The following is a 556,100-nucleotide window of genomic DNA, read 5'->3' as shown; positions in this document are numbered from 1 at the left end:
CTAGGCCTCTCCAAGCCTTATCTATATTCTGGACATTAGCATTCTGCTCACTGTGGTTTTAATTTGTGTTTCCCTGATGACTAATGATCTTGAGCATTTTTTATATATTTATAGGCCATTAGTCTATCTTCTTTTGAAAAGAAGACCTTTTGAAAAGGTAGACCTTTGAAAAGCTTCTGTTCATGTCTTTTGCCCACTTTTTAATGGGGTTATTTATCTTTTTTCTTGCTTGCTTGAGTTCTTTGTACATTCTGGTTATTTGCCCTGTACAGGACATATAGCTTGTGAATATTTTCTCCCATTTCGTAGGTTATCTATTTGCTCTGTTGATAATTTCCTTAACTGTGCAGAAGTGTTTAAATTTAATCAAGTCTAATTTATTTATTTTTCTTGTTGCTGTGATTGCCATTGAGGTCTTCTTCATAAATTCTTTGCCTAGGCTGATATTCTAGAAGAAAACGTTGGAAAAGCCATTAATTCTTTAAAGTAGGAAGGAAGATAGTGGCAGAGGCCATGATAGTACTTCCAGACTGGCAACTGAGTATGCCAGAAAGTTCTGGAATTACAAAAAGGAAGGATGCTCAAGGAAAATGTCATCATAAAGCATTTACAAAATGAAGGACATACCAATGACACATAGATGATTCAACCCGACAGATGATTTAAACAGACATGTAATTATTTTGGAGAAGCAGATAAGACTGGGAGAGTCATTGATAATCAAGGGAAATTATTTAAATGCAGGCAGGTTGGGACATTATCCCAATCATAATGATATTTACTGTGTGTTTGTTATGTGTAATAATAGAGTGAGCACTTTATCTAATTTCAGATCATTTAATCACCACAAAACCCCTGCAAGATTAGTATTATTATTCTCATTTTACAGATAAGGAAACTGAGGCAAGGAGAGGATATGTAACTTGCTCCAAAGTCTCACAGCTGACAAAGCTGGCTTTTGAACCCCGGCAGTAAGTCTCCAAAGCTGCACTCACACGCTTAAACTATAGTGTGTGGAATATGAATCACATGCTCTGGAAGTATTTCAGGCTAGGAAGTCATCCAGCCTCTGTAAGGAATATATTATAGAGCCTATAACAGAAGATATGGGAGTTGACCAAGGAAGTGAACCCATACACAGTTTCCCAGCTCCTGCAGAGGCGGAAGTCCTGACAGGAAATTCTGCAACCAGGCATACAGGTATGACTTATGAAAGTCCAACTCATACCACAGCTGTAGGCATAGGTTGAGTTTAGCAAATATTCCACAGCTCTATAGACAGAGTCCTAGGTTTTTAGTACACACATCCTGAAAGATTACTTATCCTGGCTGAAATGGCAGACTTGAAAAGTCCAGTGGTACAACATTCAGGGTTTGTGAAATATTTTTCAACAAATTGAGCCTGCCATTTAGGAGGCTTTGTATCCATTTTAAGGAAAATTCTTCACAACTACTCAAATCTGAGCATGCAAGTCTGTAGCTAAATTTTACTCCCAGGGTAAAGGGATTTCCTGGTGAAGCAAAATGCACCATTAGATAATTCAGAGCGACAACATCATATAGAAAGAACTGCAAGCTCTGTCGATAAGGACTCCTGCTGTCGTTTAACATCAGTATGAAGGTCCTCCTCCTGAATTGTTTTGAAATCCTGATTCCTTTGAAAATAAATCCAAATGTCTTCCCACCAGCCCCTCTCCCTTGTAATAAATTTTATTAAGCAATAAATTCACATCAAACATTATTCACTGGGAAACTTCAGATGAAACCTGTCAAATTCACTATACAGTGGATATTCCAAAGAAATCAGCATTCCCCACTCACATTTGTTATGGGGAAGGTCACTGAGATCTTTTCTCCTCAGGACATGACTCATCGGGAAGGGGTCTTGGCACCAAAATGGAGTAGGACACTCACAGAGCTGAGGTCTCGGCATGAAAAAGCCATGCATTCCAGCTGTGCTCCAAGTGTTCTTAGCTGGAGACCTCTAGTTAAGTCCAGATTTCACAGCTGACTCCTAAAGGCACTGAGCTGTAAGCTTTCTTGCCAAAGGCCCAAAGCATTATAGCTGAAGGTTCTTCCTGGCCCAGTGCAGAACGATGTTGATGGTGGAGCAGGAGCAGCTCTGAGTTTTCACTGAGTGCTCTGGAAAGCATTATCCTACCCACAGGGGATGAAAGTCTCTTTGAAAGCATTTCTCCCAGCCTGCTCAGAGATGAAGACAAAAACCATAACACATGGGGAGGACCGATAGCCCATGCACCACTGACTGATAGTATTTGGGTGTTCTGCTTTCAAAAACATTTTGCTCGTAAAACGAAAATGTGTTTCAATCACTCACTGTCCCTAGAGCAAGTAATCTGCCCTTTCATGGTCTCAAGGACCTCATCTGCAAAATAAAGAATTGAATTAAATGATTGTTGAGGTTCCATACTATCTAGTAATAATAACTGTCAAACGTAGTCATATATAGACAATTTCATATGGTTTGATACACACACACACACACACACACACACACACACATACTGTGGGCACACCTTCACAAACATTTATTCATTTGATAAATATTTATTGCCTGCTATATGCCAAGAATTCTTCTAGGCACTGAAGATATAGTATCAAATAAGCAAAGCTCTGCTTACTTGGAGTTTACTTTCTAGGGGTGGTGGAAGCAAAACAATAAACAAATATGTGTCAGGTAGTAATAACTACTATGCAAAAAAATTACAAGGGCTAGAGACTGCCAGAGTTGGGTAGGGTGTTCTATGTGATAGATAACTAAGAAAGGCCCCTCTGAATAAAATGACATTTGAGCAGAGCTCTGAAAGGTATATGGTAAGGGAGGGAGCCATTGGAAGCAGCATCATGTGCAAAGGCCCTGAGGGGGAACCGTCCTGACCTACTCAATGTTAAGGGAACTGAAAAGACAATAGTGTGACTGACAAAGACCAGAGAGACAGACAGACAGAGACAGAGAGACAGAGACATACACAGACAGAGACAGTCAGAGAGACAGACAGAGAGAAAGAGAGAGACACCAAGGGGAAGAGTGGATGGAGATGGAGTCAGAAAGATCATCTGGAGCTTTTCCTCTGGGTGAGATGGGAAACCTCTGGAGGGTTTTGAGGATCTCAGGACATAATCTGACATACATGCTTAAAAGATGATTCTCACTGCTCTACATGGCACGTAGAGACAAGAGTAGAAACAGGGAGACAGGAAGCTGTTGCAATAATCTTGGTGAGGCATGGTGGTGGCTTGGACCAGGTAGCACCAGTGAAGTCCTGGATAGACTGTGTTTGGAAGGTCAAGTCAGTAGGATTTGCTACTGTACAGTGTGTGGAGTGTGAGAGAAAGAGGGCAGCCAAAGGTGACACCAAGAATTTTCACTTGAGTAAGTGGAATAATGAAGTTTTCATTTACTGAGGTGGGAAAGACTATGGAAGTAACATATTTGGAGTGGGGAAGATAAGAATCTGAATGTTTAATTTTAAGCATGTGAAGTTTGAGATGGTTTTAGATATCTTATGAAAATGTGATGTTAAGATCACAGGCTTCCAGAATCTTCTTTGGAGAACAATTTAAAATATAATCCCAGTCAAAACACTCACATCTTTGACTTGGAAACTCCCCAGAGACTCCCTGGGACAGGTGGGATGCTGGCAAATGTCTAACAACCTCTTCTTCAGGGAGAAAAACAAATCCCTAATTTATAGCATTTGCCAATTTCCATGGTGTAAATACTCCCACGATGGCCAATTTCAAACTACAAATGTGAAGTCACTGAATACAGAGTAGAAGAGGTGCCCTCCCAAACCAGTCCGAACATCAGGCTCCAGAAAACCCCCATGGGGACCCTTTCCCCAAGCCTCCCACCCTGTCTTCAAAAGGGAGAAGGAAGAGCGGGGAAGCAGGAACAATCTTAGGGAAGGTGATGGCTTTAGTTTGTTATCCTTTAAACACCTCCGTAAGGATTTTGAAAAAACAGGTTCTAAGAAAGCCAGAGGCATTTTTATTACAAACAGCTGCCTTATTGTAACAAATAGATCTGACAGTAATTATCTGTAATGTAAAACAAATTTATTCTCAAATGCACTAGGGGTAGAGTAAGACAGTGGAGGAGGGGATGGATCGCTAGCCATGCCGATGTGGTCCTCCAGGTCATTTTTGAAAAAAGGAAAACATTCCTCTGTATTTTTTTCTGGTTTCTGAGCCCAGTATTCCCTCTGAATCAGCCAGGGAATACCTGAATCACTTGCAAATTTGGAGTGAGGAGAAAACAAATTTGCTTTGGGCTTTAACCTGCTCCTGGAGAGAACTATATTCTCAAATCAAAGAATGACACTAGGTTTGCATTAGCAAACTCTGTTGTCCATTCAGCAAATTAAGAATTCTTAGGAAAGGCTTTATTCCCTCCCCCCCCCCCCCGGTTTTTAATCCTCTCTGAATTTTAGAATTAGATGGGAAAATTTTTTTAACATACTTATGCTTATGCTGAAACCTCACACACAATGGCTCAGATTCTGGAGTGAGACCTGGGTGCGGGTGTGTTGAAATGGTCCCAGCTGATTCTTTTTATCATTATTATTTCAATAGATTTAGGGGGTACACATGGTTTCTTTGATACATGGATGAATTGTGAAATGGTGAATTTGGGGCTTTTAATGTACCCATCACCCAAATAGTGTACACTGTACCCGATAGATAATTGTTGACCCCTCATGCTCCTCCCACCCTCCCCACTTCTGAGTCTCCATTATACCACTTTGTATGATTGTGTACACACATCACTCGGCTCCACTTATAAGTGAGTACATGTGGTATTTGTTTTTCCATTCCTGAGATACTTCACTTAGGATTATGGCTTTCAGTTCCATTCAAGTTGCTGCAAAAGATATTATAACTTCCCTCATAGCACACTTTTTCTGTATCACAGAGATTTAGGTAACTTGTTTCACCATTGCCATTTAATTTAAAAAGTTATTTTATTTCCATCTTGATTTTGTTGATGATCCAAAGAACATTCAGCAGCAGATTGTTTAATTTCCATGTATTTGTATAGTTTTTAGAGTTCCTCTTGGAATTTATTTCTAGTTTTATACCACTGTGGTCTGAGAAGATACATGGCATGATTTCAGTTACTTTAAATTTGCTAAGACTTGTTTTGTGGCCTAACATATTATGGTCTATTTTGGAAAATGTTCCATGTGCTGATAAAAAGAATGTATACCCTACAGTTTTGGGGTAGAATGTTCTGTAAATGTCTGCTAGGCCCATTTATTCTAGATTCCCATTTTAAGTCCAGTGTTTCTTTGTTGATTTTCTGTCTCAATGATGTGTCTAGTTCTGTCAGTGGAATGTTGAAGTCCCCCACTATTATTATGTTGCTGATTATTTCATTTCTTAGGTCCAGCAGTATTTGTTAAATGAATCTGGGCACTCCAGTGTTAGGTGTATATATATTTAGCATTTTTATATCTTCTTGTTGAATTGATCCCTTTATCAATATATAATGACCATATTTGTCTTATTTTTTTACTGTTATTGATTTAAAACTTGTTTTATTTGATATGAAAATAGCTACTCCTGCTCACTTTTGGTTTCCATTTGCATGGAATACTTTTTTACACCCCTTTACCTTGAGCCTATGAGACTCTTTATGAGTTAAGTGGGTTTCTTGGAGAAAGCAGATATTTGGGTTGTGATTATTTTGTCAATTCCATCAACCTATATCTTTTAATTTGGGCATTTAGACCATTTACATTCAATGTTAATATTGATAAATGAGATGCTGTTCTAATCATCATGTTGCTACCTAGTTGCTTTATACTCTCCCTTGTGTTACTGTTTTATAAAAGCTGTCTTCTTAAGAAGACTAAAGATGGGAACAAATGCCTTCTGGATCGTAAATTTTCTGTTGAGAAGTCTGCTGTTAGTCTGATGGGTTTGCCTTTGTATGTTAGTTGATGCTTTTATCTAACAGCTTGTAGGATTTTCTCCTTCATTTTGACTTTGGCCAGACTGATGACTATGTGCCTTAGTGATATATTATTTACAATGAGTTTTCCAGAAATTCATTTACCTTCTTGTAAATTAATGTCTAAATCTCTAGCAAGACCAGGGATATTTTCCTCCATTTTCCTCTCAAATAGGTTTTCAATGCTCTCCCCCAGGAATACTAATGATTCTTATGTTTGGGTATTTTACATAATCCCATATTTTGCAGAGACTTTGTTCATTTATTTTTATTTTATTTTATTTTTTGACTGGCTGGGTTAATTTGAAAGCCATGATTTCAAGCTCTGAAATTCTTTCTTCTACTTGCTTTAGTCTGTTGTTAAGATTCTCCACTATATTTTGAAATTCCCTAAATGACTCTTTCATTACCAGAGTTCTGTTATGTTTAAAAAAATTTATCTCTTTAGTGATTTTTTCATTCATGAGCTGAATTTTTTTTTTTTTTTTGCTTCTTTTGTGTTGGTTTTCAACTTTCTCATCAATCCCATTGAGTTTACTTGTGATCCATATTTAGAATTTCATATCTGACTTTTCACCAATTTCCTTTTGGTTAGAGTCCATTGCTGGAGAGCTAGTGTGATCCTTTGGGGGTGTCTAAAGAGCCTGTTTTTTCATATTGCCAGAATTCTTATGCTGGTTCATTTTCATCTGGAATCTCTTCTCTCAGCTCAAAACAAATAGCTTTGTGGTTCACTTGTTCACCTCTGCTGGGAACTCTGCTGCTCAGTGTAAAGAGGGAGAGTTACACTGCCTCTCGGCTCATGCAGGTAGGTACCCATTGTGGTGTTGCTGGCAATTTGGACTGGTTGGACCTCAGACCACTGAGAGAATGTTCAGATGCCAGCAGTGATGAAGTAGGTTAAGTGATCCCCAGTTCCCAGTCCCCTGGATGGCATGCTTGGGTCCTGGGGAGACCAGACTAAGACCAGGCTGGCAAACTTGCCCTCACGTCTCCCTGAGTTCAGATGCTGGCTGTGATAGTGAAGACTAGAATGATCTCCTCTGGAAGAATGCTCAGGCAGGGTCAAGAAGGGTGAGAGGCTGGATGTACTGTGAGCCTGCAATAGGCAGGGCAGGCCCTTCTTGATGACATTGGCAGAGGCAGGTAGCTGTGGGACACACAAGCCACTCACACCTCCCTCTTGCATGCACTGCTGATTCTAATGTGTAGCCAGAGTTGAGAACCACTGCCCTAGATGTTCAAGTCATGAATGGTTAGTTAAAATCAACCTGAACTTTGTAGCTGTTGAAGGAACACTCACACACATAGAGTATGTGGCTCAGTGAGGTGAAAATTGCACAGAGCTAGGAATTAGCAAGTCTAGGGTTCTAGTTCTATGTCTGCCATTTGGCAAGTGTTGTTGGAAAAGCTATTGAACAATATGGTCTTCAGAGGGTTAGGACAGATGGTCTCTAGGCTCACTCCTCCCCTGACATTCTGTGTCTATGAAATAGGGGAGCTATGTCCTAGGAGTTTCACTTTGGCACCCACTAAGAAAGCCACCTGCAGGGCCTGAGGGTGTGCCTTCATAAGAATGACAGCATGGCTGTTGTTGCATGCAACTAATGAAAGAACTGGTAAATATCTTGATAAGGAATGACTGAGCAAAACAAGGCTAGGCCAAATGATCTGCCCAAAATGAAGGCTGGGATAGAGGGTCAGGTCGATACACAAGCCTAGCCTTTCCCAACTCTCATACTAGAGATTAGTCTCCTGTTTTTCTCACCTCACAATATGTGGCAGCATTAACACTCTTCAAAACCCTGAAATTTCACATGGTTCCAGACCAAACAATAAAGCAATTAAAGGTCAATTAAAAAAATGTATTCTAAAATCAAACATTAATATTTAACTGCCTGATCATTTGCGTTATTAACAGTAGGGATCCCTACAAAGAACACTGACAATTAATGGTCAGTTGCAGTAAACCTCTCGTTCTAGTGTAATTCTGCATTCTCTGCCTCTCCTGTCCCCCCATCCAGAACAATCCCACCTCTACCATGGAAACTCCCTTCCTACTCAGACATAGACACAAAATCAGGGCTCCAGAGGGACAGAGAGAACACAACAGAAAACAAAGTGGAGTGGATGGAGAATGGATAGCAAGGGCCGGTGGTCCAAGGGAAGGACAAAGGCCCAGAAAATGACTGTCTCCAAGGAGTCAAAGTTTACAGGGAAATCTTCACCAAAGAGTGGAGCCCAGCCAAGGGTTCACCCTGATGTCTCCCAAGGGGCACGGCTCAGGGGGGCAACTGCAGCCTGCACCGACTGCTCTAGCGGCACTCCCGGCCCATCTCCCATCTCCAAGTGTGTCTCCGGGGGAAGCTGGAGAGGAAAAAAGGCAGAACTGCCAGTGATGGCAGAGACTTTTGATTAAGGAAAACAAAAGGAACAGAAGTGTTGTCTTTTATATCCCCAAAAACAGTTTTCCAAAAGAATAAGACAGATTAAAAGAAAAGAAGAAGAGGAATAGAAATATTCCAGCTTCAGCCTGGAAGGCCAGATGGAGGAAGCAAACAAATTCGATGATTTCAACAAGAGAGCAGAGCTGCGCTGCCAAAGTAGAGAGGGATGGATCTTCCGTTTTCCTTTCCTCTCTTCTCACCCAAGGCCACAGAGTTATGATTTTTATGGAAATATTAATAGATCATGGAACGAATCCATTATATTCACTTGTTAAGCCTTTTCCAAATATGTATAATAGCTGGCTTAGCAAATCTTGCCCATCTGCCTGATAAGCTCCTTTTTATCCCCCAAGACCCAGCTCAAATGTCACCTCCTCCATGAGGCCTCCCTGGATACTCCAAGGTAGAGTCTATGGCCCCTTCTCCTTTGTTCCCAAGGCCTTCATCCATTCTCTCCTAAGACACAGTCATCTTGTCATCTAGTTGTGTGTCTGTCTCTCCAAGGAAACAGGGAACTTCTAGAAGATAAATGCTACGTCTTGCTCAGTTTCTCATCCATAGAACCTAATAACTGCCCACTAAGGAGACAGCTGGATGGACAGACACACTGATGCCAGGCTAATCCAGAGGCCCCGCTGCTCTAGAAAGGACTCTTTATCTACAGGAGACAGGAGAGCTGCCCACAAGTGAGATAGAAATTCCTCTAGGCATAGAGTCATCTTTTTTGGAAGTTTGGAAGGGCTGTCAGCAGGATCCCTGCCAGTCTCCTCTGTGTCTCTCTCTATTTATACCCTGGGGCCAGGAGACAGGAGGAGGCTGTCTGAACTCAAGGACAATGGTCAGCAAGTAATACCTTCTCTGCATTTGTTCTTGGCAAAGGTTCCCAGAGGTTAGGTTTCCTCTAGAAAGCAGCCAATGACAGAGAGAAATTCCACTTTTTAAATTCCTTAGCTATTTTCAAAGAAATTGACAGAAGCTTTAAATAATCTTCTTGGTAGTCCTTAAGTCGCCAAAATTCACCCTTAAGCAAAAAGACTATTAGGCATCGCAAAAGCTGCTGACTTAAAAAATTTCAGGCGGTTACTGGCAAGGGAATAGCAAAACCAAGAGTAAAACTGAAGGGGTACAAGAACATAGATTTTTCTTTTTTAATCAGGAGAGAGGATGTAAAATCACCAGCCTATCCAATTGTTTTAACTGTGCAATAGTGCAAGTGAAAAGAAAGTGAAATACTTGAGCTCATACTTAGTGGATTTAAACACACATACACACACACACACACACACACAAAGCAGCTATTAACCCAACTTGCTAAAACCTCAATATGCTCCCTTTTGGAGAAAGAGGCAAAAGCCACAGTAATTAAGAACATGTGTCAGACAGACCTGAATTCAATCACACTCAGCCGCCTGCCAGCTGTGAGACCCTGAGCAAATTACTTAACCTCTCTGAACTTCAGTTTCTTTAGCTATAAAATAGGGATGTTGTGAGACTTCCAGAGGTACCGCATGTGAAGGAGCTCAGGAAATTTCAACCCAAAATATGACTCATTGGTATAAAGAATATTTTGAATTAAAAGCCCTTGGAGATCAACAGGTTCTTGGAATGGTCATAACCAAAAAAATTAATTTTCCTTCCCCTCCCTGTTATCTCAATATATTGCAGGAAAGAAGATCAAGAATGCCATCAGACCTGGCCCAAATCTTTTTAAATATAATACCTGTCTCTCAGGTTTATTTACAAGTGATTCTCTTCCCGCATGCATTCATCCTCTCTAGCAACCATTTAGTGCCCCTAAACAAAATTACCTCTATTCCTCATCCTTGTCTCCCCTCTAAAAGGAGGATATAAAAATTTCTGGACCCCACTGGGACACTAGGTAATCACTCTGTGATTCTCTCTATGTGCATGGTAAATAAACCTCCTACTCTTGTTAATCTGCCTTAATTGTGAGTTGATCTTTCAGCAAACTTTGGGGGGGGGGGAGTTTCCCCCTCACCTCCACACATGTGGAAGATCTTAGCACAGTGATAGGCACAGAAAAACGTTCAGGACATGGCAAGCAGCAGTGTTAGTAGTAGACGTCTACAGGTTCATTACCCTCATCACAAGAGTGATGAGAAAGCAAATGGATATTAGGAATTTAGGAAGAAAGGAAAAAGTCTCACTTGCATGAAGAACCTCCTGAACTTTCTTTTATAGCTTCATCTCTATTCACCAAACAGATTGGTCTTTCTTTCTGTGGAATCCTTGATAATAAAACAAAGATCCAATTATGGTCATGGAATTTACCAAGAAGGGTATTAACACATTTGATTAAACTTTTCAACCAAATGACTGAGTCAACAAAAGATTCTCTTCAAATATCAACTACCAACAAAACCTCACACCCTAGGAACTTAGTTCTGTAGGGGTCAATTGTTCGTTGGCTTCAGGAGGCCTGAGAGACTGCCCAAACACAGATTTCTTTCTAGAAGTCACATCAGAGAGTTTCCATTTGTTATGTCTTCTACAGTCTGGAGGGATAGAATACATGCCCCAAGGGGAGGCCTTTTTTAGCATTAAAACTGAAGAGTCAGCATCAATGACCAACCTCAAGTTCATGGACTTTGATAGAGTCCATCACTGAGGACAGCACTGTGCTACCACAAAGTCCTCCTCAATTTTATTATGGGTTTTCAAGGGCTAAAAATCAGACACTTACACACTTACACACAGTGTCTGGTGTGTGTGTTTGTAAGAGTGTGTGAGACAGTGTTTGTGTGTGTGTACATGAGTGTGAGTATGCGAATGTATATGTGCATGTGTGTGTATGAATATGTGTGTGTGTGTGTGAGAGAGTGTGAATGTGTGTATGAGAATATGAGTGTGTGTGCATGTATGTGTGAATGTGTGTGGGAGTGTGTAAGCGTGTGTGAGTGAAAGTGTGTGACTGTGAGTGAGCATGTGTATGACAGTGTGTACAAAAGTGTGTAAATGTACGAGGGTATGTGTGTGTGAGAGTGTGTATGTGTGTGTGCACGTGTGTTAGTGTGTGTGAGAGAGAGTGTGTGTTTGTGCTCACACAATGGAAGCAGGTATGAGGATTGGGAGTCAGACCTGGCTCTGCCTATCAGGTCAAGGATACTCCCAACTTGCACAAGTCAGTTCATCTACACCAGAGAAAAAACCAATTCAACCCAGCCAACTTAATTTACAAGCATCACTATCAATAATCAAGAAGATGCAAATAAATTCAAATGGCACATTTCTACAACCTTTCATCTGACTTTAAAATGTATAATATAGGCTGACGTTGGGTCAGGATTTTTTCATTCTTTCCTTTGCAGTTAATCTATTTTTAGCAGATTTTTTGTACATGATAATTATAATATAATTGCCTTCCATAAGCACAGAACAACTGATGATTGCTGAATTATATTTGGCAAGAGAAAGAAGCCATTCTTGGATGAAAAACATGCTGGACAAAAGAGTGGATGATGGTATTATAGATAATTGGGAGTTGGCCTATCATGTGAATGTCTCCATATTACATATGTGTGTGTATATACACACATACATGTGTACATAGCTAAGAAACTCCAATATTATATATTCCCGCGTATGTGTGTAGGTATACATCCCTGTGTATATATAAAAGTGGTGTTGATGTGTACATATTTCCATGTACTCACACAACAGTGTATAGGTGTGGGCCTCTGTACATATATAGGCATTAGACAATTCATGTGTGAACAATCTGTGTGTGCTCTTGTGACGCTTCATCCTCACACAAGAATTTGTCTCATAAGCCTTGTCTGTTGCTGACATACAGCCTTGTTTTAGGAAACATGTTTTCCATTTATATGGTTTATTATCCCCTGGATGTTTCCTTTCTCGAGGAAAGAAATGCTAACCCTATGGCTTCTTCCCTCCTCCTGGCCAGATCACCTGCCATTGCTGGGAAAGGCCGAGCCCTCCCCACACTGGCAGCCCATCACTTGTACCATCCCACTCCCGGCTTCCCAGGACAGCCCTGGCCCAGGCCTCAGAGACTGTCTCTACAGATGCCAAGTCCTTTCTCTGGAGCACTTTCCCTGCCCTGGTAGAGGAGAGATTTTGGTGGGAAGTCTCATGCAGGCAGCTTCTAAGGGACATGGGACATCTGGATCCAATAATGCCTTGTAATAAAGTACCTCCTGCAGCCAGGGATCAAGTCACCTCCCCTGCGTTCACAGTGGAAGTCATCTGTCTCCCTACCTTAGAGTCTCCTAAGAGGGTATGGATGTAAGCTCCAACATTTCTATAAACAGGGCACTGCTACCCAAGAGAAAATGTGGGAAATTCTCTCTCTGGTGAGGGACTTAGGTCCTAGACGTACCCACTGTCCTGAAGCCAGGCGCAAGCTGCCTCGCCCTGACACTCCAGCTCTCTGTAGCCTGGGGGGTCTCTCCAAGCACAAGACTCAGTGTTCTCTCCACTCTCCATGGTCCCAGCTTCTTGAGAGACAAAGGACAGGATGATTTTTTCACCCACAGCAGGGCCACCTCAATCCCAGCCATGCGCTCAGGAAAGGTCAGCAGGGGTCACCCTCGTCATGCCCTAGGTGATTGTCCTTCCAGCGCCTCCACTGTCCCACCTGCCCACCTGCAACCCTCATCCCATAGGGCCTCCCTCACACCCTGGACCTCCCAGCCTCAGCCCAGCGGCACTCCCCGTGCCCAGTGGAGCCTGGCAACCCTGAATCCTCCTTAAACCTTCTCCACTCTCATCAAAAACATACAGTCTTCTGTCCTGTGTCCCTAGAGGTGAGGATGTGTTGCTTGGTTAATTTATTACCTGATACATTTGCTAGCCAAAAGGTCAACCCTTATCAAGAAGAAAACCTATAGAAGATGAAATTAGAGACAAGGTTCTAAGAATTTCATGTCAGCTGAAGAGTAATATTTTGGCTCCCTTATGCCATCCCATGTAAATGGTCACCAACTCCATTCCCAGCAAAGCCAGCAGGAGGGACAGATGACCACCAGAAAGCACTTCTCTGAAAAGATGAGGTTAAGTGTTCTGGATCCTCACCGCTGAGCCCTGAGAACGACATATGGAGCCTCTCTCCGCTCCCACGTGGAGGGTGGGCTTCTCCACCCCGAGGTAGGGGGGTCCAGCAGACAAACAGCGCCCCAGGGGCCAGCAAGCCTCATGTGCTTCCCCCAGGGCACCAGCAATGAGCCGGAGTACATGGAACACAGAGGCCAAGCAATCAGAAACACTTTTGGCAGCAATACAAGGGCCATCAGGAAGCTAATTTAGATCCTGCCTGGCTGACTTGGGTCTGGGAGGAACAGAGAAAGAACAAGAAAATTATGTAGTGAATTGTCAGAAGGCAGAAAAGACCCAAGTCCTTGGTCCTAATCATGTTCCATGTGAAGCAGTTCTGGCGCGGTGCATGCATGAGACCTGCCAACCCTTGAGTAATGGGAACTAACTAGGGAGGAAGGAGAGGGAGGGCCGGGAGCGACTGGTGGGGAGAGGGAAGCCAGGCTGTGTCTAGGTGGTGCCAAACATCTGGGTAAACTGCAAAACATTGAAGCCAATAGCCAGCCATTTTCTATAGAATAGCAAACATCTCATCTGAAAATGTCTCAGTCACAACATTGTGATTGTGTTTTGTTCTGTTCTTCAGTGTTTGTGCAGATGTTTGAAAGTTCCTTGAGCATAACCAAGCTTTATTTTCAGGTGCCTCCACCTTCCAGCACATGTCTGGCCTCTAGTAGGTACATATGTTTGAGGAAGGGAGGGAATGAGGAAGCCACGTACACATTACTTCCAAGCCCTTGAGGATAAGATTACCAAATAATTGTCCAAACTAGGACAACTTTGAAAGGAAAAAGGAGTACTAACACCAATCCAGGAGAACCAGGCCAGATGATCACCCTACTTAATGGCCAATTATTATACCCCACTTAGAATTTCAACTTCCACCTAGCCATCCAAGCCACTTGACCCTCCCTTTTTTTCCCCTAAATGACATTCAAACTTACTGTATCATTTACTTATCTAGTATGCTATTCTTTATTTCTGTCTCCTCCAATAGAATTTAAGTTCCATGAGCACAGGAATTTTTGTCTTGTTTCATGATAAATCCTCAATGTCTGAAACATACTATTATTGAATGGATTAATTAATAGGAAATTCATTAGTAAATAAGTCCAGACTCTGGTCATAATGCTAAGTTTGAATCTCAGATTGACCTTTTATTAGCTGTATGACTTAGAAAATAAGTTTATTAACTTTTTAAACCTATTTATCCATCTGTAAAAATGGAAAATAATGAATTGCAACTACTTCACAGGATTGCCAATGAGAAAATTCATGTAGTGTGCTTAGCCTAGTGCCTGGATTACAGAAAGTACTCTGTGGGTGCCATCTATTACCTTCCACCTTGGTGGGTGAATTGGATTTTTAGAAATTATCAAAAGCTGCCTGGACTAAAGCCTTGGTAAGTAAAATGGATAATAGTGTCTGTGCTCAAAAGCAAGATAGGAAGATAATGCAGTACGCATGACTCTCTTTTGTGGTTCCTAAACCAACTTTACTCTACAAAACAATTCTGGGAAAGAAAAAATAAATCCTACACTCATGTTTTAGTCAGTGGTACTACCAACATGTCCACCTGGGGGAAGGGCAGTCCCAAAAGTAAAGATTAACTCACTTCGTGTTGTTTTTCGGCCAAGGAGAACCAGGTGCTGTCTGAGTATCTGGGTCACGAACCTCTGGACAAAGTGCCTAGAGGCTCTGTGGAGAGGATGTCACAGAAAGCGATACCCTGAACCAGACCGCGCAGTAACCTGAGTGTCATAACAGCCAGAAACCCAATCTGGGGAGTAGCGATCCAACACGGACGGCTCATTTGCAGGACAGACTTTCTGGGGCCCAGAGGAGGGGAAGGACAGCAGACACCCCCACTACGCCTCTGTGGCCCTCCTCCCCTCTCCTGTCCTTTGGCGTCTCAGAGAAGAGGGGTGAGGATATAGGGAGGCCCAGAGGGACACAGGCAGCTCTGCCTCCCTGAGAAGATGCAAAGTGTAGGGCACCTCCATTCCAGCAGTGCCCTCCGCCCTTCTCCACGGCCAAGCATATTCCCTAAATTGTATTAGAGACTCAAGGAGGGCCCTTAGAGACTGTCCTTCCTCGTTTTAAAGAAAGAGCTGAGGCCCAGAAAGAAGAGGGTAGGATGGCAGACACAACTGGTGGTTCATCCCATCCCCTCAGCCCACTCGGAGGTCTCCTGCAGACGGTTCTCCTTCCCACCAATGGTTTCCTGCACCTTTCTGCCTGCAGGTGTCCTCTGGCCTCAAGAGCACGCTCAGCTCGCAGGCAGGACAGGCTGGATGTGCCAGGGAGTTTATATCCCAGGAGAGAGCCTCAATCTAGTGGGGGATAATTTAAGATGCATTCCACACAGTTTCTCAGCCCCCAGCAGAAGTGAGTCTCAGTTGTTCTCACTGGCAAATCTGTGCAATAACATCCTCGTCATCAGCCTTCCTCCTTTCCCTTGCCCATTTCCCCAACCCCTAGCCAGGTGTATCAGTTGTCTATGGTCACAGCATGCTGTATAACCAGGGGTGTACTGGAGCCAGAGAGACTGCTCACAAGAACCAATTGTTTAAAAAGCCAATTTTGCAAGCCTGTTGTTAAACACAGCCACTATTAAAAACTAAATTATACAAACTTACAATTAAATTATATTTAAAACAAAGGTAATAAATATTTTAAACTCATCACATCCTAATTATTTTTTTTTCATTGCCTATGCTCTGGACATTATTTACACTTCTTGTATTAAATGATGGAAACACTGTATACTTAGCCTTTCTCTCCAATTCTATTAGTAGCCTGAAATCAGCCATAGTGGGAGTAATTACACCACAGAAATCAGCAAATGCTACAAATCAGGGCTTGAGTTATTGCCTTTTTAGGCCTCAAGTGATGGAGAGAATGTTCATAAGGTAGATTAGATTTTGAAATATGTCATGTCTGTAGCCCTTACATTATAAATATCACAATGTAATAGAGAAATGTTTTTCCAGTTGGTGAAAACTATTATCTGATTCTGCAAAGAAGTCACTTAAACGATTGACAAGTGAGTGGTTTACAGCATACATCTTAGTTGTTTCATTTCCATACTTATTAACATAAACAAAAATATCAATGAACATTCATGTCAAAATTACATTTGTTCATAAATTGCCATAGATACAGAGTTTAGCAAAATCAATAAAAGCATTCTGAGAGGCTCAGATGGTTATATAAAATTTACAATAAAGAGTACGTTTCATTTTATCATTTGTAAATTATGTGCTACATGTCCTTTATACAAAAAAGCTTATATATATATATATATATATATATATATATATATATATATATATATATATATACACACATACTTTTTTCCCCAAGAACCAGTTTATCAGCATGCCATAGTGCGTAATAAATCACTCCAAAATTTAGTGGCTTAAAATAGCAACCATTTATTTTTTTCTCCTGTCTCTGTGGATCAACCAGGAGGTTCTGCTGGTTTGGGCCAAGCTTGGCTGATCCATGCTGGGCTTGGGACATGTCTCTGGCCAGCTGGTCAGCTGGGAATGAGAGCATCTAGAATGGGTGCAGCTGGGCTGACTTGACTCTCTTCCATGTGCCTCTCACATCCACTTGTCTCCCGCACTCCTCCATCAGGCTAGCCCGGCCTGATAGTCTCAGGGCTGTCTCTAAGAATGAAGAGAGGAATCAGAAACATACAAGTGTTTTTTCAAGCCTCTTCTTGACTTACATTTTCGAGCATTTCATTGGCCAGAACAAGTCGAAAGGCCAAGTCCAGAGTAACTGTGGAAGGGTACTAGCACAGGGCAGGATTCAGGAGCTTGAAAAACTGGGATCATCAGTGCAATCAATCTGCCACCATACGCTTCTTGGGGCTACTTCCCAAATAAACTTGTAGCACCTGAAACGCTGTCTCTAGGTCTGCTTGTAGCAGCAATCCAGAATGGCAACTTGCTCAAGCTCACAGACTTAGCACCAGAGACATGACTAGAATTCAGGTTTCCTCCTTCCAAATGTACAAAACGAGTGATTTTTCCAATGGCAAGCTTCTGGGGGATGAGAGAAGTTTTTGGAGCTGATGCTTTAGGAGCCAGACTGTACCAGGATATGGTCATGTTTCTACGACATCATGGGCCATGGACCAATCTATGGGGCACGGCAGCCAACAGCTACTTCCTCAATTTGGTGCAACAAGGCAGTAGTAAAAACGATAAGGATAAAATAATAGTTTCCATCTATTGGGGACTTACTACATACTAGGCACAGTGCTAAGCAGTCTAAATGTTTAACAAGAGATTAATCTGGAAATATTCTGACTTTGTTCAGGCCCCAAATTTTAAAATAATAGAGGAAAATACTTTCATATTCAAAAGAGAGGTGCAACACTGGGGGTTGTAAAAAACAGACTTCTTTATTAGCACAATAAGATCTAAATGAGAATTTCATAACTACCACAATTTTAAAGTGATGAGCATAAGTAATAGCTTCTGCAACCACTTAAGCGATATGAAAATGTGTGATTTCTGTTGTTGACAAAGTCACAGGCACTACTAATACTACTGTGGATCGTTGCCTACGTTCATAATTGGAGGAAATGGTAAAATTCAGTTAGGAGTTAGAGAAAATAAAGATGTAATTTATTTCCCGTACAAGTTCTCAGATCCCCTGAATTTCATACCTGCCCCCTTTGAGGGGGTGGTCTGTGAGCAGCACAGGTCAAGCACCCTGTGCTGGAGTATTGACTTGCTAACAGGTGACTCAAAACTGTTCGAGAGCCCCTGTGCTTCCCTTTCCTTCCTGAACAATTCAGTGCTGACATCATTAGTTGGGGCACAGCAAGGTAGCTCTGCAGAGGGGATAGAGGAACCCACAGTGGCTCAGAGTGGAGTATCAAAGTTCAAGCAGAGTGAGGAAGGTGGCCCTGTGAAAGAGCTATTGGGATATGGGAGATTGGCTATATACAAAGGCATTGATTAAATCAATATATCAAGAATAATGGGAGCAAGGTTTCTCACTGTTGAAAAAGAGAGTTATGGCCAGGCGCGGTGGCTCACACCTGTAATCCTAGCACTCTGGGAGGCTGAGATGGGTGGATTGCTTGAGGTCAGGAGTTCGAAACCAGCCTGAGCAAGAGCGAGACCCCATCTCTACTATAAATAGAAATAAATTAATTGGCCAACTAATATATATATAGAAAAAAAAATTAGCCAGGCATGGTGGCACATGCCTGTAGTCCCAGCTACTTGGGAGGCTGAGGCAGGAGGATTGCTTGAGTCCAGGAGATTGAGGTTGCTGTGAGCTAGGCTGATGCCACTCATTCTAGCCTGGGCAACAAAGTGAGACTCTGTCTCAAAAAAAATAAAAAAATAAAAAGAGAGAGTTACAAACACAGAAAAGAGAAAGGATAGAATGGGCCCTGGGGTTGAATTAGAATTGGAAATATGTGGGAACTCACAGTTTTCAATAGAGATGTCAACATGTGTCTATGTACACGCATACACACACACACACACACACACACACACTCTAGCTCCGGCCATTGAGTGGGCCTGGGAGCAGCAACACTCCACTAGCAATGAGCACACCTAGCACTCAGAACTTGGCTTCTAAATACTATTTTCTACTAAAACAGGTTGGGGCTTTTTGGAGAAATGACTGATTCCAAGGCTGGAGCACAGAAAGTACAGATGAGCAGAAAGCATCTCATTGTCCCTGAAAGCCAGGAAACGCTCATAAAATGAGGGAGTTCACGTGAAAGGAATACAGAAGCAAGCCCTCTTGAATAGTATCCCACTGGCCAAACCTGCAAAAATTTGAGCATCAAAATAAATAATGAGAATTAAAATGTATTCGATATAATAGGAAACCATGAAACTGAACAGGTATAAAAAAAATAGATGAATAAGCTGAATGTTTGATAAAGAATGAGATGTTTATACAGTTTCAAAATAACTCCCCATGAAATACATAACAATTACACAGGGAAAAGGAGTAACTTCACAGCAAGAAAGCTTAGAAGATACCAACTTAATCAAGCGATCAAAGTTAGCAACACCAGCAATGGCCTAAAGAGACATTTGTACCATTTGACAGGATGCAACGAAAAGAACATAACCTAACGTCTGTGATATCACTGCCAAAATACATAATCCAAATATAATCATGAGGAAAATTACACAAATCTAAACTGAGGGAGCTGCTACGAAATAATTGGCCTGTAAACTTCAAAGGGTCAAGGTGATAAAAATCAAAGAATGTTCCAGAGTGAAGGAGGCCTAAGGGACATGACATCTAAATGTAATAGGTGATTCTAAACACGCTATAAGGGTATTATTAGGACAATTGGCAAAACTTGAATGGAGTGTGAAGATTAGAGGAGAGCAAGGAATCAATGTTAACTTCCTGATTTTTTTTTTTTTTTTGAGACAAAGTCTCACTTCGTTGTCCCAGCTAGAGTGCAGTGGCATCATCATAGCTCACTACAACTCCAAACTCCTAGACTCAGGCAGTCCTCTTGCCTCATCCTCCCAAGTAGCTGGGACTACAGGTGCACTATTGCATCCAGCTAATTTTTCTAATTTTTTTAGTATAGCTGGGGGGTCTTGTTCTTGCTCAGGCTGGTCTCGAACTCCTGCCCTCAAGAAATCCTCCCACCTCAGCCTTCCAGAATGCTAGGATTATTGAGCCACCATACCCAGCCAACTTCCTGATTTTGATGGTCATACTGTGGTTACATGGAAAATATCCCTCTTTGTAGGAAACACTCTCTATGCTATTCCAAGGTGATAGGGTACAGGTTAGAAATGTACCCTCAAAACATATAAGAGGAAAAAGTTTATACTGTTCTTCCAATATTTTTGAAACTTTGGGATTGTTTGAAATTTTTGAGAGGGGAAAAGGCTAGTTCTGCAACCTATCGTCTATCACTTACCTTTAGCCAATAAATAAGGGAAAACAAAAATAATTGAGGGAAGATTGGGTGGCAAGGACTTCTTTGAAGAGAGTTGCAACCTAGCCATTAGAGAATCCTGTTCATTTCACTGGAGGGCAGAGGGCTATGTACCCCACCTGCACGCAAGCCTTAAAGAGTGGGGGTATCTGCCTTAAAGGGAGATTGACGTTTTGCCCTCCAGCTTGATGCTCGGGAAGGGGCAGAAACTCACAGAGGCACTCAGCACTGCAACCAGGGCAGGGCGTGAAAGGCTTGCATGCAGCCTTCCTGCCAGAGTTGGGTGGGTGGGTGGTGAATACAAAATATCTCCCAGGAGCAGTGGACAGTGTGGAGGACAGCTATATCCTTGGGTCACTTTGAGAGGATCCAACCCCAAAGAACTGTCTGGTGGGTAAAGTGATACCAGCAGCAACAAACTCTGGGCTAGGAGGAGGTAGGGAGCAGGGAGAGGGGAATCGTGATTGGCCAGCAGGACAGTGCACCCCCCAAGTCAGGGAAAGGGGCAGTGGGCAGTGCCTGACATCCCTTTGGGGAAAGGAGATCACCTAAGAACCTACAAAATCACCCCAACACAGAGAAAGCCAGCATGTGGCTCTCTGACACCCAGAGGGCTCCAACCCCAGAGGACAACTGTGCTAGTATCAGACTAAAACCACAAGGAGCTGACAGCAGTAAGAGGCAGAGGAGGAACACAAGAACAAGGAAAAGGAAACACAGGAGAACAAAGCACACTCTACCCTTCCCCATCACAGCTTGCCAAGCCTGGATCAAGCCTGGAAGTTCTTCTGAGTTAGAAGAAAACGTGAAATTTTAATTTGGATCATACTTTTTTAATACTTCAAAACAAGACTAAAATAACAAGAAGTGACTGAACATCTACAGAATCTGCCAGGGATAGGGGAGGAAATGTCAATAGAAACTGTTTGAAAATCCATGGCGAAGAAGAAGAATGTGACTTTCTGCTTCTCCCCACTTGGTCCAGCTCATTCCATTGGCTGGCGACACATGCATTGCCCCATTTATTCCTCACAACGCCCTAGAAAGTTGGCCCACCCTGTGAATCTCAATGAAAGAGATTCCCAGTACAAGTCCACCTGACCCAAACCACAGCACTCAGTGTGCTGGCCTTCCAGAACAAGGCCTTGCTCTGCACCACACTTCACACATGGGTCATGAGTAAGTGGAGGCCAACAGGAAAACACTAGGAGGGCAGCAGAAGCCAATGGAGGGTAATGCAAAGCACAATTGCAGGGAGTTTATTCTGCTTCTAGTGGCTTCCTGGGGAAACCACAGCTACAGGGAGGATTAGCAATCAAGGGTGAGTGGATCTGCCAGTGCAGAGACATCAGCAGAGAACACACTGCAAGAAACAAAGCAAATGCTCGCACCAGGATGTTCACAAACTGAGATTCCGTTCATGCACCCCTTGCAGTGGCCCTTAACCTTTGCTGAACACACAGAATTTTTAAAAATCCTGATGTCTGGGCTCCAAATGCAGAGACAGTAGGCACTGGGATTTTTTTTAAGTTCCCTAGATGACTCTAATGTGCAGCCCAGGTTGAGAACCAGAGCTCCATCACAATGGACTTTGTTCTCTGCCAATTTGGAAAAAAGAAAAGAAAAATGTTCTGTCTCAATTACAAATATCAACTCCAGAATGGGTGTGGCCAAGCATGAGCCTCAATCGCCAAAAGTAACTTGTATGAAATATAAACACACTGAAGAATATTCAGGCATGGCCTCACTTGCTAGATTTAAGTATACAGATAGACATAGGTACAGAAACAGAGATACATACATCTACCTGGTGCTAGTGACAGAATACGCACATAAAAGTGTTTTTCCTGCAGTTGGCGGAGATGATCACCAGTCCATCTTGTTCACACTTACTCACCTGGTTCTCCTAGCAAAGAAAAACACACTGGATATTCAAGAAGTCACAGAAAAGAGCAAAGCGATAGACCCATCAGGAGTTTGTTTCATGTAAACTGCTCCAGAGCCAAATGAACCCCCAGGTTACAGCACTTCCATCCACTCACTGACACCACTATTTCAATAAAAGCAGAAAACAAGCAAGCAGTTAGACAAGGAAGACTCCTTCCTTTTAAGGAACTTTTACATTCTATAACGCCAATGTCACTTTTAACTTTCATCCCGCTTTCAGATTATATTGAATTATATTTAATATTTCCCCATTATTCACATTAAAAGAAAAAGGTCAAATTCTTTAAGGCCCCTCACAATGTTTCCAACCTAATTTACTACCCTTATCTCTCTCTCCCCATCCCTCTCCAAAACAAATTGTCCTTCACTAAGCTAGTAAGTTTACTCACTATCCCAAAACTTTCTAAAGCCACCTTTTTTCCTTTCATATCTTTTTTCTTCATTAAAAAATATTCATTCAAAAAGTATTTATAGGCTAATCATTTTTCTTACTTAGGATAATAATTAGTATTTAGTCTTACATTCAAACAAGAACATGTTTAAATAAACATAGATATGTATCATTGTCTTTTCTACTAATAAAAAGAAAACACCAATTATATCTTCAACAAGTACTATGATAGAATGATGACACTAATGGTGCCAATCCTTTATCCCTCTGGATCCACAGCCTTTGCAATGTGACTTGGTGGCTCTAGCCATCAAAAGGTAAAATATATTTCCACACTCCTTGGTTCTCAGTTTGTGACTTGCTTTGACCAATGGGCAAATTTGACACAAGCCAAAGCTTAAAAGGAAGGACTCAAGTGTTTCTACTTCTGCTTTTGCTCTTCCATAATTGCTTGGAAAGCATGCCTGGGATAGCCCATTGGAAGATGAGAAACACATGGTCCAATGACTCTAACTGCTCCAGCCAACAGCCAATCAACTACCAGACATGCATGGGCGTGAATTCGGTTGAAGCCAGAAGAACCTTCCAGCTGAGTCCATCCTAGTTCATCCAATGCTTATGACTCTCAAACATATTAGTGAGACTAAGCAAGACCAGAAGAGCTGCCCAGACAGGCCAAGCTAAACTGCCATGCTTAGAGTCAGGCTTAGTAAATACTAATTACTTTCAGCCACTGAGTTTTGAGGTGGTTTGTTATACAGAATTATTGTGGCAATAGATAAATGTTATAAATGCTAAAATATAGCATTAATTTAAATGAGGTGGAAACAACTGGACCAAAACTAGACGGCAAGGTATTAGGGCAGGGACTATATTGAGTGGTTCGCCACTGTGTCCCCTTTGCACAGCACAGAGACAGTCACAGGTGCTCAATAATATATGCTGGATGAAGAAAACATCTGGTCATAACAGATCCTGTGCTGTAACAGTTCTCAGAATGGGTCATGAAATCTCTAACTTCTAACTTTTAAAAATATAACTGACCCAGTGCTATCAATTACTTACCTGTTTTCCTTTCCAAGTCAAAATCCTCAGCCAGTGCACATAAACCACATAGGAAGAAAAGTATTTCTGTAAAAGGCTTCCCCAAACACTCTGATGACTCTTGCCCCATCACATAAAGCCATTTCTCTGCAGCTGCCAGGCTGCCTCTGCAAGAGCTCGAGCCTAGCCAGTTACAGTAGCTGGTGTAAAAGCTAATCTTAGAAAACACACATCATTTCTCCAACCTCGTAATTAAGACCAGAAATCCGTAACTGAGACATTCATAAAACTGGGGTTTCCAAGTGCCAGCTTTGCCTTAGAGTTCTCCAAGTATGGGCCAGATTGGGGGAGGCCTGCCCAGAACATTCTGATGGGCAGGAGAATGGGCTCTGGATGGATAATGGCCAATGGGAACAGGCTCAGTCTGGTATTTTCCAAAGCCTCCTTTCCTTCCAGGTACATGGTTCAGTACTTCTCTGTCCACCTTTGATCATTGTTCAAGTGCCAGAGCTAACCAACCATTAGCAAATCTACAAGAGAACAAATTTCTACAGGCAAGATTAGTAATTTGTTGGTTTTTTTGGACCCCAGTCTTTATTAATGTCTCCAGTGGCCAGTTGTAAATGACAAGGCTTTTAACTTCTCATAAGGATATTTCTATTTCACCCATTTTATCTTTCACAGAAGGGACCAGTTTCAACCAACTGTTTCCAGTCCTGAAACTTGGATTCGAGTCAGAGACGGTTATTAAACTTATTTAGACAGTGCTTACTACTGAGTCCTGATTTATTAACGTGCTTATTTAGACGTAGCCTTAACCAGGACTGGGAAGGTACAGCTTCTCCTTCTGAACATGCAAACTTCACTTCTCACTCCAGGCCTTGCAATTTATCTGGACTGAGTGCTGATATTGGCAGGTTACCCCTGAGTACACGTTAGGAGTCTGTCTCTGTGTTATAGCCAGGAGGGTAAAACTGCCATATCCACATATGTCTTCAATTGCTAAGATATTCTTTTCCCACTGCTTCCCACCGTGGAGACTTTTTCAATCTGTTTAATACGAGGGAGGGGCCAGGTTTCTATTTTGGGTTTAACTATGAAATATTTATTGAGCTCTAATTTACCAAGAGCCATTTGAAACCCCAGGGCCTTGGAAATTACATTGTTTCTACTAAAAATGAGCCCAGAAATTGATCAGGTAAGGGAAGGAGGTAGAGGGAAGGCCACTTTGATTTAAAGGATCAGCAGATGGGAGGGACTTGGATTAGAAGCACCTGGAGGACAGGAAGGGAAGCTTTTGAGTGTTTCTATGGGTATAGAATGTGAACCCTGGGCAGTATCTTCTAGATCATGTGTTGCAAACTTTGCATTTCATATGAGGAAAGTGAGGTCCGCAGTGTCGGGAGAGTTTAAGTGACCTACCCAAGGTCATTCAGCTAGTCAGCAGTGGAATCAAGATTGATGGGTTTTTTCACTCTTTAAAAAATTCCAGCAAATGACCATGAATACCATCTATTTTAACTCTGGCAAATGATTTCTTAAAATGTGTTTCTATGTAAAAAAATAGCCATCAAATGAGAGAGAAAACTTCAGGGAAAGTTGGAAAGTAGTTAACTGTAGTTAATGAGCAAAGTGAGGGTAAGCACAGAAACTTTCTACTCCCAGGAGAAATGCAAATTAAAAGAAAACCAAGAACTAGTGCAAACATTCTCACTTTATTGTCAAGTCTGGGCAATTGGAAAGATCTGGAGTATAGTCCTAGGGGTCTGTTGTAAACTCTTGCTCACCAGGAGGCTGTCAGGAAGGGTTCTGCCAAATAAGAGTCCAGGATCGAGAGTGAGGGGCTTTGAGCACCCCGAGGCCACGGGCTTGGGGAGGAAAGGGGAGTAGGTGGAAGTCAAGGAGGTTTCAGAGCCGCCTCCCCAAGTAGCTGTCATTGAACTTCATTGTGGGAGACAGAGGGCTTCTGCTGCAGTAAGCTCTCTCCAGGGCGGCAGGTATAAAACAGCAGCCTAGGGACAGGGTTGGACCCCAGGTCCAACTGCCTTTGCCACCTGTAGAAGCACTTTGGCTATAGAAGGCTGCTAATGTCCAGAATATAGATCAGGCTTCAAGAGGCCTAGGCAGTGCCCTTCCAGGGGATAGAAGGAGGTTCAAAGATGCCTGTTCTCCTGCAGGCTCCCTGGCAGGGAGAACGGGTTTGTTTCTAAGATTCACCAAGCTGTTCTGAGTCTTCCCTGCTAGAGCCACCATCAACGCCCAAAGAACCCAGGCCCAGCAATGTCTTGGGCTATGCAATTTCCTGTCACGTGCCCCTTCCCAGGATGAAGAGAGCAGCTGCATTTCTTATTTCCAAAGGGCTGCGAGTGGATTGCCTGCTTGGTTGCACTCCCAGCAGCCCCGAACCTCTGACTAACCGTGGCTCCCACACAAGCCAGAAAAAAGGCACACACACCTGGTTCTACAACCATTTGCAAGCTGGAGAGAATCCCACAACTGTCCTTCAGAGAGATTCACTGTCCCGTTATGTGCCAGGTGCTTTACACAGTCTTATTTATACTTTGCAACAACCCTGGTTACAACAACACAGCAAAGCGCATATTTATTAATGAGGAAACTAAGGTTTGGAGAAGTTAAGGAATTTGCCCAAAGTTGCACAATCTGTAAGTGATCTGGCTGGGACAGAATCCTGTGCTGTCTCTATGATAGCAAGGAATGTCCAAGACCCAGGAAAGATGCAATGTTTAGGACAAATCCAAACAAGAGGCTAAGCCTCTCCTATCCGAGTTGTTACCGTCAGGCCTGGCAAGCTCTGCCAAGGCTGCTTCTCATCAAATTCCCTGCCACGCTGACGCTCAGATTTCTGTGGCATCCTGAGGGCATCTTTGCAAGTGGCTACAAGCACTTCTGCCCCCTGAATCTGAACTTCCCGCTACACCCAACCTAGGACCTTCAGAGATTCAGTGCAGCAAGTCAAGAGAAAAGAAAGTCAGCCCTGCATCCCAACCCAAGATCACGGGTACAGAGACTGCAGGGGGTGGGGGGAATGGATAGTCTTGGTCTGGCTACAGGTCCTGAGCCTCATTTATTGGTTTCCTGTGGCTACTGTAACAAATCACTGCACCACAAAATTTAGTAGTTGAAACAACACAAATTAACTATTTTACTATTCTAAGGTTAGAAGTCTGATGGTTCCAATGGGCTTGAATCAAGGTGTCAGCAGGGTGCATTTCTTGCTGGAGGATCCAGCACAGAATCAGTTTTCCTGCCTTTTCCTGCCTTCCTTGACTCTTGGCCGCCTTCTCCATCTTCAGAATCGGCCACAGCAAGTTGAATCCTTGCATGGCATTGCTCTCTGTCCACTGGCCCATTCTGACTCTCCTCTGCCTCCTTTGCCACTTTCAGGAACCCTTGTGACTCATTAGACCCGCCCAGATAATCCAGCATGATCACCTCACCTCCAGGCCCTCAACTCTATCCCAGCTGCAAAGCCCCCTTTGCCATGAAGGGTAACCTAGTCTCGGGTTCTAGGGATTGAGATGTGGACATCTTTGCGGAGGGGAACTTTCCCCAGGTCATTCTTGCACACAAAAGTGCATTTTCATAGCCCTAGTCTGTGAGCAACCTGAGGACAGGACCACCCCATCTTATTCACAGCGCCTGACAGGTGGAAGGCAGGCAGTGGGATCCGATAATAAATAAGTGCCAACTTGGCCAACGAACGGGCCTCTCCCAAGTGTCTTTAAACCCAGTGACCTGCGATTACTCACATGTGCCCTCTGTCTGCAGGTTAACTCTTAAACCTAAGCTTCCTGGCCATGACTCCCCACCCTTAATACCCACCCTCAGCCCAGAGCGTGAGCCGCGCTCACCTGCCAGAGTTCCTCAGCCCTCAGCAGGGGCAGTCGTACCACTGGTGATGACAAGTCTGCAAATGCTGAGATGCTGCCCTGGAAGGGTCTATGAAAGCCCGTGGAAATGTGGCAACGCCTAGCACCTCGGGAGTTCCAATCTAGAGATGGCGTATCTCCCTACTCTGGGAAAACGGGGGTGGCTCTACACGGCGGGCCCCCGGGATAAAACACAAACTGTTCAGAATAGACAGTTCAAAATACACAGCTCAAAACGGTTCAAAATACTCTGTAAAATGGTTTTATGAAGGGAAGCACACAAACAAGGCCCCTCAGCCTCTGGCTCCTGCCCACCTCTCTAGCGCCCCCTCCAGCACATTTCCCAGCCCTCCGAACATGATGGACAACCGCATGGCACTCCCACCTCCAGGATTTTGTACAACACTCTGGAGAGGTTACCCCAATTTTGAGATGAGCAAACTGGGACCCAGGGTAGATAAAGAACTTGCCCAAGGTCATATCACTCAGAGATGGGAGAGCCAAGTTTTAACCCAGTCTCAGTCTTAGAATTGAGGTACTTTCTGCCTCATCATACAGAGTGGGGGATATAATCCACAACACAGGCTCAGGGCCTCACCAGTGGCTGAAAGTGTCCACTGAACACATGGTTGCCTGGGCCCAGCCAACGGGACATGCTTTCTGGGCAGCCCTTTCCCTCCCACTTCCTGTTCTTTCTGCGAACTTTGGGGTCAACAACTCTGAGATGAGCGTTGTCATTCCTAGAGCTGTATTCCCTCAAGATTCACAAGTATAGCAGAAGGGATTGAGGTTAGACAATTGAAAGGACTTGCCCGAACATTAAAGATTGGGTGAGACCATTGGATTCACTTTCCCAAACGTAAGAAGAAAGAGACACAGGAACAGGATTATTGAATTACTTTTCCCTAGAATCTTTCACAATACAGTCTGCAGACCCAATAGTTAACAAATGCTGTTCACAAGTCTCTCCAGAAATTACAAAAATAAAAAAGGTGGCCTGTGTCTTCTGCACTGGTGCTGTCATACCATTCACTTTCACAGACCCCCGAGTCCCAGGTGGCTGGAACAAGAGGCAGAGGAGAGGGAGGTTAGCGCTGCCACCTTCCAGAGGGAGCCAAGTCCCAAGGTCCCCTCTGAGCCAGTGGTTCTCAAACCTCCTCGGGCATCCGAGGCATCGGGAAGGCGAATCCGAACACAGATTGCCGGCCCCAGCCCTGCAATTGGTAGGTCTGGGGTGGGATGTGAGAATCTGCGTTTCTAACAAGCTCCCAGGTGATATTGAGGCTGCTGGTCCAGGGCCCACACTCTGGGAACTGCTGGTCTAAGCGCTGGTGGCCTCGTTCCCTGTCCACACTGGGATTCAGAAGGGGACTGGGCTTCCTCCCATCCAATAGCCTGTGGCGGGGTCTGTAAGATGGCCAAGTGTACCTTTCCCAGCTTTTCTTACAACATTGTCTCGGATCCCACTGGGACTGTGATCTTTCACAAGAGAGGCGTTAGCCCTCTCTCCCCACCACCGCTGAGATTAACTCTTTTCTTTTCTTTTCTCCAAAAAGACACTAATCTTGAGCATTTGCCAAGGATGTGAGCCGTCTGCTTACCAAGCTGCCACTGGCTTGGCACCGATGTTTGCTTAACCTCTGCTCAGCTACCGTCTTCTGAGGATTTTCTGGTCCCGCCCTTGGTGGGGCTCATGTTTTTCAAGTTCAGTCCTGAGAAGCCTCTTATTTACCAGTGTGAGGAATTTGGGTTTTCTTCCTGCACGTGCTCCTTCTGGATTCCCCACCCTGGCTGTTCTCCATCCGGCAGCCTCGCCAGCCCAGGGCACGGGGACGGCCCAAACTGTCCGCCCCAGCACAGAAGGGTAGTTTATCACTGACTGTGTTTAGAATTGTTGGCACATGGCAATAATAAAAAGCAGTTTGTTTTAGTTTATTTTATTACCGCTTTTAAATTCTCTGCAGACAATTCTCTCCCCCACCCGCAGTGGCCTGCACCTGGGGCAGACAGCTCCACCCACCCCCACCTTGGTACACCAAGGCCACACAAGCACCATTCCTAAAAGGGCCATTGCCACAAGGTCTCCAGGAACAAGAGTCAGAGACCGGAGTCCACCCCCAGTGCGTCCTAAGAGAGTTGGTGCTGCAGAGGGCTTCCTCCCCGCACCGGCCTCCACTGCCCGGCATCGCCCTCATCCACGTCTGCCCACGTTTCCCTTCTCTACCCTCCCACCACCTTCAAAACCTGCCCGGCCTCCTGCCTAAGTGGTTCAAGGATCTGTCAAAATCATTCCCCTAAGGCTTTCATGGAAAGGCAAGACTTCTCCCAGATCTTGCTAAATCTAAAAAAGCAGGACTCCTGGATAGAGTGGTGTCTATGTAATTTGCAAAAGATTGTACTCTTAAAGAGATTCCCAGCCCCAAAAAGGGTGGATATGGAAAAGGCAATCCCTGACTCAGATGCCGCTGTGTATGTGAACCCTGAATGCCCTATGACACCAGCCTCCTTTAATATTCAAACAAAATGGCCTGAGCCCCCAACCCATGGGAGTATTGTCCCCCCTGGAGACTCCTGCGGGAGGGTGTGTGCTCCTGGCCTCTTTGCACCTAAATTGTCCCTTCCAGGGCTTCCTGCTCTGGGCTCCAACATCTTACCTCCTGGCATTTCCTATGGTCTTCTCTGTGCACCTGTTTCCTTATTCCCCATGGACACTGCTCCTTCCTCCACTGCATTTCCCAAATGACAGTCACTGCTGCCCATAATCACATTTTTAATGAAGTTTGGGAAAAAGAGAACAGGAAATGGCTTAAAATTGAATATTAGTTATCAGTGTTCTTGAAGTTGCTATTGTATCTTGACTGCTCTACTCTCTCTAACTGGATCTTTCTTTCCTCATCTTCTCCCCATTTTCCAGCCTCCAAATCCCTGTTTCTTCCCTCCACCCCAACCTGCCATAGGAAGATGGAAAACTTCTATTACTTTATTACTCAGACATGGTTAAGTCTAAACTCTCACTTTTCCAGGGGCCTCATTGACTCATCTGCCTAATAAGGTTTCCTTAATGAAGAACCACCTTCCCCTGGCGTGAATTCCACCTCCCGGTGCAAAGGGGAGCTACAACAGCCATTTCTGTTTTGAAATAACAATTTTCCTTCCCTGTTATGTAGGTGATTTCCTCTTCTGCCTGCAGGCCTTACTTTGATTTCTAAACCATAAGAAGCTTTTCTTTGTGCCGGTTCACTTTCCTCAATTACTTACATATATGTATTTTTTTATTTCATAATATTGTAAAACCATTTTGTACATTGTTGAAAAACAGAAGACGTGATCCCATCACTCTAACAAACATTTTCATTTTCAAATGCTCCATTCTAGTCTCTGTGCACCCACACATATATTTTATGGCACCTATGTTTTCCTCTTCTGCTTTCTGATTTTACATGGTACTAAAACAACTTTCTATGTCATCATCGCCATTGTTTTAATAGCTGCATAACATTCTACTGCATTATTGCCCCTTAGTTTAACTACACTTTCCCCATTGCAAGACCAGGCATCTTTGTCCATCTTGTTCACTGATGTACCTCAGTGGGATACAGCACATAATAGGATTTCAACAAATATTTATTGAATTGAGCAAATGAATAAATGAATGAATGAAACATTTAGATGTTTTTCTAATTTCTTATTGCTATAGACACGTTGCAAGAAATGTCTTCACACATAGAACATTTTTCTTTGGCTTAATTATTCCCCTGATATAAATTCCCAGGATTAGACTAATAAAAGCAGTAGTAGTAGCAGCAATGATTATAACAGCTAGCATTCTTTGAGCAGACACTACGTGCCAGACTCTGTGCTGATCGCTTTACACCTCCCAAAGGAGGTGACTCCTCACAGCATCCTTACAAGAAAAGTGATAATTATCCCCATTTTACAGGTGCAGAAATAAGGAACTGAGTCATTTGCCCAAGGTCACATGGCTTGTACAGGACAGAGATGGGATTTGAACTAAAGTCTATCCCAGTCCAGACTCTGAGGTCTTAACTATTAAAATTATGTACGAAGTCAAAGGGGATAGCCATGTTGCTTTTGGAAAGGGCTGTGCCCATATATAGACACAGAAAAAGGATTTGTGTATCCTTATTTCAAGGTATATTACTTATATGATGCATATACTTGGTTGTTTTTTTTAATTCAGTCTGACAAACTTTACCTTTCAATTGCATATCATGTTAAACTTATTAATGTTTAATGTAATAATTGATTCCTTTGGATTAAATATCCCAGCTTGCTATTTGTCCAGACTATTCTGTGTTCCCTTTCTCTTTTTTTCTTGCCTTCATCTAGACTGATACTCTCTTTTTAAATTTCATCATCCCTTTCTATTAGCTAGATATGTATATATTCTTTTATTCTTTTTAAAGGTTACCAAACAAGAGCTTCTGTGGTATTATAAAATCTCTTGGTACTCAATAAATATTACTACTGGCCCATGGTTGCTAGATATTCATTAGCCAACCTAAAATAAATCGTTTCGTGGAGCCCCCTTTGACCCACATAGCACTGTGGGTCATAGAACTCAGGCCCCCAGAGTGTGATAGTAGAATTCCATAAGCATAGGCAGTGCCAAGTTCTGGTTGTAAAATATTAAGCAGCTCCTGTTGTCCCCAAAGGAGGACACTTGATACCCAAATTCAGATGGCCATCAGGCTAGTGGCAGAGATAACCTCAAACCCAGCCCCTGCTATAGACAAAGCTTAGCATGTCTCATGTGGTCTCCAAAACCCCATAAAGACTTTCTTTCTGAGAACTAGAACCATCCTTCCATGATCTGATCTAAAATGTTGTTCATCCTTGAAGAACAACCAAGAAAACCATGTCGTAATGGGCTGGAGCAAAAAGGGCTTGGAAATAGCCTAAGACCTTCCCCACCCCTCCTTCCTCCGTCTCTCTATCCTGCAACTAATGCATCCAGACTTTGGGGTGGGGTGCCGACTGTCTCAGACCCCAGGGTATCTGTGTGTGCACTTCGACAGTAAAATACTCCAGGAATTCCTAAAAATTACCTCCCTAGCACCTCGTGTGTGACCACAGACACACATACTGAGAATGGAAAACATCCTTGGCCAGGGAAGGGAGCGGCTTCTGCTCCCTGATCTTGTGTGCTCGGAAAGCTTTGCTGTCTTGTCTGGAATCAGAAAGGTCAGTTTAAGGTTAAGCCCAAGTGAACGGCCCATCGGGAAATAAACACAGTACAACCCAGGGCTATGTGCGATGTTATTCTTTCACCTTCTTCCTGAAATTTCAGAGGTTGTACAAATGGAACACAAAAATGGACAAAATAATATAACAGTACAAAATGATGTCATTAGAGAAGTTTACTTGAGGATTCAAAGAAGAAACAAAACATATTTAACTGTAGATGTGTGTCTCTCTCTCCTTCCAGCTCCCTAACAACTCCCTCTTCCCTCAAAAAAAAAAACAAGCATTCTCTTATCTTTTTTCCTTTCCATAAGATCTTTATTGTTTCCAATAAACCCCTCTTTCTTTCTCCCTCTCTCTCTTACATTCATACACAGAAGGAGACAGAATAGTAGAACTGAATGGAATAGCTGAAAAATCAGCAAACCCAGTGTTCTTCAAACTTTTTTTTAAACCAAAGGATCTGATGATGGGAAAAAACTCATCTGGAAGCTGTATTAGACAGATATGGCTGCAATAATGCTGTGTAACAAACCACCCCAAAATAGAACAGTATATAACCACATTTGTTCTCGTGCTAACAGTTCTGCTTTAGGCTACAGGTTGAGTTTAGGTCTGCTCCACACCTCTCTTGTCTCCTTGGACCATTGGCTACCGGGGCCACATTGTCATAGTAGATAGAAGAGTGCAAGAGGCAAGCCAAACCGTGCAAGTGCATTTAAAGCCTCTACTCACATCACATTTTCTCACATTCCATTGGCCAGAGTAAGTCACATAGCCAAGCCCAAGCTCAGTAGGACAAGGGAGTAGGGTCTGCTCCAAGGGGGAGAGGGAAGGGAATGATTATTCGTTAACAAATAATCCAATCAATCACAGAAACCAAATACATAAACTAGGCCTAAGTGGCTCTTTGCTGGATGAATGAGAGATTGAGGGGTGCCAAGGCACAAGTTCTTCCCCATCCCCAAATTCCCAATGAGTCCTCCAGCAGTCCTCCAGGGCCTCAAAGAACATAGCCTGAAATGCAAGGCAACCCCTCCCATTCTACAGATAAGAAAACTGAGGTGCAAATAATTATAATAACTTGTCCACAATCTGAGAAGTATCAGGCATGAGGCCTCAAGAAAGAGGATCCTTTCTACGAGTTTTCAAATCTGATGAGAACTGGTCATTTTCCAGTCTCTAGTCAGAATTGCAGGGATTATAACAGTTACATAGTTTACGATTTGTGTAAATTGCTTGCAGCTGCAGAAAATGTTCACAAACCAGGTAGCATAGTAAATAGAGGAAAGGAGGGAGTGAGGAATCCCATTCTGACTACCGAACCTCAAACTATTCACTTCCCAGGACAAAACTCAGAATTAACTACTTTGGTTCTTGCCACCCACCATGATCTAATGTAGGTTAGAGCAGCGACGGGCAAAATGGGAGAAAACATGGTTGAGTGCAATTCTAATGCATCTTTAATGAAGAAAATGTTCAATTAAAAACCGGATCCTATTTTTATTTGTTGGTAAATGAGGCCTTTAGAAGCCAGAGAGTTAGGAAGAGTGTAGAAGCTTCCACAAGGCAGTAACTCGCAAGCGCTGGAGGCACTGAGGGAGCCCTGTGGCCTCAAGAGGTCACCAGCAAAGAGACCTGTTAAGCCCAGACAGAGGATTTTGCGGGAATAGATGTTAGAAACATAGAGTAGGGTCAACACCAAGAAAAACAGTCATTTAAAGAGACACCGGAGTGAGGCTAGAGGCACACCAAGATTCCAAAGAGCACCCAGATGCTTACTCAGCCCACGATTCCAAAGTCAAGGTTGGTATAAGAGATGGTCCTCCTAGGTGGTTAGGGTCTATAGGGGGCACCACAACACCCCAACCTCTGAGGATGGGATGAAATGGCGAGGCTCTTCCTCCATCTGAGAGTGCAAAGGGCTCCCTTGCCCAGTTCTTTGGTGTGGCCCTCAGCAAAGCTGTCACACCCTTGCCTCTCCACACCTGAAATGCCAGGCGTGAGTACGGTGCACAGGCCCCTCCAGGGACTGAAGCTTTAACCCATCTAATCTGCATGAGGACCTCGCTGTGGTGACTTGTGCTGTGTCACCAGAACCAAGCAGGAACCACATTTCCCGGGGTTCCTCCCTGCATGGCTCTGGATTAAGGCTGGCAACAAGAGAAACCCGCAGGAGATTTGGAAGGCAGAAGTGCAGCAGCAGCCATTCCATTCAGGGGGGCTGGTTAGGAACCCAGCGTAGCAACAGCTCACACCCACTGTCTCAGACCTGCTGCCGTGCCTTGTGGGTGCTGGGCAGCAGCTGGGCCCACAGCGTCACAGCTCCCGCCACATCTCTGCCAACCCCTGCAAGTCCTGGGCCAAGTGCACATGCAGCTCTGTGACAGTGGCACCAGCTTTCCCACAGGTCACTTTGTTATCAGGGTCAGAGGCGGCGAGAGTCAGAAGCACGTTCTAGCTCTTGCCTGCTTTCCCCCACTTCCTATCCAGCTTTCTGTCTGATCTGCAGGCCCTGCTGACCTGTAGAAAGTTCAGGCCCACCACCAGACACAGAGACAGCAGTCTTGCCTGGGCTTTTCACAGCGGGTAATTCTAATTCCTATAATAAATCCCATATTCCACATCACATAGGGTGGCTCTGCTTTCCTGATCAACTGCTAACTGATAAAACCAGCTACTCCCATGGCCTTGGTAAATGCAGAAAAGACTTCTCTCTTTGCTCGCCGTGTGGTCCCTCTGAATTGAACACTCATCCTCCCTCCAGCCTTCTGCTTTCTTGACTGAAGCTCTACCAGCATCACCACCATCATAGTCACCACCACCACTATCATGGTCACCACCACCAAACTACCAATATCACCAACAAACTACCATTATTACCACCACTACTACCATCCTAACCATCGCTACCATCCTCACCACCAAACTACCATCCTCACCACCAAACTACCATCCTCACCACCAAACTATCATCCTCACCACCAAACTACCATCCTCACCACCAAACTACCATCCTCACCACCAAACTATCATCCTCACCACCAAACTACCATCCTCACCACCAAACTACCATCCTCACCACCAAACTACCATCCTCACCACCAAACTACCATCCTCACCACCAAACTATCATCCTCACCACCAAACTACCATCCTCACCACCAAACTACCATCCTCACCACCAAACTATCATCCTCACCACCAAACTACCATCCTCACCACCAAACTACCATCCTCACCACCAAACTATCATCCTCACCACCAAACTATCATCCTCACCACCAAACTATCATCATCACCACCAAATTACCATCTTCACCACCAAAATATCATCTTCACCACCAAACTACCATCCTCACCACCAAACTACCATCCTCACCACCAAACTATCATCCTCACCACCAAACTATCATCCTCGCCACCAAACTACCATCCTCGCCACCAAACTACCATCCTCGCCACCAAACTATCATCCTCGCCACCAAACTACCATCCTCGCCACCAAACTACCATCCTCACCACCAAACTGCCATCCTCACCACCAAACTGCCATCCTCACCACCAAACTACCATCCTCGCCACCAAACTACCATCCTCGCCACCAAACTGCCATCCTCACCACCAAACTGCCATCATCACCATCACCACCACCTTCTTCACCATAGCCATCACCTGCCACTACAATCACGGTTACCACCACATTGTCACCATCACCACCAACACTACCATTGCCACTATCATCATTACCATTTTCACCAGCACCCACCACCGTCATTATCACCATGCCACCACTACCACACCATCTCCTCTACTTTATCTCCTTTCATCTTCATAATAATATTATCATCCAGGTAAGATTATCTTACTACAAAAGAGAATAGATTCAGTAAATTGTCAGCAATCAAAGAGAGTGTAAACTCCAGTCCAACCTCAAATTCCCTATTCTTTCTGTACACAACACAGCCTGTGAAACTATGTTCAACAGAGCGAAGAGGGAAGTCAGTGGTTAGTGGGCAAAAAGGACAGCAAAAAGCAAAACTGTGCTGCTCAAGAGAGGAAGGGCAAAGAGGCAGCAGCTAGATGGCATTAGGCAAGCAAAGAAGGGATGGACTCAGACAAGATCCCTCAGTGCAGAGATGGGGGGACCACGTGGGTGGCAGTTCTGACCCAAAGCCTGCCTGGGATTCAGAGAGGAAGTGGCCTTGTTCCTGCAGACGTCAAGGGCAGAGCCCCAGGGGAAAGCTCACCTGCTGCCTGGAGGGAAGAAATCAGGGCCCAAAGGGCCAGTGGTGACAGGGGCAAGGGGCAGAGGTGACCAGGGGAAGCCCCCACAGTGCCCACGGAAGGCCAGGCCCACGGCCCTGACTGCACAGTAGAAGCATCTGGAGAGTTCTAATACTTACTAATGCCCAAGCCCCACTCTCAAAACCTCTTTTTTTTTTTTTTATGCTTCTCAGTTTATCTTACTGTGCAGGAAGGTTTAAGAAACAATGCATTGAAGCAAAAAAACTCTGGAATCCTGATTTCCTTCCATTTGAGCACTCCCTCACTCTCTAGCACGATTTAGTTGGGCTCTTGAGCTAAGTGTCCCTGGGTGCTAGATGGTGGCCAAGTAGATGAGAGAAAAGGATCTTTCCTAGGATGGAGAAAAGACAGGCCTAATTTCAGAGCAAGGAATTTACCTGCTTTTTATTTGTGGGTGACGAAAGTAGAGGATTAATCTACAAGTTGAAACAATAGTAAAAAGAAGATAAGGGAGAAGAGATGCTCAGGGTTTGGAGAAGGGGCTGCCCCTGTGCCCTGCCGGGAGGTGAAGTTGCCTGATTTTTTACTACGTCCAAATACTTACTGGAAGAAGAGAAATTATAAAAAACAAGGGCATTGTTAGCATTTGCATTTACTAATTGTGTGCCAGGCACTGTGCTAAGTTCTTTACATGTATTAAGTCTTAATTCTCAAGGTTACCCTATGTGGTGGATGCTAACATTTCCTTCATTAGACACATGAAGAAACTAAAGCACAGAGAGGCTAAATTTAGGACTTGCCCGGGTTCACACAAGTATCAGAGCTGGGATGTTCACCCCAGGAATACACCTCCAGCGTTCACACTACTAACTCCACCCCATACAGACTCCCAAGCTCTATGGGTCCTGGGGTAGGTATTATTGTCCCCATTTTACAGATGGGGAGACTGAGGTTATGAAGCTTTCTCAAGCTGACACATCTCACTGTCACAACCTGGATTTGGAACCTCCACCAGTGGAATATACTAGAAGAGCTTAGGAGCAGCTTGGCCCCGAGGCACAGAGAGGTTTCTAAATGCCCAGCTCTTCCCCAATGCCACCCCACCCTTCACACTCAGAGGCCACACAGAAATCACACGGAATGACCTTTGAAAAAAACTGCATTTTTCAAAATCTACTCAAGACCCAAACCAGCATTGGCATGTGTGCTGAGTCTGAAAATGACACGTAAATAGAAGGAAAGGGCGAATCCAGCCATGCTCTAGGTTGGGTAAAACATCTCAAATTATTTGTTTCAAATATTTTGCAATTGGCAAGACCCAAACCACATTTTTCCAAGCATTCCCTTCCCCGCCCCACCCCCACACCGTCCCGTTTTACATTGTAAGCCCATGTGCATTTCCCTAAAAATGTAATCCATATGTCTCTGATCCGTTTACACTTAACTCATCAAATTGTTGTCTGCTAAGAGTTGTTTGCTGCCCATGAAGCCTTCTGAGACTGTCTGTGAGGCCTTCAAGAGGCTCTTTCAGCGTGTTTTCTTAGAAACAGGAAGCTCAGTTTAGCCGAGGGCGAATGAATTGAAAATGTTGGCAATGGGAGGGAAGAAGCTCTGGGGCCAAGAAGTTTGTTCTTGTTCTCGACGTGACAGGACAGCAAGGACGGTCCCCCTGAGCTGGTATTTCAAAGCTCCGGAACCCCAAGCCCAAGATTGGGTCCAACTGTGTTTTCAGCCCTGTTCACCATCCCTCTGTCTGCCACGATCCCTAAGGTGGTTCAAGAGGGTAATGGAGAGTCAGTAGCCATCCCTGACCCACTGGGGACCCTGACGGTATCGACTGCTTTGGTAGAACTGAGCCCCACACAGCGGCTTTCCACCTTAGCGGCTAAGGGCCTTGCAAGCTCGGCTGTTGTATCTGCCTTTTAAAAAAATCCTGCATGCTTACAGACAACAACCCAAATACTTCTCAAAACAAATCATTACATCTGATATGGTTTAACCCATCCATGTTTTTTGGCTTCAGCAAAGGGTCCTAGTTTTGTTTTATTTTTTTTAATTGCTTAAGTTCAGCTAACTTATGTCTCTTGGGAAAACTGATCTATGTAAATGTGATTTAACTAAAGGGGTTTGAGCCATTCACATGTGTTTTACATTTTCTAATCATCCTGAGCTCTGTACATGGTGAGCAGACTGAAAAATGATGGTGGTCTCATTTCAACATCAATTTTTATCCATCCTATCTCCCAAGAATGCCAAATGACGGCTGGACAGAATCTCACTTCCTATTTCCAGACAATCAGAAGCTGGTATTTATGAAAACCCTGGAAGTGTGTGAAGTTGATTGCATGGCTAGAAGACCCAAAGGAAGACGGCAATTCTTTAAGATGTCTACATTCATTAAATTGGCAAAAATTTCAGTAAAGATTCACTTTAAATATTCTATTTTCCTGATTAAATTAAATTGAACAAACATTTAAGAAATGCCTGCTGTATTAGCTTTCTATTGCTGCATAACAAATTAACACAACCTTAGTGGGGTTAGTGGCTTAAAACAATATGCATTTATTATCTCGTAGTTTCTACCGATCAGGAGGCCAGGCATAGCTGAACTGGGCCCTCTGCTCAGGGTCTCATGAGAGATGGGTAAAGTGGGGTTAGTTACATTCCTATCTGGAGGCTTGACCAGGGAAAAATCCACTTCCAAGCTCATTTAGGCTGTTGGCAGAATTCATTTCTCTGTGGCTGTATGGCAGAGCTCCCTGTTTTCCTGTATGTTGGCCTGGAACTGCTCTCAACTCCTAGAGGCCACCCCCAGGTCCTTGCCACATAGGCACCTCCATAGGCCCTCTTAAAACATGGCTGCTGGCTGGGTGTGGTGGCGCGTGCCTGTAATTCCAGTGCTTTGGGAGGCTGAGGTGGGAGGACAGCTTGAGGACAGGAGTCCGAGGCTAATCAGTGCCAGTGCTCTCCAGCCTAGGTGACAAAACGAGACCCTGTCTCAAAAAAAAAAAAGAAAGAAAGAAAGAAAATTTTAAACGGCTCCTTTACTTCTTCAAAGCAAGCAAGGACTCTCTTCCTTCAAAAAGGGCCCAGGCCTCTTTCAAGGACTTTCAATAATCTTCCTTTTGATTAACTCAAGAGTAACTGGTACAGGACCTTAATTATTAATATATCTGCAAAATTCCTTTACCCTGGCCATATAATGTAACCTAACCAGAGAGTGGCAGTCATCATATTCACAAGTCCCAACCACATTCAATAAGAAGGGATCGTACTGGATATTCCCAGAGGGGCTGGGAATCTTGGGAGCCATCTTAGAGTTCTGCATACCACACCTTCTATGTGTAAGGGTTTGGTGATACATTGGTTATGAATCCTAACTGCAAGAAACTCACGGCCTAATAAGGGCAGTGGATATGCAATAAATAAATATTCCACCAGTAGAGGTATGTTTAATATTTAGAAATAGCATAAAAGTGGTAACATAAACACCGGGCTTTGTAACATGAATAGGAGTTCACTGGGCAGGCAAGCATGAGGAATGTGAGGGGTGGTTACGTAGGATTGGCTTGAAATAGTATGATATGATTAGCAAGTAATTTGATTTTGCTGATTTTAAGTGCTGAGCATTTTTATTTATTTTATCTTGACTTACTTGATTTCTTAAAAAAAAAAAAAAAAGAAAGGAAAGGAAATGAGTTGTTTTAAGGCCCGGTTGATGGACCACATGTATGTGTATGTGTTCAATTGCCTGTGACTTATCCACTTGCAACAATCACGAAAATAACACTGTGTGTGTGTGTGTGGGGGGGGTGATATATAATAAATTAAGTCTCCAGATCTATAAGAAAATGTGTTTCTGGTTTCCTTCAGAATGTGTGGACCTTTTACAATGAGAAGCTTCTCTTGAAATAATGTTTCATTCTCCAATAGAAGAAATGAGTCCATACCTGCAAACATAACAACAGCAAAAATCAAGGCAATTTCTGAAGGCCTGAGCACAAAGAACAGCAACCAAAGTTGGAGAGGAAAACAGGGAAACCCTAGCGCCTAAGATGACTCACGCTGAACTGCACCCCACACTGTGGCACTTTCATAACTTGAAACAGGATTCACTTTTGCAGCATGAAGTCTTCTGACTCTTCTACCACAATATATAAACACAGGCCAGAAAGAAAATGCCTTTAAAAAATACAGTAGCTTTTATGTCAACTCCAAAATACCTCTTGAGCCACTAAGAAGATGACAACATTATAAATGAAAATGCAACCATCTTGAAGGTGGTTTGGGTCTGAGTGTCTCACTTTCATTGCCAACAGTCTGACATGGGATATTTTCTGGTTACTCAGACCTGCTCAAATTAGTCTACCTCCCTATGGCCTTCCTGACAAGCCATATGACACAGGGGGAAAGAACTTTAGATGTGACATTAGGAGACCCGGATTCCAGTCTCCATTCACTTTGTTCTTTCATTTACTCAGGATTATTGGAACTCCTGTGAGTTTTCCACTTATTGAATAAGTAATTTTCCAAACTACTGAAAATTTTGCTAGCCACAAGATGTTTGCTCTTTTATTGTTTAAATATGTGAAATTTTCCTAAGCTATGGAGTATATTAAGAGCATGCGACTGGGTGCTGTGGCTCATGCCTGTAATCCTAGCACTCTGGGAGGGTGATGAGGAAGGATTGCTTGAGGCCAGGAGTTTAAGACCAGCCTGAGCAAGAGCAAGACCCCATCTCTACTAAAAATAGAAAAAATTAACTGGGCATGGTGGCACGGGTCTGTAGTTGCAGCTACTCAGGAGGCTGAGGCAGGAGAATTGCCTGAGCCCACAAATTTGAGATTGCCATGAGCTATGATGACACCATTGCACTCTACTCAGGGAGGCAAAGCAAAACTCTGTCTCAAAAAAAAAAAAAAAGAAAAAAAAGAGAGAAAGAGCACAGGCCCTGGACCCAAAATGCCTGGGTTTGAATCCCAGCTCCACAAGGTGCTCATTATGTGACACTGGGCAAGTGATTGAGTTTCTCTATGCCTCTAGGGGTATTGATAGTCTCTACTTCATAAAGTGGCTGTAAAGGTTAAATATCTTAACTATATAAAACACTTAGAACAGTACCTAGCACATGAAAGTCATTTCAATAAGTATTATTGTTGTTACTATAAAATAGAATAAAAAATATAAAACATAAGTGAGGCTTTTCTTCTTGGGTTATCATTATAAACACTAAATAAAATATTGCATGTGCATATACATATTTGTATACATGTATGTATACATATATAAATATATTTGTATGTATGTAAATATTATATGTACATATATGTATAGATATTCTTTATACAACTACATATCCACACCCACTAAATATATTTAAATACAAACATATACATATATACATATGTACATATACATACCATATATATATATAAATATATAAAATCATGCCTTCGTGATCCAATAGAATATAAGAGGGAGACTTTACCGTAAATGGCCTCAGAAGGTGGTTTTTAATGCCTGTGTGCGCCTTTTTAAACATCCTTGTCTCCTCTCTCACTGGTGGAACCACTAGTAGTCATGTCTGGCTGTGTCTGCCTTTGCCCTCTGAGTTGTTCTAGTCTTTGGTGACTGGGAAATCATATTATAAAGCTTGTCAGAACTGTGGCTAAAATAAGAGTGCAGAAATCTGAATGAGAGTCTTAGAGGCTCCTCCATGAATAAAGTGTGTGGGCTTTAACATTTGGGCGTTGGATCACCTATTTTGGCTGATCCCAAAACAGTATTTATTTAGCTTACTTTCTGAATCTCAAACATGTTCTAAACCTGTGGTTTTCAGCTGCAGTCACAGGGCCTTCAGGCTATGTGAGCAAATCTCAGGGGCTACCATGGTCGGGGGAGAGGTGGGCAGGAAGGGTTTGTCTACCAAGGCTCCAAGCCCTCCACTTCCACTTCCAACCAGAAAAGCTCTGGTATATGTTTTATAATGGGTTCTGCATATGATGCCATTTGGAAAGAGGGTTTCACTGCTAAATCAATAAGTAAAGTTGGCAACTACTATTGTACAGAGTCATGTTTGCCAGATAAATGACATCTGGACATACACTCTTTTATGTATGTTTGCAATATTTCAAATAAAAAAATGAGAGAGTCACAAACTAAACCATCTCTAGAAATTAAACATAACAAGAATCTATACATAATAAATGAGACCTGGCATCTATAGAAAACATTTCCAAATAAGTCACCATAACTATCATTTGTAAAATTTTAGTGACATTAGGCTAACCCCATATCCCACCACAGAGCCACCAAGTCAAAAATAAATAAATGTAAAATAAGTTATAATTTTGAGAAGTCTAAAATTTTAATGATAGGTATAAATAGGACTGAATCACATGGTTGGGAAAAAAATAGTTAAGAATGATTCTTCAGTGTTTCTCTAGAACTCATGGAAAGAAATTCCAATAGCTGACATCAGGTTTCTAGTCAGAAACATCCCTGAGTGAAGATGGACACATTAGCATGATGTAAATGATCTTTCAGCAACATTAAACTCCTTCATGTTCTACCTAACACTATCTTTACTGACTGTACCAGTTAGGATTGTTTTGGATGCAAGAAACAGAGAAACACAAAAGAGCAGTGGTTTAAATGAAATCAAAGTTTATATCTCTCTCACAGTCACGAAGCATGGAAGCAGGTAACCCAGATCTGGCATGGCATTCTGTGGTGTCAGGGACCCAGGTCTGTTCTGCTTTATTACTCTGCCATGAGTGGCTTTCATTCTCAGGGTCCTTTCTAGTCCCAAATAGCTGCTAGAGCTCCAGGCATTATGACTACATTCTGGACAACGGGAAACAGGAAGAAGAAAAAGAAGACATTCTTCTTCCTTCAAGCAGATGTCTAAGAAGTTTTACACACCTCTTCTGCTTACCTCATATTGACTACAACTTAGTCATATGGCCACACATAACTGCACAATTGTAGTCTTTCTTCCAGACAGGTCCGTGCCCAGCTAAAAATTAGTCATTCTATTACTATGAAAGAAGGGAAATCTGATATTGGATGACAACAAAAATCTCTACCATGCCAACTCACCTCCTGATTTCTATTTGACTTCTTGAGTGAGAAATGGAGTGGTATCCCATGGTCCACTCTCCTCCCACTTATTTTTAAAAATCAATTTGGGGTCCATTTAAGGCCACTGACACTTGTTAGGTACCTATCATAAGTCATACAATGGAATACTATTCAGCAATAAAAAGGAACAAACTATTAATTATGGAACAACATCAATGAATCTCAAGGCAATTCTGCTGAGGGAAAATAGCCAGACAGAAAAGTGGAGTCCATGTTGTATGACGTCATTCATGTAAAATTCTAGAAAATGCAAATTAATCTATAGTGACAGAAAACAGGACTGCCGTTGTCCAGGAACAATGGGTGGAAGTGGGGAAGGCTTCCAAAAGGGACACAGGAAACTTTGGAGCTGATGGACATGTTCATCATCTGGGTTGTGGTGACGATTCTGTGGGTGTATACATGCATCAAACCTCATCAAGTAGCCACCTTAAATAAACACTATTGATTGTGCATCATTTATACCTCAACAAAGCTGTAAAATATGTTTTTACAAAAGAACATATTACATGTCTGGCACTATGCTAGGCACTGGGGATACAAAATAAGCCATAGGTCCTGTCTTCCAGGGGCTCACAGTCCAGTAGTTATTCTGATGAGTAAATTAGGCTTGTGAGTGTAGACGGGCTGAATGGATCCTGAGACCTCCTGAATACATGGACTAAATCAAGACACTCGGCCCACAAACTGAACAGTAGACCCTGTCCCAGGAGTCCAATCAACCCCCAAACCCAGCGTGAAACAGGCCTAACCATTTTACAGTGAGGAGCAACATGTATCTATACGCTACTCTTTAGGTCTATTTCTACATAAGGCTCTGGATACACGTGGTGAACAATATATTCATATATTAAACATCCCATGGTAAATTGATGTACTTTCCACCTGTGGAAATGAAATCTAGTGACATCCTCTCTTCACTTTCCACATCTGTGTTGCAGAGGCAGGAAGGATCCCATCACAAGGACAAGTAGTTGGCACAAAGGAATCTTCGGAAAGGATCATCTAGTGAGACAGATATTTGGCTTCTGCTGTTTCCAATGACCAGCACCACTCATGCCTTGACATCTCTTGGTGTCACTCTTGTGGCATGTCCAACAGTGCAGGAGTGCAATGCTAAGCTCTGGAAGTCTTAGATGTCCACTCAGGGCCAAATACTATATAGCAAATTCTTCTATTTTCTCCTCAATATTGCCCTCTAGTTCCTAGGGCTTATTTGTCCTCGGGACTGAAAGCTATTGCTCCTACCTTTTTTACTTTGAGGAAAAAACAATATCCTTATTTGTTGTGCAGATAGCTTCATCATAAAAAGTAACAAGAGTTGACCAATTCAAAATCCATGTGGAAATTAAAATGTGATATATGCTCACAATGGAATATTACTCAATCCTAAGAAATGATGGTGAGCTAGCACTGTTTATGCTATACTGGATTAACCTTAAGCCCATTATCCAAAGTGAGGCGACACAAGACATGGAAAATGGACTCTACATCTACTCGCCATCAAATTGGTACTGACTGATTAAAACTATGGTTTTCAAATGGTGGCAATGCTCACCAGGGATTCAGGAGGGGGGAACCCAATCTTAGGGCGGTGGTGAGTATTGTGGAAGGGAAGGGCATAACTCTAACCCTTCTTAGAGAGAGGCAAAGATATACAATGTAACCAAAATGTAAAAAAAAAAAAAAAAAAAAACTTTTTATCGGGTGGTGGGCAGGTGGGAGTGGGGAGGAGGAAAGGGGTGTATGCTTCCATAACGTGTGTGGTGTACACCACCGGGGGATTGGACACATCAGGGGGAGGGAGGGGGGCAGGGGCAATATTTGTAACCCTAGCAATATTTGTACCTCCATAATATGATGAAATAATAATAATTTAAAAATCCATATGGAAGAAGAGAATTTTTTTTTCATCTCCCTTGAGGCCTTTCCTTGTGGGCTATGTGGCCTAAACTTCATTAAATAGGGAGTATTATACATGGTTGCATTAAATGCTCCCTACAGTCCAAAATACCTCCTCCTTAGCCTGATACAAGGCCTGACACCACTGCATCATTGATCCATTTAGATTAAGATGCTGAGGCTGAACTGTCCTCTGGGAAAAGAAAGAAAAAATCCAAACGGCCCACATCCCCCGGGCGGCCTGGCAAGATGGGTGTACGATAACCCTTCATGGAAGAGAACGGGCAGGGACCGTGGAGGTGGTGGTGGCCCGCATGATCCCTGTGCACCTCGGGCTGCGGCAAGGGACAATGTGAGAAGCAGGAGGTGGTGACAATAAACCTTCATGGTGCCAGATTTTCTTAAGAGCCAGAACTTCTTCCTGTGAAAAACTAGTCTAGAATGAAGTGATACATTACCCCACACAAAACTACCAAGTTGTAACTCTTTTCAAGCACTCCTCTCACTTGTATTCAATCCCCTAATAAAAGCAGGCTCGTTCTCCTCATTAAGCCCAATTTATTGGCATTCGAATTATATTGATGAACTTGGATGTGATTGCCCTAAATACACTGGAATTTCCAATACCAAGGAACTCTGCTGATGAAAATTATCCTTCCTTAATATTTCCTTTTAGACTGGGTGCCTCTATGCATTAAAAACACATTTTCAGTACAAACTAGGAAGGGCATTCTCAGTTCTTATCACACTAATCTTGTCATTTTAACTTTTCTACTGGGAAGTCATTTTCCTCTATAAAACCTTTTCTTAGATCATTCTGGGAATGCCCCAGGATACCTCATCAATGAGAAGGCCCAGTGCAGATATGGAAGGAAGGAGAGAGGAATCAATGCCAGTCTTCAACATTTATTCTTTAAAGAAAAACACTTGATCTTCCTGGATAGAACATTTGGATAATCTACTGACTCCTGAAGCTGATGGGATTAATTCTATCTACAACAGAAGTCCCTGATTATAATGCGATTTCCATGAGCAGATATTTCTAAGGAGGTAGAAAAGTAGGGGCAGGGAGATGTCAGAATCTGGCCATCTAAACCTAACGTTGAAAAGCCCACAAAACATGTTTACCTACAAGTTGGAATCATTCCTAATTCCTAGTATGTCACAGAAGTGTTCACAGCTTTTAGTACCTTGCCTTGGTGACTCTCCCAAACACGCCCACATCTTGCCCTTGGACAAGTCACTCCTAGCCCATGGGGCCCCCACCTGTGGCCTCAAGGCCACATGTGGCCCTCCAGATCCCCAAGTGTGGCCCCTCAACTGAATCCAAACTTCACAGCACAAATCCTTTTAATAAACGGATTTAGATTTAAAATTTAGATTCAGTCAAAAGGCTGCACTCAAGGATCCAGAAGGCCACATGTGGTCCCAGGGCCACAGTTTCCCCACCCCTGACACCCATGGAATTACCTTGAAGCTCCCTAGTGGCCATGCTCTGTCCCGGTGCCTCCATTCTTACCGACATCACTCTTCTCAAGACTCCCCAAGGAAGCGCACTGCAATTTTTTTAAATACCATGTCCAAAATGTCAAGAGAGCATCTCTTCAGGTGCATATTCAGATGGCTCATGGAAAACCTACTGTCGGTAGGTGAAGGTCCACCGTCTGCTAACTGCACCTTCTATCACAAATGCCACCCATGCATAGTGGCCCAGAGCTGGGGGAGATTTTAGCCCTCAGGGACATCGGTCAATGTCTGGAGACATGTTTCATTGTCACAAGTTGTGGGGAGGAGCATTCCTGGCATCCTATGGGTAGAAGCCGCAGATGCTGCTAAACATTCCTACAAGGCACAGGACAGCCACCCACAGCCAAGAATTAGCCAGCCCAAAATGTCGACAGTGCTGAGGTGGAGAAACCCACCACAGAAGTCAGCACACTCTATACATCAAGGCAACTTTATTTCTGGGAGGCAGCTGTTCAGAACCAACACCTGAAGTAACTCAACCCCCCAAAGTGCTTTCAGCAGAAAGTCTGTGCTGTACCAAAACCAGAGGTGATTTTACCTACGGGCAAGGAGACCAACCTCATAGCATCACCACGATGACAAAGTATTTGGTGACCTTCATGTCTTGTTTTGTTTGCTTACTCATATATACCCTGCCTTCTTCCAAAGAACATTTGAGGGAACCATTAGGAAATAAACAACAGGCTTGTTTATTACATGCGTCAGAGGAAAAACATAATGGAATAATAATAATTCAACACATTTAATTTTGAAAATTTGACGTAGAAAAAAATGAAGATCAACAGACAACACACACAAAGCCCGAGGAGCAGGAAAGTCGGTCCTTCCGCACCTGGCCCGGCTGATGGGAGGCAGGTCTCCTGGCAGGTCCTGGAAGTTGGCAGAGCTGGGCCCTACCGGCCCCCGCCAGGAGGAACCGCAGGGCCTCCCCTCGCCTGCACCAGGAGCTGTGTGCCCCACAGAAACGCAAGCCACATTGGAGGGAAACCCTTTCCCAGTTTGCTTTTCATTTCTTTCTTGGTATTTGCCTCTGGTTGCTATGGCAAAATCTGGCATTGGAATTTTTCCGGGAACAAATAGGAAATAGTTGAGGGGGGAGGTTCAAGACCCTACACACATTGAGGCTTGGTTATAAACACTCGTAGTAAAATAAAGCACTGACTCATTAAACCCAAAACAAACCAAAAAAACCATTTTTTAAAAAATCCCCATTCAAAAACTCTACCTTGGTTCCAAAGGTGAGCAGTCAGAAAGCTATTTGCTCCTGAAGACAAGGTCACTAACAAAACGAGTTAACAGGGTGCAGCACTGCTCACCAGTTGGGTTACTGGACACCCCATGCCAAGACACACTCTGCCTTTAGTGTGTTCCTTTCTGTAGCTGGGCGTACTAACCCTACACAAGAAATTTTCCATTTGCAAGGGCTGATTTTTTTGTTCAGCCGCACTGAAGAAAATGCCAGGCCTGCAGTCATTCAAACTGTGACACCAAGTTTCTGGAAAAGCTTACCAGGGTACACAGGCCCATGACACACCTCGAGCCCAGATGTGCTGGGGTGTCTCTTTGTCTTCGTTTTTTCCAAAGCCCTTGTATCTGAAGCGTTGTTCCTGAATCTCCACCTTTCACTAAGTCCACATCGATGTCTCAGTTCCTTTCCACAGTTCACATGCACTGACTGTTTCCCAGGCACAGTATTCCATGGCGAAGAAGCATCGCCACCCTACACAGTGATCTGAATTGGGTGTGAAAGTCCTCTCTCCCCTCGTGGACTGGCTGGCATGGCCGGGTGTCCTTAGCACAGAAGGCTGCTGTCAAAATACGAAGGCTACCAGGAGAGGTGTGGGAGAGGTATCATGCCCATCCTTTGAATGCCCATCTGGTTCCAACCTATTTTTTCCATCCTATGCCCTAATGCGCTCCAGAAAACCAGCCCAGCTCCAGTCAGGCTCGTACCTCACCATCTCCTGCATCCCCACACAGATGCCTCAGAAATAATGATAAAAATATGTCAGCACACACAGCAACTTCTTTGTGTCCCAGAATTCCTCTAACAGACAGCATATTTGTTGGGAGGAAATACTTAGATAAGCCACATGGGAAGGAGAGGTGAGATCTCAAGGGTGTGATCACATAGAAAACAGTGATCACTGAACTGTTATTCATAAAATAAGAAAGGAAGGAAAAAGCAATAGGAGGCTGGGCCTGTGTGGGAGGGGACTGATGGGGTAGTAACTATAAGAACAATTTTTCTAGTGCCACTACCTGGCACTGTTCCAATTTTTTTTAAATGTATCAACTCATTTAACTCTCACTACAGTCCTATGAAGTAGTCAATAATATTATCCCCATTTTACAGATGGGAGACAAAGGCCCTGAGCAGTGCAGTAACTTGGCTGAGGTCACTTGACTCGTGAATGGTGGGGCTGGTGAGTGATGGTCTGACCCTAGAATCCGTGCTTTGAACTTCTCCACTCAGTTGCCTCAGTGGGTAAAGTCTGAGGAAGGACAGCAAAGCAGAAAATTACAGGGGTTTTTTTTCAAGTATAAGAAGCCACCAGTGTAAGACACACCATTATTTTATGTGTTGCTATAAAAGGAAGCATGCTGTCGATTATACCATGACATACCGACACAGCAAGACAGGTTCTGGCTTTAGAGATCTCAAATATCCAAACATGAAAAAGTATATCTTAGGAATGAGGAACACAGTGTCAAAGCATGATATATAAACCTGTTTGCTGTGGGGTTCACAACAAAACCTCCTTCATCACCCTTTGAAATCTTCAGTAACGTCTACATTTCTCACTAATGCATTTGTGAGTATGGATTCTTGGGGGGGAGGGTGGCAGGGAAGCACTCACAGAAGTGCCTGTGTGTGTGTGTGTGTGTGTGTGTGTGTGTGTGTGTGTGTATGCACAGATGCAGGGCTAACATAATTTTAGCACATTCAAATTTTACTTTTTACATTTAGTTACACAAAGAAAATACAGCTTCATTATTTTCTATAATTGATCTAATCTTTCTCCTGAGCCCTTCGCCTTACCAAGTAGAAAAGGAAAATGAAATGTCATACAATCCAATAATTTTAAACAGTCTCCTAGATAATTTAGTCTTGCAGTTTTCCTTCCCCACACCCATTTCTCTCCCTGGGGGAAGAGTTTACTTCATGGTGGCAGTAAAGGGGTGGAAGGTCCTTGGTCCACGTAATTCGCACATGCAGGTCCTTGTGCCATCCTCCAGTCCAGGGGTCCTCAAACTATGGCCTGAGGACCACATGCTGCCCGCCGAGGACATTTATCCGACCTGCCGGGTGTTTTTGCCTCCACTACCTGTCCTGCTTAGCAGCTGACTTGTCCCGGGCCCACAGTGCACATGTGTGGAATGTGTGCCACACTCTCCAACGGTCTGAGGGACAGTGAACTGGCCCCCTGTCTAAAAAGTGTGAGGACCCCTGCTCCAGTCCCTCCAGCTTGCACCCTGGAAGGCCTCGACACTGAAGTCCGTGGCTGATCGATGTCTGTCGTGTGCTCTCTTGGCAGGGCCAGGAGACTCAGCTGACTCAGCTGGACTTAGGTCCTCACAGAGTTACAACTGGCTCCATTTCTCATTTGCACTCCATCCTGGGCAGGGCCCAGGGTGGCAAACCCCTGGTGTGCTCAGCAGCTACTCATGGCATCCATGCACAGACTGCTTGCTCAATGAGCTTGGGCGTGACTTCCGAAGGCTTCCCATCACAGCTCCTTGCCAGCCACCACACTGGAGTTGCATATGAAATAAGCTACTTGCCATTCTGGATCTACTAGTGGTTCCCTGAGAGGCTCACCTGTTGGGTTACCTGTGCCTGGGAGACAATAATCACCTGAAGGGGGAACGCAAGCATTATGTAATACTGCAATTAGTACTAACAGAATTAATAAAGATCATTATCACCTAGGAACACATTAGTGTGTGTTCTAGTCCTAGTGGATACTCAATAAATTATCAGCTTAGTTCATGATTTTAGACTGGAGTTCCACGAAGGCAGGGACAATGCTTATCTTGTATCTACATGCATAATGTGCATTGAATAAATATTTCTCAAATGAACAAGGGGAGAAAAGCAAGCCATTGACATTGAAGGATGATGTTGTCTAAGCCAGAGGTTCTTTGTTTTGTATTTCAGCATATTATGGGGGTACAAATGTTTAGGTTACTAACATACATTCCTTTGCTCCACTCAAGTCAGAACTTCAAGCATGTCCATTCCCCAGAGAGTGCACACTGCACCTAGGGGACATTTGGCAACATCTGGAGACATTTTTGGTTGTCACAGAGCACTTGGGGAGATATCCTAAAGCACAGGGCACCTTGTGAGCTATGAACATGGGAGCTGCTCAGAGAAGAGAAGACATTGGGGTGTGTCCCCTGATAAGTGACCCCATTCCCTCTACTTTAAACCATTGAAAATCCACCTTCCTCTCTGCAACTATCTCTAAGCAATTATAAAAGCAAATGTTACTATTTACCATATGTGGTGGTTAATTTTACACATCATCTTAACAGGCTTCAGGGATACCCAAATAGCTGGAAAGTGTTTCTAGAAGAGTTTGGCATTTGAATCAGTGGACTGAGAAAGTAAGATCCACCCTCAGCCAATAACCAGCAGGCATCACCCATCAGCTGAGGGCCTGGGTAGAACAGAAAGGCAGAGGAAAGGCAAATTCTCTCCTTCTCTTCTGGAGGTGGGACATTCATCCTGTCCTGCCGTTGGTCATCAGAACTCCAGGTTCTCCAGCCTTTAGATTCCAGACTTGCACCAGCAGCCTCCCAGGTTCTCAGGCTGCTAGCCTCAGACTGAGAGTTATATACCTGTGGCTCCCCTGGTTCTCATGCCTTCGAAGTTGGGCTGTGCTACACCACTGGCTTCTCTGGTTCCCTGGCTTGCAGATGGCATGTCATGGAGCTTCTCAGCCTCCATCATCACGTGAGCCAATTCTCATAATAAATCCCCTCTCAAGTGTCCACCTATCTACAGATACAGATACAGATATATCTTATTGGCTCTGACTAATACACCATACTAAAAACAAAAACAAATAAAAACAGTACTCGCCAGTACCTCCCCTAACTCAGAGGGAGAAGGAAATAGAATTCGAATGGGGGGAAATGTATATATAGTTTCCTATTTTCTTAAGAATTAAAAAATAGAGAACTATCTGCTATAGTGTCCCACCACATTGTGTAAGCTTAATAAATAATAAGTAATTATCAGTAAATCTTAAATCATCTACCTGCCCCAGGGGAGAGAGGAGAGTACACGTTAGCATGTACATGTGTTGTTCGGATTAGATGGTTTTCCATTTGACCCCCCCGGGAGGTTCCAGCCCAGTAAAGGAAGCACTGCTTTTGCATGTGTTTTAGGAGTTTATCCAGAATTGATGTCATCACGACTAGAGAAGTGAACTGTCTGAAATGCTGATACTGATACTGCTGAATTGCATTGCATCCATTTCCAGAAGTTTGGGATGAACCCATCAAGGTCTCCAGAGGGAGGGTGGGGGTCACGCGTCTTCCCCCTTCGTGGACTGGGGCTGCCGCATGTGGAAAAGTCCAGCCAGCCAAGAGAGGCCAGTGGGTCTCTCCACCACCCCATTCCCCAGCTTCTGGTGACATCTACCAACTCAACAGACTCATCCTCTGTTCAACAAGCAGAGTGTTTAAATTCCACACCTTCCTTTACAGAAATCCCCAGAAGGCCAAATCTGAAAACATATTTACATAAAAAAGTGGGATTTAGAAGAGAGAATTGGGAGGAACAGTACTGCTCTTGGGCCCAGGAAAAGGGGGCCCTGGTTATCCTCTGGTTGTGCCTCTTTCAGTGGGGGGCGGGAGGAAGAGAGTGGGTGGCCATAGAGATGAGCCCACCGGGAGCCTGCATCTTCCCTTCCAGACCATGCCTTGGGCACCTGAGACCCTGACTCCCCTGTCCAGGCGGTCTCCAGCCCACTGTCATAACCTTCTCCAGATCCATTCTCTAAAAGGCCGCCCGTACCTCCAGTGCCCACATCCCTAAGCCCAAGAAGTGGCCACAGAGTGGCTGTTGGCAGGGACGTGGCTTGGATATGCAGCCTGGGGTGTCCACATTCGAGTGTGCACTGCCCCCTCGTGTGGGACTGCCGGGATGGAAAGTCCATACTCTCAAAGTCACCACATCCCTGCACAGTGCTCCACACACTCCGATTCCACACCTGCCCTTCTGGGCAGGTATATTTGTCAAGGCAGGAGGATGGGACATATTTTATTTAACAGTTTGTCAGCTTGATTTATAACTTTTAAATATTTAGACATCATATATGAGCCTCTATTTTTACTCTTCCAGGGCCCCAAAGAAGTTAGGGCAGGGCATGGGGAAGGGAAGATGTTTCTCAGGGGTGAGATGCAGGGACTCTCTGGATCAAAAAGACCCAAAATTTCTTCTTTCCTCTGTGACGCTTAACGCAGTATCTGGCTTGTAGTAAGTATTCAAATCTTTGTTGAAAAAGAAAGGAAGGAAGGAAGGAAGGAAGGAAGGAAGGAAGGAAGGAAGGAAGGAAGGAAGGAAGGAAGGAAGGAAGGAGGGAGGGAGGGAGGGAGGGAGGGAGGGAGGGAGGGAGGGAGGGAGGGAGGGAGGGAGGAAGGAAGGAAGGAAGGAAGGAAGGAAGGAAGGAAGGAAGGAAGGAAGGAAGGAAGGAAAGAAGGAAGGAGGGAGGGAGGGAGGAAGGCAGGGAGGAAGGCAGGAAGGAAGGCAGGAAGGCAGGAAGGCAGGAAGGCAGGAAGGCAGGAAGGCAGGAGGGAGGGAGGGAGGGAGGGAGGGAGGGAGGGAGGGAGGGAGGGAGGGAGGGAAAGAGGAAGGAAAGAGTTTGTGTTAAACCTTTTACTCTTTTAGGAGTTTATGATATGGAGGCAGAGAGGCCAGAATTCAAATTCTGTCTCTACCACTCCACTTGTGTGTTCTTGGGCAAGTTATTCAATATCTCTAACCCTCTTGTAAAAAATAGAGAAGCCATGCTTATCACATAGTAAGACAAGTAATTGTTAACTACTTATATTATTCTCAATATCAACATCATTTTCATTATATACTCAACCTCATTGAATTGAACACTCATATTCTGAGGATCAATTCATTTCCAATTACCTCAGAAGGCTATTGCTATCAATGTGCCCTACGTGAAGAAAGAAATATTTCCTGATTCCCATTTCAGCCCCCAACCCCCCCTCAAATGCCCCACCACCACCACCAGAGCAGGTGCTGCCCACCAATACCGCCTGGGCACTCACCACTTCGATATGCAACAGCCTGACTTCCAAAGGCACGAGGGCACCCTCAGACCTCCAGAGCCCACTTTGCCACTGGAGTGGCGCACAGCCTTCAACCCCTGGCAGATGGAAGAGGGTGGAAATGCTTAGCTCTCTCGCTCCCGAGGTAAGATCACTCTCAGGTGCATGTTCTGTATTGAAACCCAGCAGGATCATGTTATGGTTACCCTCAGTGACAACTTGCTTGATAATGAGCCCTTTGGTTGCTACACAATGAGGCTTCATGAGTATGGCCGTGCCAGTTACTATGGCCAATGTTCCTTCTAATTGCTCAGTGTTCATGCCTTACCACTTGTTGAACATTTTGAAAATCACTCCTTCGCATTTAACCAATAAGTCGTTCCCACAAGTACTTCTTGAGAAATATGTATATTTTGTAAAACTAGATCCAACAGCAATTTCACCTAATAAACTAATATTTATTGCATTTTCCCCTCCTTCCTATAATGTATGGCATCAAAATTCAATACTTACATGAAAGAGAGTAGACAATAAAAGATCATTCAGTGTTTCCACCTACATACAAAAGCCAGTAAACACCACAGATTTTTTTGTTGTTGTTGGAAATTTTCCCACATGTTTAAGTGAGGTACCATGACTACACAGAGTGTATCAAATAGGGCATCTGCTCCCAAGCACTTCTGTACTTGGCAGTGACCTCAGGACTTGACAAATATGTTTTTATTTATTATCTCATAATCCTTTGGATAGTGACAAATTCTGAGATTATAACAAATATATTAAGATCCCAATATAAATATAATGTAATGAAAAAGATGACCCAGATCTAAGGTAGGTGAATGCCAACCCAAACAGTGGCTAAACTGGGCAGCTGTTTGCAATTAGGTCCAATTAACAAGTTTTAAACTCAGCATGACTGGGAACCTCTTTGAAGTGTGTTGCTCCACAAAGATTTTGCTTGAAAGGGATTTCCCAATGGGAACCAGTCAAAATCCATAGCCGAACAGCTTAACTTCCTATTTTGATTTAAGTGCCATGTAGAGTTCACAATTTTAATTCATTTTCCCCAGTTTTATGTATAAATATTTCAGACATGTAATGAAATGTCTGGGAAAGCATCTTTGCTAAAAAGGACATTTGTGAAACCAGGAAGGAGGAAAGCAAGGTGGCAAGCCCTGTGCTCTAGTTTGCATTCTGGTGAATTGCTGATCTCCACAGAAAAGTAAATTATCAAAAAACATTTATTTATTCAATAAAGCATACAAGAGCATGTTCTTTCTTTCTTTTTTGAATTCCTGTAGATTTAAGGGCCCAAGTGGTTTTTGGTTACATGGATGAATCATATAATGGTGATGTCTGGGTTTTCACTATACCTGTCACCCGAATAGTGCACATGGCACCCAATAGGTAGTTTTTCTTCCCTCATCCCCCTCCCACCTTTTCCTTCAGGGTCTCCAATGTCCATTGTACCACTCTATGAGTCTGCATAGCTGTAGCCTAACTGGACTTTTAAGTAAGAACATGCGGTATTTATTTTTCCATTCCTGCACTACTGCACTTAGGATAATGGTCTCCAGTTCTGTCCAATTTGATGCAAAAGATATTATTTCATTCTTTTTAATGGCTGAGTAATATTCCATGGTAAATATATACCACATTTTCTTTACCCATTCCTCAGTTATTGAGTACTTAGGTTGATTCCATATATTTGCAATTATACAAGAGCATTTTCTACTCTGAAATAAAAGTTCCACAAGGACAAGAATGTTGTTTGGTTTATCACTGTATCCCTAGTACTTAGTACCTAGACTAGCACACAGCAGGCCTATAATAGATGTTAGCTGAATGAATCAGTGGATATTCACTGCATGAATAAACAAATGCATAAATGAAATAATGAATATATACATATGCTTAGAAAACACAAGTTAAAGTCCCTAATCCACATAAGTATGTGTGACACAAAACACACACACACACACACACAGATAGGTAGAGAATTGCCTTAATTCTCCTAATTTTTTGCTGGTGCTATGTATTTGGGGATAATTTGGGACTTAAATCTCATCTTCATTTTTTGTATCTGACGAGCAGATGGGGAATGCAAGGCTTGGCGGAATGCACCTAGAATGGTGCCTGGCACATGGTACGTATGTCATAAATATTTGAGGACTAATGAGTAAAGAGACTACATGGTGCTGGGTTCCATAATCCCTGACCAGAAGAGGCTCCAACATCTCAGTGTTTCACACCTCGTGTATTTCCTGAATCTTGTTCACTGACTTTCCTGCATGTCCTTCTCATTTGCAGACACCAGCCCCACAGGAGGGTTTTGGAAGAAGAGCCAGGGAGCCATCTTCCTTCCCTCCAGTCCTGTCTCTAAGACAGCCAATGGCTCTGTTGCAGGTGAGGGAAAATGCTTATTTAGGAAATGCTCTGCAGGCGCTGGGAGATTTGCCAGGAAGCAGGGCTTCAAAAACTGGACTGCCTATTGAAATGCAGATTCCTGGTCTCCAGCCCCAAAAGGTTCACATTCAGTGGGTCTGTGGTTTAACCCAAGAATCGCCATGGTAACAACCTCCCTGGTGATTCTGATGCAGATAATAAACTACTAGAGACAATGGGCTGGAAGAAAAGCATTCTGGAAAGAGAAAAACTTTATCCCAGAGTGTCTCCTAGAAGGTGATTCTTACATGTGGTTGATTGGTGCCATCCTGGGGTATCCTTGAGAGAAATTCGCAAGCATTCTCTAAACAAGACTTGATGTTTCTTTAATTTAAAAGAAAAAGAAGTAACACATACTCTTTCTTTTCTGTGATGTTAGGAGAGAGGGTTTTGGCTTCCCAAGAGTCTGACCTCTCTCTACTAAAAAAAGGACCCTGGAGTACAAGTTGGGAAGACATCTCATTGCCCATGCAGAGGACTCACTTTCCGTTAAGGGAAAATCTGAGGTTTGGAAGTATCACAGGAACAAAAAAATAACTATAAAACAGTAGTTGGAAATGTTGATGTTAATGAAAAACCAGGAAAAGGAACAGAGGCCCTGACACCTGAATTACCCAGGTGACAGTCTCAGGACAGAGGGAGGCTGAAACAGAGCTAGACGAGTTCCTGCAACCTGATAATTTAGAGACCTGCAATACATCTGTCTGCACAATAGCTAGTTTCAGAGTCAGTGGTGTACTCCTTGAAGACGACCTGGAAACCTGGACAACCCAAGACAAATGGTCTGTTAGCATGAAGGTTCTCAATGGTTTAAACCCTCTGTATATCATGCCTGCATGAAAGGATTCCTCTGTAAACACAGGAGCAAGACCACACTGCCTTATATCAAGACCTTTTCAGCTTGTTTAAAAGGGGCATTATTTTCCACTGGGCAAGTGGTTTCTTCATAATCTCATACACATACACCCTGCCTATCTGTGCACATGGCAGAAAATTCTTTTGGCAAGGTCTTAAGTAATAAAGGCCTAAACCTTTTTTATATTACCTTGGGAAGCTTAAAGCTACAGACCAGACTGATGCTTCTACAGCCCCACTGGTCAGGCTTCAGTCTCTCCTTCATCACCTGTTCCCTTCCCTCTGCCTTCCTATCCTGCAACCAACACTCTGTTTGCTCTTGGACCTCTCTGAATAAACAAGGTACTTACTTTGTGTTTACATGCCATCAAATAGGGTCTAAAAAATTAAGCGCTAAGTGTAGATTTTTTGTCATTTATGTAACATGAGAGATTCAAATCTATTTCTGTTAATTCTTAACTATTAGGCTCATGGCAAAGGCCTTATGGCCACACAATAGATATGTGTGTTGCCCATGTGTGTTAGGAGGAGGGGGGGCAGGGGAAGGCATAGCAGTCAGGATAGGCTGGCTTGTGGTGTGATAACATATACTCCCAAAATCTTAGTGGCAAAAATAAAAAAGGGCCAGGCACAGTGCCTTATGCCTGTAATCCCAGCACTTTGAGGGGCTGAGGTGGAAGGACTGCTTGAGGCCAGGAGTTCTAGACCAGCCTGAGCAACATAGCAAAACCCCCATCTCTACAAAAAAATAAGAAAAATCAGCCAGGTGCAGTGGCGTGCACCTGTAGTCCCAGCTACTCGGGAAGCTAAGGATGGAGAATCACTTGAGCACAGGAGTTTGAGGTTGCAGTGAGCTGTGATGACACCACTGCACTGCAGCTAGGGCAAAAAGCAAGACTCTGTCTCCAAGAAAAAGAAGGAAAGAAAGAGAGAGAGAAAGAAAAGAAGGAAGGAAAAAGAAAAGAGAAGAGAAGAGAAGAGAAGAGAAGAGAAGAGAAGAGAAGAGAAGAGAAGAGAAGAGAAGAGAAGAGAAGAGAAGAGAAGAGGAAGGAAGGAAGGAAGGAAGGAAGGAAGGAAGGAAGGAAGGAAAGAAAGAAAGAAAGAAAGAAAGAAAGAAAGAAAGAAAGAAAGAAAGAAAGAAAGAAAGAAAGAAAGAAAAAGAAAGGAAGGAAGGAAGGAAGGAAGGAAGGAAGGAAGGAAGGAAGGAAGGAAGGAAGGAAGGAAGGAAGGAAGGAAGGAAGAAAGAAACCTTTGTCACTCCACTGCATACCCATCACAGGTTGGCGGGGGGGAGTGGAGGGTGGAGAGCAGCTCCATATCTCCTTACTCCGGGCTCCAGGCTGAGGAAGTGGGCAGCTCACAGGCTGCCAGGCGTGTGGGAGAGAGAAAGCAGCCTCTGCACAGCCTCGCACCACAGTTCAGCGCTTGGTCTGGTGGCGACACACAGCACCTCCACTCACATCTCATCGCCCAGAACTGGCTGCATGGCCCAATCGCTGGTCACCCAACTACAAGAGGCTGGGAAGTGAAATCTTGCTCTGTACCTGGAAGCCAAAGATCCAGAAAGGTTGGAGAATGCACTAATGACCACCAAGAAGGGAGGAAGGGAGAAGACCCAGCAATTGACTGCCGCTGAGGAAGACACACTGAGGAACCTTCCCTACTGTCACCGACTGCACCCTAGTCCTGACAACAGCATCTACCCCTGCCTGCAAAATCCCACCAAGAAAAGGGTATATCTCAAGACGTAATCCAGCCCTCATTCCAACATCTAAAGAAATAATCATGCATTCCTATGAGATCAAGGTTTTAGCAGCAATGTTGTTTGAAATGTTTTTTGGTTTTTTTAAAAGTATTTTGGGTTTTTGTTTAGTTCTTTTGCTCCTTGGGGTTTTTTTTCTTTTTTCTTTTTTTTCTTTTTTAGAGACAAGGTACTGCTACATTTCTCATGCTGGTCTCCAATTCCTGGACTCAAGCAATCCTCCTGCCTCACCTTCCTTAATAGCTGGGACTGTAGGGGCAAGCCACTGCACCTGGTGATTTTTTTGGTTAATTATACAGTCTTTTAAAAATGCTTTCATTTGCCATGAAATAGGGATTCACATATATTAATTTTAATAACAAAGTTGGTCAAGCCTTTCTGAAACATTATTGGCTAGGTAGCAGAAGAATATTTAAAAGTTCATCACCTTTTGACTCTGTAATTCTACATCTAGAAATTAATCCTAAGAAAATAAGCAGAAATGCAGATAAAGATTATTATAAAAGGTTATTTCTTTTTTATTTCTTTTATTTTCTTCTTTTTTTCCCCCAGCACTATGACCATAAAAGGTTATTTCTAATAGCATTATAATAATACTCTAAACTGGAAGCAACATAAGTGTCCAATAAAGGAGGATTAGTCAAATAAATACTGTTACATCCATACATGGGAATATTGCATATCTTTTAGATGAAATGGCTCAGCAGGCTGGCATGTTAATACAATAAACTATTCTATTGCTGTTAGGAATCACAATTGTGAGGGTTATCTAGAAATATGGAAAGAACTACATGAAATAATGATAATAGAACAGAATAGAACGCAATAATATACACATTAAAATTCACTATGACAGGAATCAGATCCATATTAAATTCAGAAGGAGTTGGGACTTACATAGGATGCTTCAAGGGGGTTGTGTTTTTCTGATGATTTCAAATTTGTGTCCAGATGTTTCATTCAACTATTGTTCAGCTGACGAAAGAAAAACGAGGAAGAAGAAGAAAAAAAGGGAGGGGGAGGAGGAAAAAGGGAGAGGAAGAAGGAAGAAGGACAGAAAGAAGAAATAGACAGAAGTAGAAAGAGGAGTAGAGGGAAAGGAAGATTGAGAGAGCTTATTGTAGCCACTACCAGAGCATCCTGTGCTCCCCACCCCTTGTAAAATGCCCAGCAGGCTCCTCCTCTGGGAGCTATAAAAAAATGCAATTTCAGTCCACCAAAAAGTGGAACTTTTGCTGTACATTAAATACATGGTAAGTGTAGAAAGGCCTTCAAAACCTCTGTATCACACTCACGCATACATTGGCCACTTAGGCAAATGGAGCTTTGGCATCTAAGCAGCGTGGCCAGCTGGGAGGTTCAGTAACTAACTGCCCAGCGAGCTGGCTGAGTGTTTCTGGGGTATGAGGTGCTTACCCTGGCCAATTCCCAGTTGGCAGCATAGACCAGCAAGGCTGAGTGACAAGTCTGGGTCTGGGCCTAGTCAAACTTTTCAGTAGCCCTCCTCGAGGGTGAAACAGAGGACCTGGAAACTAGTATTAGAAGTTTCGAGCAAACGAGAAACGTTTTCAATTCAGTAGGCCACCAACAATGAGATACCATCATATGCCACCACAATGGAGAGAATTAAAAAGACTGACAATATCAAGGTGCTGGTGAGGAGGTAGAGTAACTGGAACCCGCACATATTGCTTGTGAGAGTGTAGAATGGTACAACCACTTTGGAAAACTGGTCCTTTTTTAATGTAATTTCACTTCTAGCACATATTTTAAAGAAATAACTGCATATGTCCACACAAAGACTTGTTCAAGAAGCTTCATGGTGCTATTAGTCATAATAGTTCTGATTTGTTCCATATGTCTCTTTTCTCTGGGACCAGTGACTTCCCAGGACATGGTTTCCTCACGGTGGCGTCCAGGAGCACCAGGGGGCAGAACTTACAGTCACTTCTGTGTTTCTATTGGCCAAAGCAAGACACGTGGCAAAGCATTGCCTGAGCACTCACTACAGGCCTGACTCTCCTCATGCATTTTAATCTTCACAACAATGCGGCGAAGTGGGTACAATTATTATCCTGTTTTGTAGATGATGAAACTGCCAACAGTTTTTTCAAGGTCACAAGACTAGTAAAGAGCAGGTATTTGAGTGCAGAGAATCAGACTCCAAAGCCCCTCATACTGAACCTGGAGTTAGAAGATCCTAGATCCAGCTTTTCCTCTACTTGTACAGCCATCGCTAAAGTCTGTAGAGTGAATTGGAACATAAATTTTTAAGTGGCCTGAGCAAGTCACTTAACCTATCTGGCTTTCAATTTCCTCTTGTGTAAAATGAGAGTTATACTAGATGGACCTCTAAGCTCATTTCCAGGTATAAATTTAACACCAAGATTCTGTGAACTCAGTGGAATATTTACCACTAAACTGACAACAGCCACAAATGGATAATTTGCTTATCACTATGAGCAAGCCCCAAACTACCCCTGATTTCAGAATGAGCAACCATATTCTTGGAGGTCACAATGAGATGATGAACTCTCTCTATGTAGAATAGATACCAGTTGAATTCTTACTTTTTTAAAATATTGAGTTTTTGGGTTTAGCTAATTTTAAAAGCACTAGGAAAAGTAATTCATTGTAAAATTAAATAAATTCCTTTGTTAATGCTAGATTTTTCTTCAATTTTTAACTGCAAATTGCAGTTCCCATGGAAGCATTGTCATGCTGCTGGCACCTGAATCTTAGGCTCTGCGCTCTGCACCTTCCCCATGGGAAAAAAGCAGAGTGAGGTCGATGCCCTGGAGAGCTGCCCCTGGGTGTTCACGGAGGCAACTCCCATTCCCATAAGAGCAAGAGCATGTGCTGAAATTGCCTCACATCCATTGTTACTTTAAATAACCTCCTAACATTTTCTGAGGGGTTTTGTTTTTTTTTACAAATGCACTTCTCTGGTCTCTCCAAATGGACTTACACAATTAGAAAATATAGACAATTTCTACTTGTTTACATCTCCACTATCACTTGGTAGTGTACTGTTTTGTAAAACTGGATGGATGGATGAATGGATGAGTGGATGGATGGATGGATGGATGGATGGATGGATGGATGGATGGATGGATGGATGAACAGGCTCACACACACATTGTACCTGTTAGGAATGCTCTTTCCATCCCACTGTACCCCTTTCACCTAATTAAGTCCTACTCACATGTTGGTTCTCAGCTCGAGCATTGCTCCCTCAGAGAAGGTTTCCCTGTTACCCAGTCAAGGTCAAGTTCCTTCATCATGTCCTTTCAGAACACAGTGTTCCTTTCCTGACTGCACTAATCTAAATACAGTCATGAATTCATCAATATGATCACACAGATGTTTAGTGTTCCCCTCTTCTAGGCCATAAATTCCATGAGAGTAGGACCATGTATGAGCTTAAGAAAAATAAATAAATAAATAAATAGGTGAATGTATGAACAGTGGGCTATAAGCTTGGAACTTGGTTACATAGCTGTTTCTACTCTAATCATAGAATTTAAGAAACGAAGAGAACTTCAAGGTCAAACAGCACTCATACAATAATAAAATCTTAGAGTTTTGAGGAATCTTTGGGTCAATTGCCTATACAATATAGAAATATCTGCACTGTCATGATGTTTGACCTATAGGAACAAAGTGTATAATTCGTATAAGACTCGATTTTTAGACTAGGCATTTAATTCCAAATGTCATTTGCTATGGTACCCAAAACCCTGAGATGTTTAATTTAGTTCACATCAGTGCACATTTTATTCTAAAAGATATTTTATTTATGATTTTTCAATTAATCGGTTTATAAGTCTTACCTAGCTCAATGTAATGTAACAGGTGTATGTGTATGTAATGTGCATGTGTATATAAACAAACATACGGTATAGTACACACTATATAAACTAAATTATGTGGAAATCATATTTTTGTCAATGAAATATTTAAAGAAATTTTAAGATACATTCTTCTATAAAATGAATATTTTATACTTCAGACTATTCGACCTTAATATATGTTTTGTAAGCAGAGATTTTTAATCTTAGCTTTCTGAAAATGAGACACACCTACAAAAGTACCTTCAGTACTGCATTTTGCAATGAAGAGATTCCTCAGAAAAATGACTGTGAAGCAGTCTACCATCATATATAATGTTTGAGGATTAAAGTGGTTCTCTCTAGTATGTTCCAGAAGCCACATGGAGGCGACCCTCAGATTCTACCCTTCTTTGATGTGGGGATTCCGTCCTGATGCAGTCTCAACTCACAGCCTGACCCTGTCTGCTGACTACAACAGTTTTCATCTGTTATGTGCCGGTGAGGACAGTTTGTATGGTGCCTGGAGCGTTCTTAGGGAATTAGCTCATCGGCTCTTCCGCCAACCTGATAACAGACATACAACTTGTAATAGAGATGAAAAATAATTTGGTGATAACATTAGTTGCTCCTCCATCTTCCTCACTAGCACTGTGCCCAGTTCCAGAAGCTGATTTGTGGTTGATCTACAAGCCAGGAACATCCATCCTCTTCCCTTTGCCAGTGATTGGCGTAGGATGGGCTGATGAATCAATTTTGAACAATGCGACGTGAAGGGAAGGCTACTAGCAGGATACAAGAAAATACTTCCCTCCTTGATTAGAGAGAGCTGGAAGGAGATCCCTTTTTACTCCATTCCCTACTTCCTTCTTGTTTTGGATGCTATCATATAAGGACATGACATCCATCTGGCACCATGAAAAGAGATATCACCAACACATGGATATCAGCAGAATGTAAAGAGCAAACATTACGTCTTTAATGACATCATCAAGCCAGTACACCAAGCCTGGAACTTGTGCATCCAGGTAAGTGAACTCTCCACGTCTTTATGGCTTAAGCCACTATTAATCCAGTTCTCAGCTATATTAAGTCCAATCCTGCCAACAATCCTGCAAAGAGATAGTGAAACTATTATTATCCCTCATTGTTCTACAAATATAGAAACTAAGATTTAGAAAAAATTAATCTCATGTAAAATATCAAAAGAACCAGGACTAGAAGTGATTCAAGACTTTTTGTTTTAGGCCAGGAGTTGGCAAACTATGGTCCACAGGCCAAACATGCAGCCAGTGAACTAAGAATATGTTTTTGCATTTTTAAATGGCTGGAAAAAAACTGAAGGAACAATATTTCATGATGTGAAAATTATATGAAATTCAAATTTAAGTGCCTATAATTACAGATTTATTGGAATACACCTATGCTCATTTGTTTGTTTGTTATCTGTGACTGCTTTGGTGTTGTAATTGCAGAGTTCAGTGGTTGTGACTAACTATATGGCCCACAAAGCCTAAAATATATACTATCTGACCTTTACAGAAAAAGTTTGCCAACCTCTGCTCTAGTCCTATCATGCCCACTCAGAAACACTCATGCTCCAATAAAAACTATGCAGAGTGATTAAGATATCATATTTTACACTCCAGAATGGTGATCTGAGGTTTGGTTTATTGTTTGTCATTTTTTTTTTCATCCTCTGACTATAACCAACTGACAGCTTCATAACCCTTAGTTAGACTACCCAGATAGGAACAGGCTTGACTGACTGCTAATTAATCAGTCTAGCTTGAATTCTCCCCTCAGTAAACACCAGAACACATCTGTTGGAAACAATGTTTTGATGAAACAGTCCCTCAATCAAAAAGGAAAAACTAACATCCCATGCATGCCATGCTGCAGTTTTTCTTCTCTGAGATTTGCCATCATATGAATGTAAATGAGTCATGCTCAATCTGGTGTAAAACCTACAAAAGACTTCTGGAGAGATTATGAATAACCACGTTATACAAACTGGGATTATGCAAACCATACAAAGCAGATATAAAACAAGTCATTTTATTTCTTAATCATGTTCTTATTTTGATCTTCGTAACGTAACATTTAATGAACACCACAGTTTAGTTGAAGAGAGTAATATATATACAAACATTAAACATAGTACCAAATTAGTTGAACCTGAAATCCCATGAGCCATGAGGAAGAATATTTTTAAACCACTTAATTGTTGAAAAGAAAAAAAAGTATGCATCCTTAGCACATAAATTCTAGGAGTCTGCTGTCTACTAAGATTCATCTGAAAATAAATTTTTTCTTGTTTTTGTGGCTTTGGTTTAAACCACTTCACAGAACCCTTAAAACATGCCTTGAGAGCTACAATGCCAACTTTATTCCAGAGCAAGCCAACATGGTTTTGCCACAGTTTATAAATCTTTGCATTGCTGCAAAACAGAAACAACATGCTAGACTGCAAAGATTCCTTTAAGAGTTTTAAATAAAAATTATACTCACCCCACTATCATCAAATAGAGGGCCTGAGTTCGGCATGATAAAAGGTTCTTTTTAGGGCTTCAGAACTCCTGGCTCCCTGACACCTGGAGAACTCAAAGTTTTGGGTTTATCTGTTCCCTCTGTGGTCTGGTTCCATGGTAATTACCAGGCTCCCAGTGCCCGCCTGATATCTCTTGTGATGGAAGTACACAAGCAAAGAAAGAAACAAACAGCTGTGTGAATTCCAGCGGCGTTCAAACCTTAAACAAGCTGAGGAAAAGTTGCTGAATCAAAAATGGAACCTAAAACTGCCAAACTCATAGAAGTAGACAGTAGAATGGTGGTCACCTGAGGCTGGGGACAAGGGGGACAAGGACAGAAGGGGGGAGATGCTGATCAAATCACACAAAGTTTCAGCTAGACAGGAGGAATAGCTTCTGGTGATCTATTACACAGCATGGTGCAGGTAGTTAACAATAATGCATTGTATATTTCAAAAGATCTAAAAGAATGGATTTTGAATGTTCTCGCCACAAAGGAACGATAAGTATTTGAAGTGATGGGCATGTTAATTACCCTAATTTGATCGTTCTACCATGTAAACATGTATCAAAACATCACATTGTACCCATAATAGATACAATAAGTATTTGTCAATTAAAAATAAATAAAACTTTAAAAAAAAAAAGGAAGGGGGCGGGGGAGTGCCTCTTAACACATGCTAACAAAGAGCCTAAGGGCTGCATCCAATAGGCCCAGCCATCCACAAGAAAAGGAATTTTAAAATGTGCAGACCTTTAAAAAACAGTGGTTGAAAATGTTCTTTCTTTTCTAGACAAAAGCTTTATTTTAATGATTGCACATTCTTTGGAAAAATTGATAAGAAACTGGCAATTGTGTTACCAGTAAGTCAATGGCTTAAAGACCGCATGAGAGAAAGATTTGCTTATCACTGAAAATACCTTTGCACCTTTTGAAAGCTGTAATGTGCATATATAATCTAGTCAAGTAATTTCATTGATTCATTAAGTTTTTAAGATTACATATTAACACCCAACAAATCATGAATAGACCACAGTTACTAAAAGCACACAATGCAAGGTACAACTTCTAATGAGAAACTTCATTCTTTCATTCGTTTAACAAGTACCATTTATGTGTTAGATACTAAGGAACTTATGTGGTTCCTGCCCCTCCAGAACATTTGGTCTAATGTAGCCATGGCTATGCATATTAGCAATTGCATACAATGGGCAAAAAGTGCAATAGAACAGGGGAAGGATGCCCAATAAACATTGGGACATATACCCCAAATGCATGCTATAGCCTCCTGGTAGTCACCTGAAGATTCCATTCACTTATTCCAGGAAGGTTGAGATTGTTTAGCATCCAGAGTTCTTCTTTAGGAATCAATTTACGAGCTGTATCAGTTATTTATTGCCATCACAATGAAGCACAACTACCACAAAATCCCATTGGTTTACAACAATAAGGATTTATTGCTCACCTATCCAGGGCTGCTGATCTTCACTAGGCTCGTTTACCTGTCTGGGGGTGGAGGTGGGTGGGTCAGTGGGCTCTCAGCTCATCTAAACTGACCTTGGCTGTGACAAATGGAGCAATGCTATTCTGTTCCATGTGTCTCTCCTCCTCCAGTAGGCTAGCCCAGGCATGTTCTCCTGGCAATGGCATAGGTTTGAAAGAGTCAGTGGAAACATGTTAATCTCGTGGATCTTAGTGCAAAACTGGCATATCTTCGCTACCATTGCATTCTACTGGCCAAAACAAGTCACGATGCCAGTTCGGATTCATGGGATGGGGAAAGAGACACCATCACTTGAGCAAGAGGAACTGCAAAGTCACACAGCAAAGAGCATAGAGACAGAGAAGGATGAAGAATGGAGGCCATTATTGCAATTTACCAGCAAGCCATACCAGAAGAGCAGTCTGTACATTATCTTTTCTTGGCTTTAACCCACCTCTTTCACTAGAATTGATTTCAGAAAGTCTTTGCCCAAAATTAAACCTATCCTCAAAATCTAGAGAATTGCCACCCCTGAATATAGAGGTGCTATCTCATGACTGTTTTTTGTCTCTCAGCAATTGCCAACACAGGGCCTAACAAACAGATATGCCTAAATTATATTTGTTGGATGAATGAACAACTGTGTTTGCATATTATAAAAGTGTTTTTCTAGTGATAGGTACATATTAGGATACGCAGGTAGTCTCCTCAGATGACCATTTTGAAACAGATGCCACATTCTAATATGTTAGTGCTCCTGAGTTTGTATAAAACATTGACCGATTGTATTTAGATCACATTGGTACTATGCAACATTATAAAGCAAATATTTATTATAGTTACCTTACCTTTAGCTTTTGTTTTTTACTGAGATTTCTAAAATGCACTTCCCAATCTTTCACCCATAATTTTTCAAATAGTGAAGTCATTCCACAAATATATTATTCCTTAAGCTCATGATGGCTGATTTTTCACTGGCTAACAGCAGTCCCCAAACTTTTTGGCAGCAGGGACCATTTTCATGGAAGATAATTTTTCCACAGACCATGGGGTGGGAGGGTGGACAGGGATGGTTTCGGGATGATTCAAGTGCATTACATTTATTGTGCACTTTATTTCTATTATTATTACATTATAGTATATATAATGAAATAATTATGCAACTCACCACAGGCTGGGGACCCCTGACCACCTTACAGCATTGTTCTGAGAAGTTACATGATGGACTCCTTCAAAAGAGGTCTGCAAATGCACTTTGTGTAATGTTAATTCTTTACATTTCTAGAGCTGACTTTCTTTCAAAGAAGTCCAAGTGCTTCACATATGGTTGGCCAGATCCTCTCAGAGTGTAAATTATGCCCCAGGAGTAAGTTAATTGCTTAGAGGGAGGCATTAACTCTTTCAGGTCACTAGGGTTCCACTTACAGCACTGCAGGAGGGCAGTAATTTACCAAATAGTACCCCAGTGGCCAGAAAGTATTTGTGCAATATAAATTATTCCCAGAGAGTAATTTATGAACTCAGAAAATCTGGTTTATTATCTCATCTATTTCATCTATTCACACAGTCTCCCAGTGAGGGAGAGAAGAGAAAAATAGGTAGAAAAATGGGTGAGACTGCGGATGCTAGAAGTTCTCCAAGCTCCCACGGCTTGTTAGGGGCAGAGCTCCAGCTCAGATTGCCTGATCACCAGCATGACTTCCTCCCAGCTGTGGATGTGGAATTTGGGGCTCTCAACTTGGGAGTTTCTGCTAACCAGGGCCATAACTAGGGTGAGATGAGTGAGGTGCCTCAGTTGCCCCACCTGACTCCTGGCCCTGCTGCTAATTGGATGTATTAGCTTGAAACACTCAAGGGACAAAATCACACTTACATTTACTACTCACTGTTATTAAACCCATAAATATCAATGAGGATTCGTGAGTCGATTAATTAGTTTTCCCACACTGAGGGAAAGTGGAGACGGCAATGGAGGAGTGGGTTTGAGAGAGTAGAGAGGAGTGGCTGCCATATTATTCTGTTGCCACACTTGGAAATGGCCAAACACTTCATCCATTTTAGGTAAGAGGAGCAGAGTCTAGACTGAAGTCTGTTTATTATGTGATTAATACATGGCAAAGAAGTCCCTTAGAATATTTTGGCTTAAAGGTCCAAATACTGAGTCCTTATCTCAGAGTCAACTATCCACTATGGCAGTATTCTTTAACCAGAGACTGTGAATTCCAGTTCTTTAGGACACTGCCAAAAGCTTTTCAATGGCATTAGGTGGTCTGCAAAAGACCACCTCGATTACAGGTATCTTGATTCCCTGCTCAAACCTCTCTTTCTCTCTCCCCCCCACCCCTTTTCTCCCTCTTTCTCTCTCTCTCATATATCTCTGTGCTTTTGTGATGGTTATCTAAAAGCCAATCACAGAAGTGGTCTTTTAAGGAGAAAAAAAAATCTATTTAGTGCTGTGCTCTGGGAGCTTTGCTATGTCCCAAAAAGCAATCAACTTCTTTACAAAATTCTGCTCCCCATTCAGCCTAACATCAACCTCTGCCACCAATAAAGATCCTGGTTGATTTCTCTGAATTTTTACCAATTTCTTACCTCAATAAAATATACTAAATCACAATTTGAAATATGACACAATACACACACCCCATGTGTCCGCTTCCCACCATACCCAATTATAGTGAAGTAATTTGATTGCACACTTACTTGGATAGTAGGGGCATATCAGTCACTCAAAGATTGACCTTAGGTAAGTCATTTAACTACTATTCTGCCTTCGTTTTCTCTCCTGGTAAAATGAGGAGATTGGACAAAAAGTTCTGGAATTTCATAATTCTAGAGCTGTTACACCTCCTCAAAGTTACAACTTTAATCTAAACTGGAGTCAACAAACTACGGCCCTTGGGTCAAATCCCACCCATAGCCTGCATCTTTGTATGGTCCATGAGCTAAGAATAGTGTTTACATTTTAAATGGTTGGGGGGAAAAAATCAAACGAATAGTATTTCATGACATGTAAAAAAATATATATATAAAATTCAAGTTTCAGTATCCACAAATAAAGTTTTATTGGAACACAGCCATGCTCATTTATTTAAATATTACCCACGCCTTTGTAACACGAGCAAAGGGTGGGTGGTTCCCACAGAGAAAGTACGGCCTGCAAAGCCTAAAATATTTACTATCTTTATAGAAAATGCTTTCCCTTTACAGAATAAGTTTGACAACTCCAGACACAAGCCATTAGACTATTTGCATAGTAACAAAGTCTGCTGTAAAACTCTTACCTGATTGAAGTTTTATTTCAGGAAAAGAGGAGTCTCATAAAGTAATCTCAGAAATCAAAAACAAAACTAATGGATGATTAGACAATCTGATCCTTATAAAAGAAACTGCTGGAAATCATTGATAAATCTACTTTGCCCATGTCAGGATTGATTTCTTACGAGAAACAATTTACTCCAAAGAATTTGTCTCTTCCCATTACTTTGCAAAGAGGCCAATACAGTGTATTTTTCCCTTTCCTTTTTCTTTTTCTTTTTTTTTAAGTGATCTGAGGGCAAATTTATCTTTTCCTCATGAGTAATAGTATCATTGGTGAAAATGACTGCTAAAGAGCAAGCAAGCATGGAACAAATCGCTGTCCAATAAAGCAGTGACTTTGAAAAGGAAATTGCCCTGCTTAAGTGATGGATTCTGTTTCAGTCGTCATGACCCAAGTTATGAGGCAGTCCAGGGACCCGGGTCCTGGCCCTTATAGTCAAAGCAGCTGCAAAGCCCCACTGGGAGCTCTCCAAGGACTCTGTGAATGGCCAAAGGCTGACCCACCTGCCCCACCGCCTGTACAGGCTGCAGCCCTACAGAGCCACAGAGGCTGAGCAAGAATGTGACAGCACTTAGTATTGAGTCTTCCCCCCACCACCTTTCAGCTAGCCTGGAATGCCCCCCTCCACCTCCTCTCTGCTTACCTACTCTAATCAAGTCCTGCTCTGAATTCCAAGCCTCATGATACCTTGAATTATTTATTATTTCATGTTTGTGTTTTCTCCTCCCAAGGCCTGTGAGATCCTTGAGCACAAAGAGCACCGATCATTTAGACATATTTCAGTTACACACAAGAAATCCCAGTGAAGACAATGATAATGGTAAAATGGGAAGGCTTTAAACCTTTTTTCTCAAATAAATAAATGCCCTTTCAAAACTAGAAATATTTGTTTTAATTCTAAGTTAAATTTATATTTTGCTTTATATTAGTGTTTTAAGACAATTAGTAGTGTCTCAAAAGGAATTTAATGTTTTAGAAGGGTCTTAGTCCTAGAACCTATCCAAATATGCTTTCTTAGTTTTGCTTTCAAAAGGAATCATAAAATTATTGCAACCTTTAGAAAAAATAAAGCTAATTGATAAGCTTGGGGGGCATATTAAAAATACCAACTCCTGGGCTCCATTCCTTAAAAGATTCTGATTTAATTGACCCAGATGGGGCCAAGGACTGAGTGTTTTTGGTAATCTTCCCAGTGCTTCACTGGCCATGTGAAAATCAGACTCCAGTACATGAGAACCTCATATATACTTCTGTTAGAGTATTTGTCATCTTCTACCATGATTACCTGGGTGCATGTTTCCTTCTCCTTATAGATGGTAAGCATATGCAGGGCCAGGAGGGGGCTGTCAAAAAGTGCCTGCCATTAACCCAGCTCCTTCTGAGGGAACCCACGATGGAGGGAAGAGAGGGAGGGACCCTAGGAAGTTCCTTAAGCACAAGTGGCCAGGCTCTGTACTCTGTGATGCCAACAACCAGGACACAAATGATTGGCCCAGAAACAGGCACCTGACCAGGGTCTGCTGATCTACAAGGTGTCTAGCCCTACAAGAAGGCCTGACACAAAAGCTCAGTCCAACTCCAGCACCTGGTGAGTGCCCAGTGGGGCCAATTAGATCCTTTCACTAAAGGAGTTTAAATGTGAGATCAACAGAGAGCTGAGCAGTTGGTAGCAGGGGCAGAAGCCAAAGGACGCCCGGAGAAAAACAGCGAGAGAGGAACTGAATTGCCTTGGTGGCTAAGCCTGTTAGTAGGGATCGGCAGATGCCTGCTGCTGAGGGGGCAGCGAGATAACCCAGTCACAGAGCCATATCCTGAATGACCTCCCAGTTCCTGAACTTCAATCCAGTTTTCGTGAGGCCTGGCTGGGTGGCCTTTCCGGAAGGCTTTTCGGAGACACGTGGCTATGTGGTGGAGATTCCGGTCAGCCTTCCTTCCACAGTCAACTCCCATTACTTAGGGTAAACTCAGTGGCATCTGCCCCTTGCAACCCAGAAAGCCCAATCAGCACAATTCCCAGGGTCTAGCACTTTGCCTGCCACATAGCAAGCGTTAAATTATTGCAGGTGCTTGGAGGGCCTGACCATCCCCAGTGAAAAGCCTTCTGAAAATAAAGAAATCATTCCTGGTAAGAACACTGATGAGGGTCATCTTCAAATTCCAAAAACAATGCTAACCTAGGGTAAATATATTAAGCCCTCATATTTCCAAATCCATCTACCTTTCTACCATAAATCTATCAAAGAAGAAAATGTCACATTCCGAAGAACTGCAGAGAGCATCCTAATTTCAGCTAAGGTATGTTTGGATGACTTGATTTTCACTTCGCTAATCTTAAATCACAGCAATGTTAGTAAGAACAATTTTCCTCCCACACTAACTTCACTGACAAACCTCCAAAGTAGATCTTCCCCCCACATTGCCACACGCATTTCCCCTGTCTATTGTCTGTATCAGCTACTTGAAGAACACATACTCCCCAACAACCGGATGAGTCATAAAATAAGAGGTACATGGATGTAAACTGAGCCTGTTTACACTTTCCTTGGCCCCAGCTAATAAAATAAAAGAGGTCCCACTGAATTCAGGTCCAGTGGCTTCCGGAAAACAGGTTTCTGCTTAGCAAAGACATAACGTTATTTAGTACATTATTTTAAAGGTAGAGCTAATTTCATATCCCATGTGAATGAAACTCGTATTTACGGTTATAGCCATATACAGGGTGTGTAAGGACGTGCCCTCCTCGTGTCCTCTGCAAAAGGCAGCTCCGGCTGCTTCTGGTGGTGAGCTAACCAACAAAAGGAATGCTGAGAAGGTCTCCCTTCTCCCATTTACTGAGCTCTGGGATGGGGGCTGGGTCCCTGCTGGCTGGAAACAGCAACCAAGGGGGTGCTTGCTTTATGATTCCTACTGCATTTTTGGAAATCTGGATAAAAGCAGGTTTAGCCCAATCTCCCCTGACCTGTTTCTGATAAAGTGATCTTACGCCTCTGGAATTGGGATTTTGAATGTATGTGCCTACCCCATGTCTGGTATTATATTACAACAGCATGAAAATGGAGCCTAGGACTGAGGAGCCGGCCAGCCTCAGAAGCCTTCTTCATTGCCTGCCATGTAATACATGATATGCAAAGCCTCTGACTTCAGCCAGCAGATATTTGGAGACCGTGTTGGCCTTAGCATGGGGACTAAACTAATGTGTGTTTAGGTCAGAAAGCGAATCAGAAAAGCCACTGGAGGGCACGTCACGGAGTGAGAGCCCTATAAATTCATCCCAACTCGCAGCGTCCCCTGGCAAACACTCGGCTTCCCTCACTGGGCCGCTCCGCATCTCTCCTTCTTGGTGCTAGAACTCCAGCCGGCAGCTCCTCTTCTCGCCGCTGCCTTCTGCCCTGCAGAAAAGCTAGAGGGCGAGACACCGGAGCAGGAAGGAAAGCCTTCGACAGGCGCGAGGAAAGCCCAGTGTAGCCCTCCACCCGACAGAGCGCCCTCCCTCCGACCGCGGGGCGCAGGGGCGAAGCCGGGCGCGTGCGCTGCGGTCAAGTTCGGATTGCCCCCTTCGGTTGGTCTGAGCGGAGCTCCGCACATTCCTCCGGATCTACCCAGCGAGGAGAAGGCGCGAGCCCGGCGGCGTCTCCACGCGCTCAGCGCTCTCCCTGCACCCCAGGGAGGGGCGCCTCGCGTCACCCACTTGCACCCTGCGCTCCCACCTCGGAGCTCCAGCGCCTCCTCGCTGCTCTCCTCTCTCTCCTCCACCGCCCGGCCCTGCCGCCGCCTCCGGACCCCTCCCCTCCCAGGGCCCCGCGCGTCCCCTCCCCCACCTCGGCCCCCCAGCCCGGGATCTCGACGACCAGCCTGCGCTCCTGGCGCCCTCATGTCTTCACGGGACTCCCCGCGCCGGTTGACGTGGTGTCTCGTTCGGATCTCCAGGCTAGACCTCAGCTCCCGCGGCATCAGACAGGCCCGTCTTGTGCTCCCAGGCACTGCGCCCCGAGGAGGCGCAGAGCGAGGCAGCCGCCGCTGAGCTTCCCGCGGCGCCCGGGCCAGCGGAGCCCCGGCCGAGAGCGCAGCACTCTCCGCCGTGTCACCCCCCACCCAAGACTGCGGCGGCTGCTCGGACCTCAGCTTCTGGGAATACAGGGGGCCGGCGGGGGAGTTGTCGTTAGCCCTCGTCCTTCTCCCGGCGGCGGAGGCGGCGGGAGCCCTGGTCGCCGCCTCCCGCGCTCGGTCGCTGCCCCGCGCGACCCCAGGATTGCGAACTCCTGCAGCTGACCTGTTGGGCGGGGCTCCGCGCTCCAGCCATCGGCCCGGATGGGTCTCCTGGTTGGGACTTGGGGCACCTGGAGTTAATGTCCACTTGGGGGTCTGCGGAGACCCGATCCGAGGTAAGTGGAAGAGCGGGCCAGGGTGGAGGAGGCGGGTGGCGCCTGCGTTGCCTGCGGGCGCGGCTGGCTGTAGGGAGCCCGGGATAGAGGGACGCGTCTGGCCCCCCAGAACAGGCGGTGAGAGTAGAAAGTGGAAAGACTAGAAGGAGCCGGACTAGAAGCAAAGACTAGAAGGCTCCAGGAGGACAGAGGAGAAAGAGAAGTTGAGAGAGAGAGGGGCTGGCCTTGCGGAGAGGCAGGTTGCCTTTTCCACGTGGGCAAAGAACTTTGGAGCACCTGATGCCCCTGGACTCCGGAATGCCCAAGAGGGGCAATTTCCTTCTCTAGAGGGTGCTCCTGTCAAGTCCCAGAACGGTGGAGGTCTTGGGTCATCTTTGAACCCACGGCCTCTCTGGACGTGAAGCAGCAGAGATGCTATCATTGCCAAGAGTTTAACTTACTGTTGAGCTTGCTTTGGTCTGTTCCAAGGTAAAGTGCAGGCCCGGGAGGGACTGCTGCAAAGGTGTTGAGAATCTAAAAATAGAGGGCTCACCTCCTCCCCAAGCGGTCTTGCAAAGCTACATTCCTCTCTCTTTTCCTAACCTGGTCGCTTGTACTTTCCTAATGCCCTCAACCCCAACTAACCACCCCCATCGAGGTGAGGAGAGGGGATCCTTTTACAGCCCTGGACTCAGGTCTCCGTCTTGAACAGACTCTTGGAACTCCTCAAGGTCTCCACTAAGCCATCTAGGTGATTATTTTAGGAACCTCTTTTCTCCAGTACTCTGTGCCTCCTTCCCAATAACACCCCATCACCACTACCTAGAGGCTAAGTCAGGGATGGTTTGGTGTCCAGCCAGTGCAAAGGAACCCTCATTCGGGGCCGGCAATGGACTTTCGAGGGGTGTCCCCCAGCCTCCTCGCTTGTTTAGGCTGTGGCAGAATCCGCCCGCCCAGCCCATGTGCGCGCCCCAGGGGGCTGCCCAGCCCCGAGCTCACTTCGTTTTTGCTCATTGGCGAGGACAAATGCAACTCCTCCGGCCTCTGCCGCGGGTGTGTTAGAGCGTGCTCTGCTCTTACTCGGTATTTTGAATATACGCTTAAGTATTTCAAGGAAAAGGTGCTGCTTCCAACCGCACGCACACACTTTTTCCTGCAAAGCCGTCAAAGTGGGTGCCCCAGCCTCCCTCCCGGCCCGACCAAGCCCTCACTGCTTTGCTGCTCCTTCGCTTTGACAGGGGGGTGTCGCCTTTCTAACAAGTGGCGAGTGTCGAAACCCGTCGCGTCTTCTAGCCTGCTCCTGCAAGAGATTCGGGTGCTCCCGGCCCTGGAACCCAGCTCTGGGCTCTCCAACACACAGACGCCCCTCCCCAGCTTGCCTTTGAGAGGGGTCCGGCATTCTTTGTCCTTCCTTCATCTTGGGCCCCGCGGCTATGGGAGGTTAGGTGGAGAATACGTCCTCCATCAGTCAAGGACTGTTAAGAAAAGCAATAGATACGATAGCAATTTCTGTCCTTACCCCAAAAGAAAACCTCCGAGTTTATAGCAAGCCCCTCTCCCCGCCCCGCTGCTTCCTTTTTCTCTCCCTGAGACCTGGATCTTGAAGGCAAAGCCCAAACGAACCTCCCAGCCCGCCAGGCACGAGAAGGTGCGGGGGCACTGACGGCGGGAGAGCTCCCTGGCTGCGAAGCTGTCACGGCGGCGCGGGGAAGGGGTGAGGGGGTCTAAGAGCAGGTTGCCAAGAAACCTGCTCAGGTGAAGTGGGAAGAGTAAAGCTAGGGGGGAAGAATGGAGGGGTAGAAGCCTGGAAAGCAAGCATGCTGATAAGAACATCCACAGGTTCCCAGGCTAATTCCGATTTAGGAAGGATTGTAGAGGGAGTGGTTGTTCTCGGGTTTTATACTTAAAATGACAACGCAGCCTCCCGGCCGCGTGGGCGCTGCAGGACTCAGAAGGTTTCTGGTGCCCCCTGGTGCCGGGAACTCGGAAGCGCCCTTCGGCGAGCGGTGGCTTCTGCGGACCCTTCTCCGGTTTTCCCTGGCGTCCTTTCCGCTCCAGGCTTGGGACCCGCATGCAGGCGCCCACGGCGAGCCCCTTTTGCCCTGCAGGGGAGCATTAGTCCTGAACCGAGAGGGGCACCTGCCTGCCAGGCACGAGAAAGGGTGCGGGTCACCTGGCGGAGCCGACTTCGGGAGGAGAGCTTGGTTCCTGCACGTGGCAGCGGGTTAAGCCATTGGCACGAATAGCAACGGCGCATGGTGGCGGGGGAACCCCGTCGGGCAGAAGTAGATGTGTTTGGGGAAAGCGATAAAGAGACTGACTGGGAAGCCGCGGGGTGGGGCCCAGATGGACTCTGAGAAAAACGTCCTAGCAGGCCGCTGCGAGCGCCGAGTCCCCAGAACTACACCCCCTTCCCCCGCCCTGCAAATACCGGGAACCAAAGAGCCGCTCCGACTGGAGCCGGCCCCCGCGGCTCTCGGAGGGAGGAATGCGCCCTCCCCGTCCCGGGGGAGGCGGGGGACCTCTTTGGGGCGCCTGCGGCACCTGGCCGAGGGCGGGAACGGGAGCTGGGAGCCTCCTCTGGCGAGGCGGGGAGTTTTCCACTGTTTCCTCTTTTGCCAGCGTCGCCACATTTCTAATAGAGGATTCCACGTCCAATTAAAAAGCCCTCCGTCAGCCAAGCAGGAAAAAAGGGAAAACCCTTTTAAGACGGAAGGGAAATCTGGTGCTTCTGTCGCTGCCTGCTGGCGGGCCCCGCGATTTGGAATGGCGCATTAGCCCCACGCCTCCCTGCCCCTCTGGACCGCCAGCCATTTCGCACGCACCCGGGAGCTGGCACCGAGGGCGCGGGAGGCCTCGCGTTTGCCCGGTCCCGGCTGCCAAAACGCCTCTCTGTGCTCATTGTGCACCGCCTGGTGCAGTTTTCCTGGGCCTGCGTGTCCGGACCCAGAGCCCTTGTTCTTTCCTGGGTTTGCAAGCCAGCAAGAGGGCAAGAGGCGCTCAGAATGCAAATCGCACAAAGTTCCTAGTCCCTACACACTGGCAAGCCCAACAGCTGCATAGCGAACAAACGGCCGTCCAAGGGACGGAAAATGCATTCGTCTCCGCAGCAGTGGGAGGTGGCGGCCGAATCAAACGCTTCCCGGGGTGGCCTGCCCCAGGACCCGGGCCAGGGTTCTGGGTAGCTATGAGGAGGAGGACCCTGACAGGGAGGTGGGGTTGCCTAGGAACTAATGAAGAGGAAAGGTGGGTGCTGAGAGTCTTGCATTTACCTGGAAACCGCCTTTCCCTTCCCCATGCCTAAACTTCAGGGAGGTTTTCCTAAGAATCCGCTCTCTTTTGGGAGGGGTGGGCGGGGAGTTGAGATAATCAACTGCATCACTCTCGTAGTTTCTGCTTGAGAATGCTCTCCAGCTACTAGTCAGCTGGAGACTGGGACACTGGGATTAGGAAGGGACTGGGCAACACCGCACCCGGAGGTGTCGGATCCCTCCCCATCTCCTCATTGGCTGGAGCTTGCCCCCGAGTTTACACTGCCTTTCTCTCGCGCACCCCCGACTGCTCTCCTTTCTAAGGGCATGAGGACTAAAAAGCCCAAAGGAGCCCGCCCCACCCCCCATCCTGGGCTGAGAAAAGCTGAACTCCACTTTGCACCGTCTCATGGTCTAGGACTCCCAGTGCCCGAAAGGCTCCTCCGAAGCGTCTGGGACTGGGTGCAGTCGTCCAGGCGTGACAGGGGCGCCGGGAGCCAGCGACTCCTCTGGGAGGGGAAGAGATTAGGGCCAGAATCTCGCAAAACTGCAAAAATCAAATTAAGAGAGGGTTTTCGGGTATACCACAGAGGATTAAAATTTTCAAGACAGACGCAATCTTTGCCTAACAGCAATGGTAAAGCATTTATTGAGCGCTTACTTTATGCTCCATTAGACCTTTTCATGCATTATTTAATGCTCATAACTTTAAGAGGTGCAAGTAGTATTAAACCAAGTTAATGCATCAGGAAGTTTAAATAACGCAGATATTCCCATACAGGCCCAAAGTCTCCACGTCCCTGCTAACTTCTTGTTCTGGCAACTAAATACCTATTGCTGTGGGAAGAATGAAGTGTGGGCGGCGGGCGGGGCGAGCGGTGCCGGGGAGCCTGCCCCCTGCCTAGCTGGAAGCAGGGTCGGTTGGGACCAGGGCGGAGAGATGCTTTGCTTGATTTATCCCCGAAGAAAAAGACCATTCCTCGCCTGGGTCGAGGGTTCCCTCGTCCCCGGCCTACAGGAGCTGCGGGGCGGGGCAGGGCGGGGACATCTCTGGCTGGGTAGGAGGATGCAGGGAGGGGGCTGCCCGGTTGCCCCCTAGGCGACGAGGGGGTGTGGCGCACCAGTGGGGGGGGGAATGGACAGGAATCCTGGTGTCGTGGAGTTCGGGAATTTACCCGAGGGGACAGTGGCCCTGCTCCAAATTCTGACCCCTTGGGCTAGACGGTGGAGGAGAAGGATAGCTGCGGCCTGAACCGAGAGCTCGAGCAGCTCCTGGGGTGCACTCGGGAGGGGGAAGCAAGCGGAGGACTTGGAAGGAGGGCGGGGGTCCCCGAGGAAACGCTGGCCGGGGAGGAGGGCGGTGGCAAGTTCGGAGGGGGACGCAGGGACGCGCGGGGATGCAGCGCTGGAGGCAGCACCGCGGCCTGGGACGCGCGGGCCTAACGAGTATTCTGCGGTTCTCCACCCGCCCGTCCGCGCAGGTGCCGCCGCCGGACGGGACTCTAAGATGAAGTTATGGGATGTCGTGGCTGTCTGCCTGGTGCTGCTCCACACCGCGTCCGCCTTCCCGCTGCCCGCCGGTAAGAGGCCTCCCGAGGCGCCCGCCGAAGACCGCTCCCTTGGCCGCCGCCGCGCGCCCTTCGCGCCGATCAGTGACTGTAAGAACTGTTCCCTCCCCGCGGGGAGCCGCCGCGACCCCCGCACCCCACCGCCCGCACGCACCCGCAGCCAGCGGTGGCGGCTGTGAGGTCTCCGGACCATGGGCAAAGCCCCCAGGGACGCGTGGCTGCCCGGAGGCCCACCCGCACACACCGTGCCTCAAAATGACACGTGTTGCTTTGCCCAGCTCACAGGGCAAATGTTATGTGGTCCCTTTAGCGATCCCGTGAACAAATACCCTCACCACCACCACAGGAATACGCACACAATTGTCACCTTTTCTCGGCTTCCCCACCATAGATACACACTCCCAGGTTTTCTTTCTTCCAAAGCCCTTTATCTGTTTCGCTGTTCCTGGCTGTGCTTATTTCTGAAAACTGTTGTACTTTCATCCTAAACTGTGCCTGCAAGAAGAGAGGCCGGCTTTTCACAAAACCAAGCCAGAGACAGAGAAAACACAGAAGGGCCTCGATTTCCAAAACAAGCATCTGGGTAGTGTCAAATGTGTTCAGAAAAGTTCCGGTTCTAGAAAGACTTAACCGTAAATAGTGCTGGCTAGGACTAGGGAAAAAGCTGTAGTTCACTCCACGTATGACGATGCTACTAACTCTTTCTTAAGAAAAGACTGGCCAGGTTATTCTTAGTAGAAAATGAGTCTGTGATTTACCTCTCAAAAATTAGTGTATTTTAGAAACAAGCCAATTAGGGCATGTCAATTGTGTGGTTTATGCTCCACTCTTCAGACGTCTGCTGCATAAACGGAGGCGTGCTACCTTACAAGTTCTAGAGGCTATTGGGGAGGTATGAAGGTAACAAATGTAGCAGTAGACAATTTGACACAACCTCAAAATAAAGCGACAGTGAGCTGTTTGTAGCTGGGATACCACCCTGGCCACTCCTTCTCCTCCCCACCCCCTACAATTATGGCTAGCTATTTTGCACTTGGAACATACTGTGGACAGAACTACAATAGAAGTCCAGGTCAAGTCAGCCATTTGCCAGGAGTGCCCCAAATCCAGCGGCCTTAGGCTAGGAAACAACCTGATTAATGCGATGTGCTTAGTTTATGCTTAAAGAAACGAAAGCATCTTCTTTCACAAGTCTCAAGAAAGAGAAAAAATTGTGTTTTTTAATAAAGCAAATTAAGACTTCAAGAGTGATTTAGGGTTAGAAAGAGATCATGGTCGATCCCTTGAAACTAAAGTACCTGTTCCAGGAGTTTCTATTAACTGTATAAACCTGTTTTTAAAGGCTTTCATTTCAATCACAAATTCAATGTTTCTTCTATAGAAATTTAAAATGCTCCCAGTGCCGTTGTCTTCTGAGCAGTACCTAGGAAAGCTGAGTAACTGACTCTTCATTCATTGGAACAGCCAGAGTGGGTGAGAGAGACAGGAATATGGTGGCAGATAATGGTTCCCTAATCCAGACCTTCTGCAGAGAAAAATGACTGTGCCTGATTGTGAAACTGATTAATTTTGGGAGGCTTAATTGTCATATTAGTGTCCTATCTAGCTAGGCTCATTTAATACTAGCTCCTGCTTCTGGCTCTTCTTTCAACTAGGTTAGTGACTTTGAACAAATTACTTACTTACTTTAGAACTCAAGAGCAGTCTATAACCCTACGATAAAGGGACGCCTTTGGGCCCACAATGCCAATGCTATGAGATTTGCCCCTAGACCTTCAGGCGCCTATCCTAAGTGTCCTTCAGGAAGAGATTCCTAAGAAGAGACTGGAGTACATGAAAGAATGCTGATGTTAGACCTCACCCCAGGAAATTCTGACTTACTCAGTTTGGGGTGTGGCCTGGGCATCTGGATTTTTAGATGTTCCTTCAGGTGAGTCTATACTGTGCAGCCAGGGTTGAATCACTATGGCTTAGTAATACCCTAAGACAGGCATTCTCAAACTACCGCCCGAGGGCCACACATGCGGGCCACCTAGCACATTTATCCAGCGCTCTGAGTACTTTTGCTGCCACTGCCTGTCCTGCTTACCAGCTGACTCATCCTAGGCCCACAATGAGCACTCTCCAATGGTCTGAGGGACAGTGAACTGGCCCCCTGTTTAAAAAGTTTGAGGAGCCCTGCCCTAAGAAGATCTGTAGCTTATATAAGGTACAACCAGTCACAAAATAGGCAAGTTAGCACTGATTTGGGGTGGGGGGTTACATTGTAGGGGAAGAGATTACTTCCCTTTTCCAAAACTGATGCTGTAGGTGAGATTCTCACTACTCTATTTACAATTTGAATCAGCAGAACACACCCCATTCTGTTTTATCTGTGGGAAGATCCAATAGATCCTAGAGGAAACCTGAAAGATGTTCTCAAAGAGAAACCGAGCTGCATTCTAAGCCAAATTGACTTCTTTCCAGGTATGTTCAATTCGGTAGCAAGCTGTCAGTGCAGGGAAGGGAAAATAATGACAGTGTGCAGACTTTGAACACTCAACCAGTGTCAACATGCCCCTGTCACAATGCTGACATTTATATCCTGCACCGTACACAGTGCAACTGGTGAAGGATCATGTAGAAAAACATGAAGTCATTGCATTTCATTTAAAAATAGAAAGTACCATAAATTCTGGTTCCTCTAGTTCCCTTCAAATGCTTGTAACTTAGTGACTGAGCAAAAGATCTTTTGTGCCACGTTAACAGTCATTCTGCACTTTTCAAACAGGAACTATTTGGACCATGACTGGTCTACACACTCACCTGTGAGACCACATGTATTCTGCTGGTTCCAATGTAAATGAAACATTCAGAATTCTATTCCTAGTATTATTTCAGTATATACTAACCAAGTAGAATTTGTAATTCAGCTAATTTGCCTGCCTAGAGGTTGGCTATAAAGTAAATGGTCCATGGCTGCCTCCTGTAACAACTTCTAACCTGTCTAAACTCAAGAAAATGTGATTTTCTTTTGAGACACCCAAGACTTTTCTTTTGCTTTTTTTGTTCATTTATTTTGCTTTTTGCCAGTACCTTCTCCAAAGAAAATTAGAACAGGTGTGAGGAATCCAAGGTGAAACTTTCAGATGCCATAACATTTTAGAGCTGAAAGGAAATCCCTTCTGTCCTGAGACCTAAAGATGTAAATCAACTTGTCCAAAGTGCAAGAGTTCCATGATAGCAGGAGGTGGGTCTGTTGAAGCTGGGACCAGTTTCCCCAAACCCTTGAAATGCACTTTATATGGGAAGGGGAAAACACTTTATATGAGAGGAAGGCCTTCAACTAACTAACTATTAAGACCATACTGTACAAGATTGTCTGAATTTATTGAAGGTTCATTCACTGTACTCATATTGAATATCTCAACTCTGAATGTATTTCACAGATGCATAAAGTGCATACGGTTTTAAAAATTTGCTGTCTAAATGCACATATTCATTCAACAAATAGTTAACATATGTCTCGATGTGCTAGGCACTGTCCTAGGTGCTAGGGATACCTTGAAATGCCTAATAGACAAAAGTCCCTGCCCTCACGGAACATAGTTTCTAGTAAATGTACATGAAAAACTAAACATGAAGGACCCTTGAGCTGGAAGCTGGGCTTAATTTTTCATACCACTGGAAGCCAACTATGAATAGAAGGGACATTGAGCATTGTTAAATTGTAATTACAGATAATTCTCAAGTTATTGTAATATAATGGGATTATAGTCCACCAGCTTGGTAGCTGGTCACAAAATTTCCTATATAAATAGTCTTTTAAGTCAAGTTATTGAGTTCTCAGGCTAGCCCACAAAAACCTATGGAAGCCATGATATAGCTGAACTATAATTCACAGTATTATCAGGTGAGAGTCTCCACCCTCAGTGCCGCATCCCATAATCTGCAGAAGGAAGGTATAGAACAAGAAATCAGAGGGGGTTCGACAAGTAAGAGCTCAAGGTAACACGTATCAGAATAGGGTTTGGCTCTCAGCCTTGCCACTTAACCAAGATGTTAAGCTGTTATTCAACATCTCTTACACTCACTGTAAAATAGAGATAATAGCAAACCTGACGCATGGAGTTGATGCAAGGGTTAAATGAGATATTGCTTTGTAAAACCTGTGTTCCATGAATAGAGATCATAGTTGTTATTTGCCACCCTCCTACTTCCAGTGACCCCTCCCTGGGCACCCAGTGAACTCCCTTCTGCCATGCCAACTGCCAGGATGCTGCTGTAAATGGTGGAATTTCAAGCAGCACAACACAGTACTGAGTGAAAGAAATGCAGGCCTTGGGGGGAGGCTATTTTGGGCCCCACAGTTGGTTGGTCAGCACGTAGGCAGGCCAGCCTTGCCTGGGATTCTGCCCCTGGGTCAGCTGCCCCTAGCTCTTCCCAGATTTCATAACTCTGTCTCTTCTTCTGTTTCTGGGCCCACATATTTCCTATGACATTTTTCCCACCAGACTCCCATGGTCATGTTAGGGAGACCTTCTTCCCCCGTGGGAAGAAGGGAGCTGGAGCAGGGTGAGATCCTTCTATGGAAGTGATTGGATGCGAGGGTTGTGAGTTGGAGACTACCTGTACTGAGATAGAGCACTTCTGTTATTAATGATCCCAGCTGGATATTTACTTTGCTCCATAAACCCAGCAAAAAAGTTTTAGTAAACTTTAGTAAGCTGTCTGCCCACCATTATACAGCTAAGGAAGCCTATGGTGCAACAAGCTGGTTAAATGTTAAGCTTTCAAATCCGATATTATGAGATATGGATTTCAGAATAAATGAGCACTATTCATCTATCACTTCTTATTGCTTAGGGACTGTATGAATGAACAATACTATAACAAAGCACCTAAGCTGAAAAGGGGGTCTGCCACTTGGGGAGGGTCTCTTGGAATCAAGAAATTACATATCAGACTCTTTTAAGAGGCATTGATTCTTTACTTGAGATCTGAGACCAACATCTCATTCTAGCCCCAGTCTGGAAACCTATTTCAGACTGTTACTGTTTAGAGAAATCTATTTGAGGCTTAATTTGAATTGGCCAGTCTTAGGACTTTAGGTCAATCAGTCCAAGATTGACAAGCACAGCAATATGCTCAAAAGATTCTCCTATAGCTGATAAAAAAAAATAAAAGCTATCTGGTATTTTCCTATCTAATGATCCTTTGATCTTTGTTTATTTAGTACTCACAGTACATAGCACCTTCATTTGATTAAAATCCTTGCTCTTTAGTTAATCACTTGAACTCAATCAATAAACAAGGATAGCACACACCTGTAGTCCCAACTACTCTGGAGGCTGAGGCGGGAGGACCACTTGAGCCCAGGCATTCAAGTCCAGCCTGGGCAGCATAGAGAGATCTCCATCTCACAAAAAAGAAAAAGAAGAAGCAAGTTTTAAACATCTTTCATGTGCTAAATGCTCTGCAGCCTCAAAAAGGCTAACTTTTGAACTTTCAAATAGCTTATGATCTAAACTATAGATAGCTGAATGGGCTGATGGGTGGTTGGGTGGGCAGATCATCAGTCAGACAGATAGATACATGAGAGGGTTTATGTTAGCTCGGGTCACAGTAAGAATACCTAGCAATGAGATCACTGGGATTGGGAGATCACAGCAGGAAAGAATTCAGGGAAGAGGGAAGATTTGACCTGGTGCTTGAAAAATGGTAGAATAGGAAAGGGGGACATTCCAGACTAGGGAGCAGCATGGGAAAATTTGTTACCATGGTATGGAGAAGGGGTAGGTGGTAGACATAAAGAGGAGGACAGACCAGTCTCTAAATACTAGGAAGAAGAGCTAAGAAGTGGTGGGAAATATAAGATATCTCAGTAGGTGGCATCTAGATTATGAGACACTATAAAATCCAGGAAAAGAAGGTGTTGCTGCTCTGTTTTCTAGAGCGGTGGGGTGCCTCTAGAGCAGGCAGGTGACAGCAAGTGGGATTTTGCTTCAAAGCTGACTTGCAGCAAAGGTTACCTAAATACCCAGGCTGCTCATACATGGGGTCTATAGCATAGGCCTATTTCTTATTTTGAAGAATTGTATTCTTATCTTAAAATAGCTTCCAGGCATAGGCACAAGTGAGTCAACCTATTAACCCTCAACTAAGTGAATGATAATTTAAAGTTAGTGTCATAGACCTCCGAAGTATCCATATGGTTAACACAGTTTTGAACAAATAGGTTTATATCTTGTCCTGAAATCAAGTCAGTTTGAGCCCTACTGGATAAAAGGGGATACTGTTATCCCCATTTTACAGGTGAAGAAATGAAACCTAGAGAGTTGTTTCAAGTCATATATATAGTAAGTAGTGAAGCCAGAATTCAAACCTCAGATTTCCAGTCCCAAAGCCAATATTTTTTTACTTCATACAGACTTGCTGCCCAACTTAGTGGATTATGAAAACACAAACATTTGGCTTGCTGAAAATACACTCAATAACCCTAAAACACATGTTTCCAGGAAAATCAAATGAGCAAGTGAATAGAAAGGAGAAGCAGAGGCTATTAAATTCCTGTACACTATTAAATCTTTTTTTAATTTCTATTTGGGCCACAGTGGGTCTAGGCCAGCATTATTAATGGCTACTTCAAATTCCAGATCCAGGGTGTTTTAGGAAGGGAAACATAAATTTCTCTAAGTATTCATGTAATATTGATGCTTTTTGCAATAAGAGAAGTTTCCCTCACTCTTTGCTGCAAAACAAAGTCTTCTTAACTGCTTGGTAGGCAGACAGCCTTTAGAAGGTCTTGTGGAGATAAGAGTTTGCAACTCCCTCCCATTCTGCCCAGGGAGTGAGGACATTCACATGGACACCACATGTGACCACACATGTGCTGCCATGGCCTATGGTCTCGGTGGGAATAGAAGTTGGCTCGCATGAGCAGAGTTTGAGTCGCCACTGGGAAACAACTAGTTAGCTCAGTAGAGGCAAAACCCACTTTTGTATGACTTTAATAAGATAACCAAAATGGAAAAGCATGGTTTTAAAAATCCATGGTCTTCAAATTTTTTTGCCTGCAAACCTACAAATAAGAATGTTGAAAACCAATTGTACGTTTTGAAGTTTTCTAAAACTTTTCCTCCTAAATTTAAATAGTTGTACCAGATATCATGTCCAGCCTTGTGGGGAACTGTATACACACACACACACATATATATATATGCTTTAAATATACTTTTGGCAAAACCTGTACCTACAAATTTAGTTTATTCGATACGTGGAAAACTGTCAAACTAATCCATTCAAATCAATTTGGTGTTTCTATCAGAAAAGGTCTGACTTCATTTTCAATTCAAATACGATTGTTAATGCACACCCTCTGGCAACCATCGCACTTCTGGATCCTAATTATAAGGAGACAGATGGATGGATGGGTGGACAGACAAGCAGACAGAGCACCATAGCCTGCCGTGACAGCCCAGCCAGAATGAAACGTGGGGCCACCCGCTTCGGCGTTGCTTGGTTTGGTTTATTTATAGTATTCATAGTACAATACTCACATGCCCGTCCCTAAGATTGACCTCTTTTTAGCATTTTAACTCACTTTTTTCCTGAACCATTTGAGAATTTGTTGCAAATGTCATAACATTAAATATTCCAGCATGTACCTTCTAAGAACAAGGGCAATGTCTTATATAACCACAACTCAGTTGTCAGTCTGGGGAAATTTAACATTGATATAATACTGTCATCCAACAGATAGTCCATACTCAGATTTCCCCAAATGTGGCAATAATGTCCTTCATGGATTTTTTTTTTAAATCCATGACCACAAATTGCATTTGACTATCTTGTCTCTTTATTCTTCTTTAATCTAGAATGGTTCCCCCATGATGTTGACATTTTTGAAAAGTTTAGGCTTTCTTGCCTGCTGTTTCCCAGACTGCCCTTCAGTTTGGCGTGGTCTGGTTATTTCCACGTGATCAGATTCAGGTTAACATGCTTGGAATACGATGTTAGCGATGCTGTGTCCTCACATCAGGAGCACGGTAGCAGTTTGTCCCAGGGAGCCATGCATGCCTGAAAGCCTTTGTTCGCACCTGAAGGTGTTTATCCCGGGACAGAGCCCACAGTAGCGTGAGTGGGACGGGTGAGAAGCACACAGTCTCTCAGAAAGGTAGAAGCGGGCTTGGAAAAGGAGACGTGGGCCAGGAGAACCAGCAGCAGGACCTTTTGCAGGCAGACCAGGTTTAGGACACAGCACATGTAGAAATGGAGGAAATGGACACTGATTCCCTGAAAACTTCTCATAGGCACTGCAGAAAGTCTTCATGCACCCCCAGAGGGACATGAGCCTCTGTTTGAAGACGCTGCTTTAAGCTACAGTGGACACAGAAATATTGTTATGGCTGTGGGATGTGTTGACATTTGTGTGGTCAATTGTCAGGCATTTCAAGGAACACAAAATCCCAAGACAGGCCTGCACTGTGCCAGGATCTGCAGGCCATGGGCAGAGGGCTCCCCTCTGCAGGGAACATGCTGGACTAATAGGGAGCCAGTGTCTGGATCTCCTTTGGGGTGATCTTATTTCTTCTAGAGACCATAAAGTTGATCTTTGTGCTGCTGCCCCCTGTGTAAACATCACTGAAGGATTATCCAGCCATAACAAAGACATTGACTTACTTTAGGCACCATTTGTTAAATGGTTTCTATGGGGCCAGGTACGGAGCTGAAACCTTTACTTATGGTATCATATTAATCTATGACAGAGTGAGATAGGAACTCACTCTGTCACCCGGCTGGAGTACAGCTGTGTCATCATAGCTTACTGCAGCCTCAAACTTCTGGGCTCAAGGGATCCTACTGCCTCAGCCTCCCGAGTAGCTGGGACTACAGGTGCACCCCACCATGCCTGTGTAATGTTTCTATATTTTGTAGAGATGGGGTCTTCCTATATTCTCAAGCTGTTCTCAAACCCTTGGCCTCAAGCAATCCTCCCACCTCAGCCGCACAAAGTGCTGGGATTACAGGCACGAGCCACCACTCCCAGCCTTATCATATTAATCTTGACCTGAAGGTAAAGGTGTAAGTATCCCCATTTTAAACATGGGGAGATTCAGGTTTACAGGGTTAAGCAATTTAGGATCCGGGCCCAGGGCAGCCTGAGTCCAGCACTCAGGCCTGTCACCCTGCCCAAGATCATTTCCTGCCAGCCCAGGACACTCTGATATAACCCTTCTGACTGCATCAAAAAGTCAGCAAAGAGAAAAATCAGGCACTGGAGCTGTGCAAATGCAGTGGTTTTAGAATGATACCTATATTTGATTACCTGAAGAGTCTTTGAGATTCCAGTAAATTGATTCACTGGGGGTAGAAAGTCCCTCCTCATATCTGACCACAGGAATCTACCAAACAAGTTCAAATGATAAAAGAACATTTTTTCACCCTCTGTTTTCCTGTCATCTTCTCTTAATCCCCTCTTCTTCTTGTCCAAATCACTAAGGCCCTCAACCTTCCTTTTACCCACTACTCAGCTTGGGGGCAAGGGCTGAGGGAAGTTGAGTACAAAATCCCAGTGGTATCCTGGCTTCTCAGGCTGGGAGCAGGGTTTTGCCAGAAAGACAAAGCCGAGACTTTCTACCAGGTTCCTTTGGAGTCTTCTCTGACTCACCTGCCTCTGATAACACCACAGGGATTATTTTTCCTAGTGGATTTTTGTGCACTTAATTTTACTGAGTAACTCTCTCACCCTCCCCTGTTAAGTTTTTTATAAGGGCAGCAGCAGAGCTCATGGTGTGTGCTCATTAGTGTGAGGTGTTTACTACCCACTGTGGAGTGCTTTTAGCTCACACCAGGTGTTCCTGGACTAGCTAACAAATGAACACCCTGTTGGGTGTTTTCCTGACTTAAAAGCAAAAGCATGGACATTTTGCCTCCAGGGGGACCATGCTGTATTACTGTAAAATTATTAGCATAACAATAATAAAAGCACGGACCACATGCATAGAAATCAGAACAAGGCAGTCTCAGTGGGAAGCTGAGTAAGGAAAGGAATATATTGCCTATGTCTCCCTGAGTGGGGTTTTCTGGCTATTTGTGTTCATGCAGTAATTTCCAGGGCATTTATTACAAGTTTTCTTAGTTGAGTTATAGGATAACAGTTCAAGGTATAAGCATAACTAGCAAGTGCAAGCAGTGTTGGTCAGAGAGAGTGGAGATGGTAAATAAGATGGCATTTTGGTGGGCAAAGTGGCTTTTAAAATTATGCCCAAAGCTCTTTTTTCTATATTCTGGAGTGTTTTGCATTCTGATTGGTCTTTTTCCTCTGCCTTGAGAGAATCCAGAAATGCTTTTTTAAAACAACAAAACACTGATCTTTTTACAACACAAATACTTTTCAAATAAACCGATGTCATGCCTTATTGTCAACAAACCACTGGTCACGGAGAGACTGCACTGGTAGCTCTGGAAATGCTTACAGTGACTTAGTAAATTGCCTCAGCTGCCCATTGTTTTTAGGAAAATAGATGCTGTGGACCCTTCTTGAAGTTAAATCAAGAGCAGCCTATAATTTAGGACAGTCTACCTAATGCTAGATGAATTCTGTGTCCAAAATAGGAAAGCAAGAATGGCCATTACATAAGATGCATCAGCATTCAGTGCTTAGTGACCTGTGGCCTTTTTTTAAAAAAAATTAATTCAAATAAGTGGCAACGTCATCACTTGTAAATAGTAGCACATGCCAAAATTACAGAATTTTTCAGAGAACTGGAACATTCTCATAGATGCACATTGCACATTTTAGAGGTCCCTAATGGTCAAATAAGAGAGTTGACAGCATATCGAATGACTTCTAGGACAAGCTGTGGGGCTTTCAGCCCCACATGACAAGCTTTGGAGTCATGAGCAGAGTATGAGCTAAACATACTTGAAGCAGCAAAAACAGAAATGAACAAAATTGAGATGCTAAAAAAATGGCAAGTCAATGTTGAGTTTTGGGTGATGGAGACTGAGGGAACTAGAGCATGCTGGCGGCATGGTATGTTCTGTCAGAGGTCATTGGGTCTGTCTCTATTTTCACAGATGGAAACTGAGGTTTAAGAATGCCTCACACTAGAATCCGGATGTTTTCAGATGCAAATACAGGGCCCTCTCTACACATCTTTTCATCTCTCTTAAATAGGGCACAGGAAGATGACTTGACAATTTGAGAGAGGGTTGGTGGAGATTATTTTAAATGTAGCAGAGATGCCGAGCCAAGAGGTAAACAGAAGAGGTTGAGTACTGCTAGGTCCTAAAATACCTCCCCTGGGGCTTCATGGGACCCATGCTGGTGGTGGCTGAGCTGAGTGCTGCTGGGACGTCAGCCGAAGGTGGTCTTCTCCCTGAGGGAGGTGACTGTAAACCCATGTCTCGCAGAACTTTCCAGCCAAGACTTAGACTGTCTGCTTCTTAGGGCCCCAGAGCTGGGGAGAGCCCCAGAGAGCATGGAGTTGACCTGGGAAGGGTTAAGCAACTAGTCCAAGGTCACGCGGCTGGTCAGGGACTGACCCAGGACTGGAATCCAGGCCTCTGTCCTCTCCAGCTCTGCAGCCAGAGCCTGGTCATTTGGTGCCAGAGTGAGTTTGAGGAGCTTCCGGAGACGGGGCCTGTCCGTCTGAATCTGCCGCCGTGCTGGCTGCTGCTTTTCCGGTTTTAACTGGGAAATGGCCAGATCTGCCTTAGAGTGACATGCAAGAACCAGGACACGGGAGAGCTGCCCCTGAATGGCATGACTCTTCCCCTTTCAGAGGCAATTTGCTATATTCTGTGGCCCACGGCAGCCTAACATTAGGATCTGCTTAATGTACCCAACTTCATACTGAATTTTTCAACAGAAAGTATATTTCTCACTTCCTGTTCTGAATTTGGTAAATGCGTATAGGTGAAACCAGCACATCCTGCACTTGTTTCAGAGTGATCTGCCATATGCCACACGACTTGGAAAGCACATGGTAGTAGAATTTTGGGGCAGCAGGCAGCAGCAGAATGAGTTTGAGCTTTGAAGCTGAATCAAGTCCACCTTTATTAGTCATGTGGCCTTGAGCAAATGTTTGTCTTCTCTGAGCCGCAGTTTTCCAAGCTGTAAAGTGGAGATAATATTTGATCCTTACTTTAGCCTTGCAGGGAGGTTGTCAGGTTTAAAGTTAATGTTGTGTGAAAGTAGGTATCTATTCCACATTTATATCAGTAATATTTTTTAGTGCTTCAAAGAAGCTATTATTTAAGCCTGATGCAATATTGTAATGTGAGGAATGTTAAAGGTAAGACTCAGCCATGTAGTTCTTATAATAATATTTCAATATTAGGGAAAGAAAATCATGTTTGGATCTTATTGAAAGGTAAAAATAACTTATACCCCCCCCAAAATGACATTAGTCGGGATTCTTCTTGAAAAATTACATCAATCCTAGGCTGATCTTTTCTTTTCCTATAAATATGTATGTAAATATGTGTGTCTGTGTGTAGACACATAGATATGCAAATGTGTGTCTGTGCGTGTGTGTATAGAGAGAGAACTTCTATTTTTCAGATACTTGGCCTACAGAGCAATTTGGACTTTGCCTACTAGGTAGGCAAAGAATACCAGGTTAAATGTCTTGAGCCACCAGGCCTGTTTCCAATTTCCACCTGTCGCCTTCCATGGGAAGCTCTATGTGTCAGGATGGACTGCTCAGCACCTTGGCAGCCAGGTGCAGCATTCTGTAGCCTCACACCCAGCATCCAGCCCCAGCCCGGAGCTGGCAGTACCTGGACTGAGAGCACCTGGTGCTAGTTCCAGGCATACCTCTCACCCGTGTGTGGCCGTGGCTCAGGCAGCAGCTCACCCCTACGAACTCCAGCGTATTATCCCTTGCCCTTCCAGACACAGAAGCTGGACACTTTTCAGTGCAGTACAGAGGGGGTCCCTCCCAGAGCAAGGAACACCTAGGCCATCTCTCTGAGGCCCCTGCATCTGCCAAACCTGGCCTGGAAGACCCGTCTTCTCAGAGAGAGACATTGTAGTGCTAGGGTCAGGCCCTCTCTTTCAGGAGACCCTCAGAGCCTCAGAGACCTTCCCTCTGTCCTTGGAGCCCCTTCCCACCCTGGGTAAGGAGCTATGTCCTCACTGCATTGTCCTTCATGGACAACCTCATGCTGCCCTCCTCTTGGGCCCACAGACTGAAGGCGGCTGAGACTCCCAGCCTGGCCAGAGGGAGGAGGGTGCAACCCAGCTATGAGTACAAAAATGACCCTTTGATTTAAATATGGTTAACCTGGACTGTTTTTTTTTTTAAGAGAAATTTGATATTTTAGGAAAATACTTTGTCCACTGATGCCTGCTTAACCAAGGTAACGTTCTGAATTATGTAACTTTTAGTTCAGCTATTAATGGCAGTACTCTGAGCCCTCACCGCTGTTCCTATAAAAACTCAATTGACTTTACAAAATAGTCACTATCCTAGTCCTTTGTTCCTGAGATGACATTACTATTTTTTCCCCCATAATCGAGGGAAGCAAAGTCTGGAGTGAACGGTTTGTTCCCAGAGTTGTGCCCCAGTACAAGGTTTCATTTGTTTAAATAGCACTGTTTATACAAAGGACACATCAAAGTTGAAATATTTTAAATAGAATAATGCCAAAATATTTGGTTGCACTCTGAAGAATGACTTAAATGCATTTGAGCATTTTGAATTTTCAAAAACTTGAGCTTTTAGATAGACATGTTTTCCAAGATATATCCTCCACGTGGGACTGGGAAATGAGAAAATGTTTGCCGTATTTTTTTTTTTTTAATGATGCTCCTCTTTTGTGGTTTGCAAGTATTTTACTATCAAAGTGAATACTAATGAGGGCTGTTTATGTAGCTGACATACTGCCAAGCCCCTTTATAGGATGGGGAAGAAAGTGATACTCCTTCAAGTGTTAATTTAGGGAACTAATCCAAACCCAAAGCCCTCTTCTTTCCCCCCAGCTCTGTGAGTTTCTGGAAGATTGATGCAGCTCTGTTTCATGACTGGGACTTTCTTGTCTGTCTGGTTAGAGACTTCTGCAGAATTCTTGAGGACAGACTCAGTGAGTTTGCCAGCATGCCTTTGCAGACAGAGGCGGATGGCAAATACTCAGCATTGATAAACTGAGGCTCTGTCTATGAATGAACTCAACTGGCATCTAAAGGCCTGGAATTAGGAATTTAGTTACTCTGTGGTTTGAAAAATATAGTATTCCCCCTTTCCTAGCTTCTAGAATTTATAACCATGTAAAACTTTCAGCATTAATATTTGTTGCTCTATTTTTCAAGAATGTGAAGGAGGAAGAAATGTCTTCAGCTCAGTAAGAGTTGCCTATGGCCTGAACTTGGGGCTTAAATAATATTTCCACATTAGCTAGAGGTATGGGGGAGATTTTCCCATCAAAGGGAGGAGTTCTCATTAGCCACATGCCAGGAAGCTGCTTTTTTTTTTTTTTTTAACAGACTTTGTTTTTTAGATCAGTTTTAGGTTTACAGCAAAATTGCAAGGAAGGTACAGAGAGTTCTATACCCCCTCCCCCAACACTTTCATAACCTCCCTCCTTATCAAAGTCCCCACCAGAGGGGTACGTTCCTTACAATTGAGGAATGTACATTGACATATCATGATCACTCGAAATCCATAGTTTACATTGGGGTTCAATCTTGGTGGGGTACATGCTGTGGGTTTGGACAAATTTATTATGACACGTACCCACCACTACCAGGAAGCCTTTTAACTCAGGGTTAGTAGTCTGTTCTCCACATCATTCAAAACCATGAGTGGTTTGTGCATTCACATTGCTATATGGGTCACCCTGAAAAGGCCAAGTGGAATTCAAAATAAGGAAAAAGGAACAAAACTTTCCATAATGAAGTATAAGTATGTCCCAAATATTGCAATATTTGAGATTATTTATATTAAAATTTTGTTCACTATTTACCAAAATTCAAACTTAACTGCGTATTCTGTATTTTATCTGGCAAAAAATGTCATGCAGTCAAATTGTCTTTAAAAGGGGGAGGAGGGAGTGTTTCTTGAGAACTTGCAAAGTGCCCGGTGGTAAAAAGACTGTAAGTGCCGGCTCAAATCCTTATCATAACTGTAGCAATATAAAATTATATCCCTTATATAAATTAATGAGTCTGTAAACCAGTGTTAGTTGAACATTTACAACTCAAATGTTTTCCCATTAGCGTATGTTAAAATTTTAGTGATGTTTCATCCTCACTCCTGATTAATCTTCAGTTGGTTGTTAATCTTAACTTTTTATGTTCCCAGGTTCCTAAATTAATGATCTATTCAGGAATTTTTGACTAGAGCCCAAGGAGCCCATGGTGTGTGTTCTTTTGTGAAACAATGTCTTTTTTTTTATTTTTTGGAAATTGAAGACTCTTGTATTTTAATTAATCACCTCTAATATATCTGTTTTATAAGTTCAGATTTCCATACAAGCATGGTTTTTTGAAACTGAGCACACTTTTATTTATTTCCTCTTTAATAAGTTATGGAAAGAAATCACAAAGAGCATTTGGAAAATGAGTCGTTTTTAAAAATAAGTAGTTTGTTTCCTTCAATCAGAGTGATTTAATGATTTTTGTTTTGTTTTGTTTTTAAAGAAAATTTCCTAAATCCAGTCCAGTTAGAAAACAGTGCAAAGGAAAGGACAAATTAAGAATGTTGTCCCACTCTCCCAGGCCCCCTTGGGAAAGCGAGAGGCTCAGGATGAGGGTGAGAGTTAACTCTTTAAAGCTGCAGGAAGCCGGGGAGAGAAAGTCAGTTTGGAGATGGTTCTTCAGCAGTCAGGTAGGCAATGACTGTGCCATTCGGGGCAGCATGGCCTTTCCAGGTGATGTGGGTTGTCTGTGTTGGAGACTTTCATTCCATAATGATGCAGTTCTCAGCTGCATCATGAAGTCCTGGTGTCCCCTTGAAAAATTAAGAACTCTTACTTTCCACCTCTTAAAGTAACCTGATTCATTGAGCCTACAGTTATGGAGGCCTCCAGGGACCAGACCCTACTCTAAGCAGTTGGTATCCATCAGGGAACAAACCTAAGTTTCTGCCTCTTGGAGTTGACGTTGCATCAGAGAAGAAAGACGATAAATATCAAACCTAAGAAATAAATTAGATAGTTTGTTAGAAAGTAGTAAGGATTGTACCGGGAGTGGGAGAGAGCAGGCAGGGGACCTGGATTAGGGCTTGGGAGGGATTGTGTTCTAAACAGGGAGGTCAGAGTGCGACTTGTGGACTATGGCATTTGAGCAAAGACTTGAAGGAGGTATAGGAATGGCCACAGGGAACAGCCAGCACAAAGGCCCTGAGTCCCTGGCTGTTTGAGCTGCAGTTCTCTGTCCAGATGATTTTTCCCCCAGGGAACATTTGCAAAGACTGGAGACACTCTAGTTTGTCATGGCTTGGTTGGAGTGGGGTAAGGATGCTACTGTCCTCTTCTGGGTGCAGGCCAGGGATGCAACCAAACACCCTACAATGCATAAGATAACCTCCCATAACAAAGAATAATCCAGGTTGAGACAGTTTGAGGAACAGTAAGGAAGCCAGGGCAGCTGGATGGGAGAGAGTAGGAGGAAAAGGAGCTAGAGGTAAAGAAAGCTGGAGGAGTGGGGTAGCCAGGTCAAGCAGGGCTTTACAGGGCAGTGTGGACTTCTGCTTTTACTCTAAGAGGATCAGGGAGAGACTTTGGAGGGTTTTGAGTGGAGGGAAGTATGAGGTATGATCTGAGTTACCTTTTTTTTTTGTTTTTTGAGACATAATCTCACTCTGTCGCCCTGGGTAGAGTGCAGTGGCATCATCTGCAACCTCAAACTCCTGGGCTCCAGGGATCCTCCTGCCTCAGCCTCCCAAGCAGCTGGGCCTACAGGCATGCACCACCACGACTGGCTAATTTTTCTATTTTGTGTAGAGATGGGGTGTTGCTCTTGCTCAGAGCTGGTGAGCTCAAGAGATCCTCTTGCCTCAGCCTCCCAGAGTGCTAGGATTACAGGCATGAGCCACTGTGCCCGGCCTGATCTGAGTTACCATTTTAAGAATATATCTCTGGATGTTGGGTGGGGTAAGGGTGGAATGAGGAAGACTAGTTTAAGGGCTGTTGTGGTTATCAAGGCAAGAGATGGTGGGACTTCAGCCAGAACCAGCTTTGTGACTTCTGTGCAGCCAAACCAGCCAGTGCTAAATTTCAGATATCAAGCAATGAGGCATTCTTGGGATTCCAATCCCCAGTCTTTTCATTATTATATATCATATATTTAATATACTATACACACACATATATGTGGCTACATTGCCTTAGCTAGATTTTGTTCTACACATAGGATACCTGATATGATTTAACAATTAAATAGGTTAGGTTTATGACAAAACAATTCGACACAGGTTAGACACAATGTAATCTTTGTATGTTTTAACACAGTCTTGGCACTCTTTACTCTTGCTAACAACACTCTTTGCTCTTGCTAACAACTCTTCTGTGGTCTATTTCTCCAAGCTACTTATAACCCTAAATATACTTAATATATTACCTGAAAACGAGGTGAAGGGAGCATAAAAAGCCTGATACCTAATAAATAGGAGTTTAAATTGTTTTCCTCTTTTAGAAGTGTATTAAATTGTTCCAGTAGTAACTTTTCTCTTACTTGATTGGCCAAAGCAAATGCCAAAATATGGCAGAAAACACCAAGACATTAATCCTTTTACCAAAGGTCCCAGACATCTTAGTGCCCCTTCCTCATTCCTCCCCATGATCTCCCTGGAGGGCACATCTCTTGTCCTGCTTACAACAAGCAGGAGCTGTGTGACAGCCTGCAGCAGAGGCTGAACTTCACCCCTGGGGTCAGGGCTGCATCTATCCGCAAATGACATCTCATTTCTTTTATTGCTGTGATACATTTAAATGCCATTGGACAGTATCACTGGGCTTTTATTAAAGTCATGCTGTTCAAAGGAAGTGGTACATTAGTCTCTGTTAGTGAACTAAAAGCTGTTTTTCCATTCCTTAATGTCTTTTTACGGAAGTTTTAAAATATATTTGCATTCCTGAGCTCTTCCTTTGTTCTGGTCTTGTCCCCCTCAGCTGTGCAGAGCCAGGGGGATTTCAGGGAAGAGCACTCAGTATTCCAGATGAAAGTAGCAATGCTGGAAGTTCACCTTTTTTCACTCTATAAGACAGTGTTTCTCAAAGTTTGATCCATGGATCATAGACATCAGAATCCCTCAGGGGCTTGTTAAAAACGCAGATTCCTTGGCCCCTCTCCCAACCAAATAACTCAGGGTCTCCTAGGCTAGGCCGAGAAACCTGCATTTCAGTGAGCATCCAGGCCATTCTCCTGATGCTCACATTTGAGAACCACCACTCTATATTATGTGACCATGCAAGAAAAATGGCCTGCTCACAGAGACCTCTCTATCGACTTGTTAAAAATGGCAGATGGTATTAAAAGGAAACTATGCTTCCAAGGGTTTGTTTACTACAAGGAAGCGTGTAACCACCACATTAGTCTCCTCTTCTAACTAAGGCATCTTTCTTCTGTGCATTTCAGCCTCTGTTCTTGGAGGATTACAGTGGACACTTGGCTTAACTGGCTGATGGTTTTGCTGTGGGTCCAATGCTGGCTGACTTTAGGGGGCACTTTGATCTAGAAGACTGCTTGAAATGATCATTGTTGTCTCATGTGACATTTTCTGTTTTCTTGTTGAACAGCAAATATGCCAGAGGATTATCCTGATCAGTTTGATGATGTCATGGATTTCATTCAAGCCACCATTAAAAGACTGAAAAGGTCACCAGATAAACAAATGGCAGTGCTTCCTAGAAGAGAGCGGCATCGGCAGGCTGCAGCTGCCAACCCGGAGAATTCCAGAGGAAAAGGTCGGAGAGGCCAGAAGGGCAAAAATCGGGGTTGTGTCTTAACTGCAATACATTTAAATGTCACTGACTTGGGTTTGGGCTACGAAACCAAGGAGGAACTTATTTTTAGATACTGCAGCGGCTCTTGCGATGCAGCTGAGACAATGTATGATAAAATATTAAAAAACTTATCCAGAAATAGAAGGCTGGTGAGTGACAAAGTAGGGCAGGCATGTTGCAGACCCATTGCCTTCGATGACGACCTGTCATTTTTAGATGATAACCTGGTTTACCATATTCTAAGAAAGCATTCCGCTAAAAGATGTGGATGTATCTGACTCCGGCTCCAGAGACTGCTGTGTATTGCATTCCTGCTACAGTGCAAAGAAAGGGACCAAGGTTCCCAGGAAATGTTTGCCCAGAATGGAAGATGAGGACCAAGGAGGCAGAGGCTGAGGAGAAGGAGGAGGAGAAAGAGGAGGAGGAGGAAGGCAGCCATCGTGGGAGCCTGGTAGGGGGAGATCCAGCTACAGAAAACTGGACAGGAGAGAGATAAAACGGCCGTCTGCATTCTCCAGGACGGCAGCCGATGTCACCAGAAGCTCAGGGCTGATGTTCCTGGTTGGCTGTTGCCACCATTTCAGCTGATACAGTCCACCGTCACCGATCACGGGCGCAGTTGCGGATGCACTCGAAGAACCAAACCAGTGTATCTTCTGTGGTTTGTTTTCACATGTCTGAAGACACCAGGGAAACGGTAATCTTGGTGTCACTCCTTGTCATTACGTTTTACTGCTGAAAGTAAGAAAGGTTATATTTCTGTCACTCAGGGGAGACATACCCCGGAAAGGAGAGGAAAAGGAAAAAAAAAAAAAAAAAGCAAAGACACAAGAGATAATAACCTTTGAATTCGAAAGCTGAGACCTGAGGTCTACTACAACCAGCGTTTTTGTGAATGGTTGGAGATTGATTTTGAACATGGTGTGTGGGGTGGGAAGAAATTGGCTAGGAACCAAAAAGGCTGTGCTCATGATTAAAAACAAACCTGAAGGTACTTCCTTTATGTCCTTGGAAACAGGAAACCAGTTGTGGTTTTCGGCAGCATTCTTGCAGGAGAGAAATAGAGAAGGCAGGGGGAGCCGCCTCAGGTCTGTCAGTTTACGGAGAGACAGATGTTACATACCCAGGTCCGTTGATGCGTGGTCACCAGTGACCAGAGAAGCTACTCGATGCAATGCATCTGTTTCAGATACAGAAATATAGAGAAGAATATTTATTGAGATTTAAGTTATTGTTATTTATTACCGTTCACTAATGAGTTTCTCTTTTTTCTCTTATTTATTAAAGTTTCTTTTCAAAGGTGCCAAAGTACATGTGCTCGCAAAATGCAAAGAAAGGTGACAAAAGGAAATTTGAATTGGGAACAAGGGTCCATGCTTTTCAAAGTATTAAAAAGTTTTTTTGCTAGGCAAAAATCACTTACTTTACCTTTTTAAGAAAATCCCTCATTAGTTTCCCTCGGATTTCAGCATTTTTCCCAATTAAAAAAAAAAAGAAATGTTAGAGGAACATCCTGGCAGGCCCCCTACCCTGGAGGGAGCAGAGTCCACTGGCACTTGGCTTGTTTCTTTGTTGCTCCATCACTGAACAAGAAGTGCCATATGCTCCACTTCCTGTTGTATTTAAGCTCTTAATCCCCTCCACATGTATCTATCTATAATATGCATAACCATATATATAAAAGGTTAAATTCCTCTTAGTAGGTAGTCCAGAATTTAATGTTGACCTAAAAAGTAAACAATTCTGCCAGGGAGCCAAGGTTTTGCCTGACCTGTGGAGACTCTTCCTCCATCCTTGCCCCCCACAGCCTTCCTAAGATAACTGCCGGCCACCCAGTGCAGCTGAGGGGCACACGGACAGCCGCCCAGGAGAGGGTTCAAGCCCTGTGGCTGTGGCCTGGGGCCGCAGCCACTGCTCCTGCCCACCCCATTGCTCCCTGGGAAGAAGGTGGCTGAGAAGGGTGCTGAGGAAGCCACGTGGGCCGGCGTGTCTACGCAGAGCCTGGCGCTCGGGGTGGGCCAAAGAGCTCCAAGGGGAGGAAGAAGAGGGAACGCGCTCTGGCTCTTGGGTTTGTCCGGGAGCCGCACATGCGCTATGCCCTATATTAGAGCTTGTTACACATTTCATAAAAGGGAGTTCCATCGAGGGGATGATCTATCACTACCTTAGTGGCGATTAGCCGCAAGAGTATGACAGATTTAGTAACTGAATGACCCAGTGGCCTTCTTCAAATAATCACGTTAATGTTACAAAGTAACCAGGCAGCAGCAGACAGCCCCTCCCCCCGCCCCAGAAGACCCACGTTGTCCATCGTTCGGGCCCTCTCTGTCCTTTCTGCTCCCCTTGCACGACTGGGAAATAGAGGAAAGGGCTTCCCTCCCACCTCTCCCCGGGCCTTGCTGATAATCGGCCTGCTCCAAACAGGGACAACCCCAGCCGTTCGGGAAGCACAATTTGGAGGCAGCCCCAGGGTGCCCCGGCCAATTCAGAGAATCCTGGCGGAGGTGGTGGCCGGCTCCCAGTGTCAACCTCAGCTGGTCCGCGCTCCCCGTGGAGAGTCCCTGCCCAAAGGGACTGTAGGACCCAATGGGTGTTGACAGCTCGTTCCCGCCATCACCCACACACTGTAAAGCAGGTTTTAACGGAAGCGAATTGCTCCACCAAATCCACAAAAGGGTAAAGTTCGTGATTTTTCTTTATCATTGCGATTACCATCTGATAGAGTAAGGAGTGCACTTCTTTGGAAGTTCTGACTTCTCTGATCTGTCTCGGTCGTTTGTGTTATACAACCAAAGTTCTCTACAGACTTTATTTTTGTACAATATCATTTTGTAACTTTTTACAAATAAAAACTCATTTCTATCGCTCTCTGTACTCCTGTACTTCCTCATGGGCTGGGCCAGGCGGCCATTCATGAGCATTTATTGTGAGCCGCCCCCTTCACAACACACAGTCTACTGATTGGTCAATGGCCTTGCCCATCAACTCTCTGAAACCAATCACCACCCAGGTGGGGGAAAAAACTTGTAAAATTGTCCGTATTCATTCAATAAATCCTTAAAGTGTGCCTACACTGTACCAAGCACTGTTCAAGGCACTGGGGGATCTAACAGTAGCCAAAACAAAAATCTCTGCCTTTGTGGAATCGATATTTTATTTTTTTGGGGGGGAGACAGACAATATTTTAAAAAAGTAAAATATGTAGTGATCCAAGCAATGTAAAAGAATACAAATAGGATGCTACAATAGACAATAATATGGGAGCCTGCTTTAATTAAAGGTGACATCAAGACTGAACTTAAGAAATATTGCCAATATATCAGGAGCATCCCAGGCAAGGAAACAACTTGTACAAAACTCTGAGTTATGTCACAGACCGTCTTGTGGCTATTAAAAGGTGGCTTTGCCTAAAATGCACCCCTTTTTACAATGCACGCCATCCCTCCCAGAGGGACTGGGAAGGAATCACTGGTACGTACTCGAGGGCCCAGGCATTTAGAGTCCTCCTGCCAGGACGGCTGGAAGGGGCTCCAGGGCAGTGCTGAAGCCAACTGTGTTTTCCCTAAGCCAAAATTCCAGTGCGGAGTCAGTAACTTGGAAAGGGAACAGAAAGATGGTATAACTCTTGCTTACCTCCACTCCGTTTTTTCCAAGCTGTGTCCAGGATTACTAACGGGGGGAGATGCTCCTAAAAGAAAAAGGAGGACGGGGTGGTTCTCTGATCAAATTGCTTTTGAAAACATTGAGTCAAACAACATCAACCCAATTTTTAAAGTTGAAGAGATAACTGTAGACCTTATCAGAGCCTTTATTAGACCAATAAGTGTTTTAATAGTCCAGGAGGGGTGGAGTGTACAGAATTTCCCAGTATGGACTTGACAATGAAACCACTCATTGTTTGGCTTTCTTTCTCATAACCCCTGGTGACCACCCCTGAGAACTGCTTTGGGCCATGTTGCCTGTTCCTGTAAACTTCAGGGTGAGTCAAAAGCTGGACTAGAGATTAATAAAAAGGCAGAAAGCGCTGGGCAGCTCCCCACAGGGAGGAACACTTCTCCCCAAACACACACACACACACACACATGCATACACCACACACACATTCTGGGTACTTGGACGTTGGTGTCTTGCTCAGCATGAATAACAAAATGACTAACCTGTGGTCAACTTTAGAAATGTCATTCAACTGAGAAAGGGAGAATGTGTCAAAAGCTGGGAAATCTTTAGCAGCATAAAAAAACAACTTTCACCATGCTTCCCCTAAATCCTTCCTGGGCTCAAGTTGTTTGAGGCCACTAGTGCCTTGCCTGGCCTGTTGTCCTGAGGGCTTGCTCCCCTCGCAGCGAGGGAAGGCTGCTCTCTCCGGTTGTTGGGCTCTGAATTCCCTGCTGCTGAGAACAGAGGAAGAACACCAGATTAGAGACCTGGACACGAGGGTCCGAGGCTCCGATAGCCCCATGTGGCTTGTGCCCAGGAGACCATGTTGGGCTGCTTTAAGGCTGCTGTTGGGCTGCTGTTAAGGAGGTACTCTGCAGTGTGGTGTGTGCTAAGTGAACACTTTTAAAAGAATCAATCTGCTTCTAAGATAGAGGTGGAAAATCAGAATTTCCTGAGCCTAAGTCTCAAAAAGAGAAAGACCCCTCTTCACACACTGGATCCTTCTTGGGTTACAACTGATTTTCTCTCTGACACCAGGATCATGGGGAGCAGGGAGCCTGAGACCCCCCACTCACGGCCCATCCTTGCTTCTCAGAGCACAATGGCAGGGAAGGGACGCAGGGCCTTTTTTCCATCAGGTAATGAAATGTCTGAGCACAAAGTGCCTTCTTGAAACACACTTTTGTTAACAGAGGTGCTACTGTAGTCCCATGCAATAGTTAACTCATCTTTAGTCTTGTTCACACAACATCCGAATGAAATTAAAACCAAATGCTGCCAAGTCATCCCTGAAAATAGACAGTTGGGGAAATAAAGGGATAGCACACATTTACTCCTACATGACAACTAATATGCTGCCATGGTCCCAGGTCCATGGCAGCTGAGCATCATGAGGGTGGGAGTGCAGACCAGGGGGAAGGTGAGCTGCACAGGGATAGAGGTGTGGAGAGATGCTACAGTGCCTGGCAGGGAGCAGCAGTGAGAAGAAGAACTGGAAGGAAAATGAGTTAGAGACAGCTACAGATAGGGTTGCCCCATACAATACAGGGTGCCCAGTTAAATATGAATTGCAGACAGACATGCATAATTTCTTAGGACAAGCATGTCTCATGTAATATTTGGGACATGCAATGTGTAGGATATACTGATACTAAAATATTTTTTATTTATCTGAAATTCAAATTTAATTGGACATCCTATATTTTAATATAGGATTTCGGCTGATTTGGGCAAGAAAAATGATGTTTGGGCTAGACCTTGAGTATGAGTAGAAATCTGTCACGTGGACAGGGGCAAAAGTTGGAGCAAGGGTAGGCTGGGCTAGGGAACTCCCAGCAGAAGGAACAGTGTGACCCAGAATGATAGAAGGGCACTGTGCACTTAAGGAACCAGGGCAGGGTGGTGGGTTTGCAGTGTCTAGGGGCCACAATGCTTTGAGGGGCTCCAAAATGTTTTAATGTAAATATTTTAAAATCAGAAGAAAAAAATGAATATAACAATGATGAACATATAATAATGAATCCAGCCTGGATTATAATCATCTTTATTGCAATGCAGTCATATAATTTTTAATTTTTTTTAATGGAGAAGAGCCCACAAAGACAAAAGTGCCTAGAACTCATGCAAGTCACAATGCAGCCCTAGGCGGGCTGTCAACCACAAATTTTCTCCATCCTCTGCTTCTAGTTTCCTTCTAGTTTTTCCTTTCTCATTAGTCATTAAAACTAACCTCATACTTAGAAAATAACCACCAAACAAACCTTCTTCCCACCCTTCAAGTTAGATTATTTTCTCAAGATATTTGCATTTACTTGCTACTTAGGGAAGCATAAACCTAAGCCCAAGCCATTTATATAACTAAGATTCATTCATGATTTTTGAGAAAGGACAATATGAACCAGATGTCCCAGAGCAGACCGGCCATCAAGCAAATGGCAACAGAAGGAAAAGCAGGTCACATGGGAGGTGAACAGGATGGACGGAGGGTGAGAGGGACAGAGAGAAGACTTCAGCCTCCAGCAAATCAGAGAACCGGTAGAGTTGAGCAAAGAGAAGTAGAATGAGGTTTTTGAACACGCAGAATAGATTATTTTAACTTGAGAAATTCTTTAAAGTCGTATACGCAGGGGGCTTTAACCCACTCCCTGCTCTGTGTCTGGGTTTCATTCATTCAATTAATTACAGTAGCTCTCTCCTGCCCTGGGAGGATATAAAGATATAAAGACAAAGCCCTCAAGGGGCTCCTGGGTTACAGGACAGAAATAGAGCATGAAAACGTGCTGAGGACAGTGATAAAGATGGGTAGTACCCAATGGGAGCTTCCAGGAGGGAAAATAAATCCAGCTGAGACTCTGAGGTAGGAGGCAAGCTATCAGAGAAGGCCTCCTGGAGGCAGCTGCCTAAATGGACAATTAAAGGGTGAGTAGAAATTCCCAGAGAGGGGCTGGGGGAGGGGAGGGCATTCCACGCAGGAGGGACTGTAGAGCTTAACCATGACAGTTAGACACAGCCAGGGAAAGGACAGAGGCCTGGAATGCACGGCTAATGAGCTTTCCTGGGCAGGAAGGAGAGGGGAAGAAGGCCTCCCCTAGGAAAGGCAGCTGCGAGGCGGGAGCACCAGGGATGAGGGCAGGGAGCTCCAGCTCTGTGGGCTCCAAAGAACCACTTTAATCGTCACACCTGCCCTCTCCCAGTCAGACCCAGCGCCTCCCCAGCCCCTTGCCAGCACCTTCTCTCAAGGCCTGTCTCTGCTGCTTGCATCTCCCTCAGAAAGCCCCTCTTGGGGACATTTACTTTCCACAGGGGACTCAGTAGGATCACATTAGCTTCCAGACCAGTGTTTGCCAGACTGCGCGGTGGAGCATGAGGAGGAATCCATGGAGGCAGGGGTTTCCTGATTCTGAAAATTGGAGAAATGCTGCCTACCCCATCTTCTCTCAGGGAGCTACAGAACATATCAGCATATTGAGCAAGGCCCTGAGAAGGCCTGCGGAGGGAAACCCCGTTTCTTCTCATCCGACCCAGCATCTCATGCTTATTTGACCAAGGAGCGTCTGTTGGCATCTAACTAAATTGTTCTGCTGCACACAACGTGGGGAATGCTCCTCTGGAACCAAAGGAATGAATCTCTAATGGAAGAATTGTGAACATCAGAAGGAAAGTTATTTCTGGGCGGGGGGGGGTCTCCCCAGTCCACTCTCTGTGTATAGACACCTTGGCCAGAAGGACCTGGAAATGGCCACGGAGTTTTCTCACACGCGTCATTCCAACTGGGCCAGTGAGCAGCCACACTCAGCCACGTTCCCACTTCGCCCCGAGCTGGAGCTGCGGTGACCAGCCCCGCGCCCGGGTCTCGCTCTCCGCCCACCTGCACCTCCCCCGGCCTGGCCCACCCTGCGTGTCCCGGCTGCGGCCGCTGCTAGCGCCGCTGGCCAAATGACTGACCCCATCCGCCTCTGGGCACATGGTACGACTGCACCTTTGGGCACCCTTGTGGCTGACTGAGGCCAGTGACTGGCCAAAGAGCACAAGAAGCAACGAGGAGCCAGACATTAGGTTCTGAGCCCAGCGTTTGTTTATTTATTTATATTTTCTTCACGTCAGACGGTTAATGAGCCCACGTGGTAACAAGGAGCGTGGGAGGCACATGGCACGCATGCGCGTGAAAGCCCGCTCGTCCTGCGCGCGAACTGCGAGAGGGTCTGAGCCCAGCGTTCCGCGGCCACCGTGAGACCCGCCCGGGCCGCCTCCTCTCCCTCCGAGACCGCAGCTAGCGACCTTCAAGCTGCTGGCTGCTGTGCCCGCTACAAGTGGCCACGACGAGCCTCAGCCAGCCACGGCAGGCGCGGTGGTGAAGGGGAAGTAAACCTTTGTTATTCTGAGCCGCTGAGATGTGGAGTCTGTCTGTCACTGCGGCCTGTCTTCGCCTCACCTGACAGATACAAGCTGGTGTGGCGGGCTCTGAAGGGGGCAGCCGCCCGCGGAAGGAGGGACGGAGCAAACGCCAAGGCCACAGCGATTGGCGGGTATGGGGTGGGGGAGGGGAGGAGCTAGAGCTGAAAGTAGCCAAGGGTCAGGTCATGTAGAGTCTCCGGATTCATTCTGAATCAGACAGGAAGCCATGGACGGTTTTGAGAAGAGGGGTGGCAGGATCTGGGTGTGTCCTCAAACTGCTTTGTTGAGGGTAGACTGCAGGGGGCAGGGGAGAATCCGCGGGCGCGATGGTGCCGGCTTAGGCCAGGGCTAAGCCATGGCGGTGCCACGGTCATGTGCGCAGGACGTGGGCAAAGACCGGGCGTGAGGAGGGCAGGAGGGAAGAGGAGGAGGGAGGAAGGCACGGTGGGAAGGGCACAGGGTCTGACGCCAGTGCAGTCGCATCTCTGCAAGGCCAAGCCGGGGAGGGTGAGAGCCGGGTCCTGGACCTTTTCTGCGGGGAAGATAAGAAGATAGATGCTCCCTCCTGACATCCCAGCTCTGGGTAAGGCAGGAGCTGGTGTGGGCGAGGATCTGAGGGCGCTGCCAGCCCCAGGTCTGGAATGCCATTAAAGTGCATGCCCGGCGGGTTGGCTCACGTTCTGGGATGAATCTGCCACCTCTCCCTCTGACAATGTTTAGCATGAAATAAAAAGTATGGCTTTCAAATGATACCACGAGGAAGATTCTTGAGCAAATATGGCCAAAGCGTCTCTCTGCAGAATGTTCTGGGGGCTGGGATTCCATCCACCTCCAGCCCTGCACAAAGGTTCAACCAGGCGCTGGAGTCGGCCCCCTCCCGGGGCTCCCTGATCCCGCTGCCACACAAATCACTCAGACTGACAATCAGAGCCTCCACTATATGCTTCAAACAATGCTTTTTCTGGTTTTTATTTTTTATTTCGTTTTTTCTTTTTTTTTGTCCCCGAAATCTTCCTTTTTAACCTAAACTCAACTCTTCAGTCACTGTGGATGTCCTATAGAACTTCAAAATAAACGTGGAGCTCCCGGTCTTTTCTTACTGCTATACCCTTGCCCAAGCCATTTCCTCTGCCGGAAGTAATGTCCCTCACGTCGTCAATGCTCCAAATTCTTCCAAGCTGGTATTTATCACTCACTTCACTGTGATCCTATAATCAAAGCTCTTCATGTGGGGGTCAGACTGGTGACACAGACACCTTTTCTAGTAGGTAGGTTCTTGCAAATGTTCAGATGAGATATGCGCTGATCCTGAGTTCTCTGCTAAGTTGAGGGCTCCTTGAGGGGAAGGGTCATGTCTGGCTCATCTTTAAATCATGCCGAGCCTTGGGCATCTGCCTCACCACAGCAGATGCTCAAAAAGCATCTGTATTTGTCAGGACTTCAGCTTGCAAGTAACAAAAACTCAACCTCAAGGTACTTTAAACAATGAAAAGGAATTGATGGGCTTATGTAGCTGAAAAGTCCTGGGGTCGATCTGGAAAGAAAGCTAGACCCAGGTAATCAATTGACGTCATGAGGAATAGACAACTCTCCCGTTCTCCCACTTGACTGTCTTCCTTTATGTTCTCATCATACTCAGACTGGTTTGCCCTTTATGGTAGCAAAGATGTGCAGTGGAAGCTACAGGCTTGGCTCCCACTCTGGGAGCTCCTCCAGTAGAAAGAGTGTGTTTCTTATTTGATAATTCCAGCAAGAATCTTTGGGGAACTCTGATTGGTCAACTAGAGCCAATTTATTGACCAATCACTATGGCATATGGGATGGATAATTCTGTCCTGGGTGTGTGCACTACATGGACTAAGAACAGGGGAGGTAAAATTCTGAAAAAGAAATGTGGGTGCTGTGACCTAAAGAAGGGATGAGGAATGCCAGTCAGGCAAAAACAGCAGATGTCCATGACAGTCATTTCTCCATAATGGTACATTCCAGCAAAACAAATTGGCACCTCTTTTTTTCAGATTGACTTTTACAACCATCTGCTGAAAGAAATTAATGTTCCATCTTGGCTAACTCGTTCAGCCATAACAGCAAGTTCACATAACAATTCAAACAGATCAGCAGGGAGTAGAGAGAATGGTTAAAGCATAACTGAGAGAAATATGAGTATTGGCACCTCAATTTTCTTTTTACAAAAGAAAAAGAAGCGTTGGATGAGTGGATGGACGGCTGGAGAGATGGATGAATAAAGGAGTGTTTTACTTATTTGACTGTACCATTTATAAGATTAAAATCCTGTTATAATGGACCCCATTATAAAAATAGTTCAAAGAAGTTCCAATTAGTGGAAAATCCTCCTGCAGTAACTATTAAAAAAGGGTTTATTTATCTTATGCAATTGAACATTTATGAATATGTACATAGTGTATGTCACAGTAATAACTTTTGTACGCAGATCTACCCATGACTGTTGTTAATAAAATTAGTGGGCAAATGTTTGAGGAGAAAAGGATATTTGCATAATCTCAAAGTATTTCCCCTAAGATATTTATTAATTACAAAGGGAAAAGTCATAACTTTATAGTAGAGAAACCCAGCAGATACCACCTTAAACAAGCGACCCTGGCTAAGATCACCAGTAATAGCATATGTTGATATTATGTTCCCTGATAAAATGGTTCACAGAGAAGGGCACAGCATCACTCCTGTGTTATTTTTCCCCAAAATGCAAAACTTCAATCCAGTCTTGAGAAAACATCAGAATAAACTCAAATTGCAAGACATTCTACAAAAGAACTGACCAGCACTGAAGTACCTGAGAGAAAAGGCGAAACAAAAGGAATGTTCCCAGATTGGAGGAAACTAAGGAGACATGACAACTAAATTAATGTGAAATCTTGGATTGGATCCTGAAATAGGAAAAGAACATGTATTAATCCTCAGGCTGCTCTAGCAAAATATCATAAATTAGCTAGCTTATAAACAACAAAAATTTATTTCTTGTTGTTCTGGAGGCTGGGATGTCCAAGATCAAGGCACTGATAAATTCAGTGTCTGGTGGGGGCTCACTTCCTGGTTCACAGAACAAAACAGCACCTTCTCACTGTGTCCTCACATAGTGGAAGGGGAAGTTCTCTAGGGCCTCTTTTATAAGGGCACTGCTCTCATTCATGAGGGCTCCATGCTCATGAGCTAATCACCTGCCAAAAGACCCCACTTCCTAATGCTATCACCTTGTGGGTTAGAATTTTAACATATGAATTTGGAGGAACGCAAGCATTCAGACCGTAGAAAACATTAATGGGAAATCTGGGGAAATCTCAATAAGGTTTGTAGTTTAGTTAATAGCATTGATCCAAAGGTATTAATACTTTCTTGGTTTTGTTCATTGTACTATCATTATGGAAGATGTTAACATTAAGGGAAGATGTGTGAAGGGCATATGGAAATTATCTTATTATATTTACATCTTTTCTGTTATTCTAAAGTTATTTCACAATTAAAGTTTAAAAAATAAAACTATTGTGTGAGACCTTAGTAAACTTATAGACCAGTGTATTGCCACTACAATACAAAGGTCCATAGAATTTAGTGCCTGGATAATAGGCACAGACAAATGTTCTTATGGTTTGGAGGAGGGAAGGAGAAGTATAGCCTTGGTACCTTTGATGTCTCTAAGAAGGACTTTAGGCCAAGTGATGTGGCTTTAGCTAGACTTTGAAAGCATGGGCCAAGGGGCAAAAGGACTCCCATAGGGAACCCCAACTAGACAAAGATATGGAAATGTGAATGATTGATCATGGCATGTTCCGAAAGCTGTCCAAAGTTCTTTCCCAGTCAGAGAGAAGGACTTTGGCTCTGACCTAGTTTAGCATTCTGGAATTTTAGGTTGGGTGTGGAAGTTCGGAGGGAATGGGACTGGCTGTGGGACATGAAATAATGAGAAAATAAAAGCAGCATCTCAGATGAAATAGGTTATGGAAGAATAAATACTAAAAAAAATTTCTGTGTTGAGAAAGACACAAAAATAAGAATGAAGTCTGAAACTAAGAGCCAGAACACACACATTAGGAGAGAGCTTTTAAGGGCACCAAGCTGATTTAGACCAGGATATCCTGGAATGAATATTTATTGGGAGGAGCAATGACTGATATGAGGTCAGATAAGGAGTTGTGCTTTTCTCAGTTGGTAGTGTCAACCAAACCTCCTCCAATATCAATGTGCATTCAAAGCACCCAAGGATCTTGTTAAAAGGCAAATTCTAATTTAGCAAGTCTACGATGGAGCCTGAGATTCTGCATTTCTAATAATTTCCCAGGTGATTTCAGTGCTGTTGGTCCTCAAACCAAGCTTTGGGTAGCAAGGATGCAAACCACTGGAGATGTTTGAGCAGAGGAAAGACATAGTGAAAATAATCATTGAAGAATAAAAATCTGGAAATACATTTAACAAGACTGTGCTGGTTCTGAAAACCTTTCTGGCCTGAGTGTGAGGCTACATAGTCGTGTGCAGAGTTAACACTGAAAGCTGAATAGTTTGTATGCAAAGCCCTATTGGGTAAGTTAAACCAGCTGGAAGAGCAGGTGGTTGCTGCCTTGACTCTGTAACACTGAGCGAGGGCTCCCTGATCACAATCTCACTGCCACAAAAGTCTTTGGCCTGGCCCATCTGCACTGCAAGGTCCTGCAAGTTGAGCACTTCCCAGTTCTTTTCTCCTGTCATCACATTTCAGGTCTCCTTTACTTCCAACTCAGATATCCCCATTATCCAAGACCTGAGAAAAGATCTTCCAAGCCTCACATCAAAATACCAACATATACCAAAATGTGTAAAAAAAATTAAGGAGCTGGGAGGAATGAAAAAGAGATGACCCTTTAACCTCTCCTAGCAACTTAGTTACTCCTCCTCTAGAGGATGGATGTTAGTTCCATTTCCTCTCCCCACCAAGCAAGTCAGATATGCCATTTATAGCAATCCATTGGGAAAGTATTTTCACTTTCTGTGGTTATCTGGAAGGCAGGCCTCTTCCCTAAATAATTAGAGTCTGTTCTTCCAAATGAGTAGAGTGACTGCTTCCTGCCTATACCATATGGTGACCAAGACCTGGCCTCTGCCCTGAAGATGCTCCCAGTCTACTTAGAAAGAAGGATGCACAGGTGATTGGTCAAAATAGAAGGTAAAATTGAAGTATGTGCCAAAGCCTGAAGGGACCCAAAGGAGACAATGCCCTATGGACTCAGTTTCAACATTTCCATTTAGAATCTTTGGGGAATAGGAGTTGAAGAACTAAGGCATGTGTTCTGAATAAGGGTATCTGGCAGCCCCCTCCCCAGCCCAGGCTTCTGCTATAACACACCCCTAGTGTCAGCCACCTCCATGCAGGCTGTCAACACCTTGGCTGGTGGAGATCCCCTACTTTTAGGTTCAGACTCTGCACTGGATCCCACAGACTGATTCATTGCAGCCTCATGTGGCTAAACATTCCCCACAGTTGGAGCCTCTTCCTTAAAACTACCTATTTTCCCCCCAATTTCTAAATCATGGCCACAAAACCCTCCCAAACCAATTATTTGTCTCCCAAGGCCCTTTTCTCTAAGTCCTGCTGTTCATTCACTGCCTGGCTTCAGGGCTACCCTCACCACAATGTGTGGATCACACACACACTGGTGGCCACAGAACCTGACCCACCCCTCTTCCGCCCTCTCCACCCTAACCCTTTCTGAGCAATGGGACAAGAATTCTCCCATCCCCTGTCCCTCCATCTTCCTGATATTTTCCTGGTCCTCTGCCCACACTGGCTGTTGTTTGGAATGATTTTCCCCTTTCCCATTCAAATCCTAGTGTTTCAGGCCTATGTTCGCAGACATCACTTTGGGATAGACTGTTAGAAAGTTGTTTTCTACGAGTCCGAACTTATCCCTAGGTTTCTGATGAAAATGCCAGTATCAAGGCACATTAAAAAGTCCCAAAGTGACAAATGCTAACCACAGGTATCAGAACTGTGTTCAGGGACTGTCAAGAAATTATTGTAAACTTTGCGGAGTTCATCTGAGCAAAGAATGATTCATGAATTGGGCAACATTCAGAACTAGGAAAGGTTCAGAGAATTCCCCTCTGCAAAGTTGGCAGTAAGTACTTATAGACCAAAAGTGGAAGTAAGGTACAGAATCAGCATGATTGGTTACAGCTCCGTGATTGCCTTATTTGGACATGGTCTGATCAGTTGACACTTGTGATTGATTGGCTGACATTCAGCTGTTTGTTATGCTCCTAAAGGAGGTTTTCAGTGTGTTTACATAGTACGTTAAGTTGCAGTTCCTTATGTAGGAACTAAGTATGGAGACAGCCTCAAGCCAATGGCCTCCTGCTTCACTAATTTAACAGGGGGTTCCTCCACCTCCAACTCCTGTCTCCATGACCGGCCACATAATTTGTAGGGCCCAGTGCAACAGAAAATGCAGAACCCCTTATTCAAAACTTGTTAAGAGTTTCTGTAGCAGCAGAGCATTAAACCAAGCATGGGACCCTTCTGAGCATAACAGCCCAGGGCCCACTGGCTGTTCCTTGAATGAGCTGAGCACACTCCTGCCTCAGGGCCTTGGCGTTCACCATTCCCTCCACCTGGCACTCTCTTCCTCCAGTTCCACATGGTTCTCTCCTTCTGTCTTTGCTTCCTTTGCTTCCTTCTGTCTCTGCTCAAATGTCACCTCATTAAAGAGGCTTCCCCGAAAAACCCTGCTAACTAAAAAACCCCCTTGGTACATCATTCTCTATCCTGTTACCCTGATTTATTGTTCTTTACACAACTTAACTAAAATAATGTAAATATTTCTTTACTTATTGATCTCTCTCCCTCAATATAAACTCCCTGAGAGCAGAAACTTTGTATCTCCAGAGCCCATAATAGAGTCATTGCATAAATATTTGCAGGGTCAATGAATGAATCATCATACTTTTCGGTCAACTCAATAACTTACTTTCGGGAAAATGTGATAATAAAGGAATTCAACCAATCATAACCAGACAAAACTTGAGCTTTGTTGCATCTCTCTCAAATTCTCATCTCCCTTTACCTTTTTTTTTTTTTAGTTGAGATGAAATTCACATAACATTAGTAGCCACTTTACAGTCACGATTCAGTGCTATTTAGTGCATTCGTGATATTGTGCCACCACCACTCTGTCTAGTTTTAAAACATTTTCATCACCCCATAAAAATACCCCTCACTCATTAAGTCATTATTCCCTAGTCCCTCTGCCCTCCACTTCCTATTAACAGCTAATCTGCTTTCTATCTCCATGGTCTTGCCTATTCTGAATATTTCACATAAAAGAAATCACACACATGACCTTTTGTGTCTGGCTTCTCTCACTTAGCATAATATTTTTGAGGTCTGTCCATGTTGTAGCATTTATCAGGACTTCATTCCTTTTTATGGCTGAGTAATATTCTGTTGTATGGGCGTACCACAATGTGTTTATCCATGCATCCACTGATGGACATTTGGGTTGTTTCCACTTTTTGGCTATTACAAATACTACTACTGGAAACATCTGTGTAAAAATTTCTGTGTGGACATGTTTTCATTTCATACCTTGGAGAGAAATTGCTGGATCATGTGCTAACTCTATGTTTAACATTTTGAGGAACCACCAATAAACTGCTTTCCACAGCAGCTGCACCATTTTCTCTCCCTTATTGCCATAATCATTATATTGTCACAGCAGCTAATATTTATTGGGTGCTCACAGGAGACCAGATACTGTTTCAAAACAATATCATAAAGTTGATACCCTCATTTCAGTCCTCATTTTATAGATGAGGACATTGTGGCACAGTAACTTGCCCAAGATCACATAGGTTGGATGTGCAGCCTGCCGTAGAATGCTTTGAACATGAATAAAGGCCTGTATACAGGTGGCAGAGGGGCAAGAAGAAAGGAGAGATCTAGGACAGCTTTACAAAGGAGAGGACTGTATGCTATTTCTTGGAAGATGCATGAGTATCTGCTGTCAAGGATGTGGAGGGAAGACACAGTCTTAGGAGAGCTGCAGAGGGAACCGAGTAAATGAGCAAAGGCATCAATGCTTGAAACAGCCTCATGGCATGGAAAAGCCTGTGCTTTAATGCAGAGGGGTTGTCAGGTGTAAGATAATAGTTGTGTTTGCCACTATGTTCCCAGCACCTAACACAGTGCCTGGCACAAAATCAGTACCCAATAAACATGTATTGAGTGAAGAAGTTAGAGAAGTGAAGTAAAAGGGAAAGCTGGAGAGATACACAGAGGCCAAACCAGGATTGGCTGTGCCTGGTTCAGTAAAGACTTTGGACTTTCTCTTGTAGGTAACATGAAGCCTTTAGAAGATAGTGTCATAATTACATCTGCACTGAACAAATATCACTGCAGCAGCACAGTGGAGTGTGGCTTGGAGTGAATGTGAGCAGAGGCAGAAAGACAAGTTAGAAGCCCATTGCAATGGCCCAGGAGAAAGGAAGCAGATTAAAGTCTTAACCAAGGCAAGAAGAGTTGGGGTGGGAACAAGAGGAGACCAGTACAATAAATGTAAAGAACAAATAATCTACCGGATTTGGTAATGGGTTAGACTTGAGGGCGGAGGGAGAAGGGGGAGTTGTGACTCCCCTCAGGTTTATGTTTGGGTGGCTCGATCCATGGAGTGGCTGCCACTGGTGGGCACAGCAGGTGCCACTGCTTGGCAATGCACCTCCCATGCTGAATGTGGTTCTTTCAAGGTGCCTGGAGATGTGAAGGTGACAAAGGACAGCAGGCAGGAGAGAAGGGAGGGTAATAGAGAATTCAGGGTCACCAGCACCCTACTGACCATTGATACAAGAGTGGATGAGATCCCAGGGATGTGGGCAGAAGAGCAGGAGCCTGGAGATGTGCCCTGGAGACACCCATGTGTAATCTCCCTGGCCCACCCCTGTGCCTTCCCTGATCCACCAACATACTTACTACTTGGTTCCCTTTTCTCAACAATTGAACTCACTAAAGCCAGCCGGAATTTAATTTTCCAGGTCAGAGATCATCTTCCTCCCCTCTCCACCCACCCCCATGTAAGAACATCATTTGCTTTCTTTTCCTTTACACATAGAAGATATTTTAAGGAATATGTAAATGCCTTGATTTCTTTGCCATCATGAATATCTTGTTCATTAACTTGAATTCATCATTTTCAATCTTTGGGGAATCCATGACTGCATGATTTTGTGGAGGAGAGAAAGCTTTGTCTTCTTCTTAGAAAAAGGATGCGCCCATCTACATGGGGTTTGTGGGCAATGGGAGCAGAGAGAACGCTCATGAGTGCCGGTGTGGGCAGTGGCCTCCCAAGGAAAGAGAGCCTGGGCTTGGGGCCCTCCTGCCTTTGGGCCCTGGGGGCAAGGCCCATTCGATTCTCTTGCCTCCTCCCCATGCACCCCGTTAGACATTCAACTCCTGTTGTCAGCTCGATGCACACAGGGAAGGAGTCTGTGATGCCAATGTGAGATTCCAGACCTTGCCATGGTGATTTCTCGCTGGAAATTAACTAATCCAGCTTCTGCTTTCATCTTGGTCTTGGGAGGTTGGGGAGGATGGGTCTGCCCCTGGACTTGCCCTTCATCTGAACACAAAATGTAGTGGCAGAGCCTGCCGGCTGAGGCTCAGCCCTTCGGCCTGGTAAATCCCCCAGGGCATGACTTTTGCCTGCCTGAGAGGCCACTGGGCTCGGTCCTGCTTACATTTCCCCAGGAATGACGGGGCTCTCCTTTTTTATAACTGAGTCTCTCTACTTGGATCACCTGATACCTCTTTCCACAACCCCTCCTCCTTTATTCTGAGTCTGCGATGAAACTGTAATTTAAATGTTGGTAATAATAAACCATTCTAAATCATTAATAATATGGTCTAGTTTAATATTTGGGGATGGCGTTTTTAGATTTTCACTTCTAGACTGGGAAAAGTGTACTCATAAAACGATAGTATTCACAGCTCAGTTGCGTAAGTTCCTAAAATACAATTTCTGGTTATATTTTGTGGAGTCACAGCTTAGAAAAACAAAAGCTCCCAAATGGCTTTAATAATGAAACTGTTTTTAGATTGGCAATCAAATGAATTTATAAACATTTCTCACTTTTTTTTAACCATCCATCCAAATGCAGAGACGGGAAACACAATTTGTGCAGAAATGTGCTGATGTTCCTGAGGCGTTGCCTGGCCACCCCATGAGCACGCACGTGCACACACACGCACACGCTGCACACACGCAATGGGCGTGATACATGGGGACGCACACGTGAAATCAGGAGGCAGCCGCCGAGACCTGCAGCTGCAGTATAACCCACACCAGCCTGCAGATGGCTCCCCTGGAACCACACCCTGGGGCTGCATTCTGCCCTTCTGACAACTCCCTGCACTTTTTCTATCCAACAGATGACTTTTTCTGACATCTGCTCAACTCTGTTGCTCCAGGCTACCTTGGACTGTTGGGATAAATAGTGTTTATGGTGCTTTTTGCTTTCCCTCTATCTCATAAGTGCTACCTCGTTTAATCTGAAACAAACCTAGAGGAAGGCAATTAGCCCCCAAATCTTACAAAGTGAAACCTAAGGCTCAGCTGGGTTCCCATAACCTGGCCAGGTCGCCCAGCTGTAAGCAGCAGGGGCAGGATCCAAACCCAGGGGAGTCTGACTCCAATGCACCAACACCTTCTTCCCATCACGTCCCGCTGGCATGAGGCAGTTTCATTTAACAGACATTGGGGTGAGTTACAGAAGTCACCACATGAGCAAGGAAGGGAATGAAGCAGAACTCTGTTTTTTGCTGGGGTCCCTGACCAGTGTATTTATTTGTAGGAAGTACACAGCTGTAAATGGGAAAAACAGTCAGCCCCAAACCAGAAGCTCAGTGGTTCAGTCAGGCTGTGGCACTTCTAAGTTGGGTGGACTCAACTCAAGTTACCCTTGTTCACTATTGTTTCCTCATCTGTACAATGACGATAAACAATGCCTTCTTCTCAAGGCTGTTATGAGGATCAATGAGTCAATAGAAATGAAAATTACAAAATTTTCTGCAAAATCATGTATAAATACATGTTTTATATGTATGTATATATGTGTGTGTCTGATAAAACAATATTTTAGGGACATTGAATTCATTTATTAGCTCTGCCCTTCGACATAATGTTTAATTTCTTTTGGCCTCAGTTTCCCCATCTGTAAAATGTGGCTGTAGGGCTCATTGATCTGTAAGCTCCTTTCTAGCTGTGACATTCAGCAGATCAACGGCCCTTCCTGACTCCTACTATGCTTTCCAACCAGGTCTTGGTGGCTAAGAAACCCCAGGGATAGGGTTCCCTTCACACAGCCATGCCTCCTCTCAACCAAGAAGGGGCTGAAGATTAAAGAGCAAAAATGCCCTTCAAGGCTGTTTAAATGCAAAAAAACAGCAGAATTAAGTTCAAAGAGAAATGATAAACTTATTCCCTCCACAATGTTTATTGATGAACGTTAAGAGCTACATGGCATTTTGGGAATAAGACTAGGTTCAAGAAACTGTCCAGAGGGGGAGAGAGATTTTAAACAAATGTTTACTCAGGCTGCACACAGTGGCTCATGCCTGTAATCCCAGCACTTTGGGAGGCCAAGGCGGAAGGATCACTTGAGGCCAGGAGTTCAAGATCAGCCTCAGCAACATAGTGAAACCCCATCTCTACAAAAAATAGAAAAATTAGTCGGGCATGATGGTGCATACCTGTAATCCCCATTACTCAGGAGGCTGAGGCAGAGGGATCGCTTGAGTCCAGGAATTCAAGATTACAGTGAGCGGTGATCATACCACTGCACTCCAGCCTGGGTTACAGGGTGAGGCTCTATCTTTAAAAAAGGAAAAAAAAAAATTTAAATGTTTACCCAGGTAATGATTTCATTGGAGTTGTGACATGTTCTACGAAGGAGTAGGACTGTTTACCAGGAAATTATATAATGGGGGGCGGGGGTGGTCCTCAGGAGGATTCCCCAAGGAAATGACATTCCAAGCTACTTCTTGAAGGATGATCTAGATTAACAGGGCATGCAAGGGGGTAGAGGAGGGAGTGGGGAATGTTCTAGACATAGGACATCTAGGGCAAAGGTCTCTCAAAGAGGGGAGTTCTTGGTGTATTAACATTTGAGTTGCTGAAAGTAAGCTGCTTTGGCTGGAATGTCGATGGCCAGAGGAAGACTGGCATGACATGAGTTCTAGAAACAGACAGGGATAGATCATGCAGGGGCTGCTAGGTCAAGATTAGGAATTTGACCTATAAGGGCACAGAGACGCCACTGGAAGGTTTTGGGCTACAGAACATGTTCCAAGTGATCATCCAGAAAGATCCCTGTGGAAACAGCGAGTGTGTTAGAGGCTGTAGGGGTCGGTACAGGAAAGCCGTCCAACGGCTGGTGCAGGGGTCTCAGGCTGGGGCCTGAGACTGTGGAGACAGAGAAATGCGGAAACAGTTGAGAGGTGTTTAAGAGCTGGAATGCCCAGGACGTGGCGTTGACTGGGTGCGGGAGGGGAAGAAGAGGGAGGTAATTCACACACTATATATTACAACCCACTGAGGGTGCTGGTACCCTGAACTCCAATGTCAAGATGAACAAACTGAGTCTCTGAAAGGCTGAGTGAGTGACTTGTCCAGGTTGAACACCTAAAAGAAGGATTCCCAGGCTTCTGAGAACTTGGGCCATAATGACTTCAGATATGTCCCAAGGGATTCATCCTAAGTGCTATATTGGCTTCACAGAAAACAGTGTGTCTGATTCCACGTGTATGGAAATCCAGCCTAACCACGGCAAAGGCCATATGACGAGAGGGGACCAGAGCGAGCAAGTGACATCATGAGTTAAATAGAGTCGCTATTCAGACGCGCACTGCAGACTTCTTACGGGATCCCCCAATTATATTAATAGATCCTGAGGAAGCGCCGCAAAGCTTCACTACACAGAAGCCGATGAATCACTGTCCGTGGGCCGGACGGCCCTTTTACTCTGCGCTGGTATTTGGAAGATAATGTGTAACAAGCACAATGAGGTTTTTGTGGTGAAGCTTTTGGCTGAACAGGTCATAAATCTTTCACGTCCAAGAGAAAGGTCTGTTCATCGAACAGCCTCTTCCAAACTCCGGAACTAGCACAATTAAAAGTATACCTGACCTTAGAGCTTTCTCTCCCCAGGACCCAAAGAAAGGGGACAAAGAGGTCACAAAGTTCACGTAAATATGTGCGCATCTGATCCCAAGAGAGCCATTCACATACCACCGCTCCTCTGATCGCGCCGGTCCAGTGTGATTTCGCCACGATGAACACTGATTTCCTTCCAAATATTCTGGTTTCAATGACAGTAGTTAAGTAGTGTTCCCAAAGTCCCATAGTTATGAGGCAGAGATTGGAAACTGAGTCTCCCCTGGCTCAGGGCCAAGCGGTTCCACAGCACGGTGCTGCCTCTGAGCCGACCCAGCTGCAGGTTCCTCACGGCCACCAGGGCAGCCTGCCTAGCAGCACTGCGGTGGCGGTCACCACGTGCCAAGTGTGCCTCACAGGGCCTGGCCCATGGTGAGAGCTCATCACCTGGCCGATGCAATCGAGTACATAAAAACTTCGGACTGGAATTAAAACAAATAGAAGATGACATAAATGAATATAAATATTCTGATTTATTCAGAATGGCTGAGACACATTTGAGGGTCACACATACATTTGAGCTATTATTTAACACAGTGCAACAGCCAATTTTCACACTCTCAAACAATGCACTGGCTAAAATGTTGCTGGTCATACCTGCGACACTCTGCTCTCCCCGTAGGACTCATCCTTTGTTCCTGATTCCCCAAGTACCTGGAGGTCTGGCTGTGCTTGGTCCCTGAAAGCAGTGCAGTCGTGGAGACGCAAGCAGTAGTGATACCGGCACGGTTTCTGCCCTGCCCCGGACTCCACCTTCCTTCAGTGGACGAACATTTATTGTTCATTTATTAGTGCCAGATACAGCGCTAGATGCTGGCTGTACGGAAGAGTGGAAGGTGTGGTCACCACGATGCCATCACATGGTTCACGTTCCAGTGGGGAGGGAGGCCCGTGAGCCCTAGTGAGGACTTGCTCCAACGAGAGCTGTGCAGGCAGGTAATTCCAGCTGTGGGGGAAGGATGGAGGGAGGCGTGTGCAAGAAGGGCCTGCCTTTCCCTCAATTCCATTGTCTGAAGAAGACCCAGAGGTCACCCCATTAGCCACGTGATGAGAAGTGGGTTTGTCCAGGCGAGTATGAGGAGGGAGAGCGGCAGGGCACTGGGAAGAGCATGCCTGAGCCCACAGGACTGGGTCACTTTCGTTCCACCAGATGAACAGAGCAGAGGCAGGGCTGGGCTCCTCACTTGGACACGGCCAGCCAGGCCCGGGCCCCTCTCCTCTCTCCTCGGTGCATCACTTTCTTTGACCCTATCCTTAGCTCCTGCCACCCAGAAATTGTTCTCCAGATGGGAGGACTGGCAACCATCTCCCCTCCCTTGTGTAATCAAATATCTCACTGTGCAGATATGCTCAGACTCTGGCCTCCACTCAGCCCTCCTGGTTCGCAGAGCCCACGTCGCAGCCGGCCAGCCCCACCGGTTTCTAATTAAAACGCAACAAGTGTTTCTCTGGGCACAGAATGATTTCTTGGAGGAGAAACAACAGGTTCCTCTAAGGCTGGCCTTCAGGTCTCACGTGGATAGCTGTTTGTGAAGGAAAGGCAAACAGCCTGGTTTTAAAAGGTATAAATATTATAGATTTTATCATGGTTATTATTAATTATCACTATTATTATCTTAGCTGAACTGCTACCTGACTCTGACCACAAAGAACTTAAATGTGTCTCTGGAATGACATTCCATAGATGAAAAAAGAAATCCCCTTATTTTAATATGGTAGAGCTGCAAAAATAAAAAAATAATTTCCTGTCTCCCTCAGGTTATAAAAATTTACATAATCTTCTCCAGACCGATCACATTCAAACCGTGCTATGGAAATGTAAACATTTCTGAAAATAAAACGGATTTTATAATTAAAAGTTTGAAAAAAACAATCAACCCAAACCCCAAAGCCATGTGTGATCGAGCACATGCCCTGCCCGGGGTCTGCCCTCCGTTTGCCTACGCCTGGAGGCAGCAATGGTCCAGCCCAGAGGTCGCACGCACCGTGGTTCTCTAAAGGCAGGGGGGATATTCAAAATAGTGAACAAGCATTACGGCCCAGGGCAATGACTAATCAGAAAACGGACACTGGACCTGGCGTTGGAGCAGGGAGCTGAGGCCCTGCAGTGCCAGCTGGAACCTCGTGAGCCAGACTGCAGGGAAGTGGGCTGGGGCCGTGCTGCTGCAGGATGGCCTGGAGTGTGGGAGACACTGAGGGAACTCAGGGAAGCTCTTCACTGATCACCATGTGACAGCTGGTAGAGCTGTGCCAGCACACACCCGCTAAATGTTGGTCCTGCCCAGAGGGACCAGGCCAGAACCAAAATGGGGGGAACAGCTGGCTGAAGGGCTGATGGCCAGCTAGGAGGGCAACATGACTAGGTCCCAGTCAATTGCTGCTAGACCTTCTGGTTTTTCATGAGAAGTTGAAAATCTGTATTTCATTTTGGTAAGTAATGCACATTAAAAAAATACCGTGAGAGCCAAACCAAATAGGTCTCCACACAGGCATTTTACAAACTCTGGTGAACAGCATGGGATCAGTGATCAAAGGGGTCAGGGCCACGTGGATCCATGGCCTCTACAGAAACAGGAACCCAGCTAGTTATTCTAAAAGCCCAAATTTCTCTCTACCCCACAGCTCCTTCCCTGGTTCAGGGTACCTCATGCCTCATCTGCTTTTGTACAACACATTCTACACGGGTGTGCCCACAGCATCATAGATATGCAGTCTTTTAAACCTACCGCTTCCTATTGTAATGGCTTGTCTGCCTCACCCAGCGGCTTTGTCTTGTTTATTGCTGTATCTGTGGGGCCCAGCATATGGTCATACCCGCCCTGCACCCAATAGGTACAGAAAGAGAAGAGAGGAAGAAAAGTTTTCTTCAGTTACTTCCAGTCCCTTTACTATCATGTCAAACAGCAGCATCTAATGGTGGTATGTGGTACTGCAACCCAGCTTTATCTGACTTGGAAAATGCTCAGTTAGCCAAAGAGGAAATATATACAAATATGATACCTAAGGATTTCATGTCCTCAGAGAGAGCCCCAAATTGACCAATGTAGCAAAGACATCTGTAGTAGTCATGGCCACCATGTTAACTCTTTCTTTTCACTCAAACTATTAAAAGATTTTTTTCTTACATCATAAGAACATAGTTCTAACTCTTTAATAATTTTTTAGAAAATAGAATTTAAAATTTAAAAAAGTAGGTATATATCCATTTCTTCTACAACATTCTATTTCTGAAAATGTAAGCATTTCGTATGTCTCAGGAGTTGCTCTTAAAAATAGATGGTTCTTTGTTTCACAATAATGTGAATATAGCTACCACTACTAAGCTGTATACATTTAAACATGGTAAATTTCATGTTATATGTTTTTTAACACAATAAAAATATTTTAAACAAATATATTTTAAAAACCCCAAAGGTTCCTCAGCCACCCTTCTTCTTCAGAGGTCCTTGTCATAAAGAAAGCTGGCACCAACACAAGATGAAGAGAGACAAAGGGAAATTGAGATGGGACCCACACCCTTAGTCCTGGCATTTCACAGTCCAGTCTTGGGAACAGCTGTGCCCAGGGATAAATAGTTTCTCTCTAGTTTTTATGATCCCATTCTGTAAGGATCATCATTCATCCCACAGGCATTTATTGAGTGCCTACCTCTGAGGCACTGAGAATATCATTAAAACATAATCTCTGCCCTTGACTTACTCGTAGTCCAGGTTCTAGTGAATGTACTTCCAATATACTTGAAGTTGGAGGTGGGGTAGGTGCATGCTAAAGCCCAGCCTCTCTGTGATTTGTCAGTCCTAAACAACATCGCCATACTTGGTTATGATCATGACCAGGCCACAGGAGAGACTCAAGACTGCCTGTAGCTAGAGATGACCACTACTTTCTTTTTCACTTCCAGGTCTGAGAGCATCCAATGTCACCTCATTAACTTATTCCTTGCCATGCCTTTCCCTGACTGTAAGAGGCTCTGGGCTTCCTTCAGGTAGCAAAGCAAAAGCTGAAGGCAAAATGAATGGTAGAGGCAGCAAGCATCTATGTATGCTCAGTGGGCAAGAAAATGTATCCCATACATGGGATAATGTATGTAAATGTATGTAAAATATATCCAATACATAGGATAATGTATCCCATATCCCATACATATCCCACTCCCAAATCTTTTCTAAGCCCTGAGGCCTCTGCCTTCTGTACCACTGGGAATGTTTTATCCTAAACACTGGCTCCTAGGCAAGACACCTAATCATATATCCCCAGCATCCCAGTGGCTTGGTGGGAGTTACACTGAAGGATATTAGACCCAGAAAGCAGAGGGTAAGAAACTTCATGCTATAGATCAGGAAACTGAAACTCAAAGAGATTAGCAAAATTCTCAAACTCACAGCAGATTATTGGCCAGGCCTGGGCCAGAACTCAGGTCTCCACACTCCTACCATAATCTATGCCAAACCTGAGATGCCTTCATTAAGAAAATGGAGGTAGACTATTCAGCTATGCCTGGTCCAATTTCAGGAAGGAGAGTCTGGTCACATAAAAGTTTTCAAAGTTTTTCCTGGTCATTTTAAATGTCTTTTTGATAACTCTCTGGATTAAAGTAATCATACAACTGCTATACCCAATAATCAGTACCAATAGCCACAGATTACACTCTGGATTTTATGTAGGAAGGCAGAAGGTCCTACCAGAAGACCACCCTGATGACTGGGTGGTGTTGCAGCCCAGGCCTAGAGCTGCACGAGCTGGGGCAGACAGGAGCACAGAAATGGAAAACATAAGGGCCAGACTCAAGGGACCCCTCCCAGCCACACACCACAACCAATCCCCTTGGTGAGGCCTTCGAGCACCCTTCTCCAACCTTAAGTTCAGCTTTGCAGTCAGTGGGATAATGTTGGGTGTCACTGTTCACTCCAGAATATATTTCTGTGGCTCAGTTTCTTCATGAGTGAAATAATTTATTGTGAAATTCTGTTGAAGTTATTGTGAAACTCAAAAGATAAAGTAAGAGCTTATTGCTAAACTGTGTCTAAGTTTAAGGTGGCATGCTCTTTTATCAACATTAGCTCTATTATCATACAGTATCTTTCCTCATAAAACTGAAAGTATGGGGTGTTCCATTTTTATAAGCAGAAAAATAGAGGTTGCGGTGGGGCTGAGACTGAAACACTCCTGGGTCTTCACAGACCAGCCACATTGCCTTGAGGACACCTGAGGCACCAAGTGTCCCATTTACTCAAGTTCAGAATCAGAACGAACGTGAATGCTCTATATCGCCTTGAACAGAGTGGTTCCCAGAGCTGTGTCCTGACTTCCTGTGCCAAGGTCATCTGGGACTCTTGTTGCAAATGCAGGTACAAATGCAGATTCCTGGGCTGTGCCCCAGGAACTCATCGAATCTGAATGACTGGGGGCGGGTCCCTGGATACCGCACTTCTAATCATTGACCTATCGTTTTAAAATCAGTGTCTCCTTCTATTGGGTCGCCCTGTCAACATCAAGACCCTGCACTGGGAGACTGAATCCATAGCGTGTCTGTACCCAGAGAGCCTCCCTCCGGGCAACATTCCTTCAGCAACTTGTAACACACCACAAGCCATCAGAATGGGCTGTATGGAGAAGGACATCACTGGTGGTATTTTGAATTTCAGAAGGGGAAAGGGTTTGACTCCTATTCCCAAAGAATGGCTGCTTCAACAAATGGCTGAGCGAGAGGTTAGTAATGTAGCCATGACCACAATTATGTACCCCCCAGACAGATGCCGCTTGTGTGCATGGCTTTGCCGCCCCTGTCATGGCTTTGCCTTTTGCAGGGGCTCTGGTCTACATTCTTCTAAGACCAGATCACTTTCCCTGTGTTTGAGGGTTAACAAGATATTTATGAACAATGCCCATAAAATGCCGCCTTGAGGGGTACAGAAACTCTTGATCTCAGGGTTAGCTTAGCCACACCTGCTAGTTTAAGTCTAGTTTAAGTCCCTGTGCCTCGGTTTCTTTAGAAGCAAAACACAAACTCTCTGGCTGCCCTGCCTCTGAGGGGAGTGGCCGGGATAAAGAGGCAGGATTTGCAGAAAGCCGAGTGGTGCAGAGGAGAAACCTCAGCCCACACTCAGATGCCCCTTGTGTGAACTACACACTCTGGAATAAGGTGAAAACTGACATGGACTCTGCCTGCCAAGGCGAGATCTGGGTCTTGCCAAGCAGCCCACCCAGAGAATAGAACCAAAGGGGTGCCAGCTGCCCCTCCTAATCCTGCACAAAGACCTCTGGGGTTTTAGCACGTGGCCTTGCACGCTCCTCTCCTTCAGCACACTCAAGTTAAAAGTCCCATGTTCCCTCTCGGTCAGTGCCTTTGGCCTGTGGTGGTCCCCTGCCAACACTGGACAGCCGGACAACGCAGGGAAGGAGGCGACTTCAGCAATCACTGTTGGAACACATTGGATTTCGTATGCTGCCACCAGGCAACAGCTGGGGTGCCCCTTCCTTTGGCTTCTACACTCCCCTCCTGGGAGGTTTCTTCCTTTCAAAGCGGTCTCAAAATTGTTGGTAGTTTAACAAGAGAGCAGAGAGAGCAGATTCAACAGTGATTGGTGCTCAAAATTCTCAAAAATCTGAACTCTCTAGTGAGGCCTCTAAATATTTGCATTCTCCAATGTCTATTTTTAAAAGAACAATCTGAATTTTAAGTAGATGTCTCAGCTTAATGGAAAGACTCTAATATGACTAATTATGGCTAAGAAAGTTGTCAAGATAAAATGAAGAAACTGACTTCAGTTTCTGTGGACTGTATTTGAAATTCCTCTGCAAAGACAATCAGATCCACCTCCAAAGCCATTCAAAGACCAACAGAAAGCAAACCAAACTGCAAGAAGACAGGGGGCTTAGTCTAGAACTGCTGGCAAATTCATTTTAGTGGGGCCAAGTTTATGTCACAGTAGAGTGATTTTTTATATATTTTATTGGCTTTTTGCATAACCATAATAACTGCCACTTGCTGAGCATTTTCTGTGATTTGGCCATTGGTTAAGTTTTTTTCTTAATTATCTAGTTGAACCTTGCTAACAACTCCATGAGTTAAGTACTCATATTTCAGTTTTATAGATGGGACTGTATTGGTCTACTAGGGCTGCCATAACAAAATACCACAGACTGAGTGGTTTAAACAACAGAAATTTATTTCCTCACAGTCTGGAGTCTGGACGTCCAGGATCGAGGTGTCGGCAGGTTTGGTTTCCCCAGAGGCCTCTTTCCTTGGCTTGCAGATGGCCATGTTCTCGCTGTGTCTTCATGTGCACAGTCAATCCTCTGTGTGCATGCCCCTCCCTGCTGCCCCTCTGGAGTCCATATTTCCCCTTCTTATAAGGTCATCTCAGACTGGATTAAAGTGCATCTTAATGGTTTAACTTAATCATTTTAACTTAGTCACTTCCATTAGGCCCTATCTCCAAATACAGTCACATTCTGAGGAACTAGGGTTAGGGCCTCAACATGTGAATTTGAGGGGGACACAATTCAGCCCATACCAGGGACATCGAGGTCCAAAGAAGTGAAATATTAATAACTTGCCCACAGTCACATAGCAGAATTGGGATCGGTCTCATTCCAATCAGTGATTATAGGACACTGACCCCCAAGTATACAGGCACACTGGGCCAGCGTCAAACATCTTGGTTATGGTCCCAGCTCGACTATGAACTAACAAATGGTGCATCCTGGCACAAGTGGCCAACCCTTTGGGCCCCCATTTTCTCATCTGTAAAATATGAAGCTCAGAGTAGATATCTGAGCTCCAATATCTAATTATAGCTTTATTCTTTCACATTACTCTCTGCCCTGTCTTGATTTCACGACACACGGTTGGTCATAGCTATGACTTACAGGATGCTTAGTCCTTGATCTCTGTGGCATCCCATTACAATGTTGTTCTTGTAGGTAAAACACAATCTGCTTGACAAGCGTCTGCTTTGCCACAGCACACATTATCATGCCGTCCCCAAGGCACACGGAGGCAAAGGTGCCGGTCTGCTTGTCAGACATCACCAGAGATACAAGGAGTAACATTTGCTTTTTGTGCTGTTCTGTCTTCTCATCGTTTACAGTCCTGTTATCCTCAGTAAAGGAGAAAAAATGAAAGCCGTCATGACTACGCATAAATTAAAAGAATAATGTTGATTGTTGTTGACTGTTTACAGTGACAAAGATCTTGGATGATGTGAAGAAATCCACTCACAGTTGGGTTAGGACCTCACATCTGGCTCTGAAGCAGATTCCCAAGTCTCACCTCCAGGCCACATTGTCAGGCGAAAACAAGAGTTATCCCGTGTGACCCTGCTGGGGTTCAGCCATCCTGGAGTGGAATAAAAGGAAGAACATGGCCCCGGGGGCAGACCGACAGGAGAAAGGCTCAGGGCAGGGGTCACGGGCTCCTTTCCAACCCCCAGGAGGGGCCACAGCTGTTGGTGGGCCCTGAGCAGGTAGAGGCTAGATTTCAAAAGTAGGGTTGCACATTTTTGAAGTGAAGAAATAGATCTGCAACATGTTCTTCAGGACTTTCTTGTTTCCGATCAAACACACATATGCCATAATACAGCATTTCTAAGCAATGCCCTGAACTGGAATGTCTGAAAGCCTGCCTACTCCTGGCTTTTCAGGGTCCCTCTGAGAAGAGACACAGTAATAAGAACTGGTGCAGCCTTTTGTTGCTTGCAAAGAGCTTTCACACTCTGATCCTCACAGCATCTGCCAGAGTGACTGAGGCTCCAAAGAGATTATGGAACTCGCCCAACCCAGGATTTGAACACAGGTCTCCTGCCTCCAAAGCTTTTCTCTGCATTATATATCTCTGAATAATTAGATTTGTTTCTCCAAAGGAAAAGAGCTTTCTTATTTTTAAAACAAAATAAGGGGAAGAAAAAAGTCTCTGTACTTTGGAGGCAAGATTGCTGCTGGTCATTTGTCATGGTTGACTTGCTATTTTTTATAAACAAGGGGCAATAGAGTCCAAGGGAAAGAACAAACCAAGGGAAAGACCAGCACCCAATAAAGTGAACACAATACTTTTTAATGCTGGGGAGAAACAAGAGCAAAAGAGAAAAAAGCAATATCAAAATAGCCTATGAGAAATATAGAAGACAACTTTCCCATTATTCTAAATTTGGAAAGGTTTCAGATGCTGTCACGGACAGCACCATGAGGGCCATTGTGTCGAACATGGCCAACGGCAAGGCCGACAGCAGCTAGACCAGGGGCCCAGTTGGCTCCGTGAGAAGCTGAATCGACCAGGACCAGGGCTCCACCCAAGACATCCTTAGCCAAGTCTTAGATAACCTCCACAGTGGATGGCAACCTCTCAGAGTCAAATTCTCCCTGTTGGTGGAGCTTCTCTGCCACTGCAGTGATTCTTGACTATGCAGCTACTGCAGACTTGAGCTTTTTTTCTAAGAATAATCCCTTCCTGTACAGTCACTGAGATACTAATAATTAGTAACCACAAGAGGCAACAACTATATTAGCATTTGAGAGTTTGCAAAGCTCTTTCACATATACACTCTCTTACCTGAATCATAAACTGTCCTGGATGTAGGCTGGGAGGTTGACATTGCCTTCTTCTACAGACAAGGAAACTGAGGTTCCCAGTTTATGTGATTTCCTTAAGCTCACAAAATTACTAAATAGCAAAGGAGGAACATGAACCAAAAACTCTGAATTCACATTTCATGCTACTTCCAACATACCAGCCATACCACTGAGTGGGACTCCTTGATTAATATAGCAAATATTATTCCATCACAGGGGTATTTTTTGCCAGGGCTGATGCACTTGAGAGATGTAAGGAGCAGCACCAGATATCTGGTTACATCAGCCCTGTCAGGCAGATACAAGGACAGAGTCCATTTGTTAGCTTCCCACACTTCGAAGCGACTTATAAATGGCAAAATCATTCAGTTGTAGACACCTCAGAGTAAAAAAGGCTGTGAGGAAGACCTCACAGCTTCATGGGTACTTGCAACCTCTTGCAAACTCTTGCAACCTCATGGGTACTTTGGATTAGAAAGCTATGGAGCTGGATGTCCCAAGGACAAGGGTCTAAGAGCAAGTGTGGAAGCCACGGAAGCACAGGCAAGTCAACCGAGGGCAAGGGGGCAGCTACCCTGCTGACTCCACAGAACAGAAGGAAAGAATCTTACAATTATTTCCTTTAGTTATCATCTCTGTGCTGACTCACGTGGTTCATGACGGTCTTCCGATCTTACAGAATGAAATCTGTCCCCTCACCACCATCCCATCAAGAAAAGTCAAGTGAATTCACTGCCTTAAGACAAATTCTTCACGAGTTCACCCTTGGAAGATTGCACAGGAAGATACTCTGGAAACTGGCAGCTGCATATTCAAAGCATAAGATGAAATTAGCTGCATTGCTAATTGTAATAGTTGTCTATTGCTGTGTAGAAAACTACCCCCCAACACACAATTTAGTGGCTTAAAAAAGCAATTATAACTCAAGTCCATACTGAGGGGACAGGGAGAATTCTAAACTCCGGTATTGGACATTGAGGATCTTCTTGTGGTTTTATTTTTTCTTGTTCTGAGCCGTTGGTGAACTGTGGCGACATGCAGCCTTGAAAGGCCCCATCTGGATTCAGGCTTTCCTCACATCTTGTTAGATGTACCAGGTTCCTGGGGCTTCCTTCACACGTTCCACAAAATGAGTGGCTTTAAACAACAGAAACCTATTCTCTCAGAGTTCTGGAGGCTAGAAGTGCAAAATCCAGGGGCTGGCAGAGCTATGCTCTTTACAGACTTTAGAGAAGAATTCTTCCTTGGCCCTTCCTAGCTTCTGGTGGTCACAGACAATTCCTGGAGATCCTTGACTTGCAGCTACATTGCTCCAACTTCTGATGCCATCTTTAAATGGTCTTTTCCCCTCTGCGTGTGTCTGTCTGTCTCTGTGTCTGCACGGGGCCTTCTTATCAGGACACCAGCCGCTGGATTTAGGACCCACCTTAATCTAGTATGACCTCATCTTAATTTAATTAATTGTATCTGCAAAGACCCTATTTTCAAGTAAGGTCACATTCTGAGGTTCTGGGAGAACCTGAATTTTAGGGGGACACTATTCAGCCCAGTATACTAGAAATATTGCCCAGAACCATCTTTGTTCTCTTCAACTGGGCATCCACTGATAAGGTAACTACTGAAATTACAATGAACCTATCTAGCAATCATGAGTTATTCTTTTTGACCTCTCCTCCACAATTCCATTTTTGGTAACCAATTCTAAGAAAAGAATTCTACATACATACATACATAAACTTCAGGCATAGTGCTATCCAAAGCAGCATTGCTTATAATAGCAAATTCAAAAACAATCTATATTTCCAATAGTAGGCAATGGTTAAGTATAGAAGATACACCTATATAATGAACTACTATGTAGCTACTAAAGTTATATATGAGGTTTGTAATAATGTATACGTTTTACATGCTTATTTAACAAGTGAAAATATACCAATACCATATTGTTCATAAATATAATTATGTTCTAAGAAGAGGAGAAGATAAATCTCAGAACTGTATATAAAAGAAAAAATTGGAAGGTAATTCATCAAAATATTAACACTGTTTGTACTTGAATAGTTGAATAATTACCTTTTCAGTTGTTCCAGTTATATAATTCTGTATAACAACCTCAAATTTAGTATTTAAAATGACAATAACTGTTTATTTTGCTCATTCATCTGAAATTTGGGCAGGGCTCTGTAGGGATTGGCTCATCTCTACCATCATGTGATGACAGCTGATATGACTTAGCTGGAACTGAAGGCTCTGCTTTCCAAGATGGCTCAATAACATGTTGGTTCTGGTTCAGCTATGGGGAGCTTAACTGACGTTGTTTGTCAGGGCCCTAATTTCCTTTCTAGGTGGCCTCTCCCTGGGGCTGCTTGGGCTTCCTCACAGCATGGCAGCCATATTTCAAGAACAAGTGTCCTAAGAGAAAGGAAATGCAAGTCTCCTAAGGCTTGGGTGTGGTAACTCACAAAGCACCACTTCTGCCATGTTCTATTGGTCTAGCTGTCACAGAGCTGCTCAGATTTAAGAAGAGGGAAGTGTCAAAGAACTTGTGGCCATCTTCAATCTACCATTATAAGCCACCATTTTAAAATTTTCTTTAATGAGTATGATTACAAGTGGGGGCATGTGAAGTACCTTTAAAATACTTTTATTTAAAAATTCAAAGTCCCACAATATAAACTCTCTGATAATTCAGAAAACTACTTACAATAGCAAATTTCTCGGACTCTTTGCCTTTGAGCCTCTTCTTCAGTTACATACCTCTAGACACACACACACACACACACACACACACACACACACACACACACACATACACACACAGGATCTTCCAAGATCTCCCATCTTCAGGTACTTCTCCCCTGGTCTCATCTTCTTCTCAGTTCTTTGGTGAAAGTGTTTACTAAAAATTAAAGTTCCAGTCATGGGGGTTTGTGGTGTGCCCCAATCAAGACAGATAATTTTCAAAAGGTGTCAGTTAACAACCCTTTCCCATTTCCTGACCTTCATACCCACAAGAAGACTGATAAACGAAGAAGGCATATCACCTCTGCAAGGATACTGACCCTCGCTGTTTGCACATTTATAAGCAGGCACTTGGTTGCCCTCCCTTTCTTCCACTCCATCTGACTTGTTGGTTATTAAACACTGGAAGGCTCACAGTTGCCTGAGATAATCATATTGATTCTTAAAAGCTTTTCTCAGATTGGCTCAAGTCTCATAATATTCGTTCTTATATAACATAAAAAGTGCTCAACTTAGATGCTGCCTTCATGTGATTGTGAAGCTGAACTCTTTTGTTTTCAATGGGACAGAAGGCTAATAACCTTTCAAACATTAATAAATATTAATGTCTGACTACAAAGCAATATGACTGATCACCTAAGATTAAATAGGGACCAGTGCAATGGAGGTTTTAGTTTAGTTTGTATTGTTAGGTATTTTGTGTGTGTGTGAATGTATAAGGATTATGTCCTGGTTTTCAAGTCTGAATGGCCCAATTTTAGACAGTTCTCTTGGGAGATGAAAGAGCTACCAGCCACACTCAATATCCCCGAATTGAATTAGATTTATGGATCCTCTTAACAGAAAAATGTACATGAATATAAGCAAAGTATGCAATCTAAAATTTGAGGGAATTCACAGACATCCTGCCTAGGTTGAGTCCCCATGCTGAGAGATATCTGAGATATTATCTGAGATATCTCAGATCTTTGGTAACTCATGACCTTCATGGTACCAGGTCCAGTGGAATAGGAGGTGAGCACTTGAGGATTTCATAGTGGCTTGGGGCTTATTGTGCTATGCCAGGAACATCAGAGACAATCCTGCTTCTTCCTCAAGCCATCACAACAGTTACCTGTGAATAAATCCCAACTGAGAAGAGTTGAGGCAGCCTGGATACAGACCAACCTTTGGTACTAATGATCCTCCTTTCCAACTGTGAGGCAGAAGCATTTCTCACATCTCATTCTCTTCCCATTCTTGCTTATCCTCCTGTTTCTTTTCCTCCCTCTGTGAAAGATTGAACAAGCCTCTTCTTAACGCTTTTCCCAGGGCTGGGGTCTAGGAATATAACTGTGAATAGAACATGGCTCCTCTCTTTCAGTGAACAGATTCATTATTTACTGAACTCTTTAGTTTTTACAATCTACATCCTAGTGGAGGACACACACACACACCTTACCCACAAGTCATTCACGTGTATACAATTACAATGCAATGTAAAAGGAGGCTATGGTGGTGTGAGATGTAAGCAACTATGGGAGCAGAGGAGGAGCACTGTCTGCCTGGGTGGATCATGGAAGGCTGCTCAGAGAAGGTGAAATTGATTCCCATTTCCAAAAACAAATAGCAGTTCCAGGCAGACAAGGGCAGAGGAAGGAGCAACATGCACAAAGATATTCAGTTGCCAAAAAACATGGTTCCTCCTGGGTTTAGTGTGGCAGGCCCTCAGAAGCATGCACCAGATCAACAGGAGTTAAAGCAAGAAAGACAGGGAGGCCAAAGCCTGGATGTCATTAAGTGCCACACAAATGAATCAGAACCACTGACACAGAGCCTCTGGAAGGCTCTAGGTGAAAGAATGAAATGATAGACTTTGGGTTTAGAAGGCTAACTCTGATGGCAGAATGAAAGATGGATTAGATAATGGTCCAATGAAAAACAGGGAGATTTCTTGAGAGGGAGGCTTCTGAGTGGTCTTTTCACTTCACTTGTAGGCGAAAGCTAAAAAGAGAGTCTAAATTCTAGCAGGGGTGTTAGGGAAAGAGAAGGACAAATACAAATATGGAAGATTCAGAATATAGCATAGGCTGAAATTGGCAAATAACTAAATGGGGTGGGAGGGGGATAAAGGAGTAGTCATGATAACTTCCAGGTTCCTTCTTTGATCTGCTAGAAATCTAGTTGACCAAGGTAGGGAATGCAAGGTTGTTTGGGAGAAGATAATGAGCCCTGAGGGATATGCAGAGTGTCAAGTCCAGTGGGACATCTGCCCTGGTGACAGGACTACAGGTCAAATGAACACCATTTGTCTAGTCCTGGTTCTAAGGTCCTCCCTCACCAAATTCAAAATGTAAATCTTTATGTGTATTTTGCAAATATTTTGTGGAAAAAATAACACTTTATTAAACTCTGTAGAGTGAGATAGATCCTCTCAAACATGAAAAGGCCCACTTGTGTTGTGGGTAACAATGAGATAATCATACTTATGCTACAAATGCTTTTCCCTCCTCTTACCTCATAGCAGACTTAGCCAAGACCACTATGATCAAGTTTTTATTCCTCCCTGCAACCCTCCACTGCAACTTTTGGCTATACAAAACGAATACTTCCATATGGTACAATGTTTATGTTAAGATGAGGGAAGACGTGAGAAGCTTTCAGTAAATTTTATCCAAGAAGCAATAAATTTATAAATCTTAAGCAGCTATAACTAAATAATGGCTTGTAATTGATTTTGGGTGAAGTATATTACAATAGGAATAGAAAACTTGGGACAGTTAATTACTGATGTTTAGAGATCTTGAGTGTCTTCATATGGCCTTCATTGGCTATGACCTCAGACAGATTATTTGACACCTTGAGCCTCTTTTGCTTCATCTGTAAAATGGGTTTAACAATTTTACCCACTCTTGGGGTTTCTGTGAGGATTATGTCAGCTAATGCAAGCAAAGGGCTTAAAGTAGTACCTGCTGTACAGAAGACACTCAGCAAATGTTAGTTCATTCTCTATTACATATAGGCTAAGTCACAAGGGAAGGAAAAAGGGATGAGGATGGGGGTAGGAGGGAAGAAGGATAAAATATACAAAAATGTAGTTTTTTAGGATCTACAGAAGAATGCCCACTGCCACCTCAGAATATGAAGAGACAAGAGAGTTGTGTGAGTGAAAGTGGTTAAAAAAGATTTTGGGGGGGAAGCAGGAGGGAGTACGTGAAGCCTGAGGAACCAGGAACTTGCTCACATACTTTTTGGATCATCATTCACTTTTATAATTGATGAATTTGCTAGAACAAATGAGAGTAGGGTAGAAGGCAAGTGCTAAAAAACCTGAATTGTCTAGATGGCACTATTTAAAATGCAAAAACTACCCTATGTCTATGTGAAACCAATCCACAGAATTTTATCCTATTGTGTCTATATTATTTTGGACAAACTGCCAACTTTTGTTTTAGTTTTCCGGTCACAAAAGCACAAGAATTTTTTAGAATGATTTTTAATGTTTTTTACTTAGATGGCCCTTACATTTACAAAGCATTTCTATACTTTTCTAATTTAATTCAGATAAAAGTAAATAAAAAGTAAATATCATTAGCCCTACTTTAAAATAGCAAATCTTTAGTGTGTATTGACTGATTGCCAAGTACTGTACTAAAGGCTTTGTGAGGTGTGTCCCCTTGAATCCTTCCGACAAACCTACAAAGTAGGTACCATTGTCATCTGAGGCTAGAAGAGAGAAGTTTAATAACTCTCCCAAGGTGACTCAGAAATAAAGAGAAAAGCCAGGAGTTGAATCCACATTCATTTAACTTCAAAGCTTATTCTCCTAACTCCTAACCATGAATTCTGCTGTTGAAGGATAATCAGATACATGTTCTTTTCTAGTATGGCAATGCTTTTGGTTTGAACTCAGTCTAATTATTTACAGTCATGTAAACAACTGTTGTGAAACTATACAGAATATTAAGCTTTTTGATCTCTACTTCTATATTATGTTCTTAGAACTGCTCAAGACAGATGTATATCTCAATATACATTTTCCCCTCTAAGGTTATGAGAATCTGTACAAGACCAATAATTGTTGAATACATTCAAGTTTCCAAATACCTAAAGCACTTGGTAATAGGCTAAAAATCTGTTTCTTATTTATTTGTAATACAGTTTAGAAGCTGTAGGTAAGAAAATGTAAGCACAATTTTATGGAAGGGTAGCTACCAATCTTTTGAATGGTTCGATAATACAACGGACAAATCTGTTCATAAAAACGTATTTTTTTATTCTATAAGCATTAAAAAAAAAAAAATCCTGTTCCATGTCCCTCACCCTCACGCAAATAGCTCCCAAATGAGATTCTTCAAATTTTACGTTTTTTCCATTCTGGCTCATTCTTTGCTTCTTCATCATCAGATTCAACTTGGGCAAACATGGTTTTGGGCTGAGTCCTAAAACAAAAGTTAAATAAGACAAGGAAAAATTTAGTCAGCAAGTGTTTATTATATTAGACTGTGCTTTTTTCACCAAGTGGGAGCAAATGTGGAGAACCAATTACATCTCAATTATTCAATTTAAATAGTTAAACTTCTGGCAAAGAAAGGAATAGTGGAAATTTAATTATGTACAGGAAAAGAACCAAAGCTTCTTTTAAAGGTTTTCCCTCTGTGGCAGACTGTGTACACTGTCCTTTCCTTAAATAAAATGAAGACACGTCAAATTCATTGGAACCTCACACGTCATAACCACCCTCCACCTCAAATTCAGGGTAACTGGAACCATTTGGAAGGACAAACTATGGCCAAGGAAGAATCCATGTGATAGAATCTATGTGAAGAATCATTGTGCATAGCTCTCTGGGTTATTTTCCAGGCTTAAGCAGACTTATTTTCCAGACTTAATCACATACATGTGATTATGGTGCACACAAATAGGAGTTGAGTTAGCAGTTTTCCTAATGAATTTGAGGGAGCAAAATTAAAAAACAAAACAAACAATTGAATATCCCTTACACCCCCACACCCAGGCCAATGCATGGAAAAGCCGAGTATTTTAGGATATGTCATTGCACTGGCTATAATACAATCATATAGTGTCATGCTGAAATATTGCCACACAGGACATCAAGCAATCTTTGTGTGAGGACCTTCTGTGTTTTGTAAACACCCTGGTTCTGTGACATTCTGTTTTATACCATTCACACAGGAAATAATTCCAAGAAAATGTGACATGGTTATAATGTATGCCCTTTTTTGTCATGCTACTGCTGAATTCCTTTTACTAAAAAATAGCTCTATCATATTATAAAGAAACATTAAAGCATAATATCTGAAGATTATATATTTTGGCTTATATCTTCATTTACAGTTCAATTCATTATGTCAAGGTAATTCCAGAGTGGTAAGAACAATAACTCCTTTTATTTGGCAAGCAAAAACAGGGTTAAAACTTAACTTTACCTCTTGCTGTTTCTTTATTATCCTGAGGAAGAAGTAGAAACCATCTACAACTCATGCTGACATGAGTTACATGCTAGAATTCCTCATGTGTAAGTTAGTTACCATTCTTGTTTCTGCAGTTACCTAATACACCTATCTAGAGCTCAAGCTGTCCCCACATCCAATCTGGTTGGTTAAACTTCTTGCTGTCACTTCAAGGCACAGTTATGACATTTACATATAGGTGGTCATAGCTCTAATGTTTCAAACAGCAGCTACGGATTTTCATATGATGTGAGTTCCTGGATTACTAGAAAGCAGAACACTGGCTTTCTAATGTGCTACAACGAGACAATTGATGCTTGTTACCATATTTCAGATGTTGACCACTCAAGTATGGACAAACTCATACAGGAGCAAATTTATCTGGTTAAAAAAATTCTTTGAATTATATATTTAATTTCTAAGAGGCAAAAAAGGAACATGGTCTTTCAAAGATATCTGGCAATGCTTCATAGGACACTAGCTCATCAATGTTATCTGTAGTGAAATTTAAGTACTAAGAAGTTGCAATGCTGCTTTTTCATGGATATAAAAAAGGAACTTAAATGGCAGATTACAAGAGAAAAACCTAGGCTTGAGAAGGCTGTTTCATTTAACACTTTTTAATATTAATCTACTTACAAGAGCATTTGTAGCAAGGTGGTAGCTAACATTAGAGGGCACAGATTCAACAGAACTATTTAACAACAGGTAGAAAGATAGTAATGATGGTGAAGAAACATTCAGGAGTGTTTTGGTGGGATGAAAATGTTCTATAATCTTGATTGAAGTGGTAAGTACACAGGTGTATGCATTCGTCAACATGTGAAATGGGTGCATTTTATTGTATGTAAATTGCACCTCAGTAAAGTTGATTTGTAAAGAAAATCAAAACAAAACAAATGAAAAGATCAAGAACCAAGGAATGAAAGGGTATGTAACTGAGCACAAAATTTAGCCCTGAATTTCCTAGCAGCCAAAGCAAAAGAAAACAAAAAGGACAAATATTAGTTTTTCAAAGGAGGTATCTTTTTGTTTTTCACCTAGCTTTGAACTCAGTGAATTCACTGAGTAAATGTGCACATCAGGGTCACTCAGGCTATCACTTCCAATCACCACACCACAACCATTTCCTTTGTCTGTACCAGGAATTTAAATTTAAGGAATATCGAGTTGTCTAGAAGATGCAAAAATCCATGACATTTAATTTCCATTTTTGAACTAATCACAATGTTGCCATCAAAATGACCATATTATGTGTTTGCAATATCAAGTCGTGATACTTAACTTTCAAGTTGCCTTGGTCTACTTCCCCAAATTGCCAATCTCAAGGCACAAATCAGTGTCCAAATTTCCCCAATGCTTATTTACCCCTTGTTCTTCATTCTGTTGGCTAATTAGGGAATAATTGAATGAAAGAACTAGGTTCCTATTAACACATGGTGTTGGCAAAGCAATGAATGAGGTTAGACCCTTACCTTATACTATATACAAAAATTGCCTCAAAATAGATCAAAGACCTAACCACAAGAAGTAAAACTATAAAACTCTTAGAAGAAAACATAGGGAAAAAGGCTTTATATGTTAGATTTTGCAATGATTTGTTGGATGTGACACCAAAAACACAGACAACAAAAGAAAAACATAGGTAAAATGGATTACATAAAAATTAAAAACTTCTGTGCATCAAAGGACACAATCAACAGAGTGAAAAGGCAACCTACAGAATGGGAGACAATATCTGCAAATCATATACCTGATAAGGTAGTAATATCCAGAATATATAAGAACTCTTACAATAAAAAACCAACCCCTCTATTAAAAAATGGGCAAAAAACTTGGATAGACATTTCTCCAAAGATATACAAATAGCTAATGAGCACATGAAAAGATGCTCAACATTACTATTAGGGAAATGCAGACTTAAACCACCTCACACCCACTAGGACAGTACTATCAAAAAAATAGAAAATTGGCCAGGATGTGGAGAAAACTGGAACCCTTGTACACTGTTGGTGGGGAATGTAAAATGGTACAGATGCTATGGAAAACAGTAGGGTAGCTCTTCAAAAAATTAAAAATAGGATTATTGTGTAATCTAACAATTCCATTTCTAGGTATGTACCCCCAAAACTGAAAGGACAATCTTGAAGAGACATTTGCACACCCATATTTATAGCAGCATTATTCACAACATTCAAAGGGTGGAAGCAACTCAAGTATCCATTGATAGGCAAAATATGATGTATACATTATTATTCATCCTGAAAAAGGAAAGAAATTCTGACACATGCTACAACATGGATGAACCTTGAGGACATTATGCTAAGAGAAATTAGCCAGTCATTAAAAAACAAATACTGTATGATTCTACTTATATGGAATACCTAGAGTGGTCAAATTCATAGAGATAAAATGTAGAATGGTATTTGCCAGGGAGTGGGTGGAGGGGGAAATGGAGAGTTGTTTAATGGATATAAAGTTTTAGTTTTGTAAGATAAAGAGTTCTGGAGATTGGTTGTACAACAATGTGAATATACTCAACAGTACTGAACTGTATACTTAACAATGATTAAGATGATACATTTATCTTATGTATATTCTACCAAAATTAAATACTTTTTAAGAATTCGTTTTAAAAAAAGAACCTGGATCTTAAGCCTCAGAGTAAGGAAAAACAAATCCCTCTCCTGGGACAAAAAAGGAGGCATCCTGGAGAGTGCCTTAGCCTCCAACCTGGGCCCTGCCTACGGCCATGCTTCTCAAACCATCTGTGATGCAGGGCTAGTCTTTGTTTTCCAATTCTAATCCCTTTCAGACAAATATTATATTTCTAGAAAAAGGCAATTATAAGATTACAAAATAAAAATCTAAATTTTTATTAGATTCAACAAATAAATTCAAATTGTTATAAAATGTCTTAAGTGGGCCAGGTGTATGGCTCACGCCTATAAACCCAGCACTTTGGAAGGCTAAGAGCCAGAAGTTGCTTGGAGCCAGAAGTTCAAGACCAGCCTGGGCAAGATCATGAGACACCATCTCTACACATTTTTAAAAATTAGGTGTGGTGGTATAGGCCTGTAGTCCCAGCTACATGGGATGCTGAGGCAGGAGGATCCTTTGAGCCTAGGAATTCAAGGTTGCAATGAGATGAGCACTGCACTTCAGCCTGGGTGACAGAGTGAGACCCTATCTCTTAAAAAAAAAAAAAAAAGTCTTAAGTGTTAACTCTCAATTCCTACATTCACCTTGTCCACACTGATTAGTGGACCACACTGAGTGGTACCTGTTGAGAGCTCCACCTTCCCATAGCTCAAGAAAGAAAAGGAGAGAAGCAGGGCTTTGAAAGAAGGCTGTGGAGTAAGAACTTTTCTTCTTAATAAATTTGTCTTCCTCCAACTGTAAGAAAATATTTCTCCTATTTGGAAAAGTTGGCCCTGTATGATGCTAGTGAAGACTTGGTGAAGGAATAAAGTTTGGGGTTGCATTGTCAGGCCCATCCTTTAAGGAGTAGTCTTTGATTCTTGGGTATAGGCATGAAGAGGCCTCATTCTAATCCATCCCGCTCTCAAAACCAACATTCTTATAGCATAGTTCAGAGCCTTTAATAAGAGATGTTTGCTGAATAAAGACAGGGTTCTTCAAAAAAGATTATTCAATGTTAGCACACTAAACATTTCTATCTAGCTTAAGGAACACCAGTGTTTTATAGGAGCACAGTGAGGGAATTACGGCTTTTAACTTGCAGCTATTCTTTTTTTTTTTTTCCCAGCAATTTTTATCTTTGAATTTATTTTCAGCAGTTATTCTTTTGAAAAAGTTTGGAAATCCACATATAAGAAATATTTTAAAAATTCAATTCAGGACTATCTAGGACATTTTAAATGGATTTCTTTAGTCACCACTTTATCAAGACAATGAGGAACAGAGATGATTAGGCAACCTCTAGCAAAGTTAGGAATAGAATAAGAGATTTCTTCCCTGGGGGATGGCCTAATTTGTCCTTGGCATAGAAAATTACTATAAAAATAAATCAACAATGTCAGGCAAAAGTAAAATGACTCATAAAAAAAAGATAAAACGTTAATGGATTTGAAAACATTTAAAAGCTGTTCCAAAAACTTGCTTGTAAAGCCAATAGGAAACAAATAAGCAACAATAACAACCAATATACCTTCTAAGTCTCTATTAACATCATTGATGGCCACAGAAATGGATTTCCTTTTGGACTATCTGGAGAAATGGAATTTGTACACTGATTTTAACATAGACTCTGTTGGGTGTTTCCACAAGGAAGAGTAGAACAAACCAAACCAAATGAACAGTGAAGACATGGCAGCAACTTAGGAAAAATAGGAATAAATAAAAAAATAATGTGTAAGAAGTATATTCCACCAATTTGACAAAGCATATCTATAATATTACCCATCTATTCCTTGACTTCTATTTAATCAATTCCTCCAGAATTCTATACCTTATTTCTCAAGAGATAAGAAGTTATCAACTCAAGCTTACTTGTGGCAGATTTTTCTCCCTTGTTCAAAACAAAACGCTATAAAGGGACTGACTTGAAGGAAAAGGAGGTAAGGGGAACATTCCATTCAGGCAAATATATAGTCAGTCACTTGGGTGCTCAACAGGTTAATGGGGATCCAGTAAGCTTCACTGGAGAACCAGTGAAGTATCTACCTAAATGAAGTAACTTTTATCCAGACTATTTCTTTTACTGGTTTAAGGCCCACACTTGCAGGTTTCCAAGTGTCAATTTAAAACCTAACCTTAAAGAGGGCTGATGTGAAACTTGTATTTTCCAGTTTGATTAACTCATTTGGAGAATAGTAAACATTTTGCACTCGGCTACATATGTCAACTTGTTTAGCAGAGTTGCCAAGAAAAGGAGAGCAGATTAGTATCAACATAGTTATTGCTGCCAACCATTAAATAAACAAATCAGAGAAGGGTTATTTTGCTTTAGCTTCAGTAACTCTGCATTTGCTAATAGTTAATATGATTTCATAATGCAAATAAAAAAGCTTAAGCAAATGTCTTTCTCAAATCTTGAAATTCTGATTAGCTGATACTTTGTGCTGATTAATTTTACCCTTCAGGAAAAACAGAGAAACAGAAAAAAAACTATTTTTTAAGACTATTTGTACAAAGTGAGTCTGTACCACTCTGTGCCATAGGAAAGTGACAAACTCAACAGACTGAGCCCCACCTACAGCGTTTCCATCCAGAGGAACTGTGTGTACAGCAGTAATGAACAAAGATTCCCTCTGCAACCTAAAAGAGCATTTTTGGGATGCACTGGGTGAGAGATTCAAAGTATTAGCAGGACTTTCTGACGAACCTGTGCCTTCTGCACTCCTTCTCTAGCACTCAGGCCAGAGTGAAGTCATCAGAATGTTTTCAGCTACGATGGAAAAGTCCACAGGTCAAATTCTTTTTAATTATAGATGTTCTTCTAATATGATTCATTCCAAAAGCATAAAGCAAGCTTCAGGGTAACAGAATGAGTATGAGGGGAAATCACTTGCATTATTTAGTCATCAGTATGTGAGTATAAACCACAAGCTTTTTTGGCTCAGGGCCCATTGTTTATTATGAAGGAAAACCTCAAAGCCAAAGTCAATTATAGCCATGACTTGACAATCTGACACACTTGTTAACCCTGTTAGAAAGAATACGGCCCAGATGAACTTTGACCCAGTCATCACAATTGCAGAATTATTAAGATCAAATAAAAGACTTGACCAAAAGATTCCACTTGAAATGATTCCTTCTTTCTGGTGAAGAGCTAATCAAAGATTTTTTTTTTTTTAAATAATAGGGACACATAAGAAGATGAGAGGCAACAAGATGTTTCTAGATAAAGAATTTTCTATTTTCTTCAGGAAATGAACACATAATATTTTAGAAAATAAATAAACACATCTCAGACTCATAAGTAGGGCATACTGACTCACACCACTATATGTGAGAGTTCAAAGACCATGTGAAGAAGGATAAAGGGACATACACGAGACCTATGGAAGTTGTGGAAAGAGGAAAAAAAAAAGAGAAAGAAAGAACCCTATAAACTCATCATTAGCTACCTTATCACCAAATGGATTCACAAGTTAGAATGATAAAACCTTTGAAGAACATACAGCCATGAGACAGCCCAGGTATTACCAAAGCCCTCTCTAAGTTCTCATTTATAAAATATATAACTGTGTGTCACAATTTCTATTCAAAAACATACATGAAAGCCAGGCATTGGTGTATCCTATTACTTCATGGATAAGGAAAATAACCTCAGTGAAGGTAAGAGACTCACCAGGGGGTGGCAGAGCTAGAACTAAACCCCAGGACTTCTGATTGTTAGTCTAGTATTCCCTCTGCTATGCCTGGCTGGCTCACACAATAATCTTCTCAGCTTCGCTATTACTCAACTTTTCCAATAGCTATTACTAGTTGCTATGTGATGAGAAGCAGCACACTGTAGTAGTTAAAAATCACAGGCTTGACCCTGAAGCTGGAACACCTGCATTCAAATCTCCATTCTGCCTCCTGCTACCCATGTGGCTTTGGTCAAATGATAAGCCTCAGTCTCCTCATCTGTAAAATGGGGACAATAATACCACTTACCTTATAGGGTTATTGTAAGGATTAAATGAATAATATATATTAAGTTTTTAAACAAGCCCAACATAGTGTGAGTACAAAAAACTATCATTATTATTATATACCTTGCTTTTGGATATTAGGTTTTCTTCACTTCAAATAACAGATATATTTTCAAGTTGTATGTAGAATCTATTTAATAAAATAATTTATGTGTTAAGCACAACACATCAGCTTGCTATTAAAACAAAAACCTCGGCCGGGCGCGGTGGCTCACGCCTGTAATCCTAGCTCTCTGGGAGGCCGAGGCGGGCGGATTGCTCAAGGTCAGGAGTTCAAAAACCAGCCTGAGTAAGAGCAAGACCCCATCTCTACTATAAATAGAAAGAAATTAATTGGCCAACTGATATATGTATATAAAAAATTAGCCGGGCATGGTGGCACATGCCTGTAGTCCCAGCTACTCAGGAGGCTGAGGCAATAGGATCCCTTGAGCCCAGGAGTTTGAGGTTGCTGTGAGCTAGGCTGACGCCGTGGCACTCACTCTAGCCTGGACAACAAAGCGAGACTCTGTCTCAAAAAAAAAAAAAAAAAACAAAAAAAAACAAAAAACCTCGTGGAAATTCTTTTGCTATGTAAGTAATAATTCTTCACTACTAATCTCTATAATTGAAATAATCTAGTCTGTAAGTTTGAATCTTCTTAAGAGAGAATCATTTGTGGTTAGTTTTACATAATTACTTTTGTATTATGCAAAATGTTAGTGTGCAAAACAACCACCTGGGGCACTTCTTAAAATGCAGATTCCCAGTCCCAATCCCACAAAGACTAACTGAGTTGGTGTGGGGCAGAGTCTAGAAATCTGCATTTTAAGCACCACCGCCCCACACCACTCTGATGCAGACAGTGCACAAAACCATGCTGAGAAACACTGGCCTCTACATAGAAATATGGTGGACAGTGACAATTAGTCATCTAAACATAACTCAGGAAAAAAGATATTTTTCTCTCTGTTCATTTATATCACTTCCTAACACAAATAATATATAAACAACCTTCACTTGCTCACAGAGTGACCTCTTTAAATACTGCCTACTAACTCAACATGACTTAAATGAATGCTTTATAGGCGGGAATGATATTCTAACACATACACACACACATTCACATATCCAGTATCAGACAAGACATGCACACTGAAAATGAAATTGACTGAGCCAGCAATAATGGCAGCTTATCTGGCAAGAAAAGTGACCATGGTTGACAGAGCTGTCAGGCTGTCAGGCTGCTGGCCAGAGTCCAGGCTCCCACACACATCTATCCTGTCTGATGTGTAAGCTAATAGCATTCTGGACCTACATCCTGACTACTCCCTAGCCAGCTCCTTTCCTCTCCCTCCAGCAGCATCTTTTAACAAGAAACTGTAACTGAATCTGCCCGTGTGTGGCTGAACAAGAGTCCTCTGTGATCCTGCTGTGTTTGAAAATTTTCGTGGCTATTATACTGCTAATGCCAGAAATGAAACTTAAATACTCGATCGACAAATGTAAAGTGTTCTAAGACTCTTCATGATCATCACTGGAGAATACAGGTGTGTATATGTTATGTGCAGGCAGGTAGATTTGTGGAATGTCTGCGCTTTTCTGTGATAAAGCAAGATACAGTAAATATTTTTTATTTTTTTTTTTTTTTTTTTTAAGTCAGTAACTGGTTAGGAAGATACAGTAAATAAATCTTCATTTCATCACTGACAGAAGTCAATTGCAGTGAAGAAAAACAACCAGGCACACATTCTCAATTACAGTGACCTTTATGAAAAGATCCTTTTAAATATTAGCTTCCTTTCAAACACTTTGCCACTTGGCAGTAAACAGTATACTCTAGCAGGTGAACACGGGAGACTAGCATTGCGATCCTGGCTAACAAATTACATGCCATGGAGAGACGGTGGGTGCCATGAACTTAGTTAGTATGCAATAAATGCAAGGTGATGAAATTGGGTGGAAGAAAAAGATGAGAGCAAAATGCAGCAGCAGGAAGGTGTACATTAAGAGATAGCCCAATCCTCTGGAAAGCTCATCAGGTTAAGGATCAAGAGAACTGAGGACTACTTCTAGTTTCAGTCACCGTTAACAGCAAATCTCAAAATCTCAAAGCTCCAGTGTCCTCACAAGCAAGGTAAGGATATGATAATATCTGTTCTATTCACCTTGCAGAGCTACTGTTAAGCTAATACATTACTCAATTATAAATACAAGAAATCACCTATACTAGAGAAAAATATCTGTACGTAATGGTCACCAATGAACAAAAATATCTTTAGCTTCAATTAACTCTATGTGAAGAAAGCTGAAAATCTGGATGAATAATTACCCCCAAAATATTAATTACCAAGCATCCTCAAGTCAGAAAATCCAAATAGACTATTTGCCAGGAGGGGATGGGAAAAAGAGAGATAATTTAAGGAATTCCTACCCACCCTCCACTCCACAAAAACACCAGGCTTTGACAGTTTTATAGGTGAATTCTATCAAATATTTACAAAATAGATAAGTTTAATGGTATTAAAACAGTTTGAGGGTATATATAGAAAAGAAAAACATGCAAAATTTTTAGGAAGCCAGCCTAACACCTGACAAAGAATAAACCACAACCATGTGAGGCTGATATCAAAGATGCCAGGAAGGTTCAGTAGTAGGAAATCTAGTAATATATAATTCTTCATATTCATAGATCAAAGTAGAAAAATCACAAATGATCACTTCCATAGGGATATAGAAATTCGATAAATGCCTCTTGTTTTCCCTGCATGGGATCCTCTTCTCCTAAGTATCTGCATGGCTCCCTCCCTCATTTCACTCATATCAAAGACCAATTTGGAAGAGGCTCTACTCTGGACACCATATCTAAAAAGAGCACCCTATTCTCCTACCAGTTACTCTACGCTCTCCTTATCCTTATTTTAGTTTTCTTCTTAGCACTGCTACCATCTAATATTTATGGATTTATTGATTGTCTATTGAAATATAAGCTTCATAATGACAGCATGTCCTCACATCTTAGAACAGCACCTGACACACAGTAGGTGTGTAAATCAGTAAATCTTTTGGTGAATGAATAAACAAAATAGAAAGCAATGGATTCTTCCTTAACATCTTGTATGTGTTTTTTAAAAGTTATATTTTATGGGGAAATGCCATTAGATTGAATAATATGAAACTGCTGATATTTGATTTTTTTTCACCTACAAAAAGGGAAATTTCATATGGTTTATTGTAATAGAATCACTCCTATTAAAATTCAAATTGAGAAAAGAATGTGCACTATCGTTGATATAACATTGTTCTGGCAGTAGTCAATGCCATTAAATATGAAAAAGAAATAGCAATTATAAAAACTGGAAAAGAGTAAACTTATTTGCATATGATATAATTTTATACTGGTAAACCCCAACCAAACTGGATAAAAAATTATTTAAAACAACAGGAAAATACAATAAATAACTGGAAACAAAATTAATATATATACGTAATACACATATATGTAGCCACATAGTGTTCCCATATACAAAGGAGTTATAAATTCAGTGGAAGAAAATATCCTATTTATAACAGCAGAAAAAGATAAAATAAGTAGGAATTAACTTAAAAGAAAATGTCGCCGGGAGCGGTGGCTCACGCCTGTAATCCTAGCACTCTGGGAGGCTGAGGCGGGCGGATTGCTCGAGGTCAGGAGTTCGAAACCAGCCTGAGCAAGAGCAAGACCCCGTCTCTACTATAAATAGAAAGAAATTAATTGGCCAACTAATATATATAGAAAATTAGCCGGGCATGGTGGCGCATGCCTGTAGTCCCAGCTACTCGGGAGGCTGAGGCAGCAGGATTGCTTGAGCCCAGGAGTTTGAGGTTGCTGTGAGCTAGGCTGACGCCATGGCACTCACTCTAGCCTGGTCAACAAGTGAGACTCTGTCTCAAAAAAAAAAAAAAAAAAAAAAAAGAAAATGTGAAATATAAATATCAAGAAAACTTAAAAATTCTACTGAGGGATACAGTGATGTGACTAAACAGAAAGACAAACTCTGTTCTTAGTTTGAAGGAATCAATATTATAAAATTCTATCTATCTCAATTAATACATACATGTAACTCAGTTCCACTAAAAAAGTATCATTAATTTTGGGGGGGTTATTAAATAATTTAGAAAGTCACAGAGACCTGCAAAAATTAGATTGAAAAATTCTGATAAGAAGAACAATGAGAGTAGGCAGCTACACAATAATGAAAACTGGTACTGATACTTGAATAGACAGACCAATTAATAGAACAGACAAAGAGGCCAGAAATTGATTAAAATTTATATGTAAGGACATTGTGTATAATAATAAAGGTGTCATTTCAATTTAATGAGGGATATTAGATTATCCAGTAAAAAGTGTTATAGCAACTGGCTAGCCAATTGGAAAAAAATCAAACTAAAGGTCTACTATGGTAGGCTGAAAAATGGTTCCCCCCAAAGAGATAGACCTTAAATCCCTGGAAGCTGTGATTGTTACCTTATTTTGAAAAAGGAGCGATATCTTGAGATGAGGCAATAATCCTGGATTATCTTGGGTAGGCCCTAAATGCCATTACAAGTATCCTTATAAGAGAGAAAAGGAGAAGACCAATACAAAGGAGAAGACAATGTGAGGATTGGGCAAAGACTAGAGTGATGTGCCTATAAGCCAAGGAACCAGGTAACCTCCAGGAGCCAAAAGATATATGGAACAAAATTTCCCCTAGAGCCTCTGTAGAAATTACAGTCCTGCCAATACCTTGATTTCAGACTACTAGCCTCCAGAATTGTGAGAAAATCAATTTCTGGTTTTTAGGTCATCACATTTGTGGTAATAAATATAACTACTTCATTCATAAAATAATGCCAGGCGAATCAAAAGGTTAACTCTAGAAAATGAAACCATAAAAGTATTAAATGGAAATATGGGATAATTTAAAAAATAATATTATATGATAGATGCCTTCCTAACTAAAACCCAAAAAAGCTCAAAAAGAAAAAATTTCTAAATCTGACTACCTTAAAATAAATTTTTTACCTAGGAAAAATGCCATAAACAAAGTAAAACAAAAAATGACTGGGAGAAATATCTGCAATACATGACATACCTTCTTAATATAAAAAAATCTTATAAATCTATAAGAAAAAGATCAATCAACCAATACACAAATGGGCAAAAGATATAAAAAGAAAGTTCATAGGAAAAGGGGCTTTTAACATATGAAAAGGTGCTCAAGAATTATAAAAATTAGGTGAAAAGTACAAATTACAAATTTTCACCTATTAGATTGACAAAGATAAAAATCAATATGCTCTCTTAGTAAGGATGAGGGAAAGGAGGCATTGATACATTGGACAGCTGTTTAAAAATTATCTTTGGAGAAAAATTTGGCATTATCTAAACAAATTTAAAATGCAAATAGCCTTTGATTTAGCAATTCTATTTCTAGAAGTTTTACACATATGGGCAAATATGTATGTCCAAAGATATTAATTTCAGTATTGTTTATGAAAGCAAAAGACTGAAAACAATGTAACTGCTCTCCAGGAGGGTACTGTTTTAGAAAAGCATAATATATCCATACATAAAGTATAAAGGAAAACTATAAAACAATGATGAAAGAAATTACAGATGAAACAAACAAATGGAAAAACATCCCATGCTCATGGATTGGAAGAATCAATATCACTAAAATGACCACACTGCCCAAAGCAATCTACTGATTCACTGTAATCAGTCCTATCAAAATACCAACATCATTTTCCACAAAATTAGAAAAAACAATTCTAAAATTCCTGGGGAACCACAAAAGTAATCAAATAGTTAAAGCAATCCTAAGCAAAAAGAACAAAGCTGGAAGCATCACATTACCTGACTCCAAAATTATACCACAAGGTGATAGTAATTAAAACAGCATAGTATTGGTATAAATGTATACACATAGATCAATGGAACAGAATAGAGAACCCAGAATAAAGTCAAATATGTACAGCTAATTGATTTTTGACAAAGTTAGCAAAAACATACACAGGGGAAAGAACACCCTCTTCAACAAATAGTGGTGAGAAAACTGGATTGCAGAAGAATGAAAACTATACCACAATCTCTCACCATACACAAATATTAACTCAAGATAGATTAAAGACTTAAATGAAGACCTGAAATTATAGAAATACTAGAAGAAAATCTAGGAAAAACTCTTCTGAACATTGGCCTAGACAAAGACTTCATAATGAAGACCTCAAAAACAAATATACACAAAAATAGACAAATGGGACTTCAGCTAAAAAGCTTCTGCACAGCAAAATAATCAACAGAGTGAATAGGCAGTCTGCAGAATGGGAGGAAATATTTGCAAACTATACATCTGACAAAGGACTAACATCCAGAATCTACAAGGAACTCAAACAACAAACTCAAACGTTTTTTTGTCATTAAAAAGTGGGAAAAGGACATGAACAGGCATTTTTCAAAAGAAGACATACAAATGGCCAACAAGCATATGAAAATTTGCTCAATATCACTAATCATCAGAAAAATGCAAATTAAAACCACAATGAGATACCATCTTACACCAGCCAAAAGGGCTATTATTAAAAAGTCAAAATAACAAATGTTTGTGAAGATGCAGAGAAAATAAAATGCTCATACACTGTGGGTGGGAATGTAAATAATATAACCTTTATGGAAAACAGTATGGAGATTTCTCAAAGAAGTATAAATAGAACTACTATTCAATCCAGCAATCCCATTATTGAGTATCTACCCAAAGGAAAAGAAATCATTGTATCAAAAAGATACCTGCACTTGTATGTTTATCACAGCACTATTTATAATAGCAAAGATATGGAATTAACATAAGTGTCCATCAATGGATGATTGGATTAAAAATGTGGTATATGTATATATCATAGAATACTACTCAACCATACAAAAGAATAAAATAATGTCTTTTGCAGCAACTTGGATGAAACTGGAAGCCATTATCTTAAGGGCAATAACTCAGAAAACAGTCAATTACTGCATGTTCTCACTTATCAGTGGGAGCTAAATAATAGGGTATATACAGGCATACAGTGGAATAATAGATACTGGAGACTCAGAAGGCTGGGAGGGTGGGTGGTGAGGGAAGAGAAATTACTAATGGTACAATGTACACTATTTGAGTGATGGCTACACTAAAAGCCAAGACTTCACCACTAGGCAATATATTCACATAACAAAACTGCACTTATATCCCCTAAAATTATAAAAATAATATGTATAGATGGATCTGGCCCAATCTTAAGACATATACTAAGTAAAAAAAAAACAAAAAACAAAACAACAACAAAAAAAGGCTAGCTTGTTAAACATGCTATATGCCTGTGTTTTTAAACAACGAATGTAACTATACACATAACTCTCTTTGGAAGGATATTTAAGAACCTGTGGTGGCTGTTATCTCTAAGCAGTAGACAGAACTGTGGTTAAGTGACAGGGAGGCTTTCAGATCGCCACTGTAACCCTTTAGTACTACTGGAATTTTTTAAAAACTGTATGTACTACTCAAAAACTCAGACATGAAAATTGCATGCTAAATTGAAGTTAATCCTTTATCAAAATAATTAGTTGTCAGAACAATAACCTGGAAATTCTAAGACCAGGTTCCTGGCCTGGGTTCTAGCAATGACTTGGTATCCAGCAGTTTCTAAAAGTAATCTGCTCAGTGTTTCTTTTTCTTCAAAGGTAAGTTAGGTCTTTGATACTTTCCTCTGAATTACGGATTGCTAATATCAACCAATAATCAGCAAACGGTATCATTTCAATATTTTTGAAGGCATCCTCAATGACTTATTTTGTGTGTAAACATATACACACATATTTGAAGCAGCTAGCCAACAAAATGATGCTCACCATATTTAGCAAATTTTAAACTACTGCTCTGTTTTCTCTTCTCAACTAATCTTTGATATGTTTCTAGTACTGAAGGTTTTATTAGGTTTCTGAAGTATAAAAAAACCCTCATAATAACAGAGAATACTTAATTAAAAACAGAAATGTCAATATAGGCATAATCTATAAGTTTATCTAGGACGCCAATGATGCACTCGCGTATATTAACTTATACAAATATAAATTCTATACAGAGGAAGGCTAAAGGCATACTATTTAGCTACCCAGCCTTGAAATGGCCCTTTTAGCTGTTGTAATATTATCCAACTCATTGTTCAGGTATATTCCATCTGTACTGTTTCGTTATTAATACACATTGTGAACAACCACCCTTGCCATTACACAGTAAAGCCTGTTCTGCTACAATACATACAGCAGAGGATGCAGTGCCCCCCACCCCAGATAACCTCAAATCCCTTTAGCATTTGTGGACAGTGTGCTTTCTGTAGCACCTATCTCCAAAGCCCTGGAGAGCTGGCGGTGCCTAGAAATGTCTTCCTCTACCCCATCTCCAGCCATCACCAATGACCAACAACTAAGGGAGTAAAAGTACCCCCTTATAGCTTTCATGCCCGTGACCAGGACAACTCTGACCACAGTCTTCAGGGTAACCCTGCAGGACTGGGCCAAAGTCCCTGGGACTTGGCTTGATACTATGCCCTTGCCTGGATTCATGACACTTCTCTACTCCCCTACTGGTTTTCTCTGTGAACATATCCTAACAAATCACCTTTACATGAAGCTTTATCTAAGTATCTGCCTCTAAGGAACCCAAGCTAAGACAATGTATTTTTATTTTATTTTACGCAAAGTAGCTCCTAATGATCAGCAGACAGGGGGCTGATATCAGTACAACATGTAGGCTGAGTGGTCCATAAGGGACTTTTTCCAACATATTAATGTTTTAAAAAGTAATCAGGCTCCAGTTTCCTCAAGAGAAAACATAAACACATCAAGAAAAAAGTTGGATATACCTCTAACAATACAAAAAATACATGTGGATAAGTTTATTTACTGTAGTACTGTTTATTAACTGTAGTACTGTTAGTACTACTGTTAGTACTGTTAGTAATTACGAAATATTGGCAACAACCTAAATATCTATACATAGGAGAATGGATGAATAAACTGTGACACACTCATACAATGAAGTACTATGCAACTGTGAAAAAGAATGAGAATGGCTGTATAAAGTGATATAGGGTGATTTCTAAGGCATGTTGTTATGTGAGAAAAAAAAGGCATATTGTTATGTGGGAAAAAAACCAAAAAACAAGGCCCAAAAGACTATTCCCATCAAGTCATACAGCTAGACACATACATTTTTTTTTATTAATCATATCTCGATAAAGATGAGGGATAAAACAGAGTCCTAAACTGATAAATTCAAATTTTAAAAACAGCATAACAAAAAAAGTAGTTGACATAATGTATTTATAAATACTACTCTCAAAGTTAAATTTCATACTAAAATGTTAATGAAGAAACATTTAGATAACAAACTATTTTGTAGATAATCACAGATTAGCAACTATTTAGGGATAAAAGCTGGATTTGGATAAAGACACTTTACTTTGGATGTGTTCATATGATGTAATTATACCTCTCTATAGATTTTGAAAGAGAACTTAGACCAAAAAAACGGATGAAAAAAGAGTATTTAGACTATGGTACCCTTCATGTAAGAAATATGGGGATATAAGAAAATACATATCTGCACATTTGCACAAAAGCAAAACAGGAAGATAAACCAGGTACTAATGAGACTGGTTAGCTGTAGGGGGTGGTAGGCAAGGGGGACTGGGAATGGGAACGAGGAACATGAAGAGGATGAGACACTTCTCCGAGTGTACCTCTTCTAAAGCTCTGACTTCTGGCACCACAGCAATATTTCACATACCCTTGAAAATAAACAGAATGAGGGAGAAACCTAAAAAAGGAATATAAACACTAACATGAACTTAACTGCATTTCAACTGCATAACACATCCATACTGACTGGGATGGTGAAGAAAAGATTTACTCTAAGTAACTTCAGAGGAGTTACTTTTACAGTACTTTGTCTAGATACTATAAAGCTAAAGATAAAAAGAACTGTACCATAAATGCTATAATCTAGATAGGAAAAGTGTTTCTTACAGGGGTATGGGTTAGCAATTCTGAAACTATTCTATGTGTACACTAGAATTGAACAATGACAAGCTGTGTTTCTCACTAACAGAGAAAGAAGTTACAAATATGGAAAGAAGAAAAGCTAAATGACCCCATGGTAAAGGACTAAAGTCAGAAGCATCACTTTAAACTCATGGGTCTTAAAATATAAATACAGAATGGTATATTCGGAAATACAGATGTGTGTATATGAACAGGTTAGTGTGCATACGTATGCCTCCTAGCTCTGTCAGCAGAGAGGCCCTAGAAGCAATGGTACTCTAGTAGCAATGAGCACATCCAGCACACAGCCCTGTGCTTCTAAATACTATCCTTCAACAAAAGGAATCAGATCTTTGGAGAAGTGGTTGATTCTAGGATGGAGAAAAAGAAAAACAAAGATGAGCCTAGAACATCTTGTAGTGCCAAAAAGTAAGAAAGTACTAACATATATATATATATATATATATATATATATATATATATATATAAATATATATGGGCTTGTTGAAAGATGACAAGAGCCATTCTGAAGGAGCTTCTATTGACCAAAGCTGGAGATAATATTGAATTTTAACTCATAGAATAAAGTAAATATTTTACAGACCATGCCAATATAAAAAAATTTGAAAATAAATAAATGTGAGAGAAGGGATAACTCTTTTTTTAGGTAAAATTCCAATTAATAAACAGAAGGAAAGAGTGAAACAGAAAATCGCCATTAGGCAAATGCCATAGGAATAACTGTCACAGGCAAATCCATTAATGGATGATAAAATCAGATAGCAAAATCTTAATAAACAAGATGTGCATAGTCTTAAAATATCATCCCCCCCTAAATTTATCAACTCAAAATGAATAACAGCAACTTTACAGTGAAGAAATTTGGCAGACATCACTTTAACCAAGTGACCAAAGTTAGCATCACCAGTAATAAGACATATTAACATGGTGAAGACCTTGATATGACGCATTGAGAAGGACACAACACTCCTGTGTTATTTTTGCCAAACATGCATGGCTTCATTCCAAATATAAGAAAATATCAAGCAAACTCAAACTGAGAGAAAGTCTACAAAATAACTGACCAGTATTCATTAAAAGCATCAAGGTCATGAAAGACCAGAAAGACTGTTATGATTATAGGAGAGTAAGACAAAATAACAGCTGCATGCATTGTGAGATCCTGGAACAGAGAACAGACATGAGTGCAAGAACTGGTGAACATCAAGTAAGGTCTGCAGCTTAGTTAACAGTATTGTACAGTGTTAGTTTCATGGTTATGTAAGGTGCTAACATTAGGAGGAAGTTGGGTAAAGACTATATTTATACTCTCTGTACTATTTTTGCGACTTTTCTGTAAGGCTAAAATTAATTCAAATAAAAAGTTTAAAAATTTAAACGCTGAAAATTCTACAATAGTACCTTTAGTGTAAAATGTAGCTGGTTTAGTGGCTTTAAGAACCACTACATGTTCTCCCATGTTAAACTATCTTAGGGACTCTGAGCAGGCAGGATATATTCTGCAGTGTTACTTACAAATACAGATCTATAAATCCCAGAACTACAAACTACTCCCCTTCATTTGCTTTTGATCCTCCTCAACTAAGATAATGCACATCAGTAGTGATTTTGTTTGTTTGTTTGTTATAATCATAGATAGGATAGAATTCACGTAATGGTTTATACTAGGCTATAATTCTGATGGAACTGGCTTAGTTTTAAAAATCACTATTTTAGAGTCGTATAATATAAACAAATGCCTAGGCTTCAAGGGTATAAGTACGCAGCCTACTTTTCATGCTCAAGTATGAAATAAGAAATGGAGAAATTAGATCCGCAAAATACTACTGTTATGTCCTTCCCAATTCATTAAGCATAATGGTTTTTCCATTTTAAAAAGCTATGTTCTTACTTGGAATATGCTGGAGAAACCCAATATGGATTGTCTTCTGCTGCTTTGGCATGACGCAAAATGGCTTCCCGGGGGTTACTGTCATCAGTCTTGTCCAAAGCAATGTTCTTCACAATGTAGGATGACAGAGTGCCCCCATGGGTTCCAACTCGGCCACCACGACCTATTTCAAAAGAAAAAAAATCAAATTAGAAACTGAACACATCAGAAACTAAACACAAGGCATACTATGTACATTGTACTTATCTAAGCGTAAACTGCCAGAGTTTTTGAATACCTTCCTGTCAGCTTTCATTTATAATAATCAGAACTAAAGTAAGAGACCACCAAACCTCAACTTCCCCATAAAATTTTTAAGTAGAGACTTTTTTATTGTTATGTCCTATTTATTTAATTTATAGGATACCAATATAGAAAAAAATTACAAATAATTTGCCATGTATTAATACATCCCTTAAAAAAATTTCTCCAGCATGAACATTTGAAATTCAATTAATAAAAATAACCAATACCATTAGATGTTATTTTCATTTGAAACAAACATATCTTAGGGGTTGCCATCTTCCAAGTACCTTCCAGGTACTTTGCTGGGTATTATGAGCGAAAACAAACAGGTTGAACATACTGATTCATATCACTTTACTGTACTGTAATTGAACTAGTAGACAGGAAGTGCCTTAAGGACACGAATTTGTTCCCTGTTGGCTCTCTAGCAGCTAGAATAGTGCCTGGTGCTGAAAAAAAAGTATTACTTTTTAGGATGATAAAATAAACACATGAAAAGCCAAATGACACTAAACAATTAATTTCCCAAATCAAGATAAGAAGAAACTAAATATGGCAAGAAATAATTAACTGCCAGAGAATTTGTGGGGCCAGTAACTATTATAGCACTTAGAGGAAGAACACAGAACTTCAGGCTAAGGTGGTTGAGCAGGTCTTTATGAAAGAAATGGATCCAATTTGGGAAAGCTCAGATGGTAGAGAAGGTTATGTCCAATGAGCAGAATGGGTTAAGTATAAAAATGCACAAAGAGTCCAGTGGGTATTTGGGGACAGGAGTGAATCAGCAGTCATATCAGAAGGTCAGAGTAGAAGAGAAATGAGGTGTAAAGCTACAAAGGTAGGTTAGTGTCAGATTGTAGAGAATCTTGAATTTCTGAAAATACAATTGGACAGTGGGAAGCTTTGTGAAGGTTCTGGGGCAGCAGCAACGTGAAAGCTAGAGGAGTTAAGATGAAAGTTGTGTGTAAGATGAATGAAGGTGGGGTGGGGGAAGAAGGAGTGACTTGAGATAAGGTGCTGAGTTAGAAGAGTTCACAATAACTCAGGCAAGAACATTATTTAGGAACTTTGATTAGGGCAGTGGCAGAGAAAATGAAAAAAAATAATTGAGATCAATATGTGAGATATTTTCAATGCTGAAAGAGCGGGCCAAATAGATGCAGGTCCAAAACTCAGGCTCAGATGAATGAAGTCCAAATGGAAACCACACAGGTGAAAACAGAAACAAGTATGTGCTGTACTATAGCCAGTGCTACCTTCCTTTATTCTGGTATCTATTTCTTAAAAACTCTAAGGACTTTTATTTGTTTTATTCTAGTTATGTGGGCAGCTCCATTTTATTAACACAAAATTAAATGGATGGCCACTTTCTGCCCTGTGTGAAATCTAATCCAGCCAGGATTCTGGTCAAAGTGCCCAGTGTTATATATTAAGCCAATATTGAGAGCAGTGGTTTTAACACTGGGTTCCTAGGAGCTCCTGAGTGCCCCTGAGGTCACCTACAAGGGCTCAAGTTGGAGACTCAGCAGAAAGAGCTCCAGGCTTCCTCCCTACTTCAGCACGGCAGCTACATTTTTATCAGTTTTATACACTGGGGTTCAGATCTTTAAAGTTCTGTGGCTAAAACAGAAAACTTTGAAAACCACTATCTAGTAAAATGTCTCTGAAGACAAAGAACATCCAAGGCCAGAAGATCCTCCCAATTCTATATCAATTACCCAGTCCTGCCCCCTTTTGCGTCACTAGCTAGATCACAGTCACCTGGGCCTGCTACAGGAGGTTCAGGTTTGTGCGACTTCAGGGGATCCAGCCTGTCCTTCTCCAGCTGTTTCCTTGTACTTCGTTGGCGGGGCTCACGGAACATAGGCAAGGCATGAGCTGCAAGAAGTCACATTTGAAAAATTTCATTATAATAATAACCCTTCCATCCAAAAACACAGCTAACGCATGACTAAATGAAAGATGAAATGGAAGTCATAATGACAGCCTTCATCTAATAATAAAAGACAGTCTTACTGTAACCAATTAGCCAATTTTGTTTGAGACCAGATTTATTGTTCACCTCTCCTGGCAGCTAATGGCACTCAGGAAATACTGTCAGATACTGTCACGGAAACATTGGTGAGGAGACCCATCTCTCAGACCATGAGTAGCAGTTAAAACTTAATTTCTGTGATTTTGAAAAGAAACTCTTATTGGGACTGCCTCTTATTTTTTCTTTCAGGACCCACATGTGAACAATGCCAGCAACTTGCTGTCAGCCCTGATTTCCTCAGATGCCTCATAGACACTGGAATCACTTCACACATTTCTGAAATGTGACCACCTCTCAGGAGGAGTTGACAACACTGAGTAACCGGAAGGGAGAAGCACTTATCCCACTGAAACTGGGGTAAAGGTTGCCTTGCATACAAGGGATGCCGAAATCTCCAGGCATGGGGACTTGATGGGCCTTGTCCCTCCTTCTGTGTGGTGGACAAGAGACTAAAACCCAGAGTGACATTTGTTCAACTGCTGTTGTCCTTTACTCAGTGTCAAAATCAAATTTCAGAGTATAAAAGAGTATACAAATTTATAAGGGAAACAGTATAATATTCTGGGGGAGACGGAAAAGGGTAAAGTATTAAATAACTATCTTTTCCTTGCCCCAAAAAAGTAACAGCATAATTTCTTTCAACCTTTACATGCAGATTAAAACGTCTTTTAAAAGAGAAACTTTTTCCAGGGGACCAGGAGAAGGAAAGTAAAGGCTTAACAGAAATTTATAATATGAATGAAATAGCTATAACTCCTCAAAAACTCTTTCGGTATTCCCTCCTATCCTCTACCCCTACTGCCAACCGGGGCCAGACCATATCACTCACCCACAAAACACGCCTGCCTTGAGTCAGGGGAGCTGAGAAACACAGCCGCCCGTCACTCTATCGGGCAACACAACACAACAGTATTTTTAGGAGGGGGAAAAATAGCTTTTCACTTCAAACGACTGGAGGAATTTAAGTAGGTCGCATGTAATTACATGAGCTAGACTGGTTATGACACCGACTTTAACACTTCTACTCTTGCAAAAAGTGTCATGGGATCTCTTTACTAATCATAAGCTCCAAGGGACTTGGTCTTACGTGAGTCCCACCACCAGGGAGAACACCCAGCAGTACAGCGCCCCCTGGTCTTTAGACTGATTCACTGATAAAGTCCAAAGGGCCATCTGCTAATGACAATTGCTACTGCAGCCAAGATTTCCTTCCTAGGAAGGTTTGGGATGGCAGCTCTGAGAAAACAGATCTGTCAGATTAATGAAGTTGTGTGACAAATGTGAGAGAAGCCACTCTGCCCTGCCCTAGGAAGCTTTCTGTTCATACCCCAGGTAGTAAATTTTATATAAATGCCTCTGGAGTAGTCTAGCACATGGTCATAGAATTTCAGAGGGAGCTGGAGGGGACCCTTTAGCTAGTCTCCTCACTCTCCTGATGAAGTTCAGTTGTTCAACATCACACTGCCAGTCAGAGGTGGAACCAGACAAAGCCAGGCCTCCTGATTGCAAGACCAGCATTCCTTATTTATTCTTAGAACAGACTGTTATTCTTTAAAAGGCTGCTGTAGTGTAATGCATTAGGCTCAAATAAGCTTTTCCCTTTTGGGCTGAAAGTTACATGAAATAACCCTGTCCCTGTGATGAGTCACAGAAGCTAACTGGGTTAGCTGCTACATGACTCGTAGTCCATCCACATGAATGGGAGATTTTGTAACACATGCCTGATCTCTGAGGGCTTTTTCTGTCTCTAAAACTGTGCAATCAATACCACATGAAAGTAGAAGAGAGATGTATGATGGAGACACATGCTAACAACTTACGGGTGATGATGTAGTCTTGGGTTAGAGTCTCGGCTTGTTTCGCCTTCCGCTGGGTTTTAACCACACATAATTTTGCTCCTCTAAAGAGGTAAAAGCAAATCATTTCCTTTATTTGGTCTTAGAAATAGACAGGCTATGTCAAAAGCATTAGAAACTTTCAGGAACATACTCTGCACATACTCTGTCTAGTGAAGTCTCTGCCTTTCTGAGGGATGGCAACAGATGGGGCCTCAGTGACGGGGGATTAAACTTACAGAAAAGCAAGTCTGTCAGTCGGTGGTTACTACCAAGCAAAAGGGTTGGAGGTATAACAGGGAAATAGGACATAAGCTAAAAAAACCTATAGAAATAACTTAAAAATTTAAGATCTTAAAGAAATATTAATAAAATTAACTAACCATTTCACCCTACAGATCCCAGGGTTCAAGTTTTAGTTTATGTCCCAGATGAAAGCAACCTGGGTGGTCTACACCCCAAGTGGCATACATCCACATCTCAAATACAAGTGTCTGGAACTGACTAAGCTTGACAGCATTGCCAAAGGGCTATTGCTCAGGAATTCGTGGGGTTAACCAAAAGTGCATTTAGGACATTTCACCTCTCCTTGGCAATACTGAGCTATTGCTTTCAAGAGAAGCAGATATAAATATGCAAATTTCTTTAAGATTCCAAAGAGAGTGCCTTCTAAATGGGTGGTATGAAATGAGGCTCATCATTTTCTCAAGTGAAATAGACTCCTTCTCATCCTAATTACATTAGCATTTTCAATTTCTGTATTAAAAAACAAATAAAATCCTATTTGTTCTTAAATACCATAATATATACTTTATTTTATAGGGCAAGGGTTCCAACTCTAGTCTAGGAAGCTCTGAAGGAAGAGAGGGCTGTCGGCTTTTATTCAGAGCAAAATTATGGTCAATGAATATTCATTAACAAGATAATGGCTTTCCTTTCCTCAGAAAGGATATAGGACCTTCCAAACAGATTTATATGGGAGCCCAATGAATTTAATATGTGAATTTTAATACTTGTGGACCAGTGCTTACTCTAAAGAAAGAGTAAATCAAATGCTATACTTTAAGAGAGAGAAACCATCCTTTTTTGGGTGGTGACACATGTCCACCTTTGTGCCCCAAGGAAAATAGAAATAACTGAGGAACTGATTGAGTTTCTAGTGAAGTTTCAGACCTTTGAAACACATTTGACACTTGGGGTGGGCATGGGGGTTAAGAGGGAAATTATTTTTGCTGCCCCTTTCCGCTGGCAGAGAATAACCTTGCCAAACATCCAGATCAGTAACTGCTAAAAGCCAAAAAGAAGGAACAAAATGGACAAGCCGTTTCCATTTCCTCTAAGTGGTGAGTTCCCTGCTTTGTTAATCCCTTACATGCATCACTGCTAATGCCACTGTCCAGGGTGGTATGCAAAGCGGGCAGCACTTTTCCCCCTTGCACTCAACATTTCAGCTAAAGAACTGCAAATCCCCAGGAAACTTTCACTTTGAATTCAGTACAGATCAAGGGTGATATTCAAATCCTCTTTAAAGCACAATCCTAGGAGTTTGAGGCTTTACTCTGTGCCAGCTGCATTTTCTAAAAGGGTGGATCCTCATCAAAGGGGGAAAAATAAAAGCAGGAGTGAAAAAAGTCCTCCCCCCAGTTGTTGTCATCCATCTAAAAGAGGCAATACTTATGAAATACCTCTGACTCTTGTTGGGGTCGTAATAGACTTTAGCCAGTCCATTTCCAGTTCCAACCATGATCTGGTTCAGCTTTGGATGCCACAGGCAGCGGACAACACTCTGAAAAGGAAAGGCATAGCAGTCAACTAAAGAGGTCAAATAAGGTGGAAAAAAATCTGCTGTTACCGTGATGGCTAGTTTAGTAAATCAACTATCATCCTGATGGTTACCTGTAACTTTAAGGATGTTTTCTTCTAAACCATGAAGTTGTGTTCCTGAGGTTAAGATTCCATTCACTTATTATCTGTGTGATACTCTATAAAAGTAAAAATGATGTTCCCTTCCTGATATTACCCTCTTTTCCCGACAGCCTTGAAACCACAACAGTTAGGCGTCCCAGCTCCATTACCATGAGGCTGGCATCATGGAATGCTGAATCCACATCACTCAGTTTTGCTTACCACCAAAGCAAACTTAGATCTCAGTCTTTCATGCTTTTACACACATTAAATATGTCCCTCTGGACAGCAGATTGAGGCCAGGTGGTTATTGTTTTTAGTTCACAAAGATCAAAATCTCATAAAGCTTTTTCAGAAACAATACACATTTGTAGGCATTTAATAATCTCTCCCTATCTCTGAGATAAAACAGCAGGACAATAGCAGAAGTAACACAGAGATACAGAATACAAAGACTTGACCTTAACCTGAATGCAAAGCTGTTTAAGAGAAAGTTCACTGGAAGTTATGATCCTCTGAATTCATTACTGGTGAGGAAAATAAGTTTGGTGCTTTAGGGTCAAAAAGAACCATGAGAACTACAACCTGTTTTTAATTTGTGTCTGCAGTAAGAGGGCAGAGGTGGAAGGGATAGCATGGATAGAATTAAAGGGAAAAAAGATGAAGCTAATATTGGTAAGCTTCTGCTCATTCTGTACTCATTCTGATAGAGCAAGGGATGAATAGAAACATTAATTCAATGTTTATTAATAACCTATCACTTGCCAAGCTATGTACAGGGACTAAGGGAAAAACGGTATAACTTCTATCTCTTAAATCTACCTTAGGCTGAATTTCTTTGGTTCCTTGTCTCAAGTCATCCCATTCTTTTGTTTAATAGACTACCTAGGAATCTCTGAGATGCCTTTTGTAGAAATTCTGACTCCTAACTGACCTGCAAAAAATATGTATATAGTTAAATGGCTACAGATCCTTCTCTGACATTCCAGAGGAACTAAGAGAAAGCTGAAAAGAGTTTGTAATACTTCTAATTCATATCTGACAATACTCTAGAAAAGGAGTTTTTAAGCTAAACATTGCTGAAGAGGATTGAGATGTTCTATGAAGAAAATCAAATCAGAGTGGCTGTGTTTTCCCTGTCAGGAGGGAGAAAATTAAGTTAAAAGGGCAGGTTTTCATCATTTTAGGTTTCCTTTCCACAATTTTCCTCTGCTCTATGGTGCCTGCTAACCAATGTCTGCTAGCAAGTGCTAAAAGATGATAAAAGAGTTATAACAGTGAGTAAATATAAACAGAAAAACTAGAAAATTATAAATTATATTTAATATGATAGTTTGGGTTTTTATGATTGTTTTGAATATATGCTTATAAAACATACTTTATAATACATGCATATAAAAGTCACATTTGCTCCTAATAAAACTGTTCCTGGTTGGTAAGACAGAAATAAGCTCATGGTCTACAAAGTGCAGCCTGACTTCCAGGTGCTCTACCACTGAGACTAATTTGAGAACCACGCCTACACCACTGGAAATTCCCAGATGGTCACAGCCAGGTATATGGAAACATGAGGAGAGTCACAAACATAACTTCATAAAGTCATGTTTATGTAACCCTATCTAGAATAAGTTCATCCAAGCCAAGACTCATCTCTTTAAGTCTTTACTTAAATGTCACTGCTACTTAGACCATCTAATTTAAAATTGTGCCCCAGAACTCCCCTTACTCTGTTTCTCTTTTTCTTTTTATGGCATGTATCACCTTTTAATAAAATACATAATTTGTTTATTAAGGGCACTAATTGTCTGCCTCCCCTATTAGAACATATGTCCCATGGGCAGAGATATCAATCAGTTTTGTTTGGCGATGCATCCCAAGTACCTTGATTAGTGTCTGATGCTCAACAAATGTTTGCTGATGGAATGAATTAAAAGCTACAGTTCACTCATGCCTAAATGAATTGCTTTGCTAGGTAGAACTGGAGATAATTTTCAAGTTAAAATCATTACTTTTCCATGAGGAATAATTTGATTTTTTCATATCATTATTATACTCAGGTATCCTACAAATGCAGGAAGGTTAGTTCCCTCCCAATGTGGTCCTACAGACAGAATGTGCAGGAACCAGAGATCATGAGAAGACGATGAAAGGGGTTTCCAGGGCTTTCGGAAATCTCAGCCATCCACAAATGGCCCCAGGACTATCTTAAGGACATAGTATTAAAGTTATTTCTCTTTCTTGGTTCTCTGGAGGTCTGGCTAAGCAGTCTAAGATTACTGGTTCGCAAATATGTTTTCAAGTGAGCAGGGTGCAGAATTGGAAAAGATCCACAATGTAGGCCTGATAAATTCCAAGACACCCAGCCAAATAGGCAGTTTCCAGGGGCAGCAGGTTACTGTTTCTCTCTCTATGGTGAGGGTGTAAATGTTAGAGAGAGGCAAGTGCCCAGGCCAACAGACCAAGGTCCAATTGCTTTCCAGGGAGTTCCAGGGCACTGTGCCTCTATTCCTGTTCACATCCTTTACCCTCCAGAGCTCTTAGACACACACATGGCTGGTTAGTATAAGCTCTTATGGAGAAGCACATTTACCCTCCTTTCACATCGAAGCAGGGAGAGGCAAGTAAGACCCCTTGATCTAAACAGTCATTCCAGAGCTCCATCCACTGTGGCGATGAGTCACCAAAGCAGCCAATGAGAGGCCTGTGAGAAGTCTGACTTAGGCAAAGGATACTTAAGGCTCAATTACCCTAAGACTGGTTATTAATCAAACACTACAGGGATTCTAAAACACGGAATGAAGAAACAGAATTCAAAGTCAAAGGTGGGTGGGCCTTTTTTGTTTATTAATATTTATTGTGTGTGTTTGGCTAACCTTTGTAAACTTTGCAGCTAATGCGGCTCCACACTTTGTCCTGTCAAGGAAATGCATCTTATAGCAGAGTGCTGGCCAGCTGCCAAACCAAACAATTCCTGAGACTGTGGCTGGGGCTGGGGAGCAATCTGAGCCGCCACGCTGCTAACTTGTCAAACATACATACCAGGCTTTGCTTAACAACAATGGGACACGTGCCTGCTAGAAGCCCAAGGAACCATCAGGAGACAGATAAGCTATAAATACTTAGAAAGAGTGCAATCACTCAATCAGCCAACCACCCCAAACTTCCTTCATCCTGTTCTTGAAAAGATGCTTCTTTGGCTGAGGGCCTGATACATTCAGACCTACAGATTTACTGAGAAATGCAGCAAATAAGGGTAGAAAGACTGAATCAAAGAACCAGAGAAGAACATCAAGACATGAGATCTGTAAGGATCAAAGAGAAAGCCCTCACATATCATGAGATTCAAATGGCAGAAGGCCATTGTAATACAAAGAACCAGATTATGAAATCAGTCTGCATATTTTAATATACCGATTTGCTTAATTAAATTGATAAAGCATTTTATTCTTACTCTAATGTACTTCATCTTACCAAAACACGTGTGTCCACTAATGGCTTCCCTTAGCTGCTAAAGCTAAACTCCATTTCAGCATCAAATTAGGTTTATCCTTTTAAACCAAAGCCCACATGCATTTTAGCCTTATAATTTGGCACAGAATAACCACAAACTTCCCCAAAAGTACATTGTTTTAACAGTGGCTACTAGGAGATGGTAACCAGGATTGGAGATCATAAGCGAGATGACTAGGAGTTACAAGACCTTCATGTGCTCAACCCAGAGATCTTTCTTCCTTACCCAGACCAATGAGAAAAGAGGGGACAGATTGAGGAAGAAGAAAGCACAGTGTACAACTAGCAGGATCAAGATTCCAAAACAGGAATTTTGGAATTACCCCTCAGAAAAAGTGAAAAGGCCACAAAAAATTCCAAATAATTTATTTCTGTGGTTTTGGGGTTTACTTTGAGTGAAATCATATAAACAAATAAGGGGTGGAAGAGGAGAAAACTAAAGAGAAATGGATTTATATTTTAGGACATGGTGGGAAGGGAACTATCATATTAAGCATCTGGAACATTGTATTTATAATCTAATGTAATTGAGTCCTCACAATACTGCAAAGTTAGTAATCTCATCCCATTTCACTGATGAAGAAATTGAGCCTATAGGACGGTGGATAACTTTCCCAAGGTCACTTGTTCATAGAGGTGCTGGATTGGTGGGCAGGTTTCTTCAATTCCATTGTTCATTCCCTTATACAGCTTAGCCATGCAAAGCCCTATTTTGAAAGATCGGGAGATGGGAGTGAGGGTGGGAGTGGCGGGGAGGAGAGGAGTTTTTAAATCATTTCCAAACCCACCTAAGCCAGAAGTAAAAATCTGAGCAAGTTTATATTAAAAAGCAGATGGTACTACTAACCTCATAAAAGAAAAAGCCCACTAGTTCCCAGTTCAGAAATGTTACTATAAAAGAAATCAATGCCTGCACAATATCTTAGGTGTCTGTACAACGCATATCTAAACACCACCCTTACTCTACTTTACATGCTAAAAGAAGACCAACAGTCTTCATAACTTTATACCTTAAGCACGATTATGTTGAAACACCATTTCCTGATCTTCCCCAGCTGCTGACCCACACTGTAAACCAAACTCCATCTGTTTTTTTCACATTTGGTTTTTGTCATATAGTACAAGAATGGATAAGCTAACTCAGCAATTCCTTGGGAGAACAAGCATTTTTCAGAATTTTCAAACAAAAAGTCTGACACCTGTCCATGAAGGAGACTATCACATATATCTGCACACTTGTATAGAGGCAGCCTTTGAGTCACAGACATCCTCAGGACTCTCCAACACATTGGAACGGTGCTGTGTGTGCCGATTTCCAATGGTAAGAACACAGATCAAGATGTGAGCCCAAAGCAAATAAAAAGAAAGCACATAAAAACAGAAAGGTATTAGAGAAAGAACTTTCTGCAGATTTCCACAAGCCCAAGATTTACTTCACAGAGGGAAAAAAATGGTTTTCTACATTAAGATATTGGACCAAAAAAGTAGGAAGTAAGATGGGAATTGTTTTCCAGACCATTTGACCTGTCCTTGTCTCTCCATTCTCTCTCAAAGCCTTGCTCCTTGGGATGGCTTTGCAGCATGCATGGGCCATGTGACTTGGCCTCATATCTCTAAAGTTCAGGAAGTAAACTTGGTGAGAAAGCCTCAGTCTCCAATAAAAAGACTCCATAACACCTACCTGATCTCCATGGAGACATCCTCAGAATGGAAAAGATCAAAGGCAGACATTTTCTCTACACTTCTCTCTAAGTGAGCCCACGCCTACTCTCCACATTTTCTCCTCCACATTCCTCCAACTCCAATGAAGTTCTACCTGGGCCAGACTTACAGAAATTGCCATTTTAGCCAGAAATCTTCTCAATCTTTTCCCTTCCCTGTCCTGAAAAATCCTCTTCCTAATAAGCCATATAGAAGCCCAATGGTGAAGAAAAAAATGCTATAGCACTTTCATAAATGTAGGGCTTACTGCAGAAAAACCAAGCGAAGAAAAGTGTTGCTTTGCACTTGCCATAAATATTTGGTACAGATGCATGGATTATGCTTTTTCCTGACATCTAATTATCAAATTAATTCCCATCAAATTCATGGAAAATGGATTTATTAAAGGCAATTCGTTTATAGTCTGTGCTCTAAAATTAAGGGAATCATTAAAACAGCAAAATCTGGAAACTGGCAGCTGTTCTTGGCACTAAATGAATCACATCTGTATCTGATAATGAACCTGCCTAAAGAATTTCATCACAAGAAAAAGTTCTCAGAGAAAATAGAATATCTCTTGAGTAAGAAAATTAAATACAATTTTCCTCATCTAATTCAAAACACTAAATGTTAGTTTGCTCCAATCCTGTTACTTGAGAAGAATTTATGAAAGCAAAGAAAGTACAAGTAATGACTAAAGAAAGTCTGGTGATTATTCTTATTAATGATAAGCTGGGAGCAGGAAACAAACAGGAGCTGGAAGCTGGAGTCCACAGGGTGAGTGGCACGGGTGAGTGGTCATCCTAAAAGGCCAACACCCCAGAGGCCCCATACCAGGGGATCCACTTAGAGTAGCAGAGCTTCCCACTGGTGGGCAAAGAATGGGTTATAGGTGTGCCAAGATATGGAGCTCCTCATACCTGAGAGGGGCCTAGGGCGCTGGAGCCTCAGGCTAGTCATTTCTAGCAAAGAGTAGACTTATCCATTTATATCACATACCATCACTTATTACAAGGACTAGGTTGTGAAAAAGCTTCGGAAGCACTACCTATAGCCACCTTTCTCAATCTTATCTACATAGACCCAGGCCCCTTTATCTTTCCTCATTTATCAACAATTGGAGATGGGAATAAAGATAGCAACCACCAGTACTGTGTTTATACGAACAAAGCACAAATGTATGAAACTTAATAAATCCCTGTTAGATAAGAAATATATGTTGGAAATCATCAGTATGTAAAACCGACAAAATAAAGGAAAAGTAAATCTTCCTGTATAGATGAATTACACAAGACAGGTAAAGATGTTTTAAATATCATCCCCTTTTATTTAGCTCTCCTCTGACAAGACTATTATCTATCATTCCAAAAAAGGAGAACACTATCCAGGGATATGTGTTAATTACAGGCCTCTTTCTTCCCCACACTATATGTAATTGTAAAAGTTTGGCCAGAATTCTTACAGAACAGCTGGAAAAAACTTGTTACCAAAGATCATTCATCAGATTCAGGTTGAGGGAGGAAAAACTGTCAGAAAATCCCACAAGACATAAAGTCCTTCATTTGGCCCATCCGTAGGACACAATATGGTGCTGGGGTTAGACAACAGAGCACTAGTCATCACTCTATTATATGTTTACACATTATGTAAAGAACAGTATGTCATTCTGAACATATTTAAACATCTACAAAATCAGGTTCTCTCTCTCTCTCTGTTGTTCCTATTTTATAGAGGAGTTAAGTATGTCTCTATTATATGTTTACATATGTAAAAAACAGTGAGTCATTCTGAACATCTTTAAATATCTACAAAATCAGGTCCTCTTCCCCCCTCCCCACCTATTTTATAGAGGAGTTAAGTATATTCCTCCTTCAGGGTTAAAATATCTAGTGGCTGATTCTTTACCCAGCTTTGCCATTCGTGGCCATCATGTCTATACAAGGAAATGTAGATAAATTTAAACACCTATTAAACAAAACAAATTCTTGTGAAGAGAAAAAAACAGTCTCTATTTAGTCAAAAAGGAAATACTATTTTATTGCTTTGAAGGACAAGGAATAGAAGTAGAAAACCTTTATTTGCAAATGCTGACACTAAGGAATAGTGGAAGCCTTTTAATATAGCTTGTTATGGGATTAAATGATATGGATAAACCATAAAACTGGACAAGCCCTCCTTTCTGTCCTCATTCTTTTGCTCATGAAGACTGAGGCAGCATGTAATTAGCCCTTTATCTCATATTGTAACTCCACAAATTAGATCATTGTCAAATAGATGATCATAGGAAAGATACCTTACTATAGGGTTTGAATCTGGATTCCTACAGTAAACACTATATCAGAGAAGAGAATGTTGAACAGAAAATCTAAATAACTACACTCCAATTAAGAATCTATTAGTCTAAAAAAATTTACAAATTTATTCTTTTGAGAGACTAGAAATGAGAAGAGAAAGTGATAAGCACTATATCAGCATCTGTCTTCTATTCTAAGGAAAAATAATGATTAGATTTCTGATAAAATATAGTGTTAAATTCAAACAAATAATTTTACTTTGAAGCAGAGTATGTTTTACAAAGTAGACCCAGGGAACAGACCATATTCATTAATAGTATAACAACCAAAACAAATGATATTCATTAAATTGCCAGTATTTTAAGCATTCACAGTAAATTTGTATCTCCTCTACTGAACTTAAAACATAGCTATTTTTAGTAAGTCTGAAAAAGGATCATCTATCTTGTTTAAAGCAGTAGACAATTAAAATAAAATGTGCACTTCTTTCACCAAATCTAAAACAAATACATATTTATGCTCTGAAATTACAAATTAACTTTAAAAAACTATTAACAAAAATACAAAAACAAGAGAAGATGGTAAGGAATAGGCTATTATAGTAGGTCCCAATAAGAATATACTAGAACAAAATGTAATAAAAGACAAAGCAAAATTAACAAATACATACTCACCAAATACCTACTATGTGCTATGTATTCTTAATAAGTGTTAGGAATATGATGCCTTTACCACCCACATGGCACCTTCAGCCCTGAGGAGACCCTTCCTCCAATTTAGTTACTGGAGAATCTAGAAATGGCTGAGAAGGGAGTATAGCACAGATAATAGAAGTGTTGAGAAAATATGATCCACAAGGAAATGTTAAAAAAAGAAGAACAAAAGACTAAGTTTGGTTCCCTCAGACAAGACAACAGTAACTTTATAATCTTCAAGGAAACAGAGGATGTTGACCAGCTGTTCTCCAACTCCATGAGGACTAGAGTAAAGGATGCAGGCTCTAAACATGAGAATCTGAGGCTAAAAGTCAAGAAAAAAATGATCTGATGGTAAGAGATTTCATACACAGAAATGAACTCTCTAGGGAGGTTGTAACAACCGTTAAAAGTAAGTTAAAATTACTTTACAAAAAAGTAAGTTTTGTATAGGAGAGTTAAATCGTGGTTCTCAAGCAGACAGGGAGATGGGCTCTCAAAATACTACTGAGAAATTAAGCAAAGGATGCTTCATACCAATGGCGGCAAATGAAGCAAAAGCCAGTAGCTCTACCTTGTGGTGTAGTATGTCAAGGGAACACACCACCAGAGTAAGAGAGGTGACTCACACCAGGATCAATGATACTACTTTATTTCCTACCATATGAATGTCCCTCCAAATGTGCAGCTAACTTAGAAGTTTTCTCGTAGGCATAACTGCTATATCTGTACTGTTTATTTTGTGTTTTCTATCACCACTGTAATTTTTTTAACTTAAAAAAGCTTCTGGTTCTGAGTAAGATAACAGAAACACATCTCATTCAGCCTCTCCCTCTGAATACAGTTAAAAAACCTCGACAGAAGGCATAGCCTACCTATTTGAGGACTCTGAAAAATAAACAGTAGTAGGTGGATTTGGGAAGAAGTCCAGAATTCGAAGTGTTACTAAAGCAGAAGTGAGTCATAATTTCCCTCACTCCAGTTCTCCACTCCCTCCCCCCCGCCAAAGTCTATTATGAACAAAACATCAAAATTTTAAATAAAGACAGGATCAGTCCAGTTGAGTTTTCCTTTGGCCTCAGACCTGAATACAGCTTGGCACAGCAGCACTGTTACTTAAACCATTTTGATTTAAAATTTTGATATTTTATTAATTATGGCTTTTTGCATAAATTTTGATTTTTATAATGTTGCATTAAACCGTTATTTACTTTGATTACTGAGGTTTTTGGCATCTGCTTAAATTTGTGCTTGAGGCAAGCATCTAACTTTCCTCAACTGAGTTCTAGCCCTGCCTTGACCTATACCTCACTCTATTATAAAAAAATTAACTTAATATGGATGATAACCCTAAATGTAAAATAGTACATTATGAAACTTTTAGAAGAAAACATAGGAGAAAATCTGTGTGACCCTGGGTTGGTCAAGTGGTTCTTTGATGTGACACAAAAAGTACAATCCATAAAAGAAAAAATTGATACATTTGACTTCAGCACAATTAAAAACTTTTGTTTTGTAAAAGACACTATAAAAAAATAAAAACAAGCAACAGATTGGGAAAAAATATTTGCAAATCACACATCCAACAAAGAACTTGGTATCTAGAATATATAAAGAATTCTCAAAACTTAACAGTAAGGAAAAAAAACCAATTTAAAAATGGGCAAAAGCTTTGGACAGCCACTACACCACAATGATATAACGATGCAAAATGAGTACATGAAGTTATTCGACATCCTTAGATATTAAGGAAATGCAAATCATAACCATAATGAGATACCATTTACATCTATGAGAATAGACAAAAATGCTGACAATACAATGTGTTGATAAGGATGTGGAGCAAAGGAAAAATGCACACACTGTGGGTAGGAATGCAAAATAGTATGTATGGCTGCTCTAAGAAATGGTTTGGCAGTTTGTTACAAAACTAAATACACATTTACCATATGACTGAGAAATCCTACTCTTAGGTATTTACCCTAGATAAAGGAAAACTTATATTCACATGAAAACCTGTATATGAATGCTTATGGAAGCTCTACCCATGATCTCCAAAAACAATCAAATGTCCTTTCATGGATTAACAAACTGTGGTCCACCTGTACCGTTGAATACCACTCAGCAATAGAATGTAACAATCTACCAATATACATAACAACCTGGATTAATCTCAAAGGCATTCTGTTGAAAGAAGCCAGTCTCAAAAGGTTACATACTATATGAGTCCATTTATATGACATTCTTGAAAAGACAATACAATAGTGAAGAAGAACAGATCAGTGAATGCTAGTTGTTAGGAGTGAGGGGTGAAAGAGGGGGTGAGTGGATAACTATAGAGGGTTAGCAAAAAGGAGGTTTTTTGGGGGGGGGGGTAATGGAACTGTTCTGTGTCCTGATTGTGTTGATGGGGAACACATGTGTTATAAATAAAAATCACAGAACTGCACATTTTAAAAAGGTCAATTTTACTATATCATACTTTTTTAAAATAAAGAAGAATCAGCACTAATCTAGTTCTTGTCATTTTCCCTATCTAAAACATTTTAAGACTTGATAAAGTAGATATTAACAATTAAATGAACATGAAACCTGTAATTTATTTTCTCTTTACTCTCATGTGCCTACAGATGAAAATTCAACTGTATACTTAAAATCTTGAGAATGACTACTTTGGAACTTCTGTAACATAATACCTTAAGGCACAATGAGAACCAAGAAGTAATTTAATCAAGTCTTACTGATACCAGCTGCCACCCCTACCCTTACCCCCACCCCTACCAAACTGTGACGATAACGTAGCAGGTAACTCCAGCTGAGTTCCAGCTACTGCTTAAACTTTATTAATACATGTATGCTGCTTGCTTCAGGAAATCCCAAGAAAGGGTTTAGTGTCTTCATGATGGCCTTGTAATCCAAATTATGAAGGCAGCAAAAATGCAATGTTGTTTTTCACCATATCCTACTGGCAACTCTTTTCTTCAGTAATTAAAGAAAACACTTTACAGAAAGTAGTACTGAAAGACCTCTGTGATCCCTGACAGTAAAACATTCTCCTTATAACCATTCTGAAAGTTAGCTCTTTACCCTGGAAAAGATAGTGCTAAGATAAAGAAACGTGTAACTGCACATTGGCAGATTTACACTAAAACTCTATCACCTACTTACTCCCAGGTTCCCTACCAAATATTCATACATCTTGGAAGACCAGGAAACAACTAGTGCTCTTATACTCTGCTTTTCTTTTCTCAGTGAGCAAATGCCTCATATACTTATGTTGAGTATACTGTCCTATCAGTTGGCCGTGGGCAAATACATATATTATAAATATTTATTAAAATATTATAAAAATTTAATATAGATATGTTAATCAGGCTTCCTGTAGGATCTGCATTGTTTAATCCTGTGAATTACAGTAAAATTTCATTAAGCTGATATCACTTTATTCAAAATAATACATAATTCAAGCAACTGCTATTCCCTAGTCAACCAGCTGCCTGATTGCTCTATAATAAAAATCAGATAATGGAAAGCTAGTTAATTCAAAGCCCATATTTTCCATCTCCTTGTGTTTCGCATTAACAAGGTTTCACTATATTTTAGAAGGCAGATAAATGCCAAATACGGTTTCAAGTTTATTTTCAGTTGGTATTTGCACTGCTGACAGCTCAAGTTCTCTCTGTGTACTATTCCTTGTATGACCCTGACTAGGCGGAGACACTACTTGACCTCTTTATTTCTAGAAAACTTTTAAGGAGGTATAATTCTGCCTGAGCTGGGACTTTGTATCAGTGAGACAGATGAATAGTCTATTCCCAGTATGAAATGAAAGAATAGATGATTTCCTCAACTCCTTCAGAGTCAAGCTTTCACAGGCAGAGCATCATTAATTTGCTTGAAGTGAATTCCCAGATCAGATATATTTATATTCAAATGTAAGAACAAAGATACATTCCAGAGCCAAATCTGAGGACTTCTGGAATATCCATTAATTTGAATTACCTTTCCATTTCTCTCCATAAGTACAAATACAGAGGTTGACTATGTCTGACTGGTCAGTGTGCCCCTTACACTTATAAATTAAGATAAATAGCTAGCTTCACGAAAGATCTATTATTTCATGGCCCTTTTATACCCATTTATTCTTCTTCTTCAATTTCTTTAGATTTAAAGTATCAATATTCTCTCCAAATTCATTCCTAATCCTTTTTGTGTAATGAAAAGTGCTAACACTTCCATTTTATGTATGTAATTATATGTCACATGCTTGTAACACTTTCATTTTGTTATACGTCATTTTCTAAGTGACCACTGTGTTTCCTGAGAGTAAAACATTGTCCTAATAATTGCATTATAATAGCCACATATAGCAATTTTCTTGAACATCAAAATTTATTAATTTAAAGGTCATACCTCAAATAATTTGTGGATGATAGGATTAGATATGATATTTACTTTTATATGATCTTCTCTATCTTTGTCAATTTTTTAGATTTAATATGTACTATAATACTTTTACAATCAGAAAAATACAATTAATATATAAAAAGTTAATCTGATATAGTTTTCATTGAACTGTATATATGAAGAATCAAATCTTATAAGGTAAGGAAAATTAATGTGAACTCAAGTTCTCTTCAGAACTCAATAATTAAATAAAGAAGGAAACACAGCTGGTATTATCTTTATGGAAAAATTTTGTTTTTTTAAATAATTTTTTAACACAACATGGTTCCTCAGTGTACATAGTAGACTATTTCTTTAATCAGAGACATAGGTCCTAAATATGAATTTTTCTTTTCTTTTTGGTAAAGACATGAACTTTAACTTAATTTTTAACAATAATTACATATATATATATACACAGATATCTCAAACAATACTCATGGTTAAAAATAAGGGGCAGGGATAAAGTTTATAGTAAGCAAATGAGTAAATAAATAAATCTTAAATCTCATTGTACAAAAATTTCAAGTTCTCCCCATCTTTTGGAAGAAGGCCAGAGTTAATAACAAATAGAAAAGTCACTATTTTTATTTCATTTTTCCACACTTGATGAAGATGAAAATAAATGATAAAATTCCAGGAATGCAGGTCCAGAGTATATACTTTCTCAAACTATAGAGTTAGCTCCATGGACACTACCACCACAAGATTTCAAACTGACAGAAGATATGTAATAATTCACATTTTGAGGTTTCTTTTTTAAAGAACATCAATGAGGTGTGCATAACCCAAATTTCATTTCTCATAGGAAGGGGATATTCTGGAGAGCAAATAGTGGTAGAAAGAAGTAAAAACCTAAGATTACCCTTGTTCTTTGCTATCTATTCTCTTCAGTGGTTAAAAAATATTCCTAAAGATAATGAAATACTTTTTAGGAATTAAAAATGAATTTCTTTCTTCCTTAAAAGAACTTTTGACTATCATATATTCTTACATTAGTATTAGGATTTTCAATCAGCCTTGGAATGTCCAAGGCAGACTAGCTGAAAATATTGAAGGCAATTTCCCTTCCCCCTTTGCCTCCAAGGGCACATGTTAGATCAGTTGTGTAGATGCCTAGGCAGTGTTTTCAAATATAACATTTGTTAACATTCTCTGACTGAAAACCATGCTGGCTCCATATACATAGGGGTTTTATTCTGTTTTAGAAGAAGGTGTGGGAAGAGTGTAACCAATCATATTTCATTCAGGTAAAGGGACACATCTAGGATAGACATAATGCCATCATTGTCTGTGCCTCAGTCAAACAAGTTGCTACCAACTGTTGATATTAAGAATAGGAAAAACTGTTTTTTAATGCAAATTAAAACTCAACACACAGTAAGTAACTTACTGCAGTGGAGTGTGGTATTTCCAAAAGAATGACAACGATCCTGATTTTTAATGACAGAAACACAACAAAATAAAAGAGGCAATTTTTGGCTCTTCTACCAAAGTGTCCACCCTTTATCCATTCCAAGGAATGTATTTATTTTCTTAAATTCCAACAAGGCTCAAAATTTGAGACAATAGGTCAAAAGGGCAGTTTAAAGCCCCTTTAAACATAACAACATAACATTCTACTATATAAACAGAAAAATGATGCTGTTTGATGATAACAACAACAACCCATCCCCCAATTAAATCAACAATTTAAAAGGCCACTCCAAGGTGCAGTGGTTTTGTTCCTATTTTAAGTTCTCTCTTCATCTATTAAAATGGATCTCAAAATTTGTTTTCTTACTTTTCTAAGATGACTCAACATATGGTGTCTAATGAACTTTCTCCTTTGTTAGCTTCTCTTCATTTGCTTATCTCCTAAATGCTGATATTTCTTAGGGCTCATCTTTTATATTCTTTATGCCATTTTCTTAATCAAATTCATCAGCAATCAACATTTCAATTCCAAATTATAAATGTTTCTCCCAAAACTATCTTCTTTCTTTACTTATAAGAAAATTTGGTGCTTAACCAAACTTATTTACCCATCTATATACTGAACATCTCTACCCAGAAGTCCTACAGGTACTTCAAGGTCAACATATCAACAACAGAATTCACTGTCTTCCAAAATCTGCTTTATTTTCTCTCTATATATTTTTATATTAAGAAATATTTACCCAGTCTCCTAAGTTATAAACCTCAGGCTTCATCTACAAATGTTCACCAAATCTTGTAAGTCCAACCTTTACATTGCAAAAAAATTAACTGTTCTAAAACCTGGATCTGAATGTCATTCCTTGCTTTAAAAAAGTCACAAGATACAGTCATCTTCTTTATACAGGGTATACAAGGCCAGTTTACTTTTCCATTCCTATCTATCCTCTCTCCTGCCCCACTCTCCAAAGATACACCTATGATCTAAATATACATTACTTCTACTTCCCAACTATACCAATCACTCATTCAATAAATATTAAGAGCTATGTGTCAGGCACTGTTCAAAGCACTAAGGATCTCACAGTGAACAAAACAAAGTTTCTGCCCTTGTGTGACTTACACCTGGAGGAAGAAGGCAGACAAAAACAAATATACAATATATGAGGTGGCTGTAAGTGCTATAGAGAAAAAGATCTAGCTAGAAAAGCAACTCAGAGAACAAAAATTTATCACATTATGGGAAACTGATTCTTCCAGCATGTAAACTACAGAAGCCCATCATGTCTTTAAAAATGAAATCATACTTCTACATTCCTCAACTGTTTATATTTCAACTTAAATTATAAGTTAAAAGCACAACACCAAGAAACATACAGTCATTGAGAGGCACGGCAGAACACAGCTTACTTCTGGAACAACTAATTATAATAATTTTACTTTTTGAGATTAAAGTTGATGGATTGTTTTTCTTTGATTCTAGTGTTCTAGTTGGCTCCTGAATGCACCCAATAAAGTATTACGCGTGCTGGCATATTTCAAATTATGTCATGAGATTAGAATCCATTAAATTTAGGAACTCATTTAGATTTAGTCTCATTGTTATTTCACTTTTTCTGTAATACTCTTAACTATAGCGTGGTTTCAAATTTAGGGTCTACAAGTTAAGACTCCATAGTAATACTAGAACATTAGAGACAGGAGCTTTTTGCTGGTGATTTAAAAACAGTTGTTCAATTGTCTGAGTCACGTAAGTGCATAACACATCTCAACTGTTTACAAAGAGCTGAAACAACTGGAGAAACCTACATAAGAGCACTGTTTAAGATATAGGATATTACTAAAGGATTTGACAATGAGCCAAAGAAAATCTACACAGACATTAATTGGCCTGTTTCATACTCAGAAAATTACAATGATTTGCCTTACCACCTAAATAATAATACATATTTTAAAAGAATTCAAATTCCTCTGGGAATCTTCACTATTATTATATTATATGTGGCTCCAGTCTCAGGACACGAATGAGTGAACGATGGTATTTCATTGTTCACATATCTATGTAAACAAAACTAACGATTTGTTGTGTTTTTCTTTTTAGATGTAGAAGTTAAATCTGAAATGTTTTAAATTTCCAAATAACTAAATAGCAATTGAGCTCAGTGGAAGCCAAGCCTTAACTTAATGACTACAACAACTCTGACAAGCAGAATTCTGTCAAAGTCTTCAAAGAATGATAAACTTCATCACTTTCCAAGGGCATAACCTTTCACTTCTGTCAATCTCTATATCAAAAGATGGCTAAGCTGCAAACTTCACTTATTCTCAAGGCTGGGAAGAAAAAAATATACATACCGCATCTGTGATGTCTATTTCATACACCCTTTGGAAAGTTTTACGCTCAAAGAAAACAAGTTTGCCGCTACCACATCCTCTTTGAACAGATGTACCAGTGACTACGAGTTTATCATCAGGACTGAAACAGCAGTCAGTCCTACAGAAAAAAAGAGTTTATAAGTATAAGCTTATGACCCCCCCAGACATAATGAGTGAATTAAATAAAATATAAACATCACTGTAATAAGAGCTAATGCCTATATAGGGCTCATTAGTCAAGTACACATATTAATTTTTTTAATCTTCACAATAATCCTATGAGGTAGATATTATCTCCATTTTACTGATTAGGAAACTGAAGCAAAGAGGTTAAATAAACTTTGCCCACAATAACACAATTAAGTGGTGTGGCTGGGATTTAAACTTAGTCTGACTCCAGAATATGTGCTTTTTAACATCTACATTATAATATTTTTAATGCAATGGAGCATGGGAAAAATTCAATATAGACATTGAGAGTGTCTACTAAGAGTCATATATGACTAATGTGCAAGTACTGACTATTTTGGTCATTTTTTTGAACTCTTTTTACTACCACCACACTATCGCCCCCAAGTAATTTGAATTATGTCAAGTCAAGCATCATGAAACAAGGAGCAGGTTATAATGCTGGAACCTAATTGATGACTATAATACAACAGCTCTTTTTATGAGAGGACTGGCTGAGTGTGGTAAGCTAAGGCATGACCCAAAGAAGTTATGTGGTTAGCATTACTTTAGCAGGCATAATAGCTCAAAAAATTATCATCAGCTATAAATTAATGTTTGTTTGTTTGCTTGTTCTAACAGATAAATGCCATAGGCAGTGGACCATGTTAGACTTAGTGCTGTATTATTATAAAGCTCCCTTCGCTTGATGTTTCCATTACCTTCACATTCTCCCTGTTGGTCATTATTTAACACAGACGTGGAATTTTATTTCTGCCAAAATAGAAAAATTTGCCTGGGCACCAACCTTAGGATTTGGAGGTCAAATCCCATCTCAACTATGCCCCCTCCCCCAATCTTTAAAAGCTTCAGTTGCTGAGTGAGTAGAATGGAGATAGTGTTCAGTTACCCAGATCAAGACAGTCTGAAGGATGCTGAATTATTGATTAGAATGATAAGAAAAATTTGAGAAAATGAGCTGTATTATAAATGCTTAGTAACTATTAGAAACTGTTTTAATGGTATGAGAGACTTCAAATTTTAAAAAACTATAGATACACAGGCCTACCCTATCATTTATACAGTATTAAAAGATTTTATCTCTCAATATATATTTTACTACCCCAAGACCTATGCATGCACACTATACATACACAAACACAATGAACACACATATTAATTTTAAAAGTTTTTATAGTCTGAAGAATGTACAAAATAAAAAAATGCATCTTTCAAAAAACAGACTTCAATCACTCAAGTCTTTTCTCTAGAACATTTAAAGACATATGATACAAATTAACATTAAGGTGAAAAAATTTATTTTCCATTCTCCTATGCTGATATTAAAAATATGCTACTTACATTGGGAACATGGTGGGAAGACCTGAGGCTGAAAAAAGTGGCTTATTAAATTGTCGGACGTCCCATAATTTCAATGTATCATCACCTAACAGAGGAATGAGAGGAAAAAAGGAAAAGTTAATCATGCAAAAAGAACTCACTCCAAGTTTAGAGTTTGTTAAACTTAGTGTATAAGGAGGGAAGGAAGAAAAGAAGGAAGAGAGAAAGGGAGGGAGGAAACAAAGGAAAGAGAGAAAGAAGTCAGATGCACATAAGCATGTTTTACTTTTTAACTGTTCAAGGAGCTCAAACACACAGTAGTTCCAAGAACAGTAGAAAGCTATAAGATAATGAATCGGCCTTCTAGAAATTACTTTCCAGATTAATGCAGCATCTGTAGGCGAAAAGGAACCCTGGAAAATCTACTCTAAAGAGTGATTTTAGAGCAGATGATAGTTCTTCTGTGGTATATCTGAGCATAACCTGACATCTTGAGAGTATCTTAATTTAATAACCATCAGGACTGAAAATAGTTCAATTCACAACAGATTACTTTTCCCACTAGTGTGTGGGTAAAGCTATCCATTAACATTAATGGAGGTGAGCCATGTGCTTCCCTTCCCTCCAGTGTAATTCTACCTGTAACTATTATTCTTCACTTTGCTGGGGAGTACAGCTTTTCCAAGTCATTTAAAGAATAATCAAGATTCTTTTAAGAATAATCAAGATTCTTTTAAGAATCACTTTTTTATATTTCTATAGGGCTACTAACTAATTCCTGACTAGAACAAAAGCCAAACTCACATAAGTAATGTTTTTGCTGTTCTTTCTCCCCAGTGCCCACATCTGAGACCTGCCTTAACCCCTCAGGTCCAATAAAGAATCAGAATCAGGTGCAAATGAGCTGAGTGGAGAGTTCAATAAAAATCCCCCTTCTCTCCCCAGCGACCCTTCCTCTGAGACCCAACTTTGGCAGGTGCACTAATCCACAACTGGCTGGACTCAATACCTGCTTCTTCTGGAAGAACTTTGTAAGACTCACCTTTGGAATCTTACCCTCTTGCTTTTAGTCTTAAAAAAAGGTTACACAACCCTACAATCCTCAAACAATAAGAAAACATTAATCTGCATTAATCTCAGTTAACCCAGCAGGTTCTGGAGCTAGCAGGAGCACCTTATAACACCCTGGGGACTCCTTGATGAATAGAATTCATCTGCTATACTCTATACATCCAGGAAGGAAAATGATGGAATACAGTATGCATGTTGTGTTGACCAATTAAATTATCCAATGGCTATTATAGGATAAAGGGGAAGGTAAGAATTATCATCAAAATGGCTTTGACTGAAATAGAGTTAGTCCTGTACTTCTAAGGCAGTAAGTATCAATTGAGTGAGGGCTTGCCTATTTTAGAATGGGAAGAATTTTCAAAATAAACTCCCCCTTTTATCCCTTCTTCTTTCCTGACTTCACCTCAGAGATATGGCTATCCACTTAAAGATGCCAAAGTCTGAATGTGAGAATTTCTAAGTGGAGCATTTATCATTTGAAAACCTTCCCAGGGGATTCACATATACTCTTGGGATGAGACCATAGTTTAAAAATAATGAAAAAAAAATATATATATATATTTAAACTGGGAGTCATCTCTGTACTTGGGTAGCATGTTAGATGTGGTAGACCAAAATATGTATTTTATACATATCTACAGTTGACATGGATAACATAAATGGAGAGTTACATGCACATGTGCTTTGATTTTTTAAAATTATGCAAGTGAGAGTAGTTTGGCTATATTAGTGAGGTTTCCATAGAGGGAAGAGAATCTGAACAGAGTTTTCCATAGGTAAAAGGACATGGACTAGTTAAACTAGGGAAAAGGGAAAAACTGAGCCAAGCCTCTTTTCTCTCCTCACAACTGCTACCCTCTACGTTAGGTCGTAAATTCTTTCAGGAAAAGGACCGTTTATGATGTTCACAGTTTCTATGCAGCATCTAGCATAATGCTAGCTCATAGGTACTCAATACACAATAGTTGAGTGAGTGAATGAATAGCTAAATATAGCATTGCTAGATTCAGTTGCCTAAAGTGTTGCTCCTTTTCTGGTCTACAGGATAAGACTAAATCACTTATGTGATATTTAAGACCCTCTGTAACACAGCTCCAACCTACTTACCCTGCTATTTCTTTTCTCTCCCCATAAAGGGGTCTATAGAGAGATGCTCGGCCATGGCCCACACTTTCCCATAATGCTTAGCTCAGAAGCTGCCCTCTGTCACTATTCTCCATCTCTCTGTCAACACACAGCATATCCATGTGGAAAGATGTTGCAAAAGGTTAGAAGCAACTGATGATATCCAACCTTATGAGTGTGGGTAAGTAAATTTACAATATGACCATATAGAACTATTTAAAAAATAACATCTAGATATATAATTTTATATTAACCAAACTGAGTTAGTATTTGAAGTGAAAAAAAAAATCAATGGCCACTAGAAGAATTTGAAATACCAGATGCACAATTATGAAATGGGGCCAGGCGTGGTAGTTCATGCCTGTAATCCAGCACTTTGGGAGGTCGAGGCAGGAGGATTGCTTGAGACCAGCCTGGGAAAAATAGCAAGACCTTGTCTCTACAAACTTTTTTTAAAGAAGAATTAGCCAGGCATGGTGGCTCACACCTGTAGTCCTAGCTACTCAAGAGGCTGAGGCAGGAGGATTGCTTGGGCCTAGGAGTACAACGTTACAGTGAGCTATGATCACACCACTGTACACCAACCTGGGTGACAAAGTGAGACCCTGTCTCTTAAACAAAAATTATAAAATGGCATAGGAAGAATGTAGATGTTCATCTATAAAATTCCTAAGGTAGAGGCAAAGGTCTTTTTGGAGACTTCAAACTCTTATGGAATTTGAAGCTAAAATAAAAACTTCGGCAAAAAAGGCAATATATTCTAAATTTTACTTGATAATTTTTAACACAAACAATGTTTCCAAGTTGGAAATGCATTTTAATGAAAAACTCAGCTTAGCAAAGGTTTATTAACAAAAAGCATAGCTAGCTTTACTAAGCACTAGGATATTAATAAAACATTTGTTAGAGTTAAATATGGTCATTTTACATATTAAAAAATATCAAAAAGAAAGTTTGTAACCTACCTCCACGAGAGGCAAGGACATTACCATCATAGGAAAAAGTCACGCAAGAAGTGTCTGTGCCTGGGTCATGAGCCTGTTTATAGTGAAACTTAGGATGAACCTGTTTGTGACAATAAGCAAAGTGTTAACATTTCACCTGAATTCAGAAACGAACATTTTTAACCACTTCAGTACTGTGCTCACCAGCCAAGAAACCTTGCCCATAGCCAGCACTCATAGTTCACATGATAGTTTGTGCTGTGCATTGACGATGAACCATTTTGCTCCTGTGTGATGAGGAAAGCTTTAAAGCACTAAAAGCTTGTTTTACTTTACAGACAGCTTTACTTGTAAATCAGAATAGGTAACATATACATATATGTTTCTATTATGGTATTTTTAAATGTTCACAATTTTATTTTATTTTATTTTATTTTTTTTGAGACAGAGTCTCGCTTGTTGCCCAGGCTAGAGTGAGTGCCACGGCGTCAGCCTAGCTCACAGCAACCTCAAACTCCTGGGCTCAAGCAATCCTCCTGCCTCAGCCTCCTGAGTAGCTGGGACTACAGGCATGCGCCATCATGCCCGGCTAATTTTTTTATATATATATATTAGTTGGCCAATTAATTTCTTTCTATTTATAGTAGAGACGGGGTCTCACTCTTGCTCAGGCTGGTTTCGAACTCCTGACCTCGAGCAATCCGCCCGCCTCAGCCTCCCAGAGTGCTAGGATTACAGGTGTGAGCCACTGCGCCCGGCTACAATTTTATTTTGATAAATGAAAAATTAGAAAAGACACATCACGGCTGTTGGCTAAAGTCAATGCTTGTACCAAAGTGGTTAAGGCAAGAAAATTTCACTTTATCATGATGTAAATGATATACACCTGTAGGTAAAGTACTAATTTCACATAATTATAGTTTGCTTTCTTTCTAAAAAAAATCCAAAAGGCTTTTAAAAACATCTATTTGCTTTAATAAAGAATAGAGAAGGTAAGTCCTAGCAGACATTTTTCAGACTGCCTTAGCAAGCCCTGAGCAACTCAAGTTTATGACTGCATTTAGTTTTTTGTATTATGCTTATAACGTTGTTGGGACCATTTCCTATATTTATCTGAAAGGGCAAATATAAATAAAAATTACAATGAGCATATAATTTGTTTCCTCAAAAATATTTACTGTATTCCTGGTATATGCTAGACACTGTGCACATGGTTGTAGGTCTTGAACTATCTTTCATGTGCCTGTCAGATGATGATGATGTTAATAATAGTAATATAGCTAACCCTCACACAATGCTTATTATATCTTAGGTACTATATCCTTTAATGTCTTGCCTATTTAGTTCTCACAATCACTCTTTAAGTTAGGTTCTACTATTGTCATCCTATTTTATGGTTTAGGAAACAAAGCACAGAGACTCAAATACCTTGTCCAAGGCCACACTGTTTTTAAGTAGTAGAGCTGGGAGTTTGAACCCCAAAAGCCTATCCTTAAATACAGCACCATAACCCTTCTCTTATTGATCTATCTTAATAGTCTTTTTACTTCTAACATTGCTTTTGCACAGTTAATGACTTGAAAAAGTATTAACTCTACTACCCCAAACTTGAAAAGTAGTAACTCTACTACCCCAATCTTGCCATTCATTTATGACTGACCAGCATAGCCAAAGTACTAAGAAGTCAGTTATTCCCCAAAGTATAATCTACATGAACAAAAATATCTGGTCCATTAAAAACTTTGTCCCCTGCATAGCTGTCACTAACAGAGTATCCTCTGTGATAGCTTACTGTGTGTATGTGTGTTTGTGTTTATGTGTACCTGTGTAGGCATGCACACATGCCATACTGGGTGATTACACAATGGTTGTAAGCCATTACCAATTTTCTTAGGGTAATTCCATAGCAAAAGATAGGGCCACTGACAGGAATGACAGCATGTGGACTTCTCCTGGGAGCCACAGGTATGGGAATGCAAATGACACCATCTCCACTGGTCTTGCAGCAACCCTAACAAAGAATGAGTCACAAAACAGAGCTCATGTGCTTTACCCTCCCAACAATATTCCTGACACACTGTGACTGGGGTTGCACCTAAAAGTATCTACTAATGAGGAGCATACTACCTCACAAAAGCCAGCATTTTGTAAATTTTTAATAATCTGTATATATTGAGTGAAAATTGGATTAAAAGGACTCATTGATTCAACATTTTTTTACTGGACATTAACTATATGGCAGACACTAAATTAAGCAAAGGTAGACAGAATTTTGACTCCCATGACCTCTACCCCCTAGTGTCATGTCCATGAATACCTTATATGGTCAAAGGGACTTGGCAGGTATAATTAAGGTTACTAATCAGCTGATCTTAAAATAAGGAGATTACTATGGATTCCAGGTGGGGCCAAAGTAGCCACATGAGCCAGAGGGCCAAGAAGAATGTCACAGAGATGTGACAGAAAAGGAAGTCAAAGAGATTTGAGGCATAAGTGTTCAACATGCCACTGTTGGCTTAAAGATGAAGGGAGTCAGGTGTCAAGGAAACAGGGACCTGAATCCTGCCAACAGCTACTGAGCTTCAAAGAGGACCCTGAGCTCAGACGAGAGCCATAGCCCAGGGCAGTATTTTGATTTTAGTTTAGTGAGACCCTGAGAAGAGAATCCAGCCACACTACACCATACTTTTTATCTACAGAAATTGTGAGAAAATAAACTGGTGTTGTTTTAAGCTACTACATTTGTGAAAATTTGTTAGATAGCAATAGAAAACTAACCTACCTTTATTGAAAGGCATGAAGGTAAAAGAGCTTATTGCATTCAAAGAACTAAAAGAAGTTAACCAAAGGAGTGGTGGGAAACTGATATGAACAGGACCCAGACCATCAGGGGACTCATGGCCATGTTAAGGAGCTTAGATTTTATCCTGAAGGCAAAAGAGAACTGTTGACAGAGTTAAAGCAGAGGAGTCAGATTGACTAGATTTGCTTATTATAAAACAATTATTCTGGACACATGTGGAGAACAGACTGGGACTATTCTGTTCCCAGGACAAACAAAACTCTGCCACCAACCTCAATAAGAAAAATTTGCTTCTCGCTTATATTCCATCAAGTCATCAACTACCAAACTCTAAATGAAACTTTTAAAAGATCCTATAAACATTGGTAACAGTTTACCAAAAAGTCCTGTAGTTACATTTAGCCTTTCAGTGAATTTAACTTAGATTTTTGTGTTTGTTTTTAAATGTTTTGTTTGTTTTCAATGTGAATAAATACATATATATCTAAGTAGAACAAAGACCTATAATTTCATGAATGATAAGGCAGTGTGGTACAGTAGAAAGAGCACTGAGCCAGCAAGTAGGAGGCAGGAAATTTTCAGGCAAAAACTAGCAGTGTGACCTGGGACAAATTACTTAGCTTCTCAGGTTCACAATTCTATCTTCTGTAAAATAAATGGATTGAAGTAGATGCTTTCCAGTGTTGCTTACAGCTCTATGACTCTTAAAACTGGTAAATACATAATGTTTTATATTCTGATTATCTGATCATTATATGCTTTTTTTTTTTTTTTGGAGACAGAGCCTCGCTTTGTTGTCTAGGTACTAGAGTGAGTGCCATGGTGTCAACGTAGCTCACAGCAACCTCAAACTCCTGGGCTCAAGCGATCCTCCTGCCTCAGCCTCCCCAGTAGCTGGGACTACAGGCATGCGCCACCATGCCCGGCTAACTTTTTTCTATATATATTAGTCGGCCAATTAATTTCTATTTATAGTAATGCCAGAATCTCGCTCTTGCTCAGGCTGGTTTCGAACTCCTGACTTCAAGCAATCTGCCTGCCTCGGCCTCTCAGAGTGCTAGAATTACAGGAGTGAGCCACCATTCCCGGCCTATATGTTTTTATTATTAAGACAAAAGAGATCTTGAATACCAATATTTGAAAATATATGTACACACATATAGATGTGTACCACACATATACCAGTAAGCAAAGTGAGATAACTTTTAAAAGGTGTATAATCCAGTGGAATCACATCATACAAACTTCAGTGTAAGCCTGCAGCAAGCAGGTAGTTCCATTTGATAGCCTAATTCTAATTCTACTACATGTTGTTCCAGAGAAGAAAAGAGATGGGATTGTGAATCTGATGCTCCTTAAATTTATCTTGCCTCTCTGTGCTCTTTACTACGCTGAGTGGAATTCTAGGGTTTAAAGACATAAAGCCATCCAGTGCTCAAGTAAAGAAAAAGTGATCTGTTTTCAAAACCTTAAAGCAAAAATTCTGCTAGATCTAACAGGAACTAATAAAAGAAAGAGGCCAAATGTCTTCACTTCATTGAGGTGGACAGGTCACAGATTTTATGTCAGAAAGTATTCTTCATTTATTAACTTCACCTTAACCAACAACGAAAATATATTCCAATGAAGTAAAACAAACAGACAGAAGTGACCTAAAACTTGTATGAAACATCAACACTTATACCATGGTGACAAATACTCACACTTTGAAAACAAAGTCAACCTAACTGGAAAACACTTCTGGCATAATGTGGAGAATCTAAAACTGCAACTTGTCCTTTAACTTCATAATCATCCTAAGCAAAGAATATTGTTCTTCAGAAAAGTTTAGACTATTAACTCCATCATATAGGTTTCTTAGTCTTTTTTTTTTTTTTTTTTTTTTTTTGAGACAGAGTCTCACTTTGTTGCTCAGGCTAGAGTGAGTGCCATGGCGTCAGCCTAGCTCACAGCAACCTCAAACTCCTGGGCTCAAGCGATCCTCCTGCCTCAGCCTCCCAAGTAGCTGGGACTGCAGGCATGTGCCACCATGCCTGGCTAATTTTTTCTATATATATTAGTTGGCCAATTAATTTCTTTCTATTTTTAGTAGAGACGGGGTCTCGCTCTTGCTCAGGCTGGTTTCGAACTCCTGACCTTGAGCAATCCGCCCGCCTCGGCCTCCCAGAGTGCTAGGATTACAGGCATGAGCCACCGCGCCCGGCCTAGGTTTCTTAGTCTTAAGTGTGTCTTCTGCTATGATTTGGAGAGTATCAGGTCTCAAATATCCACAGGAATAATTATGTTCCAGGCCAAGATGATTTTCCCTTTCCGCCTTCCTTCATTTCTTCCTTTCTTTTAAAGAAATAATTTAAAGACAAAAGACAATGAGATCTAAAAAGATTTCTGAAAAGTCCACTTAGCATCCCCATGAAGTAAAAGTGAGATAATGAAAGTTTTAGAATCTACATTTACAATGTCAACCACATTTGCTGATGACACATTATATACACAACACTGAGATATATGAATAAAGAGAAGACCTGGGATTTTCTTAAAATAATTTGCAAGTTTGTAAAGGAGGAAAACATGTATGACCTCATATTCTTTCATAAAACATTTACTGCCCCAACTTATTATATAAGATTTGGAGGACACCAAAATGACCAAGAATGGTCTGTGACATTAATGGGAGAAATGAGAAAGAGAATGTGTATTTATTACCAGGCCTGAACTTTCCAGCAGGGTTCTCCACTCTGTCCAGGTTCACTGTTGCAACCACTGGGATTTCAGAAAACAGCTATGACTTAGCATTTATTTTTCATTCTATGTTTGGCAGAGAGATAGCCCAGCCTTCATTCATAACTGGACTATGTTGCAATTATATGCCTGTTTGGTCATCTCAAACCAGGTGACTGCAGTGTGTGACTGACTACCTAGGGCTCTCACTGATGACCAGCTGGAAGCTGCAGCTGTGGGAGAAAGCTCAGCCTCTGAGTGTGAGTCATAGGCAGAATATGACGCCACTGCTCTGGAATCTTTTGGCTCCCCATGTGCTTGCAACTTGAAATTCAAGGTGTTTACTTTAGTCTATAAAACAAACCCCTTATGGCTAGGGAACAAGTTACCTTCACATTAATCTCTCTTCTTATAAACCATAGCTGAGATCAGTTGGTATACCAGTTAGGCACTCTAAATTTATGCTTCAGAAATCTGGATGCAAAAAAATTTTAAAGCCCTACAGAAGACCCATGCTTCTGGAATTTCAAGAAGGCATGAAATGAAACATCCTGTCTTTTTCAGATGTTGAGAGTCTAATTTATAATCTTGAGACATCATACAGAAACATTAAAAGATGGGAATATTATGTGATTGGACTATTTAAATATCTGGTATATTGTACCATTCTGATTTTAAGCAAAATACAATTTTTATTGGGAAAAAATGAGGTAACTAATGCAAAATCTCACATGATAGTCTGTAGGTCTCCAAATGAGGATATCACCTAAATCACCATGAGGAATGATTTAAGAAGAAAGTCCTTCCAGAGAGACAGCCCAACAGCAGGGTTTCCCAGAGAATGTTTTGTGTAACATCATCATATCAGGGGGCTATAGCCAAGTAAGCCTGGGAAACTAGAGTTTATTTGCATACCATAACCTTGTCTTGAGAGGATTCACAATAAACATCAGTATATTAAAAGCCAGAGTCTTTTAAGTAGTAGTCCTAGAATAAATCAACCTCTTCAACATTTCCAAAGCTTATTTGACTATACAGCCATTTTTTCAGATAGTACATATTAGCACAGATTGAACTTTCTCTGGACCTTAATTGGGGAAATGCATATCTAGAACAAGAGTTGGCAAACATTTTCTAGAAAGGTCCAGGCAGTAAATATTTTAGGCTTTGAGGATCATACAGACTCTGTTGCAACCATTCACTTCTGCTATTGCAGGATGAAAACAGCCATAGACAATACATAAACAAATGGATACAGCTATCTGTTCCAATAAAACTTTACCTACAAAAAGAGGTGCCAGGCTGAATTTGGCCTGCTATTAGCTCACCGCTGATCTAGAGAAGAAAAACCTTAGGGAAAGGTCTCTCTTTGTCATATTATTGTTAGCTAAATTAAAAGCTTCCTTGTGATTCAATGATGATTTTTAATTATTAATATAACACTAATGCTGGTGGTAATAGTAATAATAATGGTAATAATTATAACAGCTACATTTATTAAACATGTTGCTACTCAGTGCAGTAAAATATACATTTTATAATTTCATCTTTAAAACAAGCCTCCTGCGATATATGTAATTATTTCATTTTACAAACAAGAAAACTGAGTCTGAGTGATGTAACTTACCCAAAGACATACTATATGACTAGAAATTATAAAAGCAAAAATTCAAATCCTAATTCTAACTCCAAAACCTGTACTATTCACCAAAACACTCCTTCATAATAAGCTGCAATATTTCTTCTTTTTGGTGTGTATGTTAGATTGTTTTGGTAACGACCTTCAATGAGTCTCACCTCCTTGTATCCCCAGGGAGGGTAGTGCAAGGAGAAGAATGGATAATATGAAATAACAAATTACATAATACATTTTTTTACACTATTAAACATTTCTCAAAGAGTTCTATTACAAATTCAATCTGAGGAAGAAGCTAGCAGTCTTTTATCCAATTAAAGGCAGTAAAAATCACAAACTAGTCATTTGTTACCTTCCCTCAGTAAATGGGAACTGGTACATAATAGCAGCTAACATTTATTGGGTACTTACTAGATACTGTCCTAAGTACATGGTGTCTATTAACCCTTTAAGTCTCAACAGTCCTATGAGTACTAGTATTATCCCCTCTTTCCACAGGGGTATGGGGTACAGAAAGGTATGGTTAGTTGCCCTAAGTCACGTGGCCAGTAAGCGGTAAAACCAGACTTTGAACCCAGGTAGCCTGGCTCCAGGGCCTGCACTCTTAACCACCACTAGAGGTGGTACAAATCATGGCTCTTTGGACTCCAGCTCCCTCTGCTCTGACCTCCATTTGCAACTAAAATGGGCCTGCACTCTATTCATGCAGCACTCTTGTTCTTCCCTTACTAGGCCAGTCCTCTCCCCAACCACCAATGGAATTTGAAGGTGAAGAGCAAGGAAGTGTAGCAAGAGTCAAGTGTTGGATAGTGGCTGGGTGCAGTGGTTCTTGCCTATAATCCTAGTGCAGCCAAGCCTGAGCAATGTAGCAAGACCCCCATCTCTAGAGAAAACAAACAAATTAGCCAGGCATGATGGTAAGCACCTGGAGTCCTAGCTATATATACTTGGGAGGCTGAAGTGGAAGGATTACTTAAGCCCGGTGGTTCAAAGTTGCAGTGAGCTATGATTGTGCCACTGTACTCTATCCTGGGTGACAGAGTGAGACCCTGTTTCTAAAAAGAATGAATAAATTAAGATATAGTGAGTGAGTGCTATACTAGTTTCTAGAAACAAAACTATCATCTGTGGCTATACCCAATTCCAGGCCACTGGCTAAATTCAGTCCATGAGCATAAGGTGATTATCCTTTATTCAAGAAGATCACTCCAAGAGTCCCTGAAGTAATTCAAAACTTGGTAAATAGCACAGTTGCAAACTGACAATAAGGAAATCCTGCTCACTGATGTAGATCTCCTTAGCTATTTCCTTTTCTCTTCTATCTTTAACTCTTAAGTTTGGTATAACAGGGGTTAGTGGTCTTAGGCTGTCTATATCACATAAGAAACACAAATGTGAACACAAGTACAATTCCCAATTCAGCACTTTAATTGAAGAGGAACTTGAAAGCCACCATGCCAACACCGGAAGCACAGTGCCGTGGAATGACCTGCCTAGACGGGAGGGAAAGCCCGGCGGTCCCCCCTTTGAAGTCCAGCTGCCTGAGATTCACTGGCAACCAACCTTCAAAGAGAGCCGATGCTTCCTTCCCTCAGCCTGGCCGCCAAGCTTCCCGGGCAGCTGGGCAGATTTAGCCACTCTCTGCCCAGCTGTCTGTGAACCCTGGCAGCCAGTCCAAGTGAGGGATAGAGAGGTGGCAGGGAAAGGAGGGCGAGGAAAGGGGGGTGAGAGGGTGGCGGGCCCAGCGGCGCCAGGGAAGAGAGGATGCTGGGTTTCCTTGGAGCCGACCTTATCAAAGTCAGTCAAAAGACCAAGGTTCCAACGGGAGCACAATCCAGCTACAAGGTAACTCCGCAGAGCCCAGGGAGATTTCATACACACCTTCCTTCAAAAGCTGAATGAATCTCAAATGTATTCTTCTAAAGATGGTCTAGTTGCTGCAGAAAACAGTCCAATCTTGACATAGGGATGTGGGGAACAAAGCCAAGGTCAAGCACCAAAAATGTAGTCTTTTACTGATTTTGATTTTCCAGCAGCATGAGTTTACACTTCTTAGAGACTTTTGGGGGTTGTTTGCTGACTTTGTTGTGGCAACCCTTCTGTTTCCCTGGCAGCCAATAGCTGAAACAACTTATCTGTTTCTGCGCCTGTGCAGCAGATGCTTGGAGAAGACTGGCTCATTTAACATAAACATTACCAATGTGTTGTTATGTTTATCCTCTTGAACCATATGCTTCAAGTAGAGAATAGTGAGTATTATCGGCTGCAGGTGCAAAAGGAATGCAGAACAGTGCTGTTAGTGACAAAAAATTTTTAAAAGAGGTCTAATCAAGAACAAGACCTTAAATTTGGTACAGTGGGAGACTATTAAAGTGACTACAATAGAGGTGAATGGAAAGGAAGAATTGAAGGGTCCTGAGCAGAAGAATAAATCATCCGATTTGCATTTTAGATGAAGTTTTCCAGCAGTGATATAAAGGAGAGGGAGACTAATATTTAGAAGCCAGGAGAAAAACAATCATAAATTTCATTAAAGCTTTTCTTGAGTTTAGTACAATTTGATTAGCAAACGAATGCATGGATGAGCTGGTACCAGACACTATAACAATATGGACCAAAGACCTAAATATTCATATAGATTATCTTATTAAGTCACTAGCACTAGCTACAAATTCATCTTCCCTGCTCTTTAGATCTCCTTGAAACTATATGTGACAGCAGCCAGCATTAAATTCAGTGATATTAAAGACATACAATCCAAAACTTATGATCTAAATTTAAAAATATAATACTGAGGCCGGGCGCTGTGGCTCACGCCTGTAATCCTAGCTCTTGGGAGGCCGAGGTGGGTGGATTGCTCAAGGTCAGGAGTTCAAAACCAGCCTGAGCAAGAGCGAGACCCCGTCTCTACTATAAATAGAAAGAAATTAATTGGCCAACTGATATATATATAAAAAATTAGCCGGGCATAGTGGCGCATGCCTGTAGTCCCAGCTACTCGGGAGGCTGAGGCAGAAGGATCACTGCAGCCCAGGAGTTTGAGGTTGCTGTGAGCTAGGCTGACGCCGTGGCACTCACTCTAGCCTGGACAACAAAGCGAGACTCTGTCTCAAAAAAAAAAAAAAAAAAAAAAATATAATACTGAGCCTACGGAAAAAGCACAAACTAGTATTTGCTGAAATTCATTCATTCTAAAAACATTTATGTAAGCAGCGAATACTAGTGAAAAAAAAAAACATTTATGGAGTCATTGCTATGTGCAAGGCACTATGCTAGCTGTGGCAAGTGGCAAGATTAGTAAAATGGCTCCTACTCTCAAGCAGATCTGTCTAGAAAGGGAGGCAAACATAAAAGCAAATATCTACAATAAATAATGACAGCATCCACAAACTATAGTAAAACCACCAAAACACACCATGGTAGTATGATGGTGATAGGTTAGGAAAGGGAGGAAAGAGAAGGCCAGTAAAGCTTGGTGAGGGGACTTACCACAGTCTTTGAAGGTTAAGCAAGAGATTGCTAGGGATACAAGGAAATGTTACTCCACTAGAGGACACAGAATATAAAATACCCATAAGTATGAAACAGCACATTATTTTTGGAACTACAGGTGGACTCAATAACAGATCACTAGTAGATAAGACTGGAGAGGAGAGGTTAAATCATTAGTGGCATCATATGCCCTTCAGCAGAGTTTGAATTTTTACCTTGTAGGCAACGTTGAGCCTCAGAAGGATATTAAGGACAGAGGATAATATCTCATCACATCAGTATTTTAAAAGATCACCCTGCAGTGGTGGGAAAGATAAACTGGAAAAGTGACGACTAAAGGCTGGGAGATAAGTCAAGAAACATTTGCAGTGGTCCAGGTGAGGGCTTAAAGCTGGATAATGGAGGAGTATGTAAGAGAATAATCTAAGTTGTTCTCAGTGACTTCAGTATGGACAGTTCTAGCTAATCTGTGAAGTGGATGCAGCAAATATAGTCTACTCTGTGTAAGAACCTGGCAATGAAAGAAGAGCTGGAGAAGGCTTTTGCTAAATAAAATAAATAAAAAGCAGAAACTTGACCATATTTTCTAGGAGCCAATAGGGATGAAAAGGATAAAAATACAGGAAAGGGAGTAACTGATAGAATTAGGTCTCAGAGGAAGCAGGAAGGATGTGCTCAAAAATGCACAGGTGGAAGGATTAGTGGGGAAGGAGAAGAGAAAGGCTTCTTCCTTGGAGACTGCAGAGAAGGTGGCTGAGAGACCATGGCAGTATGAATACAGAGACACATTTATACATGCAAGGGTTTAAAGTCTAACAGAAAGCCAGCCTATTATCCCTATTTTTCCATGTAAAGGAGGGTAGATAATTGAGTAGGAAGTGGGGTTTGTAAGATGGACCAAAGAAGAGATGGGAAAGTTTGAAAACACCTGATGAGACCAATGGCAGGGCTAACTAGACAAGGAAAAAGGAAGGGATTGCCAAAGCCTAGAGAGCCCCAAAGGAAACATAAATCATCAATCTGGAATGGTGCCAACCTGCAAAACTGTAGGTTTTCTCAGGTTAGACTTAGACCAGAGCAAAGAAGCAAAGAAACCATACTACTGGGGTTAAAATATAGAAAATAGAAAACAAAGCACACTTTAAAATGTTGGTGAAATGTATTACTGTAGAAATGAAATGATCTTTTGCCTTTTCTCCAAGGACTGTGTCCCAGAGTTAACTGGTTTAAATTCACATTTTTCCTTCAAAAGACAAAACTTCAGTCAGTATAATGCAACTTGGTGGCTCCACTACAAAACTAAAGCCATTTTTCCTTTTCAAATGTTCGCTTTGTTAGAGAAAATGCCCTTGTAATAAGGAAAAGAGAGTACCAAAATTTTGTTTATTCTGAGCATCACATTAGCTTATTTAAAAAAAGCAGGAGCTCCAATTTTACTTACTTAAGAAATCAATTTGAAGCAATTATTGATTGGTTGCCTTCTAGGTCCCTGGCATTATGCCAGGCTGTGGAAACAGATGGGAAACACAATCCCTGCCTTCAAAAAGCTTACTCTCTATTCACACTGTAAGTGTTTTAATAACTTTTTTCTTGTAAAAAAACTTCTTACATTTGATAATGATCCTAGTGATGTGACTCTTACAACTATAACCACAAAAACAAACATTGACCAAGTAATAACTGTCAGAGAAAAATTTAAAATAAAATTGTATTTCCATTTATTTTTTAATTTGAAGAAGAAGAAGATGGAAGAAATGAATGAGAATTTTTAACAATTTATAGGCAGTCAAAAAATTAGGGATTTCCAGCTTCTCCTAATAAATAAAAAGATCTACCACACCTTATTTCCACATTGCAACAATAGGCTAATGGAGGAAAGAGGCTGCCTTAAGGTAACATGACAAAGAAATTGAAGTAAAGAAGATGTAAGTCATTTATTACTACATCATTAAATATAAGCACAGGGGTGCACTGAAGCCATTTTAGTTAAGGCAGGCAAGGTTATTTCCTTCTCTGGGCAGACAAATTAAGTTTTAGGGGTAGACACAAATCAGTCTTTATTTAGATTCAAAGTTGAGATCTAAAAGTAATCTCTTCCAGGTATTTAGTATTTACCTTTATCCTGGAAAACATTTATTTATCTGTAAATTTGTACTACCTTCACAAGGTCAGGATATTCTCTTAAATTCTCCTGTTCACCTGAATTTCAATGGAAAAGCACAGAAGCTTTGCTATTTACCAATATGTCATGTTCTGAAAGACTATTCACAAATGCATTCGGTCCTAAGACCCTTCACACCATCCACTGATGGTAGGCCCTGGTGATAAACTTTGGCCCAGGGCCATGGGCTAGATACTACTCTGACATATGGCAAAAACTATATACTCCTGCCAAAGGGGCAGGAAACTCTCCTACCCTCTGCCCCTTCACACAAAAAAAGGGAAGGACTTGCTCTTACCCAAGATCCCCTACAGACACAAAACAGAATTCAGCTGCCATAAGGCATGAAACGTGCTTGGGTTCTAGACCAACACTGTCCAACATGATGGCCACTTGCCACATGTAGTCATTGAGATCATAAAAAATGGCTATTGTGATTAATAAACTGAATTTTAATTATAACTTATTTACATTTAAATACAGTTGTCCCTAGGTATTCTTGAGGATTGGTTCCAGGACCCCCTAGAGATAACTAAATCTGAGGGTGCTCAAGTCCCTTATATAAAATAGCATATTATTTGCATATAACCTACACACATCCTCCTGTATATTTTAATCATCTTTAGATTACTTATAACACCTAATACAATATAAATACTATATAGTTGTTATACTACATTTTCAAATTTGTATTTTTTTATTGTTGTATTGTAATTGTTTTCCTGAATATTTTTAGTCTGTGGTTGGTCAAATCCACTGATGCAGAACCCACAGATATGTTGGGCCAACTGTAGTCACATATGTTGGATAGCATAGATATAAATATTCCAATTAAGAAAAGTTGTTATACAAGATAAAAACATAAGATTCAACTATATACACCTATAAGAAAGCCACTTTAAGTTAGTTTAAAAGTAAAAGAATGGAAAAAGATACATCAGGCAAATAAAAATCATAAGAAACCTATAGTAGGTATATTACTATCAGACAAAGTAGATGTTCTAAAGAACAAGAAATATTACCAGGAATCATAATGAATTAGAGGTCAATTTTACATAATGAGTTAGAGATCAATTTAGCAAAAAAAACATAATTCTAAACGTGTATACACCCAATAAAAGAGTATTAAAATACAGAAAAGAAGAACTGAAAGGAGAAATAGACATAATTATTTATATTATAGTTCAGATTTCAACATTCCTCTCAGTAACTGATAAAATAAGTAGAAAGGAAATTAGTAACGATATAGGTGACATGATTAATACTATCAACCAACTTGATCTAATTGATACTTATAGGACACTCCATCCCAAAACAGAATACACATTCTTTCTACATATAAACAGAGTATTTACTGAGGTAGACTATATTCTGGAAACGCCCTCCTCAAAAAAAAAAAAAAAAACAAAAAAAAAAAACCCCAACAAATAAACCACTATAAATTTAAAAGTTTAAGATCATAAACATAAAAAGTATATTCTCAGACCAGAATGGAATTAAAATAGAAATCAATTAACAGAATGATACTAGAAAACCAAAATATTTGGAAATTATATCACATACTTCTAAATATTCCATAGCTCAAAAAGAAATCATACAAGGAAATTAGAAAATATTCTGAATTCCTTAAAAACATAAACACAAAAATCAAGCTTTAGGGGATTGTTATGGATTGAATATTTGGGCCCCCAAATTGATATGTTGAAACTCTAACAACTAATATTTTAATGTTTGGAGGTAAATATTTTGACAGGTAACTATATTTAGATGGTAGGCCCCCATGATGGAATCAGTGTCCTTATAAGAAATGAAGAGAGACCACTGCATGTCCTTCCCCATCCCACCTTCTCTATCATTCATGTGAGACAGTGAGGAGGCTTGTCTGCAAGCCAGGAAAAGGGCAGGCCTTCACTAAGAACCAAATCTGTTGCCACCTGGATCTTGGACTTCCCAGTCTCCAGAACTGTTAGAAATAAATTATCTGTTGTTTAGGCCACCCCTATGATATGTTGTTATGGTAGCCTGAGCTGAGATACAAAGCTGTATTTAGAGAGAAATTTAAGAAATTTAATGTATATATTAGAAAAGAGGTCTCAAATAAAAGTCCTAACTTTCTACTTTAAGAAATAAGAAAAAGATGAGCAAATAAGAACAAAGAAAATAAAGAGTAGAAATTAAAAAAATAGAAAAACAACAGAAAAAAATCAATGAATAATTGGAAATTAAAATAAAAAACACCATTTTTAAGAGTATCAAAAAAATACAAATCAAATAAAAATCTATACCAAACTAAGACTTCCTTGGTTAATAATACAGAGAGATTAATCAAGACACAAATGTCAGTGTTATTACTTGATTGGTGTATTCACAATGTTTTCTGACTATAGAAGCATCTACCTTAAAATCAATATATAGTATGCGCCACTAAGGAATTAGAACATGCTTTTTTCCCTTAGGAAACTAAAATAATAATAGTCCTCTATTTTCTAATAACTAGCTGAGGATAAAATAATGGAATGAATTTTGTACAGATCATTAAGACTCCTCCTACTAATAGAAAATATGATTAGCACTAAATACAACCTTCTAGTACGGAGATCAAGAATTAATTAGCCCAAATGCAAACTGTCTAAGCCTCCTTTTTCAGGGTTTCCTGTTAATTAAATGGTCTTCTAGCAGAACATGGGAAGACAAAAATTAAAAATAAAACTTCAAACATTTACTTTTGTATTAAAATAAAACAAATACCATGGCTGGCATATGGTTGGGGAAGGGGAGGTTGCTGGACTATCATTCTTGTCCAAAATCTGGACTTTTGACCATTTGTGGGCTTCTATATTATTAATTAACTCATTCATTAACTCATCCATTTTCTAAACATTTGAAGCACCTATGCACTTTTGAAGCTAGGGCTAGAGAAATGGTACCTATTTAGGGGAACTCACAGAGGAGTGTAGGAGGAGAGTTCTAAGGACTCTCACACAGACAGATTGGGAGGGAGAAGTGACTGGGAGCAAGAATGTCTTTACTGAGGTGATGACATTTAAGGGAGGGAGGCTGAAGGATAACTAGAAAGTCACCAGGCAAAGAAAGGAGCAAAGCATATTCTAGGCAGAGGTTACATTATTTGTCTAAGGCAAGGAGTGGTACAAGGCAAATCTGTACAATCCTACCAGATGGTCCTGCTGCAATGACCTGGACTAAGGGGTCATATCTTGTCCCGAGGACCACATCATCTGAATGTTTCTCAACCTTTCTCACTATTAAGATAAGTTTAGTATCAGATTCTCCAAATCAGTACAAATGAAGTGGGAGAAGGATCTATCCAGAGATGAAAGACCCTCTCTTTCCTCTATCAAAGTTCATGGTAAGTAGCTAGTTAAATCCTTTAATATTCTGCCCCTATAAAAATAAAGCACATTCTGTTGATTGATGTTCTGAAAGCCCTCAAGGAAGTTCTGTTGAAGGAAGTGTTGCTGTTTTAAAACAGGATTTAAAAAAGAGTGGATAGATGGGGCAGTAGAAGGAATTATAAAGGACAGTTTCTTTTCTTCCTCAAAATAGGGAGCAAAGCATATGAGGATGAGTATATAAAGGAGCAAACACATGCATAGTTTTGCCCTTAAATGTAAAAAGATATTAGAAAACCTAAAAACTATTTTCTAAAATGTCAAAGGAAGTCATAAAAATTAAAACTATAAATGTTCTTTCCTGAAGAATAATGATTTACCTCTTATCTAACCTATACAAGCATACTTTGTTTTATGGTGGTTCAGATATTGTGTTTTTATACAAAAATTGAAGGTCTGTGGTAACCCTGCATCAAGCAAGTCTATCAGCACCATTTTTCTAACAGCATGTGCTCACTTCATGTCTATGGGTCACATTTTGGTAATTCTCACATTATTTCCAACTTTTTCATCCCTATTATTATATCTGTTATGGTGATCTATAATCAGAGATATTTGATATTACTATTATAATTATAATAGTAATATAATTTTTAATATTACTATATCAAAATTATAATATAATAGTAATATAATTTTGATATTACTATTATAATTATTTTGGGGTGCAATGAACTGCATTCATAGAAGACCATGAACTTAATTGATAAATCTTATATGTGCTCTGACTATTCCACTAGCCTGCCTGCTGTGCTATCTTTCTTCCTCTCATTGGGCCTCCCTATTCCCTAAGAAACAACAATTAATAACCCTACAATGGCCTCTAAGCATTTAAGTAAAAGAAAGAGTTGCACATCTTTCACGTTAAGTCAAAAGTGAGAAATGATTAAGCTTAGAAAGGCATCTTGAAAGCTAAGAAAGGCCAAAAGATAGGTCTTTTGCAACAAATGGTTAGCCAAGTTGTGAATACAAGAAAAAGTTCCACTCCAGTAGCATTTTTCAAAAGTGATATTCCAGTAAACACGTGAATAAGTAAACAAAATAACCTTATTGCTGATAAGGAGAAAGTTTGAGTGGTCTGGATAGACTATCAACCAGCCACAATATTCCCTTAAGCAAAAGCCTAATCCAGATCAAGGCCCCAATTCTCTTCAATTCTATGAAGGCTAAGAGTGGTGAGGAATGCTACAGAAGAAATGTTTGAAGCTAGCAGAGGTTGTTTCATGAAATTCAAGGAAAGAAGCTGTCTCTATAACAAAAAAGTACAAGATGAAGCAGGAAGTGCTGATGTAGAAGCTGTAGCAAGCTGTCCAGAGGACCTAGCTAAGATCATTGATCAAAGTGGCTATACTGGCCGGGTGCGGTGGCTCATGCCTGTAATCCTAGCACTCTGGGAGGCCCAGGCCAGCGGATTGCTTGAGCTCAGGGGTTCGAAACCAGCCTGAGCAAGAGCGAGACCCCGTCTCTACTATAAATAGAAAGAAATTAATTGGCCAACTAACATATATAGAAAAAATTAGCCGGGCATGATGGCGCATGCCTGTAGTCCCAGCTACTCGGGAGGCTGAGGCAGAAGGATTGCTTGAGCCCAGGAATTTGAGGTTGCTGTGAGCTATGGCACTGATGCCATGGCACTCACTCTAGCCTGGGCAACAAAGCGAGACTCTGTCTCCAAAAAAAAAAAAAAGTGGCTATACTAAACAATAGAATTTCAATGTAAACAAAACAACTTTCTACTGTAAGAAGATACCACAGAGGACCTTGATAGCTAAAGAGGAAAAGTCATTACCCAGCTTCAAAGCTTCAAAGGACAGGCTGACTCTCTTGTGAGTGGCTAATATAGCTGGTGACTTTAAATTGAAGCCAATGTTCATTTACCATTCTGAGAATCCTAAGACACTTAAGAATTATGCTAAATCTACTCTGCTTCTGCTCATAATGGATCAACAAAGCCTGGATGATAGAATATTTGTTTATAGCATGGTTTACTGAATAGTTTATGCCCACTGTTGAGACCTACAGTAAGAAAGATTCCTTTCAAAATATTGTTCATTGACAACGTACCTAGTCACGTAAGAGCTCTGATGGAGCTGTACAAGGAGATTAATGTGGTTTTCATGGCTGCTAATAAAACATCCATTCTGCAGCCCACAGATCAAGAAGTAAGTTTGACTTTCAAGTCTTATTTTTTAAGAAATAGACATTTGGCTGGGTATGGTTGTTCACACTTGTAATACCAGCACTTTGGAAGGCCAGGTGGGAAGATTGTTTGAGTCCCACAGTTTGAGACCAGCCTGGGCAACATAGTGAGACCCCCATCTCTATAAAATTTTTTAAAAAAGTAGCCAGGTATGGTGGTACATGCATGTAGTCCCAGCTACTCGGGAGGCTGAGGTGGGAGCATCACTTGGGTCTATGAATTCAAGATCACAGTGAGCTATGATCAGGCTACTGCACTCCAGCCTGGATGGCAGAGTGAGATCCTGCCTCTAAAAAAGAAATAGATCCATTTTGCAAGGCTATAGCTGCCATAGATAGTGATTCTGATGGATCTGAGAAAAGTAAATTGAAGACCTTCCAGAAAGAATTCACCATTCTAGATACCATTAAAAACATTCATGATTTATTGGAGGAGATCAAAACAGAAACATTAATAGGAGTTTGGAAACAGTTGACTCCAACACTTATGGATGACTTTGAGGGGCTCAAGACTTCAGGAGAAGAATTCCCTGCAGAAGTGATAGAAAGAGTAATAGAATTGGAGTTATTAATAGAAGTAGAGACTGAAGATGGGACTGAATTGCTGTAATCTCATGATAAAACTTGAACAGATGAGGAGTTGCTTCTTATAGATGGGCAAAGGAAATGGGTTCTTTGGGAAGACTGACTACAATTTTGAAGGAAGTTCCACTCTTGGAAAAATGCCATCAAACAGCATTGCATGCTACAGAGAAATCTTTCATGAACAGAGGAGTTAATTGACACAGTAAATTTCACTGTTGTCTCATTTTAAGAAATTGCCTCAGCCACTCCAACTTTCAGCAACCACCACCCTAATCAGCCAGCAGCCATCAAAGTCAAGGCAAGACCCCCCCACCAGCAAAAAATTATGATTCTTTGAAGGCTCAGATAATTTTTAGCATTTTTAGTAATAAAGTATGTTTTAATTAAGATGTATTTTAATACATTTGTTTTTTAGACATAATACTATTACACACTTAATAGACTACACTACAGTATAAACACAACTGTTATATGTATTGGGAAACCAAAAATTTGTGTAGCTCACATTATCGAGATATTTGCTTTATTGCAGTGGTCTAGAACTAAACCATAATATCTCCAAGGTATGCCTGTATTTGGAAGGTAACAACTGTCATTTGAAGCTCATAATACTTCTAGGTTTACTAGTTAACTAGTAAACAAGATTTTTATTCCCTTTAAGAAAATACCTACTTATTGCTCACCAAAAAACAAACCAAACAAACAAAAATATGCATAGGCATAATTCTGGTCAGTTTTAAATTGTTTTCATAGTTTCATTTGGATCATAATTTTATAAAGATAATGGACCTAAGTAATAGTATTTATGCAATAAATATCAGTTGAACTGAGAATGCTTGTTCATTTTCTCTAGGAACATATGATGAAATTAATTAAAGCTGGCAGTAAAAATATGAACTGTTGAAATACTGAAGACATAAAAATGTCTTCAGGATGAATATTTATTGCTCTTTCTGCTCTTTTTTCCCCCTAAGCCACTCTTCCTATTACTTTCTTTGTATTTCTTAGATAAGCAGGAAAAAGACAGCCTTCTTCCTTTTTGCATTCTGTGTAGGTATAGAATACATGCTCATGCTCACTGTGTACTGCCTAGGCATTGTGCCTCTAACACAGTTCTATTTTTCTGATTCTAATTACACTTCACCATTTCCTGTCATATAAGTACCTGCTATGTATCTTACCTAAACAGTTTCATGCTGGAAATATTTTTTAAGACCATCTTAAATTGGGACCCCTATCTGGATATAGGATTATAATTTATATGCTCATTTTCAACTGTCTCCTATTTTATATCTTGGCAACAGAGATCAAGATTATAATGCCAAATATAAATAACAAGAAGAATATGATTCTTATTCTCTAAACTTAAGAATTTAATTAACTACTATTTTCAGTAAATAAGATGATGAAGAGATGGAGGAAGAAACAAAAGATAGAACAAATTCTACTAAACATTTGAAAGAGAAAAACAGAATATGGAGAAGAGCAGACAGGATGATATGGGGATGGGGGTTGGAGGAGGTGGTAACAGAGGGCTAAAAAAAACTAAAATGTGAAATGAATCATCACCAGTTAGTTGATATTGAAATAAATACTTGTTAAATTTGCATAACTGCATGAAGTTTGTACTAATAATGGAATTGCCACCATAAGTAAACAGGTAACTACACCTTCAGTAATCATCCTTTCAAAATTTCTACAGGTATATTTAAATCAAATAGTATACTGAAAGTTACTAGATCTAAAACTTTTAAAATAACCTTTAATGACAACCCCAACTTCACTGACTCCCTCTGGCCACAGAATAGGCCTTTCTAAAAATAATTGGCATATAAAATAGTTATGCTACAACAATAATCAGTTTGCAAAAATAGGCATTTCAGTAATCAGTACCTACAGCAGAGAAATGAGCCTGATGTTTACACTTTATGGAACTAGGCAGTATAGGGCAGGAGGGGCTAGAAGAGAAATTCTAAGTATAAGAAAGTATGCTATGAATCAGGGAAATAAAAAAGAAAAGGCTGAAGGTCATATTCTTCAGTGGTTTGTGGTGGTGTTAGAACTGAGGAAAAATAGTTCCAAAGACCTACAGTAGTTTTTTTGTAATGAATAGTGTATTGGGAGGCAAGTGAATTGGCAATTATGCTAACTCATGAGGCAGGCTGTAGCCTATAAACATTCTCTTTCTCTACTGTCCTCTGGTTAATGAAAAGTAATCCTATAGAGAATTTTAAGGATGCTACCCTATACTTCAATTTTATTCAAATGAGCATGAACTTCTGTATTTTTTTTAACTGTCTTATATTTCTAGCTTAGATCACTGATAGAAGAAAACTTCCAATTCTTCAAGGAGACAAACAGGAAAGTGTAACACTTGTTTCTTTAATTTTCTCCTTTTAAAATGACTGGTGATTTTTCATGTCATACAGTATTTCCAAATTCGGAAGGAAAATCTAAAATTTACTAAAGTCAAGAATAAGTGCTGCTTTAAGATCAAAAGGTAAGCTAATACAGAGAGCAAGTATCTGTTCAGAGTTTAAACCCAAAGTATGACCTACTTTTAAGACTTTATAGCCTAGAGGAGAAAGTCTTTAGATCTAAATGTCAGCATGTTCTTTTAAAATTATTATTGTGATTATTTTTAACTCCATCATTCTCTCAATGAAAAAAAAAGACCCACACAATATAGTCTATTTATCAAAAACTAGTGAATACCACATCAGAAAGAGTAAGACATATCTATAGCAGAATTATCATGAAAATATAAAATGTGTTAGCACTTACAGCCACTGTCAGGAATGTTCACTCTCATTTTCTAAACAGCATTAAAAATTAAAGCAATAAGTTTTTCAATGTTAGATAAATAGAATAGGTATTTGAGAGGTTTTTAGAATTTTTCCCTAGTAAATAAAGACAAATCAGTAAAATACTTTTGTTTTTTAAGGTTATGCTATTACAATCATGGTAACACTCAGTAAGCATTATATAAGAAAAAAACTTTTTAAAATATAGATTTCAGAGACATAAAACAATCAAATGCAAATGTCCATGGGGACTCAAAGAAAACTATGATACAGTGGGTGAAAGCAGTATCTTTGAAGTCAGATAGACCTGGGTTTCTTGGTTATATTTCTAGTTGAACGACAATAGGCAAGTTATTTAACCTCTTTAAGCCTTAGTTGTCTCATCTGTAAAATGAGAATAAAAATAATAATACCAATTTCAGTGAGAATTAAATTATAAATGTAAAGTGCTCAAACACACTTCCAGTACCCAGAAAATGATCAATAAATGATAGCTATTCTTTGTTTTGATACGACACAAGGGAAAAAGTAAATGAATATTGAGAAACATTTGCTATATTAGTAATTCTCAAAATATGCTAACGTCAGGGTATACTTCAAATCAAAGAAGGAAACCACTTTGTCATTATGATCACCATCAAAGAGTGTTGTAGAACCCAAGCCAAGAGTCACTGCCCTCAAGGAGCTTATAATCTAAGACAGATGACACTGGCATCAACATGTAAAAGCCCAGAGCAATTGTACAACTAAGTTATATCAGAAAGAGTGTAAAAGCCAAGAAAGTGAAGAAATTAAGACTTAATACTCATGCATACATAAGGTTCACAGATCAGAGTTCCTCGATCCATAAACGAGGCAGGAAAAGTAGTTAGAGAGTAATTTTAAACTTCTTCCTGTCTTACCAGCAGTCCCAGTGAGAACTCTGGCTTTCCTTTTATAGACTGTTAACTACAATAAAACTGTGAGGAAAGTTTTGACTAGTCTTCAGAAATGGATAATGATGTCCATATCCACTGGGAAAGAATCAGAGTCATATTATAATGATTAAAACCACTTCACTGAGTCTTAATCACATGATCAGAATGCATAAAGTTGTAAGGAAATTCCTCACGTTTTCCCATTATGTTGCTATGATAGTTCTTTAAGGAAAACTTATTCCAATAGGCAACTAGGGAAAGAATTTCAAAGCTTTGACACAATGATGCTGCTGTTCATTATTTAAATGAATATTCTCCCTGGGTTTGTTTTTATGGTCTACATTTCTTCTAAATGTTCTAACTTCTCCCTTGGGAAGGCAGTGAATAGCCTAAATGTGTTCCTCGGGCTTAAAACCTCCATTTAATGAATTTAGCTAATTTTTGCTTTTAAATATCATATATATTAAATTATTCTAGAAATACTCAAAGTTAATTAATTGACTTTAATTAACTAATATTTTAGTTTTATTTTTGAAAACAACAAATCCATTTCCTTCTTCAGTTTAGGTCCCAGTTATCACTTCTCCTTTTAAGCAAATCAGGCAAAATCTCAGATGCTGTATAGATTCCAATAATTGTCAAGAATGTAATCGATTCATTAATATACCAATTCACAAAATCTGATCTCAGATCTCAGCATCAATGTGAACTTTCTCCTGTAAGATACTTACTAGAGAGATTTACCAAGAGGAAAGGTACTGCTTACACAAAAGGAGCTTGAGAACTTGGCATATTAAAATCAATCAGAAAACAAACCTATGTAAACTTCTAAGGTGATATTAGAATTAAAATAATAATAATAATACTAGCTAATACTGAAATATAGAGCTTACTACCTGCCAAGCACTGCTCTAAGCTCTTTGTGTGTACATGCATGTGTGTGTATGTATATATTTAGTCCTCCTTACAAGTCTTGGGGTGGGTACTGCTATTATCCCCATTTTATAACTGTTAAAAAATCAACCTTGGCCGGGCATGGTGGCTCACGCCTGTAATCCTAGCACTCTGGGAGGCTGAGGCGGGCGGACTGCTCGAGGTCAGGAGTTCAAAACCAGCCTGAGCAAGAGCGAGACCCCGTCTCTACTATAAACAGAAAGAAATTAATTGGCCAACTAATATATAGAAAAAATTAGGTGGGTATGGTGGCGCATGCCTGTAGTCCCAGCTACTTGGGAGGCTGAGGCAGTAGGACTGCTTGAGCCCAGGAGTTAGAGGTTGCTGTGAACTAGGCTGATGCCACTGCACTCACTCTAGCCTGGGCAACAAAGGAAAACTCTGTCTCAAAAAAAAAAAACAAATAAAAATTCAACCAGCTAGTAATGTAAGTGGCAGAGTCTCAATTTAAATCCAGGCATAAACTCCAGAGTCTACACTATTAACCACTGGACTATAACACTCAAACTCAACTCACTAGCTCAGTATAATACATATAAAAGCAAATTAAAATTTGAAATGGTGAAAAATATACATACCTCAAAACAGGTCTTAAAACATAAATTTGTTTTGGTGGGATGTAGATAGAAAGATATCACATCTAAACTTTTGTATAGCAATACATATCAGTTGGAGTTCTCAATTGTAGCAGAAAATGAAATTACTGAAAGAACAGAAAGTAGATTCCAAAATTGCCAAGGAAGCTAAACAAGCAGGCTCAGAAAATATATGGGAATAAGGAAGGCTTGGCATAACCCAGATCCCAGACAGATTCAAGACCCAGAACCAGCATGGAAGACATCACTGGCACTCTAGAATGCTGAATGTGACACCTGAAAAGTGGATGTTGCCACTATTCCTGCTGCCACACTGGAATGTACTCTTCCCTCTCACTAGCTCCTGACTCAAAGCCCAGAGGGGAAGGAATTGACTGGCCAAAGCCTAGGTTCAACACCGGCATTCTAGTAACACAAAGGAGGCCAGGAAAGTAAGCATTTGGCCTTGTTGGCTTTTGGAGCGGGAACTGTGCTCTGCTTCCAAGACTCATGTGCTCTACGACCCATTCAGTGACAACAGGAGACATAATTGTCCTCCAGAAGGTCACTCTCAAAAGGGAAATCATTTGTACATACATGTGCTTTTGAGTATATTCTTATTTTAAGCTTTTACTAATCTTCAGGGATGTTAAAGACCTAAAGTTTAGCTCTCTATTTATTATATAGAACTTCTTGCTGTCCTAAAATTATCTTTCAATTTTTTTTCAAAATTATTAATTTTAGTGTTTTCAGTCTTAGTGTATAGATATGTGGGATAGGAGAGTTTGTGAGAACTAACTTAACCTTGCTATTTTGACAGCAACGCTGTTTTGAAAACATTTTTTGAGGTGAAAATACAATTTTAAACTCTTTATTTTAAAATAGTTCTAGACCTAAAGAAAAGTTGTTAAAAATATTACAGAGAACTCCCATCATATACCCTTCCCCCAACTTCCCCTAATGTTAACATCTACCATAAACCTGGTATAACTATTGAAAAAAGCAGAAAATTAACATTGGCAGAATTCTATTAACTAATTTATAGACCTTATTCCAATTTCACCAGTGTACCCACTAGTGAGCTTCTTATGGTCCACATCAAACTCAGGATCTCACATTGCATTTAGTTGTCATGTTAGACTCCTCCAATCTGGGACAGCTGATGATTTTGATACATGTGAAGAGTACTGGTCAGTTATTTTACAGACTATCAAGTAGGGTTTATCTGATGTTTTCTCATTATTAAGCTGAGGTTATACATTTTGGCAAGAATGTAACAGAAGCAATGTTGTGCCTTCTCATGCATCATATCAGGAGTTATATGATGTCAGTATATCCTATTATAGGTGATGCTATCTTTAATCACTTGGTTAAGGTGGTATCTGACAGGTTTATTCAGTATAAAGTTACGATTTTTCCCTTTGTACTTGATAAGTATTTTGTGAGGAAATAACTTGAGACTACATAAATATTCTGTTTCTCATTATATCTTTGCCCAACTAACTTTAGCATCCATCAGTGATTCTTGATTGTAATAATTATTACTGTGGTATTTGCCTCATGGTGATTTTCTATTACTATAATTTCTTCTACATTTATTAATTGGAATTCTATTATAAGGAATTATTTCTCCTCTACTTATTAAATTATTTATATCCATATAAATTCATGAATATTTAATTTATTCTATGGGTTATAGTTTATATGCTTGTCCCAGATTTGGCCACTGAGAGTTCCTTCCAGTTGGCTAGTGTGTCCTTTTGAAATGCCCCCATCATTTTTTAAATAAAGTTGAATTTCAACTTTGACTAATATCATTAATAAAATATATTCCAGAGTGAGCTCCCTTAAGCTAACTTAATTCTTCAATCAATTACCTTTACTGTACAAATATACCATTTCCAGGGTTTTTTATTTTCAATTTAATTTTACTGAAATTATTCTCATTAAGATTTATTCTTCTATTTAACTTCTATTAACGAAGATTAATTTATCTATTTTTTAAAGTAAACTGGGAATTTTCTTTTGTGGTCATAGTTCTATTAAGTCCAATTCTACAGAGCCAAATATTGCAGATGTAAATTTTGTGATGAAGTTTTACAACGGGAAGTGGAGTTTTAGTGGTCCTTTAGCCAACCTACTTATTTTACAGAAGGAGACTGAGGTGTGGAGAGGTTCAGCAATTTACCTTAAACAGCTATTAATAGTTTTAAAGCAGCAGTGAAAAAGACCTATTATACAGTGCTCTTTTTCTATACTACAGCGTGGTGTCCTCTTTTACCTCCTATCAAATTTAGCCCATAGACACACTGAGAAATACATCTCTTATGAGGTTCATTGTGCCATCTCACTCAAGGATATGCATCCAGAAGGCAATTTGATCCAAAGTGGAGTAGGGCAAGAAGAAAGATAGTAAAGATTGTAGTTAAACATGGGTAGAGGTCTTCAGCAAAGTGGTAACATAGATATAGGAGGCACAAGGTCAAGGCATGGAGAGTCAACCAGCAAAAACAAGGAAATTAGGCTAGAGGACTATGGAGGAAAAAAATCAGATTTCAGTGAGGTTTTGAAAGCAAAAATCTAGCCTGAGGTCAGAAAGATTTGGCTGTTTTTCTTAGGATCCAGGCGCATGTATACAAACCCCAAGAATTAGTAAATTAATTCTTTTATTTATTCAACTGAGTTGGATATGGAGTTGAGATTTTGTGACTCACATCCCAAACTGAATTTATTATAGCCTTTCTTTCTCCCTCCATTTACACAGGCAAATCTCCCTACCTTGACAGGTGAGTCTTCAGCTACTTATTCTCATAAACCACTGATACTTCATTACTTATATGACCTATACCCTAAATCTTTCTCTAATATATTCTCTGGTCTCCATTCTCACTCCTATACTTGGTTGAGATTCTCATCACCTCTCACTTGGGACTGGACTCATCGGATACCTCTTAACTGGGCCCCTGCTTCTTGCCTCAATTTCTTCCAACCTATCTTCCATATAGACAACAAAGTAATTCCTCAAAAATGCAAGTCTTGTCATGCATCTGTCTTGCTTAAAGCCATTTACTAAAAGGAGAAAAAAATAGGCTTCCTGGCTGGGCGCGGTGGCTCACGCCTGTAATCCTAGCACTCTGGGAGGCCGAGGCGGGCGGATTGCTCAAGGTCAAGAGTTCAAAACCAGCCTGAGCGAGACCCCGTCTCTACCATAAAAATAGAAAGAAATTAATTGGCCAACTAATATATATAATATAAAAATCAGCCGGGCATGGTGGCTCGTGCCTGTAGTCTCAGCTACTTGGGAGGCTGGGGCAGGAGGATCGCTTGAGCCCAGGAGTTTGAGGTTGCTGTGAGCTAGGCTGATGCCACGGCACTCACTCTAGCCTAGGCAAGAAAAGCGAGACTCTGTCTCAAAAAAAAAAAAAAAAAAAATAGGCTTCCTTCTCAACATCACTCCACCTCAATACCACCAAGAGGGTGATAGCAAATCACCATGTGGGTTAGAGATTTACTTGAAAAAGCATATTCAGCCAGGCGTGGTGGCTCACGCCTGTAATCCTAGCACTTTGGGAGGCCGAGCCGGGCGTATTGCTCAAGGTCAGGAGTTCCAGACCAGCCTGAGCGAGACCCCGTCTCTACCAAAAATAGAAATAAATTAATTAACCAACTAAAAATATATATAGAAAAAATTAGCTGGGCATGGTGGCGCATGCCTGTAGTCCCAGCTACTCGGGAGGCTGAGGCAGTAGGATCGCTGAGCCCCGGAGATTGAGGTTGCTGTGAGCTAGGCTGACGCCACGGATCTCACTCTAGCCTGGGCAACAAAGTGAGACTCTGTCTCAAAAAAAAAAAAAAAAAAGCATATTCAATGTATCCACTGTTCTTATGAAAGAGTATAAAGAGCAAAGCTTAATAAAGTCTTCAGAGATCACTGGAAAACACAAAATATGTGTTGGCTTTTAAAATATTAAAAAATACTCTCCTATAAGATAAAATAGATAAAAATTGGTCCAAGTCTTTGTAAATGGGGAAACTTTACACAAGTTGGCAATCATCAAACTGGAACATACACACACGTGCTCACACAGCCCTATTTGTTTCAGGTTTATACAAGAGGGACACTGTCTAAGAATATGAATTTAGGAATACAGTAGATATATTTTTTTTATTTTTTGGCTTATCATATCTTGTCTAACAAAAGTATTCTTAATTTACCAATATGAAATAGTAACTATCACGTATTTTGCTGTAACTTTAAACTAGTATTCAGTGAAATGTCTAAAACATCTTTCCTTCTTTGAGACACACATTTTGTGTGTGTGGGAAAACATTCACACCCCATCCAAGTATCTTTAGTATCTCCATATGTTTTAACTCATAGCATTTGGAAAGCTTGCTGTACTACTAAATGGTTTACAGGCTAACCTTCCTAGGTTTAAAAGTAAAAATAGCAAAATGTCATCTTGCTACTAGATATAGTCAATGACAAAGAATTCCACTTAAGTTATGGCCATTTAAACTTAGCAAAGTGCTTTAATTTTCTGCCATTTCTATAATCTTGCTTCACTATCTCAGTAATTAAATATATAATGTATAAATATAGTGTAGAATAAACTATTTCTTTCAATGTATGTGGGTTTGACACATTATTTTCCTTAAGAGAAAGAGATATAAAATTTATAAGTACTTTTAATACAGTCAATTTAAGCAATAGCACTTGGAAAAATGGCTAAGGAAAAAAAACTCTGGTAGTCTCTCCTTGCCTAATTATAGTCATGCTTTGCTTAACAATGGGGATAAGTTCTGAGAAACGTGTCCTTAGATGATTTCTTTGCTGTACAAACATCACAGAGTTTACTTACACAACCTGATGGTATAGCCTACTACACACCTAGGTCATAGGAGAAATCCTATTGCTCCTAGGCTACAGACCTGCACAGCATGTTACTGTACTGAATACTGTAGGCAACTGTAATACAACGGTAAGTATTTGTTTATCTAGACATATCTAAGCATAGAAAAGATACAGTATGAATAAAGTATGAAGGATTTAAAAAAATGGCCTACCTATCTAGGGCACTTACCATGAATGAAGCTTATAAGTTGCTCTGGGTGAGTCACTGACTGGTGAGTGAATGTGAAGACTTAGGACATTACTGTACACTGTTGTAGACTTTATAACCACTGTACACTTAGGCTATACTAAATTTATTAAAATACTTTTCTTTCTTTGATAATAAATTAACCTTAGTTTACTGTAACTTTTTACTTCATATTTTAAATGTCTTTAATTTTTTGATTCTTTTATAACAGCTTAAAATACAAGCACACTGTATAACTGTACAAAAATATTTTCTTTCTTTATATCCTTTTTCTATAAGCTCTTTTCTATTTTTAGATTTTTTAATGTTTTAACCTTTCTTTTGGTTAAAACCACGACACAAACACACACATTAGCCTAGGCCTACGAGGGTCAGGATCGTCAATATCACTGTCTTCCACCTCTACATCTTATCCCACTGGAAAGTCTTCAGGGGAAATAATACACATGGAGCTGTCATCTCTTATGATAATAATGCTTTCTTCTGGACTACCTCCTGAAGGATCTGCCTGAGGCTGTTTTACGGTTAACTTTTTTGTTTTTATAAGTAGGCATACACTCTGACAATAAAAGTATGGTAAATACATAAACCAGTAGCTGCAATTTTTTATCATTAGCAAGTATTATGTACTGTACATAATTGTGCACTACTTTTACATGATGGGCAGTGCAGTATATTTGTTTATACCAGTGTCACCACAAACACATGAGTAACACATTGTGCTTATTATAGTGGTAGATGGTCAGTAGGCAACAGGAATTTTTCAGTTCCATTATAATCTTATGGGACCACCATTGTATATATGGTCCATCACTGACTCACACATTATGTGTGACTGTTTGAGTCACAACTGTACTCAACGTTGAGTAGAGTTTGAGCCTGACTGTACTTGAGTCAAAAGTGATCTCTTTTCTTCTTCAACCTCTATTCCTCATTAACTGTAATAGAAGGACCCAGAGAATTACCTTCACACTATGTCCCCTCCCCCTTCCTCCTTTCTGGTTTGATTCTCCACTCACCCAGAGATGCTGGCCCTCTGTGGGAGAACAAATGGGAAGTAAGATTTTTCTATGTGAGCCAAATCCCCTGACAGACAACTTTGCCCTTGATAATATACATTTTCTGGCTTTTGAACAACCTGTAGAGGAGAATTAGCCCTCCAGAGTCTTCCCTTGCTGACAGCCCTTTCGGTTGGGGTGGATGAATGGGATCCCATTCTCTGAGAGGCCCTAGAGTTCAGAGTTCAAAGTATAGACTCTGGAGCTAGACTGCCTAGTGTCAAATCCCAGATCTACCTACCTCTTACTGTGGGTCCTCAGGTAAATTAATCTCAAGTTAACTCGTCCTTAAAATACAGACAAGAATACTAACCTCATAGAACTATAACAATGAGTAAGTACACTGAAAGCATTTAGAATAATTCTTGGTACGTAGTAGGTGAACAATGTTAGCTGCTACTAATATAATAATAAAAATTACTACTACTAATATTGCTATCACTGCTACCAATACTAATGTTGATTGAGGTAGGTAGCAGTAAGAAGGAGGCGAATTCTCTGGTCAAGCTGTATATGTCACATTAGAACCAAGCTAACTGACTTCTTTGGGCAAACTGTCTTGATGTAGGTCGATCACGTATTAACAAGACCATGAATATGAGTGACTGAAAAAATGAATGCACACTTATTGACCTTCAACACTACTGTTGCTTTCACAAAGATTATCTTATTTGATCCTTATAACCAGGTGGAAATGAAGCTTATTTTTCAGACAGGGAAACTGAAATTTGAGATATAAACTACTCTTTTATTTTACCAGAACTACCTCTGGGGAGCTTAAAGAAGAGCACAAAAAGATGAGCTACATTGGGCTAGTCTGGAATATTCATAATAATAGCTAATTATTTAGTTAGCACAGTTTCCAAGGATACAAGTTCCAAACAATTTAAACCAGAGAACTTTTAGAATACAATCCACTTGTCTAATGATTATTATCTAAGTGTTAAGTGTATATAAATTGATTTTCACAACAAAGATTTATATTATTTGAGAGTAGTATCTGGGTTTTATTTTTCTTTAAAACTCTCAAAGCACCTAAAGTTCACTATTTGGTAAATACCTGATTTTATATGATCAAGGATAATAATGAAAACTATAATCATGATACTTAGTAGAACATACTCTGGATTCCAGGAATTCAGTTATAGAAGACTCTGGGAATAATATACAATCCATTTAATAATGAAGTGAAGAAAAAGATAAATTCAGCTATACCAAGACAGATTTTAGATGGTAAAGGAAATAGCATTAAATAGCAGTGAATCTCATGGTGAGGGCACAAATGATCCTCCTGCCTCAGCCTTCCAAGTAGCTGGGACTACAGGTGTGCAATAATTTTTAATGCAATTTAAAAGATTTATTATGTTCTATTTACAGTAACATTGGTATTTTTATTTATGGGAGTGTTATAATGTTTCCTTTAAGAATGAGGATGACTGGAAGAGGTGGCTCATGCCTGTAATCCCAGTGGTTTGGAAGGCCCAGGCAGGAGGATCATTTGAGGCCAGGAGTTTGATAAAATGGTTAATTTTATTATATGTTATGTGAATTTTACCTCAATTTTTAAAATTATTTAGAATTTTTTAATAAATCCATTTTTAACAATTAAAAAAACAGTAAGGTGATGTATAGAGATGGTAGGGATTGCAAATAATGCAAATAAATGAAGTTTGGGAAACAGACTTACCTGGAGAAACTGGACTAGATTAGTATAGAGGAGTGTGAACTATAAGAAGCTGAGGGGTAGAGCCCTGCAAACCATTATAAGTTTGGTAGGTTTTCAAGACACCAACAGGCTGGTATATTCTAACCACAAGTGATTTCTGGGGACATACCAGATGTCTTCAAGAGCTAAGGCAAAAATCCTAAGGCAGGCAAAATGTCTTTTGGATCCATCTGCATCCTATTCTAAATCCCTGCAGGTCCACCCATCACCACTGAAGTATACACTGTGTTCATGAAGCCCTCTGTTCATTCAGTGCCCCAAACCATTTCTTCTGTCTTCAATTCTTCAGTTCAACTTCTAAGTGTAGGCTTTAGCTATGTTTTAAAAAGATTAGCCTTGCCCACCTCAAAAGGCTGTGGGAAATATCAAATTCTATTTGGGGCATGCCTTAGAGGTATTTTTTAAACTCTGGATTCTAACTCATTAGTAGGTCATAAAATCAGTTCAATAGGCTGGGCGGGTGGCTCATGCCTGTAATCCTAGCACTCTGGGAAGCTGAAGTGGGAGGATCACTCAAGGTCAGGAGTTTGAAACCAGCCTGAGCAAGAGCAAGATCCCGTGTCTCTACTAAAAATAGAAATAAATTAATTGGCCAACTAAAAATATATAGAAAAAATTAGCCGGGCATGGTGGCACATGCCTGTAGTACCAGCTACTGGGGAGGCTGAAGCAGTAGGACTGCTTGAGCCCAGGAGTTTGAGGTTATTGTGAGCTAGGTTGATGCCACGACACTCTAGCCTGGGCAACAGAGTGAGATTCTGTATCATAAATAAATAAATAGAGTAGATTGTGATCAGCACTTTAAAAAATGGAATAGAGTGGAACGAAAAAAAATTGGAGTGTACATTGCAAAATTAGGAATTGTTATAGTAAACTTCTTTTTCAGTTTTATATACCTGTTTGTGCAAAGATATGTGTGTAGTTGGACAGAATGTAAAATGTAATTTTCTGTGATTAAAACAAATAATACCGCTTTCCAAGACAAGTAGGTCCTTTTTCTCTGTTATATTTTCAGATTGAGAGAACATAAAAACTGTTTTTTGGAATAAAACCAGGTTACCACATGGTGAATGCAGTGATTGGCTTCTCAACCACCTGCCTCATGAGTATCAGTGCACCATCAGTGTTTTCCACCCAAGTTAAAATTTTGACAGAAAAGGAGACCACTCAGAGTGAAAAATAGTTTTTAAAAATAACTAACTATACAGAAATTTGGGCAATAACCCTAAAATTGTGTCTGAATTAAGATTTTATACTTGTATGACTTTGTGAGCTAGAGCTCAAAGCCACAAAAACTGATAAAGAACAAATCTTGTAAATATTAAAAATACTCTGAAGTGTTGAGGTTTAACGGAATTGAGCAATGCTTTTTAATTTGGGTCTAACATAATACAAGTTTTAAGAAATACGGCAAATTACTAAGGCTTGGGTAATTAGTAGAAGCAAAAAGAAGAAGAAGAAGAAGAAAAAAAAGAAACCCAGAGAGGACTCTCACGCACGGTAGCACTAAAAGTTTTGGAGCTCAAATCATCACTGGTTGCATCACTTCTCCAGTTGCAATGAATCAAAGAGCAGGTTAAAAGAGAATGCACACAGGTCAGAGAACTGTTTCACATTTTTGGCTCAGACTTTACTTTCTGTATATAAAAGCCCTACTAGTGGCTCTATTAAGTGAACATTTAACATTTACTACTTTGTTTATAATGGTTAAAACAGTAATGTTTGGCCTCATCAGCTTACAAAATAAATCATAGCTGTCCTGAAGCTGAGAAACATGGCTCAGGAAACATCTCTACTAAAGAGAGGCATCCCTTTTATAGTCTTTCTAGAGACTACAGTCATCCTGCAGAAAGTCTGACCATTTTAGACGACGTAACAGTCCTATCTAGACAACCATAGAGGACTTTACTTGTGCCTTATAAGATGCCAAAAGTCTTTAAAAAACAAAAAAAGAATTAGGGAGCATTTACTCCATATTGCCAATTGATACAAGATAATAATAAAAATAAAGTTAACTTTGAAATTAGCCAGAATAACACAAATTAAAACAGTCTTCCTCTGTTTCATGCAACCCAAATTCTCAATTCCCTAAGAGCCTACTAACCATTAGAAAATCATGCACCAGGACAGGAAGGATCAAATGTGTTTTAGGGAATCATTTTACAAATTAAAATTTCTATTTTATACAAGTGCACAACTCTTTTTTAAAGGGCATGCTTTAAAATATTGTGAAAAAATAAGCTTTACATTAATATCCATTTGGCAACTCCAGCTTCAAAAAAAATTCAGAATCAAAACAACACCTCTACCATTACCACTGTAATTTAGGAAATTACCACAATGTCTGAAATAGCCCCTAACCAGTCATCTTGCTTCTACCTTTCCTTTGCTATAGTTATTCCCCATGTAGAACAGCCAGCATGATTCTTTTAAAAATATAAAACTTTAAAAACTTGGATCACATCAATCCTCTCCACAAATCCATCTAATGGCTTCCCATTACTTTCAGAAGAGTATCCAAACTCCTTTACATAGCCAAAAAAGCTCTATTAGATCTCATACACTCTCACTACAACTTTTTCCCATTTTCTCATTCACTCTTCCCTAGGGGAAGAAGTTACCTTATTAATCTGATTTGTGAATGTGGGAAAAATAACTGAGAATGTCTGCCTCAGCTCTTTCCTATTCTTTCTTGGGTGTAAGCTGCACTTAGGGAGTAATTCTCCTCCACTGCTCCATGCCCTAAATCCTCCTGGGACCTGGCAAGGGTCAGGGTTAGCTAAGGCTGGTGGGCAAATCTATCCCACTGCAAGAGTTAGTCAGCAAGTACTTCTGGCTTTCCTCCTCCTCCTCTAATTGTAGAATCCATGGATAAAGGTAGATTCTGGGCCGGGCGCGGTGGCTCACGCCTGTAATCCCAGCACTTTGGGAGGCCGAGGCGGGCGGATGGCTCGAGGTCAGGAGTTCGAAACCACCCTGAGCAAGAGTGAGACCCCATCTCTACTATAAATAGAAAGAAATTAATTGGCCATCTGATATATATAGAAAAAATTAGCCGGGCATGGTGGCGCATGCCTGTAGTCCCAGCTACTGGGGAGGCTGAGGCAGTAGAATTGCTTGAGCCCAGGAGTTTGAGGTTGCTGTGAGCGAGGCTGACGCCACGGCACTCACTCTAGCCTGGGCAATTAAGCGAGACTCTGTCTCAAAAAAAAAAAAAAAAAAAAAAAGGTAGATTCTGGCTGTCATCTGTCATGCTTTATTGATTAGTCTTATTTCCCAATTTGTTTAGAACTAAGTAGGTAAGAGGGATGCTAATTATAAAGGTGACTAAAAACCCTAATAAACTGAAACATGCAAGGCACACACACCTTGTATGTCAGTACAGAAAATAATCTAGAAATGCTCATCTCTGGGTGGCACAGTTATAGGTCACTTATTTTTTCATATGCTTTTCTATTTTAGATGAGTATTTTCTACAAAAAAATATAGATTACTTTTACAATAAAAAAAATAGTTAAAATAACTTTCTTTGAGCCCATTAAAGAGGCAAAACTCGGGACCAGTTTTTCGGAGGAAATCATAAGCTATGTGTGTTGGATACATCACCTAATGAAGTTATAGACAGAGTTACCAAATGATTGTCTCTAATCATAATTACAAGTAATGCAGATAAAAACATCTCATCTTTTTTTATAGATATTTCACTTTGACCTTTATATTTTGGCTAAATTCAAGTCACCAAATAGTGACAAAGTAGAATTATACCCTTCTCCGAATTTTCATAGCACCTTTGGTCTTTTTATTCAATGTAATGAAAATATAGGATTCTACTAACTGCTCCAACATTTAACTCCATAACAGCATCTCTTATTCATATATTTTAAACTGGAATTTTTGGTTCATAACTAATTTCCATATTTTCTTTCCTAAATATCAACACACACCTATAAATATTCATATACATTTTCTACTCCTGTTGTGTTTATTTTTTTTCTTCTCCCCCTCCTTCTACTCCTGTTGTGTTTAGCAGAAAATTTTAATTCTTCTAACTTGTGAGTTAAAATGTTTTAAGAATACTTTTTTAAATCTTTATAAGTAAATACTTATGTTATCTCAATATTTTCTCCAGGCTTCCTCAAGCAACTTTGATCAACATACAGTCATCCAAACCCACAAGTTTTTGTATACATTGTTTTCATCAGCTACATTTTTTTCCTTCTATATGTTAATATCTATGCATCCAGGCAGTGCATAAGTTTTGCCTTTTAAGAATACTGCACAAGGTCTATATTCAAAATTAGAGTATAAAAGCAAAGATTTGGAGTGACACAATTTAAATATCTAGATCCAAGTTAATTAAGCTCTTGAGGTTCAATTCAACAAATACTTATCAAGTTCCTACTACCTAAAAAAAATAAAAGTCCCTACTATACATGTTTTACATACCAAGGGATCCAAAGACAATGAAGAAAAAGATCTGTACCCCAAAAGAGCTCATAACAGTGACACATAAACTTTTGTGTCCTTAGCAAACTTAGGCAAGACAAAAGATTACTTACTTGATCTATTCCTATATTCCAATGACAAGAGTACTCAAGGTTAAAAGTTCCACTGACATACAATTTTTAAAAGAGTATAATCCATTTTAAGAATAAGAATATGGATCATTCACTTTTTAAACACCATTATAATAGTATAATTTAAGTATAATTTAAGATCATAAAATTCACCCATTCTAAGTGTACAATTTGGTAATTTTTAGTTAATCTGCAGAGTTGTATGCAACCATCACCATAATCTAGTTTTAGAACATTTCTATCAGAATCATTCATTTTTTAACCATAAAACAGTTGAGCACAGCGATTTAGGAGTACAGATTCTAGAGTCAGAATTTCTGGCTCCACAACTTACTAGCTGCATGACCTTGGGCAAGTTGTTAGATCTTTCTCTGCTATACTTTAGTTTTTTCTCATCTAAAATATGTGATTAATGATAGTACTTACTTCACAATATTGTTTGCAGAGTCAAATAAATTAATATATATTTAAAGCCCTTGGAATAGTCCCTGGTACCAAGTAAGTCTTTAATAAATATTACCTACTGTTGATATTATATGCTTTAAATCTAGTTATTAGAAAACAATAAGCTGAAAATACTAGTTATGCAAATAAGTGTCACTACATACTGAAGGCTAAATCAAACAACTTGTAACAATATACTTACTTGGTAATAATGAAGTTTGATTAACAGTAATTTAAAATTTAAAAGCAGGAATAAAACAATTGAAAACCAAACCAATTTAAGATAAAACTAATGATGCTCTGATAGCATTTATTTATTCACTAATTTATTCAACAAATATGTATTGATATGTCATGCTCATCTTAGGCATAGGGAAACAGCAAACAACACAAAAAGTCTCTGACTGTACAATGTTGAAGGGGGGACAAAATGAATACACAAAAAAATAAAACAAAATAGTTACATAGTGAACACATATAAAATAAGTGTTATAAAGATAATAAAAGAAGGCAATGAGACAGAGGTACAGGGATAGGAGAAAGGACAAGGTACTACTCTAGCCAGGCAGTTTGGCTCTAGAATCAGCCTTTTAAATCTATTCTCTCTACTACTACACTGCTTTGTGGTTTTTTTGAGATGACATTTCACCAGAGGCCAGAATGAGAAGTTCATAGCCATACCTAACGCAATAACCATGGCAAAGATCTACCAGCAGTAAGGATGACAAGTGCAAAAGCCCCAAGGTGGGACAGAGTCTAGCAATATTTGACAAATGAAAAGAGGGCAGGTAGCCTAGAGCTTGGTAAACATGAGGTAGACGGGTAGAAAAGGTAGACAGACACCAGATCACTGCATTATTTCACTATTGAATCACCCCTTCCCTATTCAACATCTTGAGCCAAAGTTATGTCACCAGTTGGACATGTCTGCAGCCTGGGCAAACTTATCACCATGGGCCAAACTTTGGCAAAGCACTCTTCATTTATTAAAAAGATGAGATTTTAAATGAAAGATTTTCTAAAAAAAAAACATTTGACCAAATTATGTTTACGTATAATCTTCCAGTCTTTAACAGAGCATCATGGCTGTTCAGGAGCATCAAGAAGGGAATGGCATCTGATTGGGCCTTCTTCAGTGGAGGTGCTTTCCACCAGCAGTGGGAGCCTTGGGGGAGAAGCACATAGGGCAGAGGGCTTTGGAAACACACCAAAGCAGTAAATTAGAGGATTGCCATAAGGGAACAGAGTCTAATCTAGTCTGATTTTAAAAAGATTTTCTATTTATAAAGAAAGTTGTGGGAGATACTCAAAGGTTGGAAAAAGATATAAACTGAAAGGCTGTAGGTGTCAGTCTGAAGAAATGTGAACTTCCTTCAGCACATCGTAAGCACTGAAGCAGTAAATCTTGCATTTCACATGATTTAAACTGGGCTGGGCTTATTACAGAGGATGGACAGACATGGGTGAGGAGGCCCTCCAGCAATACAGGTTAGAGACAATGAAGTACAATGAGGGCAAGAGAGATGAAATTGAGACAGACAGACATGAGGGACACTAGAACACAGAATTTTTAAGATTGACACTGTTTGTAGGAGATAGAGAATATTCTCATTGTTCTAAATGGGAAAATAATTAAGAAAAACAGCAAAGTGAAAGGAAAGAATAGGTTCTAAAAGAGATAAATTGTGTTTTGGGTATACTGAGCTTAAGTTCTGGCATATTGCCCTGGTGAGTTGTTCTATAAGTATTTGAACGTATGTCTGGAGTGAAGAATGCTTAGGCTAGAATTAAGAGAAACAGATTCAGTTAGCAGACTAAAAGTAGTGACGACTGAATTTAAAACAGTTCATCTCCTCAAAAGGAGACTGAGAAAGACAATATCCCTTTATACTAACATGGAGTCTATGGTCTTACATTTGAGAAACTATCTTGCCAACATCCTATATTACATGGCCCTATTATTTTTCTGCCACATGTTTCCTATTTTATTCTCTCTCTGTGAGTTCTTATGATCTTCTCTATATCCCTGGTGTCCTGAAATTTCATGATACATGGCTTGGTTTAAGTCTTTTTCATTCTTTCCAGATGAGTCCTTCCCATTTGGAAAGTCATGTTTTTTCAGATCTGAGATCTTTTTGTTTGTTGTTGGTAACTATTTCTTATGTAAGTCCATCCTCCTTCTCCTGTACTTTCTCTTTCTAGAACTTCCTAGTCAAATATTGAACCCTGGATCTACCCTTTAAGTCTCCTATCTTTTTTCTCTTTTATTCTACTTTCCAGGAGATTTCCTTGACTATATTTATATCTACTTTCTAGGAGATTTCAATACTCCTAGGGATTTGCCAACCCCACCAACCCTGCTATCACTTATTTATTTTCAAATACCTCTTTCTTGATCTCTAAATGTTCACTTTTTTTAGTAGTATTCTGCTTTAGTTTCCCAGTTGTACTACTCTCTTTTCTCTCTGAGAGTATTAATCATAAGTGGCCTTTTTCCTTGTAAATTTCTTCAGTTTCCTACATTATTTCTCTCTACTCTGAGTTACTTATTCTATTTGCTTTAGTCATGTTAGAGGATTTCCTCAAATGTCTGGTGATCCTTGTCTACCCATTAATATTTAAGAGCAAGACACTAAAAAGCAAATTAGAAACTCTACAACAGGGGTCAAAATCTTTTTCTGTAAAAGCCAGATAGTAAATAATTTAAGCTTTAAGGACTATATACTCTGTTGCAACTATTCAACTCTGCTATTATAGGGCAAAAACAGTCACAGATAGTATATAAATGAATGAACTAGGCTACTCTAATAAAATTTATTTATGGACACTGAAACTTGAATTTCAGATAATTTTCATATGTCATGAAATATTTTTCTTATTTTGAGTTTCTTTAAACGATCATGGTAGGTATCCCAAGAAACTTTCATGCTCTAGTCCTTGGAACCTGTCAATGTTATTTTATATGACAAAGGGAAATTAAGGTTTCAGATAGAATTGATGTTGCTAATCAGCTGACTTTAAAATAGGGAGATTATCCTGGATTATCCGAGTAGGCTCCATGTAACCACAGATTCTTTAAAAGTGGCAGAGGGAAGCAGAAAAGAAGGTCTCAGTGTTACAAGGTAAGAAGGATTCAACCCACTCTTTCTAGCCCTGAAGACAGAGAAGGAGACCAAGAGCCGAGGAATATGGGTGGTCTCTAGAAGCTGGAAAAGGCAAAAAAATAAATTCTCTCCTGAATCCTCCAGAAAGGGAGACAACCTTACCAATACCTTGATTTTCACCCAGTGAAACTTCTAACCTACAGAACTGTAAGGCCGTACAAAAACAAGTAATGTAATATTCCACTGTGTATATAAAAAAAAAAAAAAAAAAAAAAAAAAGTAATGGGCTAGATTTCACACATGGGCCATAGCTTTTGGACCCCTGGTAGAGCCTCTTGAGCTGGACTGCATGGGATTGAAACCCAGTTATGCCTCATATTAATAACTATAATCTCGAGTAAGCAACTCAATCTCTTTATGTATTGGTTTTCTCATCTGTAAAATGATAATGTTAGTATGTGCATGATAGGGTTGCTATAGGGATTAAATGAAATATTACATGTAAAATGCTTAAAATATTGCCTAGCACATAAGCACTCAGTAAATGCAACAACAAGAACCACAACACAGGAAGAGGAGAGGACGAGTAGCTCTATATGAAGATTTTTATCTTAGCCTAAAATATAGGGTCTTTTTAACAGAGTCCTTCTAAAAGTAATTCTTTAGTCTTCTGTGATGGTGAGAGGAAAGGCAGTGATCTGGTCCCATGGGGTAGAGGAGAACACTGCAAGATAAATCAGTTTGTCTTTACAGGCTTTCCCCAGCATTGCTAAGGTTTCAGTTTTCTCTAGGTGGCTAAGTCAGTTATCATTCATGCATCTCACTCACAGCTTCCAAATGTGTCTTGACTGCTCTTTTCTGCTATCATCTCCTAATTCTCTTTGTTCATGTGGGTTCATGCTTTAAAAAATGCCTTTCTTGTCACTTTAGTGAGGTTTCAGAAGGTAGCCAGGGTTGAACGACTGTGTTTAACTTACTATGTTTAAACAGAAGTCTTAAATTCAATTACTATCTTATACCTGGTGTTAAAAAACAAGGATAATAATAAACCATGTTTTTCAGAAATCTCTTAGCTCAACGTTTTCAAAAGCCAGTTTTTCATTTAATAAATGTTTCTTCTAATATTACGTGACAAGAGCATTTACAAGAGCATTTTACAAAAGGATTGCCATTAAAACTGTATAGCTTTCATTAAAATAACTGACAAATTAGAATTTAAGTTCATCCTCTGCCACCAAAAAAAACCAAAAATAAAAAATAAAAAAAAGAGAGAGAAAAAACCAGAACTTAAGTTTAGAGCCTGCAAGTAATTATTCAGTTTTGGTGGTTTTGTGTTTGACTCAATAATAACGCATTTTTGAAAAGTAATCATCGAAAAATATGCATTTCAAAATACTACAGAATAGATTCTATGTCATGTTTTCTTTTGAATATTTGTAAAAAAATTATAATTCATATATTGACTCAGGCATAACTGAAAACTGGGTCCATGGCACTGCAATTTACTGAGAATAGTTGTATTTTCATATGATGAATAACTGGCTGTAGCAAGGTACCTACATTCTTATCTTCTTAAACTAAACCTTTACTCACCAAGCAATATGTCAAACTCAGATTCATAAGACTTTAAGAGTCAGAGTTAAATAATATCCTGAGGTCTAACTTTACCATTCTATAAAAACTATAACTAGCCTAGGAGCTAAAAAGAAAAAGGAGGAAGACTGACAGTTATTAAGAACCTGTTATGTGCATGTCCTGTCTGGCTGCTTTAAATATATTACCTAATATAAGCCTCATAATAACCACACATGGTGGGGATCATGCCCTCATTTCATGAATAAAGAAAACAAGGAGGAGAACAAAGCTTAGGAAAATCAGGATTGATCGACAGACACTATAAAGTAATGTATAATATAATTGTGTGTCTCAGGCGTAATTTATACAATGTGCTATGGAAAACTATGCAGTAGACTTTTAACTGTCCATAAGTATTTTTCTAGACTACCAATATTAGGCCTAATGAAGAGACAAAAATCTATATTTGGATTTCTAACATTGCTATTCATATTTTTCCTAGAGATAGGCCATTTTTTCCTCAAAGGAGGATACTAAAAACATTTTCTAAATAATTTGGCTTTTAAAAATTATTTTAAAAATAAAATATAGTTTTTTCCTCTATAACTACTCTCTCCTCTTATAATGAATATTGTGCTACTTTAACTGGAACACCTATTTTTGGGTAAAAGTTGTTTATTATTTTTAAGTAATCAGTCTTTGAGGAAAAAGGAAGAAGGTACCTGGAGGAGGGCACTAGCCTGGGCTGCAGGTACAATCTCAGCCATCGGAAGTCACATCTAACTCATAAGCACTCTGACAATATTACTATCAGGAAGATAAAGGATATTCAAAGAATACGGGGTAATCAGATCTGAAAAAGCTCTGCATACATTATTCCCAAGATTGATAGCTAAACTGGTATGTCACAGAAATTTAAAACAGAAAAAAACCCCAGGCTGAAAACAATTATTTTTGGTTAAAATAATCTCAAAGGGAAATTTTTAAATGAAATATGAGTTCACATATCTTCACATTTTTAGATGGTAGCAAATGATAAACAACTATCTCATAAAATGTTTTCCAAATCAAAGTTGTATGAATCTAAATTTGTGCAACAGATGACAAATTTATCACAAAACAAGACTGAAACAAGGATAAAACATATGCTAAAAATGTTTCAATGCTTTATTCTTTTTAAAATCTCCCAAATCTTTAATATCAAAAGGTCAACACTCCATTTAAGGAAAAGCATAGGTTGTTCTAATTGTTATAAATGAGAAATATGAAGTAAATATTAAGAATCTTCCTTCATAAAATTCTTCCTTCTAGCTCATAGTCCATTTTAGTACATATACTTACAGAATTGCCATAGAAGTGAATATTGCTTTTATTTTCAGTGGCTGTGACAACATCATAAGAATGTTCAAAAAGCAGCAACAAGAAGCGAGTACTATCTACTAAAAAAATCACCACAAAAAGTAATTAACAAATAGTATGAGAATTTGGCTTAAATTATTTTACTTGAAGTGTGAAAGAAGAAGGTCAAAGCTACATTATGAAAATTTAACAGAAAATTACTAAAAGCAAGTTTTAAAACTTGAAAAATTATATTTAATGTGTTAAGGCACAGCAGATAGTATCCAACAGTGAGGAGTGATTTGGGAGAGACTGTAAGCAGCTTGAGGGCTCCCAGGGACTTTTCCCAACATGTCTTTATTCTGCTTTATTTTTCTTTGTATTTGTCATTGTATCAAATTAACCAGGTGATTCTAAAAGAGAAGATTCTAGACTTTTGAGAAGGAAAATTTTCAAAGGGGTCTTTCTATGTCACTTTTTATGTAGGCTAGTTCTTATTAATATTCTGCTTTGTTTAGTGAAATATGAACATTATTACTCTGCAATCCCAATTAATCATGTTACTTAACCAGACTGAACATCTCCCAGAGGCCCTGACTATGACTACACACTATGATCTCTGCCTTCCCTAATTCTTCCGTCTGCAGGCAGCATCTGGTCATAAATTATCTTTATAGATCATACTCTAATTTTTAATAAAAATTATGGGTTTAAATTTCTTTTGTCTCATTCTCCGTGAGGTGGTGGATACTCAAAAATACCAGCTAAAATGTTCCTGATGTAGATATAGGCAGATAAGTATAGATACACAAATATGGAGAGAAATACAGAAAGATATATACCAGGTAATTTACAAGCATTATGGGATGGTGATGGGATAATTACAGTAAGAGATAGAAAACAGTAACAATAAAAAAACCAAAAATTTTTTGAAAAAGTACATATTTTATATATGTAAAACTATATGATTCCATTTAAATCAAGAAATTATTTAAAAAAGCAAAGAAATACAGCTATATCTATTCACTTACAAGGTTGTCTGTTTTATGATTTCAAGTGAAAAAAGCAAATTGCAAATTCTGTCTCTGTACAAAAACAAAACTTTTTATCTATATACTTGTATATACATGTATTAATAAGAGGACAGGTGTAGAAAAACATAAATCAACCTTTTAACAGGGGTCATCTGACAGCAGTTAAAGATTTTTGGTGTGCTGGATATCTCTCTCTCCTTCATTTCTGTTCTCTTGTTCATCAGGGGTTTGATCTGCCTAGAGGCTAATCTGATGTGATTACCAGGCCTTGCCTCAGCTTTCCCTGATCCACTTTCTAGCATAGCTGAGAGTATGGGCACTGACCAGCCACTGAGCTGGAGAAATGTCCCTGCAGTATCTAGTAGGTATCTTGAGCTTTCCTGGTAAGGCACTGTGGTGTGTGTTGATTTTCCCAAAAGGGACAGCCCCAGAATCTGTGCAGGGGTTGCAGGCCAAAACAGCAGTAGGAGGCAGTCAGGTAGAGTGGGTCAAGCTGTTGGTAGTGCCTTTGCCAAATCAAACCTCAAATATTATTCCCTCCCATCACCTGTGTCTAGGGAAGATAATTTTCAGTAGCTATGACAACATCTTAAGAATGTTCAAAAAGCAACAACAAGAAGCGAGTACTATCCCCTAAAAAATCACTACAAAAAGTAATTAACAAATAGTATGAGAATTTGGCTTAAATTATTTTACTTGAAGTGTGAAAGGATCAAAGCTACATTATGAAAATTTAACAGAAAATTACTAAAAGCAAGTTTTTAAATCTTGAAAAATTATATTTACTATGTTAAGGCACAGCAGATATCCAACACATAAATCACCAAAACCTCTGTGAATGTGACAAATCGCATTTTCCTGACAAAAACTTAGTCTATACATAGTAATTGCAATATAAGAAAATACAGTATGTTTTTTAGTAAAGAGTTCATCATACTGTAGATTCCTGATAGGCATTAAAGACCAGCAACATTGCTTTTAACAAAATAAGTCCACAGAATGAATTTGATAAGTGTTTTTATATGAACATGTCATTAAATATTTATAAGATTATACATGCTAAATTATTTTAAAACCCAAAAATTATACTTAAGAGAGACATAAAAAGTTTTCAAAAATTCATTTGTTTGCTAACACAAAATCAGTTGATTAGTTTGATTTATATACACAGATTGTGTATTTATATATCATTAAAGATACACCAAGAATTACTTCAATTGCTCTCCTCTTCTCCACACCCCCAAGACTCACATATACACAACTTTATCTCATTGTGTTTTCACAAAACTAGGATATTTTTTATGCTACTATTTTTTAATGTCTTCTTAGAAATAAACTATATCATTTTATGTTACCTTTTCAGAATGCATGCATTCACTCATTTATTCAATAAATAGTTATTGAAGGTCTGCTATGTACTAGGCTGTTCTTTGCTCCGGGAATATGGCAGGGAGCAAAACAGACAGCAATTCTTTCCCTCATGGAGCCAATATCCTACTGGAACGAAACACTGAATAAAGAAGTAGGCAAAACATATAGCATAGCATGTCAGATGGTGATCAGCACTAAGGAAGAAAATAAGAAGGATAGAGAGTGCCACTGGTAGGGAGAAGGCTGCAATTTTAAATAAAGTGTGGTCAAGGAAGGCCTTGCTGAGGAGAGAAAATTTCAGTCCTCTGAACCGGAAAAGGTGAGGCAAAACACCATGTGAATATTTGGGAGAAGAGCATTATAGACTGAGGGGTTCACCATAGGCAAAGTGTTCAACATGTGCAAAGTCACGGTTCATGCTGTTCTCTCTCCAATGTCAACTCCCACTGTTCTGCCACTTTCTTACTCTACTCTAAATAAGCAATGACCTCCTTGCTGTTGCTCAAATTATGCTGGTGAATGGGGAGTGGGGAACCAGGGAGGTAGTGCAGATCCTCAGAAGCTCCTCTGAAGTTCTTCTGAAGTGGCCTTCTCCTCAGATTGAAAGGCAGGCCATCATCATATGAATGAAAGGGACCTTGCGCAAACAACTCCTCTTGAGCAGCAATGTCCAAAAGATCTTTCTGCAATGATGGAATTGTTCTGTATCTATACTATCCAGTAAGGAGACACTAGTCACATGAGGCTGTGAGGTACCTGAAAAGTAGCTAGTGTGACTAAGAAACTGACATTCTAGTTTTATTTTATTTTAATTAACTGAAATCAAAATAGTCAAACATGGCTAGTAGCTGGCATACTGGCCAGTATAATTTTAAAGTAAAAGTAGGTCTCGAGAACATGGGAATTTATCGTTAATAGAGACACCTTAATTCTAAAGAAATGTTTCATTTAATTGCTAAAGTTTAAGTTGGTCCAATAAGAATTCTATGATTCAATGTAGCAATTATGATAGCTTTAGTTAATCATCACCAAACATGTATTAGCCATCATCTAACACTTAATTCTTTGGATACTACATAGAAAAACTATTGCTATTAGGCTTTCTTACTTCAGCTTTAGTGTTTCTCTGGAGATGATTTTTTTATTGTTGAAATAATAGTTACGAATTTTTTAAATAATCTGTTATTACATTAAGCTGTATTTCCTGCTTGCAAGTTTTTCTTCTCAATTTGATTTGTTTTTAGTTGACACACATTTACATGCAAATGTAAAAATATGAATAAAATATAACAAATAGGATGTGTATGATAAATTATACATTCATTTGTGAAATAAATTCTAACAAAATGGAATAAAAAACTATGATTAGTAGAGGGCTTAAGAGATACACTTTAGAAACTGGCATTAAAATGGTTTTGTTTTGCATAAAATTGGAAATAGGAGATATTATTTTAAGATATGCAAGGCCAATCTTTAAAAACTATATTCAACTTATAAAATTATGTGGGTTTTAAGAGAAAACCAGATACACGTGCACTATATACACCAAAAACATTATTATTAAAGCTACACAAGAAAACCACGTGTTTTAGAATTTCCATGTTTAAATCAACAGCACCCAGAGTCGACGAAAGCCAGTTACTAAAAAATTTATTGCTTGGTTAAAACTGAGTTTACAATTCAAAGGAGTTTTAAAATCTCAGCGCTGTTATGAAGCTTTATGGGGTTTATAATTGAGATGAAAACAGAAATAAAAAGATCTGACAAACAGAAAATGCCAAAGATATTTCCAGCATTATAAGCATGGATTTTTACCCCCACCATTACTTATTACTTCTTCTATCACAACTGACTTTAATACATCTGTTTCCTGGGGTCCCTTTCAAAATGTAAACTTTTGATGGGCAAAGCTAAAAGGAATATTTTTCTAATTTTTTTTAAAACCTAGAATGAAAACTCCATGAAGGCAGAAATTTTTGATATGTATCCTCAGCACTAGAATAGTATCTAACACATAGTACATATTCAATAAATATTTATTGACTTAATAATTTGACCAGATCCTTTTATTAAAATGAAGCTATACAAATTGTATTATAACATTTCTGTTGAATTTTAACACTGGTTCCCTAGCCTCATTCCAAAATTTTACCATCTATACATACAACCCTTTTTTTTAAAGCTTTTTGGCAATTCACAAAATTAGGTGAGAGCTTTTGTATCCATTATTTCCATAGATTGTATGCTCCCTTCCATGTCCAAAATTTATTTATTCTAATAATGAGCTAAAACCGTATAGAAAAAATGTGGAACCTATACAAATGGAACATCATAGAATATTAAAACAAAATATTATTTAAATTACTATGGAAATAATTGCAAAAAAAGCTGATAGATCATCCTGGACTTTTTGAATTTTTCTTAAACCTTTTGAAGGGTATTCTTTCAAAGGCTTTACTTAGTCTTGGTTTGATATTACTGTCAAATTCTTCACTTTCAAAATCAAATAAATTGAAAAAAAAACATCAAATAAATTGGCCGGGTCCAGTGGCTCACGCCTATAATCCTAGCCCTCTGGGAGGCCGAGGTGGGATTGCTTAAGGTCAGGAGTTTGCAACTAGCCTGAGCAAGAGCGAGACCCCTACTCTACTAAAAATAGAAAGAAATTAATTGGCCAACTAAAAATATATAGAAAAAATTAACCAGGCATGGTGGCACGTGCCTGTAGTCCCAGCTACTCGGGAGGCTGAGGCAGTAGGATCACTTGAGCCCAGTAGTTTGAAGTTGCTGAGAGTGAGGCTGACGCCACAGCAGTTAAGCCCGGGCAACAAAAGTGAGACCCTGTCTCAAAAAAAAAAAAAGAGAGAGAGAAAAGAAAAAAAAATCAAATAAATTGAGATGCCATATAATAAACTGCACTGTGCTCTTTAAATTTTATACCCAAAAGAGCAAACTTATTTTAAAAGCAAAATCTAATACACACTGGAAAATACTAAGCTGGAATGCTTGCTGAAATGCTGTTTACTGCAAAAGTCCCAATGTTTGATCAACTAACACTAAAGTTTAAATTAGGTCTATACTCAGGAAATTGACCTTCATAATATTTTAACATGTTTGTCTTTATAAGGTAGTTATCTTCTAAGGAAAGAATATTTAAATGTCCTTGACTTACAGTTAAATTTCGGTCCCAGATCTGTATGCTTCCATTCTGGCAGGCAGCTGCTATGAGGTTTCCATCTCTACTATACGTGCACGTAGTGGGAATGACTTTTTTGCCTTGCATTGTCCGTGGCTTAAAGACATTTTTTTGCTTCTTTGGATTTTCAACTTCCCATGTCCTCACAGTCCTAAAAAGGACCAGGAAATTTTTCATTGATAAAAAAGAAAGGAATTTTAAATGAAAAAGAGTCCATAAATATTGCCTCACCTTTTAAGCACATAAATCTAATAATTATTTTTAAATAAAACAAGACACGTACTGTAAACGGGTTTTCTCCACTTATAAAAGAGGTTACTCACAGAAATAAATAAAATGAACCATCTGAGTCATGTTGTCATCGCATCAGAACGTAGCAATTTCTACTTCAAATCTTTCAGAGTTATTAGTTCTGACCCTCTAATGCAGTGGCTTCCAAACTCTTCTGACTATATGTGCTGATCAGTAAAACTGTTACATGTATGCCCTCTATATAGGCACATTAATTTGTAAATTACTTGCATGTGTTACTGCACTGTTCTATAACACCAGAAAACACACTGAAAAATAAGTCACTAAAAAAGTCATGCTCCTCTTGGGGAGGAGTAGAAATGCAGCTGACTGCGCCTGAGTTTTCACCAAGTAACAAGCAACAGCAGTCTAAGCCTGGGGCAGGGGGAGAACACGCTCCTACCACAGTCCCAGGCAAATGAGCACAGCCACTGAGGGAGGGTAGAACAAAAGCCATATGACTCAGAGGAAGGGGGGAAAAAAGCATAAAATAGAGAAACATAAAGATGAGGTCAGCAACTTCTTGGTAGAAACTATGCAAACCAAACCACTATGAAACAACAGCTTTAAAGTTCTGAAAGAAAAAACAAATTCTCAATCCAATATTTTATAGCCAGTGAAAATATATTTCAAAATAAGTTGAAATCAACTTCAATTTCAGATGGAAAAAAGCTGAGGCAATTCATTGTCATCAGTCATATAGTACAAGAAATGTTAAAGGAAGTTCTTAAGGCAGAACAACTATGACACAAATGGAAATCTGAATCTACATAAAGAAAACAAACATAAAAATAAGAGTAAATGTAAAAGGCATTTTAAAAAGATGTTTAAATCTCTTTTAAAAATAAAAGGCTTAAAGCAAAAATAGTAACACTGTATTGTGAGTTTTATAACATTTGTCCAAATAAAATATATGGCAATAATAGAACAGAGGTTGGGAGGGGAGAATGAAAGTATATAGTTTTAAGCTATACTCAAAATGGCAAATTATTTGAAGAGAGAATATGATACACTAAAGACGTTTGTTACAAACCCTAACGCCATTGCTAACACATTTTTAATGAATATATAATAATGGAGATAAAATGAATGAAAACAAAAATATTCTATCAAAAACAGAAAAAGATGAGAAATGAAAACAATATGATAAATACAAAACAAACATGGCAGATATAAATCCATTATCAATGATTACATTAATTGAAAATGTCCTAAAAACTCCAATTAAAGAAAAAGATTCTACTGGATTAAAGAAAAACAAGGCACAAGCTGATTCTATCTTTAATTAATATTCTAATTAGTTAATATGTTAATTAATATATATAACATGGATAATGTATATTATATATACAGATAGACAATAATATTGTCACTCCAGGGGCTTTTTGATTATTTGCATGGTACTCTCTTTCAACCCTTTTATTATTAATATTAATCTATCTAAATCTTTATATACATATATTATCTCTATATGTAGTTATATAGTTATATATAGATATGTCATTATATACTATATAGTTACATAGAGTTATCTATATCTATAGGTAGATATAAATTATATATTTATATATAATATATAATTATATGTACCTATATCTATCTTTATATAATTATATATATGTTTTTATATATAATTATATATATAAAGACTTAGGTTAATAGTAAAAGATAGGAGGAAAGTATCATGTAAACAATCAAAAAAAACTTGGAGTGATCACATTAAAGTCAAACTAGACTTCAGAACAAGGAATATAACCAGAGACAAAGAGAAAAGTTTCAATAATAGAGTCAAGTGATCAACAGAAATAATAATCCTAAATACATATACCCCTAATAACAGAGCTTCAAAATAAGAAAACAAACTTAACAGAATAAAAGGTGAAACAGCAAGTCCACACTTATAACCATATAATTCATGATCCAATCACCTCCCATCAGACCCCCACCTGCAACACTGGAGACCAAATTTCAACATGAGATTTGGAGGGGACATATATCCACATTACATCATAAGTCATTTTAATAGGTATGTAGTGATAGTATAAGTGATTTTAATTTACATTTACTAGTGATGTTGAGGATCTTTCTCCACATATAATTTATCATTCATTTCTCTTCCTTGATGTATCTGTTCACATCTTTTGTCCATTTTTAAAATATTAAGTCACATTTTCTTATTATTGAATTTTGAGAGTTCTTTAAATATTCTGGACATGAGTTTCCACAAGAGCAGGTTGTTTTTAAAACGTCTGGCTTCTTGGGTTTCTCTCTTTTGCTTCTTCCCTGATCATGTGATCTCTTTGCACAGGCTGTTCCCCTTCTCCTTTCTGCCATGAGTAGAAGCAGCAGGAGGTCTTCACCAAAAGCCAAGAAATACCTGCACCATGTTTTTCTTGTACTTCCCAGCCTGCAGAACTGTGACCTAAATAAACCTCTTTTCTCATACATTACCCAGCCTCAGGTATTCTGTTACAGCAACACAAAACAGGCTAAGGCAGCCCAATTTATTGATATTTTTGGGTATCATATCTAAAAAATCTTTGCCTAACTCAAGGCTGTAGAAATTCTCCTTTCTCCCACAAATTTTATAGTTTTAAGTTTTACAACTAGGTCTATAATCTATTTGAATTATTTTTTTACATGTGGCATATGGTATGAGAGTCAAGGTTGATTTTTTTTTAATTTTATATATGGATATCCAATTGTTTCAGTCCTAGCTGTGTCTGAGAACTATAAAGCCTTCCCCCATGAAATGTATTCTATATTGCTTACTTGTGCCTTAACTCTGTTCACTATGTTTCTAAAAGATAAGCACAAAGAGTTGAAGAATATTGTATTTGTCTTTTCTTTCTGCCCTCAACACTGCAACAGTGGAGATAAATTATGATAGTTTCTCTTTTTTATAACTGAACATCCCCGAATGTCAGATGATACTTTAGAATTATGATTTGAAAGGCCCCACACAAGCATAAAGTATCATTATCTGGCTTGTTTAAAGTTCTTCATCTTTAAAACTAGGATAATAATACCAACAATGAGGGGCTGTGAGGATTAAATGAGATTAGGGATATAAACACATCTAGGATAATACTTGGAACACAGTAGGCACTCAATAAATACTAGGTCCTTTTTGCTCTTCCTCTTACACCATAAATAAAATATCAAAGCTAATAAATCCAACATCTAAGTATTTCCATGTATTTCAGTGGTATATTAACAGGTTGAGTTAGTTATCAAAATAAGGGAAAGGGGAAAAAAGCAGTTTACCTAGAATACAGATGTATGAAATACAAATTCATGTATTAGCATCTGATAGTGACTAATTACACTATGGTTTTATGGCTCTGTTTCTCTGAATCTATGCCTAAAACATGGATGCTAAAGTGCTAGGCCGTTAGGTATCTGTCAAAACATTTTATGCTGAAGAACACATATTTTGAAACTTGGAGCAATATCTGGTCTTGTAAAATTAAAACTGCCTTTCATAAAAAAGATTTAAAAATAGAAGAAGGATCTGCCTGGGTCTTACTGGACATACAATGAAAACATCCAGAAGACAGGAAAATGACACAGGTGGGGTCACTACATTGCCCCAGGCACAAATGCTTTCTGTCTTAAAAGTTTGAATTCTTTCCAGATACAAGTTCTAAACTTTCTGGCATCTGCTACATAAATGCATCACAGCATTTGGCAGAAGTCAAGGGAAGCATTAATTTTGCATGGAAATCACTTAAGAGATCTTGGTTTAATTTTTTCTTGAAAGACTACACAAAGAACGTGAGCCATGTAAAAGTCTAAAACTTGCTGGCTTTCTTGGAAGAACAAAGCCAACAAGAAAGAACTTCTTTTCAAAAATGCCTAAATATTAAGGTACTGAAGTTCCAGATAAATGGGAAAAATGTTCTAGCTTCTATATAAACCCACAATTATTTTTATAAACACACACTGGAGGCACATACAATTCATATGCACATATACATGTAAACACTAATTGCAATAATAATGCAATTGTATTTAGAAGAAATTTATTTGGTGATAATGTTTTATATTTATATTTATTGAAGTTATATGGTTCCAGAACAAACTCTCAGAATATTCATTCAATCAAAGGGTTTGAAAAAGTAAAAAGGATTTATGAAATCTAGAGTTAGAATTAGGAGTGAATGCTATAATAAGTAACCACTTATACCCTTACATTTATAGCCAATTAATTTTCAACAAAGATCAAAACAATTCAGTGGAAAAGAAATAGTCTTTTCAACAAATAAAGCTGGGACAATTGGCTATCATATGTAAGAAGGGAATTTGGACCTTTACTTCACATATCAGACAAAAATTAATTCAAAATGAATCACAGATCTAAATGTAAAAAAAATCTTAAAAGAAAATATAGGAGTAAATCTTCATGACCTTGGACCAGTCCATGAATTCCTAGATATACCACCAAAAGCAAATGATGAAAGAAGGGAAAAAAGATAAGCTAGAGTTCATCAAATTAAAACTTTATGTGCTTCAAAAAATATCATGAAGAAAGTGAAAAGAAAAGCCACAGATTTGGGGAAAATATTTATAAATCATATATCTCATCAGGTACTGGGTATCCAGAATATTTTTTAAGAATTTCAAATTAAATAAAAAGACAACCAATTTCTTAAATGGGTAAAATATTTGAATATATGTTTCACTAAAGAAAATATACAAATGCCCAAAAAGCACATGAAAAGATGCTTGACATCATCAGTCATTAAGAAAATGCAAATCAAAATCACAATGGCATTTTCTATAGAAATGCTATAATGAAAAAGGACAGACAATAAAAAGGGTTGGTAAGGAGGCAGAGACACTGGAAGCCTCATATATTACAGGTAAAAATGTAAAATGGTATGGCCACTTTGTAAAACAGGTGGGTTGTTTTATAAAATATCAAACAAAGATTTTGTAACCTGCAACTATACTAAACTTGTTTACCAGTCCTAACAGTTTTCTGGTAGACTCTTTAGGGTTTTCTATATATAAGATCAAGTCATCAGCAAACAGAGACAATTTCACTTCCTCCTTTCCTGTTTGGATGCCTTTTCTTCTTCTTGCCTAATTGTCCTTGCTAGGACTACCAGTACTGTTGAGTGTAAGTAGTCAGAGTGGGCATACTTGTCTTGTTCCTGTTCTTAGAGGAAAAATTTTCAACTTTTCAACACTGATTCTTGTCATATATGGCCTTTATTGTATCAAGAAACATTCCTTCTATATCTATTTTGTTGTGAGTTTTTATTATGAATGAACACTAAATTTTATCAAATGCTTTTTATGCATCTGTTAAGATAATCCTGTCGTTTTTTATCCTTCATTTTGTTATTATGGTGTGTCACACTTAATTGATTTACATATGTTGAATCATCCTTGCATCCTCTGGGATAAATCCCACTTAATCATGGTGAATGATATTTTTAATATGCTGTTGGATTCAGTTGCTAATATTTTGTTGAGGCTCTTTGCATCTGTGTTTATCAGAGATATTATCCTGCAGTTTTTTTTATCTTATAGTGTCCCTGTCTGGCGTTGGTATCAGGAAAATACTGGACTCATAAAATACATTTGGATTATTCCTTCCTCTTCATTTTTTAGAAAAGTTTGAGAAGAATTGGTATTAGTTTTTTAAATGCTTCATAGAAGTGAAGCCATAGAAGTGAAGCTTCATAGAAGTGAAGCTTCACTTCAGCAGTGAAGCCATCAGGTCCTGGGCTTTTCTTTGATTGCAGACTTCTTACCAATTCAATCTCCTTATTCATTATTGGTCAGTTTGGATTTTCTACTTGTACACTAACAAAAATCTATCCAAAAAAGAAATTAAGAAAATAATCCCATTTATAATAATTTAGGAATAAATTTAAACAAGGAAGTGAAAGAATTGTATACTGAAAACCATAAAACATTGATGAAGGAAATTGAAGAAGATACAAATAAATAGGAAGATATCCCATGCTCATGGACTGGAAGATTGTCTTAGTCCATTCAGGCTGCTATTAAAAAATGCCATAAACTAGGTGGCTTATAAACAAGAAAAATTTATTTCTCACAGTTCTGGAGCTGGGAAATCTAAGACCAAGGTGCCAGCAGATTTGGTATCTAGTGAGGGCCCACCTCCTGGTTCACAGATGGTCATATTTGCTCTATAACCTCACATGGCAGAAGGGCAAGACCTCTCCTAGGTGTCTTCTATAGGGGCATTAATGAAGGTTCTGCCCTTGTGACCTAATCACCTCCCAAAGGCTGCACTTCCCAATACCATCACCTTGGGGGTTAGGATTTCCACATATGAATTTGGTGGGGACACAAATATTCAGTCTGTAGCATAGATTTACCACATGACTCAGCATTTCTACTCCTAGATACCTACCCAACAGAATTGAAAGTATATGCCCACTTAACAATGTATACATCAATGTTCACACAGGCCTTATTCAACTCAAATGTCCATCAGCAGTGAGTAGATAAACAAAATGTGAAATTGCCATATAATAAAATATTATTTGGCAATAAAAACAAAGTAATGCTATATGCTAAATATTACTTTCCTGAAGCTCTCATAACAAATAACCACAGCTGGGTTACTTCAAACAACAAAAATGTATTCTTTCACAGTTCTGGAGGCCAGAAGTCTGAAATTGAGGTGTCCTCAGCACCACACAACTTCTGAAGGTTCTAGGGGAGAATCCCTCCTTCCCTCTTCAAGCTGCTAGTGGCTGTCAGCATTCCTTGGCTTCCTTGACTTACAAATACAACACTCCCATCTCTGCTGTCATCTTTACATGGTTTTGCCTCTGTGTGTCTTCTCATCTTCTATCTCTTATAGGGATACTTGTTGGTTATCATCTTAAAATCCTTAAGAATTACATCTGCAATTAACTGTAGATGTACAATGTACATTTTCCAAACAAGGTACCATTCACAGGCTCCAGGGATCTGATATGGACCTATCTTTTAGGTGGCTGCCATTCAACCCACTATATACTACAGCATGGATGAACCTCAAAACACATTATCCCAAATAAAAGAAGATAAAGACACAAGATCACATATTACATGATTTGAATTATCTGAAATGTCCATAAAGGCAAATATATAGATAGCAGATTAGTGACTAGGGCTGGTGATAGAAATAGGGAGTGACTAGACATGGTCTCTTTGGGGGGTGACAGAAATGCTATAAATCAGATTATCATGATAGTTGCACAACTCTGTAAATATACTAAAAACCACTGAATTGCCCCATCCTTTTCTAGTTTCAGCCAGAATCAGCATAGCTGTAAATCCTATTAAATTCCCAGAAAAGACCATCATTGATTAATTAAATATTTCTGAGGGACATTTTAGGAAATCTCAGATGAGGAAGTTGATAAAATATAACTGGAAGAGATTCCCAATTTAAAATATATACCAACATTCTTACTAGACAAAAAATATACCTGTTCTTATAATCTAAACAACCCCAAAGCTCTTCATGAAGCACTTTTACAGTATTTTATTTCATTAAATCAAATAGGAAGAAAGATCAGGATTTGGTATATAGATTAAGAAGGCAAGAATCCCACATTACATAGAGAGTTCTAGTCCAAGTGACTTGATGGACTACAGCAGGAAAATAGTACTCAATAGCAAATTAAAACCCTATATCATATGTCAAATTTATACCAAATTAAAGGGTAGTGCACAAATAGGACATATATATATATACTATATATATAGTATATATAGAGTACTATATACAGAATACATTATGTATTTTTACATAATGTATGCATATCTATATTTCAATCAGTGACCTTAAATATAGTAAGGAGGGAGGAAAAAAGGAAGGAAGAAAAAGGGAAGAGAGAAGAGGGCAGGGCAGAAAGGGAACACTGACATGCACTCAAGCATGTTGATGTAGTTTCTTTTTTTTCTTCTAATGCCTTTTAATTTAACCTATCATAAAGTTACCAGGACATGCAGTACAGTGTTCTAACAGAACACTCACAGGTAGATGTTGAGAATTGTTCTGTTCAGACTTATAGCAAAGATGCTTTACATTTATTTCAAAAGAATATATGAAGACCTTCATATACTTTCCAAAATACCAAATTAATATTTTCCATACAGATAACCATCTTGACATCTTTTATTTTCTTAACATCTAGCATAGTTTTTTAAGAAATAATAGACTTTCAATAAAATTAAAATCCTACACCATATATGTAATTTTATATACATATGTATCTTAGGATCTATCCATCCATCTACCTATCTTAGTACTGCTTTATTCTTAAGTTCTCTTGAAATGTTCTTGAAAACAATTTGCTTCAATTAATTTTGTTGAGGCATAAGTGCTGTTCCTACCCCTGAAGAAAAAAGGATGAATAGAATAGGCCCTTTGCCTTCACAGAAACCACACCCTGGCTGGTGAAAATGTATTATAAGCAATAAGCCATGGAGCCCCAACTCAACAAATTAAGTATTAATATTAATACTTTCTATAGGATAGGTACCTTGGTGGATACTTAGGATACAAAAGAGCCTATTCTCTAAGAACACATAATCTAAAAGGGAAGAAAAACCAGAAAAAATGTAATTGCATCATGAGGCAGCCACCCAGAGAAGAGAAGGAGGTATTTCATTGGGAAAGAGCTAAGAAGGATCCTACAGAGGTATGAATTTTGGGAGAGCTAAGATTCTGTGGGTAAAATTCACAGGTTGGGGTGGGGGTATAGGTGGGGGTAAGAGTGAATCCTAGAAATTGGTGTAAAAGATGCAAAAATAAGAGGGCTTGAAAAAGCACAGTCTATCTAGGAACAAAAAGTACTTTGCTCTGACAAGAAGATGAAGTGCACAGTGGACATAAGTGGAAGATGAGATTGTAAAAATTATTGGCGAGTACCAGATTGTTAAGGGTATCTTCTGAGATTTGTTGGGATTAGAGGCTTTCTACTCTAGGAGACCTATGGAGCCACTAAATAGAGGAGTGGCTTAAATTACATAATTTCAGACTTGTGTTTTAGAAAGACATTTGGATGGCAGTGGGAAAGACTGCTGGGAAGGGATAAGTCTGTAGGTTAGAAAGTCCGGGTGAGAGATGATACAACCTGCACTAAGGAAATAGAACAGGGAAAGTGAGAAGAAAAAATAACTCTGAGGTGGGCTAGAGTGGCAGTGCTACCCAGTGAGGCAGGCCTGTGGAAGGTATGGTATGAGACAGAAGATAATTTTGGTAGAGGAGGTAATAGCAGGTTAAGGTTCAGATAACTATGTGATATCCAGGTAGAGAATCTTGTTAAATAGGGTCTAGGTGAAAGAAATATAATTAGCAGTCATTAGAACATAGACAGAAATATAAAACCGTGGGGCCTTCAAAGGTAGACTCTTATGGAACAGTCATTTAGAGAATAGGCAGCAAAAATGAAAAAGAGCTACATAGGAGATAAGAAAGAGGTTAAGAGGAGAGGGGCAGTGTTAGGAAGCTAAAGGAGAAAGCTTAAAAGGAAGGTGTGATCAAGAGTGTCAAACCAAAGAGAAATTAACAATTGCAACTTTTTGGGATTGAATTTTGGCCTTCAATCCTAAAAAACAACAACATAGAAACATAGAAACAACAACATATACAACAACAAAGAAACAAAAACCTAAAAGGCCTTCACAAGATTTAATAGACTAGAGATCATAGATGACTTCTATAAAATCAGTTTCAGTAGAATGATGGGGCAGAAGTAAGAATGCCATGGAATTAAGAGTGAGAAGCAATGAGGGAGAGAGAGCAGGTGATGAGTGGTCATGCATAAAATGCTATTTACATATAGACAGGAATCAATAAAATCTGGCTAAGAGGCCGGGCGCTGTGGCTCACGCCTGTAATCCTAGCTCTTGGAGGCCGAGGCGGGCGGATTGCTCAAGGTCAGGAGTTCAAAACCAGCCTGAGCAAGAGCGAGACCCCGTCTCTACTATAAATAGAAAGAAATTAATTGGCCAACTGATATATATATAAAAAATTAGCCGGGCATGGTGGCGCATGCCTGTAGTCCCAGCTACCCGGGAGGCTGAGGCAGAAGGATCACTCCAGCCCAGGAGTTTGAGGTTGCTGTGAGCTAGGCTGACGCCACGGCACTCACTCTAGCCTGGGCAACAAAGCGAGACTCTGTCTCAAAAAAAAAAAAAAAAAAAATCTGGCTAAGAGGAAGAGGAATGGAACTAGGAATAGAGGATAGGGAGAGGATGAAACTTTTGATTTGGCTCCTAAATAATAAGTAGGAGTTGAAAGACAGATTTGAAGGAGAGTTTATGGCAGAATGAAAACCATGAGCTATTAAAGTACTGAAAGGAATGGTGAATAATCTGATATAGTTGCAGTGTGTGTGTGTGTGTATGTGAGTGTGTGTGTCATGCACACATATCTGGAGATGAAGGTGGAAACAGGCTAGGACTAGGTTGGGTAAGGCTTTGCAAACCCAGTTAGGAAGTGTACACAGTACTCTGTAAACCTTAGAAAGGCAACAGAGAATCAACCCCAATAAGGGGTGTGGACTCATGATGGGCAGGTCTGAACTGCCCTCCTGCACAAGTGTTGTGCACCAAAGTCAGCCTGGAATGATGCTCCACTAACAGAGCCTCACCCAGGGTATAGAGCCAAGAAGGAATGAAGACAATGTCCCACGAAGATACTGAATCAATAGGAGAATGATGCTGTTATTCACATAAATGGAGAATAAATTGAGAAGACAGAAATATACTGAAAAAAGAAATTAAAATGGTAAAGATCCAGTGTTTCTATTAATATATATTTTTGGCCAATTGAAAATGAAAATGAAGAAGTCACTGATGGAAATCAACTCTTCTGGAGAGGCACTGAGAACAAACAGAAGAATTTTATAACTTTCCAACTACATTTCTTTGTCATATTTGACTGGGGAGTGGGAAACTCACGACAAATCCATCCGGGGCATAAAGCAAGTTATTAATTCTATTTCCCTAATTAATTACTCTTAAAACATGTATCAAGATAAGAAATCGCCGGGCGCGGTGGCTCACGCCTGTAATCCTAGCTCTTGGGAGGCCGAGGCGGGCGGATTGCTCAAGGTCAGGAGTTCAAAACCAGCCTGAGCAAGAGCGAGACCCCGTCTCTACTATAAATAGAAAGAAATTAATTGGCCAACTGATATATATATAAAAAATTAGCCAGGCATGGTGGCGCATGCCTGTAGTCCCAGCTACTCGGGAGGCTGAGGCAGAAGGATCGCTCGAGCCTAGGAGTTTGAGGTTGCTGTGAGCTAGGCTGACGCCACGGCACTCACTCTAGCCTGGACAACAAACCGAGACTCTGTTTCAAAAAAAAAAAAAGATAAGAAATCATATGTGGATTTGGCTTTAAAATGTTGAGAGAGATGTAGTATGCCTATAATTACAGACGACTGTTTTACGATGTTAAGAAGTAATGCTATGTCACTACCTTCTGACAAGAGCAAATCAGACCACAGTGGGTGGATGTGGGAAATGGGAGATACAGAGGCAGAGGAAAAAGATTATAGTGGCCAGCACAGGATAAAGTGGGTATAAAAAAGCTTACAGAAATCTGCCTCTATCTACTCCTTTACTACAGATGCTGCCAGGGCTCACTATTGCTTCTGGACCAATTTCTTCCTGGGTATCAGCAGGTGCAGGCAGGCTTCCCAACAAACTGCTAAAGTTTAACATGATTACAGCTATCATTATTTTTTAATGCCTCTGAAATATAATACATATACAAAATTTTCACTCAACCAACCAAGTTTTAAAGCAGCAGATTCCACATCTGCAAAACAGATTCAAAAGATAAAATTATATGTGCCAAAGAGTGATTCAGTGCAAATTTGAAAATGAGATAAATACTCTTCTTTTGAAAGAGAATGGATGGTTTTTCTCGACTGAAAAGTTAAACAATCCTTAATCAAATTGTAGAATTAAGTAGCACAGTCAATGTTATATTAGAAGTTTACACCAGAAATAGTAAACCTTTTCAATATCTCTAACAAATTAATCTACAACAGAACTCTGTACTTGGAGGATTATTCCCAGAAGTCATGAAATGCCAAAATGTGTTTGAAAATTAATACTGGACTAATAATCTAAATAAGAGCTAAGATTTGGACTCATAATCATGAGGTAACATTTAAGTACTCATAATGAAGCAGGCACCATTCTAAGCACTTTATCATTCACAACTCTCTCTGAAGCAGGTACTACTATTTTCTCTCTTTTGTAGAGATAAAAGGCACAAAAGGATTAAGTAATAATTAACATCAACATTCACTTGAATAGAATAATCAACTAATGGACTTGCTATCAAGGCACATTACTATCTACCTCATGGCTCATAGTCTTATCTATATGCATCTACAAAACAGGTAAAGCCATAACAATTTTGGATTTATATGCTGTAAATATTGATGGTTCAAGTACTACTTTCAGTTGAGAAAGAATACTGCACAATTTTCATGTCTATAGAAAAACGAATGCAAAATAAAGATAAATATTATTTCTATTTTGCATCTTTTAGGCATAAGGAGTTACTCTGAAAGTCTTGCTACTATAAAGTATATTATGTTACAAAAATGTAGTCCTATTTAACAAAATAACCAACTTTCATCTCTCAATGAAGATAATAAATGAGAAAATATTTTCAAAAGGACACAAATATAAGGAATTCCACCTACTGTGATTACCCGTCTCTGTCTCACATTCCTTATACTTTCTCCACACCCCAGACCTGTGACACATTTGTTCATAAGCCGGGCATTTTCCCCTGAATAAACTCTGATCTAGTCTCTTCAATATCTCCAAGGGGATAATTTTTTCTGTGTGCAGAGGAGGAGTAGCAGCATGTAGGAGAAGAATCAGCAACAGCTGAGGCACAGAGTTCAAATGGGGAAATAACAAGGTGGAACAGAAAAGGTTTTAAAACGCACCATAACATAGTTTAGAACCGTGCACAGAGGATATGAACTACTAGGATCAATAAAGCAAATGGAACCACCTAAGCCATCAGAAACAGGTCATTTGAGAAAAGACACTGGTGGGGACATGCTAAGGAAATGCTTGCTACACACAAGGACAACCCATGGTGAAAACAGAACTTGAAATCAGAATACTCTCCACATGATTTCCAGTTACATAAGCCCTTTACGATTACACCAACAAACATAAAGAGATGCTATTTGCCCGCAGAATTACTGTTAAGTACAATAATATTAATAAAATATTAATGGGTACCTTTACCATCACCATTTTACAGATGATGTGTGAGAAGTTACACAATCTGTCCATGGTTACACAGTTAATAGTGGCAGAGTTAGAATTCTAATCCAGGTTATTCTGGTTGTAAAGCACTTACCTTCACCTTAATACCTCAAGGTTAATTGTGTGTGAATCTCTGGTTGTACAATCATTGTATAAAATTAGGCCAGACACTGCTAAGTAAGCAGAGCATTCTTGGGTTACATTCCTAGACATCTGTTAGAAGGACTTAATTCACTACATGTCTCCCTAAAATATTAAAAGGCTTTATTTCATAGTTTAGTTTCTATCTATCCATATAGTTAATTAGTCTAAATAAAGTGGACAGCACAACACTTATATTTAGTCCAGGAGAAATGAAGACAAGAATATAACGGCTAAAACAATCCATGCTATAACTGAGTAGGAGACCATCAAATATCAAACATACTAGTAAGACAGATACTGCTTTAGGTTTTTTTTGAAGTTTTCATATACTTTCCCCACGGCCCCTCCAGAGTTGTCTGAAGTACTGTGAGATCTAGGATTGGGAATTTAGTAAAATATCTCCTGATGTAGGCCTTAAGAAGGGACATGCCGCCTAAATTATTCCATAGCCCATTAAAGCAAAAGAACCTGTCTGTCCCCATTTGACACAGAGTACACTCATAGCTTTGGTCTCTCTGCTGCCCAACTCTAGATCTGTGGATAGTTTTTTGAATTTTAGGTGAAGGAGTTTGTGAGTTGCCTAAAATAGTATCTATGTGTATTTTTTGCAGAGAAGGTCTGTCGATTCCCCTTAGATCTATGGTCCCCAACCATAGATGAGAAGGTACCAGTCAGTGGTACCAGTCTATGGTACCAGTCAGTGGCCCATTAGGAACCAGGCCACATAGCAGGAGGTGAGCAGCAGGCAAATGAAGTTTCAACTGTATTTATAGCCACTCTCCATTCCTTGTATCACCACATAAGCTCCGCCTTCTGTTGGATCAGCAGAGGCATTACATTCTCACAGGAGTGCACCAACCCTACTGTAAACTGCACATGCAAGGGATCTAGGTTGCAGGTTCCTTAAGAGAATCTAATGCCTGATGATATGAGGTGGAGCTGAGGTGGTGAAACAAGTGCCTCGGAGCAGCTGCAAATACAGATTATCATTAGCAGAGAGGTTTGACTGCTCAATAAATGTAACATGCTTGAACCACCCCCCTCACCACCTTCCCCAATCCATGGAAAAATTGTGTTCCATGAAACTAGTCCCTGGTGCCAAGAAGATTGGGGCCTGCTTCCTTAGGTCATCAAAAAGACCAAATAAAGATTAAAACCACAGCTCTAGGCAATGTTAACTTCTGCCCAAGTAAGACCTTCAGAGACATGATTTTATATTTATTTAGACTGCATTGCTTAGATCTCCTCTTAGAATGACTTTTCTTGAGTTACATCTTTAGGTTCTGCTTTGACTTGTATTTAGGGGTGCATAAAAAATAGCAACATGAATATAGTAAAGGGTGAGGACAATAATAAAGGGTAAGGACAATGAAGTCAGATTTGCCTGTGTTTAACTCCTCTTTCCCGCCTTACTGTGTGATCATGAGTAAGTCACTTAACCTCTCAATTTCTCAGTTTCCTAATCTGAAAAAAATACTACACACAGTTATTTTAAGGAATTGAATGAGAAATATACACAAAACACTTAGCACAGTATCTTATTCATAGCAAATGCTCAATTATTATAAAATTTACTGTTGTTGTTTATTATTAAGGATATTGTCTGTATCAACCAATGACAGTCCCTTGGAAAATGAAGGTCCCTGGAAAGTTTTTCTTTCATACTCTATTGAAAGGAAAAGGTCTATTTCATCCTCTTAGGGATCCTGGGACTCTTTTAACTGAGCATGTCTCTATCTCTGTTCTGGTCACTAGTAAGTTTGGAGCCAAATCTACAAGCTAACTTTACCACTAACCAGCAAAACCTTCTTTTAATAAGTTTTTGTGAACTAACTTTAACCCTTTACGTTTACTTTCCCACAACCCCGATGCTTCACTTTTATAATCTTGTGTTACATTTATTATTTTGAGCTTCTTCTAAATTCTTTTTGGAATGAAATAAGATGCATGAAAACAAATAAGCAAACAAATTAACAAATCAATAGAAAAAATAAATAGTACCATTTGTGAACTGATAATAATTTGTGTTTAAGAAAAAAAGTTATTTTTCTAATTTATAGATAATACTAACTATACTAGAGAAAAATTTAATTCTTTGAACTTTCAAAAGTAAGATCTGCCCTAGACCAGTTTAGTCTCTCAAAGGAAAGCTAAGTCAAGAGTTATCAGTCAAAAAGCAAAACAAATCACTGGTACAATCATGAGAACTTAACACTATGAGTGATAAAGTAATAGCGAAGTATAATGACACGCTATTCCTTTGAGGTGAGCACTTATGTGTTCTGAAAGTTAAGTAACACCTAAAATTCAATGAAGGGCATTTCACAGTAATGGTTTAATTGTATCAATCCCTGGGAAAAACAAAAACAAAACTTTCCATTTTACACTGTATTGGACTCTCAGCATTGGCAGGTAATATCTAGACTGACTTGAAGGCTTCTTTATTTTCTGACCCAGATAAATGGAAATGTGCCATAGTTGTCGTGTGGTAAGCAGATGGGACACCAAAGGGGTTGAGCTGTTGGCCAAAGACAAAGGGAAAAAATTTTGAAATGTAAGCCAAAGAAGCTTTCCATAGCTGCTTGGCAAAATAGCTTCCAAATAAACTATCTTAATTTGATTCACATGTGTAGAGTGGAAAATTAAAAACAGAGCTATGAAAAAAACTAAAATTAAGTGAATTCATTAAATAGATAAAATGATAAAGCAGTTTTACTACTACATATGTTGATATCAGGAATATATGAGTTTTTATGGATACTATAATTCCATATTTATAATAAGCTGTATATTGTCTTGGCCATACAACAGATAAGATACTAATTTTTGAGAAGTACATATTTTTTTCAAGAAGAAAAGTATGACTTCTAAAGAATCATATGGCAGAATAAAATCCAATAATTTTTAAATATATTATCTGAAAATCCTAGGACAGCAAAATTAAGGAAATACAAAACAGAAGAAACTGAAGACAAGGTGAAAATGATCTAAGAAAACCATACTATATAATGAAGGATTTCTTGTTTATAAAAGCTGTTGTTTATTGCAAAAATTCCATTGTGGGTGCCCAATCTACTGAAAGCTTTAAGGAAAAAAAGATGATATTGTGTTGGATTATTCACAATAATGAAACAGGTAACAGTTAAATACACTGAAATTCAATTTTTTTTTACTCTAATCAAATCTTCATTTTAAATGTTTAATTTTTCCAAAATTGTTCAGAATTGGATTTTTGTGTCATTCTTCTTTTCTCTTCCAGAAGTGAATACATTAAAAATTTCCTCTTTTCCTTCTCTCCCTCCCTCCTTCTCTCTTCTATTCAGTCAAAAAGTATTTATGGATCTAGTAATATGCCAAGTACTACTCTAAGTGCTGGAAATAAAGCACTAAACAAAACAGACAGAAATCCACATCCTTATGAAGCTATTAGTTTGGTTACATGCCTTGATTCATTTGCTTGTTCCTTCATTCCAATATCTCCCTTAATTGTGGTCCTTTCAGGGAACATAGAGTTTGGAAAAACGCACTAAAAAATTAGAGAAACAGAATTCAATAGCAACACTGGGGTTAAAATTATACAGAAAAATTAAAATCTCAAGGAGCCTATTTAAATGTGAACACAATATGTGGAAGAGACGTGAGTCAGGTTAAGGTTAGTGCCTGCCTGTGAAAGCACCTCCTGACTTCTGTAGGCTGAATGTATTACTTTTTCTGCACTTCTGTGGGCCTGTGTTACACTCCTCCTATAAAACTTGTCATACCATATTACATTTTACACTTTGCATTTTTCTCTTCCATAGCATGCTGTGAATTCCTTGAGGACAGAATCAAATAAGTTTATTGAATTCATAGCATTTAATTATAGGAAGAACATTACCCCAAATGTTATTACGGCTTAATCATTAAATAATAAAAATAACACAAACTTGCTTTGATCTTCAATAAAATTAAGAACTATTAAGTGCACTGCCAAGAAATTTGTAAGTATGTAATTAAAATTTCATAAATAGGGTACAATTTCAGCTGAATGGTTAACTACTGGAAGACTGCTTCCACATGTTGATTATACTGCTACTCTGCAACTTTCTGCCATTCATGTGGTCTCCACTAACAGTGGGTTGGTTAAACTTAGAGCTATAAAATTAAATGACAGTGCTCTGGTACAAAGCCCAAAAACAGACAAAGCAAAAATTATAAAATGTTGACATGTTTATGATTATTCAAAGCATTAGCTTCATTCTTCCTCTCCACTCTGCCAATAGCCATGCACCTTAACAATTCTTCCATTATTTCCACCTCTCTGCACTTCTTTCCTTCTCTACCATTCTAACATTTCTTTCATGTTTTCCATGCAGCCTTGTTTGTACTGCCACTTTACTGAAACTAAATTCTGTGAGACCAGCAATGACACCCTGGCTGCCAAATATAACAGTTACAAGCATCCTTGACCTTATCTTTTCCTTGAAGGCTTTTCCTCTTCTGCCACTGAGTTTTCCCATCTCTTCTGCTGAACTGCATCTGACTTTTGTCTTTAAAAAGCTGGTGTTTCTCAGTGTTCTAAAGTAATTGTACAAATCCTTATGTGCTCAAATGCCACCTATATAATGACTCAGGCCTAAGTTTATTATCCAAGGATCTATCTATTACCTGGGCTGCAATTCTGCATTTCCAACTATTAACCAGACATGTGGTTTTCCTATAGGCAACTAGAACTCAATATGTCTAAAACCGAATGTAATATGTTTCCCCTCAAACTGGCTTTTCTTCCTACTTTCCATGTCGCACTTAGGGAGAATTGGCATTAATGCAACTGCCCAAGGAGGTGATCTCATTCATCTTGACTCCTTCCTCTCCATCCCCACAGTGCCCATGTAGCCTTTTGTCTAGAACAGGGGTTCTCAAACTTTTTTAACAGGGGGCCAGTTCACTGTCCCTCTGACCATTGGAGAGTGCGCACTGTGGGCCCGGGACGAGTCGGCTGCTAAGCAGGACAGGCAGCTTCGGCAAAAACACCCAGAGGGCTGGATAAATATGCTAGGCAGCCCACATGTGGCCCTCGGGCCGTAGTTTGAGGAAGCCTGGTCTAGAACATCGTTTTGCCTCATAGTTGCTGCTCTTTTCTCCTCCATTCTCAATTTAAATTTCTTCTCCTTGGGAAAGTCTTCCCTGACCCCTCTCCACTCTAATTATTATTAGAGTTATTTTATCAGCAGCAGCAGCAGCATCCTATACCATTTTACCCTGTTTGCTTCAAAGGATTTCTTATAAACCATAATTATCAATTGATCAGTGTCTTTCTCCCCAACTATATTCAGATCTGCCTTGCTCACTAGCATCCCCTAGAACACAGACCAGGGTATGACATGGAATAAGTGTCAATAACTCATGACTGAATGAATATCTGATCAGACGATAAGTTCTGGTGAATCCTATTATGAAACATGCTGAACATCTGTGCCTTTCACCAGTTCCCTGGGTTGGACTATCCCTCCTGTTATCTAGACTCTAGAACTAACCTTGTGACTGATCTGAGCTCCCTGTCTTTAGCCTGGTTCTTCTTTATCTTGTCATAAAAATGACCTTTTATCACAAAAATAAAAATAAGTTTGATGATGTCACTCTTTGGAGGAAGCTTCTGAGAGTTTAGAAGGCAAAGTTACAAATACTTATGGCATAGCACTCAAAGATCTTCCTAAAATGATCATAATATAAACTCAATTTCTGGGATCTGGTCCAGTTACTTTGGCCTCTTTACTTTAGATAAACTAGACAGTAAGAAAGGATTGTTTGATAGAGCTGGAATTAAGGGCTAGCTAACAATTAATTAAAAGTTGAAAAGAGCCTACTTGTTTTATTGCCCAAGTCACAATAAAGTTTAGAGATTAAATAGCTAGATTAGATTAACTGGTATCAAGAAATAAAATATAGCTGTGTGACAAAAATCAAGGGAAAGGTGCTAAATTACATACAGCAGCCAGGGAAGGTATCTCTGAAGCTATGACATTCTGGAGTTAAGATCTAAATGATCAGGAGCTACAAATGAGGAGAGAGTCTAGGATCAAACCCTGACACATACTAACTTTAACAGGTTGAGCACAGGATAAAAAGGAAGCAAAGGAAACTGAGAAGTAGTGATTATTAAGTAGGGGAAAGACAATGAAATGTGCAGTCACTGGGGCAAGCCATGGAGGGAGATGGAACCTTAAAATTTGTACCCCCATAATATGCTGAAATAAAAAAAAAAAAAGAAAAGAAACAATTTGCCATTCAATTGTAAGGAGTGCAGATAACTGACAACTTTCAGCTGTTAAGAGCCTCAGGCTCTGCTTATCTTTTGAAGCAAGGACATACTCTTTCCCAGCAATGACTGAGCACACCTTGGGTAGTATGGCCTGGACAAGTCTATCTAACATGGGTTGTCCCTAACAAGCAACCTTTGCTCCAGAGTCCCAGTTGAGTTGTCAGAGACTTTGTTAGAACTTCATCATGGTCTGAAGTTTTCCCTGCCCAATCCTGCTTCCTCCTCACTCATTGTTCACAGGTGTTAGACCTTGAAGACTTAACCAATCTTGCTTCCTTCCCTTTGTATCTTTCCCCTCCCCTCAATAAGCCTCTTGCCAGCCTCTCTCCATCACAGCACCTGCATCCTGGAAAACCACATTAAACAGTCACAAGCCAAGAGGAAAGAGTGTTTCAAGAAGGAATGGTCCACTGAGTTGAGGGTTGCTGAGAGGTCAAGTTAGGAAAGAAGAGAGAACGAACCAGTGAATTTGACAAAATGAAGGTCATTGAGAACCCTGAAGAGGGTACTTTCAGTGGAATGGTGTGAATCAAAATTTAACTGAAATAGGCTATGGGGTGAATGACAGACAAGAAATGAGACAGAGACTGCAGATAACTAACTCACTTTGGAAGTTTTGCTGTGGGAGAACAGAAAAAAAAAATTAAAGAGGCAGTAACTGAAGGAGGATGTAGAGTGAAAGGGGGCTTTTTGTTATTCTTACTGTTTAATGAGAGCTACAGAAGGGTATATTAGTAAGTTGATTGAAATGAGCCAGTAAAGGAGGATGGTGACTTGGAGAAAGGTGAGAACTGCAGGAGCATGCCCATAAGAAGAAAAGACAGGAGAGTTTCCTGAGCTTTCAAAGCAGCAGAATAAATCACAGGAGGAAAGACTCACAGATTAGCTTATATAACTACCAGCTTTAACAAGTTCTTGTGAAAGAACAGTGCAAGAATTTCAAAAAGCATAACAGAGAAACTTAATTTAGACTGAGAAAGGTATTGTTGAGGAAGTAAAGTTTGTCAGAAGAGTGGAAATAAGAGCATTCCAGGAAGAGGGTGCTAAAGCCAAGAGATGGGAATGAGTCTGATTTATATGGAGGACCAGAAAACCAGTTGCAGTGATGAAATAGAGTGCCAGGACCAGATTAGGCACTATCATGTAGGAAGTAATAAACATTTTGGATATTAGCCCAAAGCCTAGAGGTTTTAAGTTAGACAGTAGGGTGGGGGCAGGAAGGGAAGTGAAAGATCTGCTGAGAATGGATGGTGATTTGAACTTGGGCAACTGACGCAGTCATTCACTATTCAAATAATATTTAATAGTGAGAGAGAAGTAAATTGATTCAATATGTATTTTTAGAGGTAGAATTCACAGGCCTGGTGAAAGTAGGGTTAAAAGAAAGGGAGTTATTAATATCAAGAATAATTCCTAAGACTCTGGCTCAATCAACTGAACAAAACTGGTTATAATGCTCAGCAGAGGTACACCAACTTCTCAGGGCTCTCACAGACCATATATATCCAATAACCTCTTTTCTTAGTGGTACAAGGCTTTCCTAGTACCACCTCAACAGTCATAACACCAAATGAATTATACAACACAAGCTTACACAGCTTTTTTCTCCTACACTGTTCAACTATCTCATTTTATGCCTAAGGGAAGGGATTGCCTACTAGTGTTGGAATCTGGTCATGCATATTAATGCTGCTCTCTTGACCTTTACATATAATTTTACACATATTTCAGTGACAGGATGTAATTCCTCAGCACAGCAATTTACTTATGGGTGGTTTCTGAAGCTGTTATCACTGGCTTCTCCTTTTGGCTTTCATGGGAATTACAAATCCTTACTTAACCTCAGCAGGTCTTTGCTCCTGTTATCTAAGACAATCATTAAACTCCATAAACCAGATCTTAACATTCCCTAGCTTTTTGTTTTCCTGACCACAGATGACTGCAGAGATCATTCTTTTTGCTCCTGTAATTCTGAATATTCTTTACACAGAAGCACAACAAATAATCAAGTCCGCAATAAAATATAAGAAAAGGTGTAGAAAAGAAGAATTTAAGTAAATTAAGTACACTTAAATTACCAATAGGTAGGGAGAAGGGATGTTACCAATTTTCAATATTACAACCAAAAATGTAAGACATATATATGTTTTTTTCGTCAGTCAACATCACGAGTGTTGCATGCTGAGTCACTATCCCAGTACACTCCAGTGGATTTTAAGAGTAACTCTCTTCCAATGTAAACCCATGGAGGTAACTTAATTATGCAATAGGAAGTGACTCAATGTACTTAACACAAATGGATACATGGACTTAAAATAATCCTGTGGAGGTTATCAAATTTATTCCTAACTTCTAGGCAACAATAGACTCTTTGACTGACTCTTACATATTTTGGCACCTTCCTGATAGATCATTTTGGATCCAGAAGCTTACTTGAAAGTACAAGGCTTGTCTATTCCTGGCCAATTATCAAAAGTTACCTATATACCCCACCCCCTTCCCCTACGTTAAATAATAATAATGCACATTATGAAACAGGATGCAATTCGTATTATGAATGTTATTACAGAAATGAATATATGATAGAGTTCATCCAACAGGCAGCACTACTTAGAAATTTTGGTTTTGAAGTGAATTTTAATATGCAATTTTAAACGTTGCTTTTGCCTAGGACCATATTAAAAATCTAGCAGTCAAATCCACAAACATATTTTAAGCACTACCTACCTACTTGCTAACCACTATGTGGAATGTTAAGAATAAAAGGATAAAGTAACACAATATTAATAAATTCATCCTTAAAAAATTAATACAAACTTGGTGAATTCAGAAATTCATTATTTTGTCAGGACTCAGAGATGTATCCAAAATCATTTATGAGAATCTTATATATGCTATGATAGCTGTGAGACTAATGAAAGGCAATCATTTTGCTGGGAAAAGCTTCACTGAAAAGGAGAAATTTGAGAAACATCTTGAAAGAAGACTGACAATTCAGTAAGTACAAAAAGGGGTAAAGAATATTCTAAATGGAGGCAAAAACTTGTACTTAGAAACAAAAGGTATGTATATGTACATGCTCCTAAAATCAAAGGACATTCTTTGGACCTCACTTTACTTGACCTCAAAGCAGCCTTTGATCCTGATAAGAATTCTCACATTCTCAATGTATTCTCTTAGTTCGGTTACACTACACTCTTTTAGTTTTCCTCCTGTTTCTCTGGTTGATCTTACTTGGTGCTCTTTATAGACTCCTCTCTTAAATATCATCATTTCCTCATGGTTCAGCACTGGGTCCTTTTGTCAAAAGTGAAGAGCCCCCTGCCTGGTTGATCTCATCCCTTCCATAGTTTCAATTACCATATACTCATGACTCTCAAAGCTATATCTCTGGAACAGATACATTCTGAGTTTCAGAGGCAAAAAACTAGCTGTCTCTGGACACTTCTAAAAAGTTTCACAAGTATGTCAAACTTAACACTTCATCTCTGACTCTTCTCTCTATTATGCTCACCATTTAGTCAATCCCTATGTTCTGTCAAGTTTGCCTTTTACTTGAATTAATCTACTTCTCTTCATCCCAATTTATGGTAGTGCCCCAATTTATGGTCCTACCACCTCTAGCATAAATTACTGCAAAACTTCCTAATTGGCCCCCCCTGCCTCTAGTCTTGCTTCCCTCCAATGTCCCCTCCACAATGATATGTCTTATAGAATCTTGCATGATCTAGTTTCTAATTATACTCTGCACTCATCTCTTGCCAACAGCCCCTACTTATTCTATATTTCTAGCCATATTCAACCATTTATCTTGCCTTTAAGTCTTTCTACATACATTTCCCATGCATAAAATGCTATTTTTGTTCCCCTTTTCTGGCTAATCCCCACTCATTATTTAGTTATATCGCTTCCTTGGGGGGAGCCACTGATCCCTCAGCTGCTTCCTTTTATATGTTCCTATCATAGGAATTCCTCTCGCTGTATTTACTTATTATTTTTTATGTTTTTTGAGACGGAGTCTTACTCTGTTGCCCCAGCTAGAGTACAGTGGTGTCATCATAGGTCACTGCAACCTCAGACTCCTGGGCTCAAGCGATCCTACTGCTTCAGCCTCCTGAATAGCTAGAACTACAGGCACACACCACCACACTCAGCTAATTTTTTCTATTTTTAGTAGACATAGGGTCTCACTGTTGCTCAGGCTAGTCTCAAACTCCCAACTTCAAGAGATCCTATTGCCTCAGCCTCCCAGAGTGCTAGGATTACAGGCATGAGCCACCACGCCCCAGGCCCACTGTATTTTAATTTGCTGTTTACTAGTCAGTATCTTCCTAGACAGTAAACTCTCAAAAGCCCTTGGCACAACATCTATGCATACTATAAACTCAAAACTACATATATTATGATTAAACAAATGAGGAAATCCTTAACACACTTCATCAAAACATTGAGCATACATAAGGTTGAAAAATGGATACAGGATGACAGGGGACTTTTATGGTTTCCCTTCTAATAAGACCAGCAGAACAGATAATACATGAAATAGTATTGTCAAAGGACACCAAAACAACAATGAAAAAGAGGGCAATTCAATTCAACAAACACTTGGGGGTAGCCAACAACAATGGAACTAAGTTACTTTGTCTTTGATTCACTAATTTTGCAAAAACATCATTCAGGACAATTTTCTGAATGTGAAAGAGCAAGCAGCCAGTGACCAAAAAGTGAGCTGATTTTTGAAGCTACCCTTTCCCCACCAAAGAAACATGTTCTAAGAGCACCCATTAAGAAGTTTGACACTGCTGCACAACAAACTAATCCAAACCTAGTAGCTTAAAACAATAAGCATTGTTGCTCTGAACTCTAAAGGTCAGTTGAAAATTCCATTTTGGCTGTGCTTTCTCATAAGTCTGCAATAGTCTGACAGATTGGCTAAGACTGGCTTATCCAGAATGGCCTCTCCCACATATCACATATTGTGGTTGGGTGGCTCTTAGATGGGTGACACATCCAGCAGGCTAGCTCAAGCTAATTCTCACATAGTCTAGAAGGGTTCCAGCAGGCTAGCTCAAGCTAATTCTCACATAGTCTAGAAGGGTTCCAGCAGGCTAGCTCAAGCTAATTCTCACATAGTCTAGAAGGGTTCAATGAGCAGAAACGCACCAAGGCCTCTTAGGGCTTAGCTTCATAACTGACACACCATCACTTCTGCTACTTCTATTAGCCAAAGCAAGTTATAAAGCCAGTCCAGATTCAAGAAGTAAGGAAATAGATGTACAGAGTCACATTGCAAGAGGCATAGATAGATACAGGGAGGAAATAATCAAGGCCAGTTTTTTTTGCAATCAATCTTCCATATACTGCTTAAATCAGTACCTTTCTGGCCTTCCACATGCATCTGCCTTGAGCAGTATAGTTCAATATACGATATTCATAATGATGATTCTCATACAGCAAGGAGTTAAACAACACTCGGTATATTATAGGCAAAGAACTATGTTGTAAAAACCTTTCAATGATCAGAACAATGGTTAAAAGATTCACACTAGACAACTCATTTTATTGTGGTGTCATTCCCCACTGATTTCAGAGAATAGGGATTGTAATACAGTGCATTTTGTTTGTTCTCTGTGAGTGCTATCAACAAGGTTTGAGAAAGTTAATAGGGCAGTCCACTGGGGAAAGGATTCAATTAAAATAAACAAGGGCTAAGCCAAAGTTAGATCTTTTAATATTTCAGTATCTTTTAAATATACAGAAAAACTTGTATTTATATAATTTTAAGAAAAGGACCAGGCCATGGATCTTCCCAACACCTGCTAATTTCCAAACACCACACCTGCCAACACTTCCCACACACCTGCCACACAGAGATAAAATTCTCTAAAAACATTCATAGAATTACTCACTACACCCTTGCACCACAAGAAGGTGCCAGGTGAGTGGGTGGGTAGGGCCAAATGAGGAGCTCCTATTACAAATACACATAAACCTGGCAACCTACTATAAAGAAAATTAGATGAAAATAGAAAAATACTTTTATATGTGCAAATTGATATTGGTAAAGTATTTTTCAGCAACCATAAAAACTGTGCTGGGCTTGAATAGATAAATAGAAACCAGACCAAATTACAGATAAGCTTAAAAGCATGCAGATCTTCAAATCCAAGTGATATTACTGGGTGCACTTGATCCTTAGACTATGTGGCCTAGTTTTGCTTGATGACCCTCTAATTTCTGAAAAGTGCTACAGGATCCTCCTGACAACGACCTCTCCTAACTCCAACATGGGAACTCTTAGCATTTCCGATGTGGATTTTAGAGACAAAGATAGAACACTGAGGATCTGCCAAGGCTGAAAAGGATATCACTTTCAAAGGTTAAAAAAATCTCCACCCCCGCTTCTGTTTTCTGATGACTACCCAATTACACAAGCCAGGCATGATAACTGGGAGCAGTGAAAGTCTGCATGGAGAAAATGCCTGTTCAAACTAAAGTGAAAAAGCACGTGAGACACAGCAATAAAATGCATCTTTGGAGGGGTATACATGGAATAGCTAATCTGACATGAAAAAAAATTTTTTTAACATAACACAAAAAACCAAAAACCTGATTATATTGTTAGCACTTCTCATGAGGAGCTATTTTGTGATTTTTAAGCAGCTCAGCTTTTCATTTTTTAAATTTTACATAAGAGCATCAAATTATACAAGAGATTTATTCTTAATATTCTGTAGGCAGAACAAAATTTTGTAAAGTGAAACCCATTCTTCTTCTGAGAGCTATTATAAAATCCAACATGTGTATCTATATATAAGCATGCTTCTGAGACCATGGATTTAGGTTATATTTTTGTGTACCACAATAAAAGTTATGGTGTGATGACCACATGTGTGCAGATAGTCATTTTCCACCTGCCCAGTTAATCTAGGCTCCAAGTATCACTTGTCAATATCCAGCAATGGCAATGTTTTAGCCTTCTGTGTATTTACAACTCAAAAATAATGTTATGATTTTTATATATCCAGAGGAGAAACTTGAGGCATGAATTCAGGAATGGAATATCTGCTCAGCCTATGGGTGCTTCTAGTATCTTAGCTGTTGAAGATATGCACCATTGCTTATTACCACCGAGACAGTGAAATAGCTATTATAGGAAGTCACAATAACAATTACCAAACTATTTTTAATTTCTGGAGACCCCAGGTTCTACTTTCACTTCCCAAGAAGAGTCAGAGAAGCCTTTTAGTGATGTTCCTTAAACATGTCTTTCGCCCAGAAATCTTACATAATCAACTTTACAACATCCTCTTCACTTCATACATATGTTGGAGTTTTTTACAGTAACAGTCTCAGGATGATTCTGACAGTTTTTAGCTGAATTAAATCCCAGGTGAATGATAGAGCAGATCTCCATACTAACAATCTTTGGTACAAGTGCCAACTTCAAAAAATATTCCCGTTACCTCTCACTCTCAACCCTTGGATTAAATGAAGCAAAACAAGACTACCCTTCTATAATAAGTACATATTTCTGTTAACCCACTCTTCATTCAAATAATCAGGTGCTCAAAGTGGCACACTGAGCAAAATCTTCAGAGTTTGCTCTAGTGAATAAGTAAGTGTGATCTGTAAAGAATGCCAATTGTTTGTCTGCAGAGGTGTTTCTAAGACTGAGAAAAATTATAAATTTTAAAGTATTTTAAGCATTACTTTTATTATAAATACTCTCTAAATACCTATTTATACCATGAAGGAAAAAGTATTCTAAGCAAAGAAAAATACAATCAAGTTTATTGTATTTATCCCAATTTTGACGTTAAAGGAAAGAACCATTTATCTCAAATTTTCAAAACAAAAATTAAAAAAAGGTAGAATCAACAAAAGCTTACTAAATAATACTAGATAATTAGTGATTTATTTATGCCTAATTAGAGCATACAGTGACTGTAAACTATTATTTATAATAGGTAAAAAATAAAACTTTAATATATTACTACAAATATTTAATGTATACAGCATTTAATTACATAATTTCATTAACATGAAGGATCAGTGGTACTAAGCTATTATTTATTCAACCTTCAATGCATCATTTTAAAATCCAAAAAGTAAATTAGTGGTTGCTATGGACTATAGCTAAAGGGAAAATGGTGAGTGACTGCTAATGGATACAAGGTTTCATTTTGAGGCAATGAAAATATTCTAAAAATTGAATAAGATGGTTGCATAACTATGTGAGTATAGTGAAAAACACTGAATTATACACTTTAAAGGGTAAATTTTATGTGAATTATCTCAATAAAGCTATTGTAAAGAGCAAGTAACACTAACATTTTATTAACAACATGAATTCTTAAAAAAATAATTACTGCTTTCTCTACATTCTAGAAAATTATTCCCTGATATAAATGATCTAAATATCCACAGGCTTCTAACAACTTTTCAAAACACAGAATTGACACTAAATAATTGAAGATTTTGACATCTTGATGAACCCATTTTTTTAAATGTTTAAATACCAGTGGGATACATAATATAAAGACACCTGTTTTCCTGGGAATTAACAGTTGTAAATACAGACAACATAAGTAATTTCACACATCAAGCTGATGTGTAATAAAATAAATCTACTCAAGGTTCTTCTTTCATCAAGATAACAGACTCTAACAATAAATGACTACAGCTCATCAGGTTAAGATCAAAAGGGAATGACTTTTGCAGCAAAATATGTCTACCAGCTAAACTATTTCACTAGCTTAGTTACTAATGACACAAAAGCAGTCTTACATGAAGCAACAAAAAAGAAGAAAAATATCAAACAGGGATTCTTAAAAGACCTGATTTGTCAAGGTTGTAAAACTGCTTTGTAACTTTTATTTAGACTTTAGAGTTTTATCTCTGAATTGTGCTGACAAACACCACAATACATTTTTCCTTAACTGTAAGCTCTCTGCAGATATTTCAAATCCACCAAAACTATAGCAATATTAACAGTTCCTTCTTACTGCTACCTTATGATATCAGAGTCAATTTGCTACTATTGTGACATCAAGAAAGAGCAAGATCTGTAAGATCATCATCTTTTGTTGTCATAAAAAATGTCATATAAAGTGGTTCAGTTTTATGGTGATGCTATTTCCAAAAGGCTATAAAATAGCTTATTTTGTATTTAAATCTTAACTACATGAGTTACTGCAAATATTTATGCATAAAAATATGAGCTGCATTTAAGTTGCCTTTGAAATAAAACTAGAATATCAATTAACATCAATAGAAAAAAATCTTTCCTAAAACCATAATTCAGGCCGGGCGCTGTGGCTCACGCCTGTAATCCTAGCTCTTGGGAGGCCGAGGCGGGCGGATTGCTCAAGGTCAGGAGTTCAAAACCAGCCTGAGCAAGAGCGAGACCCCGTCTCTACTATAAATAGAAAGAAATTAATTGGCCAACTGATATATATATATAAAATTAGCCGGGCATGGTGGCGCATGCCTGTAGTCCCAGCTACTCGGGAGGCTGAGGCAGAAGGATCACTCGAGCCCAGGAGTTTGAGGTTGCTGTGAGCTAGGCTGACGCCACGGCACTCACTCTAGCCTGGGCAACAAAGCGAGACTCTGTCTCAAAAAAAAAAAAAAAAAAAAAAAACCATAATTCAGAAATACTCAAATGAAAAAAGATAAAGAGCCATCAGTGAAAATTGTAACTATTAACAGCAGTATAAACAGATAACTGCATTCTTTTTTATATCACAAATCTTATCAGAACCCACACAATTTTTATACCAATTCACAATTTCACCTTAAGAAAGGAAGTAGAAAATTTTTTCTATTTGCAGTCTAAAAGGCTAACCTTCTACCAAAAAGATCTAACTTGCTCACATTTGATTGAAGAAATTAAGTTTGAAAGCCATTAACTTTCAGGTTTCAAACCCAACTCTTCTAATTTTTCTAGGATGTCATTTTTAAAAAGAAAAAAATCCACTTAATTACATAACATGTTAACATGCATTTGGCGTCATCTGCTCATATGTAGACCCCAGAACTACAATTGCATCTTAGGTGTCTATATAAGGGGTACCTGGAGTGCTTGCCCTGTCCCTTCAAATGCCTCTTTTTTCATTGTCACTGTTTCTTTCAGCCTTAACTCCCTATATCCACAAATTCTTTCTTTTACAATCTAACATATAATTTTTATAGATGTAAACAGCAAAGGCACTTACAACTTCAGATGCTATCTTTATGTTAAATCAACAGAGAGAACCTTTCTAGTTTATTACTAAAAAAGCAATATTTCATAATATGAACTATAAAAAAAGAGATTCTACCCACCAGTGGCTTAAGCTTTGCCAATACAATAAGACCTATTTTATAAAAATAACCCTCATAATGATATGCCTACTGCCAAGACCCTCCTACGGCAGATCTTGTCCTTGTTGGGGATAAAACAAGCCTTAACACCATGCCAACAAAAGAGCTGCCAAAAATGAATTCTTCCTTATTCTAGAGAACTATCACGCTATTTCCCCACCAACGTGGCTAACCCTATCTATTGTTGCCATGTGTTTTGATCAAGAATCTTATACAAATATTTTATTCAATTTTAAAAGTTGTTTTAGCATAGTGTATGCCATATCTCTGATATCAATCAGTGAGGAAGACTTTATTTGTTGCTTTTTTATTTTTATTTATTTATTTTGAGACAGAGTCTCACTCTGTTGCCCAGGCCAGAGTGCTGTGGCATCAGCCTAGCTCACTGCAACCTCAAACTCTTGGACTCAAGCAATCCTTCTGCCTCAGCCTCCCAGTAGCTAGGACTACAGGCATGCCCAGCTAATTTTTTCTAGATATTTTTAGTTGGTCAATTAATTTCTTTCTATTTATAGTAGAGACGGGGTCTCGCTCTTGCTCAGGCTGGTTTCGAACTCCTGACCTTGAGTGATTCTCCCGCCTTAGCCTCCCAGAGTGTTAGGATTATAGGCGTGAGCCACCAAACCCAGCCAGAAAAACTTTATTTGCAAAAGAATTCAAAATTATGGATTTACAGTTTGACCAAAATAATCTTATCCTTCAGTTTATATTAGTTAGTTCTATTTTTCGAGCACTTTGAGAGAGGCTATACAGGATACCAAGAGTACAAAATATCCCTGCCTTGAAGGCACTTAAAGTATTATTTAAAGAAATAATATTAATAGAGGTGAAAAGAATTAAAAACACTTAAGTGAATGGTACTATAGACTTTATTTTGTAATGGTTTTCCTCCTGTCATATTGATGATGTGACACATGGCTAGTCTATAAATAGCCAATCATAGCCATCTTCTCAATCATTCTCCCCCTGACAGTATATATAACAGACCACTTGTCTCATGGCATTAAAGCAAAAATACAGTAATAATGACACATGCATGAGCCAATCAGTCATAGGTGTACCACATGGCTTGCTTAGCCAATGTCAATGCCTGACCAGATAAGCTCACTGCTTTGACATGTATTTTTTTCCCTCAAGATTGGCTTCTGTAAGCTTTGTTCATGTAATGAAAATAAATAATGAGTAGTTGCTGGAATGTCCAGGAAAGGCTCAGTGACTCCAGTTGCCATAAAGCTTCTAACAAATAGACCTAATCCCTATTTTCTATAATGAACTACTGAAGCATACCAGACAGGTTCATTTATAATTTGGGATATGCAGTTGCCTAGTTTGAATAAGTTATGGCAGGAACCAGTGATAACTAAGAAATAAAAATTTATGTTTGCTCAGCAAAAGGTATATATTTTAAAGATTTGAAACAGCATAAAAATAAGAGGAAAGATTTCAATCTGGTATAGACATATTATAGCTTATATTTGGCTTACCAGGAAGACTCATATTTTACTTTAAAATGAGAGTTCTAAAGAGAGGTACCCTATAGCTTATGAACTGTACATCTTAACAGAAGGAGCTGAACTAAATGAAGGGAAAACATATGGTCCAACAGGTCAGAGAAATGGCTTTAAATAGATTAGAAAGAAAACAATTCATTGAAAGGTCATCTATAACAATTCTGAAAACTATCTAGCTCTGACCTATTCCCCAAAACCAATACAATATTAGCAATCTACAATATTTACATTAAAATAAATGTGTCTACACCTCTCTCTTAAATTATATAGAAACTCATATTTCAAGCTAAATGGGAACACTCAGTTACTACTAGCTTTCCTTCATTTTATTTATTTCTTCTTCTTCACCCCCCCCCCCCCAGAAACAAGGTCTTGCTCTGTCATCCAGGCTGCAGTACAGTGGCACAATCATAGCTCACTGCAGCTTTGAACATCTGGACTCAGTCAATCATCCTGCCTTAGCCTCCCTAATAGCTGGAACTACAGGCATGCGCTACCATGCCTGGCCAATTTTTTCTTATTTTTTTTTATAAAGATGGGGTCTTGCTATGTTGCCCTGGCTGGTCTCAAACTCCTGGGCTCAAGCAATCCTCCTACCTAGGCCACCCACAATATTGGGATTGCAGGCGCAAGCCAGCATGCTGGCTCCTTGATTTTAAATTCTCCCTGTAACTATTACTAGTTTTGCTTAAGCTGACTAGTTACAGTATCAAAATTTGGTTCTGCTATCAAAAAGAAGGTTTTCATAAAAACCTATAAAAATATCTTCTAAATTATAAGCATAAGCAATAAATACAAATACATGGAGTTTACCAGTCACAGCAAAACAAAACAAATAACTAAAACAGGTGGCATATTTAAATGTAAGAAAAATAAAATGAGTTTAATGTTATTAAAGGATAATAACAGTCAAATCAAAAGAGTCAAACCCCAAAACTTTCAAAAAGATTTCTATTTCTACTAACATATTTCTGGTAATCAACACTCAAATAAATCAATATTTCTATATAACTTTACAGGAGTATGCTCTGGATTAATATTTGCTTTAAGTGAGAAGGAGGAGGAGAAGGAGTGAAGGAAAAGCAGGATGGGAGAACAAAGCACAGAGGAAAACAGGAAGGAGGTAGGGGAGAGAGAGAGGAAGAGTAGAAAATAGGAAAGAATAAATGAAGAGTGATAAGTTATGTCAGGCCAAACTAAAAGAAAAGTTCAATACAACTTGCTTAATGATGAGGAAAACCTAGGATAAGAATATACATAATTATGAGAATAAGTATTAATATCAAGGGAAGATAAATTAATAATATTTTAGATAAATATACATACTTATGAGAATGAGAATAAGTATTAATATCAAGGGAAGATAAATTAATAATATTCTAGATAAAAGGAGGAGGTGGGGACAGGAATAAGCAAGAAAAATGCAACAAAACTAGGCCTATCAGCCTAAGAGTGAGATGACTATGGAGCTACCTGCTTTTCTCTACAGAGGAAATAAAACATATCTCTATGAATAATACAGATGACTGGTTGATAATACAGAACAGAGAAGCAATCTTTCACCAAGAAGGGGGTGTTTATAAATCAAAGAAAAACTTTTTAAGAAATGAATCAAAGTTAAATATACTGAGTTCAAAACAAAAAATATTTAGGGCCAACTAAATGCAATTCACCATCTTCAAAAAGTAAACATCAAACTACATCAGAAATATCAGACAGATTACACAGTAAGTATTCCTAAACAAATGGCTGGTATCTCTTATCTTTTTTTTCCCCTGCTTTGTTTTCTTGTTTTGAGACAGAGTCTCACTCTGTCACCTAGGCTAGAGTGCAGTGGTGTCACCACATCTCACTGCAACTGCAAACTCCTGGGCTCAGGTGATGCTCCTACCTGAGCCTCCTAACTAGGTGGGACTACAGGCACCTGTCTCCATGCTGGACTAATTGATATCTGTTTTAAAGGTGACATTCAGAAAGGATTTATTTGTATCTCAAAACAACTGAAATACTTACAGAATGTTACTACTAATGGAACTTGAATAGCCAAAGCAGTTGGCATATTTAGAGTGAAATAGGTCATATAGTTCTCATAGGAAATATTCTTTAATAAACTAATATTAGTTTCATAATACATTCATTTCATATACATTTCATAATACATAAACATAATATTCTTCAAAATATACTCCGAGAGGAAATCAAATTAGATGCTCACACAATGCAAAATCTAAATAATTCATTTTTTATTATATAGTCAACTCTGGCATGGTAGATTACCTGATGTATGGATTAGCCATGGAAAATGTTTAATAAGATATTTAGAATTACCATGAACCAGAATAAAATGTCCTTATTAAAAGACACTTAACATTTGAAACTATATAGTTACCAAAGACTTACCACCACTGGCTCTACAACATTGAAACTATCCTCTTAGCCACTAAGACTGTATGTAATATCTCTCACCCTTTGCTAATAGTGTTTCCCCAGAACAGAGTAATTATTTCAGATTCTTACACAAAAAGCAGATGAGGAAGAAAAGAAAAAAGTGAAGGATATTGAAATTGCCCAACTTGTCTTATAAGAGAATTAAATGAGTTATACAAATAAAGTGCTTACAAGACTGCACCTGGCACATAGCAAGTGCTTGAAAACATTGGCTACTGCCTTTATACAAAAACAGTGTTTTACAAAAATCCTGGTCTTCATAAACTCTCTAAGAAAAATAAATAGCCCATATTTGGTAAATTCGTGGTCAATCTATTCGGGGTTCCTGTCTTGCCAATGCTCTTCAGGGCCATCAGCATTAATTATAACAGCTACTTGGGTGGCCATTAGCATCAGTGATATTACTGAGCTTTTTTTTTAAATGAACTTCATAAATGTCAAGCACTGGCTTTGCTGTTTTGAAACAACAGCTAAGGTCTTTTCATGCTGGCTGACCACAGATTTCATTCCATGTTACAAGTATCACCAGACAGAGCCAATTTAGTTTAGGTAATCTTTTCCTTTAGAAGGTATGCAAGTTATGTCTAAAATCAAAATCTCAATGATTTAATTTCAAACATATAATTCCATTTCAAAAAGGAAATAAAAATATTAAATCCAATGAAACCCTTCCATATTATGCTCTTCCTTAGCACTAATTTGGATTTAACGCAATAGACAGTTGGCACCCATCCTCTACAATAGGCTCAACCCACCCATTTCATCAATTTTATAACGTGATCCTGTGTTTAATGTCATCCCATATTTTATATTTGGGGCTCTTCTTACAGTATAATGGCAGGGTTTTACTCTGTTAATAATTGACATATGATATTCTTAAGTTTGAGTTCCACATAAAAGAATTTACTTTGACTCTCCATTTATTTACCATCACCTGGATGCGGGCTTCATTGTTCCTGCTCTCCAAGACTTAACCAGTCCAACCTTCCCCATTTTCCTCTTATTATTACTCTAATGTCCCATAGTTCCAGGACATTTGCCTGGTTAAAAGGGATATTAACAGATGAATTAAAAAGAGATAATAACACCTGACTAAAATTATAAGATGGATGAAAAGAGATAGTGTTCTATTGAAAAATGTGGAGATGAATAAAGTATTTGGTATTTCAAACAACATTGAAAAGTTGGCTTAAGATCAAGGACTCTAAAAGAAAATATCACTTGTGATTGAAAATAATATATGTTTTATTATATTCAAATGTAAAAATTAAATATTTCAATTACAAGTGCTAGAAGAGAAATCAAATAATTTTGTAAAATTATTTTTCAGAATCAGTAAACTAATTAGCTTTTCAACAAGAACTTCATATCCAAAAAGGTAAACTAAGGGACTTGCTACTCTGCCCAGTCCTTGATCTGTCACATGTTATAAGATAAAAACTGGATTGTAATAGCTATTGCAGAATCAGTCAAATCATATAATATAGCCAAAGAAGAATTAGTACACAAAAATACATTCTTTGGAAGGTGAGATTCTTTTGTTTTTTCAAATACATTTTTGCATCTAAATGTAGACAATGATACATTTTGCATCTAAATGTGGACAATGATAGTAAATATACTCTTTTTTTAAAAAAGAAGAAAATCCAAAATAAGGAAAAAGTTGCATATATAAGAATATTTAATACAGAATTATTTATAATAGAGAAAAACAGATAACAGAATGGCTTGTCTAATTATGGTACTTAAAACTGTGTATTATACAACAACTAAAAGCTGTATCACAGCAGGAAAAAGGGCTTTTGGTATAATGTTAAGGAAAAGAAAAGTAAAATTTTTTGTAAACTATATTTATAGCATACTCAAGTACATGTAAAATACTCTAAGATATCTCCTCCCTTTCAAAATACCAGTAGTTCTATCAGAGCATGGGAATCATAGATGAGGGCTTGCCTCGCTGAATTGCCCAAGAATTCTGCAATGTTGTTATACTATTTTATAATTACAATTTTTTAAATTTTAAACAATAAGGAAATACATAGAACACCAGAAAAAAAAACCAGCATAAACTTATAACCTCGTAACCTTCAGAAATTCATTTGTGTCTCTAAGCATTTGAAAACTTCATCTCTCATGTTTATATTATCAGAATGCTGTGTGTTAGAAGTGAAGAAAAGATACAATTTATTTAATGCTTATAACTGCGCATCAATAATTATTAATATAAGTGTTTGAGGATTCTATGAAAAAAGATTGGCCCATATCACCATATTATTCTGATTAGTCTGTAATCAGAAAAACAGGGCTTTTCCTGTCAAGTCCTGCAAATTTATAAAATGCATCTATTGCCTATAATTCTAGCAGCTGCCATTAGGCGGTGCCTGCTAATGGGAGCTAAGGCCCAAATAAAGAGAAAAGGTAAAGTACACAATACAATTCTGTAAACACAAGAATATTTTATTGATAACTATCATAATAAAATGTAGCTATTCATTGTAAGAGATGGCTGACTACATAAGAAATATAATTTGGGGGGGGGGGAAGAGAATCAAGATGGCGGACGAGAAACACGCCAGAGTGTCTCTGCAGAAAAGACAGATTCTAGCAGAAATTAGAGGAAAGAAGTAAGAGGACGAGCATACAGCGGACAAGGGTCGGAAGGAGGGGTACCTGAGACCACAGGAGACTCCACGAGAGGAGGTTGCGGAGGAGAACTGGAAGCTGAGACCATCAGAGCAGCCTGAAGACCAGTGGGAAGGGTAGGTGGATCGGCCAAGTTTCCCCTCCCCTGCATCTCGGACTGCTGGTGGGCTCCCCAGTGGGTGGAGAGACCTGCGGACACCAGCCCAGAGACGGCCACTGCCAGTGAGCGGTAAGCCAGCAGTGGATGCAGCACCACGCTCTCAAAACCCTCAGGGAACCTCCGTGTGCACAGACCCCAGACGTGGCAAGCGCCAAATTGCCTCATTCTCCCCTCCGCCGACCCTACCCACGGCTGCCCAGAGAGACAATATAGCCACCAGCCGGAGGCACCTCCAGGGAACGGGACCTTCCCCTTTGAGGCCCTACAGCTGACTAAGGGGAACTCAGACTGTGACCTTCCTACCTGCCAGCGCTGCCAGGTGCTGCTGGCATGGGTTCCCAGGAGAATGGGGCAGCCCCTGAGGCTGAGAAACACAGACCCAGCCTGGGCTCCCTGTGGGTGAATTGGGACTGGCACTCCTCTCCCTGGTGGGGATATAGTTTGAACTCTGGGGCCCAGAGATCAGACCTGCAGACCATATCCCATGCACCCAGGTCTCACATTGCCCGGGGCACAGAAGGGATATACGTAAACATCCTACTGAGGTGTGTGTGCCTTCGGGGGCAGAGCAGCGTCCTAGAGGGCAACCCTCCTCCCAAAGGGAGGCCGTGGGCCCAGCCCAGGTGGCATTCCTGCGCAGTGAACCTCCCCGCTGGCATCACAGTCAGGGGAGGCCTGGTGGCCTGTGGTCTGGCTAGCTGGTAGAGGCCCAGGAGTAGCTACAGAGTTGGGGAGGGTGGAAAGAAGTGAGGCCTTTCTCCAGACTGCAGGACTCAGACAGCCCCACCCCACACATAGACTTTCTGACTGAGCAAGGCCATTCCAGCCCCTCCCTGACAGCTTTGCCTGGAAGCAGAGTACAGACCTTTGACCCCTGCTAACCACATTGGTGGTACCTGAGAGCAGGCTTACCCAACCCAGCTCTGCCCAGACTCTCTCCTAGACCAGCCCTCACAGAGGGGAAGAAAAGGACACACCTGGAAGTCCCAGGGCCCCACGCATCACCTGAGGGACTAGAGTGCCTCTCTAGAGGAACAAGAGCTGATAACAGGACACAAAAACAACAGTGTGGCCTGTTCCTTCAAGCAAGAGCCACCTTCTGAAAGGGAGGACATTCTACATACCCTTTTCCCGGTACCTACTGACTCATCATACAGGGAGTGGTCGAATCTCACCCACAGACACCACCTACCAGCTCAGAAACTAAACAAGGCACGTGAACACCCAAACGAAAACCTAAAGGAAAGAAGAAACAACTGATCAAAATGAGAAGAAATCAGCGAAGGACCTCCGAAAATATGAAGAACCAAACGGAAACCACACCCCCAAAGAGGAGCACCAGCCCCCTAGACACAGACACCAACCAAAATCAGGCAATCAAAATGACAGAAGAGGAATTTCGAATGTGATCATAAGAAAATTCAATGACCTGCAAGAACAACTCAATAACCAACAAAAGGAAACCACAAAAAGCCTCCAGGACCTGGAACAAAAATTCACTAAAGAAATCAACACAATGAAGAAAAGTTTAGCTGAACTTCTGGAAATGAAGAATCAATTCAAGGAACTACAAAATACAGTGGAAAGCCTCAAGAATAGAGTAGATCAAACAGAAGAAAGAATCTCAGAGATTGAAGATAACACCTTCCAATTAAATAAATCAGTCAAAGAGAGAGCAGAGAAAGAAAAGGGCAAAGCCTACAAGAGATGTGGGATTATGTGAAGAAACCTAATATGAGAGTCATAGGGTTGCCAGAAGAGGAAGAAGAAAACACTCAAGGGTTGGATAAGCTATTTGAAGACATAATTTCTTGCTGATTTTCCTGAGTTCTAAATAGATTCTAGACCCTTGGGTAGACTAACGAAAAGCAGAAAAGAAAAACCTCTAATAAGCTCCATCAGGAACAATAAAGGAGAAATTACAACTGATGCCACAGAGATACAAGATATAATTTATGAATACTGCAAAAACCTCTATGCACACAAACTGGAAAATGTAGAGGAAATAGACAATTTCTTAGAAACACACAGCCTCCCTAGGCTCAACCAGGAAGAAATAGAATTCCTGAACAGACCAATATCAAGTGCTGAAATTGAAACAGCAATAAAAAACCTTCCTAAAAAGAAAAGTCCTGGACCAGATGGTTTCACACCCGAATTTCACCACACCTACAAATAACTGGTGCCTATCCTGCAGAAATTATTTCACATCATTGAGAAGGATGGAATCCTCCCCAACACTTTATGAAGCAAACATAACCCTGATGCCCAAACCAGGAAAGGATGCAACAAAAAAGGAAAACTACAGACCAATATCCCTTATGAATATAGACACAAAAATTCTCAACAAAAACCTAGCCAATCGAATCCAGGTGCTTGTCAAGAAAATAATTCATCACAAGCAAGTGGGCTTCACCCCAGGGATGCAGGGATGGTTCAACATATGCAAATCTATAAATGTAATTCACCATATAAACAGAAGCAAAAACAAAGACCATATGATCTCTCAATAGACGCAGAGAAAGCATTTGACAAAATTCAACACCCTTTTATGATAAGAACGCTCAACAAAACAGGCATAGATGGGGCTTACCTAAAAATGATACAAGCTATATATGACAAACCCACAGCCAATATCATACTAAATGGGAAAAAATTGAAAGCATTCCCACTTAGAACTGGAACAAGACAGGGTTGCCCACTATCTCCACTTCTATTCAACATAGTGCTGGAAGTCCTCGCTACAGCAATCAGACAAGAGAGTGGAATTAAGGGCGTCCAAATGGGAGCAGAAGAGATCAAACTCTCCCTCTTTGCTGATGACATGATATTATACCTAGAAAACCCCAAGGATTCAACCATGACACACCTTGATCAGATAAATGAATTTGGTAAAGTCTCAGGATACAAAATCAACACACAGAAATCAGAGGCATTCATACATGCCAACAACAGTAAAAGTGAGAACCAAATCAAAGACTCAATTCCCTTCAAAATAGCAACAGAGAAAATAAAGTACCTTGGAATATACTTAACTAAGGAGGTAAAAGACCTCTACAGGAAGTACTATGAAACACTGAAGAAGGAAATATCAAAGGACGTAAACAGATGGAAGAATATACAATGCTCATGGGTCCGCAGAATCAACATTGTTAAAATGTCTATACTACCCAAAGTGACCTACAGAGTCAATGCAATCCCTATCAAAATACCATCATTATTTTTCATAGATAAGGAAAAAATAATTTTATGCTTTGTATGGAACCAGAGAAGACCCCGTATAGCAAAATCCATCCTAGGCAATGAAAACAAATTAGGAGGTATCAATTTACCAGACTTCACACTATACTACAAGGCTATAGTCATTAAAACAGCTTTTTACTGGCACAAGAACAGAGACATTGACCAGTAGAACAGAACAGAGAACCCAGATAAAAAACCATCCTCATACAGCCAACTAATCTTCGACAAAGCAGACAAAAACATACAGTGGGGAAAAGAATCCTTATTCAATAAATGGTGCTGGGAAAACTGGATAGCCAGATGTAGAAGACTGAAACAAGACCCACACCTTTCACCTCTCACAAAAATCAACTCACGCTGGGTAACAGACTTGAACCTTAGGTGTGAAACTATTAGAATTCTAGAGGAAAATGTTGGAAATACTCTTCTAGACATTGGCCTAGGCAAAGAAGACCCCAAAGGCAATCACAACAGCAACAAAAATAAACAAATGGGACCTAATGAAATTAAAAAGCTTCTGCACAGCCAAAGAAACTGTCAAGAGAGCAAACAGACAACCCACAGAATGGGAGAAAATTTTTGCGAGCTACACATCTGATAAAGAGCTGATCACTAGAATCTATTTAGAACTCAGGAAAATCAGCAAGAAAAAGTCAAACAACCCTATCAAAAAATGGGCAAAGGACATGAACAGAAAATTCTCAAAAGAAGACAGAATAATGGCCAACAAACATACGAAAAAATGCTTAATATCTCTAATCATCAGGGAAATGCAAATCAAAACCACAATGAGATATCACTTAATTCCAGTCAGAATGGCCTTCATCAAAAAGTCCCCAAACAACAAATGCTGGCGTGGGTGCGGAGAGAGAAGAACACTCCTACACTGCTGGTGGGACTGCAAATTAGTTCAACCTCTGTGGAAAGCAATATGGAGATACCTCAAAGCGATACAAGTAGCTCTACCATTTGATCCAGCAATTCCTCAACTGGGCATCTACCCAAAAGATCAAAAGTCACTTTATGAAAAAGACATCTGCACTCAAATGTTTATAGCAGCACAATTCACAATTGCAAAGCTGTGGAAACAACCCAAGTGCCCCTCGATTCATGAGTGGATTAATAAAATGTGGTATATGTATACCATGGAATACTACTCAGCTTTAAGAAACAATGGTGATATAGCATCTCTTGTATATTCCTGGATAGAGCTGGAACCCATTCTACTAAGTGAAGTATCTCAAGAATGGAAAAACGAGGACCACATGTACTCACCAGCAAACTGGTATTAACGGATCAACACCTAAGTGGACGTATAGGAGTAACATTTATCGGGTGTCGGGACGGTGGGAGGGGGGAGGAGGGAGTGGGTATATACAACCACAACGAGTAAGATGTACAACATTTGGGGGATGGATATGCTTCAAGCTCTTACTCAAGGGGGGAGGGGGGCATGGGCAATACATATAACCTTAACACATGTACTCCCATAACACGCTAAAAAAAAAAAAAAAAAAAAGATGGAAAAGAAACCTTCACATCCAAAGGAATCCAACGCTATTCCTACGAATGAAACCACCAACTATACTCCAGGCTTTAAGCATTGAATCCAGATTAGAATCTTGTGAATCACATACTATCCCATTTTATACGAATCTAAAACTGAGTGGTAAATTACTTGGTCAAAGCTATTGGCATAGTACCCTAGTTCAACTGGTTCCGACTACAAAGTGCATGTTCTTTTCCATTATGCTATGTCAAAATATGTCAAAAAAATTTTAATTGTATAATTCACCTTTAGAAGCTATAATTAAATTTAAAAATTATAATTTACTGGATCCCACCATCTAAAGCATTTACTAGTGGCAATCTTCCTTTCCCCAAGTGTATTCCTAAGAACACTATACCCAGACAATAACATGTGTTATTGGCTGTGAGGAGAAAGAATGAGTTGTATCAATATGCCTGGAAAATGCTGATTTCTTTTGTTAATATACTTCTCAGAATTACTTTTATTTAAGAGATAGGGTTTTGCTATGTTGCCCAGGCCAGATTTGAACTCCTGGGCTCAAGCCCCATTCTTCCACCTCTGCCTCTCGAGTAAGTGGGACTACAGATCTATGCCACCACATCCAGCACCCTATTTCTCAGGATCTTTAAAGTAATTATCTTTGGCACTGTGACTCTCCAAGTAGAAGACTAAAGAACACTTTCTCCATGGACATCCTATGAGTACTGTTGATCTTAGGCACTTAGGTAGGAAATCCTGCTACATAAAATCCAATACAGACAATCCCTGACTACTATGTTCTCATAATCTAAACTGGCGGTGATGCACAGAAACTTAAAATACACTGAGAAAATAACCGAGAAAATATGTGCTTAAATAGAATGCAAATAACTATAATCTTCATGACCCTTTTTTTTCCATCTAATATTCAACTTTTAGAAAAAAAAAGTGGGAGTGAGGGATAGAAGTCAATATTAAGATCTCCCCATCCTCTTATTTTGAAAAGCTTTAAACCCACAAAAAAGTTAAAATAGTACAATAAACACTATATATCCTTTACAATGAACACCATATATCATAAAGTTTGTCACCTCAGTATTCTTTTTCTCCACAGACTGTATACACACATGCACTTTATTTTTGCTATACCATTTAAAAGTAGTTGCCTATCTCATGATAACCGCATACCTATTCATGAGCTAGTATCTTCTAAGAACAAAGACATTTTTCTTTTCTTTCTTTGTTTTTAATAGACAGGATCTTGATATTTTTGCCCAGTCTAGAATGCAGTGGTGCAATCATAGCTCACAGCAGCCTTGAACACCTGGGCACAAGTGATCTTTCTGCCTTAGCCTCCCAAGTAGTTGGAACTACAGGCACGTGCCACCAAGTCCAGCTAATTTTTCTTTCTTTTTTTTTGAGACACAGTCTCACTCTGTTGCCCAGGCTACAGTGCCGTGGCATCAGTCTAGCTCACAGCAACCTCAAATTCCTCAGCTCAAGCAATCCTTCTGCCTCAGCCTCCCAAGTAGCTGGGACTACAGGAATGTGCCACCATGCCCAGCTAATTTTTTCTATGTATTTTTAGTTGGCCAATTAATTTTCTTTCTATTTTTAGTAGAGACAGGGTCTCGCTCTTGCTCAGGCTGGTTGTGAGTTCCTGACCTTGAGCAATCCACCTGCCTTGGCCTCCCAAAGTGTTAATATTACAGGTGTGAGCCACCGCACCCCGCCCTCTTTTTTTTTTTTAGACAGAGTCTCACTACATTGCCCAGGCTGGTCTCAAACTCCTGACCTCATTGATCCTACCAGTTTGGCCTCCTAAAGTGCTAGGATTATAGATGTGAGCCATCTGGCACAGCCCAAAGACATTTTTATTCATAACCACAATTCTATACAAAATGATTCAATAATATTATCTGTATCAGTTTACAAATGATGCATAACAAATCACTCCCAAATTCAATAGCCCAAAGGAACCATCATATGTCATTGCTTATGAGTCTACCAGTCAGCTGGATGATTTCTGCCCTAGCTGGGTTGTTCTGCTGATCTTGGCTGAGCTCTCACAAGTGTGGGTGTTGGCTAAATATAAACTGGTCTAGGATAGCGTGAACTGGGACAACTGACCTCTCCTCCACCAGATCTTCCACCCTCCAGTAGGCTAGCCAGGGCTTGATCGGATAGCAATGCCATAGGTCCAAGGGAGTGGAAGCACACAAGAAACCTCAAAAGGCCTCTTCTCCAAACTGACTCACCATCATTTCTGCCACATTTCTGTTGGCCAGCCCAGATTCATGGATTCTATTCAGACATGGACTCTTTTTTTTTATTTCAGCATATTATGGGGGTACAAATTTTAAGGTTATGTATAATGCCCTTGCCCCCCTTAAGTCAGAGCTTCAAGACTCTTAATGGGAGCAGCTGCAAAGTCACACTGCAAAGGGCATGGATATAAGGAAAGATGAAGAACTGTGGCCATTTTTGCAATCCATCTGTCATATCATCTAAGAATAAAGTCTTCCCAATTGTCCTAAAAATGTCTCTTATTGCTCTGTTTTGGTCCTTTCTTTAATTCTTTTCTTGGGAGGAAATAAGATGAAAAAAGAGGTTCCCAAATTACATGGTATGTTTAATACCTGCCATAATCCTTTAATTTAGAGCAGCCCCTTACCCTTTTTTCTTTCATATTGACATTTAATGACATTTAGTTGTTCAAAAAGAAACTAATACTGACTAGATTTTAATGTATCTAAATATTCATTGCATGTATATAAAATAAAACCTAAATATGAAATTATGTCTCTTACTTATAGATAAAATCATCTAAACATGGTGCACTATATATTTTGCATGTTCTCGATGGTGTATCTTTGAGGGCCTAAATTAGGATTTCCCTGTATTCTTTAGTATATCTATTTTCTCTCTCTTTAATTTCCTACTTTTTCAGAAAAGGAATTTATACCAATTTCAAACTCCCATGTGAAGCTTTCCCTGGTTCTCCAAAGCAAGTAGTGTTAGCAATTCTTCTTTATATTTTTAATATTGCATGTGCAGACTTTCTCCAGACCATTGCAGTCTAGAGTAAAAACTAGACTTCAACAAGATTCAACTTGAGTTTTTAAAAAGTCTCTGGTTCTTACTTCTACGAGCTATTAAGAATTCTCAGCCTCAAAGACTCAGTACTTGGGGATCATTTTTTACAAGTGCTTACAAATGGGTCCTTTGGCTATTTTGTAGCATCCCCAGTTCCTACTCTTTTATTCCAGCCTACATCCACTTTTGCTGTATACACCCTTTTTAATTACTGTGGGCCCGGCCACTGTCTTAACTATTTTTCCATATTTCCTCTCCCCCTGACTGTGGAAAGAAACATTATTTTCCTGCTTTTCCTCCTTGTTAAAACCTATAAAATGTACAAAAATTTCACACTGAGTTATAGCAGAAAAGTAGATGGATTAGCTAAGAATAACAAACACCGAGGAAAGAACAAAATTTCACAAAAGTTTTTTTTTTTTATAGTATTGGGAAGTTATTCAAGACTTTTTCTGAAATGTAAACTGTTAAAAGTTTTCTTCAAAGCTCCTCTCCCTACTTCTGCCAGACAAAACAAATCCCCACAGCTGCAATTTTTACTGATTATTCATTAGTTAATAGAAAAAAATAATTTGCAAGTCCTTAACTCTTAACAGTTTGCTTTTCCTTTCATTTCAAAAATAATCAAGGCCGGGCGCTGTGGCTCACGCCTTTAATCCTAGCTCTTGGGAGGCCGAGGCGGGTGGATTGCTCAAGGTCAGGAGTTCAAAACCAGCCTGAGCAAGAGCGAGACCCCGTCTCTACTATAAATAGAAAGAAATTAATTGGCCAACTGATATATATATAAAAAAAATTAGCCGGGCATGGTGGCGCATGCCTGTAGTCCCAGCTACTCGGGAGGCTGAGGCAGGAGGATCGCTTGAGCCCAGGAGTTTGAGGTTGCTGTGAGCTAGGCTGACGCCACGGCACTCACTCTAGCCTGGAAAACAAAGCGAGACTCTGTCTCAAAAAAAAAAAAAAAAAAATCAATACTTCCATTAGGATTACACAAAATAGGAAGCACAGTGAACAAGGGTTAAGTCACTGAGACTGAAGGGACAACTCTGTCACAAAAAAACATGGACAAATGTATCTGAGTTTCCCTTTTTAAAAAGTGAGGCAATTAACTATATATGATAGTTAAGATCTTTCCCTAAAATTTCTTTTTTTTCTTAGACAGAGTCTTGCTTTGTTGCCCAGGCTAGAGTGAGTGCCGTGGCGTCAGCCTGGCTCACAGCAACCTCAAACTCCTTGGCTTAAGCAATCCTTCTGCCTCAGCCTCCCGAGTAGCTGGGACTACAGGCACGTGCCACCATGCCTGGCTAATTTTTTCTATATATATTAGTTGGCCAATTAATTTCTTTCTATTATAGCTCTTGCTCAGGCTGGTTTCGAACTCCTGACCTCGAGCAATCCGCCCGCCTCAGCCTCCCAGAGTGCTAGGATTACAGGCGTGAGCCACGGGTGTGCCCGGCCTAAAATTTCTGATTCTTATTTGCACACAGAAGGTGTTCAATAATAATCTGCTAAATTAAAGATTGTACTACCAAACAAATAGGTGGGGAAAGCATTTGAGAGCCGGGTTATATACATCGTAAACAACATCTAGTATTAACAAATTCTTAACAAATTATTAAGTGGATTTTTTTAAAAAAGGAAATATCGGGCCACGCTCAGTGGCTCATGCCTGTAATCCTAGCATTCTGGGAGACAGAGGTGGGAGGATTGCTTGAGGTCAGAAGTTCGAGACCAGCCTGAGCAAGAGTGAGACCACGTCTCTACCACAAATAGAATTAGTGTGGTGGCACACATCTGCAGTCTATCTAAGCTACTCGGAAGGCTGAGGAAGGAGAATCAATTGAGCCCAGGAGTATGAAGTTGCAGTGAGCTATGATAACACCACTGCACCTGGGCAATAGAGTAAGACTCTATCTCAAAAAATAAAAGAAAGAAAATATCACAACATGTAGATTCATAATCTACATGTGAAAAAATATCAATTATATCATCATCATGACAAAAAGCATCATGAAGCACCTTTCTATTCCAAGTTTTGGACAGGAACTGTTTTTGAAAACTCAACATAAAGTCATGGAAAAGGATATATAAAAAAATTATGTGAAATGACAGTGAAATCTAACCATTTCAGATGTTATAAAAGAATGCTTTGGCCGGGCACGGTGGCTCACGCCTGTAATCCTAGCACTCTGGGAGGCCGAGGTGGGTGGATTGCTCAAGGTCAGGAGTTCAAAATCACACTGAGCAAGAGCAAGACCCTGTCTCTACTAAAAATAGAAAGAAATTAATTGGCCAACTAAAATATATATTAAAAAAAATTAGCCGGGCATGGTGGCGCATGCCTGTAGTCCCAGCTCCTCAGGAGGCTGAGGCAGTAGGATTGTCTGAGCCCAGGAGTTTGAGGTTGCTGTGAGCTAGGCTGACGCCACGGCACTCTAGCCCGGGCAACAGAGTGAGACTCTGTCTCAAAAAAAAAGAATGCTTTTAGTAGAAAATGAATGGCATATAAATTTCAGGATAGGTCCCAATTTAAGATTTATGAGAAATGTGATATTGTTAATTGTGAAAAGACAGGGAAATTCAGAGATTTATAGCCCAAACATCAAGCATGCTTTCAGTCATTCAACAAATGTATTTGTTCTGAATCCTAAGTCATTAAAATACTACTGTTTTATCCTGAGGCTGTAGATTATAATCAACTGTCAGTTATTTGCCAGTTATAAGTCTCATCAATATTCCATGTAGGCTTATGTCAAAATGTTAAAAGGCAAAAAAGAAAATAGAATCATTCCAAACTTTGGTAATCTGCCAACGACTTAATATAAACCAGTCAAGAAAAGAAAGTAGTTGCAACTACTCATTTTTCAGTGATCAAACACTGAGTAGATCAAAAGTCATAAAACTTTTCAACTGAAATCTCCAAGACCACCACACGAATCTGTAGCCATATCTGCCTTCCATTTAATGTGATGACTAAAAGTATTTTTGGACTTCAGGGCAAAGATGATCTAGGGAAGGAGGCTAATTCTGAATACCTTGTATCAAGTATATATCCTCACTAGAAAAAAATTAGACAAGGATTAGTGATTTACTAATGTCTCTCAGCAGCAGGTAAACTAGCTAAAGGCATAATAGATAGAATGGTAAGAAGTCTTAAACAAAAAGACTTTTCTGAACATTCTTTTATTTGGCACATTCCTACGTGCATGTCTGCACATGGATGCAAACCTTAAGTTCCACTAACATTCCCTCCACCTTTATTAATTTGCTAGGGCAGCCATAACAAAATGCCACAGACTGGATGGCTTAAACAGCAAAAATTTATTGTCTTACAAATCTGCAGGGTAGAAGTCCAAGATCAAGGTGTCAGCAGCTTTGGTTTCTGCTGAAGCCTTTCTCCTTGGCTTGCAGATTGTCACCTTTTCACTGTGTCCTCACATGGCCTTTTCTCTGTGGCTATGAATCCTCTTTTTCTTATCAGGATACCAGTTATATTGGATTAGGGTTTATCTTCACACCCTCATAATCATCTCTTTAATGACCTTAACTCCAAAAACAGTCACAGACTGAGGTACTGGCAGTTAGGGCTTCAGCATGTGAATTTGGGAGAACACAATCCAGCCTTTTTGTCCCTAAAATGTTATGGTAAAGACTCATAAAAATCAGAGTGTATAACCAGAATAGCAGTAGGAAAATTAGAAATGACATCAAAAAACTCCTCATTAAGTCAAAGATGTGAATTTCTGATTCTTATTTGCACACAGAAGGTGTTCATTAATAATCTGCTGAATTAAAGATTGTACTACCAAACAGATAGGTGGGGAAAAGCCTTTGAGAGCCAGGTTATATACACCTTAAACAACATCTAGTATCTAATAAATTCTTAACGAATTATTAAGTGGATTTTTTAAAAAAGAAGTATCGAGCCATCAAATTAACAACAACTATATTTTTTTAATTTATAAGATTTTTCATTGTAATTTTCACTGTAATGTTAAAAATAGTGTATTCTTGTGAATTCTTCTTCTTTTTTTCTTTTAAGACACAGACAGGGTCTTGCTATGTTGCCCAGGCTGACATGCAATGGTACAATCATAGCTCACTGAAACTCCTGGGCTCAAGAGATCCTCCCTACTGCCTCAGCATCCCACGTAGCTAGGACTTCAGGAGCATGCCACCACACCCAGTTAATTTTTATTTTTGCAGAGACACGGTCTCACTATGTTGCCCAGGCTGGAATCGAAATCCTGGCCTTAAACAATCCTATAGCCTCAGCCGCCCAAAGTGCTGGGATTATAGATGTGAGCTACTGCACCCAGTCTAAACTATTCTTAATACTAAAATGAATCATACAATATTAACAACACAGGAAACAGATGCTCAAATATTCCCTATAATATTCGAGTCCTAGACCAGCAGATATAAACGCAAAAGAATCTTAATACCCATTTAATCAATGTTGTCAATTATTACTTTCAAAAACGATCATTTAGTCAATAAGCTTATGTAAGCAATTCAACTCAAATGGAATCAGTCTTTACTAAAAAAAAATAACAAATTATTAGTCCCAACTTTAAAGCCATTCGAGTCTCCTTAATAGCATCAATCAGATCCATTGTGTTCCCTGATAAATGACAGGAATTTAAACCAACTCTCATTTTCATAGTGCCCACATTTATTTAACCAAACCATATATTATCAGGTAAAATCCAAGTAAAGAACAAGAATCCATAAACAGCAAGATTTCTAATACTCTAATTTGCTACTTTACTGCCAAGACTGTAATGATACAAATGTTGAAGAAAATATTTAAAGATATGAATGTATTAGATGAACTATCAACAATACTCACGCATCATTTGAGCAAGTCATAAATTCTCCCTTTATTTTGGGATGCCATGAACCAGTATGAAGCATTGCTGTGTGGCCCTTAAAAAAAAATAAAGACAAGGGGGAAAAGATGTTTTAAAAGGGTAAATAACTGACTACAAATTGGCCTATCATGTTTAAAAGTGAAAATTTTTAGTCCTCCCCAAAGCACACCACTTTAATTACCAACTGATATTATTTTATCCAAATTTTACCTCATAACATGCTTTATTTCACTTTGTTAATTCCACTGACCACATGACCTTCTACCTTCCAGTTCTTTAAATTTATTTTAAATATCCTAAACTTCAATCACTCTCTCAGCATAATTCTGAGTGTTCTTTTGTTGTGTCTACAATGAATTTTTATTCCAGAATAACCTCTCTCCTACTCCCACAATCATTGTATTCTATCCCAATATAGGGGCTCCTGAATATCATATGAATATGCAGAATGACTTTCTCTACAGATTTATATTCTGTAGCCCTTATTGCTCCCATAATTCTTCAAATAATTTTTGTCTCACAACCATCAACAGCTATTCTAAATCTTTTCGATCCTACTAAAGGCCCTATCCCAACATCTCCCAATACAAAACTAGGAAATGATTCTGATAGTAGATGGTGACATTTTTCATTTTCTATCCAAGGCTACCACCTGTAAATATATCTGCATACAAGCCCATTCTTATCCTTTCCATTCTCGATGCAAATGTATTCCCTTCTTCCACCCAAAGCTAACTCCTGCTCTTATGCTTAATCACAATCCCTACCACCTGCTGAAGTACTTGCATCATTACTTACTATGTTTGATATTTTTTAAAACCGTATTAATTTTCTTTTGTTGTATTACAAATTATCACAAACTTAGTGGCATACCTTACCCCTACTTTATTACCTAACAGTTTAGAGGTCAGAAATCCAGTCACAATGTGCCTGGATTCTCTGCTCAGAGTCTCAAAGACTGAAATCAGGATGTTGGTAGGACTGCAGTACTTTCTGGAAGCTCTGGGAAAGAATTTGCTTCTAAGCTCATTCTGATTGTTGACAAGTTCCTTGTAGGACTGAGATCACCATGTATTTGCTGTCTGTTGGCTGGGGGCTACTCTTAGCTTCTAGAAGCTATGTGCATTCCTTGCCACATAGATCCCTCCATCTTCAAAGTCAGCAAAGGAGAATCTTTCTCATGTTCAATCTCCATTAGACAAAAGCCGTGGCCACAAATTTTTGCAAAACAAGCTCCCCTTTATCTATAGCTCTTGTTAAAATGGCTAAGGAGCATACTCTTAAGCTTCCTAGAGGTCACCTGGTTTGGGTGAGAAGATCTGTGAGGCATACCTTAATTTCTTGGACGAGTCCACAGTCTGACTGAATACTCCAACCTTTTGATCTTTCTGGTTATACAGCCACATCCTTGGCTTTTCCTCTCTCCCACACTTTCAGAAGTAATTTCTTTATGTTACCGTCTTTTGCCATCTCAACAGGCTGAAAATCAACTAAATCATCTAGCCTTGTTTCCCTTGTAATAAGACTTCCCTTGGTTTTCTCATATTTTACTATCAGCAGCAAGAAAAAACCAGGCAACACCTTCAACACTTTGCTTAGAAATCCCCTTACCTGTATATCCAAATTCATCACTCACAAGTTCTAATTCCATCTTTAAAACCAGCAGCAGAGAATCTCCCTCACATCAGATCCCTACCACACTTAGAATTTCTTTTTCCAGGAAGAGCCCAATCACTTTTAAGTGCTCATCTGATCAGGTTGAATCCACTGAAGCTAATCTTCCTTTCTTAAAGCCTACTGTGTCATACAACTAACTTAATCATAGGAATAACTATCCCAATATACTTACAGTTCACACCTACACTCAAGGGGAAGGGCAGGGATTCTTGCGGGTCATCTTAGAATTCACCCTACCAGAAAAGCTATGATTGTAGCAATTTTGAAACTACTTTCTATATAAGTAGCACTGAACAAATAAATGAATAAATATAGTTATGAGATTAAAAGCCAAGTTTTCCAGTAATGGAGAATTAAATTATAAATATGGAGTGGGGAAAGACTAGGAAGTTGGATTAGAATTGAGTATATTCATATGAACTCATGATTTGCTATATATTTTATTTATTTTTTGATTTGTTTTCTGCCCCAGCTTTGTCTTATGAGTCTAGAAGCAATGACACTCAGCAGTAAAAAATATATCCAGTTCCCAGATCTTGATTTCTAAGATAAATTCCCTAATAAGAGGAGCCATAGATCACTAGAAAAATAGGTAACATCAGAGCAGAAAAAGTACAAGATGAGCCTGGAACATTTTGTTGTGCCAGAATGTAAGAAAGTACCCAAAAAATGATGGGGACACATCAAAAGAGCAGAAGGCAGTGTTAAGGAGTTTCTATTAGATAAAAAACTTCTGGAAATATTCAGAAATTGGAAGGAAATAAAATATGCTTCAAATTATTGCACTTTTTAGAATTATATTTGTGATTAAAACCGTAAGTTCAAACTGCTTAAAAAACAAAAAATAAATGCATAACTCATAGTGATTTTAATAAATATTAAATATTTTAGTTCTTAGGAAAAAGTATTTACCAGTAAAAGGACATGACTACATATTTCATCTCTAAATAATAAGGACAATTTTTTGGAATGGCTGGATATCAGAATAACTATGTGTACTATTCAAAAATAGATGAAGTATTCAAAAACATTTTTTCCTAAAGTTTCTTATAATCCTTATGATTTCCATATTAAGGTCCACTCATGAAGAAATCTTCCACTCAAAGGTCCAAGCATTCTGAGGTCCCCTGAGCCTGCCCTCTCCACCTTAGTCATGTATTATAATTAAGAAGTTAAAGGCACAGAATTGCTTCCATGTTAAAAAGAAAAAGGGGAGAAGATAATCCTGGAGAAAGGCACTTAATAATATCAACTCTTAAGGAAGCTTACAGAAAGGCTTTGAAATGGCTAACTAGAGGCACTGGACACTCACCTCCACCATAAAGGAGAACCAAAATAACAAGTAGATAATCACACTTCTAATAGAGCATCTACTGAGAATGCTGGAATTAGGCAGAGGAGTGACACGAAACATCTGGGTAGGGCAGGAGAGAAAAGAGAGGCAGACAGCCTAGATGGAATTGGATGGGAGCCCTGAGAGGCCACCTAGTGTGGGAAAAAGATGAAAGATCCCCAGCAGTCCAGATTCCCTGTAGACTCCTGTAACCCTAGTTACAAAAGAGTTCTTAGACCCTGATGGACCTTCAAACTGGTACAAGGAGCTCCCTGGAGTCTGAACAACAGCATTACCCCAAAGAGGGAGCTCACACTGGGTCTCACACCTGCTTCCCAAAGACCCAAGCAGCTGCAGCACAGCAAGAGCTCAGCCCCTACTGCATCTTGCCCTGGGGCCCAACAGCCCAAGGGATGTCCTGTTACTACTACTACCACTGCTCATGCCACACACACTACTCAGGGGCCAGAGAACCCATCTACTAACCCAATCTACTGCTCCCATCACTGACACTCAAGCAAGCTGCCTAGAGGGCCAAGACTTGGCCCGTCTAGACGCAATAACACTGGTGCCCAGATATGTCGCCCAAAGGCCCAAGGGCAGGGACACTTGGCCCACCACTGTCACCAACACACTCCAAAGACTGGCCCACCTGCCATCTCTGTCCCCAGTAAAACTTCACCACAGCCTCCACTAATAACCATAGCCTAAGCCACTGAGGAAATCACAGACACCAGTGATACAATTTAAAGCTAAAGAAGTCATATGGAGACTATGCTATTGCATGAACCCAGACTCAAAGCTAAAGTGTCCTCTATAACCAACACCATAGATACATCTACAAGCAAAAGCCTTCCCCTATGAAAGCCAATTGAAAAAACTGGAAAAAGTGGCTGTGATTCAAGATGAACACATATCAATACAAGGACAAAACAAATCTAAAAAGCAAGGAAAAATGACACCTCCAAGGGAATGTGTTAATGCTCCAGCAACAAATTTCAATGACAAATTTCAAAACAAAATTTATGACATGCCTAAAAAAGAATTCAAAATGACGATATTAAAGATGCTCAGTAAAATACAAGAGAACCCACATAAACAATACAAAGAAATCATAAAAACAATTCAGTAACCAGTGAGAAGTTCACCAAAGGGATAGGTATCATAAAAAAAGAACCAAATAAAAACCTGGAACTCATTAATTCCATTAATGAAATGAAAAATACAATCAAGAGCTTCACAATTAAACTAGATCAAGCAGAAGAAAGAATTTCAGAACTTCAAGACAGGTCTTTTTAAATAACCCAGTAGATAACAAATAAATAAATAATCTTTTTTAAAATAAAGAAAATCAACATGATGTATGGGACACAATCAAGTGACCAAATATACAAATTTCTGATGTTCCAGAAGGTGAAAAGAAGACTGATAGCATAGAAAACCAATTTAACAAAATAACAGCTAAAAACTTCTCAAGTCTAGCAAGAGATTTAGACATCCAAATACAGGAAGTTCAACGATCCGTAAATATATGTAATCCAAAAAGGTCTTTCCCCCGGCATATTATAGTCAAATTGTTGAAAGTCACAGACAAAGAGAGAATTCACAAAAAAAAAAACAACAAACAAACAAACAAAAAAAACAAAACAAGAGAAAAGCATCTAATCACATATAAAGAAAGCCTCAACAGCTAACAGCAGATTTCTCAGTAGAAACTTATAGGCCAGGAGAGAATGGGATAATATATTCAAAATGCTAAAAGAAAAATTAAAAACAAAACCAAACCAAAAAAAACCCCCAAAAAACTGTCAATCAAGAATACTATGACCAGCAAAGTTGTCCTTGATAAATTAAGGAGAAATAAAATCTCCCCCAGACAAGCAAAAACTGAGTGAATTCATCACCACCAGACCGGCCATACAAGAAATGCTTACGGGAATCCTACACCTGGAAGCTAAAGGACAATATTTACCATTGTGAAAACATATAAAAGTATAAAACTGACAGAACAAACACACAAATGAAAAGAAAAAACTCAAATGCTACCACTAGAGAAAACCACCAAACCACAATAAATAAAAAGTGAGAAGAACAAAGGATATACAAAACATCCAGAAGACAGTTAGCAAAATGACACCAATAAGTCTTCACTTATCAAAGATAACATTAAATATAAATGGATTAAATTTTCCAATTCAAAGATATAGATTGGCTTAATGTATTAAAAAAAAATGACCTTGTTGTTTGCTGCATACAAGGAATTCACTTTATCCCCTGGTAAAGACACATATAGATTACAAGTAAAGAAATGGAAAAAGATACTCCACACAATGGAAACCAAAAGCATATAGGGGTAAACTATACTTATATCAGATAAAACACACTTTAGTAAAAAACAGTAAAAAGAGATAAAGATAGCCATTATATTATGGTAAAGGGATCAATTTGGCAAGAGGATATAATAATTCTGATTACATTAATATAGATACCCAACACCAAAACATCCAGATATATAAAGCAGATATTATTTGATCTAAAGAAAGACACACACTCCAATATAATAACATACTTGGGGACTTTAACAACCCACTCTCAGCATTAGACCAATCATCTAGACAGAAAATCAATAAAGAAACATTGCATTTAAGTAGCTGGGACTACAGGTGCACACCACTGCACCTGGCTCTCTTTCCTTCTTGTCCTAAAGCCTAGCACATAGTAGCTGGGTAGATTGTGTTTCCAAAGATGATTGCATCAATATCTCCTATCCCACATGATCTTTTATGTGAACTTGACATTCACCCATCAAATGGTGGAATCTCCCCCACACCAAATGTGGGCTGGCCCTATGATGCTGTGTAAGACCTGAAGCATATGTTAAGATGTCTACAGTTTTCATGTCCATCCTCTATGGAACCTATCAATCAGGCAAGAAGTCAAATCCCACTAAAATCCCACTTTTCACTATATAGTGAAAAGGTGCAAACTAGACATGTGGTAGGAGAGAAAGAATGAGAAAAAGAGCAAAAGGGACAGGGGTGGAACTTGGAAATGGGGAAGAAGCAAAGAGTGAGAGAGAGATGTCATGGGGTAAAACACCAACTATAAACTGTCTGAGCCCATTTTGGATCCTACAGCCATCCTAGTGACTGAGCTAATACGATACGAAGCAGAATAATCTCCCGGTCAATCTATACAATTATGAGAAATAATAAATTGTTACTGTTTTAAGACACTAACTTTTGGGGTAAATTATTACATGGCAAACCAAACAAAAGTTGTTAATAAATGTGTATTGAATTAATTAAATTCATTAAAGTGTTCTGTTTAATCTTACCTTGGTGTTGGCCATGTCCACAATATACTGGTCTCCCTTTATACATTCCATTACTTCAAAACCATCTCTGTCAATCACCTTGGCCTGAGAGCTTCCAGATACAACAAGAATCATGTCTCCTGTGTTACTATACTGTAGTGACTTGATCTGGTGGCTATACAAAAAGAAAAAGAAAATTGTCTGTTAAGACGCAGAACATAATATCTATACTTTTACTATACTAAGAACTGCCAGAAAAAAATGTTATACAATTGCACAAATTTATAATTCTACAAGTCAGGAACATCAACCTCAAATGGGCCCAAAGCACCCACTGGCTATTCTGTTAGCTTTCTCTTCCCACTCTCACTGCAATCTATTAAAATCTTCTCTATTTACCTTATACCTTCAACCCAACCAACTCTCTCTCTCTCAACTGTTGAATCTTCTGGCTCTTTCCCAGAAGAAACAAATAAGAACTGCCTCAACTTCCTCTGGTTAATGTTACAAACTTATCTATACCTGAACTACTCTCATCCTTCTCTTCTTCAATTACAATAGTAGCAATGAACTTCTTCCTGCCCCAGGCAAATCATACAACCTATATCCTGGACCCCATCCCTTCCAGTCTCTTGAGGCACTCCTACTGACTATATCCTCTTTCTGTCCTCCCCTTCACAGCTAAGCTGTTTGAATAAGTTTTCAATCCTCCATATCTCCTTTAAATCTCTAATACTATAGGATTCTTTCTGCCTTCACCACACCACTAAGACTGATCTTGTCATTGTGGCTATAGTGAATCCTGTGGTGTAACAGCCAGAACTCCCCCATCAGAACTGAAGGATTCATTCTTCCAGCTTCCAGGATTTTGCCTGCTGAATGGCTAATAGCTGAACTCTCAGGAATTTCCCTGAGTTGCAGACTGAGTGGCAGCTGCCTCACCCAAGGTCATGCTACCAGCCCAAAGTTGTGCAAATTCAACAACTGGTCAATGTGCAGTAAAATGGTCTTGCCCTGTGCTTCAATCTGGAATATCTTGGGTTATTTCAGCTTTAGAACTCCCTGTGGGATCAGCTGCTGCTGTTGCAACTATATACCAATTCAATTTCTCTATCTTCCCCTAATGCTGTTTTCCTTGTACCCCTCTCACAGGAGTTGATCCTAGAAGCACTCCCCAATAAACTTCCTACATGCAAATCTTGAGATTTCAAAATGTGTTTTTGGGGAACCTGACCTAGGAGAGTTAACACCAAAAGTGGTCTTATGAAATCGACTCCAAAATGGGATTTTGAAGCTATATAAACCACCGACTGGCTAGCAAAGAGGAACCCGTAACCGGTGGTATATAGTCTCTAATGTGCTGTGGCAGTGCAATCATAATTGCTAAAACTTTCTTGGTGAAACAGAAGGCATGGCAGGTGTGATACTTTAGGCATTTGTGCAGTACAGAGAAGTAAATAGCTGTTGCTAGGAGCAGTCAATGCAATGGAGAAAAAATAATGAAAGACTGAAAGTGATAAATCACCAACTAAAGACTATAGTGTGAAAGCCAGGGGGTCTCTTTGGCAGCATATAAAGACAGGATTATTGGTCTCCCTCAGGTAAGTAGTGTGCAGTCACTGATCTGGTAAAGCATATTTTTCTACTCCTATTAATAATGAGGACCAAAAAGCACTTGACAGTCACACTGCAACCAATAGCAGCATACACTTATGTGTCTGAACCATGGCTGCTACATTAATTTTCCTACCCTTGGTCTTAATATAGTTCCAAAGGATCTGGACCATCTGGACAATGCAAAGAAATTCCTGTTGATCAATGGTCTAAATGACATCATGTTAACTGAATCAAGTGAGCAGGAAGTAGCACATACATTGGTAAGATACAAGCTCTCCAAAAAATGGTAGATAAACCCTATATAAGATCAGAAGATTGAGATAAGGAGATGTAGGGAAGATGCACGTGGGCAGACATATGAATGTTGAAAAGTATAAAGCTCTGTGTATCACATTAATCTCAGAGAGCCTTAACCTTAAAAGAGGCAATGAACAATAATGCAGACAAAGTGACTTGGCTAGTTCAGTTGACTTCAGCTAGTTTTTGTTGTCATCTACCCCACTGTTAACACAATAGGCTCGTAAATGAAATAGCTGTGGTGGCAGGGATGGAAGTTATTCAGGGACCCAACAGCAACAATCCAAAGTTAACCTACTGTTGCTGCTATTAAAGGTCCAAACTGCCAATTACAGAGGCCTATGGTGAGCCCTCTCTCCTAAATTCAATACTAAGCTAATAAACAAGTAAAATATATAATAAGAAAAATGATAATAAGTATATAGGTGAATCAGCAGGGAAGACAGATAGTGTGGACCAAGAGGACAGGAATAAATATTTTAAATAGGGTGGTCAGGAAGTAAGTGATTGAGTAGCTAGAATTACAGAATCACTAAAAATAAAGGCAAAACAAGGATATTTTCAAAAAATTTAAAAGTAATAGAATTTGTCAGCAGCTGACTTGGTTTAAAGGAAGTACCACAAGGAGTTCTTTAGGCAAAAAGAAATGATGTCACATAAAAGACATACGGAGACACAGTATGGTATGAAGAGTAATAGAAAGGGAGAATATAAGTAAATGAATTAATATAAGTAAATGAATTAATTATATAAGTAATGAATTAATTATATAAGTAAATGAATTAATAAGCTACGAATATATTGACTGTATAAAATAATAATACCTGGTGGAGTTTAAAATGCATATGACCATATATAAAAATAAAATACAGTTTACTTTTGAGCAACATGAGATTGAACTGGGCAGGTCCATTTATATGTGGATTTTTTTTTCCCTAGTAAATGCGGCTAGAAAAATACAGCGTTCTCAGGATACAAAACCCACATATACAGAGTGTCAGCTTTTTACATACATGGCTTCCTCGGGGCCAACTGTGGGATTTGAGTATGTGTGGATCTGAATATAGGCAGGGGTCCGGAAGCCAATCCCCCCTGTGTACCGAGGTACAAATTTACAAGAAAACAATTGCAAAAAGATAGGAGGGGGTAAGTGTAGCTACATAAAGTAAATGTTTCAAGGTCTTTGCATTGACTGGGAAGTGGTAAAAGTACTAATTTATAATAGACTTTCTTAAGTTATAATCTTTAGGTTAACCACTAAAAGAACAGTAAAAGACAATAAACTAACAAGCTAATAGAGGGGAGAAAACATAATACGAAAAATTAATGCAAAAGACAGTAAAAGTGAAATAAAACAGATTGGACAAATAAAAATAAGTGGATGGTTTAATGTTTAAATTTATCAGTAATTAAGTTAAATAAACTAACTTAAACATTACAATTAAAAGACAAAGTTTGCCAGAATAAATAGAAAATTTTCACATAGAAAAGATACTTTGTCTATATACAGAGAAAATGTGTAAAAGAATGTAAAAACATATACACAAATACCCTACAATAAAGATGGTGTTTCTTACTAATATCAGGGAGAATAGATTTTAAAAGCAAGAAACATTACTGGAAATAAAAAAACATTTCATAATAACAAAGATTCAATCAACCACTAGCCTAGACAAGAAAGTGAGACTCTGAGAAAGAAAAGAAAGAAAAAGAAAAGAAAGAGGAGCAATTCTCATACATTTCTGGGGAAAGTGATGCATAATAAAACATGTTGGAGAACTGTTTGGCAGTTTCATATAAAATTAAACATGCATCTATCCTATGACCTAGCAGTTCTATTTCTAGGTATATTCATAATAATATGAACATATAATTCATAAGCAGTTCTATTTCTAGGTATATACAAAAAGGATTGTAGAAAACATTCAAAGTGGCCTTATTCATTATGGCCAAAAACTATTAATAGAAACAGTCATTTAATCTGTTTATTTTATATATTGTATATATAATTTGTCCTCAGATTCACAATATAATTTTTTAAATCCCTATAAAATAGTAAGAAAAACACAATCATTAGAAAAGTGGCCAAAATATTTAGCTGCTTAACAAACAATATACAGATACCCAATCATATTATAAAAAATTGTTCAATCTCATCATGCTCATCATGTTAGGAAAATTCAAAATAAAACTATAATGAGATACTATTATACATCCACCAAAAAGACTAAAATTTTAAAGGGTGACAATACAAAGTATTGGCAAGAATATAAAGTAACTTTTGTTGATTATGGGTAGGAGGGGAAATTGGTATAATCATTTTCAATCATCTGTTAGCAAGCACCTACTAAAGCAGAATATATGCATAGCCAATGACATAGTAATTCCACTGCCAAGTATATATCCAACACAAATGCAAATATGTTTTCCAAAAGACATCTACAAGAATATTCACAGCAAAACTATTCATAATAGCCCTAAACAAAAAATAACTCAAATTTCCATAAGAGGAAAATAGCTAAGTAGATGTATATTCATACAGTAACATACTGTATAACAATTAAATGAACAAATTTATTCTATATACAACATGGATAAATCTTACAAATATAATCAAGAGCAACCAGACAAAAACCAATATAGCCTAGATTTTCCCATTTAATTAACATTCAAGGCCGGGCGCAGAGGGTCATGCCTGTAATCCTAGCACTCTGGGAGGCCGAGCCAAGCAGATTGCTCGAGGTCAGGAGTTCTAAACCAGCCTGAGCAAGAGCGAGATCCCATCTCTACTGTAAATAGAAAGAAATTAATTGCCCAAATAATAAATATAGAAAAAATTAGCTGGGCATGGTGGCACATGCCTATAGTCCCAGCTACTCGGGAAGCTGAGGCAGTAGGATTGCTTGAGCCCAGAAGTTTCAGGTTGCCGTGAGCTAGGCTGACAGCATGGCACTCACTCTAGCCTGGGCAAGAAAGCAAGACTCTGTCTCAAAAAAAAAAAAAAAAAAAATTCAAATACAGGCAATACTAATCTATGGTGTAGTCAGGATGAGAAAGGTGGGAGTAATATTGGGGAAATGAGCTTCTGATGCTGGTACCACTATTTCTTTGATTTAGATGGAGATTAGAAGTATGTATTCATATTATAGTAGTCATCAAGCTATAAACTTAGACTTAATGTATTTTCTGAATGTTATATTTTAACTTACACATTATAAAAATGAGAGCCATCTGAGGCAATTTTACGTCTGAATATAATTCACCAATAAGAACATTAAGTGAGGATACTACCATATTTCACTATGTAATTTAATTCTTAAAGACTAGAAAATTCTCATAATAAACTAAGAAAGCAAAGTACATGTAATACTTTTTCTGGTTTAAACTGTTGTTTGTTTTTGCTTAACTGGGCATACTTTAGTTGTCAAGAGTTATGTGAAAAATTCTATTTACCCACTGCTAAATAAATTCAGTGTTTATAAATTAATCTGAGACAACTTTATACTACAAAAGGTGAACTTTTATTCATTAAAGAAAAATTTATGCCAGGCTCAGTGGCTCATGCCTATAATCCTAACACTTTAAGAGGCTGAGGCAGGAGGATCATTTGAGGCCAGGAGTTTGAGATTAGCCTGATAAAGAGGGAGACCCCTTCTCTACAAAAATGAGTCAGGTGTGGTGGTGCATACCTGTAGTCCCAGCTACTCGGGAGGCTGAGGCAGGAGGGTCACTGGAGCCCAGGAGTTTGAGGTTGCAGTGAGCTGCGATGACACCACTGCACTCTAGGTGGGGGGACAAAGCAAGATTCTACCCTTGCGTCCCCTCCAAAAGCAAAGATTTCCCTGCTCATATTACATATTATTTTTCTATCCTAATCAGACCCTGACTAATAGATCAAATTTCAGGCAATTAATCAGGAACTGAGAAAATTATAGGCTATTTAGTCCAATTTGTTCTACAAACGAACACATATGATATTTGATAATTAGAAAGTTCAAACTGCTAAACCAAAGTCTCTAAAGAAAGAATGGAATGAACTAGTTAGTTGACAAGATATATCTTTGTTAATGGTACTCCCATTTGAAGAAAGTGTTAAAATTTTCTTCACTAATCATGAAAGATCAAGGACTATAAGTAATCACTTTGTTTTATCTGGTGATTCATTTTTATTTTTAAAGGGAAATGAAAATCTAAAAACCAGCAAATTTTAAGAAAACAAGAGAATGAAATAGTGACTCCATTTCTCTGGCCAATTGCTCTACTTACATCTAGAGGGAAACCCAAAATCTCAGTGATTCTACACTAATATTCACTTTGCTTTTCAGCTATATGAGAACACTTTTAATGTTTTCCCTCTTTTCACTGTTGTTCATGTACTCTCTGTAGTCCACTTTGCCAACATTAAAATGAAATGTTCAGCATCAAGCTCACCATTCCTGTCCCACTTCACTCTTAATTCTGCTAGCCACAGAGTTAAAAGGATAGGATTAAGAGTCATTAGACACAGTACTAAGAAGAATTAAAGGGCTTGTTCAAGGGCCGTAACATCTGCTCCTCAAATTCCTGCCTAAACAACTAAGATTCCGATCAAAGAGAAGAGAGGGAAAACCAATCTGACAGTAAACTGGAGTCATGAGGAAGTGAATGTTCTCTCAGGGAGTAACTCTGACACCAGAGGAAGGCTTAGTGACATTGCACAACTCTTTCTGTGAAGTTATTCATGGGGCAAGTAGGAGTATATGCGTGTAAGTGAAGGGGAGTGGGAAGGTGAAGATTGAGGATCCTTTTAAGTAGTTTTTGCTCAGCTAGCAAAACAAGCTGGGACATGCAAAACAGATAAACACAGCTGTTTGGGGCTGTCACTTAGGGCTCAGGAGTCACGGTGTCCTGCTGTAGTGAAAAGTGTACTGGAATGTGAGTCAGAAGTCCAGAGATCCAAGTCCTCATTCTGCTGCTGAGTAGCTGTGTGATGATGAGCAAGACCTTGGGCTTCACTACACTCATTCTCCTTATTTTATGAGAAATTAGTAGACGAGACTAGATGGCAGCACAATACAGAGGTGCTCCTGAGTCACAGAGTTCATGTACTAGTTAAATAACATTGTTGAGTACTTGTTTCCTCCACTGAAAAAACATGAGAGATAATACTTAACTTATAGGATTGGGGTAAGGATTAATAATGATTTTTATAAAGGCACCAAGGCACAGTACCTGAAACAAGTAACTATTATTATCACTTCTTTATTTCCAAGGTCTCTCTAAGATAATTTGAGGGATACAAAATCTTGACAGCCAAGTACAATGTTACTTCAGATTCTCTATATGATAGTATATATTTGGCTCATGTTTTAATTATTACTAACCAAAATACTCAAGACTTATATAAGATTTAGAAATTAAGGACCTAGGAAAGGTCAGCCAAAAATGTAAAAATACATTTTGTCAATATAAGGTTGTTTCTGCAGAGGGTCCAAAAGGATCCTTAAGAACTTAAAAACAGGAAATACAGAAGACTTCTAAGGAGAAATAGCTGAGGAATCTAATTAGGAATACACTAGACTTCCCTATCCTAAATACCTAAAGAAATAACCTGGAAAAATACAAACTTTGGGAGAAATTAAAGAACTATTGAAAAGTAGAAACTATCCAAAAATTTCTACTAAGAAAAGATCAGAGTAATTAGAAAAACACCTCCCAGAAAATGTACAACAGCATATCCCAGAAACTATGAATTCCTAGGGCAGCATATTCTCAAAGCAGCAAGGCTACCCTTATGGAAACAGTTATCACAAACATTAGGCAGGGGGCAGTGAAAAAGGATGTTCAAGAGATGATATAGGGTTGATAAAACAAAGATATAACAACTAGTCAGAAACCTAACAGAATATCTTTCCTGAAAACAGACCATCCATCACATAGAGAGATTGCCCTACACGGATTACTTCCAGACCCAGCTCCCTCAAATCTTCCTCAGACCACAGGCACATTCCACTAGCTATAAGCTAGTAAGTTTAAGAAAATAAGGAGATGTAAGAAGAATCTATTCAGTCTGTTTCTAATCAGGCTGGGAAAGTAAACAAGAAACTAAAATAATAAGGGATTGTGAAGAGATTCTAAAGATGGGTCTCAAGCTTTCTGTGAAGGGCCAGATAATAAATATTTTAAGCTTTGCGGGCCATATACAATCTCTGTCTCATGTTCTTCTTTGTTGTTTGGGGAGTTTTATTGTTGTTATTTCGCAACCTTTTAAAATTATAAGAACTATTCTTAGTTCAAGTGCCATATAAAAACAGGCTATGGACTAGAGTTGGCCCTCAGATCATAGTTTGCCAACCACCATTCTAGAACATAAAAGAGAAAGACTGTGGATGGAATGAAAGGAAAAAGATGATATTTTCAGACCATAGGTGTTTTATGCTGAAAATAAAATTGAAGAAAACATATCTGTTGCTATTATATAAATGCTATAATAAATAAACTTGTTCCTTGATCATTTCTACAAACCTGGGTATATCTGTTGCAAAAGTTCCTAAAAGTGGATTACTAGGTCGAAGGGTATCTGTGTTTGTAATTTGGCAGAGAATGAAAAATTGCCCTCTATAAGATGGTGCCAATTTACACTCCCACCAGGAATGCCTGATAGTGCTTATTTCTCCAAATCTTGCCATCATCATTCATACTTTACATCTGGATATTATCTAATTTTTATGTGGGGAAAAAGTTTGGTAATTTATAACCCACCCTTGCCTTCTCCCCACATTGGATAGTATACATTATTTTCAATTTTACCAATCTTATAGGTGATAAATAGTATCTCATTGCCATTTTAATTTTTTTATCTTTATCAGTAAAGTTAAATATCATTTTTCATGTTTATGAAACATAACTTAATATCTTCAAGTATGAAGATATTAATTCAAATATGAAGATATTAAGTGAATGAATACATACCATTCACAGGGCTGAAGGGATCGAAATGCCTTAAAAGAAGCATCCATTCCAGCAAAATCCCAAAACTTAACATCATAGTCATATCCTCCGGTCACCAAACGGGCACCTGAAGGATCCAGACCCAAAGCAGACACCTGGTATTTTTTTAAAAAAAAAATTAACTGCAGCAAAACAACATACAGTTTATTATAATTCCTATTTCCATTCTCCAACTCCACCCCCTATTTTAGAGGCACTGGAAAGATAGCCCACCAACTGTTGTTACTTCTGAAAAGTGGGGATGGGCAGTGTTTTCTATATTATTTGACTTTGTTATTATGAGTATTATTTTTTTGAAATAAAGAAAAGAAAAATATTTTAAATTTAATCTGACAGCTTTGTCCCAACTCATCAAACATGTACTCAAAAGAGCTATCATTGCAGTTCCATATGCTAAATTAAGTTGCTTTAGTATATAAGTAGAAATCTCACAAATAATTCAGCTTTTTCAATATGCAATCTTGAGGAAACATCTTAAGATAGTTTAACTACAACTCAATGAAGACCACAGGAATCTAAAATTACCAACATGAGTAATGCTACTGGCAGCTTTAAGAAATCCATCTAACAAAGTAGGACAAAGTATAAATTATTATCTGGCACATATAGCTAAATGACTCAGTATATTTCCCTTAAACAATTATTTTTAAAGCTGAATTTATAAGTGACTAATCACATTACAATAGTACTCATTTAGTTCCACAAGATATTTGCTTTCCCTATGAATTTTCCTAGGTCCAACTCATATCTGAATACCCAATATGTAACTCATTGTTCTTGAACTATATTTAACGTTCTGTCAAAGCAGGAAGTCCTTGGATACTGCCCTCTCAGAAGGAAAGAACTACATTGGGAATATATATGACACAGTAAAAAGATCAAAGTTTTATATAAAGGAAACCTCTATAAACCAGTTCTAATAGACTGGAAATATAAATAATATAATTATTATAATTAACTAAGCCAGATACTGACAAAATGATTTAGACTCATTTCAATTGCCATCTGTAAACACTGATTTCATAATATAAAGGAATTATATGCAAATAATTAATAACTTATTATATATTAAAATTAGATATGGATTCTAAAGTGGTTAAGGAAAGCATACAAATGAGAATGAAGTCGTATTTTATGCCTGAACAATAATGTCTTAAAAAAATCAAAAATACAAATAAATGAATAGTAGCTTTAGAAGCCTAAAAAGTGACTTCTGCTACCACCACCTATAAATTCACTTGCCTCCATGCTCATTTTGCTATCCTTCTCTCCTGTTACAGTCAAAGAGGTACTCCTTCTCCTGATAAGGCTAACCCTACCAGTGTTTATCTCACTATAGCACAACATGAAATTGCAAATTCATTTGTGGTTCCTCTATTGTTTATCTGTTCTCCCATCAAAAGTGTAAGCTCCATATGGACAAAGGCCATGTCCATGTCCAGCATAGTGCCTGACATAAAATAAAAACTCTAATAAATAATTTGTTTAAAAGAAAGACTAAAAATTTTTAAAGCTTATGTAACACAAGCAATGCACTCTGACAAATATGAGATAAATTCCCCTTTATCAAGAAAGAACAAGGCCGGGCTCGGTGGCTTACGCCTGTAATCCTAGCACTTTGGGAGGCTGAGGCGGGTGGATTGCTCGAAGCCAGGAGTTCGAAACCAGCCTGAGCAACAGTGAGACCTTGTCTCTACTATAAATACAAAGAAATTAATTGGCCAAATAATGCATATAGAAAAAAAATTAGCCGGGCATGGTGGCGCATGGCTGTAGTCCCAGCTACTCGAGAGGCTGAGGCAGTAGGACTGCTTGAGCCTGGGAGTTTGAGGTTGCTGTGAGCTAGGCTGACAGCATGGCACTCACTCTAGCCCAGACAACAAAGTGAGACTCTGTCTCAAAAAAAAAAAGAAAAGGCCGGGCGCGGTGGCTCACGCCTGTAATCCTAGCTCTCTGGGAGGCCGAGGCAGGAGGATTGCTCAAGGTCAGGAGTTCAAAAAAACCAGCCTGAGCAAGAGCGAGACCCCGTCTCTACTATAAATAGAAAGAAACTAATTGGCCAACTGATATATATATAAAAAATTAGCCGGGCATGGTGGCGCATGCCTGTAGTCCCAGCTACTCGGGAGGCTGAGACAGAAGGATCGCTTGAGCCCAGGAGTTTGAGGTTGCTGTGAGCTAGGCTGACGCCATGGCACTCACACTAGCCTGGGCAACAAAGCGAGACTCTGTCTCAAAAAAAAAAAAAAAGAAAGAACAATAAGCCAGGCCCAATGGGATGTGCCTACAGTACTTGGGAGACTGAGGAGGGAGCCTAGGAGTTCAAAACCAACCTGGGCACCATGGCAAGACCCTGTCTCTAAAAAAAACAAACAGAAAAAGAAAAACAACAGCAGAATAAATCACAAAGTTGACTATTCTAGCTAAGAGAAGGACAGCAAGTTTTACAGCAAAGTTACAAAATGAGGTTTTCAATGCTAACACTCTGCAATATCAGGATCTCTACTGCTGCTGTATATATCATTCATCATCCACCAAAAGGATATAAAAGGTAATGAGTAAGACAGAAAACAGAGCTCAGAGGTAAAAAGTACCCTTTCTCAGTTAGAACACATGTTCATCCACAAGATCTGCTAAATTACTTCTCAATCCTCATGTCCCAAACAGTTAAAGAACACTGAAAGTCCAATTAATTCTCAGTCTAAAACAACAGTTTACAATAGAGTTGAAAGAATAATTATTTTAATTTACATAAAAGACTGAAAAATGATATCAAATTACTCTGGATGATGGTCTAGACTTTTTGACTAAGAGATAAAATATCTTAAACTTTTTGTTTTAATGTTTACTACATGAAATGTCAGATACCATAAAAATAAGTCTATTATTTCAACTTGATAATCAGCACATTTTCAGCTTTGATCTTAATGTTAAGAGAATTAATTTTTATAATTCTCTCCTTTTACGAAGCTTTAGACTTCAGTCTATAATAAGGCAGTTCAATTGATCTGATAGCACATTAACTATATAAAAAATGCCTGTATACTTGACAGTTTTTCCTATGATTATAAATTTTTTAGCAAAATATTTAAAATATTTTTAAAAATGTAAGTGGTTCCAAAACCATAGGTCAAGTCTTGCTTATATAGGAAGACTTAATAAAATATCTTTCAACTCACTATAAACTACGGATCTTCCAATGTTTTTAATCTAAAACTTTGAAAGAACTCTCTACCCAATTCCCTTACTAACATTTCAGTCTTTTGTGTGAGATGCCCCAAAATATCCATTTTTATTATTGCCAGAGGTAAATTATTGATTCAAGCAAGATATAAAAATAGATAGTAGAGAGAAATTATGGCCATGAACACCTATATTTGAAAGGAAGAAGGATCTCAAATCAATAACCTAATCATCTATTAATACATTTAAAACCTACCCCCCCAAAAGCAAATAAAACCCCAAACAAGCAAAAGGAAGAAAACAATAAAATTAGAGCAGAAAGCAGTGAAACAGATTTTTCAAAATAGAGGAAAATTAACAAGAGCAAAAGTTGGCCCTTGAAATTTTCAAGAAAATTGAGAAATCTTTAGTTAGATTGCCCAAGCAAGAAAGAATTTACTAAAGTCAAGAATCAAAGAGGGGAACTACTAACTTTAACTATTAACCTTGCTGAAATTAAAGGGATTTCTATGAACTGTATGTCAAACGGTTAGATAACTTAGATGAAATGTATAAACTGTTAGTAAGACAAAAATTAACAAAACTGACTAGCAAAGAAAAAGACAATCTAAACAGGCTTTTAACAAGGGCATAATTTGTAATAAAAAATTTCCCACAAAGAAAAGCCTAGACCCAGATGGCCTGACAGGTGAATTCTACCAAACATCTAAAGAAGAATTAATATCGATGTTTCACAAACTCTTCTGGAAAATAGAGAAGAAAAAAATGCTTCCCAACTCATTCTACAAGGCTAATATTACCCTGACACAAAAACCAGACAAAGATATCCCAAGAAAACTACACCTATATCCTTTATGAATACAAACATAAAAATCCTAAATGAAATACTAAACAAAATAGCAAACTGAATCCAGCAATATATAAAAAAGAGTATATACCATTATCGAGTGAGATTTATTCCTGGAATAAATCAAAAAATGCAAGGTTGGCTTAATATCTGAAAAATAAATTAGTTTAATATGTTATACTAATAGGATAAAGAACAAAAACACACGATCATATCAATAAACTCAGAAAAAGTATTTGCCAAAATCCAACACCTATTCATGAAAAAAAAAAATCAAGAAATGAGGAATAGAGGAGAATTTCATCAACCTGATACTTCATGGAACTTCATGGAAAAGAGCTAACATCATACTTAATGATGAATAACCAAATGCTTTCCCCTTAAGATCAGAAGCAAGACCAAGACATACACTCTTGCCATTCCTATTTAACACTGTACAGGAGGTTCTAGCCAGTGCAAGAAAAAGAAATAAAAGTCATCCATAATGAAAACAAAAAAGCAAAACTATCTGCATTCATAAACATGATCTTGTATAGTAGAAAACCCTTAGAAATCCAATAAAAAACTATTAGAACCAATAAATGAGTTCAATAAGGTTGCAGGAAATAAGATTAACATACCAAAATCAACTCTATTTCTGTACACTATCAATGAACAATATGAATATGAAATTAAGAAAACAATTCCATTTATAATATCATCAAAAAGGAATAAAACATTGACATCCAACCTAGGTCACATGGCCTACAAAAATCCTCAATAAAGTACAGTTGCATGGCTGCAGAATAAAATACTAAGAAATAAATGTTATATCAAAGTATCACACTGGTACTATGAAAATTATATGATATTGTTTAAAAAATTACAGATTTAAATAAATAGAAAGACATTTTATTTTCATGAATCAGAAGACTTCATATTATTAAAATGGCAATATTTCCTGAATTTATCTGTGAATTTAACACAATCCTTATCAAAATCCTAGCTAACCTTTCTAAAGATATTGATAACTTGATCATAAAATTCATGTGGAAATACAAAGGACTCAGAATAACCAAAACAATCTTGAAAAAGCAGAACACCAACTTACCAATTTCAAAATTTACTACAAAGCTACAGTAATAAAGGGGTAGTATGGTAATGTAGACTTGAGAGTCTACAAAGAAACCTTTACTCTTGTGGTCAACTGATTTTCTTCTAAGTTATTAATACTAAGCTATTTCAAAAGTTGATTTTATAACACAGGCAGTCTTTGCTTTGCACTGAGCCATGTTATTCAAATTTATGCATATTGGAAGCAAGCAAAGACACAGTGCCAATACACACACATTTCTGTAACATGGCCCTCTGCCAAACAAGGGCTGCCTAGAAAAACTTATTAAAAAAGTAATGAGAAGAGTGAGAATACATGTCATGAAGTGAGTCTGTAAAAAAAAATTAAGAGTGAGAATATCCTGAATACCATACAAATTTAAAATTGGAAGATCCAATGATAGCAACACTTTTATATAAGTCTAGCATTCAAAATGGTTACTGATGTTATTTTGATCAATAATATTAAGAAAATGCTGATGCACAAAGATAAATATTTGTAAATAATAGTCTATCAATTTTTTGAAGTCAACTTTCCAATCTCATCATACTGTTCAAATTGACCCAGAAGGTTGAAAAAGTAGTGTTTCAAAACTGCAACAGTATCTAACTACTTTTCCCATCACAAGTGATAAACATAAAAGTAAAATTACAAAATATATTATAACATTCACTTGAAAGGGTTCAGTTGACTATCACGCTACAGTAAGTATATTCACCAAACAGATGTACATATTTCCCTAATGGTAAAAAGAAAAAGAGAGAACAGGAAAACTGTTATATATTAAGAGACAACAAATAAACACAATGATGACTCTCTTAAGAATGAATCAGACACCATTAGGATACTGATTTGAACAAACTAACTGTAAAAAGATGTATGGGACAACTGGAGAAATTTGAACACTAATGGGATATTAGATGATATTAAATAATTATCTTAAAAAGTAAATATAATAAAGACGTTATTATGTGTATTATGTGAGAGTGTGTGCATGCACCCTAAGAGAGACAGAGGGACAGGGAGCCCAATGATATCTTTTAGAGATTCGTACTGAAATAGTCATTAAATCTATGAGGTCTGGTATTTGCTTTTAAATAATCCCACAAATTGGCTGGTGAAGGAGGGGACTACAAATGTAAAATATAGAATAAAGAAACAAGATTGGCCTAATGAACATTTTTACAATATCTAGCTAAAAAAAAAAGACCAGACAGAAACACCACATTCCTAATATCTGGTATTTATAATAAAAGGAAATATATATGTAGGGCAAAAGCAGGATTACAAAAAATAATGAGTTAACAGTACAATTAGACACTCTAATTGATTTTCAATGTGTAAAATACATTGGAGTATTTTTTAAATTATGTTTCTCTACAAGATAAAGCTTCACTTGGAAAAAAAGGAATATTTAAATCAAATGTGTGAAACCTATAACTATCTCTTGGTTGTAAAATTCTCTGGACTAAACAATAGAAAAGCTTCCTTTTAAATACTAAGACTATAGTTTCTTTTTTTTTTCTTTTTACATTTTTTTCCACATTAAATATTTATTAATTTAAATCCATTAATTAAGATTCTAACTCTTCAGAAACAATAGGGATAAACGATAATACATAGTTTAAAGAGAAATCATTATATAAATTCTGAGAATGTTTATATTTTTAACACAACTACCATTTTAATGCAATTATTAATAATATGTAAATGATACATTTCCTTAAAGTACATTTTCTAAAATTTTCTAGTTAGTAACTTTTGTTTTCAGTAAACATCAAGAATTATATGTGTTCATGGGTGAGTCAGTCTACAGACACACAAATGCACACATATACACATAGACTTCTTCACAATCCCAAATTTGTTCACCAATGCAGAATTCAGAATTAAGAATGTTTGAGAGATTTTCATAGAATCTTCAACATATGTTTTCTTATAAGCCACAGCATCAGAACATTTGAAGTGATAAAGGATTTTGTATTAATTAAAAAAAGTTTGAATTTTTCCATGTCACTATTGATTAGAACCAATATATGTGCAGCTGTTAAAATTGTACCTTCATCCTTCATTATCCTCATATTTATACTGGATATTTATACTGGAACTTGACTAGAAAATACAAATGATTATGCATGTGATTTCCAAATTAAAAATTAAATATACTACTTCCTTATTATCGGATCTACAGTAGTTCATTTAAGAGACATTTTGATACCCGTATCATTTCAATAAAAATACAAATAAAAGCCTATGGCTATTATATGTAGCCAATATGAGTTAAGTTTTCTGTTATTTCTTTGATCTATGAACCAGAAGCATGAGACATACTAAGTTGTAATGTATAATTTTGAACATTATTGATCAACTGACTAACCTTGATGTGTGATATAATTGTACATTCTGTCTGTCTATACCTACATACAGATATACACAAAGACACACATGAACATACCCACACTTACAAAGAATGTTTTTCACAATGAGACTTTTTAACTGTAATATACATGTTATAACTTCCTCAATAAATATCAACTACTGCCTTTAAAAAGATTGAAGTTTCATTCATTTATTGTAGAGCATCTTAAAATGCAAACAAATGAAGTGTAATGGTCACTTTTTTTCCCCCTTTTATTTCATCATATTATGGAGGTACAAATATTGTTAGGGTTACAAATATTGCCCCTGTCCCCCCTCCTTTGGAGGGGAAGGGCATAACTCTAACCCTTCTTAGGAAGAGCCAAAGATATACAATGTAACCAAAATGTCAAAAAAAACCCACAAGGAACTTTTTATCAGGTGGTAGGCAGGTGGGAGGGAGGAGGAGGAAAGGGGTGTATGCTTTCATAACTTGTGTGGTGCACACCACCAGGGTATTGGACACAACTGGGGGGGGGGTGGGGGGGGCAGGGGCAAAATTTTTTTTTTCTTTTTTTGAGACAGGGTCTTGCTTTGTTGCCCAGGCTAGAGTGAATGTCATGGCGTCAGCCTAGCTCACAGCAACCTCAAACTTCTGGGCTCAAGCAATCCTACTGCCTCAGCCTCCCGAGTAGCTGGGACTACAGGCATGCGCCACCATGCCCGGCTAATTTTTTCTAGATACATTAGTTGGCCAATTAATTTCTTTCTATTTATAGTAGAGGCGGGGTCTCGCTCTTGGTCAGGCTGGTTTCGAACTCCTGAGCTCAAGCAATCCACCCGCCTGGGCCTCCCAGAGTGCTAGGATTACAGGTATGAGCCACCGCGCCTGGCCATATATAGTTTCTTTATTTACTTAAAAACAAGAAAATTAGTAAAATTCTGTCACTTTTGCAGAATAAAAACATCAAAAGTCTGATTTAATAAAAAATAGATATAATATTAAAAACTTGATGGAAATGATTTCTTAAGACAGCAAGCAGTTCTCACATATTTTGGTTTCAAGGCCACTTACACTCTTAAAATCTATAGAGGACCCCAAAGAGCTTTTGTTCATATGAGTATTATTTTTGTTTATGTGAGTTATGTGTATCAAATATTTACCACCAACATTAAAACTAATACATTTTTAAATATTTTTCATTTCATTTAAAATAACAATAAACCCAGTATTTATTAAATATATTTGTTTAATAAATATATTTAACATATATTTTAATGGAAACAATATTTTCAAAAGAAAAAATTTGTGAGAACAGTGACCCTGTTTTAACATCCCTATTAGTTTTATCATTTGTAACATTTCTGGGTGTATTTCTATTGATTGACATTTCCCTCTCAAAATGGGATGTATTTTCTTATTTCTTTACATGCCATACATCCAGAAAAAGGTAGATCCACTGAAAAGGGAAAGTAAGATAATTTTTATTTCTTCACTTCACATACACATTTCACTCATTCAGCTACCACTTTGGCTTTGCAATAAGATATGATGGTTTCATCTTACATCTCAAATATTTTACATTATTCATCTTTAACATAACAATATAAAAATGTAATCTATAAACTAAGTAATAGATATACAGTGACTAATTAAAGTTCATTTCTCATCTCAACATTCATTTGAAAATGAATAAACTCCTGCCTTTTACTGATATGGAAATAAAACTAAGAGTAATCAGATATTTTCTCACATCATAAAAACAAAACTGTGTTTGAATTTCATTTCTTTCTTTCATTTGTAATGTTCCTATATCCAAAAAAGAGGTTTTTAAAGCCAACAATAAAAATGACAATAAGTGTTCCTATTTTAAATGAAAGGCAACGGCTATTTTGACTAAACATAAAAGTAACCAATTTTTTAATGTCGATAGCTTTCATGACATCAGTTGATTGTGTAATTAGCCTTAATATAACTTTATCTTATTAGTTCACTTTTCCATGAGAGGTCTGTTATTTAGAGAAAAGAATCAAATTTTTTAAACTTACTGTTTTGGTGCCATGCTTCAGTGTTATTTCATGTGAATCAGGAATCTTTTGGACAGGATTCTGAAACAAGAAAATTCTGTGACATTAATGAGAAAAATAATGTGTTTGTGGGGAACTATATACGACATTCACAGGAAAATATGATTTTTGAAAATGTCATCACTGGCTTTTGAACACAAACTTAAAAAACAGCAGAAAAATGTGAGGGCATCTTTTCTTTTGTACTTCTGGATACACTAAAATTGGTCTCTTTGAGCTGATGATAAATTGATTTTAAACCTCTAAAAAGATAAGCCTAAAGAACTCTTTAGGCTATATGAAATTCTTATTGTTAAATTTTTAAACCAAAAATAAAAATAAATCAGTACTTGCTGATAATATAATTCATAAAGAGAAATTAAGAATTAGTTTTTCCGGCCGGGCGCTGTGGCTCACGCCTGTAATCCTAGCTCTTGGGAGGCCGAGGCGGGCGGATTGCTCAAGGTCAGGAGTTCGAAACCAGCCTGAGCAAGAGCGAGACCCCGTCTCTACTATAAATAGAAAGAAATTAATTGGCCAACTGATATATATATATAAAATTAGCCGGGCATGGTGGCACATGCCTGTAGTCCCAGCTACCCGGGAGGCTGAGGCAGAAGGATCACTCGAGCCCAGGAGTTTGAGGTTGCTGTGAGCCAGGCTGACGCCACGGCACTCACTCTAGCCTGGGCAACAAAGCGAGACTCTGTCTCAAAAAAAAAAAAAAAACAAAAAAAAAAAAAAAAAAAAAAGAATTAGTTTTTCCTTTAAATCACAGCTGACGGAAATCAACAAGGAGCACCAAAAGTCTACATCAGTAAAATCTGGAATAAAGTTAAAACAGTCTTCATATATACATACATGTTTTCAATGAGGCGTACTTTGATGTTTAGGGTAAACAAACCATAAAACTTTTTCCAGGTAATTTTCAAAATTATGTATTATAAAAATCAAAGAGAATATAACAGACATAGAGGAAAGAACAGCCTAAATTATCACCATTATTTACAAGTGGCATTTTAAAATGTCCTAATAATTAAGATTGCTGATAAAATATAAAATAAATATTTTATATGAAATGTTATTCCCCAATAAAAAATAATAAAATAGAACCATAATTTACATTAAAATTTGATTACATCTTACTAAAATTCAATCCTTTTTCAGTCTTACTATGTCTAGAGGAAAACCTCACAAAGAGCAGACAATCATAAACTGAAGGAAATTAATAAATTAGGATACCACTTATCATACTTCAATATCAAAAAATATTTTTAAGCATACGGTAACCTATATATAAAATAATCATTACAGATTTTCTTTAAAAATAACCAACAAGATCCTTTCAACATTCAAAATGTCAAAAGGTCCTCTTTTGGGGCATACCTTAAAGTGTTAAGTACTTAATTTATAACAAAACAAAATCTTCACAGGGTAGATATATACCTTTCAACCCTTCAAAGTTTAAAAAACAAAAACCAAAAAGGTATTATTCAGAAATGGTACAAATAAAACTCAGAGTCATTCAGTGTTTCATTGCTTCAAGAAGCATTTATTAAAGTAAAATTATACCAGATGTTAGGTGGCATTAGACATGGTCTCTACTCATTCCCCTTCCCAAGAAGCATCTGATCTAAGAGGGAGACAGCAATGACCCTAATTCAATAGAACAAATACTATAGTAGACAGGGGTATGGATATAATTGAGGGATAGAAAAGCAGGATGCATAAATCAGACATAAGAGGTCACAGTGAATAAGAGGTTTCATTGTTTACTCAAGTCTCCATTACTCAAGAGAAGGATAATCATACTAAAATTCTATGTCTATTACAAATGCATGAATCATCTTGTAATTTACTTACTTAAACAAGTGTGATCTAATAGTTCTTTCTTATATATCTTCAATCTTCCCTTCCTATGGCTCCTTCTCTTCAGCATATAAACAAAGAAAATACTTCCCATATTTAAAAAAAAATACTACTGATTTTCCCTACATTTACTGCTCAATCACTATCTTTTCCTTTGCAATTAAGCTTTTTCAAACTAGTTTCACTCAACGTCTCCACTTTCTTTCACCCTCTCTGCCACTTTGGCATTTGTCATTTTATTCCTAATACCCAGCACAGTTCTTGGCACATAAGAGAGTCTCAGTAAATATTTTTGGAATAAACAAGTCACTCCAAATGCCCTGGACACTTTTCAGACCTTAACCTACATACCTGAACTTAATAGCGTGGTAACTATTTAACTATCCCCTCCATCTTGAAACTGTCCTTTGCTGGAAGGAAACAGCCTAGAAAAAAAGCAAGAAAAGCTAGGGTTCTTGCTCTGCCACCCATTAACTATGTCATGACCTCAGGAAAGTTATGTTTCTCAGTTTCCTCATTTGCAAACGACAGATAATAGCACTTACCCCATAGGTTGCCGAGAAGTAAATGTTTTAAAATTCCTAATACAGAATTTGGCACATGGTAGGGCTCAATAAATGATAATCACTATTTATTCCAAGGCTTATCTCCTGTCTCTCTGGTCATATCATCTTAGTCTTTTTCCAGGCTTCTCTTCCTCTTTACCTGGCTAATTTCTACTCATCCTCCAATACTTGAGATGTGACCTGATTCTGGAAGCATTTCTTAACATTTCAAACTCTGGGTTAAATAACCCCTATGCACTCCCATAACAACCTTTCCTTATCTCAATCACAGAACTTATCACAATACCTTATAATTTTTGACCTATTTCCCTCTTCACCATCCCCTAAACAAACTGCAAAATTAAACTTCTCAAAGACTGTATAAATCTATCATCTCTGGATCCCAAGTACACAAAACAGCTGGTATTATGGCAAACACACACACACAAGTTTTAGTAATGAATAAAGGGCCCAATGTCTACCTTTTTGATCACATTAGATTGTAATGTTTAATTTGCTGTCAAATTCTAGATTAATGGGTATGTCCACAAAGAAAAGCAGGTGCTATCACATCAACTTAGCCTGGTAAGTGAGTGGTAGGGGATAATTAAAGAATTCAAAAACTAAAACCCTTTTAAGATCAAATTATTCTATCCCAAACTAAAAGAAAATTGAAAATTGCAATGATAGAGGAATAAGGGCAGTTTTGTTTTAGACTATTTGCACATGAGAGGTTACTGTCGTCCATAACTGCCGCAAATTAGTAAAGAAGGATATTAGAAACCAAGAAGGCACTGAACGGGAATAAAGAAACAGCTGGAGAGTTTGCAGTTTATTTTTAGACAAAGACCATACTGTATGGTTTACTATATTGTGGAAAGTGCTACACATACCCATTTCAGAGATATCATTATCCCACCACAAATTCCAAAATAATTTAAAAGTCAAACAAATGAATTCTGGACTACTCCTATGTTGAATTATCTCAGACACTGCTCCCTTTGCAGTTGACAATATTTGTAAGCAATGAAAACTCATGTATGCATGCCAAGTACTCTTGTAAGAACCAGGAGAACAGTTCAAATGTTTTACTTAGAGAAAAATCTATTATAGTCTGTGTCTCATTTCATAACTAATTACTTTTTCATCACTCAGCAAATAGAAATACTGTCACCAAAAAACTGGGATGAAAATTATTTCATTTAATTCAGTGCAGAATGTGCCTATATATAGACAATTTCTAACATTAAGAAAATTTACAAGAACGCTGAACTTAGTATTTACATTAGGAGTGAATTAAATGTTTAAATAAATGTTTATATTTAAAACCAAAGTTTTACAGAAAATAATGTAAGGCATAACCCATAAAAATCTCATATAATTGGCACAATTAAATCATCTAAAATAGTAGCAATCCATCTTTTGGTAGCATATCACTTGATGGTGACTGTTCTTTTTCCAGAACTTTTTTACTAATGACTTTTTGAAATATGGCTTAGTGTGAAATTTGCTATAACAGTAAAATATTTTCAAGATTTTCCTGCCAAGGAACATCATAAACTACATGACTTCAATGAAGTAATTTATTACCAGAATTCAGAACAAGAGCTACAGTCTTAATGGAAAAGGGTAAAAGACATCACTTTTTGTTTTGGTTTAGTTTTAAATACGAACCAAAGGTTTATTTCCCAGGCTCTTTGATCTACCCCCACTAACAACAATGATAGCAAACATATCTAGTGTAATATGAGCAATTCTATCTGATGAACATACTTACAGTATTTGCAAATGACTTGCAAATCAGAAACAACCAACACATAGAAATGATAAATACACAGATGATGGAAACCCTAAATACCCTGACTTGATCATTATATATTCTAGGCATGTAACAAAATTCCACATGTACCCAACAAATATGTACAAATATAAAGTATTAAAATACAAAAAAAATTTTTTTTCAGAAAGTCTACCCAGTAACAAAGACACACCACAGTTGCTGACAGTTGAGAGGGGAGACGGAGGACTGCTAAAAAGGAGCTTGAAAATAAGTGCTATTTTCTCCTGGAAATAATTTAGATTATAGCCACCAATGCAGGACCAAAGGCAACCAGAATTAGAGTCTATTCTAGTGAAACTGTGGAGACCCAATAAGACTGACTTAACATTAATTCATTTATCCACTCATTCACTAATTATACATTTACTTAACACTTACTATTTAATTGCATTCCACATACCAGGTACAACAGATTTAAAATATAACGCCAACAACAATGCTGGATGTGGTAGCTCACACTAGTAATCCCAGCGCTGTGGGAGGATTACATGAGGCCAGGAGTTTGGGATCATTCTAGACAACATTGCAATACCCAATCTCTGCAAAAAAAATTTTTAAAAAGAAATTAGCTAGCCATGGTGGCACATGCCTATCATCCCAGCTACCTGGAAAGATCACTTGAGCCCAGGAGCTTGAGGCTTCAGAGGAGCTACAATTGTGCCACTGCACTCCAGCCTGGGCAACACAGAGTGAGACTTTTCTCTAAAAAAACTAAAAATTAAAAATAATCAAAGATAAAACACCAATAACAAAGACTGCTCACAAGGAACTGTCAGTCTGGTAAAGCAAAACAGACCAGTAAACAAATAGGCAAATGAAAATGTTTTGGATGGTAGAAGCAACCCAGTGTCCACTGATGAATGAATGGACCAACAAAATGTGGTATACACTTACAATGGAATATTATTCAGCATTAAAAAGGAAGGATATTCCGGCACTTGCTATAACATGGATGAACCCTGAGGACATTATGCTAAATGAAATTAAGCCAGTTGCAAAAAACCAAATATTACATGATCCCACTTACATGCGGTATGAGCACTCAAATTCAGACACAGAAAGTAGAATGATGGCTGCCAGGGGCTGGCAGAGAGGGGAGTGGAAATGAGAAGTTGTTTTTTTTTTTTTAGAAGTTGTTGTTTAATGCCTATAAAGTTCCAGTTTTGCAAAATGAAAAAGTTCTGGAGATTAGTTGCAAAATAATGTGAATGCACTTAATATTGCTAAACTGTACAATTAAAAATGGTTAGGATGCTAAATTTTGGTTATGCATATTTTACTACAATTGGAAAAATTTTAAATTAGATACAACCCACATGAACAAAACCCACATAACAAAAGATTTTTTAAAAGATGTGGCTAGGCGTAGTGGCATTTGCCTATAGTCCCAGCTACTGGGGAGGCTATGGCAGGAGGACTGCTTGAACCCAGGAGTTCAAGAGTAGCCCAGGCAACATAGCAAAGACCTATCTCTAAAAAATAAATAAATAAATAGCCAGGCACTGTGACACATGCCTGTACTGCTAGCTACTTAGGAGGCTGAGGCAGAATCACTTGAACCCAGGAGTTCAAGGATGTATTGTGCTATGATTATGCCTAAGAATAACCCACTGCACTCCAGTCTGGGCAATGTAATGAGACACCATCATTAAAACAAATTAAATAAATAAATAAATAAAATTTTAAGATATTTAAAAGAGGCATAATATTAAGCCCTAAATACTACTAAAATACTCTAATAAACTTTAGTTAAGCTTTAAACAAATCATTTATCAAATGTTTAAAAGCTCAAAAATGTGAAGTTACACATCTAAAATATTGCAGGAAGGAAAGACAATTTCTTATCAAGTTCACACAGCTGGTTCCAATCCTTCAATTAGCAGTATTCCCAAACCACCTCTAAATTACCTTCAAATCATTTACACCCTATTGCAAGCTGTAATATTAGAGTACATTTCTTAGTAACATGACTTGAGGTACATTTTCACACTTGTGTGAGGGCTGAAAAACTCAAAAAAGGAACAGTTCATTCTTGTATTTTTTCAGAAATTATATTATCTTTTAAAAACTGCATGACAGCATCAATAAACACAAAGATGACATCTATATTTATGTATCATACAAAAATGGCAAGTAATAAGCCAACAGAATTTATATCAAATGATACATTTATTTTCAAAAACTAAAATGAACATATGCCTTATCATTTCCCATAATTTTATGAGTATTTCAGCTCTTATTCTTATTTGTTTTCAGTCCAAAGTCCTGAAATCTAGGACTCTGCAATTAACTTCACTTGCAACCTTCAGAAAGTCATTTAACTGCATTGAAACTAAGCTTTTTTACTTATAAAAGTTAAAAAGACTAGGTAAACCATGCCTTCTAATGATGACATGATTTACCTTTAATTTCTTCACATCTGGAACTGTGAACTCTACCTTATGTCACTGAGAAGATCCTCCCTGACTTTCATCTTCACTTCTCTCCACACTGCTCACTACCATGATATTACTCTTCCTAGGTCATTTTTCATCAAACACCTTCAATGGCTCTCCACTGCATTTAGTAGCAATCAATAACTTCACAACATTCACACATTTTTGTTTTAGAAAGTTTCCTACAATATTTGACTGAACTATTGTTCCAGGTAAAGTTAAACAAAATTAACATTTCAAAAGTTTCTTACATAATTAGAAAGCAGATATTTTCCTCATTATAAAAAACTTTTATTATTTTTTTCTTTTTTTTGTTTTTATTATAATATTATTTTCAATCTTTTTTTCTTCTTTTTTTATTCTATGGTATTTTGTTAAAGATACTAATCCCTAAAGAGCCTCTTACTCTTCCTATCATTTGCAGTGATGTTTATTTTTCATTTATTACTTATTAATGTTTTATTAAGAACTAACCTTTACCCCTTATCCACCGTATTAACCATTCCAGGTAGGAATAGAAGGACAGAGGACTTCAGCTTGCCAAGGATAAGAAGGGCCTATAACAGAACTAAGTAGTAACCTGACTTTCTGGGACCCCTGTAATGAAACTCCTCCTTCCCACACCCTCACTGCCACCTCAAAAAGACTTTCTTTTACAACTAAAAAGAATGAGGGGGAATTTCACCTACCCCACTGGGTCTAAGTTTCATCATTTTTTCCTATTTCTGAAAAAGGTCTACCTCTACACCTTGTCAGTGGCAACAAGTCATGTATACCACTTCACAACCTGAACTAATTATCTATATATTTTTATCTATATCTTTAAAGCCTCAAGTTCTTAGGCTTCTATGAAGAATCTTTGATTGATTCATTTAGGAAACTAAGCATCTCTTTGTAAGCAGAATGATGATTAATACAAACCTCAGCCTGACATCTCCACTGTTCTCAAAGAATCTAAAAATATACTCTAAAATCTTGCTACTCAAAATGTGGTCCACAGAGGAGCACCATAGACATCACCTGGAAACTTGTTCAGACTCTCAAACCTCTTCCCAGACCTACTAAATCAGAATCTGCTTTTTCACCAGGTCCCCAGGAGATCTGTATACACGTTCAAGTGTAAGAAGCAAAGGTTTCCTGAGATGGTTGCTCTATTGCAACACAAGCTCACCAGTTCTACTATAGCTTGGCAGTATATTGCCTGAGCTACATTTTGCATCTTAAGATAATTTCCATAATATAACCAAGATATTCATCTGGAAAATCTTGAAAGTCAATTAAAGTTAGCAAAAATCTCACCCTACAATTCAATTTTTCAAAACTGACAGGTAACAAGATTTTTTTTCAATTCCTGCAAACATTCATTCAATAGCCACTTAATAAAAACTCATACTGTGTTAAAGAGACAAGGTAAGAACAGGACAAGAGACTGGATTCTCTTGCTACTTAATAATTGCAATAATGAAATAATTGCTACTTAATAATTGCAATAATGAAAAATCCCTTCTTAAGAGCCTCTATTGCCTTATGTGTCTACTGTAAATAAATAATAGTAATAGCTAGCACATTATAGTGCATACAGTACCAGGCACTACTCAAGACATCATATTTATTATTTATGAAGTAATTTAATTCTCACAACAACTATCTGGTAGGTGCTACAGTACTTTCATTCTATTTTAAAGATGAGAAAACTAAGGTAAAGGGGAGTTAAGAAATTTGTCCAAAGTCACACAACTGACAAATGACAGCTGGAATATGAACTCAAAAGTCTGGCACCAGACCAGCCTGAGCAACATAGCAAGACCTTGTCTCTATAAAAAATAAAAAGTTAGCTAGGTGTGGTGGTGCACACCTGGAGTCCCCAGCTACTTTCAGGAGGCTGAGGTGGGAAGATCTCTTGAGCCCAGAAATTCGAGGTCACAGTAAGCTATGATCACATCACTGTGCTTTACCCAGAACAAAGGAGCAAGAGAGACCCTGTCTTAAAAAAAAAAAAAGTATGGTGCCAGAGTCTGTGCTCTTAATCATAACACCGTAATGCCTCCTCTACAGTTATGCCTGCCCTGATGGCTTTTGCTATGATGATCAAATAAATTAATCCAATAAAATACTTTATAATTCATTATAAAATTTTATTATGAGCCTATGACTACAAGTTTTATCCCAAAAGTACATGTTTTAGAAATTGTTTGAGATGAGATATAAATGTCTTCAGATAGAAAAGTTTCACCAAGTTTCAGAATCTTAGGCCGGGCGCGGTGGCTCACGCCTGTAATCCTAGCACTCTGGGAGGCCGAGGCGGGCGGATTGCTCAAGGTCAGGAGTTCAAAACCAGCCTGAGCGAGACCCCGTCTCTACCATAAAAATAGAAATTAATTGGCCAACTAATATATATAATATAAAAATCAGCCGGGCATGGTGGCTCGTGCCTGTAGTCCCCCAGCTACTCGGGAGGCTGAGGCAGGAGGATTGCTTGAGCCCAGGAGTTTGAGGTTGCTGTGAGCTAGGCTGACGCCACGGCACTCACTCTAGCCTAGGCAAGAAAGCGAGACTCTGTCTCAAAAAAAAAAAAAAAGTTTCAGAATCTTAGATGTGCAGTACAGAATTATTTAGGTTATTAAGTATGAAATGTCCGATTCCCTTAAGTACTAAGTTTGACAGTTGATATCTCTGACATTTCACTTTGACACTTCTTGTTTTATTTTTACTGTGAAGGTACATTCTTGGTCTTTCAAACACATGGTGTGGCTTGTGATTATCTATCAAATTGTTTTTAGAGCAATTTTTGTAAAACCATGGATAAGTCAAAAATTCATGTTATTTTCAAATATGAGTTCCGTCATGGAACCACTGCAGTGCAGAAAGCTCGAAATATCAATGAAGTGTTTAGGAAGGATATGGCTAATGAACACATAGTACGTCTTTGGTTTGAGAACTTCCATTCTGGTAATCTTAATCTTGAAAATGAGCCATGTGGGAGACCTGAGACCAAGGTGGATATAATGATGAGCCAAAAGTTATAGTGGAAGCGGATCCATCTCAACCTATGTGAGAATCAGCAGCAATGTTTGATGTTACTATTCCAACAATATTGGACCATTTGAAACAAACTGGGAAAGAAGCTGGAAAGATGGGTACCGCATGAATCAAACGAAGAAAAATCATCTCAAAGCTTGCCTTTCTTTGCTGTCATGACATAAGGTGAAACATTTTTACACCGTATTGCTCATGCAATGAAAAATTGATTCTTTTTGATAATCACAAGTGTTCAGCACAATGGTTGGATAAAGATGAAGTGCTGAAACACAGTCCAGAACCATATATTCAGAAGAAGTTAATGGTGTCTGTTTGGTGGTCCAGCACTGGTATTCTCTGCTACAGCTTCATGAAACCTGGTCAATCGATTTATAACAAATGTCTACTGCAACCAATTGGACGAAATGATGAGAATGTTTGCGATTAAGCAGCTGAAATTAAGCAGCCGAGATACAGCAGCTCAATAGAGACAGGCCAATCCTCTTGCAAGACAATGCTTAAACTACCGTGTTTCCCCGAAAATAAGACCTACCCATAAAATAAGCCCTAGCAGGATTTCTAAGCACTTATGCAATAGAAGCCCTAACCCAAAAATAAAACCTAATGATGGGCGTGCCTACGCAGCCTATCTGCACAATCCATGCATTTCATCAGGGAGAGGTAAAGAAGACGACAGCCTTTCTCATCTGTCTCATCGTGACAGCTACTATCCCACAGGTGACTGGAAAGGTGCAGGCAGTCCCACCAAGGTTGGCTCTCCCTGTCAGGTTCCAGCCATCCTGTGTGTGCTGCAAGTTGAGGCTTTGAGGGGAAAATAACACATCCCCTGAAAATAAGCCCTAGGTTGTATTCTTGAGGAAAAATAAATATAAGACCCTGTCTTATTTTCGGAGAAACATGGTACAGAAGCTGGACTTGGAAACTCTCTGTCATCCACTGTATTCACCAGACCTTGCACCAACTATCTACCACTGCTTCCAGGCTTTGGACCATTTCTTTTTTTTTTTTTTTTTTTTTGAGACAGAGTCTGGCTTTGTTGCCCAGGCTAAAGTGAGTGCCATGGTGTTAGCCTAGCTCACAGCAACCTCAAACTCCTGGGCTCAAGCGATCCTGCTGCCTCAGCCTCCCAAGTAGCTGGGACTACAGGCATTCGCCACCATGCCCGGCTAATTTTTTCTATATATATTAGTTGGCCAATTAATTTCTTTCTATTTTTAGTAGAGACGGGGTCTCGCTCTTGCTCAGGCTGGTTTCAAACTCCTGACCTCGAGCAATCCGCCTGCCTTGGCCTCCCAGAGTGCTAGGATTATAGGCATGAGCCAACGCATCCGGCCAACCATTTCATCACTACTCACTTTCCAGGATTCTTCGCTGCTGGCATAAACAAGCTACCATTAAAATGGCAAAAGTTAGTTGACAGTTTAGGCACATACTAATTGATTAATTGTACTGCTTCTTGTTTGAGATATAATAAACTATACTTTTGGATTTGAAATCAGACATTTCATATGTTTAACGACCTCATAGTTCAACATGGGTTATATACTGTAGTATTTTAGGTTATGTTTAAGATTTCATATCAATTTTTTATAAAAATTACAGCATAGGCAGTTTTTTTATATTTAGTTTACAATGAATAAACTCTACTGAGTTAAACTCTAAGAAATGTCAAAGCATCAGTCAAATTAGGTGAGAATTAATTTATTTTGGAAAACAAAAGCAGCCTGAATCATAATTTTTATTAAATTTACCTGACACTGAGAAACATGCACTTATCCTTCTCCTTTGCTATAAGGTAGCTGTTTAGATGCCACTTCTGATTCAATATAACTTTCTATACATGCAAAAGCATGTATACACTTTACAACTATCAAAAGGACAGTGAAAACTAGAAACACCCCCAAAGCCAATCTGTATAGGTTCTCTTAGATTCATTATACAATTATAGTCATCCCTTGGTATCCACAGGGGACTGGGCCAGGAACAGTCCCCCCTCCCCCAGCTCAAATTACAAAATCCAAGGATACTCAAGTCTCTTATATAAAATGGGATGGTATTTGCATATAACCTACACACTCCCATATACTTGAAATCACCTCTAGATTACTTGTAATACCTAATACAATGTAAATGCTATTTAAATACTTGCTATACTGCATTGGTTTCTAAATGTGTAATGTGTAATATTTCTTACTATAGTATTATTTTTATTGGATTTTTTTTTTGAAGCCACAGTTCCAAAAAACCAATTTGATCCATGGTTGGTTGAATCTGAGGATACGGAACCCACAGATAAGGAAGGCCAAATGCATAGCTCTAGCAATTTTACATTCTATTCATCCCATCAAATATGGAGTGAACACATTATTAATACACTTCATCATAATTACCACAATGTCTAAAGCTACTACCATTACATCCAAATATTTTAAATTGCTCTTGGGCATTTCTTGCTAAAGAAAGCAGCAGATTCTGTTTGCTATCTTCCATCTAATCTGTAAGATCCTTGAGGATAGGCATTATGTTTTTTTTGACTTGTATCATTAATACTCAGCACAATGACTGACATAGAGTAGGTGCTCAAAAGATATTCATTCTTAACTAAAGATATAAAGATTACCTAGTAATAACAGTATTTTAAAAAGAAAACGAGTATAAAACCTGTGAGAAACAAACATACACTCAGGGTTTGTACTTATCATAGTCTGTTTTATATATCATTCTAAAACACAGGAACATATTTATTAATTATTCATAATACTTTTTATTTACTCTTAAAAATTTGTAGACTTCCAAGATAAAACATTCAAAGCCAAAGAAAGACTTAATAAAACTAAACCTAATAAAGCATAGTGCCAGCTACTATGCTAAATACTAAGAATCCCAAAACAAGGAAGACAGTCCCTTCCTCATGGAGATCAGAAGCTAAGAGAGGTGCACACTTGTAAACAAATAACTGTACCACAATTACAGTAATTTTATCTTGGTGTAACAAGTACAATGATAGAAGAATGCCCTACATCTCACCACACACAAAAATTAACTCAAAATGTAACTCAAAGACCTAAATGTAAGAACTAAAATTATAAAACTCTTAGAAGAAAACACAGGAGTAAATCTTTGTGACCTTGGGTCAGGCTTCTTAGATACAACACCAAAAGCACAAGCCATAACAGACAAAATAAATAAATTGGACTTCACAAAAATTTAAAACTTCTGTACTTAAAAGTACACCATCAAAAAGGTAACAAGACAACCCACAGAATGAGAGAAAATATTTTCAAACCATATATTTGATAGGGGACTTGTGTCCAGAATATATATATTATAATTCAACAATTAAAAAATGAATAACCCAGTTGAAACATGCACAAAAGATCTGACCAGGACATTCCTCCAAAGAAGATATATTAATGACCAATAATCACATGAAAAGATGCTCAACATCATTATTCATTAGGAAAACACAAATCAAAACCACAATGAGATATCACTTTACACTTACTAGGATGGCTATAATCAAAAAGATGAACAAAAAAGTTTGTGAGGATGTGGAGAAATCGAACCTTCATATACTACTAGTGAGATTATTAGTGCAGCTACTCAAAAAAGTTTCTCAAAATATTAAAACAGTCACCATATGACCTAGCAATTCCACTTCTAGATACACACCTCCTTAAAAAGTGTACATCCATACAAAAATTTATGCATAAACGCTCATAGCAGCATTATTCATAACAGTCAAAAAGCAAAGCTACACAAATGCCTATCAACTGACGAATGGATAGATAAGCATTCATACAATGGAATATTACTTGGGAATAAAAAGGATTTAAGTACTGATTTGGTACAGCATGAATGAAACTTGAAAACATAATGCTAAATGAAAGAAGTCAGATACAAAAGACGATTGAAATGAAATGTCCAAAATAGGGAAATTCATAAAGAGAGAAAGTAGACTGGTGACTGTCAGGAATTGGAGGTGGAATAGTAGGAGGAGAATAGGGAGTGAAAGCTAAAGGGTACAGGGTTTCTTTTTAGGGAATAAAAATGTATTAAAATTAGATGATGATGATTATACAACACAGTGAATATACTAAACAACACTGAACTGTACACTTGAAAATGGTGAATTTTAGGATATATGAATTTTATCTCAAGAATGCTGTTATAAAAACATAAAATAGAAAAATATAACAAATACAAAATAGCACAAAGAAGGGGTTATTCAATTCTACTTCTGTGAGTCAATGAAGGTTTTCAAAAGAGAAAATGCTCTCTTTTCACAGGGAAAAAAGCTAGATTTTGAAAAATGAAAAGATTTTTCCTTGACAAACACAGAACTGCCACAATGTACCCTTCAAGGGTCACTGCTTTACCAGACTGCCATGGGAATGGAGTTGTACTAAGCATTGGAAAGCATTCAGACAGGAAAAAAAGCATGTTGAAATGCATGAAACAGTCATAATCAAAGACAGTTCATATTAATAGTTTATAGGGGTAGGACATGAGGCAAATGTAGGAAAGAGGCAAGACATGATCCCGAGAAGCAGGATAGGTCACAACCAGTAGTGAAGTAGGGCATAATGGTTAAGCACATGGATTCTAAAGTAGATTTCCTACATCTGAAACCTGGCTCTGCCACTTACTGCTGGGGGGCCTTGGAGAACTTTTGCAGCACTTCTATTAGCTTTCTTACCTGTCAAAAGGGAATAATAGTATCACCACTTCATAGGGGTACTGGGAGAACTAAATGAGTTAATTCATCTTAAGTGCTTAGAAAATTACTGCACAATGTTGGTATCTATTGTCAAGACTATTATTTGGATCTAGATTTGAGCATATGCTTGTTCTTTATCATAATACAAACAAAAGATACAGATACAGAACTGTGGTTTAACAGTGAATTCCTGACTTGTTGGAGCATCACTTTTTATGATAGTGAAAATCAAGACCATGCCACTAACTTATTGATTTAATCAAAAACATTTAATTCCTGTTTACAGAGTACAAGGCACTGTGGCATACAAAAGTGAATAAAGACTCCCTGATTCAAATCCAGATCAGTAGTGAAATGGCAAAATTACCATCCAACAGCTGCCTGGTAGGCTATGTGAATCAACTTGGTGGTCTTGGTCTCATTTCAAATTCACAATTAGCTGCACTTTCAGTACTCAGCAACAAACAGTATGAACAAAATGTCTTTCCAAATAATGATCAAGGTCTATAGACAAATTTTAAAGTCAGCTCTGTTGGTGCTACTTTCATATGTATGTATGCATGCTATTCCATCAATTTGGCACTTTGAAAAAATAAAATGTATTCAAATACAAATTTTATAATCACGTTAACACGAGAGTACCTAATTCCACTAAAAAATTATATCAATGTTGATAAATATTCATGATTTTAAAAGCACTTTTTTGAATTATAAGATTAAGCATTAAGAAATATGGTTTTCAAGGCTGGGTGCATTAGCTCACACCTGTAATCCCAGCACATTGGGAGGCCAAGCTGGGAAGATCACTTGAGGCCAGGAATTCAAGACAAACCTGGTCAGCATAGCAAGACTCCATCTCTATAAATAATGAAAACAAAAAAAATTAGCCAGGCATAGTAGCACATGCCTTTATTCCTAGCTACTCAGAAGGCTGAGGCAAGAAGATAGCTTGAACCCAGAAGTTCCAGGCTACAGTGAGCTATGATCACACCATAGCATTCCAACCTGGGTGACAGAGTGAGATCTGGTTTCTTTTTTTTTTTTTTTTTTTTTTTTGAGACAGAGTCTCGCTTTGTTGCCCAGGCTAGAGTGAGTGCCATGGCGTCAGCCTAGCTCACAGCAACCTCAAACTCCTGGGCTCAAGCGATCCTGCTGCCTCAGCCTCCCAAGTAGCTGGGACTACAGGCATTCGCCACCATGCCCGGCTAATTTTTTGTATATATATATTAGTTGGTCAATTAATTTCTTTCTATTTTTCGTATAGACGGGGTCTCACTCAGGCTGGTTTTGAACTCCTGACCTCAAGCAATCCGCCCACCTCGGCCTCCCAGAGTGCTAGGATTACAGGCGTGAGCCACCGCGCTGGGCTGAGATCTGGTTTCTTAAAAAAAAAAAAAAAAAAAAATCTTTTTCAAGACTGACACAGGTCAATCTTCTAATTTCTACTTTTACACATGTAAACAGGAGTGAAATATCCAGGGAGCTGTTTTGCTTTCAAAGACTGTGCTTATACCTACCATACTGAAAAACTGATGTGTTTGTTTTTGTGGCTGACTTCATTAACATTTAAAGGACTCATAAAATAATTATGTAAGTCTCATTTTTAAGAATATTTTCTAGTTGGAAAGACAGAAAACAAAATGAGATCAATAAATAAAGCATCCCAAAATAAATTTAAAAAATAATAAATTGAGAGTAAGAAACAGGGAGAAAATGTTATACTAAATTCAGTTTAATAAAAAAAGAAAAGTTTTAAAGTAAAATGAAACATGAGTGATACAGGAAAGAGGTGAGGTATATGTAGGAAGACATTAAGAAACTGAAACAGGAAAAGAAAAATGAAAGTGAAACACAAAAGAGAGGAGGCTTTAAAATAGCAAAAGTAAAAAAGGATAAAGATGGCCATTTTATAATGGTGAAAGGGAAGATCCAACAAGAAGATTTAACAATTCTTAATATCTATGCACCCAATACAGGAGTACCCAATTACATAAAGCAAACTTTATCTAATCTAAATACCGTGTTACACAACACTGCCATAGTAGCAGGAGACTTCAACACTCCACTGAATGATCTGGATAGATCCTCCAAACAGAAAATAAGCAAAGAAATAATGGACCTGAACAGAGCCCTTGATCAAAAAGGTCTGACAGATCTCTATAAAACATTTCATCCAAATAAAGTTGAATTTACAATATTTTCAGCAGCCCATGAATCCTTCTCCAAAATTGATCATATCCTAGGCCACAAATCAGATCTCAAAAAATTGAAGAAAATAGAGATTATACCTTGTATCTTTTCCGACCATAGTGGTATAAAATTACAGTTCAATTCCTTATAGTAGCACTCAACCCCTCACAAAATCATGGAAACTAAACAATCTATTATTGAAAAATTATTGGGTCAAGAAAGATTCAGAGGGAAATCAAGAGTTTCTTTGAAGAAAATGATAACGGAGATACTTGTTACCAAAACCTGTGGGATACAGCAAAAGCTTACCTGAGAGGAAAACTAATAGCAATCAACGCTCACATCCAAAAAACAGAAAGCTTAGATGCTAACAACCTAATGAATAGGCTCAAAGAATTGGAAAAAGAAGAGCAAACAATTTTCGATCCTAATAGAAGAAAAGAAATAACAAAGATCAAAGCAGAATTTAATGAAAGGGAGAACAAGAAAACTATACCAAAGATCAACAAAACCAGAAGCTGGTTTTTCGAAAAGATAAAGAAAATTGATGCCCCTCTTGCTAGATTGGCAAGGATGCAAAAGAAAAGGACTCTAATAAATTCAATAAGAAATGAAAAAGGAGAGATTACAACAGACACCACAGAAATACAAAACATTATATTTGACTACTATAAGAAACTATATCCCCAAAAACTACAGAATGAAGATGAAATGGACAAATTCCTGGATTCATACAAACTCCCTAAGTTCACCCAGGAGGTAACAGAATTCCTGAATAGACCAATCTCAAGCTCAGAAATTGAAGCAGTAATTAAAAACCTCCCCAAACGGAAAAGTCCCAGGCCAAATGGCTACACTTCAGAGTTCTACCAAACATACAAAGTTGAACTCATACCTATACTACAGAAACTATTCCACATCATTGGGAAGGATGGTATCCTTCCTAACTCATTTTACGAAGCCAATATCACCTTGATACCAAAGCCAGGAAAGGACGCAACTAAAAAAGAAAATTACAGACCAATATCCCTCATGAATATAGATGCAAAAATTCTAAATAAAATTTTAGCAAATAAAATTCAGCAGCACATAAAGAAAAATAATTCACCATGACCAGGCGGGCTTTATTCCAGGGATGCAAGGCTAGTTCAACATACATAAGTCTATAAATGCAATTCACTTCATAAATAAAATCAAGAACAAAGATCATATGATTCTGTCAATAGATGCAGGAAAAGCATTAGACAAAGTCCAACACACCTTTATGATTAAAAACTCTTAACAAAATAGTCATAGACGGCTCATACCTTAAATTTATCAAATCCATGTATGACAAACCCATTGCTAATATTCTGGGGAAAAATTGAAATCATTCCCTCTTAGAACAGTAACTAGACAAGGATGCCCACTGTCTCCTCTTCTATTCAACATAGTGCTCAAAGTCCTCGCTATAGCAATCAGACAAGAAAGGAGTATTAAGGGCATCCAACAGGGGTATTAAGGGCATCCAACCGGGAGCAGATAAGATCAAACTCTCACTCTTCGCTGATGATATGATAGCATACCTAGAAAACCCCATGGATTCATCTAAGAGACTCCTAGATTTAATAAATGAATTTGGTAAAGTTTCAGGTTATAAAATCAATATACACAAATCAGAAGCATTCATATATGCCAAGAACTATCAAGCAGAAACTCAAATCAAAAACCCAATACCCTTTACTATAGCCCCAAAGAAAATTAAATATCTAGGAATATACTTAACGAAAGATACAAAAGATTTATACAAGGAGAACTACAAAACACTAAAAAAAGAAATTGCAGATGATTTCAACAGATGGAAAAATCTACCTTGTTCATGGATTGGTAGAATCAATATTGTTAAAATGTCAATATTACCTAAAGTGATCTACAGAATTAATGCAATCCCCATCAAAATACCACCAGCATTCTTTACAGAACTAGAAAAAATAATTCTTCACTTTGTATGGAACCAGAAAAAACCTCATATAGCCAAAGCAATCTTAAGTAAAAAGAACAAACTGTGAGGCATCAGTTTTCCTGACTTCAAGCTGTACTATAAAGCAATAACATTTAAATCATCCTGGTACTGGCACAAGAACAGAAGCATCGATATCTGGAATAGATCTGAGATTCTAGAGATGAAACCTTCAGTATATGGTAACCTAATCTTCGATAAAGCAGACAAAAATATACAATGGGGAAAAGAATCCCTCTTCAATATATGGTGCTGGGAAAACTGGTTAGCTACATGCAGAAGATTGAACCAGGATCCCTACCTCTCACCTCTCACAGAAATTTACTCAAGATGGATTACAGACTTAAACCTAAGGCATGAAACCTTAAGAATCCTAGAAGATGATGTTGGGAAAACCCTATCAGACATTGGTCTAGGCAAAGAATTTTTGAGGAAGACCCCCAAAGCAATAGCTGCAGCAGCAAGAATAAACAAATGGGATCTGGTCAAATTTAAAAGTTTCTGCGCAGCCAAGGAAACTATCATTAGAGGAAATAGACAACCCACAGAATGGGAGAAAATATTTGCTCTCCACACTTCGGATAAGGGTCTAATAACAAGAATCTATCTAGAACTTAAAAGAATTAACAAGAAAAAATCAAACAACCCCATCAAGAAATGGGCAACGGACATGAACAGAAACTTCTCCAAAGAAGACAGAATAATGACCTGCAAACATATAAAAAAATGCTCAACATCTCTAATCATCAGAGAAATGAAAATCAAAACCACAATGAGATACCACCTAACCCCAGTGAGAATGGCTTATATAAAAAAAAAATCCCAAAACAACAAATGCTGACGAGGATGTGGAGAGACAGGAACACTCTTACATTGCTGGTGGGACTGCAAATTAGTGCAACCTTTGTGGAAAACAATTTGGAGATACCTCACACAGCTAGAAATAGAAATACCATTCAACCCTGCAATAGCATTGTTAGGCATCTACCCAAAAGAGCATAAGACATTCTATTATAAAGACATCTGCACCCAAATGTATATCGCAGCACAACTCACTATTGCAAAGTCATGGAAACAATCTAAGTGCCTGTCAATTGAGGAGTGGATACTTAAAATTTGGTATATGCTCACAATGGAATATTACTCAATTCTAAGAAATGACAGTGAGATAGCACCATTTATGCTATCCTGGATTAAGCTTAAGCCTGTTCTCCAAAGTGAGGCTACACAACCAGGAAAATGGGCTCTACATCTACTCGCCATCAAATTGGTACTTACTGATTAAAACTGTGGTGCTCAAATGGTGGTAGTACTCACCAGGGAATGAGGGAAGGGGGAGGGGGGAAGACCACATCCTAGGTATATGGGAGCATTGTGGGAGGGGATACCTCTAAGCCTTCTTAGGGAGAGGCAAAGACATACAATGTAACCAAAATGTCAAAAAAGAAAAAAAAACTTATCGGGTGGTGGGCAGGTGGGGGGGGATGGGGAAGGGTGTATACTTACATAATGGGTGTGGTGCGCACCATCTGGGGGTTGGACACGCTTGAAGCTCTGGCATGGTGGGGGGAAGGGGTGGCAGGGGCAATATATGTAACCCTAATGATATCTGGAAAAAAAAAAAGGGGGAAAAAAGGAAAAAAGGGAAAAAAAAAAAGAGAAGAGGATTCCATTACTTTATAGGAAGTACTAATGATAGTAAACATCTTTAGGTAAAAGAAAAAAAAAGTTTTGAGACAGTATTAGATATGCCAATGGATTTTTTGATAAATAAACAAGGGTACTGTGACTATGAAAGAAAGTATATGGCTATAAAAAATAATAAAGGATACAAGGGAGAACATGATAACATATTTTCATGATTACAAGAGTAGCAGTCAATTAAAAAGGAGATCCAGGCCAGGCACAGTGGGTTACACCTGTAATCCTAGAACTTTGGGATGCTGAGGCTGGTGGATTGCTTAAGGCCAGGAGTTTGAGACCAGCCTGACTCTGTCTCTGTAAAAAACAAAAAAATTATCCAGGTACAGTAGCATAAACCTGTACTCCCAGCTACTCAGAAGGCTAAGGCAGGAGGATCACTTGAGCTCAGGAGTTTGACGTTGCAGTAAGCTATAATGACGATGACGCCATTGCACTCTCGTCCAGGCAACAGAGACCCTGTCTTGGAAAAAAAAAAAGGAGATCCAAATTTTCATAGAAGAGGGAGCATAAAAAGTTTTGATTAAAATATCTCAAAATGGGCCGGGCGCTGTGGCTCACGCCTGTAATCCTAGCTCTTGGGAGGCCGAGGCGGGCGGATTGCTCAAGGTCAGGAGTTCAAAACCAGCCTGAGCAAGAGCGAGACCCCGTCTCTACTATAAATAGAAAGAAATTAATTGGCCAACTGATATATATATAAAAAATTAGCTGGGCATGGTGGCGCATGCTTGTAGTCCCAGCTACCTGGGAGGCTGAGGCAGAAGGATCACTCCAGCCCAGGAGTTTGAGGTTGCTGTGAGCTAGGCTGACGCCACGGCACTCACTCTAGCCTGGGCAACAAAGCGAGACTCTGTCTCAAAAAAAAAAAAAAAAAAAAAAAATATCTCAAAATGAAATTTAAATTTTTAGGATCAGGTTATTTAATCTTTAACAAAACTTAAGTCATAATTGCTACAAATCTCAGAATAAATGTTAGAATCCACAAAGAATGAATCAGGTACTATTTTGTGGGAAGTGTGCGGTAATTTTTCTAACTAAAATTTATGATAATATGGAATCCTAGACTTTACAGGCTTCACTTTGGCAGGATTATCATTTAGCAAGCTGTTTTCACAAAAAATATTCAAGGCCTTTCCTAAATTTTTTCAAAGACTCTTAATCTGTGACATTCAATCCATTTATCACTCTTGTCAATGTTCTTTTCCTCAATTAGGAACTGGTCTAACTCAACCAGATTTTCATTTGACAATACCTCTGGATAGCATGGAGAACTTCTTTAATATTTCCACTGAATTAATAAAATTTTACATCTACAAGTAAAATTTTACAATTCATTGTATATACATTATATTGACAGATGTTTACCAGAGTTTAATGCTGAATACTTTGATGTTAAAACAACTGGTAATGTACTACAAAGCTATAGTCATTAAAACAGCTTTTTACTGGCACAAGAACAGGGACATTGACCAGTGGAACAGAACAGAGAACCCAGATAAAAAACCATCCTCATACAGCCAACTAATCTTCGACAAAGCAGACAAAAACATACAGTGGGGAAAAGAATCCTTATTCAATAAATGGTGCTGGGAAAACTGGATAGCCAGATGTAGAAGACTGAAACAAGACCCACACCTTTCACCTCTCACAAAAATCAACTCACGCTGGGTAACAGACTTGAACCTTAGGTGTGAAACTATTAGAATTCTAGAGGAAAATGTTGGAAATACTCTTCTAGACATTGGCCTAGACAAAGAAGACCCCAAAGGCAATCACAACAGCAACAAAAATAAACAAATGGGACCTAATGAAATTAAAAAGCTTCTGCACAGCCAAAGAAACTGTCAAGAGAGCAAACAGACAACCCACAGAATGGGAGAAAATTTTTGCAAGCTACACATCTGATAAAGGGCTGATCACTAGAATCTATTTAGAACTCAGGAAAATCAGCAAGAAAAAGTCAAACAACCCTATCAAAAAATGGGCAAAGGACATGAACAGAAACTTTTCAAAAGAAGACAGAATAATGGCCAACAAACATACGAAAAAATGCTTAACATCTCTAATCATCAGGGAAATGCAAATCAAAACCACAATGAGCTATCACTTAACTCCAGTCAGAATGGACTTTATCAAAAAGTCCCCAAACAACAAATGCTGACGTAGATGCGGAGAGAGAGGAACAACTCCTACACTGCTGGTGGGACTGCAAATTAGTTCAACCTCTGTGGAAAGCAATATGGAGATACCTCAAAGCGATACAAGTAGCTCTACCATTTGATCCAGCAATTCCTCAAATGGGCATCTACTCAAAAGATCAAAAGTTACTTTATGAAAAAGACACCTGCACTCGAATGTTTACAGCAACACAATTCACAATTGCAAAGCTGTGGAAACAACCCAAGTGGCCATCAATTCATGAGTGGATTAATAAAATGTGGTATATGTATACCATGGAGTACTACTCAGCTTTAAGAAACAATGGTGATATAGCACCTCTTGTATATTCCTGGATAGAGCTGGAACCCATTCTACTAAGTGAAGTACCTCAGGAATGGAAAAACAAGCACCACATGTACTCACCAGCAAACTGGTATTAACGGATCAACACCTAAGTGGACGTATAGGAGTAACATTTATCGGGTGTTGGGAGGGCAGGAGGGGGGAGGAGGGTATGGGTATACACAACCACAATGAGTAAGATGTGCAACGTTTGGGGGATGGACATGCTTGAGGCTCTTGCTCAAGGGGGGAAGGGGGCATGGCAATACATGTAACCTTAACACTGTACCCCCATAATTCGCTAAAATTAAAAAAAAAAAACTGGTAATGGAGGAAACTACAATCATACAGCTAAAAAGTATCCCCATCTTCTTCATTGCACTTAAAGTATACTTTGTATTATCTGCATAAATTAGTCCACTGTCCTCAATATACCCTAATTACTGCCAATAAAGAAAATAGTCCATACTAGCAATGTCCATTGACATAGCAGGTAGATACACAAAACGTTTGCTGAACAAAATAAAAACCACTGCTCAGAGGCAGAAAGGACCCTTGAGAGGATACAAAAGCCCACCTGGCAACGTTTTTTTAAATGCAGAGTTTAAAAAAGACTGCAGCCTTTTGACAAGGGACCAGCCTGAAAATGTGAGGGTGGAGTACTGGCTCCTGAGTTTCTAAAGGACAATTGTGACCAGGTCAAAAGCTAGCTTTGATTCAATGAAATGTTAGGGAGAAGAGAATAACCATGACCACAGCCATAGATGGTCATTCTTCCACTCAACAAACATTTCTTGAATACCTACTGTGTGCCTGGTATATGTCAAGTCACTGGGGATACAGTAGTAAAAGAGACAATGTGACTGCTCTCATGGAACTTACATTCTTATGAGGAGAAAGACAATACACCAATAAACAAAAATGTTAGATAATGATTAAGTACCATAAAGCAATGACAGGAAAATCACTGGGATGAGGAATGGGGGGTGTGAAGAGTTTATATAATGTGGTCAGCAAAGGTAACAGTTGATTAAAGATCCAAATGAAATAAGGGAGCCACATGAAGCTCTGGATATTATTCTATGTAGAGAAAAGAGTAAATAGAAAGTCTTCATGTAGCAAAAAGAATAAAGTTATTCAAAGAAAATCAGAAAGGTCAGTGTAGCTGAAGAGGAGTAAGTATATCAGGGAGTGGGAGGGGATTAAGTCAATGAGATATGCAGAGGCCAAGGCTAGGAACTTGGATTTCTTAACAATGTGATAGGAATAAACTGGAGGCTTAGAGCAAGGAAGTGACAAGAACTGATATGCATTTTTAAAAGTTTGGAATACACTGATGATCAGAGAAATAAACCTTAATTGACCTTATAAACTTGAATCTTAAATTATTAACAGTGTATTCTTAAAAGTCCTATATAGGAATCTGTTACTTATCTAAAAAGCTTTAAATAAGAAATTTTAAATATATTTATTATAATATTATCAAATCATAAAAGAATATAAAGAATTAGTTCTGCATTATTCTTCAAACAAAAATACTAATTCTTCCAGCATTAATCTCTGCCTCACTAATTCCAATTTGTAGAAGACATTATTTATACAAGATTCTTTTTCTCCTTCCACTGTAGACAGGAGAGAGTTGGGGAAAAAATGGATTCTTGCCAAAATACTTCTACCTAGTGTCCCCCTAGTGTCCCCTAGTGTCCATTTTAAAGAATGAAGACCTTCATACACAAGCAGTTTGGAAACACTAAGCAACATTGCTCAATTTTGGAATAGAGCTTCTAGCATCCTCTGCCGACAGAATCTTGCAGGTGTAATTAAATTGCTCTTTTTTAAAGGGCATTAATTCTCCTCTGAAGTTAAAATCATTAAGCTTCCTCATATTATTCTTTAAAACTTTTCTTCCCAATCAGCTTCAATTAAATTAAAATTGGTCATTAATCAAATATTGGTAAAGATGATGAAAACAAAAACTCAGCAATTCTGAGTGTTTATGTCATATGTTGCCAAGTTTATAGCAATAATCTCATTCTCATAACAACTCCTGAAAACTAAAAGGAAGTTTTTCCCACTTTTAATTCTTCAAACTTTCCCTATGTATGAGGGAAAAGAGACTGACTGATACAGGTGGTTGGCAATGACTAAGGCCATGGGGATGAGAAGCCTCAGAGCAGAAGACAGAGAAGCACAGTGGTGGCCCACACTTGGACTCTCCACCACAGAACGTGCCAGCCAGGGAGTCAGACAAAGTTCATGGAAAACAGGTGCTCACAACTAAAAAGTCACTGTTACATCCAGCCCTTAGTTACAGTCATAAAAAGACAACTTTCAATTTTCTTTAATAATGGAAAACAGGATAGCAAGAATAATGAAATCCTCAATAATCCCAAAGTCTCCGTTTAATTATGAGTTACAATCTTCTTTATCTTAAAAAAAGGAGGTAGGGAAGGAGGGAGGGAGGGAGAGGGAGGGAAAAGGGAAGAGGGAGAGAGGGGGAGAAAGGAGGAGAGAGGGAAAGAGAGGGGGAGAGGGGGAGAGGGGGAGAGGGGGAGAGGGGGAGAGGGGGAGAGGGGGAGAGGGAGAGAGGGAGAGAGAGAGAGAGAGAGAGAGAGAGAGAGAGAGAGAGAGAGAGAGAGAGAGAGAGAGAGAGAGAGAGGGAGGGAGAGGATCATGCACAAGTAATAGGAATGGTTTAGGAGTTGACTTGCTGAAGGCTTCTTTTATCAAAGAGCAGAAAAATGTTATATCTAAATGAATACTTTTAAAAGTAGTTACAGGCCAGCAGGGTGGCTCACGCCTGTAATCCTAGCACTCTGGGAGGCCCAGGTGGATTGTTCAAGGTCAAGAGTTTAAAACCAGCCTGAGCAAGAGCGAGACCCCGTCTCTACTATAAATAGAAATTAATTGGCCAACTAATAATATATAGAAAAAATTAGCCGGGCATGGTGGCGCATGCCTGTAGTCCCAGCTACTTGGGAGGCTGAGGCAGAAGGATCGCTTGAGCCCAGGAGTTTGAGGTTGCTGTGAGCTAGGCTGACGCCATGGCACTCACTCTAGCCTGAGCAACAAAGTGAGACTCTGTCTTAAAAAAAATACTAAAAAAAAATAAAGAAAATAAGGAATGGATTAAAACATGATTTTTCACCTTTTTTCTCTGATCCTTCCCACCTGGATTTTTGTTTACTTATTTTGTTTCAAGAAAAATAACCAAAAAAACCTTCAAATTCTATTTGAAAGAAAGATTTTATTACCATTATAGATAAGTCAAGTCAGAATGAATAAAAAGCAAGTTTGTCATCAAAAGAATTATGGTATACATTAACATTTCCAATCCATTGACTTCAGCAATAATATTATATACAACTACTAACCAGCAATTGAAGAAAAATATACATTAAAAAAAAACTAAGGCCAGGCGCGGTGGCTCACGCCTGTAATCCTAGCTCTCTGGGAGGCCGAGGCGGGCGGATTGGTCAAGGTCAGGAGTTCGAAACCAGCCTGAGCAAGAGCGAGACCCCGTCTCTACTATAAATAGAAAGAAATTAATTGGCCAACTAATATATACAAAAAATTAGCCGGGCATGGTGGCGAATGCCTGTAGTCCCAGCTACTTGGGAGGCTGAGGCAGGAGGATCGCTTGAGCCAGGAGTTTGAGGTTGCTGTGAGCTAGGCTGACGCCACGGCACTCACTCTAGCTTGGGCAACAAAGTGAGACTCTGTCTCAAAAAAAAAAAAACAAAAAAACAAACAAACAAACAAACAAACAAACAAAACTAATCACAGTTGGGCAGTGTAATTTATAATGTACCTACTAATATGTACTCTGGTTATTTTCTTTCCAATTCTAGAGCTACCAAAAATTCATTTTAAAAATATGTTGTGACTAGGAGGGGGTACAAGGAACTATATGGGTGATAGAAATGGCCTATATCTTCTTTAGGATGGTGGTTACACATAACACATACAATTGTCAAAACTTACCAAACTGGACTCTTAAGATCTGTGCACATTATTAAATTACACCTCAAAGAAGAAAACCACACTTTTAAAAAAGTATTTAAGGAGAGAAAACTACAACTTTTTTCTTACTGGTTTGCCAAGTATGTTCACAGCAGTTATAATCTACACAATTAAATTAATTAATCAATCTCCTTCTACTTTCTGGTAGCTCTTACAATTATTAAACTAGTAAGAAACTAAATTGTAAGATTAAGGCAAAGGATACATAATAGTTCTTATAGAAATAGATATTTACTTACACTTCTATGCTTTCATTTCTTTTGTTCACTCCTCTATCACTACTTATGTGTCATAAAGAAAAAACAAACTCAAATGTCATAAAATGAACTTTTCAATTATAAAAACCAAAAATGTTCAATTCCACTTGCCAAATAGTTACACACTATGTAAAGCATAGCCACAGAGGCTATAGGAATTTTTTTAAATAACCATAACTTTTTACATGCAACCCCCTGTACTTGAGGTAATTACATATGTAAAAGGGAGACAAAGGAGTTAAGACAAGCACACAAATAATGATTTAACAAGGAAAACAGTTTAAGTTTGCTACGAAAGGCAGAAACCAAACCTGGGAAGTAGCACATGCTGCTGGCATCTGGAGAGGTTTCTTTGAACAAATGACATTTGAAATGGTCTCTAAAGGCTGGACAGAATTTTAACAAGCAAAAACTGAAGAATGGGAAAGTAGCATTAAAATTTTGATAAGTATCAACTCAAAACTAGTAGCCTTCAAGCAGCACAGTGGCCTGCACCTGTAGTTCCAGCTAAGGCAGAAGGATCACTTGAGCAAAGGAGTTACAGACCAGCCTGGGCAACCTAGTGAGACCTTGTCTCTATTTAAAAAAAAAAAAAGCAGCAGACTCCTTTGCCAGAGAGAATTAATGGGCAAAACAGGGATTGATGACACTTGATATATTTATGAATCAAATCTTCCGTATATTAGCCTATTCTGATAAAAGATTAGGCATCCTTGAAAAAATATTCTGAATTACTGATAGAAGTAGTGCTAACTAGGGAATGAATCATATGTTAGTTGTAGAAAATAATTAGAGGAAGGGGTGAGTGACTAAAACTTCCTTTGAAAAAATGTTAACCATGAACCCAACTGAGGGAAAATTGCTTATTTTGTTTACAGCTATAATTTGCTTCACTAAAAAGGCACATTCCCTAAACTGAAGCATTAAAAATACACTTTCTCTGTTAAGATTTCTTACTTAGAGATCTTAAGATTCTCTTACTGAGAATTCTTCTGTAAAGTTAAAAAAAAGTCAGTTTCCATGCCTTCATTTCTCTTATGAATGTTTCAATAATTCTCTATATAAATGAACTTGACATTTGACAGATACATAGTCAAGCCTGACTAAAATATTAGCTGAGGCTAGGTTTATGGAATCCTTCCTTAATAAAATGAACCAAAAAAGATTATGCCTCATTTCCAAAGAAAAACAATAGATAAACAGCAAAACCAGACAGACACAAAAGAATTCAAATGAAATTCATGCATGTTAATATAGTAATCAATTCATAAGAGTTTAAAGATTGTATTAATACCAATAAAGTTTATGGTTTTTATTCTTTTGGAGAAAGGTAGTTAATGTTCACAATGTGTGAAATAAAGTCAAATACACAGAATATATATACATGTCATATAATGTTAAAGGACTATTCACAAGGCTAAAAAGAACAAAAAAACCCCAAAGTAAATAAATAAATAACTTTGTCATTGCTATAACCGAAAGCAAAAACATTGAGTATAAATATATGCTCACTGCATAGTTGCTATGTGTCCCCATTATCCATCCTTTGTATTGGCAGCATTAAATTTTAGCTGGATTCCTGACTTCCAAAAAGAAATACTATACTTCTCAAATGAAACAAGATAATAAAGTTCAGAATGAGTAGCCAGATTTAAGTAAGCAAATAAATTGGGCTGATTATTTAATCCCTATGGAAAAAAAAAATTGAGAAATATTTACTGATTTAGTGGTTCTTAGTTATTTAAATTATTTTAGGTATTGAAAAGCTTTATGGGATTCTTTATATTCAGGCACAGCTCTCTTTAACTTTATTCCTAATTATTTGTTGTTATTCCTGTTGTGGAAAGGGTATCCCTTTTTCATTTTTATTCCTTTAAATTGGACACTACAAATCTGTTACAACGGTTTTGATTAGTCCCTTTTAAGGTGAAGTAATATCAACTACAACAATATTCTCACCTCTTCCTCACTATGTAGTGTTGATCATTTCAGTTTGATTTAATTGGCAAAAATGTCTGGAATATTAACTAATAACATGACATCTTTATTTCATTACATTTCATAACATCTTTATTTCATTCCTGATTTTAAAGAGAATATCTCTGTTGCTCCTTAATTATGTATAACACTGACTCTTGGTATGAAGCATGAATGAATTATTTAACATGGTATGAAAGTTTCATTTTTAATTGTTTTCATTAGAGATTGTTAAATTGTGTTCAATTTCCCTTTTGTTATCTATTAAAATAAATAGTCTTAATGATATTGACTAACATTAATTGAGCACTTTAAATACAAAGCACATTCACTCATTTAAACTATCTACACAACTTAAGTTGAAAATTTTATCAGCCTCGTTTTATAGAGGAAAAAAGACAAACACAGAGAGGTTAAGTAATTTGCCAAATATCACACAGCTTTAAATTGAAAGAGCCCAATCCGGCTCTAGAATCCCCCCTCTCTTAATCACTATTCTATATTGCCTCTTTGTAGCTATATTTCCCTACTTTTTTTAGCCTGGATTTTTACTATAGTAGTTCAGTCAAGACTGGAAGCTGAAACTTTAGTGGCTCCTGACATTGAAGTGATATTAGATTAGACCAGGCGTCCTCAAACTACATCCAGAGGGGCCACATGTGGGTGTTTTTGCCTGTTTGTTTTTTTACTTCAATATAAGATGTGTGCAGTGTGCATAGGAATTTGTTCACAGTTTTTTTTTAAACTATAGTCTGGCCCTCCAACAGTCAGAGGGACAGTGAACTGACCCCCTGTTTAAAAAGTTTGAGGACCCCTGGATTAGACTAAAGTGGTAGTAATGGAGACAAAGAGAAGTAGAGAGATCTGGTATATGCTTTGAAGACAGAGCCAACAAGACTTACTAACGGAATAGAGACTGGATGTGAGGTATGAGAGAAAGAGGAATGATGGTGACTAGGTTTTGTGACCTACCCATAATAAGTATTTAGAAACTGCTTCTCATGTTTTATATTAACTTTTATTTATGTTCCTGGGTTTTCCTTTTTCCCTTTATTCTTCCTAATTTATGCTTTCTTATGGCATTTCAATTCCTTAGATCCTTTTTTGAGACAAGGTAAGATATCAATAAATAAGTTTCTTTACTAGTACTTGGGACTTAATCTATATTCATGTTTGATATTGTTCTCTTTGGGGTTTTTTCTCTATTTCTCTTAGGTTTTTGAACTGAGGTCATAATTGCTTTATAATGAAGGACTATTAACTATTTGAAATCCCATTAATTGTTTCTAATTATAGGCACAGCTATGATCATGTGGAAGCTGGAAAAGTATAAGGCAGAAATAAGCAATATCCTCACTCCCATAATCCAGAAGCAAGCAATGGAAGTACTTTTTTCCACCCATATGTACCACTGAAATTATTTAAATCATACTGTTTAGGCCGGGCGTGGTGGCTCACGCCTGTAATCCTAGCACTCTGAGAGGCCGAGGTGGGTGGATTGCTCGAGGTCAGGAGTTCAAAACCAGCCTGAGTGAGACCCCGTCTATACGAAAAATAGAAAGAAATTAATTGACCAACTAAAAAATATATATACAAAAAATTAGCCAGGCATGGTGGCACATGACTGTAGTCCCACCTACTCAGGAGGCTGAGGCAGTAGGATCGCTTGAGCCCAGGAGTTTGAGGTTGCTGTGAGCTAGGCTGATGCCACGGCACTCACTGTAGCCTGGGCAACAAAGTGAGACTTCATGTCAAAAAAAAATAAAAATAAAAATAAAAAATCATACTGTTTAGTTTTACATCCTTTCCCAGTGCTATTAAAAATTCTTATTAAAGACAGTGACTGTGTAATATTTTATATGACTACACCACAATTTGTCCTCCTTATTACTAGGTATTTATATTATTTCCAATCATTCTAATATTTTATATGACTTCATTATTTTCAATTTTGAGACATGGAACCCTTCCATTAAGAGAAAGCTGTGAGGAACCCTAATAGAAACAGAGTTGATCTAGTTAAAAACTGGTATGAGAGGCCAGGCACAGTGGCTCACACTTGTAATCCTAGCACTCTGGGAGGCTGAGGCAGGCAGATCATCTGAGCTCAAGATTTCAAGACCAGCTTGAGCAAGAGTGAGACCCCATCTCTACCAAAAATAGAAAAACTTAGCCGGGCATGGTGGCACATGCCTGTAGTCTCAGTTACTCAGGAGGCTGAGGCAGGGTAGCTTGAGCCCAGGAGTTTGAGGTTGCTGTGAGCTAGGCTTACACCACAGCACTCTTGCAGGGGCAAGAGAGTGAGACTCTGTCTTAAAAAAAACACAAAAAAACACTGATATGAGGAACCCAATCCCACCACACTATACCACATCCCCAACAGTGCTGTTTGGAAGACATTCTGAAAACCACTCTTATAAGTAGTACTATGATAATTATCTTTGCTCATAAAGCTCTGTCTAAATCTTTTATTATCTCCTTAGGAGAGAATCCTATAAGGAATACTGTTGACTTTAAAGGAAATGAACATTTTTAAGGCTCTTGATACTCACTAACATAGTTTCAACAATAAATATAATAACTGTCAGAGCTACAGGCTCAATTACTAGAAATTTACACGTTGATAGTCCTTCAGAGAATATAATTTAATAGGTATAATTAATTCAGGCACTAAAAGGATATAAAAATGAATAAGATTCAAAAAACCAGGAGCTTCCAGCCTCTCCCATGTCATCTTTGAAGCAATTAAACACCAACACTTCTAGAGACACCAACCTTCACATCTTATGGGAAAAGTATTTTTTCAAAGAATAATGACCAAAATAAATGTGAACCCTCAGCTATCTGAAAGAATATTTTTGCAAGTTTTATATGAAAACTTCCAAGTGGTTTCACTATCCTAGAGAAACAAGGCAGCAATTTCATAACCTTCTTTTTAAAGAAACAATATTTTGTAAGCAATATCCCATATCCTTAAGTATCCGGTTGAGCCCAAGAGCTGGAGGTTGCAGTGAGCTGTGATGATGCCATTGTACTCTAGCCCTGGTGACAGAGCGAGACTCTGTCTCAAAAAAAAAAAAAGAAAGAAGGAAAAGAAACACTGGGTTAAAGAAAGATTATGTTTAAGAATATTATCCCATTAATTTCAATAATATTTTCTGAAATATTTAGCCATACATGATGTGACCTTGGCAGCTTTTCTATAAAGTAGAACATCTTTCTAAAAAGCCACAGTGCTTTACAAGTTTCTGAGCAACAAAAAGCTCAAACTGCATTCAGAAATCCCCAGATAGTACCCTGCCTGCTGCATGGTTTGTTTTCCCTCATTTAGGGATGAATACTATTATTTGCAACGTGACTTGTGTTACAGATAGTTTAATCTTGCAGCAGTGAGGAAAAAGGATTGAAATAGAAAATCCTGGAGGGAAAGAGACTGGCTAAGTGGCTACAGCAAAAGTTTAAGTGGGAGAAAGTAAAAGCCTAAGTTGGATTTTAAATGTGTTGAATATAGAATATTCTTGGAGCTTAAATTTGGACATGTTTCATGAGTGGTTAGAAAGTTGGATATGAAGTTAAAATAAGATGAAGCAATGCCTCCAGTTGCCCTGAGTGAACAAGAGTCATGAGAAAAGAAGATGTAAGAAACCCAACCCAGGCCAAATGTGAAATGATAAAGCAAGCAAGGACAGATCCTCAGAGAATGCCTATGACTGAGGCAATGTAGGGAAATCTGAAGTAGTAAAAAAGACTGTAGCAGAAATATAAGCACTGCCAGAGCAGGGGTTTGTCTGCTTTATCCATCGCTGTATCCCCAACGCCTAGAAAGTGCCTGACTCATAAGAGGTGCTCAGTAACTATCTATTGAATAAACAGTCCAAGACATATGCAGCAATCCAAGTATACAAAGAAATAGCAAAGGAAGAGTTTCAAAGAAGATGTCAACAGTCTCCAATATTGCAGACGTTGTAGAATGAGACCTGAAGAAAGGTCTCTGAATTTGAACATTTGGATTGGTGATTGGGGAGCTCCGTGAGAAGAGTTTCAGAGAAACAGTAAGGACAGAAGCTGACAAAAAAGATTTAAGAAGAAAATATGTGGTGATGAAGTAGCAGTGGCAAATATAGATACTTCTTATGAGAAGTTGGACAATAAACAGAAAGAGTGGGTTGGACAGTAGCTTGGAGGGAAAACTGAGTTACAGAGAGATTTTGGTATGTTTGCAACCTTTGAAACAAGAGCAAATAGAAAGTAAGAAAGGCTGGAAGCAAAAAATGAAACAAAAGATACAAAAGGTAATAATGATGGATCCAAATATGAGAGATAAAAGGAGAGGAAATCAAGAGAATCCATAGAATGGTTAAACCTTGATAAGTGAATGGGACAATTCTGATGTATCCCAAATTGTAAAACTATAACTAGCATTCTGACATCAATCACTTGTAATCTTGCTTGCATTACCTCAAACTGTATTTCCTGAAGGAAATAAGTTCAGTTTCTCCATCAACAAGAAAAGAACTACTAGACCTTAAGTCCTACCAAAAAAATAAAATTCTCTTAAGGTCAGAAATATTTGAATTCAATGTTGAAACAAGGGCCTCAAATGCTGCTATGCAAATTACCTAAAAGGAAGCATGCTAACTTGTCTACCTTTATCACACAATAACATTCAGGTTCAAGATATTAATCAGTAGATTTCCTTTGCCCATTATCCCTGATCTATTATTGTTTGATCTAGAAGGCTACCAACATCTTCCATATCTGAATCAACATGAGAATAAAACAAAGCAGAAAAGTTGTGTTCTGACTCAAAACCTAAAAAATAACCTGAGGTTGCCATTCATCTAGTATCAAACCACACAGTCTAAAAACTGAAGGCCTTCATTCAAGGCCAATATAATTTATATAATTAATTATAATTTATAATTCAGTGGAAGGCCATTGCAAAGTTACATTCACATTTCCAAAATTCTAAGCTGTTTCACCAACCATCTTGCCCCAACCTTTGAAATACTGGTTGTGCTGTAACTGAGAAAGAGAACTAGAAGGAGATATGGAAAAGAAATAGGGATCCACTACTGTTTTGTTTTCCTCCTAAAGGTTTCAGAGATAACCAACCAGCAATGCTTCTAAGCTCTGTGTTATCAATTAGTGCACACTTTTAAAACTAAGGCACTTGTTGACAAATATCACTAACAGCCTTGCCTTGACCTCCATATAATTTTAGCATTTTCTTTTTTACCATGTTTATAAAAGAAAAGGTACAACCACAAAAACACTTAAAAATATGCATCCAAAAAGAACTAGTGCACATCATCCTATAAAAACCAGAAAACTGTTAGTCAGTCTCCTGATATACTTTAATCCCATCTGTGAGAGGCTTAAGCTTCCAAGTGGGCTACTGAACCTCTTATCCAACCATGCTTTAACTTCTCTGCCTAGCTGCATTTTGGGTTTACTCATATAACAGGTCCAAGTCAAAGGTTTGACCTTCCTTACCAATTTGCTGTTCTAAACATGCTGATTTTCACACCATTCTAATCTAATCTTGTACATTGTGCCTTTGTTACTTCCATTCACTCTTCCTAGACATTATATGATCTAAAACCACCATATCCATCAAAATATAACCCTCAAAAATAAAATACCTAGGAATATTTTTCTAGATCTGTGAAAAATGATTTTGGTATTTTAATAAGGATTGCACTGAATCTGTAGATCACTTTGGGTAGTATAGACATTTTAACAATGTTGATTCTGCCAATCCATGAGTATGGTATGGTTTTCCATCTGTTTACATCCTCTGCTTTTTCCTTCTTCAGTGTTTTTTAGTTTTCCCTGAAGAGGTCTTTCACCTACTTAGTTAAATATATTCTTAGGTATTTATTATCTTTGTTGCTATTATGAAAGGTATTGAGTCTTTGATTCAGTTCTCAGTTTGACTATTGTTGGGGTATATGAATGCTGCTGATTTGTGCACATTGATTTTGTAACCTCAGACTTTGTTGAACTATCAATTCCAGTAGTCCCATGGCAGAATCTTCAGGGTTTTCTAGATATAAGATCATATCATCAGCAAAGAGCGATAGCTTCACCTCTTCTACTCCCATGTGTATGCCCTTGATTTCCTTTTCTTGTCTGATTGCTCTGACTAGACTTCCAGCACTATGCTGAATAGAAGTGGTGATAGAGGGCAACCTTGTCTGGTCCCAGCCCTAAGCATTTGTAACTCTAAATAAGACCCCAAATAGCCAAAGCAATCCTGAGCAAAAAGAATATCACTGAAGGCATCACACTGCTTGACTTCAAAATATACTACAAAGCTATAATCACCACACAACATGGTACTAGCATTAAAGCAGACACATAAATCAATGGAACAGAATAGAAAACTCAGAAATAAATCCACATATTTACGGCCAACTGATGTTTGGCAATGGCACCAAGCAAATACATTAGGGAAAGGACAGTCTCTTCAATAATGGTTCTGGGAAAACTGGACATCCATATGCGAAGAAAGAAACCAGATATCTATCTCTCCCCATAGACAAAAATCAACTTAAGATGGATTGAAGACATAAATGCAAGGCCCAAAACTGAGATTACTAGAAGAAAACAGAGGAAACACTTTAGGACACTGGACTGGGCAAAGATTTTATGGATAAGATCTCAAAAGCACAGACAACAAAAGCAAAAATAGACAAATGGGATTACATCAAACTAAAAGGCGGCACAGCAAAGGAAACAATCAACAAAGTAAAAAGACAACCTACAGAATGGGAGAAAATATTTACAAACTATTCATTCAAGGGATTCATATCCAGAATATACTAGAAAATCAGGTAACTCACAGCAAAAAACAAAACAAAACAAAACAAACCCACAAATAATCCAATTTTTAAATGGAAAAATAATCTGAATAGACATTTCTCAAAATATGACATACAAATGGCCAACAAAGTATATTAACTCAAAATCACTAATCATCTGGGAAATGCAAATCAAAAACAAAGTGAGATACTATTTCACCTCATTTACAATGGCTATTTTAAAAAGACATAAAATTTTTTTTTTTTTTTTTTTTTGAGACAGAGTCTCACTTTGTTGCCCAGGCTAGAGTGAGTGCCGTGGCGTCAGCCTAGCTCACAGCAACCTCAAACTCCTGGGCTCAAGCGATCCTCCTGCCTCAGCCTCCCGAGTAGCTGGGACTACAGGCACACGCCACCATGCCCGGCTAATTTTTTATATATATATCAGTTGGCCAATTAATTTCTTTCTATTTATAGTAGAGACGGGGTCTCGCTCTTGCTCAGGCTGGTTTTGAACTCCTGACCTTGAGCAATCCGCCCGCCTCGGCCTCCCAAGAGCTAGGATTACAGGCGTGAGCCACAGCGCCCGGCCTAAAAAGACATAAAATTTAACAAATGCTGGTGAAGATGCAGAGAAAAAGGACCTCTGCATCTTATACCTCTTATACCTTCTTAGTAGGAATATAAATTAGCATAGCCATCATGGAAAACAGTATGGTGGTTCCTCAAAAAACTAAACAGAACTACCATATCATCCAGCAGTTCTGCTACTGAGTATATATACAAAAGAAAGAAAATCAATATATTGAAGAGAGATCTATTATACATTACCAAGTTTATTGCAGCACTATTTACAATAGCCTAAATATGGGATCAAACTAAGTGTCTATCAGTGGATGAATAGATAAAGAAAATGTGGTGTATATACATACACAATGGAATGTTAGCCATAAAAAAGCATAAAATCTTATCATTTGCAGCAATCACAGGTCATTATGGTAAATGAAATAAGCTAAGCACAAAAAGACAAATATTGCATGTTCTCTCACTCATATGTAGGAGCTAAAAAAGTGGATCTCATGAAGACAGAGACTGGTAGTTACCAGAGGCTGGGAAGGGTAGGAGGCCAGGGGAGATAAAAAGATATTGATTAATGTGTCCAAATATACAGTTAGATAGAATAAGACCTAATATTCCATAGATCAGTAGGTGACTATAGTTAATAATTCATTGTACATTTCAAAATAGCTAGCATAATTCATATGTTCCTAGCTAGAAACAAACATTTAAGGTGATGGATAACCCAATTATTCTAATCTGATCTTTACACATCATATGAATATATCAAAACTATGAATATATCAAAATGTGTATCCAAAATATATTTACATCTATTACTAATCAATTAAAAAACACTAAAAATATAACTATCATATGGTCCAGCAATCCCACTACTGGGCATATATCCAAAAGAAAGGAAATTAGAGTAGGGCTTGGTGGCTCATGCCTGTAATCCTAGCACTCTGAGAGGCTGAGGCCTGAGGCAGGAGGACTGCTTGAGGCCAGGAGTTTGAGAACAGACAGAACAAGTGTAAGACTCGGTCTCTACAAAAATAGAAAAAAATTAGTGAGGTGCGGTGGTGCGCACCCATAGTCCCAGCTATTCGGAAGACTGAGGCAGGCAGGAGTTTGAAGTTGTAGTGAATTATGATGACTCAACTACACTCTCATGTGAGTGACAGAGCAAGACTACATCAAAAACAAACCAAAACAAAAAAAACAACTTAAAACAATAATGAAATCAACAAAGATAAGCCTGCTTTTATTATCCCACTGTGATAGCAATTCTAAATATTGTCAAGTTTAGACACTATTTTTTGTTTTTTCTAATATTATGGTTACCATTGAGTTTTAATTATATATGTGTGAGCTTCAATTAACACATTTTAATTACTTATCTTTTAATAGACATTGTATTCTACATGAACTTCATTTGGAGAACTCTCAGTTATACAGCCTGTATCACACACATATAAACACACTCAGCTGTACAGGTTTCCAGGAAATGTTTTTAATGGTTTGAACCTTTCAAGCTTATTTCAGGGGTAATTTCCTATCTATAATCCCTGCTGTACTACACATGCCTGCATTTAAACAGTAGATTCAAAATAAACAATGATTATAAAGACAAATAAACAAAATGAGTAAATTCAATTGTTTTCTATGAATGCCAGAAAAAAAAAAAGACGGCACAAGGTTGGCAAAAGAATTCAAAAAAGCAAAGTTTAAATTCAAAAAAGCAAAGTTTGCTTTCATCAAAAAATTCTAAAGCAATGGATCATTTAATGACAATGTCATCATTTAGCCATTTTCTCTGATTTTTACAGAAGAAAACTTTAGAAGTTTTCACCAAATATAACAGAAGATGATGAATTTTCTGGTAAAGAGAGTTAAGTGAAAATATTTAGACTACAGAGATACCTAAAAGCCACTACGATTGATATCAAAGGAAAAAAAGATATGGTCAACATTGGAATTTTTGGAGTTTATCGTAAAACATAATTTTTAATAAAATTTATCCTTCTTTATTCCTAAATTTCTCTTTTCCTAATTTTACATATGGACACACACAAATATGTATGTGTGCATCTGTGTATATGTATACACACACATATCTGTTGTTTCGTGTGAAAGAAAATTTTACAAAATTTAAATTATAAACTTTATTTGATCAACTATAGACAAATATAGACTAATAAATTTGCTATCCTGTGTACTCAACATGAATATGCAAAGAATATCTATTTTGACAGATTTTAAAAGGCTATGTGTCTCTTTCCTATTATTATTTTTTATTTTATCTCATAATTATTACTGAAAATATTTCATCACATAGAGACGGGATGTATTAAAAAATTATTCTAATGTCGAATACACAAAGTACACCATTAGTTTTCTTTATTACTGTTTCCTTTCACTATTTTGGAGGTTATATATTTTATTTCCATTCTCAGGGCAATTACTCTTAAAATTATAACTTGCATAGTTTGCTTAAACTAAAGTTAAGTATTATATCTAGCCTCCTCCCAAATAATACCTCAAAATGAACGAACTCTGATTCCACTCTCCCATCTTCCACTTCATTGTTGACAATTTTAGATTTATTTTGTTTTTAAATCTCCCCAAATTTATTCACCATCATTATTATTCATACACAATATGCACATATACATATGTATTTAATAGATTTAATAAATCTTTTATTAATTTCTTTTTAACACATCACTTGCTTATCTCCATTTATTATTTTTGAACTGTTTCCTTCCTCCTGAAGCTCTTTCAATAAGGGCTCTCAGTAATGAATGCAGATTTTTTTTTTAATTGGCTCTTACTCATGAATAGAAGTTTAGCAGGGAACTAATCTCTATATTACTTTAAAGGTACTACTCTACTGAATTCTTAAATTATCACTGAAATACTTACTTCCTCCTCATCATCTTCCTCCTCCTCTTCTTCCTCTACTTCTTCTTCTTCATTAAGAGGTGGAGGTAAAGGACCAAGGATATCTTCCTCCATAGGATTAACTGGTTCTTCTATCATTTTAGGGGGTAAAGGAGGGCCAATTAATTCATCATCAGAAGAATCAGAACTTTCTTCACTTTCACTGCTACTTGTGTCCCTGAAAATACAGAAACAGAAACTCTTTGCTCTGCTACCATATAGCAGCACAATTCATAATTGTAAAGATGTGGAAACAACCCAAGTGCCCATCAGTATGTGAGTGGAATAATAAAACATGGTATATGTATACCATGGAGTTCTACTCAGTCACAAAAAAACAATGGTGATCTAGCATCTCTTGTATTATCCTGGATAGAGCTGGGACCCATTCTACTAAGTGAAGTATCACAAGAATGGAAAAAAAAATAAGCACCACATGTACTTACCATCAAATTGGTATTAACTGATCTACACTTATGTGCACATATAGTAGTAGCATTCATCAGGTGTCTAGCAGGTGTGAGTGGGGAGGAAGGGATGGGTATATTCACACCTAACGGGTGTGGTGTGCACACCCTAGGGGATGGACACGCTTGAAGCTCCAACTTGGGTGGAGCAAAGTCAATATATGTAAACTAAACATTTGTACCCCTGTAATATGCTGAAATAAAAAATTTTAAAAATTAAAAAAAATTAAAAAAAGAACACACTCCGGAGATAGTATTGATTTCTCATGAAACCTTGCCTTTCCTTTAACAACTGGGTTGTTTAAATATTTTTAAATTTTTAATTCAAACATTAAATATTTAATGCAAATATTATTTTATCTTAAGAAAGTAAAATAAACAAACAAAAAAACTTCTATCTTACCCAAATATAAAGTCAAGAATAAAGGATTATAGGAAGTATACGTTAGAGGCCCATTAGATCATTATCACTAAAGAGAAAAAAGAACAAGAGAAAGTGGCAGAAAAATTACAAAATACTAGATCCATAAGAACGAAAACCACTGAGATAACCATTACATCTATTAACTATATTTTAATCCAATCACTGTTTGCCACAGGAGCAAATAAAGCCAGCCATGTAAAGTTAATATTACCCGCAAAATATTTCCATATAATTTCTGAAATACAAATTATTTCTCAGTGCTAATCCAAGTTTGCCAAGTTGCTAAAACATTAAATGTAGCATTTTTGGATTCTAAAAACACCTTACTCTAGAGCATATCATATTGATTTCCAATTGTTTTTCTATCCACCACACCTAAGGACTATTATCTACTCTTGTTAAAGATTCTATCAAATCTATCTATGCATTCTGAAAGCCACCACCATCCACTATCCCTCCACTCCCCACCAAAGAGTTAAGAATTCAGTATTTCTAGTTATATTAATTAATCTTTCAAATATCTTATAGGATTCGCAGGGCGCAGTGGCTCACACCTATAATCCTAGCACTCTGGGAGTTCGAGGTGGGTGGATGGCTCGAGGTCAGGAGTTCAAGACCAGCCTGAGCAAGAGCTAGACCCCATCTCTACTAAAAATAAAAACAAATTAATTGGCCAACTAAAAATATATAGAAAAAATTAGCCAGGCATGGTGGTGCATGCCTGTAGTCTTAGCTCCTCAGGAGGCTGAGGCAGAAGGATCGCTTGAACCCAGAAGTTTGAGGTTGTTGTGAGCTAGGCTGACGCCACGGCACTCTAGCCCGGGCAACAGAATGAGTCTCTCTCTCAAAAGAAAAAAAACAAAACTTAAAGGATTAAAAGTGTCACTGCCTTCTAATAAGTATCTCTGGCATGTAAGCTCCAGGAGAGGAAAAATTTCTGTTTTGTTCATTGTTGTGTTTCTGGCACCTAAATGATACCTGACATATAGCAGAAATACTCAATATCTATTGAAAGAAAAACAGATTTTTCTTTTTGTTTTACACTTGGTTCAAAATCAAAAGGAAAACATTCTCACAGAGATAAGAGCTAGCAAACCTCCAAAAGATTTCAGTTTCTAGATTTGAGGTAGGCAATAGTCTAGCTCACCATCTCCAGCACCAAAGGCCTTCTTTCTAATTGAACAGGTTAAGCTTAGTTTATAATGAGGGTCTTTACACTTGAAAGTTCCTTCTGCTGGCTCACTTTCCCCAGAGATAGTTACACAGCTGCTTTTTCATCATTCAAGTTTCCTCAAATGTCCCCTCCTAAAAGAGGCCTCGAAGTACATTAAACTTTAATGCATATGCCACCAGTCCCCTTAAGCACCTTACTTTATCTTCATTATATACAAGCTAAGCTATATTATCTTGTTTAACTATTTAGTTGTTTATAATCTGTTATCCATCCCTTCAAATACCCCCAACCACAATGTGAGGTCAACAAGAATAGAGGTCTCATCTGACTTCCTAACTGCTATTTTCCTAGTGCCTAAACATAAAGCCTAACCCACAGCATATGCTCAACAAATAATAGTTGAATAACTGAATAAATTTATATTACGCTGTTCATACTCAAATTTTCTCCCTTATGATTAAAGCACAAGTTCCCAGCTGTACTGTAGGCTTAGAAGTTACAGACTTTTTTAATATAAAATTATTCAAACCATCCAGAGCTATAAACTGAAATGTTGACTCTTAGCACCCATGGTAAGTTAATTGAGTTAACTAGTTCAGAAGCAAGCAATGAACTGAGAGCTAAATGGATCTGTATTGACTTCATGGCTGATTATCCAGGACTAATCCCCACATAAAATCTGGATGGAATGCATAAGCTTCCATACAGCTTCTAATTCCATTTCTGGCTTTCTGCTTCTACAGTGTACAAACCAAAAAATAAAGAATTCTTAACATATTTTCACATTCTGAAAAAGAAAGTCCATGAAAATATGTCCAAAAATGTCCCTGACAGAAAACAGAATACATTCCATGTTTAAAATATGCCTTGATTCAACATGGTGCCAAGACATGAATGAGAGCCTGAGAAACAGTAAGTACTGGATGAGAAAATAGTTAAGTCAAATTCTTTTTTTAAAAAATTTCTCAGTTGACTTTTTCTTTATTTTGAGACAGCATCTCACTTTGTTGCATGGCCTAGCTCACAGCAACCCCAAATTCCTGGGCTCAAGGGATCCTTCTGCTTCAGTGTCTCACTTTGTTGCCTGGGCTAGAGTGCCGTGGCATCAGCCTAGTTCACAGCAACCTCAAACACCTGGCCTCAAGCAATCCTACTGCCTCAGACCTAGTAGCTGGGACTACAGGCATGCACCACCATGACCGGCTAATTTTTTTTTTTTGGTTGTTTGGAAAAAAAAAAAAGCTACAAAAGGGGGAGGGGAAAAATCCAAACCTGAATAGACCAAAAACAAGTAACAAGATAAAAGCAGTAATAAAAAGTTTCCCATCAAAGAAAAGCCCAGCCCCCTAGGGCTTCCCTGCTGACTTCTACCAAACATTAAAACAAAAACTAATACTAAATCTACTCAAACTATTCTAAAAAGTTGAGGAGGAAGGAAACCTCTGAAACTCATTCCACAAGGCCAGTATCACGTAGATACCAAAACTAGACAGGGACACAAAAAAAGAAAACTATAGGCCAATATCTCTGTTGAACACAGATGCAAAAATCCTCAACAAAATACTACCAAACCAAATTCAACAACAAATTAAAAAGATTATTATGATAAAGTGGGATTCATCCCAAGGATGCAAGGAAGTTTCAACATATGCAAATCAATGTGATACATCATATCAACAGAACAAAGGACAAAACCTATATGATCATTTCAATTGATGCTGAAAAGGCAATCAATAAAATTCAACATCGTTCATGATAAAAACGCTCAAAAAACTGGGTACAGAAGGAACTTACCTCAACGTTATAAAAGCCATATATAACAGACCCACAGTTAGTATCATACTGAATGGGGAAAAACTGAAAGATCTGGAACTCTATGATCTGGAATAAGACAAGGATGCCCACTTTCACCACTGTTCTTCAACATAGTACTGGAAGTTCTAACTAGAGCAATCAGTCAAAAGAAAGAAATAAAGGGCATCTTACTTAGCAAAGAAGAAGTTAAATTATCCTTGTTTGTAGATAATATTTAGAAAAACCTAAAGACTCCACCAAAAATTGTAAGAAGTGACAAACAAATTCAATAAGGTTGCAGGATACAAAATCAACATATACAAATCAGTAGCATTTCTATATGCCAACAGTGAACAACAATCTGAAAAAGAAACCAAGCAAACAATCCCATTAATAGTATCTACCGAAAAAATAAAATATCTAAGAAAAAACTTAACCAAAGTGAAAAATCTCTACCATGAAAACTATAAACTCTGATAAAAGAAACTGAACTCATCTGTGCTGAAACCTCCTGGGAGGCACACATCTCTTTGGACCAATGAGGCAGGTTCTCCAGCCTCCATACCACAGCAGATTCTGAAGAGGCCTAGTATGACTTCTTCTATTTCCATTTAGGTGTTTGGTTATATATTAGATAATTAAATTAATAGTTGTAAAGATAAAAAAGAGGATGATGGTAGTAATTTTGTTTGGTTCTAAGAAGCTCTTTCTTTTCTTTTCCTTTCTCTCTTTCTTTTAGACACAGGGTCTCACTATGTTGCCTGGGCAAAAGTGCAGTGCCATTGTCATAGACCACTGAAACCTCAAACTCCTGGGCTCAAGCAATCTTCCTTCCTGATCCTCTGAAGTACCTGGGGCTGAGTGTGCACCACCACCGCTAGCTAATTTTTTTTCTATTTCTTTGTAGGGTTTCACTATGTGGCTCAGGCTGGTCTTAAACTCTGGGCTTGAAGCCATCTTGGTTTGCCAAAGTGCTGGAGTTAGTCATGAGCCATCCCGCACCTGGCCTTTTTGGGGTTAGAGTACAGTGGCATCATAGCTCACTGCAACCTCCAACTCCAGGGTTCAAGTGATCCTCCTGCCTCAGCCTTCCCAATAACTGGGACTATAACTAGCCAGCCACCAGGCCTGGCTAATTTTTCTATTTTGTGTGTGTGTGTGTGTGTGTGTGTGTAGAGATGGTGTCTCGCTATGTTGCCCAGGCTGGTCTTGAACTTCTGGCCTCAAGTGATCCTTTTGCCTTGACCTCCCAAAAGTGCTGGTATTATAGGCATTACCCACTGCAGCTGGCCTCATTTACATACATTTTAGAATGTGTCTGATACTTTTTAAAAATATATTTGCAGGCCAGGTTTGGAGGCAATGCACATGATCCTTTATGTCTTTTAACTAGAGAATGTATTTCATTACATCCAGTGTTGTTGTAATTTTTTGCTTTTATTTTCAGGTTATTTATTATAGGCTTTTGCTTTGTGGTACCATGAGGCTCATACAAAACATCATATAGTTATAGGAAGTTATTTAAAAGAGATGCCAACTTAACCTTGATCACAACAAAAAGAAATAAATGAGAAGAAAATCACTTATATCTTGACTAAGAAGACTAAAAGACAAAACTATTAAAAATAATAACTATAACAATTTAAGAGATAGGCAATCTAAAAATATAAATTGAAACATCAAAAATTGAAAATGTGGGGGAAGAAGGAGTTAATATGCATAGGTTTTTTTCTGGAATACTTTTTTTTTTCTTTTTGAGACAGAGTCTCACTCTGTTGCCTGGGCTAGACTGCTGTGGCGTCAGCCTAGCTCACAGCAACCTCAAACTCCTGGGCTCAAGCAATCCTCCTGCCTCAGTCTCCCGAGTAGCTGGGACTACAGGCATGCGCCACCATGCCCCGCTAATTTTTTCTAAGTATATTAATTGGCCAATTAATTTCTTTCTATTTATAGTAGAGACGGGGTCTCACTCTTGCTCAGGCTGGTCTTGAACTCCTGAGCTCAAGCAATCCTCCCACCTCGGCTTCGCAAAGTGCTAGATGTGCAGGCATGAGCCACCGTGCTGGGCCTAGAATACCTTTTTTTTTGAGACAAGGTCTTGCTCTCTTGTCTATGCCAGATTGCAGTGGCATCGTCATAGCTCACTATAACCTCAAACTCCTGGGCTCAAGTGATCCTCCTGCTTCAGCCTACTGACTAGCTGAGACTACAGGTATGTGCCATGAGGTCTGGGTACTTTTTCTATTTTTAGTAGACACAGGGTCTTACTCTTGTTCAAGCTGTTCTCAAACTCCTGGCCTCAAGCAACCCCCCCACCTCAGTCTCCCAAAGTGCTTAGGATTATAGACATGAGCCATGCCCAGCCATGGAATACTTTTTAAAACCTCAACTGATTCTCAATGTGACACAAGATTTTTTTCATGGCCTAGAGATACACAATTGCCTAAAATGAGAGAGATTATGCAAGTTTTAGTATCAGGAATTTTGCCTACATTATAGTAAAAACTTCTAGAAAATTATAGTTGAATAGAAGCCTTTTGAGAAAATCAGGCACCTGGAAGATGATTTTGAGCAATCTCTGACCACATTTGAGCCTGAAGATGTTGGTTCAATATCTTCAATTTGTCTTCTTAATTCTTTCTCTCTGTTCATTTCTTCCTCTTTTTCTCTTGCTTCTAAAGAGATTTAAAAAAAAGTCCAACAGATAGACTTCAAAATTTGTCAGTATTAGAGAGGCTGAAATTAACAAAGTCACAAAGATGTAACTTAAAGTTTTACCAGTAACAGCAAAAAATTTTTCAACCTGTAGTATAGCTACTGCATAAAACAGTATGGGAGCTCCTCAAAAAGTTAAACATAGAATTACCATGTGAACTGGCAATTTCACGTCTGGCAAAAAAGCAGGGTCTCAAAAAGGTATTTGTACACCCATATTAATAGCAGCATTGTTCACAATGGCTAAAACTGTGGAAACAACTGAAATGTCCATCTACAGGTGAATGGATTAGCAAAATGTTGGATATCCATACAACAGAATATTATGTAGCCTTATAAAGGGAGTAAATTATGTACTATGCTATAATTTAAATAAACCTTGAAGATTCTGCTAAGTGAAATGAACCAATCACAAAAAGACAAATATTGTTTAATGTCACACACAATGAGGTAACCTACAGTAGTCACAATCAGAAACAGAAAGTAGAATGGTGGTTACCAGTGGCCAGAGAAAAAGAGAATGAAGAATTATTTTAACAAGTATGGAGTTCCAGTTTAACAAATGAACAGTTATGGAGATGGATGGTGGTGATGTATGCATAACACTACATCTAGATAATGGTTAAGATGGTAAATTTCATGTGTAATTTATCACAAAAAAATGGAAAAAAATTATCAATCTAAATCGTCAACATTTCAAAAAGAATTGAGCAAAAGTACTGCATGCCAATGTAATATGAACTGTTTCCAATCTAGGCTTTTTAGTTTGAAAAAAATAAAAAACAAATAAACTGAGGCTGGACGCACTGGCTCATGCCTATAATCCCAGCACTTTGGGAGGATCACTTAAGGCCAGGAGTTTGAGACCAGCCTGGGTAACATAGTGAGACACCATCTCTACAAAAAAAGTAAAAAAAAAAAAAAAAAAAAAAAGACAGAAAACAAAAAGCTGTAGCCAATGAAAATAATGCAAGAAAACATAGAAATCTGAGAAAATATTAACAGATAAGCTCAGCAAAATTAGCATGTGAATAGTATGTGAACCATCAACATACTTTGTAAAAAGACATAGATAATGGTATGTAGTAGTCAATGGTGAAATTTTAAGTAATTCATTTTTTATTTTTAAAGTTTTAAAACATAAATTCAGCACTTTGTTCATTTCCAAATTTCCTACATTAGAATTTTGGTCAGACTACCTACCAAAATCATGAGAACAATTTTACCACATTAGGTTTCTAGAGTTGTTTACTTTGGAAAGACAAAAAATTATCAAAAAAATTTCATTTTTTCCACTGATAATCTTACACTTCAATTATGGGAGCACATAGGAAGAAAAGGAATTATACATGAATAGTTTGGCTCTCAATTGCCACCATCCTCAATAACCTGAGATAATATTTATTATTTTTTCCTTCATTCAATAATGAAATACAACACACCCAAAGTTAAGCAGTAGAAAAAGACACTTATTAATTGCAAAGCTGTATTCTTTAGGATATTTTGTTCCTGGGACATGGAGGATGAGAATAAGAATATCTGCCAAGTTGTCAACAAGAACCTAGATAGTCTTTCATGTAAAATTTAGAAGACAAAACCATCTAGGAATAGGTAAGGCGAACACTATAGCTCTAGCTCATGTTGATATTTTTATGCCTCCACTGGGCTGAGGTGGATCTGGAATCAACAATACTGCACCTTGAGGCCAAAAGAGGTTGGAGAAAACTATAAAAAGAAGCATAGTGTCCAAATTTAGGAATGGTCCTACATGGCTCCTACCTCACCCTGTTTTTTAGCCAATCCCTCCACACCCTTGGGGGGTGGTATTTGTTTGTATCCAAGCTCGCCTTCTCCCTCTGGCCGTAGGGCCAATTCTTTCCCTAATCAGAAAAGGATACTAAGGCTGCCAACTCAGCAGCCATTTCCCTCTTTTTTGCCTGCTAAGAAAACCAAAATTTTCTCCAGAGAGGATTCAACATTGTGCTTCAGATGATACTAGGCCCTACCCTGTCCAGAGAGCAAAAGCTTGATCCCAAATCAAAACTGTTTTGGAACTGATGTACCATATAATACTGGCTAATAAGATGTGAAAGGAAGTACACTGGAGGTCCATTTGAGAAAGATTTTCTTATTCCTAAACTGAGATTCACAGAACAGTCCCCTTTCTGGCTGTGGTCATCTGCACATACCAAGTAAAACTTTCTGACAACTTGGGATCATGAGGACAGTCACTTTACAAAGATAAGCCAACACTTAAAGCTGGCAAAGGAGAAAAAAAGGAAAAACTTCATGTCCTTCACGTCAGGACTCAGAAGATCAAAGAGTCTCATTCTAGAATTCTGTGCCATATGAGACATTAAATTTTTCTTATTTGAGCCATTATTAATTAGGTCTTCTATAACTTCTTTGCAAGTAAGCAAAAACATCATCAGCCTCAATTTAACAAAAATAATAGCAGCTAATACATACATGGAGCTAACCATGTACAAAGTATCATTTTAAGCACTTCCTATAACTTAATTCTTTTAATCCTCATAGCAACTTCTGAAGTAGATTATTATTACCTCTACTTTACAGTTGAAGAATTCAAGGCATAAATAAGTTAACTAACCTGCCCAATTAACAGATGTATTAGTTATCACAGCAGTGAATTGAGGTCTGGGTCCACAATTGGATCCCTCCTTGATGTGATCAGACTTTCAAGAGATTGTGAAATTATCAAGCAAGCACCCACCTGCCTTACAAAATAGTGAGCCTGCCCCTCTCTCCAAAGGGCTGTAAAGTACAGACCTTTACTGCTTGCTTACACATAACACTAAATAGAAATTGTGACCCACCGACCTGCCTAACTAGAATTCCTCACCAGTGGATAGTCCAAATTACTTGCCTCATTCTAGTAAAGCATCTAATTTTTTAATTTAAATTTTTTTACACTAGTAATGACTCAACATTTTCTATTCAGAGATGTTCCTGCTGTTACCTGTTGCTTCATTAAAGCAAACAAAAAAGGGAAGACATTTTACAGGAGAAAAATATTTATTTTTCTCTTGGCAGAATGAGGACAAAAACCAAGTAAAACAGAATTTAATAGATTTTAAGCTCCCTGATAGAGGAGATTATTTCACTCATTTTTACCCAATATGGAACCAACTATAATGTAAACATTCTATATATGCTATCTTTCCTTAAGAGAATTAACCTACTTCCTAACACCTTTATTTCTTCAATGCACCTCATTTTATTATGTTTTTTTCTCTCTACTTTCAAATAATTAACAATGTTGGATACTCATTTCTGCAAAAGCACCCCAACTTTTGCCTAAGTTAACAGCAAACTATCCAAAACTACCATGTCCCATCTGGAGTAATTCACACAAAACAGAGTCTAAGAAATGTAATTCACACCTGAAAATTTCAATGACAATTGACTACAGCAACCACTTAACTAGGAAGAAATGAGTTAAAATAAAATGTGAAAATAAAATTATTAGTAGATATATAAGTTAGAATAAATGTCTTCTAATCATGATATTCATTTTACCCAAAGGACTTAAATCTTGCTAAAATATTACTTTTTTAAAATTTGTAACAATTCATTGGCCTATCAATTTCATAAAAATTTACATTTTAAATCTGTTTAATACTGTTTCGACTAGGAAGTCAAAAATTAGATGAGAAGACTTTATATTAGTTACATTTTTCCACCAAATATTTAGGGATGTAACTACTATGTACCAAACTCTGTGTTAGGTATTGTAAGTATAAAAACAAAGAACAAGGTTTTTAATCCTCAAGACGTGTACAATATTAAATTTATACTATTTTTTTAAAGTGTTCCGGATGTATACTACTCCCATAAATTATCCCAATGGCATTTTCTATTTACATGCTAAAGCTAAGTAGATTCTTCAAACAGATACTCAATTTAGATTCATGTGCTTTGATCTAGGGTACAAAATGCAGCCCAAGTCTAAGGATGTAATAAGTCAAGAAAGTTCAATACATTTAATTTGTCCACAAACATAAAAGGCAGACATAGTCTTGAGATAATTTTTTAAAAATTAAAACATTTAATTACTAACCAAATTCCTCTTAGGAAGAATGTCTACATGTTTTGCTAAGAAAAATTATAGGAATTAAAAATAATACTTATGAAGTATTTTACTATGCCCAACATCTTATTCTCTTCAAGAAACTTCAAAGGTAGACCTCATCATTATACCCACCCAACAGATGAGGAAATGAAGGATCAGAAATTTGAAAACCCATCCAATGTTACTCATCTAGTAGAACATGGGGCTGAGCCTCAAACCCAGGTCCCCCCAACTCCAAATCCCAAACTCTTTCCAATGGATTGTATCATTTTAACACATTCTCCAAAGAAGCAGGATTTTATTTTTTAACAGGTAGTTTTACAGTTCTAAATTCAATTCAATCTCCTTAAATATATACTGAGAACCTGTCTTACAAGGCATGGTACTGGGGACTATAAAACTTATATAACTGAATCAGACAATCCCTGTTCAAAGCATTTTGTATGAAATTCTTAAAGAGATAAATATAAAATACCTATGACAATATAAATATTCACTAAAATATTTATAAACTATTTAAAGTATTTGTAAATGCCTCAGATAATATATCTTTGTAACTTGTTTGAGAATATCAAATTTGTTCGATCTTTTTTTCGAACCCAGGAACACAGCTTCAAGTTGCCCTGAATATACATTCCCTGTCTGATTGTTTTAGTTATGGTAACAATATTACAGTATAATATGAAATATATTTGGACTTTACCCTGTGTTTCTGTCAGAGCTCCTAAAACTCTTGCAACTTCTTGAGTGATAGGAATTGTCTTTTGTTCTTCACTAGATGCCCCTTTTGATCCCACCTGAGTTTATGCTACTGAGGTAACTTAGGGTGGGACCCCAGGATGGGGCTACTCACTAGCAAGACCAAGTGACTGATGACTGAAACTTTTAGCCCTACCCACCAACCTTTGGGAATAGGATGGGGAACTGGAGATTATGCTCTATAGAAACTCTTGAACCACTAGATTTGATGAGCCTCAGGGTAGCTGAACACATGGAGATGCTAGGGAGCTGGTGTACCAAGAGAGGGCATGGAAGCTCCACACCTCCCCCACCCAATACCTTGCCCAATGCATGACTTCATCTGACTGTTCAACTGTACCCTTTATATTATCTTTTAAAATAAACTGGTAAACCTAAGTGTTCCCCTGAGTTATATAAGCTTTCCTAGCATATTATCAAACCAAGGCGGGGGTCATGGGAACCCTTATTTGTAGCCAGTAGGTCAGATGCACAGGTCACAATATGGGAGCTGCAATTAGTGTTTGAAGTGAAGGCAGTCTTCTTGTGTAGTCTCCAGGTAGACAGTGTCAGAACTGAAATGCGTTATTAGACACCAACTTGGTGTTCACTGTAGAACTGCTTGATGTATAGGGAAAAAGTCCCACATGTCTGGTGTCAAAAGTAAAGCACTGACGTAGGAAAAAGATTTTGTTTTTTCCTGTCCTTTACAGGAATTTTGGTTAAATTTTTTTAAAAAATCCATATCACTTTAAGATATATACAAAAATATTTACAGATAAAATGATATGTATAGGATTTGCTCAAAATAATCTGAAAAAGGGGAAGTAAATAACACTATCGATGAATTGTTACAGTAGTTAAATCTGAAAGATAGGTACATGGTAGCCTGTTACTATACAACTGCGCTTGAAATTTCACATAATAATAAGTTTTTAAAAAAATAGTACATGTGGCTTTCTTTTCACCACACAAAAAAATGTTTTTCTTTCAAAGACCAAAAATATTTTGTGACAAGTTCCCTGCCTAAATATTAAACATTGCTACTATACTAACAACTGTAAGTACCATAACAACATTCATTTAAATTAAATTTTTCCAGGAGTCCTGTCTGATTCTTACCCCTTCTGCTCTATCAAGTTACATCTAACCCTTCTCTAGTATAAGAATGATCTGAATCAGATGCGAACAAAGCAGAAGAGTCAGCCTCCTCCGAAGACCCTCAGGTAGTACCTAGAATTGTCAACCAGCTGGTATCAACCCAGTCTGGAAACTGGGGTCTTCATTAAATTTCTGTTACAATTCATTAAAGCAGGGATTCAACAGTAGCAGCCACATTCACTGTATGTCTGTACGTCAATTTTCTATACTGTCTGGGTCAATAGTCAGTATTGTATACAGCTCTGAGAGCCACCTCAGGCCCAGCCTTCCAAACACTGGTTCTGCTGTAAGCAGGAAAGAAAAAAATGAAATGAGAGTCAGATAGAGGCGGGAAGAGAGGTAATAAAGAAATTGCTTTTGATTCCTATAAATTAATTGAGACTCCTTGTATATTCACAGAATACACTTGAAAAAGATTTTAGTACTCACATCTTCTTATCTTATCCTATTTAGATATAACTTTTAGCATCTTTTCAAAGGAAAAAAAACCTTCAAGCCTGCTTCCAAAGGAACCCACACATAGGGTGTTTCAACAATTTTGTAATTTTCTGTCTTATAACTGCCAACATATTGCGTAAAATATACACAGTATTTAAACCAATAATAGGACAAATCTCAACTTCTTACCCAGTGTTTTACGACTTCTTTCCACAGCTGTTCTTCGAGTTTGTTCAAACATTGCTTCCAAATCAAAGGTACGAGCTTTTTTCCCTAAAACAGGAACAAGTGACAGACTGTGATTGTCTTTCAATAAGCTGGCCAAACTTTAGGTATTTAATACTTACTGATTGATCAATAACCACTTAGTCTGTGTAGTTTATAGCATAGCTCCAAGATAACCATAAAAAAGAGTGTAGTTCACAGGAAAAAAGAGTTTAGTTCACAGATAACTTGTTAATGACAATCTCTTCACTATGTCATTAACCAGCCAACTTTCCTGTCCTTCTCTAATTTACCTAGATCTGCCCCCCATGCCCCAACCCCTGCTTTGAAACAACAACACTGGAGTGGCAGGCAGAATGGAGAATGTACATAACTTAATCCCTGGAATCTGTGAAAATGTTAAAGTACACAACAAAAGGTACTTTGCAGATATAACTAGAATTATGGACTTTAAAATAGGGAGATTATCCTAGTTAGCCCTTAAAAGCAAAAATTTAAAATAGGTATAGCAGAAGTGCCTCTTGTTATGACAGGGGAGTCCATTCATCATCTGTGGCAACTGTATCTTGTTCTTGCTCTATAAACCTATCTTGTCCTTCCTCAATAAATTTTGTTTCACACTTCGGAGAAAAAAAAAAAAGATATAGCAGAAGTCATCAAAGAGATTCAAAATGTGAGAAGGACTTGAGGGAGTATTGTTGGCTTGAAGATGAAGGGGATAACATGAGAAGCAAGGTAGGTATTTTAAAGGAACTAAGCCTAATAGCCAGGAGAGAAACAGAGACCCCAGCTCCACTGCAAGCAGAAACCTCCCTCTCCCTACCAGAGTCCCCAGATAAGAGCCTAGGCCTGCTGACACCTTGATTTCAAGCTTGATACCTGTAGTAGAAAAATCAGCATAGCCTATCTTGACTTCTGACCTAGAGAATGATAAGATAACAAATCTGTATTTTTTTTAAGCTGCTAAACTCATGGCAATTTATTACAGCAGCAATAAAAAAAAATACAAATGGTAAGTTTTTTAAGTACATTATCTTAAATGTAATATTAAAACTCCTAAAGAACCAACACTAAATGTGACTAGTGAAGCAAAGGAACTGGGGCTAATCCCCAGTAATTTTATCAAAACACTTAAAACTTTCCCCTACTTGGCATAAACATATGGGCCATGCCTTTCTCATTCTTGAGTAAAGGCATGAGATACTAGGATGGAGGATTTAAAAAATTATAGACTGGCCAACTATGGTGGCTCACACCTGTATTCCCAACACTTTGGGAGGTCAAGGTAGATGGATTTCTTGAGATCAGGAGTTCAAGACCAGCCTGGGCAACATAGAAAGATCCTGGCTTTAAAAGACCCTTGCTAAGAAAAATTAGCCAGGCATGGTGCTGGGTACCTGTAGTCCCAGCTACTTGGCAGGGCTGATGCAAGAGGATCCCTGGAGCCCAGAAGTTCAGGTTGCAGTAAGCTATGATTATACCACTGCACTCAAGCCCAGGCAGGAGAATGAGAATCTATCTCAAAAATAACATAACATAAAATGAAATAAAATCTACAGACCAAGGATGTATGAACATAACCTAAGGCCAACAAATATAAACCCTCAAACATTGACCTGAGACATGTAAATCTAATGTTTCATTATTATCATAGAATTAATACCTACTGGTCAAAACAAAAACCTTGAGAAAAAGTTCAGAGAAATTAGTAAGAGTCTCAATGTTTGTTTCGTTTGTTTTTTTTAGAGATGGGTCTCACTCTGTTGCCCAGGCTGGAGTGCAGTGGCATGACCATAGCTCACTACAGCCTCAAAATCTTGGGCTCAAGGGATCCTCTTGCATCAGCCTGCCAAGTAGCTGGGACTACAGGCACCCACCATCATGCCTGGCTAATTTTTTGTTTTTACTTTTTGTAGAGATGAGGATCTCACTATATTTCCCAGGCTGGTCTCAAACTCCTAGAATCAAGGAATCCTCCCACCTTAGCCTCTCTGAATGCTGGTATTATATGTGTGAGCCACCAGGCCTGGCCAAATCAATGTTTAGATGAACACACTTATAATTTTAAAATGCAAAGTAAAGAGAAAACATTTTACATGTATCAGGCTGGCTAAGTTTTATTTACTTTCACTGTTTTTTCTACTTTTTAAGAATAATAATACCTACTCTTGTGTTGGTAGGGATATGGTAAAAATGACATTCTTACATTGTTGACTCTGGTGTAAACTGAAACAATTTTTCTGAAGGGTACTATGGCAGTAAGTATAAAGAAGTTTTCAACTGGGTGCGGTAGGCCGAGGCAGATGGATCGCTCGAGGTCAAGAGTTCGAGACCAGCCTGAGCAAGAGCGAGACCCTGTCTCTACTAAAAAAATAGAAAGAAATTAATTGACCAACTAAAAAAAATATATATATATATACACACACACACACACACACATACATATATATGTATATATATATACACACAAAAAAATTAGTCAGGCATGGCGGCACATGCCTGTAGTCCCAGCTACTCGGCACGCTGAGGCAGTAGGATCTCTTGAGCCCAAGAGATTGAGGTTGCTGTGAGTTAGGCTGATGCGACGACAACACTCACTCTAGCCTGGGCAACAAAGTGAGACACTGTCTCAAAAAAAAAAAAAAAAAAAAAGAAGCTTTAAAAGATACATACCCAATTTTTAGTTACTTTTTAATAGTTATATTTCTGAATAAAGTAAGTCCCCATTTTAGAAATCTACCCTGTAGAAATACACATCAAAAATCCCTGTACAAAAGAAAGAAAAGTGTTATTCATAAAAATGTGCATTTTAGCATTATTCATAAGTTAAAATTAGAAACTATGGAAAAGTTTAAAATGTTACAAATTATGGCAGTCTACTATTCAATCGCTAAGAATGTTTTGGAAGAGCATTTTATAATATAGGAAAATCTTCAAAATATTGTGTTTAAGAATACTAAAAATGTATTCATAAGTATATTAATGCTTTAATACACAACAGAAAAGACTGAAAAACAAATTAAATTTTGTCTTGATTTCTAGACCATGAAAGGACAAGTAATTTTACTTTCATCCTTATAATTATTAATAAGTGGGTTTTAGTTTGTTTGTTTGAAACAGGGATTCACTCTGTTCCATGATCTACAGTGCAGTGGCATTGTCACAGCTCATTGCAGCCTCAAACTCCTGGGCTGGGCTGAAGCAATCCTCCTGCCTCAGCCTCCCAAGTAGCTGGAGCTACAGGCACACACCACCACGCCTGACTAATTTTTCTATTTTTTGTAGAGATGGGATCTCACTATGTTGCTTAGGCTGGTCTCGAACTCCTGGCCTCAACTGATCCTCCCACCTCAGCCTCCCAAAATGCTGGGGTTACAGGTGTGAGCCACCGTGCCTGGCTAGTAAGTGTTGCTTTTGAAAATAGGGAGGACTGTTTTAAAAAACAACTGAAACAAAAATAAGTACTATAATTACCCTTTTGTAGCCCTCACCACCTAGAATATAGTAAATACGTGACTCAAGGCATTAGCTGAATAAATGAATTAACAGGAGATCTAGACACATTAGCCTAACATTTCTTCTAAGACCCAATTGTGGAAAAATAGTTTACATATGATTATTACTGACTGTAATGCTTTTAACAGGTGACTACACCTGTATGAGATTTTTTTTCTTAACTTCATAAGATGCTATGACTAGGATTGACAGAGAGACTGAAGTAAAAGATTCTGGAGGAGAAAGAATTGAATCAGGCGGGGGACGGTGGCTCAAGCCTGTAATCCTAGTACTCTGGGATGCCAAAGCAGGAGGATCACTTGAGCTCAGGAGTGCGAGACCCAATCTCTACTAAAAATAGAAAGAAAAAAAAAAACTTTCTGGGTGTGGTGGTGGACTCCTGTAGTCCCAGCTACTTGGGAGGCTGAGGCAAGAGGATACCTTGAGCCCAGGAGTTTGAGGCTGCAGTGAGCTATGATGACACCACTGCACTCTAGCCTAGTGACAGAGTGAGACTCTTGTCTCAAAAAGAAATTTGAATCAAAAAGGCCTGTCTGACCATTATAATATCGCTTAAAGGCCCATTTGTTGCCAAAAGGGTCACCTCTATAAGTATTACTCAGTTCTTAGTTGTAAGCCTCAGGACGCAAACATCCTCCGCGTGAGTCGCAAAAGTAATCTTCCTTTCTCTCAGAACTCCTCGTGTCACCTGAGCTGATTTCAACAGACAAGTAGGTTAAAACACAAGTGGGGAAGAGTGTCAAGAAACTGCAACGTATACACGGGAGCTAAAGACATTCCAAGTTGGTACAGCGGAAGGTGCCAAACAGAAATGACAGCTCGATTTCCCCTCCCAAACTGCGGCTCTTAAAAACCTCTGCCAAAGGAGGCAAGGCTCTGCCTGGGACAGTCACTCACCGAACCCCGTGAAGCCCATGGTGACTGCCAGCTGCGGGTCCGATCCCGACGAGTCTGAGCCTGTCACTGGGGCAAGAAAAGAGTCCTTGTTAGTTTTGCGCCCGCGGCTTTCCAGCACCGCCCACCCTGACAGGACTAGTTTCACGAAACCTACCTTCGCTGGGACCCGAGCGCTCCATGGCTGGCCACACACCGCAGAAGCAGCCACAGCTATATCCCAAACAGCGGCGGCCGAATTACCGAAAACCCGCGGCAACCCGGGGAGGAAGTATCGCCTCCGAGCGTCAGCGTCCCTGCCAACGCCAAGAGCGGCGCCTTCCGCAGAGGAACCGCGGTTTTCTTCACAGCGTCGCTCTAGCGGTAGGGCGGGGAAGCGCCGCCAAAGTCTCCTCCAACTCAATCCACCGCCCCAGGAAAAAGTACTAGGGTTTGTGAAACACCCTTTACTTTTTAAGAGAGGTTTACCACCAAGGTGACTCTAAATCCAGAATTCTAAAGAGAAGTCAATAATATCCTTTTCTTTGCGTTTTATCCTTCTCTATGAGGAAACTTTCACAGTTCTTCATCTTTTGAGTATATTTTAAGGAAGCAACTAATACCTATTACATGACTGAAGAGCACTTTGAAGAAAAGTGCCTTGATTTATCCATTTAAATTTCCTTTTATAGGAAATGAAGCCTCTCTTTGCTCCTTTCTCTAATCATGCTACTGCAGTTTTACATACCCCATTAGTAAAATTATAGCAATGAACGTTAATTGCTTGGCTTGTCTGTCTCTGCTTGGAGTACCTTAAGGACAGGGAACCTGTTAGTTTTATAGTCCTACCAGGCACAATGCCTGACACAAGTAGATATTCGGTTTCTTAGCACTGGATGATATTCTGGGTGTCTAATTTATGCCAGTTCCTTTACCATGTGTGTCAGAGTTGATTTTTTGAGCGGTTTTGTCCTTGTTCTTTGGCTCCTTACTTGCAAAAATTGCAAGCAGGGCCGGTGCAACAGAGTGATGACAGACAGCACTTCCACATATGCAGCTTTTATTGCAGGCTAGTTAGCATAGAATATTAAGAGAAGTACATTTCCTGAGGGGACATGGGTCTATCTCTGCCAGTGGAGAAGAACCTGGGGTCTTACTACACTTCTAGTTTCATATATGCACCTTATGACATGCTAAATGATGAGTGGGATGCTCATTATTTCTCTGGGAAAAAGGTGGAGAGTTCTTAGAGCTAAGGGCCCTCCCCTATTTTATACTTCTAGGGTAACTTCCAGGGGTTGCCATGACATTTGTAAACTGTCATGGTGCTGATGGGTGTGATTTTTTTACTATACTAATGTACTTAATGGAGAAAAGGTTACGTTTGGACGTGAGCTCCTAGTTTCTGCCCATGCTACTGACCGGAAAAAGTCCCTAAGTTCAAGTTCCTGCTGTTGTCCGTTTGGTTCTAAATACTCAATGGGCTCCTCATTTTTGCCCCGCTCCTCTTTTCCTGAGGTTAGGGCTGCCAACCTACATCTGTCCCTAAGTGCTCAGGATGAAAAGATGAATTAGAGCAGTCTGCTCCCTCTCTGGAAAAATAAAGTATGGCAGCAGTCCCTACCCTGTATGGAGCAAATGCCTCCTATGCCAACTTAAACATATTTTACCTAATAAGGGGACACAAAATCAAAAGATAGCAATATGCAAATAGAAAAGCCTGCTGAATTTTAATTTACAGTTAAGTCTGTCAGAAATATAGTGAAATTTTGGTTCACATGTAACCTATTTCTAACAAGCAGCTACTAATTCCTAACTGTAATTTACTCGGAGAACCCAGGTAATTGATGTGGGTACTCTTAACCACTTCAGTAGGGCCCTCACTGGTCGGGAAACCTTGCCCACAGGCGGCACTTATAGTCCCCATGATAGTTTTGCTGTGCATTGAGGACAAATCCGTTTTGCTCTTGTGTGATGAGGAAAGCTTTAAAGTACGGAAAGCTTGTTTTACTTTATAGGCAACTTTACTTGGAATGTAAATCAGAATAGGTAACATATACATATATGTTTTCATTACATTATTTTTAAATGTTCACAATTTTGATGAATGAAAAATTAGAAAAGTCATATCACGGCTGTAGGCTAGAGTCGCTGTGCGCGGTTCATCTGTGGCTAGCGACTATAGTCCACGCTCTTACCAAAGTGGTTATAAAAAGATTTGCAGTTGGGGAATTTTGACGCGGGAGGCTCGAGGCCAAAGTTGAGCACGTGACAAAAAACCGGAAGCAAAGCTGACTCCGCACCCCGCTGCACTACCCGACTCCCACCTACCCCGTCCCTGCTCCGTCCTTCGTCCCCACCCCACCCGACCCCGTCCCTTCCTCGGTCCCTCCTCTGATCTCTCCCGTTCCTCCTTTCCTAGACCAGCCTCCTATTCCCCCTTCCTAACCCCTGAACCCTCATCCCCCTCGAAAGCTCCTCCTGCCCACCTCGCCCTATCCCCAACGTCCAGCCCCTTTAACAGCTGTCTCTTCCCAGTTTCAGAACGGCATCTTCAAATTCCCTCCCCGATGAACCGGAAGTGCGTCATGAGGAGGCGCCGCGAGGCTCATTTGGCGCGCGCGCCCTGAGTAGTGGATCTGAGCTAATTTTTTGGGTCCTATCTTATTTCTTCTTGGGTTTTTACTTTTTCTGGATTCTGGTGGCTAAGATTTTCAAGATGCCGTCGTCTTTGCTGGGCGCGGTGATGCCGGCGTCCACGTCGGCCGCAGCCCTGCAGGAAGCTCTGGAAAATGCTGGGCGGCTCATCGACCGTCAGTTGCAAGAAGACCGCATGTACCCGGACCTTTCCGAGCTGCTCATGGTGCCTTCTCCAAGTGAGTGATTAGTGTCCAGTTGGTGACCCTCCTTAGCGAAAAGGACTCTCGCCTGACTACTTGGTCCTTAGCCCCAGGATTGGTACGGTCGAGGACATCCTGAGAATTAGGGCCCTGTTTGCTGCATTATTAAAGAACAGTAAACAGACTATTTTCAATATTTTTTTTGTCTTTACTTTCTTTATTGTAGATACTTGAGAGACCAAGGGCAAAGAGCAGGCTCCCAGTTGAAACAGAAAGAGGAAATACCCTAACCCTAATGAGCTTTTCACTGCTGCCAAGAGTTTATCGCTAAGGCCAGATGAGAAGCATCTCTTGATCCAAGTCCCATCCTTGTTCAATCCTCGTGTTAATGTTTGAGTAAATCGTAAGAGCAAACGAAGTTAATTTGGAAATTTGCCACATTCTTTCAAAAATATGTTTTACTATGTGTAGAGTTAGTGTAATATTAAGTGCTGGAAGGTGTTAAAAGAACGACCAGTGAAATATAGGAAGAAAACAAGAAAGCAGCAGTGTTGATGCACAGGGAGGGTAAGTCAGAATATGAGTCAACAAAAGACAGGTGACTGTAAAGTAATTCGTTTAACGGTTTTAAATTATGACCAGCTCCTCAAGACTTATAGAATTACATCAAATGCTACAAAATATGACCCCTTCGTGAGAAGGAATTTGGACAAAAGCAGAGAAGTATAAGAAAGATAGAGATGGGATTTTGTTGAGGGAGAACCAAGGTAATCCAACTAGGATAATCTGTGCATTGTAACTCAAAAGGACATCTCTGAAAATTTATAAAAAGCTTTAACTGATAAATCTGTAATCAGAAATGACAGAAACAAAGATAGTATTTGTTCTTTACAACTACTTACCAATGGCTTGTCTCATGAGACTTGATTGGCCTATTAGCAACCATTAATATGAACATTACTCACTTTGGCCTCCTTAGGTTTGAAAGCAAGATGTAAAAAGAGTCAGTACATTCTGGTCCTCATCTTACATATCTGATCCCTACCTCTTCAACCTAATCTCTTCCCCTTCTTTTCCATCCTATTCTCCACCCTGTAGTCCAGTTACAGTAAACTAAACATGTTTTCCGTAAGAAGCTTCTCTTTGGAATTTTATTTTGCTCTCTATCATTTTTTGGAATGTTCTTCTTTACCTGACAGAATTCTTCCAGACTCCATGTGAAGGTCTTTGGTTTCTCTTTGAAATGTTTCTTAACCATTCCCATCCTCACTAAGGTTATTCCATGTTAACTTAGTGCTTGCACTGCCATTTAACATGTGCAGTGTTCTCTTAAAACTATGTTTTAGGATTAAATGGGACATCTGGATTTGCTTTATAAAGAACCTGTTGGGGAAAGAATGAATGGTAATATAAATGAAACATGATTGAACACATTTATTGGTAATTGTTGAAGCTAGGTGATCAGTACTTAGAAATTGTATTTTTCTCTTTACTGGTGTATATTTTTAAAACTTCCATAATACTTATAAAATTTGTTTTATTTGTCAGTGTTTCCTAAAATCTTTGTACTCTAGAGAGAACTTGAAAAGGTGTCTGGGATAATTAGGTCATCAGAGAGGTCTAAAGAACACCTTGTTCAGGACCACGACAGGCTGAGTAGACTGACCTACTCCTGTCCTTAGTGATCTGGGTCTTAGAGCAAGAGAAAGGTTGCCCAGTGAAAACATATTATAGAGCAGTCTGGTTTTTCTCCCCACTGAGATATTGCTTGTGTGGTATTATTTGCATTTGTCTAATTGGTCTGGGGCTGAAATTTATAGGGAAAAGATATGGATCATTTTCATTAATGTTTAGATGGCTTATGTCTATAACACTAGCACTTTGGTGCAAGGTAGGAGGATCACTTTAGGATAGAAGTTTGAGACCAGCCTGGGCAACATAGGATGACCTATCTGTACAACATAGGAAACCCTATCTGTACAAAAAAAAATTCTAAAAAAATTAGCTGAGCATGGTGGCATGTGTCTGTAGTCCTAGCTACCATGGAGGATGATGTGAGCCCTTAAGTTAGAGGTTGCAGTGAGCTATGATTGTGCCCTTGCGCTCTAGCCTGGGCAGCAGATTGAGACTCTGTCTCTTAAAAAAAAACAAAAACGGGTTTAAGAAAGGCAATAAGCTGTTTTTCCCCCATCAGTATTTTGTCTGCCCCTTGTTATTTTCTTTGAATCTCAAAGCAAGTTTTATATTTTCCCATTTCAGATTAGTAAAATAATAGAAAAACACTATATTATTAAAACTAAACATTTCCTTTGTTGTGGAGCAAGTCTTTGTGAAAGATAACTTTCCCTTCAAGGCTGAAACCAGTAACTGCTCCCACTTTAACATTGGACTATTTCAGACTGACTTTATGTCATGTCACAAGTACTTGATTCTCTCTACTTTTAGAACCACCATACACACAATTTGGGTTTTTTCCGTTAGTTTGCTTCATTGCTTCTAAATGCCCAGTTGATGAGCAGTACATTATTATTGTAAATAAATGCTTCATTTTATTTTTTACAGATAATCCCACTGTTTCAGGCATGTCAGATATGGATTATCCTCTACAAGGACCTGGTTTGCTGTCCGTGCCCAACCTTCCAGAGATCAGTTCTATCAGAAGAGTTCCTCTCCCACCTGAACTTGTTGAACAGTTTGGACGTATCCTATTACTTACTGTTTAACTATTTGAAAAATGTTACAATTGGTATTTTCATTGTTATAATCTTTCTTTTATGTTTAGTTAGTGTATTCTATGTGAGTTCATTTTAGAGTTTTATTTAAACTACATTTAAGTATATGGATACTTTGTTCTTTTAAAGAGTGGACAGATCACAATTTCTTAATAATAAATCTCAAGTAAAAAACTATTGATACCGAGGAATGAGTTTGCTAAAAAAAAAAAAAAAAAAAAAAGCTATTGAAAAAAGTTTTTAAAAATGATATTGAACTCTTTCTACCTTACATCCATACTACCTCAGATATGCAGTGTAACTGCATGATGGGTGTGTTCCCACCTATCAGCAGAGCTTGGCTTACAATTGATAGTGACATATTCATGTGGAACTATGAGGATGGGTATGTATTTAAGGCTGCATTGCTTTAGTGCAATTAGTAGATAACCTTTGGTTATCTACTGGGGATAGTGTTCTTCTCATTAGAAGCTGCCTGATTTATCTTTCAAGCATCAAATGTCTGGTCATTGCTTCATATACCAGTCATCTGTGGATGTTCATATACCAGTACATATACCAGTCATCTGTGGATGTTCAAATGTGGATTTAGTACGTTTTTAGTAGTCCAAGTGAGGCCCAAGAGTCTGCATTATAACAAGCTCCCAGTTTAGGTACAATCTTTGAGTAGCCAGGGTCTAGGTCCCAAGCTCTTATTTTGTAGTAAAGATACTATGTTGGTAATTCATCAAGAGATGATTTGATATTTTTAAAGATCTATTTTCCTTGAAGTGAATTAATAGTTATTTTTGTCATTTTGTGAATTTGACTTTATATGTAAATTAAATGTATAGAATAGAGTCTGAGTGAAAGTCCAAGGCACTCTTGCTTAAATAAACATATTGAGTTGATGATTTCCCTCTTGGCTTTTTAGAAATAAATTTTGTTTTACTTCCAGTTCTCAATTATCTTTAGGTGAGAAGTTAGGATAGCCATAAGAAAGCCCACAGATTTAAGATGTTACTCTTTCCCCTGAGTAATTAATGTACTTTTTAGAAACACATACATGCATTAAACACTGTATCATTGAATCAAAATTGAAACTAAATGAAAATTTATGCTTGTAACTTAAACCATTTTTGTTTTTTTACTAGAAATCATCATGGCCATTTTTATTGTTGAAATGTTATAATCACAGTGATGTGTGGTTGTGATTTGTTCTTGTATCCTGAATATTGCCCCAGTTTGTTGTGTTACAATAACATATTCACTTTTATACTAAAGAATTAAACCTTTTTATTTAGGTATATATCTCTTTAAGAGAAGCCAATGCAAAAAAAAAATTAATGTGAGAATAATCATTTTCTTTAAAATGGGTTTTCACTTTAAATTTCCATTTACATCCAACATTTTCATTCATTTAACAGATATTTATTGATCATATATAAGAATGGTGTATCTGACACTGTTCTTGTGCTAGAAACAATACTGAATGAGATAAATGTGGTCCCTGCCCACATGGAACAAATAGTCCAACCTTACTGTGTATCTTAGTTTGAGCTGCTATAACAGAATACCATAGATTAGGTGGTTTATACACAGCAGAAATTTATTTTTCATGGTCTGGTGAGGACCCAGTATTATGTTCATAGATGACCATCATTTCACTCTATCCTCACATGGCAGAAAGGATGAGGGATTTCTTTGGGTCTTCTTTTTTTCTCTCTCTCTCTTTTTTTGAGACATGATCTCACTCTGTCACTTGAGCTACAGTGCAGCAGTGTCATCATAGTCCTGAGTAGCTGGGACTACAGGTGTGTACCACCACACCTGGCTAATTTTTTTTGTTTTGTAAAGATGGGGTCTCTCTTTTGTCCAGGGTGATCTCAATCTCCTGGCCTTAAGTGATCCTCTCGCTTCAGCCTCCCAAAGTGCTAAGATTACAGGCATGAGATGCCAAGAGTTAGGATTTAATATGAATTTTGAGGAGATACAAACATTTGGTCTGTAGCACTGTGTGATTAAACTACAACTCACTAAAGAAAAATTATTTGAAAAATGCACTTAATGGGAATAATCAAGGCATAAGTACCAGGTATAAATCTTTATTCCACAAATTGAATTCTATAAAAACTTTAGACTTAATTTCAATTATTCAGTTAGCTTCCTATTATAAATCATAATTCTATCTGGATGATAGAAATGTAATCTTGTTTATTTTTTAGCCCCCAACTTAGTTTCAAGAGGCTGTGCCAGTTATCAAAGAGGCCTATGTAATGCCATGACATGGAAGAATATGGTCCACATATGTTACCAGTTAGATATTTTCTTCCTGTTTGCGTGGCCCTTTCAGGATGACTAGAATCTCACTTCAAAGTCTAAATTGTATTTTTTTCCTTGGTATTTATCCTGCTTGGTGTCTCTGAGCTTCTTTGATCTTTAGTTTCATGTCTTTCAATATTTTTCAATAATTTTGAAAAATTTTTCAGCCATTATTTTAAATACTTGTTCTGCTCCATTCTATCCCTTCTTCTTTTTCAATTTTCGTTTGCACTTTTGTTATACTGTTACATGCTTTCTAACTGATTTTGGATACTCTGTTCTGTTTTTGTTTTTCCACTCTTTTTTTTTCCTCTTTGTTTGAATTTGGACATTTCTATCAATCTAACTTCAGGTTTACTGATTCTTTTCTCAGCTATGTCAAGTGTGCTGATAAATCCTTATAAGATATTCTTTGTCTCCATTCTGTACTTTTTATTTCTAACATTTCAGTGGCCTTTTATAATTTTTATCTCTCTGCTGAAATTCTTTACCTATTTATGCATATGTATCCATTAGATAATTTTTCCATTAGACATTGCAGTATATGGATCATAGTTATCTTAAATTTCTTGCTAATGGTTTGGACTGATAGCTGAGTCTGGTTCTGTCTTCGTTGCTTGACACTAGGGTATTTTTCCCTTGTTGGTTTTTTTTTTTTTTTTTTGAGACTGGGTCTTGCTCTGTTGCCCAGGCTAGAGTACAGTAGCATCATCATAGCTCACTGCGTCCTTAATGCCTGGGCTTAAGTGATCCCCTTGCCTCAGCTTCCTAAGTAACTGGGACTACAAGCGTGTACCATCACCCCTTCTAATTTTGTATTTTTCTTTAGAGACAGGGTCTTGCTATGTTGCTCAGGCTGGTCTCAAACTTCTACTTCAAGCATTCCTGCCTCCTCAGCCTCCCAAAGTGGTGGGATTACAGGCATGAGCCACTGCATCTGGCATTTTTCTTTCTTATGTCTCATAATTTTTGATTGGAAGCCGGACATCATGTGTAGAACAGTAGGTACTGTGTAGTTAGTAGCATTTATTCTTAGGAATGGTACGTTTGGTAAGGTATTAATAGGTAGCCCTTTATTGTGGGGGAAGTTGACTTTTTACATGTCAGGAATTGAGCTGAGTTTGAGTTTTGTTGTTGCTATAGTTACCCTCAGAGCAATGCAGATTTTAAATTTCTTTAGAATTACTTTGTGCTTAGGGGGCAAGTTGGGTTACTGGAGATTTTTTTTCTTGATATGTCTGTTCCACCTTCAGCCTTAGGCTTTCCCTTTGAGCCCATCCTTCTGAGATTGTCCTCTCTACCTTCTTGCCCCTGTCTCAGCAGTAGATTGATGTTACTTGATCTTGTAGCACAGTTGGGGGAGTTGGAATGAGAAGCAGCATTCCCTGTTTTTCTATAATAATTCATGGTTAGCCTTAGGCAGGGTCTTGGAACTGAAACAATTCTATTTGCTGGTTTGTTTTTTTGTTACATTCAGTGTCTATCTCTTTTCTTCTCCTTTTATAGCAATATATTTGGCTTTCATCTGTGTCTAATTTTATTTCACTAATAAAGAACATTGTATGGGCCGGGCTTGGTGGCTCACGCCCATAATCCTAGCACTCTGGGAGGCTGAGGCAGGAGGATCGCTCAAGGTCAGGAGTTCGAACCCAGCCTGAGCAAGAGTGAGACCCCATCTCTACTAAAAATAGAAAGAAATTAATTGTCCAACTAAAAATATATAGAAAAAATTAGCTGGGCATGGTGGCGCATGCCTATAGTCCCAGCTACTCGGGAGGCTGAGGCAGCAGGATTGCTTGAGCCCAGGAGTTTGAGGTTGCTGTGAGCTAGGCTGACGCCAGGACACTCACTCTAGCCTGGGCAAGAAAGCGAAACTGTCTCAAAAAAAAAAGAAAGAAAGAAAGAAAAAAAAACATTGTATGATAAGAACTTTGTTTTATTTATATGTATAACATGTTTTTCTTCATTTATTGACAGAGGAGACCTTGCCTATTTCGATGGACTTAGTGAGACTATTCTTGCTGTGGGGCTTGTGAAACCAAAACCTGGTAAGAAATAAAAATATTTAAAAAAAGGAAAGAAAGAAAACTGTAAGGATGAGATTATGTTTATATATACATAGACTCTCAGTACTGAATGATAACATATTTTAGGTAGTTGAATTTCCTATTGAAATTTTATTTTGAATTCTAACTGGAAATATATAAAGTGATTAAGAATATTTAACTATTTACTCACTTTAATGTATATGTGAGCTTATGTTTTAAGATGTTATGTTAAGCCAGGTGTACTGGCAGGAGCCTGTAGTGTCCTAGCTATTCAGGAAGCTCAGGCAGTAGGATCACTTGAGGCCAAGAGTTCGAGGCTGTAGCACACTATGATTGTGCCTGGGAATAGCCACTGTACTCTAGCTTGGGCAACATAGTGAGACCCCCATCTCTAAAAAAAAATTTTTTTGAAGCCAGGCACAGTGGCTCAAGCCTGTTATCCTAGCACTTTGGGAGGCCGAGGCCAGAGGATTGCTTGACATCAGGAGTTCAAGACCAGCTTGTGCAAGAGTGAGACGTTGTCTTTACGAAAAAATACAAAAATGAGCTTGGCATGCTGGCACACCCCTGTAATCCCATCTGCTTGGGAGGCTGAGGCAAGAGGATCGCTGGAGCCCAGGAATTATACATTGCAGTGAGCTATGATGATGCCATTGCACTCTAGCCTGGGTGACAGAATGAGAACCTGTCTCAGTTAAAAAAAATTTTTTTTGTAATGTTAAACTATAATTCTTTGAATTTTATTTTGTTTACTTTTAACTACTTTTCTTCATTTACCTGAAGTGTTTTACATTATAGATTTTTTTCAGGAATTACTGAATTTAATGTAAAAAACATTTTTATCCCTGCTTTTTTGAAGTCTTGACAGCCCATGGACCTGAATAAATCTTAGAGAAGTTAAAAGTATTGTTCAACTTAGTTTTTTTTTTTTTTTTGAGACAGAGTCTCACTTTATTGCCCAGGCTAGAGTGAGTGCCGTGGCGTCAGTCTAGCTCACAGCAACCTCAAACTCCTGGCTCAAGCAATCCTCCTGCCTCAGCCTCCCAAGTAGCTGGGACTACAGGCATTCGCCACCATGCCCGGCTAATTTTTTGTATATATATATATTAGTTGGCCAATTAATTTCTTTCTATTTATAGTAGAGACGGGGTCTCGCTCTTGCTCAGGCTGGTTTCGAACTCCTGACCTCGAGCAATCCGCCCGCCTCCCAGAGAGCTAGGATTACAGGCATGAGCCACTGCGCCCGGCCTGTTTAACTTAGTTTTGACTTCATAATGCCACATCTTTTATCAGAGCTACTGACAAACAGAATTTATTGACTTAAATTTAAAATACAAACCCCTAAATACACCTTTCTACAAGAGGAAATAATAGAGAAAATTCACTTTTTTGCAAGGCTTAAATAAAAAATTTTGAGATCACAACATTTTGAAAGCATAGCTATTCACATAAGTAGTAAGTAACATGCATTTTTATACGTTTATTTGGTTACATTGAAAATGTGTTTGTGTTAGGATAGAGTTTGGGGTGAAGCAAAAAAAAAAAAAAAAGAAAAAAAGAAAATGTGTTTTCTTTATATAGAGTCTGAAAGCAATCTTTATCCTGATATATGTTTCTGTGTCTTGTTTGTTCATGTAAAAGTTTATTCATAGAAAGGTCAGTGGTTATTCCTGCCCCTATTGTAGTAAATATAAATTGTCCATCTGGAACAAATAGTAAAATTTTATTCTACTCAGATGCAAATTTTAATGCAAAATTGAAACTATGGCAGTCTTTGGGGTGAAAGTGAAACAATTCTGACCTTTGCCATTAACAGGTGTTGAAAATTCTGACTCTCAAAAATATGTTACAACTAACAGAGTCCGTATCTTACTTTGCCTTTTGCAAAGTAATATTACTATTCAGCTAAATAAAGTCATCTTTTTCCAAGTCAAATAAGCTTTTTGGCAAGAGTCTGCTTTATTGATGTTTTCTATGTAAGCAAGAAATTTATGTTTCAATTTTATGATTATTTGAATAAAACACAAGAATTCCTCAGTGTTGCCTAGCAGGTTTTTGCTTGCAGAAAAATTGACAAGGCTTATTTACTCTTTTTGAGTACAAAAAAAGGATTCCTCATATACTGAAAGATTTACATAGTTGTTCAGCTTAACTCTTCTCTTTCAGGGATGTAACTTAGCCAAAGAGTTTATTGTTTTGGGGCAGCATTAATTATATTGATTATGTGATTATGAGTCAAACAATTTACCTTATCTGTATGACCCAATAAAACTGCTACCAAAGTCAAATTATGTATAAATTCCCTAGAATAGTCTTCCTGTCTCTCCAAAAGAGAAAACCTCCTGCCTCAAGTTTAGTCAACTACTTTTAGAAAGCCAGTGAACTTCCCAATAGAAGAGGTCTTTACATTTTTCTTTTTCTGAACAAAATCTTTAGAAAAGGTACTAGTTCATATTGTAGTTGTCTTGGAAGTTAAAGGCTCCATGGCCAAGTGTTTGGTGCCAAACCACGAGTTTATAAAATACAATGAATTAGGGTTCTATTAAGTTTCTTCATCAGAGCAGCAAAAATAGATGAATTATAAGTAAAGCATTATAAGTGCTTTTGTACAGAAGTACTAAACATTTTCTTTCAAAGTTTTATTAACCAATGAAACATTACACCAGTGCCTTCAGCTTTGTTGACTTGAATCTTGATACATAAAGCTGCAGCTTTTATGCTTCTTAGTGTGTTCATCAATGAAATTAACACCAAATGATGACATAGCATTGTTTTATTTCCTGTGACATAAAAACCTTAAATAGGTGACATGTATACATATAAAAAGATGCCCATAATCATAATGTAAAATGTATTTCTTTTTATTCCAATCAGTGAGACATTATTTTTGGATGTCATAACACAATGACAGTGATAATTACATATAACATCTTGTGTCATATTAATACCTTAGCATAAATTAACATAAATTTTGTGCTTTGTTTAGTGTCTCCTCTGAAACTGAATTCATTCTTCTCTAAAAGATGTGCATAAATGTATAAATATCCTTCTAGGCTCCTATGAATATACTACCATTTTCCCTAGTAGATATTATAGGTCTAAGTTTTATTTCCTAAGATTATCTAAATTTGATTTACTGCATTTCAAAAATGAAATCTACATGTTTTAATTGTGGTAAAATACACATGACACAAACTTTGCTGTCTTAATCATTTTTGAGTATACAGTTCAGTGGTATTAAGTACATTCACATTGTTTTATAGCCATTGTCACCATCCATGTTCAGAATTCTTTTTTGTCTTACAAAACTGAAACTCTGTACCCATTAAACAATAACTCCTGTTCCCCCTTCCCTCAGCCCTTGGCAACAGCCATTCTACTTTTTCTCTATAAATTTGACTACTGTAGGTTTCCTTATAAATGGAATCATACAGTACTATACTTGTTTTGTGACTAGGTTATTTTATATAGCATATGTTCTCAAGTTCCATCTGTGTTGTAGCATGTATCAGAATTTCCTTTTTAAGGCTGAGTAATATGTGTGTATATGCCACATTTTGTCCATCTCTCAATGGACACTTGTTGATGAATGCTAGGAAAATGGATATACAAATACGTCTTTATATTTTAAGAAGCCTAAACTATTTTGTAACATAACACTGTTTTATTGATTTATTTATTTTTGAAGGTTAGTCAAATGAAGCAGTGGGAGTAAAGATGGAACTATAACACTGTTTTAAAAAGCATTAAATATTGAAATGATTGTTTTCTAAGGTGGCTTTACTAACATTTACTTACTTAAATGATCATACATAGCAATATTTTTTTTTTTTTTTTTTTTGAGACAGAGTCTCACTTTGTTGTCCAGGCTAGAGTGAGTGCCGTGGCGTCAGCCTAGCTCACAGCAACCTCAAACTCCTGGGCTCCAGTGATCCTTCTGCCTCAGCCTCCCGAGTAGCTGGGACTACAGGCATGTGCCACTATGCCCGGCTAATTTTTTATATATATATATCAGTTGGCCAATTAATTTCTTTCTGTTTATAGTAGAGACGGGGTCTCGCTCTTGCTCAGGCTGGTTTTGAACTCCTGACCTTGAGCAATCCGCCCGCCTCGGCCTCCCAAGAGCTAGGATTACAGGCGTGAGCCACAGCGCCCGGCCATAGCAATATTTTAACATCGGAATTGACAAAACTGGATTCAGAATTTTCATAGACTATTTAATCCGTAGCTCATTTAAATGGTGTAACCATGTTTTGTTAGTGCTTAGGTGCTAGATATTTTTTATGAAAATAATTCTTATCTTGTGTCTACTTTACCTTAGGCATCTTTCAACCACATGTACGACACCTCCTGGTTTTGGCAACACCTGTAGATATAGTAATTCTTGGACTCAGCTATGCTAATTTGCAAACAGGTATGGCAACCACATGTTATTTTTTTTTTCTTCTTTATTTTGTTTTAAATTTTTATTTTTGCTCTTTTTTTTCTATCGTATTTGGGGTTTAAAATGTTATGTTTTTTAAAATAACAATATCTTGGCCAATTAATATTATAATTAAAAACTAATTTGGGTGAAATGTTGAATTCCAGTGATTCAGATTAATGATTACGGCTACCAAATCCTCAGGTGCTTTTCCAAAACTTTATAATTTGGGTTAGTTTTTTGTTTGATATTTTACTACATTACATATATATGTGTGTGTGTTTATATATATATATATATATATATACATATACATACATGTACTTACACATATAGCAGGTTTTATTTAACCAGAATTATCAAATTATTTGTATCAGACATAGTAATTTAAGAATATATGTTATAGAAGCTTTTGACTATATCAATAAGAATTCAGTAAGAATATCACTTCTGAAGATAATGTAAAGATTGTTTTAAACTGTAAAAAAAAAAAGCTAATAAACTGATTTATGTATTCTTTTTAAAAAAAAAAATAGGTTCTGGAATTCTTAATGACAGTATGTCTGGTGGAATGCAGTTACTTCCAGATCCTTTATATTCTCTTCCCACTGATAATACTTACCTTTTAACAATAACTTCCACTGATAATGGCAGAATTTTCTTGGCTGGAAAGGATGGCTGTTTATATGAAGTAGCATACCAAGTAAGTCTGACATTTTTTATTTTACTTTATTTTTTATTTTGGGGACAGAGTCTCACTTTGTCACCCAGGCTGGAGTGCAATGGCATGATCATTGCTCACTGTAACCTCAGGTTCCTGGGCTCAAGCAGTCTTCATGCCTCAGCCTCCTGAACAGCTGGGGAATCTGACATTTATTAACATTTTTTTCCTTGTCTTGACCGAGTAGGGAATGATAGGCTTTTGTTTTTATTTTCTAATTATACAAGGACATTAATATATTTTTATGGAAAATATTTGAGCATACAGTTGATACTACAGTCCTCTATGATGACACCATGCCTGTAAAACATAGTTCTGTCCTTAAGGCCATTATCAACTTTGTATGTCTTTGTAAAACATGATATATACATTAAAAGATATGTATATATAAATATCTATACATGTATTTGAGTGTATATACAGATGCAAATACATAGTGTATTTTTGGTAATGTGTATTTTTACTTGGATTATTATGTTTTATTTCACAATCGACTTTTCACTTAATATATCTTGACAGTCTTTCCTTGTCAGTATTTTGTTGATATTTTTAGTTATGGATCAAACTTGTATTTAATTTTGAATAGTATGTCTTGCTTTATTTATCATCACTGGATTTCATGAAGTTTTGAAGATTTTTATAAATATGGATATACAGTAGTTATTGTGAGGGAATTATATACCTTTACGAGTCTTCTTTTATTTTTATCTTTAAGGCAGAAGCAGGTTGGTTTAGCCAAAGATGCAGGAAAATAAACCACTCAAAGAGCCCACTTTCTTTCCTTGTTCCTTCCTTGCTACAATTCACATTCTCTGAAGATGGTAAGTATAAAACAATAAGTTTGGCAAATTTTTAACACATCGTTGCCTCAACATTTTCTTCAGAAATCGTCATTCTTAATTGAAACAATTTGTCGTAAGAAATAGCATTTGTTATAAGGTTTCTTAAAAAGTGAGGGGATTATAAATCATAGAGAAAGTATGAGTTTTATATTCTTGAGTTACTTATTTCCTTTAAATGTAGCATTCTGGAACACGTGTCCAAAACAGCTCTACTACATACTTAAACCAAGATGTGTGTGTGTGTGTGTGTGTGTGTGTGTGTGTGTGTGTGTGTGTGTGTGTGTGTGAGAGAGAGAGAGAGAGAGAGACAAGCATTTATTGGTTTTGTGTATTTTTTATTTTACTTTTTTGTCTTTTTTTTTGTTTCTTGTCTCTAGGGATAAGAGACGGTCTCACTGTGCTCAGGCTGGTGTTTAACCCCTGAGCAGCAGCTATCTTCCCGCCTTGGCCTCCCAGAAAGCTGGGATTACAGGCATGAACCACCACGCCCAGCCTAGAGACGAGCATTTAGATATGGACATCTAATACATGTTTTGCCTGGTCTAGAATAGATTCCCAGTATAAAATGAATATATGTGAATTTTTAATGAACTGAGATTTAGACAGGTGAAATAATTCTAAAATGCTTTGACGGGATAAGACAAGTATACCTAAATGTTAGTATCCCTGAATGTTTAAATTGTTTCTTTTTACACAATAAATTATAAACTAAATTGGAAGTTTCTTGAAGGACCAGGTATAATTATTCTTTGTGTTTCTAATATATACTAAATATGGTTCAGTAAAGAAACAATGTAGAGCTTGGTTTTGGTTTGGCTTAAAATTTATTTAGAGATCAGAATAACTTATTTGCAATGTTCTTAACCCAGTCACAGTATTTAACATCTTTGTGTTCATGTTTTGTCTGACCTAAATGGTTTCTGGCCTGGCCCTTATGCAAGTATCTTTGGACTTAACTACAAAGTGATAGAGAGGAAGCCCCTGAATGCAAAATTCTAATTCAGCAATTTTAATTTGTTCTAACTGGCTACTGTGTTCAATTTGTTAATCCTTATTTTTTTTGGTCTTACTTTTAGATCCTATTGTGCAAATTGCAATTGATAATTCTAGAAATATTTTATATACACGATCTGAGAAAGGAGTGATACAGGTAACTATTAATATTATGCTACCATTTAAGGGTTAAAAAATTCCTGTTTTTTTGTTTTTTTTTTTTAAGACAGAGTCTTGCTTTGTTGTCCAGGCTAGAGTGCTGTGGTATCAGCCTAACTCACAGCAACCTCAACTCCTGGGCTCAAGCAATCCTGCCTCAGCCTCTTGAGTAGCTAGGACTACAGGCATGCGCCACCATGCCCGGCTAATTTTTTCTATATGTTTTAGTTGGCCAATTAATTTCTTTCTATTTATAGTAGAGACAGGGTCTCGCTCTTGCTCAGGCTGGTTTCGAACTCCTGACCTTGAGCAATCTGCCCGCCTCGGCCTCCCAGAGTGCTAGGATTACAGGCGTAAGCCACCACGGCCGGCCAAAAATTCCTGTTTTTAAGGAATAAGATTCAGTCATATTGAACTTTTCCTATGACCTGTGTGCTTTAAAAAAAAAAACCAAAAAACATTCCAGACCACTTCTTAGGGAGTGATCTTTTTTTAATAAGATTTCATCTCTGAATGTTTTGATAACAAGTATTAAGTACTAAAATTAAAGGATCCCTAAAGAGGAAAAGTTTATTTAATAATATGTATACAATATGTAATTGTGTTTAAGTGAGAATGATTTTTTATTCACAGGTTTATGATTTGGGTCAAGATGGACAAGGAATGAGCAGAGTTGCCTCAGTTTCCCAGAATGCTATTGTCTCTGCTGCTGGTAACATTGCTAGGTAATATTAATTTATTTTTAGACATTTCATTTGCAAGCTTTTTTATACTATTTCTGTATAGTATATTAAAATTAAATTATGTTTATGTTTGAAGCAGAGAGCTGCTAGAGACTCCAAGAGACTCTTTTTTTTTTTTTTTTTTTTTTTTTGAGACAGAGTCTCACTTTGTTGTCCAGGCTAGAGTGAGTGCCGTGGCGTCAGCCTAGCTCACAGCAACCTCAAACTCCTGGGCTCAAGCGATCCTCCTGCCTCAGCCTCCCGAGTAGCTGGGACTACAGGCATGCGCCACCATGCCCGGCTAATTTTTTATATATATATAAGTTGGCCAATTAATTTCTTTCTATTTATAGTAGAGACGGGGTCTCGCTCTTGCTCAGGCTGGTTTTGAACTCCTGACCTTGAGCAATCCGCCCGCCTCGGCCTCCCAAGAGCTAGGATTACAGGCGTGAGCCACAGCGCCCGGCCGAGACTCTTTTTTTTGAGACAAGGTGTCCTTATGTTTCCTTGGCTAGTCTCAGACTCCTGAGCTCAAGTGATCCTCCTGCCTCAGCCTCCCAAGTAGCTGGGATTACAAACACGTGCCACCACACCCCAGCTATTTTATTTTATTCTTATGTTTGATGGCTTAAAACATAAGGCATTTTGGTTTTACTGTGTAAAGTACAGCTTGATGTGTTTTTCTTTGAAACCTAAAGTTAAATTTTAGGTGATCTATTATAGGCATTACAGGTATCATGACTCAGGAGCTATGTGTCTGAAAATTCCCCGTCCTATAACTACTCATCCTTTTAGTAGGCCTACATGGTTCAAGTTTAGTTGGTCTGATTATTGACACAAATACAGAATATAGAATTTCACAGTTGTGGTATCCTCAATTTATTCGTGAGGAGAGTGAATCTAAGGGATGTTTACTTAGGTCTAATCCCAAATAAGTGCTTGAACCGAATCTAGAAATCAAGTCTTCAGATATTCTGTACTCTATTTGCCTATATCCCAACTGCTTTAGTCACCTGCAAACATTCTATTCCCATAATAAAGGCATCACATTTTCACAGTTTTTGTTGTCTATGTGTCTAGGTAATTGCTATAATCAGATATCATAGTGAAAAATCAGCATTTTATTTTTGCTCATCAGTGAAAAAAAATTCTGAAGACATATAATTCCAAACACAGAGTTTCTTGTTTTTTAATACCTTAACTTGCTTTTGGAGATTTTTTTCAAATCCACAGAAAAATTAAAAGAACAATATGATAAAAATTTTATACCCTTTATCTTTATTCACCAATTGTTAACGTTTTGCCTCATTTGTTCACTCTTTTATGAGCCATTTGATAGTGAGTTGTAGCCATTATGATCTTCATCCTCATATTCTTCAGCCTTCCACTCATGTGTTCTCCGTAACACAGTACAATTACCATACCTAAGAAAACTGACAGTAATTCTGTAATATTATCTGCTAATTATACAGTCCATATTAAAATTGCCCAGTGGTCTCAGAAATCTTTTTATGTTTTTCTTCCCATTTCTTTCCAGTCACAGCCAGAGCTTATGAATTCCATTGGTCATTAGTCTCTTTAATATACAACAGCCCCTTTGTTACCTTTTTTTTTCATAATGTTGACATTTGAGAGAGAAGAGTAAGAGTTATTGATGGTACCTCAACTTCTGAATTCATCTTTTTCTTTATAATTAGGTTCTTTGTAATTTTTTTTAGCCAGTATTACATAGGTGATGTGAACTACTTACTGCATTACATCAGGGGGCACATAATACCAGTTTTCCCACTGTTGAACACTTGGTTAAACCATTGTTCATCAAATGTCTACATTAAAAAGGCCCCTTTTCCCACTTGTTAATTAGTAGTAATCTTGCCAATGATAATTTTATGCTTTGAGAACACTTAGTTCCCCACCAGCCATTTACCCAATGGTTTTAGCCTTTTTAAATGATCTTTGTTTCAAAATAGGGTTACTCTTAACAATATTAACATAAACAGTCTGCATTTCGGAGTTTTTGCCATTCTTGTTACTGTTATATTGCTTTCCTAAGATGTTAGTCTTAAATTATTTTAGCATATTTAGACATGTAAAAATGCTAATGGAAAATGTTCATTATAATTTAGTATACACATTTTTAAAATACACTTTAGTTTTTCTGCTTTATTTCAGGACCATTGATCGTTCGGTTTTTAAGCCAATTGTTCAGATAGCAGTGATTGAAAATTCTGAATCATTGGACTGTCAATTATTGGCTGTCACACATACAGGTATGTTAGGTTATTTATATGTCTGCTATAGTTGTTACAACTTTTGATAATCCTTAGATTTGGAAGTTTATGATTAGAAATATGTTTTTGCTTCTGTATCAATTATCAAGCCATATTAAGAATTCATAAAATTAAAGATTTTATAAATTAGAAGATTCTTCTGATTCTGTCTTCTCATTTTATAGATGTAACACCAGACCTGAAAGGTAAAGTAGGTCACATTTGGTGACAGAATTAGGACATAGGCCCCTTTGACTTGTCATTGCAAGTTCTTTCTACTGAAATGCATTGATTCACCTCTCAATTCTGAGAGATATTTTCTTAGACATCTATTTCAGCAAGTAGTCCAGATTGTAATTTAAGATAAGTCGGGAAAGTGATGTATGGTTTTAACAGAGATGTGTTTCTCGATGGAATTGCTTCAATAAAACATGTACCTCAGTTCCTTTATTTTCTGTTATTGATGCATGATTTTATCCCATCATCAGGTATTAGGCTATATTTCAGTACTTGTCCATTCAGACAGCCATTGGCACGGCCTAATACTCTGACGCTAGTTCATGTCCGCTTACCTCCTGGCTTCTCAGCATCTTCAACAGTGGAAAAGCCTTCCAAAGTACATAAAGCTCTTTATAGTAAAGGTAAGTTCTTAAAATTATAAGACATTTTGAGGCATTTGAAAATACTGTAAATAAATTATCCAATAAGGTTTAAAGTGTTTTGGTTTTTATCTAGGTACTCTTTTTTTAATTAACATTATATTTTGAGCATTTTCAGTTATGGATATAAAAATGATAGTAATTTTTTAGTTTCGTTTTAATTTTAGCATGGTATTAATTTTATATATTAACTCACTTGTCAAAGTCAGCGTTATATCCAGTGTACTACACTCTGAACTCTTCTTTTAGAATAGCTAGGAAAGCTCAAATGACTTTCCTGATACCATGTCTGCTATGACAGTGTCTTTATGGATATGGAAAGTTTTGCATGCAACCATATAAAATCATAATGACAAACTCTTTAGGATTCATAATTAAGTTTTAAAAATAAAATTCTAAGTAAATATTGAAACTAAAAAACTTTGTATTTTTTCACATTATGAAAGAACATTTCTGTAACATTTGTTTCCATTTGCTAATCATTTTAATGCCTTCTAACATTTCATTTTCCTATACCCAAATGAAACTTTCCTTTAAAAATAGAATTTTTTCAAATACATAGTATCATGTACTTTCATAGTCTTTTTAAATAACAACTTAAGGCTGTTCATGGTGGCTCAGCCTGTAATCCTAGCACTTTGGAAGCCTGATGTGGGAGAATCACTTGAGGCCAGGAGCTTGAGACCAGCCTTGGCAACATAGTGAGACTCTGTCTCTATTTTTAAAAATTAGCCAGGTGTGGTGGCACATGCCTGTAGTCCTAGCTACTAGAGAGGCTGAGGTAGGAGGATTGCTTGAGCCCAGGAGTTTGAGGCTGTAGTGAGCTATGACTGGGCCACTGCACTCCAGCCTGGGATACAGAATGAGACCCTGTGTCTAAAAAAAACTTCAAAATAAATAAATAATAGCTTTATTGAGATACAATTCACATACTATAAAGTTTAGCCTTTTAAAGTATACAATTCACTGGTTTTAACTTTATTCACAGAATTGTACAACCATCACCACTGTCTTAAGTCAAGAATATTTTGTGCACCCCAGAAAGAAAACTCATACCCATCAGTAGTCACTCCTCATTCCCTTTCCCTCCTTCTCCAGCACTGAGAAATCACTAAATCTACTTTTTTAAATCAATTTGAATCTTCATGAATGCTTTCAAAGTTCATTCATCTATGGTATAGCACGTATCAGTACTTTGTTTCTTTTTATTGCTAAATAACATTTCATTGTGTGAAGGTACCATATTTTACTTATCCATTCATCATTTGGTGGGCATTTATCATTTGGTGAGTTGTTTCTGCTTTTTGGCTGTTATAAATAATGCTGCTCTTTTGTACAAGTGTTTGTGTTGGTAGAGGTTTTCATTTCTTTGGGGTATATATACATACCTAGGATTGGAATTGCTAAGACTTGTAATAACTCTTATGTTTTACCTTTGAGGAAATGCCAGACTATTTTCCAAAACAACTAGACCATTTTACCATCTTAACTGTGTGAAGGTTCTCGTTTTGCCACATGCTTCTCAGCACTTGTTTTCTGTCTTTTTACATCCATTCTAGTGGGTGTGAAGTGATATGTGATTTTGATTTGCATTTACTTAATGGTGAAATGATAGTGAGCATCTTTTCATGTGATTTTTAGCCATTTGTACATCATCTTTGGAAAACTAATTGTTCGTGTCCTTTGTCTTTTTAAAATTTGGTCATTCTATTATTGAATTGTAGGAGTTTGTTTGTATTCTAGACTCAAGTAACTTATCAGGTATAAGATTTGCAAATATTTTCTGCAATTCTGTGGGTTGTCTTTTTATTTTTTGAGGGTGTTCCTTGAAACACTAAAGTTATAAATTTTGATGAAGTCCAGTTTGTCTATTTTCTTTTGTTGCTATGTTTTGGGTTCATGTCTAAGAAGCTGTTCTTTAACCCAAGGTCATAAAGATTTACTCCTCTTCTCCCTTATAACATAACATGTAAGTTGCTGTTTTGAGTTAATTTTTGTATATTGTATGAGGTAGAAATCTGACTTCATTCTTTTTCCATGTGGATATCCAGTTGTCTGAACACCAATTGTGGAAGAGACTATTCTTCCCCCTTGAATTGTTTTGGCAATATTAACTAAAATGAATTGCCCATAAATGTATGGATTCTGGATTCTGGATTCCATTACATTGGTCTCTATGTCTGTCTATCCTTATGCCAGTAACACAAAGTCTTGATTACTGTTGTTTTGTAGTAAGTTTTGAAATTGGTAAGTGTGACTCTTCCAACTTTGATCTTTTTTTAAAAAGTGATTTTGACTATTCTGAATCTCTTGTATTTCCATATAAATTTTAGGATCAGATTGTCGATTTCTGCAAAACAGGGCAGGTGATATTTTGATAGTTGAATCTGTAAATCGATTTAGGTAATGTTGCCATCTTAGCTATATTAAGTCTTCAAATTAGTGAATATAGGATATCTTTCCATTTATTTAGACCTTTAATTTCTTTTAATGATGTGTGTACAGTAGACAAGTCATGCGCTTCTTTTGTTAAATTTATTTCCTAAGTATTTTAATTTTTTTGATGCTATTACAAATAGAATTAAGTTTCAAAGCTAAAAATGTATTCAGGAAATGATACTATGGTTTTAGTTATGTACCAGTGCAATGAAATTATAGTTAGATTTTTGGTTTTTTTGTTTGTTTTTAATATCAAGAGGTAGGGTCTTGCTATGTTGCCCAGGCTGGACTAAAACTCCTGGGCTCAGGTGATCCTCCCACCTCAGCCTTCTGAGTAGCTGGGGTTACAGGTATGCACCACCATACCCAGCTTAAATTGTAGTTTTCAAACTTTTTTGTGCTAAAATTAAGGAAACATCTTCTGCCGCTTCTCTATAAACTAATTTTTTACAAGCCAGTTATATATTTAATTAATTAATTAATTGTGATTCCCTTCACCTAAAATCATCCAATGGACTCAAAACTGATACCTCTGAAGTCAGTGTAAAGGGAGCAAATTAGCAGGAGGAGCTGGATTTGAGCATAGGAGAATATATTTTAAAATCAAACTGTAATATCAGCTAGATATATTGAGGTTATTGTTTTTATAGTACATTTATTTCTGCTATTCCACTAGCACCGTCATCCCTTTTATTCATGGTGTGTTTGAACAAATTACTACATAAAGTCTATTTCATTGAATATTTGCTACTATTGATTGTAAGTCATGGCATTTTTTTTATATACTAAATAGGTTTTTTTAAAGTTAATAATTAAGTTTATAAAGCCATTGAATGTAAGATATACCCTAAATTCAGAAATACTAAAATGTGAAAAAAATAAATGTTGATGTGAAAGAAATATAGTATAAGATCAAGAGCACTTAATGACTCCGCCAATAATTATATGTTCTTTCAGTTAATTTATTTTTATTTTGTTTTGTAACTTGTTTGCTTATAAAGATTAATGTTATATATATACATGTATTAGTGTAATAATAATTAATGTTAATAATTTTTATTAAGGTTATTTGGGGATGTAATTTTTAAGGTTATTTGGGGATGCATATTATTAGACATCATGTAATAAAATTTTATGTATTAAACTTTTAGGTATTCTACTGATGGCAGCCTCAGAAAATGAGGATAATGATATTTTATGGTGTGTCAACCATGATACTTTTCCTTTCCAAAAACCAATGATGGAAACCCAGGTAATTTATCCTAAAATTACCAAAGAAATGTTTTTATAATTTTGAATGAAGAATATTATGGTAAGAAACTTTATCTTCTGACTTATTGCTATTGCTTCTATAATATTATATCTTTAGAAATCTTATTGAAAAGAAATTTGTCCAGTTAATTCTTTGTTTTTTTCTCTTTCACATTAGAAGTTATTATGGTAATCACTAAAAACATCCTTAAGTAAAACACTGGAACCCTTTTAGAATGTTTTCCATAACATACCTGAAAATACATGTATCTTTTCTGAAATGATCACTGTCTCATTTAAATTCAGGTTTTTTTAGTTATTTAACTAATGAGGCTGTCCATTATAGTTCTGACTTAGAATTTTATTCTAACAATCTTTTTGTAATTTTGCCTAAATTTTTTAAGTGTTTTTTTTTTTTTAATTATAAAAATTGCCAAGCATACACACAAGTTTGGTAAATTGAAACTCATATGAGAGAATTTCCAGCATTTTTTTCCCATTGTATTTCATTTTTCTTCCCTACATATACAAACTCACATGTAGTTGTCTTTTGGAAGCAAAGACCACCACATACTTTATGAAGTCGATATAGTCTTCCTGGGACAAGGCTGCCATGAACTCACTCACTGGGCTCCCCCTCCACCCCTGCAGTCCACTCATCCTAGCCCCTGGCCCATGAGGTGCTAAGGGGAGACCATGTCTCTTCTTCCCTTTGGTGTCCTCTGTCCACCCCTATTTGTCCTCCGAGATATTCCTGCAGAGCCCCTAGAGGCTGCTGATCAAACCAGACAAACCAACCTCTACCGAGGTGAAAATGTCTGATACTGTGTGTTTGGAGTCATCTCTTCACAGGCATTTTTTGGTTCTAGCTGTCGTTAACTACTTTCTAGTGATTCTCAGACTTGAGCCCTTCCAGTTATGGGGAGTGGGAAAAGATGTAAGTAGGAGGAATAAAAACCTAACTTCCAGGGATAGGAATATGGTTTCCATGAGCTCTGTGAATTTCTGACACAGTTCAAGGAGCTGGAGTAGGGACAGGAGGTAGATAAGGAAGTAAGGAGTGCCTTTCTTGTTCTTTTCCTTTGTTCTTTGAACTTTACGGAGCACATACTATGAGCCTAGCTTTAAACTGTGAGGATTCAGAACTTAGTAAGATATAAACTCTGTCCTGACTGGGATGCAGTATTGGAGGGGTACAAGTTTGAATCCTGGCTCTACCTGCTAAAGCTTTGGAGAAGAGGACTTAATATGTTTTTGGCCCTCCATTTCCTCATGTATAAGGGTTACAATAGTACCTACATCTGTGGAGGTATGGAATTAAATAAGTTCATGTGTATAAGGCACTCAGAACACTGTGGCACATAGGAAACACTCAGTAAATGTTAAGTTTTTTTTTGAGTGAATGTTATACATCATCATTTCATTTGTATAATACCTGATTTCTTCTCAAATAAATATAGACTATTTTTTTAAAAAAAACATCAAATATATAAACTTTGATTAAAATCTAGATTTCCACAAATAGCTATAAATGACATTGGGAAATTTTATATTGCCTGTACATTAGATTATATTAGGGAATTATTAACATTCTTAAATACTATAGTGGTATCATGGTTATGTATGAGATCATCATTATTTTTAGGAGATATGTGCAAAAGTATTTAGAGGTGATATATATGTCACTTACTTTTAAATGGTATAATAAAACAAAAATATATAGGAAGAGAGAAAGAAAGCAAAGATGGCAAAATACTAACAATTTTCAGATAGGTATTAGACATATGAACATGACTATATTTTTTGAATTTTTTGATCCGTGAAATTTTTTATTATAAAGTATAAAATTTTTTATTATAGAGTATTTAAGCACTTTTTAAAAGAAAGTATCTTAGCGTGGAAAGCAAATATAATTTCAGAGGAGAACAAAAATCTATATGTGGCCAGGTGTGGTGGCTCATGCCTATAATCTCAGCATTCTGGGAGGTTGAGGCAGGAGGATTGCTTGAGGCCAGGAGTTCAAGATTAGGTTGAGCAACATAGTTAGACCCCATCTCTACAAAAAATAGAAAAATTAGCTGGTGTAGTGGTACACACCTGTGGTCTCAGCTCCTTGAGAGGCTGAGGCAGGAAAATCACTTGAGACCAGGAGTTTGAGGTAGCGTGAGCTGTGATGATGCCACTGCACTCTAGCCAAGGCGACAGAGCAAGATTCTTGTCTCAATAAAACAAAAACAAAAAAAAAGAAACATCTACAGGTCAGTAAAATATAAGCACTGAACCTACTAGTATAGCTTAATCTATCATGGAAAGATGGTAGAATATTTATTCTTTGGTTAAGAGAATTATAGTTCTGATAGATAGTGTTTACAATTTATCTTAAGAAAAGTTTGCATTTGTCCTCTAGTATGAAAAGATTATTTATTGTTAATAGTATAGAAGATGCTTGATTAAAAGAAAAGGATAATAGAAAATTAAATAAATACTTTTTGGAATATTAATGTTAATGTATTATTTATTAAATCTATATTTATTTAGCAAGTCTGTAATTTTTTCTTCTAGAAGCTTTTACTTTATGTAACTTCAATAAGATAATTAAAAAAATTAATTCTTTTACATAGATGACAACCCGTGTTGATGGTCATTCTTGGGCTCTTTCTGCAATAGATGAATTGAAAGTAGATAAAATAATTACACCCTTAAATAAGGATCATATTCCAATAACTGACTCACCAGTTGTTGTACAACAACACATGTTACCTCCAAAGAAATTTGTTCTCCTCTCGGCACAGGTATGTACACATTCTGTTATGGTAGAAACAAAAAGAAGAGAAGGGATACTTAATGTTTTTGTCAAGTACACTGAAATAGTTGCTTAATGAAATCATTTTCTTAAACACTTAGGAATTCTTAAGGAATACTTCATAAATACCAAAAATGATACAAAAAGAACCATCTTTTTGTGAGTGTTATGCTTTTCTAAAGTAGCATTTCTATCACTGGTAGCAACATAAAATATACTAAAACTATGTATTTAATATATAGTAACTTATATGATTACAATATAATTATATGACCATAATAGTATATAGTAACTTATGTAAGCTAAGTTTATTTTTAAGAACAACCAAATATATTTCTTGTAAGTTCTCACTCAAAAACATCTCCTTATTATTTTAATTTTTATATAATAATGCATTGACAAAATTCAAATGGTGAAACAGAGGAAGTATATATAATAAAATCTCCCATTCAATCCAGGTCATTTTCCTCCAGGCACCCATGGCACCTGTGTTATCAGTATCTATGTATCCTTCCAGAGATATGATTATACAAACAAAACAAATATATTTTTAAACAAATGGTAACATATATACTATTCTATACTTTGCTTTTCATATTTCAAAAATATATTTTGGAGACTTTTCCATATTCATATATGAAGTACTTTCTCATTCTATTTTAAATTTTGAAGGTATTCCTTTGTGTGAATGTACCATATTTAACTAGGCCCTTATTAATGGATTTCTTTTTCTATTAAAAAATACAGTCTTGTTGGCTGGACACAGTGGCTATAATCCCAGAACTTAGAGAGGCCAATGTAGGAGGATTGCTTGAGCCCAGGAGTTTGAGACCAGTCTGGGCAGCATAGCATGACCATGTCTCTACAAAAAAAATTTTTTTAAGAATTTAGCTGGCCTGATGGTACACATCTGTAATTCCAGCACTTTGGGAGGCTGAGGGGGGAGAATTGCTTAAGCCCAAAAGTTAGAGGTTGCAGTGAGCTATGATTGGGCCACTGCACTTCAGCCTAAGTGACAGAGCAAGACCCAGTCTCTCAAAAAAAAAAAATCCAGACTTGTGCATATATCATTTCATGTGTGTATGAGTAAAGCCATGGTATCATATCTACTCAGAGTGTATGTGCTTTCACTAGCAATGTTTATGGATATTTGTGAAAGCCTCTCTCAGTACAATATGAAGAGATTGACTATCTTTTCAAGTATTTATAATTCTGTGAACTATCTTTTCTTATTCTGTACTTACTTTTCTATTGAGTTGTCTTTTTTTATTTATAAAATCAATATTTATTAGGATTTATGTATCAGGGAAACAAACATTTTTTTTTTATTTTTAGCCTCAAGTATTTTTCCTGGTTTGTCATTTGGTCTTATTTATTGAGATTTTTCCCATACAGACAAGTTTATAAGTAGTCAAAATTACCAATTGTCCTTTGGGATTTATGTCAGAGTTAAGAAGCTTCCTGACTCTAAGTTTTATAAAATAATTCACCTATAGTTTCTTCTCATTTTCTTCTAGTATTATTATAGTTTTATTTTTTCCTTTAAATCTTTTGATCTGTTTGAAATTTATCCTGACACAAGATATGAGTATGGCTCCAGCTTCATTTTCTTTTAAATGGATATGCATAGTGGCAACTTGATTAATAATCTAACTTTAATTTTCTGGTTTTAGGGGCAGCTTTGAGGGAGGTAGTGTTTTCTTATTAAATTTTCTCTATGTATCTATAATTTTGGTATATGTTGGGAGTTAAAATACAGTGATATTTTTGACCAGTTTACTTTGTATTCTTGAAGTTATTTTTTTGTTTGTTTCATTTATTTTATTAAAGAAGGTAGCAGGGTCAGTTGCCACCAGCCAATCTTGGTAAATTTATTATTCATATTATTTTTCTTTTTTAAAAAAATTTCTTAGGGGAGTCTTATGTTTCATAAACTCAGACCTGTAGATCAACTGAGGCATCTCCTTGTGAGTAATGTTGGTGGAGATGGAGAAGAAATTGAAAGATTCTTTAAATTACATCAGGTAATTACTTATACTTTTTTAAAAATGTGATGATATTTTATACCATGAAATAGTGGGAATGATAGTTAAATTTTACATAAATTGGGACTAAAATACTGTAATAAACAGATAATCTTAACAATATTCCTTTCTCTGCCTAAGTCAAATGTATACCAACATTTGAAAGCAGGATTAATATAAGTCTTACAGTAAACTCCCAGGTTTTTATTCTCTGTTGTTGATAATTTTTTATCATTAAAGTCTACTAGTAAGAGTTTGATGTTCAAGTTATATGATAAATACATCTTTATTAAAAGCATAAGACATTTATGGATAAGTCCCTTTTTTGTTCAGTTCTTTGTTTTGGCTTAATGACCTGAGGAGGAAACTTGAAGCAGTAGTGTGGAGACCTTAGCAGTCTGAAGCCATGACTAGAATTGATAAGATAAAACTGGGAGTGGTTAGTTTAAAATATCACATCAAAGTTAAGTGTACAAACTCTGGATTCAAACACTCTATGTTATAAATCCCAGCTCCAACACTCAGGTAAATTACTTGAATTCTCTGGGCTTCAGTTTTCTTCCATGTAATATGCATTACATATAACAATAGCATGTGATGGGAAGATTAATATGTGCTAAACTCTTAAATTAGTGTGTGACACACGATAGGTACTCAGTGTATGTTAGCATTTACTCTTATTTTCTAAAAGGTAGAAAAGCTACAAGAAGAAAATAACCAGGAACTAAATCACAATCTAGATAAAAAGAAAAAGAGAATTCTTTAATACTAGTGCTTCTGATAAACTTTAAAACCATTAGTATTCACTTCTCTTTTTAATACCAGCTAACTTCCTTCAGTCAGCAAATATTAATTGAGCATCTGCTCTGCCCTAGGTACAGATATAAACACTGGACAGAGCAGGAAATAAAACTCCTTTTAAAATGTTTATTTTTTACTGGGCGTGGTGGCTCATACCTGTAATCCTAGCACTCTGGGAGGCCGAGGCAGGTGGATCGTTTGAGTTCAGGAGTTTAAGACCAGCCTGAGCAAGAGTGAGAGCCCATCTCTACTAAAAATAGAAAGTAATTAGCTGGACAACTTAAAATATATAGAAAAAAATTAGCCAGGCATGGTGGCATGTGCCTGTAGTCCCAGCTACTCAGGAGGCTGAGGCAGAAGGATTGCTTGAGCCCAGGAGTTTGAGGTTGCCGTGAGCTAAGCTGACACCACAGCACTCTAGCCTGAGCAGCAGACTGAGATTCTGTCTCCAAAAAAAAAAAAAAATGTTTATTTTTAATACAGGGAAGATATTCTTTTTACAGGAAGACCAAGCTTGTGCAACTTGCCTTATTCTTGCTTGCTCCACTGGTGCCTGTGATAGAGAAGTATCTGCTTGGGCAACTCGGGCTTTCTTCAGGTATATGTCAGGGGTTTTTTTGGTGCTGGGCCACTTTTTAAATGGTTTCAATACCAGCGGGATAGTTAATGGCTTTGCTAAACAGTTGAGTGACTATGTAGACAAAGTACTAAAATATATTTGCAAAAGGATGAAATTACGATGCTGATGGAAGCATCTATCTCTGGATTCTGTTCTCCAACTTCTTGTCTAGTCTTCTTTCTACCTCAGTTACAATCTCATCTATCTTTCTTCCTTCCTCAGACACTATGCCAGTTCTGCTTTATATGTATCATTGGTATTGAGGGATTCTTAATCACTTTAAGGAAACTTGGTATCAAAGAGATATTTTTATTTGGAAAATATTAGCTAAGAAGTTATAATGTGATTTGTTTAAAAAAGGTTTTTAAAGCATTGTCTAACCATAATCTAGTGTGAAATTTTTCATGGCAGTTACTCATTAAGTAAACTATGCATTGTACATTGTTTCTAAGAAGTTATCAGAGTCCCTTATATTAGGTCATTAAATATGAAATGTCCAATTTCGAATCAAAAGTGTAGTTTATTATATCTGAAACAGGAAATAATACAATTAATCAAATTATACACCTAAACTATCTACACAGTTTTGCCATCTTTTTTTTTTTTATTTTTTTTATTTTTTTATTTATTTATTTTTTAATCAGGACATCACTGGCAAGTTTTGCCATCTTAATGGTAACTCATTTGTGCCAGCAGTGAAGAACCCTGGAGAACAAGTAGAGATGAAATCATGAAAGGCATTCTCCACAGCTTAGAGAACTGAATATTTTTCCTTCCCAAGAAGTGGTCCAAAGCCTGGAAGAAGCAATAGTCAGTTGGGACGAGGTGAATACAGTGGATGACAGAGAGTTTTCAAGTCCAACTTCTATAGTTTGAGCAGCGTTGTTTGTGTGACATGTGGTCGAGTGTTGTCTTGCAAGAGGATTGGCCTGTCTCTGTTCCAGTGTTGGCTGCTTAATTGCAAGCATTCTCATCATTTTGTCCAGTTGGTTACAATAGACATCTGTTATAATTAATTGACTAGCTGTAGTGGATAATTCCAGCACTGGACCACCAAACAGACACATTAGCGCTTTTTTTTTAATGAATATTCGGTTTTGAACTCTGTTTTGGCACTTCATCTTTATCCAGCTATTATGTCAAACACTTGCAATTATCAGAAAGAATCCATTTTTCATCACATGTAATAATATGGTATAGAAATGATTTGCCTTTATGTCGTGACAGCAAAGAAAGGCAAGCTTCGAGATTATTTTTCTTCTGATGTTTGTTTAATACATGCAGAGAACCCATCTATCCAGCTTCTTTACCTTGTCAATTTGTTTCAAATGGTCCAATATTGTTGGAATAATAAAATCAAACCTTGTTGCTAATTCATGCATAGGATTTGCTTCCTCTACAGCTTTGTTTCCTCTACAGCTTTCAGCATTCATTATTCACCTTGGTCTCAGGTCTCCCACATGGCTCATTTTCAAGTTTAAAATTATCAGAACAGAACTCAAACTATCAACATATTGTGCGTTCATTAGCCACATTCTTTTCAAATACTTCGTTGATATTTTGTGCTGCTGGCACTGCATTGGTTCCACAAAGGAACTCATATTCGAAAATAACACTAATTTTTGATTTCGTGGTTTCACAAAAATTGCTCTATAAAAAAAAAACTGTGAAAGATAATCACAAGCCAAAACATGTGTTTGTAAAACTAGAAGATACACCTTCACAATAAAAACAAAACAAGAAGTGTCAAAGTAAAATGTCAAAGATATCAACTATTAAATTTAGTACTTAAGGAAATTGGACATTTCATACTTAATAACCTAATACTTCTCCCTGGTAGCAGTTTCAATTCAACATTTACTGAATAAGTATTTATTATGTACCCTATGCATATATTTCACTGTCAGCACAAGAAAGTATCCAATGCTTAAAGCATTTATTTGGAAGCTAAAGACTAGGAACAAATCCAGCTTTAAAGATGGATGGTTTTACTGAATAAACTCAGCCTCTATTGTCATAAAAATAGGTATGGTGGTGAAGCGCAGATGAGATTTCCAACTACTCTGCCCCCTCCGAGTAATGTTGGTCCCATCTTGGGGTCTCCTGTCTATTCTAGTGAGTATGAAACATCGATATGAAATTGTTCATAATAATTTGAATTTTAGAAACGTTCTAGCATATTTTAATAAATCATTATGTTTTATTTATTGCTACTGTATTATTGGCAAATAAGTCTACAGATTCTGGCTCTTAAAAGTGATGATATATTAATATTGAATCCTTAATGTGTACGGGGGAGCAAAATAAAATATATCTGATATTATTTATAGAACTCTTTTGGTATTTATTCAAAGGGTAAAAGATGAGTGATTTAATAACAAGAAACCCTCACAGTAGTGTTTTTCAAAGTGGAGACTATTAGAAAGTTACTGGGAAATGAGATAAGTCCCTAATTCTTGAATATATCATGGGTGTTGCCAGTCCTTCTTTTTTTTTTTTTTCTTTGGGATCTTGTTATTCCTGAATACCAGTCCTTCTTATACTTAGAAATGGCTTCTGTATGTGCCTAATTTGATCAGATTGAAAAGATGGGGAGATTATTTTATAAATCTTTATATTCGTCTTTCCTTTTTTAGGTTCTCCTGTTCCTAGTGGTAGTCCTTATCCAAATCCATCTTTTTTGGGAACACCAACTCAAGGTATATATTTTTCTCTGTTTTGGATATGCTACTAATGTTCTTTTTGAAGAGTTAACATTATGAGTTATCCTTAATGCTTAGTGTAAAGATTAATTTGCCTTATTCCCTTGAAAATAAGTGTCATTTAATATAAGTGACATCCAAGCAAATATTAGTATTTGGCCATGAATGCCTTTAAGAGCCCCTCTAATAGTGTGCCTGGAAAGTTCCTTATTTGGGTACCAGGATTTAATTCAGGCCTGAAATCTGTATAATTAGTTCTATTTCTCTCTCAGCATTAGGAACAGTGATTACATGTTTTCTTTCCTTTTTATTCTGCATTGTCAGTATTTGAAAGTCTACCTAGGACCACCATCCAAGTTTAAGTCTGTCTTCTTATTAAGGACAACCAAATTAAATATCTATTCCATTATTTTTGTAACTATTTCTACCTTTGTATCCAGATACAACAAACTTAGGTTATTGAGAATTCTGAATTTTTAAGGTTATATTTTTAAAAGACTCGTTTTTCTTTTGTGTGTACAAGGTATACAGCCCCCTGCCATGTCAACTCCAGTGTGTGCTATGGGAAACCCAGCAACTCAGGCCACAAGTATGAGTTGTGTGACTGGACCAGAGATTGTGTACTCTGGGAAACACAATGGTATTTGCATTTACTTTTCTCGAATCATGGGGTAAGTTTTTTATGGACTTTATGGTGAGCAATTAACTATTGCTCACCTTGTCATATTTTGAGTAAACGTTTTTAACTCTAAATTTGGGACATCATTTATTAAATTTTATTATGCTTGTAGTTTAGCAACTTGTCCACTGATAAGATTTTCTATCATTCAGCCTTTTTTTTTCTAACTATATTCATTACTGTGTTTTATTTCTCTCCCCACCTTCTCTCTCTCTGTATGTGCATGGTAGCATGAAAATACAGTTGATCCTTGAATAAAACAGGGGTTAGGGACACTGACTCCCTGCATAGTCAAAAATGCACATATAACTTTTGTCTCCCCCAAACCTTAACTACTAATAGCCTCCTATCTAGAAGACTTACCAATAACAAAAAGAGTCAATTAACAGGCCGGGCGCAGTGGCTTATGCCTGTAATCCTAGCACTCTGGGAGGCCAAGGCGGACGGATTGCTCAAGGTCAGGAGTTCAAAACCAGACTGAGCAAGAGCGAGACCCCGTCTCTACTAAAAGTAGAAAGAAATTAATTGGCCAACTAATAATATGTAGAAAAAATTAGTGGGGCATGGTGGTGCATGCCTATAGTCCCAGCTACTTTGGAGGCTGAGGATTGCTTTAGCCCAGGAGTCTGAGGTTGCTATGAGCTAGGCTGACGCCATGGCGCTCACTCTAGCCTGGGCAACAAAGTGAGACTCTGTCTCAAAAAAAAAAAAGAGTCAATTAACACATATTTTGGACTGTGCATGGTGGCTGACGCCTGTAATCCCAGTACTTTGGGAGGCTGAGGTGGGAGGGGTTGCTTGAGGCCAGGAGTTTGACACCAGCCTGAGCAACAGAGTGAGATCCTGTCTCTACCAAAAATTGAAATTAACCACACATGGTGGCACATGCCTGAGTCCCAGCTACACAGGAAGCTGAGGTGGGAGGATCACTTGAGCCCAGGAGTTTGAGACTACAGTGAGCTATGATTGTGCCACTGTAGTCCAGACTGGGTAACAGAGCCAAACTTTGAAACCACGTATTTTATATATATATTCCGTATTATTAAAGTAAGCTATAGAAAATGAAATGTTATTAAGAAAATCATAAAGAAAAAACAATTTATTTATTAATTGGAAGTAGATCATCATAAAACTCTTCACCCACGTCATCATGAATAGGCTGAGGGGGAGAAGGAAGAGGAAGGGTTGGTCTTGCTGCATCTGGGTGGCAGATGTGAAAGAAAATTTGCATAGAAATGGATCTTTGCAGTTCAAACCTGTGTTGTTCAAAGATCAACTGTATATCTATATAGATATTAATACTATAGCATTTCAAACCTCCCCATAACTCAGTGATGTGTCTATAGGTCAAATGGGCAGTTTTGGTCTTGCTGGGCTCACTCATGCATTTGCAGTCAACTGTGAAGTCTGCTTGTCTTGGCTAGAGTCTCACATGTTTAAGGTCATATTCATTAGCTGATCTAGAATGGCCTCAGCTGAGACAGCTAGGTTGTTCTCCATGTGATCTCTCATCCTCCAGCAGGCCAGCCATTATTAACTTGGTGGTGAGAGGGTTCCTTGAGAAAGAGTAGAAATGTGCAAAACCTCTTTATGCCTGGGCTCAGAAGTGGCCTACTGTTCTCTTTTCTGCCTCATTCACTTGGCCAGAAGGAAGTCTTTTAAGGCCAACCCACCTTTTTTGGGAGAGGCATTAAAGCCACATTGCAAAAGAGATAGCTATAGGGAGAGAGAAAAAATTTCGGTCATTTGTGCAATCAGTCTGCCATATCATCTAATTAGCTATCATGTCTAGTATATATTTTCCTTAGATTTGAGATGTATGATTTCCTATCATTTGCTTAAAATGTGAAACAGTGGCAAACCACTTTATAAATTTATATTTTTCATTATAAGATCCCTGTTTATAATTTATTACCCAAAGCCTTTTGATTTTTCTTCAGCAGTATTTTGTTATCTGAAGTAACTTAGGTCACTCAGATATGAAATTTTCCCGTTTCCATTCTTCCACTTAGTAAAATGTTAATGAAACCAGTGCTAAGTTTTAAAAAACCTAATAAAGCCATTAAGTTCCTACAGACATGAATTTATTACATAATGTAATGCTTTTATTTACTGCACAATCATTAAAACATATTTTTGTTTCAGAAACATTTGGGATGCTAGCTTAGTTGTGGAGAGAGTGTTCAAGAGTGGCAACAGAGAGATCACTGCAGTAAGTGTGTTTGCTACCACTCTTTTATTTGTATGTGACCGCCTGATGGTATTAATTGATAGATTGTTTCTTGTAACATTTTTTGATGTTACACGAGCAAGATGGCAATGATTATTCTTTTATGTACAAATTTATGTTCTCGTCCAATAAACTGTCTGCCCTCTGGGTTAAATCTCAGGTCTATTATTTATTAACTATCTGAACATGAGTCAATTTCTTAACATTTCAGAGCCTAATACCTCACTGTAAAATGAGAATAATATATCTCCTTCATAAGGTTGCTTTGAGAGATAAATAGTGCTAATATTTAATATTGCTCAAAATTTGCTATTTAATACTTTGACTTATATATGCAAAAATACCATGGACCTAGTACTAATTTAAATAAATTGGTATACTTTGCAGACTGCTTTAAGAAAGCATCTTATAGAAATTTATATTATCACAAATTCAGATAGTGAGATTTTTTTAAAAATATGGAATATGAATGTAATCTATTTTAAGTTTGTTTTATTTTTAAAATGAAAAGTGGCTGGGCGTGGTGGCTTACTCCTGTGATCTTAGCACTTTGGGAGGCCGAGGTGGGCGCATTGCTCAAGGTCAGGAGTTCAAGACCAGCCTGAGCAAGAGCGAGACCTTGTCTCTACTAAAAAAAAAATAGAAAGAAATTAGCTGAACAACTAACTAACTATATATATATGTATGTATGTATATATATATATAAAATTAGCCGGGCATGGTGGTGCATGCCTGTAGTCCCAGCTACCAGGGAGGCTCAGGCAGTAGGATTGCTTGAGCCCAGGAGTTTGAGGTTGCTGTGAACTAGGCTGACACCACAGCACTCTAGCCTGGGCAACAGAGTGAGACTCTGTTGATCGATCAATAGATAGATAGCTAGATAAGACTCTGTAGATATATAGATAGACAGACAGAAAGACAGACAGACAGATAGATAGATAGATAGATAGATAGATAGAAAGAAAAGATACCAGATATTTTTGACTATGATACCCTTTTACAGTTGACATTTATAAGAATAAGAATGTATTTGCCTAACATAGTATACAATTCTTTTTATATGAACTGTAAGAACATGTAAAACTAATCTGTGGTGATCAAAGTAAGAAAAGTGGTAACCTCAGAGGTTAGATGACTAATGACTGGCAAGGAACATTAGGAACTTTCTTGGGAGATGAAAATAGTCTACATTTTAATCTGGGTGGTGACCCTTATAAAAATGTAAGAAGTAATCAAAATGTTTGTATTTTCCTATATGTAAATTATTAATCTTATTAGAATAGAAAGAGAGGAATGTAGGTATTAACTATTGTTTATAAAGATAGGCACCTTAAAATTAAAATTGTTCGTATTCAATTATAGCTTTATAGAGTATGTGGTTTTAAACTTTAAAACATTTTTGTATTTGTGCAGATTGAAAGCAGTGTTCCCTGCCAACTGCTAGAGTCAGTGCTACAGGAACTAAAAGGTTTGCAGGAATTTCTAGACAGAAATTCCCAATTTGCAGGAGGACCACTAGGAAATCCAAAGTAAGAATAAATAGGGTTTACTTATTCATTTTTTTCCTTTTTGTTGTATTTTTTGTTGAGATATAATTTACATACCATAAAATTCATCCTTTTAAAGTATATAGTTCAGTGGTTTTTAGTATATTCACAAAGTCATGCAACCATCTCCTCTACCTAATTCTAGAATGTTTTCATCACACTAAAAAGAAACCCTATGCCCATTAACAGCCTCTCCTCATTTCCTCTTTCCTAGTCCCTGGAAATCACTAATATACTTTCTATCCCAGTGGATCTGGTTATGCTAGATATTTATATAAATATTTATTTAGATAAATGTTTAATATATGACCTTTTGTGTCTGCGTCTTTGCCGAAGCATAATATGTTAAAGGTGTGACTGTTGTAGCATGTATCAGTACTTCATTTTATTTCCCAGTTCCTCAGGTGAGAGATAGACATTTATCTTATTGGGAGAGATAGACATTTGGCTTATTTCAGCTTTTGGCTATTATGAATGATGCTGGTATGAGCATTCCTATGTAATTTTTTTGTGTGGGTATATGTTTAGAATGGACATTTTTTTATTAATAAAATGATACGGACTTTTTGGGGGGTAGGAGAGAATAATATCACATCTGAAGAGTCACATCAGTTTCCACAATTGTTAATGAGCTATGACAATGTGATGTTCTTAAAACATATATAAATATACATTTCTTTAAAAGCATAAATAAAGTCTTATGTAGGCACTTTTATGTAACATTGTTAATACTAAGTATATCATTTCAAATGTTTCAAATCAGTGGAAAAAATATTTTACTTTTGTAATGGTTATATGCTATTCTATTATTTATATGCAAGCAGTTGATAATTCCTTATTAATAATTAGGTTGTTTCTATTTCTTGATGTTATAAACAGAGCATAGTGATTACTCTTCTTTCTTATTCAGTAATCTTCAGTTGAATTTCTTTAGGAGAATTATTGGGCCTGAGGGCTTTTTAAAATGTTAATATGTAGTATTTAGTTGTCTCCTGAGAAGGCTATACAAATTTTTTTTATTTTTAGTTTTTGCAACACTTTAAGTATACCTTAAACAACATAACAATATGGTTTTTTTCCCTCTCTGTTGCCGGCTAGAGTGCAGTGGCGTCATCATAGCTCACTGCAACCTCAAACTCCTGGGCAGGCATTAGCCACTGCACTGCCTGGAGTCTTTGTCTTTCAATTAGGAGAATTTAACCCTTTCTCATTTTCTGGGGATTAGTTCAGTGTTGATCTTTTTCTCACTGTTATGAATTTGTACTTTTTGTTGTGTTTTTTGTTTATTTTTCTCCCCTTTCCTATTTCCTTATTGTATTGGATTGATCAGGCCTCTCCCCACCTTAAACACCAGTTAAGAAGTTCCACACATGTTTTTTCTCCCTCTAGTAGTTAGTTTTAAGTTCTGATAAACATACATCTCAGTCAGCATTAATAATTAAACAAAGTCTCTTAGCCTACTTCTTTTTTCCCTTCCCTCTACCACCATCTTTCTCTCTCAGAATTACTTGGAATTTTACTTGTGAGATAGTTTAGTATTCTTTTTTTCCTTTTCTAACGTTACGCTCTTCTATTACTATTTCCTAAGCAGTTCACTGAGTTTTACAATTACATCTGCAATTATTGTTAATTTTTAACCTGCTACTTTACTAATTTCTCTTTACTGTTTTTAGTAGGTTTTTTCCCATTGAAGTTTTTTGGATTTTCAAATGCAGTTTTATCATCCGCATATAGAGATAGTTTTACCTTTTCCTTTCCAATTCTAGTTGCTTTCTCCTGTCTGCGCAGGCTAATATCTCTAACAGGATTAAATAGTAGTGGAGATATACCAGGCATCTTGTCTTATTCCTGACTTTAATGGGAAAGTTTGTAGTGTTTCCTCATTCAGGAAGATGTCAAGATAGATACAATTTATCATGTCAAGAAAGTATCCATTTATTTTTATTTTATTGTGTATTTTTAACATAAATGTATGTTAGAGTTTGTCAAATATCTTTTCTGAAATTTACAGAGATAATCATGTAATTTTTTCCTTACCTTTAATAATAGAATCATACTAAAATATGTTCTGACTTTGACCAACCCTTGGATGCCTACAACATTAGTTTCATTAAGTATGGAAATTTTTTAACAGCTTCTTGAAATCTAGTTTGCATACCATAAAATTCATTTATTTTAAATGTCCAGTTCAATGACTTTTAGTAAATTTATAGAATTGTGCAGCCATCACCATGATCCAATTTTAGGACATTCCTATCTCCTGGAAAGCATACCTCATGTTCATTTGCAGTCAATCCCATTCCCACTCCCTAACCCCAGATAATTATTAATTCACTGTATCACTATAGATTTGCTTATTCTTGACATTTCACATAAATGGAATCATCCAGCATGTGGTCCTGAATCTGGCTTCCTTCACTTAGCATGTTTTGAGGCTCATGTTTGAGGTTTATGTTATAATATACATTAATACTTTATTTTCTTCCATTGCATAATGAGTATGGGATTTTAAAGTCATAGACCATTTCTCTCAGATCTTCACATTTTGTTTCATGTTCCTCCCAAAGCTTAATGTTACTTATGAAAAGTACATTACCTATTTGATTCTCTTTCCTCTGTAAATAACTTGTGTTTGCTTTGAATTTTTTTGTGCTTTTCTTCTTGTTACTGAAATTCAGAAATTACAGTATGATGACTTTAGGTGTGTCTTCTTTCAAGTTCTCGGTGAGCCTTTAGACCTACAGATTTAGCTTTGATAAAATTTTTTTCTATTGTTTCTTACAGTACAGATTGAGTGTCCTTTATCCGAATTGCTTGGGACCAGAAGCGTTGTGGATTTCAGATTTTTTAAAATTTTAGAATATTTGTGTTACACTCAGGTTGAGCATCCTTAATCTGAAAATCTGAAATTGAAAATGCTCCAGTCAGTATTTCCTTTGAGCATCATGTCGGTACTCAAAAAAGTTTCAGATTTTGGAGCATTTCACATTTGAATTTTCAGATCAGTGATACTCTGTCTGCATTACTTCTGTCACATTCTCTTTGAGAAATCATGTTAACTCCCTCTGGTTCTAGCCTCAGATTTTTCTCTTCCATAATTTTTCTTCCTTTCTCTCTCTCTCGCTCTTTTTATTTTCTTTGCTTTTTCGCTCTTTTTGTAATACAGATCAGGAAAATATCTCTCTGATAAATTTTTTCTGGACCTCATGTTTTTAATTTCAAGAACTCTTTCTTTGCCGGTTATTCCTTTTTCATGACAACCAGCACTTGTGGTTGTCAATATATTTTTTAAAATTGATTTGTACCCTTTTTTTTTAAGAGACAAGGTCTTGTTCTGTCACCCATGGTAGAGTATAGTAGCCCAATCATAGATTAATGCAGCCTTGAATTCCTGGGCACAGGTGATTTTCCTACCTCAGCTTCCTGGGTAGGTAGGATTATAGGCACTTGCCATCACACTCAGCTAATTTTTTAAGTTTTCTTTTTTTTGGTAGAATGAGGTCTCTGTGTCTTGCCCAGGCTGGTCTCAAACTCCTGGCCTCAAGCAATCCCTCTGCCTCAGCCTCCCATAGTGCTGGGATTATAAGCATGAGCCACCACATCTAGCCTACACACTTTAAATGGTTGAATTGTATGGTATATATGTTATATCTCAATAAATCTGTTAAAAACACATTTTCCTGTATCTATTTCAGTACTACTGCCAAAGTACAGCAAAGGTTGATAGGATTCATGCGTCCTGAAAACGGAAATACCCAACAAATGCAACAGGAACTGCAGAGGAAATTTCATGGTAAATTATTGCTTCTGATCAGTTAAATATGTATGACCCCAGTAAAGTTTTATTACTTGAATAGAAAACTATGGACTTCTCTTAGTGAGATCTAGTTCATCTGATAACACAAATTTTTTAAATTAAAATGTCAGTGTTATTGGGAAAGTGGCATAATATGGATATTGTATATTTCTATATTTCTTTTAGCCCATACATTTTTGTTCCCTCCACCATAATACATATCATTTTCTTTTTTTCTTTCTCTCTCTCTCTTTTTTTTTTTATAAAGACAGGGTCTCACTCTGTTGTCCAGGCTGGAGTGCAGTGATGCAATCATAACTCACTGCAGCCTCAAATTCCTGGGTTTGAGCCACCCTCCTGTTCTCTGGCCTCAGCCTCTGAGTAGGACTACAGGCATGAACTACCAGACCTGGCTAATTTTTTTTGGTAGCAACATGGTCTTTCTGTGTTGCCTGGGCTGGTCTTGAACTTCTGGGTTCAAGTGATCCTCCCACCTTACCTTAGCCTTCCAAAGCACTAGGTTTACATGCATGAGCCATCGTGCCCAGATACCTTTTTCTTTATGGTATTTTTTATTGTGATGAAATATATGTACCATAAAATTTATCACTTTATTCTTTTAAGTATATAGTTCATTGGCATTCAGTATATTCACATTGTTATACAGCCGTCACCAACATCCATCTCTAGAACTTTTTGCATCTTCCCAAAGTAAAACTCTGTACCCGTGAAACAGTAACTCCCCATTTTCCCCCTATTACAAGTTTCTGGTAACCACCATTCTACTTTCTGTTTCTGTGACTTGACTCTTTTGGGTATCTTAGTTGCTGGAATCAAGCAGTATTTTTCATTTTGTGACCAGCTCATTTCACTTAGCATACTGTCATCAAGGTTCATCCGTGTTCTGTGATATGTTAGAATTTCCTGCCCTTTTAACACTGAGTAATATTCCACAGTATACATGTACCATGCTTTGTTTATCCATTCATCTGCCGATGGACACAGGGTTGTTTCCACCTTTTAGCTATTGTGAATAGTGACGCTAGGAATATTGGTATACAAATTCAAGCCCCTGCTTTTAGTTCTTTTGGGTATATACCCAGAAGTAGAATTGCTGGAATGGTAATTCTATTATTAGTTTTTTTGAAAAACTGCCATACTGTTTTCATGACAGCTGCACTACAGATAGCCAATGTTTGTAACTTTCTGAGTTTTTTGTTTTATACTAGCCATCCTATTGGGTGTGAAGTGGCATCTCATGATTTTGATTTATTTGCATTTCCTCAATGAATAGTGATACACCTTTTTATAGAGCTAAATATATTAATATGAGTCAAATAGTTGTGCTTTTTGTTTAGTATAAATAGTAACAAGTAAGGAAAGAGCAAAGGAACTGAGAAGTTCTCATAATTACCCATTATTCTGGTTATGAACTGGAATAATTATAAATTCTTGCATGAATTTTCCCTGCTATTCAGCTTTTTCTAAGTTATTTTGTCTTTTATTGTTAGAACCAATTATTCTGGCTGGTAGAACTTTCTTAATTGAGACCCAACAATTTACTTTTGTCCTAAGCTACATTCTTTTGTTCTGCTGACCCTAGTTCTGTATTTACCATTTTATAAATTCTTTTTTCAGAACTACTAATGATAATTAAGTAAGGCTTTAAGCTTGATATTACCAAGCATTTGTAAGGATTTATACAAATGGGAGCATTCAAACTGCTGGCAATTTATACTGAAACAACCACTTTGGAGAACAATTTGATTATATCTAGTAAAAGCTGAAAATACACATATATACTTTATTTTTATTTTATTTTATTTTTTGAGACAGAGTCTCACTATGTTGCCCAGGCTAGAGTGAATGCCATGGCGTCAGCCTAGCTCACAGCAACCTCAGACTCCTGGGCTCAAGCAATCCTACTGCCTCAGCCTCCCAAGTAGCTGAGACTATAGGCATGCGCCACCATGCCCAGCTAATTTTTTCTATATATATTAGTTGGCCAATTAATTTCTTTCTATGTCTAGTAGAGATGGGGTCTTGCTCTTGCTCAGGCTGGTTTCAAACTCCTGACCTCGAGGAATCTGCCCGCCTTGGCCTCCCAGAGTGCTAGGATTACAGGTGTGAGCCACTGCGCCTGGCCTGCACATGTATACTTTAAAGCCAATAGTTTCACTTCTAGGTGTATATCCTAGAAGAATCTTAATCACTTTTTTCTCACAGTAGGAAATACATTTTACATTATGACTCATGTTTAAAAACATAACGTATACCTATAACTGAAACAAAATTTCCTGAAATAATTCTGCCTATATTATATTCTCATATTTCTTTCTTTTTTTATTCTATTCTATTTCCTATTTAAGGGATGGGGGTAAACCTGTCATGACTGACTAGACCGATTTTATGATCTGACAATATGTTTTAATCCAGGGTTTGAGAAACTCAGTCCCAGAGAGACTTGACAGTATTTTCCAGGAGACCATCTTTGAGCATATTTATCACATTACTGTTTTAGTGTTAAAACACTGGGAACAATCTAAATGTTATTTATGTGGAAAATGGGCCAACTTGTGATATATTTACATGATGAAACAGTCAGCAATGAAAATAAATGTACTAGCTTTATATTTATCAGTTTGGCCAGCCTGTGAACATATAACTGGGCAAAAAAAAATAGTGGTTGCAATTGTTGAAAACACTGCAATATTTTTATTTATGTTTAAACACACAAACATGCAGGAGCACATATATATATATATATGTATGTATGTATATATATATATATATATATATATATATATATACACAAAAACATGAAGACAGCTGATGATCATGATCACCTATCATGTGGGCAGAGGAGAACAATGGGGATTTCAACCTTAACAATAGTTCTTTATTTGAAATAAAACAATTTGTCCAGGATAAGTTGAAGTTTTATAAAACTTCATGAGTTGTGTTTTATTATTATTAGAGGCTCAATTGAGTGAAAAGATTTCACTTCAGGCAATCCAGCAATTGGTTCGAAAATCATACCAGGCTTTGGCTTTATGGAAACTTCTCTGTGAACATCAATTCACTGTCATTGTAGGAGAACTTCAGAAGGTAAACTTATCTTTTTTTGTTTAAGATTGTACTGTTAATACAGTATTTGTTTTCTTTTGCATGGCTTTAATCTTACATTTGGGTTTGGGAGGGCATTATTTTGTGAAGCATTTAGATTATGATAAACTTAGTATGTTTTAGGAAGATCGCACAAAAGCATGGTAACTTCTGGAAACCATTTTGTCAAAACCACATGTGTTTATAGTATATGAGAACTTTATAATGGTATATGAATGAAATCTTTCTTTACCAAAAATATGGTCACAGTGGATTGTGACCTTTATTTGAGCTACAGATCCTCTGAGAATCTGATAAAATCTCTCATTCACCACCCTCAAAGAAATGCATATAGATACTTGACACAGGAATTTTCACAAGTAATTTCAAGGGGTCAAACACTCTTAAAGCAAGATGTTTGTCATTATGGGAATGGTTCATATTTCTGTTGCTATTCTCATTTGAATCCTTTTGAAGGATAAAGATAATAGGCATTCATCAAAATTTTAGATAGGACATTTGGAGAAAATATATTCCTACCTTTTATTGAATTGTGAACATTTGTAAACATGTGAAAATAGAGCAAAAACTAACAATATCTCCCACATACACTTGACTCATATCCAGCATTTTTAAGATATTAATATTTTACCAGCTTTGCTTAATCTATCCTCTTTTCTCTTTTTCTTTCCTGAATTATTTTAAAATAGATTCTAGGCATCATGTCATTTTACTCCTACTTACTTTATACTGTATATTTAGAAATTATCACACTTTACAATATTAACAGTAATTATTGTAGCATCTAAAATAATGAAATTTCTGTCTTAAAAATGTCTTTTAACAGATTGGTTCATTCAACTCAGGATCTAAAAAGTTAGTTGACTCACTGAATTTGATTGTTTCTCTTAAATCTCCTTCAATCTAGAGCAGTCTTTCCTCCCTTTTTTTTTTCTCCTTGCTATTGCCTTGTAGAAATTGGATAATCAATCATGTAAAATGATAAACATTCTAAGATAGTTTTTTACCTTTACCTTCCTTGTGAATTTGTTCCTTTATCTCCTGCATTTTCTATGAAATGGAAGTTAGATTTCTATAGGCTTGATTAGGGTCTAGTCCATTTATTTGAGGAGGAATAGAATACTTTGTATGTAGTGGGCATCAGGCTATTAGGGGACACAAAAGGTTTGGTTATTCTGCTTTTTAGTAATACTAAGATTGATTGCTGGAGTCAAGTGGTAAATCAGATTCTACTGTTATAAAATTCTCCATCAGACTTTCATCATCCATTGATAATCATTGCTGGATGGAATTGGTTATTTCATTGTTTCATTTAGGATTACAAAATGGTAATTTTCTAAATCTTTGGTTCCTTCCACAGTTTTTGTTTTGTTTCCTTCTTTTAAAGACAAGGTCTTGCCGGACGCGGTGGCGCGCGCCTGTAGTCCCAGCTACTCGGGAGGCTGAGATGGGAGGATCGCTTGAGCCCAGGAGTTCTGGGCTGTAGTGCGCTATGCCGATCGGGTGTCCGCACTAAGTTCGGCATCAATATGGTGACCTCCCGGGAGCGGGGGACCACCAGGTTGCCTAAGGAGGGGTGAACCGGCCCAGGTCGGAAACGGAGCAGGTCAAAACTCCCGTGCTGATCAGTAGTGGGATCGCGCCTGTGAATAGCCACTGCACTCCAGCCTGGGCAACATAGCGAGACCCCATCTCTAAAAAAAAAAAAAAAAAAAAAAAAAAAGACAAGGTCTTGCTCTGTTGCCCAGGCTGGAACACAGTGATGTGATCATAAATAGGTCACTGCAACCTCAAACTCCTGGGTTCAGGCCATCCTCCTGCCTCACTCAGCTTCCTAAGTAGCCAGGACTATGGGTGTGTGCTACCACATACAACTAATTTGTGTATTTTTTATAGAGAGATGGGGTCTCGGTATGTTGCTCAGGCTTCTTTCCACAATTATTAACTGCACTTCTATAAAAAATAATTTTCTTGTCCTTGAGTGCTATTTGATTGCCTTGAAATGTTTTATGTTTTGTGTGGGGTTTTTTTGTTTGTTTTGTTTTTTTGAGATAAGGTCCCACCCCATTGCCCAGGCTGGAGTACAGTGGCGTGGATCATAGTTTACTGCAGACTCAAGCTCCTGGGCTCAAGCACTACTGCCTTAGCCTACCGAGTAGCTGAGACTACAGGTGTGCTCCACCACACCTAGCTATTTTTTACTTTTCAAAAGAATGAGGTCTAGCAATATTTCCAAGGCTGGTCTCAAACTCCTGACCTCAAGCAATCTTCCTGCCTTGGCCTCCCCAAATGCTGGGATTATAGGCATAAGCCACCATACCTGGCCAATTTTAAATACAATTTTTCAGAGTTAGAAGGTAATCCCCTAGTTCTTCCAGTAGTGTCCAATGAGTAGTTGTGAATTTTTTAGTTTTCGTTTAAGCACAGAAGTTTTTTTCTCCTTTTTAAAAATTCAAGCTAATATGTTTAATTATGAAAACTGTTTTCTTTTTTATGTCATGTAAAATAATGATTTTGAGTTTTATTGATTGATAAACACAATGTAGGTAGGTTTTTAGCCTAGTTATTTTTTGTGGTCCATCTGCAAAGGTTCCTTCCTTGCATGAACAATTTTATGTTCGAGGAATGCAAATTAAATATTTGTTCAAAAATCTGAATATAGTTTGGGTATTTGCTGAAATTTAGAAAAAAGAAATTGCAGTCTGTTCACTAAACAGAATATTTTACTGTAGTATAAATCACCTTAATACTTTAGAGCTTCATTTTAACAAGCAGATTTGTTCAAAATGCAGGTCAAACACCAATGTTAGAATGCCTTGAATAATAGAATTCAAACATTATTTAGGAAAAATGAAATGTAAGCCTGAGATTTGTTAATGTAGCTAAGTGATTGTTTTATCCTGGTTATAACTAATGTCAGGAGACCTGGCTCTAGTTTTGGCTCTACCTGGGCTTTACTTGAACTTTATAAAGTGAGAGGTTGGACTAGACCCACCGTGCGTTCTTTTTCAACTCTGTGATTTTATACAAGTTTGCAAAAATTTGGTTCTAGAGTTTAGCATATTTTCTCTTTTAAATTATAGAGTCTGTTGATATTTACATTACTTTATTAAAGAAATTTCATTCTGTGTGGAAATAAGATATTGCTATAATTTTGATATAAAAGGGTTTTCTCTTATATTTCTAGGAATTTCAGGAGCAGTTGAAGATCACCACCTTTAAAGATCTCGTAATCAGGGATAAAGAACTCACAGGGGCATTAATTGCTTCTCTTATCAACTGCTACATCAGAGATAATGCTGCTGTTGATGGCATTAGTTTACATTTACAAGATATCTGCCCACTTCTGTATAGCACTGATGATGCAGTTTGTTCTAAGGTATGGTACTTTGTTACCTATTTCAGTGTTTCTTATAGGAGGTGTCACAGTATGACAAAAAGCATACTAGAATGAGAATCAGTAGGTGTCTTATTTTACTTGATATATGACCTCAATTATGTAGTTCTCTTAACCTCTTCTGGGTCCAGATTCCTCCTAAGAAATGGGTTAAAATACATGGTTTTAAGAAACCACGTATACTCTTTTAAGTTTTTCACAAGAATATTTGATAGTATTTCTAGGCCATATTAAAAAAGACAAAGGTTAGAAATAAGAAAAATCACTAAATTAAGAAATTAAGGAAATGTAGCCATTAGAGGATGAATTTCTCTCATTAGAAGTTAAATTAATAAAACTTTAAGTAAATCTATGATGAATTAGAGTTAATGGGGCAATTTTTATTGATCCTTTCCTACAGGTCGGAAAAAAATAAGTATATCAGTGTTGCATGGACTGCCTGCTGACCAATAATGTATTGACTAGGCAAGAGAATTGCCAGACAAAAGCTGTCTTGCTTAACATATTTGTGAGAGGAATTAAAAATAGCTAGGATTTTTTGGTCAAAACTTTTCTGCCTAAAATTAAGAAGAAGTAAGTTTGTAGAGTTGTTTTTATTTCTAATGGTAATAAACCACATATAAATTTAGATATTGACTGAAACTTAACATTGACAACATCATCTGTCTACTTGATTTTATATCTTTTTAAGTTCTTGTCATTTCCTCTTCTAGGCAAATGAACTTCTCCAGCGTTCCCGACAAGTTCAAAATAAGACTGAAAAGGAAAGAATGTTAAGGGAATCATTAAAGGAATATCAAAAAATCAGCAATCAAGTAGACCTTTCCAATGTTTGTATTCAATATAGACAAGGTGAGGAAAAAAAATGTTCTTCATATCTTTTATTTAACTCAGAGGACAAATGACAGTGTGTAAATAAACAACATAATGATGAAGAACCTCTTCTCAGAGGCAAATCTTCCTTCAACATAAATGGACAAATGTTACAACATAGGAACATCATCATATCATTGTGTTTCAGTATTTGATAACTACACTGACCTCTGCAGAAGCTATAATGTTCTTTTTCTATCTTGAAATATGTAACTTTTTAACATCAGAGTTTCAGTTCTTGTCCAGTTAAACTACTGTATGTATTAGATTGCATTCTGGGTTACATTTATTTTTAAGATATTTAAAATTTTTTGACTAAAATTTTTAAGATATATAACTTGCCTACTTTCTTAAAAAATTGCTTTAAATCAAATCTAACATAATGTAAAGGATATAACTGTTAGCACAGGTGTTATTTTGAATTCTAAGATATTTTTTTCCCTCAGTAAGACACAGAAATCTTTGTTATTTTAAATATAGAAATTATTTCCAGTGAAGAAATATATTTAATAGTTGCCTTTAGGTCATGTTCAAACCTTTTCCTTTGGTAGACTCATTAGAAATGTTTTATGATATTGTCAGCAGGGTAACTAATGTACAGTAGAGACAACCTTGATCATAATTTTTATATACTGCTAAGGGAAGATGTATCCTGCTTAGTAAACAGCCTTAAGTCTTTGTCCTTTTTCTATCCCATTAGTGCGTTTTTATGAAGGTGTGGTGGAACTCTCTCTTACTGCTGCAGAGAAAAAAGATCCTCAGGGTCTTGGACTTCATTTCTATAAACATGGAGAACCAGAAGAAGATATAGTTGGACTTCAAGCCTTCCAAGAAAGGTACATTCTATTACCTTAGCAGATTGTCAGCTTTATGGATAGACCTTTGTTTGTGTACATTTTTTTTTTTTTTTTTTTTTGAGACAGAGTCTCACTTTATTGCCCAGGCTAAAGTGAGTGCCGTGGCGTCAGTCTAGCTCACAGCAACCTCAAACTCCTGGCTCAAGCAATCCTCCTGCCTCAGCCTCCCAAGTAGCTGGGACTACAGGCATTCGCCACCATGCCCGGCTAATTTTTTGTATATATATATTAGTTGGCCAATTAATTTCTTTCTATTTATAGTAAAGATGGGGGTCTCACTCTTGCTCAGGCTGGTTTCAAACTCCTGACCTCGATCAATCCGCCCTCCTCGGCCTCCCAGAGTGCTAGGATTACAGGCCGGAGCCACTGCGCCCGGCCAAGAGTCTCAGATTCTTGTGTATATTTAAATTAAATAGAGTAAATTGATTGTTTTTCTAGTTAAATAATGTAATTGCCCCCTTTCCATTCTTTTTCAGGTTAAACAGTTACAAGTGCATTACAGATACACTTCAAGAACTGGTAAATCAAAGTAAAGCTGCTCCTCAGTCTCCCAGTGTACCCAAAAAACCTGGTCCTCCAGTGTTGTCATCTGATCCCAATATGCTGAGTAATGAAGAAGCAGGACATCATGTAAGGAACATAGCATATTTTCATTCTGAGAATACACTGTTTAAAAGTTCTGCATAGTAATGGTGGCATAATCATGTTCGGAAAGGCTCTAGCTCTTAGAAGTTACCATTTAAGGATTCCTGTTTTATTATCAGGGATTTGTAGTGCTAAGAAGTTGTGATACCCAGCAACAGAGCGTTTAATGATCCTAATTTTTACTGTTTTCTTTATTTTAGTTTGAACAAATGCTTAAATTGGCTCAGAGATCCAAAGATGAGCTCTTTAGTATTGCCCTTTATAATTGGCTAATACAGGCTGACCTTGCAGATAAGCTGCTACAGGTAAAAAAAAAAATTTATTGTACTATTGTTAATTTATATTTTTAAGCATAATTTATATTTTTAAAGCATAACAATGATTTAAGCACATGTGTAACTGTAGGAAATTCAGTTTCTTATCCTGTGCCTACCATTAGATGTTAGTATAAAGCTAAGCAATGCAATTTCTTTTCCTAAGGGACAAAGTAGACCATTGCTGCCCTCTTGTTATTCAGAAGCCGATTGAGATAGTTTATCTTGTCGGGTAAAAAACACTGGATTATGAATTAAGAGACCCGAACTTCATCTTAGCTCTGCCATTAAGTCACTATGTAACTTTAAACATGTCCTTTTACTACCATTAGTTCAGTGTTCCTTAGTCTATGAAATGAATGCATGGTATCTGATAATTTTAAGGATGCCTTTGAGCTCAGAGTCTAGGAATTAATAAATAGTTGTGTTGTCAAAGTTTGTTAATAAATTGTTAATAAATTTATAATTTTATAGTAAATGATTTTTTTTTTTTTTTTGAGACAGAGTCTCACTTTGTTGTCCAGGCTAGAGTGAGTGCCGTGGCGTCAGCCTAGCTCACAGCAACCTCAAACTCCTGGGCTCGAGTGATCCTTCTGCCTCAGCCTCCCGAGTAGCTGGGACTACAGGCATGCGCCACCATGCCCGGCTAATTTTTTATATATATATCAGTTGGCCAATTAATTTCTTTCTATTTATAGTAGAGACGGGGTCTCGCTCTTGCTCAGGCTGGTTTTGAACTCCTGACCTTGAGCAATCCGCCCCGCCTCGGCCTCCCAAGAGCTAGGATTACAGGCGTGAGCCACAGCGCCCGGCCCTATAGTAAATGATTTTTATCCACCTAATCCACTCTACACTTGTAGAGTCTTCCATTAATTATGATAAAACAGTTATGATGGGAAAAATTACTTTCTCTTTTATCTATTAATGTTGGCTTATAATTTTACTTGTTTTCGTAAAACAAGGCACAATTGTAGTTGTCTTTATTATATTTTCTACTTAAAAAGGAATTAGGTGGTCAGAAAAATTTTCTGAATAACTGTACAATTTCCAGGTCGCTTCTCCATTTCTGGAGCCACATTTAGTCCGAATGGCCAAAGTTGATCAAAACAAAGTTCGTTATATGGATTTACTCTGGAGGTATTATGAGAAGAACAGAAGCTTTAGTAATGCTGCTCGTGTCTTGTCCAAATTGGCTGATATGCATAGGTATGGCATAATATTCTCATTGTGAAGAATGATTGAAGACTGAGCTATCTATAGTTACATCCAGATTTCACAAACTAAATAAAACCTCATTCAGGTTATACGTAAGTAGAATTTTTATGCCTTTACTTGGATTTACCTGAAGTTTACAGTCTCCTTTTTTATGTTTTGTTTTTAATAATGTGTAGGAGGTACAAAAAGAATACTCAGACCCTTTTTATTCAAACTGTATTTTAAATCCTTTTCTTTCGGATGTTTTTAGACTCTTTCCTATTAATAATTTAGTTTTATTTTTCTTTTTGAGACAGTCTTGCTCTATTGCCTGGGTTAGAGTGCCATGGCATCAGCGTAGCTCACAGCAGCCTCCAACTCCTGGGCTCAAGCCATCTTGCCTCAGCCTCCTGAGTAGCTGTGACTACAAGTGCATGCCACCATGCCCGGCTAATTTTTTGTATTTTTAGTAGAGACAGGGTCTAACTCTTGCTCAGGCTGGTCTTGAACTCCTGACCTGAGACAATCCTCCCACCTCGGCATTCCCAGAGTGCTAGAATTACAGGCATGAGCCACCATACCTGGCCAATACCTTAGTATTTTAAATTAAGATAATGAAAACTGTTTCTCCAAGGCTTTATAATTTTAAGTATTTTACCAACTCAAGAATAATTTCCTTTACTCCCTCATCAGTTGAAATTATACTAAAAAAGTCTTAAAGCATATATATTGAGGACTATTAAGAGTTCTGTTAAGCATTGAGATTTCTAATTAGATTACCATACCTAAAGACAGTTTTTTAAAAAAGACAATTTAATAAAATATTGAACACGATTGTTAATTTGATCCTCTATTTTCATGTGTAATGATACAAGTGCCATTTCTAAAAACTGGTTAAGTTAGGAAGAGGAAGTGTTGAGGCAGAGCTCTCACTAAGATAGGTTGCTCAGAATGGTTACAGAGTTCATTTGTGGGCCAGGTGCGGTGGCTCATGCCTGTAATCCTAGCACTCTGGGAGGCCAAGGCAGGTGGATTGCTTAAGGTCAGAAGTTCAAAATCAGCCTGAGCAAGAGTGAGACCCTGTCTCTACTAAAAATAGAAAGAAATTAATTGGCCAACTAAAAATATATAGAAAAAATTAGCCAGGCGTGGTGGCGCATGTCTGTAGTCCCAGCTACTCAGAAGGCTGAGGCAGACGGATTGCTTGAGCCCAGGAGTTTGAGGTTGTTGTGAGCTAGGCTGACGCCACAGCACTCTAGCCTGGGCAACAGAGTGAGACTCTGACTCAAAAAAAAAAAAAAAGAGTTCATTTTAGCAAGTTGCAAATGTGAATATGTATGTGTATGTGCATATGCTTGCTCTCACGTGGGTGTTTTTATTGCATATCCCAGAGCCTTTACAGTCTTCTTGCCCTCTTCGGTTGTAATAGTCACTAGATTTTCTAAGTTCCCTTAGCATGCAGAAGATGGCCTATATGAAGTGACTTTAATTTTTTTGATTTTGGTTTAATGAAAGGAATGAAAAGGAAAGTAAGGTGTTAGAAATCTGAAAACCTGTTTTTAGTAAAGGCCTTTGTTAATTCATGGTTTGTATAATTAAGAATTGACAGCATTATTAAATATTTAATTCATTTTAGTTATACATATTAAAGTTATGTAACTCATTCCTGTATCCAGCATTTGAGTGCCAATTATGGACTGTAATCTCCTAGAGGGACAGACATATTGGCTATGCTCAATAAAGGCCTACAGTATCTAATTTCTGGAGTACTCTTGTCATTTATCTTAAATAATTAGTCCTGGATACCATGACCATACAAATCTCTGTTAACCAGTTTTATTGTGCTGTTATTGTCCTGAAACTTAGTGTGGCTCTTAATTGCCCTTTATGTAGTAGTTATTTACATTTTTCTTTTTATAAAAATTTATATATTCTGGTAAAGTATTCAGAAATTCTCCAACTTTTAAGAGCATCCATTATCCAAATCCACTATACACATGTACACATATAACCTGATTTTTTCCTCGTGTGAGATACTTATGTCCATCTACTCCTTTTTTCTTTCTCTTTGTTTTAAAGAGACAGGGTCTTACTTTGTCACCCAGGCTGGAGTACAGTGATGTAATAATCATGGTTCACAGAAACCTTGAATTCCTGGCTCAAGTGAACTTCCCACCTCAGCCTCCGAAAGTGCTTGGTTTATACGCGTGAGCCAACATGCCTGGCCCATCCACCCTTTAGCTTTCAGGTTACAGTCTCTTTCCATGATAAAAATGTTTTTCCAGGCTAGGTGCAGTAGTTTGAGACCAGCCTGGGCAACATAACAAGACCCCGTTACTATAAAAAATAGAAAAAATTAGCCAAGTGTGGTAGCATGTACCTGTAGTCCTGGCTACTCAGGAGGCTGAGGCAGGAAGATCACCTGTGCCTAGCAGTTCGAGGCTGCAGTGACCTGTGATTATGCATTCTATCGTGGATGACAGAGACACTTTGTCTAAATAAAAATTTTTTTAATTAAAAAGTTTAAAAAGTATTTTCATCTATTGTGTTATGTGTTCTCTTTCTCACTATACTCTCCTTGCTTATATAGATAGAATCAAATAAACTGACAGCCATAGAATGTTATATTTTAAATAACTTGAAAATGTTTGATTCAAATAGGGGATTTTTTTTTTTTTTTAGAGATCAGATGGAGGGGAAAGGAAAGCCTTTCCTTTCAAGCAAGTCCCCAAAATGTGCAGAGTACTTCATGAGTATATATAATCAAAGTAGTAGTGGTAATTAACTGTCACACACACCTCTGCTTTAAAAGATAGAAGGGCGAGAGGAGTTAATTCTTTTTTTCTTTTGATTTCTTTTTGGAAGAAAAATATAAGAACCGTAACTGTAGAGAAGAGCAGTTCAAGTAAGATCTTCTCTGAAACTAAAGAAAGCCATTTTTTTTCTGATTTACATTAGAATTAATTGGGGTATCAAAAGATAAATTTAGTACTGGTTCATCTGAGAGGTTGCTAACGGGTAAATGATTTTAATGCCAAGTTGCTTTATTTTGTCAAAGAGCCAGGTCTGGTAGAGTTAGAGAATTAGAAAGAACTAAAGGTAGACAGCATCCCTCCTTCCAGGAAGCTCACATTTAATAGGTAAAGACCAAGGTAAATAGGTTCTATAAAAAGAATAAAAATAAGATAGTAGAGTAGAAAGTGCCTGGGGGAGTGGAGAGCTGCTTTAGTTAGCAGTGGTCAAAGAAGACCTCAGAGAAAGTGTCATTAGAATTGAGACTAAAATGATAGAAGTAGGCAACTATGTATACAATGGGGGGAAAGTGATTCAAGCATGGTAACAGTCTGTACAGAGGCAAGGCAATGTACAAGTTGCTGTGTTCAGGATACAAAAGGCCAGTGGGGTTGGAGATAGTGAGCAAGAGACTGAGTGGAAGATGAGGTTGGAGGAGTAGGTGAAGGCAATTAGAGGGTTTTAAGAAAATGTGTGGCATAATCTGGTTTTTGTTTTGTTTTGTTTTGTTTTTTTTTGAGACAGAGTCTCGCTTTGTTGCCCAGGCTAGAGTGAGTGCCGTGGCGTCAGCCTAGCTCACAGCAACCTCAAACTCCTGGGCTCGAGTGATCCTTCTGCCTCAGCCTCCCGGGTAGCTGGGACTACAGGCATGCGCCACCATGCCCGGCTAATTTTTTATATATATATCAGTTGGCCAATTAATTTCTTTCTATTTATAGTAGAGACGGGGTCTCGCTCTTGCTCAGGCTGGTTTTGAACTCCTGACCTTGAGCAATCCGACCGCCTCGGCCTCCCAAGAGCTAGGATTACAGGCCTGAGCCACAGCGCCCGGCCTTGTTTTGTTTTTTAAAGAGACAGAGTCACTCTGATGCTCAGGCTAGAATTGAATTCCTGGGCTGAAGTGATCCTTCTGCCTCAGCATCCCAAGTAATTGGGACTACTTTGTTAAGTGGTCACTCTAGGTGCTGTGTAGAAGATGAAATGTAATATAGGCCAAATTAAGGTAGAGAAGTGAAGAATATGAGCAATAAAGAATATTTTCCTTAATTTAGTTTTAGAAGAATCTGGTTAATATGTTGAACTAAATGTTTTTTAATTTTTAAAAGATTTTTTATGACATTGGTACCAATGAACTAAGTTTTTAAAATAAGTTACTTTTTAGACATAAATGTTAAGTATTTCTTTATTTGTTGTCTAAAATTGTAGATCTCTCTTATTAGAAATGTAAAATAATTAGATTTATTAGAAACAAGCTAATAATTTTTTCAAGTTTCAAATGGCCTTTTATGTTCATTTGGTATAAAATATATCCTAATTGACATATTTATATATTCAATCCTTAAGAAATCATGTAACTAAAAGTAAGAATTTTCCCTCTTAGCACAGAAATTTCACTTCAGCAGCGACTAGAATACATTGCTCGAGCCATTCTTAGTGCCAAAAGTTCCACTGCCATTTCATCAATAGCTGCAGATGGTGAATTCCTTCATGAATTAGAAGAAAAAATGGAAGTAAGTGCTGAAGATACTTGAGTTATGTTCATACTGAGTAGTAACCACATAGTTATTCTGCTGTCCATTCTTCTCCTAGTAAATAATAAGTCTGTAGAAGTCACTATTATTAATTCTAGTCTTTTCTGCCTATATATATTTATTTATTTTTATGTTTAGATACAAATTTTAGAGAGATTTTAAGGATACTAGCACTTGAGTGATAAAGACATTACTATAATTTAGAAGTTTTCTCTATGGCATTTCTAAAAGTTTTTTCAGCTATTCCAAAAGCAAGTGATTATGCCACATTCGCCATTTATCGTGGAAGCTAATAAGTAGATATATGAAGTAGGGTAAGCTAAATTAAAAGGGCACTCAGAGACTCAAAAACATAATGGTCAAAATATAAAAGCTTATTTCTCATTCACAAAAATCCAGAGTGAGTGTTTCGGATTGGCAGGTGGCTTTTCTCCGTGTTGATTTAGGGATGCAGGTTTGGTTATCAGTCACACCATTCTTTACGGCCTTTGCTTTATCCTTTGGACAGAGGGAGAAAGGAGGAAACAAGCATGTACAAAGTGCATTCACTGTAAAAAACCACAGCCCTGATGTGACATGCTTTACTTCTTTCCATTCTTACTTTATATATATATTAGTTGTCCAGCTGATTTCTTTCTTTTTTTTTTTTTTTAGTAGAGATGGAATTTCGTTCTTGCTCAGGCTGATCTTGATCTCCTGAGCTCAAACGATCCTCTCACCTCGGCCTCCCAGAGTGCTAGGATTACAGGCATGAGCCACCATGCTGGCCCCATTCTTCCTTTGAAGAGAACTTAGCCATATGGCTGTACCTCCCTGCAAAGGCAGCTGAGGATAGTCTAGCTGTTTTATCTGGCTACAGTCATATTGGTGGGCAGCAAGGGCTCTGCCACAGTATACTTTCTGTGAAATCGGTTATGTTGAGATGAATTCAGTTGTAATGATGCTAGTTTGTTACAACAGATGTCTTTATTTATATAGTATTTTTATTTTGGCAAACTTAAAGGTCAGATACTAGAAGTAATTCCTTCAGCTGCCTGTTGATTTATCATAAAGAAAGAAAGATGTCCTCTTTTTTGCCCAAACTAGGTTGCTAGGATCCAACTGCAGATACAAGAGACACTACAAAGGCAGTATTCTCATCATTCTTCCGTACAGGATGCAATTTCTCAGCTAGATTCTGAGCTAATGGACATAACTAAGGTAAGGAAAAAGCAAGTGAAATTCCTACAGTGGTTACCTAATATCTAGAAATTTCTTGTTTGTTTTGCATTTTGCTCTTTGATTCACAGGAAGGATTAACCTATCTCTACAAAATAAGATTAACCATCCTTGGTAGCTCGTCACTGAGCTCACAGATCACCACTGCTGCATCTGATTTCTACAAAAGTCTAAGGCTGTTCCTTCTAGGCCAGTAGCTCTAAAGAACCTATCAGCTAATTTCTAATTTATGGCCTTGCTTCTCGTCTTGGAGAAAAGCAACTTATCTTTGCTTTATTCTCCAATCCTCTCTCACTCTGTAACCTGAGCAGTTCCTTCCTCTTCAATTATTCTTGGACATGGTTCCAAGTACCCTGAAGCACCCTGAGATTTGTCAGTATTTTCATGATTCTTCAACTCCCTTGTTTAGACACAATAATTGTAAAAGAAATGTCATTGCAGCATTTCCCTTCCAGCCAAGAAAAACAGGCATACATACTAAAATCAATTTGAATGTATTTATCATATATTCATTATTTTTAATCTGGACTTAAGGTCAGCTATATTTCATTATACTTTTAATGTCATATTATAGAAACTTTAGATAAAATCTTTGGTTATTTTTAATTTTCAAGGAGTACTTCACTATTCAGAGATTAATCTCTGAATAATGACCTCTGGTTGGGTGTTTAATTTTGGGATTTTCTCCCACAGCTTTATGGGGAATTTGCTGACCCATTTAAACTGGCGGAGTGTAAACTTGCAATAATTCATTGTGCCGGTTATTCAGACCCTATATTGGTGCAGACACTTTGGCAAGATATCATAGAGAAAGGTAAGTGTTCAATTAAGGGTATATTAACATATGTTATTTAATTACTTAGTAGAGGAATGCAGACTGATAGTAGCTACTATATCTATAGCTCATGAACATTGTGTATACCTAACTAGGAGGTAAGTGGAAGGTGGATGGTGATTGTTTGGAGAAAGACTCCAGTGAATATTTGCGAAGATGCTCAGTAAAACATTGTATCATTTTTATGGTTTGTGCTGCCTAATAGGAGATACTGAGATGCTTACCTCACAATCTTAATAAGCAGTACCTGGGTAAGAGGAGAGAATATGTCAGACACTAACAGAAACACAGAATCTGCTAATTATATTAATGTGAATATAAGTTCTAAAGTATTTTTAGCCTTGAAACAATTAAATACCCAATGTAAACTTGGGTTTTAATGTCTCTTTCTTACAGAATTGAATGACAGTGTAACCTTGAGCTCTCCAGATAGAATGCATGCTCTTAGTCTCAAGATTGTTCTCCTGGGCAAAATCTATGCTGGCACACCACGCTTCTTTCCTTTAGGTAAGCAGTAACCTTAGGTACTAACATGTTTTATTTTCTGTTTTGATGATTCCTTCATTGACATGGAAAAATAATGATCTGTAGAGTGAAATAAATTGTTTCTTTCTTGCTATTTAGTTTAAAAGTATAATTCTACCTCTCCAGAAAGAAATACTCCCCAAAGAATAGCAGACTTTGTTGAAAAATAGTTCAGTACGAAACTTTCTTGGACTAACTTTCCAAGTTTATACATCTGTCTGGGGATTGTGCTAACAAACTATGTGATTATATTGTTGGTAACCCTATACAAGTTTGTGAAGAGAAAGGAGAAATGGCTGGTGCTTTGTGCGTGGGTAATATGTGATTCAACTGCTCTCTATTGAGGGCATATTTTTCTTAAAATGGCAAATAGTTGTGTTAAAAATTTAATAATTTGAACCCCTTTCTTAACCAAATATGCTGACGATAATTGTTACATAGGTAACTAATTGTGAACCCTTTGCTAACCTACAATGTTTTCCTCAGTTGTAAAATAATACTAGCAACGTAAGTCCATCTATATAGTAGAATATTAAGCACTTTTGTATTATTGAAAAAATAATGAAAAACCTGAGAATTCTCACAATATAACATTAAATTTTTTTTAATAAGCATTCAACTTATTTATAGACATCTCTGACTCAGGATCTATTCCCTAGACATGGCAGAAATAAAACCATTATAATCATACCTTTATTTCTTATAGGTACAGTATTAAAACTGCACCCTTTCAAGCCATTTTATTGATAAGAAAAATAAAAAGAAAATTAAAAAGCCTATATAGATTTTTTTTCATAAATGTTTTTAAGTACATGAGACTTACTTTTAATAGTTAAAATATATATATATATATAAGGCTACATGTGCACAGTTCCTTTGAGGAATTTCTGCTTTGACTTAGACAAATTTCTAAGTCATTTTACTTAACTTATTTTTCAGCCCAGTAAGTTTAGAATAGAAGATGGCTTCATTTTTTTGTTTTTGTTTTTGTTTTTTATCAATCTCTCAATGGCAAACAATCTTCAGAGAACTTCAAATGGGATCAAATTTTACTGCTTTTAGAATTCTTATTACCTACCCCAGGTTTTTGAATGGTAAATTTTAGAAAAGATACAGGTTTAGTGGCAGTTTTTTCAGTGATTCCTCTTGCCCACGGATGTTCACATTGGTCAGTTTCAGATTTCAGGTATCATAATTATAAATTTGTTTGTTACTATTATGATCTCACTTATGATAAGACAGGAAGTAAAAAGTGAGAATGGGCCCGCAATTAGAAGTATCAAAATAAATACTATAAATCTAGGGAGTGAGGCATTAAGAAAAACACATTCAATATTTCTAAAATCAGGATACAATTGCATTTTCTGAAAAATTGTCAAATCAAGGATGAAGAAATTTTTTTAAATACAGATATTTTAAAAACTCATAAAAGAGGTGCTTCCTCTTTAAGAGTGGGATTATGAATTCTCTATTTTCTCCTTGTACCTTTCTATATGTTTTAAGTTCTTAAAAATGTAATTTTTTCTTATTATTTGTGAAATGTACAATTTAATGGTTTTAGCATATTCACAGAGTTGCGCAGCTATCACCACAATTTAATTTTAGAATATTTTCATTATCCCAGAAAGAAACCCTGTACTCATTAGTTATCACTTCTCATTCCTTCCCACCCTCCAGCACTAGGCAACCACTGGTCTACTTTCTGTCTTTAGATTTACCTGTTACTTTTAATTTTAAAAATTTCTTGAAATTGGTTTTCAGAGATTTCTCCCTACTCACTTATAAATAAGACCTGTGATTAATATCAATAGTTAAATATCCTGATTTCTGATCTGTTTCCCTTCACAGATTTTATTGTACAGTTCTTAGAGCAACAAGTTTGTACTTTGAACTGGGATGTGGGCTTTGTAATACAGACAATGAATGAAATCGGAGTGCCATTACCTAGACTACTAGAGGTTTATGATCAGTTGTTCAAATCACGGGTAAGGAAAATGTTAAGTAAAATAAAATTTTCTTTATTTAATTAGTGTAACTAACTTTTTCTAGATATACTATTTGGGGGTATTTTGATTGCATGTTTATATGTATTTTATCACTTAGTGTAATACAGTTGTAGCAGAGATTTGCTTCATTGGTTGAGTACTGGAAATTATGCATCAGACTTTCAAAACTGTTAATGAGAATTGCTTTGCGTGGCCAGGCGCGGTGGCTCACGCCTGTAATCCTAACACTCTGGGAGGCCGAGGTGTGCGGATTGCTCGAGGTCAGGAGTTCGAAACCAGCCTGAGCAAGAGTGAGACCCTGTCTCTACTATAAATAGAAAGAAATTAATTGGCCAACTAATATATATAGAAAAAAATTAGCCGGGCATGGTGGTGCATGCCTGTAGTCCCAGCTACTCGGGAGGCTGAGGCAGAAGGATTGCTCGAGCCCAGGAGTTTGAGGTTGCTGTGAGCTAGGTTGATGCCATGGCACTCACTCTAGCCTGAGCAACAAAGCGAGACTCTGTCTCAAAAAAAAAAAAAAAAAAAAAAAGAATTGCTTGAATTGCTTTGCTGTATATCATGATTACAATGAATGTTATTTTTTAATATTAATAAATATATATGCTTTACTCTTGGTGGAATAGGCTAAACCAAGGTGGAGGCTAAACTGATTATATTAAGAATCATCGTTTACTTTGAAAGAACAAAATGACACTGTATTTATTTAGTGTAACCTTATCTAAAATAGCAGTGTTTAAAGATCTTTCTCCCCATATTGAGCCTTATCAGACTATATTTTGTAATTTTTATCCTAAGATTAAAAGATCCAAATAAAACCTTCTTGAAATAGATTATATCTTCTATAGTAGCATCATACAGTGCTTTATAAGGCACTGTTTGTGTGTTTCCTACTGAGTCACAATAAGCCTGTGATATTAATAAAAATAACCAAATAGTTATTTGGTATCCCCATCCTACATTGAAAAAACACAAGGGCAGAGACATTAAATAACCTGTTTGTGGCTACTAACTGGTAAATCCAAAACTAGCATTAAGATTCTGTAGCTGCTAGTTTAGTCTTTTTTACAGTACCAGACTAAGTCTGGATAGGTTCAAAGTAAAAGGGATATCAATCCATAGAAAGAGATAGATTTTTCTCTTACCTCAGATTTCAAAGCCAGGACATTTACTTGCTCTACAAAGTGGACTGATACATTAAATATTCTTTTTAAGTAATTTCATAATATAAGTTTTAATGTTTAAAATGTTAGCAATAATCAGACATATGATTTAGTAGGCACATAATATTTAATGCTTTTTAATAGCAATAAATTTTGCTTGGACCCTGGTGACTACTTTAACTAACATAAATGATTGAAAAGTAAATTGACATGGTTTGCCTTACATTTCATCATGTATATTTCTTAATAGGATCCATTCTGGAACAGAATGAAGAAGCCACTGCACCTTTTAGATTGTATACATGTACTGTTGACAAGATATGTTGAGAATCCTAGCCAAGTTTCAAATTATGAAAGGTAACTATGAATTAAATAGTGTATTATAGCAAAAGCTTTTAAATGCTTCTAATAAATACCTCGGTAACAAATTTGAAGAGAATATGGAAAGATACAGGGATTATAAAGAAGTATAGGGGATTTAAGCTCTTGTATACATTAGCAATAATAATTTGAATGCTATTGATCAGCATGTATGAAAGGTAGGAGTTTTTTCCATTTTTCAGCCTTTGTCTTAAATCCTTTCTACATGTGAACATATATAACTTATGAATTCCTTCTGCTTTGGATTAGTGACCTAGGACCAAGACCTTTTAATTATGTCTTTGTGATATTATTAGCCATTTCAAGGGATACTGTTTTCAAAAAGCCAAAAGAATGTTAATGGGAATCTTAATGGAACTCATACCTTGCTGCCTCCTTCTCATTATAATGCTCTTCATATGGAAAATGGTTGTTATGTGGTGATCTACCTTCCCCCTAAGTTTTCTTCTCTATTTTCATTTATTTTCCATTAACTTAATCATGTGATCCTTGTTCTTCTGTGGGACTATAAGTAAGGTTAGCAGAAGTGAAGGGGGATGGGGGAAGAAACTTTTTTTAGGAGGAAATGTTTCTAAATGTTTAGATAGTTGATCAAGTGTCTTTTACTTTACAGGAGAAGATTTACAAATCTCTGCCTGGATGCTGTTTGTGGTTATCTGGTTGAGCTCCAGTCTATGAGCTCCTCAGTAGCAGTGCAAACTATCACTGGGAATTTTAAATCTCTTCAAGCTAAATTAGAACGGCTTCATTGAGTATTGTAATGTATTTTCATCCATCCATTTGATCTGTGAAATAAAGGCTCAGCTGGGTCCAGATATCAGGTGTTCTAAATCTAAGAATTTAACAATTTTATGATAAATCTGTTTTTAATAAGTGGCTAGTATCTACTAAGTACATTTGCCAAATGAATTCTTTTTTTACTACTACTATTTTGTTGTTTAATAATTAGGTTAAAATCAACTGAAATAAGATTATTTATGATTTTAACACAAGGTTAAAAAAATTAAGAAACTCTTGTTTGGAATTTTAATACAGGCAGAAATTTTGAATTTATATTATTCATTTTCAAGTTAGTCCAAGGATATTGGCATTAATACTTAAGTAGGCTAGCTAAACTGGTCCATACTAATAATACTGGATTCTAAAACAGTTTTTAAATAGGCTAATAACTGTCTTTAAAAAAAATAAAATTAGGTGTTGGCTTCATCTTAGGAAAGAACTTTCTTTTCTCCAGCTACTAATTTTGTTGGTTATATCCCTGGAAGATTCATGTATACCTGGTTATTTGAGTAGGTGATAAACTTGTAACTAATGTTCTGTGTCCTGAAAACCTACACAGGGAAGTACCATTTTCCCTTAGTGTCTCCCTGGCTCTTCTTTGGCCTTTTGACTACTGATTCCTTTAGAGCAGTGGTTCTCAAAGTTATGTGTTCCAAACCAGCAGCATTCACCTGGGAATCTATTAGAAAATCAGATTCTTGGGACCCACCCCAGACCTACAGTATCAAAGACTTTGAGGATGAGGCCCAGCTTTGTGCTTTAACAAGCCTTCCAGGAGATTTTAGTGGATGTCAAGTTTGAAAACCACTGCAGTAGAGGCTTCTACTACCTTCTGTAGTTTATACAATGAGCTTCCCATCTGGTTCTTTCTCACGCCTTTGCCATCAATAACACAACATATGAGTTTTGCCAAAGGCATTAATATGTTAAGAAAAATTATTTGTAATGTAGATTTTAATTAGTATTTAACAAAAATTGGAAAAACTAAACCATGTGCTCCAAAGTCATGGTGACAAGGGAGGAGAAAAGAATGGGAATGACCAGGGCTAAAAACAAAGCTAAATGTGCGTTCTTTTCTCCTCTCCTTTTATGCCATCACGAATAATTACCTTCTGTTTCTTGCCACTAGTGCATGTCCAACAATTTTTAAAATACATTTTGAATATATTTTTCCTTCCAGTTTTCTTTTCCCAAGACCAAAGAGTTGCCTTCTCTGTATATATTCTTAGAATTCAGCTCCCTTTCTCCTATAATCTTCAATTGTATAATATGTAATGGAAAGTCAAAATATCACTCATCGGATACCACTACCTCTCATTTTCAGCTTTTCAGTTTCTTAAGTTTAGCTTTTTTGAGTATGTAAAATGAATGTATGCTATGTATTATTGATTCTGTAAATTTAAAATTCTGTCATATCTATTTAAAAAGAAGGTCTTGTTTAAATGCTGTAATTTAGGTATGATTCTAGATCTGATAGTGAGATATAACTCCATTTTTGTTTTAAGCATATTTACATACTAACATATTAATATATATTAAATATACCAAACTCACAATATTGATGGTACAGCTTTTAAAAGGGCCATAGGCTAGCATGCCTAAATGGTCTGTAAGAGTTAGAAATCTGAACACTGTCCCTTTTATTCACACATGTTTTGAGAGGGTGTAAGAATTCCAGCCCCACAGCAGATGCTTGTAAATACCCTCTAAAGGGTAAGATCCCTAAGAGAAAATAAGTTAGGTACCCTCCTTCTTTTTAGCCCACTAGAACACACATTCACATTCAGAAAAATCACCCAGATAGCCTGTTAAAACAGGTTCTTGAGTTCCATCTCCAATGTGATGCTCATCCTGACAGTCAGTGGATCAGACTTGGAGTAGCATTGTTCTAGCATGTTTACCTACTGCATTAGTGTACTTTGTACTTAATGTTGGTTCAACACATTATTTATAGTGACTATTAAAAATATATAGGCAATGGATAATTGATAGAACATAGTTTGTGAAACAGTGCATTCATTGTGGGCAATGAGGAGTCACTGAAGGTCTTAGTCGTGACATATTTGTGTTTTAAATAGCTGATGTTAGTATGGCAAAATGGTTAGGAAAGAGAAAAAATCTATTGTGAGTAACTGTGCAAGGTATGGGATATTGACTGTGACATGCATGTATGTTCAACATTTCTTTAGTTATACCTGACTTACTAGTGACTTATTCATTGAATACCTGTCTACTCACCACAAAAGTATTCCTCAGGATATTTCCCACCTCCATCTTTTTTCCTCCTGTTCATGAGACAAAAAATTATGACAGTGATACAGTTGTATCAAGGAATGAAGAACTAGAACACTGAATCTAAAGGTTTTGAAAGGGTTCATTGTTTCTTTTAATTCTCTATCAATGTCTTCACTTAAATCCTCTTAATAATAAAACTTTTTTCCAAATATTTTTGAGTCCCCAGGTAAATCATTTAAACTACACTGAGTTTCATTTTCCTCATATACAAAGGAGGAAATTGAAGCTAAATTATTAGACTTTTAAAATCAATTTACCAGGATCCCCATATATCTCCAACCCTCACTTAAATTACCTAAGCACCTCCATCAAAATACAACCAAATCTGAACTTATCCCTTTCACCCTTCCCTCTGCCTACTCTTGTTCTTCCTTCTTTATTTTCTGTGTCAATCTTTATCATCTACTCAAATTAGAATGTAAGAATCATCTTTAAATTCTTCCACCTCATCACTTGAGCCCAGCAATTTGACACTGCAGTGAGCTGTAATTATACCTCTGCACTCCAGCCTGGGCAACAGTGATTGACTGTCTCTTAGTAAATAAGTAAATGAGTGAATGAATTTGTTGGTCCTCAAAACTAAAAAGTTCAAGAACAGAGCTATTTCCACATAGCTAGATCCAGAGCCCCAGTATCTTCAGGGCTTTGTCTAGCTTAGTCCTGCTCTTCTTTTCATGGATACTCTGTCTCTCTTTGCAGACGGTTGGCTGCATAACTCCTGGCAGAGTACGGGCAGCGTTACGTCATCTTGTTAGCTCTCACCAGAGGTATATTTAACAGAAAAGTCTTAGGAAAGGTTCTTATTGACCAAGGGTTCTTATTGATTAATTTACGGACTCATCATGGGGAGTAGTGGTACAGGATCATCACCCAAACCATATGGAATAGGAAAGAAGTGCTTTCCAAAAGAATTGGATGCTGGGCACACTTACAGTCCCAGCTAAACAAACACATCAGATATAGTGGACACATTAGCCCACTGTATCTGTCCACCTGCATTGTTTACCACTCTCTTCCTGTCCTTTAATTAACTATAAAACCACAGATTCATGGAACTCAAAGAACTTAATAGCAAAACCACCACAAGGCACATCATAATCATATTCTCAGCAAACTAGAAATAAAAGTGAACTAAATAAAAGGCTAAAGACTGATAAAGGACATCTATGGAAAATAATACAGCTAAAATCACACAATGGTGAAAGACTAAATGTTTGAGTTGGGAACAAAACAAAGATGTCTCTGTTCACTACTCAATATGGCATTGGAGATCCTGACCAGTGCAATATGGCAAACAAAAGAAATGTAAGACGTACAATTTAGAAAAGCTGAAGTAAATGTGTCTATTCACAGACATGATTGTCCATGTAGAGAATCCTACAGAATATTTGAAAATACTAGAACCAGTAACCAGAACTACTAGATCTAAGTTTAGCAAGGTCACAACATACAAGATCAATGTACAAAAACAATTGCATTTCTATATACTAGCACAAATAACTTTTAAAAATAATGATTTAAAATAGCATCACAAACCATAATTTTTTTTTTTTGAGACAAGAGTCTCACTTTGTCACCCCAGACTAGAGTGTCATGGCATCATCATAGCTCACTGCAACCTCAAACTCCTGGGCTCAAGCAATCCTCCTGCCTCAGCCTCCCAAGTAGCTGGGACTACAGGTGTGCCCTATGATGCCTGGCTACTTTTTCTATTTATAATAGAGACAGGGGTCTCATTCTTTCTCAAGCTGGTCTCGGACTCCTGAGTTCAAGCAATCCTCCCACCTTGGCCTCCCCGAGTGCTAGGATTACAGGTGTGAGCCACCGTGCCTGGCCAATAAAATTAATTTTCACAAAATATGTATAAGACCTGTACACTGAAAATGGCAAAACAGTGCTGGAAGAAATTAAATCCTAAAGGAGAAATAATAGGATGTTCATGGATTGGAACACTGAACTTAACACATCAATTCTCACCAAACTGGTATACAGATTCAATGCAATCCCAATCAAATTCCTAGGAGATTTTTTAATAGAAATTGATAAGCTGATTCCAAAGTTTATATGGAAATGAGAGGTAGTAGAAAAGTACTTGAAAAAGAATAAAATTGGAGAAGATACTCTACTAATTTCAAAATTCTATTATAAAGCAGCAGTAATGTAAAGTGGTACTGATATAAAAATAGACATATCAATGAAATAGAATAAGTACAGAACAGATGTACACATATATGGACAATTTTCAGCAAAGGTGTCAAGCTGTTAATTCAGTGTGGGAAAGAATAGTCTTCAAGAAATGATACTGGAACAATTAATTGAATAGCCACGTGGAAAAAAATTAGCTTCAACCATAGGTGAAAGTTAACTTGATGTGCATCATAGACCTAAATATAAAATCTAGAACTATAAGACTTCTGGAAGAAAGTAGTGGAAAAAAATCTTTTGGGACCTTCCCAAGGTGTGGTTGTTGAAACCATTCCTTAGATTCTGTAGGATACCACAAAATCACTATAATAAATTCCCTCTGTTGTTTAAGTTAGTCCTATTTGATTTTATTATATGCTACCAGAAAGACTTCAATTAGTATATATGTGGCACTGTAACTACTAAGTACCAAATCCAGTAGGAGAATTCTTCTCAGGCTTGCTTTTATTTGCCCTTAGTTTTTCACCTGGTTGATTACTCTCTTGGATTTCTTCCACCCCTCTGACATTCTCATGAGAACTGGTATTCTCTATAAAATCTCTTACTTACCTCTCTATTTATTATTAATTAATATATAGTTACCAACATACATTAAAGAGAGGGCAGAGTGAGGGAAGACTGATGTTTAGGTTACATGTTCTATATCTACAACCCTCCCATTGAGCTTCTGAAGCATGTATATAATTGTTCACGAGGTAGTTCCACCTGGAAGTCCACAGTCACCACAAAAATGGATGTGCTTCAAATTGAACTATTCTTCACTCAAAACCTAGGCTTAGATATGTCAACCTCCCCATCTCCCAGGTGGAGAAAATGTACCTGTGCATAGTGTGATCATGGCATTTATCCCTGTACTGGAATTAAAGTGTGTGAATCTCTTTTGAATAGGAACAACACTGTCTTCTTTCTCTATTTAGCATAGTGCCTGACACACAGAGGAGCTCAATAATTTTTATTTTAGCAAAGTATACATTTTTTAAAAATAAGTGTGTTGCACAGTCATCTCCAGAATTACACAATACTTCTAGGTCTAATGGCCACACAGCAAAATCAGCCTCAGTTACCCCGTTGTCTTATCTTAAGACCTAGAAAGCGGAACATAGAATTGTGAGAGTAGGTTAAGATTTCTCAGTTCCCAAATTTTTCTGGGTAGGACATTTTATGCTAACTCCAGCAAGATTTGTGTAAAATGTTAGGGATCTGGGGTGGACCACTTCCAGTCTATTACCTTTGAGATAAATGGTGCTCAGCTGTCAGGATCCCAGCTGCCACTTATTTCACTGAGACACAGGAGGAGTTGTGGTTATGTTGCAGTCAGATGTCCTCCTACCTTGTGTCCTTTGTTTGCTAAAATCAACCAACCTACTAGCGCTCCAATAGAGAGGGCAGGGCGATTTACTGGGCAGAACACACACCTGGCTTAGCTAAGGGTAACAAGGTACCGCCTTCAAACACCAGGCTAGTAACACAAACATGTACAGAGGAGGAGGACTGGTGGGAAACCGACAGCATGCCATTGCCTAAGGCACTCACATTTAAAGATACACACACACACAAATGCTTCACCAGGCCCACATGGCCCTAGGGCTGCTGCTTGTGCCCTCTGTTCCCAGTCAGTCACCAGGGATGGGGGGAAGGAAGCGAAAAACAAGTGTACTAAGAACAAGTCAACAGGTTAATGAGTACAGAAAGAGCCTTCAGTGTTCTAAATTGCCCTGATCCGTGGAGTGCAACATACAGCCCTCTTATTTTCCAGGCTGTGTAGGTCCCCGCTAGGAAGGTGACATCCCGAGAATTGCGTGTTGGCCAGTTATTAAACGGTTCCGTGCAAAGCCCAGCACAATGCCTGGGCACTCAAAAGGAGGGGCTGAGGAAGGCTTGGGTGAGATGAACAGAAGGTCGGGCCGAAGTTGAGGAGCGGCGGGCAGGCGGGGTCGGGGAACTCAGCGAGCGGAGGGCACGCGGCAGGACGGGGGCACTCGGCGAGCTAGGGCGGGGCTTGGCCGGCGGGGGGGGGGGACTCGGCGGGCGGGGGCACTCGGCAGGGGGGGCACTCGGCGGGCAGGGGCACTGGGCGAGCTAGGGCGGGGCTTGGCCGGCGTGCGGGGGCACTCGGCGGGCGGGGGCACTCGGCGGGCGGGGGCACTCGGCGGGCAGGGGCACTCGGCGAGCTAGGGCGGGGCTTGGCCGGCGGGCGGGGGCACTCGGCGGGCGGGGGTACTGGGCGAGCTAGGGCGGGGCTTGGCCGGCGCGGGGGGGGGACTCGGCGGGCGGGGGCACTCGGCAGGGGGGGCACTCGGCGGGCAGGGGCACTGGGCGAGCTAGGGCGGGGCTTGGCCGGCGTGCGGGGGCACTCGGCGGGCGGGGGCACTCGGCGGGCAGGGGCACTCGGCGAGCTAGGGCGGGGCTTGGCCGGCGGGCGGGGGCACTCGGCGGGCGGGGGCACTCGGCGGGCGGGGGCACTCGGCGGGCGGGGGCACTCGGCGGGCGGGGGCACTCGGCGAGCTAGGGCGGGGCTTGGCCGGCGGCGGGGGCACTCGGCGGGCGGGGGCACTCGGCGGGCCGGAGGGACTGAGGGCATCAGAGAGAGAAGGACTCATGGAGTGGGAGGAGGAAACTAAGGGCACCGAGACGGGGAGCAGTAGGACCGCTCTGAGGACGAAGGGCGGGAGCCTGGAGAGACGCTCTGGAAGAGGCGGGGCGCGGGAGGAGGACTGCCAGCTTCCCGCCCGCGCTCCCGGCCGGCTCCCAGTAGGCGCCGAGGCCGCGCCGGCGCCCGCCTCCTCCCAGCCTCCACCGTCGCCAGGGCACAGGCTCGCGTCAGGCGGGGCCAGCGGCCGACGGCCTCGCGTCTCCACAGCGCGCTGCGGGCATCGCTCTCGGCCGCGCTGCGCCCGACGGGCTTGGCCCTGGTTCTGGCCCTAGCGGAGGTAACTGCCCGCAGATTCCTTCCCTCCACGTCCCAGGCCTCCTCCCGACGCCGCCCGGCCTGGGCGTTCTCGGTCAGCCCGCACACCCTCCTATCTTGCCTGTTCGCGGGCCCCTCATTCCGCGCCGTCTCCCCGCACCCAGCCCCTCGCCCATTCCCACTGCTGACTCCTGGCCCGTCCTTGCTCTGGGCCTTCTCCAGCCTCACCGGCGGCGTCCTCACGCCGTCGTGTCCGCAGGTTGACGGAGCCTGAAGCCCCAGGGGCCGGGGTCGCCCTGCCCGCGTGGGCAGTGTCCGGTTCGGGCCACACCTTGGCCCCGGGCCTGAGTCCTCCAGCTCCCGTCCGGCTCTTGTCCTCGCAGATCGCGTGAGGGCACCTCAGAGGGGTCCTCTGGGATGTCTCCTGCGAGGTTGTCGCGGGGAAACGCCTGTGTTTGACCCTAGTTAATGATAAATCGAGCACTGGGGAATGGGCAGGATTTCTTAGGCTTGACTTTAGTTGAACCCGCAGAAAAGCCGGAATTATTCTCTTGAAATTGCAATTTGCCAGTTTGTCTTTAAGGGTACTGTTGGCTTTTGGGGGTTTTTTTAGACAGAGCCTCACTCTGTTGCCCGGGCTAGAGTGCGGTGGCATCAGCCTAGCTCACAGCAACCGCAGACTCCTGGGCTCAAGCGATCCTTCTGCCTCAGCCTCCCAAGTAGCTGGGACTACAGGCATGTGCCACCATGCCCTGCTAATTTTTTCTATAGATTTTTAGCTGTCCAAGTAATTTCTTTCTATTTTTTAGTAGAGACGGGATCTGGCTTTTGCTCAAGCTAGTCTCAAACTCCTGAACTCAAGCGACCCACCTGCCTCGGCCTCCCAGAGTGCTAGGATTACAGGCCTGAGTCACCCCGCCTGGCCAACTTTTGGCTTTTTGTAGACTTAGCATATTACTCCTCCTAACATATTTTGTGAAATGTGATTGAATTTATTTTTATTTCTGTTTCTTCCATTAACTATTTTTACTTGTTTTGTGATGTTTATTATCCATCAGTAGCATCAGTGTTTGAGAGCGAGTTTAGCATGTAGAAGTAGCCTTTGCTACATAACAGGTGATTTTCAGAGTTCCAAAAGATGGAAGACCAGCCGTTATCAAATCCTGTAGGACTCTATCCTCAAGTCTTGAAGTTAGCTGTCTTTTTATCCTTGACATTTTTTTGACAGCAAGTACAATTCTAAATCCTTACATTTTAAATCCTTACATTTTAATTTCAAAAGTTATATTTAAGTATACATCTGGAGTATTTTAAAGCAAACCCCTGGCATAAATGCTCAAGTATATACCGTATCGCTCATATCCAGGAGAGGTAAGAACTTTTAAAAAAATAACCATAATAGAATTACTACACAACACCAAAATTAACTTTAATTCTTAATATCATCTAATAGATAGTGTCTGTTAGAATAGAATCATTGATAGACTCTAATGATTCTAATTGAATCATCATGTTCAATTTTCCCTGAATGTCTTTTTAAAAATTTTAAATTTCATATTTACAGAAAAGTTGCAAGAATAATTACAAGTTGTTTATATCTTGCCCATGCTTTATCATTCTCTTTATACATGTGCATGTACACACATACTTTGTTCTGAACTATTTGAGAGTGGGTTGCCTATACCATGCCTATTTCCCCCTTAGTATAATTTGCATTTCCTAAGAGCAATGATGTTCGTTTATATAAATAAATAAAGTTATCAAATTCAGGAAATTTATTATAGTATCGATATATACTATAGCCCATATTCTAATTTTGTCATTTGTCCCAATATCTTTTATAGCAAACTGTCTTTTCTTATACAGGATACAGTTCAGGGTATTATATTGCAGTATTTATATTGCAGTTAGCTGTATTACATAATTAATCTTTTTTGGAATAGCTACTGAGCCTTAGTTTCTAATGACACTAACATTTTTTAAGAAAATGTAGCCCAGTATTTTATATTATTTTCCTCAATTTGGATTTGTTTCCTCATTGCCTTAGGTTTGCATTTTTGCACTGGAATACTACATAAGTAATGTTATGTCCTTTCCAGGTGATCACATCCACAAAAGCATGATGTCTGCCCCTTATTAGTTAAGACTGTATCCATTTTCTCCATCATATTGTTTTGGTTTTTTGCAAATTATTAAGAAATACGTAGGGAGATACTTCTAGACTAGGTAAGTGTTTTGTTCCTCATCAGATTCCTCCCTCTCCCTCTGCCTGATTTGGCATCTGTTGATGATTCTTGCCAGAATCAGTTTTTATTATGATAGTTGCAGAATGGTGACTTTCCACATCTACTACCATATCAGTATGGTCTTAATGATTTCTAATTTATTTAATAGGTTGTAACATGTTGCACATTGATTTTGATGCTCAAAGTGTCGCAGATTTGGCTCTTCAAGCTGGTTCCTATTTCTTTTTGAACTGCCCCATTATGTATTTATTTACTTCCTGACTTTGGAACAAGATGTTCCAGATCCACTGGATTTCTTTCCTACTCTATCCCTGAATTTGGCTATTTTTTCAAGGAGTCCTGGTTCCTGTAAGTGAGGAATGGTATTTAGAAACCAAGATCTGGGTGCTAGATATGCTTATTGCTACTGGGATGTCATTGCTTCTAGGCCATTTTAGAGTACAGAGCTAGAAATCATGATTTTTTAGACTAGTACTTCCGATTCTAACCAAGCCCCTCAGGGCTCTTCCTTACCTCTCCCTATTGTATGATGACTGTATACCCTTTCTTTCTCAGTGAAGAATGCTGGCTCCCATTAACATCAGTCTATTTACTCTTTTACTCAATCTTATAATGTATTTAGTTATATATGTGAGGATTTCTCCCTTCACCCCTTTAAAATATCATTTATTTGTTAAAGAAACTGCATCCTGTGGAATTGCTAACAATTTATCCTATAGAATTCTTCTTAATTTGGTTAATTATATTCTCCTGGTGTGTTTAAAATGTTCTTTGTTTTTATTTACTGTCAAGTGGTAATTAGACACAGATTCAGGTTCAGTTTTTAATTTTTTTGTCTTTTTTTTAGAGGCAGCATCTCACTTTTGTCACCCAGTCTAGAGTGCAGTGGCATGATCATAGCTCACTGTAACCTCCAACTCCTGGGCTCTTGCAATCCTCCTATCTCAGCCTCCAAAGTAGATAGGACTTTCGGCGTGTGCCACCAGGCCCAGCTAATTTTTTTTTTTAATGGTTTGTAGAGATAAATTCTTACTATGTTGCCCAGGCTGGTCTTGAACTCCTAGCCTCAAACCAGTCCTACTGGCTCAGCCTCCCAAAGTGCTGGGATTATAGGCATGATTATACCATGCCCAGCCTAATTTTTTGTCTTTATAAGAATATTTCATAGACAGTTCTATGTACTTATCTATATAGCATGATATCATGAGGAATATAATGTCTGTCTGTCTCACTGTTCGCAATTTTAAGATTGATTAGTGGGTTTAGGGCATGTCAGTGCATATGTTATAAAGTTCTGAGTCTTTATTTCACCTAATAGTTTTAGCAGCCACTGATAACTGTTGGCTGGATATGTTATTTCATTAGGAGCTGCAAATGATGCTTTTTCTATATTAAGATGCTCAGTAACTATTATGGGCTATTTATTATCCTCATTATTATTATTTACAGCATCTTGGGACTGTTTTTACTCAGTTGATCATTGATATCTTAACAAACATGGAAATAAGATTAGAAATTTTGACATCAACAAGTATCAAGCAGAAAAAACCCTGGCCACGAGTCTCCTGGTTGGGACAGGTATGTTTTTCTTTATTCATGTAATACCAGTTTTATGTATGTTGCATGTGTGTTTTGCCTATAAGATATAGGAATGTTTTATGGTCTTGAAATAAAACATCATTTTTTGAAGGGTCACCTACCTACACACTGAACAGGGATTTTTGTATGTTTAGTTTTTACTATAATGAGCACGTTAGTTTTTCCAGAAAGTTAAGTGGTCTATCTAGAAGACTTTTACGTTCAAAAAATTTAAGTAGGTTTAGATGGCATATATCAAAAGGAAATATTTGATTCCTGAACTTTCCCCTACCAGAACAGTCAGTGGAATGTTTCCTTCTCTTGTGGTTTTCATGAGTGTGTTATAAAGTATCCTTAGAACTAGAATAGATGAGATGGACCACAATATTTTAATAATCTAGGAATGCCATTCATAATATATGGGATAGATTCCTTACTTGGGGAAAGTGGGCAAAACTATAAAATCCTCTTAGAATTTATAATGATTATTGAAATAAAGTATCAAATTTCCTGTGAGAACTTGTACCACTAATTAACTCCCCTGAAATAGTTCTCAAACTTTACAATACATCAAAATCATATGGAGAGGCTGTTAAAATGTGGATTGCTAGGCCCCATTCCCGAAGTTTCCAGTTGAGTAGGTCTGGGATGGGGTTGGAATTTGTATTTCTTTTTTGTTGTTTTTCTTGCTTTTTTAATTAAAAAAATTGCGGGGGGGTACAGGGTCTCGCTCTGGCACCCAGACTGGAGTACAGTGGCTCAATCATAGCTCACTGGCAGTGTCAAACTCCTGGGCTTAAGTGATCCTCCTGAGTAGATGGGACTACAGGAGAGCACCACAACATGCCTGGCTGATTTTTTTCTTATTTTTTTTGTAGAGACAGCGTCTTACTATGTTGTCTAGACTGGTCTTAAACTCCTGGCCTCAAGTCATCCTCCTGCCTCAGCCTCCCAAAGTGCTGGGATTGCAGGCATGAGTCACCATGACTTACAGATAATTTGTATTTCTTCTCCCCAGCCCTTAATTTCCTTTATCTGACATACCTGAGATAATTTGTATTTCTACCAGGTTCTCAGGTGTTTCTTTTTTTTTTTTTTTTTTTCTTTTTTTTACAGTTCATTCAGCATCAGAATCTCAGGTGTTTCTGATGCTCCTGGCTCAGTGATACTTTGAAAATCACTGCCCTAGAATATATGAAAACAAAGTTAATTCAAAACAGCCTATAGCCTACTTTTTCTAGATAATAAAAAATGGTCCGAGTCAAGACTTTATGAATTTCACAGTTAAAACTTACGCGTACTACTGTTAAAATTGATAAGACCCATGTGCATTGTCAGGTGTCTGTAGTCCTAACTACTTAAAAGGTTGACGTGGGAGGATCGTTTGAGCCCAGGGTTCTGCGTTGTAGTTTGCTATGTTGGTCAGGTCTCTGCACTGTTTGGCATCAGTACGATGTGACCTTCTGGAAGTGGAGGACCACCACCAGGTTGTGTAAGGAGGGGTAAGCTGGCCCAGGTCAGAACTACAGCAGGTTGAAATGCCCATGCTGATCATTGGTGGGATTCTGCCTGTAAATAGCCATGCACTACAGGCTAGGCAACATAGCCCCCCTCTTTAAAGAAAAAGTTGATAGGTTAAACAGCAAATATCCCAATTTTGGCTAGCAGAATTGGAAGACACTCCTATAATTTTAAACTTGAAAGAAATTTAAATGCAACCATTAGGTCACCTTACCTAGTCATTCTAACAAGAGATATTTTAAAACAAAATGAAAAATCTTCAGGTTACTCTAATGTATCAACCTTAATGTTCACTTTATGATTTGTGGTACAAATGTATAATCTTTCTTAAATGTCACTTTGTTTTCAGGAATAATTAATTTAGAAAACAGATGGAATTAATTGCCGGCACTTCTTAAATCCTTCATGTGTTTCTTTTAGGAAAATGAAGCTGTTTTTCTTTTGGATGATAAATTCATAAATGAAATTAATTTGCTATCAGGAAGGACTAAGAAGAAAATTCCTAGTCTGAAGCCTTTGTTGAAGGATGTTATTGTGCTAACAACATCCAGTAATGGTTAAGTAATAATTAATATTTTCAAATGGCTAGATTAACTGTATTTTAAATAAGATTATATTAAGGAAAATATTATAAGTATTACATTTCATTTCTGGAACAGATGCCTGGCTAGGTGGGGTACTCACTACCGGGGAGCTTTTCCTTTGGAACAAAGACCAAGATTGTTTGAAAACTATACAAGTAACTGAAAAGCCTAAGGAAATGATTGAAGCTGCAGTAGGTAAGAATTTTTTACTTGTTTAAAATGGTTTAACAGGAGAAATAGGAGGAAAAAGAGGATGAAAAATTTTCTGTACTGTCTTAAAAATGTGTCTTTGCATGTGCACATGTATTAATATATCTGTATATACGTTTCATATATATGTTTATGTATATATATTTGATGTTTATCTGTGATATCTAGAATCAATTTGAAGAAGAAAGTTCTGACATCCCTAACATTTCTGTGATAACAGTGAGTTACCAATATCACATAATAAGTACTTGATAAATGTCACTGTTATTTGTACTTTTAATTTATTACTAGTGCCTTAGTTTTGACATCTTAAATGGTAACATTTTATTTCTTACTATAAGGATAGTACATAAATAGTACATAAATCGTGTACTTTCTTGGGAGAATTCAGACTTTAAGGTTACTTTTTTCTTTTCCTTTTTCTTTTTAGCAAATTCTTTGAGACTGAACTTGTATGTTTCTGGAAATGGGAAAAGAATTCTGCTTGTAACACCTCCTGGATGCATATTTCTTTGGGAATACTTGGAATTAAAGAATATTTTATCTTCTAAAAGCCTTTCATTGGTGGGTCAGTGGTCCCAGGTCATACCTGAAAAAACAGTTCTTTTGCCTTCCACTGAAGATAAAGAAGCTGTAGTGAATGCTGTTTTTATAAAAAATGAGGTAAAATCTAAATCAGACAGGGTATTATAGGAGTTAAAATCTCAGACTGTAAGAATAGATACTGTCTGTGAAGCTTGTTAGCAGAATGTGTAATGGCATAACTATGTATCTTTAGTTGTTGTAGTAACTGTGAAATTATTGTATGGAAAGATATTTATATATTTCTTTGGTCACTTTTTTTTTTAAGAGACAGGGTCTTACATTGTCACCCAGGCTGAAGTGCAGTGGCCCAATCATAGCTCACAACAGCCTTGAACTCCTGGGCTCAAGTGATCCTCCTGCCTCAGCCTCCCATGTATCTAGGACTATCAGCCACAGTGCCTGGCTAATTTTTTTTTTTTTTCAGTTTTTTTTTTTTTTTTTTTTGGTAAAGTCAAGGTCTTGCTGTGCTGCCCAGACTGGTCTCAAATGATCCTCCCACCTTGGCCTCTCAATATGCTGGGATTTCAGGCGTAAGCCACTGTACCTGGTTCACATTTAAAAATAATATTTATTAATGCTTTCAATTTAGAACTTCCTTTCTATATCCCTGATTTAAAAATGTAACTTGTTTTGTAATTTAAGCTAGAATTGGTGATACCAAATAAGACATTTAATACCCAGGAAATAACAGATTCATTAATTTAAAAAATTAAAATAGCTACCTCATACTTTATGTGTAGATCAATATTTTACTACCCAATCCACTATTGTTACAAATTGCATTTTGAAATTTTATTGTTATCCCCCACACCTTAGGGGTGGTGCCCTAATTTAAATAATAAAAAACTATAAAAGAAGAGGTACATATATAAGACTCTTTTCATTTGTAATCACAGTAAATGTCAACATTCTCTGAAGAGCATAACCTGCAACCTGATTTCCCATTTGGGACCTGCCTCTGGCTCAGAAAAAAATTATTTAATCTAACTGTTAAAAATACAAGCAGGATCTCAATGTTTTTCATTTATTTTTGATGAGGAATATATTTTTATGTTTTTTGTATCTTGATTTATTTTCAGATTAATTTTATACTAAAGTATATTAAATTTATCTACAGTTATTTGGAGACTGCTGCTTGTGTTCATTTACTTTTTATTCTGGGGAATGCCTAAAGTTAACATTTCTAGCAATTCGGTGGCATGAGAATATATTTACACCTATAAGGTAAGATGAATGTTTGCTTCTTACTTTCTGTCATTATGAATGAATCATTATGTTTTGAATCATTATGTTTTGACCCATATATATATATATATATATATATTAAAATTTGCAAATGTTTATGTGAATTTCAGTTTCCGAGGCTTTACACATCCTTTCTTACTGTCTTCCTAAATGTTTAATCTAGAAAGTTTATCTTTTTGTTTTGTTTCTCTTAGAAAGGAGAACATGTAAAAGATAAGTTATAGCTTTACTTATCTTAAGACTATAAAAATAACTACGCTGGAAAATAATTCAACTGAAATTTAAAATGGGCATAAATATTTGGATTTACTATTGTACCTTTTAAATGCTCGTGTTTCTTTTAATTAAAAATAGTTTTATTCTAAAAAGCCCAATGAAATAGAAAAAAGTGAATTCAAAGATTACCATGTCTTGGCCAGGCGCGGTGGCTCACGCCTGTAATCCTAGCACTCTGAGAGGCCGAGCCGAGTGGATTGCTCGAGGTCAGGAGTTCGAAACCAGCCTGAGCAAGAGCGAGACCCCGTCTCTACTATAAATAGAAAGAAATTAATTGGCCAACTAAAAATATATAGAAAAAATTAGCCGGGCATGGTGGCGCATGCCTGTAGTCCCAACTACTCGGGAGGCCGAGGCAGCAGGATTGCTTGAGCCCAGGAGTTTGAGGTTGCTGTGAGCTAGGCTGATGCCACGGCACTCACTCTAGCCTAGGCAACAAAGCAAGACTCTGTCTCAAAAAAAAAAGATTACCATGTCTAAATAAGACTTAGTAAAATGGCATGAAGTTTTTTTTCTGTTTTTTTTATGCCAACAGTACTTTATTAAGATATAATAAATAATAAAGTAAAACAAATAAATCTTAAGTGTACAACTAGATTGATGTTAATAAATATATATACCTATATAACCATCACTCAGCTAAATTGTAGGACATTGACACTATCTCAGAAAAGTGCCCTACTCTCCACTTTTTTAATACCTATAAAAATGTTTGATATGTGCAGAAATATGTTTTTCTAAACCTTTACTGTAAGCAGGTGTATTTCGGGTTGACTATGGAATATGGTTCTACCAACAAAACTCTGATACTGAACTTATTTAACTAACTGGCAGCTGTTTTTTTGTGCCCTGGATGAAACTTCCAAAAGGTCTGTAAGAAGCCTACTAAGTATATAGCCACTTTTAGGAATTTAGGTGAACTTTTACATTTTTTGTAATGAACTATATATAAATTTAAAAATTACTTTCTGTTTTCAATTATTTTATTACTTTCTTAGAGCATTGCCATACCATGTTCATTGGGCACAACAAGAATGCCTTCTGGATAGTCTCATTCCTAAATGTGAATCAGTAAAGTCAAGAGGAGCTCTAATTGCTGCCTTTTCAAGAGATGGCCTTACCCTGGCAGTAACTCTTAATCAGAAAGATCCCAAGGTCAGTAATAATAATCTTAGAAAATAATCTATATAAAAGGGAGTTTATTCCAGTTTTGAAATATTTTTTCCTTGAAGATGGTTTTTTATCTTAATACTACTTTACATTCTTTAAATTGGCGTTTTCTAATCTAACGTGACATGTGTATTGGTAAAGTTATTTAAATTAACTGCCATAATTTTCAAAAGTTAGCCTTTATAAGTGAAAAAAGGATAAGGGAAAAGGAGGAAAGAAGAGCTGAATGATAACTGATGTTCTTAGGGTGGAGTATAAAAGAGCAAAAGGCAATGGCAGGTCAATGTTGTCATCCCAGTTGCGAAAGACTCTCTAGATAGTTTATTAATATAATGATAGGTCTATAGGTCTCCAGCATTGTAAGTAATGATTATAGTAAAATGATTTTTATGTTTTTTTTCTTTCTAGGCAACTCAGGTATTATTTATAAACACACTGAATTTTGTTACTCTCTGTGGTAGCCTTAAAGGATGTAGTAATAAGAATCCTGTGGTTCCAGCTACTCTTATCAGGTAAGAAGTCTTGAATTTCTAATTAGTGTTTTTTTTTTCTTTTCCAATAGTCTAACAAGTTTAAGGCTCTAATTATTCAATAGATATTATTTAAATAGAAAATGCAACTTATCTTCGATATTTGTGCTTGATAAATTCTAAAGGTTGTTGCTTGGCACGGTGCCTCACATCTGTAATCCCAGCACTTTGGGAGGCCAAGGCGAGAGGATTGCTTGAGGCCAGGAGTTCAAGGAGCAATGTAGTGAGATCCCTGACTCTGCAAAAAAAAAAATTAACTGGGCATGGTAGTACATGCCTGTAGTTCTAGCTCTTGGGAGGCTAAGGTAGGAGGATCGCTTGAGCCTAGGAGTTTCAAGTTACAGTGAGCTATGATCAGGCCACTGCACTCCAGCCTGAGTGGCAGTGTGAGACCCTGTCTCTAAAAAAAAGAATTTAAGAGTTGCTTTGTATAAGGAGAACCTTAAAAACTTTAAGGAATGGTTTGGTGGGATGAAAGATACATGTACGTAATTTCTCTTTCATTTATTTCTATGTCTTTGTAGGAGGACTTTAATTATGTGTAAGGAGAGAAATATTGGGCTTAAATAGAGAAGCTAAAATGAAAAAAAATCTAGATAGGAAAGACTATTATTCACTCATGGAGGCTGGGATGTTTATATCCTCTTAAACAAAGTTGGCATCCTCTACATATGCCATAGACAGTTAATTTTGAATGGCAGATGAGCTACCATAAGCACCGATGTGGGATTATAGAATATGAAGATTTTCTATTGGAGCTGCTAACTTCCCTTTCCGGATACTTTTCCATGCTGTTCTCTGAATTTCCAGAGTTTTTAGGTCCATCCATCCCTGCCTCTTCATTTTCCTCCCCTACCCCAAGTTCCTTTCTAAAAGAATCATTGGTCTTAATTAAGTGATCTATTTGATTTAGGTTGTCCATTATTTTTATGAGGAGGCTACTTTTTGTTCTCATGCAACATTAATGTTACCAAATAGTTAAGTGGTAGTAACAGTGATAGCTTTGGAAAGAGGTAGAGTCACATATTGAGTGGGACTCTAGCAAGCTGCAGGAAAGATAGGCATGGCCTTGAAATCTCTCTAGTTATCCGTTCTTGGTTGTAGACTCCAGTAGGATTAAAAGTCATTATGATTAAAATGTGAGTGACTAAAAAGCTTGACTCTTTAAGAAGTATTTTTATTTTTTTAGTTGCTTATGAATCTAAACTTCTAATTGGGATATTGTTGGAGTAGATGGTCATGAGTAAGCTTCTTTTTTCCTAGGAAGTAAAATTTATGAAATGTGTGTGGCAGTTGCTTACTATTTATTCTTTTGTCCTCATTTTTTGAACTGTCACATCTCTGCTTGGTATATAGCCCATTATAAATTGCTAAAGACATTGTAGAGAGTCCTTTCTAAACATGTTGTCTCTTGTTTTTTCTAGGTCCTACTGGGTAGGTGATATCAGCTGGACACATGATAGTCTTTTTTTGGCTTGTGTGTTAAAACGCGGTTCCTTGGTTTTATTGACTTGCCAAGGTGAATTGCTAACATTAATTACATCTGGTTGCTCAATAGAATTTGGGCCAGCAGAATTTATTCCTCTTCATCCACTAATAACATATCGGTGAGATATTTGATTTGTGTTAATTTGTTTATAGAAGTTTTCTCTTTCGTTATTACTTTTACTGTGTATTTTTTAAAAATTTCATCTTTCAAATTGTCGTATTCTTTCTTTGAGTCTATCATCCCAATATCTGTTTCTTATTTATAGTTTTCTTCTATTTCTTTTTGTGCTTTAATCCTGGTGAAAATTTGACATTGTGACTACGTAAGTATAAGTTCCTTAAATATTCAATACCACTAAAAATTTATCTTCTTTGATATAAAAGTTAATAAAAGTATGCTATAGCATTTATTATTATAAAATAATAGCACTTAGATAAATTAATGCCTCAAAATTAACTTGATATACATATTTATCAACTTTTTTCTAAAAGGGAAAATGTTGGAAATAGATGACTTTAGAATTTGGTCATATTTTAATTTTTAATTGTGAGATGAAGTAGCAGTTTGGCTTTGGAGTCAGATCAAGATTCAAATATTGGCCGGGCATGGTGGCTCACGCCTGTAATCCTAGCTCTCCAGGAGGCGGAGGCGGGCAGATTGCTGGAAGTCAGGAGTTCGAAACCAGCCTGAGCAAGAGCGAGACCCCGTCTCTACTATAAATAGAAAGAAATTAATTGGCCAACTAATATATATAGAAAAAAAATTAGCCGGACATGGTGGCGCATGCCTGTAGTCCCAGCTACTTGGGAGGCTGAGGCCGAAGGATTGCTTGAGCCCAGGAGTTTGAGGTTGCTGTGAGCTAGGCTAACGCCACGGTACTCACTCTAGCCTGAGCAACAAAGTGAGACTCTGTCTCAAAAAAAAAGATTCACATATTGGTTCTTATAACTTTGGGTTAGTTTATTCCTCTATTTTACTGTGAAATGAGGATGACGATAATTGTCTCTTAGGGTTGAGAGAATGAAGTAAAATAATACATAATTATAAATCACCAGTTTGGGCATAAAGTACTCATAAATATTTGTTACTGATGTTTATTGTATTATATGTAGCTGGAAACATAAACACAGCTATTTACAAAACAGAAAAATTGGAAAAGACCTTTGAAATTAATCCATTCTTTTTGTTTCACAAAAAGGAAACTGAGGTAGGGTGTATCCTTGATTACTATTAGGAAAAAGTGATACTTAATTTTTAGCAATACATAATGCTAATGGAAAATTTTGTCACTTTTTCCAGTGAAAGTATTTTTTCTTACTTCTTATGGTCCAGTTCATAATTGACTAGATTTTCCCACATTTCTCTTTTAAAATTTGTATTTGGGGCCTTTCAAGAATTGATCAGAAAACAATTACAGTATATTTTGATGATTTGTTCCCTTTATGTTTATAAAGCTCTAAACTTAATAGGAGTGATAATAAGTAATCAGAATCAGGTACATCATAACAACAACAAATAAGTACGTTTATGTGGAAACTCAGTCAAATTTAATCTTAAACTGATAAAATTAGCTGAGCCTGGTGGCTCACACTATAATCCCAGCACTTTGGGAGGCTGAGATGAGAGGATCACTTGAGGCCAGGAGTTTAAGGTTACAATGAGCTATAATCAGACCACAGAACTATAGCCTGGGCTACAGGGCAAGACTCTGTCTCTAAAAGAAAAAAAAAAAAAACTGGTAAAATTTTATTTACCACCATTCTCTTCAAATGTTCTTCTCAGTTTTTTTTTGTTTGTTTCTCCTTAATAATAAATATGCTGATAACTCATAACTGTATTCCTATAAGTATATTTAAATGTGTGGTAAGAAGTTAACTATTTAACTTTCTTTAATAATAAAAATCAATTGCTTTAATTATTTTCTGAAATAGGTTGTATGTTGATTAAAAACAAAATGCAGTAAATGCCACCATTCAGGAAAAATAATTTAAAACATATAAACCTGTGTATATAAAATCATTATATTTTCCTGACACATAAATACACATTTAATATTTTTGTATATGTTTCATCTGTTTGTTTTTTCATTTGTGACTTTTGTTAGTTTGCTTTTTCTTTGGAAAAATATGATTGTTTCCATTAAGATCTTTCTCTTACTGATTATTAAATTTTGATGTTTGTTTATTAGACCACAGCAGTTTATGTTTCAAGATTCAAATAATTCTATAGATTCATCAGCTTCTGATAGTGACCCTATGAGACAGAGATTTTCTATAAAAGCACACTCACGGTTACCCTACCTCATTATTTCTGATGGATACATGATCACAACCCTTCGGTTTCTTGATAAACTGTCTCCGTCAGTACTTATGAGATCACTTCTACTTGATTCAACCCAGAGGCTTGAGAAAACATACCGAAGTGTAATACTGTCTAAGGTATTAGTGCTTTTTGGTATCATTGGTAAACGTTGCCTTCTTTTTCTTTTCTAATTTAAAACTACACTGAATTGAATTATGTACAATTGTTTATAGAATTTTTAATTGCTTGTAACTAAATGTCTGTTAAAATTTTGCTCTCAGAAGTCTTTCTTCTTCTATAGCCAAAAAGCAAAGAGCTGAACTTGCAATCACTGAATTCCCTGAGGTCTAGCCTGTTAAAATACCAAGGACATGAAAGTTCAGTTGATTCCATGATCCCTCAATTCTTACAGACAGAAGAAACAATGACGTTAAATGAAAAAACAGCAGATTTTCAGGTACTTAGTAGCAATATTGTATTTACTTTGGACAATTATGTAATGACTTTATTCCAAAAAACATATTTTAGTTTTCTCTTGTTAAATGGAAGAGAGATTTGAGAACACCAGAGTGATTCTATTTATAACATATTAAATGTCATTAAGATCACTTTTCCCCTAGGATTTTGAAGCAGAAGAAACTAAGGAAGGCAGATACTTTCAGAACAATTTATTTCCTTTTTGGAACCAAAAAAATGATCTGCTGTTTAGTAGTGTCAAGGAAGGAAGATTGGAATTTGCATCTATGTTTGATACTATACATGCAAAGGATGATACTGAGGAGACAGACGGAACCATTACAGAGCTGCACTCTATCCAGAGAAATCTACTTGCAGCATGGACTATAGGAATTTCAAAAAATGTGATTGAGAAAAATTTAATGTTAAATTACACGGTAGTTTGTATCACTCATTTTTTCTACATTCTTCAGTTTATAAAATGTCCTTTCCCCAAACTTGATCTTTTTTTAAGCAAGAGCTCAAGACAGAATGCATGGATACTTTGTATCTTTCAACTTTTTCATCAATGTTTATCAATCCAGTATTGGGATATAAGATATAAACAAGATGTTGGACATTTGATAAAGCTGACCTTAAATACTATGAAGCTTTTGCTGACTCAGCAACAAAAGGGTCAGTTGTTCTCAGAGAAACTCTTAGCCTGTTTTTATTTACTCAAAATGGTAGCTGACAATTTAAATGGTATATACCGTCTTCAACCTGAAGTTGTTTCAGCTTCATCTGATGGAGGAAGAACAGCCGATAAAGATTCATTGGTGGTACCTATTTTTCAAATGTTTCAAGACAGTGGCTCTCAGGAAAACTGGTCTCAGAACTCATCTTTTGAGATTCATCCTCAAGTAATAAATCTTGTGCAACAACCAGGACACAGGTATAATTACTTTAATATTAGGTTACTATTAGCATTATAGGTTTTTTACTTTTTAAAAAACAGATGTAATTCTCATGTTGTAAAATTCATTGTTTTAAAGTATCCAATTAGGTGGTTGTTAGTATACTTACAAGGTTGTGAAACTATTAGCACTAATTCTAGAATATTTCTATCACCCTAGAAAGAAACTCTATCCACTAAAACTCAACATTATCAATATTATGTTATTAAAAATCTAGAGCTGGGTGTGGTGGTTCATGCCTATAGTCCCAGCTACTTGGGAGGCTAAAGTGGGAAGATCACTTGAGCCCTGGAGTTTGATGCTGCAGTGAACTGTGATCATGCCACAGCACTCCAGTCTGGGCAACAGGATGAGACCTCTAAAAAAAAAAAAAAAAAAATTTCTTTTTAATTTAAGGACATATTTCCAAACATGTATACAATAAATATATATGATTTTTATTTGTTAATTAAAAACATTTTAGCATTTATGCCAAATGTTATACAACATACATTTTTTTTTTGAGACAGAGTTTCACTCTGTTGCCCAGACTAGAGGGGAGTGGTGTCATTATAGCTCATTGCAGCCTCAAACTCCTGGCCTAAAGTGATCCTCCTGCCACAGCCTCCCAAGTAGCTGGGACTACAGATGTATGCTATCATGCCTGGCTAACTTTTTTTTCTGTTTTTAGTAGAGATGGTGTCTCACTCTTAGTCATACTAGTCTCAAACTCCTGACCTCAATGTGCCCAGCCAACATACATTTTTTTTAGTCTTGGACAACCATGGTGTTTAAAGATTTTGGTTTAGTTAAAAAATGACCACGGGTGCATAACACATTTAGGAAGATTTTTTTATATATATTATGCATTTTTAGATCATTAGACTTTGTGCTATATTTAAGTCTGATCAGTTTGTATGTTATTGGTGAAAAGATAGGCTAAGAAGGGGGCTAAACTTATTTTTTTTTTTTTTTTGAGACAGAGTCTTGCTTTGTTGTCCAGGCTAGAGTGAGTGTCATGGCGTCAGCCTAGCTCACAGCAACCTCAAACTCCTGGACTCAAGCAATCCTCCTGCCTCAGCCTCCCGAGTAGCTGTGACTACAGGCATGTGCCACCATGCCCAGCTAATTTTTTCTATATATATTAGTTGGCCAATTAATTTCTTTCTATTTATAGTAGAGGCGGGGTCTTGCTCTTGCTCAGGCTGGTTTTGAACTCCTGACCTCGAGCAATCCACCCGCCTCGGCCTCCCAGGGTGCTAGGATTATAGGCGTGAGCCACCACGCCCAGCCTAAACTTATTCTTACATCATTAGTCTGAAATTTTGTTTTGATTACCTGATTCTGTGTACAGATTGATTGTTCTCTGGAGAGTATTATACAAGAAAACTTTATGGTATCAAGCACAATTAAGCCAAAGACTTTCTGAAGGTGACAGAGAGTTAACTGAAAAGATGACACAGGAAGCATCTACTGTCAAGTCCCTGTTATGTCATATACAAGCTAACTTACAGACTGCTGGAGATTGCTTGAGCCAAACCTTAGAACTTAAGCCTATCAGTGGTCAGTATCTTAAAACATTTTCTAACTCCATAAATAAGTGATAGAGTTAACTAGTTTTGATTTTTTTTAGTTCATTGCAATCATTTGTTTTTTAAAATAATTTCTGGCTTAGCTGTATTCACTGAATTTTAAAGCAAAGTAAATTTTTATAAAGTAATGTAGCTAACAATAACTAATTGTTGGTTAAAAACTTTATAGGTGAAGAATGCTTCCTATTGGGATCATACGAAAAGGCTGTGGAGTTGTGGAAAAAAGCTCTTCAAGAAATCCAAGAGAAGGGTAGGAGAGTGTTAAAAAATAATATGTGTCATAATATTGGTAGGAACATATTTTAGCTACAGAGCTTAACAATAATGCCAATTTTCAAAGCACTGACAATATCTTAATGCCTAAATAGAATACATATTGTAGGCAACTTGACTGTCAGAAATACTTTAAATTATTCTTAGTCTTGAAATTTGTAGTGCAAGAATCTTTTCAGTGATGTATACGTAAGTCCCTTTTTGTCCCTCTTTTGGTTAGTGATGAAATCTGTAATTGAGCTGGGCGCGGTGGCTCACGCCTGTAATCCTTGCACTCTGGGAGGCTGAGGTGGGCGGATTGCTCGAGGTTGGGAGTTCGAAACCATCCTGAGCGAGACCCCGTCTCTACTAAAAATAGAAAGAAATTAATTGACCAACTAAAAATATATATATAAAAAATTAGCCGGGCATGGTGGCGCATGCCTGTAGTCCCAGCTACTTGGGAGGCTGAGGCAGGAGGATCGCTTTAGCCCAGGAGTTTGAGGTTGCTGTGAGCCAGGCTGACGCCACGGCACTCACTCTAGCCTGGGCAACAAAAGTGAGACTCTGTCTCAAAAAAAAAAAAAAAAAAAATATCTGTAATTGATTATTGATGGGGAAAAATGAGATTTAGATCCTAAATAAAATAATGTGAGGGTTTTTTTAATCACTTTTCTGGAAGTTCTATACAATATTATCTCTTAGTTCACAATTTAGTCACATTTTCACATGACCATATCTAGTAAGAAATAGTGATCTGGGTGCATCGTAACCTCAAATAAAACTGGAATTCTTTGACTTAGGAGGAATGGATAAGAGGTAGGTCATCAGCAGTTTCACTCCAAGGGACCCTTCAGATATTTAAAGGCAGTTGTCAGGGGCTCTTATCTTACTGAATAATTGTTTCTTCTCCTTCAGGAAGTCTCTTTGCTACATGTATGGTTCCTTAGGGGTTTTGTAGCATGTTCCCTTCTGTCTCATACTGGGTGTACTTGAGAATAGAAGTGATTAGTAGACCTAATGCTGAGATAATGAGAATATGAATTTAGATAAAATCTGAGTCATGCTAGGGCCTGATGAAAAAAAATAAGATTGTTCAGAATTTAAAATAAAAAAGAGGCCAGGTGCAGTGGCTCACGCCCGTAATCCTAGCACTCTGGGAGGCTGACGCGGGAGGATCGCTCAAGGCCAGGAGTTCGAACCCAGCCTGAGCAAGAGTGAGACCCCATCTTTACTAAAAATAGAAAGAAATTAATTGTCCAACTAAAAATATATAGAAAAAATTAGCCGGGCATGGTGGTGCATGCCTGTAGCCCCAGCTACTTGGGAGGCTGAGGCAAAAGGATTGCTTGAGCCCAGGAGTTTGAGGTTGCTGTGAGCTAGGCTGATGCCACGGCACTCTCTAGCCAGGGCAACAGAGTAAGACTCTGTCTCAAAAAAGTAAAATAAAAAAGAACAAAGTATTACTGCCCTATTTTTTTTAAAAATACTTGTATTGAGTTATGAAACAGATACAGATAACTTTTCATATGAGTATACAGCTTGATGAATTTTCACAAACAGTACTCCTGTCTGCTAAGCAGCAGACCAAGAGCTTTTCTTGTCTACATGCTTTTAAGGTAAGTTTAATTCTTTCTTGTTTCAGGAGGAAGAAGGACATGTATTCTTCAGATACGCTATTATCTTTCTCTCTTATACTGCTACCTCTATAGCTATAATTTAAATGATGCTCAAGGATTATGTGATCAACTGGTAAGAGAAATACTGAGCTGGTCCCAACTACCAGTAAAAGAAAATGAAGATTATTCAGGTATGCATTTTAAAACTCAGTATACTTAATCTTGTTCATTTATATTTATAGGTTTATTTTATTTATTTATTTATTTGTTATTATTATTATTTTTTTTTTGAGACAGAGTCTCACTTTGTTGTCCAGGCTAGAGTGAGTGCCGTGGCATCAGCCTAGCTCACAGCAACCTCAAACTCCTGGGCTCAAGTGATCCTACTGCCTCAGCCTCCTGAGTAGCTGGGACTACAGGCATGTGCCACCATGCCCGGCTAATTTTTTTTTTATATATATATCAGTTGGCCAATTAATTTCTTTCTATTTATAGTAGAGACGGGGTCTTGCTCTTGCTCAGGCTGATTTTGAACTCCTGACCTCGAGCAATCCGCCCGCCTCGGCCTCCGCCCGACCTATTTATTTATTTATTTATTTGTTTTTTGAGACAGAGTCTTGCTTTGTTGCTTAGGCTAGAGTGAGTGCCGTGGCATCAGCCTAGCTCACAGCAACCTCAAACTCCTGGGCTCAAGCGATCCTCCTGCCTCAGCCTCCTGAGTAGCTGGGACTACAGGCATGCGTCACCATGCCCGGCTAATTTTTTCTATATATATTAGTTAGGCAATTAATTTCTTTCTATTTATAGTAGAGACGGGGTCTTGCTCTTGCTCAGGCTGGTTTCGAACTCCTGACCTCAAGCAATCTGCCCGCCTTGGCCTCCCAGAGTGCTAGGATCACAGGCGTGAGTAACGATGCCCGGCCTGTATTTATAGGTTTAGACACGAAATTGCTTATACATAAAAGTTGGTTACTCTGCCTCTATGGTGACTAGGCTATATTATGTTGGATTTTGGACAGTCAGTTTAATAGCAAGTATCATGTTGGTTTGGTTTTCCAACCCCCTGTGCAGTTGAAAATTCATGTGTAGCTTTTGACTCCCCCAAATAATAGCCTACTATTGACCAGAAGCTTTATTAATAATATAAACAGTTGGTTAAAACATTTTATATGTTACATGTATTGTATCCTGAATTCTTAGTATAAAGTAAGTTAAAGAAAAGAAAATGCTATTAAGAAAATCATAAGGAGGAGAAAGTACACTCACAGTACTGTACTGTATTTGTCGATACTATAAGTTTATGTTGTCTGTTTATAAGATGAATCCTCTGTCTGAAATGGCAGGCAGTTGTATCTCAAGGTTTATGGTATTGCAATACACATAATTAAAAATATTTGAGAATCCTGAGTGATCACTTTTTACTGCAATAAGCATATTTACAGAAGAGGTAGATAGCCCATGTGGAGACAATTAGCATCACATGACATTTTTTTGTTGTTGTTAATGGAGTCATGCTCTGTTCCAGTGGCTAGAGTACAGTGGCATCATCATACCTCACTTCAACTTCAGACTCCCAGACTCAGGCCATCCTCCTGTCTTAGCCTCCTAAGTAGCTGGGACTATAGATGCCGGCCACCACACCCAGCTGATTTTTCTATTTTTTGTAGAGACAGGGTCTCCTTTTGTTGCTCAGGCTGGTCTCAAACTCCTGGCCTCAAGCAATCCTCCTGTCCTTGGCCTCCCAAAGTGCTGGTATTACAGGTGTGAGCCACAGTGCCCTTGGCCTCACATGGCATTTTAAGCAGACACGTACAACACTTGAGCTCACTTTAATAGCAAAAGGAGGTAGCTACAAAATTATTACAGTAGTACAGTATGTACTACAGTTAATTTTATGCAGTTATGATTTAATACTTTATGTTTCCTTACATGACTCTTGGACTACAAATGGCATTATGTATAGTCTGTATGCTTCAGTTTTGATCAATTTTGACTTTTTAATGATAGGTTTGTATCTATTTTATGGTAGTAAATAGTAAAATAGACTATATATCTATATATATTTTATGTATCTATATATATTTTATGTATTCATGACATACCTTTTCTTAATTTTTTTTGTTATTTCTAGACTATGTTTACAAGGTTTTTCAAATTGTTTAAAATCTCAAAAATTTTTCCAGTATATTTATTGAGAAAACCCATGTATACGTGGATACACGTATACATGGGTACGTATCCACGTATATGCAGTTCAAACCCATGTTTTTCAAGGGTCAACTATAATTATTTTTGTTCTTATTGTCTTCAAGAAGTGTGGATACCTATAATAACTTAGAATGTTTAGGACATGGGTGCTCATCTCAGAAGAATATTTTAATTATAATTTTCTTCTTGTATACTGGTGGGAACTTACCTCTTTTGGTTGTTTGTTGTACTCCGCAGTTCTAGAGAAGTCTCACTGTGCATGTGGGGTGACTGGAAATGCTCACCCTGAGGCTGCAGTGAGAGTTGTCCAGTCCATGGCTCGGTTCATGGCTGCCTATTTCACCAATCAGCAGCTTTGCATTTTGCCACCTCACAATGTGAATGTTCTTCCTCCACTTCATATTAAAACAGGTAATATGGTAAACAATCATTTTCTCACTTCTCTTTTTGTACATAATAAAATATTTAAAATGATACAGAGATCATTATTGTATGGAAATAGCACTATTCTAGCATAGTGCCTAACACATAGGAGGTGCTCACTATTAATATTTGTGAAGGAGTGGAATCTGAGAAAGGTAATTGCTTAGATTTGTTTTTATTGAATAGGATTTTTTATTATAAAACTTGGGCAAATTGAGATTTATAAAGCTTCATTTAAAAAAAATTTTTTTTAAAATATTTCTATTTAGGCTAGTCAAGTGAAGCAGTGGAAGTGGAGAAGGAACAAAACCTGTAACTGCTTGTGATCAATTACTTGTAAATACCACTGCACTTGGACTAGCATAAAGCTTCCATTTTTAAAGTAAAAGAGCTGCCACCTTCATTTATATAAGAATGTGGACATTTAGCAAATTTCAAGTGTGCTGATTTAAAATATAATTTTATTTTAACAATTTACTTCTATAATTTTATTTGGAACATTTACTTTTTAAATTTAATAATTGCATTTATATGGTCAAAGTACACCTAATCCTGTGCTTGGACTCAAGTTCCTGGCTGAAGTGATCCTCCCACCATATCCTCCCAGGTAGCTGGGACTATGGGCATGTGCCACCATGCCCAACTCCATTCTACTAATTTTTATTAAGTGCCTGCTATGTGCCAGTCAGTGTTCTTAGGTGCTACAGATTGCACAACATGAAATTGATAATATGAAAACATTTGTAGTTTTTTTGGTTTTGTTTTTCTAAGATGTCTGAAACAGATTTATCCTAACTGCCATGAACAAAACAGATAAATGACTTGCTCTTTTATGGGGTTTACATCTAATAGGTTGAGACAGACAAATAAATGAATATATAAGTAACATATAACAAATAGTGATAATTGTTATGGAGGAAGTTAGAGTAATGCAATGTGACTGGGTGGCTTTTTTAGATTGGGAGTTTCAGGAGGCACTCTCTGAGGAGTGAAATTTAAGTTGAGCCCTCAATAACGAAAAAGTGCCATCCTTGTTATACATCAGGGTATACAGCATTCTAAACTGAGCTTATGCAAAAGCTCCAACTAGGACAAGAATTAGCTTGATGTGTTTGACAAACTAAAAAACTGGTGTTGTCTGTAAACTGTAGGATGAGGTGGAGAGTGACATGAGATGCAGTCAGAAAAGGGGCCAGATGACGGAAGCCATGCTAAGGAATCTGAATTTTAAGTATAATGGGAAGTCATTAGAAGGCTTTAAGCAAAGATGACGTGAACTAATACATATGTAGACTAGAGTTGTACAGGTTATAATGTAATTAAAAATGTAATAGAGGAAGCAACAAGTGGTCGGCTAATGTAATCATAGAACCATGATTTTTGAACTATGTATTCAGCCTCTTATGTTCTGTGATTATCTGAGGATGTGGGTAGGAGTGGAGGACTATCCTCAACCACCTGGGCTACTTCCACTGCAGTGTTCTCTAGTCTTGTCTGGGGTTTTTCAGGAGGTGCTGGATCCCCAGAAAGTTGTGCATGAGGTAGAATCAGAAGGGAAATTCCCTAGTGGTCCCCTTTCTAGTAGGTCCCTGTTGCCCTGGGAAGAAGAGAAGTTGGTCCTCAAACAGGTGCCTCACTTTCTTCCAGGATCTAGACTGCTTCCCTGTCTCCCTCCCCCATGTCCTATTTTACTTGGTTAGACCGCAGATACAACTGCCTCTCCCTGCCTTTTCTCTTCAAATATAGTCTGTGCTTCTTTCTCTGACCTCATGCTTCCTTCTCAAACTCTCAGATTTATATAACTTATTCCCTCATTCATTTGACATGGTTTGTTATTACAGTGGTTTTTGTATTCAAACTCTTTTTTTTTGTCATAACCTAGGCATATATCACGTGTTCCCTATTTTTGGTAGTAAAGTTTCTGACAACAAATTGTATCCTTAACCCAAATTATTTTACTGATAAAGACAGGCAGTATTTCATGTCGTTTTCAGAAAAATCCAAAAAGAGTAAAATCTTGGTACTTAGAAAATTTGTCTCAATTTCTTGTCTTTCTTATCCTGCAGTATTTATAGGACTTTTGCTGTTTGCTTATGATCCTTAGCTTTACGGGTCAGTTTATGTACCTAAGGAAGACACTCTAGGAAGAAAGGTGATAGAATTATTAAATTGTTCTTGAACAGAGTCATAAATAGTCACAAATGCCCAGAGACATACCATTTTTTTCCCTGTGTAAATATCTTCCCAGTGAGAGGTGAACGTAGTAAAGAAGGGTTTTTGTAGTCTCTCTTCCAATGCCCCAAATTATAATTATTGAAAATTTAAATATCTGAAATTTTGTATATATTCTTTAATTCCTTTAGTTTCTGAGTATCTTGAAAAATGAGAAAATAAGCAGTCTTAACTTAGAATACATTTCATGTTAATTTTTCTAATCAGAACTGATGGTACAATGTACTGAGGATCTGAGTAGCTTATTTTGTGTAATGTTTAAAAAAGTAGTAAACTTTTCTTTGTGTAAAGTAGTAAAATTTTCAGAAAATTAAATCATTCAGGTTATTTAAATCGTATAGTGCCTTGCTCATAGTAAGTAAAAATTTAGTCAATCTCCTGGCTCTTTTGCCTATGCAGAATCAGACATCTCAGTGATTGAAAACGTTTTTGTTTTATGTAGATGTGTTTGTCAAAGAGCTACAATGTTAATACCCGTAGGGATGGCCTGTATAAGTGACCTGAGAAACTAATCATTTAATTTCAAGAAGTAGAAGCCCATGTATCCTATTTACCACTTTTATTTTAAGAGAATGAGTGAAAATCTTATCAACATAGACTTTTATTTTTTTTTATTTTTTTTGAGACAGAGTCTCGCTTTGTTGCCCAGGCTAGAGTGAGTGCCATGGCATCAGCTTAGCTCACAGCAACCTCAAACTCCTGGGCTCAAGCAATCCTTCTGCCTCAGCCTCCCAAGTAGCTGGGACTACAGGCATGTGCCACCATGCCTGGCTAATTTTTTCTATATAGTTGGCCAATTAATTTCTTTCTATTTATAGTAGAGACGGGGTCTCCCTCTTGCTCAGGCTGGTTTCAAACTCCTGACCTCGGAGCAATCTGCCCACCTTGGCCTCCCAGAGTGCTAGGATTACCGGCGTGAGCCACCGGGCCTGGCCCAACATAGACTTTTAAAATAACATGTCTGTCCTCATATTTTCAAGTTGCTTTATCACAAGTTACTTCCATTTAGGGAAAGGTACAAAAGGCTAAAGGGAAGGATATTACTCTTTTGTATTAAATCCCAGGACAAACTGAAATCTTGTCATTTAGTCAGGGTTAGTGAAAATTACACTTTTCTATGTTCTAATGAATACTAATGCATTGAACACTTAATATGTTTGAGTATTACCTCAAATTAGTCTTTTATTGTATGATACTATGGATAATGCAAAGTCAGATAAAATGAAACCTCTGCCTTCCAAGTTTCATAATCTAGTATCAGATATAGGCATATACTTCCAAGCAGCCCATGGTAATAAATTGTACATTGTGACCCAGTATATATAAATGTTTTTTTATGTATGTACATGTTATCTGACACAAAAGTTTCATTTAACAGTATTAACCTTTATTTTGTGTAAGGCACTCTTATATTTTCTATTCCATTTCTGTTTTTTCTCTTTTCTTTTCCATTTTTTAAAGAATGCAGACATTTGTTTCATGGCCCACTAATGAGGCACATTCTTCAGTGTTAAACTGTTCTAGAGCATGTTTAATATCACTTTAGCCAATTTTGTATGTATCTTCCTTATTGTGGTTTTGTGTAGAAAATACTAATTGAAGAGATAAATATACCCAGGTAAGAAGGCATAAGTTTTGGATTTTTGTAATTGTAATATCCATTTTCTTTATTTTACTCACAGAGCAGTCCCTTCGACTTATTCCTCTGCAACATTCTAAGGTGGCCAGTGTTGTTAGAGATCAGAATCTCTCTAATGTATGGACAGTTGAATATGCACTTGAATTATTATTTGTTGGTGGCCTGGTTCCAGAGGCTGTGTGGTTGGCACATAAACTTGGAGACTGGAAGACATCTGTTTCAATTGGTGTGGCCTTCCAACTGTTCTGTAAACATGATAGCAATTTTATGAGGTATGTATTTTTAGGCAAGCTTGAGTTAAGATAAAATATAACAGTACCTTCTAAAGTATTTTCTATTTCTCTTATTGCTGGTATTTACATATTATGTGGAATCCTTAGTTTAGCATTGTCAGTAGAACTTTCCTCAATGATAGAAATGTTGTATATGTGCTGCCCAATATTTGCCACTAACCACAAGTAACTATTGAATTGTGGCTAGGGAGACCAAGGAATTTGAATTTTCAATTTAATTTTAATTAATTTAAATTTCAGTAGCCACATGCAGTTAGTGGTCACTGTGTTGGGCAGCTCAATAGCTTACTTAATTTGTGTTAAAATATTAGCACTATAATCCCCAATCCCTGGGCTGTAGACCAGTATTGGTTTGATCCATGGCCTGTTAGGAACCGGCCACACAGCATGAGGAGAGCACTGGGTGAGGAATCTGTATTTACAGTTACTCCCCATCTCTCACATTAGCATATAAGCTCCGCCTCCTGTCAGATCAGTGGCAGCATTATTAGATTCTCATAAGAGAACAAACTCTACTGTAAACTGCATGTGAGGCATCTAGGTTGCACATTCCATATGAGAATCTAATGCCTGATGATCTGAGGTGGAGCTGAGACAGTGATGCTAGCGCTGGGGAGCAGCTGCAAATACAGATTATCATTAGCAGAGAGGTTTAACTACACAATAAGTGTAATGTGCTTGAATCATCCCCAAACCATTCCCCTCCCAGGTCCATGGAAAAATTGTCTTCCATGATACCAGTCCCTGGTACCAAAAAGGTTGAGAACCACTGATTTGGCATGTTAGTATGTTAGTAATACCGTTATAGGGCTTATAGTAAATGGGAGAGTTTATCCAGATAGGATTTGCATTTTAAGCTAATTAATCTCTCATTTTTAACCTTTCTGAATATTATAGCATTGCTGTCTTTTATATATTTTTCAATTCAATATTCAACATAGATTTATTAACTGCTCTGTTCCAAGCTCTAGGCAAGGTATTTTTAGTGGATATAAACTTCAGTGGCACATAGTTTCTATACTTTCATAGAGAAAACAGGCTGAATGTGGTGGCTCATGCCTGTAATCTTAGTGCTTTGGGAGGATGAGGTGGCAGGATCACTTGAGGCCAGTAGTTCAAGATCAGCCTGGGCAACATAGCAAGACCTTGTCTCTATGCTCTTAGCTGAGCATAGTGGTGTGTGCCTGTAGTCATAGCTACTTGGGGGGCTGAGGTGGTAGGATTGCCTTGAGCTCAGTAGTTCAGGGTTATGGGCTAAGATTTCTGAGCTAAGATCGTGCCACTGTACTCTGGCCTAGGCAACAGAATGAGATCATATCTCTAAAAATAAATAAATAAAGTAAGAAAATAGGACAAAACATTATTATAACTTAAATAGTATGATAAGAAAAGTGCCAGTGGTGCAGTGGGGAAGGTGATATCAAGTGGGGGAAAGTGGGATATCAAATGGTTTATGTAGGAGATATCATTTGTGATGGGCATTGACAAATTGGCAGTCTTGACAAATTGAGCAGCTATAGGGAGAGAGAACATTCCAAGTATGTGCAAGTTTTCATTCAGTTTGGATAGAGTACATATTTAGGGCAACAGTTGGAAACAAAAATGGGGAAATATATTAGGATCATAATCATGGAAGCCCATTTAAAATATTTTCTTTTCTTTTCTTTTTTTTTTTTTTTAATTTTAAAGAGATTTATTTTCAGCCAAATTTGAGGACCATGACCCGAAGCCACTGCCAAGAGGCCTTGGGCAAGTGGACTCCTAAAATATTTTCTTGAATATTTCTTTTTAAAATGTAGGATGAATTCAAAAAGCGAATTCCATTGTTTCTTAAAATTTCATATTTCTTGATGTGTGAAATCTTTCCTTTCTTCAAAATTTGGATTCATTTCCCTTAATTTGTTATCATTTCAGGTCCAAGAAAAAGGGTCTGTATCTACCATTAAATATAACTCCAGCACATATTTTTCAGGAAAAACTGCAGTGTTTTTTAGGTCAGCCAGCCTCTTTGGAAGCAAAAAATGAAATGGGCACTAAATATAAACAATTTACAGGTATGTTATCTATATAAGGTCTGACACATGTATCAAGCTAATAGAAACCTTATATTTTTAAAAGGTTATAAATATCAACAAATGTTAACACTTTGAAATAAGTTTTTCAAAAATAAAAGTATAATATTTATAACTAATCATAGGAGCATCCAAACTTGATGCCAGCTCAAAACACCAGGATTAATAACTGAATGGTTTTCTGGTTTTCCATACATACTTTTATGCTAATTGTATTTTGCTTCATTTGGATCATTTTCTTTTGCAGTCATAGCGTCATAGAATCTAAACCTGGAAGGGTATGTAGAAGTGATTTAGTTCAACTCTTGCCTTGTTCATAAATCATAGATATTTTTTACTTGAAAATTTCAAAGTAGTATTCAAAAATTAAAAATAATATATTACATGTATTATATATATTTACTTAGGAATCCTATAAAATTTTTATGTTTTGCAGATGGAGGAATTTAGACAAAAAGTAATATAATCAGTTATTTAAAGTTGTATATTAAATGGTAAAACCAGGATAATTGTGGGGCCCTCGTGTTTCTTTTAGTGCTTATTATGGCATTAAAAAGTGAGACTTCTAACTCTAGATTCCTGAAACATAACTTTTTTTGAGAGAGAATCCATAATACTTGGAAATCTAAATGTAAACTTTTCTTTGAAAATTTTCTGTGTAGTTTTTTTTTTTTAATTAATGAAAAGATACTGTTACTACATGATAATTGAATTTTAAGAAAAGGACTAAAAAAATCCCAAATCTGAACTTCTAGTTCTGGCATTATGTTGTTTTAGATGATGTGAATACTCTCCCACAGAGTTAAGAAACTAAGAGCAAATAAAAACTCAAAGGATTCCACTCCTAGATATTACCCAAAAGAAATGAAAACATAGATCCACCAAGAGATCCATCCATGAGTGTTCATAGCAGTTTTTTCATAACAGCCAAAATACTGGAAACACCCCAAATGTTCATCAACTGGTAAATGGATAAGCAAATTGCAATACATCTATAAAATGGAATAACAACAAAGAGGAGCAAACTACTGATAACATGTAACAACACAGATGAATTGCAGGACCATTACGCTAAATGAAAGAAATCAGAAACAGACCATACATATTGTATGAATCCATTAATGTGGCATTCTATAAAAAAACTATAGGAGCAGGAAACACATCAGTCAGTGGTTGCCTTGGGGTAAGGGGGAGATTGATAATAAAGGAACATAAGAAAACTTTTTTGGAGTGATGAAAATGTTCTAATAGGCCTGTGTAGATTTGTTAAAATTTATTCAACTGTATACTTTAAAAAAGGAGAATTGTATTATATGTAAATTACACTTTAACAAATCTGATTTTAAAACAAAAACTTCAGTAGGTGGTTAAAGTTATTAGACTAGTTTAAGAGTGAATTAGTGAACTGGAAGATGAATCTGAGCTATATATACCTACAGAGCTACATATCTGTATACATATCTGAATCTGAGCTATATATACCTATATAAAGATGTAAAGATAAATATATACAAAATATATAAAGATATAGAGTTGAAAAATATGAAGGAGATGTTAAGCCTTGTATATAGAACAGAAAGATAATATATGTCTAATTGGAATTCCAGTATATCTGCACCAAATTCTGGACAGTGGCTACCTAAATTGCATATAGCAAAAATGTTAATATCAGAAAGCATAATAAGTCAGTACATGAGTGTTTATCATATTCTATACAATATGCTTACAATATTTCAGAATAGAAAGAAACTCTAAGTTTCCGATTCTACCACTTGCATCTCCTTGCATTTTGCCTTCTGAGACATGTCCACATATATATAGACATTTACATAGTTGAAGCCATATTATATGTACGGCTATTTTGTATTTTTCTGTTTTCTTCTATTAACTTTTGTTATTATAAAAGTACCCCTCCCCGCCCCATGCCCTTAAAAAAAAATTTATATATATATAAATTTATATATATATAAAAGTACTATCATGGGACTATTAAGAAAAGAAAAAAAAATTACTCTTCTACTGCATTAACATAATATATATTATTTTGGTGTCTTTCTTGACATTCTTTATCTCGTTAATATTTTTTCAAACTATTATTTTTTACTCAAAACTATATTCCAGGAATATTTTTATTGTATAGTTGTTACTACAATATCTTATCTAATTCTGGAAAAAAAATGTATGCTCTGATTGCCTATAATCTTTACAGGAGAGTTCATAAATTTCTGTCTATGAGTTTGGATGTTTTGCATGTCAACCATTATGTTCCTTCTTGGCAGTCAGCTTTTTTAGATTTGAAATTTTATTCTACAAAATACGATGAGAAGTTTAATATAAATTTTAATTTTTTTTATCACATTTTGCATTTGGTAGATCCCATTGAAGAAGAAGATGCAAATCTGCTATTTGGTTCAGTGCAAGAAGTACTGAAAGCATCAGTTATGGCTGATGCGGATATTCTTTCAGAGACATTTCAGCTTCTGATAGACTCTGCCAAGGACTTCAGTAAGAGACTGTGGGGCTTAGTGCCAGTCGGCTTGTATCTTCCAGCTCCTCCATTGTTTTGTCCCCAGCCAGCTATTCTTAGTGAAGTAAGCTGAGTGCATTATCTTTTTAACTAATTTAAAGTTGATTTTGTCCTATTCTTAAAATAATCAGCTTGATAATAGTCATCACATTAAAATGCAGGTTCTGAAGACAAACTTCTGGGTCCCAGCTTTGTTGTTTACTAATTGTATAATCTTAGGTAATGTACTAAACTGCTGTTTAATTTTCCTTATCTGTAAAATGCAGGTGATGATAGTACCTCTCACAGAATTATTGTGAAGAGTAAGTGAGATATCCTGTAAAAGCTTCCAGCTCAGGACCTGGGACATATAGTAATTATTAAATGTTAAAACCATTGTAATAGTATGGAAAAATCAAGAGATATTTCTCAATATCTGGACTTTTGAAAAATAGCATTTGTTTAGGGTGACAAATAAAATAATGAATGTCAGAATTGCAAGCCATACATTATTTCTTATTTTGACTTATTTTGATAAATCAAAAGACTTATTTTGATTTTTGACTTGAAATGTCATTTTTTTCTCCTGCACTATTTAACTCATAGTTGTGTCTTATAAATAGCAATACTGTATTCCCCTCAGGAACTTTTCCTCTTCTCTTATTAAAAATTATAACAATTAGCTGCTTTTAAGATTTAAAGTGTTATTGTAAATTATTTATATTTATATTTTTTAAATATTTGATTAATACTTTGAAGTGATTCTGGTATTGTTTCTTTACTACTTCCCGTTTCACTATTTCAACTTCTATCTGTATCTAGATTTTTCTTTACTTCTCATTTGTTATATTTAATATTTATTTTGTTTGTTTTATTTATTTGTTTATTTTGAGACAAGAGTCTTGCTCTGTCTCCAGAGTGCTGTGGTGTCAGCCTACCCTCACAGCAACTTCAAACTCCTGGGCTCAAGTGATCTTCCTGTCTCAGCCTCTCAAGTAGCTGGGACTACAGGCGTGCACCACCATGCCCAGCTAATTTTTATTCTATTTTTTTAGTAGATACTAAGTCTCACTGTTGCTCAGGCTGGTCTCAAACTCCTGACCTCAAGTTATCCTCCTGCCTCAGCCTTCCAGAGTGCTGGGATTATAGAACTGAGCCACCACACCCAGCCTAGAGTTATGTTTTGATAGGTTAAAAATATTTCACTTGTTGCTATTACAAATATAATATATTACAAATGGCAGGAATAAATAGTCCATGGCATTTTTTAATAATTTATCTTTCCTCTCACATCACATCTAAGTCTAAAAATTAGAAGGGGCATTTAAGGTAGTTTTGTATTTTCTGTGCTGATACCAGTTTGAGTAGTCTGAGTGGTTACTATTTTTAATAGTGCTTCATTTTATTATTTTTTTTATTAAAGTAATTTTCAGTGGTAGAATTTCTCCTAAATGTCACTATATATCAATTAGAATCCCTTGTGCTACAAGTAATAGAAAACTTGGTCAAAATGTTTTAAACAATAAAGACACTTATTGACTTATATAATTGAGAAAGCCATGGTATAGCCAAGCTGTGTGAAGGTAAAGAAAAAAAAAAAAAAGAGACAGCCATGGTAGGAAGGTTTCTGACTCAGTTATGTTACCAAAGAGTGAGCTGTTTTTTTCTCTTTAGTTTGTTGTCTAAGGTGTCCTCTTCACCTGAAAACTAGCTCCCTTTGTGGGAGAAGGAAGGGTTCCAACAGCTTCTAAGGATACCTTGTCCATGTCCACAGGAGAAGGAGAGGGACAAAGAAAAACAGCAAAATTATTTATGTCCCAACATTCTAAGCAAGAATACTGAGATTTACTCTGTGAGACTGGCTTAGGTCACATGCCTGTCCTTTAATCAGTCACCTTGGCTAGGGTTAATGCAAGGTACTTCTTGGCATGCAAATAGGACCTTCCTTGGAAGCTGGGGATGTGGTATCAGCGTTCCCTGAATCATTTGGGCTATGTAGGAGAGAGGTAGATACCCAAATAAAAACTGAGTACTGTTAAGAAGTGGGCAGGGAAGAAGGATATTGGGGAAGCAAATGTTTACATACATTATTTCATTCTGTGGAAAAATAATCTTTAGCAACTGGTTTGAATAGCATTTATTCAACAAACATTTATTGGATCCTGTAATACATGTGGGACTTTATTCTGTGCATTATAACACATGAAATGACAAGGCTTTGGTTTTAGGAGTTCTCAGTACAGTGGGAAATAGAAACATAAATCAGTACAGAATAAATTGGTAAAGGCTACAATGGAAATGTGAGTCAAGTGCTAGTATAGCACAGAGTGGGAGGGCTTCCAAGAAGAAGTGGCATTGAATGTTGTAGGATTTTTCAAGGAAGAGGAAGGGAAAAGATATTCTCCTCAGAAGGAGCTCTCTCTTTAACATTCCACCAGTGGAATCAGGAGTGGTGAGCCTTAACTGTTATAGGGTAAGACTGGGATTATGGTCAACTTAGCCCCTTATGTTGTTTGAGGGGAGAGAAATCTTTCCTTGACACTAGCAACAGCTGTAGTTGAAATCTCAGAGCCTATGCCTAAAAATTTCCTTCATAAATTTCCAGGAACATTGTTGTGTGAGAAGCACTAAATACCATTAGCCTATCTTTATTTTCACTTTAACAGTTTAAATTCCTTATAACTAGTCACTGAAATTGATTGTTTTATTTTCTTCAGGAAGATGGTGATGATCTTCTTTTAAAAGCTGAAAAAGATAATCGCCAAAAGGTGTCTGGAATCCTACAGCGTATTCTCTTGCTTTTCCGGGCAGCTCGATGTTCTTTTCCTGTAGCACAGTGGTATATCTTGCAGTTGAGGTGGGCAAGAAAAGTCATGCAGAAGGTATGGAAATGTCTTAGTCATTTATGTGCTGTGTTCACAAAAAATACCAATTTTTATACTATAATGTTGATAATTGTAATATTTTTCTCAAGGAATCCTGCCCTATAAATCCATCAATCTTAGGTTTATTTACAGTAAGCAACCTGGCCAGACCAGGTTCTTTCTGTGAAAGATAAGGACTCTGTACCTGGTTTCTAGGTTAGTTCCATTCTGTCTGGCAAGAGATAGTATAATCCTAGTCAGTTAATTCCAGAGAATTCCAGTTACTTCCCCTGCCCCTCAGCCCTCCCTGCCCACACACATAAATCACTGAAGATTTAAACTCAGTTTTTGGCTTTCTCCCTCTTCTCCCTGAGATGTTATCTATATTTGTGGGGGCTTCTGTGGATTCAAAGCATGGAAAGTTAGAGTTGGTTCCCAGCGGTTTCCTTTCAGTAGTCTCTAGGCACCCCTTGCTATCTTCTGAGATGGGCAATTCAGTTTGATTCCATGGCAGTCATCCCCTTCTATGCTGACTTCCACTGAGCTGTCGATGCATTCTTTATCTGATCTCCAGTCATTGGGTACCTGGTATGTCTCCTTTTCCAGCTGCAGGTCCTTTGTAGGCCCGCTGTCACTATCTAAAATGTGGAAATAAATTTTATCATTTCCAAATATTTTTAATTCAGCCTTTATTAAAATAAAATTTTTAAGAGAGCATATAACTTTAAAATTAAATTTAAAACAAGAACCTACAACTTCTTTTTATAGGAATGTTAAGAGGCACTTTGAGAAGTTATCAAGTATTTTTGAAAATTAGACTTTTAGAGAAAGAAGGTTTATGAAATTTAGAGCCTCTGTAAAAATATAAGTTAAAACTGTACTCATTTGATATTTTGTTATCACAATGGAGACAGAAATAGAGTAGTGGTTGCCAATGGGAAGAGAGGGAAATGGGAAATGAGTGCCCATAGTTTTCTTTTGGAGTGATGAAAATGTTCTGGAATTAGACAGTGGTGATAGTTGCCTAACTTTGTGAATATATACTACAAACCATTGAATTTTACATTTTTTAAAGGTAAAATGTCAGCTGGGCACAGTGGCATGCACCTATAGTCCAAGTTACTTGGGGTGCTGAGGTGAGAGAATCTCTTTAGCCCAGGAGTTAAGACCAACCTGAGCAACCTTATCTCTAAGAATAAATAAATAAAAGATGAATTTTAGCTGGGGGCACAGTGGCTCACTCCTATAACCTAGCACTCTGTGAGGCCAAAGTGGGAGGATCGCTTGAGGTCAGGAGTTCAAGACCAGCCTGAGCAAGAGTGAGCCTCATCTCTATGAAAAATAGAAAAACGTAAGTGGATGTGGTGGTACATGCCTATCGTCCCAGCTGCATAGGAGGCTGAAACAGGAGGATTGCTTGGGCCCAGGAGTCGGAGGTCATGGTGAGCTATGATGATGCCACTGCACTCTAGCTGGGGCAACAGAGTGAAACTCTGTCTCAAAAAAAAGATAAATTTTATGGTATGTGAGTTACATCTCAGTTAAAAATGGTGCCAAAATAAATATGCTGTGCTCTGTTAGTTTTCTACTTCCACCCTAACAAAGTACCACAAATTTAGCAGCTTAAAAGAATGCCCATTTATTTTATGTCTTTTCTGCTTCATCTCAGTTAAAAATGGTGCCAAAAAATAAACATTCTGTGCTCTGTTAGTTTTCTATTTCCACCCTAACAAAATACCGCAAATTTAGCAGCTTAAAAGAATACCCACTTATTATCTTATGTCCTTTGTGCTTCAGAAGTCTAGTCAAAAGGGTGGCTCAGCTGGGTCTATGCTTAGAGTTTCATAAGACCTATCAAGGTAGCAGCAGAGCTGTATTCTTTTCTAGAGGTTCTAGGGGGAAATCCATTTCTAGGCTAATTCAGATTATTGGAAATATTCAGTTCCATGTGGCTATAGGACTGAGGTACCCTGTTTCCTTGCTGGTTCTGTGTCTCTACCTGAGACACTAGTACCATCCTGCTAGTAAATGCCATTAATGTATTTGACAGGAAGTCTGTCATTACTGTGTTTAAAAAGGAATTTGATTAGTTTGCATCTTTTTGGAAGTAACTAGTAGGAGGAGGAAATAAGTTGAAAGTCTCTAGTCTCATTTGTTTGTTTTGGAGAAAGGGTCTTGCTCTGTTGGCTGTGTAAGAGTACAGTGTTGTTGTCATAGCTCACAGCAACCTCAAACTCCTGGGCACAAGGAATCCTCCTGCCTCAGCCTCCCGAGTAGCCAGGACTACAGGTGTGCATCACTGCATCCAGCTGCCTTTTCCTTTTATCTATAACAGTCCCCCCCCCCTTTTATTCTTGATTTGTTAGAGAAATTGAGTAATTTGTCCTGTACCATATTCTGGATTTGTCTGATTGTTTCGTCATTCAGTATCACTTAACTTTTTCTTCTTTCCTTTTATTTCTTGTAAATTTGTAATCTACGCTCATTGAGGTAGAGAGGTTTGAATAGATTTAGGTTTATAATTTTTTAGAAATGAATTCTTCAGAAGTGTTGTATACTTATGTTGCACCATATCATGCAGCACATGTGTCTCTGCTCATTTTTCTTTTTGCGATGTTGAGATTGATCAATGAATTGTGTCATATCACATCATCTTATCAAGGTCCCCATCAACCCATCAACTTTTTACCTAATTCAGCATTTATTTATGATCCTTACCTAGAGTCATTTTATTAGGGGTTGCCATGTGGTGGCTTCTTAATTCTGTCATTTGTAGATTAGTTTTTAAAAGTTATATATGTAACTTATATATGTAAATTTTTTGTATTTGTTTTTAGCTACTATACAGAGTCTTATTTCAGGTGAGATTTAGATACCTAAATTTCTTTATTTTCTTTATTATGCCTGTGGGGAAAGCCAGGAACAAATAACATTAAATTGTTCTTCTACAAGCAAAACTAAGTGATAAGAGAGTGCAAATAATTTAGTTAGAATCTTTTTTCTCTTTTGAGATATAATCTAGTTATTTTCTTGAATTAAATTTGTAAGTTTCTTAAAGTACAATTAATTTCAGAGTTATATTCCTTACATAGTAGAAAACTGTGCTATATTTTCCATTCTATATGGTTTATCTTACCTGGTTCGATCTTTCATAGTTTCCTTAAAAAATGATTATACTACTGGTAACTAACATTCTGTTATTCTTTACTTTCAGATTCGAATGAAAGGGTCCCTTCCTTCATTGAGTCCTTTCCCTCAGTCATTACTTAATTATTGTAAAGGAGGTGTAGCATTCTTTATCCCTGGAGCAACTGGAGACCACAAGCTTGATGAAGTTTCCATCAGAGTAATAGGTTTGTCCAAAATGAACTGTTTGCTTAGATATTAGGCCTAAGTATGAATAATGATATATTTTTCATTTGATTTGGGAAAGTTTCTAAACTATTGGCTCTTTAAAGTATAGTATATTCTATGATATTTTACATTGTGTTAACAAGTAAATACTGTATTTTGGCCCGGTGAGGTGGCCTGTAATCCTAGCACTCTGGGAGACTGTGGTGGCGGAGGATCACTTGAGGTCAGGAGTTTGAGACCAGCACAAACAAGAATGAGACCCTATCTGTAAAACAAAGGTAGAAAAATTAGCTGGGCATTGTGACATGCACCTGTAGTCCCAGCTACTTGGGAGGCTCAGGCAGTAGGATCATTTGAGCCCACGAGTATAAGATTGAAGTGAGCTACGATGATGCCACTGCACTCCAGCCTGGGCAACAGAGTGAGACTGTCTCCTAAAAAAAAAAAAAAAAAAAAAAACTGTATTTTAACAGCCATGAATATATTGATATATGTGTTAAATATGTGGCATTAAATTAGAAATGCATTATATAAAATAAATTGTGATACTTATGGCATTATTGTCATTGCTTTATATTTTAAATTTGGAAGTTTAGCACTCAAGAATGCCTTTCTGTGGTCATCTTCTTATACTTGGGATATACTGTCAACTGTTACTAAGTAGACAAGGATGCTTTCAGTGTTAATTCACCAGTTTTGTTTCCTGCTGTTCTATCTTAACATACCCTACCTAAGCTTTTCATTTTATACTCATGTCTGTTAGTTTTGATGGCTATTAGCATACATATTGTAATTTATTTAAATTGTCATATGTTTAAGTGGCCTTTGGCACATCAGTTTCTTTTTTTATATTTTGAAATATTTCCTTAAGATAAATTCTCAGAAGTGGAATTGCTAAGTTAATGAATATGCCTATTTTATATCTCTCGAAATAGTATGCCAAATTTTATAATTCCTTCAGATTAATGAGAAAAAATGATAGTTTTATATTAGGATGTCTTTATTTTGATTAGTTATATTGAGCATCTAGTTTACTTGTGTTTCCTTTTATAAATTAATTTCCTATTCATGGTCTATGTCTAATTATCTGCATAAAAAAGTTTAAAAAGAAGCAAAACTTTAGATATCATTCAACTCTTTTCTCCTGAATCTTTAATTCGTCTCAGTTCCATTTATATTAAGCCCTACTGTTATCTCCAGACTTTGATTAAAATGTTTTTTGAGCCTGACATGGTGCTGGTTGTCTGTAGTCTTAGCTACTTGGGAGGCTGAGGCAGGAGGTTTGATTGAGCTCAGGAGTTTGAGGCTGCAGTGCACTGTGATCACATCTGTGAATAGTCACTACACTCCAGCCTGGGCAACACAGTGAGACTTAGTCTCTTAAAAAATAAAAAAGTTATTTTTTAACTCACTCACCCTTAGTACTAATGTTAAATAGTATGTGTCCTGGGGCTCAGACTGTCTGTTTTTTCAACTATAATGACATTAAAATGCTTCTTGATTGCTTCTCTCAGCTGTCATGAGATTAGTTTCAGAGACTTTTTATTTACTCTAACAAAAGAAAGGGCTAGGCTGTTGTCACCTGGAAATGCGTGTATAGTCCTATTTCATTTCTTAAAAATCTGGAACTGGCTGGGCACGGTGGCTCACGTCTGTAATCCTAACACTCTGAGAGGCCAAGGCGGGAGGATCGCTCAAGGTCAGGAGTTTGAAACCAGCCTGAGCAAGAGTGAGACCCCATCTCTACTAAAAATAAAAAGAAATTAATTGGCCAACTAAAAATATATAGAAAAAATTAGCCAGCCATGAGTAGTACATGCCTGTAGGTAGTCCCAGCTGCTCGGGAGGCTGAGGCAGAAGGATTGCTTGAGCCCAGGAGTTGGAGGTTGCTGTGAGCTAGGCTGACACCTTGGCACTCTAGCCTGGGCAACAGAGAGACTCTGTCTCAAAACAAAAAAAAGAAATCTGGAAGTGAGTTAAATTTATAACAATCCTAGTTAAGGGAGTTTTGCTTATAAATAGAACATATTCCTTTGAAGTGACTTCTAGATTGAAACATATATTTTTAATATTTTCATTTTGATCCTAATTGAGGTCCACTATTTACTCTTTTGCTTGATTTGGTGTCTTGATTGTTGAGAAGTGATTTCGCTAGATTAAAAAGTTTCCTTTCCTGTCTCTCTTAATCTATAAAAGTTTCCTTTCCCACATATTTTTTCATGCCATTTACTTATTGAAGAAATGAGAGCATTTTTCCAGTAGAACCTCTTTCATTATGGTTTCAGTTGATTAATATTTTTTTGGTATTCCAACTTTTTTGATCATGATTTACAATAAGATGCAGATTTCACATCAAGACAATACAAATACACGCCTGTATAAAATTGCAATGAAAATTCAATCAACGATCCTTTTTACTATGAACAATGCACTCTTGATATTTTCTATTCTATTCTATTTTTTTAAATGGTTGAGAGCCACTGAATTGATTTTAGAGCTAGTACTTAGTAATAGATTATAATTCACAGTTTGAAAAATATAGATAAAGGATGCTTTTAGTTGAGTAGTTGCTTAGAATATTGCTGCACTCTCTCTTGTTTCTTGGTCTTAGTTGTATTGGGCCCAGCATGCCTGTGAAATATGAGACAGTGAAACCCATCTGTTAGCAGTGGTACCTTTTGCAAAAGATTGGGTGATGCTCCCCTGGTAGAATCTATCAGAATCTGGTGTGCGGGTTTGGGATGTAGTGGGAAAATGTCCATAGGGGACCCTAATAGTCCCCCTGGGGGGGATGTACCCACAACCCTCTCCCTCTTAGAGTAGATAGAACTTGTTTAAGACCTGCTTTCTGCTCACTTTCCATAATGTCAGATTGTACTTTCTGGTTTTGTAATAGTCACTTAAAAAGAATACATTAAGTAGCTTCCTAAAGAAAATGAAAATACTGACCACTACTATAAAAGTCAGTTTACTATAAAAAGAAGGATTATTAAAAAAATTAAGGCATAAATGAATGACTGTTAAATTTTAGGGAATTACCTTTCTCCATCCACAAGAAAAGGTGCTGTTACCACAGAATGATAGAGAAGATGATTTTTACTTAATTGGTTACATTTTAGTTATAATAAGAGAAATTAAATTTAAGATTAGCAGAGCAGTAGAAACTTGCTTTGCTATCTGGATAGTGAGCCCTTTGCATTGTATATAGTTAAATCATGATGTTCCATACAACAGAGTACTATGTTGGCAATAAAAAGACATCTTATGTTTATGTTATCGGCATGAAAAGATATTCAAGATATATTAGGTGAAAAAAAGCTAATTGCAACACAGCATACATACATAATATGATTTTATATATCTTTGCGTAGTTGTATTGTTTTTAATAAAAAAGTTAATGTTAGAAATGTTTTTAGTATTAAAAAATTTTAAACATAAAACTATATCAGTAAGTCTTTTTAAAAGTATATCAGTAAGTCTTTCCAAATAAATTATACAATGTAGAGCTATGTATATTGGCTTTGAAGAATAATCTAAAATATACTATAACATTATAAAAAAAACCCTGATAATAGAGTTATTTACTCTATAAATATGTTTTCAATATTTTCATGTAACTAATATGCACGAAATACTCTAATATGCATAAAAATTCTGGAAAGATCTCCATGACTTTTACATAAGGACTTTTATGTAAGTTTACAATGAACATGTATTTCTTTTATAATCAACAAAATAAAGACACTTATTAAAAAAAACAGCCAAGGTGGAGTTGGTTTTTTTGTTTTTTGTTTTTTTTTTTTTTGAGACAGAGTCTCACTTTGTTGCCCAGGCTAGAGTGAATGCCCTGGCATCAGCCTAGCTCACAGCAACCTCCAACTACTGGGCTCAAGCAATCCTTCTGCCTCAGCCTCCCAAGTAGCTGGGACTACAGGCATGTGCCACCATGCCCGGCTGATTTTTGTGTATATATATATTTGTTGGCCAATTAGTTTCTTTCTATTTATAGTAGAGACAGGGTCCCACTCAGGCTGGTTTTGAACTCCTGACCTTGAGCAATCCGCCGCCTTGGCCTCCCAGAGTGCTAGGATTACAGGCATGAGCCAGCAAGGTGGAGTTTTTATGATGTTAATATACATACTCATATGGCTTTCTTATTTATATTCCTGTTTTAGGTTGCTTCAGAGAACTTTGTGCTTTGTGTTGGATGCTGCATATCCGTGATAAGTTATCCTATAGTTGCAGACAATATCAGAAAGCAAGAGAAAATACAAAGGGAGAAAAGGTATTTACCAGAGCAAGAATAAGAAAAATGAACAAACATTACTTGGGAAATTATTACTTAATAGAAGATTTTGCTATTTGTAGAAAAAGTTTCTTTTGAACTCATTCTGGTCTGTCCATCTAACGTGAAAAGGAAATGAATTTTTTCAATATCCATTTAGGACCTCGAAGTGGAGTTTGATTCTTGTGTGGTTGAACACTGTCTCAGTACGGTGGAATGGGCTTATAGAATGCTGCCTTTCTCTCGGTTTTTTAATGTTGAAGATCTTATTCAGGATATAATTTTGAGTCTTATTGGAGAACTGCCACCAATCAGACAGGTAATGTGATTGTAGGTAAAAGTAAACTAAATCAGAGTCAGAGATTTTAAGGGATTTTTTAAAAAAATTTTAATTAAGAATAATGTTACTTTTCTATGTCTGGCTTATTTCACTTAGCATTATATCTTCTGGGTTCAGAAAGGCAAATACTGGGCTGGGCGTGGTGGCTCACTCCTGTAATCCTAGCACTCTGGGAGGCCTAGGCAGGCAGATTGCTCGAGGTCAGGAGTTCGAAACCAGCCTGAGCAAGAGCGAGACCCCGTCTCTACTAGAATAGAAAGAAATTAATTGGCCAACTAATATATACAGAAGAAATTAGCCAGGCATGGTAGCACATGCCTGTAGTCCCAGCCACTCAGGAGGCTGAGGCAGAAGGATTGCTTGAGCCCAGAAGTTTGAGGTTGCTGTGAGCTAGGCTGCACCACGGCACTCACTCTAGCCTGGGCAACAAAGTGAGAGACTGTCTCAAAAAAAAAAAAAGAAAGGCAAATACTGTATGGTCTTATGTATGCATGGAATCTAAAAAATTCACTCTAGAAGCAGAGTAGAATGTTGATTGCTGGGGCTAGGGATGTGGTAGAAATGGGGAGATGTTGGTCACAGGGTACAAACTTTCAGTTATAAGGTCAGTAGTTCTGGGGAATCTAATGTACAACATGGTGACTATAGTTAATAGCATATTGTTTAAATGAAATTTGATAAGGGAGGGAGATTTTAGTATGCTCACCCTACACACAAACACACACAAAGTAGTAATTATGTGCAGTGATGGATGTGTTAATTAATTTTACTGTGGTAATCAGTGCAGAATGTGTACATATATTAAATCATGTTATAAACCTTCAATATACACATTTTTTGACAAATATTTGAAAATAAAAAAAGAGAGTTAATGCTGAACTCCTATCAGCAGACTCATGCTCAGGAAGAGGCTTTGACTTGACCTCAAGATTAGTAATAAATATGCATTTATGTTTTGAGTTAAAATGTTTGAGTAATGAAGAGGAAAAAAAATAATGATGTTGCTTATAAAACTTAAATTTTTTTTCTGAAGGTAGCAGAAATTTTCGTGAAAGCATTTCCTAATCCTAAGGATGTAAGGGTTCCTTTAAGAGAAAAGTATCATTCTCTTCAACAGAGACTCAGACAGTGTGTTGTAAAAGGTATTTATTATTTCTCAGATGTCTAATATATAAATTGCTGAAGATTCTTTTCATTTGAAAACATTTATTTTCTATTGCTTATGTGTCTATGCATTTTGCCATTCTCTAGATAAGAATATGAGAAGGTAGAAGCACTTTCCCATTGCAGGAAAACTAGGCCAGGTGTGGTGGCTCGTCCTTGTAATCCTAGCACTTTGGGAGGCCAGGATGGGAAGTCCCTTGAGGCCAGGAGTTCAAGACCAGCCTAGGCAACAAACAGTGAGACACCTCTTCTACAAAAAATAAAAAAAGAGCGATGTGGTAGCACGTGCCTGTAGTCTCAGCTACTCAGGAGGATCCGTTGAGCCCAGGTGTTTAAGGTTGCAGTGAGCTATGATGATGCCACTGCACTCTAGTGAGACAGTAACAGAACTAGACTGTCTCTCAAAAAAAAACTCCAAAACAAAAACCAATTCTGTTGCATTGGAACCATATGGAGCTAATGTCACGTCATGGCTCTGTCAGTCAGTAACTATGTGACCTTAGGCAAATTACTTAGTCTCTGAGCTTCATTTCCTTATTTGTAAAATGGATATATTGTTATCAGTTTTATGAATGTGTATTGAGAGAAGATTAAATGAGATATATAAAACAAGCAAATAGTGCTTTGCATATTGCAGGTATTTATTGAAAAGTAGTAGTAGTCCTCTCCCTTTATGGTTATTTATGATTCTCATTTTATCCTATACACTCAAGGTGACCTTGTGGAACTATTTTTATTGTGGTAAAATATATGAAATTTATCATTTTAACCATTTAAGTGTACACTTCAGTGGCATTAAGTGCATTTACATTGTTGCAGAAATTTTTAAAGAATTCAAATGCCTTCTTTTTTAGAACTATAATCTAGTATTTAAATATAGGTATGTCTTATGAGTTTACATTATTGCATTAATATACTGATTTGTGATTTATATTTTTCTTAATACTTTTTTATACCATCTAAAATGTTCTGTTTATGTGTTAATAATGTTTAAAATTTTTCTATGGAAAAAACCTCCCTTGCTGTTGTTTCCTATTATTTGTAGTAAGAAAGGTGTCCTTGGTTTCTTTTAGCTAAAATTATCCTTATTTTTCCTTATTCTCTACTGCATGGGAATGGAAAAAAATTAGTCTTTTAAAAAATAATTACCCTTCTAATTTTTTAAATAATTAAAAGACTTAAAATTTTTTTTTTCCACCACACACTTTGGGGGGGGATGCTTCTCTTTTGTTGTTTTGTAACAGACCTTCTTTAGCTTCTGCAGTTCTGCTTTAAAATGTAAACCAAAGCTTTTTAACAAATATTGAAGAAAACATGATCTGTGAGAATATAGAAATAAGCCTCAATTGTCAGTTAGGTTTCATGTCCCAAGGTGGGGCCAGAACTGGGTCCTGTTATGTCTTGAGTTAAAACAATTTAGTGAACTATAAGGCCTTTTATTCTTTTCTAGGTCCCCAGACTGAGGAAATGATGTCTGCTATCATGCATTCTATCCATAAAGTGAGGGCAAAAGCCCTAAAACGTGTGCGGAGAAATATAGGTTCTTTTGAGATGAATATATGGGAACCAATTGAAGAAGAAAAACCAGATGAGGCTCCAGGTTTTGACAGGTTTTCCCTGGGGACTAGTTTGAGCAGAAGCACACTCACAGAACTGGGGAATTCCGTGGTTCACAGTGATGCAGATACGGCCGATACATTCTCTGAAGTTTTGTTGGTTGAAGAAACAAGTAGGACACATTTCTATCAAAGGTACAGCTGAGATCTCTTAATAACAAGCACTGTGAAAAAATGTTTATAGACCAGTTGCAGTGGCTTACACCTGTAATCCCAGTACTTTGGAAGGCTGAGATAAGAGGACCTTTTTTATCACAGTTCAGAGTTACACTGAGCTATATGACTGTGCCACTGCACTCCAGCTTGAGCAATGGAGGGAGACCCATCTCTAAAAACTTAAACGAATGAATGAATGTTTTCAGTATTTTCATGCAACTGATAAGCTGATTTCTAGTCCCAGCAACATTCACTGATTGTGCTATTAACAATATGAATGATAAGTGCTATCCTCTCTTCTCACTAGGCTATTTGGAATATAAAATGAGGCTATTAGGAGCAAAAAATTCATTTTGAGTATTCAGATGGGAAATAATTTTGCCATCTGAAATTATGAAATCAAATAAATAAAGTTATTGAGTTCACTGGAGGATTTTTAGGTGGTTTTTTGTTTTTTGGTTTTCTTTTTAGTAATCTTCAGATTTAAATAGTCTGAGATTAATGGTTAGCCATATTATTTTTAAGAGTTTTCAGGGAAAGAAATTGCACATTCATCTTTGAAATTTGTCTATAAATTGTTAGGGAATTCTTGCTTATTGTCTAAACCTATGTTAATGTTATTTAAGCTGAATTTTTTCTCTATAATTCTAGTATCTACAATGTAATTTATCTTTCTCATGGATTAAAAACTGTTTAGTCAACAATATTCTTGCTTAAGTGAAATAATCATATCTAGTTAAACTATATCTAATAGCATTTTAAATGGTGTGCTTGTTTCACGAAACAACTGCACATTTAAATTGTTAGCATGGCTGGCCGGGCACGGTGGCTCACAACTGTAATCCTCGCACTCTGGGAGGCCGAGGCGGGCGGATCGTTTGAGCTCAGGAGTTCAAGACCAGCCTGAGCAATAGCGAGACACCATCTCTACCAAAAATAGAAAAAATTAGCTAGGCATGGTCATACATGCCTGTAGTCCCAGCTACTTGGGAGACTGAGGCAGAAGGATCGATTGAGCCCAGGAGTTTGAGGTTGTTGTGAGCTAGGCTGACGCCATGGCACTCTAGCCGGGGCAACAGAGTGAGACTCTGCCTGAAAAAATAAATGTTAGCATGGGAATACCCTAACAGGTGCTTATTGTGCTTTCTCGATAAGAGATGTAATGACTACTGTCCAGGTGCCCAGTACCTCTTCTCTTATTGAGGGAACAAAGGATGTGTGTTCTGCTGTAAGGACCATGTTGAAAAGAAACAGATTTAAAAGTAATTATGGTTGGGCAGCTAAAGTGCCTGCCTAACAGGTTTCATAGTAGCTGAAAGGGTTTAGAAAAAGTTCCCAATTTTTATGTGATAAAACGAAAAAGGGCAGTCCTGCTTGTTGCACGTGGTATACATACACAAGAAAGAAACAAACCCTAAAGTAAGATGTGTATTGGTAGTTTGTGATTTTTATTGACTTTGTATTCCCAAATTCTGATCTATTAAAGGATTTTTTACTCAAGAAAAAACATTCATGTGCTTTTATATAGTGAAATTTTTGTAAGTACATTTTAATCTCTTTTAATACAAATTTTCCCTTGTGATATTTAAGTGTTATATTTTTTGACCTCATAGAATGTTCTACTCTTAAATACACTTAGTGATTATTTAGTCCAACCCCCTCATTTAAAAGATAGATAATTGAGACACAAAAAAGATACATGACTTAATCAGCAGAGAAAATTTTTGATGTCAATTCTAAGATCAGTTTTAGTGATTAAATTTTTAATTTTGTCTTCTTTTCTTTTCTTTCTTGTTTTGGTTATAGAAATGTCCTAAATCATACGGAATTAACAGTGATTGGTAAGCACAGTGAGAAAAAGGAAATATGTAATCAGAAAGAAAACCCTAAAAGGAAAGAAGATCATGAAAAGTTACCACAAAATACTCTTCCTGTAATAGGTGTTTGGGAATTTGAACGTGATGATGATGAATATATTAAATTCCTTGATCTCTTCTTGAGTTACGTTCTTGAAAGAGATCTACATAGTTCTAGGGATCTTGGCATTCCATTTCTAACCAGCTTTTCTGAGCAGCTTAGAGAACATGAGCTTAATTCTTTACTTTTTGATGTACATACAACATTAAAACGACGTCAAGGCAAAACTAAAAGCCAAAATGTGTTTAGAGCTGGCTCTTGTTTTGTTGCTGCTACTGAGTCATATGAATCTGAAAAATCATCCTTCTTAAATGAAGGTTATGCCATAAATATAGAAAACCAGGCACTTTCAGCTTCAGTAATGTTTAACCAAGGGATCACACCATTTTTAGAGAACCCTTTGAATGAAGTCCATAAAAATGGAGGAAAGAGTGGGTTGTTCGGTTTGAAACAAAAGTCAATTTACAGAATACAAGATGACAATCGAGAGAAACCTCTAATCCAGAGATCTTCAAACATTTTTTGGACTCCCAAGTCCACTAAAACTAGAAGATATATTTTCAGAGCAATTCAGTGCGATGATATTAACCCTCAAGAAGATCTTCCTGTAGCACTAGATAACACATTTAGCAATGTAGGAAGACTGCTGGAATGGATGATAAGATGGTCTGATAGAAGACTGCTCTGTGATTCTGGTATAACTGAGTCATCCTGTGAGTACAGTCCAGTAATTCGTGTAAAGACCTCTACAGCTGCCATTCTTACATCATTATGGCTTTTGGAACAACCTTATTTTGCTTCGTATAAGGCAAAAAATGGCATTATTAAGGTAAATATATTGACTTTTTAACATATAAGTGAGAATTTTCATTTTAGATTAAAACTGTTTTCCCACCTATTAAAGAATCACTAAGTAATGGAAGATTAATGACAATGTTGATTATAACCTGTATCACCTAATTTTTTTTCTTCAGGTGGTTCCTTTAATTCTTAGAGTGAAAGTGCTTTCAGAGAGACTGTGAGATTTTATGTATGTTTATAAAAAAGAAAAAGGGAAGGAGGTAATTTTAAGTGATTTACATTTATATTACTCCTCCCTTAAGTTTCAGGATTTGGTTCAGATGAAGAGGACTAAGTAGCTATCCAGTTTTAATTACTGATATCTCATCAAATGTATTAGGGGATCATTTTTCTTATACTCTTAACCAAGAAGAAGTTGGAGAACAAGACCTGTAAAGGCAGATAGGTGTTAGCAGAGGAGTTAGTGCTAATTAGCTATTCTTTCATTTCCCTAGTCAATGGCAAATACCTTCATTATAAAACAGTTTATTGTAGATTGAAGAGTTGGGGGTGGGGCATAAATTTGTTTTGTTTTCCTTTTGTGTTTGTGAATTTTTTCTTTTCTTTTTTTTCTTTATTTTTTTGAGACAGAATCTCACTTTGTTGCCCAGGCTAGAGTGAGTGCCATGGCGTCAGCCTAGCTCACAGCAACCTCAAACTCCTGGGCTCAAGCAATCCTGCTGCCTCGGCCTTCTGAGTAGCTGGGACTACAGGCATGCACCACCATGCCTGGCTAATTATTTCTATATATATTAGTTGGCCAATTAATTTCTTTCTATTTATAGTAGAGAAGGGGTCTTGCTCAGACTGGTTTTGAACTCCTGACCTCGAACAATCCACCGGTCTCAGCCTCCCAGAGTGCTAGGTTTCTTTTTTTTTTTTTTTTTTTTTTTTTTGAGATTGGTTTCTGTTATCCTAAGGTATACAGTTTATATAGTACTATGATATTTGTTGTCTTTGGAATTTGTATTTCTGGGTAATATATACATACATTTTTAAGTGAGACAAAAGGGCTATACATCTGGTATTTTTTAGCTGCATGTGTTTTCTGTCTACTATGTCATTTTGAAATAACTGCTGAATGTCTTTAAAATAGCAAAGAGGGCTGGGCACAGGGCTCACACTTGTAATCCTAGTGTTTTGGCAGGCAGAGGTGAGAGGTTTGCTTGAGGCCAGGAGTTCAAGAGCAGCCTGAGCAACATAGCAAGACCCTGTCTCTACAAAAAATAGAAAAATTAGTCTGGGGCATGGTAGCACACAACTGTAGTCCTAGTTACTCAGGAAGCTGAGGCAGGAGGATCATTTGAGCCCAGGGGTTTGAGGTTGCAATGAGCTGTGATGATGCCACTACACTCTGACCCAGGCAAGAGTGCGAGACCCTGTCTCAAAATCAAATAGCCAAGAGAATGAGATAAGAAGGCTACATTTTTTTTTTTTGCCATTGTTTTGTGGCCTGAAAACAAATTTGTAAGGCTAATTTCTTTTGAATAGTATCTAAGTAGTCAGAGTTGCTTTATCTAGTTGGAATAAAGACTTGATCATTGCTTTAGCAACAAATATTGAGTTGTAGAAATGTAATAAATACTTGATAAATGAATAAGAGAATTAATCAGAAGAACTTATGTAGAAAGAATGAATAACAATATTTCAACATATTAGAATATGTTGAAAAATAAGAGTTCAATAACCAATGCGCAGTGGCTCACGCCTGTAATCCTAGCTCTCTGGGAGGCCAAGGTGGGCGGATCAGTTGAGCTCAGGAGTTCGAAACCAACCTGAGCAAGTGCGAGACCCTGTCTCTACTATAAATAGAAAGAAATTAATTGGCCAACTAATATATATAGAAAAAATTAGCCAGGCATGGTGGCGCATGCCTGTAGTCCCAGCTACTCGGGACGCTGAGGCAGGAGGATCGCTTGAGCCCAGGAGTTTGAGGTTGCTGTGAGTTAGGCTGACGCCATGGCACTCACTCTAGCCTGGGCAACAAAGTGAGACTCTGTCTCAAAAAAATAAATAAATAAATAACCAATACTAAATACCATAAATGGTTTGTTTCAGGTAGTAGAGAATCATTACACTGGGTCTCAGATTGTTCCCAGTATTGAGAAGGAGCACAAAACAGATGCTGGCTGTTCAGTTGCAGTAGCAACTCAAGGTGGAACTGAGGAAAGAAATGATCAAAGTAAATCTTGTCAAGGTATCTTGAAGTAAGTTGCCGATTAAACCTTCTTTTTCAATGGAAGGTACTTGGTTTGATGGTGTTTGGGCTTAGAGGGAAGAATTGGACCCTTGAAAGTTAAAGGAATGAGCATTTCTTTGAACTAGAGGAACAGGAAGTAAACTTTCTGAAGTGCTTTAACAATTCATTGCAAATTATATTTTTTCCTTGTTGGGCTAGCTCATATCTTCTGAGAGAGCAGTTAATTCATCCTGAGAAATTCATGTATTATGTTTATTTATTTCCCATGTCAGAGGAAGTGGAACTAATCCTTTCATCTATTTTTACATATGAAGTAATACTAGGAGTAATATATCTTTGAATACCAAGGCAAAAGCCTTTAAAGCTTGAAGGGTCCTTGGTGAGAATGGTAAATTTAGATAAGTTGAAATTATTCTAATCTTCCAAGTAAATAAAAACTAGGATGTTCAGTCATTCATTGAACAATCTTTTACTGAGCTTCTACTATGTACCAGAACTGGTTTTTAAAAAATACTGTATAAATGTGAAACCTGTCTTTGTTGTCAAAAAACTGAATCAAATGAAAAGCAAGCTCTTTATCTCCAAGAATGAGTTGTAATTTTAGCTGCTGCATTTTTGTCAGTAGAATGCCAACAGAAGCAAAAAATCCTGAAGTAAGAGAAATCAATGATGAGATTATTTCCATCACTCATAATACTGAAAAAGAATTTATAGATACCAATGAAGATCTTTTAGAAGTAGAAACATTTACACAGGAGGAAATGGATATGCACATATCAGACTATGAAGGTCAGTTCATTTAGATAATTTTTTTCTTTGGCTTTATTAATGTAAAATTGGTAAATGATATTATCTGAGATAACTTACTTAGTCTTATATTTAAGTTAGTGTATTTGCAATAACTTGAAACCAAAAATTAAAAGATAATGTATTTATGAAATATTGAACATATTAACTCATAACCTTGGTTTTTAGTAAATCCAAGGAGATCTAAGGTATTTTTGTGTTGGCAATTCTTTTACAATTATTGGGCCTTTTGCTCTACGTAGGTAGTAATTATGGCCTCTTAATTCAACCAACTCTGTAAACATCTCCCTGGCAGTCTTCCTTAAAACAGAAACTCTCAGGGTTTTCTATAGAGTTATACATATTGATATGAGGTCTCTCAGGGGTCATCTGGGATTTACTTAATGTCTTTACTTGTTTTTAAAGACAGTCTTTGTAAGGAGGATGAAAGTATTTCTTTCATTTTGTTTCCTATAACATTCCCTGAACCTTCTAAAAAGTCAATAGATTATTTTTTTAAATGGTCAGTTTTCTCTTCCTCTTTGTTTCTCTCTAGAAGGTACCAAAGAACCTGTTGGAGGTCTCAAAAGTACTAATATTGCCATTTGTACGCTGACTTTACCACAACAGTTAGAAGTAAGTCAATACATAGTGGATAAAATTATTCAGCTTTTATTTTGTCTAGTACTTAAATTATATGTATTTTTATTCACTGTTATTAAATACATCACAGCAAGACTATCTCTTGAAAGGGCACTATGGATGATAGACCATCACCATGCCATGCAGCATTTTTCTTTCATTGAAATTCTATTACAGCATAGTAACCTGTTCAATAATTTCAGGCAATGAAATTTTTGTCTCATAGACTGCTTTAGCAAATTAATCAAGTGGTAAAAAGCATTCTTTATTTAAAAAGTATAATTCAGCTATAGTATGCAGTTTTTGTATGTATATGTACTTTTTGTATTATTTGTTTTCTTAGCAACTGTATGCTGAATTGCCAGGTACAACATAGACATTTTCAATCATAGTAACAATTCTTTTAAAAAGGATTAGTTTTTCCTGATTTTATAGTTTTTTCACAGGGTAATTAATAATCATGTAGTGACAGGTGTATGTGATTTATAATGTGTTAGTTTACTTACATCATCTTGTCTCTATACCTCAACATTCTCAGTAGCCCAGGGTGATGGGCCACAGACAATTCACACAGTATAAAGATCTGTTCAGAGCAGGACTGGAAGTACATTTTAGTGTTTAACGTCTCATTTGTTTGTAGACTGTCTTTACTCTGGATGAGTAGCTAATGTGAAACTCAAAATACCTAAGACACTAATGCTTATTTGTTTCACCTCCTTTCTTTCTGGGTACCATTAATTTTAATAGCATTCCACAGAAGAGGTTCAGTGTCCAAAGGAAGAAACACTGAAGACAAATATGGAGAAAAAATGGACTGAACAGAAAAGGTAAAGTGGGGAAAAGTATGGAAGTGATTACAACTGGTTTGGTGACCTCGGAGAAGCTTTTGTCTTTTTTTTCTCATAATTTACAATACTTATTTTGTGGTGGCATTTTGCTTCTAGTGAAATTGTTTCTTCAATTTATGGTTATAGAAAAAAATTATTTTTGGTAAACATACTTCTATGTCTTGGGTAGAGTGAAATAAACAATGATATCTAAAATGCTTTTTGGTCTCTCATCACTTTATCAGCCCTATCAAAATAAAATACAGTTGTAAATAGACCAGGGTTTATTCAGCTGCTAATTAGGAAAGCACCTTTCCATACTGATTCCATTCTTATTGAATCAAATAAAGAACAATTATGAATCACTATATATATAGTCTTTGACTATCCATTAGGGCTATGATGTATGCATTCTCTGCTTGCTGGCTTGTTATTGCTTTATGGAGTGCTGACAGTAGTTTTGATGTGTTGCAATTTGGACATGATTGGTTAATTTTTAAAATTTTAGAAGTTTTAGAATTTTAGAATTACCTTGTATAAGTGAGGCATCATAATTAGATTTTCTTTCTCTCTTCAATACACAAATTTTGTTTAGTATTTCTGTGGCTAATTAACAAAAAGAATATATTTAATATCATGTGCCTTCATAAATAATACAAATATTTCTATTCATAAAAACCAGTCTTTACAGTTACGATTGTGACAGTGGGCTCTTTAGTGTTCTGAGCAAAGTGTCTGCCTTTTCCATGGGTGAAATTTGGGTCCCAGCTATCCTCATGTTCACTCATTTTAGATTCAATTATTTTCGCTGCTGAGTAGTCAGTAGTATTTAATTCGTGTGTTAAGTCATCCAGGTATACTTTTTGCTTTTGTTTGAATCTGTTACTAATTGCTATGGAGACAGATGTAAACATTATAATTATGAGCTAAGCATTATAGAGGATTAGAGGATGTTTAGATTCTTAGATGGCTGAGCTAAATTAGATCACATGTACTTTAGGTAATGCAAAGAATATCTTGCTTCCTAATCACTTACTGCTTTTTATATGTAGTGTGATCGAAGCTGTTTCCAATCCTGAACATACCATTCCTCATTCATTTTGTGTAGACACAAGTTCAGAAATTTCTAGGTAAGAATTTTTGCCTACTATATCATTTTGAAATAGTTGTGTTTTATAAATAAGGGAATGAAAAGATACCTACTGTACCATTTTGAAATAATTGCTGGATGTTTTGACTAAAAACTAAGAAAATAAATTAAAACAACATGAAGCATTGAAAGAGCACCATAGGCACACATTTCTGACATCTTTAATTATTGAAAGAGTTTCCACTAACAGTTGTGTTATAAAACATATAAGAACTATGTTAGAACAGTCTTTTCTGAAAAAAGTAGTGGAAGTATTGGATATAATATTGAAAGATGGCCAGGTGTGGTGGCTCATGCCTGTAATCCTAGCACTCTGGGAGGCCGAGGCGGGCGGATTGCTCGAGGTCAGGAGTTCGAAACCAGCCTGAGCAAGAGCGAGACCCCGTCTCTACTATAAATAGAAAGAAATTAATTGGCCAACTAATATATATAGAAGAAAGTTAGCCAGGCATGGTGGCACATGCCTATAAGTCCCAGCTACTGGGGAGGCTGAGGCAGTAGGATTGCTTGAGCCTAGGAATTTGAAGTTGCTGTGAGCTAGGCTGACACCATGGCACTCACTCTAGCCTGGGCAACAAAGCGAGACTCTGTCTCAAAAAATAAAAAAATAAAAAGAAAGATGGAGTAGTTGTTTCAGCTTCTGATTTCTAATAGTGTTTGAAATGCTTTTAATTCTCTCATAGAACAAATTTACCCAGTTCTGTCTTTTGAATTTCTTTTATAGAGGTTGACCCAGAGTGCTTAGTGTTTAGAAAAAGAGGAAGAAAATATAGCACAGCCTTACTTCAGAAAAATTTTACGTAATTAGAATCTATATCCTTGTTACTATTGAAGGCAAAGCTCAATAAAGTTGTCTTAAAATAGGCAGATCAGTTGTGTGTTTTTCATGTTATTTGGCAACAAATAAAGTTTTGTTGTTAAGCATATGAGATGCTTGATAAAGAGCAAATTTTATTGCTGAGTGAGAATGAGTATTAAGCCCAAATAAATCTAAATGCAATTTAATATGTGCTTTTCTTTTTTAGAAGTAATGATCCATTTATTTGAATCTCCTTCCTTGTTTAGTGTATAAAATTTAATTGCTTAGGAAACTTTGAGTACCTGCTATGTTTAAGGAATCAGTCTCCAACAATCATGATTTAAAAAAAAAAAACCAGGCCGGGCGCTGTGGCTCACGCCTGTAATCCTAGCTCTTGGGAGGCCGAGGCGGGCGGATTGCTCAAGGTCAGGAGTTCAAAATCAGCCTGAGCAAGAGCGAGACCCCGTCTCTACTATAAATAGAAAGAAATTAATTGGCCAACTGATATATATATATATAAAAAAATTAGCCGGGCATGGTGGCACATGCCTGTAGTCCCAGCTACTCGGGAGGCTGAGGCAGAAGGATCACTCAAGCCCAGGAGTTTGAGGTTGCTGTGAGCTAGGCTGACGCCACGGCACTCACTCTAGCCTGGACAACAAAAGTGAGACTCTGTCTCAAAAAAAAAAAAAAAAAAAAAAAAAAAAAAAACCAAATAACTTGCCTTGATCTTTAATTTTCATTTCTAAATAAGCATTTTTTGTTAAGGTTTATTATCAATGTAAATTCTGTGGTTTGTTTGGAAATGAATTGTTCAAAGTACTGTTGTTTCATATTTTATGATGATAAGCAGTGATTTGCTCTATTGATGCTAGAATTAAACATTTCTTGAAACTCACTAGAGTCTTTTTCTTAACTTTATCAGGATCATTAATTTTAGTCAAAAAACTTATTTGTAAGTCAAATTACAAAGTCTGTACAGCTAATCAGAATGATTGTACAGGTCTCAAACTCAGATGCCCTTGGGGACCAGGCAAGTGAAATAAATGTCAGCACTTCTGGATTGTAACACCACAGGAAGGGGGGAACTATCACCACCCAGACAGGACATGTCCCTTACTGAAGGCATTAGAGGAAAAATTGTGCTGATGACAAACGTTCCTGGCACTGGTCATACTGGAAAGATAGACTTAGGGTTTAAATTTTCTGAAAACTACTAGAATAACCTTTAAATTTGAAGAAAAAAGTGGGATCAAAAATATTCAGATCATAGACATCCAGTTTGGTTTTTGTTGATTAATATGTGTTTTTGATTCAATTGCTTTCCACATAGTGCACAGATTTCTACATTTAAAGACCAATCTTCAGTTCCACCTCTGGTATCAAGTGGAGTCAATGTTGCTTCACAAACACCTGTTCCAACACCTCAGAAGACCCAGGGAAATGAACACAGGGCTCAATTACCAGATTCTTCAGATTCTGTTAGGCAAATGGTCCAAGATGAAATGTTTAAATTAGTTCAGGTGAGCACATCTCTAAGTAAGTAAATCTACACATGATATATGTAAGGTTTTAAAATATTAACAAACTTCCAGAAATTGACAAGTTAAACTGCAGCCATTTCTCTGCTTTCGGCACTCTTTGTCATTCAGAAGTTCATAACCGCTCGGGCTGGCATTGTGGCTCACGCCTATAATCTCAGCACTTTGGGAAGTTAAGATGGGAGGATCGCTTGAGACCCGAAGTTTGAGAACAGCCTGGGCAATATAACGAGACCTGCCTCTACAACAAAATTAAAAATTAGCCAAGCATGGGGATGTGCACCTGTAGTCCTAGCTACTTGGGAGGCTTAGGCAAGAGGATCTTTTGAGTTCAAGAGTTGCATGCTGCAGTAAGCTATGATCATGCCACTGCACTCCAGCCTAGTGACAGAGTGAGACCCTGTCTCAAAAAAAAAAAAAATGTTCATAACTCTAGGGACTAGAGTCTAGGCTAAGCTACCTAATTACTTCTCACAATGACTTCTTTTATACTTAGCTCTTTGAGATGCAGCTGCTCACAAAATTCCTGGAGGGTAATCAGACCAGACCAGCAGACCCCACTACCAGCCTTTACTTTCCCTCCTTTCCTACCTTACTCTCACAAGTCCAGTGGTTCTCAGAGTGTGAGCCCTGGACCAGTAGCGTCTACATCACTTAGACCTTGGAAATACAAATTCTCAGGCCCCCATCACATACCTGTTGAATCAGAAACTCTTTGGATGAGGCTCAGCAGAGAGTGGTTTAACAAGTCTTCCAGGTGATTCTGATGCATGCTGAGGTTTGAAAACCACCACACTAGCCTATCTTCTCATTATCCCTGCTATAAATCTCCTGTTCTAGATAAGTCAGTGTGTGTGCTAGTGAGTCTCAAGCTTTTCTGCATATGATCTTAATGAATACTGATCCTGGCTCCCATCCCCAGACATTCTGATGTTGTTATGGGATGGGATCTGGCCACTGGGACTTTTTAAATACTTCCTCAGTTGATTCTAATGTTCAGCAAAGTTTGGGAACCACTTGTGCCTGATTTTGTCTTTCACCCAGCCAGCTCTTTTGAGAGAATCCCTTGCTCTTCACTTAGTATTACTTTCTTCCCTTTTCTTTCCTGAAAACTGTTCAGAACAAACTTATTCTGAGAATCTTTTAATTATCCCACTCCATTAGATCACTCTGTATGATCCTTGGGATGTTTATGTAAACTGGTTTACAAATACTCCCAAATCTCATTCGTGAGTCAGTGTTCATATTCTCAGTTGACAGGAAGCTTTACATTTTTTCTATTTTTTAAAATCTCTTTGCCACGCCTCCTGCTCAGCAATCATGAGTCTGATAGATACTGAGACAAAGATGTGACTGTTGTAGTCAGGTGATTGTTATTGATTTCTTAGATTCTTTTCATTATATTTTAAGATATCTCTTTAATTTTTGTTTTATTCTAGCTACAACAGATCAACTTCATGAGCCTAATGCAAATAGTAGGATCATCCTTTGCTAATATCCCAGATATACATCAACTTCTACAGCAGTCTCAGTCTGTGCATTTAGGGGGAAGCCAAGTCTCAAACCCCACAGGAGGAGGGTGTGGTGATGTTGAAGATAGCAGCAGAAATCTTAAGGAGCGATTTTTCATTAAACCACAGTCCATGGGAAAATATACCAAAGAGCCTGGAAAGAACAACCCCCACTACCATGAAGGAATTATCCAATCTGATCAAACTAGTAATGGAAATGTACAGGTGATACATATAAAAATGTCATTAATATCCTAGTAGTTCAATCCATAGAGTTTCTTTTATCATTTGAGTACTTTTTTAAATCAATTATCACACTGTATTCCCTCTAAAACATACTGGACACCATTTAAAAAAACAAGAAATTTCTAATATATCCTAAACTTACATAGTATCTTTTTATCTCTTCCAGAATGTTCCACGTGAGTGTATTACTTTATGTCAATTAGATGGCCAACCTAAAATGAGAGGACTAACTCCAACATCTCAAAACTCACCTCCCACTTCGTTTTCTCCGGCTCCTAGCAATACTCACCTCCACCTTTTGTCTACACCTTCTGTTGTTCAAAAGACACCTAAACTTATCCCACCTGCAAAAACTTTTAGTCCTAGTGATGGTTTTCCTTTGCTTCAATTTAAGCCTAACCATGAATTCAAGCCCCTTTACTTACATACAGGAAGAGTTCCACAAATTCCCTTTAGGCCTCTGCCACAACCAAGAGAGGCTTGGGGATTATCTGATTCCTGTCAACCTGCTTTGCCACAGAAAGTAATGCATACTACTTCAATATCTCATTTGAATTTAAGCCAGTGTAATACTGAAGTCATAAAAAAAGCAGTTGAGCAGAAGAAATGGGAAGAAAGTATAATTACAGAAATTCCTAAGCATGTGAACTTGGATCAGTATGTTGGACAAGAAAACTGGAAAACTCAACAGGACTCTTCAATATTTGTAAAACCAGAAAAAATATTTGATATTAAGCCAGGCCCCTTGGAGGTATCTCCTCAAAGTTCCTTTGGACTTCCATTATTACACTTGCAACTTAAACCTCCTTACATATTTTCATCAACCTCAAGGGCATCTGTTACAATTCCCTCAGTGCCTATCAGAACTGTAGCAGAAGAAAGAAGATACCCAAGACTATCATTACTTCATTCATGTCTGTCCCCAGAAAATATGGTAATGAACTTTTGCAAGGTGATGCAAAAATAAGAGTCTTGCATTTTTTTAATACCATAAAACTATGGTCCATGAAAAGCTCTTACACATTTAAAAAAATAATGTTTCTTTTATAGAAAATAGCATATGAAATCAGGTTGAAAGTAGTAATTGTGTATTTTAAACATTTTAGGTCTTTTCTGTTCATCAATACTAAAATTTACTAGATTGTTTCATAGATAATTCTGCTTAGAGAAGAAATAAGTAAAATAAAATTACTAGGTGCTCGTGTGTGTGTGTGTGTGTGTGTGTGTGTGTGTGTGTGTGTGTGTGTAAAGAATGAGATCAGGTGAGTGCACATATTGCTTGAGGTTCCTAGAAATTATGATATGGTTGACTTCAAATCTCTTACAGGTTAAAATTGTTAAATAGACCCAATCTGTTAGTAGTAGTGCATGTAATAAAATAATAGCTTTATAAACCCACCAAATCTTTAAAGGTGTAACCTTTGATTTATGGAATTCAAATTGTTTAATTTTGTAGGAGAGCAATACTATTTTAGGGAAGTAATTTGAGTATATCATTTTCTAATGTACTTTTTAGATTAGAAGATGGTACTGGGAAAAGCAATGGTTATTCCTTAGAAAAAATACTCACCATTCCTCCTTTTCTTCTGAACATATTATCAACACAAGATAAGAGAATTAAGTGAAAATGTAGATATTTTGAGAAGAATTTTTTTAAAAAATTTTATCAGAGAATAATATAATGAACTCCCTAATTGCCATTACCCTGTTTCAGGGATTCTTAGCAGACTGCTGATCTACTCCATCCACCGTCTTCATGTCTCTTATCCTCCCTGTTACAAATCACTTTTAATTAAATGCCAAACATAATATCATTTCATTTATAATTGTAAGAAGCGATATTTTTAGTATGGAAATGAAATTAAGAAGATGAGGACTTCTAGCTTAATTTCTGAAATAGGATGACCTAGTTTAAACTTTCACTTTTCAAAAATCACTTTCTCTCTAAGATATGGATACTCATCTTAACCACATCAAGTCAGCTTGTTATATTTGATTTATTCTGTCTTGTATATCTTAATCTAATTTAACCAAATGTTTTTTCTCAATTTTTTAACATATTACATAATTGAGTTTGTAATTTGTTATTATTATACTTTGTTTCTTTCCTGTAGTACAAAGAACTGCAACTTATCCCACTTGAAAACCTCATTGCATTTAAACAAAGACAACAGAAACTAACACCTAATCTATTTGAACAAGGTGATTCTGGACACCTTCAACTACTAAAGGTCAAAATAGAGGCATCTGAAGTAAGACAAGGAAAGGACAGTAAAAAAAGGCAAGTTTTAAATGAAATTTTATTTGATAATATCAGGTACCAGAAAGTTCATTATCATTTACAATCATATAGTTATAAAGGTGGAAGTCATCTGGTTAAGCCCCCTAACCTATACACAATTGCATATTCATTTTCCTTATCAAGTGTCATGCTTTTGAACACATCTTACAATGAGGAAAACTCCTGTATTTTAAGTTGAATACTATCAATTTTTCCATTTTATTTTGGAATTTTTTCCCCCCACTCATAACTGGAGGACTCTTACATGTTTCTGTAATAGAATGAGCAGTTATCATTTGCAGTACAAATACTTGGCATCATGTGATATTCTATTGTTCAGTAGTTCCCCCCTTATCCACCGGGGATATCTTCTAAGACTCCCCCGGTAGATGCCTAAAACCACAGTAGTACTGAACCCTATATATACTGTACCTTTTCCTATACATACATACCTGTGATAACTTTTTTTTTTTTTTTTTGACGCAGTCTTTCTCTCTGTTGCCCCAGCTAGAGTGCCATGGCATCAGCCTAGCTCACAGCAACCTCGAACTCCTGGGTTCAAACAGTCCTTCTGCCTCAGCCTCCTGAGTAGCTGGGACTATAGGCATGCCATGCCCAGCTAATTTTTTCTATATATTTTTAGATGGCCAATTAATTTCTTTCTATTTTTAGTAGAGATGGGTCTTACTCTTGCTAAGGCTGGTTTTGAACTCCTGACCTTGAGTGATCTACCTGACTCGGCCTCCCAGAGTGCTAGGATTACAGGTGTGAGCCACTGAGCCTGGCCTGTGATAACATTTAACTTATAAATTAGGCACATTAAATGATTAACAATAATAATAAAATAGAACAATAGTTAAGTATTATGACTATAGTATAATTTTATTGATTGATTGATTGATTGATTGAGACAGAGTCTTGCTTGTGCCCAGACTAGAGTGAGTGCCGTGGCGTCAGCCTAGCTCACAGCAACCTCAAACTCCTGGACTCAAGCAATCCTCCTGCCTCAGCCTCCCAACTAGCTGGGACTACAGGCATGTGCCACCATGCCCGGCTAATTTTTTCTATATATATTAGGTGGCCAATTAATTTCTTTCTATTTATAGTAGAGACGGGGTCTCGCTCTTGCTCAGGCTGGTTTCGAACTCCTGACCTCAAGCAACCCGCCCGCCTCAGCCTCCCAGAGTGCTAGGATTACAGGCGTGAGCCACCACGCCCAGCGTGTAATTTGATTTATATGAATGTGGTCTCTCTCTCAAAATATTATACTGTAATCATCTGTTTTCAGACCGTGGTTGACCTTTGGTAACTGACATTGTGGATAAGGGGACCAACCACTGTACTGTGTAATACTTTGAACCAGTATTTACTGTTATTCACCTTACCATGTTCTCTAGACTCTTATAGTAAGCACAGGGGAGTAGGTGATATAAATTGTTTTAGGTCACTAAGAAATGTGCACGTAAAAAGCAAGGCTGTGACTTCTAATGAAGAGCACTTATTATAGTGTTTTGTTGCTGACAATGGCTGTTCAATATTAGTAGATTATTACTGAGTCTAGAAAATACTTTTAAAATTCCACATTTGTTAGAGTGTATCTCTGTTACCATTCCAGAAATGGTTCTTTCCTTCCACCTTTTCCAGGTATTTTCTTTTTAAAGTAAGTCTTCCTCTTAATATTTTAGAACCTCTTTCCTCCTTGCTGGCATTTGGCTGAGGTGACTAAGTGTGTACTTAACATTTTCAAATAGGCAAATGGGGGTATCTAATAGGTTTATGATACCAGTTTTGAATTTGCAGAAAAGAGAGTTTGAAAATTAACTAAGAGGTATAACCCTATTCCTGAGATTCAGTGCCTGAAATAAATAGTTCAGTAGTAAAATAACAAGGAAAGTTTCACATTTCTTTGATTTTTTTTGCTTATATTTGCTTGTATTATATCAGAATATTTTTCTAATTTAATTAAATGCTATTGAAAATAATTTAGATGGCCAATTAATTTCCTTCTATTTTTAGTAGAGACAAGGTCTCACTCTTGCTAAGGCTGGTTTCAAACTCCTGACCTTGAGTGATCCACCTGCCTCAGCCTCCCAGAGTGCTAGGATTACAGGTGTGAGCCGCTGAGCTCACACTGGCTGTAGGCCAAGTATGGTGGCTCATGCCTATAATCCTAGTACTTTGAGAGGCCAAGGCAGGAGGATTGCTTGAGATCAGGAGTTTGAGACCAGCCTGAGCAAGAGCAAACCCCTGTCTCTACTAAAAATAGAAAAAATTAGCTAGGTATGGTGATTCATTCCTGTAGTCCCAGCTACTTGGGAGGCTGAAGCAGGAGGATCCCTTGAGCCCAGGACTTTAAGGCTGCTGTGAGCTAGGCTGATGCCATAGCATTGTAGCCCAGGCAACAGAGTGAGACCCTGTCTCAAAAAAAAAAAGGAAAAGAAAATTATTTATTAACATAATTTTGTTAACTATCTCTCTACATGGCATGATACAAATGAAAAACTGATGTTACTATAAATAGTAAAAGTATATTTTATGCTATTGTGTTTAACAGGCAGAGGAGAAGAGCAGAGAAAGAGTTGCAAGAAAAAAGATCTGAAAAACTGAAGAGAAAACCAAGTGTGACTTTTCGACCAGAGGATTCCATCATTAATAATGACGATTCAAAAATCATTAAGAAACCGAAGGTATAGAACAGCTAGTATAGAGTCTTCCTTGATTTTCATGTACAGAGTTTAGTATATCTTTGTGGTTTATCTAGTCAGATTTCTGGAAGCTTAGATTATAATTAGGAGTATCTTTACATCATTCAGTACCTAAATCCCTGCTACTTCTCTCCACAGAACAGTGGACATTCACAACAGTAGTAGCTGTGAATGTCAAAAGCAACTTGATGGAAAATCAAAAACTGCAGTTTAGGGTACCTTGCCTGTGTGACTCTTTCATATTTGAAATCACTCTTTGCTTTTTTTCTGTGACATCTTAATGCATATAATGTGTTATTTGGGCTTCTCCTGTTGCAGTTTCACCTATCTTTGAGGTTTCTCTATGATTTTCTCTAGGTTTGTTATGTAACCTATATTTTAAGTCAAGTCTTTTTAAACATACCCTCCAAATTTGTTGACTGTCTATTTAGCTGTTTTTGCGACAACAAATAAACAGAAACATAGTTTTGCTTACATTAATTTTTTTGTTTTTTTTTTTGTTTTTTTTTTTTGAGACAGAGTCTCGCTTTCTTGCCTAGGCTAGAGTGAGTGCCGTGGCGTCAGCCTAGCTCACAGCAACCTCAAACTCCCGGGCTCAAGCGATCCTCCTGCCCCAGCCTCCCAAGTAGCTGGGACTACAGGCACGAGCCACCATGCCCGGCTGATTTTTATATTATATATATTAGTTGGCCAATTAATTTCTTTCTATTTTTATGGTAGAGACGGGGTCTCGCTCAGGCTGGTTTTGAACTCCTGACCTTGAGCGATCCGCCCGCCTCGGCCTCCCAGAGTGCTAGGATTACAGGCGTGAGCCACCGCGCCCGACTACATTAATTTTTTTAAATGCACACTTTTTTAGTAGGTACTCAAGAAGCATGCCTGGTGGCACTTAGTAAAAATGTCAAATCCATGAAAGATTTTGACAGGATGGGGGTACTATTTGAATATCAAAGCTACTTTGTAGTGGAGAATTGCACATGGTAACTTAATAACTATACATTAAATTGGTAATGGTCTTTTTTATTATTTTAACTTATTAATTTCATGAACTCTTTTATAGTTACTTTGATAGAGAAAATAATTTGATTGAATAGTTATGCCTAGAATGATGTAAATGGAACCTATACCTGAGAATGCAGTAATCTTCATAGCTATTGAGTATTTTTTCCAAAATAATAAATGTCTTTCAGTTAATCATAGATTAATTATTTGGCAATTCATTTAGGAACAACAAGAACATCGTGGTTCCCAGCCTTTGGTTGACTTTGACATTCCTTTTGGTATGTATATGTGTGATTAACATAATATCTAACTTTAGAATTATAATTAGCTTTCTAGAAATATATGCAATATAAAAATGAGACTAAATTATTTTCATGTTATCTGACTAGATAGTGTGTGTGTATGTATGTGTCTGTGTGTGTTTTGATATGTTTTCCAGCAAAGCACTGGTTGATGAAGTATGGCCTATAGGCCAGATCTGGACCATGCCTGTTTTTGTAAATTAAGTTTTATTGAAACAGCCATGCCAATTTGTCTGTGTATTGTCTAAGATTGCTTTCATACTGCAGCAGGGTAAAGTAGTTGCAAAAGTGACCATCTGGCCCACAAAGCCTAAAATATTTTTAACTGTCCCTTTACAGAAAAAGCTTGCTGACCTCTGCAGAGCTATGTAATTAATTAGAATATCAAATAAGGCATATAAGGTCTAAAAGAAAATGATGGAAGAACATGCCTAGGATTAAATTCATCATAGAAAATGTATGCGCATTAAAAATAGAGGCGTCAGTTCAAACAGAGAACTCAGTTACAGATAGTAAATTATTTCAATAAACTGGTCAGTTTATTTCTTGCCCCTTGAATGTATGTATTCCCTAAATTTTTCTCCTAAGCAGTTCATACACACACTCTCTCTGTCTCTGTCTCATTCACTTACTCTTGTGCTTAGAAGACCATTCATTCTAATGATTCAACCCCTACATTTTTTGATTATACTCAAATATACATATAGTCTCTCTCATCTTTCTTTACTACTGTCACCTTAAATTCAACATGCCCAAATTTTAAATTGATATCTTCTTGTTAGTGATATCACCATTTTATTTATTTTTGCCTTGAAAGGCACCCTTGATTTATCTGATCTCCCTTCTCCTGCATTCACTTAGTCCTTGCCCTGGTTGTCTGTTCCTATGTCTGTGCTACTGCCCTGTCATCAGGCCTTTGCTCCCCTAAACCAAGTAATCATTTCCTAACTCACTTGCTTAGCCTCAGTCTCTCTGTTTCCTAATCCATCTGGCATTCTTCTTTCCTGCCCACTTGTCTTAAAATGACTTTATCTTTTTCACTCTAATAAGATGTTTTTTCACTTTGTTATGGTAATATATGCTTATTGGTGAAAATTTAGTAAATACAAATAGGGAACAAGAAGAATATTAAAATTTACCATCATCTATCTAGAGATAACCAGTCTTAATTTTCTTTCAGGCTTTATTTTATGAACATTCCTACACTTATATATCTGTATATATTTGCAGATATATATAAGTAGAGATAGTCATCAAATGAAAGAAATTCCTCCTGCATTTTTTATAACTTGTTTTTACATACTAAGACTACAATGTTCCCATATCATAGATATTCTTCTGTGATGTTATTTTTAGTGACAGCATGGTATTCCAGTGGATATGTGTTGTACCATCCCTAACAACAATTCTCCAGCACCAACTGGATATCCTACAATTTAGTTTAATTCTGACACTAATTACCTAAAATTAGCATAGATCCCACAGGTTAAGGGTTTAGTCCTGCAAGACTGCTCCACGTAGGTGCCAGCTCCAAACAGGATCCCCAGGCCACTTGCATTTCTGCCCAGCTGACTACAGATTTGGGGATTCCTTTGATCTGCACTCCCAGCTCGGGTTCAATAATTGACTAGTACAACTCAGAACTTGGGAAAATGCTTTACTTCCCATTACAGTTTTATTATAAAGGATACAACTCAGGAACAACCAAATGGAAGAGATGCATAGGGCAAGATGGTAGAGGAGGGAGAGGCAGCACAGAGCTTCCATGCCCTCTCTGGGCAGGTCAATCTCCTAGCACATCCAGGTAGTCACTAACCCGGAATCCCCCTCAGCCTGTTTTTTTTTTTTTCAGAATTTTTTTTTTTTGGAAGCAGTGTCTCGCTCTGTTGCCCAGGCTAGAATGCTGTGGCATCAGCCTAGCTCACAGCAACCTCAAACTCCTGGGCTCATGTGATCTTCCTGTCTCATCCTCCCAAATAGCTAAGACTACAGGCACCTGCCAGCATGTCTGGCTAATTTCTTTTTCTATTTTTAGTTGTTTGGCTAATTTCTTTCTATTTTTAGTAGATATGGAGACTCGTTATTGCTCAGGCTGGTTTCAAACTCCTCACCTTGAGCAATCCACCCACCTCAGCATCCCAGAGTGCTAGGATTACAGGCATGGGCCACCGCACCTGGCCTTTTTTTCAGAATTTTTATTGAAATTTCAGTATATAGGTATGACTGATTAAATCATCGCCCATTGTGATTGACTCAATCTTCAGCCCTCTCCCTTTCCCAGAGGTGGGAGTAGTGTGGGTGAGTTGGGGGCTTATAGTTGTAATCCTCTAAGCATGTGGTTGGTTCCTCTGGTGACCAGGTCCCATCTTGAAGCTATCTAGGGGCCTGACAAGAGTCACCTCATTAGCATAAACTACAGTATGCTCGAAAGGGAGTCATTATGAATAACAAAAGACACTTCTGTCTCTCAGGAAATTCCAGGTGTCTAAGGAACTCTGGGCTGGGAAATGAAGACAAAGACCATATATGTGTATTGTTAATTATACCACAATATGCCTTCATTGATACTGCCTTGTTCAACCTAGTCTTCTCTGGCAGATTTCCCAGGAAAATCCACATCTAAACCCAAACTCCCATAATAGACTTTGGGTTTTGATTCTACTTTCTGCCTTTCCACTTGGGTAGAAATTACCTCAAGTACAGCATATGAAGTCTGAATTAATTATCTCTACCCTGCCCAACTGATTGGTTCTCTATCTCCTATGTTCTCTATCTCCATTGTGTTATTCTGAATTCCTCCTTCCCTCTGTTCCTCTCATCTAGTCAATAACCAGTTCATGCCTATTTTACCTTTGTAATTATTAAATTTATCCTCTTTCCTCCTTCCTTCACCATTGCTAGGTACTTATTTAAACTGCTGCAGTAGCCCCATCTGATTGCCTTGTTTTAGTTTTGTCTATTCAAATCTATTTTCCACACCCTGGCTGGGTGGTTTCTCTAGAGCATCAGTCTGACCATATCATTTCTCCACTTACCAGCTTCTGTTGGATCTTCATTAGCCAGAATAATATCTAGATTTATAGGCTGGGCATACAGAGCCCTCCACAATTTTGGTTTTGATTCTACCATGTCTTTGAGATTCAACTTACATGCCCCCTCACGCAGAAGAAAGTCCATCTTGGTAACAACCTAACACCCCATATTTCACCTCCCCTGAGTTAGGTACTATGTTTCTTGGATCCCAACAGTATGTTTGCTTCTCAATGATCACTTCCAATGTTTCATTATATTTAAGAAATGCTACAAGATGACCTTAATACTTCAGCTGGATTGCATTTCATGGCCTCTATAAAAAAGAAAGCTATAGGAAGTCAGGATGCGAGTACAAATACAGACCCAGGTAAAATGCTGTTTTTCTTTTTTAAAACATTCATATATTTTGACATATTTAAGATATCTAGACTTTTTCTCTAAGGGAGAAAAAGTGATTTAAAGGGAATTTTAAATTATGTGATATTTGTTACTCATCCCAGGTTTTTCTCCTCAACCCTAGCATATACTTTAGAAATTGAATTTATGATAACTTAAGTAAAACATAATAGAGATTTTTTTGTTCAAAACTACCACGGACTACATCCCAAGTCAGTAGAAATAATTTTTTGAATTTGGATTCTCTATGCCATTGGTGACCTTCACTGGAATTGCATGCCTAAAGTTGAGAGGCCTGGCACTGTGTCTGGTAAAGTTAAACCAGGAAGAGGACTGGATGAGGTTTAGTCCAGGAGTGCTTTGTAACTGGGTCCAAAAGTAGAGGAAATAAGTGTTGGAGGATCTACTATTTGAAATGTTACCTGACCAACTTCCTCATAATGGAGCTTAGCATTGTGAACAGTTTTTTGTATTTTTGTTTGTTTGTTTTTGTTTTTTTTGAGACAGTGTCTTGCTCTGTTGCCCTGGTTAGAGTGCAGTGGCATCATATAGCTCACTACAAACTCAAGCTCCTGAGCTCAAACGATACTCTGCCTCAGCCTGCTGAGTAGCCAGGACTACAGGCACATGCCATTATGCCCAGCTAATTTTTCTAGTTTTTATAGAGATGTGTCTTGCTCTTGCTCAAGCTGGTCTCAAATTCCTGAGCTCAAGCAATCCTCCTGCCTCAGCCACCCAGAGTGCTAGGATTACAGGTATGAGCCATTGCACCCAGCCTGTGAACAGTATCTTGAAAAGTATTCTGCCAGTTGTATCATAGTAATTCTTTTTTATGATGTTTATTAATAGTAAACAGTTTTGTGTAACTGTGTTCAGAACCTTATAAGTACTTTTTTAAACCCTCTCTAATTTTATCTTATTGTAAAATAATACTTACTGGCATTATTTTAAAAATATGTGACCATTGTAGGCTATTTTGGATAATATAGCAAGCTGTGCAAAAGATGAAAATTAACCACAATCATACCACTTAGTGATAACATTTTTGTTATTTTTTCTTTCAGTCATCTTTTGTACATTTTGCATGGTTAAATATTCTATATAGTGCAGTTGTGTCCTTCCTTACTATCTGAATCAAATCTTACAGATATTGCTAGCTTCCCTAGCTTTTCCCTGAGAGTTTAACAACCTCATGGGTCCCTGTGTTTTTTTCAAGGGCTTTGGGACATTCTCAGATTATAGTGTAACCTTAACATATTAATTCTTTGGTTCTTTGCTTCATAGTATTAATACTTGTTTTCTGTAGTATTAATATCTATATTCAGTATTGTTGTATATTGCATGCAAAATAATGAATTAAATGAATGTTAATTAAAAAGTGATATTTAAAATGGTTTGTATTATGTAGTAGTCATTGATGGATTGTTTTTAGGTGTTTAAAAGTTATTTAATGATGTTTGGGAAAATTGGACAGGCTGGGACACCTTTTTTTGAAATAATGTAATACAGTCAGTCTACTGGAATCTGAAAATTCAGTATCCAGCACATTTGTGGGAGTGGATTAGATTTAGATAACGAGGGATATCTGTATTTTGTATCCTGTTTTGTTTCACTTTGATTTCTACTTATGTCAAACATTTTCTGTGTCATCCAGAAAGTACTTTGTTAGCAGATTCCTTCTTTCAGCTGTGCCATAAAACATTTTAACCAATTCCTTATTGTTGACTGCATTAGGCGGTTTCTAGTTTTTTTCCTCCTATAAGTAATGCTTCAGTGAGTATCTTCCTGAATAAGAGCCTTTTTTGGTCATTACTGTGATTTAGCTAACTTTTTTGACTTTGCCAATGTGATAGGTCAAAAAAAAGACATTTTAACTTATGTTTCTTTCTAATTGAGGTTGAGCATGTATAAGATATTTGTGATGTAAATGATGAGTGTGCATCTGATAAACATTCTTAAATGTTCATAATCTCAGCATGTCTTTGAGAAAGCTTTGGAGGTGCTTTGCCTTTGCTGCTGGATAGTTTTCTAAAGTTGGCAGAGTATTTGCTAGGGGTCTCTTATTCATCTAGTGAAGACCCAAGATATAAATAATACAATCTGAAATTATATTAATTATTTGAAAATGAAATTGTAAGCTGTCAATCTGCTTTCTACCTACCACACTGTATACACAACATCTAATTATCTGCATTCATATATTTAATTTTAATTTATTTTTAATATTTCCTGTGTTTGTGAAATTTGTTTTCTATTTTCTTTTTTTGCCTTAAATTTCCTAATGTAGTACAAGATAAGGAAGCTACTTCTCAAGAAGTTGTTTCTGAAAGTGGGAAAAATCAACAAATCATTTCTTGCACAGCAGGTGTGATTTCTTTCTTTTTTGCCTGAAAACAGTATGACTTATTAAAGATGATATCTGCATGATGCCAAAGCGGGAGTCACCATCCTCCCATAGAAAAGCAGTTAAAACAATCATTTGACTCAATAGAGATAGAACAATGATTTTAAGTATTTTCATTTTTCTTTTTTCTAGTTTTTTGATTAACCTATAGTTTAAATTCAGGACTTGGTAGCAACCTTTCAGTACTCAGTATGACTGAGTTATATTTTACATATGAAATTTGGGAATAATGCTTTATAAAAATAAAATATTAGAAAATAAGAATAGAGTCCTAGGACTAAAGGTACATAGTTAAACTGTCTGCTTACCTACTGTGACAGGCCTGTTTATTTTATTATTTAATAAGAAGCAAACAACTTTTGTGATATTTACATGTTATTAATAAAACATTTTAGGTGGTAAAATTTAGCTTTGGGCTCTGGGAGTATACTGTAAGCCATTGGATGGTACCCTTTGAAAAGTGTGAATTTATCTCACTAAAGCTGTTAATAAAAATAAATAGTGGCCGGGCGCTGTGGCTCACGCCTGTAATCCTAGCTCTTGGGAGGCCGAGGCGGGTGGATTGCTCAAGGTCAGGAGTTCAAAACCAGCCTGAGCAAGAGCGAGACCCCGTCTCTACTATAAATAGAAAGAAATTAATTGGCCAACTGACATATATATATATATAAAAAATTAGCCGGGCATGGTGGCGCATGCCTGTAGTCCCAGCTACTCGGGAGGCTGAGGCAGAAGGATCACTCAAGCCCAGGAGTTTGAGGTTGCTGTGAGCTAGGCTGACGCCACGGCACTCACTCTAGCCTGGACAACAAAGTGAGACTCTGTCTAAAAAAAAAAAAAATAAAAAAAAAAATAAATAAATAGTAAGAAACTATTGAAAGTTAAAAAAATTAATTAGAGGTTAATTCCCTAAAATCTGACTTGATTGAAATTCTCCTAAATAAAGTAGACAAACATGACTTAACATATCTAAAATGGAAATAGGAGATTATAGCATTTTCTTGACATACAGATACTTTAATGTTGTGAATCATTTATATGAGAAAAGCTATAGTCAGCCTTCATTCAGTGATGAGTTACTCTAAATTGCCCTTAGAACAGAATTTGCTTTAATTTATTTTTACCCATGACACTTCTTAGATTTTCATGAAATACATTTTATGTTATTTGTTGCTAACTTGTTCATACAGAGTTAACGATTTAGAGCTATTTACAGATTTTTTTTTTTTTTTTTGAGACAGAGTCTCACTTGTTGCCCAGGCTAGAGTGAGTGCCATGGCGTCAGCCTAGCTCACAGCAACCTCAAACTCCTGGGCTCAAGCAATCCTGCTGCCTCGGCCTCCCGAGTAGCTGGGACTACAGGCATGCACCACCATGCCCGGCTAATTTTGGATATATTAGTTGGCCAATTAATTTCTTTCTATTTATAGTAGAGATGGGGTCTTGCTCTTGCTCAGGCTGGTTTCGAACTCCTGACCTCGAGCAATCCGCCCGCCTCGGCCTCCCAGAGTGCTAGGATTATAGGCGTGAGCCACCGCGCCCGGCTATTTACAGATATTTTTATGTTCCTGATTTTTCCTTCCTTAATTTTCAGAACATGAACCTTTGAATGTTCCTCAGCTATTGGATCCAGATGTATATCTAAATCTCAAGCTTTCCACTGAAATATCAGAGAAAACTTTGTCACCTTCAACACCTCTTGCAGTAACAAATTTGGTTTGTGTTTTATTCAGAAGTTTTAACAATACCTTTGTGCTAAAATTATGGCCTCTCACACATTATTCAATTGTATAAGTGAAATGAGGCTAAAAATCTGATTTATGTAGCTTTGTAGGAAAGATCAAAAAATTAATTCAAGTATTATGCCCCTGAATATTGTAAGCTAAGACTGATAACATATACTTCCTGCAGCCTTCTCTAAGTTAGACACATACGAGCTCTTCTTGCCTTGTTATTAATAAAAATAAAACACTGAACTTTTTTTTTTGGCAGTGTGACCCCATGGAGTACAAAGAATGTATCCTTTTTTGATTTTGTATGTTTTGGCTCAGGTTGGACATACTTATATAAATGTGATTGACATTGAAGCTGATGATCTACAGGAATTACCTGGCAGAGAAGAGCCTTCAAATGATAATGTGATCAAGCAGCAAAGTGATCATCCAGAGGTTCCATTGTCTGCAGAGTTACATTATGTGGCAGCTTCAGTTACTAATGCTTTTCCTCCACACAATTTTAAGAGTCAAGGTAATTTTTTCCTACTTTTAAAATGGACACATTTTGAAAAATTCTTTAAATATCTCATTCATTGTCCCTTCTCACATCTCTTAGCCCTCCTCCTACAAACCCACTGTACTTTTGGATGTTTATATCCACATTTAGAAATGTTCTAATAATCTTCTAATTATTTTGTTTAGATGTTTAGAATCAATCTTTGTATGCCTTTCATATTATTGATAGAATCTGTCAATTCTGCTATGGATTTATTTTCTAAACCTGCAAAAAATCTGATTCCAGCCTGTCTGGATGGAAAAAGCTGGAGAGCTAGCATTGCAGATGTGAAGGAGCCTGGTGTCACCTCACCAACACCATCAGACATACAGCAGGACAAAGGTGAATGGCCAAGATGACCTTCTCCTGAATTACTGGTATATTAGAAACAAGCACTAAAACATGGTAATTTGGCTGGGCATGGTGGCTCACGCCTATAATTCTAGTGCTCTGGGAGGCCGAAGTGGGAGGATTGCATGAGGCCAGAAGTTTGAGACCAGCCTGGGCAATATTGAGATCCTGTCTCTATAAAATAAAAAATTAGCCAGCATAGTGGTGTGTACCTGGAGGCCCAGCTACTCAGGAGGCTAAGGCAGGAGAATCACTTGAGCCAGGAGTTTGAGACTGCACTGAGCTAAAATGACACCACTATACTCTAACTAGAGCGAGACCTTGTCTCAAACAAACAAACAAAACATGGCAATTGCAAAATAAACCACAAAAAGGCTTGTCCCTTGCTAAGGAGAATCGGGTCAGGTAGGTAAATGAGGTTGAGCCATGATTCCAAAGCTGGGACCCATGAATATTTTGCAAGGAGACTATTTGTCCATATGTCTTTTCTCAATTAATGAGGCAAAAAATAAATATCCTGTTCATGAGCATTTTGATGTTAAAAAGGAATTCTTATGTTTAAAAAGATGGGAAATTTCATAATAGCACATAGAAAATACATAGGCATGATAGCCAACCATACTTGACTAGTAAAATATTCAGTTTTATAGTCATAAAAAAAAATCAGGTTGTATTGTAACTTTTTGCAAGATTTAGACTATTTCTCCCCAACCTGAAGTTATTATATCCTGTGAATGGTTAAATTAAACCAGTATGTAATCAAACTTCCTGCAACAGAGACCTAATTTCTCTTCTGGGTTCCACAGCTGTTAGGAGGCATGGACCCAGCCAGCTTTGTGGTTGTGAGATGCTTGCATGCAGGATCTACCTCTACCTGATTATTGTGTATCAACGGTGGGCACTCGGGAGATAAGAGGAGCAAAGAAGGGATGAGTGGTAGAGAAACTTCACCTTAGGGCATGTGTATTACAGCTGCATATAGGAACAAGTGCCAGCATTTCAGATTTTGAAGCCTTTGTGCTGTCTCTCCTATTATGGGGCTGCTAAGGTACGTAGGTAGTGGAGGGAGAGTGTATGAAGCTAGCAGTCTTTTAGGCTGGAGATGTCTGTGGGGAATGTAAAAAGAGCATGACTTTTAGATTCAAATAGAATGGACCCGCTTTTTTTTTTTTTTTTTTTCTGAGACAGAGTCTCACTTTGTTGCCCAAGCTAGAGTGAGTGCCGTGGCATCAGCCTAGCTCACAGCAAACTCAAACTCCTGGGCTCAAGCAATCCTTCTGCCTCAGCCTCCTGAGTAGCTGGGACTACAGGCATGTAGACTACCATGCCCAGATAATTTTTTCTGTATATATTAGTTGGCCAATTAATTTCTTTCTATTTATAGTAGAGACGGGGTCTCGCTCTTGCTCAGGCTGGTCTGGAACTCCTGACCTTGAGCAATCTGCCCGCCTCGGCCTCCCAGAGTGCTAGGATTATAGGCGTGAGCCACCGCACCCGGCCGGACCTGATTTCAATACCAGCTGTCTCACTTAATAGCTCGTTTGCAAATAAATTAACTTTATCTGATCCTCACCTGTATCTCTGTGGGACTTGGTCTCATGGGTTGTCATGAAGTACATCTAGCCAAATGCCTGTGGCTGCTTAGGTGTCCTGTTATTTTCCCTTCATGTTAATACCAGTCAACTTTTGAAGTTCTGGGAGACTAGAAACAGACCCATCTCCCTGTGACCCCTGATTATCTTAGGCCAGCATTTCAAATGACCATAAGCCACAGGTTAATTTCCTTTATCAGTGAGATGAGGTCTATAATTAACCTTTTGGAGGATCCTTCCTTGGGGAAAGTGCCTGGTTGCACAGATATGTCAGTGGACCCTTGTACACTTACTAAAGACAAGAACTTTAAAAGAAGTTTTATGTTTTGAAATTAAATTCTGTCATGACATTTACATAATATACCTTAAAGACTCAGAATTTAGTCACACACATTAGTATTGAGTAGGATTTGCATTATAGGAAAAGGCTGGGAGAAGGAAGGGAACAGGGTCACAAGGTCATTATTTAAAATAAAAACATTATTTTACAAAAACATTATTTTGTTTTAAAACAAAAACATTTAAAACAGGGTCATTATTTAAAACGAAAAATAAAACAATAAATTCCTGTTTTAATGAGACCTGCTCAGTATTTTGAATGACAGTGGCTTCTTTCTTTGGAAACCATCTCCCATTATGAATAGCACCAGTAACAGCAAGCAGAGTTTTGTTGGGCCCAGGAAGACCATAGCAGGGTCAGTGGCAGTCAGTGGCCCATCCACCTTCTGGGTGGGTGATTTTCTCTATTAGTGGAAGTGCAGCAGGTTCTGCAGAGAAAAGGAAGCTAGTTTCATCATGTATTGAGGCCATTCTAGATTTTTTAATATGTCCATCTCTTTTGTTATATTTTCTACTTGAAGTTTGTGTGCACCAGATTCTTTCCTGAGAGTATTAAGGGAGATGCTTTATGCTGTTGAGAAACGGGAAGAATATATAGGTGGTAAAGTACTGAGAGAACCAGGCTAAATCAGATAGGGCCAAAACAGGTCGGGAAAGACTGTATAACTGCTGTTGCCAGCATTGGCATTTACTGTTGTCTTCTCCTGGTAAGGTTCACCTTCAACTGGGACTGAAATATAACAAGCACTATTTCTGTTTGTTTAGTAATTCACAGTTTTTAGAGTACGTTGTTGCATAATTTTTTATTTTTTTGAGACAGAGTCTCACTTTGTTGCTCAGGCTAGAGTGTTTGCCGTGGCATCAGCCTAGCTCACAGCAACCTCAAACTCCTGGGCTCAAGCAATCCTCCTGCCTCAGCCTCCCGAGTAGCTGGGACTACAGGCATGCACCACCATGCCTGGCTAATTTTTTCTATATTTATTAGTTGGCCAATTAATTTCTTTTTATTTTTAGTAGAGACGGGGTCTCGCTCTTGCTCAAGCTGGTTTCAAACTCCTGACCTCGAGCAATCCGCCTGCCTCAGCCTCCCAGAGTGCTAGGACTATAGGCATGAGTCACCGCACCCGGCCTTGTTGCATAATTTTATCCTCACAAAATTTGTATGAGTTAGGTAGGGTAGGCATCATAATCTTCATTTGACTGATTCTTTATCCAATAAGCACCAAGTTAAGGAGCAGATACTGGTACTAGGAGGAAAGGAACACCAGGTGCTCAGCCTCCAGGCATGCCTGTAGAGGAAAGGAAGACAGACATATGAAGAGAAGATTATGACACAGCTTGGTAAGCTCTGCAGTGGTTATGTGGATGAGATTCTTGGGTGATACAGCATCTAATCTAACCCATTTTAGGGGAGGATTGAGGCCATTTAGGGGAGAGACACCTAAATGAAATTGTATAGGAAAGCAGGATTTAGCAAGAGAAAGGGAATTCAAAGTGAGATAATAGATTGTTCAGTGACTGAGAGTTTGATGGAACCTGCTTAGTTTGAGAAAATTAAAGTTTAGTATGTTTGAAATCAAATAGAGTGGGTTTTTTTTGTTTATATAAAGAAATAGCAAGAAATGAAGCCAGAGAAGTAGGCAAAGGAAAGGTTATGTGTGCCATTGTCAAACTGAGGCATTACTTTTAAGGTGATGGCATTGGAAACACCCTTAAGGGTTTGGGGGAAAAAAAGAAACAATATCAAATTTGCGTTTTTAAAAGATCTCTCTGGGCCTGTATGGAAGATGAACTAGGTAAGAGAGAGAGAAATTAGGGATACTATTTGGGATCTGTCTATTGTGAAAGCCTCAGCTAAGCAGTGATATTAGGAATGGAAGTGTTTATCACTTCCATCCAAGTGTTGTCATTTTGGATCTGAAGGAAAGAGAGGAACCTTGAATGACTTTGAGGCCTCTGTTTTGGGAAACTGAGTGAATGGGAGTGCTGTTCACTGGCTTAGGAACAAGGAGGAGGAAGCAAGTTACAGAGGAGGCAACAGTGATGAGTTTAGTTTCATATGCTAACTAACTGGGACAAGCTAACTGGGATGTCCAGGACATAAGGAGCTAAAGCTCAGAAAGAGTGCTCTGTGGATTTAGGAGTCATCTGTGGGTTGGTGATGTCACTCAGAGAGAGTGGGAAGAGTAGAGGAGGGGCTTGAGGCTGGCAACCCAAGAAATACTGATGGGTAAAAGGAGTGAGTAGCAGAAGAGAAAACTAAGAAGGATGAGCAACATGGGGAGGAGGAGACCCAGGCACCAGATGGAGAGTACATTTAAAATAGAAGGCATCTCAAATTTGGGACAAGAATCAACTGAGTTTAAGAGTAGGAAGAATCATTGGCTTAGATATTGGTCTTGGGAGGTTTAATGTTTGCCTGAGATGCTACATAAAGTCAGTAATCGCCAGTATTGGGCCTAGATTTCACTATATGATACTGGTTTTCAAGTAGGTTTTCAAAAAGTCATAAAAATATTAATGTTACTTTTTGATGAAGTATTTGTAACTGGGGATAAAAGTAAGATTCAAACTACCTTGTATGTGGAACTTTGTGATAGTAATATTGTTTATGAATTCTTACCTCACAACAGAGACAAATCTCATAAGTCAAGAAGCTGAAAGGAATTTTTAAGTATATTAAATTAAAACTGATTTGGAAGTAATGTTATGCTGACTTAAAATGAAGTTCCCAAAAAATGAGATCATCAGTATATACCTTTTCCTTAATTATAATCTATTCTGATTTTACTTTTGTTAATATTTAGATCTGCCAAAACCAGAGTTCCAATTCAAAGAAGAGAGAGCAAGGTCAGACTCTGCAGAAGATTACCCGTTGTGGAAACTGCTGCAGGATGTCTCTGCCGCTTGCCCTGCACCAAGCCCTGCAGCTCGCCGACTAGAGCATCTCACCTCTAAGCTTCAGAAAATTGATGAACAGCTGTCAGCAATACAGGACATTGCTGAAAATATAGAGCAGGATTTCCCCAGGCCTGAAATGCTACATCTGCGTTGTGATAAGGTAGATGCTCTTTATTTTTGGCTTTTTGTTGGTGAGTTATTAGATTTGTATTGTGATATAAATTTGGACACTTGATTTTTCAAAGTAATGGGAAATTTGGTTTCTTTAAACTAGAATTTCTCAACCTTAGCAGTGTTGACATTTGGGCTGAATGATTCTTTGTTGTGAGGGCAGTCCCATGCATTGTGGGATGTTTGGCAGCATTCCTGCTCTTTACCCACTAACTTCCAGTAGCACTCCCCACAGCTGTAACGATCAAAAATGTCTTCACATATTGCCATATGTCCCCTGGGAGCCAAAATCACCCCTAGTTGAGAACCACTGTCTTAAGCTTTTAAGAAGTAAACTCATGCTTTCTACCAGGAGAGGAAATGAATGAATTGCAAAACTAGAATGTGGTTTTGAAGAAACCCTGCTTGTAATTGAGTGTCATTTTCTTTGGAAAGATTTGTATGACTTTACACATATTATTGTCCTTATATTTGGAATTGTCAGTTTCTTTTTAGTATTTTATATAAGAGGACTAGTAATCAGTTCCTTGCAAATTTTCTGTATCTTTAAAAAGTATTCATAATAAATAAATTCATGTATTTATATAATGGTGGTAGATACAATAGTAGGGGAGTCTCCAAAATTAATTATTTTAAATAAACATTTTGTCCTTTTGTTAAAGAAGAAAAGTTTATATTATAAAGATTAAAGAAAAATAGTAAAAATATGTTAAATATGTTAAAGTTCAATAATAGGAAATGCAAATTAGTCTACAGGATAAGAATTCCATTAGTAACTTACCTGACAAATATTCTAGGATGCTAGCATGTTGACATTTAAAAAAATGTATTTATTAAGTTTATAGTATATCTTTAATCCAAACAGTTAACACATATTAAAAAGTTAAGATTAAGCATAAGTGATACTATACTGAGAAAATTCAAGATAGGACTACTATTAAGTAATGATATTATTGGGTTTATTTGCTGGTTTTGCTTTTGTTTTTTAACCTAAACTTAGATCCATCACATTCAAATGAATGATCAGTAGTTTTTGGAACTCTTACTTCAAAGAACCTCTTGAAATTGCCTCTTGAGCTAGTTTAATAAGCATGTCTAAGTAAGATAGTTACTTATACCTAAATGTCATCTTGATCCTGCTTGCTCACTCTCACAAGAGTCCATGAATCATTCATTCCTACAGCAAATATTTACTGAGCATCTACTGCATATTAGGCCCTGTGCTAAGTTCTGGAAATAGAAAGATAAATAAGGCATAGTACCTACTCTCAAGGAGCTTAGAATCTAATAAAAGAAGTTACACATATACACCAATAAATACATATGTACCAGGTGCGGTAAGGACACATAGGCACCTCTGGCCTGTTACTGGATTGGGTTAAGTGAAGTTGTGGCATCAGAGAGTCTGTATAGAGGTGACTCTTGAGCTCATAGTGAATTGGTATTCATCAGTTAGTTAACAAAGGGTTGACAGAACATTGTGAGCAAAAAGGTGCCAAATGGCATAGAGTGTTTGGGGAACTGTGTCAGCATTACCTGGAGGTAGAGGTTGGAGGGACTGGGCTGTAAGACATCTGGCAGTCAAGGTAGGTAGGAGGCAGATAAGGAAGGATGGAAAGTGTTGTTTGCTTATGTGAAACTATTGGGATTTTATCCTACCAGCAGCTGGTAGGAAACCATTAAATAATAAAAGTAGTGAAGGAATATGATCAAACATGCTGGCACATTGTAGAGGTACATGGGAAAGGATAAGACTGGGAACAGGAAGAGCACATGGATCTCCAAACCTGGCTGCTCATTAGAACCATCTTGGAAGCTTGTTGGATATGAAAACTCCTACACCCATTTCACTGAAATTCTGATTTTAAGTGGTTCTGGAGTAGAGCCCAGTAATCTGTATTATTAGCACGCTTCATAAATGATTCTTATACTGCTAGCTCTATATGAGGTCCACTGATAGGTTTTTGGGATCCACTGTATACCTAAGGCAGGAAATAATCACATGCCTAAACTTTAGCAGTAGGAATGGAGGGAAGACATTCCTATAACAAGACATAGAGATTGACAGGCTGTGGGAAGTTGAACAAGACAACAAAGATTCATAGTGGTGTCCAGATTCTAGCCTGGGAGAGTGGTGGAGCTGTTTTCCAAACTAAGGAAGAGGAAGTGTGTCTGTATGTGTATACGTGAAAGTAACTGTGTTGGGGGAGGGAGGCACAATGATTTCTATCAAGGACATGTTAAATTTGAGGTACTTTGGGATTGGTGGGCAGTTGGATATCTGCTTCTGGAACTGAGGAGCTAGGTGTGGGCTGAAGTTACAGATCTTGTAGTCATCTGTTGAGAGGAACTCAAATCATAATGGCAGAGGTACTCACCCAGAGAGAGCACACAGTGAGAAAAGAAGAGGGTAAAGGAGAGAATCCTGCAGGCAGACTGCCTTTTAAGGATGAGGATTCAACAAGGCTTGAGGACAATCAGTCTGAGCTAGTAAGAGACTCAAGAGAAAGCTAGCCAAAGGAAAAGTTTCAAGAAGGAATTTCCACAGATCTGGGTCTGTTGGACAATTAGAAAGCTATGCATTTCACAGTCACCCAGGATGCTTTTTCAGAATATACATGCTAGCTCTACTAAATCTGTGGGGGAGGCAGAGGTGGCTTGGCATTTTGAAAAGTTCTCCAAAATTCTAATAGAGTTTCCCTCTCAGCCAAGGCCTTTTAAGATGGGAAGGTAAGGACTGTGTCTTTTACAGCATGTGGCAGGCATTTGGTAAATGTTTGTTTAACAGTTGCATTTGCTCTCTTATTTTTGGATTCTGACAGTGATAAAATCACATTTATATACTAAAGATTTAGCACTAGAATGGTTAATTAATAATTATGGCACAAACTTGAGGGACAGTTTCAATGGAAGAATTCTAAAAACATTTGCTCAGAGTCCATAAGTACAGTAGTTCCCTCTTGTCCAAAGTTTTGTTCTTCTAGGTTTCAGTCACCCTCTGTACAGTACAATAAGGGTTTTTTGTTTATTCTTGTTTTTTACAAGAGAAAAGATTTCACTCTGTCAGCCTGGCTGGAGTGCAGTGGCATTATCATAGTTCACTACAGCCTTGAACTCCTGGACTCAAGCAATTCTCTCACCTCAGCTTTCTAAGTAGCTAGGACTATATAGTGTGTGCCACCACATTTGGCTAATTTTTTTTTTTTTGGAGAGTGGGGGTCTTGCTTTGTTGCCTGGGCTAGTCTTGAACTCCTGGGCTCAAGCAATCCTCCTGCATTGGCCTCCCAAAGTGCCGGGATTAAAGGTGTAAGCCACCACACCTGGTGATATTTATAAGATATATTGAGAGAAAGACCACATTCACGTAACTTTTATTACATTATATTGTTGAAATTGTTCCATTTTATTATTGTTAATCTCTTACTGCATCTAATTTATAAACTTTATCGTAGGTATGCATGCATAGGAAAAAACAGTATCCACTCAGCCCTTTGTACCTGTGGGTTTTACATTCATGGATTCAGCCAACTGTGGATTGAAAATACTCAGGAAAAAAATAAAAAGAATAGTTGCATCTGTGCTGAACATGTACACTTTTTTCCTTATCATTACCTAAACAACACAGTATAACAACTATTTACATACATTTACATTGTATTAGGTATCATAAGTAATCTAGCAGTGTTTTGAAGTATATGAGAAAATGTGCATAGGTTGCATGCAAATACTTTGTGTATAAGGGAGTCAAGCATCTATGGATTTTGGTCCTGGAACCAATTTTCTGCAGATAATGAAGGACGGACTACTGGATATAGGGTTCAGTACCATCTATGATTTCAGGCATTCACTGGGGGTCTTAGAACTTATCCCCTGGGTCCCCTGGGGGACCTAGTCTTCTCAGATGACTACTTTGGAGGAAATAGTATTAATTTAAATAATAGGTTGGGTTTATCTTTTAAAAATACTCTTACCCTGTTATAATGTACACATAAATACAAACATTTTGACTTGCCTAAGAAAACAGCTTGTAGGGCTGGAAGAGGCAAAAGGATACTGTGGACAAGCACTGACCAGAAGCCTTGAAAACCTGGATTGAAATCCATGTTAGGCCACTAAAATAGTCACTGAATCTCTCTGGGCCTTGTTCCTTCATCTTTAATATATAAGATTTTGTCTAGATAGTAGTTAAGGTTCCTACCCATTCTAAATTTATATGATGCTATTTTCCTGAGCCTCTTAAAAGGTTAAATCAATTAAGCTACAATTAAAGGTTAAATCAATTAAGTAAAAATTTCCTCTTCTTTATCAATCCCTACCATTTAGCTCATATTGAATTTAATCCCATTTCTTTCATTTATGTTGCATTAATGCAAATGTTTAAAACTTATATAAAATTGTTTAAAATATTTTGAAATTATCAGTTTATTACAGTTGTTTTGTTGTATGTGTTTTTTCTACAGTTTGGAGGAACAGATCACATTGAATTGTCTTCTGGCCCAGAATTTGAAAAACCATTAGCTTCAAAAACCATTAGCATTTCTGAAGAAGGTTTGTGGGGAGTTTTGGGACTGGGACTGAAGGGTTGCTTGGTTGACCAAAAGAATAAGCTTTTTGTTTTGTTTTGTTTTTTGGTTTTGGTTTTTGGAGTGCCAGAGCTAGGAATAGTTTTCATAGGTGAGCTGAAGCCATCTGTTCCCCAATTTTTAGATTAGGATTATTTTTATAATGTGATTGGCTCACACTTCAAGGTGAGGTTATTCTGAAAAGCCGATGACCTCCTCTGGCTTTTATACTAGAATGGGGCAATGTGGCCTGGATCTTAGCTTCTGTGGATTCCATGTCATTGGTCCCACACTGCTAGGGATTATACAGAAAATTGTGCTGAGGTTATTATTTGTCTGTGGTCATCAGCTGAGCTGGAATTTGAGGTTCTGGTTAAATGGCCAGGCAATGATAAGGTAGTAAGTTTTTTCTTTTCTTATTGAAAGAATCAAATTAAAGTAGTTATGTTCTTACTTTCTATTAGATGTTCTCTTTCTCATTCAGTCTTATCAGCAATCTTTTAAAAAAAAAACCAGACTTCAATTTGTTGATTCTCTTTATTGTTTCTTAATTTTCTTTTTCATTAATTTCTATTTTACCTTTATTATTTCTTCTGTTTTGATGGGATAACTTGTTGGTTTTTTCCTACCTTCATTCATTCTTATTTTCTAATACATGCAGTGGAGGCTTAGCATGTTCCCACACAGTCCTAGACAAAGTGTTGCTGTTTATCATCACTTGGTGGTGTTCAGATCTACTTAGTTTGTTATTTGTATTACAATTTTTTTTAGCTCATGGAAAAAAGATTTATACCCTCTAAATATTAAGAGGTTTGGACTATGTTTTTCTAATTGATTTCCATTTCATTGTACTATGATCAGATAATGTGAATCATGATATCAATTCTTAGATAGTTTTAAAATTGCCTTTGTGACCTAGTATATACAGTCAGTTTTTATAAATGTTTTACACTTACTTGAAGAAAATAAACATTTCCTGTTGGTTGTATGTAGGGTATGTATATATTTTTTCATATGTATGTATGTATATATCTCCATTCAGTCAAGCTTCTAAATTGTACTGTCCAGATTTTCTGGGTTCTTTCTGATTGTTAGCATGCTCGATCTATTCATTTCTCAAAGGGTGCATTAAAAATTATCCATAATAATTATGGAATTGTTTATTTCTCCTTGTAAATCTGTTAAATGTTACTTTACATATTTAAGGCTATAAGCTGAATATATTTCAGGTTTGTAATATTTTTGTTAAATTTTATCATTTATTATTTATCATCATTAAACAATAATGACCCTCTTTCCCCAATAATACCTTTTGACTTATAGTCAATTTTATCTAATATTAACTTTACTACCCCTGTGTTCTGATAAATATTTTTTATGCTTTTTATTTTTAAAATTTTTGTCATGGAAAATTTCTAACATTTTAATAGAAGATAAAATAATATAATTAACCTTTATGTATCCAACAAACAACTTTAATAATTATGATTATCATTATAATTATTGTAGAGAAGGGGTCTCACCCTTGTTCAGCTGGTCTTGAAATCCTGGCCTCAAGCAGTCCTCCCACCCCAGGCTCCTAATGTGCTAGGATTAGAGGCATGAGCCACACCACACCTGGCCCTTTAAGGATTCAGTTTCCTTCTTCCTTCTTTTATTAGTTCTTTTCTCTAAAGCTTATGAGTGATAAATTCTCCTAGTCTTTGAAAATAGCTTTATGGTAAGTTTTTCAAATTTTACTATAATTCTTGACTGATAGCTTATAGTGAAGTACAGACTTTTAGGATGATTATTATTTTCCCTCAGCATTTTAAAGATATTATTCCATTATCTACTGACATGCCCAGCTGTGAAGTGTACACTGCCTATGTGCTATCAGTATAATTGCTGTTCTTTTATCTCTGGTTGCTTAAAACAATGTCTATTTTTAATTTATTTTGCTTTCTTGATACAGTGTGTCTAGGTGTGTCTTTTTACAATTAACTTCTATTGGAGTAGGAATGATTCTTCAGTTTGGAGATTTAACTTTGGGAATTTTTCATCCATAATCTTTTGGAGTATTGCTTCCTCCCCATTCTTTCTCTTTGTACTTCTAAAACATCCAGTAGAAGTATGTTGGACCTCTGCTGGATGTTTTATGTTCTCAGTCTATTCTCTATCTCTTTTAACCACTCCTTCATAATCCACCTCTTTATTTCTCTTTGGTGTACTCAGAGTAAATTCCTCAGATCTGTCTTCTAATTTGCTAATTCTCTCTTCTGCTATATCATCTTTGCTGTTTCACCTATTTATGATTATTTTAATTTGGGTGACATTATAATTTTTAATTTTTTAGATATTTTTAATATCTAAAAGTTCTATTTATTTCTTTTTCAAATCTATTCTTTGGATGCCTTGTCCTGTTTTTTTATTGTGGTTTCTCTGCTTTATTTAATAATTTTAATAATGTCTTATAACCAACCCTTTCAGATTATTTTATTTCATGTGTGTACATTCTCAGTTGTTGAATCTGCATACTGACTCTGCTTCATATTTGGTTGTTCCTTTGTGTAATTTTATAATTTTTTTTATCATGGGCTTTAGTAGAGGTTCTTCTAGGCTGTATACATTTGGAGTGGTTTTGCTTTTGCTTCTTGCTGTCATTAAAGTAGAAAAAAAATTTGGGAGACAAGTTTTAATATAAATCTCTTGGCTTGCAGTCGCTGTACTACACAGATGGTAGTACAGCGATACAGATAAATACAGACCCTACACCTGCTTGTGGCAAGCCAGGGGTTCTCAAAGTTGACTTTTATTATTCTCTCATCTATTGTCCAGGCAGAAAGAAAACTTCTTTGCTGTTTCTCTATGACAGGGATTTTTTTATTCCCGTTTTATGGACGGAGCTGTTCTTTAATGTTCTAGGCCATGTGAAAGTAGCTCAGTGTCCCTCACTGCAATCTGCAGAAACCACATTTCCTGTTCCCCTATAGACTATTCTAGCATCATTACCCACTTAGTGCTCCAGCTTTGAGTTATTTTTTCTTTTCTGGCATCAGGATATTTTGTTTAGAGGGCCTGGTTGTGTTTTAAACTTTTTTTGGTAATTTAGCATTTCTGGGTTAATGGCAGGGCATAGTTTAATGAAGTTGATAGTAATTTTTTTTTCATCATGAGTGAGTTTAATCTTAAAAAAATCTTAATCTTAAAAAAATCTTAATCTTAAAAAAAATTTCATGTTAAATTAATTCATGTGCAGTAAAAAGCTATGAGAATATGTTGCAATTGTAATACGTCTGTGTTGCCATATGTAAATGTTAGAAATTGTTATATCATTTCCATGTAATTTTTTTCTCTACTATTTTCTTTTAATTACATACTCTTGATTAGTACATTCTTTGACTCTTATGGATGAGGAAGATCAAAGTGAGGAAACTTCAGAAGTTGAATTTTCAGTAACAGAAAATCATTCTAGTCAGAAAACCTATGTGTTTCGTACTGCCAGTTCAGCTGTCAGCCTTTCCAGTGACCAGAATGCTACTACTCCTGGTATTGTTCTTCACTTTCTTCATTTACACATACTCTTAATTTTCCATTATAATGTTACTGAACATTATTTACTGGGACTATAGTTATGAAAGGCTTGTGAAGTCATTTTGTAATATTTATTTTGGGAAAAAGAAAGGTAAAACTCATGCCATTCACATGATTTTACTGAGTATTTACAGTATGTTTTATTACCATTATTAAAGCAATATAAGCAGTAAAAAGTGCTATTTTAAAATGGCATTGCTGTTATTTAAATAAAAGCTTTAAGAAGCTGACTTTAAATCTTTAAGTTATTTTCTCTAGTTCATTTTAGATTCCATATTTTAGTCATCAACATATGGGGATAATCATTTTCATTTAACAATGTTGTGAAGGTTGAGTATCATTTATAAAGCATCTAGCTGAGGATGTTTGATTCCTGTAGCTTCTTGGTCACTGGTAGCTTTCCTCGTTCCTCCTCTGGGGGAGGATTGACAAATGAAGTTAAACAGGACTTAGGAGTCTGTGTTGTAGATGGTTCCAATTGCATCTGAAAAGTTTAGACTCTATTTCATACTTGGGAATCATTAGAGAATTCTGAGCAGAGAGATACAATGAGGAGGTTTTGAGGAAGACTAGAATGGAGGTATAGGCTAGTTAGTAAGCTACTGAATTAATCTGACCTGTGAAATAACCAGTGTCTGAGTAGTATTGTAGAAAAGGAAAAGAAGAAAGAAACATTCTGAATAAGTAACCAATGGTACTAAGTGAATACATAGATTAAAGAGAAGAGTGAGAAAATGAATGGTCGTTTAGTGTTTCCAGAGTATAGGAGCAAGGATATAACTAGGGGCCTGGCACATGGCTCATGCCTATAGTCCCAGCACTCTAGGAGGCCAAAGTGGGAGGATTGCTTGAGCCCTCAGGAGTTTGAAGCCTCAGTAAGCTATGATTGTGCCCCTGCACTCCAGCCTAGGGCAACAGAGCCAAGACTCTGTCTCTAAAAAAAATACTTTTATTTTTGCTTTTTTTAAAAAGAGGATATAACTAGGTCTGAGGTCAAACTCTAGAGCATTTTGAGGCCAAATGTAACAGTTTATGGTGATCATAAAATGTAACAGTTTATGATAGATAAATGGCCATGTTTAGTATATAGTTTCAGACAAGGAAGTGGAGCATGGAGGAGAGTTAGGTTTGAAAAACCAGATGAAAGAGCTTCTCCTCCAATTATGTAGTTAAGACTGCAAGAGTGCATCTGTTCTTTGCTAGAAAGAGGGAAAGGGGGAAATACTAAGGACCAACCTGTGAAATGTTATTCATTTGTGAGCAAGGGAAGCCCCCCTAGTGAGTGAAATGGGTGAGCAGAGTCTGGTAAAGAGATTTTTCAAAAAAACATAAGTACCTAACAGTTTCATGAGCCATCAGAAAGTCAAGAATAAAGGCTTTGAGTTTTAAGGACTTTCAGTGTAATATCACGAGTAGAGAAGGCAGGTTGGGGACAGACAGGCTCAAGAAGCTGTAGGTATAGACTACATAATCAAGCATTCTGACAGTAAAAGGAAGTTGAACAATGAGGTAATATAAGGAAAGTAAAGTCAAAGATTATTTCAAGTTAGGGATAAATAAAAATTATTTAATGTTAAAGGCAGAAGAAAAGATAGTGGGAAAAGAAATTGAAGGTACTGGGTTAAGGAGATGATTCATACAGGATTATAATAATTTCTTAAGTTAGGATGGAAGAAAAGAGAAGCAGAAAGGTCAATAAATGGCATAATACATATAAAGATGGAGAAATTCAAATGCTTTAGTATTGAATGTATGATAATAAATTTGGAAAAAACTATATTACTATACTTTAACAACATATAGAATTTAGATGCCCTAATGGGTATTTTCTCCAAAATGGCATCTTGGAAAGATATGTTGTCATTCCTTTGCTTTAATGATCAAAAATAGCTTACATTTTCCTCTTTTGCAAATAATTAAGTTCCATTTCTTAGGACATTCTTCTGAGTATTCTTAATAGTGGCAAATAATTTATTCACTGAGGATGGATTGAATGTTTGCTAACATACAAAAGTTAGAGGCACTTCTGGTAAATAAAGTATGTGACTAGGGTGCATGTTACTGTTTGAATTAAAAATAAGAAATTATGGTTATCAAGGAATAAAATTGATCCATTGCGTTTAATAAATTGTCTATGAAAGCAGTCCCAAAAGAAGAGTTCCAAAAATGGTTAGAGAATGAAATAAACTATACTGTCCCTTTGTAACCACTTTTTTTTTTTTTTTGAGACAGAGTCTCACTTTGTTGCCCAGGCTAGAGTGAGTGCCATGGCGTCAGCCTAGCTCACAGCAACCTCAAACTCCTGGGCTCAAGGGATCCTTCTGTCTCAGCCTCCCAAGTAGCTAGGGCTACAGGCATGCATCACCATGCCTGGCTAATTTTTTCTGTATATATTAGTTGGCCAATTAATTTCTTTCTATTTATAGTAGAGACAGGGCCTCCCTCTTGCTCAGGCTGGTTTGGAACTCTTGACCTTGAGCAATCCGCCCCGCCTCGGCCTCCCAGAGTGCTAGGATTACAGGCGTGAGCCACCACGCCCCGCCTGTAACTACTTTTTAAAAGTATTCATTTGGATATAACATTTTTCTGCTCTTTGATAAAAGAAATTAGTTTAATTTCTTAGTAGTCACACTTTTTATATATGATGAATGTATACTTTCACCATTATTTTTTCTTTCAGTAGTTGAGGCTTTCTTAACAATAACTGTATTGAGGAAGATCTTTGTCAGAGACCAAAGGCACTGAATTCTATCATGTAAAATGGTTTATCTTTAAACATGAAATGACTTAGTTAAATTGCATTTGTTATCAAAGTGCTCTGGAGTTCTGCAAAAGGATGTTCTCCCTTAGCATTAGTGTTTGAAAAGTATTAAACTTGCATATGTTTGACAAGGTTTGCCCAGCTTTGTAGGTATTGTGGCCATGGGTCACCAACAGCAAAACAGCTGGTTGTTTACCTCCCTTTGATGACTAACACTTCAGACTTTGCCCTGAGAGGTCTCCATCTCTGACAGTCTCACTGACTTTCCCTTATGCAGCCCAGTCAGTACTGGAAGAGAATCCCTTCACGCCTTTTTTAGGAATGGCCAACAGGGGCTACTCAAACATTGATAAAAAGTATTCTTCTCTTTTGAAAGTATATAATGTTATTTTTTTCTCCGGAGCAGAAGCTCTAAGAGGTAGTATTCTTATTAATACTAGTAATAGTATTATTATTATTATTGCTATAATCTTAGGTTTATGTAAAGTATTTCACTCTTAGTTACATTTCATTAATTGCTGTTAAGAACTCATAAATTCCTAGACTCTGAGGACAAAGATAAAATCCTTGTTTTGGGAGTTAATAAGCAGAGCAATATGTTTTCAAGAAACAAAATTATTTCATATTAAAAATATGTGTATGTATAAGTTGTAGGGACAGGTTTAGTTTATCTTGGGTCTAATAAAATCTTAAGAAATTTTTTTTCAAGAAGAGTTGTCAGTTTTCCCTTTATTAATTCACTTTTTATTTTTATTAATTCACTTTTTATTATTAATTCACTTTTATTCCCTGTATTAATTCTGCACTTTTCACCCTCCTCTTCAGACTGGTTTGATGACTCAGCCCAGAAGGGCAAACAGTGCTGGCAGACAAATCCATGCTTAGGAACACTCACCTGGGTTTTTCCAGGAGTAGCTAGCACCAGTGTTGGAAAAAGTCATTACTTTAAGTGTTCTTTTACCATTATTTTGCCATCCTCAAAGACATCAGGCATTTTACCAGCATTTTTAAAGTTAAACATATAGAAGATTGAATAAAGTAAGTTTTTTGCTTTGAAGACATGTAGTTAATACTGAACAAAGCTTAAAAATCATTCTTTGGGTCATGATCTTACAAGTAAATGGGCTCTTGGATTTAAATTAGATATTTTCTAAAATGTATTGCTTTTAGATGACCAGAAGTTTTTTGTTTGTTTTTATATAAAGTTAATTGTACTCTAGTACTCTAAACAGTGTACTAAGCAGAGTTGTACCTTTTAAAGGATATTATACAGAATACTTGGGCTAGAAATGAAATTATCTTAAAATGTAGATAATATTTGATACCAAATAGCATATTCAAGAGTATGTTTAAACCAATTTGGAGGTTTAAAAATATTTAATTTCTGGTTATGTAATTTCTAAGTCAGATCAATAATTTAAAGTAAAAAAAATGACTTGAAGTTTTTATTAATAATAATGTTTCTTTTTTATTTAAAGGTATGAATAACAGTGATGAATTATTTGAGAGGTAAATATCTTGAGTAAATTTAGTTTCACTTAAAGTTGGGTATAAATATGTGTTCTGGAAATTTTGTTGTTCACATGTGTGTGAACTTTTACACTGTCCATCATTTCATGGTGTGAAGGAATACAGTAAGTTTCCACTGGGAATAGGATGTTTTAAGAAATTGAAGATTATTATATCCCTTACTGTTTAGTACAGGTAATTAAAATACAATAGGCTATCATTGCTACATTATCTTTTACTAAATATGTATTAAATTTCAGCAGGCAGGACCTGTTGAGGTTTTCTCATGGGCCTTATATTTGCTTTTTTAAGAGAACCTACTTAAGTCATTAATTATCAGTGGTTAGGTTTTTCCACTGGGAGTTACTAGGATTACAGAAATAGAAGGAACACTAAATATATGTTTATTATTTTGTATTCATTTATTACATGTTCATTTTTGCTTAATCTAAGTAAGTTGTAGATACTGATTTATACTTCTCAAATTACATTTACAAATGAAGTGTTTCAGAAGATCCACTCCAGATGACTGGATTGACTGATATTGCAGACATTATTGATGACCTTATAACTAAAGATGGAATTTCCAGTGAAGAGCTTGGCTTAACAGAACAACAAGCTAGGAATATGTCCAGGTAATCCCATTTATAATGTTTATGGTTCACGAATGTTCAAATTTGGCGGTATTTTGATAATGATTTTTATGGAAGCTTAAAATAGATTTTTTTGTGTGCCTAAATACATTTTGTGATGTGTATGTGTCATTTCTCCCTCTTCCCCAACAACTATAGTATATATCTGTATCCTGTGAGTTTTCCCAAGGTGTCTTCACTCTAAATCCAACATGCCTTTAGTCCTATCTCTTATTAGAATTAATTAATGATGTAGTTCCTGGCACTTTACCCTAAATATTAACCCTTAGAATACATTTAAATAGCATTTCCTTGGAGCATTAGGTTAAAATGTTTCTTTACAATCTTCCTGTGTCAGGAACTGGTCCCTGATAGAATGAAGGCTGACTCTTCTACTGATGCTTCCTCATGATACATATACTCTTGGTTTGTTTATATAACATAGTCCGCCTTACAAATAGCAGCTGTACTTCTTTATTTCCTAGTTCACTTCCACTTACTACCTCAGTGAAAATGCAGTGTATACTTAAACTTACAAAACTGTTGGCAGGAAATAGTATGCCAAAAAAAATTAAAAATACTATTTCTGTTTAATTAGTGGAATTTATCTGCTATATTATATATGACCTTGTATCAAGACCATGTAAACTCTAACTTCCTAAGCTAAACACATTTAGTTACCTTCAGTTGTTTTTTAAGTTAATTATCATGTTATCAACAATAGTCTATTAAATGTCAAGAATTAGAATAAAAATTAAATATGGTTTCTGCTCTTGGAGATAGACTGTAAGACCAAGTTATATCAGTGCTGTGGGAGCTCAGAGGAAGAGAGTCAGCTAAAGAAGGCAGCTACACTAGTTCTGGATTTGAACCATATCTAAAAGGATCAGTAGAATTCATGTGGCTGATAATTGGATAATTGGGAGAAAAGGTGTTCTAAGCAGAGAGAAGATAATACACGAAGATGTGAATGGCAGTCACAAACAAGGAATTAGATATGGCTAGAGTTTGTGCATTAGAAGGGGAAAGTACGACAAAATGGGCGGGGACAAGAGGCACTCATTGAGCTCAGTCTTTCTATGAGGAGTATGGGAGTCAGCAAAGGACTTTTACTGAAAATAGGAGCCAGTTAGAAGTCTTGCTTCAGTAGTCTAGAGATGAGGTGAATTAGAAGGGAGAGTATAGCGCAATAGCTGTGAGGCTCTCAGGAGGTGAGAATGACAGCTTTTCTACTTGGATGACGGAGTTGATAATGATTTCTTTAGCAAGATAGAGAATGCAGTTTTAGGTATAAGGCGCCAGGAGAACGTTTTGTTGGTAGTATTCATTGGTACATTAGATTTAAGTCCTCTGAGAAGCACATAGGATTTTGACAAGCAAGAGATTTATTTAGAGAAAAGGCAAATAAATTGGAGGGAAGGGGGAAAGATGCCATACAAAGTGGGGACAGCTTCATACTGCAATGCTGATATGGGTCTGATTCTGTGCTGGTGATCCCTGAGATCACCCCCAGGTTCAGTGGTTCACTAGGAGGACTCACAGAACTTGGCATATAGTCATATTGATGGCTAGAATTTAGCACCGCAAAAAGATTCAAAGCAATATCAGCAAAGGAAAAATGTACATGGAGTAAATTCCAAGGGAAATCAGGCAGAAGCTCCCAAGAATCCTTTCTCAGTGGGATCACACAGAACACACTTAATTCCTGCAGCAACAAATTGTGACAACACATATGAAATGCTGTCTACCAGGCAAGCTCATTAGAGACTCAGTGCACAGGGTTTTACTTGGGGGTGTTGCCTGACATGTACCAAGATTCCAGACTTCCAGAAGGAAAGCAGGTGTTCAGAATAAACCACATTGTTTGTATTTGTGACCCACCTTCCATGTAGGATGGTGTCTTCTTCACCCACCGGGTGATGCATCTGCCCCAAATCTCCATCTTGCACCACCGGTTTTCTCAGACCACTCCTAGTATCACTTGCATTAGTTTGGATCCTCCAAGAAGAAGCCAAGATGAGATTAGATATACAAGAAATTTATTGAGGGTAGTGGAAGTACCTGTGAGAGGAATAAGAAAAAGAAAAAAACAGAAGCGAGGAGAAGCATCAGACTACAATATTGGTATGAGGCCTCTGTGACAGAGACAGGGAAAGGAAGAGGGTTGGAAGACAGAGTGTGGTACATTCTTCTAAGACTATTTCAGCCAGGTCAGTGTAAGACCTTGAGCCAAAATCACCCGGTGTATCACCTCTGTCTTGCAGGAATGGGCCTGCTGCAGTGTTCCTGCCATGCTTAGTCATCAGGTTGGGCCAGACCATGGGAAATATGGCAGGGGTCTGGGGGTGGGGACAAGAGGCACTCACTGAGTTCAGTCTTTCTATGAGTAGTATGGGAGTCAGCAAAGGACTTTCACTGGAAATAGGAGCCAAGTCAGCAATAGGGCTTTCACTGGAAATAGCCCCATGTGTAAGGGCTAGATGGGGTTAGATCCAGAAGGGCAGCAGTTGAAGTCATCTCTGTATTATAAGTTTTGAAAGTTATTGAGATAGTTCAGGGAATAAATTATAAAGAAATCTAAAATGGAACCTTTAAGACATTAATATCAAAGTGGTAAGGAGAAAAGAAAGGAGACAATATAGGAAACTACATAGTGTTTTGAGAATTAGGAAAAGACCCAGGTAAGATAGAGTTAAAAGAAAAAGGGGAAAGAGTTTAAAGCAGCAGTCCTCAACCTTTTTCACACCAGGGACTGGTTTCATGGAAGACAATTTTTCCACAGACCGGGGGTGAATTTGGGGGAGATGGTTTCGGGACGATTCAAGTGCATTGCATTTATTATGCAGTCAAACCTCTCTGCTAATGACAATCTGTATTTGCAGCTGCTCCCCAGCACTAGCATCACCACCTCAGCTCCACCTCAGATCATCAGGCATTAGATTCTCATAAGGAGCATGCAACTCAGGTCCCTTGCATGCGCCATTTACCGTAGGGTTCTCACTCCTGTGAGAATCCGATGCCCCCGCTGATCTGACAGGAGGCGGAGCAGATGTGGTGATGCAAGTGATGGGGAGCAGCTGTAAATACAGATGAAGCTTCACTTGCTTGCCCGCTGCTCATCTCCTGCTGTGCAGCCCAGTTCCTAACAGGCCGTGGACAGTCCATGGCCTAGGAGTTGGGGACTGTAGGTTTAAAGCAAATGATATTAAGAAGTTGTTCGTGAACTTTGAGACCATTTTCAGTGGATTTCAAGGAAAGATTGGAGTGAGTTGACTAAAGATCATAAGTGTATACGACTTTCAAGATGGAGCAAAATCTTTCCAAATGAATAGTATTTAGTCATGATATTTCTTACCTGCACAACAAATTTAAGGCAAATGATGCCTTGCTTATTAAATTCCCCAGAATTAAGCATTCTTCTGGCAGACATCCACAAAGAACTGAGAAGGAGAGAAGAGAGATTCAAGTATGGATGAAAAGAAAACAAAAAGAAAGAACGGCAGAGTATCTAAAGGAGCTGGCTGAAAAGAGAGAGCAAGAACATAATCCTTTCTGCCCTAGAAGCAATCCAGTAAGTCTGCAGTATGGTAATGGAATGATCACAGAATATGTGTAGTTTTTTCCTGGCAAATATTTGAGAAAAAGGTTAACATATTAGGTCATTAAATACGAAATGTCTAATTTCAAATCAAAAGTGTAGTTTATTATATCTCAAACAAGAAGTAGTATAGTTAATCAAAGTATGAGCCTAAACAGTGGACACAGATTTGCCATCCTAACAGTAGCTTGTTTATGCCAGCAGCAAAGAAGCCTAGAGAGCAAGTAGTGATAATATTACGAAAGTGTTTTCCATAGCCTGTTGAGAATTGAATATTTTTCCTTGCAAAAAGTGGTCCAGAGCCTTTAAGAAGTGGTAGTCAGTTGGTGCAAGGTCTACTGAATATGGTGAATGACAGTGTTTCCAAGGCCAGTCTCTGTAGTTTGAGCAGTGTTTTTTTGTTTGTTTGTTTTGCAACATGTGGTCTTGCAAGAAGATTGGCCTGTCTCTATTGTGTAATCTCAGCTGCTTAATCCCAAGCATCCTCATCATTTCATCCAGTTGGTTGCAGTAGACATCCAATGTAATCGATTGACCAGATTTCATGAATCTGTAGTGGAGAATACCAGTGCTGGACCAGCAAACAGACACCATTAACCTTTTTTGATGAATATTTGGTTTTGGACTGTGTTCCGGCACTTCATCTTTATCTAACCATTGTGCCAAATGCTTGCAATTGTCAGAAAGAATCCATTTTTCATCATACATAACAATACAGCATAGAAATGGTATACCTTTATGTCATGACTGTCTCAAAGCTTACCTTTCTTTGCTGTTTCTTTTCTGACAGTCATTTAAATCATAAGGTACCCACCTATCCAGTTCTTTACCTAGCTGATTTGTTACAGTGGTCCAGTATTGTTGGAATAGGAAAATGAAACCTGATGCTAATTTATGGATAGGTTAAGATGGATTTGCTTCTGTTACAGCTTTTGGCTCATCATTACCCACCTTGTTCCCAGGTTGCCCACGTGGCTCATTTTCAAGATTAAAATCACCAGAATGGAACTTCTGGAACCATCCATGTACTATGTGTTCATTAGCCACATCCTTCTGAAACACTTCACTGATACTTTGAACTGTCTGTGCAGTATTGGTTCCACAATGGAACTCATATTCAAGAGTAACATGATTTTTTGCTTATCTATACATTTACAAAAGTTGGTCTAAAAGAAATTGAAAGATAATCACAAGCCAGAAACCATGGGTTTGAAATAATGAGGATGTACCTTCACAATAAAAATAAAACAAGTGTCAAAGTGAAAATGTCAGAGATATCAACTGTCATACTTAGCACTTACAGAAATCAGATATTTCATACTTAGTGACCTAATACTTTGGATGTTTCTTATTTGGCAGATAGAAAAATCATCATTTTAAGTCAGGAAAAGTTAAGAAATTACCTTAAAATGTATCAGGATATTGTGCTTGATTGATGAGAATTGAACTATGTTCTCTTGAACTATCATAAATAGTTTTTTCTCCCCCAGGCTAATTATGGCTCTGGCATTTTAAGAAGAGGAGGTTGAGTGACTGGGTGATCAATTGGAAGTGTTCCTTTAATTTTCATTGAGAGTTAGTGGCAGTTGAAATAACCGTGTATTAAAGCCATTTTTAAAACTCAGTTTTCTATCCATAAGTTTACAGTGAATACAGAAAAAAAAAACCAAAAACTATGGTCCAATCATGTACCAGCAGAACAGTGGCACTTCTGTCTGTGTGTGATTTTTTTTTTTTTTAATACAGCCTTTTAAACTGTCAGCATGTATTTACTTACTCCTGAATATTGACATCACCATGGCTAGCTCAAGAGCAGTTTTCTTCAAACAGTGAAACAAAGCAGTCTTACTTTAATAGTCACAATAGTATGAAAATACATTTAGGTTACAGTTTATCTTTTACTTTGTAATCAGAAGTAAAATAAATTGTTAATATAATAGCTCTTCATTTTTTCAGCATCATTAGGAGAACAAATTCTTTATGTGAATTTTCCAAATAAGGCTGTCCCATTTAAACACCATGTAGAGCTGGGTGCAGTGGCTCAAGCCTGTAGTCCTAGCACTCTGGGAGGCTGAGGTGGGAGGATTGCTCGAGATCAGGAGTTCAAAGCCAGCCTGAGCAAGAGCGAGACCCCGTCTCTACTAAAAATAGAAAGAAATTAATTGTCCAACTAAAAATATATAGAAAAAATTCGCCAGGCATGGTGGCGCATGCCTGTAGTCCCAGCTACTCGGGAGGCTGAGGCAGAAGGATCGCTTGAGCTCAGGAGTTTGAGGTTGCTGTGAGCTAGGCTGACGCCACGGCACTCTAGCCCAGGCAACAGAGTGAGAATCTGTCAAAAAAAAAAAAAACAAAAAAAAAAACAGGTAGTACAAAAGTAGGTGAACTATTATTTAAAGTGTGTAATTTACTTACCTGCCTCTGAAAAGAGCATATTGGTGTTTAATATAGCATTTTCTTGATAGCTGTGGAGACATGGTAGTGACCCTCATGGATACTGAGGTACATAACTAGAATCTTTTTTTTTTTTATTTTTTTATTTTTTTATTTTTTATTTAATTCTTAACAGCATCTCTAACAGTTGGACATAACTAGAATCTTAAAGTGCATGCATGTATGTAAGCATGTGTGTATGTGTGTGTGTAACCTCCTGTGAAGAATGGGTTCAGACATTGCCTTTCCTGCCAATGACGTAAATACCCAAGATGGTTATCCTATATCCGGATTTAAAATAAATTAACTCAGAGGGCATAAGGCATAAGACTCCTTAGTTCATAGACTTTGTGACATCTCATTCAAGATTGCAAACACTTGTTTCTTTATTTTTAACATCTATTTAGGTAAAAAGATGGCATTAGTGATGGATTAATGTAATTAAAAATTTCATTTGAATTTCTATCATATATCAAAAAGAGCTTTAATTTGTTACTGACTACTTCTCTATAGGATCTCGAGAAAGTAAATTCACTTCTGTGTGCCAATTTATATATATATCATTGTGTATGAAAAGATTTAATCTCACATGTAACTCATGACAATAATTCTTAATGTTTTGGGATAAGATGTGTGTGTCATTTGTTGTTTGCCTTCTGGTACATAAATTTTGAAGAGTTTACAAGTCACAATGAACTCACTGCATCAGGTTTTGGATGAACATTTTAAAACATCAGAATGATGATTGTAAATGCTGATGACTCAATTTCTGCTTTATTAACAAAGCTCTTAGTGAGATTAATCACAAGATTGAGTACAGAATATAGGTGTTTTCATTCCTAACATGTTCCTGTTTTCCATTTTAAGCAAAGCTAATAAGGTTCTCCCCTTTGAGAAAATATATTGATTCAACTAGTAAAATACAGGGTGTCCCAAAACCATATTTAGGGAAAATGGGAAATTGTAGCTAAATGTACCTTTATTTACAAAATATTCATTCATTACAGAATTCTTCCTTTGTATGGAGACTTTTGGGATACTTTATAAATTTTGCATTCCATTTATTAAATTGGATTTTACTTTAATTGCATGATGCTTAATTTAACATATTCATGTTTTGTGCTAGGGTGGAAAGATTCATCAAATATGACAGTATTTTGTACTGCTTTCTATAATAGCAGAATTATGTCTAATGGTTTAATTATTTGTATTGAACAATAATGAATTAACTGGATATTTCTTTTGCAGTTTTACATGACTTCAAGGGAACTCAGACTGAGACAAAAGAGGAAGCATGAAAAAGACAGGTGAGTTTTGTAGCTATACCCTGAGTATTCTCGCTAGCTTGCTTATCCTAGACATAGATAAAGCCTTAGGAATTCTGTTTTCACAGTAGTCTCTTTTTTGTTGATAAACAGAAAATTATGAGAGATACCACTGCCAGGAAAATAATGAGACTCACTTGCTTTTTAGGAATTTGTTTTCAAATATTATTTGTTTCATTCAATTTTTATGATTTTTATTTCTGCTATTCTCCTCCCTTTCCTAACCCAAATATGTACGTGCATTTGGGAAATATTCCAAAGGCTAGAACTACAAATACCTTTAATAATACCACCTAATTATTTTCAGAAATCTGATGAACAGAAGAATTTGAAAAGCATTGAAAACAAATTCTAGGTGTCTTGAAACATCATCTTCCATCGAGAGATATAAGCTGAAAGTGACTCTTTTAGTAAATAATCTTTAATTCTTTTTCTAAAGATTGCAGCTCTCTGAAAACTTTAGTCGTCGAATCTCACAAGCATATGGTCTGATGAATGAGCTATTGTCTGAATCAGCACAACTACCAACAATTGCACCGAAACCATTGCCTAACAAACTCAGCACTACTCAACTGTCCAGATGGCAACACTGCCCTTCTCCAAGAGGGTAAGCCACGGGTTGGCATATATTATTTGGCAACATCATGTCAGGCCTAATAAGAAGAAATGCAGCACTTTTGTGACCCAAGTTCAGTGTATTTGCATCTACCCTGCTTAGAGTTATGATGATAAAGTGAAGAAAAAATAGCCCCATAATTAGGTCTGTATATGTTGATAGAATCATCAAGGAAAAAGGTAAAAATAGTACCAAATTTCTAACTAAGCTAGCAAAGCACTTCAGTATACCTGAAATATGAAATTTGATATCTGTTGAGTCCTGTTTCCTTTGCCTTAGTGTTTGGTTAATATTTGCTTCTGGAATTTGCCTTGTAACTGCTCTCCTTGTTTCTCCACTTGGCATAGTCACTCTTGCAGAAACAGCCAGTCCCCATCGATTCTCCTTCTGCTACCCATCCCCTACCCAGTTATGCTCATTCACTTGTAAATATTATTATGTATTTCACCTTCATCACCTGCAGAGGACTTGGATATGAGTTCATTAGGCAGTAATTAATGAAACATAGAATGCTGAAGAAATGTGCCCAAGAATAAAATTTCTTATATATGGCAAACAAACATGCAAAATGTTATCTGTTGGTAATACATAAGGGGAACATGAGTTAGCAGTAGAGTGTTGTTTAAAAGTACCACCTTTGGCAAAATAAGTGATTAGAATTATAATCAATGTATAATTTCAGAGTCTGGAGGAAATCCTACCAACACAAACCAAGAAGTAGTCAGATTACTTGTATGTGTAGTTTTGAGTTTACTTAAAATACCAGAGATTCCCCTTAAGTCTTTTCTAGGACAAAGCAGGGAATTAAATATATAAATGACTTCCAAATATATGGATAATTCAAAATGGGTAGAGAGGTAACCACAAACAATCTCTGTGGTAAAAACAAGATTTGAGATATGAAATAGAATAATTTATTGAGGATTATTATATATTAAATGTATCACTGAAGTACAGAATAAGCAGTGTCAAGTAAATGTATTAATCTGGGCTATAATTTAGGCTATTTTTTATGTCAATAGATTAAATGTGTTTTGTTACATGTATGCATTGTACCATGTTGAAGTCAGGACTTTTAGTGTACCCATCAAGAGAATAGTGTACATTGTACCTGATATGTAAATTTTTATCCCTTACCCGCTCCTTAGTTCTCAGTGTCCATTATACCACTTTATAGCCGTGCATTCCCATCATTTACTTCCCACTTATAAGTGAGAACATGTGGTGTTTGTTTTTCCATTCCTGGAGTACTTATTTAAGATGGTGGTCTCCAGTCCTGTCCAAGTTGCTGCAAAAAATATTATTTCATTCCTTTCTATGGCTGCGTAGTACTCCCTGTATGTGTGTATATGTGTGCATGTATGTACATGTAAGTACACACATGCTACATTTTCCTTATCCACTCATCCGTTGATGGGCACTTAGGTTGATTCCATATCTTTACTATTGTGAATTGTGCTGCAATAAACATACAGATACGAGTGTCTTTTTTGTAAAATAACTTCATTTCCTTTAGGTAGATGCCCAGTGGTGGGATTGCTGGTTTGAATGGGGGATCTCCTTTTAGTCTTTGAGGCATCTCCATGCTGTTTTCCATAGAGGTTGTAATAATTTACAGTTCCACCAACAGTGTTTAAGGGTTCTTTTTTACCACATCCACACCAACATCTTTGGTTTTCTGATTTTTTGATAATGGCCATTCTAATTGGGGTAAAGTGGTATTATATTGTAGAAATGCTTCCTTTCCTTTCTTCTCCTCTCCTCTCTCCTCTGCTTTCTCCTTTTTCCTTCCCTTTCTCCTTTTTCCTTTCCTTTCTCCTTTTTCCTTTTTCCTTTCCTTTCCTTTCAGATAGGGTCTCATTAAGTTACCTAGGCTGGAGTACAGTGGCAGTCAGGTGCAGTCACAGCACACTACAGCCCCAAACTCCTAGGATCAAGCAATCCTCCCACATCAGCCTCCCCAGTAGCTGGGACTACAGGTGTACACCACTAAGCCCAGCTTAATTTGAGCTTTTTAAAATATTAAAGTGTATCACTGATATAAGATTCTAAGGATATAATAATTTATGTAATTTCTGTTTTAGAGAGAATCAACATGGTCACAACTGTCCATTAAATCGACCTAGAAAAGTCAAATATATATCCAAACCAAGTTGTACCCATAAGGGAAAACCTTTTGGGCAACCTCAAGGCTCACCTTCATCACGTGGTAAGACTTTAAAGCTTTTTTATCTCGTGTGATTTGCACCTATTCCTTTAAAGTTGTGTTTTCATTAGTAAAAGCTGTAAATCTTAGTAAAAAAGGAATTCTTATTTCAACAGAATACAAAGGATTGATAAAGACTTGGCTGTACTGAGATTTTTGTTGCTTTGAAATAAAAAGGCCCTAGGAATCTTTTTAACCTAATGGCCTTTAGAATTTGAAGTCAGTGAATTAGATATAACTTATTCAGGGGTCTGTTTCTTTTTTATGTCTGGCTAAAGATGTAGATATTTATACAAATCAAGTTCTGATAGATTGCAGAATGGATATATCACAGAAGAGGAATGCTAAGAAGCTCAGATTGAAATAATATCATGTTTTTACCCATTAAACAATCTTTTCCACATTTGAAGATATATATTTATTGCCAGACTTTCTTTAGTTAATTTTGCTATATTTGCATTTTGATTACTAAAGTAAAATATAGTTATTTATAAAATGATTATAAATTAAAAATGCATAATAGCTGACATAAATGTATGCAATAAAAAATGTATAGCAATAACTAACTTATATGCCAGATTCTGTTTAAGCTCTTTAATTACAACCTTTTGAGATAGGTGCTATTATGTTCCCATTTTAACAATGAGGAAACCACGGCAGAGAAAGCTTAAATAACTGTCTAAGATCAGATAGCTAGGAAGTGGTAGAGCCAGAATTTAATCTCAGGCTGGATTACTTAGAACCAACACTTCAGTATGCTGATTCAATGTAGAAAATTGAAACTTCCAGAAATTCCAATCCTTTAGATAAAATCCAAGTTTGGTTAACTCTTGGTGTTTGATTACAAAAGAAAATACTGCTCTTAAATTAAAATTTCAAAAGAGTAAACCATGCTTTCTTTTGTTTTGTAAATTTTATTTTACACCTGATACATTGGCCAAAATTAAACAAAAGAATATCTAAAATTGCCAAGTTTTAAAAACCTGAACCATGGTTTCTTAATATCTGATGAAAAAGGCTTGAATTATATGAAAATATGTCTTTCTCTTGTATCTGTCCAATTTCAGGCCTTTATTTTTACCTCGCACTTTGACTGTTGTAGCCACAGTCCATCCTTCTCGTCTCACCTGCCCTTGCTGGATTACACTTGACAAGTTTTTCCTGCTACTGTTTGGCCAAAAGGCCCTTAGTAACTCTCACACCCACGCAGATACATTTAGACCCACTACCAGGCATTCAGGGCATCCTCTGTGTGTTCCCCTTCTGCCTCTGAGCCTCCTTTTCCTGTATAATCTATGCCGCAAAACAGCTTGTTTTCCAACTACGTGCCATGGTTTTGTGCTTCCTTTCCTCAGTTGCAATTCTCCCTTACACTTTGAAAGTCTCACTTCTGTGTCTTTGAAGACATCCCTAATCTTCATTCTTTAGTTCTTCTAACCTGATATATAATCAGTTTTAAGTTCTACATTCTCATTTCTAAATTGAGGGTAATACTTAACTTGCAAGGTTTCTGTGAATATTATAGATAAACGGTGGCTAACGCAGTGATTTTTTTGTCGTTGATCCCTTAACCACGTCTATGCCCTTCTTTCAAGCTTCAGCACTACAACAACAGGTCTGATGTTGTAATGACTCATATTTTTTATGCCCCATACTAGATTAAATTCTTTGGGCATAGCGACATTCTCCTACTAATTTTTGTGTTACTTCTCACACTGAACAAATGAGAAACACTTGAATAATTGGATTTTATTAACTTTTGCCTAAAAACAGCTATTTGTAGACAAATTATTTTTAAGGATATTAATGTGTGGATATTATAGTATCCATGTATAGTATAGTATACCATGTCAGAGAACAATACCATATACCTGGCTTTATAGCTAAGCTGTCACTTAGCTTCCCTAGACCATTAAGGCATAAAGAGGCAACTTGAGCCGAGCGCGGTGGCTCACGCCTGTAATCCTAGCTCTTGGGAGGCTGAGGCGGGCGGATTGCTCAAGGTTAGGAGTTCAAAACCAGCCTGAGCAAGAGCGAGACCCCGTCTCTACTATAAATACAAAGAAATTAATTGGCCAACTGATATATATATAAAAAATTAGCCGGGCATGGTGGCGCATGCCTGTAGTCCCAGCTACTTGGGAGGCTGAGGCAGAAGGATCGCTCGAGCCCAGGAGTTTGAGGTTGCTGTGAGCTAGGCTGACGCCATGGCACTCACTCTAGCCTGGGCAACATAGCGAGACTCTGTCTCAAAAAAAAAAAAAAAAAAAAAAAAAATTAAGAGGCAACTTGAGTGACTTATGGATACACCAACTTCTCTGATTGCCTCAGTAGTGCAGGCTCTGGCTTCCCTTGTTCTTGTGGCCTCTACACGCCCAGAACCCAAACATTTCACCTGCATTTGAAAGTTTGCCCCCCCCAGTACTGGGTTGGAATAGGGGAGAAACTCAGACATGACTGATCCCAGGTCTTTTCCTAGTCAAGGAGACGGATAACCTGAACTCAAAGAGGACAAGTTCAGTCATTGTATGCATGGGGAGGTGAGGCTCCATCAAGATTTTAAAATTCCCTGACATTTATCTGTAAAAGAACTGTTTTTCTGGACACACTTGTGAGTTTGACTATATGTTGCTATTTATCTGGAAAAGCAGTATGCGGTTTCTGGCTAACTTCTTCAGTGCTGCTTGCAAACTGTTAGCAGTCCTTTATTTGCTTAATTGTGCTCAGTTCTATCAAAAACAATATAAAACTCATACGATTGGTAACCAAGAGGCATCATAGGTGTAAGAAAAGAAAGGTTTAGGTTTTAGAATCATCCAGACCTAGGTTCATATCCTAGCTCTGCTGCTTACTTTGTGCCATCAGATAGGTTATTTAAAACCTACCTCATAAAGTTGTTGAGGATTATAAGTAAAACATTTTGCATAACATAGAGAGTAAGTGGTTGCTATTAACCTTTGAGTTTAGGAAACCTTATTTAATCATCCTCTTGATAAAATTTAATTTGGCATTTTTTCTAGGTGTTTACTGCTAGTAGGCTTATTATGTCCCTGGCTTTTCCAGTTGCCAGAGATTTTGTCAAAACACATTTGCCACTTGAAAAAGTACCATGGTTGTACTCTAAGGATACCAAGTCTCAAAGTAGAGTTTTCCCTTCCTCTGTACTTTTGTTTTCTTTGTTCACATATCCATATTCTTTTTTTTTTTTTTTTTTGAGACAGGGTCTTGCTCTGTCGCCCGAGTACAGAGGTGTCATCATAGCTCACTACAACCTCAAACTCCTGGGCTGAAGTGATCCTCCTGCTCAGCCTCCCAAGTAGCTGGGACTATAGGCATGTACCACCATGCCTGGCCGAGTTTTTCCATGTTTTTTTGTAGAGACCGGTGTCTCGCTCTTGCTTAGGCTGGTCTTGAACTCCTGGCCTCAAGCAATCCTTTTGCCTCAGCCTCCCAGAGTGCTAGGATTATAGGCGTGAGCCACGAGCCTGGCCTCTTTGTTCAAATAATCCACATTTCCTAGGCCTTGCTGTAAGGAAAGCTTGGTTAGCAGAGTCAGAGCTGATCAGGAGAACATTTCTGTCCTCAACTTACAATATGATATGTGAAAAATCATGGATACATACAGAAGGTTAAAAAAGTTATGTGTATAGGAACTTCCACTTTTACCATATAAAAAAAAGCTGATGGAGCAGCAGTGAGAAAGGTTGTGCAGTCTCCAGTTACCTTCCAAAAAGGTAAAGGATAAAGAATAGGAAGTTCTTAAATTTAATACCACATTTTAAAAAATCATAAATCACTCTTAGAATTTCAAAATAGCCTTCAGAATGAAAGGTATGGCTGTGTACTACAGTGGTTCAGAGACAAGACTTTGGATTGCTTTTTGGAATCCTAGTTCACCAATTACTCCGTAACCTTGAGCAAATTTCTAACCCATTTATGTAAGCCTTAATGTTCCCACCTATGAAATAGATTATAATAGTGAGGATGTATGTAACAACCCTGGTAAGGAGGCAGGGCAGCTATTATCTCCATATCACAGCTAAGGAAACTGAAGCTTAGAGAAGTTAAGTGACCTGCTCAGATCTCCCTAGAACAATAAATACAGTAGCTAACAGCTATAGAACACTTACTCTATGCCAAGCATTGTGTTAACACCTTATGTGCATTATCTCACTTAATCCTCAAATATATCCAATGAGGTCTGTGGAGTTATCACCATTTAAAGAAAAGGACTAAATCTGATAGGGATAATGGTGAAGAGAAAGCACTAATTTATATGTACTATTAAAATGATGAGGGCTGGGCGTGGTGGCTCACGCCTGTAATCCTAGCACTTTGGGAGGCCGAGCCAGGCGGATTGCTCAAGGTCAGGAGTTCGAAACCAGCCTGAGCGAGACCCCGTCTCTACCAAAAATAGAAATAAATTAATTGACCAACTAAAAAATATATATATACAAAAAATTAGCCGGGCATGGTGGTGCATGCCTGTAGTCCCAGCTACTTGGGAGTCTGAGGCAGTAGGATTGCTGAGCCCCGGAGATTGAGGTTGCTGTGAGCCAGGCTGACGCCACGGCACTCACTCTAGCCTGGGCAACAAAGTGAGACTCTGTCTCAAAAAAATGATGAGAAATGTGAAGTAATTAGCCTAGTCCTGCTACTCCTTTCCCCACTGCTACCTCCTTTGAAGATCCATCTTTCAGTTTACCACATCTCTCTTCAGCTGTATCTAATCTGCTATTTAACTCATTTATCAAGTTTTTAATGTCAATGGATATATTTTCTAGAAGGTGTATTTTGTTCTTTTTCTATTCTTTCCTCCATGTATGAATTAAAACTCAGGCTTCTAGTAATTAGGATTAATTTAAATCCTACAAGCATCATTTCCTGTGCTTTTAATTTTATAATACCAAGCTAGTTTTTTTTTCCTTCTTTCAAAGTCTCTCTTATTTTAATCTTCTGTAAAATATTTTCTAGTTTAGAGTGCTAAATAGCTTTTTTATTCTTTTCTAAGCAAATATCTAGCAGTATCTAATTCAACAGATAAAATGCTCCAAAATACAATGCTGCCCTCCAAAACAGTTGAAATTATATATACATTTATATTATTATTTTTGAAAGCTCTAGAGATCCAGGATTTTGTTTTTTTCAAGTGGATTATGATCTAACATGAGGCTTTCTCCAAGAAAGCCCTCAGTTATTGTCCAAGAAATTGTATATGGCTCTAGGTTTCTAGCTTAAATACTTAGCTAGACTGTGGCCCCCTAATTGCCACAAGTAGGGCAAGAGGAGGAGCAGGGTTTCCTTTTTGGGGTGGGGGAGGTAATGGGTTTAGTTTTATTCAGTTTCAAATTTCTCAGGCTAGACTATGTAGATTGTTTGGCAATATGTTGTGAAGAAACTGAGGGGCAGTAACTGCTGCCCTACAGAAAAAGAGCACTTCCTCTCTGAGGGAAGCCACTGTACTTGCCAGCTCAGTTTCTAGTGTGGTGTTTCTTCCTGATACATCACTCATCTTTCTTTCACCTGAGAAAGCTATTATCATCCACACTGGGGCAGGAATACCCTACCTTTAAAAGGCTTTACATATGCTCAGTTGCATAGAATTTTTCTCATATCGTATTTTTATCTCAAGATTAGATATCCCAAATAAATCCTAGAGAAATGCATTATGATCTGAAGAGAAGGAAATTACACAGCCATCCCTGGGTAAAGCAAGATGAAAGAAAGCCAGTGATAACCTCTCAAGATTTGTAGATACCCCACAGGGGAAGGTTTATCCTGAAATGTAGGACTGTTAACCTTAATTTCAGCAGATTTGGTGGTGGGTTGATTTTGTCATTCTTTCTAGATGGCAATAATTATCCTCATTTGACAAAATAAGAGTGCTAAAGCTTAGCTACCAAATTAATTGTAGTAGAGATGAAGTAGGATTAGTTGGTATTTGCTAATCTCTTGTTATAGCCTGAATACTAGAAGGAACAACTTCAGCACGGTGCTGCCAACTAGGAAGCTACTCTTGTGTTTATATTGCTTATCCACTTTTTGGTTTCTCTTTCAGTCTCATTTTTTCTGTGTTTTATCCACTACTTAACTTTTCTTCCACAGTGTGTGTTCATATGTACATTCCTGTTGTCTGCTCCTAGATTTTTTTTCAAAAAACTTTTAAAACTTTGTTTCTTATTAATATTTATTGAAATTATTTTAACATGGAACTTTCAGTTCCATGTCAGTGGCATCTAAAGATACTCAATGATGTCTTTAAGTGGCAGGAAAAAAGTCAAACCTTTTTCAACTAGAGCACAGTTCTCAATTGGATGTTAAGGTGTCAGATGCTACCACATGATGTTAACTTTGTTCTCTTTCAGACTCTTGGGGCTAGTCAAAAGAAAAATCCCTAAGCCCTCTTGTACTGCTGTGTCCCACCCCCTTTTGGCACTAATCCAGGAAGAAGCTTTTAGAAAGCTGCTGCCTTGAGGATCCAATTAAATAGATCCATTCCTCTTTTACTTACAGATATGAAGAGTATCTTAAGGGCTACTCTGAGTACTATTCTCCTTTCACCCTAAAGAGTAGAAAGTTAACACATTAGTTCAGGTTCTAGGGGTAGATCATCTCCACCATCTTGGGCAAATTACATAGCCTCTCTAAGCCTCACTTTCCTTGTTTTTAAAATGGGGACAATAACACTTTTCCCCACATGATTGTCATGAAGAGTATTAATTCAGCAACCATCCATTGAGCTCCTACTACATACCAGTCATGAACAACACAGACAGCAGCACATAAATAAGGGAGAGTGTGGCTGGTTAGGTGGAGCTACTTTAGCAAGAGTGGTTAAAGGTCTCTTTGAGAAGGTGATGCTGGAGTGAAGATCTTGAATGATGAAAGGAGATGGTTATGTAAAAGTATGACAGCAGTTCCAGGCAGAAGGAATAGTCAGTCAAAGTCCTGATACACAAAACAAACTTGGTATGACAGAAAAGATCAGTGTAGAAAAGTGGCCCAGAGATAGGGCTAGATACTGTAGGCTAAGGCAAGGAGTTGGATTTTACTCTGGATCCACTAAGATTCCATTCGAGGAAATTTAGCAGGAAGACAACATAATTTATATTTTAGAATATATGGGGGGAAAAGAATAGAAGAAGGCAGATAAGAAGAGAGGGACTGCTTGGTATTGGCTTGTAACACTGGAAATGTAAATCATTAGATTTGGGATATGTTTTGCTTTTTTAATTTATTTTTAATGTATTTTTTTAAATTTTTATTTATTTTTTTTTGGGGGGCGGCATATATTTTGAAGATAGACCAAATTAGGACTTGTTGATGGATTGGGTGTAGTATATATAAGAAAGAAGAATGAAGAACAAGTGGATTTTACCTGGAAATTTCCTGGGATGAGGAAGTTTAGGGGCAAAAATTAACAGTTTGGTTTTGCACAGGTTAAAGTTCAGATGTTTATTGTACATCCAAATAAAGGTGTCAAAAAGGCAGTTAGCTCTATCAAGCCGGAGGTACAGGTTTGAGAGAGCTGTCAACATGCGGATGATATGTAAAGCCATAGACCTAAACGAGGTCAGTTGGGAGGAGTTGAGATGTGTTAGAGGACCCAGAGACAAGGCCCGGGGGCACCCTGGTAGGTTAGTTTAAGGGGCCAAATGTAGGTAAAACACCTAGTGCATACCAAATGCCAAAATGTGTGCTGTTACTGTTTTAGTGAGTTTATTTTTTAGAGATATCCTCATCTTTAAGTACAGAACTTTAGTAGAGTCATAATATGCCTAGTGGGCCCAAAGTTCTGCACTTTTACCTTTTTCCCTTCTTCAGGGAGCCACATGACTGCTTATCGGGACCTGTATTTACTTCCATCTTACCCCATGTCTTGGGTCTTTCTTCTGGAGGTTACCTTGGTGAGGGGTAGAACATACTATAGCATTGACTTTGGAACATTTAAGTGTGTTAGATAGGGGACGTTCCTCTTACAGCCTTGTGTAGAGAAGCTTTATTGGTTAAAAGATTTGCTAAGCTGCTTGTGGACACTAGCTGGAATGAAAGTTTGTTTTCAACAAACACTGATATATGCAGTAAGGAAGAAAGGTCGATAACATCTTGTCACACTTACCCTGACGCCTGTGCCCAAAGGCAGATTGTATGGCCGAGCGCAGTGGCTCACGCCTGTAATCCTAGCACTCTGGGAGGCCGAGGCGGGCAGATTGCTCGAGGTCAGGAGTTCGAAGCCAGCCTGAGCAAGAGTGAGACCCCCGTCTCTACTATAAATAGAAACAAATTAATTGGCCAACTAATATACATAGAAAAAATTAGCCGGGCATGGTGGTGCATGCCTGTAGTCCCAGCTACTCGGGAGGCTGAGGCAGGAGGATTGCTTGAGCCCAGGAGTTTGAGGTTGCTGTGAGCTAGGCTGACGCCATGGCACTCTAGCCTGGGCAACAAAGCAAGACTCTGTCTCAAAAAAAAAAAAAAAAAAAAAGGCAGATTATAGGCATGATGCCTAGGTGAAGATGCCTAAAACATTGCTCCTAGTAAGTTTCCACAAAATTTTCCATAAAAGGCAAGAAAAACCTAGCTCTCTGAGTTCACCCATCTTTGAAGTCAAGACTTCTCCACAATCCTATTATATCTGTGGCCTCTCCTCCCTAGAGTCTTGTCCTAGAGATTAATTACCATTACTTTTCAAATTCAAAGAAGGCCAGATTCAATTTCCACCTCACACACTGACAGAACAGAAATTGTTAGAACCCTAAAGTGAACTACATCCAGACTTAATGATTTAAATATTAGGTAAAATGTGATTGCCTTGGCTTTGATGACAAAAGTCACAGTAAATTAACAAATGGATGAATGAGTCAGTCCTAATGTGTGCTTTGTTCTTATCCCTTAACAGGCTCTAATGCTCCATGTCGAAGTTGGCAGCATACAAAAAAACATGGATGTGCTGGGCTTATACCTCACACCAAGCCTGCGTGTACAGAGTACGAGAGAGAGGAGACTGTGGTGAGTCCCTGGATATTACCCTCAGAAATTTGTACAATCCTTCATGACAGTCACAATTCCCTTCTACAGGTAAGGACTGTTCCAGATTTTAGTTTATCTAGTGATTGCTCTGTGTTCTTCAGTGTCTTTTGTTTGTTTCTTTGGGTATGTAGAAATACTGAAAGATTGTTAGGTCAGTTTGAAATAGAGATTCAAAGCATCTACCCTTTATGCTAAGTTATCCAACATTTATCTTTCAGAATTCTCCTTGAATTTATATTTTCTTTTTAACTAAAATAACAACAAAAACATAAGAACAGTTCATTGTACTGTAAGTATTAAAATCCATTGTGTCCACTCCTTAGTTATGGTGCCAGCATCCTGTTTATCAGGTGATGTTCAGCTCATTGTCAATCCAGATGTACCTGGCAACCACAGCCCTGGATCCCTTCACATAACCTTTAGCCCTTTGATGTATGGGCAACTCTGGGACCTTTGGAAAGCTTAGTTCATGTTCCAGTTGTTTTCTTCATAGGGGCTAGGACCACAATTATCTTTTTTTTATTAGTATTATTATTCCTATTTCAGGATATTATGGGGGTACAAACATTTTGGTTACGTTATGACTTTGCCTCACCCAAGCCAGGATGTGAGGCATGCCTTTCTCCCATACAATACCCACCACAGCCATTGGTTGTGAGTTTACGCACCCCTACCCTCCCAACCCCCAATGAATATTACTACCACGTGAGCACCTTAGTGTTGATCGGTTAGTGCCAATTGATGGCAAGTACATGTGGTGCTTATTCTTCCATTCTTGTGATACCTCACTTCAGAGGATGGGCTCAAGCTCTATCCAGGATAATATAAGAGGTGCTAGATCACCGTTGTTTTTTGTAATTGAGTAGTATTCCATTGTATACATATACCATATTTTATTAATCTACTCATGGATTGAAGGGCACTTGGGTTGTTTCCACATCCTTGCAATAGTGAGTTGTGCTGCCATAAACATTTGAGTGCAGATGTTCCTTTGGGTAGATGCCTCGTAGTACTATTGCTGGATCAAATGGTACTTCTATTTTTAGCTCATTGAGGTATCTCCAAATTATTTTCCACAGAAGTTGTACTAATTCGCAGTCCCACCAGCAGTGTCAGAGTGTTCCTATCTCTCCACATCCTCGCAGCATTTGTTGTTTTGGGACTTTTTGATAAAGGCCATTCTCACTGGTGGTATCTCATTGTGGTTTTGATTTGCATGTCCCTAATGATTAGAGATGTTAAACATGTTTTTATGTTTGCTGGCCATTATAGTGTCTTCTTTTGAAAAGTTTCTGTTTATGTCCTTACTATCTTTTTAATTTGGTAGGACTTGTCACAAACTGAAGAGGAAGAACCAGAACCTTCTTTTGTGGTGGGTGGCATGGACAGCATTTCTGAGAGCACTGGCAGCATCCTTAGCAAGCTTGACTGGAATGCCATTGAAGACATGGTGGCCAGTGTGTAGGACAAGAGCCTGTCTGTCCACTGTGCCCTGGACGTGTAAGACCTGAATATTATTCTGTTTCCAAGTACAGGCCAGCACCTTAGTAATGTGGTTCTGAAATATTTGTGGGTTTTAGAGAGAGAAGCAATGAAGGAAGCAATAGGAATTTACCACCTGTAGCCATATTATTACCTGGGTTCGCCATTTTAAGAGGGAAAATAAACATTTCTCAATAACTCTGTCTTCATGGGGAAAGACTTAATTATAGATGTATTATATGTTTTTGCATTTGAATTAGTGTAATTTAAAAAGTGGTAATTACCTTTCAAGCCAAGTTTACATATTTAAAGTGCTTTCAATAAAAACTTTGTATTTCACTGCCTCTTTTACTACTCTGTTGAGTTTTGAGAAACAATATGGGTGCACCTGGGAGGAAGACAATCCTTTTTTTCTTTTTTTTGATTATTTTTATTTCGGTATATTACGGGGGTACAGATGGTTACGTATATTGCCTTTGCCCCACCAGAATCATAGCTTCAAGCATGTCCATCCCCCAGCGGGTGCGCACCACACCCATTAGGTATGTATGTACCCATCCTCTCTTCCCCCTCCCATCTGCCCAACACCTGATGAATGTTATCACTGTATATGCACTTAACTGTTCATTAGTTAATACCAATTTGAAGGTGAGTACACGTGGTGGTTGTTTTTCCATTCTAGTGATACTTCACTTAGTAGAATGGACTCCAGTTCATTTTATTAATCCACTCATGGATTAAAGGGTACTTGGGTTGTTTCTATATCTTTACAATTGTGAATTGTGCTGTTATGCGAGTGCAGATGTCCTTTTCATAGAATGTCTTTTGTTCTTTAGGTAATGCCGAGTAGTGGGATTGCTGGGTCAAATAGTAGTTCTACTTGTAGCTCTTTGAGGTATCTCCATATTACTTTCCATAGAGGTTGAACTAGTTTGCAGTCCCAACCAGCAGCGTACGAGTGTTTCTATCTCTCCGCATCCATGCCAACATTTATTGTTTTGGGACTTTTTGATAAAGGCCATTCTCACTGGAGATAAGTGATATCTCATTGTGCCTTTGATTTGCATTTCCCTGATGATTTAGAGATGTTGAGCATTATTTCGTATATTTGTTGGCCATTAGTCTATCTTCTTTTGAAAAGGTTCTGGTCATGTCCTTTGCCCACTTTTTGATAGGGTTATTTGATTTTTCCTTGCTGATTTTCCTGAGTTCTATGTAGATTCTAGTTATCGGCTCTTTATCGGATGTGTAACATGCGAATATTATTTCCCATTCTGTAGGTTGTCTCTCTCTTGACAGTTTTCTCAGCTGTGCAGAAGCTTTTTAATTTGATTAGGTCCCATTTATTTTTTTTTAATTATTTTTTATTGCTCCTTATATATTTTTTTTTTCATTTTTTTCCTTATGTCCATGAAACTCAGTCCTGACCATTTATTTATTTTTGTTGTTGCTATGATTGCCTTTGGGGTCTTTTTCACAAATTCCTTGCCTAGGACAATGTCTATAAGAGTTTTTCCAACATTTTCTTCTATAATTGTTATAGTTTCACGCCTTAGATTTAAGTCTGTTATCCACCATGAGTTGATTTTTGTAAGAGGTGAAAGGTGCAGATCCTATTTTAGTCTTCTACATGTGACTATCCAGTTTTCCCAGCACAATTGATTAAATAAGGATTATTTTCCCCAGGGTATATTTTTGTCTGCTTTGTCAAAGATTAGATAGCTGTATGAGGATGGTTTTATATCCGAGTTCTCAGTTCTCTTCCATTGGTCTATGTCTCTGTTCTTGAGCCAGTACCATGGTGTTTTAAATTACTATAGCCTTGTAGTATAGCTTGAAGTCTGGTAAATTGATGCCTCCCAATTTGTTCTTTTTGCTTAAGATTGCTTTTGCTATATGGGGTCTTCTCTGGTTCCATACAAAGCATAGAAAGAAAATACAAAGAATCAATAAAGCAAAAACTTGGTTCTTTGGCCGGGCGCTGTGGCTCACGCCTGTAATCCTAGCTCTTGGGAGGCCGAGGCGGGCGGATTGCTCAAGGTCAGGAGTTCAAAACCAGCCTGAGCAAGAGCGAGACCCCGTCTCTACTATAAAAATAGAAAGAAATTAATTGGCCAACTGATATATATATAAAAAAAAATTAGCCGGGCATGGTGGCGCATGCCTGTAGTCCCAGCTACCCGGGAGGCTGAGGCAGAAGGATCACTCGAGCCCAGGAGTTTGAGGTTGCTGTGAGCTAGGCTGACGCCACGGCACTCACTCTAGCCTGGGCAACAAAGCGAGACTCTGTCTCAAAAAAAAAAAAAAAAAAAAAAAAAACTTGGTTCTTTGAAAAGATAAAATTGATAGACCTCTTGCTAGATTAACCAGGAATAGTTGAGAAAGGGCCCAAATAAGTGCAATCAGAAATGAAACAGGAGATATTACAGTTGATATCACAGCTATACAAAACATCCATGAATACAATGAAAATCTCTATGCATATAAACTAGAAAACGTACAGGACGTGGACAAATTCCTGGAAACATCCAACCTCCCAAGACTCAATCAGGAAGAAATAAAACCCTTGGACAGACCAATAATGAGCAGTGAGATCAAAGCAGTAATAAAAAGTCTCCCAACAAAAAGCCCCAGACCAGATAGATTCACAGCTGAATTATACCAGACCTACAAAGAAGAGCTGGTACCCATCTTATAGAAATTATTTCATAACATCAAGAAGGAGGGAATCCTCCCCAACTCATTCTATGAAGCCAGTACCACCTTGATACCAAAGCCTGGAAAGGACACAACAACAACGAACAAATTATAGACCAATATCCCTCATTAATATAGATGCAAAAATCCTCAACAAAATACCAAGAAAATAAATTCAACAGTACGTCAAAATCAGCATCAGCATCATCATCCACTATGACCAAGTGGGCTTCATCCCAGGGATTCAAAGATGGTTCAACATATGCAAATCAATAAACATGATTCATCACATGAACTGAAGAACAAAGATCACATGATCATCTCAATAAACACAGAAAAAACACTCAGCAAAATCCAGTACCCTTTCATGATAAAAACCCTCAACTAACTAGCCATAGAAGGAATTATATAAGCCATACACAACACATTTTTATTTCAGCATTTATCACATAAGGCTTTGTAAAGCTTATTCTAGGGCACAGTTCTTGATTCTAAGGTGGGCCTTTGTGGTATATAAGCTGGATGTCTCAACTATTAATGAGGTGTTAGTGCTCCACTCTGGCTGGGTTGAGACTCCAAAATCCCCCAGCACTGCGCAACTTCTAGTATCTGTTCTTTCTCAACCTTGTAGCAAATGCTTTCTATTAAGGTGCATGTAGTCTTGTACTGTGTGCATCAGTAGCTTAGCCCTTCCTTGGTCAAGACCTGCCAGGGGATTTTTACATGGACTTTAGCAAGATAATATCAAGCCTGATAAGAAATGTAGGAATGAGAGAATGATGGCTAACTAGACACAGGTAGCATGTGCCTCCTCCATGATAACCAGAATAGGAAGCAGACTCACATTTTCAAGAGATTGTCTAGAAGAGAATGCTGGTATTCACAAAAAGTGGGTAAGGAGAGGGTTCAGGGCAACTTGCTCAGCCTGGGGCTGCCTAACAGCGGGGAGAAAGTCCTGGATGTGGAGAAACAGTAAGGGACAGAGTGACCCCAGGGCTCTACTCTCTGAGACAAGCATTTACAGTCATGGCTACAACAGAACCCTCTGACCCATCCAGTTCTAGGGAGCTGCTTGGAGACTGCACAGAGACATTGTTACAGAAAGGGAACTCTCACAGAATCCCCTGGGCATCTGAGCCTAGAGCAGCTTGAACCGAGTACCACTCTGAGAACCTAAATACCAAGGAACCATAGCCATGCCTGCAGTAACTGCATGGCTCTGAGGAGGGACTTTGCCCAGGTGCTCCCATGCACCCCTGGGAAGGTCTCCATTGACCTGCATTTGATTGAGATGTTTGCAGACAGCATTTTCCACAGTTGCTCTCCTATACTGCCTGCAAGAGTGGGGACCCAGCCTTTCCAGTTGCAGGTCTAAGGTACCATTTTGTGAGTTACACACTGGTTGGAGACCCTCAGGCTGAGTTCGGGTTTGATGTGGCCACAGCCCCCACCTGGCTGGGGAGAGGCAGGGAAATCAGGCTTTCCAGCACATCTGAGATGGTGCCCACCATTCTATAGCCATGAGTTATGGGACCAAGCCTTGAGCAAACTGCACTTCCTCCAGTTACCTGCTAGTGTACCTTGCCTGAGAAGGGACCTGCCCTCTCTGGCCACAGACCCAGAGTAAGAAGCTGAAGCCAGGCAGCACCCTTCCCCAGACTGAATTTGGGCTGACACAACCCTGCCCAGCTGAGGAGGGACAGGGGACCCCAAGCTGTCCTATATACTCTTAGGACAATTCCCACTGCCCTGCTACAAGCTGCAATGTGATTCAGATGCAAGCAGATGACAATGCATCCAGCATCTTGCCCACACTGTTTGCCTGGAAGAGGTCCCAGCCTCTCTGGTCCCAGGTCCAAGGTGCCATTTGGAAGTTCAAAGCTGGGCAGCCCAGGAAGGCATGTGGAGACAGGCACCTCCCCTCTTCCAATCACCTAATGCTGCAGACAGCCACCTCTGCTCCCAAGCATGAGCATTTGGTGCAGGTGAGCTGTGGGACAACCAGTTCTAGGCTAGTGCAGGGGGTGGTGGGGTGGGTGTATACCACCAATAGTACTCACCCTCACCATGCCTTGGTTCTGCATGGAGGATGTGGCTCATTTTTCTCGCTTCGTGGACAGGCAGTGTTTTTACAGCTTTCCAGACGTGGGAATCTTCCCCTGGGTCTCTACATTGCTGGATCCAGAGCCAATTTGCCCTAGCACCCACTTGGACCATGGTAGCCTAAAGGGACTGGTGAGTCTCAGGGGATCTATGAATCTCCCAGAGCTTGGGCATTCGGGGTGGGTCACTTTCAGCTGAGAGGAGGGTGCAACAAAGACACCCCTTAGGATAAAGGGGACCAGAAGCCCCCACCATTCGGGGCCTTCTTCTTCTCCTCCCCTCACCCACCAGCTCCTGCTGAGGCAGCTGTGGTGCTTTCTACTTGAGACCAGTGAGGGTTCCACATGGGACAATTAAGCTAGGGCACATGGGACTGGCTTCCCTGCCTCTGACAGAGCACCTATCACACCCAGGATGTCATGGTGCTTGGTGCACATGCCCTTCCCTCAAAAAAAGCCATAGTGAATGCTTTTGTGTTCCACAAGGACTAAAGCTACTGCCTCTTTTGAGGGAGGGCAGGGCTAGCAGTCCTCTCCCTGAGCTGTCTGTCTCTTCTGGGAGCAGCAGGCTACCCTTCCTGGAGGTGAGTCCCTGGCACAACCACACCTCTCCTGATCAGATCATCTCAGCCACAGCCCACTACCAATCCAGTAGTCTTGCATACATCAAGACGAGTTTCCCCCACCACCTCTGCTGCAGCTGAGTTAAGGTGGGAGCTAGGAATCTGGGTACTTTTGTGCCCCCAGAGGACAAAGACTGGCATCACTGCCAAGAGAAAGTGCTATGAGCAGCATGTGCATCTCACAGATGCATATCTCTATTAATAACATCAAGAGGGGTCCACTGCTCTTGTCCCAGGCTCACAGTGTATCCACCCTTCTTCTCCTGCCTCAGCATTCATCACCCCACCCTTCAATATCACAGCCAGCACAAACTCAGGAAGGCTTGAGGGCAAGTTTGCTAGCCCAGTCTAGGTCTGGTCTCTCCAGGGCTCCGGCATGCCATCCAGTGGCCTGAGATCTGGGGATTACCTAACGTAGTCCACAACCCTTGCAACCCCTGGCACCTGAACACTCTCACAGGGGTCTGAGGTCCAACTGACCCAAATTGTGAACAACACCTCAGTGGGTCCCTACCTGCACAAGGCAAAAGGCAGTCTACCTCTCCCTCTCTATGCTGAGCAGCAGAGGAGAACAAATCAGTTTCAAGTGGAGGGAAGATGTTCCAGATGAGAAGGAACCAACATAAGAACCCTGGCAATAATAAAAAACATGCTCTTTTCACACTCTCAAAAAATCAAGCATTTTTCCAGCAATGGACTCCAACCAAAAAGAAATTTTTGAAATGTCAGATATGGATTTTCAAAATATGGATTGCAAGTAAGCTCAATGGGATCGATGAGAAAGTTGAAAACTAACATAAAGAAACCAAATAATAAGCACTCTGGGAGGCTGAGGCGGGCGGATTGCTCGAGGTCAGGAGTTCGAAACCAGCCTGAGCAAGAGCGAAACCCCGTCTCTACTATAAATAGAAAAAAATTAATTGGCCAACTAATACATATATAAAATTAGCCAGGCATGGTGGCGCATGCCTGTAGTCCCAGCTACTCGGGAGGCTAAGGCAGCAGGATTGCTTGAGCCCAGGAGTTTGAGGTTGCTGTGAGCTAGGCTGATGCCACGGCACTCACTCTAGCCTGGTCAACAAGCGAGACTCTGTCTCAAAAAAAAAAAAACAAAAAACAAACAAAAAAAAAGAAACCAAATAATAGTTATTAATACTATAATATATGTTAATATATAATATTCAGGACATGAATGAAAAATTCACTAAGGAGATTTTTTTTTTTTTTTAAATAGAACTTCTGGAAATGAAAGGGTCATTTAGGGAATTCTAATATACAGTGGAAAGTCTTAACAGACTAAACCAAGCAGAAGAAAGAATTTCAGAGGTTGAAGACAAGGCTTTTGAATTAATCCAGTCAATCAAAGAAAAAAGAATCGGGAGAAATTAGTAAAATCTCTGAGAAATATGAGATTATATAAAATGCCCAAACACAAGAATCATAGGTATCCTTGAAGGAGAAGAAAAAAGGAAAAAGCATGGAAAACCTATTTTGAAGGAATAATGAAGGAAAACTTTCCTGATCTTGCTAGAGATTTAGACACCCAAATACAAGAAAATTCCTGGAAGATTCAGTGAAAATAGGACATTTCCAAGGCACATAGTCATCAGTCTCGACAAAGTCAAAGTGAAGAAAAAATCCAACAACCTGTGAGATGAAAGCATCAAGTAATATAAAAACCCATCAGATTAACAACAGAATTCTCAACAGAAACTTTATTACCCAGAAGGGATTGGGGTCCCAACTTCACACTTCTTAAACAGAGTAACTGTCAGCTAAGAATTTTGTATCCTGCAAAACTAAGTTTCATAAATCTTTCCCAGACAAGTAAACAATAAGGCAATTTATCACTACAAGAAATGCTCAAAAGTGTAAACACCAAAAAGAACAGCTGATGCTCACCAGTGTATAAAACTCAAAAGTAAAAACTCACAGCTCTTTATAAAACAGTAACACAAGGGAGAATACAAAGCAACTAGGTAACAATCAACATGATGACGAGAAGAGTATCTCATCAAAATTAACATTGAATTTAAATGGTCTTAATGCCCCACTTAAAAGACATAGATTGGTGGAATGAATAAAAAAAATAAACCCAGGCCGGGCACGGTGGCTCATGCCTGTAATCCTAGCACTCTGGGAGGCCGAGCAGGTGGATTGCTCAAGGTCAGGAGTTCCAGACCAGCCTGAGCAAGAGCAAGACCCTGTCTCTACTATAAATAGAAAGAAATCAATTGGCCAACTAATATATATAGAAAAAATTAGCCGGGCATGGTGGCGCATGCCTATAGTCCCAGCTACTCGGGAGGCTGAGGCAGAAGGATTGCTTGAGTCCAGGAGTTTGAGGTTGCTGTGAGTTAGGCTGACGCCATGGCACTCACTCTAGTCTGGGCAACAAAGCAAGACTCTGTCTCAAGAAACAAACAAAAAAATAAACACAAATATCAAATATCTATTGTCTTTATGAAACCATTTAACTCACAGTCACCGAGACTCAAGGTAAAGGGGTGGAAAAAAATATTCCACACAGATGGAAACCAAAAATGGGCAGAAGTAGCTATTATTTCAGATAAAACAGACTTTAAGTCAAACAGACTTTAAGGCAGTAAAAAAGGACAAAGATGGTTATTATGTAATAATAGAGGGATCAATTCAATAAGAATATATAACTATATTAAATATATACCTAACTGAAGCTCTCAGATTCATATAACAAATACAAATAGACCTTAAAAATGAAATAAACAGCAACATAGTAATAGTGGGGGATTGCAACATTCCACTGATAGAACTAGACAGATGATTGAGGCAGAATATCAACAAATTTAAATGGGACTTTAGAACAAATGCACCTACCAGACATTTACAGAACATTCTACCTGAAAACTACAGAATATACATTCTGAAAACTACAAAATATACATTCTGCTCATTAGCACATGGAACATTTCCAAAAATAAACCATATATTAGGCCACAAAACAAATCTCAGCAAATTTTTAAAAAATCAAAATCATACATGTATCTTCTCAGACCACAGCAGAATACAATTAGAAATCAATTCCAAGAGGAACTCTCAAAACTACACAAATACATGGAAATTAAACAACCTTATGCTAGAATTGATAAATGAATTCAGTAAATCCTCAGGTTATAAAAATCAATGTACACAAACCAGTAGCATTTCTATACACTAATAACCAAAATTAAACTAAGAATCAAGTTCTTATTTAATCCTATTTACATCAGCTGCAAAACCAAAAACCAACCAAACAAAAAAACCCTTGGAATATACTTAATCAGGGAGGTAAGATACATCTACAAGGAGAACAACAAAACACTAATGAAAGAAATCACTGATGGCACAAATGGGAAAGCACCCCATGCTTATAGATTAGAAGAATCAATATTGTCAAAATGTCTATACTGCCCCCAAGTAATCTACAGATTAAATGCAACTGCCATCAAAATACCAATCTCATTTTTCACAGAATTAGGAAAAAACACACCTAAAATTCATATGAAACAAAAAAAGAAGCCAAAGCAATCCTAAGCAAAAAGAACAAATCTGCAGGCATTACATTACCCGACATCAAATTACACTACAATGCCAAAACAGTAATGGTACTGGTATAAAAGTAGACACATAGACCAATGGAACAGAATAGAGAACTTGGAAAATAGAGAATGCAAATAAAGCCAAATACCTATAACCAACTAAGGAGACAATCACCAAAGGAGACAAACACATATACTGGGGAAAGGACACTTTATTCAGTTAACGGTGCTTGGAAAATTGGATAGTCACATGCAGAAGAATGACACTGGATCCATATCTCTCACCATATACAAAAATTAAGATAAAGACTTAAATATTAAGACCTGAAACCATAAAAATTCTAAAAGAAAACCTAGAGAAAACTATCCTCACTCAGCATTGGTCTAGGTAATGAATCTATGACTATCATCAAAAAAACAAATACAACAAAAACAAAACAAATGGCCAGAAGCAGCCCCTGGCATTGCGGTGGGAGGGACAAGCAAGGCTGCTAAGCATGGCTGTTGCTGGGCCATGGCAGGGATGATGCTCAAGAAGCTGATGGCTGAAGACAAACAACGAATACCAAATTCTCTAGAAGGAATTATGGCATGCCCAATAAAGAGAATTATTTTGAATGACTAGCATTGATCATGGCCCAACGATAAAAGCACAGCTAATGTGGATGCTTCCAAGATGGAATAGGATGACCAGGAGCAGTTTTACAAGATCACCAAGCAGGTCATATAGAAGTCTCTGGGGCTTTGAGAGCTTATCTCATGCATGTACACAGATATGCACCCTGATACATATGTCCAAACACACACACACTACCAACAGGTCCACAGTTCTTGGAAACACTTAGTGCAGTGATAACTCTGTGCTGGTACCAAAAAAGATAAATTTGCAAGAACCACAGAATCTTTTCTTTCCTTTTTCTCAACCCAAACAGGCTTCTCTCTGGATTTTATGATATATGTAGAATACTGACAGCTTATTGTAGTTTTATAGTATTCTTCGCAAGGTAGTTCAGGTAGATTGTAAAAGCTGTAATCACTACCTCTCCCAGCTGAAGTGCTGACAAACCCAGCCATTTGCAGCTTCCTGTGGATGCCCTTCCTTCCTGGAGTGTTGAGGAGCTTGTACATGTCAGACCTCTAGGGGATAATGGAATACCAACAGTGCTCTTTCTGATGTAGTGTGGCCTTGTAGCTAAAGAACAGGAAGGGGCAGCAGTGCTCTTTGTGGTCCCTCCTAGAGTCCTCTGTGACCATAAAGCATTTATCACTTCCTTTCTTATCTCATATTTTATAAACAGATATTTTTCTCATAATCTATTTACATCTTTTACATTTGTTGAGTACTACAAACCATCATACTTAGAAATACTTTCAAAAATACTTTTTAAATATGTGTACTAAATGAGGTACACAGAAAAGTTTATCACTCATCAGAAAGACCCATAGGACAGAGAATCTTTTCCTGATCATATTTATCAAAGATTTACATTCATATCTTAGTTACTAGTGCATTATTAGGGCAGGTACAGGTAAGATCCTTAAAGTTTTAGTGAAAGTTTCTTCTGAATCTACAGGAGTTTTTCTTTTCCAGTCTAAAAACTGGGAAGCTCTAGGATTTTGTAACATTGTGGTTGCATTGGGAATTTAACTATTGGCACAAAATTCATTCTTTACAATTTGAAATCAGAAGGGACTCTACTATTTCTTAGCTCAGAGGGGTGTCTTATCTCTGAATCAGTCTGGTGCTCCTGGAAGTAGGCCTCTAGGGTCCCTGGATTGCAGGGTGGTGACAGAACACTTTTTTGTGATTTATGATTTTGATTTGACTCTGTTCCAACATTCTCTAACATGGTCAGCTGAGCAGCATGGTGCCAGGAGGTCACATTATAAGCAGTAACAGA

The 556,100-nt window shown here is 38.2% G+C and overlaps 4 protein-coding genes and 1 non-coding gene across 6 annotated transcripts; 3 read left to right on the top strand and 2 right to left on the bottom strand.

Moving 5' to 3' along the window:
• The first annotated feature begins 80,396 nt into the window (after positions 1-80,396).
• GDNF (glial cell derived neurotrophic factor) lies at positions 80,397-100,550 on the top strand. The gene is made up of 2 exons (XM_012736464.3): positions 80,397-80,547; positions 99,184-100,550. Exons 1-2 carry the CDS (start codon positions 80,397-80,399, stop codon positions 99,666-99,668), a joined length of 636 nt encoding a protein of 211 aa, XP_012591918.1. The 3' UTR covers positions 99,669-100,550.
• A 6,595-nt stretch (positions 100,551-107,145) lies between these two features.
• Positions 107,146-107,249, bottom strand: LOC142874229 (small nucleolar RNA U13). The gene has a single exon (XR_012922041.1). It is a non-coding gene; the product is annotated as a small nucleolar RNA U13 (small nucleolar RNA).
• Positions 107,250-137,196: 29,947 nt separating this feature from the next.
• WDR70 (WD repeat domain 70) lies at positions 137,197-365,009 on the bottom strand. Its single transcript, XM_012736463.3, has 18 exons — positions 364,860-365,009; positions 364,706-364,771; positions 360,257-360,340; positions 353,477-353,597; positions 347,046-347,241; positions 307,642-307,701; positions 298,073-298,206; positions 289,229-289,382; positions 282,860-282,936; positions 232,976-233,150; positions 184,242-184,341; positions 181,102-181,186; positions 179,551-179,689; positions 162,914-163,014; positions 161,214-161,293; positions 159,120-159,236; positions 157,074-157,236; positions 137,197-137,383 (listed from the first exon to the last, which is right to left on the bottom strand). The coding sequence occupies exons 1-18, from the start codon at positions 364,882-364,884 to the stop codon at positions 137,296-137,298; spliced, it is 1,965 nt and encodes a 654-aa protein (XP_012591917.1). The 5' UTR covers positions 364,885-365,009; the 3' UTR covers positions 137,197-137,295.
• Positions 365,010-367,030: 2,021 nt separating this feature from the next.
• NUP155 (nucleoporin 155) lies at positions 367,031-428,175 on the top strand. The gene is made up of 35 exons (XM_012736459.3): positions 367,031-367,557; positions 370,084-370,221; positions 370,542-370,638; positions 374,532-374,602; positions 378,924-379,016; positions 379,562-379,728; positions 380,462-380,567; positions 381,665-381,738; positions 382,374-382,465; positions 384,635-384,732; positions 385,221-385,373; positions 388,982-389,082; positions 391,703-391,873; positions 393,798-393,908; positions 395,213-395,307; positions 397,355-397,443; positions 397,965-398,027; positions 398,554-398,701; positions 400,855-400,921; positions 402,353-402,468; positions 406,182-406,279; positions 409,260-409,390; positions 412,596-412,787; positions 413,519-413,657; positions 414,379-414,514; positions 415,012-415,165; positions 415,381-415,485; positions 416,546-416,700; positions 421,082-421,211; positions 422,319-422,432; positions 423,144-423,264; positions 423,682-423,792; positions 425,659-425,795; positions 427,230-427,336; positions 427,974-428,175. Exons 1-35 carry the CDS (start codon positions 367,401-367,403, stop codon positions 428,110-428,112), a joined length of 4,176 nt encoding a protein of 1,391 aa, XP_012591913.2. The 5' UTR covers positions 367,031-367,400; the 3' UTR covers positions 428,113-428,175.
• A 7,038-nt stretch (positions 428,176-435,213) lies between these two features.
• On the top strand, positions 435,214-545,559 carry CPLANE1 (ciliogenesis and planar polarity effector complex subunit 1). Of its 2 annotated transcripts, none has more exons than XM_076007975.1 (53): positions 435,214-435,570; positions 439,244-439,372; positions 441,314-441,449; positions 441,553-441,672; positions 442,118-442,350; positions 443,390-443,496; positions 444,792-444,948; positions 445,372-445,475; positions 446,918-447,100; positions 449,171-449,420; positions 449,585-449,740; positions 449,904-450,673; positions 452,029-452,237; positions 452,436-452,516; positions 454,164-454,328; positions 456,583-456,756; positions 460,683-460,911; positions 462,847-462,986; positions 465,378-465,595; positions 468,228-468,392; positions 471,589-471,727; positions 475,904-476,013; positions 476,174-476,332; positions 477,387-477,495; positions 478,968-479,268; positions 481,096-482,035; positions 484,105-484,253; positions 484,869-485,035; positions 485,589-485,668; positions 486,422-486,501; positions 487,554-487,631; positions 489,784-489,973; positions 491,431-491,727; positions 491,915-492,700; positions 493,863-494,033; positions 496,588-496,716; positions 497,960-498,014; positions 501,334-501,438; positions 503,755-503,832; positions 505,463-505,584; positions 505,920-506,115; positions 506,386-506,481; positions 511,229-511,482; positions 515,954-516,041; positions 519,425-519,583; positions 523,868-523,898; positions 524,402-524,533; positions 527,936-528,101; positions 531,810-531,868; positions 532,326-532,493; positions 534,587-534,711; positions 543,608-543,717; positions 545,066-545,559. In XM_076007975.1, the coding sequence occupies exons 2-53, from the start codon at positions 439,292-439,294 to the stop codon at positions 545,201-545,203; spliced, it is 9,645 nt and encodes a 3,214-aa protein (XP_075864090.1). In that variant the 5' UTR covers positions 435,214-435,570; positions 439,244-439,291; the 3' UTR covers positions 545,204-545,559. The 2 variants fall into 2 exon arrangements, with proteins under 2 accessions (XP_075864090.1, XP_075864089.1); XM_076007974.1 differs by having other exon boundaries at positions 435,215-435,570; positions 543,608-543,786.
• Positions 545,560-556,100: the final 10,541 nt, after the last annotated feature.

The sequence above is a fragment of the Microcebus murinus genome, chromosome 11, assembly GCF_040939455.1.
Source record: "Microcebus murinus isolate Inina chromosome 11, M.murinus_Inina_mat1.0, whole genome shotgun sequence".
Lineage (NCBI taxonomy): Eukaryota > Metazoa > Chordata > Mammalia > Primates > Cheirogaleidae > Microcebus > Microcebus murinus.
Note: the sequence above shows the minus strand (reverse complement) of the source record. Positions and strands in the feature narration are given on the sequence as shown.

Excerpts from the sequence above, each read along its gene's own strand:
- CPLANE1 (XM_076007974.1), top strand. The coding sequence starts at position 439,292 with ATGGAAATAAGATTAGAAATTTTGACATCAACAAGTATCAAGCAGAAA. Across the intron at positions 445,476-446,917 it reads GTTCCAGCTACTCTTATCAG|GTCCTACTGGGTAGGTGATA; the intron begins GTAAGAAGTCTT and ends TGTTTTTTCTAG. Across the intron at positions 503,833-505,462 it reads AATCATTTCTTGCACAGCAG|AACATGAACCTTTGAATGTT; the intron begins GTGTGATTTCTT and ends CTTAATTTTCAG.
- WDR70 (XM_012736463.3), bottom strand. The coding sequence starts at position 364,884 with ATGGAGCGCTCGGGTCCCAGCGAAG. Across the intron at positions 307,702-347,045 it reads AGGAAGATGATGAGGAGGAA|AATCCTGTCCAAAAGATTCC; the intron begins GTAAGTATTTCA and ends TTCTTGTTTCAG. Across the intron at positions 163,015-179,550 it reads AAATAGACATCACAGATGCG|AGTGTTGTCCGCTGCCTGTG; the intron begins GTATGTATATTT and ends TTTCCTTTTCAG.
- GDNF (XM_012736464.3), top strand. The coding sequence starts at position 80,397 with ATGAAGTTATGGGATGTCGTGGCTGTCTGCCTGGTGCTGCTCCACACC. Across the intron at positions 80,548-99,183 it reads CTTCGCGCCGATCAGTGACT|CAAATATGCCAGAGGATTAT; the intron begins GTAAGAACTGTT and ends CTTGTTGAACAG.
- NUP155 (XM_012736459.3), top strand. The coding sequence starts at position 367,401 with ATGCCGTCGTCTTTGCTGGGCGCGGTGATGCCGGCGTCCACGTCGGCC. Across the intron at positions 402,469-406,181 it reads GGACCACTAGGAAATCCAAA|TACTACTGCCAAAGTACAGC; the intron begins GTAAGAATAAAT and ends TATCTATTTCAG. Across the intron at positions 413,658-414,378 it reads TTGTATTCAATATAGACAAG|TGCGTTTTTATGAAGGTGTG; the intron begins GTGAGGAAAAAA and ends CTATCCCATTAG.